At 34.3% G+C, this 422,274-nt stretch overlaps 2 protein-coding genes and 1 pseudogene across 6 annotated transcripts; 1 reads left to right on the forward strand and 2 right to left on the reverse strand.

Moving 5' to 3' along the window:
- The first annotated feature begins 38,061 nt into the window (after nucleotides 1-38,061).
- Nucleotides 38,062-281,203, forward strand: KIAA1958 (KIAA1958 ortholog). Its single transcript, XM_051961277.1, has 6 exons — nucleotides 38,062-38,632; nucleotides 130,806-130,934; nucleotides 188,071-189,265; nucleotides 231,687-231,770; nucleotides 266,163-266,335; nucleotides 277,104-281,203. The coding sequence occupies exons 3-6, from the start codon at nucleotides 188,095-188,097 to the stop codon at nucleotides 277,905-277,907; spliced, it is 2,232 nt and encodes a 743-aa protein (XP_051817237.1). The 5' UTR covers nucleotides 38,062-38,632; nucleotides 130,806-130,934; nucleotides 188,071-188,094; the 3' UTR covers nucleotides 277,908-281,203.
- On the reverse strand, nucleotides 42,586-43,596 carry LOC127545274 (serine/threonine-protein kinase Sgk2-like; annotated as a pseudogene).
- Nucleotides 281,204-335,065: 53,862 nt separating the features above from the next.
- Nucleotides 335,066-375,670, reverse strand: INIP (INTS3 and NABP interacting protein). 5 transcript variants are annotated; one of them, XM_051961313.1, is made up of 6 exons: nucleotides 375,456-375,469; nucleotides 371,836-371,920; nucleotides 369,604-369,678; nucleotides 340,122-340,224; nucleotides 338,901-338,991; nucleotides 335,066-335,798 (listed from the first exon to the last, which is right to left on the reverse strand). In XM_051961313.1, exons 4-6 carry the CDS (start codon nucleotides 340,157-340,159, stop codon nucleotides 335,703-335,705), a joined length of 225 nt encoding a protein of 74 aa, XP_051817273.1. In that variant the 5' UTR covers nucleotides 340,160-340,224; nucleotides 369,604-369,678; nucleotides 371,836-371,920; nucleotides 375,456-375,469; the 3' UTR covers nucleotides 335,066-335,702. The 5 variants fall into 5 exon arrangements, with proteins under 5 accessions (XP_051817273.1, XP_051817265.1, XP_051817256.1 ...); XM_051961305.1 differs by lacking the exon at nucleotides 375,456-375,469 and adding an exon at nucleotides 370,594-370,666 and having other exon boundaries at nucleotides 371,836-371,922; XM_051961296.1 differs by lacking the exons at nucleotides 369,604-369,678; nucleotides 375,456-375,469 and adding an exon at nucleotides 375,490-375,670.
- Between the last annotated feature and the right edge of the window lie 46,604 nt (nucleotides 375,671-422,274).

Here is a 422,274-nt window from a genome sequence, read left to right on the forward strand (position 1 = left end):
CTGGCAGTCTCTCTGATCTGTTTTTCCATTCCTGTAATCCCAGTTCATTAAATATTTCAGCATTTCAAAAGACCTTGAAGTTTGGCATGAGGCACCTAAAAAGTTTGGAGTTTGCCTGCCGTGATGGTCTAACTGTGCGTAATCTGCTCAGAAATCTGTATTCTAGTAGCAGCCCTGCCTGTTTCTCTGGGTGGGGACTGGTGGAGCTACTACAGCCTCACCCTTCTCCCCTGGAGAGATCTGCCCCTCTGAATGGGCTTAAGTTTTTGGCCTTGCTGCTCTGTAAGCAGACTGAGTTAAATGCACAAATGACCACAGATCTAACTGTCCATCTCAAACTGGATTCTCTGGCTGAGGTGGTGCTCCAAAACTGTAGAGGACCTGACATGCTTGCAACAAGGGAGCCTTTGTACAGCTGTTAACTCTGGGGTTATCAGGGAGAGACTTGTTCTTGCCATATGAGTCCTTACATTTTTCTAGTTTTATTTTGGCCCATTTGCTTTACATAAAGTGGGTCAAAGACCTCCTGGGTACCTAGAGGAAGGTGCTAAGATTAAAAGGTTTGAATATTTAGGAGAGAGAGTGCTATGCCACAGTTCTCCTTCACTGTCCTGACTCAGTTTCCATGTACGAGTTTCTTTTTGTCTCAGTTTCCTTAACTGTTCTGTCTCAATCTCTTTAGTTGTAAATCCCCCTCTGACCCAGTAAGACTGAGGACTATTTGTTCGAAGGTTAAAATGTTCCATAAATTAGCAAGATAAACAAGAGAGTAGACCTGACTCTTTTGTGTCCTCAAGAATTTACAATATCCCTCTAAAATGTTCCAAGATATCTCATTGATATCTTTATTCAGACATCCTGCCTCTGGGTTCTTAAAATTTGTGGCCTCCCCCATCTTGATAGAGGTTTTCCCTCACTTCTTACCCCTTCTTTTGTTTAGAGAAAAGGTATTTAAGAAGTTGGGGTTCCTCCATTCGCTGCTGGACTCCTCCAGCCCTGGGACCAACATGGATTCCTTAGTCCCAGTATATCTTTATCTCTGTCTGACTGGATAATTTGAGACGAGAGTCCTGTCCAGTCAATCAGACTCTGCCGTTGATAGAATGTTGGGAGCTCTCTGGTCTCTGTCTTGCCTCAGTCTCTCCGGCATTACATTTGCCTTGTTAGCTCTCAGATCGGTGCAGACATTAGGACCCTGGAGGGTCTTCTTACTCATCTAGGAAGGTCAGTGGGCTCTCTGGCAGAAGTTGTGTTACAGACCCGTCGTGGGTTTGATTCACTGTTCATGAAGCAAGGGGTCTGTGCATGGCACTGCATTGGCCTCAGATGAGTCACAATTATGTACGTGAAAAGGGGAGGAGTGAAATGGACAAATCCCTCCTTTCTGCCTCGGGCCAGCAGAAGAAAGTTTGCTCAGCTAGATTGGGGATTTGTTTTGTATTTCAAAAGACCGGCTCAACAATGCCCTTAAGGGTTTCTGTTCCTGGTGGACGGTACTTGGCAGTACTCGATATTGATCTATCTATGTTAAAATATCTGCTCCCACTCTCCTGTTGTAAAATGCTAATCACAGATTACAATGTAACAAGCCGAACAAAAAATGTTTATAAGGCTGTCTTTAGTTCTGTAAAGGAACGGAATTCGATCATTCCGTCCTGAGCTCGGTACCAAATAAATTCTAAATCTTCCTCATTGCGGCTGTCTTGAATTTTATTGCCTGGGCTATTTCAGATGTCTGTAATCTTTTGTCTTGAAGTTCTTTGCTATTCCTAGCAATTAAGGCCCAGTAATTATTTCTCCTGCCCTTTTCCAGATATTTCATAATATATAACTAGTGTTTTTGTCATCTTGTCTAAAGTTTGCTGCAGTTTCTATTATATGGCAATATTATTTCCTTTTACCCCCAAGGAAAAAGCTTCTCCATCAAAGGATCTAATCATGGTACTATCCAGGGAAATATTTCTGGGTTTTCTTGTCATGGATATGTTAAGGTTTGGGAAGGGGACCCCAAAAGTTTGAGGTCATAGACCAGTGTCACAAAGGTCTTGAACCTATCTCCTAGTTAAGGAGCAAAAGTTTACTGTATTTGTAACGCCGTTACAAAGCAGGCTGAATTTTCTAAAAGAAATTAACAGAGAAACATAAGCAAGGAGACACATTTATCCAGATCCTCTTATTGATAAGATAATTCTATGACTCATAGGCCAGGGTTGAGGAATGGTCTCATTTATCCAGATCCTCTTATTGATAAGATAATTCTATGACTCATAGGCCAGGGTTGAGGAATGGTCTCCAGAATTTGGATTATCACTCAGCAATGAATTGAGGAGTGGTCTCCAGAATCAGGTAGATTGTCAAAACAATAGCATTCTTGGGTTAGGCGTGTATGTGTGTGTGTGTGTGTGTGTGTGTGTGTGTGTGTGTGTGTGTTGAAAGTCAGAGGTCTTTGGATTCAGATAGTCAAAACAGAAGCTCCCCAAGGTCAGGGGACCCCAAAACCAATGCTATATTTCCCTAAAAGGTATAACATATCAGATGCATAAGAGTTCAAATATAGTGCTGGATGAAGGGTGTCTCCACTCTGAAAAACCTCCCTTGTGCTATGTTTCCTATTGACCTTTTCCCTCACCCTAGTTTTCCCAAAAGTCAAGCACATAGACCATGCCTCTTGGAGCTTGTCTCTCCATTTTTTGAGGTAATTTCACAGTCTGATATCCTCTTTTCTTCAGACACCAGGGCATTGTGTAAACTTTCCATGTCAACACTTTTTTTAGGTCTAAAATCTTGATAAAGTGCCCCAGTTTCTTTCCCAGTTAAAATTTCTAGGAGCAACTGGATGGGATTAATCAAATTCTATGGATCTGCTTTCCCTTATCTCTTGGAAGGATGGGAAAGTTAAATACTTTTTGCTATTATCATATATCAAGAGGAAAGAGAAAGAAAAAACAACCAAACAATCCCCACTATGGGCATTCTTTGTAGAATATTTCTACTTCTTCATCTTTTCTATAAATGTCACTGCATAAACTGCGATACTCTCATGGTCATCCATTTGTGTATGTTCAACATGTGAACCTCAAGGCTAGATAATGAAATTTCTTGAGAAATGAGGTTTCCTATAACTCTTAGGCAGATGACAACCAGTTCCAACACAAAATCACAGAATTTTAGAGTTGAAACAGAATTTAGTGGCCCCATAATCCAACCTTCACTTGAAAAAGAATCTCCAAGCATTTGAACAAGTCATAATATAGGAATATAATGGAATATTATTGTATCATAAGAATTTTTTTAAAAGGATGCATCAAGAGCATCAAGTGTATAAAATAATGCAGTATGAAGGGTACAGAGTCAAGAGAACAGTTTATACAACAACAGCATTGTAAAAACAAATGATTTTGGGAGACTTAAGAAACCTGACTGATATGATAAACCATGAAGCCAAGGGATGATGAATTAAGTTATGTATTGCCTGACAGAGAAATGTTAGACTCAAGATACAGAATGAGACATATGTTTTTGAAAATGACCAGTGCAGGAATTAATTTTGCTCAACTACTCTTTGCTCCCAATGAAGGAGATAGCTGGATAGACAAGAGTATTAAGTGCTTGCTTTGTGCTAGACACTGTGTGTACTAAGAACTGCAATTAAAATACAAGCAAGCAAGTCCCTGCCCTCAAGGAACTTACATTCTGATTAGAGACAACACAAAAGACAGCTGGGAAAGGAGGAGAAACAGTGATGATAGGCAGAGATCTCATAGAATCATGTGAAAAATGGCTAGAAACTGGCATGCTTGAAGCCAAGAAGTCAGATAAGATTAAATTAAGTCGTTTACTTCCTAAAACAGCCCATTCCACTTTTAGATAGCTCTAATCATTAAGAATTTCAATTCAATTTTATCTGACTCTTTGTGACCTTGTGGACCATAGGACACCAATATTGACCATGAAGTTTTCTTGGCAAAGATACTGGAGTGGTTTGCCATTTCTTTTTTCAGTGGATTAATAGAACTTAAGTGACTTGCCCAGGGTCATAAAGCTAGTAAGTGGCTGAGGTTGAATTTGAACTCGGTCTTCCTGACTCCAGGACTAGTACAAACCACTAGTTGCCTCCTTATGGTTAAGAATGTTTCCTCATGTCAAAGACTAAATTTACTTTTTTGCAACTTCCATTTATTCTACTTCTCTTTCAAACCATCAGATATTGATGACAATTGTGATTCATTTCATAGTATCTAGTTTGTGTTTTCTATGATCCTCTTTATTATTTGTTGAAAGACATGTATATATTTTTTTAGAATTTTCTAACTCCAAGTGTTCTCCCTACTCCCTGGAGAATGTAAAAGAATTGATATTGCTTGTTAGAAAATACACACACACACACACACACACACACACACACACACACACATATATTTTCATCATTATACATAGATATAATAATTAAGATCTTTCTGACCTAGTTATATTATTTGCGAATTGTATGTTTATTTCTATTCCTCCCTCACCCCCCACATGAAATTGAGTTAGCATGCATATGTAGAATTTCAAAGGAAAAAAAGTCATAAGCACCTCCATCAGAGACCCTTGAACCTGACTTGAGATAATACCCCAAAGCCTTTTTCCTGAGCTTGTAAGGCTTTTTAAGAGTAGAATTCCTTGGGAAGACTCACATTCATGTTAATTGGCTATTCTCCTGTGTGCTTATGTAACTTTGATTGCTTATCACCACCTATTTTTACTTTCCATCCCTGAAATCAGCTGGCAATGTCTACCCTTGCTTTCCTAGTTATAGCTTTATTGATAAGTTACCATTTGAGACTTGACCATTTAGATCTTGATAGCCCCAAAGTACCTGGTTTAATAGATGAGATCTTCCATATTCCCCCTCATTAACTAGTCTTCAGTAAATTGGAAAGCATTCCAGTTCCATTGTCTCATCTCACTTAACTAGTTACTAGGTTCCAAAGATTCCCAAAGCTGAAATCTGGGGTACTTTTCTGGGACTCCTGAAAAGGAGAAAGTACCTTGAAAATATATTTAAGATGGGATGGTTCTTGCATCCCCCTCCTTGACCCCATTAAATTACACAAAAAATGAAAACTGGGAAATCATCTCTGGAACTGTCCCATCATCATCCTAATCTGGATAATGGATTGAAAGGAACACAACATCCCACTTTGATCTACAGTCCTCCCAAGACTCCATTGTTTCTTTAACTTCTAATTTCTATTTCAGATGCAAGGCTGACAAAGTAGCCTTGGGTCACCTATTATATAAGACTATAGTCAACAAATTCCATGAGGATTCACTCTGTGGTGCTAAAATTCCCAACATGTTTGTCTTTGCACTGGAGAATTCTCCGTGACTATAATGTACTTCTTGACCCCTGCCTCTTAGAGTCTCTAATTTCTCCCAGACTTCAGATCAAATCAAATCTCTTTCATGAATCTTCCTTGACCCTTCCCAATTCCCAGCTACTTTATCTCATTACTATGTGATATATGTGTGTGTGTGTATACAATACATGTGTTGTCTATATATTTATACATATGGTGAACACAGAATCATAGTGTAAAGGATGAATATGTGTATTGTCTATGTAGATTATGTGTATCTATAATGGATCTATCTAGATTTGGCTCAGAAGGAGCCATGAATAAATCTCTCGAGTCTCTTCTGCTCATCCTTCTTCAAAACAGACATTGATTCCTGCCTGAAAAGGAAGTAGGAGATTGGCACTACAAGGTTGGCCATTCTGTTCTTCTTAGGGAAGGAGTACCAGGCTGAAATTATATTTATCCACCCTATAACAGTTATTAGCCTAGAGGGAAATAATTTTAAATTCAAACCTTATTCCTGATTACCATTCCTTAATGGAGAAAGAGAGCCTAAAGCTATATATTCAAAGGCTTGATCCTCTTCCCACCAAATAAATGCTAGTTCCACAAAAATCATATTTAGAGAAAAGCAAATAAATATATTTATTCAAACTAATACCAAAAAGAAATCAGAGATGTTTTATAGATAAGAATATACCAGACAAAAAAAAGTGAATCAGTTTTCCTACTGGGAGCTAATTATCTCACTCAGTCAAAAGGGAGAGTACCACACAAGGGGAAATTTCCTGAAGTCTCATAGTAAATTGGAGGTAGGGATATGTTAGCTCTATGTAGGTGTCTTCCCAGACTCTTTCTCCTCCTTCAGGCATCTCTACCTGAAGACAATCTGGATTCTTCTCTCTTGAAGATAGAAGGCTTCTAAGTAGCATATAGATTAGAGTCCTGGGCCTGCAGTCAGGAAAACCTAAATTCAAATCTAGCCTCAGACTCTTACCAGTTTTATGACTCCAGAAAAATCACTTTAATTTCTATTTGCCTCAGTTTCCTTTACTGAAAAATGAGGATAGTACCTAAATTGAAGGCTTGTTTGAAGGATCAAAAATTACTCTAGAGAAGAGAATGAGGCTAATGAGTTTGCAAAGGTCTGTTTCAATTAAAACAAATTTATGTGCAAGTCAAGATATCACCCTCAAGATATCATTGGTCCTCTTTGAGAATAAAGAATGAACAACAATTTTATAGCATTTAGTACAATGCCTGGTACATAATATGTACTTTATTAATGCTTACGTATTTCTTTCCTTCCTCTCCCTAGAAGTCAAAAGACCAATATTTTTCTTTATCCAAGCAATGGATATCATGTAAATGAGTTTAGAGTCTATGATTACAAAGGCATTGTAAATTTTGAGATGGAAAGGACCTTTAAGTTTCTCTAAAACAACTACTTCATTTTATAATTTAGGAAACCGAAGTTCAGAAGTTGCATATTGCTTCCCCCTATAGAACATAAGCTCTTTGAGGTCAGGAATACTCTCATTTTTGCATTTCTAGGGCTTAACACGGTGTCTGGAACATAATAGTCCAGATTGTTGATTGGTTGACGCTTGATTATTCAATTAGACTCTACTACCAGATATTGGTCCTAGTCTGATTGAATGTAGTGGTTACTGACTCTAGACTCTTTGGATATGGATTCTACTTAGTCTTGTACTATGTCAGTGACTCTCAAACTTTTTCCTTGGGACTGGCTGGTGTTTGGGAAAACCCATAAGATGCAAAGGTAAGGTACTACCAAACTGTCATTTGAATAACTGAGACCTATGCCAAGGCAAGCCAACTCAGTACTTAAAAGTTACATTTCTATGAATGGTTTAATATATGCCAGAGCTGTTAAATGTCAAAAGCTCACCAGGGCTGAATAATCATCACCTTAATAAGAACAAATCTCATGCATTTTACACCTAATTGCTCTCCATAATACCTGTTTTCTGATTATTATACTGTCATGTTAACAATTTGGGTGTTATCCAAAAGACTGTGAGGCAAAAAATTACTTTTCCATTTATAATCACTTTTTACTCAGGACTAGTGGATTTTGTGATTTTTTTTTTAAATAAATAGAAGCAATAACCATGCTAACCATGATGTTTCAGTGCTTTGGAGTTCAGAAAGCAAAGAAATCAATGAGCTTCAAAGGCAGATTTGATAGGAATGCTTCATTGATTTCAATGGCGCTAAGCTCTAAAGGCAATAAAATATTATTGCCAAAGCTGTTATGAAGAGAAATCAATGGCACAAAATCCACATTTTCTATAATCCAGGCCATCACTGGCCACTATTTTCAACAAAGTATTTCTAAAAGATCTTAGTTCTTCAAAATGTCTCTCAGATTATCCAAATATAGGGGCACAGTAAAACTGTTTAACTCCTTTATGATGACACTTTACACATTGGAAATTCCCAGTATATACAGAGAAAGAAATGATATTTATGATAATCAGTTCACACAGATTGCAAGCCAAGAATACATGTGTATACATCTATACATATATATGTGTATTATTATATGCAGATATGTTTATGCTTAAATAGGTAATAGGGGTAGGAAGAGCTATGGGTGTAGAAATGAATATAGTTATGAGTATGGGCAGGCAACTAGGTGGCTTAGTGGATAAGAATGCTGGGCCTAGAGTCAGGTCAAATTTGGCCTCAAACACCTACTAACTGTGTGATCTTGGATAAGTCATTTAACCTCTCTTTGCCTTACTCTTCCAGAGAGGGAAATGGCAAACTACCCCAAATGGGGTCATGAAGAGTTGGAAAGAATTAAAAAATGACTGAATAACAAAAATGGATATAAGTGTAGATAGATATAAACATGATTATGTTTATGTCTACATACAAGAATATATGTTTAAATATCTATGTATTTTATATACCATGTATATATGTGCATAGGTATATATGTATAGATGTGTGTGTATATATATATCTATACACATACACATATATATACACATATATACACAATATGTATCATGTGCATATATGCATAGATACATACATGTGTGTAAATATGTATACATGCATGCATATAAACATATATACTATGTGCCCTGTGTATATACATATAAGTATGCACACACACATATACTATGTACCTTGTGTGTGCATAAGGATATATGTATATATTATGTAACATGTGCATATGCACGTAGGTATATATACACACATACTATGTGTCATATATATGCATGTTTGTGTGTATCTGTTTATTTATATATTTATATATAATTTTATACATATTATCATATACATATTATCATATATATATCATATATATATGATTTATATATAATATCATATATGCACACAGTACATATACGTACACACAGAGTGCACATATGTGCATTGCACAAGGGCATACATCTACATATAAACACCCACGTGTGCATGTATACATGTCATGTGCATTACATGCATGTGTGTGCATGTGTGCATGTGTGTATATATATGCATAACGTACTATAGATATGGTTGCAATATAGAAATTGGTTGGGGAATAGATTTGGATAAAGGGATGGATTATAGGGATAATTATGGGCCTGGGGGGGTATAGATATCAGTATAGCTATAGCTATAGGTATGGGTTTAGAATATAGGTTACATATAGATATATGTATGGGAATGAGGATGGGCATAGATATAGATAATAGGTATAGATATGGTCATGAGCCTAGATATAGATATTTGACTCCATGGCCACACTTAATAGAAACGCATTGCCAACAGCTATGGAGTGCCAAGCTGTCTTTCTTACTTTACTGCAAAGTTAACTAAAATGTTATTTGCATTCGTGGCACTCTCACAGCTTCTGCTCTATTATTAGATAGGCCAGACATAGATAACGCAGGTAGAAAAACAAATCTATCTTTCACATAAAACATGCACAAAAATAAACTTACTGTACGTCAGCTGACACATATGCTTGCACCTCCATGGACTCCTGGATTCCCTGATGTCAGCACTCACTCCACTGATTCAGGTTACAACTGAGTCACAACTTCTCATTCTGTGCAATTATGGTCCATATCTTTTCATAATATCTCCATAGAAGACCCACTCAGATGTCCTGGGAGTCTTTTATTAAATTCAATTAAACAAATTTTATTATGTGTGAGGCACTGTAATATATACAAATGTAATAGATAGAAAATCAAAGGCAAATCAAAAATCTTCTGCATCAAGAAGCAGATATTTATTCTTCTGGGGGACAGAAGCTGCAAATAAATAACAATAGTTAGCATTTATATAGCATTTTTAGATTTGCAAATGTCCTTACAAATATCACATTATTTTATTCTTCCAATAACCCTTGAAGGCAGATGCAATTATTACCCCAATTTTACAGATAAAGAAACTGAGGCAGACAAAGGTTAGATGACATGCCTAGATATATACAGTGTCTCAAGTGGAATTTGAATTTCAACTCTTCCTGACTCTAGACCCAGTGCTCTCTACGCCTTGAGCCATCGATTTATTTTTTAAGTAATAATAATAACTAAATATTTGTATGGTGCTTTTAAGGTTTGCAAAGCACTTTTCAAGTATTACCTCACCTATCTAGGTGAAGCAGCAAATAGAGCAGTAGACCTGAAGTTAAGAAGACCTGAGTTCAAATCCTACCTCAGACACTAATTGTGTGCAGCTGGACAAACACTGTCTCAGGATTTCCAACTGTAAAATAGGGATAATAATAGCACTTTCCTTCCCCACACCAAGGTTTTTGTCAGGATAAAATGAGATAATCTTATAAAACACTTTGCAAACTTTAAAATGCTACATAAATGCTAGCCACTATTATTGGTAGATAAATAGATAAAGATAATTGGAAGAATATGAAAATACATAACCAGGGGAATCGGGAAAGCCTTTAAGTAGGAGATGGCTCTTAAGCTGAACTTGGAAGAAACTAGAGATTCTAAAAGGTAAGAGGGAGGAATGCATTTATTCCAGGCATGGGGGAAAGCATTTACAAAGGCCTAGAGACTGGAGATAGGATAACGAAATGCAGAAATAACCTCCAGGCCAGTTAGACTAGAACACAGACCAGGTGAAAGGAAAGAGGCAAAGAGCATTTGATAAGATAGGTATCATGTTATTGTATGAGGATGTATTCTGATGGAAGTGGATATCTTCAAGAAAGAGAAGATCTAACTCAGTTTCAATTGATCAATGATGGACAGAAGCAGCTACACCTAAAGAAAGAACACTGGGAAATGAATGTAAACTGCTTGCATTTTTGTTTTTCTTCACGGGTTATTTTTACCTTCTGAATCCAATTCTCCCTGTGCAACAAGAAAATTCTTTCTTCTGTTCTGCACACATATATTGTATCTAGGATATACTGTGACATATTTAACTTGTATAGGACTGCTTGCCATCTGGGGGAGGACATGGAGGGAGGGAGGGGAAAAGTCGGAACAGAAGTGAGTGCAAGGGATAATGCTGTAAAAAATTACCCTGGCATGAGTTCTGTCAATAAAAAGTTATAATTATTTTTTAAAAAGGTAGGTATCATGTTAAATGCTTTATAAACATTATCTCATTTGAAATGTGGAATGGTAGCTTGGAACCATATTATAAAGGGCTTTTATAATGTCTGGACAAAAAAGTTATATATTTTGTCCTGGAGTAATAGAGAACTGTTTGGGACAAAAAGACCTACCCAAATTGACTACTACAGAGATCACTCATAGAAAGCAGCATTATTTATTAGAATCTCGAGAAGCGGACCCCATCCTGGTCTGCGAGCAAAATTTCACAGCAGGATAGGGGCAGAGCCTTGAAAATGCTTACAGATTTTATACATTTCAGTCAAAGAACCTCCAAAATCTCACCCTCTATATGTTGTGATTGGTCACATAAATCTACTGTTCCCCTAGTTGGTCAGTGGAATGTAGTAGATAAGGTTAGTCCAGGCCTTATCTAAAATCATGTGACTCCAGAGAAGCTGAAACTGAGGCCTATAAGGCTTGATCTACTTTAGAATCTGTAAGTTCTTCACCTTTTCCCACATAGTCCTCCCTGTTATTCATAAATATATTTGTACATATATTTCCTCATGAAGAACTAACATTGTGGTTAAATTCAATTAACATCTCTACATATTGCTTGTTAATCTCTTCATCTGGATCATCCCCTGCTACTGCCTTCCATCCTCCTTTCTGTAAAATCATCATTTTAGTGGCATCTTTCATATGTAAGATTCTTCACAGTGATCTTTGAACTATTCTTGTTACCAATGTAATTATACAGGGTAAATATAGTGGCAACAGAATAATACCACTGATTGCAATGTCTGTACCATAAGCACTGTTTCCACCAGCCACCATCAAACCAAGACCACCAGCTATTTGTGAAGGGAGATTTCCAAATTTGTACAGGCACATGAACTATCCTGTGAATGCCCTTAGTAATTTCTTTTACTGCTTGTCCATTATCATCAATTTGCATAAAACAGGTGGACAAGTTTTGTTCCTCACAGACCCTTCCTTCCTCCTTCCTCTGCTAACAGATATTTTAAAACTCTTTTAATCTAGGTTATAAAACTACTTCTCTTGTCTGGATGGCTTGATCGGCTAATAGATTAAGGGCCTGAGCAGTTTGGTTAGCTGTCACCTCTAAGACTGCTTGCAGTTGAATTAATCTGTATATGTATGTGTGTGTGTATATATATATATATATATATATATATACACACACACATTGGTGTCCAATATCCCCAGATATTATCTTGGGCCCATGTTGCTGGTCCATATTCCTTGATAATCCGTGCTGGGACTAGGTATCTCCCCACCCATTAGCATCACCAGTTTGAATAGATTATGGGGTGTTCAACAAATAGGCTTCAACTAAATTCCTTCAAACGTCCCTCATTACCCCCTAATGAATGCTGGTAGACACAATTAAGCACTGACCCATTTTACAAACAATATTTGACTTGCTCCCTCTGTTTCTATACTCACTACAATCTATGATATCTACCCTCTCTGGTTGATGAGTAAAAGTCCATTCACACTTACTCTCTCCCATCCATGGCCCTGTACCTGTTTGATTTAGGCAATGCCCCAATAAGGTCCCCCAGATCAATAAAATTATCAAGATTATACATGCATGGTACATCAGTTCCTTTTCAATGTTAGTCTCAGCTCGTTCTCTGGATTCAGTGTGGAAGTCTACACCCTTGGAGTGTCCACCGGTCCTTTAATTCTGATATGTTGAGTCCACCCTCTTTCCTGTGTAGTACCGCTGTGTCTGATATCAAGAGGATCTGGAATGATCCTTCCCAGGTCGGGGTCAGCTTGTCCTCCTTTCACGTCCGAACCAGGACCCAGTCTCCAAGCTAGAATTTATGCACTATGAATCCTAAGGGAGGAGTCTGAGCAATAAACCCTTTTAGTGATAAAGTTTTCAGATGTTGCAGTTCAGACATGATATATTTCCTTAAAAACAAATCCTTGGTCTCAAATATTGGATCCAAGGAAGAATTTTGAATCCCTTTTGGATAAGGGTGACCATACAATAATTCATAAAGTGATAATCCCACATCCCTTCAGGCTTTTGTTCTATTCTTAATAAGGCAAGGGGAAGGCACTTGGTCCAGGGCAATTGTGTCTCAACCAATTTAGTCAGTTGCTGTTTAATTTCCTTATCCATCCTTTCCATTTTGCCTGATGAGGGCAGATGCCATGGGATAAGTAAATCCCATAATATTTCTAGAGCTTGGGCCACAGATGGAGGATCTTAGCTGTGAAATGGGTGCTTTGGTCTGAATCTACCTGCTCCACCAACCCATACCTCAGGGAGGACTTTTACAACTGCTGAGGCAGTTGCCCAGGCAAGGGGAAAGGCCTCCACCCATAAGATCAGATGGTCCACTACGACCAACAGGTATTTTAGATGCCCCACTGATGGCAGCTTGGTAAAGTCCACCGGGATGCTTTGGAAAGGCCTGACACCAGGGGGCCTTTCTTCTTTTTGAATTTGTCATTGGGCCGCTCTATTCATCCTCTGACAAACAGGACACTTGCAGACCAGTTGCCTGCTATTGTGTACAAACCAGTGCCACAAACTTAGTCAGTACCACGTCACACAGGTCTTGGACACCCCATGGACTGCCCTGATGTAAATGGTGGAGCATATGTCTCATGTCTGCTGTGGTCAGTACCTCTCTGCCATCAGGGAGGAGCCAGTGCCCCTCTTTATCCTCCTGAGCACCAAGGCTTTGGATTTCCTGCTTCTCTTCTGGTGTAAGGGAAGGTGGAGGCTTTGGAGGCAGAAATGCCAGAATTAGCACTATCACTTCCTCCATATGTACAGATTCCTCTTCTCCATCCCGTTTTGCCTCCTCATCTGCAAAGCAGTTTCCCCTTGTCTCAAATGAATCTCCTCTTTGGTGCCCCTGCACATGAATCACTGCAATGTTCTTAGGTAACATAAGATTATTCAAAATTGCAGGGACCAATGCCTTGTGTGCCAATCCCTTACCTTTACTGTTTCCATTCTTTCCCTCAAGTAATTTACAGGATCCAATTTCTTTTTTCTCTTCACTTAAACAATGACTTAAATATTTTACTTCACATTTTACAAATTACAATTTGTCTTAAGAAATTCTCAGTTCCTGTGATCCTAAATAATTTAACAAATTGATAGTGACTTGGGTCACTTGCCACAAGAAGATCATCTACATATTGTAAGACTTTTGACAAGAAAAAATTTATCCCAGAATGTTCACACAATTCTTATATACCCAAGTAGATGTTCCATAAATTGAATATTATATCAATCATTTTGTTTTTTTTTAAATACCCAATACACAGAAAAATCCCAAGCTACATATTGTCCATAACAAAAACATTTTCCAAAGGGCAGAGGCAAAAACTATTATCCTTGGAGTCCCTTTAAATAATTGGCATCAATTATTAAACTTCCTATTTTTACATAAAAGACCCTGAAAAGTTCTTAAAAACATCAATTAAACTTTTTTGAAATAACTCTTTCAAACTATATATCATATTTCTGATCATATTCTTTAAACACAAAAACCATTATGTATCTAAAGAAACAAATGTTCAATCAATTAACATCTTGTAAGAGCAATGTGTCCCTTTAAATGAATTTGCTTTCTTCAGCCAAAAGCAGCTACACCTTTCCACTACTGCTCTCCCCCTGCAAAAATACATCCCATCTCACAGCCATCTCTCTGTGACTATCCTTTCCAACCAGTTCCTTCTTTTTCTCACTAATTTCTTCTTGAAATCATCTGCTCCCATTAATCAATCCTTCTTAAATCACCTTCATTCTCCTCTCCCATCTCTCTGTCTCTCTCCTCCCAATGCCTACTTGCTCAAACCTTCTCCAACCAATAATTGCTTTTGTAAATCAATTTCTCTTGTCCCTTATCTTTAAATCACCTTTTTTTTTTTAAAAAAAAAACTTTAAACTTCAAGATTCACAATTAAGTTTGAACCAAATTTCATAAAACTCATAATATAGTTTACAAATTACTCAATATTTTTAAAAAGCAATATACCATTTAAGTAGGGAGATACAAACATGACTGCCCCTAAGGTAAGCTATTGGCATTTTGTTTAATAACTTCTATTTTAATTTGAAGTCCAACCAAACAATAAGGCAAAAAAAAAGTTTTTCTCTTTGGTTGTAAAGGCCACAATATTCAAACAATTCTTAAGATTTTATCCTCTTAATAAACCTAACATGTGCAAGGCAACAGTAAGATTACTTCAAAATTATTCCAATTTCAATTTTATTTCAATTTCAAAATTATATTACCTCTTTAAAACATAGTAAGTTCCCCAAACTCTTAATCAAATGTTGTAGACAAACAATTACCCAGTTTAGCCTTCCTAAACTTTCTGTTCTCTAATTCCATGAAAGCAAACTTGCTAATAATGATTTTTCTTTCTTCTCCTGGGAGAAAAATGTTTTGTTTTGGGTTTTTTTGGAAGTATGCCTAGTTTTCCCACAGGTCCAACAGGTCAGAGAGCTCCTGTGTTCAACTATTTACCTCTTTTACTCTATTTTTATTCCTCCCTTCCAATAGCTGCAACTTCTTATTTCCAGTCTTAACACACTACCAATTTAAAGTTATTTTAAAATTAACCAGTACTTAAGTTTGTGAAATTTCCTAAAATCTACCTAGACATTCCATTCAAACTTCTTCTTCTTCTTCTTTTTTTTTTAGTAAGCCAGGAAAGAATTAAGCACCAATTCCTGCTTTACCTTGAATTTTTTTTTTTTTTTCTGACTGAGTCCTGATAACAGGCTCCTTGTTTACAGGAGTGAGAGCCATTGTTCTTATTTTTCCTCTTCTTCCCCTCTTCCCCCCACAATTCAGCCTGATATTTTTCCAAGCCTGCAACACAGAGGCTGATTCTTATCTCTTATGAGCTTGCTAACTTTTAATACAGAACAGAATGCAAAGCAGACAAACATACACACACAGACAGACACAGAGCTCTATTTTTCTTGAATTCCCTAGCTAACGTCCTAATAAATTCATGGACTGCTTCTACCATCCTGGACCCAGTCCAGGTTTTCGTGGAAGGTCCTCCCAGAACAAAGCAGCAGTATTTAATTAACTTCTTTTGACTTTTCTCTTTGTACTTCAGGACATTGTCCCAGTTATTTAACCAACTCCCAAGGGGACTATCGGTTGGAATTCCCTGTATTTGTCCTGACATACAACTTTGGACTGCGATCGGTACCGGTGTAGGTCACCCTCACACCAACAGTCACCTGAGAGTGATCTCGAAAGCCCTTTCCTTGGGGTCTGAGTAGTTGAGTTTAGAGAGCTTGTCTCTCCCTCAGCCAATAGACCCTCAGGCTCTGACTTGCTCTTACCTCTCGAGCTATGCATAGATCTTCTAGACTGTGCCAGCTGTCAGGACTTGTCTATTGTCTTCTTTCTTCAATTCTGCATTCCACTGAGTACCCCTGCCTTGGGTCATTGTCTAAGAGGAAGGGAGGCTTCACACCCAGAGCCAGAGACCATAGAGAAAACTGCTCCGTGGGCATCTGTCCCTGTTCGGGGTACACACAGCCATCTCCCCCAAAGATCCCATCCCAGATGAGCCCCCAACTGTTTGGGACAAAAAGACCTACCCAAATTGACTACTACAGAGATCACTCATAGAAAGCAGAATTATTTATTAGAATCTCGAGAAGCGGACCCCATCCTGGTCTACAAGCAAAATTTCACAGCAGGATAGGGCCAGAGCCTTGAAAATGCTTACAGCTTTTATACATTTCAGACAAAGAACCTCCAAAATCCCACCCTCTATATGTTGTGATTGGTCACATAAATCTACTGTTCCCCTAGTTGGTCAGTGGAATGTAGTAGACAAGATGATATACAGCTTCTTCGGCCACGTAGTCCAGGCCTTATCTAAAATCATGGGACTCCGGAGAAGCCGAAACTGAGGCCTATAAGGCTTGATCTACTTTAGAATCTGTAAGTTCTTCACCTTTTCCCACACAGAACCATTGAAGATTTTTAAAAAAGAGAGTGACAGACCTGTATTTGAGGAGTATTGCTTAGGCAGATTGTAGAGGAAAGGAGGGAACAAGGAAGGACAACAGAGGAACAAGGAAGGAAAGGAAGGACAACCGAGAGAGAGACAGAGACAGACAGAGAAAGATAAAAAGAGAGCAAGAGACAGAGAAACAAAGACAAAGAGCAAGAGACAGAGACAGAGAAATACAGAGACAGAGACAGAAAGAAAGAGAGACAAAGACAGAGACAGAGAGAGACTGAGACAAAAAGAGTATAAGGAGAAAACAGCTCAAGAAAGATACATAGGAGAATCCCATACTTTTTTGGGGGACAGCATTAATAAACTGATAGGCAGCTAGGTGTTAAATTGAATAGAATGCTTGATCTGGAGTCAGGAGGACAAAGTTCAAACATTGCCTCAAACATTTACTACATTTATGACCCTAGACAAATCATTTGACCTTTTTTACCAACATTTTCTCATCTATAAAATGAGACTGAGTTGGTTATTGTCCATGGTTCTTGAAGAGGATCAAAATGACATCATTGTTAGAATCTTGATTCTAATTTTGTAACTTGTTACAGTGTGTCCCATTGTGGCTAATCAAATGATACAGGTTCAGAATGCTCTGCCACAGGTGGGACACAAATATTTGGGATGGATTCTCTAACTTTCCTCATTTCATATTTCTTCTGAGCTACTTTAATTCTGTTTTGCTAAAAGAGCACACCTTTTCTGAGGTGGGCACTACATGCTGGGTAGTCTTGTACCAGTGTCTCCCATGTTATGCAATCAATTCTAAAGTTTTTAAGATAGAATATCCTTGTGTCACTTTTTCTGACCATCATGTGAGCACTTGCGTTGTGAGAGTTCCCCACAAAATAATCTTTTTTTGGCAAGGATAAATTTGGCATTCAAACAATGTGTCCAGCCAAATGGAGTTGCATTCTCTGCAGTAGAGTTGGAACACTTGGCAATTTAGTTTGAGAAAGACTTCTATGTCTGATCTCATATCCTGCCAGGATCTCCTGAATCTTTCTAAATGGAAGAATTCAGTTTCCTGGCATGACACTGCCTTACTGCCCAGGTTTCACAGGGATACAACAATGAAGTCAGCACAATGGCTCTGTAGACCTTCAGTTTGATAGGCAGTCAAATACCTCATGTCTCCCACCCTTTTCTTTGGAACCTCCCTAACATTGAGCTAACTCTGGTAACTCGTGTGTCAATCTCATTATCAATGAAGACATTCCTGGAAAGTATATGCCAAAGTAAGTGCACTTATCCACAGTATTCAAAACTTCTCCATTTGCTATAACTGATGGCACCACATGTGAATGGTATGGTGCTGGATGATTGAGTACTTGTGTTTTTTTTTTTTTTTTAATTAGGCCAAATTAGCACAAGCAGCAGAGAATCAATTTAAACTTTATTGTATCTCAGCTTTGGAGGCTACATTGAGAGCATAATTATCTGCAAACAAAAAATCATGCATCAATACTCCTTTCACTTTAATTTTGGCTTGTAACCTTTTCAAATTGAAGAATTTACTATCCGTGCAGTAGCTGATTTTGAAGCTATGTTCATCCTCATTGAAGGAATGGCTGAAAACATCATACTAAAAAACATGGGAACAAGCACACAACCTTGTTTCATTCCACTGGTGACTAGGAAAGCATGAAGACCTTGTCCATTGTCCACATTCCCCATGCTATTGCTCATATAAAAGCTCACTGAAATTTTCTAGATTATATGGCAAGAGGAGGCTATGTCCCAGGAGTTCAAGGATAACTCCATTGTCCATTTTTATAAAAGTAAATGGAATAGGTTGTCCTGTGATAATCATGAAGGGCAGAGGATGTCTCTTCCTTAGTCATTACTGGCAAAAGTCTTGCCAGAGTCCTCCTTAATAGGCTGATTCTACATCTGGAAGTAAGTCATCTAAGAGTCAGTATGGTTCACCAACTGGGGCTGAAACAGTAGATATGGTACTTGTTATCCAACAACTCCAGAAAGAAAAAAGAAAAGCCAGATGCAGAACAAAGGTCTGTAGCTAATATTCATGGATCTAACTAAGATCTTTGATACTGTCAGTCTTAAGGAAAATTATGCCAAAATTTGGTTGCACAGAAAAGTTCCTTAGTATTAAAGGTGATAGTTAATACTCCAGCATCTTTGCAAAAAACAAAAACAAAAACAAAAACAAAAAATCCAACTCAAATAGAGTCACAAAGAATTGGACACAACTATAAAATGACTTAACAAAAGTTGTAGGGAAATGCTGTTGATTAAGATTACTGAGGTTTTAACAAATTAGGCAGGAGAAAAGATGACTTTCTAAGTTTGAGATCAGCACCATTTATATCTGTAACTTTTATTTTATTTTACTTTTTTCATTTAATAAACATTTACCCTACTGAAGGAAAAAAAGAAAAAAGAAAACTTCCAGATATAACCCACATTTCCTTGGAAGTGAACAATAGAAGTACACAGAGTTCCTGCACCATACCAGACGAGTAAATACAAATAAAGTGCTTCACAAATCTTAAAGCACTGTATAAATGCTAGCTAATAGCTAAAACCATTATATTAGACATTGGTATACTGGGGAGGTTTTGGCATGAGTGACAAGTCCAGGATGAATGTCTTTGACAATTTCCAACTGAACAGGTGTTTGTCCCAACTTCTGCTAATGGGTTCATGCGTGCTCTGAACAGGATCAAAGGGCTGTGGAAGCAATCAGTGTTGTATAGTAGGAAGAGAACTAGCTTTGGAGTCAGATAACATGAGTTCTAGGCAATCTGCCAGATTTTGAGCAAAACATTTAACTTCCCTGGGCATTAGTTTCCTCATATATTACATGAGAGATTGAAGTAAATGACCTCTAAGGTCATTTCCAGTTAAAAGTACATGAATTATAATTCTGCTAGATGCATTGATGTTATTTGATTTTATTCGTTTCTTATTAAAGAAATGCCTGTATCTTCACCTTTGTCAATTATCTCACATGAAATGCAGCAGGGACAGGATGAAGAGGAGGGATTTCCTTAAGTAGGATGGGAGCTGAATCCCATAATCTAATGAATACTCCCCATAATATTTAGTCTAATATAAGAATCTGGGGGAAAAGATCCAAGAATGGTAGAACCAAGGGGATGTCCTAGAAATTGCCATAGAATCTAAGGAGATCATCAGAGGTATGACTGATAACCCTAGGTCTCCTATGAGGTTTGGTGTAGAACACTACAGTAACAAGATACAGTAGGGAGACCAGACAAGCTGGTACAATATCCTCTACCCGATCATTGGAGGAGGTTTATGATAATAGAAAGCTTCAGCACTATTCTGCCAGGAAGAGTAAATACAATCTGACTCCCCCAAGAGCAATGACAGAGATGGGAGGACTAGGTCCTGAGACTTGGTATTGTTGTAGATCCCTACCTGCCTGGATGCTGAAATAGAGGGTGGACATTGTTGTAGTGATACAGGACATATTGTGTGTAGTTTCCAGGCAGGACAACAGGTCCCAAGCACTCCTTTAAAACTATCTTTAAGAGACTATTTTAATAGCCTGCTAACTGGTCCATCCTGCATCAAATCTTTGCCCTCTCCAATCCATTCTCTACATACCTGCTAAAGTGATTTTCCCTAAAATATGGGTCTGATCATATCACTCTCTTACACAATAAACTCTAATTGCTCCTTATTGTCTCTAAGATTCATCATAAACTCCACTGTTTGACATTTAAAGTCCTTAACAATCTGACTCCAGAATAATTTCCAGTTGTATTATTGATTACTCCCTATCAGCATTCTTAGAATCCCAGCTTCCTTCAAGTCTCAGCTTATCTTCTCTTTAAGAATTTTCTTGGTTCTTGTGGAGTACTTCCCCTCTAAAGTTGTCTTTTATCTACTCTGAAGGAATCTTTTAAAGCCCAATTTATACACATTTTGTCTCCTCCCTTAGAATGTAAATCCCTTGAGGATAGAGATTGTTGATTTTTTTTTTTTTTTAATCTTCAGAACTTAGCATAGAACCTGGCACATAGAAATACTTGTTTTATTGATTATTTAAAATTTCTAATTTCCTTCAAAACCCAGCTTAAGCACCAGTTTTTCTTTGGGGTTAATTCATGCATAAGACAACACCTATGATGTCACTGATTCTCCTTGAAAACAAATGACAAATCAACAACAACAATGCTTCTGCCAAGAATATTAATCTTTTTTAGACCTATTTAAAAATCTTGCACATACTGACATGGAAGAATGTATGAATCAATCAAAAACACTTATTAAACATTTATTTAATAAGTTTTGTGTGTGATGAGAAAGCAAACAGAAGAAAAAGACAAACACTACTCTCAACAAAGAAAATTCCAATATTCAGTCAGTCAATAAACATTTATTAAGCACCTACTATACTAGGCGCTAAAGATACAAAAAGAAGTAAAGAAAGAAGCTCACAATCTAATGGGGAGATAACAAGCAAACAAATTATACACAGTATTTTAAGGATAAGTGGTAAATAATACAAGGAATTAAGAATTTGGGTAAAGATTTTTGGGGATTTTAGTTAAATCTTAAAGGAAGCCAAAAGGCAGAAATGTATATAGAGAACACTCCATTCATGGAAGATAGAGAAAATGCAGAGAATTAAAAGATAAGAGTGTCTTGTTCAAGGAATAGCAAGGATGCCTGGCAAAAGCAGCACACATAGGAAAGCTTCTTATTTAAAGTTATTTCCTTTGATAAGATCATATCTGTTTCTGATATTATTGAACCATTTGTCAGAGCCAAAAAGTTTCTGACTCAGATTTTTAGTGGCTTTGGCAGTGAAGGGAAAGAGATGGAGATATTCATCACTTCAGAATCCGTTATCAGATCGAATTCCGAAAAGAGCTGATGCTCCTGGATAATGTTGCAGAGGATGGTTTGGGAGTAGGGCTAATTGTCTGACTATTACTATCCTTCATGGGGTTCTTGAGCCTGGGATCCTGGGCTATCTCTAAGTAGATATGAGAAGAGGGAGTGATGAAGGCAATAGCAGTGGTTTGACTTTTTGGCACATGTTACCTCCGACATGTATATTCTGGTTACATTGGTAATCTTCTTGAGGGTAGGGAATGTCTCATTTTATTTTTATATACCTAGTGCCTAGAACAATGCCTGGTCATAAAAGATGTTCAGAAAATAAAGATTGGTTGATTGATTGATAGTGAATAGAAACAGAGCTATAAAGAATGGGGCTTTTCCCTGGGATGCCAATATTCAGTTACATGCATCATCATCATCATCATCATCATCATCATCATCATCATCATCATCATCATCATCATCATCATCATCAATCAGTTACTAATAGGTTTTTGGTTATTCTTTTTGCTATTTTTGTTCTCAGCTTTTCTTTCCTATTTCCTGCTATTTAGCTGCTTCCCAGCAGATGGAGCTAAATGTCTTCTGTCCAGGTACCAGCTTTTGTTCTGGTTCCTCAGTTGGCCTTGTCATATCTCTATACTATTTAAATTTTCTGGTGTTTTATATCTAGTTTCCATAGTCCTGTTTTGCTTTTAAAAAACTATCTTCATGTAGCTGTAGGAATAATTCTTTGGATAAGCTAGAAGATAGAATTCTGGGCCTTGAACAGGAAGACCTGATCCAAACATTTAATAGTTGTGTGTCACTGAGCTTGCCTTGGTTTCCTCAGCCATAAAATGAAGATAATAATTGCATCTACCTCACAGGATTGTTGTGAGGATCAAATGAGATTATATTTGTAAAAGACTGAGCTTAAAAGCAAATCAAAAAGTAAGCATTTATTAAACAAGCCTTATAGACACAAAAAGAGGCAGAAGTCTCTGCCCTCGAGTATTAGGGTTCTCAGCTAGTGCGGATTTGCTGACACCAGCTGGAGTCTGAGCACTTATCCACAGTTATTGTCCCCTCTACGACCCTCGGATGTCTCCAGATAAGACAGAGTAATCAGACAGCACTAATGCAGTTAGAGAAGCTTTATTGCTTGGTTACATCATCTTGTCCCTTCTTCCTCTCTCTCCCTCTGTTGTCTTGTACTTAAACCCCTCTCATCTGCCCTTGCCAACGTCCCCCAGCAACAAGTATGTGTTTAGCTTGTGTATCCAGGAGCCCAACTCCTGAGACCATGGGGGCAATCTCGATTTAGTGCGTGCTCGATGCCTGTTCTGACCTGGACCTGTAGTCAGCCAGGCAGAATATATACCCGAGGCCTCAACATCCATTCCCAAAAGTGAGCTGACTGAGATCCAACCAGCCAAAGCGTCAGGTAGCACAAGACTTGTCTTTGCACAGACTTGTTGCTTATGCAAATGAGGCATTGTGTGCAAGGTGCTCGATGAAGGGTCTCAAGATTAATGCAGACTCTTGTTATTCTTTTCCCTAGCATTCTTGTTGCTAAATTCCCTAGCACTCAAGGAGTTCACAATCTAACAGGGAAGATAACAAGCAAACAAATATGTACAAACTCTATGCAGGATAAGTAAAAAGCACTAAAATTGAGGAGTTGGGAAAGGCTTCCTAGTGATTTTAGTTGAGACTTAAAGGAAGCCAAAGAAGCCAAAGGTAGCAATATATTGCAGACATACAGGACAACCAGAGAAAATGCACATAGTTAAGAAAAAGATGGAGTGTCTTGTTCATGGAACAATCAGAAGACTAGTGTTACTAGATTGAAGAGTATAGTGTAGAGAGTAAGATGTGAAAAGACTGGTAAAGTAGGAAGGGATTAGATTATAAAGGGCTTAAAACACCAAACAGAAAACTTTGTATTTGATCCTGGAGGAAAAAGGGAGCTCCTGAAGTTTATTTAGAAAAACCACTATGATGGCTGAATGGATGATGGATTGGAGTGAGGAGAGACTTGAGGTAGACAGACCAACCAAGATTATTGCAATAGTCTAGGTGATGAAGGCTTGGACAGAATTGTGGCAATGTCAGAGAGAAGATAACATAGAGAAGGTGAAAAGGTGAAACAAACAGGCCTTGGCAACCAATTAGATATGGAAAGTGAGGGGAAGTAAACTGTGAGAAAAATGCCTAGGTTGGGAGCCTGAAGAACTGGCAGGATAGTGGTTCCTCTCGTAGTAATGAGGAACTTAAGAGCAAGGGAAGTTTTAGGGAGAAAGATTATGAGTTCAGTTTTGGACTTGGTGAGTTTGAGATGTCTACTGGACATCCAGCTTGCAATGTTTGAAAGGTTATTGAATATGCAATATTGGAGGTGAGCAGAGAGATTGGAGCAGGGAAAGTATATTTGAGAATCATAAACATAAATATAATAATTAAGTCCTTGGGAGCTGACAAGATGAACAAGTGAAGAAGCTATACAGAGAGAGGAGGTCCCTGGCAGTTCCCTGGAAGATAACCAGTGGAGAGCAGTGTCTTAGAAACTTAGGGAGAAGAGAGTATCAAACAAAGAAGGGACATCAATTATGTCAAAGACTCCAGAGAGACCTAGGAAAATGAGGATTCAGAAAAAGCCTGACTTACATGAACTAATACCAAGTGAAGTGAGTAGAGCCAAGAGAACATTGTACACAGTAATAGCAAGATTATATGACAATCAGTTCTAATGGTCATGGTTCTTTTCAACAATGAAGAGATTCAGGCGATAGAGTTCCAATAGACGACAGAGAGCCTCTGCACCCAGAAAGAAGACTGTCCAGACTGAAAGTGGATTACAACATAGTACTTTCACCTTTTTTATTGTTGTTTGTTTTTTTGTTTTCTTTCTCAGTTTTTTTCCCTTTTTTATCTGCCTTTTCTTGTGCAGCCTAATAAATGTGGAAATATATATAGAAGAATTGTGCATCTTTAACATATACTGGATTTTTAAAAAATAACTTTTTATTGACAGAACCCATGCCAGGGTAATTTTTTACAGCATTATCCCTTGCACTCACTTCTGTTCCAATTTTTCCCCTCCCTCCCTTCACCCCCTCCCCCAGATGGCAAGCAGTCCTTTACATGTTAAATAGGTTACAGTATATCCTAGATACAATATATGTGTGCAGAACCGAATAGTTTTCTTGTTGCACAGGGAGAATTGGATTCAGAAGGTATAAATAACCCGAGAAGAAAAACAAAAATGCAAGCAGTTTATATTCATTTCCCAGTGTTCTTTCTTTGGGTGTAGCTGCTTCTGTCCATCTTTGATCTGAATTAACTCTCTTTATCGAAGAGATCCACTTCCATCAGAATATATCCTCAAACAGTATCATTGTTGAGGTATATAATGATCTCCTGGTTCTGCTTGCTTCACTTAGCATCAGTTCATGTAAGTCTCGCCAGTCCTCTCTGTATTCATCCTGCTGGTCATTCCTTACAGAACAATAATATTCCATAACGTTCATATACCACAATTTACTCAACCATTCTCCAATTGATGGGCATCCATTCATTTTCCAGCTTCTAGCCACTACAAACAGGGCTGCCACAAACATTTTGGCACAAAAAGGTCCCTTTCCCTTCTTTATTATCTCTTTGGGGTATAAGCCCAGTAGAAACACTGCTGGATCAAAGGGTATGCACAGTTTGGTAACTTTTTGAGCATAGTTCCAAATTGCTCTCCAGAATGGCTGGATGTGTTCACAATTCCACCAACAATGTATCAGTGTCCCTGTTTTCCCACATCCCCTCCAACATTCTGCATTATCTTTCCCTGTCATTCTAGCCAATCTGACAGATGTGTAGTGGTATCTTAGAGTTGTCTTAATTTGCATTTCTCTGATTAATAATGATTTGGAGCATATTTTCATATGTCTATAAATAGTTTTAATTTCTTCATCTGAGAATTGTCTGTTCATATCCTTTGACCATTTATCAATTGGAGAATGGCTTGATTTCTTATAAATTAGAGTCAGTTCTCTATATATTTTGGAAATGAGGCCTTTATCAGAACCTTTGACTGTAAAAAACATATACTGGATTACTTGCTGTCTAGGGGAGAAGGTAGGGGGAAGAGAGAGGAAAAATTTGGAACACAAGGTTTTGCAAGGGTGAATGTTGAAAACTATCTTTGCCTATATTTTGAAAATAAAAAGTTATTTATAAAAAAAATGAAAAGGCATTTGGATTTGACAGTGAAGAAATTATCAGTAACTTCAGAGAGAAAAGTTTTTGCATGTTGATGAGGTCAGAAGCCAGTTTGTAAGGGGTTAAATAAGGGAATGAGAGAAGAAAAAGTAGAAGCAGTTACTATAGACCAGGGGTCCTCAAACTTTTTAAATAGGGGGCCAGGTCACTGTCCCTCAGACTGTTGGAGGGCCGGACTATAGTATAAACAAAAACTATGAACAAATTCCTGTGCACGCTGCATATATCTTATTTTGAAGTGAAAAAACAAAATGGGAACAAATACAATATTTAAAATGAAGTAAAGTTAAATCAACAAACTTATCAGTATTTCAATGGGAACTATGGGCCTGCTTTTGCCTAATGAGATGATCAATGTCTGGTTCCATATTTGTCACTGCTAGTCGTAACAAGTGATGCAAGTGTGCATCCATTAGTCTTGATCTGGTTGGAGATTTCAAATGTTTCATTCTAGAAAAAGTCTGTTCACAAACATAAGTGCTGCCAAAGATGGTTGCTATTTTGAGTGCATGGTTCCTGAGATGAGGATATATCTCAGGGGAGAGATGCATAGAAATTATGAAGGCTGCTTGCCTTGAATGCATCTTTCAGAGAGTCACAATTCTGCAGTTCAGCCACTTCCATTTGGTAAATTGTATCCACATTTTCAATGTCAATAGAAAATGGGTTACGGAAAAGCTGTATGTCCTGTTCATGGAGATGAAGCTCTTAAATCTAAATTGGAACTCCTTTTTACAATTTTTCCAATGAATCCACACATTTTTTTTTGGGAATACAATCAGTGGTTTTTCTGCTAACAGATTTTGAGTTGTGGGGAGATGGCAGTTTTCCTCCTTCACTTGTTTGATGAGGAGGCCTAATTTTACTTCAAATGCTTTGATATATGATTGCATATCACAGATGAGCTTCCCCTTTCCTTGAAGTTGCATATTGAAATTGTTGAGTAGCTTTGTTACATCTATCAGAAAGGGAAGGTACCATTTCCATTCTGCATCATTGAGCTCTGGTACTTCTTTGTTTTTTGAAAGCAGAAAAGTTGTAATCTGTGGAAGTAAATCATAGAAACGGTTCAAAACTCTCCCTCGACTCAGACAATGGACTTCTGTGTGATATAAACTATCTTCGTACTCAACATTTAGCTCAGACAGAAATTCCTGAAGTTGTCTGTGATTTAGTGCATTAGCTCTAATGAAGTTAACACAAGATACCACAATTTTCATAACAGAGTCCCACTACAGTGATTTACTACACAGCGCTTGTTGGTGGATGAGGCAGTGTATGGCTATTGGATGAGAATGGTTATGTTTGTCCATCTCTTGGTTATTGCGAGCAATTACTCCTTTCTTAGACCCCACCATGCTAGGAAAACCTTCAGTTGTCACGCTGGCTAGTTTAGCCCAGTCCAGCTCCAAACTATTCATAGTTTGGCAAACCTTTTCACAGATATCCTCTCCTGTAATTGTTCCTTTGATGCTTTGCAGTGAAGCAAGCTCTTCTATGACTTCAAAACAATCATTTGTCCCACGAATAAAAATTAGAAGGTGTGCAGAATCACAAACATCATTGCTTTTATCAAGGGCCAAGGAAAAACATGAAATTTTTTTAATGGAGTTTTGCAAATGCTGATGCAGATTATCTCCCATTTCTTCAATCCTCTGTGTAATTGTCGGTCCTGAAAGACTCACTGTACTAAATAAATCGGCCTTCTCTGGATACATCTCTTTGGCAACAGAAAGAAGGCATTCTTTAACAAATTCTCCCTCCTCGAATGGTCAAGCTTGGCAACTTGAAAACTTGCTCACAATGATGAAATATTTAGCTGCTTCTGCTTCACAAAAGTATTTTGCTGAATTGTCAATGTATTTTTCAGTTTTAATGTTTTATCTTTTCTCACTTCTCCAACCAAACAATCATATTTACCTTTATGTTGTGTTTCATAGTGTCAACGCAAATTATATTCTTTGAACATAGACACTATATTCTGGCATATCAGACATACAACTCTTTCCTTGTACTGCATGAAAAAGTAATCATAAGTCCACTGTTCTTTGAATATCCTACACTCCAAATCAATTTTTCTTTTTCTTAACATCATTATTTCCTAGGGATTCCAAATTTCTATCAGTAAAATACCAATATATATATAGTGCTACAAAAACAATATACCAGCAATAACTTTGCCCACACAGAGACATACAGACTGCAATGCCCAAATTCCTCCAAGCTGCCTCTGTGCTGTGATGCCTCTGTTTCCCCCACTCTCTCTCCTGCACACTCTAGCTTCCAACCTTCACTGCTGCAGCAAATTCCCCCTGCAGTAGCTGTGACATGCGCAGCATGCATTGTACATCCCCCACGCCTGTCTGTTGTGGTGGCTGCCATTACTGTACAAGGCCACAGGCCATCAGTTCTTCGTCTTCTGCATCTCTCTCCCTTCCCCACATCACACACCCTGACCTAGGAACTCACCTCACCTTGGTCTTACCTCACACTCTGTCTCTACCGCCTCAGCCCAGTGCCGGAAGTGTGTGTTGCTAACGCAAGTGTAGGTGGAACGTCACTTCCAGTCTGATTTTGCCATAACCCTGCAGACTGCCTAAACATTCTCAGCGGGCTGCATCTAGCCTGCAGTCTATAGTTTGAGGACCCCTGCTATAGACAATGCTTGTTCCTCCTTCTTTCCTAAATGGGTCTGTGCTTTACATTCTTGTAGCATATAGTGAAGCTCAGTGGTTCAGTAGATGCAGCATCAGTCCTGAACTCAGGAAAACTCATCTTTGTTAGTTCAAATCCAGCTTCAGATGCTTACTAGCTGTGTGACCATAGGTAAATTAACTCTGTTTTTGCCTCAGCTTTTTCATCTATAAAATGAGCTGGAGTAGAAATTGACCAATATCCCTTCTAAGAAAACCCCAAATAACCAATATCTTTTCTAAGAAAACACCAAATGAGTAATATTTCTTCTAAGAAAATATCAAGAATTGGACATGATTAAGCATCAACTATGAAAGCATATGGTGAATATCTAGCTATTGATTTCCTCCATGACCTTAATACCCAGGTAATATACCTCACATTTACCCCCTTCTCTGAGACTTTTGGAGCAAATAGAGTCATTACTGTTTTTATTATCTTTCTTTTCATCTTTCTGTCTTCTTTCTCTGGGGCAGCTAGACTGAGTTATGCAAATTATCCCATGATATTTTGAAGAATATTTCCCAAAGAAGTATGTGTTGTGGGAAGGTAGTACTGATGACTCTCAAGCATTCCAAGGGAAAACTGGTTTTATTATTCTTTTCTGTTATTCAAAGTCAATCGGGTCTTAATATCTTAATTTTTATTAATTTTGTATGTCAGGTTTAAGTTGACATGTGTATAAGATAGTCCTTTCAAATATGTTGGAACTTCAATTGGCTTTGAATGACTCTAAATGATTCTTATCTTCCTCAGGGTCCATTTGACCATTTTACAAAAGAATTTATATGTACCTTTCCATAATAATTATAGTAATAGCTAGTATTTTTTACAATTTGACCATTAATAAAGACTTTTCCTCCTGTTGGACATAGATAAAAGTTTGGGAAAGTTTGTTACTAACAACATATACATAATAAAGGCCAGAATTTGGAAGAAAAAAAATTGTGGGTGACAGTAATATCTTGAAAAGACTGCCTAGAAGTTTATGTTCTTTTGCCTTTTCTTTCTCACTCATTTGTGTGGGCTGAAAAAACCTATAGGTTTTAGATTCAGATAGTTCTTTCTTTTAATAGTTTGTTGAAAGAGAAACTCCTTGAATGAAAGATTGCATGTTATCAATCCACTTTCTAACTGTAGGTTAGATTGGGGTTAGAAAAGTGATATTGCCCTTTAACCTCTAGAAAGTTGAGGTTAAAAAATGGACAAATGAGGAAGAGGAGAAACCTATCATGGTTACACTGTCCTACAAAGGTGGGGGGAGCTACTAATTTTTTTCAAGTTGAAAGATTGGTTGTTTGAGAATTTTGCCTTCTTGGAAAGGCTGAATAATAATTATAGTCCATTAGCTAAGTGTCATAGTGCATGACAGAGTCAGGAAGACTTGAGTTCAAATCCTGTTTCAGACATTTACTAGCTTACATGACCCTGGGCAAGTCACTTAATTTTATTTGTCTCAATTTCCTCACTTGTAAAAATGATCTGGAGTAGGAAATGGCTAACTATTCCAGTATCTTTGCCAACAAAACTCTAAATGGAATTATGAAAGTTGGATACAACTGAAAATAACTGAACAGATAATTGATGTCTTCCTTCAAAATTTTTTTCTAATATTTCAGTTCACCTACCTAACTTCTTAAATAGAATAATCAATTTTTAGGAACTTAAGTTTAGCAGTATGAGCATCAGCTTTTCTAATGTGTTCAAGATACAGCTATAAATGCAGATGGAGATACAGTTGCAGATGGTGAAGGCAGGAGGATTAATTGGGAATTGACCTCAGCAATGGTCCTGGAATTTGATTTCATTAAATAAGTCCATCCTGAAATCAGTTTGCTTTTGGTTGTTTTCTCTTTGTCTTAGAGGTAGAGTGCAGTATGACTTACTGGATAATGTAACATAACTGCTTTGTGGCAAGGTTCACTAACAATTTAGAAACTGAAGCAGTCATTTCACAAATAGTTTATTGGTCCACCTATTTTTTCCCTTTTATTACCCTCAACTAGCTTAACAGAGACATTCTAGCCTTTTTGCCAATACCTTGACATTTTCACATATCTTCATCCACCCTTTTAGTCTCCTGAGCTGGTACAGGCAGCAGATGGAGGGACCTCCTGTCAAACATATGGATGTTTCTGAGTTTACAGAAGGCAAAAAACATGGGGATCGAGGGAAATACAATGACAGCTGAGGCACAATTGTTATATAATTGTTGCTTCTTTCTTTCATCCCACATATCCAATCAGTTTCCAAATCTTGCCATTTCTACTTCCCCTTCTCTCACTTCTAACCCCTTCTGCTCGACTCATTTTATTCCCTCATCAACTCTCCACTAGATTCCTGGAAAATAGCCTCCTAATTGGTCTGTCTGCCTCAAGTTTTCCTCCATTTTATATATTGTTGCTGTCAAAGTGATTTTCCTTAAGCACAGATCTGACCACACAGCTCTGCTACTCCATCATCCTCAATGACTTTTTATTGCCTCTCGGATAAAATAGGAATTCCTCTTTTTTTTTCTTTCTTGGCAGCAACTAGGGTTAAATGACTTGCCCACACAGTAGGTATCTCAAGCCAGATTTGACTGAAAGTCCTATAGACTCCAGATCTGGGTTCTCTCTCCATTGTACTTAGCTGCCACAGAAATTCCTCTTTTTAGCTTTTAAAGATCTATAAATCAGGCTTCAACTTTCCTCTCTCTCTCCCTCTCCCTCACCATCATCCCCCAGGATCAGTGCTCTATCCACTATGCTATCTAACTGCCCCTTCAACCTATTTTTCAAGTTCGTTGTATATTACTTCTCCACCTATATTAAACTATCTAGCCAAATTGTCTTTTTCTCTGTTCTCTCTCTCTCTTTTTTTACAATTATGTCTTCTTTCTCTTTCTCTTTGTATCCATAACAGAAATGAATTCTCCCTTTAGCTTTGTCTCAGAATTCCTCTCTTCCTCTAAGATGGAGCTCAAGTACTATCTTTCATAAGAAAATTTCCCGATTGCTCCAACTACTAGCACCTTTTCTCCCAAATTACCATGTCTTTAACTATGTTATAGACATCTGTATTTATTGACTTTTATATCTATGTACTGTATAGTTTTATATGTACTTTTCTCCCCCATTAGAATGTAAAGTAATTGGAGTTAAGGATTGTTTCATTCATTATCCTATAATTTCCTAGCATTTAGGACACTTCCATCACATTTTTGTTGCTTTTCTTTAGTCATTACGGTTATGTCTCTAGGCACTTGATTAAAATTTATTGATTGTTAGATGTGTATAAATATACATACACACAAATATGTATATGTGTTACCCACAAGAACAGACTTTGGAATAATTTTTAAAAGAAATTTACTTATTCATATGACAAAGTAGAAAGAAGGGGTGATTCCCTTTCTCTGGATTCTGGAAGTTTTAAATTACATTGGATTTTGATAAAGATATCTACACACAAGTTACACACAAATCCTGTACTTAGGTAATTTCTCCAAAGGGGCAATTTGACAGCAAAGTAGACTGAGATGGATATAAGTATATGTAAGAAATTTAAGTGACAATTAAAAAAAAAAAGAGAAATCCCCAAAGGGATACTCCCCAAAACAAGCTTGGGTAGACTCAAAAGTTTCAGGTATGATAACACAAAACAAGAATGTGTTTTGTGTTTGATTAAGGACTTGAGGGGAACCCAAAATTCCTTGAAGTCTTCTCTAGTATTCCTGGAGAGTTACTAGGGTCAAGCTGACATTCTGGGTGCAAAGGATCTTTAATCACACAACATTGAATTTAAACAGTATAATAATTAATCAATTTTCCATACAATATAATCAAGCATTTTCCCTAGCAATACAAGCTACAGAAGAGTTTATATATATGCATGTGAATATATATTTATATGTGTGCACATGTAGATACTATATATATGTACATGCTTGCTGTTGTTCTTCATTCTTGAAGAGGACTATGACATCAGGGAGGTGATGACAGGACCTGCAAGTGAATTGGATTTAAGTGAAGAAGGGCTATGCAAAGTCACCTGCCTCACTTTCTCCTCTAGAACCATCTGGCCCAGGCAAAATATAGATCAAGATGACTGAATGTGTCCCTGAATGCATGGGAGACCTTGGTCTGCATGTACATATGTATGTATACATGTTAGAGTGTATCAAGATAATCCATTCATCATATATGCATGTATGTGTGGATATTTATGATTCCATTTTATGGATGAGAATCAGATCAAATAGCAAATAAATGTCTGAGGCAGGAATCAAGCTCTGAGCTTCCTGAAGATTTCTTCCTCCTCCTCTTCATCATCCATGCACTTATGTTTGTGTGGATATCTATGTGTATGTTTCCTTAGCCCCAAAGCCAAAAACAAAGGAAAAAAGAGAAGAGAGAGTATAATCATGATTAATTTTGAATTTCTCTATACTTAGCACTCAAGCCTAGAGCTTTTACTTATCACACAGAGTTTTATTCAAAATGCTACATTATAGAAAGTATATCATTATAAATGGATGTATGTGTGTATATATGTAGAGACAAAAAGAAAAGAGAAAGAGGCAGAGAGACAGAAATTACACCTTGGATAGCACCTTCAATTATGTGTCTCTTGGTCAACTCAAAAAGTTAAAGTATTCTCAGTAGATAAATCTACTAAAATCCATAGTTCATTAGCTCCCACCAAATGTGTTTTTTTTTTTTTGAAATCTAGTCAGAGGACACATTGACACTTAATCAAATAGCGTAATAAGAAAAGTCAAAATATGACATTCCCTGGATTATTCTCTCCCATAAATACATGCACCATCAGTGAAGAGGATGACATACTTTAGATGTCATTCATGCAAAAGATGCACAGGAATAGAAGTGAACAATATATTTGTATAGAGGTACAATTTATACTGTTGGCATTATAGGGACATTGACTTGGTCATATAATTACAGTGTTTTTGCTGAGTCTGTTCCCCAGTAATGAACTCTATCTAGTTTATGTCTACAGGATATCTTCACTTGAATATTCTACTCCTGTAGAACATGACACTCATGTGTCAAATATGTCAAACACATGGTGCAAAATAAAATTAAATTTCCTCTCCACTCTCAATTTCCCTGTTCCTATTGAAGGCACTACCATTCTTTCAGCTAACCAGGTGTACAAACTCAGTCATTCTTAAGTTATCATGTTTTGTTGACTTTTACCTCTTCAACATTTCTTACATCTGCTCTTTTTCTCTGTTTACATAGCTATTCCCCTCAGAATCTGCCTTAGCACCTGTTATTATTGCACCAGCTTCCTAATTTGTCTTCTTGCATCTATTTTCCTTACCAAACCATCTTCCATAAAATTGCAAACCTAATGTATTAACACATTTAATTAATTAATTACTACATTCTAGGCATTGTGGATCCAAACAAAAGCAAAAACAGTCCTGATCTTCAAGGATTTTTCATTCTGATGGGTGAGGAAATAAATATAAGTACATAGACTATAGAAAGATAGGCAAATATATAAATAAATATAGATATAGTATCTAGAAGGTAATCTCAGAGAGGAAGATACTAAAAGGTGGTATTGAAAAAATTCCTGTAGGTGAGATCTGAGTTGGGTTTTAAAGGAATCTAGGGAAACTAAGAGGCAGAAATGAAGAAGAACATTTTAGAAATAAGAAAACTTTAGTAGTTTCCTTAGTAGGAACAGAGAAAGAAAAATGGAGAAGTCTTGTTATAGGGAGTTAGAGTAAGAAAATGTGGCTATATCATGAAATGCATGGGGTAGGGCAGAATAAAGCATAAAAAAGTAGAAAAGGTAGGGAATGTCTATGTTGTGAAAAGCTTTAAATACAAGCTGAAAACTTTATATTTGACCCTTGAGGTAACTGGGAATCATTTGAAGTTTGAAGAGAGGGTGATATGGTCAGACCTATGTTTTAGGAAAACCATTTTGATTTGAAAATCAGTGTTGAGTAGAGGATGAATTGGATTGGCCAGAGTGTTGTACAGTGTCAGAAGATTTAGATAAAAGTTCTGAGGACCTTGTGTGGGTCTCCTTTGGAGAATTTGTGGATGAAACTGACAAGACTCTTACAGGAGGTACTGAAGAGTTGTCATCTGCATAATTGGAAAGAGTACTCACATAGATGGATCTGAAAATATGGTGGTATACATTACAATAAACCATTTGTTCAAATATTTAAAACAAGCATGCATGTGTATTTATTTATAATCTTTCTATACACATTATAAATATAGACAAATCTTCTTACATTTTCTTGTTGTTCAGTTCATTTTAATCTTCCTGACCCTATTTGAACTTTTCTTGGTAAAGATATTGGAATGTTTTGTCATTTTCTTCTGAAATTAGATCAGATATGTCAGGAAGGCAAGTCCAGGCCCAACATTCTATTCACTTTGGAACATAGTTGCTCTGTATTGGCACATACATAATTGTAATGAGAAGCAGAAAAGTTCGTAGATATAGTCAGACAAGGAAGGAGAAAAACCTGGGTTTAAGGTATGCCAGCCATGTGACCTTGGGCAAGTCACTGAACCTCTCATAAACTATAATTTGTAGGGAAGGTACAGACCCACACTAGAAGTGAAAATTGGTTCATTTGGGAGTTTACTGTACCAATAAAATCACAGATTGGGTATATTATCCCAACAATAATAATAGTTCATATTTACATAGTACTTTAAGACTTGCATATTATTTTTCATACATTATATCATGTGATTATTATTTTAAAACTCAGAAGCCAATTTTTTTTACCTTAGTTTCTTTCTTTCTTTCTTTTATTATAGCTTTTTATTTTACAAAACATATGCATGGGTAATTTTTTCAAAATTGATCCTTGTAAAACCTTCTGTTCCAAATTTTCCCCTCCTTCCCCCCACCCCCTCTCTTAGATGGCAGGTAGTCCAATACATGTTAAATATATTAAAATATATGTTTACATATTTATACAGTTATCTTGCTGCATAAGAAAAACTGAATCTAGAAAGAAAAAAAATGAGAAGTAAAACAAAAATGCAAGCAAACAATAACAGAAAGAGTGAAAATGCTATGTTGTGGTCCACACTCAGTTCCCATAGTCTTCTCTGGATGTAGATGGCTCTCTTTATTACCCAACAATTGGAACTGGTTTGAATCATCTCATTGTCTATCATAATTGATCATTGTACAGTTTTGTTGTTGCCATGTATGATGATCTCCTGGTTCTGCACATTTAACTCAGCATCAGTTCATATAAGTCTCCCCGAAATCATCCTGTTGGTCATTTCTTACAGAACAATAATATTCCATAACATTTGTATACCATAATTTATTCAGCCATTCTCCAATCGATGGACATCTATTCAAAGTTTCCAGTTTCTAGCCACTACAAAAGGGGCTACCACACCACATATGGGTCTCTTTCTCTCCTTTAAGATCTTTTTGAGATATAAGTCCAGTAATAACACTGTCAGAAGCCAAATTTTAAGGTGATATTTTGCTAACATACTTAATCACACAAATGATAGAGAGAGGAGTGCTTTTTATTTGTTTACTTTCTCTGTGCAAGGGAGGGTGTTAAACTTTAGCTAGATCATTTCTGGATCCATCAGAAAGAAATTTCTTTTAGGATTGTGTCCAATTAATTTGAAATTATTCAATAGCTCTACATAGATATTACATTATCTTTAATATTTACACAATTATTTTAAAGCTTTGCAACAAGAATATGAGCTGAAGAGGAGTTCATTAGAAGTAATGTAATAAAAACATTGTCTCAAATCAGTCCTTGGGATGGGAAAGTAAAATCCTCAAGGGTCAGTTTTGAGGCGACCTTCCAGAGATTGATTGAATAAAGTGTAGTTTGCCTGCATTTTAGTTGAGCTGAGATTTTCCTTTTTTTGGTAGGAGTTGTCTAATCGACTTTGCCCGGAGTAAGTGTTGCATCTGGTATCTTTGGTCACAGTAATCCCTTTCTTAATGGAAACCGTCCCCATTCTTTCCCCCTTTCCCTCTCCCCCCTTACCATGTGGGTATAACTAGGATGGACTGAGACACTAGAAGAAAGCTAGCTGCCAGTTGGAGGATGGAAACTGTTTTTCTATTCGAGGAGTCTAGACGGGAAGTGAAGAAATAGAAAAGTAAGGGGATGAGTGAATTGTTTTGCTATTACCCACCTGGCCCAGGATTCTGAACAGGTGAAATTACATCTGTTGAGTAATTTTCAGCAGATTCAACAAGTTGCAGCATCGCTTCAGAACCAGAATCGTCCCACTTCTTCTCCACAGCACCAAGAGTAAATATCACAGTCAGCCCTCCCAAACTACCTTTCAGCAAGGTCGGAAGGATTTTAATATCCCAAGGAGAAGGGGCAGCGAGAACATTGGCTGCCGTAATTGGGTATGAAATGCTGCGGCTCTGAACTTCTGCTAGTCTTTAGTGCTCTCTTTTATACCTTAGGATCTCTAGATCACCTAGGCGGACTCTCCCACCCTTCTTTCCAAGCTCCTTGGAAACCCTGCACAGGTTCCAGGACTAGTGTGTCCAGATATACGTGCTTGTGTGTGTGTGTGTGTGTGTGTGTGTGTGTGTGTGTGTGTCTTCGGGGCATCTCTTACATTTTCCTGCTGCCCCCTTTCCATTTCCACGTGTCCTCTGCCTCACAACTGAGGCCCGGGAGAGTGAGTTTGTTGGGGGAAGGGTACGGGGATACAGTATAGACATCACTCTGATCGCATCATTCCTTGGGAGAAGTGAAGTCTCTCCAGATCCTTGCAGATCAGTTCCTGGTCCCCAAATTACTTTTTATCTGCGGACGTGATTATTTTTTTCTAAGAAAATGTAAGAGTCTCTAGGGCTGGCACTTTTTAGGGCTTTTTTGTCTCTGTTCTCTCCACTGGGTCAGGGAAATAGTAGGCGCTTAATCCTTGCCTGTTGAATGAATGAGGAACAAAAGAAGAAATGAATGAAGTTGTGGAAAACTCTCAGTACCCTAAGGATTAGAAGACAGAGTTCTTCCAGGGAAACTGAGTCAGACCAGAGGGAGAAAGAAGACTCCTATGCAGACACATGCCCTTTCTGTATGGCGTGTGTGTGTGTGTGTGTGTGTGTGTGTGTATTTCTCTAGGATAGTCTAAGGATGTAGACATGATCTGAGACTGAGATCGGTGGCTGCCAGGAGAGGGCTGGACTGAAACCTGGATAAGGCAGCAGGCTGTGTGTGTGTGTGTGTGTGTGTGTGTGTGTGTGTGTGTGTGTGTGTGTGTGTATCGCTAGGTGTTGTTATTACACACTTCCTGTGGTATATTTATGACCGCGGCGGCGATTTCCGGTAGCCGATACGAGCCACTTTTCTGTCGGTGCCTTTCCTCCCCCGAGCAGTGAATATCCTTCTCCTCCTCTTTCTCTTTTTCCTTCCCTTTCTCCTCCTCCTCCTCCTCCTCCTATCCCGCCTCCCCCCTCATTTCCAGCGGCCGCCGCGGCTGCCTCCTCTGTCTGTGCCCCCAGCGTCCCGGAGCCGCCCCAGCACAGGAGCCAGAGCCAGCGGCAGAGGCTGCAGCTCCGGAGCCCGGGCTGGGGCAGCGGGGCCGGCCACTGGGTCCCAGCGGAGGTGGAGGGGGAAGGAGGTGGAGGAGAGGCAGTTCACCCATCCCTCCCTCCCTCTCTCCTCTCCCCTCTCTTCTGCCTGCGGTCCTCACCCCCAAAGACCTCTCTCCTTTCCTGTCTCTCTCTTACACGCGCACGCACGCAAACATAACCCATATCCCTGTCCCTCCACGTTCACCCTGGCTATCCCAGGGTATTCCCCAGCGTCACCCCGCTTCGGCCAACCTCCCTCTCGCTTTGGCCCCACACTCCCCATCCTGCATTCCTATGGACAAACACCTGCAGGTAGGTGAATTCTCCGGGTAGAAAAGGGGAAGAGGGCCGATTAATGTGTGTGAAGGATAAACACGGTGGCTACTGTGGGGATAACATCCCTTAGGAGAGAAGTGAGTGCGTCCGTGTGCTCTTTGTGTGGAATAGGTAAGAGATGGGCTGGCTGGGGCTGGCTGGGGCTTGGGGGTGGCTGGAGAGAATAGGGGTTGTGTGGTTCTCTCTCTCTTCTGGGTCCTGCCCTTTCCCGCGGGTTGTGGGTGTTTAAATAAATGGGCTGAACCCTCCTATTGTCTCCGGTTCCTCGGGCTAGAGGTTAGAGTACGAAGGAGAGCCTTTTCACTGCAGGTTGACGCTGAATAGGGTTTGGAAGGTTGGAAGTTGAAGACCCCAGGAAAGGAAGGATCCAGAGTGAGAGTTGTTGTGGAGAAAATGTACCTGGGGATCTGGACACCTTTTTTTTCAAAGGGATACTCCCCGTATTAATCTAGTACTACTTCCCTCCAAGGCACTAAAACAAGTGTGTGTGTGTGTGTGTGTGTGTGTGTGTGTGTGTGTGTGTGTGTGTGTGTGTGTGTGTGTTTTGCTTTCCTACTCTTTCTCCTCCAACTGGAAGGGATGGAGGGGGGAGTATTATCCCTCTTGTAGCCTTCTAGTTTTTCCAAGGCTGTAATTCTGTCGGAGATGAAAACCGTTCTGGCCTGGTTGTTTGGACTAGTTTGTGTGTGCGTGCGTGATTGTGTGTGTGTTGTGTATGTGTGTGTGTGTGTGTGTGTGTGTGTGTATTGGGGGGGACGAATGCTGAGGTATTTCGGGGTGCGTCCGTTTATAAGTATGTGTGTCTCTTGCCTGCCGTATTTATTGTTTCTAACGGAGGAGGAAAGGAAGGAGGAGGACGAAGAGGAGGAGGAGGAGGACGCTCTGTTTTCCCCCTTTATCTGAGGCTGCGCATAGTGACTTCTGTTTGATATCAAATTCATCAAGAAATGTATTCCCCTGGGCAAAATGAGGTTGGTTGACAGAAATCAAACCAAATATGCAAGAATTGATTTCAGGTTATTTTGGTTTCCGGAAGATGAAAATAGCTATGATTTTTAATTTGTCTTGTTTAAAAAGTAGAACAGTTTGTTTTTGAAAAGCATAGCAATAAAGTTTTGCTTTTCTCTTAGTCCCATTAGGATAAGCAAAATAACAACTTCCATCTTTTAAATAAACCATTTATTTAAACAGTCCACTTAGATAGAAGAGGCAGGGATGTATAAAGTTTAGGCCTTAATATTAGAAACTGAGTTCAACTCTCATCTGTCACATACTGACTTCTGTGACCCCGAGCAAATCCATTAACCTCTTGGCGGCTAAAGCTACTTTTTTTCCTTTTTAAAGGATTTTAAATTGCTACATGTTCTAAATGGGTCAGAATTTTCTTCACTTGGAACTCATCATACTAATGAAATTACAAGTCCCAGGTGTATTTAAAGATATTTTGAATTTTTCCTTTTTCTTCCATCCAACTCATCCTTTCTCCTGGTATCATTTTCTTTTTACATGAATGTACATAGTAAATTCTTAATAAATATTATTGACTCTTTACAATAATGCCTCAAGTTATACAATATTTTAAGATTTATAAAATCTTCCATTTGTCTCACAATAACCCTGTAGATAATGCAAGCCGATATTATTTTCACTTATGAGTGAAACAGAGGCCTGGTTAAGTGACTTGCCAGTTGTACATATGGCTAGGAGAATCAGGATTAAAGCTCAGGTCTCTGAATTTTATTCATCTCTAGTACTTTCTACTACATCATATGAACACTAGCTGTTGGGATAGATATAGGTCATAATATTTTTTTTAATATGCTTAAAGTAATGATTAAGTATTTAGTTTTAACAGCAAGATAATTGTCCTATGAACTATTGCAGAGATGTGCTTGTAGAATATTCAGAGTAATGCACTAAATTGAATGGAGAGAATCCATTTAAAAATTCAGGCTTTAAAATGCTTCTATAGTCTTCATCAGTACTTGAATCTCTTCACTTCTGAAACTTAAGATAAAGTTGTCCTGTAATAGAAGAATTGGTGTTGGCTAAGTATTAAGCCTGTTAGTTAAGCCTAAAAAACTAGATAAATTGTTTTATTTTATTTTTTGTAAAATAATTGTAATTTTAATTGCCATATGCAAAACGGACAGGGTTTTCCACTAAGCCATAACCATCTAGAGTTGGAGGTGCAGAAAAAATGTTTTAAAATAGAACAATATTCTTTACATTTTCAGAAAGTAGAATTTTTTTTCAGAAGGTAATACTTCCTTAGATTTTTAATGTTATTGCTTGTAATTTAAATGCATTCTACTTTAGTAACTAATGAAAGTTGAGCTATCCAGAAAGATGATTGTTCTGAATTTCAAAAATAGTAATCTAAACAGATCTGTTATCAGAGATAAAATTGATAACTTTTTGCTGCCCTCCCATTTGTTAATGTAATATTGCAGGATCATTATAACAATCACATGCTTAAAATAATATTAACAATAGTTAGCACTTATATATCACTTACCATGTGCCAGGCATTATTCTAAGCCTTTTGCAATTATTATTTGGTCCTCACAGCAACCTTAGAAAGTATATGCTACCTCCCATTTTATAGAGGGGAAAATTGAAGCAATCAGATTAATGTTTGAACGCTTGTCTTTCTGATTCCTGGCCCAGGGCTCTATCTCCTGGGCCACCTAGTTGCTTGTGTGATACAAAAAAAAATTGTACTTTTTTGTGATAGAATCATGTTTTAAAAATTTTTTTATTAATGCTTTTCAAAAATTACCATTATTTCCTAAATAGAATTCCTCTTCAAATTCTGTCTCTGAAATTTTCTTAGCTGTGTGATCAAACCTCTGTGCTTCAAGTTTGTCATCTATAAATGAAAGAAAATGACTGTTGTTCCTACTTAAAAGAGTTATGATAGGGCTTAAGTGAGATAATTCATATAAAATGCTTTACAAACTTTGTAGCACCATATAAATGTTAACAATTGTTACACTATTAGAGTTAAGCAAAACAATTGATACACTGATTATGTGGGAGATGTAGGCCTCATTCCATCCCAGTTCTTACTATGTCTCTTCTGAAAGAAGAGAGATATATTTCATTAATAGATCTCTCGAGTCACAAACTTGTCCTTTCATGCTTTTCAGTTCTGATGTCTTTTAGAATTTTTTTCACTTGTTCAGGTTATTTTGATCATATCAATTCTTAAAAGTCTTTCTAAGTTTCTCCAAATCCTTCATATTCAATATTTCTTAAATGTAATAGCCTGCCCATATTCACATATTACAATAAAATAGGTACCCATCTCATTTCCAGTCTGCTACTGCAAAAGTATAGCAGTACTTTCTGTCATTGATTTCCTTAGGAGTATACATCCCATAATACAATAATTTGAATAATTCAAAATAATTTCAAGATTCTTTAACTTCACTTATTTAAAGGCACATTGTAAAAATAACCATTATTGGTGTTGAGGCTAGATATACCTCCCATTGTATATTAATAAATTGATTTTCTGGTTTATAAATGAGTGTCTCACACATCAGTCTTCCAGTACATGATCATTATTAGGGGAACTGACAAAGGTAAGTTTCTAAAATATTCTACAGGTCATGGTGGTACTCCATTCCTGCCACCACAACTAAGGTAGCACTAATTTTTAGTGGATCATATTACCCCATCTTACTCTCTTTTTCCTCCTTATTTCTCTTCTTCCTTTCTTTCTTCTATTTCTTATTTTTGTTAAGTTTTATCACATCAAATGAATATCATTCTGCTTTAGCATTTAGGAGGGTTATTTGGTAAATGTGAGAAAATCAGGACATATATAGTTATACTCATCACATTTTGTACTTTAGAACAATACAATTTGACTCAAAAGACAAATAATACAAGCACCTCTTTAGAGATGGTGCCTGGGTTTATTAGTAGTTTTTTTTGAAATTCTCTTCCCCAGGTACATTAAAAACTCTAAAAATGCATGGGAACCTTCAAAGGTGATGGCTGTTAAATCCAACATATGTACAATAGAACTGGAAATTGCTTCCTTAGTGAACTCTGGGTCAAAGTATCTTAAATCAACAAGCCCCACTACATTTGGGTTGAAAGGAATGAGTCGCTTGTGGCATAAATCATCCCTGTTTATTGTGCTGAAGAAGACATGATTTTTTTTTATCTCAAGAAAGTCTTCTTTGGCCCACAAGCCTTTTCTTTTGGTCCTTTTGGGGAAGCCATGAAGGAGATCACAGGCTACCACTATCTTGCCTCCATAGATCTGGAAAGGCTTATGAAGAATGTTCTCATACATTTCAGAAACATCTCAGCTATAGGAACATGGCAAGTCACAGAGCATCTCATAATACCACTACTCTACTGTTTAATCATTAACTTTATGATTTTCTCAATACTTCAGGAGCCAAATACGCAGGGGTGCCACAGAAAGTGGATGTGATTTCTTCTGACTCTTTTCCTTCTTTACAAAGCCCCAAATCAGTTAACAAAATATGATCCTGGAAATCCAAGAGAATAGTCTTAGGTTTCAGGTCTCTATAAATAATAGTACTAGCCACATTAGCAGCACAGAATTGAGCTCTAGGTTCTAGGAAACAGTGTGGCAAGTGTAAGAAGAGCTCTCCTCATAGAAAGAAGTAACCGAGGACCACCAGGAAAGAGTGCATCACATTCTTTAGGAGTACATTGTGCTTTGTCATGATATGGTTTTGCTCTTTCTTTTTCAAGATGGATTTCTTCTGTAAGACTTTTACAGCATAAAATCTCCCAACAGAGCTGAAGAGAAAATTTCCATATCTCCCTTTTCCAAACATTTTCAGGAAGTTAAAGTCTGTTGGTCTGACATTTGGATTTTCTGAAGGTCCCAAGTTGTTCTTTCCGTTGGGTTTTGAGTTCTGACAACTAGGACTTGCAGAAGGATCCATTGTAATACAACAAATCTGTCAGGACTGTAGGCTCAAGATCTTCAAAATTCCCTGCCTGCCTTTCTCCAGCTCCTTTTGTCTATAAGTTCTTGTTTCTGTGAAGGGACAATCAACCAACTTCATAAATTGTACTTACAGAGAATAATTTTTGCTTTTTGTTCCCTTTTACATTTAAAAATGTATTTGCAACAGAGAAGTCCAAATAGGACATATTATGTGATCTGACTATATTATCTGACTTCTGCTTAGATGTCCAGAAGTAAGGTAGACAATGGAATTTGCTAAAGAATTAATATAAATCTTTGCAATAAGACTCAAAACTCCCCAAGTTCCTTCTAATGGCAAATACTAGAGCAAATTTTCTTCTTACTCTTTATTCTTTCAACCTAAGCTTCTCAGTTTATCAGCTTTTTGAAATATATTGAGAAACTTGTACACAATAGTGATAATAAGATTTAACAGATATATTTTGTAATCTTAATAGTAACAGAATCTGCTCTGAATGGAAGATGCATCAGCATACAAAGTAATATTTGAAATTTAAGAAATCTTTTGAAAGGGGCATCATTATTAATCTTTATTTGGCCTTACTGAGCACCTTGATGGTGTCATACAAACCACATGTGGTTTTCCTAAATCTAATTAGCTAATTTAAAAGTGTTATCATATGCATTATTATGAAACAACTCTCATGGCACCTTTTTGTCTTTTGATTTCCCTTGACCAGCTGCTATTTGTTAATTCAGCATGTAATTATTTCTCTTTGAGTTTGAAATTATTTTTTCTGTCCCTTTTTAATTTTTATAGAAAATAAGTACTGTTCCCAGTAATCTATGGGGCTTGTACAATGAGATTTTGTTTAATGTCTGAGTTTATGGTATATTAACTACACAGTGGTTGACTTTTTGGGAACAGTAATGGTGGCCATACTTACTAAGCTTTAAAATCAGTTGACTTTGTTGGCATCTTTAATATTTGATAATTATCAATGTAATATCGTTAAAGCCAATTTAAAATGTCTACTTCATGTTAACTGGATACTTTAAACAACTAGCATTGCTGTTAATTTAAGCAAAAAAAAAAATTAGAGGATAAAATAGTATGGTATTTTCTTCATAGGGATTATAATTTAGGGACTTCATCCCTCTCCCTCCTCCCCCATTCTATAAATGAGCATGACTTAACTAGAAAAGATGCCCTCAAAGGTTCCTACTGTCCTGAATCTGAGAAGAGTGGTCAGTGACCTTCTTTGTGATCTTTATTTTACACTGGTTTAAGGAGAGTGTAGCACTTAAACAATTGCTCTGAAATGATTCATATAAGAAATACGGAGTTCAGTCCTGGATTAGTATTCAGCTACCAGATGTGTGAATTGGCTTTAGAGAAGTGTTTCCTCTTAAATATTGTCATTTTGTTGCCCCCCACTCCCCCGGCCTTTTTTAGAAAATAAAATAGAGGAGCTGAAGGCTGGAGAGCAGCCATTTATTTTAAACAGATTTTTTTTGACAGTTCATGTTTGTAAAGAAACCTGTTTGAAATAGTTAGATAATACAGAAGTCTGTGATGACTGGAAGTTTTTTTAATTTAAAAAAATCCATAGGCCTATAGAGATTAATTTTCATAGAGGTACTTCTTGACCTTGGTTCTGATTTGTTGCATTATGACCTTTCTTTAGTAGCATGATTGGAAAACTCTTTTGCAAGACTGAAATCAAAATCTACAATCTACCAATGCTCTAGTTGGTTTCCTAGGTAACAAATCTTCTGCAGAAATTTCATAATGAGGCCCTGGGTTGGTTAGTTATAGTGAAAATTTGGTTCTTTGATAAAGCTGAGTATCCAATTTAAATAAGAGGTCAAGAAATGAAAAGGATTGAAAAATGTACATTTTACGGTCTTTAAATCTGATGTGTGGGAAGTTTAGCATAAGTGTATCAGAGAAAGGAAAAATATAGACATGTTCAAGTCATTTAGTGTGAAAAGTGTATTTAAGCAACTAGAAAAAATATTTTCTCTAATACATTAACAATCCTTCTATTAACATAGAAGATCATAGACTTTGAGCTAGAAGGGATCTTAGAGGTCATTTAGTCCAACCATCTTCCTCCATACCTTCCCCGCCTCTCAGTGGTATTGCTTAAGATATTCTTAGAGACATTCCAGGTTTCCTAGCAGTTTTACAATCTTCTTAAAAATAGCAAATCAATCTGCTTATTGTAGTACTTGTGATTAACTGATAATACTCATCATGATTTGTGAAAAATCATTTTTTAACAGTGCCATTCTCATAAAGGAGCTTGTTTTCCAAGTATTTTCTGTTAATTGAGAATTGTTAATTCTGTGGTGACCCTGCTACAATTGTACCAATATATTACTATCCTTATTGATGACATGTTGCCCAAAGTGTTCTCTCTTATGTAAGGACCAGTTTTTGCAGTAGTGAACAACTCCTTGGCCTTGTTTGTTGATTTTCCTCCAACTCTGCTTGAATATATTTTTTGGTGCCATAGAATTTCTATTAAAGGCAGAAGGGTACTGCTGGTCCAGGAATCAGGATAACTTGAGTTCAGATTTTGCTTCATATACTTCCTAGGTGGGCAAATCACTTAACCTCTGTCTCAGTTTTGTCATCTATGAAATGGGGAGAACAGTGCTTATCTTGCAGAATTATTGTGAGCATGAAGTAAAATAAACTTGATAATATGTTTTGCAAACATTAAACAGTTTATGAATGTGAGCTATGTTTATGTTCAACTTTAGTTTTGTTTCAGTTTGATCAATATTTATTTGATGCCTTATAGCATACAAAGGCATTGTAGTTGGTTCTGGGAACACAGATGAATAGAGTTCCCTCTCTTTATGGATTAGCAGGTATATGAAGTGTACAAAAATAATTGAAACAATTAGAATAAAAGGTAAGTACAATGGTAACATAATTGGAGAGACAAGGTAATTGAGTCATAGGAACAGGAAGATAGCAGCTGTTGCCAAGAGCTGTAGTCAGTACAACAGCTTCTTTTACTAGGAGACAACTTAAAGAAAGTAGATAAAATCAAGGAGTTTGTTCCTCTGGATTGGTATTTAGGCTTCTCCATTACAGGGAAGAAAGAGGAAAAGTTGTCCAGGTAACCAGACAGACAATGCTAATTTACAAAGAGGTCTCACCTGCTTCTTTTGCTCTCCCTCTTACACAATCAGCTGTTCAGCCAATATAATGGACCAGCCCAGACACCTGCTCTGAAGTCTAGTTTTTATTTTCTGTCTAAGGTGGTGGTAAACACATAAGGAAAGATAAACAGAAAAAGGAGGGATCACTAGGGAGGGAATCAGGATGGAGTCATAGGAGAGAGTGGCACTAAAATTTGATCCTTGAAAGAAAGAAAACTGTTTTAACAGATAGACATATAGAAGAAATGTCTCCCGGGTATTCCCATAAATTCAAAGGAGGTGCACCATGTTCTTTTGATGCTTAATAAATTAATGTTGATTGGTTAATTAAAAAAAATGTAAGAGTTGTAGAAAGGCCTGAATATAAAGGGAGAACAAGAGTGAAGAGATTAGTTTGGCTGGAATGCAGGGTGTATAAGTAAAAATAGTAGCAAATAAGAAAAGAAAGTTGTGTTACAGCTAAATAATGGAGGGCTTTATGCTTGGTTAGCATGTTTGTATTTTTTTGTTAGGTAAAGAGAAGTCATTGAAAGTTTTTAAGAATTAATTAATCATATCTCTGCATTAAAATGATTATTTTGGAAGCCATAGAAAAGATAGATTTGAGCAGGAAGAACAGAAGGTCATAATTATAATTCAGAGGAGAAGTAATTAGACAGTCAGTCAATAAGCATTTATTAAGTACCTACTGTATGCTAGGGTGTGAACGAGGCAAGATCATATAAGGAGTTGAAAGAGACATCAATTGGAAAGGTATAAAATTGACAAAGATAATAGTGATAATAATCCACAACTTTGGAGCACTTTTAAAGATTACAAAGTACTTTACAATGTTTTATATAGAGTTCATAGAAGGAGAGATTGGTTGTGTGGTATGTTGGATGAAGAACTGGCTTCCAATCCAGGAAGAATCTGTTTTGATTTGGTACCTATTGGCCATTTCAGTCTGGGTAAGTCATGGTAATCTCTTGGTGCTCCAGGCAACTAAGACTATAAAATAAAAGACAATGAAAATATAGACCTTCTTTGGCAGAGGAAGTTTCTTATCAAGAGCTTCCTCTCTACCAGTGAAATCATAGATCCGGTGTCTATCTTTTTGTATGCTTTATATAAAGAACATTACGTTTACAAAGCAGTAACCCAGCAAGGTAGGTATTATATCTATTTTATAAATGAGGAAATAGACTAATAGAGCTTAGGCAATTTACCTATAATACATAGCTGCCAACTGTGAGAATTGAAACCCAAATTTCGCATATCAAAATCTGTGTTCTTACTACTCAATGATCTTCCTGATCATTGATTAGGTTGGGATAAATTGGGAGAGATGAGTAAAATGAAGAGAAGAGTTAAGGTATTGAAGTGGAGGAAAAATAATGGTGCCATCACTTGTTAAAGAAGTTAGGAAAAAGGACAAGTTAAAAGGGAAGTTTGTGCTATGTTGAGTTTGATGTGCTGACTGAGACATTCAGATATTGAAAGGACAGTAGAAGCTGAAAGCCCGAATCTCTGAAGATTGGAACTGCAAATGTAAGTGTGGAGGTCACCTGAGTAGAGTAAATAAATGAAGCCATGGGTAGGGATGAGATGGCAAAAGGACAGTTTACAGTAGGAGAAAAGAGAGAGTGAGCTGAAGACAGGGCCATTGGAGACGTCCACCCTTAGGAAGTCAAGGAAAAATGATGAACCTAAAAATGATGACTATCAGGAAGGAAAACAAGGGGAGAATAGAGAAAAGCTAAGAAAGAAAGATGGTCAATAGTGATAAATTCTACACAAAGGTTAAAGAAGGATGATACCTAAGAAAAAGCCACATTGGACTTGGCAGGAACATAGGGATAACAAATTGATTAAAACATATTCTTCAAATACAACATACATAATTATGACATTTCAAATGTATACCTTCTACCTGTGGTAAAGGAAATTAGCAGGAAGTCAGAAGAAGTTATAACACCTCTGGAGAGGTGAATCATCAAGATGATACTAGAAAGTTGTAGTCTTCTAAGTGGAGTTCTTTTCTAGTCCATTTACTACATTACTCTTTAGTAGTATTCTAGTAATCTTTAGAATATAATTGCTAGCATTTACATATTGCTCTCTCAACATATTTAAAACTAAACTCCTAAATTCTTCCCTTTTCCTAATTTCCCTGTTACTGTTCATGGTTCATAACCTAGGAGTTGACCTTGATTCTTTACTTGCTCTCTCTCTCTCACTGATCCCTCCCCACTCATATCTAATCAATTTTCAAGAATTGTAGATTCTAGCTTTGTAACATCTCTCGAATATGTCCTCTTTTCTGACTGCCATTACCCTGATGAAGTCCATCCTTCTCTCCCTCCTGGACTATTGTAGTAGCCTGCTGGTTGGTGTGCTTGCCACAAGTCTTTCCCCACTCCAGTTCATTCTCCATTTAGTAGTCAAAATGATTTTTCTAAAGTGCAGGTCTGACTATGTCACTTTCCCATCCCTGCTTAGTAAGCTTCAATGTCTCTCTATTACTTCCAGGATCAAATAGATCTTGTTTGAAGTCTTTATTTGGCATTAAAACTCATAACCTGCCTTTCCCCTCTAACTTACCCAGTCTCTTCCATCTTATACTTTGTCATACATATGTTTTATGATACTATTACATTGACTTTCTTGATGTTCCTCAAACAAGACATATTGCATTATCTCATTCCAAGAATTCTTGCCAACTATATGCTGTGAAGACTTGAGTTAGTACCCTGGATGCCTTAGAATCAGCCGGAGTCAGGATAAGCAAAAGTCCTTGGTCTTCATTCTAGGTTTTTAGGGGTAGAAGTGAAGGGGATGGACACAAGCTCTTCACAACCTCCCTTCTCCTTGTCTACTGCCAAAGTGACTCTGGATTGTCTTATTCCACCCCTCATTCCCTCCTATAATTCTCTATATACACCAAAAAATCGAACCAGCACAGAATAGTGGGAAGGGCCATTTTCCAAGCATATGCTAATAGAGTATTGTCCAATGAGTAATTAGCCTTAAGTGCTCAGTTGTCTGATTCCAGTGCACCTACTCAGAGTTTCAGTCCTTTACAATGTGCCATGTCTGAAATTTCTCCCTCCTCATTTCTGTCTCCTGACTTTTTTCAAATCCCAGATAAATTCCACCTTCCAAAAGAAGACTTTCCTGATCCCTCTTAATGCCAGTGCCTTCTTTCTGTAGATCATCTCCAATTTATATTGAATCTAGACTATGTATACTTATTTGCATGTTTTCTCCCCAATTAGATTGTCAATTTCTTGAAGTCAGGGACTCTTTTAACTTTCTTTACATTTCCAGCATTTAATTCAATCCCTGGAAAATCTGGAAGAAAAAAATTTCTTCAGATTTATTTATAGGTCATTGGTAATAGCTGATCTGCTTTCATGCCCACTAGTGATTAGTCTTTTTTTTTTTCCTTCCTTTTTTTGCAAGGCAATTAGGATTAAGTAACTTGCCCAGAGTCACACAGCTAATAAGTGTAAAGTGTTTGAAGCTGGATTTGAACTCAGCTTCTTTTGACTTCAGGGACTCTATCCACTGTGCCATCTAGCTGACCCTAGTGATGAGTCTTAAAGAAGACTGATATTGGGTCCAATATATCCCAGTAACTGGATTACTGCAAAAAAAAAAAGTCTCTTAGATGGACTCCCTGTTGCTAATCTCTTGCCTGATGAATGTATTTTACAGTTACCTTTATATTTTGTTGTTGTTTGGTCGTTTTCAGTTGTGCCTTACTTTTTATGACTCCATTTGAGGTTTTCTTGGCAAAGATACTGGAGGGATTTGTCATTTCCTTCTCCAGTCTTTTTACAGATGAGGAAATAGAGGCAAACAGAATGAAATGGCTTGCCCAGGACCACCCAGCAAGTGTGAAGGCCAGCTTTGAACTCAGGAAATGGTCTTTCAGATCCAACATTCTATGTGTTGCTCCATCTAACTAACCTAACTTGTACTTAAAAAAAAAAACCCAAAACTTAACTATTTTGCTTCAGAAGTTACAGTTTGTCCCATTTTAAATGTATGTAATCAAGATCAAACTTTTCACTTTGGCCTTAAGAGTGGTAGTTACCTTAATGATTTTACTTTGCCTTTTCTGTTGCTGAGCAAATTTTTTTGGGGGGAGTCCTGACTAGCTACTGTTAATAAATAAGCCTACACATGATATGGACAAGCAAGAAAACTGAAGTTTATTTATTTCCTCAAGAGTATGACACATCCCCCTGATAGTTGATAGATACCTGCATCTGATAATCTGGCAGGTGACATTTCTATAACAAAAAAAAGATATGTTCCTTTGAGCAGTTTGTTTTGCATCATTCACAGAGCCAGTAAATGGGAAGCAGTCTTATTGCAACAAAAGAGGAGGCTTAAATTATTACTGAGAAGAGATTTCATCCTTTTTAGCATAACCATTTACACTAGACCAAAGGAAAACAGTGCCTCCTTTATTTAGACTACAGGATAAAGAAAAGGGGACAACTTCTTTGAACTATTAAAATCCTCTGAATTTCCTTTTATAGAATGATTAGCAAGAAGAGAAATATTGAGACAGTGTGTCTTAAGAGACCACTTTTAGCTCTTAAAGTTCTCTTTCGACACTTATCTAGTTTTATCTTATATTTCCTAACAAGTATCTCCTACTTGTCAGACCGCACTCCTCCTTCTGAAAACATCACACTTTTTCTCATTGGTCCTCCTTAAAAATAAAAATCTGATTTATTTTTTTTCCCAAGGACTCTCTCAACTCATACTTCTAGGAAGCTTTTTTGCATATCGATTATTCCTCTTTGGGTATTTCCACAATGAACTCTTTGTAGCATATATTTTGGAGTTCTTATGCATATGAATTTTCCTGTGATAAGATTATAATCTCCTTGAAGAAAGGAACTTTATTATATCTTTCTTTTTATTCCACAAGGTAGTAATATTTGCATTAAATCAGGTCTCTAAAATTATATTTGAAATTCTGCTGAGGCAGCTATTTATTAGCTAGTGTGAAAATTATTAAAATAGATGGGTTAATTAATAATATCAAAGTTGGTTTAAAATTTGAGAGAAACTTCTGAATTGATTATTTCAATTCAGATTAACTTTTTTGATAGACACAAACCAGTTTTAAGTATTTTTTTTAGCATCTGTGAGTCTAGCATGGGCAATTTGCTGATTCTTAACAGTGGAAAGATGGTGATAGATATTCTCATCTCATGATAAGAGTTCCCTGCACCTGATGAAATCACAGATTTGCTCCCTTCTTAAAAAGAAATTATGATGGTATTAATAAGTAAAAATATGTGCAAAGGACTTTCAAGGTAAGATTTGCATCTACTGTTTCATTTTATTTACATGTGTAAATTTATTAAGATTTAATTGAAACATACCCTGTCTCTTGGCTCATTCTTCCCATTCTCTGTTTTAAGTAACTTTTCTTTCCTGTGTCTGTAATTTTATTTCATTTCTTCTTGATTTGCATAAGTTTTTGAGTAGCAAGGTGAGAAAACTCCAAATGGGGTGTTGAATAGGACTGAATAGCAACAAGAACTAGGTTTCATAGTAGCATCTTGACTTGCTTTTTATCTTTCATATCTGGAGTGAATAAGCCTCAAGATAAAAAGTTATTGTGTTCCTAAATATGATTTTAAAAAAATCTTTATTGTGGGATAAGTATTGTTTTTGGAGGGAATAAAATTATAAATTATAATGTCAGTGAAAAAGTATGATTCAATTTCCAAAAGCAATATGTATAAACATCCTTTAAAGCAATCTATTTCCTTAAATGAATTACAGCTATATCTCATCTAAGCTTCAATGCATTTGGTAAAATACTATTATGGAGCAATATTACTTTCTATGGGAATAAGGTCATAAATAGGTGGTTAGCCAAAGGATGACTTCACGAGTTTCTATAAGATGGTATTTGGTTGTATATTCAATTAATTAATAAATATTATGTGCTGATTGTGTATCAGTATTTTATGCTAGACCCTGAGGGTTAAAAAAAAAAAAACCAGAGGGTACCTTCTTGGAGTTTACATTTTATCTAGGAAATAATATGTACATGTCTAAGTAAATACACAAATATATACAAGGTAAATTAAAGGAAGAAAAAGAGGCAGTTGCAGTTGGGAGAGGAGGAAAATAGGAAAGGTTGTTGTTATTTAGTCTTTGTGCCCCATTTGGGAGTTGTTGTTGTTGTTTTTTTTTTTTTTTGGCAAAAATTCTGGCATGGTTTGCCATTTCTTTCTCTAATTCATTTTACAGATGACAAAACTGAGGCAAATAGATCTCACTCAGGGTCACACAGCTAGTGTTTGAGGTCAGATTTGAATTTTACAAGATAAGTATTCTTAATTTCAGACTAAGCATTCTATTCATTCTGCTACCTAACTGCTGTGTGTGTATGTGCGTGTGTGTGTGTTTGTGTGTGCATGCATGTGGGTGAATATATGTGGTAAAACCTAAAGAAACGAAAAAATTGAAAGTCAGCCTATTAAATTCAAGATGTGGTAAAAATAGGGGTTATTATTTTATTTAGAATATTCAGCCCATCCTCAGGGTCCCTTATATATTTTGTTTATAAGTATTTTGAAAGTACATAAGTTTTTATTTTGTCCTAGAAGAAATCTGAATGTTAGTTGGATCAAATTTTGTTCTCTCTCCTCTCCCATGCTTTAAATGTTTGAAAATTCAGGTTCTTTCTCTTTACTACAATATCTTTCCCAAGAAAATCCCTTGGATAGTATGGTCTACAAAATCATGAAGAGTCAGATATGACTGAACTACAATAGTACACATACACATGTATACATATGAGTATATGTGTATGTGAGTGTATGTTTACATATACATATATATATATATAGTGATGCATTCAGTATGGACATCCCCATCTAGGATTTAACTTGTTTCTAAAACCAGTTATTATAGCATTTATTTTGAAAAGAATATGATAATTGTGCCTGATCATTAATTTTTATAATGAAGCATTATCAGAATTTAGATGAATAACTTGGTTTTGCCTTAGACTTTGTACTGAGATGAATAGTAATACCTTTAAAAAAGCATCTTTACCACAGAATGAAAATTTTTAAAAAGTTTAAATTTAGTTAACAAAGTACAGTTAATATTTTAACTAGTCAGGTTTAGAGACATTCCATCTGGAAGGGAAAACATAGACTTAATACAATCAAAGTAATCAGAGAGATTGCTTTTCTGAATCTAGAGATGCTCTCCACTAATGTTCTCTTTTTCATTCCCAGGCTTGTGCCAGTTTATTAGACCAAGCCCAGCTAAGGCTGATAGAATCTAGAAATAAAAGGGAAATAAGAGATAATTTATTCTTACTGAAAGAAGACACTTCAGGGAAGTTAAATGATTTGACTAAGATCATACAGCTACCCAATGACAGAGCCAAGTTGAAAGTTGGTGCTCTGAATTCAAATTACAGCATGCTGAATCCTGCATCTGAAATCTTAGGGGAATCTATAAGTGTTTTTAGAGGGTTGAAAATTCAACCCTGATCCTATCAGATTGGGTTTATATTAACTGTGCATTTTTGTTGGCATTAAAAAATAAGCATTTCTTTGAGCTTTAGATAGTGATTATAGTCAAACATTTGTCTGACATTTCTGAACATATTTGATTGGTGTTTTCTAAAAGGTATAATGTGGTAATCCTGAGGTAACTCCACTCATATCTATCTATTTGGATATCAGTCAAAGTTTCCATACCTGAATATAATACTTATATTACATTAATCTGCTGGATTGTGTTGCTTTTGATAATTACACTCTAGTAAGTGACATTTTTCTCCTTGATGACTGTTCCTTAATGGCTTTAAATAAGGATTAATATAGTGAGCATCTGTGTTTCCAATGGAAAATTACTGTTTTGAGGACGGTAAGAGAGAGCATGAATATTCCTCTGGTATTTTTCCATCGGAAATCTACTTCATTGGTTGAGTCTCATAAATGCATTGGTAGTATGCACTTGGTTAAATAATTCACTCTGAAGCATAGCCCACTCAGATCAGGTCATGGAAAAGTAAACCCTGACTACTAGTGCATTCACAAAGGCTGTCTGGCAAGGAAAAATTAAAAAGCCTAAGTTCTTTTCCTCATCTCTATTGGAATAATGAGGCAGAATTCATTATGTCAAGCCCTGCAAAGAAGTGTATGCTAAAGCTGCTACATATGATGAAGGCACATTGTTGGAACCAAGAAAAAAGATAATTTGCATGGAAGATGGTTATTCAACAGGGCCTTAATTTACAAGAAACATTCCACAATTTAATTGAGCACTTTTAAATACACTGCATCTGCTTTAATAGGCTGCATTTGCTACTTGCATATGTATAGTGTCATCAGGGTAGTAAAATTTGATTCAGCCTAGCTAGAAGCTGAGGTGAAATAACAGCTCAAAGCCATGTCATAAAGATATACATTATTAAACGTCTGAGAGTTGTTTTGGACATCAAACAGTTTCCCGTTGGCTGGTTAATACCATAAAGCAGACTGTCTCTTATTTTTCCCCCTTTCCTATCAGATTCCCCAAGCCATTTTCTCTCTGATATTTGGCCTTGCTAGCCCCTAGTTAAACTATACTGCTATATTTGCTCAATTCAAATTTTTATAAGCAATTCAGCTGTGCGTCACTTGTGCTAAATGAACAAACGTAGCCTTCATCTATAGTCAATAAGGGAGCTAAATTCAGTAATATAGAAAGAAGGCATTGCCAAATTGAATACTTTAATAATATAGTTGAATCAGTATGGCTTTGAAATGACCAGAGAATGGATGGAGGAAAGAAGGATAAAGTAAATATATCTTACTAATTATAATATATGCATATAGTTACATCATAATAATTCGAATATTACATATTAGAATAATTATACATTTATAATTACATATGAAATATATATTTTTATATAGTTGCAGAAACTAACTCTTTCACATCTCTATGCATGATATGAAATATTTATTTTAAAATAAGGAGAAAATGGACACTGAGATTGAATAGCAAGTGCTTAGCTATACTATCCCTTATGTCTCAGAAGGCCATCTCACAGGAGACTTCTTATCTCCAAAGGTCATTGTTAACTGAGAATGAGCCTGGGCCTCCACAGCAGATTTCTATGGCAGTGTAGCAGGGCAACTAATAATAAAAATGAGCCAAGGACTGGCCCATCTCTCCTTGCTCTCCTAGCAGGTTCCTAACTATGAACCTGCTTAGACTGTCCCTAGAGACTTGGTCCTACCATTTAAATCTTTAGAGATGAGAATTATCTCCATGGTTGTTATCTTATTCTTATTCTGCTTATTACAAGATAAGACTATTGTAATATCACCAAAATAAACAAGTTTACCTATCTATATTAAAAAATAAAATAAGGAGGAGATTTATAATATGGCAATAATTGTCAAAGGAGGGAGACCATGGTTTCTCTATCCCTGGAATATTTTAAAATAAATAGATAAATGCCTGTCATGATGTTGTAGAGATTCAAGGTAAAAGGCTGGACTAGAGTTAATAAGCAAATAAATTTGATAAAACATTAGTTAGCGGGTATATTACATGCCTAATGTATTCAATTCATTTTGTTAGGCTCTTATGATACAGAAATAAAATTGACAGTCTCTTCATCTCAAGGAGTTTACAGTCTTGTGGGTTGGAAGAAATGTGTATATAAATACATATGCATAGAGCTAACTACAATAACTATCTATAATGTAAATTTAGTGCATTGGAGAGATTAGGAAAAAATAGATTAATTCTATTTAAAGGAATTAGGTAGTATGTTATAGTGGAAAGAATTCTGGAGAGATGAGTTCAAATACTGTCTTAAGCATTTATTGCCTATAGGATCATAAGTGAGTCAGTCAATAAAGGAACATTTAAGCACCTACTATGGGTCAGGCCCTGGGCTAAGTGCTGGGAATACAAAGGCAAATAAACATAAGAAAACAAAAACCAAAGGAGCTCATGGTCTCTTGAGAGAGACAACATGCAAATTAGTTATGCTGGAGTATAAATTGGAGATAATAAAGTGAGGGAAGACACTAATATTAAGGGAGATTAAGAGTTTAACCGAGACTCGAAGGAATTCAAGGAAGCCAGGAGATGGAGATGAAGAGGGGAAGAATTCCAGGCATTTGAACTGCCAGTGAAAATGTCTGGCGTTGGGAGATGGGATATTTTATGAGAGCAGCAGCAAAGAGGTCAGTGTCATTAGTTGGGTTGTAAGGTTGTGAGGGGAGAAGTGTTCATGAGAGTACAAGAAGACTGGAAGGGTAGGAGAGAGCCACACCCTGAAACTCAGTTTCCTCACCATAAAATCAAGATAGTAGACTATAACACTTACATTCCAAAGTTATTGAGTTATTGTATGTAAAGTGCTGAATAAGTGTTAGCAATTATTATTATCAAGGAATCATTTGTCAGGAAAGGGATACTTCAGATAAGCCTTAGAAGAAGAAAAATAGTGAGAGATGTGGTGGTTATGTGATGTGGGATGATCTTTACAAATGTACAAAGGTAGGAGTAGGTAGAATAAGAAATGAGGATAGTAGATTAGTTCCCAGCTTCTTAAACCCCAAATGGGGTCTTGTAGCTAAATGTGGAGGTTATGAGATTATAATGTATTATTAGAAGGTTTGATTTCAATACCTATTTTTAGGTCACATAAAAATTCCTCACGAAAAAAGATAAATATAGTAAGAGTTTGGGGTAATGCAGGTAGCAGTGAGTAGAAAGGAGGAGAGATGAATGAAAATAATGATTGAAAAAAGTTTAAGATGTATAGGAGTCTATCTGGATATGTTCAAATTGTATCTTTCTCTGTCCTCTAACAACCTCTATTGAACTTCCCTTTATGGCCACCAAAGTGTTGAGGTTATGGGGTGCAGACCAGAATGATGGGATTCAGTCACCAAATGATGGGGTATGGAGATGATACCTTAAAAGTATTTTGGGGTTAAGGGCTAGTGTCTTGAGTTGTCTCAAAAGAATTTGTAGGCTTAGACATTCTCCAAATCAAGGGGCAAAGATTTTATCATGCTTGCTAAGAGAGGGCTAAATCCCTAAAGGTTTTTAGTAAGGAAAGAGGTTTTAGCAATTGACAAAAGAAAGACAAGTTCCTTAGAAGTAACCAGGAGGAAAATGCAATTTTTAAAAAAAATTTTATTTAATAATTACTTTATATTGACACTCGTTTCTGTTCCGATTTTTTTTTCCCTCCCTCCCTCCACCCCCTCCCCTAGATGGCAAGCAGTCCTTTATATGTTGGATATGTTGCAGTATATCCTAGATACAATATATGTTTGCAGAACCGAACAGTTCTCTTGTTGCACAGGGAGAATTGGATTCAGAAGGTATAAATAACCCGGGAAGAAAAACAAAAATGCAGATAGTTCACATTCGTTTCCCAGTGTTCTTTCTTTGGGTGTAGCTGCTTTTGTCCATCGTTTATCAATTGAAACTCAGGTCTCTTTGTCAAAGAAATCCACAGAAAAATGCAATTAAGAGGAAGCTATCATGAGATGAAAATATAGCATGGCAGGCCAACCCTTAAAAGGAGTTTAGCCCCTTAAAAGGAGTTTAGCTATAACTAGGAGTATGTCATTGACTAGGGGGCTAAATTTATAAAGAAGTTTAGCAAGGATATAGAGTATGGGTAGTTCTTTTATAGGAGAAATATAACCTATGGGGTTTGACATCATAATCTGGCTTTCTGATTGGATGTGGTAAAAGTGGGATTTCTAGAGACCTCCACCTGAGTTAGGACTGTAATCAAAAATCCATTTGATAGACTGAGATGATCCCATCAGTGCCCTTCATGTTTGCCTAAGGGAGTAGCTAGACTTCCACGTTGGCTTTCTCTGCCAATGCCTACCTGTCTACCCAGGACTTCATCATCCTCATCTCTTCTAGTTGCTGTAGCAAGTCTGTAAGTAGCCAGTATAAATTACCAAGTGCAGGAAAGATTGTAAAGAGGATTCTAGAACTTATAGCTTGTCCCATAGATCAAAGGAACATAATAGTTACTTGCAAGCTATGTCATATATTAACTCAGGGTTAAACATCCTGAGATTATGTGCGAAATCAGAAGAAGACAACTAGGTGTGGCTGTAAGGACCCTTTCGTATTGTTAACTGCTTATAGTCTGTAAGCCTCAGATAAACATCCACAGTAAGAACACCAAATGTTGCTGATAACTTTGAGTTGATATGGATATGTTAATGAACTAACTGCCTAGATGAGAGTTAGTCTGTCCACCATCAAAACCTTATTTAAAAATGATACTCCAAACTTCTGCACCCCAAGAACTCTTTTTTTAATTAAAAATTTTTATTTTCAAAATATATTCATGGATAATTTTCAACATTCACCCTTGTGTTCTAAATTTTTTCCCTCCCTTCCCCCATCCCCCTTCTAGATGGCAAGTAATCCAATATATGTTAAACACGTGCAATTCTTCTACACATATTTCCACAAATATCATGCTGCACAAGAAAAATCAGATCGAAAAGGAAAAAAAATGAAAAAGAAAACAAAATGCAAGCAAACAACAACAAAAAGAGTGAAAATACTATGCTGTGATCCACCCTCAGTTTCCACAGTCCTCTCTCTGGATGTAGATGGCTCTCTTCATCACAAGACCATTGGAACTGGCCTGAATCATCTCATTGTTGACGAGAGCCATGTCCATCAAAATTGATCATCATATGATTTTGTTGTCATGTATAATGATCTCCTGATTCTACTCATTTCACTTAGTATCAGTTCATGTAACTCTGAGAACTCTTTGATTTCCATCTGGGAACATGCTGCAGAGTGCTTCCAACTCTAATCCAGGTTTATATAAGTGACTTTTATTCCTTCCCATTATCCTTACCTTTCTTCATATCCTATTCCCCATTTCCAGGTGCCTACCTCTATACACCTCACCTCTACTCTGTGTCATTTTTCTGTACTGTTCTATTTGCCCCTCTACCTTCTTTGCCTTATTAAAATGTGATGGAAGCATTATTCCCTATTGCCATTGTGGTTTTTCCCAATGACTACTCGAAGAACAGGTATGTTTGCCCCCATTTAATAATTCCATAAATTAATTAGCAATTCACTAGAATATAGGTAAAGTACATAAAAAGCAAGACAAGAAAGGTAATTTGGAACTAGATTCTTAGTGGATAGACATAAACTTTAGTTTGTATTCATTTGGCAACAAGGAGCCATTGAAATTTTGAATAGGAAAATAACAGGGTCAGAACTATGCATTAGGAAGATTATTTTGGCAGCTGTGTGAAGGATAAATTAGGAGAAAGGCTAAAGGCAGATAAACCAGTAAGGAAGCCATAACAATAATCCAGATAAAGATAATAAGAGTTTAGGATGAGGTGGGTGGCAGTGAGTAGAAAGGAGGAGAGTTGGCTGAGAATAATATTGTTGAGGTAGAATTGACGGGACTTATTAGATTGGATGGGGAGTCTAGAGTGTGTGCGAGAGGGGTCACAGATGACTTCAAGGTTTTAAATTTGGCTATCTAGGAGATTGGTGGTACCATCAACAGAAGTCATAAAATTAAGAGAAAAAGAGAAAGTGATAAATTCAGTTTTGTACATACTGAGTATATGACACCCAGTAGCACATTCAGGAAAAGATGAGTAGCAGCCAGTAGAAAATGTGAGACTGGAACTTATGAAAGAGTTGGGCTTGGGAGTCAGGAAAACCCAAGCTCAGATTTGTTCACAGATGCTGACCCTGGGCAAGTCACTTATCCTATGTTTACCTCAGTTTTCTCTTCTGTAAAATGAGAATAATAACAGCAGCTACTTCTCAGGGTTGTTGTGAAGAGCAGAGTGCCTGACACATAGTAGATATTTAATATTTATTTCCTTCCTTCTGATGGAGAGTAGGCTTTCACAAGTCTTACTAAGTTTGCACATGAGTCCAAGTTCAGTCCTATGATGGATGATATGTCTATTGTCCAAGGACCAAGCCAGCTTAATTTGGGCATGTGATCACCAGGCTGACAGCAGGTGATAAATTTTTGGTGACAGCAGTATTCAAAAGCTTTCTACCATGTCCCTGAGGGCTTATGATCTGTATCAAAAGAACACTCAGATAAAATCACAGAGAAGCCCTATAGTATTTGCAGCAACCAAGTACTTATTAAGTCTTTCCCACAGAAACTCAGTTAAAGGCTATCTATTATTACATTCCCCCTTTATCTTCTGATGTTGTATTTGTGTTACAAAAATTATATACTCAAAATCAAGTATATAAAGACGATATAAGACAAATTCCTAGCCTTCCATCTTTTTTTGATGCCTGGGCAATGGGTTAATTCATAGTTTTTCTTTTCTGAAATGTCTTCCTGTATAGAAAACACTGTCTGGCCAGGCCTAGCTTACAAGCTTACTTCATACCTAATTTCCTCTTCTCATTTCTACTCAAACTAAACTTCTCATACATATACCAATGTCTATGTTGCTGATGCCCTGAGAATAATTAAAATAAAACAAAACTTTGAAAAAACTTAGAATTTAAGGGTTGAGAAATGGAAGAGAAAAAGGAGTTGTAAAAAGTGAGAAATCAAGAATACATACATAGATACATATATATATGTATCTATGTATGTACGTATGTACGTATACACACACATACACAGAGAGCATGCTATGGTGAATGTGGGATGTTTCCTTAACTATCTTCAGTTTGCCAGTACTCAGTCCCTTACACCCATTTTATTTCATATAATACCAAGCACATGCAATGTAGCAAGTAGTTAATGAGGAAAGAGATCCAACATTCAAACAAAAAGAACAAAAATTTATCTCTGATATCTTTGGTTGCTCAAAGAAAACCACAAATGAGAAAAGTTGGATAACAAATGAACCTTTTTTGGATCAGCTTCTAAAGAACTCTCTGGATGCCTATCAAATACTTCTGAAAGAAATCCTTATAAATTTAACATCCTTAGCTGAGGGGTCTTTCATCATATAATTCCAGTAAAAATCAGCAAGAATTACAGAGTAACAAAATGAGTGTTCTGAGGAATACATTCCATGGCTGTCTTATGTTAAATAAAATTACAGGTGATTGATTTATATATACTTTTAAAAGATTAATAGTCTTAATACATCTATCATTTATATTTGATTAAATAGTTATTTGCATGTGATGTCTGTGGATCTTAAAGTCGACGCACCTGGCCCTTCGAAAATAACATCAACTTTTATTGTAATATTACATTTGTGGGAATTTTGCAATTAAATCAACATTTTATTTTACAATTTTATTTTAGTAAGGTGAACTTTACACTATGGCTGAAAATTACTTATCACTATCCTTATGTCATATGTAGTAATTTGCATTGATCTTAAAATCATGCACATTTTCCCAAATAAAAGTGTCTTTTGAAGTTGTTTAGATTGATATTTCTGTGTTTATGCTAATTATAATTACATGGTCACATTTTATTTATTTTTATACTGAACTAAATTCCCTTGTATATCCTGATTCTTATGTTGGCAGCCTAATTGATTTTCACTTTTTTCTTCTCATTTTGAGAACATTTCCATAGTTGTTCTCAGAGTTGGAGTATGGTGTAGTATGGAACAATATGATCCACATGAGATTGAGTACACTGGATGAAGACTGGAGTCTTAGCTCTCTACCTTGACTTGCTTTTTATTTTATTTTATTTTTTTATTTTATTTTTTAATGATTACTTTATAATGACAACATTATTCCTTGCACTCGTTTCTTTTCCGATTTTTTTCCCCCTCCCTCCCTCCACCCCCTCCCCTAGATGGCAAGCAGTCCTTTATATGTTGGATATGTTACAGTATATCCTAGATGCAATATATGTTTGCAGAACCGAACAGTTCTCTTGTTGCATAGGGAGAATTGGATTCAGAAGGTATAAATAACCCGGGAAGAAAAACTAAAATGCAGATAGTTCACATTTGTTTCCCAGTGTTTGTTCTTTGGGTGTAGCTGCTTATGTCCATCATTTATCAATTGAAACTTAGGTCTCTTTGTCAAAGAAATCCATTTCCATCAAAATATGTCCTCATACAATATCGTTGTCGAAGTGTATAATGATCTCCTGGTTCTGCTCATTTCACTTAGCATCAGTTCATGTAAGTCTCGCCAGTCCTCTCTGTATTCATCCTGCTGGTCATTTCTTACAGAACAATAATATTCCATAACATTCATATACCACAATTTACCCAGCCATTCTCCAATTGATGGGCATCCATTCATTTTCCACTTTCTAGCCACTACAAATAGGGCTGCTACAAACATTTTGGCACATACAGGTCCCTTTCCCTTCTTTAGTATTTCTTTGGGATATAAGCCCAATAGAAACACTGCTGGATCAAAGGGTATGCACAATTTGATAATTTTTTGGGCATAATTCCAGATTGCTCTCCAGAATGGTTGGATTCGTTCACAACTCCACCAACAATGCATTAGTGTCCCAGTTTTCCCGCATCCCCTCCAACATTCATCATTATTTTTTCCTGTCATCTTAGCCAATCTGACAGGTGTGTAGTGGTATCTCAGAGTTGTCTTAATTTGCATTTCTCTGATCAATAATGATTTGGAACACTCTTTCATATGAGTGGTAATAGTTTCAATTTCATCCTCTGAAAATTGTCTGTTCATATCCTTTGACCATTTATCAATTGGAGAATGGCTTGATTTCTTATAAATTTGAGTCAGTTCTCTATATATTTTAGAAATGAGGCCTTTATCAGAACCTTTAAGTGTGAAGATGTTTTCCCAGTTTGTTGCTTCCCTTCTAATCTTGTTTGCATTAGTTTTGTTTGTACAAAGGCTTTTTAATTTGATGTAATCAAAATTTTCTATTTTGTGATCAGTAATGGTCTCTAGTTCATCTTTGGTCACAAATTTCTTTCTCCTCCACAAGTCTGAGAGATAAACTATTCTATGTTCCTCTAATTTATTTATAATCTCGTTCTTTATGCCTAGGTCATGGACCCATTTTGATCTTATCTTGGTATATGGTGTTAGGTGTGGGTCCATGCCTAATTTCTGCCATACTAATTTCTAATTATCCCAGCAGTTTTTATCAAATAATGAATTCTTTTCCCAGAAGTTAGGGGCTTTGGGTTTGTCAAACACTAGATTGCTATAGTTGACTATTCTGTCTTGTGAACCTAACCTTTTCCACTGATCCACTAATCTATTTCTTAGCCAATACCAAATGGTTTTGGTGACTGCTGCTTTATAATATAATTTTAGATCAGGTACAGCTAGGCCACCTTCATTTGATTTTTTTTTCATTAATTCCCTTGAGATTCTCGACTTTTTATTGTTCCATATGAATTTTGTTGTTATTTTTTTCTAGATCATTAAAATATTTTCTTGGAAGTCTGATTGGTATAGCACTAAATAAATAGATTAGTTTAGGGAGTATTGTCATCTTTATTATGTTCGCTCAGCCGATCCAAGAGCACTTAATATTTTTCCAATTATTTAAGTCTGACTTTATTTGTGTGGAGACTTTTTTATAATTTTGCTCATATAATTCCTGACTTTCCTTTGGTAGATAGCCTGACTTGCTTTTTAAAATTGTTAAGTACTAATCTATCTATTTTGTAGATAGGTGGTGTTTTGATAGTTGTTAGGATGTTGCTGCTTCACTCAACCTTATCCTATGGTTTAGGTAAGGTACATAAAAAGTGGTTCTTTCTTGACTTATGCCATATATCTAGATTTCATATGTTCTTGTCACATTATAAATGTTATTACTAAATCAAAGCCATACCATTAATTTCTTCCTCTAAACTACTTTTTGAACAAGTCATGCTTCTAACACTTTGAACTTTATTTTTTTAAAGTACATTTTATTATTTATTTTTAGCACTTAAAAGAATTTTCAGTTCCAGATTTCCCTCCCCCCCCAACAACTGAGAAGACAGTGTAATATCAATTATACATATGAAATCATGGAAAATATATTTCCATGTTAACCATATCACGAAACAAGACAAAGGAAGCAAAAATTATACTTTAGTTTGTACTTAGTTCAAAAATTTTCTCTGAAGCTGGATAGCATTTTTTCACCTTCAGTTCTTTGGAACTGTCTTGGGTCATTGTATTGATCAGAGTAGTCAAGTGTTTCGGTGTTGATCATCATTAAAACATTGCTATTCTCATGCACAATGAACTTCCAGTTCTTCTCTTTTCACTTTTTATAAGTTCATATAATCTTGCCATGTTTTTCTAAAACCATCTCTCTCCTTGCATTTCTTATAGCATAACCATGACTTGTTCAGCCATTCCCCAATTGATGAGCATCCCCTCAGCTTCTAAATCTTTGCCACTGTTATAAATATTTTTTGTACACGTAGATCTTCGCATCTCTTTGGCGGAAGTGTGAAATCATGAAAGACCTAATAGTAATATTCTAGATTAAAAAGTATGAATAGTTTTTTGTTTTTATTATTTTTTTTATTTTTGGTATGAATAGTTTTATAGTCCTTTGGAAATAGCTCCAGATTGTTCTTTAGAATGGTTGTACCAATTCACTAGTCCATTATTAATGTGTCTATTTTTCCTCATCTCTTCCAACATTTGCCATTTCTGATATGTGTGAGATATCTCAGAGATGTTTTAATTTATGTTTCCCTAATCAATAGTGATTCAGAGCATTTTTTAATATTACTATAGTTAGCTTTGATTTCTCCTCTTGAAATCTGCCTCTTCATATCCTTAGACCATTTATTAATTGGAAAATGGCTCTTATTTTTAGAAATCTGACCCAGTTCTCTGTATATTTGAGAAATAAGGCCTATGGCAGAGAAAAATGCTATTTTAAAAAATATTTCATTGTCTAACATAACTTTTAACAACACATTGTTTCTCTGATTATTTCTTTTAATTAGGTCTATTTTTGCCTTTTTTTTTAAGTCTGAGATTATTTTTTTCTATCTCTGCCATTATTACTTCAGCCGACACATAAGAAATTTGACCGCCACCTTTTATTTTAACTCTCTATGTGTTTCAAGTATATTTCTTTTATACAACATATTATTGGACTTTGAGTTCTAATTCATTCTACTATGCCCTTCCTTTTTATAGGCTAGTTTATCCCATTCATATTCACAGTTATAGCTGCATATTTCCCTCCATCTTATTTTCTTTTGTTAATCCTTCTTTCTTTTTTATCCTATTCATGTTTTAATTTATCACTGCCTCCCTTAATCTGCCCTCCCTTTTGTCATCGTCTCACCCCACCTCCATATCTTTATTCCCTGCCTCTCCTACTTCCATATTGGGTAAGATAGATTTCTTTTACTAATTGAGTATATACATATATATTTTCCAATTTTGAATTAATTCCAGTGAGAATGAGGTTCAAACATTGCTTAACATACCCCCATTTTTCTCTTCCACTATAAAAGATCTTCCTTGTGTGCTTCTTTAATGTGAGAAAATTTTCCCATTCTATTTCTCCCTTCCCCCTTCTCCCAATGCATCCCTGTTTCATATATATGTAATATGCGTGTATTTACATATATGTCTATATGTATATAAAATATGTGTGCATGTGTGTGTGTGTGTGTGTGTAGATCATACCAATATAATCATCTCACACCTATGACTTCTATATAGACTCCTTCTAACTGCTCCAATAAAATTCTTAGAAGTAACATGTATCATCTTCCCACGCACCACCTTCCCATATAGAATTTCTAATAGTTTAACTTTTTTGTTTCTTATGATTATTCTATCATGTTTGCCTTCCTATGTTTCTTTTGAGTCTTTAGCATTTTTTGTGCCTCTTTTACCCAACTGTGTTAACTCTCTTTTCATAATTTCTGTCATCAAATTGATTATTTTTCTAATTTTTCCTCTACTACTTGCTTGTAGCTATTTTCATATTATTTTTTTTCTAAGTTTATGTATTGGTCTTCCCTGCCACCCCAATAACTTTTATGGTAGAGGACTCTTTTACTGTTTACTCATTTTCCTATTTCTTCACTATGAACTTTGTATTAACAAGGGGAAGGGAAGCTTCAGGCTTTTTTATGCTGCTATTTTCAGAGGTGGATAGGAAATTTGCAAGTTTTTGATGCTTCCAAGATGGTGTTATCGTAGGTGGTGTGGTTCCTATTCTGCTGGCATGTACTCTTTTCTTACCCAGAAATGACCCCTATTCCCCTATAGCCACAAATGTTAGCCTCCTCTTGACCCCGAAACTTTTACCAGAGCCCCTGCTCCCTTGTAACTAATAAAAACACTCCTCTCTACCCTGGAACTGTGACCCAGAACTGATTATGCGCAATGGGCCACTCTGCCCAAGGCCAGTAAAGGGTTCCCTATAATTTCTTTCTGACAAAGTGTCTGACTCCCTTTTTGTCTCTGGACTTGGAGCTTCTGCAGCTGCAGCTTGTCTTGGTTACAGGTATGGCCCATTTCTGGTGTTCCTGCTGTGCTTCAGCTTTGCATCCACCCTGATATTATAGACTTCTTCAGCAGACTTCCTAAATTGTTTTAGGCTAGATAAATATTTCCCTCTTATCTTTTGTTGGTTTTGCTGCTCCAAAATTTGATTTGAGGTATTATTTTAAAGATTTTTTTCCTTTTTTTAATTAAAGCTTTTATTTTCAAAATATGTATGTGGACAATTTCAACATTCACCCTTACAAAACCTTGTGCTCTAAGTTTTTTCCTCCTTCCCTCCACTCCCGCCCCTAAATGGCAAGTGATTTAATATATGTTAAACGCATGCAATTCTTCTATACATATTTCCAAAAATATCATCCTGCATAAGAAAAATCAGATCAAAAAGGAAAAAAAAATGAGAAAGAAAACAAAATGCAAGCAAACAATAACAAAAAGAGTGAAAACATTATATTGTGGTCCACAATCAGTTCCCACTGTCCTTTCTCTTTGTGCAGAAGGCTGTCTTCATCACAAGACTATTGGAAATGGTCTGAATCATCTCACTGTTGACAGTAATGATAGCCATGTCCATCAGAATTGATCATTGTATAATCTTGCTGTTGCTGTATATAATGATCTCCTGGTTCTGCTCATTTCACTGAGCATCAGTTCATGTAAGTCTCTGAAATCATTCTGCTGATTATTTATTATAGAACAATAATATTCCATAACATTCATATACCATAACTTATTCAGCCATTTTCTGCTGGACATCCATTTAGTTTTCAGTTTTTTGCTATTACAAACATTTTTGCACATGTAGACCCTTTCCCTTCTTTATGATCGTTTTAGGATACAAACCTAGTAGAAAAACTGTTGGATCAACGGGTATGCAGTTTGATAGCCCTTTAGGCATAGTTCCAAATTGCTCCCCAGAATGGTTGGATCAGTTCACAACTCCATCAACAATATATTAATGTCCCAGTTTTTTCACATCTCCTCCAATACTCATCATTATCTTTTCCTGTCATCTTAGCCAATCTGAGAGGTGTGTAGTGGTATCCCAGAGTTGTCTTAATTTGCATTTCTCTGATCAATAATGATTTAGAGCACCTTTTCATATGACTAGAAATGGTTTTAATTTTTTCATCTGAAAATTGCCTGTTCATATCCTTTGACCATTTATCAATTGGAGAATGGCTTGAATTCTTATAAATTTGAGTCAGTTTTCTATGTATTTTAGAAACAAAGCTTTTATCAGAACTCTTGAATGTAAATTTTTCCCCCCAATTTATTTCTTCCCTTCTAGTCTTGTCTGCATTGGTTTGTTTGTATAAAACTTTTAAACTTAATATAATCAAAATTATCCATTTTACATTCAATAATGTCCTTGAGTTCTTCTTTGGCCACAAATTCCTTCCTTCTCCACAGATCTAAGAGGTAAATTATCCTTTATTCTTCTGATTTGCTTATAATATCACTCTTTATGTCTAAATCATAAACCCATTTCAATTTTATTTTAGTATAAGATGTTAGGTGGGTGTCAATGCTTAGTTTATGCCATACTATTTTTCCAGCAGTTTTTGTCAAATAGTGAGCTCTTTTCCCAAAAGCTGGGATCTTTGCATTTGTCAAACACTAGATTACTATTGTCATTGACTATTTTGTCCTCTGAACCTAACTTATTCCCCTGATTGACTACTCTTATTTCTTAGCCAGTACCAAATGGTTTTAATGACCCTTGCTTTATAAAATAATTTTAAGTCTGGTACATCTAGGCACCTTCATTTGCATTTTGTTTCATTAAATTACCTTGAAATTCTTGATCTTTTCTTCTTCTAGATGAATTTTGTTATTATTTTTTCTAGCTTTATGAAGCAAATTCTTGGAAGTGTGATTGGTATGGCACTAATAAGTAGATTAATTTAGGTAGTATCGTCATTTTTATCATATTAGCTTGGCCTACCCATGAGTACTTGATATTATTCCAAGAGATTAGATCTGTCTTTATTTGTATGGAAAGTGTTTTGTAATTGTGTTTATATAGTTCCTGACTTTGCCTTGGCAGGTAGACTTCCAAATATTTTATATTATCTACAGTTATTTTAAAATGAATTTCTCTTTGTCACTCTTGCTGCTGGACTTGGTTGATTATATATAAAAATGCTGATGATTTATGTATTTATTTTGTATCTTGCAACTTTACTAAAGTTGTAAATTGTTTCTAATAGTTTTTTAGTTGATTCTTTAGGATTTTCTATGTATGCCATTATATCATCTGCAAAGAGTGATAATTTGGTTTCCTCATTACCTACTCTAATTCCTTTAACCTCTTTTTTTTTCTTATTGCCAAAGCTAACATTTCTAATACATTATTGAATAGTAATGGTGATAGTGGGCAATCTTGTTTCACCCCTGATCTTACTGGGAATGGTTCTAGTTTATCCTCATTACATCTGATGCTTGCTGATGGCTTTAAATAGATGCTATTTTAAGTAAAACTCCATTTATTCCTATTCTCTCTCTAGTGTTTTTAATAGAAGTGAGTGTTTTTTCCTACCTCTATTGATAATTATGTGATCTTTGTTATTGATATAGTCAATTATGATAATAATTTTCCTAATATTGAAACAGTACTGCATTCCTGGTATAAATTCTACTTGGTTATGGTGTATCATCCTGGGGATAACTTGCTATAATTTCTTTACTAATATTTTATTTGATTTTTGCATCAATATTCATAGGGAAATTGGTCTATAATTTTCTTTCTTTGTTTTGACCCAACCTGGTTTAGGTATCAGTATCATGTCTGGTCTTAAAAAGAATTTGACAAGATTCCTTCTTTCCCTATTTTCCCAAATAGTTTGCATAATATTGGAACTAATTGTTCTTTAAATGTCTGGTAGAATTCATGTGTAAATCCATCTGGTCCTGGAGATTTTTTCTTAGGGAGTTGATTAATAGTTTGTTCAATTTCTTTTTCTAAAATGGGATTATTTAAGTGATTTATTTCCTCCTCTGTTAATATGGGCAATCTATATTTTTGCAAATATTAGTCTGTTTCACTTAGATTATCATATATACTGGCATATAGTTGGGCAAAATAGCTCCTAATTATTTCTCCAATTTTCTCTTCATTGGTAGAAAGTTCACCCTTTTCATTGTTGAGACTAACAATTTGATTTTCTTCTTTCCTTTTTCTGATCAAATTAACTAAAGGCTTATCTATTTTGTTGAATTTTTTAAAAAATAAAACCAGTTCTTAGTTTTGTTTTTCAATTGTATGCCCAATTCATTGATTCTCTTTCTCTGTTTTATGCAAGTAAGCATCTAGAAATATAAAACTTCCCCTATGAACTGCTTTGGCTGCATTCCATAAATTTTGGTATGTTGTTTCATTATCAACATTCTTTTAGATGAAATTATCAATTGTGTCTATGATGTGTTGTTTTACCCACCCATTCCTTAGGATCAGATTATTTAGTTTCCAATTAATTTTTGGTCCATTTTTCCCTGGACCTTTATTACATGTGATTCTTATTACATCATGAGCTGAAAAAAACCATTTTTCCTATTACTATTAATTATTTTCCACCTTTCTGCATTTGATTTTGGGGTTTTTATGCCCAAATCCATGGTCAATTTTTTATAGGTTCCGTGTACTACTGAGAAAAAGGTATATTCCTCGGCAATTAGAGTCGAGAAAGATATTAAAGGAATTAGAGTAGGCAATGAGGAAACCAAACTATCACTCTTTGCAGATGATATGATGGTATACCTAGAGAACCCCAGAGATTCTACTAAAAAGCTATTAGAAATAATTCATAATTTTAGCAAAGTAGCTGAATACAAAATAAATCCCCAGAAATCCTCAGCATTTTTATACATATCCAACAAAACCCAACACCAAGAGATACAAAGAGAAATTCCATTCAGAATAACTGTTGATAGCATAAAATATTTGGGAATCTACCAAAGGAAAGTCAGGAATTATATGAGCAAATTACAAAAAAAGTCTCCACACAAATAAAGTCAGACTTAAATAATTGGAAAAATATTAAGTGCTCTTGGATAGGCCGAGCGAATATAATAAAGATGACAATACTCCCTAAACTAATCTATTTATTTAGTGCTATACCAATCAGACTTCCAAGAAAATATTTTAATGATCTAGAAAAAATAACAACAAAATTCACATGGAACAATAAAAAGTTGAGAATCTCAAGGGAATTAATGAAAAAAAAAATCAAATGAAGGCGGCCTAGCTGTACCTGATCTAAAATTATATTATAAAGCAGTAGTCACCAAAACCATTTGGTATTGGCTAAGAAATAGATTAGTGGATCAGTGGAAAAGGTTAGGTTCACAAGACAGAATAGTCAACTATAGCAATCTAGTGTTTGACAAACCCAAAGATCCTAACTTTTGGGATAAGAATTCATTATTTGATAAAAACTGCTGGGATAACTGGAAATTAGTATGGCAGAAACTAGGCATGGACCCACACTTAACACCATATACCAAGATAAGATCAAAATGGATCCATGACCTAGGCATAAAGAACGAGATTATAAATAAATTAGAGGAACATAGAATAGTTTATCTCTCAGACTTGTGGTGGAGAAAGAAATTTGTGACCAAAGATGAACTAGAGACCATTACTGATCACAAAATAGAAAATTTTGATTACATCAAATTAAAAAGCCTTTGTACAAACAAAACTAATGCAAACAAGATTAGAAGGGAAGCAACAAACTGGGAAAACATCTTCACAGTTAAAGGTTCTGATAAAGGCCTCATTTCCAAAATATATAGAGAACTGACTCAAATTTATAAGAAATCAAGCCATTCTCCAATTGATAAATGGTCAAAGGATATGAACAGACAATTTTCAGATGATGAAATTGAAACTATTACCACTCATATGAAAGAGTGTTCCAAATCATTATTGATCAGAGAAATGCAAATTAAGACAACTCTGAGATACCACTACACACCTGTCAGATTGGCTAAGATGACAGGAAAAAATAATGATGAATGTTGGAGGGGATGCGGGAAAACTGGGACACTGATGCATTGTTGGTGGAGTTGTGAACGAATCCAACCATTCTGGAGAGCAATCTGGAATTATGCCCAAAAAGTTATCAAACTGTACATACCCTCTGATCCAGCAGTGATACTACTGGGCCTGTACCCCAAAGAGATACTAAAGAAGGGAAAGGGACCTGTATGTGCCAAAATGTTTGTGGCAACCCTGTTTGTAGTGGTTAGAAACTGGAAAATGAATGGATGCCCATCATTTGGAGAATGGCTGGGTAAATTGTGGTATATGAATGTTATGGAATATTATTGTTCTATAAGAAATGACCAGCAGGATGAATACAGAGAGGACTGGCGAGACTTACACGAACTGATGCTAAGTGAAATGAGCAGAACCAGGAGATCATTATACACTTCGACAATGATATTGTATGAAGATGTATTCTGATGGAAGAGGATTTCTTTGACAAAGAGACCTAACTCAGTTTCAATTGATAAATGATGGACAGAAGCAGCTACATCCAAGAAAGAACACTGGGAAATGAATGAATTTGAACTATTTGCATTTTTGTTTTTCTTCCCGGGTTATTCTTACCTTCTGAATCCAATTCTCCCTGTGCAACAAGAGAAATGTTCGGTTCTGCAAAGATATATTGTATCTAGGATATACTGTAACATATTTAACATGTAAAGGACTGCTTGCCATCTAGGGGAGGGGGTGGAGGGAGAGAGGGGAAAAATCGGAACAGAAATGAGTGCAAGGGATAATGTTGTAAAAAAATTACCCTGGCATGGATTCTGTCAATATAAAGTTATTAAATAAAATAAAATAAAATATTAAAAAATAAATTTAAAAAAAGAAAAAGGTATATTCCTTTCTGCCTCCATTCAATTTTCTCCAAAGGTCGTTCATACCTAACTTTTCTAGAATTCTGTTTACCTTCTTAACTTCTTTCTACTTATTTTGTTGTCTGATTTATCTAGTTCTAAGAGAGCAAGGTTAAGATCACCTAGTAATATAGTTTTGTTGTCTAATTCTTCCTGCAGCTCTCGGAACTTCTCCTTTAGGAATTTCGATGCTATACTACTTGTTTCATATAAGTTTAATATTGATATTACTTTTTTATCTATGATACCCTTTAGTAAGATGTAGTTTCCTTCCTTTCTCTTTTAATTAAATTTGTTTTTGCTTTTGCTTTATCGGAGATCAGAATCACTATCCCTACTTTTTTTTTTTTTAACTTCAGCTGAAGCATAATAGATTCTGCTTTTACCTTCACTCTGAATATATCACTCTGCTTTAAATGTATGCCTTGTAAACATATTGTGAGATTCTGGCTTTTAATACAATCTGCTGTCTGCTTCTGTTTTATGGGAGAATTCATCCATTCATGTTCACAATTAAAATTACTAATTTCTTCCATCTTGTTTCCCCTCTTATACTTTTCTTTTTTTTCCCCTTTTTTCTCCTTCCCAGTATTTTGCTTCTGACTACTACTTCCCTCAAACAGCCCTCATTTTTAAACAGCTCTTACCCCTTTCTTATACCTTTCCCCTTCTATTTCTGTTGTCTTTTTTATTAGCCTCCCTTTTCCTTTCTGCTTTCCCCTCCCACTTCCCTATAGGGTAAGACAAATTTCTCTGTGAAGATAAATTTGTCTGATATTCTCTCATTGAGCCAAATCTGATGTGAATAAGATTCATACAATGTTCATTCCCCTCCTTTCTTTCCCTCAATTATAATAGGTCTTCTTTGCCTCTTCATGAGATGTAATTTATCTCATTTTATCTCCATTTTCCTCTTCTTCCAGTATAATCCCCTTTCTACCTCTAGTTTCTTTTTTATGTTATCACAATAAAATCAAATTATACCTGACCCTCTAGGTACACCCATAACAAAGATATAGTTCTCAAGAGTTCTTTCTTTTTTACCTTTTTATGCTTTTCTTGAGTTCTGTGTTTGGAGATCAAATTTAGCTCTGGCCTTTTTATAAGAAATAAATGAAAGTTACCTGTCCATCTTCTTCCCTGAAAAATAATGCTCAGTTTTGCTGGATAGTTGATATTTGGCTGTAATCCAAGTCCCTTTGCCTTTCAGAATATCATATTCCAGGCTCTTTGATCCTTTAAGATGGAAGCTCCTAGGTCCTGAGTAATCCTGATTGTGTCTCCTAGATATTTCTTTCTGGCTGCTTACAACATTTTCTTCTTGATCCAATAATTCTGAAATTTAGCTATGATATTCCCTGGAGTTTTCATTTTGGATCTCCTTCAGTAGGTGATTGGTGAATTCTTTCAATGGTTATTTTGCCCTCTGGTTCTAGGACATCAGAGTAGTTTTCCTTGATGATTTCCTGAAAGATGATGCCTAGACTTTTTTTTTTTCCATCATGGTTTTCAGGAAGTCCAGTAATTCTTAGGTTGTCTTTCCTAGGTCTATTTTCCAGATCATTTGTTTTTTTCCAATGAGGTATTTTACCCTTTCTTCTATTTTTTCGGGTTTTTTTTTTTTTTTTTTTTGGTTTTGTTTGACTTCAAGTCTCACTGAGTCATTCATTTCCATTTGTTCAATTCTAATTATCAGTGAATTATTTTCTTTAGTTACCTTTTTAAGCTCATTTTGTATTTGGCCAATTGAATTTTTAAACGAGTTGTTTTTTTCAATGGATTTTTTTTTTTCATTTCAGAAATTCTGTTTTTAAAGGAGTCATTTTCTTTTTTCCATTTTGTCAAATTTATTTTATAAGGAGTTATATGTTTTTTTCTTTTTCTTTCTTTTTTTTGCTGAGGCAATTGGAGTTAAGTGACTTGCCCAGGGTCACACAGCTAGGAAATGTTAAGTGTCTGAGATCAAATTTGTGTTCAGGTCCTTCTGACTTCAGGGCTAGTGCTTTATCCACTGCACCACCTAGCTGCCCTGTTATACGCTTTTTCTATTTCACTAAATCTATTTTGTATGGAGTTTTCTTTAGATAATGTCTGTGTTTCCTTTTCCAAAGTCTCCTGCAATGTTCTCATTTCCTTTCTCCATTTTTCTTTTAATTCTCTTTTAAGATCCTTTTTGAATTCTTCCAAGAGAGCCTTGTGAGATGGGAACCAACTCATATCACCTTCTGGGGCTTCATCTGGAGATTATCTGCTTTTAGTGAGCTTAGAGTTTGAGATCTGTTCTTCTCTTTCTCCATAAAAACTACTTATTGTCAGAATTCTTTTTGCTTTTTTCTCATTTTTAGAAAAGGTTGAGTTCTGTTTTTAGGGCATGGGGAATATTGTTCATGCCTTCTCTGCAGGTGACAGTGGCTGCACAAGGTTGGTGCAGACTAACTTCCAGTGCTGGGTGGGCTTGGCCAATTCCCATGTTATTCTGGGGTTCAGGGGCTCATTATTTGCTTCTTGTATTTGTATTGGATATCTCACAGCTAATCTGCTGATGTACTGGCTTGCAACCAGGACAATGTAGCCAACATTGCTGTAGATTCTCCAGATAGATTCCCTGTGTGCTGACCCCCACATTGCCCTGGGTCTCTACATTGCACCTGTGCCCAGCATCCTCCCTTTGTGCCTGATTGAAACAGACTTTTTCTGAAGTTCTTCCAAAATATCATCGACTGGAAATTTGTTACATTCCAAATATTTGTGGGTTCTGTCACTCCAAAACTAATTCAGAGGCTTGATTTGGTGTCAACCTGAGGGACATCAGGAAGAGCTCAGATAAAGAGTGTCTCCTCCCTGCCATATTGGCTCGCTATTTTAAAGTTTTTTAGAGGGCAATGATGGGAGAGTTCAGTCTAGTCCTAACCTATATTCCACCATCTTGACTCCTAACATCTTGATTTTAAATAATTTCAATGTTGATTGCTATTAGAAAACATGATGATATGATACATATATGTTATGTGTTTTCATATATACATGCATATATATGCACATATATAATATTGAAGTAAAATATTGAACAAATATTTAAATTAAAAAATAAAATGACAGAGAGTGTCATATATTTGTCCTGAATTCTCTACTCCCCTGGCATAGGACCTTGCCAGTTTATCTCCTGGACTATTTCTGGTAGAGAACATGAATGATGCATACTTTTGTTCTTCTAGATTAGGCCCATATAATTGACATATTAGTCTAGCATTTAATTAGATTTTCCATATGCAGTTTAGACTGAATACTGATTGTAAATAGGACACCTTGTTAGTGGTTCCTAATTTTTGAGTATTATAAGATGTTTACTGGTATGCCAAAGAGAGGGTGTTTGTTTTTCTCCTGGGTAATATGTCATCTTAATTGAGATCAGTAGTTCTTAAGTTTTATGTATTCAAAGGGAATAGAAAAGGGAATACAATTTTACCACTTTGCACTTGTTCTGACCTTGTTATGTTGGTTAGTAGGAGGTAAGTAGCAAATTAAATTGCTTTTACATTGTCAAGGCACTAAGGATAGAAAATAAAAAAGACAGAGCTAGATAAACATTCTGTATATATAATATTACTGCTAAGGAAATTTAATTCAGTCCTTAGTGATGGGTTTGGTCAGATTGCTGCATTCAGTTAAAGATAAGGTAATGCATGTGGTACAGTCTCAAGTTAACTAGAAACAGAATGAAATTGATATTTTGCATTAGTTGTATATTTTTATTGTATCTGATAAAAAGCCTACAGGAGATACTTGATATGTTTGCCATCTGCATGATACTAGATATTTCCTGTCTCTGTCATTGAGTGGACTGATATCATTTGAATTTTTTGCACTTTGGCAAATGTTGAAACTTGTAAATTAATATCTTTACAAACTGAAACCACAGATAGGAGGGTGATGAGAAACCAGAGGAAAACAAGAACATAAAAACTAATAATAATAATTTATTTTAAATGTGAAAAACTTATAAAGGGTTATTTTAATGTAGACATTAACCTGGGTGTTCCAAAAAACAGATGGAATAAATGCTGAAAACAAAAGATTTTTAGAGATAATAACGATGAAGAAACAAGACCATAATGCAATCTACAGGAAGGAAGGGGGTAATTAGAATTCCTGACTGAGTTTTCTACAAGAAATTTTATCCAGGAATTTAAGGAATCAAATCAGGAGAAAAGAAGTTACTGGTCATAGGGCTTAAGAGACTAGAGAGAATTCTTGATATAGAGGAGAGAATTCAGAGAATGTGTTAATATTGAGAATGATTTCTTTGATGTTTGATTTCTTTTGGTTCTAACAAGAATGTCACCTGAAAAACCAGGAGAAATTGTTAGATATTAAAGGATTTAGAGACCCACCTCCATATGAAAACAGATATATCAATGGACATTTACTATAGATCAACCAACCTAGGGAGGAAATGCTTTTAGGAGTTCTGTTTCAGAAAAATACTGGATTATTAATTGGAGCAAAATGTTATGAGTTGAAAGAAATCTCAGGTAGGTGATAGAGATTTTAATAATCCAGAAAATAGAGAAACAGTTTGGTGGAGATGAAAATAATAGTAAAAGAGCAAGAATCATCCAATATGATGTTTACAAATGGTTCAGTCCAATATATAAAGTGAACCTGTCAAAAAGGAAGATATAATGATTAATACTTTCTGAGGAGGGGGAAGGAGATAAGGTAGAAAAAAGTAGAGTGGGCTAATTTAATGCAATTAACATGAATTCTTGAGTGGATGCTGAGAGAGTCATTTGGGTCAACTGGGTCTTCCAAAAATGGGACCTTCCAAGAAGAGGTAGTTTTTAAAAATTGTTTTATTTATTTTTTCTAGTTATACATGTACATTAATTGCTTTTTTAAATATACATTTCTTTATGACATGTTGAGGAAGAAACGGAACAAAAGGGAAAAACAAAGAGAAAGGAAAAAAACAAAAGAAAAAGAAATAAAAAGAGAGAACATAGCATGGGTTGATTTACATTCATTCTCTATAGTTCTCTCTCTGGAGGCAGATAGCATTTTCTATACAAAGTTTATTGGGATTGCCTTGGATCACTGAACTGTTGAGAAGAACCAAGTCTTTCATAATTGATCATCACACAATCTTGCTATTACTGCTGGTTCTACTTGTTTCACTTAGCATCAGTTCATGTAAATCTTTCCAGGTCTTTCTAAAATCGACTTATTTATAATTTTTTAAATAAAACTATAATATTCCATTACTTTCATGTACCATAACTTATTCAGCCATTTCCCAATTGATAGGTGTCTACTCATTTTCCAATTCTTTGCCATCACAAAAAGAGCCATTACAAACATTTTTGCTCATGAGTCCTTTCCCTTCCTTTTTGATTTCCTTGGGATACAGTAGTATCCATTAGTAGCACTACTGGATCAAAGGGTATGCACAGTTTTATAGTCTTTTCAGCAAAAGAATAGAGAATTTTTTTTTATTTTAGCTTTTTAACTACATACTTTGTATGTAGTAACTATAACATACAAGTTATATGTATGGATAATTTTACAGCATTGACAATTGTCAAACTTTTTGTTCCAATTTTTCCCCTCTTTCCCCCCATCCCCTCCCCCAGATGGCAGATTGACCAATACATGTTAAATATGTTAAAGTATAAATCAAATACAATATTAGTATACATGTCTAAACAGTTATTTTGCTGTACAAAAAGAATCGGACTTTGAAATAGTCCTGTGAATTTTTCCTGTGAAGGAAATCAAAAATGCAGGTGGACAAATAGAGGGATTGGAAATTCTATGTAATGGTTCATAGTCATCTCCCAGAGTTCTTTCGCTGGGTGTAGTTGGTTCAGTTCATTACTGCTCTATTGGAACTGATTTGGTTCATCTCATTGATGAAGAGGGCCACGTCCATCAAAATTGATCATCATATAGTATTGTTGTTGAAGTATTTAATGATCTCCTGGTCCTGCTCATTTCACTCAACATTAGTTCATGTAAGTCTCTCCAGGCTTTTCTGAAATCATCCTGCTGGTCATTTCTTATAAAACAATAATATTCCATAATATTCATGTACCACAATTTATTCAGCCATTCTCCAATTGATGGGCATCCACTCAGTTTCCAGTTTCTGGACACTACAAAGAGACCTGCCACAAACATTCTTGCACATACAGGTCCTTTTCCAAAGAGATAATTTTTAAAAGAGGTAATAGACATGGAGTAAGGAAGAGAGTAAAATACATAGGACTTTCCAGATTAGAGTTAATTGTGTGCACTTTGAAAGACATCCAGGAGTCTCCTAAGACTGAAGATACTTTTTTTGATCTTGCTCTCCCTTTTTAGACCTTATTCATTTCAACATAAGTATATCACTAGCTTTTTAAAAAAATAGTAATACTAGGTTGGTAAATTAGGGGAATGTTGTAGACATAGTATTAACTATTTCAGCACATTTTGGCAAGGCAAAGTCTTTTGTTACTCTTTGTCTTTGTGGAAATGCTCAACATAGATGTAACCATGCTTACTGGAGAAGTGTTGACTGCCTTGATATTATTCTAAATAGTAGTTTCTATTGGTATACCACAGGATTCAACCAAGCAACATTTTGTATAAAGAGGTAGTGTGCTTATCAAAACAATGGATGATGCAAAATCAGAAGAGATAAATGAGATAGATATATTAGATGATAGAATCATGGTCTAGAAAGATCACAATACACTTGAACTTGAACAATACACTGAATATAACAGATTAAGGAAGGGTTTACAGTATATGCATAAGATAATAAAAATGTGGTTTAACAGTATTTTGTATAAAAATGTTTTGGAAGTTTTTGTTAAATAAGTTATCAGTATAGTGGAGCTTTGTAACTGAGAGACTGGAACCAAAAATAGGTTGTAGATGCCTTTTAGAGAACTGGAAGGTGCTACCATTGTGCCCAGGACTTGTCCTTTTATTATCATCACATTGAGGATAATATGTAGAATCCTGTCTCATTTATCTTTCAATTCCAGGATTCTGGGAATTGAATGTTATGTCTTTCTCCTGCTACAGTGACTATGGTTGAAGCAAACTTCTCTGAAACTCCAGGATTCTATCCCATATAGAGGACTATATATGAGGAGGAAAGAGTTATTCTTTATTTTGTTTAAAAATTCTTAGGTTAATACCAAAGTATTCAAACTATTCTGTTACTTTTAATAGAATTTATTTATATCAATTTATCCTAGTTTCATGTATACATATAATTATAGATTTTTTAAAATGTCCATTAACCTTAAGTAATTTCTCACTAGATTACAATAGTCACTGACTATTGTATCTTGTGAACCTAACCTATTCCACTGATCAACTATTCTGTTTTTTTAGCCAATACAAAATATTTTTGATAACTGCATTTTATAATATAGTTCAGGTCTAGTACAGCTAAGTCACCTTCATTTGCATTTTTTTCCTTAATTTCCTTGAAATTCTTGACCCTTTTGTTTTTCCAGATGAACTGTGTTATTATTTTTTCCAGCTCTATAAAGTAGCTCTTTGGCATTTTGATGGGTATGGCTCTGAATAAATATATTAATTTAGGTAGAACTGCTGTTTTTATTATATTGGCTTAGTCTATCTATGAGCATTTGATATTCTTCCAATTGTTTAGATCTGACTTTATGTGGAAAGTATTTTGTAATTGTGTTCATATAGTTCCTAACTTTGTTTTGACAGGTATATTCCCAAATATTTTATGTTATCTACAGTTATTTTAAATGGAATTTCTCTTTGTATTTCTTGCTGCTGAACTTTGTTGATAACATATAGAAAGGCTGAAATTTATGTGTATTTATCCTGCAAGTTGAATCAAAACTCTTGTAACATATATAGTCAAACAAAAACAAATTTCTTTTTTTTGTTATGCCAAAAAATTCATATTTTATTCTGCATCTTGAATCTTTCACCACTTTATTAGGAAGTGAGTAATTTGCTTGAAGATCATTTCTAAAAATGGTTATTACTTTAATAAGAGTTCCAGTCCTTCAATGTTATTTGTGGTTATAATTTTGTTGTTACTTTTAAACTCTTTACCTGGTTCTGCTGTCTTCACTTTGTACTTGTTCATATGAAACTTTCCAGGTTTCTCCAAAGCCACCCCTTAAAATATTTCTTACAAAGCAATAATATTGTTATATTCATATATCACAAGTTTTTTAATGCATTCATCAGTTGATGGGTGTCACCTTATTTTCCAATTGTTTGCCATTAAAAGAAGAGTTGCTACAAATATTTTTGCATAAATAAATCCTTTCCCATTTATTTTAAAAATCTCTCTAGGGCATAGCCTTATTATTGGTATTGGGTCAAAGAATTTGCTCAGTTTATTGACTTTTGGGCATCAATACAAGTTGTTTTCCATAATGGCTAGACCAATTCACAGTTCTACCAATAATGCATTAATGTGCTTGTTTCCTTTCAGACCTTCTAACTTTTGTCATTTTTCTTTTTTGTTATTTTTGCCAACCTTATTGAGGCACAGAAACTTAGAGTTGCTTTAATTTGCATTTCTGTAATTACTTGTGATTTAGGACATTTTTTTCATAGGCTACTGATAGCTTGGATTTCTTCCTTTAAAAATTGCTTGTTCACATCCTTTGACTATCAAGGGAAATGGGAGGGATGACTGTTATTCTTATAAATTTGAATCAGTTTTTAATGTGTGTGTGTGTGTGTGTGTGTGTGTAAATATAGACATAAACATCTATGTAGGAAATAAGTTCTTTATCAGAAAAACTTTCTGCAAAGATTTTTTTCTAGTTAGATATTTCTCTTATATTAACTGTATTAGTTTTATTTATACTAATACTTTTAAAATTTACAAAGTAGAAATTATCTAGTCTGTCAAAGTTTTGGGGAACTCCCTTCTGGCAGTGCAGGGATTCTCTGTAAAAGAATTTACAAACCCAAAAATCTAGATTGATAAAAGAGGTTTATTGTAGGGATTGCGAAGTAAGATTAGAAATCCTGATAAAGAGACATAAAGTCTTGTTAGGGAAATAGGTGAGGATAAAGAGAGGATAACACTGGAAAAGAATATTATTCAAGTGGGCAGAGGCTTCCTTGGCATAGAATGGCATAGCCTAGTATGGCATAGCATGGCGTGTTTAGAACCTCTTTGAAGAGAGGATTTTAGATTGGCTCTTTTATAATAGGATCTTTGGCTACAAGCTGAAGGGGGCTCGTGAGTGGAGTCCCAAGTTGGCTCATCTGCTAGCTGGATTTCATCTTGAGCTGGAATTTGAATAGAATTGAAGATCTTTAATTGAATAGAGTTGAAATTCTTTTGCTCAGGACTGAACCAACCCCACCTAGATAACAGAATAAAACTGTTTGTCTTGTTTCCCTCAGGTGGAGTCCCTCACTGAGGCAGAGTTGAAGGAGATTTTCTCCTTCAAGGAGTTTTCAAGTTTTGGGGTCCCTTCTTCATTTTTACTGTAAAGAAATTGCCTTCATTTTTGAAGAGTTCATTTGGTAAAGGGATTACTTATTTTTTAAATATTTGATAGAGTTTACTTGTAAATGCCTCAATCCTGAGGCATAAATTTTTATTTATTATTAAATATTTTCCAGTTTCATTGTAATCTGATTCAGGCATTACTGGGAAGTGTCATAGCCACAGGCCACACAGGTTTAAGAAGATTTGGAATATCAAAAGCAAGAAAAAATAGAGCTCCCAATGAAACAGTAAAGCAAACTAGTTTTAAAGATAGGAGATATAAAACAAAGGTGGAGTCTGGCAAGATAATAGAAACTGTACAGGTCCCCTATACTTTGGGATGAATTAGGTATTCTGCAGGATCCGTGGAGGAAATGGATCCTAAACCAGTAAAGTCTGGTAGATTTTTATAGGCTTTTTATTTCGGTCTAGAAGGACCAAATGTGGAGGGAAAAGAACAATAATCATGGATCTAGGAACTGATGTTAGATCATATTGGGAGAGAGAGAAACTAGATTTAGATTTAGGAGACTAACTGATATTTAAACTCCCCACCAGTAGGAAAGATCTTAGATTTTCTTCACTGAGAAGATAACTTGGTTTCCCTCTGGGGGTTTTGGAGCTTCCTCCTTTAAAATGGTTCTTAAAGTGTGGTCCAGAGAATTCTAAGGGTCTCTGAAATCCATTTAGAAGGTCTGCAAATTCAAACTTAGTTTTTATTTCTAATATGGTAAATATCTGTAAATTTAACCCAAATAAACAAAAACAGTAATTTTTAATAGTATAAAGATACTGAGAACAAAACTTTGAGAACCACCATTTTAACATGTTGAAGAGGCTATTGTATTCCTTACATCTCTGAACTATTTTTGTGAATGTTCCTTATGTTTTTGAAATTATACATTCCTTATTATTTCCATTCATTTCCTTTCATATGTCCCCAACAAATTGTTTCTTCAGCATTTCATTCAATTCTCTTAAAGTATTTGTTATCCTTTGGTTGGATGGAGAAATATTTCAGTATTGATATTCTAGCTAATTATTTTTACAAACGTGTTAACTGTTTCAACTTCAGTATATTTTGGTGCATAAATATATGAAATCATTATGCTTTTATTATCATGGATACCTTTAACACATGATATAAATGTCTTTGTTTATTTCTTGATGCTATTAAAGCATAAAGGTCTTCACCTTTGATTAGGTAACTTCGCTGCAAAGATGCTTTTGACCTAGTCATAAATTTTAATCTACTCTCTCTTCTTAAATGTGTCATAAATTTTAGCCCATTCTGTTCTTAAATATGTATTTATCTTTTGATATTGGATTTTTCCTTGGAGAAAACATGTTATTTTATGATACTTTGTAAATCAATTGTATAGGTCTTTTAAAAAATAGTAGATGAAGGGTCTTCTACTATTATTTCTGTCAGGAGTTAATACAATGTTCTTTTCTTTACCAATACTAATCCTTTTCTAAACTTCTTTTAATTTAGACTTTTGAGTGAACTCTCTCTAAAAATACAGATTGATGTTTAGCTGTAGTGAGTTCCCAGGGTTACTGCAAAGAAAGGTTGAAACTTGCCTTGAATTACACAGGCAACTGAACTTGGAACATCTGGACTCTGGGCAGCACTCTATTTAATATGCTAAATTTCCTCTCTTCCTAAATCTTCAAAAAGAAAACTATGCTAAACAAAGTTTAACTCAATATATCTATAGATATTTATACACAAAGAGATACATGCACATATGTATAGGAAAAGAGAGAGAGAGAGATAGAGAAAATAGATATATTTTCTATTTGCTCTGTGCAGTTTACAACCTTATTTGGTGTTCTACCTTTTTTCTTCTCTCATTCTTGGACTATTTCTTTTTCTTTTAATTCCCTTCAATTATCCATTATCTATAATCATCACTACTTTTAATCCTTTTTTCTATTCTACTTCCTTCTAACCCTAGCTCTCTCTCTCTCTCTCTCTTTTTTTTTTTTTTTTCTGGAGCAAGACCTATTCTATTGCTGTGTTTTTGCCTTTCTTTGGAGGGAGTAGGTGGTGTGTCAAGTACTTGATGAATTTTTATTGATTGAGTGAAATAAATTGAATTGAAGTGAAGTGAACCTATTGCTTAGGAGACCCAGGCCCTGTAGTTCTGTGCCAGACAGTAGAAAACAGGGCATACTGAAAAGAGCAGAACTGGCAATTAGGAGATTTGGCTTTTAGTCTCAGCTCTCCTCCTAATTTGCTATTCAACTATGGACAAGTCAGCGGACATCTCTAGACCACAGGTTCCTCATTTATAAAAATAACGATTATAATGAGATTTATATGGATATTTAATGTTTTGCAAAGTACTTTGCAGACTTCTCATTTGATAGGTGCAAGTATGAGCATTGTAAAATAATCTAAGTGTAACCTGAGTGTTTCCAAGTTGAAAGCTGATAGTTATAGGAATGATGGTAGATAAGGAGAACTAGGATTTCACATATGGTACAAGTGTTATTTGCAACACAGTGGCAGAGGATTAGGCTTTTGGGGATGTTGCAATAGCAACGACAAACTCCTTATTGATCCCTGCCATTTCCTTTCCATTCCATTCCATTGCCATTCCAAGGCAATAATAAATGAGTAATTATTAATTATTTGAGTAATCAATTGCATAGTCATGCAATCTGATTTGGTAACTTTTTGAGAGATGAAGTCAAGGTCAAGCAATCTTTCATCAAACTCCCAGTTTGAGACACTCCAAGGTATGAGTAGCCTAAGTATTCCCCGGCTTAAAACTTCTTTCTATAAAATTTGACTACTATTTCTTTTCCCTTCTTCGTTACCAGACATATCCAAATTTGAAATTCATACAATATCTATAGAAATCAAAAATATTAAAGCTGAAAGAGACTTTAATAAACATCTAGTTTAACCCAATTTTTAAAAACTGACATGCAAACTGAGTCCCAGAGAGGACAAGGAACATTTCAAGATTTTTCAAAACTTACTAGAACAATCCCTTTTACTCCTCTTATGATCTTTTTACAATTATAAAGAGAAGTGTTAGGTTGTTGTGTTCTCCTCTTCTTTAAAATAACATAAAGGTTCTCTCTGGAAGAAGGTTTCTCAGGGAGGTTTTCTGGAGGCAGCCTTAGTTGCATTTGAAAATAATAATCACTCCAAATGCAGCCAGCTGATAAAAGTTCAAACTTTATTTTCTCCTTCCAAAATAGCCCGGTTAGTTGAGGCCTATCTCTCTGCTTGGTTCCAAGAGCTCTTGCAGATTGTCCTTTGCTTCTGCCTCTGCTTTCTCCAGCCTCCAGCCAGCCAAGTGGAAAATGGAATGAATCTCTCTTGCCTCGGAGAGAGGGCTTGTGGGCTTCCTCCCAGAGTGCTCCTCTCCAACCCCAGTCAATGTTCCAAAGTAACTCTCTCTAATCCGAAGTAACTAACTAACCCGAAGCTAAGAGCCTCTTTATAAATGATTTCCCAAAGGTTGATTCCTCCTTCTAGAGGCACACCTAAGGGAGATGTGAATTCACAAAGTCTCCCATACTTGTGAACTCCAATGAGTAAAGGTGTGAACATAAGCATTGTATCAATTAGTTCTACTTAGTACCTTGTTTCAGGTTCTGGCCCAAAATATCTCCTTGTAAGATCAGATCAGTGATACTGAACCATGCTAAATTAGATAATTATTGTCTCTATCAACTCTAATGACTTAACAATTTGTATAGATTCCAACATTAAGTTATCAAAACTTTGATTAAGGAATGGGCCTCTGGGAGTGTGCCACCTCTCTGATATAATAATTATAGTGGGATTTTAAAACTGTATCATAAAATCATAGGATTTTAATGCTAAAGAGGAATCTTCAGCAGGAATCTGGTTCAATTCCTTTATTTCCCAAATGAAAAAACTCCTCACCTATCTTGCTGAATCTGGGCTCCAGAGAAGGGCTAGGAAACCTCCTGGTAGCAGAGGGCTTAATTTACTATGAGGTCATTCTAGATAGGGTTTCTTAACCTGAGGGCCTGAAATTGATTTTAAAAATATTTTGATAACTATATTTCAAAATAATTGATTTCTTTTATTATTTTACATATTGCATTTTATGAATTTAAAAATGTTTGGTAAAGGAGTCAATAGACTTCACTAAACTTCTCAAGGAACCCATAACACCAAAAAAGAATTCCTGTACTTAAAATTATTTTCCTTCCTCTTAAGGGCACAATTCCCTATAGGTTCTGGCTATGATCCACCTATGAATTCAAAGCCATAGATACTTAACATCCCATATAAAACAAGGCAGAGAAGAAATAGTCTTGGTCTTGGAATTAGAGTTCCACTCTGCTTGTTAGTGTCAGACCTCTAGGCAAGACTACTAGGAACCCTGGAAAATGGAGGATTTGTGCTTATTAAGTCACTGGTCGAAAATCTCTGTGCATATAGGATTACCTTTGTAGATGATCTTATGGGCTGAAAAAGTTATAGTTATTATTTCAGCCTTTATAGACTTCCTTACATAGAAATAGACATATATAGACTTCCTTACATAGACTAGAACTCTGTAAAACCAGCAAAGTTTTTGCTGTTGTACAGTCCTGAATGAAATGTATCTTTGTGGACCATAACACATCAGTACTGATCATTGAGTTTTGTTGGCAAAGATATTGAAATAGTTTAGCATTTCCTTCTCCAGTGGATGAAGACAAAAATAGTTAACTGTCTGAGGCAAGATTTGAACTCAGAAATTCGTGACTCCAAGCCTAGTGTCTTACCCCCCGAGGCAGCTAACAAGGCTCACAAGGCTATCTAGGAAGTCATTAAAAAGTAATACTTTACAGAAAGCATATTCTTGGCAACTTCCTCCCCCTCAGAAATATCTTGGCTTTTGGCCCTGCTGAGCCTGTCTTCTTGTCAATTGCACAAATACCTGTTTAACTACCACCTCCCACCTCATTACCATCTATGGCATGAGCCTGATTTAAATTTTCAGTTCACAAAGAATCATAGCATCCATCACTTTAAGGGACACTGGAGACTCTCTACTACTGTATGATATGTATGGGCTTAATCACAACCTTGTGATTTTCTCATGTCTAAAAAGCGATATTTAGCCAAAATTCCTTCCAGTTTGAAATCCTCAATCCTGTGATCTAGTTAAGTATTTTATTTTGTTTGCATTATTAAAGATGAGAAAAATGAAACCAAAAAAGTGAAATTGTTGGTAACTTACCCACATCATACAAGTATTACGTTTTAGCTTATATGCATAAAAATTCATGTTTGGGGAAGTTCATTAATACCATAATAATAACTCTGTGAGACCTGTCACAAAGCAGTAGAGATAGATATGCTTCAATTTATGAATATTTCAAATAGAAGCGAAACGCGTAAAAGGGCTGTCTAATTAGAGGGAGGACTTAGGCAAGCATAGTAGGATTTTGAGATCAAGAAATTCAAGAGTATTTTCCAGTTCCCCTTCTTATTAGCCAGGCTTGGTACTTATTCTCCCTTTTCATCCAGAGCATTTGTTAATTCAGAGAGAAATCTACTGCATTTTTTTTTCTTTTTCTTTTTCTTTTTTTAATTTTTATTTAATAATTACTTTATATTGACAGAATCCATGCCAGGGTAATTTTTTTTACAACATTATCCCTTGCACTCGTTTCTGTTCCAATTTTTCCCCTCCCTCCCTCCACCCCCTCCCCTAGATGGCAAGCAGTTTTATATATGTTAGATATGTTGCAGTATATCCTAGATACAATATATGTTTGCAGAACTGAACAGTTCTCTTGTTGCACAGGGAGAATTGGATTCAGAAGGTAAAAATAACCCGGGAAGAAAAACAAAAATGCAGATAGTTCACTTTCGTTTCCCAGTGTTCTTTCTTTGGGTGTTGCTGCTTCTGTCCGTCATTTATCAATTGAAACTCAGTTAGGTCTCTTTGTCAAAGAAATCCACTTCCATCAAAATATGTCCTCATACAATATCATTGTCGAAGTGTATAATGATCTCCTGGTTCTGCTCATTTCACTTAGCATCAGTTCATGTAAGTCTCTCCAAGCCTCTCTGTATTCATCCTGCTGGTCATTTCTTACAGAACAATAATATTCCATAACATTCATATACCACAATTTACCCAGCCATTCTCCAATTGATGGGCATCCATTCATTTTCCAGTTTCTAGCCACTACAAACAGGGCTGCCACAAACATTTTGGCACATACAGGTCCCTTTTCCTTCTTTAGTATTTCTTTGGGATATAAGCCCAATAGAAACAGTGCTGGATCAAAGGGTATGCACAATTTGATAACTTTTTGGGCATAATTCCAGATTGCTCTCCAGAATGGTTGGATTCGTAGACAACTCCACCAACAATGCATCAGTGTCCCCGTTTTCCCGCATCCCCTCCAATATTCATCATTATTTTTTCCTGTCATCTTAGCCAATCTGACAGGTGTGTAGTGGTATCTCAGAGTTGTCTTAATTTGCATGTCTCTGATCAATAATGATTTGGAACACTCTTTCATATGAGTGGTAATAGTTTCAATTTCATCCTCTGAAAATTGTCTGTTCATATCCTTTGACCATTTATCAATTGGAGAATGGCTTGATTTCTTATAAATTTGAGTCAGTTCTCTATATATTTTGGAAATGAGGCCTTTATCAGACCCTTTAACTGTGAAGATGTTTTCCCAGTTTATTGCTTCCCTTCTAATCTTGTTTGCATTAGTTTTGTTTGTACAAAGGCTTTTTAATTTGATGTAATCAAAATTTTCTATTTTGTGATCAGTAATGGTCTCTAGTTCATCTTTGGTCACAAATTTCTTTCTCCTCCACAAGTCTGAGAGATAAACTATCCTATGTTCCTCTAATTTATTTATAATCTCGTTCTTTATGCCTAGGTCATGGACCCATTTTGATCTTATCTTGGTATATGGTGTTAAGTGTGGGTCCATGCCTAGTTTCTGCCATACTAATTTCCAATTGTTCCAGCAGTTTTTATCAAATAATGAATTCTTATCCCAGAAGTTAGGGTCTTTGTGTTTGTCAAACACTAGATTGCTATAGTTGACTATTCTGTCTTGTGAACCTAACCTTTTCCACTGATCAACTAATCTATTTCTTAGCCAATACCAAATGGTTTTGGTGACTGCTGCTTTATAATATAATTTTAGATCAGGTACAGCTAGGCCACCTTCATTTGATTTTTTTTCATTAATTCCCTTGAGATTCTCGACTTTTTATTGTTCCATATAAATTTTGTTGTTATTTTTTCTAGATCATTAAAATATTTTCTTGGAAGTCTGATTGGTATAGCACTAAATAAATAGATTAGTTTAGGGAGTATTGTCATCTTTATTATGTTCGCTCGGCCGATCCAAGAGCACTTAATATTTTTCCAATTATTTAAGTCTGACTTTATTTGTGTGGAGAGTTTTTTGTAATTTTGCTCATATAATTCCTGACTTTCCTTTGGTAGATAGATTCCCAAATATTTTATGGCATCAACAGTTATTCTGAATGGAATTTCTCTTTGTATCTCTTGCTTACTGCATTTTTTTTTTCAATTTTATTGTATTATTTATAAACTTTTAAATGTTCTACACAAAACTTAACAATGCAAAACTTCAATAACAACATTGATGGGAAATAAACAAGGTATTTGTTGTGATGTATAAAGACAAAATTATTTTTTTAAAAATCTTACCATTAGAGGCAGCAAGAAGGCACAGTGTCGGTAGAACAATGGTCCTAGAGTCAGGAGGACCCAAGTTCAAATTCAAGTTCAGATACTTACTAATTGCATAATACCAAGCAAATCACTTAGTCCAATTATCTCAAAAACAAACAATAAATCTTTTCTTTATTGGTATTTTTAAATTTCATATTACCTTAATTTCCTTATATATCCTTCTCTGTCATGGTGAATCATACTTTAGATAAAGAATTTAAAAAATAAATAAAGGTTGGGGCTAAGGAAAGTAATTCAACAAAATCAATGTATGCCAATTTATCCACCATTCATGGTTCCTCACTGCTACAGAATGAGGAGGAAGTATTTTTTTTTTTTTAATCAGAGACTACCATGTCAATACACATCATTTACATTCTTTTTTTCTTCATATTTCTGTGTCATTTATATTATATTACTTCATTCCATATCAGTTATTATAAATCTTCTCATGCTTCTCTGAATTCTTCAAATTTGTTGTTTCTTGTGGTTCAATAATCGACTATATTCCCAGGCTATTATTTGTTTAGCCACTTACCAACTGATAGATATATATCTTGTTTCCAGTTTTTTGCTACCATAAAGTTGCTGCTATGAATATTTTAGTGTCTAATATCTGTCTCTATCTTTTACTTCCTTTGGGGTATTTGCCTAGCAACAGCAGTAAGAACTGCTTCCCAACTATGGCCATCATTGCAAATTGGCTGGGTATGGTGAGGGGACACCTGAGAGTTGTTATGATTTGCATTTCTCAGAATATTTTCCTTGATTGTTAAGAGTATGATATTCAAGAAGTTAGTTTTCAAAGCACTTGGGGCATAGATGATGGAATTGGGTAGATTCCTGGAAGGGTGGAGTTTTTACTATCTTTTGATAGCATACTCCACATCTCTTCTGCCATTCAAATGGGATATTTTAAAGTGGTTAACACAGTGCCTGGCATATAGTGGGGACTAGATAATTGCTTATTCCTTCCCTTACTCCTCTCTTAGTTCTTTAAAAAAAATCATTCAGTTGACTTTATTCTTGATCTTGAGTTTTGAATTCTTGAGAAAGCCACGCTAATGGTTCAAGCCCTGATTTGTCTTACTATAGGAAAGGTTTTGATTTCAGACCCAGCAATGTATATATGCCATACTTATCACTTAGATGGGACTGGGTCACCAGATAAAGGGTTGGAGTTCCTATTGTTTTTAACCATGACAACAAGGACAATAATTTGTTGTGGTGGTGGTTTTCAACTTTTTCAGTCATTTTTGTCTTTGATTCCATTTGTGGTTTTCTTAGCGATTCTCTAAGTCCAGCTCATGAATTCCTGAAATTCCCCTAACACATGAAGAGATCCTTAAACTTTATAAATCTATTGATGGGAAAATTTAGTATTTTTATTCAGAAATCAACAAAGAATTTACTTGAATTTATGAACAGTCTGCATGCCGCTTTGTTTAATGACCTAAAAAAGAAAAAGATACAGGGTCTGGTGGCAAGGTTAACACAATTCATTCCTTGATTTAGAAATCAAGTTTAGCTATTTTATATATTGCCTCATTTTAAAACACATTCACCACTCTGTTTTATATTTAAGTCAAGAATGACCAGGGACTATATAAATGTAATGGAATATTGTGCTATAAGAAACGATCAGCAGGATGATTTCAGAAAGGTCTGGAGAAACTTACATGAACTTAGGCTAAGCAAAGTGAGTAGAATCAAAAGAACATAATGCACAGCAACAACAAGATTATGTTATGATCAACTATAATAGATTTGGTTCTTTTCAACAATGAGATGATTCAGGCCAATTCCAACAGACTTGTGATGGAAAGAGCCATCTGCATCCTAGAGAGAGGCCTTGGGGACTGAATGTGGATCACAACATAGCATTTTCACCTTTGTTGTTGTTGTTTGCTGGCTTGTGGTTTTTTTCTCTCTTTTTTTTTTTCATTTTTGATCTGATTTTCTTGCACAGCATGATAAATGTGGAAATGTGTTTAGAAGAATTGCACATGTTTAACTTATATTGTATTACTTGCGATCTAGGGGAGAGGTGAACTGGGGAGGGAGGGGAAAATATGGAACACAAGATTTTGCAAGAATGAATGTTGAAAATTATTTTGGCATGTATTTTGAAAAATAAAAAACTATTATAAAAAAAGAATAGAAAAGAATGACTAGGGTACTCAACTCATTATTTATTTGAATCCTTCCTATTTCTAAAAAGTCTTGAGGAAACTTGTAGATTTGTAGAAATGCAGTGGAAGATAAGATCCCCAGCTCTAGTATTTAATACCTGTGTGATTTGTGCAAGTCATTTAACTTGTTTTTGCCTCCATTTCTTCATCTGTTAAATTAAGCATTTAGATCAGCTATAATTTCTAGGACCCTCAAGGAGAGAATAAAAAATGGGAATTGATACTTTTAGGTTCTTGATTTGAGGAGATTTCTAATAGCTGTGCAATAAAATTGGATCTGAGTTTTCTAGGAGCTAAGACAACAAGACAGATATGTTGGGTCACATTTTGTCCTATAAGGTCTATATTTGGATCTGATGAAGTTTGTGTTATTCTGGAGTTAACATTTTCAGATGTGCATTTCCAATAAGAATCTTTGGATCTTTTACACATTTTTAACTGAAAATTTCTGCTCTTAATACATTTACCAAAGTGTTGTTGCTTCTTTTGATTTAAAGAAAGTTAATTCATCCATTTAGTAATCAATTAAATTCTTTAAAATTTAATTTATAAATTTCTGTTGATATCTTTTGCTTTTTGATATCATCTTCATTTCTCAATATATTCTTCCCTTTGCCTAAGGTGAATAACAAGGAATTTTTTTTTAAAGGCCAAAAAAAAAAAAATCAATTGAACAAAACTAGCCACCACTTGAATCTGATAGTAGGTACAGTCTTGTAAATTTTAGTCTTTTTATATTATGAACATTATCTGACAAACATTTTAATAAATGGACAGAAATATTCTTTATGAAATACCTTCTAAAGAAAGTATATATTAAATTTAGCATGATAATAATATGACTATTCTTCTCTGTGACCTTGTCTGAATTTTGTTCTGCTCTCTTCTCTGTATTTTGAAATGATTTATTGACATTCTTTCCTTATTTTTTTTTATTACTCTCAGTACTCACCCACGCCATCCACCCTCTCCCACCTCCAGGAGCCTTGCCTATAACAAAAAAATTTATAGTCCTCACTTAGATGACTATTATTAGCTGTGTGCCCCAGCAAGTCATTTAATTTTTTTCAATCTTATTTTTCTGTTTGTAGAGGGGTTGATGAAAATGTATACCTCTTTTTTTAAAAACATAACCATCATTGAAATTTATTTTATTTAACTATATGTGCTTTGATACAGTTTTCGTCAAAGTGGATCTTTATTTAAAAATACAATACTATTTAATTTTTTTAAAAAAGAAAATAGATGTCTTATTTTTACACATCTCATCTAGCACCCCTTTCCCTAAAGGTGAGATGCGTACTTCATTGTGAGTATTGTAAAATAATGATTGATTCTTGCATTGATCAAAATTCTTAAATCTTTCAAAGTTGGTTTGCCTTGACATTATTTTAGTAGTATTATCAATTATTCTCCTAGTTTTTCCTCACTTCGCTTGGTATATTAATTCATAAAAATGCTTCCAAAGTTTCTCTCTCATTTTTTCATTTTTTCTTACAAAAAAGTGCCCTTATATTCATAGATTATAATTTGTTCAGCTATATTCCAGTTGATGACTCACTTTAGTTTCTACTTCTTTGTTACAACAAAAAGTGTTGTGATAATATTTTTGTTTATATGGATCCTTTCCCTTCTTCTTTGATCTCTTTGGATTTGGTTCCACATTGTTTTCCAGAATGACTGGATATTTTACAGCTCAAACCACAGCATAGGAACATGCCTGTTCTCCCATAATCCATTTAATTAACATCATTTTTATCATCTTTGCCAACTTGATGAGTAAAGAGAAATATCAGAGTTGTTTGAACTCTTATTGTAGTAATTTGGAGCATTTTTTTCCAAATGGTTGTTGATAGCTTACATTTTTTTTTTTTTGAGAATTTCAACTATTTATTGGGAAGCAGTACTTTTTCATATGTATGTATTAATTTCCTTTATTTTTTGGATATGAGACCTTTACCAGAAAGATTTCTTTTCCCCAGTTAGTCATTTGCCTTCTAACTGCATTGATTTTGTGTAAAATCTTTTAAATATCTATCACATCACACAAATGTTTGTAGCAGCCCTTTTTGTAGTGGCAAAGAACTGGGTACTGAGTGGATGCCCATCGATTGTAGAATGACTGAATAAGTTATGGCATATGAATGTTGTTATTCTGTAAGAAACAATTTATATAGCAATATGATTTCAGAAAGGCCTGGAGTGACTTATATGAACTAATGCTAAGTGAAGTGAGTAGAACCAAGAGAACATTGTACATGGCAACAACAAAAATATATGATGATCATTTCTGTTGGATATGGTTCTTTCAACAATGAGGTGATTCATTTTAGTTCCAATAGATTTGTGATGGAGAAGGACATCTGCACCCAGAGAGAGAACTGTGGAGACTGAGTGTGGATCACAACATAGTGTTTTCACCTTTTTTGCTGTTGTTTGCTTGATATTTTTTTCTTTCTTGTTTTTTCCCCCTTGTTTTTGATCTTATTTTTCTTGTGCAGCATGATAAATGTGGAAATATGTGTAGAAAAATAATACATGTTTAACATATATTAAATTATTTGCTCTCTAGGAGAGAGAATAGAAGGCAGGAAAGGAGAAAAAGTTGTAATACAAGGTTTTGTAGGGTTGAAAACTATCTTTACATATATTTTGAAAATAAAAAGCTATTATTTAAAAGAATAAATAAATGTTATCACATCACCATAATTATCATTTTTCTCTTTTAGAATTCTTTCTACTTCTTTAGTCAAGAATATTTCCCCATCTATGATTGTAATGGCTATCATCTACCTGCTCTTCTCTTCTACTTTTTCTATAGTATAATATTTAGTTTATATTTCCATTTAGAGCTTATTGTGATATATGTTGAGAGATGTTTAAACCCAGTTTTTGGCAGACGGATTTCCAGATTTCCTAGAAGTCATTTTCACATAGGAAATTCTTCTCTCATTATTTGGTTTTGTGAGAAAACCCTGATAAAGGATTAACAATACTCATATACTTTTGGAAATTTACTGGAAAATGTTTTGGGGGAACTAAGTACATTTTTGGAAGGAGATTATGTATAAATCTTTCTGGAGTAGTTATGTAGAGCACTGGACTTGGAGTCAGGAAGACTCATCTTCATGAGTTCAAATTTAGACTTACATGCTGTATGAACCTGGGTAAATCACTTAAAAAATTAAAAATAATGTCCCCAACCCCAAATTATTCTAAAGATGATATCCAAGTTTTCTGCATGCTACATGTAATATTCTTGGTATTCTCTATGCTATAAATGGAATTTCTCTGATTATGCAAATTTTATTTTGTAAGCTTTATTTTTAGAATGCTATAATACAACTGAGTAGTCCTGACTATATAAAAGTTTGTTTTAATTGCATTTCTTTGATAGTGCTATGCAGATTGTCTATATACATGCATATGGAAGCACCCATTTTTCTCTTTTCAATAAACTCTCTTTAATTTTGAGGATTGACTTCATATAACAGAATCTTGGGGTTTATCGAACAGAATGTACTAAAATTATCCCTTCCACAATGCAACTTTTCCCATCAAGATTTTAATATATTGCAGGTTGGCATAACAAATTAAATGGGGATATTTTGGGAATTTTGCAAAAGCTATAGACAACATGTGAAGACCAGCAGACAACACAGAAAAAGTTTATAAACTCATAAATACATAAAATATATGTACAGTATTGTATAATATCAACTTTTTATTTATCTTTTGGTACCATAATACTTCAGACTTCTTCTCTGGTATGAAAGAAGAGCCAAAATAAATCTCATATAGATTCTCTGGATAGAGGGGACATTGTGGCCCTCACAATCCCATGATGTTGTAACTGTATTTTCAGTTGCTTTTGGATTCTTGTTTACATAACCTATTTCTTTGCCTGACTTTGCAACTTTTTTTTTTCACCAAAGTCAGATAGTTTTGATGATTATTGTTTTGTAGAATAGTTTGAGATATGGTATTGAGTTTCTACTCTCCCTCAAGATTTTTGAACTTTCATTGCTCCAGATTAATTTTATTGGTTTTTGGTCTAGTTCTTATAAAATTGCTCTTTGATAGTTTGATTGACATGATACTAAATCTGTAAATTAATTTAGGTGATATTATCATTTTATTATATTAAGCAAGAGTTAGGCAACCTCTCTAATCATTTGTCTTTATTGCAGTAAAGAGTGTTTCATAATTGTATTTATGTAAGTCATAAGTACATCTTGATAGGTGAATGCCTAGATAATTTATACATTCTGGAGTTATTTTGGATGAATTTTTTTTTTTAGCATCTCTTCCTGCTGGGTTTTTGTTGGTAATATGTAGACAAACTGATGATTTCTGGGTTAATTTTATATTCTGCTACTTTACTGAAGTTATTGTTTCCATCTCTACAAAGAAGGAAAGGAACTGTTTTTCTTCAGTGAAATTAAACAAATGAAGTCTAAGCCAGTATTATAATATTAAAAACTTACTAGTCTCTGGAGATAATTTAATTGAAGTAGTTTTTAAAAATGAAAACCTTGATTTTGCATTCACAGTTTATAATTACTAGCATTTATATATTGTTTTAAAGTTTACAAAGCATTTCACCTATATTGTAAAACAAGAGTTTATCCATACAATAACCTCAGGCTTTAAGTGTTATCATTATTATTGCTATTTTATAGATAAGAAACCTGCATATTAAACAAGATAGCATATATAAAGAGCTTTGCAAACTTTAAAGTTCTTTATGAATGTCAATTGTTGTTAGCTATTTTTTGTTGCTTAGCTGTGTAGTCATGGCCATCTCTCCATAGCCCTGTGGTACCATTTACTCCTCCAATGTGTCCCCATTTTATAGATGAGGAACTGAGGCAATTAATTAGGAATTAAATGACTGGCCAAGGTGACACAGCTAGTAAGTGGCTGAGGATGAATTTGAATTCAGATCTTTCTATTTTAGGCTTAGTGCTTTATCTATTGCATCACCAATTTACATGAGCTCCATCATCAAATTGTGGTAACCAATATGCAATATGCAATCGAGAACACTCCCTAGAAAGATAAATTGACAGCAGTACTTAGATTTCTTTGCTGGGAGCAGTGTGTGCACTGGCAGAAGAGAAACTTGTAAGGCATCTTTGAGGAAGAGTTGCTTATTAGGTTTGTTTTCCCATTTTTGTAAATCACAAATTGAGAATCAAAAAGGATCGTGAAGGTCATGTAATCCAATACTCTTGTTGAATAGAAGAATATAAAGTCCCTATAGGACAAGGGTGGGGAACCTTTTTTCTACCAAGGGCCATTGGATATTTAAAACATCATTCGTGGGTCTACAAATTATCAACTTATAAAACTCAAGCTTTGGGAGATGGTATCTAGCTTTCAGCTCATCATCAACCCCCATTGCCTTAGCAAATTATACTGCCCATGGACCAGATCTCAACATCTGTAAAACCTTTGACTTTTTAAATGAAAACAAATGAGTTTCTAGAACGATTTCCTTGGCTGAAAATATAGGTAGCCCATTCAGAATAGAGTTAAATATGGAAGAAAGATAAACATTTATCATATTTTTGAGAAAAATTGAGGACTGGCAAAATAAGCCAAAGTTACTCTGAATTCATCCAGTAGACAAATAATAAAATATTACTAAATACCTGAGGCTTCCTTTCAAAAGATGGACTAAAAAAAATAGAAATGATTTATATACTAAGAGCTAATAATGGGGCAGCTAAAAATGGGTAGAGTGGATAAGAGCAGTGGGTCTGGGGTCAGAAAGATCAGAAATGTGACCTCAGACATTTATTAGCTATGTAATCTTGGACAAATCACAACTCCTGCCTGCATAAGATGAGAGAAGGAAATGGCAAACCATTTCAGTATTCTTGGCACAAAAACCCCATGGTCAGAATCTGTGGGGTCACACAGATAGTAAGACTTTACTGAAAATTAAACAGCAGTAACAATTATTTTTTATTCCTGCTCCACCTATAGTTAGTTCATTGTGCCATCAGCACGATGTGACTGTACTGCTTTCCATTTTCTAAGAGATCTCCTCTTAACAACCCCAGGTTTAGCTTTTATAATTATAAATCTTGATATTCCTCCTTTAAAATATCTGACATGTAGGAGGAGGGCTTTCTTTTACCTGAAGATTCAGTCTTTGCTTGTTCAGTCAGTCAAACACCCCAACTGAATTTTAAGTCTTTTTAAACTATGAAGCAATTAGGTGGGACTGTCCTAATGACTGAGAGCCATAAAATTATAAGCTCCTTTAAATTGGAGGCAGCTGTTGGGCCCAGGGAAACTATTCTCCCTAATTTTTGAAAAACAATGCATTTTGTTTTAATTGGACAGAGGAACAAAAAGAGGAACAGTAACAAAAATAATAATAATAACTATCATTTTTACATATCAGTTTTGTATAACTCTTTATTCCTATTATCTTATTTGATCCTCACAATAATCTTGCTGAGAGGTCAATACTATTATTACCTCATTTTACAGATAAAAAAAGTAAGACAGTTTTAAGTGACTTTGCCAGGGTCATGCAATTGGTAAGTATGTGTTTAAATCTTCCTCACTCCACTATGCTGTTAGTAGTTATTATCTGTTAGTAGTATAGCATCACCTACAAGTAAATCCAGGAAGAGACTTTTCAATTTCATAAATTAAATTTGCCTTTTTATTTTTATTACAAATTGGGATATGTACATTTTCCCCCCACATATTATAACAAAAATAATAAACTAAGAGGAATGGTTTTATGGGTATCAAAGATATTCTGATTGTTCATTAAAGTATTGATAACAGTTAGGTAAGATGAATTAGGTTACAGTTAGATTAGATAAGGTAAGATAACAATTAAGGTATTGAGGCAAAAGAATCTAAAATAAGGCTCTTAAAAAACTATCTTGTCATCTGATTTCCACTGTCGTCAAATAGGATAATATAGGTTGAGAGACGGAGAAACCTCCAAGTCCCACATCCTCGTTATACACATGAAGGAATTGAAGCCCTTGTTCAACATCATAAAAGTTGCCAAGACTGGATATAAATTATACAGATACTGCTCATTATTTTAATACAAGTGATTAAGTTGCCCCAAATAATAAAATTTTGTCAATATTTATGGGTTTTCTTTTGCAATGTTCCTTTTGCTTTCCTGGGATAGCAAACAAAATTAAGCTGTAATGGACAACCACTTTAAATGTCTATTACTTCACATTTATTATTTTGTAAGAAGGAAGTCGACGTGGTTTGACCAATAGTTCTTAAATTTATATAAACACTGCTTTTCTAACAAATTTAAATGACTTTCTTGTTGTACCTATTGATTGATCCTCCATAGATTTCCTTTATAGACTTGAATCCTGAGTGTATGGTTTAGCCCTGAACTTTTACAAATGGAGACTTATTAAATTTATTTAATTCAATTAGACAAACATTAGTTTTTTTGTTTTTTAAAGAGTCTACTATGTCTAGAACTCTGTGCTGTGCTAGGGAAGTTGTATACAGATGAATTTTAAAAATCCCTGCCCTCATAGAGTTTATCATCTAGTAGAGGGTTATGATAAATATACAAGTAACTAAAAGAGGCAAAACCAGATTTCTATATGACTGTAGGGAAGAAGAGATCTAATATACCAGTGTCTGTGACTCCTATTATAGAGATACTTATGGGGTCCCATCCAACCTAGTTCTGAGAATCCCACTGAATGTAAATTAAAGTATCTGGAGCTCTGAGACCTTGTTTCTTTTGTGTCTTTTTCTAGCTGTGTTATCTTGGTCAAGTTATTTATTTCTCTGGATTTTAATTCCATCATGTAAAGTTAAGGGGATTGTTTCTAAAAGCCTTATAACTAAAATTAGCTCTAATATTCTATGATTATGCAGGACTTGGTGATGAATATTTCTAGTTATTTATTCATTAGAATTTATTTTTATTTGTACATTTTTATAATTAATCATATGCCAACTTGACTTAGGGAGGTTTTTTATTTTATTTTCAATAGCTTTTTATTTACAAGTTATATGCATGGGTAATTTTACAGCATTGACAATTGTCAAACCTTTTGTTCCAATTTTTCCTCTCCTTTCCCCCACCCCCGCCCTTAGATGGCAGGATGACCAATGCATGTTTAATATATTAAAGTATAAATTAAATACAAAATAAGTATACATGTCCAAACCGTTATTTTGCTGTATAAAAAGAATCGTATTCTGAAATATTGTACAATTAGCTTGTGAAGGAAATCAAAAATGCAGGCGGGCAAAAATATAGGGATTGGGAATTCAATATAATGGTTCTTAGTCATCTCCCAGAGTTCTTTCACTGGGAGTAGCTGGTTCAGTTCATTACTGCTCCATTGGAACTGATTTGGTTAATCTCATTGCTGAAGATGGCCAGGTCTATCAAAATTGATCATCATATAGTATTGTTGTTGAAGTATATAATGATCTCTTGGTCCTGCTCATTTCACTCAGCATCAGTTCATGTAAGTCTCTCCAGGCCTTTGTGAAATCATTCTGTTGGTCATTTCTTACCGAACAATAATATTTAGGGAAGTTTTGTTGATAAAGTTGATAATTTTATTTTTGACTTTATTTCATTGAAATGTCATAAATAATTTTTTAGAAGGAATTTTTCTCTCTTTATCTATAAGGGGAAAGGAACACTGGTGTGGAGTCACAAGTTGAGGGTCAAACTTTCTCTGTACCTTTTATACCTATAGGCTTTGGGTAGATAACTTAGCCCTCTTTACTTAGATCTCTAGCTTTCCTCATTTTATGAAATATGGGGATTTTGCCTCTTGGATACATTAGCAGCCTGCTAAAGGCTGTGGGATCCTTAGAACAAAAATATTAAAGACACGAAATAAAATACAAAGGATTATGAAGAAAACCCTTTTGAAATTTGGTTATCAAATATAGTTATGTGTTTTCTAAAAAAAATTCATAGACTCAGCCTGAGAGCTTAAAATAATCTGTAAGTTACCTTCTATCTCTATCTCTTTTGATACTATTTTTACTGGAAAGGTCGAGAGAAAGTTCTTTTAAGGTTTTCCATCATTTCCCTTTACTGTATGAGAATAGGAACATATGTAAAGAGGGGATATAGTATTCTTTTATTCCCCCTCCCAATCCTGTGGGAATCCAATAATGGATGTAAAAGTACTTGAGAGGATCCTGTAGAAATGAAAGATAAGATATTGATATTGAATTTTTCTTAGATCATATGGTATGTGTATGTATTTATACTTTTCACAATAAGATTGTGAGCTCCTTAGGGGAAAACAGACTATCTTTTATCTCTTTTAGCCCATATAATTTCTTTTTTTGAAATTGGGACTTTTCCCTAACTACTTCTTTTTAATTTAGAATCACCAGGCCAAGTAATCAAGGGCCATACAAATGAATAAACATTTCAGTTATTTTGGAGAAGCATTTTTTTTGAAGACCAAAAGAAAAGTTATTCAGTTTTTAAAATCAAGAACAGGAAACATAAAATTCTATTCTGTAAATAAAACTGACCATAAAAATTTATATACTTTCAGGAATTAAAATGATCTTCACAAATTGGAATATTGGGCCAAAATCAACAAGATAAAATTTAACAGAGGTTAATGTACAGTAATAACATTTAAGTTAAAAACAACAACAACAACAACCCAAAGTGGTAAGAAAAGTGTAGCTTGGAGGTGACCTGATTTCATTCTTATTTCTTTAAAAAAAAAAAGATTTGTTTTTATTTATCAAATCCCAACATATAATCTTTGGTCACATTAATAAAAAAAAAAAAAGAGCAAAGTATAGTGTCTAGATCACAGAATATAATAATCTAGCAGAAATCCAGTTTAATCCAAAAGTATTTGTTAAATGCCTACTGTGTGCAGAGTGGATAGAGTTCAGTCTGGATAGAAAGTCCTGGATTCTAATTCTGCCTCTGGCATATACTAGCCATGTGACCAAGGTCAGGATACTTAGCCTCTTATTTTTCCAGACACCTCTCTGAAACTATGTTACACATGAATTGTACTTCTGCTTCTGTGGAAGAAGTTTCTACACCTGAAATTCCCCAAACTGATGAAATCAATGGCCAGGACATTATTCTGAATAAAATAAAAAAGAATAAGAAAATATGGAAGTAGCTAAGTATCTACATAATAAATTGGAGGAGGAGAGAGAGCATTAAAAACTATAGGGAAATAGCAAAAGTTTCCCAAAATGAATGGTATGTGAGCTGATTCTTTTTTTTTTAATAGCTTTTTATTGATAGAACCCATGCCAGGGTAATTTTTTATAGCATTATCCCTTGCACTCACTTCTGTTCCGATTTTTCCCCTCCCTCCCTCCACCCCTTCCCCCAGATGGCAAGCAGTCCTTTACATGTTGAATGGGTTACAGTATATCCTGGATACAATATACGTGTGCAGAACCAAACAGTTTTCTTGTTGCACAGGGAGAATTGAATTCAGAAGGTATAAATAATCCGGGAGGAAAAACAAAAATGCAAGCAGTTTATATTCATCTCCCAGTGTTCTTTCTTTGGGTGTAGCTGCTTCTGCCCATCTTTGATCAATTGAAACTGAATTAGCTCTCTTTATCGAAAAGATCCATTTCCATCAGAATACATCCTCAAACAGTATCGTTGTTGAGGTATATAATGATCTCCTGGTTCTGCTCATTTCACTTAGCATCAGTTCACGTAAGTCTCGCCAGTCCTCTCTGTATTCATCCTGCTGGTCATTCCTTACAGAACAATAATATTCTATAATGTTCATATACCACAATTTACTCAGCCATTCTCCAATTGATGGGCATCTATTCATTTTCCAGTTTCTGGCCACTACAAACAGGGCTGCTACAAACATTTTGGCACATACAGGTGCCTTTCCTTTCTTTAGTATCTCTTTGGAGTATAAGCCCAGTAGAGGCACTGCTGGATCAAAGGGTATGCACAGTTTGATAACTTTTTGAGCATAGTTCCAAATTGATGTGAGCTGATTCTTGAAGAAAGCTAGGGATTGCTGGGGAAAAGGAGGAGGTAGTGAATTTTATGCAAGGGAAGACTATATTGGAGATGGAATTCTAATCATAAAATAAGGGGAGGAAAGAAGCATTTATTGTGCCTACTATGTGCCAGGCATTTTACAAGTATTATCTCATTTGATCCTTCCTTCAACAGAAGTACTATTATTATCCTCATTTTACAGTTGAGGAAACTGAGAGAAACAGAAATTAGGTGACTTGCCCAGGGTCACATATTTAGAAAGCATTTGAGCCTGGATTTGAACTCAAGTTTTTAAGGCACAGTAATTAGATCAGCTCATTTGGAATGCAAAATATGTGAAGTCTGAAAAAGTATGGTGGAGACCATTTATAAAGGGCCCTTAAAGGACAAGCTGAGGGATTTATATTTTGTTCTAATATGAATTAAGGTTCTCCATCAGAGGAGTAACATGGTCCTATCAGTGCTTTAAGAAGATCCTTTTAATGACTGTGTGGAGGATGGACTATAGAGGAGAGAGACTGGAATTCAGAAGATCAGTTAATAAACTGCTGCAATAATGTAGGCAGTAGGTTTAATGAAAATCATACCTAGAGTAATGATAGTATGAGGGCAGAGAAGGGGATGAGCATAAGATATAGTGTCATGATAGAATGAACAAAACTTGGAAACTGGTTGGATGGCAGGGATAAGAGAGAAGAAAGAATTTAAGAGGTTACTGAGCTTAAAAGCATGAGTGGGTGACTCCTGGGACGATGACACTTTCAATGAATAAAGAAATTTTAAGGAGGATTGGATGAGCTGGTAAGATAATGAGTGATATACCCATCAGATTGGTATAGATGACAAAAAATGGAAAATGACAATTTTTAAAGAAGTCATGGGCAAATAGGTGCATTAATGAATTGTTTTTAGATTTGTGAATTAGTCCAGCCACTTTGGGAATAAATTTGGAATTATGTCTAAAAAACCTCTAAACTGATAAGGTATCTAATAATATAGGAAAGAGGGTAGAAGAGAGAGAGAGGGAAAAGGAGAGAGAGAGAGACAGAGAAAGACAGAGAGAGAGACAGAGAATCAGAGAGAAAGAGAGAGAGAGAGAGAGAGAGAGAGAGAGAGAGAGAGAGAGAGAGAGAGAGAAAGGAAGGAAGGAAGGGAGAGAAAGGGAAGGAAGAAGGGAGAGAGAAAGGGAGAGAGGGAGAGAGGGAAGAGGGGAAGAGAGGAAGAGAGAGAGGGAGGGAGAGAGAAGGAAGAGAAGGAAAGGGAGAGAGAGGAAGAGGGAGAGAGGGAGGGAAGAGAGAGAGAAGGAGGGATGGAGGGAGAGGGAAGAGAGGAAGATGGAAGAGAGAGAGAGAGGGAAGAGAGGGAGAAGGAGAGGGAAGAGAGGGAAAGGGAAGAAAGGGAGAGGGAGTAAGCATCATAGTAAAATTGGAACCCAGGTCTACTGTCACCAGAGCTTTGGCTCCTCCCTTATTTCTTATTAGTGTTGGAGCTATGTTGGAGCAATTTAGAAGTCGTCATGATTTGTCTCCTTTGCAATCTGGGTCTCTTGAAACTTGAATTTTTGGAAACTGAATGGATGGATGGTTGAATAAGTTATGGGATATGAATGTAATAGAAAATTATTGTTGTACAAAAAATGAGGAGTTGCCTAATTTCAGAAAGACCGGAAAGACTTAGATAAACTGATGCTGAGAGAAGTGAACAGAACTAAGAGAACATTGTACTCAGTAACAACAAGATTACATGATAATCATCTATGATGGACTTAACTCTTCTCAACAATGAGGTGATTCAAAGTAATTCCAATAGACTTGGGATGGAAAATGCCATCTGCATCCAGAGAGAAAACTATGGAGACTGAATGTGTAGTATTTTTACTTTATTTGTTTACTTTTTCTTTCTCCTGTTTTTCCCTCCTTTTGGTCTGATTTTTCTTGGGCAATATGACAAATATGGAAATATGTTTAAAAGAATTACTTATGTTTAATCTATATCAGATTGCTTGCTGTCTTGGGGAAGGGAGAGATAAAGGAGAGAGGGAAAAAATTTGGAACACAATCTTACAAAAATGAATGTTGAAAACTGTCTTTAACGTGAATTTGGAAAAATAAAGTCCTACTGAGAAAAAATTTTAAAAATAAACTTGGATTCTTCAGAGATTGTGTTGCCCACATGACATCACAAGGAAAATGTTTATTTTAAAAGATGGCTTTGGTGCTAATAAGCAATTTGAGATTATTCAAACCATAGTGATGTTCTCAAGTATAATCCAATGTATTTGCTTGGCAAATACTGAATGATAAAAGAAAATTATGAAATATATGTTCTCCATAGAAATTTACATTTTGAAATGAACCTATGGTAGTGGCAAAGAAGTGGAAATTGAGGGGATGCTCTCAGTTGGTGAATGGCTGGACAGGTTGTCGTGTATAATTGTGATGAAATGCTATTATACTCTAAGAAATGATAAACTGGTTGATTTTAGAAAAATATAATAAGATTTGCATGAAATAATGAAGAATGAAATGAACAGAGCTAAAAGAATTTTTGATAGATTTCTCTTGTAATTCTCTATTTTATTTTCCCCACTTAAATATATTATTCTGAGAAGGATCCATAGACTTCACCAGACTTTCAAATGGGTTAATGACAAAATGGATCACTTGTATGGCAGTTGACTTCTCTCTAAGTAATATGAACCCTTTAAAAGTATTTAGCACTTGCATGCCATAGGTGGAAATCTAGATGATGTAAAACAAAAAAAATCAATAAAATTCTCAAAAGGTATTTTTTTTTTTTTTTACCTTTTCTTTCCATCATTCTCATAATGTCACTGCACTCAGTAATAGTGAGGTAGAGTCATTCTCTAGACCAATAGTGAGTGGTTCAGTGCTTGTGAATATTCTGGCTGACCTAATCAAGGCATGGCTTCAATAATACACGGAGAGGCTATTATCTGCATCAGTGGAGGAAGTAGCAAAATCAAGAAAATAATGGATCTTTTGAAGTAGGGAAGCTGTAATTACTGCTTTATCACTGTTTATTGCCATATTTATTCACATATAAAAGCAATTTTGCATAGCACCTTTTAAACTAAAGGGAATTTATTATACATTTCTTCAATTTTATGTAGTTTTCTATTCCTCAGAGGATACCACTATTTTACTTTCCTGGAATTAGGGGAAATTATATTGTATTATTGGTTAAAGTGTTGTTTTCTTGTTATTATAGTGCACAGCTCAAGGAGGCTTCAATGAGTGAATCTGTGCAAATGGCAAGGCAAAATAGATTCAAATGGAGCTGTTCTATCCAAAGATTGTTAAAGTAGTCTGTGCTAATTAATCTTTCTGAATTTACTCAGAAAAGAAAAGAAGAATGGGTCTAAAGCCTTTCCTAGGAAGCCAGAACCAATCCACAAACAAATTTATGTGGTTAAAGGTAATTGGCAAATGAAAACAAGGAAAATGTCCATCTAGAGAAGTAGTAGTCTACCCTGAATAAGCTAATGTTTTATTGAATGAACAGTAATGTACATTAATGGAAGTAGTTAAATGGGAAAACCATTAATTGGCATTGTAAATGTAAATCTTAAGAGATGAAGCTAATAATAATGGATAAATAAAATATATTCTAAGGAATTTGTGTTATAAGCAGTCATGTCAGTTTGTGTTGGTCAGCTAGAGTGTTAGTGGGAATTTCCAGTTTTGTTTCCCAAATGATTGTTTCATTTTGACAATTGAATTGAGCCAATTTAAATCTTTACTGCTGTCTAGGCTAGGCAATAATGCTATTTTGGAATAGACATTTTAGGCAACTAGCTATGAAACTCAGTGTCCAGACTCAGAGTCAGAAAAACCTGAATTCACATGTGGTCTTAGGCATTTACTAGCTGTGTGACCCTGGCCAAGCCATTTTAGTTCCATATGCTTCAGTTTCCTCAAGTATAAAATGAGAATAATTATAGCACCCCCTTTCAGAGTTGTTGGGAAAATCAAATGAGATAATATTTATAAAGATCTTAGCATAATGCCTAGTGCATAGCAAATGTATTGTAAATGATATTATTATTACTATTGTTTTCCTTTTCTGGAATTACAATATCTAGATTTATAGCTGAAAAGGAATCTTAGAGAATTCCCTCATTTTACAAATGAAGAAATTAAGGATTGTGAAAGACTGACTTGTGCAAGTTCACATGTAGAGTAGAATTATAACTGGCATTTGAACCCAAATTCTCTGACACTAAATTCAGACACAATTCCTTTCCATTCTGACAAGTGCAAGTCAAAAAACTGTGTGTGAGGTGCAACCTTGATTTGAGGGAAATTAAAGGTGTTTCTTTTTCTCAAGTTCTTTGGAAACGGGTTACAAATTAGCCTCAAAGGGCACCTGGAAAGCCAGGTGGGAGAGGAATATATATCAGTGTAACAAAACTAAAAAAGGAGGAAGGGGAAACCCTAAGCTGCCTATAGCTTCCCTCTATCTGCTTTTATCTAATCTATTGGTGCCTAGGGGCTACTCCTTTCCACCCCTTAGATACAGAATACTTTAGAGTTCTTTTTAAGCTGCCTGTGTGCTCCTTTTGATAGCCTATCAATAAAAAAAGAATCAGTGGCAAAAAAGATGTGAGTGATAAGCTTTTTCAACTTTGCCACAAATAGCACTTGAGGGAAAGAATATGACTTTAAGAAGTAAAATCTGAAAAGTAACAATATAATAAAGCATATGAATTGGTTTTAATTGGGATCTTACTTACTGTGCCTCTTGTAGTTCACCAATATAGATCCAGAAGACATGCCCCAAGGAAAAACTCCCCAAACAAATTTTTCTTGGTAGTCTTCCTAGGATTGGAGGTATGCCAGCAACACAGAGTCTTCCTTCTCACTTACTTGCACTGATAGAATTATGGGTTAGTTTAAGGCAAATATAGGCAACATTTGGTGTTTTTCTCCCTAATTACTTAAGTATATTGGCCCATGACAGACTTTGCTTTATGGGGAAATGTTAGCATACTTGCTAGTCAGTAGGTTCTCCTCTGCATCTGAAGGATATCTCAGCTTTTTACTCTGCTAGGCTCGACAGATTCATGCCCAAATATATAGTATGTCAGAATATACAAGAACCCACCGATTGTTTTGTTCAGAGAACTCAGTGCTCTTTCAGGGTCAGTTAATATGGTTAGCATTGCATGGCATATAGTTAGAACTTGACAAATGCTCGGCTTTGTGCTCTGGTGGTATGTTGGAGATGTTAAGGTAGGAAGACCAAATAGGAAGGCTGTTGTGATAGTTCAGGAGACAAATATTCAGAATCTCAACTGAGATGTTGGCTATGTGAGTGGAGAGAAGGGAGGGGAGATCCTGTGGAGATAGAAGTCACAAGATATGGTGACTGATTGGCTATGTGGAGGGAGTGAGAGTAATGAGTTGAAGATGATTGCACAAGTTGTAAACCTTTCTCCTGGGTAATACTCTCAACAGTAGTAGGGAAATTTTAAAATTTTTGAGGGGGAAATAATGAAGTCTGTTTTGGATATGTTGCCTTTGAAAGTCCTGGGACATTCACTTTAAAATGTTTAATAGGCAGTTGGTGACTGGGGCTCAGGAGACTGACTATGATTAGATCTTAGATTCATTTACTTAGAGATGGTGATTGGACCTGTGAGAAGTGAAAGTATGGAAAGACTAGAGAACATAGTCTCAGATAGAGTGGCAGATGCCTTGGCAGATGCCCACACTTAGGGGACACGAGAAGCCAATAAGGGAGGAAAAGAACCAGAAGAGAGCAGCAGCATAAAAATCCAGGAGGAGAAAATGATAGTTTCAAAAGCTGCAGAAGAGAGCAGTTAGATGACTCAGTGGATAGAATATCAGTCCTGGAGTAAGAGTTCCTAAGTTTAAATCTAGCCTTAGATAAGTACTAGCTGTGTGACTCTGGACAAGTCACTTAACCCCAATTGCCTTAAAAAAAAAAAAAAAAAAAAAAAACTATGGAGAGATCAAGGAAAATGAAAATAGAAAAGACATCTTTGTATTTGACAAGTAAAAATCTGTTGATGACTTTGAAAAGAGTCAATTGAGGAATGAAGTTGGAAGCTGGATTAGTTAAATTTAAGAAAGCAAGAAGAAGAGGGGAGACAATTATAATGAACAATGAACAACTGAATTTTTTATTTTATTTGAAGATTGGGGCATGTTCGTAGGCAGCAGGAAAGGAAGCAGAAGGTAGGGATGGATTGAAAATTAGAATAGGGGTTAATGGTGGGGGACAATTTGTTGGAGAAGATGGGAGGGGAGGGAATTAAAGGTGAAAATGGAGGGATTGGTGTTAGTGAAGAAGAGGGCTATCGCTTCATCAAAAACTAGAGAAAAATAAGAAGTGGGAGATGAAGCCAAGAATTTGTGAGGTGAGGAGAAAGAGTTGCCAAAATTGATGAGAAGAGGGAGTTCACAATGAATAGTCTTGTTATGGGGGAAATAAATTAAGATTGTAAGCTTCTTCAGGTCAGGGACCATATTTTTTCATATTTATATTTTCTGGTGTGCTTAAGCACATAGATAACCAATTTATATATACATATATATGTTTATATAAAATAACTAGATGTTTAATAAATGGGGTTTTTTTGGCTGACAGAAGCAAATGCAGAGGGAAACAAGTTCCAAGATCAGACAATTCTTACATTTGTAGACATAGAGTTCTTGATTAAATCATTTTGGAGTGATTGTGGGTTGTAGACTGAGGACAGCATCTGTTCTTTAATTTTTCTTTTGTAAAATTTAATTTACCTTATTGTGAATTTAAGAAATAAAACAAGCATTTCCATAACAGAATAGAAAAAAAGATAATTGTACATGAAACTGTAAATCTATTATGCACTACTTGCTATTTCTTTTAAATATATAATAAAACTATCATGTAACTTTCTTTATTTTTTTCTTCCTTCCCCCTCTCACCCTAGAGATAGCTATTAGACACAAATATGATGTGTATGTGAATTTACATATGTAGATATATGTATGTAAAATCATTCTATACATATTTCTATTTATTCTATTCTAGTTCTTTCTCTGGATGCAAATAGTGCCTCTTTTCCTAGGACCTTTGTAGTAGAGTATTTATAATAATCAAACGTCTTAGTCACTTACAGTTATTCTTAAAACAATAGTATTGTTACAGTATACAACATTTTCTTGGTTCTGCTCATTTCATTCTTCATTATGTCATGAAACTTTGTCCATGTTTTTCCAAGATCATAGAGCTCATCATTTCTTATGGCACAGTTGTTTTAACAACAACCATATACCACAGTTTATTCAGCCATTCCCTAATTGATGGACATCCTTGTAATTTCCAGTCCTCTGCCACTGCGAAGAATGCTGTTTTAAAACAGCATATCTGGATATAATCTCTAGCTATTGTTTATCTTTTATATCTATATACATTACATACAAGCATCTATATACATTAAAATTCTGAACCTTTTTTAATATTCATACCCTCAACTTAGTACAATGGCTGGAACATCTAGTATGTTAATAATTAAAAAATATTTATTGACTCACTGAAGCAAATATGTAGGCAAACTAAAGTTCTAAGATCAGGTAGCTCTTAAATTAGTAGGCACAGAGTGGATAGTGTTGGAGACTGAGAATGGCACCTCATTCTGTTTTTTAACCTTATTTAATTTCAAATGGTGAATTTCTCAAGGTGAAATCCCAGTGCCTTTAAATCTACAAGATTATTTTAATTTCTAGCTATTGTTTATATTTTTGTTACTATATACATTAAAACTGATTATATTCTTGACAGTTTTCTCTTATACATCTCAAGTCACCAAGTCAATAAGCATTTATTAACTACTTATAATGTGCCAGAAACTATGTTAAACATTGGAGATGCAAAGACAACTACATTCCTTTCCCTCAAGAAGTTCAAATGGTGGCAACAATATACAAACAACCGTGTCCATACTGGATATATCCTAAGTCAGTTAGAGGTAATCTCAGAAGGAAGGTATTAATCAGTATGTATTAATCAGTATCAAAGGGCTTTAGGAAAGATCTCTCTAAAACATTGAGAGAAGTGAAATTGTTTTCATTTAGGTACCTAAATAGCAACAGGTACCAGTATTTTCATCTTAACTTCACATCAGGCAAAACTTTTCAGACTTTAAGACCATCTGTGACTTGAGGTTTAACTGACCCCAATGCATAATAACAACAGTTTGATAATTATATAGAAATAAAAAGGGAGCCTAATAGAAGAGTTGTCTAGATATAAAATGATAATATGTCTAGAAGCCCAGTCCATTGAGTCAGTGAGCTGGATATTGGTCTCAAGACAATGAAAATAAAATATTGTTGCAGATAAAAAGAGCTTGTTAAGTGAACTCATCTCCTTTTTCATCAACTCAAAATTGGAAGATCTTATTTATTCCATGTACATGAGTTTAAAATGAACTATCAAAATGTCTGCTTTCGGTGATACTTAGCTCCCAAAATAAACTTTATACCATCACATGGTCAAATGGAATAGAATTTTGTAGTTGAAGTTTCCTCATTTTTTCTGTCTCCTCAACCATTTCTGGGGCCACAATAACTCAGATAATGTGTCTCTGTGGTGTTATTCCACTGAGAATTTTTTAAATTAAATTAATTTCAGATCTTTAAGGAAAGTTGCTGCCAAAATTTCTTGCCCAGTTAGATGATATATTCTGTTTCTATGTAGCTTATCACCAATATATTTTCTTCTCTTTTTCTTTTTTGGGCGGGGGAGAGTATTCTTTATGTCTACTGAAATCTGGGTGGTATATGATACATCTGCCTAAGGAAATTGTATCTGGAAGTGTGAAGTGTTTTTTTTTCAATAATTTGAAATGAAATATGAATGGAATAACTGGTACTTACATGAATTAAATGGAAATGTTTTCTCAGTTTTTCCATTAAAATATCAGATCAGGGATATATATTTTTTGTGCAATTTTTATAGTTGATATGTGCCATAGGTAGAAATCATGGATTCAAATAGCTGTTTCCCAGAGTAAATAAATGTGTTCACAACTAGTTTTCTCTTTAATGTTGTTCAAGTGTACTTTATGCTTCAGAGAAACTATTTCAGAGAATTGTTTTCATGTCACTTGTTTTCAGAAATATTGACAATTACCAGGAGTTGGAAACAAGTATCATTATGCTAGAAATCATCTTTAGCATAATGCCTGTTGCAATAGTCAAAAAGTTTATTCTGAAAAGGTAATTTAACAAAATTCAGCTTTTTGTTGTAATTAGCAGACTTATTTGCCAAAATGGGTTTTTATTACTCAATATTTGCTAAACTAATTCCTCACCCAGAATGACTTATATTTGGGGTTGAGAAAGCAATTTTATTTTCAATTCAAGTCATAAATAAGTGGCTATTGTATGCTCAATACTGTTATGTGTTGATAATATAAAGATGACAATTTTCAAGTAAGAGTAGAAAAATAGATTGGAGAATATGGAAAATTTTAAATGCCAAACTAAGGAGTTTTTATTTGCTTCTGAAGGGACTGGAAGCCTTTGAAGTTTTGCGCACAGGAGTCCCTATGTTTAAATCTTTGTCTTAAGAAGATGATTTTTTGGAAAATGAATGGATGCCCATCAATTGGAGAATGGCTGGGTAAATTGTGGTATATGAATGTTATGGAATATTATTGTTCTGTAAGAAATGACCAGCGGGATGAATACAGAGAGGACTGGCGAGACTTACATGAACTGATGCTAAGTGAAATGAGCAGAACCAGGAGATCATTATACACTTCAACAACGATATTGTATGAGGACATATTTTGATGGAAGTGGATTTCTTTGACAAAGAGACCTTAGTTTCAATTGATAAATGACGGACAGAAGCAGCTACACCCAAAGAAAGAACACTGGGAAACTAATGTGAACTATCTGCATTTTTGTTTTTCTTCCCGGGTTATTTATACCTTCTGAATCCAATTCTCCCTGTGCAACAAGAGAACTGTTCGGTTCTGCAAACATATATTGTATCTAGGATATACTGCAACATATCCAACATATATAGGACTGCTTGCCATCTAGGGGAGGGGATGGAGAGAGGGAGGGGAAAAATCGGAACAGAAATGAGTGCAAGGGATAATGTTGTAAAAAAATTACCCTGGCATGGATTCTGTCAATATAAAGTAATTATTAAATTAAAATTTAAAATAAAAAAAAAGAAGATGATTTTTGGCAGCTATATGAAGATAAAGGAGAGACACGGGGAGGGGGGTGGAGAGAGAGAGAGAGAGAAAGAGAGAGAGAGAGAGAGAGAGAGAGACAGACAGACAGACACAGAGACAGAGACAGAGAAATATTTGGATTTCAGGAATCATCTGTGAATGAGTATGACTTATGTGAGCTATAGAAGCCTCACTAATGGGAAAGGTTTATAATACAGAGAAGAGAAGAAAGCATAGATGAATGACAAAGGCAACTGAGGAGATTAGATTAATGACCTTATATGACCAATATAATGGTGAAATTAAGAAATAAGTTTCTAAGGGGTTGAGGAATCAATGACTGTGTAGTGGTAAAGAAAGCTGTGAAAGTAGGCTTTATTTTAATATTTTGTACAATTATCTTTTATTTTTAAATCATTGTAGTTTTTGAATGTCTTTCTTCCTCCTCTGTCCAATGAATCTTCCTTTGTTAACAAGAATAAAAAATGAAAACCAAAACAGTCCGGAAAAACTAATCAGCATATCTACTATGTCTGACAGTATATGTTTTATATCATAGTCTTCTAATTCTGAGGAGATAAAAGGGAGCTATATTTTCTCATCCTTGTCCAGAGTCAAGTTTGAATCTCATTAAGTGTTGATTTTGTTATTTCTTTTGTTATGCTGTTATTTCCATTTACATTATTGTTGTTTCCATTTACATTATAAATTACATTTAATTTATAAGATATTTTCTCTCTGAATTGAAAACTTTTTAGAAGTTTAACCATGAAATGAGGGGAAAGTATACACTGATACATCCCAGGTTTTTGATTTTTTTATAATGATAAGGGAAACCAGAACATGTTTATTGAAAGAAGGTAACAGGATTGTAGATAAAAAGAGACTAAGTTTGAGGAAAAGGGGTAATCAATAGAGTTTGCTGTTGATGAAAATTGAAAGAATGGGATTTAGGGCACAATTCTTATCAGGAAAAAGGGTCATTTTATCCTCTGAGATTAGAGCAAGTCAAAAGGATGGGTGAAAGTATGGAAGAAAATGATAAGGGAATTTATGGTTGATGCTCTCAATCTTCTCAGTAAAGAGGAAAGGTCATCTGAGATGTGTGTGTGTGTGTGTGTGTGTGTGTGTGTGTGTGTGTGTGTGTGTGTAATTGGAGTTGCAGTCCTGAGGAGAAGAGAGTAGGTTCAAAGAAAGGACTGTCCTGCATTTTGATGGATAAAAGATACATCTGATGCTAATTAACACAAACTTATTGTGGACTTAGTCTATATAATAAGGAACTTTAGAAAAATGTTAGAGGTTTCCCCTGTCATAAATATTATCTTTATGAACAGTTATACATTTAAAATCAGTAATTCCATGGATTTGAAACAAGTGACATCACAATATAGCAGACTGATGTTGTAATGGGAAGAGCCCAGAATTTGGGATCAGCTTATAAAGGTTCAAATCTAGCCTCCATTACTTAGTATCGTTGTGACTTTGGAAAAAATTCTGTGTAAGTCTCAGTTTCTTCATCTGTATGAGAGGAGAAATGGGCTAGATCTCAAAGGACTTTCCAGCTCTGAATGATACAGTAGTTAAAAAAAAAAAGCCGTGTGCTTTTGGGTTTTACTCAATCTGTGATCAATTTGATGTGGGTACATGGAAGCATGGTCCTGAGCATAAACCTGAGCATGAATCCAAGGGCACTGAAGCCCACAGGATAAACTCAGAACTTTACTTCTTCCTACTATGGGCCTTAGGAAGTGGACTTGTTTATGTACGACATAGCTATTATTGAATGAGCCTTGCAAATTCTTGTTATACATGATATCATTTCACAGTGATATTTTCTAAAGTGTTGGCCATTTTTGGCTATTTGTTTATTTATTTTTAGAATTAAGGAAAAAACTAATTGAGTTAAGAGTTCATGACTTAGGTTCTAAAAATGACAAAATATTTAAGACAAGTGACTGCAAAAGAGATATTCCTAAAAAGTGAGAATAAAAGAGCTATTTCTGAAAAGTTTTTAGAGTGAATAATACTTTTTCTTTGACTTAAAAGACAACCCCAGAGAGAAAATATTTTGGCTTTAAAAGAAATATTGTTTGCTACCACAATGTTCTTAATTTTAGAACTATAACAGTAGAAATGGCATCAGACTCAGAGATGGAAATCAGGGTTCATCTCTTTTAACTACCTATGTAATCTTGGAAATCACTAAATTTCCTTGGGTTTCAGTTTTTTAAACTGCAAATTGGGGTGGGGCTTGGTTCAGTCATTCAAACATGAAGTATCTTGACCCTTTCCTGCTAAAAGGAAATATTTGTTGCATACAGGGGGTTAGATTCATAGAATCTTTTAGAGCCTGAAGGTATCTTAGAGGCCATCCAGTCTAATGCTTTCATTTTACAGATGAGGAAACTGAAGTTCAAGGAAGTTTTAATGAAAATCTCAAGATTATGGAGGTAGTGAGTACTGGAAATGCCAGAATGTTTGGAGCCAGAATACTTTTGACTATACAATACTGCCATAGTTGAAATGGGGTAACAATACCCTCTCCAGGTGCCATCCCAGAGAGAGTATGATTTAGTAAGTTGAAATATGTTTTTCTCCTCTTTCTTAATAAAAAAAAATGATACCTTATCTTTATATCCAACTAATCTTCCTTATTTACAAACTATACATTTTATAAATAATTCTTATCCATGTGAGAATCTAGTTCTCAAATTTGGGCTTATTCCATGCATGTTAATATGAACATTCAAACATGGGATCTTCAAATTACATATTTTCTTTTTTTTAAATTTTAGATTTTGCAAACATTAAATAAAATGAGTTTCCATATTCAAAGTTGAACAGGAAAAAGAGGATTGGATATTAAAACTATGCATCTTTATCACATACAGATTGATTTTCCTTTAGTATTTAATAAATTAAATGTAACTTTCAAAACTATCCTCCTTGTTTCTGCTTTCTCCCTTTTCTTCTACTCTGTACATGTTTTAAAAGTATTTTAGTGATCCCTTTATTTATTTCTTTTTAGCCATCCATCTCCCTCCACTTTATTTTTATATGGAAAAAAATAAAAATAAAGTCCTTGTTTTTAAAAATGTAGTCGAGCTTAACAAACTTCCACATTGGCCAAGTCCAAAAATATATGTTTTATTTGGCATTTTGAGTTGATCATCTCTCTTGGAAGGGGGTGGTTAACATGTTTCATTCTCAGGCATCTGGAATAATGGTCAGTCATTTCACTGAATGTTAGATATTAACAAGTTGATTGTTGTTGGTTCAATGCCTTCTCTTACATGTCACACAGAAAATGAACCCAGTACTTCAGATCTTGGATTCACTACTATAATCTTTCTTACCTAGAATACAAAAAAAAAAGATAATTTGTAGCCTAAAGTACCATAATTATCCTTAAAACATTAATTCTGTGTTTTTGGTAATTCAAAGATATCTTTTCATTGACTGTTGAACATCTTTCTCCTTATGATTTTGTGTATCTTTTGCATTATGGTATCACTAATATTCTAATATTCTAGTGCTTATTTTCCTTTGCTATTATTTTTTATGAATCGAATACTAAAAATTATTTTTAGTTCCCTGGGAATGTCATTGACTTAAGTATAGAGCTCCCTACAAGAAGATCTTTGGGAATGTAATTGATTTATAATACAGAAAGATAAATGCTATTATTTTGTGTATCTTTTCATTATGGTACCATTAATATTCCAGCTTTTCAACCGAGGTATACATTTGATGTCTACTCCCTTAAAAATTTGTCTTCTAGACATTTCTATATTGAATTAAAGCCATGAGCAAAATTTAGTCAGGGATTAGAGGTTTTAGAAGTACTTCATCCCCTTGTTACTAGTTGGAAAAAAAATCACAGACGAGATATTTTAAATGAAGGACAATATCACCAGAGGAATTGCTTTCTTTAAGGTTTGCTTTCTCAGGATTGCTTCCTTGTTACTGATAGTCCCTACTTTAAAAAATTTCTCAAGATCAATATTTTATGATATATAGAATTTATTTAATCCATTCTTTCCTTGATGATGGTTTTGATGATAGAAGAAATATTTATATTATTTTCAAATTGATAGATTCAGAAAATGAGGCACAGAGAATTGCTTTAAGTAATTGTTAATCAGCCATAGAACTATAAATAATAACCTGTATCTCAGTGCAATATTTAAGTACCTAGATTAGTGGAGATGTACTTCTTCTACAGTAAACTTTGATTCATCTATATGCAGATTATTGATCTTATGTGGCATATTTTAAACCCAGAATGGCTTCATTCAAGTACTGGGATATCTCTCTTTCTGCACGTGAGTCAAATGTACTCTGGAAGATCTCCTTATAGTGATTTTTTTGTGTTTTTGTGAATCCTTTCCATTATGGTACCATTAATATTCCAATTGTGTAATGCTTATTTGCCTTTTCTATTAAATTGCATAAATCTAATATTAAAATTATTTTTAGTTCCCTGGGAATGTCATCGGCATAGCATAGATTTCCCCACAATTACCTTTTGAATATAAATTCAATCCAAAACAGGGGTAGAGAACAACCTTTTCCCTCATGCCCTACTTTCTACTAAGACAAGGAAAATTATATCAGAATTTATTTTCTTCTTATTTTGTGCCAGTTTGGCAAAGCCAAAACAAGGAAATGTCTTCTGGATATTTCCAGTTTTCAGGGATATAGTCTAGAATAGAAGAATTCTTAGTACTACCATTTTCCTTTCTTGTTAGTGATCACATTTTCCCATTTTAACAGTGGTAGAGTTCCCACAGTCTTAATAGAGTCTATAAATATTAACAATTGCTACTCTAAATGTGAGGTACTTGTTTGGTGGCCAACAAATCAATATGCTGTTGGAGGAAATGAATCCTTTTTTTTATTAATATTCACACTATAAATGAAACCAGAAACTAGAATATGTATGGAATTTATAGCTAAAAAGCAAGGCTGGCTCACAGACAAAAGAGTTGGCAGAGTTGTTTTGATCATGCATCCAAATTTAGCAAGAAATGTTATTTCATGTCATGCATTTTGCAGTATCTGTGATAATGACAATGATAGATGGATAAGTAGGTATATCAATAACATTTGTTTATTTATTTTTGATGTGCTAATAGTATTTTATTTTTCCAATTATATGTATTCGACATTTATTTTTGTAAAATTTCTGAATGTTATTTTTTTTCTTCTTTCCTCCTTTTGCTCTTCCCTCTCTAAGACAGCAAGAAATCTGACATAGGTTATACATGTGTAATGATTTTAAACATATTTTAAACATATTTCCCATGTTAGTCATGTTGTGAAAGAAAAATCAGAAAAAAAGAGAAAAATCACGAGAGAGAAAAAAACAAACAAAAAGGTGAAATATTGTACTTTTATCCCCATTTAATATCCATAGTTTCTCTGCATACGAATGGCATTTTTCATCCCAATTCTATTGGAATTGTCTTTGGATCACTTTATTGCTGAGAAGAACTAAATCTTGCATAGCATATCATCACACAATTTTTTTGTTACTATGTACAATGTCCTCCTGGTTCTGTTTACTTCTCTCAGCATCAGTTCATGTAAGTCTTTCTAAACTTTTCCGAAATTAGCTTGTTCATCATTTCTTATAGAACAATAATATTCTGTTACATTTACATATCATAACTTATTCAGCAATTCCCCAGTTGATGGGATCCACTCAACTTCCAATTCCTTGCTACCACAAAAAGAGGTGCTACAAACATTTTTATACACGTGGCTCCTTTTCCCTCTTTTATAATCTCTTTGGGATACAGACCCAGTAGAAACACTGTTGAATCAAAGGATATGCACAGTTTGATGGTCCTTTGGGCATAATTCCAAATTGTTCTCCAGAGTGGCTGAATCAGTTCACAACTCCCCCAACAGTGCATTAGTGTCCCAGTTTTCCCACATCCCCTCCAACATTTATCATTTTCTTTTCTTAGCCACTCTAGCATTTATGAAGTGCTTATTATATGCCAGGCACTGTGCTAAGCTATGGCAATACAGATATATAAGCAAGAAAGACAATTTCTGCTCTCACAGAGCTTATATTCTAGTGGAGAAAGACAATGTAAAAATGAGATTTAAAAATACTTGGGAAATACTAGGGTGTCAAGATCTAGAAAAAAATCTGAAGAGGCATGGGTTGATCCAGATTTAAGCATGGTTGGCATGTATATTTTCTCAAATAGAGGTTTGGAACTAACCCAGAGGAGGAAGCTGTGGTGATTGTAATGCTGCTGGCATAAAAATGGAAGTCAGAACTCTGAATTACCACTACACACCTCTCAGATTGACTGAAATGACAGGAAAAGATAATAACGAATATTGGAGGGAATGTGGAAAACTGGGATACTGATACATTGTTGGTGGAGTTGTGAATAGATCCAGTCATTTTAGAGACTAATTTGGAACTATGATCAAAGGGCTATCAAACTGTTCATTCCCTTTGATCCAGCATTGTCTTTATTGGGCCTGTTTCCCAAAGAGATCCTAAAGGATGCAAAGGGACTCATGTGTGCAAAAATGTTTTTTTGTAGTGGTAAGGAAATGGAAACTGAATGGATGTCCATCAGTGTAGGAATGATTGAATAAGTTCTGGTATGTGAATGTTATGGAATATTATTGTTCTGTAAGAAACGACCAGCAGGATGATCTCAGAGGAGTCTGGAGAGACTTACATGAACTGATGCTGAGTGAAATGAGCAGAATCAGGAGATTATTGTACATAGCTACAGCAAGATTATAGGATGATCAATTCTGATGGACGTGGCTCTTTTCAATAGCAAGGTGATTCAGGCCACTTCCCAATGGTCTTGTGATGAATAGCGCCATCTACACGCAGAGAGAGGACTGTGGATATTGAATGTGAATCAAAACAGTATTTTCACTTTTTGTTGTTGTTTGCTTTCATTTTGTTTTCTTTCTATTTTTTTTTCCTTTTTGATCTGATTTTTCTTGTGCAGCATGATAACTTGGAAATATGTACAGAAGAATTGCACATGTTTAATATATATTATATTACTTTCTAGGGGAGGAAGTGGGGAGAAAGGGAGGAAAAAATTTGGTACTCAAGGTTTTGCAAGAGTGAATGTTGAAAATTATCTATGCATATGTTTTGAAAATAAAAAACTTTCTAAAAAATATGGAAGTCAAGAAGGAATCTGGATGTGAACACATGCAAAAAGATGACTGTAAAGATAAATACAACTTATTCACCAAAATGTATTCTAGAAGGTGAGGAGGCAGAGAAACTATTTGTGGAACGTGTCATAACCTTTCAAATTAGATGAGATATTCAGTGACTTTATTGTAAAGATAGGCATAAGGCAGAGCAGGGGGTCTTAACATTTTTTGTGTCTTGGATCCCTTTGGCAATCAGTCTGGTAAAGACTATGGCCCCTTTCTATAACGACATTTTTAAGTGCATACAATATAGAATATTTCAAAGGAAACCAATCAAAATAAAATACAATTATCAATATAGGTTAAAAACTAGCTCATGAACCTTATGTTAAGAATTCTTAGGGCAAAGTTATAAAAAATTATCAGGTTAAAGAAACATAACAAATCAAAGACTTCTAGGCTATATAGAAAGAAGATGAGAAGAAGGTTCAGGGACACATGACTGTGAGCATTTAATAACAGCACACAAAAAAATGAAAATGCTCATAATAAATAAAAAATTGATTGGTTACCAATGTGGTAGTTATTGTTTGGTCCTTTTCAGTCATGCCCATATTCTTGTGACCTCTTTTGGGATTTTCTTGGCAAAGATACTGGAATGGTTTAGCCATTCCCTTCTCCAGCAAAGGTAAACAGGTTTATGTAATTGTCTTGGTCACTCAGCTAGTAAGAGTCTGAGGATGCACTTGAACTCAGGACTTCCTAAATTCAGGCCTGGCATTCTATCCATTATGCCATCAATTCACTACTAATGTAGTAGTCATTTCTGAATCTGCTGTCTGTGTACAGTATTGGTATTAATGAAATCAAAGTCAATTAACATAGAATAAGAAGTAAAACGGAAAAATATACAACCTGAATTATTTTAAAAAGTTTTTGATATAGGGAAATAGAAAATTGATAAAAAAAATAAAAGTTGACATGGATTATTAGAACTTTAATTTAAATTTGTTACAAAAAGAAGCCAAAAGATACTAAAAAAATTCTTCATACAGCCAATACAGTCAATCTCCTTGCCAAAAAAAAAAAAAAAAAAAAAGACATGGTCATCAAGGATAAAGAGTGTTATGAACCATATTATCTTGTAAAGGACTGAGTAGTGAATAGAAAATGGATTTTCAGAAATCTTAGCATGGAACCCAACTTAACCATGTCATCCTGAAAGAATTTAAGGATGAAATTAAAAAGAAGATAACAAAGAACTGTTTTAAAAATAGAAATTATCTGTGGTGTTCTCTTCTTTTATATAATATATTATCGTTCTCTGGGAGCAGGTTTCTTGGGAAAATTTTCTGGAGGCAGCCTTAGTTTCAGTATCAAGTAATAATCATTCTAAATGCAGCCAGGAGTTAAAATCCAGTCCTTTATTGTATTCTTCAAAGTCTTAAGCTTCAGCTCCTAGCTCCCTCCAAATGTCTCCAGCCAGCACAAAGGTGGAATATGGAATGAATCTGTCTCCGCCTCCGAGAGTGGGCTTTTGTGCTTGTGTGTCTGTGTCTGCGTGTCTGGCCCTGAGAGCTTCTTGCTTATATACTGTACACTGAGTATACACCAATCATTATATCACTGGGAAACCATTATTTGTTGTAGGATTAAATCAATTCTAAACTAGATTTAAACATTGTCTCCTCAATTCCACTTAGTACCTTATTTCAAGTTTTGGCCCATAACATCTCCTTGTAGGATCAGATCAATCATACTGAACCATGTAAATTAGATAATTATTGTCTCTATCAATTCTAATGATTTAACACTTTGTAAGGATTCCAACAATTATCTATCTCTCAACATTTGTATTACAGGGACAATAGAACCCCAAATTTGGGAATACCTACCACAGAATAGAAGTGACATTAAAATTACAGAAATGAAAAGACCACATGTAAATATAAAAGAGATCCCTATGAAAGAGGACGCAATACTGAATACATCACAGATTGAATCTTGTGATTTCTTTACTGTTGAGGATATCATTAATGAAAACAAAAAGGGAACAGTCAGGCTTTTACAAATTATATTCCATAGTAAGACCTTATCATTATAGTCACAAATTTAAAGAGTGTGGATAGTGCAATATTTCTTTGGGTTTTGTTTATAAATAGCTACATGTTTCAATAAAGCATAATGCCACTTCAATGACGCCTCACGAAGGGGTCTCTGATTCACATATTAAAACAATAAAAGACTTCCTCATTATTATCAGACAAGACATAAAACAAGCAGGTATATGTTCATTAATAGTGCTTATTAGTGCCCAAGGCAGAGTCCAGATAGCAAAGGAAATCCTTATAGAGAGTGAAGTCCTTCAGTGCTTTTGTTTGCAGATGACGGTGTTCTAGTTGCACCAAATCTTGGACGGTTGTAAAAACGTCTTCAATGAGGGGTATAGTATAAAATCTTTTGAGTGATTTATTGTCCACATGGGAAAAAACTGGGTGAATAAAGTGTGGCCATTTTCTGATCAGTTATTATAGGCAGTTGGTAGAAAGCCTTTTGAGCTGATCTGCTAGTACACATGCTTTCAGATATACCCTGCTGCACCATGAATCGGACCTAGGATTGACTAGAAAGAAGAGATCAGGATGGATCATATTTGGGGATTTCTTGGCAATGATACTGGAATAGTTTGCCATTTCCTTCTCTGGCTCATTTTACAGATCAGGAAATCGAGGCAAACAGAGTTAAATGACTTGCCCAGATGACTTTCCACAGCTACTAAGTGTCCAAGACCAACTTTGAATTCTTGGAGGTGACTCCAAGGTCCCTGATGGCTTAGCATTGCTAGAAAGTTGTTTGGTTACTCACTGTTCCTTTCTAGGTTCAGCAGGTCTGCTTCAGAGAAGACCTCATATTTTTCAATTTTTTAATATTCAAATATTGAATAATTTTCAATATTTCTTCTCCATTCTCTGAATATTTCTTCTTTATGTTATTTCATGACTTCCTGTTGAGGACTGGATTGTACTATTCTAATTGTTTCTTCAATGCATTCAGGGATGGGTAATCTTTACTTCTCTTCCCGAGTTCCTTTATACTTGAAAACATAAAATTTTGTCTCATCTGGGTTTTTTCCTCTCTCTCATAGACCAAGGCTTCTCATCAGAATCAGGAGAATAATGTTCAGCTCTGTACAAGCTCAGAAGCTCCTCTAACTCTTGGTCTTATATCTGAGGTTCTTAAACAGAGCTCTTTAGATATAAACATGCTTCCCAGGGGGCTCCAAGTAGTCTGTCTCTTTCTCTGTGTCTCTGTGTCAGTCTCTGTTCCTCTCTGTCCCTCTCTCCCTCTTTCCTTTCTCCTCCCTCTCTCCTTTTCTTTTTCTCTCTCTTCTTCCCTCTCTCCCTCCTTCCCCCTCTCTATCTTTCTCTGTATCTCTCTCTTTCTCTGTCTCTCCCTCTTTCCTTTCTCCCCTCTCTGTCTCTGTTTCTCTCTCTCCTTTCTCTTCCTTCCTTCTCCTCTCCGCCCCGCACTCTTCCACCTGCCTTTCTCTAATCACAGTCCTGTGATCTCATTATCAGTAGACCATATGTGTCGTAATGCACAGTAAATATAATTTCTAGACAGATAATTAAGAGTTAATTATATGTGCTTAATGAAAAAATGTCAAACTGTCAGTAGTGCAATATTAATGGGACCTGGATTATTTGCAGTAGCAGAAATGAGAAAAAGCCTCTTGTCTTACATTTTAAAGACAATGTGTAGGATCCCATTAACTATCAGAGGTCCCAGAAGGAAGAGGTACTATGAAAGTACTGTCCTCCAACCCAGTCCAATCCATCTGCTATTCTGATATCTTCACTATTAGATTTTGAATTGCTTAAGAATATGGGACTGTCTTTTAACTTTTACATCACCTACATTTAGCATACTGCTTGTCACAGAATAGCTGATTAATAAATGCTTGCCTGATTGATCAGACTTAGCAGGATCTGGTGTTATAGGGAAGTTTTCTCCTGGTCTTTCTGTTGGTGTTCTTTTCACTTTTCTCTCTCCCTCAATGCTAACTATTTCACAATCCTTAGAGGAGAGAACTCAGAGTTATTCTACAATGACCACTGAGCCCATATAACCCTTGAATCAGTCACCATGGATTTGGCCCACAATCTCACTACAGAACTCTCAGTCTTTTTTCCATTATCCACTAAAAATGATCCTATTCCATATCTGGTCAATCAAGCTTACTCAATAAGCATCAACCATGATGGTACTTCCTGTTCATTAATTTGTAGTCACCTACATCCCCTTATAGCTTCTTAGACATCATTATTGCTTCTTTCCCTGATTTTAGTCAAGAGGTAGCATTAATTCAGCTAGTACTGAGAAAGGAAACTGTTGTTATAGGGAGTGATGACAAGCATAAAACTTTAAGAATGCCTGGAATGTTTTGGCTGGGTTTTCAAAGTACTCTAAAGCAGAGTTTGTACAATAGGCCCAGAGAGGAGACATGGTATTTTTTTTTTTTCATGCTAACTGTAATCCATTTATGTGATTCTACTCATTTATGCTTCAATAAGGATACAAGCTATTTAACAGGATTACTTAAGCAGTTGGCAGAATTAAATGCATGTTTCCAAAAGGAATAATTAGAAAATGATTCTCATTTAGCTTATTGGTGAAACCTATGAGAAAAATTCAGTGGAGTTTCATTCTGAAGGGAGCGGTCCTTTAACTTCATCTCTAATTATACATTCTTCACATTCAAGATTTGGATTAATAATGACAACAGAAACGTTACCATAATGGCCCATTTAGCTGGCAGTCAGACCATTGAACTATTCAGAATGCCCATGGAGAATTTGAAATACTTCAATCCAACAGTTATCAATTAAATGCTTACTATGTGTATATCACTATGCTAGGTGATGAAAGAAAGGCCAAAAAGCTCTCTGCTCTCAAGGACTTTAAATTAGTTATATAAGATATAATTAATATAATTATATTATTGTTTAGTCATAATATAATTAAATTAGTATGACATAGTTACATCTCTGGAGTTCAGGGAACAAAAGCTATGCATTATGACACATTTCATTGTTAAATAATGATGATGCTGATGATTAATCATTTATATAAAACATACTATATGCCAGACCTTGTGCTAAATAAATCCCATTTGATCTTCACAACAAGCCCACAAAGGTAAGTGCTGTGGTTATGCCCATTTTTACAGATGAGGAACTGAAGCAAAGGAGAAGTGACTTGCTAAAAGTCACACAAGGAGGAAGTGGCTGAGGCCAGATTGAACTCAGGACTCCAGATGCAGCATATTCTCTCTGTTTCACTACCTAACTGCTTCAAAACTTTCTGCAGACTTAGAAATAACAAGAGGGTATAGATATGCATTCCAGAAAAGGGAAGAGGAATCTCTCAACACCTATTAAAATAATGCCAGTGTCAAATAATGTTTTAATCTAAACTTCTTCTAGATACCATGTGGTTAGACAAACGAATGAAAATACTTGACTTCAGACCCTTTGATGTTTTGATATATGGATTATTTAAAGATTAGGTAGATAACGAGCCCTGAATTAGAAGAGGAATGTAGACAGGGCCTAAAAATGAAAAGTTTCTACCTTAGAAAATAATCTAACCCCAGAAAGCTAATTTTGCTGACTTCTCAATTTTACTTAGCATTCATCTTTGCTTGTCTTTGTGTTCAGTGAAGCAGGGTTTATATATAAAAATATTTCTAAATATTTAATTTAGCATCAACAATGACTTGGAAACATAGGATATATGGGTACTTCTTCCAGTAGTTTCAAAGGCAGGAATTGGTTTAACCTGCCTCTCCATATTAAGGGAACTTTGTTTCCAGAGGAATCATTTATTGTGGGCATCTTTAAGTGAAAAAGACCTGGAAAGTTAGAAAAAATAGCTATCACAAATTAATGTAGCTTTACTTCATAGAACATATATGTTGCCACTTATTAGGCTTCCTAGTTTAAAATTTCTTGACTTCTTATTGTGAAAAGTTGAGATAATTAATTAACAGGTTTGAAAGATCCACTTTCCAGTATTTGGGGGCCTCAGACCTTCCCAATTCTAAAGTACATAGCTCTTTATAAGCAGTAGGGGGACAAAAGATGCTCATTTTATGACAGCATTGGAAGTGATTATTCTCATTGAGTGAAGACACAAGAACCAACAATTTAAAAAAAACTGGGTAGTTTTATAGTTTCTATGAAAGATTCATCTTATAAGTAAGTCCTGGACCCTCTCAGTAGTCCATGAGAACTATATTCTCCTACATCAGAGAAGAGTTTGATTATGATAACCCTGAATCATCAGGGAAAGATTAAATTCTCTTCAGTGTAAAATGTTTTTTTACCTTATAAACTCAGTTTGTGTGAATGGGAATAAGTAAAAAATTTTAGAAAGATTTCTATCATAAGGAGTTAAAAGAAGCTTAATGACAGACTATTTATCTGAAAAAATTTACCCACTTAGAACAGTTTATTCCCTGCAGGTCAATTTAATTCAATTTAAGCACTTACTAAAAACCTCCTGGATGCAAGGCACTGTTCTGGGTACTTGGAACATCAAATCAGTCAGTCCCAGGCCTTAAGAAGATCTCTTGGGGGGGGGGGGGGAGGATTCAGCCTATCCATAGATAAGTAAAAAAATCATTGAGGTATCAGTCTGTTCCTTTTCTGTTTTCTTTGCCTTGGTAATAGATAGGTTTAAATCTGCAAATAGCTGAGAACTTTTATAAGTTTGGAGAGAATAAGTACCTCACCCAAAATTACAGTGGCTGTGACCAACTCCATTCAACTTATTATTGAAAATACTCCATAATTTTGTTCTTTTTCTTTCAGTGTGTATAAATAGGTGATCAGAGTAGTTATAAAAGTACTGTGTACATGAAAGGAGAGGGTTTAATGGGAGTTTTAAACATTTTCCCTTAGAAGAGTATATTCAAAGAAGCTAAATTTTCTTCAGAGAGGGAATAACCAAGGGAGTAACTAAGGCTCAAAAATATATAGATGAAAATCATCAGTTTTTTTTAAACGTTCATTTTTTTTTTTTGAGATCCCAATTTTCTCTCTCCTCCTTCCAGAGAGAAAATTTTTTTAAAAAAGAAAATCATGTGGTAAATTATATTAATTTATCTGGCTTTTATAGTAAAGAGTTGTTTTCTCATTTTCATGTCTTGGCCCTAAGATCAAAAGTTAATTTCTGGATAAAATCCTGTTTGACTTTTAAAGCCCTTGATAATGTATCCCCTTCCTACCTTCTCAGTCTTCTTGAATTTTATACTCCTCCACGTATACTCTGGGATAGTGATGCTGACCTCCTTGCCTTTTTCTCCCATCTCTTTACTCCAAGCATGTTTCCTGGCTGCCCTGTGACTATGTCCCCATATCTGAGTACTCTTTCCTTTTCTTTGAGGCCTCTTAACTTTCCTGGCTTTTGTGGAGTCTCAGCTGAAGTCTTACTTTCTGCAGGAAACCTTTGCTTCTTGGATTGTTTTACTTTTCTTTCTTTGCGTTTCCTGGAACATAGTAGATACTTAATAAATGCTAGTAGACATAGTGAGAATGTCATATAAAAGCATAGTTGCTTTATGAGTGGAAGCAGTGATTTTGGTGGGGAATGAGAACTGAAGCTGATACATAGACTGGAGTAGGAGGGATATTGACTGTACAAGTTTCCAGAGAGTCCATACCATGTAGAAAGGCTCAGATGTTAATGAGCAAAACATTACAGTACCTATGTGGTTGCTTGTTTGGAAGTATATAGAAGTAAAGAATAGAATAGAATACAATCTGTGATATTATTGGTGTAGGGGGAAATGAACAAACAAGTTTTAGAGTTGTCTAGAGCATTGAATAGTTAAATGACTTGCTTAGAATCACAAGCCAATAGATATCAAACTTTGGACTTGAATCTTGGTTTTGGTAGCTTCAATGTTGTTGTTCAGTAGTTTTCAGTCACATCCTACTCTGATGGAATTATTTGAAGTTTTCTTAGAAAAATTATTGGAGTGGTTTGCCATTTCCTTCTCCAATTCATTTTACAAATGAGAAAATCGAAGCAAACAGGGTAAGGTAGCTTGCCCAAAAACACGTAGAACTTGGAAAGATGAATCTTCCTGACTCCAGGTCCAGCACTCTATCCACCAGGCCACCTAGCTGCCCAGTGCTTTGGCTCCTGGTCCTGCTCACTATTCCACTCTTTCCTGCTGCCTCTCATCAAAGAGCTTATAGTCTAGTGGAAGAAACAAGGCTACTACCTATTACCAAAATGAAAATCCAAGACTACAAAAGAAACAAAAATTCAAGATACAATTCAAGAAATGCAAAGACTACAAAAAAATACAAAAATTATGTACTAATATTAAGCAGCTTCTAGCTCCAGTCGTATAGCCATTATGGCCTTATGGTCAGTTTTCTGGGTTTATCTCTCTCTACTACTGTTTTCACTTACAAAGACTAAATCTTACTCTTATAACCTACATTGTTTCTGCCTAAAACTTTTGTTTTCATACAGCTATCTGCCTGACATGTCCTTATTCTCTTTCCTACCTAGAGGCTCACTTCTAAAATGCTATGGGTTCAAGGTCTTCTCACTTTATCTTGAGGGCTAGTTTCTTCCAAAAATACCTGTGTTTTCCATGTGTCCTTACTTAAATACAGGACACAACTAGAAATTGTTCTTCCTTTAGATTATCTCAGTTGTGTGTTAGAAATCACAGAAACAGCATTTCGATGAGTATTATCTATGTTGGTGCAGTGGTCAAATGAGATTTTGTGGAGGAAGTGAGATTTAACTGGGTCTTAAAAGATGGATAGGATTTGGATCAGTGGAGGAAAAAAAAGAGCATTCCTAGGGAGGGAAAGAACTGTAATGAAGATATAAAGGAGAAAATGCTAACAGGTTCTTAGAGACAGCTGGAAGACTACTTGTCCAGTAGATAGGGTGGATATCAGAAAATGGAAGTAGAATGGGAGAAGTTTGAATGATATTAGATTTTGGAGGGCCTTGAAAGCTGCATAGAAGATTATAAATTTGATGGAGTAAGTAATATTCAGATTTTAATTTAAAAGCAATCAAAGGGGGAAAGGTGGATTTTCGTTTCTTTTGTACCTCAGTCATCTATAAATATAGATCTTGAACTGCTTTTGGAAATATAAAAGTATATAACTAAACAGAATGTGGATCACAACATAGTATTTGCACTTTTTTGTTGTTTGCTTGTTTTTTTCTTTCTTTCTCATTTTTTCCCTTTTTGATCTGATTTTTCTTGTCCGGCATGATAAATGTGGAAATAGGTATAGAAGACTTACATATGTTGAACATATTTGGGTTAAGGGAGGGAGGGAGAAAAAAGTTGGAATACAGGGTTTTGCAAGGATGAATTTTGAAAACTATCTTTCCATGTATTTTGAAAATTAAAAGCTATTATTAAAAAACATTAAGTAAGTTAAATAAAAAAGAAGAGAAAATATTGAACTAATCAAAAGCAAGTTAAAAATTCGCTAGAAACAAGAGAACTGTTCGGTTCTGCAAACATATATTGTATCTAGGATATACTGCAACATATCCAACATATAAAGGACTGCTTGCCATCTAGGGGAGGGGGTGGAGGGAGGGAGGGAAAAAAAATCAGAACAGAAACGAGTGTCAATATAAAGTAATTATTAAATAAATATTAAATTTAAAAAAAATAAAAATAAAAATTCGCTAGAAAATTATAATCTCATTTGTTGGAAGTTAGGGTTGTATGCAGTAGTAGCTTTTACTTGGGTTGATGTGTGAAACTAGAGAGTGGAAACTAAATTAACTCTTTTATTTTCAACTAGGAGGGTTGCCTGTCCTGGTTATCCAGTCCTAGGTTATGGAGCCAGAGTAAATCGTGTAACCCACCATATGCTCTTTGGCTTATTAAGAAAAGAGTAACTTGGTGAGACCCACTACGACTGCTGTTCCAGGTGAGTTTTAAACATTAAGTGTCTGAAATATCATGGTGAAAATCAACTATGTGGTGAACTTAGTATCATTGTATAAGATCCCTATGACTTAGTATCTGAAAGCCAGAGGGCTCCTACAAAATTATTCATCTATGTATTATATTAATCATCTTTGTAGAAAGCAAGTCAAGAAATGAATAATGAAAAGAATTGAGATCTATATATAATATCACTCAGCAAAAGTAGTCTAACCACATTGCACTGCAGAATCCTGATGGTGCTATTTGGAAAGAAAAGGTTATGAGACTCAGCACAATGGCCCTATTAGCAAACTTGCCAGAATAATTTATTAAGTAGCAACTTTGATAAAAGTTTTGCTATTTCCAGAGCCTGCTAATCAATTCAGGGTTAGTATTCTTGAGGGCTAGCAATATAGTGTTTCCTAAGAGCATTGGCATTTGCTATATACCTTCCCATGCAACAAAGTGTTGGAGAGTATATGGGGGCACACACACAGAAAGTTCTAGTAGAATTAATTTTAACAACTATCACTTAGTGGATATTAGTTATTAGAGAGAATGGAAAAGGAACAATCACTGTTAAAGTGATTGCTTAGAAGATATACCTTCAGTGAGTAATAAGGAACTCAGTCTAATCACCATTCTGAAATTCTGCTTTTACTTTTTATCTCATGAATTTTGTCTGTGATATCTTCTCTCACATTCATAATGTTTCCCATATCTTTGATGTTCATCTCTCTTTACTTCTTATAGCCAATCAGTCACCAAATCCTGGTGATTTTGCCTTTGTAACATTTTTCACATCTTTTTTCCTCTTTTTCTATTGTTGCACAGTTGTATGTCCCTTCTCCCTTTTCCTGCCCCTCCCCATTATAATTTACTTACATTATTTTAATATCATGATAAGATCATTTCTTAATTTCAGTATAAGAATAATCTTAAAGCAGCTAATTGACATAGCAGTTAAAGCATGAAGTCAGGAAGAATTGAGTTAGAATTTGCTTCAGACATTAGCATGTGAACCTTGGTCAAGTTACTTAATCTCTCTCAACTTCAGTTTCCTTATTTGTAAAACGAGGGGGTTGGACTTGGTATGCTTATATTATTGAGGATCTCTTTATACTCATAATTATTGAAGACCCCAAAGAGCTATTATTTATATGAATTATACCTATAGATATATACCATATTAGAAATTTAAACTGATTATTAATTTATTATAAAACAAAAATGAATCCATTATGTGTTAACATAAATAACATTTTAATGAAAAAATAACTATTTTCCAAGACAAAAAAATTTAATGGGAAACATGGCATTGTTTCATATGTTTTTTGTAAACCCTAATAGAAGAAATCTGGATATTCATATCTGATTCTGTATTCAATCTTTTGCCATGTGTTGTTTTGGTTAAAGTATATGAAGAAAACCCAGCCTCAAATAGGTAATATAGTTGAAAAGAGAGTAGTATTTTAATTGGCAAATACATATTAATAATGTTATAAAAATAGTTTTGATCTTTTGTTCCCTTGAAAGGGTCTTGGGAATCCCCAAAGGTCCTTGGACATACTTTGAGAATTGCTTGTCTGAAAAGTTCACAACTCTGCCTTGTTTTCAAGACCTTCTTGTATTATCTTTTTTTTTCTTTTATCAAAAAAAGAGAATAGAAAAAAATAAAAACAGAAAAGGAGAATAAAATAAAACAAAACAAAACAGAACATTTTCATGTGCCCAGCAGAACATTAGGAGGATGCAAAATATATAACAATAAATTTCCAGTTCAAGAAAGAATATATAATAGTAAAAGATATTGTATTCATGAGTGTCCATTTTTTCTTTGCTTCCTTGTAAATTGTTCTTTTGTTCTCTGCTGCATAATTTTTTTTTACTTTATTCTTTTTTCCTCCTTCTATCCCCTCACCTCCCCAAGTAGGCTATAGTTAAGTATAGATAGATAGATAGATACAAATACATGTGTATACACAGATATACATATATATTCATACCCTCCCATAGACTCACTCAAACATACATATATTTATATACACACACATATACAGTAACATGCATATATATCTACACACATACATACACACATATGCATTTACCCATATGTAAACATGCATCTAAAACAATATCAATATGACTGATATATAATATAGACCTCTCTTGATTGAATTTTAAATTTGACTTTGTCTAAGATCAATGATTATTAGCTGCACTCTTTTTTTAATAAATTCTATTCCTGATCCTTGTTGTATTGTCTATGTATATCTCTTTTTGCCTATCCCTGCTTAACTTCTGCTTTAATTCTATTCCTAAACTTTCCTTGCTATTACTTGACCTTCCTCCCCACCAATTACCTTATCTTCTTCTCTCACCCTTTGCTTTTTCCTCTGTCCATCCCTCTCCTTTTCTCTCCCTCCTTATTTCTTTAAAGAGTTTGGAAGGTGCTATACTCTTCTTGGTATATATGTAGTATTACCTATTTAATAACCCATTCTTGATGTAAGTTTTCAGAACTATGAGCCCTTCTCCCTCCTCTAAAGCCTCTGTGTTTATTTTTCTTCTTCACCTCAATTGTATGATATAATAACTATTGTAACCTTTTCCCAGGCAATTTTACTTTTTTTTTTTTAAAGTCAGATCATACTAAACTCTTGCCCTAGTCTTTCTTTTGAGCTATTCAATTGCTCATGTCAATCTTAAACATATGGTATCCATTTCCATGTAAAAAATATAGTTTGCCCATATTAAATTCTTTGAAACTGATCTTTGATTTTGGCTCATATATGTTAAATTTTCTATTGAATTCAGGTTTGGTTGAAAGAAAGTCCTGAAAATTTGCAAGTTCATTGAATTTTTTTTCCTTCTCATTCAATAGTATGGATAATTTTGGTGGATGTGATATTTTTGGCCACAGGCCTAGTTCTTTTGATTGTTGGTATATATGATTCCAGGACCTGAAGTCTTTTATTGTGGATGCTGATAAATTCTATACAATTTTAATTGTAGCTTCAACATATTCAAATTTTCTTTCTTGTTTCTTGCAAAAATTTCTCTTTGATCTGGAGGTCTCAAAATTTGGCAATAATATTCCATGTTTTTCCATAAAGGTCTATTTGAAGTGATGATCAGTAGACATTTTCTATTTCTACTTTCTACTCGTTCTGTCATTGCAGGACAATTTTTTTGGATTAGTATGTATTAGTATGTCAAGGTTCTTTTTTTGTATACAGTTTTCAGGTACTCTAATTATTCTTACATTTTCTCTTCTTGATCTGTTGTTTTTCTTATATGTTACATTCGGATCTATTTTTTATTCTTTATATTCTATTTTGTTATTTCTTGGTCTTTTATAGCTTCAATGGCTTCCTCTTGCTCAATTCTAATTTCAAAGTTATTTTCATTTTAAAAATTTTGTATCTCCTTTTCTGGTTGGTTAACTTTTTTTTCCCATAATCTTTTTGTTTTTCTTGGATGATTATTTTTATCATGTATTTATTTATTTATTTTAGTTTTTCCTCAATGTCTCTCATTTTCTTTTCTTTCCTTTTTTTTTTTTTTAAATTTAATTATTTTTGCTGAGGCAATTGGGGTTAAGTGACTTGCCTAGGGTCACACAGCTAGAAAATGTTAAGTGCTGAGATCATATTTCAGGGCTGGTGCTCTATCCACTGCACCACCTCACTGCCCCTCTCATTTTATTCAAAATTTTTTTTTAGTTCTTCTATAAATTCTCTCTGGGCAAGGAGCTATTTTAATGTTACTGTTTGGAGTAGAAGCAGCTTATTTTACTTCAATGTCTTCCTCTGAACATGAACACCAGTCTTCTCTATTCCCTTTGTGAGTTTCTATGGTTGTGTTCTTTCTTCTTTGCCAGTTTGTTTTGTTTTTTTAAATGAGAGGTATTATTGTAAACATCTCTAATTATGGAATGGGGGGGGGGGGCGGTTGATACCTCTAACTTAACTTCAGCTCTCTTCTCTGACTTGGAACACCAAACCACAGAATTTACCCTTTGTGAAACCAGGAGGTGAAAATTTCTGTGGTTTCTGTTAAGGTTCCAATCAAAGACAGCTAGCCCCAGTGGTCCCCTCTTGGTTTTTTAACAGAACTAGCCAGGGGTATTTACACTTCACATGGGTTAATCTAAGCTTGGGGTTTTTCTTCTCTTTGTGTTTGTCTTAGTGATAATGCATTATACACAATCCTATCCTTAACATATTTATGAAGTCCATGTATTATAGAATCGAGCTATCAGATTCAAACAGATTCTGTCACTGTATTGCAATAGAAAATCACAATTAACATTATCTATGTTGTATTTTATTTTTATTTAGTTAAAACATTTCCCATTGACATTTTAATTTGGCTTGACACTTCTGTTATAGAGTACAATGCTAGGTGCTGGGGGAGAGATTAATTTGTGCTTGAGAAGTAATATTAGGATTATTTTTTAAGGAAATGCAAGATCAGAAAAGGAACTGATGAATGAGATTGATAAAAGGGCAGCTGGAGGTCTCCATTGCTTCCTACACAAAGACCAGCCTTTTCTGTATGACTGAGTCTTTCAGTAATATGGGGAAGCCTTTGGATCAGTTCTTAGAACAACATTTTTTAAAATTCCATACTTGAAGGTATGCTCAATTTCAATAAAACTTTGATGAAAATTTTCCCATACATATTCACTGACCCCCTGAAAAATCTTTACATGGACTTCAAGAGTTTCATGAATGGTCAATTGAAAAGTTGCCTTGATTTTTACAATACCCTGCTGGTGTACTTGCTTGCTTCATATTTCTCCTCACTATAGTACATCCTCCATTCAGCCACCAAAGTAGTTTTTCTAAAATGCAGGTTTGATGCACATGCAAACACACACATACACACACACACACACACACACACACACACACACACACACACACACAAAATCCATCCTCACTCAATAAATTCCAGAAGTTTCCTATTGCCTTCAGGAAAAAATACAAAATATTCTGTTTAGCATTCAAAGTGCTTCATATCCTGCTCCCTCCTGCTTTTCTAGTCTTCTACCTTATTCCCCAATACATAATCTTCAGTACAGTGATTGGCCTCCTGGCTGTTCCATGAACAAAGTATTCCTTCTCTAGCCTTAGCATTTTCTCTGTCTCTCTTGCCTGGAATGTTCTTCTTTCTCTGCTCGGACTGCTGACCTCCCTCCCTGGCTTCCTTTAATCCCAAATAAAACTTTACTTTCTGCAAGAAGCCTTCCTCAATCCCTTTAATTCCACTGCTTTCTCACTTTCTTATATATCCTACTATATCTTATTTTGTGTGTATTTATTTGCATACAGTCTCCCCTATTAAATTAGAAACTCCTTGAGTGCAGGGAGTGTGTTTTGCCTTTTTTTGTATTGCTTTTTGTGCTTAGCACAGGGCCTGCCACATAGGAAGTACTTAATAAATGCCTGTTTCCATCCCTTCCCCCAAAATTCATTTGTATTTATATTTATTATTTTTATATTGTCATTAGTACCATAAAATGTGGCAGAACTGCATGAATCTCCCAAGTTTATCTCAAAGCACAATTTATGTGTATGCTAATTTAATGCCTAATGTGTTACAGGTATTCAGTAAACGAATTAATTAGGATTTTTACAAATTTGAATCTTGTTAAACATCCATTCAGTACTCATTTATTAAACATCTGCTGGATGAACACTTCACTAGGCACTATGGAAAGAATGAAGCCAATGAAATTTAATATGGATAAATGTTGAGTCTTATACTCAGGTTATCAAAACAATCCATTTCAACATGAATCAACAAGTACAACATGGGGAACAAGTGATTTAGTTGGGGAAAAAAGATTTGGGAGTTTAATGGACTACCATTTCTATGAATTTGCAATATAATATGGTGATTCAGGATGATATAACTGAAAAATTTACCATGGTGTGGTACGGCAAACCCAATTCAAAAATACTCAGAGATATATCAAAGTGAAGAATAGAAGTTTTATAAGGATCTCACGAGAAATGGACAATTCACTCACTGGAGTTTTCCAGTGAAGGAAGGTCAACCCCCACAGAAGTCAAAGGTGATTATATAGTCACAAAATACAAGAATCCATGACAGCTCCCCTCTTTCTTCCCCGTCTTCCCTTATCTGGTTAATTTTCACTACCTTGCTTAGTGCTTGGAAGCAGCACGCGTTTGGTAAATTCTAGTCAGGCCCATATGGTTGACCTAAATTTTATGGTGGTCAGTTTTACAAGGTTTACAACTGTTTACTTGAGCTAGTATGAGCATTCTGTTTCATTTTCCCAAGCCCATCAGACCTTCATAAACTAAATTTAGGTTATAGGTTCAATCTATATAATAATTAATAATTAGTTAATAATTTTATGAGAAACTACACAATCCTTCACAATCGAAAAGAATGGGAGCAGTTATTATTCTAAGAAGTCCTCAGTTTCCCATTATACTCACTATCTAATAACTATTTACTATTGTGTTTTTAGTTTAGAAATAATAATAGCCAGCATTTATATAGTGCTTTTTTTTCTTATAGCTTTTTATTTACAAGTTATATGCATGGGTAATTTTACAGCATTGACAATTGCCAAACCTTTTGTTCCAATTTTTCCCCTCCTTCCCCCCCATCCCCTCCTCCAGATGGCAGGTTGACCAATACATGTTAAATATGTTAAAGTATAAATTAAATACAATGTTAGTCATATATAGTGCTTTAAAGTTTGTATCTTTTGGTCTTCATGATTGTCACAAAGTTTAGAACATCTTTTATGAATATTTCTTATCATTCTGGATTTAATTCAACTTCAACAAAATCATAAATTTATCAATATTTACCAATATTACCCTTTACTATTGCCATATGATTGACCCATTTCCTTCTCAGAGCATACATATGCTCAATACACTAATAGTGTAATCTTCTTACACTACTTGTTGAACACAGATCGTCACTGAAAATATGATGCAATCTGAAATACTTGTGCAAACTATAATTCCTTCCACTTTTCTTCATTTCAATTGCAAATTAAATTCCATGGAGATTGTGACATTCCCAGATCAGAATCATAGAATTTTAGAATGGAAAGGCAATTCAGAAACCATCTCGTCCAAACTCTACTTGAAAGAAATCTGTACAATAACACAGCTGAAAATTGTTCATCTAGTTTTTGCTTCATTGAAGGAGAGTATATCAACTTCTAAAGTAGCCCTTTCCTCTTTTGAACACCTCTAACTCCTAAATTTTTCCTGATGTTAAATCTAAATTTGATTCTTAACAATTTCCTGGTTTTGTCCTCTTTGACCAAAGAAGTTTTTGGCTCTTGGTTCTATCATCTTTGACCAAATAAATTAAGTTTAAACTCTCATATAACAGATGAACCTGACCAGCTATCACATTCCCCATAGGATGCCTCCTCCTCTTTGACCTATTCTCATATAACATGAATTTAAGTTCCTTCACCATCCTATGTCCTTCATCATGTTCTTCAGCTTTATCAGTATCTTTATTAAATTATGGTGTTCAGAAGTGAACATAGTACTCCAGATGTGCTCTAATCAGGGCAGAATAGAAAGATCACGTAAGCAGCCAAGTAATGCAATGTATAAAACACTGGGGAGACCTGACTTCAAACACTAACTTTATGACTCTGAATAAGTCTTGTTCTGTTTTAGTTTTCTTGATTGTAAAATGGGATAAGAATATTATCTACCTCCCAGATTTATTGTCAGGATTAAATAAAATAATATTTCTAAAGTATTTATCACAGTGCTTGGCAAAAAATAGCTGCTTATTGAATGCTTATTTCCTTCCTTATTCCTGGAAGTTATTCTTCTCAGGACAAATTGTGATGACCGCGTATTTTAAAATCAGCCAGAGTCAGGGATTCAGGTTAAGGGAAAATCTTCTATCTTTATTCTTTGTGGAGGTGAAGGAGGATGGCAATAGCAGTGTGAGCAGCTGCATTGCGAACTCGCCAGCCATCTCTCTCCCACCTCTCTTCCTGCCCCTCTGCCTCCACCCACCAAAATCGTCCCTACGTCATTTCCTATGCAACACATCAGGACTTGCATAAAAAGTGGGCGGGGGCCCACTCCAAGCATATATATTAATAGAGTATGGTCCAATTACTATTTAGCCTCACGTGCTTGGGACCTCAGTGCATCAACTCGAGCTTCAGCCCATCACAACAAGCAATGATCAAAGCTTTTCAAACCACCATATTCTAATGCTGTCTTCATTGAGCATACAAACGATTAAAACCCCCAGAATTTAATTTTTCTTTCAGATAAACCATTCCTTCCCTATCCTGTGCTTGCAAAACAGATTACTTTGAAAATCTGAGTGTAAGACATTGCATTTATCTGTATTGAATTTCATCATACTAGCTTTAGGCCAATGCTATGGCCTGTCAAGATCATTTTGGATCTTGCCTTTGTAAACCCTGTGTTAGGTATCTTTTCCAGATCTGTTATTTGAAAATTGGGTGAGAATGCTATCTATGCCTTTATCCAAGTCACTGATGAAATTTTTAAACAGCACAGGACAAGGCATATATCTCCCTGGGGGATGCTACTGGAATTTTCTTTCCTTTCAAATTGTCATGGAACAATTAAAGTTTCCTTTTTGAGTCTGTCCATCAGCCAGTTCCAAATCTACCTAGCTATATTACCAGTTAGTCCCCATTTCAGTTTTCTCCACAAAAACCACAGCTAGTCTATTCCTTGCATAATAAAAATATAGTCAGTCCATCACTTGTTCTCTACTCAAAGCTTTGCCAATTTGTACTCTTCTGGCATAGTTTTTAAGAATTCAGGGTAACTTTTTTTTTTATCAGGATGAGGTATCATAGGAAGATTTTGGTGGGAAGTTTATACTTATTATTTAATCTAAGTTTATTTACTTTGCCACAGCTAAATGGCACATTGGACATGAGTCTTGGACTTGGATTCAGGAAAATCCGAGTTCCTATCTTTTCTCAAACATTTACTTGCTGTGTTATCTTGTACAAGTCACTTAATCACATTCAGCCTCATTCTGTTTATCTAAAAAGAGGACAGATGATGATACTAATCTCCCAGGATTGGTGTGAAAATCAAGTAAGATAACTCTAAAGTGTTTTACAAACTTAAAGTACTACATAAATACTAGCTATAATTGTAATTAATGATAAACTAGCCAAAAAAATGATATAATCCAACATGATTAAAAGAGAAATTCATTTATTTGCAGGTGGCAAAGTTAGTATAGTGTTCCTGGAGAACAGTGAGATAGTATGTAACTTCAAATATAAACTGCTCATAACCTTTAGCCCAGTAATTCAACTTTTGGGAATGTAGCCAAAAGAAGTAATCATAAAGAAAAAATTCTATCATTTGTGCAAAAATATTCATAGCACCACTATTTATGATGGGGAAACATTGGAAACTACTCAAATGCCCAGTGATTGTGAAATGAGATCATGAAATGACTAAACAAGCTAACACAATGGAATATTAAATAGCTATTTTAAAACACAATATGTGGATTGTGTTGAGATATAGGAACATATGCTAATTAATGTTCAGTGAAAAAATCAGAAATGTTCTTTGATACGATACAAACAATATTCCAATTCTGTATATAGATACAGTTATATTGGGAAATATTAAAAAACATTTTGTATTGTTGTTTGTCCATTTTTTAAAAAGGATCAATGACATTATGATATTGGGATGTGAGCATGGTATGTTCAAATTTGGCTGATTTGTAAAGACAGAAATAGTTTAGAAATGAGTGACCATTGGTAGTATAGTGCAGAAGAGAGAATGCTTTCTTTGGAGTCACAGGACCTGTGTTCAAATCTTGATTTTACATCTAATATCAGTATAATTTCTCAGTGTCTCAGTTTCTTCTTCATTAGCAAAATTCATGGATTGAAAAAATTTTAAGTCTCCTCCAACTCTCAACTTGTGATTTTAAAGTTTCTTTCTTCCTATAAAGATTGCTTTGAGGTTTGTGCCCATGATTTCATTATGTAGGTGATTTCATTATGTAGGTAATTTCCTTGATAGAGTGTTAAGCCTACAGTCAGGAAGAGTCTGAGTTCAAATTCAACCTCAGAAACTTACTAGCTATGTGACTTGAGCAAGTTACTTGACCCTGTGTGCCTCAATTTCCTCATTTGTAAAGTGAGCTAGAAAAGGAAGTGGCAAACGCTTCAATATTTTTGCCAAGAAAACATCAAATGGGGTCTTGCTCATAATTGAAATGAGAGAACACCAATTTATAGTTGTAGTTGAGTGCTCTGGGGCATTGAGACATTAAGAAATTTACTACAGATGGTCATACAGCAAGCCTGTCAGAGGCAGCACTTGAAACTAGATTTTCCTGTGTCTAGTTCTCAGGCCCTCTGCTCATGATGTGACCCTGACTGTTGCAGTGTCATTTATGCTGATAATCTCTAAAAACTGAAAGAAGAGGAGAAACATTACCAGTCTGAAGCCATCACTTAGTGCTATGCCTTTAGTCCGTGGATCTTGTCCCTGAGGATTATAGCATAGGGAACTTAAAAATAGCAGTAACTCATCACAAAATAGAATTTTTTATTATATTCAGTATTTAAGAGACCCTGAACAATCCAAAAAGAGAGAACTTTTAGAAGTCCCCATACTTGATGAATCCTCAAGTCTATATAATATAATAATATTGAGAGAGAAAAAAAACAAAAGGAAGAAGGACCTATGAAAGTAGAAATCTGAAGACTAGAAATCTGATGGTTTTTTTTTTTTCAGCAAGTAACTGGACCCCATCTTATCGCAAGCAACTATTGTGATATTGTGATCAATAGGAATCGAAAGATGGATTTACAAAGTTTGTGTTTCTGAAATAACGGTTCTTTGACATCAAAACTTGATATAAGTAAAAGAGATGGTCTCAAAGGTCCTTACTAGTTCTCAAATTCTATTTATCTAAGATCCAAATGTTAGCTAGGTGTCTTTCTAAAACAAACAAAAAATCAAACTTGAACTTTTATTGAAGATATTATTAGATATTTCCTAAGGAACAGTCATCTTTACTACTCAGCTTTGCATGATGTGATCAGAAAAAAAAAAAAAAGAATGATGAGGGAGTGTGGTACATTGGAAATTAATTGTTTAATTGTATTCGACTCCATGTGACCTCAACTGGGGTTTTCTTTTTTTTTTTTTTTAATTAAAAAAAAACAGATGGGGGAGGGAAGACACATAAAAATATAGACCAGTTCTCACTTCTACTTATGTCACTGATCTGTTAATCTGTCAATTAACTTAAAGCCAGTCAGCATTATGGTACCCAGATACAAAAATTATGAGATATAACTTACTCTTTTTATTCTTCTCTTACTAATTTAAAAAAGAAAGTGCATCTAAGGATACAAAGTATCTACTGTTGATTTGCAATCTTCAGAATACTGAGCTTTGTATTTAAGTATTTTCTTTGACTCTTTTCAAGTAATTGATCCTTTGAATCAAGAAGTCTTGAAATGGAGTAGTGTTTCTCCAAAATGCTCCACTGTGGTTATGATCCTAGCCAGCACCCTAGTAACTTTCTACTACTATCTCCCTTCTACGCCTAACACTAAAAACTTAACTCGTTTATGTGACAGCAGCAGGAAATGGCAACACTTTTTTCAAGGATATATATATATATATCCTTGCATTTTAAAGGTAGTTGTCTTCAAAAAGTAACACAGAACATGGCAAGTCCTTGAAAACACAGGAGGAATATTTTTTCTTTTTTTTTTTTTAAAGAAAAACTTCCTTTCTTTTTATTCATAGAGTTTTATTTTATTTTTTGCATTGACTAACCCATTTTTGGCTAGTTCCTTAATGATGATGTATGAACAAACCTTGTTGAGTTCTTCTTATAGGAATGTCCTAAGGTGTTATTCTGATATATCCTTTCAATATAATAATATTGAAGCATTTTCTGGTAGTCCTAGAGTTATGAAGAAAAGATAAATGAAAAAATAAGGTTTGGGAAAGAAAAACAACAGTTTTTTCCACTTTGGATAAGGAAACAATTTTTTAAAAAATTCTTTTAATACAATCATTTCCATTAAATCCTTCAAATTTTAAGATTTTCTTAGGGTTCTCAGGCTAACAGAGTTTGAATAATACCATCTGGGTTCTTTCGAGATGTTCTGCTTTTGCTGACAATATGATATTTATCAAAACTTTAACCCACTTAGCTCAGTTTCTCTGATTTGTCAAAAATAATTGTACTATGATTTAACTTTGTTTTCCCTTTTCCTGATTTTTCTCTTCTTAAAAATTTCATTGTTACTGTTATCTTTTGTTTTTATATTATCTTTATTCCTGGATATATCCATTCACTATTCAGTAATATTATGTAATAAGGTGTTGATCAATCAATTAACAAATGCTTGTTAAGAGTCTACTATATGCCAGGTATTAGAGATACAAAGAGTGGAACACTCCTTTTTCCCAATGGGTTTGCATTCTTTTTTTTTTTTCCTTGAAGCAAGTGGGGTTAAGTGACTTGCCCAGGGTCACACAGTTAGGAAGTGTTAAGTGTCTGAGGCTAGATTTGAACTCAGGTCCTCCTGACTTCAGGGCTGGTGTTGTACCCACTGCACCACTTAGCTACCCCGGGTTTGCATTCTAATGGAAAAGATATCCATTTTCAGTATAAATATAAAGTTAATAAGTGCAAATATTAAAGAGGAGGAAAAACAGTTCAAGTATTTAGTAAAACCAACCAATATATCATCTAAGTCTGATAGTAGATGCATTATTCTATACTCATGGTATTTTATCTCTGAGGGAAAAAAAAAGCAAACAGGTATGATTCCTCAACTCTTCAGGGATAAAATTTGGTCATTATTATTTGAGACTATTCTTGATGTTGTTCAGTTGTTTCAATTATGTCTAACTCTGCATGACCCCATTTGTAGTTTTGTTAGTAAAGATACAAAAGTGGTTTGCTATTTTACATTTTACAGATGAGATAACTGAAGTAAACGGAGTTAAATGACTTGCCTATGGTCACACAGTTAATTGCAAAATTAACTGTGTCTGAAGTCAGATTTGAACTCAGTTTTGAAGTCAGTAAGACTTGAGGCTCAGGAATCTATACATTGGACCACCTAGCTACCCCTCTAGACTTGTAAATTTTGTTTTTCGTTCTTTCCATTCACATTATCATAATCATTTCATATTGTTCTGCTGAATCTGTTTACTTAATTTTGTATCAACTCCTCATCTTCCCAAGGTGATCTCAATTCTTTATATCTGTTTGTTGTTTCTTATAGCAGAGTAATAGTCAATTACAATCCTATACCATAGTTTGTTTAATTATTTCCATTTTATGGGTATTTATTTTATTTATAGTTTTATTTCTCTACAAAAAAGTCCTGTAATGAGTTTTAAAAATGTACATTGGCCCATTTTGTATGTGACTTTCTTGGGTTAAACATCTAGAAGTGAGATCACTTAGTCAAAGAGTATAGATATTTTAGTCAGTTTTTTTAGTAGCATAATTCCAAATTGCTTTCTAGAAAGAAAAGACTGATTCTTAGCTCCACCAACCATGAATAAGTTTTTCTCTCTATCAAGAGATCTAGAGAAATGTTAGATTAAAATCCTGTGGGACATGGAACAGGAGATACATAAAAAACACAGGTATGAATGTATTGCAATCTGCATTATTGTAAAGGATACTCATAATGATAAGATCATTTATTAGTCAAAGCAATTAGTCTTGTAAGGATCTTTTTTGACTGACTTATATGGAGTTTTTCTTTAGTATTGTGTGGTTAAACCAGACTAGATTTTTAAGCTTTTGTTTTATATTTTGCAATTAACTAACATTTATTTCATCCCCTATTTCTTATCTTCACTTGAAAAAAGAAAGAAAATAAAACTTGTATAAGAAATATTTATAATCATGTTTAAAAATATGTTTCATTCTGCCTATTGCCTTACTATGCAGGGGAGATATCCTGCTTCATCAGTAGTCCTCTGGAATCATGATTGTATAATGTGTTGATCAGAATCTTGAATTTCTCAAAGTTGTTTATTTTGTTTGTTTTTTGATGTTACTGTTATTCCATAAATTGTCCTCTTGGTTCTATTCACTTCACTCTGTTTCATACATATAAAGTCTTCCCAAATTTCTCTTGATCATTTCTCATGGCAATGATATCCATTACAAATAATTTGTTTAGCCCTTTTCCACTTGCTTGGCACCCTCTTAGTTTCCAGTTCTTTGCCACTACAAAAAGAAGGCTTTTGTGTTTATCTATCCTTTCCTCCTTTCTTTGATCTCTTTGGAGCATAATCCTAGTAGTTATCTCTGGATCAAAGAGAATGCACAGGTTAGTGACTCTGAGGGCACAGTTCCAAATTGTTTTCCAGAGTAGCTGGATGAATGCACAGTTCCATACCCTGTATATTAATGGCCCTTTTTTTTCTGTAGCCTCTCCTATATTTATCATTTTTACCCATCTGATGGATATACATAAAATAATCTCGAAGTTAATTTATTGGAAATTCTCCAATTATTAGTGATTTGGAGCATTTTATACATTTATTAATAACTTGGATTTCTTACTTTTAAACTGCAGTTCACATGCACTGATTATCAGTTGTTCTTATTGTTGTAAATTTGCATTAATTCCCAAGGTGTGGTTTCTGAAGGAGAATGGGAAGAGATAGAATTTGTCATTGCAATCTAATAACATTCTCTGGAATATTTTCTTTTTATTCTTTTAAATTGTGTTTTTTTTTCTTTCCATTTCTTACATATATATTGGGCAAGTATGTAAGCTGTAAATAAAGCAGTAAGGGAAAATGATCTTTTTTATTTCTCTCTTTATTAAACTTGTATATGAGCTATGTGAAAAGAAAACCATTAACTGACTGTACTACCTACATAGCTTTTATTAATATGTAACCATTGAGAAAAGAAAAAAAAAGTCATAAGTCAATTCTCTTAACAATTAAAAATGGTTATCAGCAGCATTGTTGTGTTGTTTCTAAATTTCATTCAAAACCAAATATTTTTGGGAACATTTATTATGTTCAAGACACTATGGAGGTTTTACAAAAATGAATGCATCCTTGCCTTCCTGATATTTAAAGTAGAAGGGGAGGCAAGGCATATATACAAATAATTACTATATAGCATGGAATTTAACTATTGCCATAAGAGTGATACAAATCAAATCAAGTATTAGGGGACTTCAGAGGAAAAATTACTTCCTCCTGAAGAGGATCAAGAAAACTTCATGGAGGAAGTGGCATGAACTGGAACTCTCATTAAAATGAAAACCAATTTCTTTTTAAGAATGGAAACCATCAGACAGCTAGATGGTACAATGGACAGAGCACCAGCCCTGAGATTAGGAAGACCTAAGTTCAAATCTGGCCTCAGACACTTAACACTTCCTAGCTATGTGAATTGTCCAGAGTTATCAGGACTAAATATTTTTCTTGACATTTCTGAAATTTTCTTCAAATATTTGACTTTTTGGCACATGCTTTTTAGTCTGCTCCATTCTTGCTTCCAAGGAAGGTAAGGCTAGAACTGTATTCAAATGCAGATAGAGAAATATCTTTCCAAAAAGACATCCATTAAATTTATTGAATCAGAATGTACAGGACCTATTAAAGTTATAGAATTTTAGAACTAGAAAGGACTTTAAAAATCTTCTAGTCTAGCCCCCACTTTATATATAAAGCAGTAGTGGCTGGAACAGGCTAAATGATTTTCCAAAATCAAAATAATTGTTAGTAACATAGCTAAGACCAGAATCCAGTTCTTCTGAATTTTAGTTGTGTTCTTCCGACCACACTAGGCTTATTAATCATTAGGGATTTCTCAGTCATTAGTTTTCTTTATCATCACTATCAGCAAAAACAGTCTGTCAGTACAAGGAAATAGTCAAATCATATAGAACCAAGTCAAATAAGGGGACATGTAAAAAAGATTTTATTTAGAACACCAGATAAAGATAGTAGATAAAGACAGGGAACACAGATATTTCTCAGTGTATGGAAAAGAGATCTGAAATACTATTAATTACTATAGACTGTTATATACTATATAATATTACTATATACTTTATAAAGATAATAAATAAAGACAGGGAACACAGATATTTCTCAGTGTATGAAAAAGCGATCTGAAATCTTACCAGTATATTCTGGTATATTACTATAGACTGTTATATACTATATAATATTACTATATACTTTGTATACAAAACCCTAATTTCCTATTAACTTTTACTATAAATTTAGAGATGGGTTTCAAAGGAAAAGCAAATGACCCAACACACACATAATCCCACATACATATATAAAAAAGAGCTCATGTTTACATAAATCACAGTTTTTGAGCCAGAAGGGAACCTCATTTTGTAAATAAGTAAACCAAGGCCCAGGAACGTTAAGTGAAGATTGTCCTTAAAATTTTATAGAATGTGGTCTTTGCAACAAGCCTCTGAAGTAAATATTATATTATAATTCCGATCTTGTAAATGAGGAAATCAAATTGCTTAGACGTTAAATGGCATGACTCAAGTCCAAAAGTTGCAGAGCCAAAACTAAATATATTTTTACCTATAATACAATCTCTTTAATTTTTTTTAACATACTCAAATATAGTGTCCTATTGGGTTACTTCCCATTTGTATGTGGAGGTCAGGTTTCCTAGGAAATGGCTATTCCAGGTTCAGAGTTTGTACTCTTAAAGCCAATTGTGCATGAACTAAAATGCCGCAGTCCCCTTGACATCTTCTTGTATACTCCTAAGATGGCTCTTCTCATTGCGTATGTAGGTTCACTTCTTGGTTGTAGTCTTTCAGCTGTTCTCTGATGCTTCATTATAGTTTCCATTGCTCTGTTTTTAACCCCTATGACTAGTAGGAAGCTTTCCCAGTTGGTTCCCATGAGTCTTAATGATATCTCTGCTGGAGGCATTTAACTTACTATCTTTCAATCACCTTTCACTATCTTTCAATCACCTTTCCAGAGTTGATTATACCTGTTCTTAATGTCTCACCATGGTGGCTCATGACCAGATAAATGGTTATTGTCTTTCCCAAACTTAAGGTAGTTTCCCAACCCTTTCATATGCCAATGTCACATCATCCTAGTCTAACTGCCTTATAAGGTGCAAATAAGCCAAAGTTTTACTCACTTACAGCTACTAATTAGTGGAAATAACTATTTAAAGGAAAACATTATTTGGTTCTCAGTTTAAAAAAATGCTCAAAATCAAAATAATCCAATTAAATTTGAATAAATTTTGAAATTGAAAGAATACACAAGTTATTTTAAAAATTGAAAGCAAAAAATTGCCACATATTGATGGAGGAAAGAGAGAGAAATATAAAAGCTTTTTGATACAAATTTACCTTAGTACACTGAATTTTTTGCCTGATGCTACAAGCTGCAAATGGCAAAATTCTACATTGGATTAGCATAGTCAGAAGATACTTGTACAAGAAAGCAGCCAAGTGGTAAACATCAAATGATGTGTTATTCTCATTTTTCTGAGGAGTCCATTCCTCAAAGAAATTGAAACAAGCACCTTTTACCCTGGAAAGCAATGGGGCTTAATAGTGTGTTCAAAGAAAATAAGACTCTTTCTTCATAATGGCCTTCTTTCAAAATGCGATATTTTGATTTGATATTTAGTAAGGGAACTAAGTGTAGTAGAAAGAGCATCATCCTTGAATTCAGAATGTAATGTTTCCAATTCTATCAATAATTAGAATATTCACAAATCTCTTTTCCTCTCTGAGCTTCAGTTTCCTTCTCTGTAAAGTGAGTATATATGCATCACCTATATCCAATGGTTTATGTGAGGGAAGTGTTTTTAAAAATGTAAAACATTATATAAATGAGAATAGTTATTTATAAAGCTAGTGTGATGGCCAATAGTTAATGTTTTCAACTAATGATACTTCAAGTATGTTACAGATTCACATCCATACCCTCCTGTTAAAGAAATCCACCCAGAATTACAAAAGTTATTAATCTTGCTAACGTACTCATTTCTGTAGTTGTCTCCAAGGTCAGTGGACTTCTTTCAGCTGCCTTGCATTACTATGAACCAAGAAAGAGGAAACCTAAATCTACTTACTTTATAAAAATGGAAGATGTCAGACTTGATCATGGAAATAATTACTGATTAATTTGGGGGGGAAATTGAATTTGTGGTGTGACAGTGGTAGCTGCTGCTTTCTATCCTTCCTTCTTGAATGTGTGATGATTTCCTTATTGTATGATGTGCATGTCTATCTTGCTCTGAATTCATAAAAATAAGATGAGGTTGGAATTGGAAGGGACCTCAGAGGTCATAGAATCTCAGAGTGCAAAAATAAGCTTATAGGTGTAGAATGGGAAGGCACTCCAGAGACCATTTAATCCAATCTCATTATTTTATACATGAAAAAAGCCCAGGAGGTTAAATGACTTCCCACATCATAGTAGATAGTGAGTATCAGAAGCAGAATTTGAACTAAACTCTTAAAATTCCAGAGCTAATTTTCTGTCTGTTGTACCTTGTTGTTTTAAGAGCCATCCAGTACAACCTATACCTGAAAAGGAATCTCTTATAAAACATATTTGACAGTAGCCAATACTTTTTTTTATTATACCGTTTCTTGAAGATCTCTAGTTAGTAGGACTATATTCTCTCTTGAGGTAGCCCATTCCCACTTTTGGACATTGAGAATTTTTTCCTTACTTCAAGTCCAAATTATTTTCTATGCATTGTTTCTGCTGGATCTAAGCAGAATAACAACTAATCTAAGGAGTTTTAACCTTTACTGTATCATGCTTTAGCAATTGAGGGAAGAACTTGAACCCTTTTTTGGAGGGTTAGCTTTTTAAAAAAATACATAATTAAAGGAAATGATAAATTTTAGTTAGAGATTAATGAAAATAAAGCTGTATAGTTATCCCTTCCACATAATGACAGTTTCACTATATCGTGGGTCAGCATAAAAAATTAAATGGGAATTTTGGGAGAGTTTTGCAGAAGCCGCAGACGATATATGAAAGCCAGCAGATGATGTAGAAAAAATTTAAAACTCAGAAATGCATAAAATATATGTAGAGTACTGTATAATATAGCCAGTGACTAAATAGTTAACCCAAATTTTGTAATAGGTTCCAATAAATACCACATAAAATAAAAAGGAAAAAAAGAGGACTTCTCTGATGTAAAGGGAGGGCCAAAACATTTTACATGGATTTTCCAGATCATGGGTGTGCCCTGAGATATGGAAGGAATAACTGTCACTTTTTTCTTCTTCTCTAAGTTCACACCTAGACCCTCATTAAGAACTCTGATATAATTATCTTTTTTACATGACAAACCTTCAGATACTTAAAGACAGCTATCATGTCTCCCCTAAGTCCTCTCTATCCTAAATATCCCCTTGAAATTATCCTTGTATGGCATGATCTAGAATCATCACTACCTACCAATGTGACATCTTCTGGACAAGGTTCACCTTGATACTAGCCCCTCTAAAATGTGCTTCCCAGAACTGAAAACAATCCAAGGCATCAAGCATTTACAAATAGGTATTACCTGCCAGGCATTATGCTAAGTGCTGAAGATACAAAGAAGGGAAAAAAATAATCCGTGCTCTCAAAGATTTTACAATCTCAAGTAGAAAATAAAGTGCAACCCACTATATACAAGTAAGATGTAACAGTATTCCAGATGATAACTGATTAGGCCAAAATTTAAATAGAACCATTCCCTTCCTAATTCTGGACCACATGCCTTCTATTTATGTAGCCAAGCATCAAAATCAAGATGGTATGGCCTAGAGAATGAAACATTGGATTTAAAGGAAGAAAGACTAGGTTCATATCTTGTCTGAGATATTAACAATAGTACCAAGGGTAAGTCATATAACTGCTCTTTCTTAATTTATAAAATATGAATAATTATGCTGATCACACTTATATATAGGATTATTGTGAGAATCAAATGAAAGAATGTATTTCAGTGCACTATATAAACATCAGCTTAAATGTTTATCTACAAGGATAACATGAATCACTTTGAAAAATGCTTTGCTGAAATCTAGACACACTGTTTGTATGTACAATGTTCCTTTGAGCTAGTTGTATAGTATCTTTGTCAAGATGGAAAATGAGATTTGTTTAGGATGCTCTGTTCTTCTTTAAAACAAACAAAAAATTAATTGGTGCTATTTTCTTTACACAGTTTCCAGATGCTATCATCACTGCTTCTTCTCAGCCCTTCCCTATTGTTCAACCCTTGTAGGTAACACAGAAAAATGTGAGGAAAATCAAGAGATAAAAAAGAGCACTTCTGACAGAACATATAATATTTTGTACCTGAAGTTCCATATGGCTCTTCCAAGAAGACTGAAAGTTTCTTTGAATTACTTACAATTACCATTTCTTAAGGTGAAGTAAAGCTCTCTTATATTAAGATACAACAGGGTTTCCAGCTATCCTCTTATCCGCAGATACTCATCTCATTTCTATTTTTATTTTGCTTCCACAAAAAGGACTTCTTTGAGCATTTGCCATATGCACTAGTGAGCTCCTTGAAGTAAATATCCAAGTAGAGAATCACTGCCTCATAGCATGGAACACCTTAGTGACTCACTTTTTTATTTACATCTCTGATACCCAAATAGTCCCTGGCATATAAATGCTTAATAAATTGTTGATTTGATTGATAATTCAAAATGGTCTTCCAGATTTGTTGAAACAAGTCATACCTTCACCATTTTATCATTTTGGCCAATTTGATGGGTGTGAGTTTTTTTAATTCACATTTCTTTAATTAATGATTTGGATTATTTTTAATATGATTAATTCATTTCCCCTTTTAAAAATTTCTTAACTTTAGACTACATATTTATTCAGTTTTGTAGATAGGTAGAAGTGGTTTATATTCATAATTTGATTGATTTGTAGGAGACTACTAGTGTTGAAATTCCTATACATACAGGTAGATTTGAGTTCATTTATACTTAGGGAAGAATTACATAAGATACTGAGAGGCTGTGACTATGCCCAGAGTCATGCAATTTAATAAGGTCTGAATTCTGAACTTCCTGGTGTGGAGGCTGATCTTCTTTCTACTCTGGCATACTACTGCTTCTATTTTAGTTTTCAGACTAAAGAGTGATTTAATGCAAAGGTATGTTTCCATTTTGTAGTTGTGCTTTTTATTCTGGTTATATTGAATTTGTTTGTATAAAAGCGTTTAAAACTTTATAGATTTGAAATTGTCTCCTTTATAATTCACTGGTTCTGTCACTACTTGGTTAAAAATCCTATGTCTCAGATGTGAAAGTATCTACTGTTTTCTGTCTTTTCTGTGATGTACCTTTTTGTTTAGGGTTACATATCTATTTAGAGAATATTTCGGCATATAGCTTAAGGGACTAATCTAAACCTAATTTCTGCTAAAATGTTTTTTCTCCTTGGTACTCTTTAAAAATGTATTCATTTATTTCTAACAATCATTTAAAATTTTTGAGATCCAGATTTTCTGCCACCATAGCTCCCTTTTCCATCCAAGGCAAGCAATATGATATTAACTATACATAGGAAATCATGCAAAACATATTTCCATATCAGCCATGTTAAAAAAATAAGAAAAATAAAATGAAGAAAATTATATTTCAATTTGTAATCAGAATCCATCATTTTTCTCACTAAGGGGAATAGCACTTTAATCATGGATCTTTCAAAATTGTCTTGGATTCTATTGATCATAGTAGCTAAGTATTTCATAGTTAATCATCATTACAATATTCTTGTTATTGTGTGCTATAACCTCCTGATTGTGTTCATTTCATTCTATATCAGTTCATAAAGTCTTCCTAGATTTTTCTGAAGCCATTCTCTAACAGTTTCTGTTGAATAGAATCCTTCCTGCTACTTGCAGCATTGGGTTTATTGAACATCCAGCATTTGAATTCTTTGCGTTTTGCTTATTCAGTCTTAGTGAATTTCTTTTTGATGAAATCATCTATACTGACCTTTAGTGATCTCTCTCTCCCATTCTGCTTACATCCTGTTCCTCGGTCTAAATAACAATTTTGGGTTTTGCCAGAAATTTAAATTGGGCTCAATAAAATCATGATCAATTACCACTTGAAGTATGAAACCTCTAATATACTTAGCATATAATCATTCAGTTCTGCTGGAAGGTCTTCACTGATAAGATCATCCCCTTTTCTTGAAGCAGTGAATTCCATTTTTGGAAGTTTAAACATTAGGAAATTTTTCTTGAACTGAAATTTGTCTCCCATTACCTTCCAGTGTTTCCAAGTTCTTAACTATGGGTTGTAAAATCAATCAGCTAGCACTTATTAAGTGGCTACTGTGTGCTGAGCCCTGTCCTTGGTTCTGGGGATTCAAATACAAACAAGTTCCTGTTCTCACAGACTTTGCAGTCTAAACAGAATACATCTAAATTTTTATACATAAAATTCCTTAAAATACTTGAAGTTGTCTGTGATATGGAAGGCAGTATAGTATAGTGGAAAGAATACTAACTTTTGAAGACCAATGAATGTGACAACTTAATACTTGTATGAATTATATTAAGGCTTCTTAAATGTTTTTCAGTCATGATCTTTTTCAATCTAGAAATTTTTTATATGACCCTGGCATATAGGTATATAAAATAGGTATAGAAGTCAAACCTTTACTGATAGCAAGTCATAACTTTGCAAACCTCACCATTCAATTACAAAACCCCATTGAGGTTGCCAGTCACAGTTTAAGAAGCTGAAATCCAAATGAAGTGATATACCACCCCTCCTTCTGTTTCTTCATTTTAAAAACAAGGCAGTTGGCCTAGATGGCCTCTGATGACCCTATTGATATCTCTTAGGTCTAGAATTTTGATCATAACTCCTCAAGATTTTCCAGTCTGTTATAAACATCCCTATTCTATTCACTTTCATATTGACATATTTTCACATTTCAATATTCTTCCTAAAATGTAGTACATGAAAGTGAATTTTCAATGCATTTAACTAGGACAGAACAGTAGGAGTATACTGAACCTAGAATCAGGAAGACCTGAGTTCAGATGCCACCTTAGACTCTTCCTAACTGTGACTCTGGACAAACCACTTAACCTGCCTCATTTTCTTCAACTGTAAAATGAGGCTCATGATCCATTCACAAGGTTATCATGAGAATCAAATGATAAGATATTTATAAAGCAGTTAGCACAGTGCCTGGCAAACAGTAGGCACTTAATAAGTGCTGCTTCTTTTTCCTTCCCTTCCCCCTTTATAAGTAAGTCTAAATATAATTTTTTTTAAAGGAGGAAAAAGGAGAGGAAAAAGCATCTGTATAGCACCTACTACATAACAAGTACTGTGCTAAAGTGCTTTACAAATATCATGTTAGTAGGTGCTATATAAATGCTTACTTCCTTCTCTTTGTTTTTCAAAATACTATTTTTATTTTGATTTATAAATCAATAAAATTGATTTATTATATTATTATATATTTGTTATATTTATTAATATTATATAATAATTATATATATATTATATAATATTTATTAATATTAGTTAGACTTCATCATAAAGGGGGAATAGAAAAAAAAGGAAGAAGCAGAAGAAGTTTCTACCGTGTGCCAGGCACTGTGCTAAATGCTTTACAAATATCATTTCATTTAATCTTCACAACACTCCTACGAGGTGGATGCTATTAAGATGCCCATTTTACAATCGAAGAAATTGAAGATAACTGATTAAGTGTTACACAGGATCACACAGCTAGGAAGTATTTAAGATTGGATTTGAACTTAGGTTTTCCTGAATCTAGATCTGATGCTCTATCTACTGTGCTACCTAACTGCCAAGATTGGAAAAGAAGACCACTCTATTGGTTAGTAGCAACTAAATGCTGAAATTGTTTTTAAAATTTTCATTACAACAAGAAATTCACATGTAATGATGTGTTCATTTTCCATTTGATATTTGAAAAATGTGTATAAAGTAGAAAATGTGGAAATACATGTTCATTTTTAAAATATGAGCTTGCACTAGCACCAGAGCTTGGAGTCAAGAAAACTCATCTTCCTGAGTTTAAAATGGGCCTCAGACATTTACTAGCTGTGTGATCTTATCCAAGTCACTTAATCTTCTTATCTTTAGTTCTTCATCTGTAAAATGAGCCAGAAGAGGAAATAGCAAATCACTCCAGTATCTCTGCCAAAAAAACTCCAAATGAGGTCACCAAGAGTTGGACAGTACTGAAAAATGATTGAACAAAAACAGCATTTTGGCACTTTTTTATTTACTGGCCACGAGGAAGCATTATAATTGAATATAGTAGAATACAGAATCAAAATTTTGCCTCCATGTAAGACTAGTCCCTTTTTTTTTTTCTCTCAATCATACAAAGGGAACCTTTGTTTATCATCCACATTCTCTAGACAAATGAAAATTTCAGTCCTTCTATTAAGGTCTATCAGCTAACCAAAGCAGAAGGAATATGTTCACAATTCCTTAGGTTCCACAAAACTCAATGTTTATTAATTTTTTTATATTATGAAAGTCTTGCAGATAGGAAATTGTTACAAGTTATTACTCAATGCTAGCACTAAATAGAAGCTTTTTAATATGTAAATGGGAGAGGTTTCTGAGGCAAAAGGCAACATTTTAGTTATTTTGAGGTAGAGGCTGGAGAATGTTCACATTACATGACTTTGAAATGAATTTAAACTGTGATTGATAGCTACTGCTTTATTGAGCATTTTATTATTTTAGTATCTATTTTGACAAGATGTTATATTGCATAATACAATCCCAAATATCATGACATTATCATTTGTATAATGTTCAATTTCTTGCTGCTTTAAAAAGGAAATATCACCAGTTTGGTAACTGGTTATTCTCATGTTAGAAGGGTGTTTGGAATAACAAAACACAGAATGGTCAAGTTGGACAGGATTTAGAAGCCATTTGGTCCAATCTCCTGATTTAATTTTACAGCTTATATTTAACCTCTGAAGTAGAGGGTACTCTACTTCAACAAGTAGACAACTTGTTGTTATTAACCATTATAGATCACAGTGTAAATCATCAGCCCCTCAACTCTTTGACATAGGTTTTCATGAGTTGCTGTGGTTAAACAAATCTATTTTAAGAAATACTAAGGTAATACCTACTAAGGTAGGACTAACTTTCTGGTGAAAATCCTTTCCTAATTAGAGATGTACATCATCAGATGACCATCAGTGAATTGGGTCTATACTGAAACTCTTCTATTTGTATCTTCTTATCAAAGCTTGCTAGTCAAAAGCATAGCTTTTGAATGTTCAAGGTCACCCCCTTGCCATAATAAAGATCCAAAGGTTTTAGTGGAGGCTTTTATCCCTAATGCAACAAAAATCCAGTTAAAATCTTTTAGTATTCTAATCCTCGGTATATATAACAACAAAGGAGAAGCACTGTGAGCATATATAAATCATATTATAGACTCCATGATTCTTTTTTCCTGCTTGTATAACATCCCACCAACCAAATCTCTGCAGATTCCCAGGACTATGAGACAGAAGAAATCATTGACCTTCTGAATTTAAAATATATGTAGAGAAATACCCTAGAGATCTATGGAAATTGCATGAAATACAGTTTTATCTACCAAATCACTGGAGCATCTAGACTATTAGTGGATAACATATCCATCTGTGAGTAAAAACTCGAACAAGTACGGGCAGAGATCAGACTTAGTAACTTGCAGGAGAAAGTTTTAAGGATTTTTGAGATTTAGAGAAACGTGCCTGCCATGGACTCAGGGTCCTGAGACACCAGCTGACCTGCCCACCTAATAATAACATTGCATCTAAGGAAAGCTGCAAGAGTACTCCACAGAGAAAAAACTAGATCACACTAAGGGGAATTGTATATTATTATTCTCTGCCATAAATGTGTCCTCTATGTGTGCTTCATTATTGTTGTACTATAAGTTTGAGCCCATTCTTCCCATGGGCGCTGGCTATATTTGTGAGAGAGTGCACCTCACATTTTTAGAAGAAATATTTTGAATGAACTGTTCAAACTTTATCATTCTAATAAATATCTTCATTAATTAATTCAGCAATTTAATTACTTAATTAATTTTGTGATTGCCTATTGGCCAATTGTAGGAAGCATGCCAGAGTGGCAGCTAGGAAATGACAATATACCTACAGAATTATTCCTAGAATTAGAGATAGTAATTGTTCTTCTGGGGACCCAACATACCAGTATGAGTGCAAAATGGAGAAGTAGCCTAGATGGGATATTATTGTTCAGTTGTTTCACTTGTGTCTTACTTTTTGTGACCCCATTTTGGGCTTTCTTGGTAAAGATACTAGAGTGGCTTGCCATTGGAAACTGAAGGGTAAATCAGGTAAAGTGACTTGCCCAGAGTCACAGAGATAATAAATGTCAAAGGTCAAATTTGAACTGAGGTTCTCCTGATTCCAGGGCCAGCATTCCATCCAGGATATTGCCCAGCTGCCCAGATGGGATGTTACATCCATTTTAATGGAAAAGCTAGAACTAAAACCCAGGTCTCCTAATTTTTACTTCAGTATGATTGTCTTTCTATTAGGAAGACAAAAGTCACTTTCTCAAGCTTGTCAAATATGAATTCTGTCATAGTCCTGAAATTAGAGATGTATTTTTTACTCATAGTCAATTCAGAAATTGGAATTCCATCTGTATAATATTTAATTTGTAAACACAATGATCAAAAGCTTTCAACATACTGTAGATGATTAGAGAATTATATATACCGAGGATTAGAATACTAAATGATTTTAACTGGATTTTTGTTGCATTAGGGATAAAAGCCTCCACTAAAACCTTTGGATCTTTATTATGGCAAGGGGGTGACCTTGAACATTCAAAAGCTATGCTTTTGACTAGCAAGCTTTGATAAGAAGATACTGAATAGTAGAATTTCAGTATAGACCCAATTCACTGATGGTCATCTGATGATATACATCTCTAATTAGGAAAGGATTTTCACCAGAAGGTTAGTCCTACTAAGAAATAGATTTGTTTAACCACAGCAACTCATGAAAACCTATGTCAAAGAGTTGAGGGGCTGGTGATTTACACTGTGATCTATAATGGTTAATAAAATCTACTGATGTGTTGAGGGTGAGGTAAAGAATAGATAACTGCATGGCAGTCCTTTTTATAGTGGCAACAAATTGGAAACTGAGTGGATTCCCATCAGTTGGAGAATGGCTGAATAAGTTATGGTATTTGAATGTTATGGAATATTATTGTACTTTAAGAAATGTTAAGCGGGATGATTTCAGAGAGGCCCAGAGTATTTAGTATTCTACCTACTGCATAACAAAGACTCTCAAGAAATATGATAAGGATACATGAACTGATGCAAATTAATGTGAGCAGAATCAGTAGAACATTGTAACAGTAAAAGCAATATTGTATTATAATTGATTGTAAATGACTTAGGTGTTCTTGCAATACAAAAATATTTTAAAGGACCTGTCATGAAAAATGCTATCTCCTTCCAAAGAAAGAACTGATAGATTCTGAATACAGATTGAAACATTATTTTACAACTTTTTGTTTTATTTTTATTTCTTTACTTTTTCTTTTCTTTTGGTTTGTATTTTCTTTCAAAACATGACTAATATGGAAATATATTTTACATGACTACATAGTTTTTATCAAACCGCTTGCCTTCTTAATGAGAGGGAATGGGAAAGAGTATGGGACATAATTTGGAACTCAAAATTGTAAAAATGCAAAGTTAAAAAATTGTTTTCACATGTAATTGGTAAAAAACGTATTTTTTAATTTAAAAGAAATATGGTAATGATCAAAGTTAGATGTAAACTTCATAGTTTCTGAACTGAAACATGGGATGCAATAACATTAGAAGTGTGCTTCAATTTCTGTAATTAGGATAGCATAGAAGTCAAAAATCCTCATTGTTTTAACAGTTTTCTCACCATCACTTAGCTGAAGTAACTGTCAAGATTTGAATAGGGAACAATGTGTCTGCCACAACGATCTTCACTCTTAGAACCCAATGTTTTTTTCTCAAATATTTGTTCCTTAAAATTTGCAACTATACTCCCGAAGTCATTAAACTATGCATAACTATTGACTCCAGAGATACTACTATTAGGTTTATACCCCAAAGAGATCAAAGAAGAAGGAAAAAATATTTATATCAGCTCTTTTTGTGGTGGCAGAGAATTGGTAACAAGGGATGCTCATGAATTGAGGAATGGCTGAACAAGTTATAATATATGAATGTGGTGGAATATATTATGAAGAGGACACTTTCAGAGAGGACTTGAAAGACTTGTATGAATTGATGCAATATAAAGTGAGCTGAACAGGAGAACAATTTATACAATGACAAAATAAAAACAATCAGCTTTGAAAGATATAGGAATATAGGCTTCCTGATTAAGTGAGTGATCAGCAATCTTTCCATAGGATTCATGTTGAAACTTAACCACCTTCTGATAGGGAAGTGATAGACTCAGAAATCAGAGTGAGATTTTTTTGGGGGTTGGGGGGGAATTTGACATTTGTAATAGGGATTTTGTTTTTCTTTCTGGACGGAGGGGTGGTAAGAATGTACATTTTCATTGATTTAAAAAAAAAAACAACCCACAAAAACTTTTAGTTCTTACCCACTGATAGCTTTTTATTTCTTTGAAATAAATCTTTTCTATTTCTTTGAAATAACTCTCAAAACTGAGAATTTAATTTGGCTTTTCAGTTAAGTACTGTTTAAATACTTTAATGATCCAATGGATAATTTTTTAGACTTTCCCTCTCTACCATTTCTGTTTGAATAGATTAAAAACACAAACTAATGTGTATGTAATATTATAGACTTATTCCTATGTAAATTTGATAGTACATGCTATTATTGTGACTATATGTAAATCATTAAGAGTCTATAAGATGATTCTTCTTTTCTGCTTGAATGACATCCCTTTAAATCTATGTGAATTTCCTGGGCTATGGGAAATAGGCCATCCCTATGTTGAACTTGTGGAAATACCCTGGAGATGGAAATTACATGAGATATAGCTCTAGAAGTCTCCATGTATACTTAAGTAAAATATTGCTACATAGACTTAAGAGGAACATTTTCATAAACATTAGTTAACAATAATGCTGAAAGCTTCCTGTCTCCTCCTAAGCAATTTAGAATGATACTATTTATGAAAATGGCCATGTGTAGATTTTCGAAATGGAGAAGTGTAAAAACAAAGGCCAAAGTATTTCAGTAGGGAACCAAGCTACAAAGACAAGACTACAGTAATTTCATTAAGAATATAAATATATTAACTCTGGTCTGTAGCTCTTAGGAGGGAGCCTACTAATTCAATTCTAATGAGTAATTTCTAGGAACTGCTGCTTTTCTCTGTAGAGCTATATTAACCTGGAAGGAAAGATTGTGGCCTTATTTGCATTTTTGCATAGCTATCTCAAGTGGTCAGATTCAGCAATCATTTAACCTCTTTTGTCGAATAAATACTGCTTAATGAATCCACTTAGTCCCCCAAATGAAGTAAAAAGAAGCTAATATTGTTTCAATTTTATGAGTAGGATAACCAAGGAGCAAAGTGGTGATGGACTATAAGAAATTATGATGAGACTGAAAGAGGTCTAGAAAAGGGATTCTTAATATGGGTCTCTGAACCTGGTGTTGTTTTTTTTTTTTTTCTTTTTTTATCACTATATTTAGTATAACTAGTTTTCTTTGTAATCCTATGTATTTTATTTTAGACATTTAAAAAAATACTTGGAGAAGGGCCTTCACCATAGAATTCACCAAATTGTCATAGAAGTTCATGTAAAAGTGTGCTGGTAAAGGTTTAACAATCAGCTCTCCAAAAAAAATGCAGAAGTGATACACTTTTAAGTCCAATCTACATTATTAATATTTTTTCTCATTTTCTCTAGAAATCAAAAAGATGATAAATCAAGCTCCAATTGGTAGTGTCTGCCAATTTCACACAGAAAATTTAACTATCTGCTGAACTGATTCCAGGATACCCCTAGGTCTCTCTTTGCTCTGGGGAATCAGAATCCTTGGCACTGATAATTAGCAGATGTGAGATCATAAGCAACTCACTTAGCTTTCCTTAATCTCAGTATCTGCATTTGTAAAAATGGGAATGATAATAATACTTGACACTGATTTCTCATAATATCTTTGTAAGGAAAATTGTCTGCAGACCTTCACTGTGGAATAAATGTGAGCTGTCCTTTCTCAGTCACAGAATGATGTCTTAGGAGCTTAAGTAAGAATGAGCAATCACATCTTATAACTCCAAGACTTAGAGTTAGATCTATTTTGATCCATCTATTCTAATGATTATAAATTTTTTATCTGCTTCATTTGAGTGAGAGTAGGTGAAACTATATGAAGATGCATATTGATGACCAGTTGAGTGGTGTTTTCAGTCACTGAGATTCTGATTCTATCTTTATTTCAATTCAAATTTATTGGTTGGATTACAAAGCAGTTTAATTTGTTAGCAATCATCTAAGTCACTACCATCTAAGCAATTCTTTCCTTGATTGGCATCAAAAAGCACATAGAAATTCCTAATAAATGTTTGTTTCCTTCCTTTATATTGTTCTTGTTATAGAGTTATTTGAGCAGAATGATAAGAACAGCAAATATCTCTTATTTTGTAGAAAGCACTTGGCTGAGGGAAGAGTTTAAACAATACAAAATCTCTGTCTATAAGGAGTTTGCTGTAAAAGGAAGAGTAAAGAAAGCAATGGACATTTATTAAGTGCCTATTATATGCCAGGCCTTGTGCTAATCTCTTTATTTTTTATTTTTCTTCTTTTTTTCATTTTATTTTTTAGGTTCCATATGCAGTCTTTTTTTTTAAGCATATTTCCATATGAATCATGTTGGGAGAGAAAAGTCAGAACAAAAGGGAGAAAGAAAAAAAAAACAGAAGAAAAAGAAAGGTTAAAGTAGTATGCTTTGATCCATAATCAGACTCCAAAGTTCTCTCTCTGGGTGTGGATGGCATTTTTCATCCAAAAGTTTATTGGAACTGCCTTGCATTACTGAATTGCTGAAAAGAGCTAAATCTATCATAGCTGATCATCACATAACCTTGCTGTTGCGGTGTACATGTTCACTTCATTTGTGTTAACCTTTGTATAAATAATATCTCATTTGATCCTTCTAACAATCTTGATAGGTAAATGTTATTATTGTCTCCATTGTATAGTTGAGTAAAGTGATTTGGACAGTTATGGTACTAGTAAGTATTAGAAGCTGGAATTGAATTCAAGTTTTCCTGATTCTAGACCAAGAACTTTATCCATTGTACCCCGTCAGTGCTTCCACAATAGATATGCCAGTATTGATAGCTATCATATACAGCTCGATGAAGAATGTCCAAACTGATGTTGTCCAAATGAATATGGAGTTGGATAGACCACCTATAGAGTCCATCCCTCTAGATGTTGGACCAAGAGACCTTCTAGACACTAAGTTGGGCTCAGAATTGAATAGGAAAGAAGAGGACAGTCCAGATTGCCTTTGGAAATGACCCCAAGCTTTTTTAAACTACTGGTAGTCTTTTAGTGATGTTGTCTCCAAAGAATTAAAGTTCAAGATCACCATGATGGTGATGGTAAGATGAGCAAGCTGCAACACATTTGAAGTAAAAAATTTTATCATACATGCAGTATAAATTAGCTTGCTATCTAATAAATGTGGAAAATTACATGAGCTACTCATATAGTCTGCCTTAGTATCTTCTTGAGATTTAAAGAGCTCAGGTAAGGCTTCTAGAACATTGGATGAATTTTCTGTGATGAACTTATGTAATTACATAGTCAAGAGTCACATAAGATAGGCAGTCATGGATTGTTATGGAGGGAATAATCACCTTGATGAGATTATGATCTGTTGTATATTGAAGTATATGAAAGTCATAAAGCAAAGTGTTTTGTGATGTCTGGAGGATTCAGGGAAGGCTTCCTGAAGGAAGAGCATTTGAGTTGCACTTTTAAATGTGAATAGCAGATGAAGATGAGGAAGAAAGGCCTTCTGGGCTTGGGGAACAGCTTTAAGCAAAGGCATGGAGGCTGAGGGTACAATATATTTTCATCAGGTAGAGAGTTGCCCAATTTGACATTTAGAAGAACAGTCCTTGAATACTAGCCAAAAGGAGTTTTAACTTTACTCAGATAATAGGGAACCCCTGAAAACTTTTGAGCATAGGATATCATAATCAGACTTATATGAATGAGTTCGCATTTTGATGGGTTTAAGATTGATATAGGCATCAAGATTTTCTTTGAACAATGGTAAAATATTTTCCATTTTTAGAACTGAATAGAAAATCTATTTCTTCTATCACAGGTGAAGTAGCTAAAGACTATCAATCATAATAACTATCTGTCATATGAAAAAGCTTTCTGCTTGAACCCTGATGGTGGACTAATACTCTTCTCAGAACCATCTCTCACATTTATCTAAAGATGTTGGTACCTTGGTGTCCCTTTAACCCTGGCCTCAGTTCTTTAGGTCTCTGCTCCCACGTGGTTCTGCCACCAGGATTTTTTGGTGCAGTTTTTTTGTTTATTTAACATGGCTACATATATATCACTGATAATATTGTCATTATTGTTGTATATGTTGATAGGAAGTGGGGAATTGTTGATCCAAACTCTTCGTATTTTACTATTAGAGTTGCTTATAGCAACTATTGTTGGATCTGATGACCTCTTTGCATTTCTACAAATATTTCTTCTCACTACTTAAAGTAAGATCACAAGTCCCATCAATGTTTTCAAGTACTGATATTTGTCATCAAAGTATTGGAGCTTATTTAAGCTAACTCATCCCTTCTACTATAATAAATCAAACTCTTATTATAAATATGAAAAGTTTTTTTTTTTGTCTTGTAGATACCAGCCCACTAATTATTAGGGTTTTTCTACTCCCATAGCTAAAGATTCTTTGCCATGAGGAATCACAACACACTAAATATTGTATCCTCAATTTTGCTTCAAGAACAAATGTTTTTTGTTGACATCTTTGGAAATTCAAGGTCCATATGAGGTTACTACTCATAAATAAGTGCCAAGTTGTCTTTATTTTATAAATACTATTCTTATATGCCATGTGTCCTAGATAAATAAAATTTGGATTAGATTGAATTATTTCTAAATTTTCTTTTATCTTCAGTAACATCAGGATAGAGACTGGGCCTGTGATTTCATTGATATAGGAACTATGCCTCTAATTTCACTGGCATAAAGAGCTTTTTAAGTGAGAAAGTTGTTTCTATATAAAATACTTGCTAGCATCATCTCACCAACTTAGAGTCTTAGAGAGTTTCCCCAGCACATAAAGGGTTAATGACTTGCTCAGAGTTACAAAGACACTCACTGTGTATGAAAGGAAAAAACACAAATCCAGATCTTTCTAGCTTCAAGGTCAGTTCATCATCAACAATTTATGCTGCCTGTGATTTGAACAGTAAAATATATATCATACAATTTCCTTTATTTATTTATTTATTTTGCTGAGGCAGTTGGGGTTAACTGACTTACCCAGGGTCATACAGCTAAGATGTATTAAATGTCTGAGGCCAGATTTGAACTCAGGTCCTGCTGACTTCAGGGCTGGTGCTCTATCCACTGTACCAATTAGCTGCCCCTACCAAATTGTTTTAAAAGATTATTTGCAATACTCTAACATCCAAGTTGCACTATACTTGGTAAAACTTGTGGCTCCTTCTTTGAGAAACATACTAGCTCCTATTTAAGAGAGTGACAAATACATGGAGAAATCATTAATAGTAATAATACAAGGTGAAGGAAAAGTCAGGAGACCTCTTTGTAGAAGGTTTTACTTGCCAACTTACTTATATTCTTGATAGAAATATGAAAATAATACTGATTCTCAGTAGTGGCAACAGCAACCAGTATCTTGGGATGGTTGATTAGATTATATTTTATCCTATAGTCAGAGGTTTATACCTTTTACACTCTTAAAAATTATTATTGTTATTGTTCAGTCTTTTTTTCAGTGTATTCAGTCAAGTCTCATTCTTTGTGACCCCATTTGGAGGGTTTTTTGTTTGTTTGTTTTTGTTTTTTTTTGCAAGAACACTGGAATGATTTGACTATTTCCTTCTCCAGCTCATTTTACAGAGGTGCAAACAAGGTGAAGTGACTTGCTCAGGATCACATAATTAGTTAGTGTCTGAGGCCAGATTTGGATTCAGAAAGATGAGTCTTTTTAATTGGAGATATGGCATTCTATCCACTGAGCTCCCTAATTAATTGCTCCCTAAATTATTGAGGATTCCCCCCATAAGCTTTTGTTAATGTGGATTATATCTACTGATATTTACCATATTAGAAATTAAAATAATTTTACCTCATAAGCCTCATGACCATTCATAATTAGTATTACTTTCATATTTCCATTTCCATCAACAGTTTAAGTAACAAGTAGAATATTGTCCCCTGGCCTCATTTTGAGAACTGCTGCTAGAGAAAATAGTGAGTTACCGGAGATTTTTTTTTGCTTAGGAGAGTGACTTGATGGGATTATATATTTAAAGGTAGGAGGAAATTTAGATATCAACTATGTCATTTTACAGATTCAGAAATTTGAGGTTTAGATAGCTTAAATGACTTAACTAAGTCACATGATTTTAAATATAAAAACTGGTATTCTGACCAGGATCTCTGATTACAAATTCAACACTATAAACCTCATTGCCTCCCTAACATGATGCTAATGGATCTGACATAAATGTCCTAAGGAGAGAGACTATGTTGAGCTGAACTAAGAAAACAAATCTCGCTTAACCATTGGAAAATGAAAGTATAGAAGAAAAAGAAATGTTTCATGCTAGTCAAGATAGAAGCAACCAGAAATAATTGAAGAACCTTGAATTAGGAATCAAGACCTGGTTTCTACCTACATCACAAAATTATTATAAACTATGGAGAGTAATATGACAACATTTCTATAGTGTTTTAATTATTAGCTTCCACTCTATCCTTAATTAGCCGGTTCATCTGTGAGTAAGTCATTCTTTCTAAAAGGATCTCTGGTCCTTCATTCTTAAAATGGTGGTGTTAGGGAGAAAAAATGATATGTGAGGTTCACTCAAGCTGTACTGCTTCAATTCAGTAAACATTTATTCCATGACAACTATGTGCCAGACACTGGATCACAAATAAGAAATTCTGTCCCTGCTCTCAAGGAGCTTACAATCTAATAGTGGAAGACAATACACAAAAGAGGGGGGAGGACCCATTATGGGTGCATCTTATTCCTTGGAGTTAAATGCAGACAGAGAGACATTATTCTTGGAAAAGGTCCATTGACCTCATCTAACAAACCAAAGGGATCCAGAACACATACAAAAAGGTAAGATATTCCTGCTTTAAGAATTATTAGGCTTAAATTCAACCTTCATGTAATAAAAGGAAAATAATTTGGAAATATGTAGTCTAAAGGTTAATGGTTTACTCAGTTCATTTTGGGCTCCCAACATTGCTCCTCCTCAACATCTCCAAGTTTGTTTAAATCTTGACACCTTAGCATGAAATGCATTTTTCCTCATACCAAAGAGCCAGCATCAGCTACAGAGTTTAATAAATTAATGAATGTTTGATCCTTGATAAAATAAAAGGCTTGTAAAAATTGAAACTTGTTTTACTGTAAAAGAAAATATTTTCATTTATCATCCAACAAACATTTATGAAATTCCTGTTGTTTATTAAGAATAGTGCTACACTCTATGGGTATAAAGAGTGAAAGAAAAATAGCTCCTGTCCTCAAGACATTTGCACTCTGAAACATTTATATAGAAAAGCACAGAATCATTTGATGCATAAGGATGAACATTAGAAAAGCCAGAAACTGCTGCCTGAAGTTTGGTTTTTAAAGTTTTCAGTTGTAGGCATTTATTTTTGTCCCTCCCCAATTACCCCCAACTAGAGAAAAAAGGAAAAGAAAAAAGAAAATCCTTTTACAAATATGCCTAGTCAGATGAAAAAAACTAGCATAGTTTTCATGACCAAAAGTGAATGTGCTGTTCTATAGTCTTCATGCTTCAGGTGGGTAATTGTGCCTTGTAAGCAGCCAAGGAGGGATACTAAGAGACAAGTAAAAGCATTTATCCCTCTCTGTGTTTCCTGCCATGTAGGTAATGACTGTTCACATTCTACAGCCAAGTGATACCTGGAAAAAATAGCAACAAAGACACATGGAATTCAAATATGGCCTCAGATACTAGCTGTGACCCTTGGCAAGTCATTTAACTCTATTTATCTCAGTTTCCTCATCTGTAAAATGAGCTGGAGAAGAAAATGGCAAAACCTCTTCAATCTCTGCCAAGAAAATCCTAAATGAGGTCCCAAAGAGTTGAACACAACTGAAAATGATTGAATAATAACTACAAAGGGTATTTAAGAAATATTTGATGTGTTGCCATAATGATCTGTAAATCAGAAAGAAAGTAGCTGTTGACAATTACTCCCAAATAGACTTACATGTAAAGAAAGTACTAAATAAAAGAGTTCCTGATTCTGATTGATTTTTTAAAAAAAGAATTCTATCAAAATTAAAAAATAAGGGGGAGGGAAGAAGAAGATGAGTTCAAATTCAGCCCCATACAATAGCTACACAGCTCTGGTCTATGCACTTAGCACCTGCTTCTCATGGTTATTGTGTGCATCAGATGAGATAATATTTTTTTTAAAGTATTTGCATAGTGCCTGGCACATAGTAGGAGATATATAAATGCTTATTTCCTCTTTCTCTCTCTAACAAAGGCTATATTAAGAAAATGTTTGATAGCAGTAGACAACTGGCAGCAACCACAGGAAAAAAATTTGACTAATAAGTCTTTGCCAGTGCCCTTGAGGGCAATACATGAGCAAGGCAACATCTTGGCCAGAACTATAGCTAATCAGTGAGGATGTATGATCATGCCAAAAAGCAGATGGTATTCTAGGGAGGATGGTCTGTCCAATTTCCCATATAAGAGTAGCCATGTCAATAGGATTTTAATCAAGACAAATGAGTTTTCTTAAATAAATAATTGCCTTTATGGAAGAACAGTAAACTTGAGTATATATTTTAGAATTGTCCATTGTTCTCTCCTGGAATTGCCTGGCATTATTAGTCTGCAGTAGTAGGTCTTTAGATAGAACCCAGAGAAAGAACAAACTGAATTTTTAGTTTCTAAAAATGAGTCATTACCTGCATGACACTCATTCTCTTAACCAACAGAGCACCCCCAGGAAGGTGAAGGAATGCTATTTTTAATGTAGCTAAAATGTCAACATCATTCACATTGACACAAATTGTTCTTTTTTGACTTTTACTAAAATACTTATGTGCGTGGGTTGTGAAGTATAAATCATCCAGGCAGATTTTATCCATTCAAAAGGAAAAAAAAAGTCAGGCCACTTTTGAATGTGACCTAACAAGAAAAAAAAAAGAAGATGCTGCTAGCCAGCAGAGTCAAATGAATGAAAAAATCTTTGTTGAAGATCATTTTAACTCTTTAACTGCAGTATATCTAGATCTGAATCTTATCAATTTGGGTAAACCCTCAACTCTGTACAGATCCATCAAAATGGGAGCTTCTTGAGGACAAGGACAAGTTCTTTACTATCTTTGAATTTCCAGTGTATGTATGGCACATAATGAGTATTTTATGCTTATTGATTAATTACAAACACTTTATATCTCCTTATCCTGTGTGATTCTTATGCATGTTTTTTCATAACTTTTACATAGAAGAACTCTCCAACTGACTGATGAGCTTCTTCTGGTTCTTTTAAAATTTCATAGCTGCTAAATACTCTTTAAATTTAATCTGACAACCAATACTTAGGCATATTCCTTAAATGGATTCTTCCAGTCTCCTTTCCCTAGTAACCTTATTGCTTTCCTGAACCTATTTCATATTTGGTGCCTATTTTACCTGTTCATTTTCTCAGTGAACACTGGGCAACTAGATGGTGTAGTGGGTAGAGTACCAGTCCTAGAGTCTGAAGGACCTGAGTTCAAATTCAGCTTCAAATGCTTAACACTTACTAGCTATGTGACCCTGGGTTAGTCACCTAATCCCAATTACCTAAAAAAACAAAAAACAAACAAACAAAAACTACCTCTTCTCCTAAATAAACCTGTCTTTTGGCAAAAAAAAAATCTTATGGCTCCAAATACAGCTCCCTGGTTGGTCATTTGTTATCCTTTACAATTTATTAAAAGACCAGTTCATTTCTCTTCCTATTTTTCTGTGTCCCTGATGACAATTTAAGCCAGTGGTCCAGTAGATAGAGTAGTAGGCTTGGAGTCAGAAAGATTTATCTTCCTGAGTTTAAATGTTTCACATTAACTGTGTGATCCTGGGCAAGTCACAGCTTTATTTGCTTCAGTGTCCTCATCTACATAATGAGATGGAGAAGAAAATGGAAAATCCTTCCAGGGTCTCTGAGAAAACTCCAATTGGGATCAGATATGACTGAAAAACAGTTGAGCAATAACTAAAAACTCAGCAGCATAATGGTTAGAGTACTAGTCTTGAAGTCTAGAAGATTTGAATTCCATTCCAGATTCAGATACTTATAAGCTATGTGAATCAGGGCAATTCACTTAAACTTTTTGCCTCAGTTCCTCTTGTGTAAAATGGCAGTAATAATAATAGCACCTACCTCCCAGCATTGTTGTGATGATAAAATAGATCATTTTTGTCAACTACTTTATATACCTTAAAGCACTATTTGAGTGCCCACCATGATGATGATGATGATGATGATGACGTCAGAATTAGACAGTATTCTCTTACAGGTATAAACATGGTGATGATTATTGTTCAATTATCCATTGAATATCAGTAATAAATAAGGAATAAAAAGAATCTATAAATATTGACCAGTGTCATAGACCTGTGTGGTGCAACATACAATCTAAATAGGAGAGAACTAATAACTTGTCTTCAACCCAAAAATCAAGGAACAATTTCTTTAAAATGCACATTCTCTAGAATAGGTCATGTAGTTGGAAGAGTGGCTTAGTCCATAGTTTGCCAAAACTGTGTGCAAACAGTGCAGTTTTCTGTTAGTAAGAGTTTGAAATTATGCTAAGATATTTGGGATACTCTATATGTTTAGATGTTTATATTTATCTTGTTTTATATATTGTATATATATTTTAAATATGTATATAATCTATCTATATTCTTATTCATATCTGTCTATCCACCCATGGCAGGAGTTGGTCAGTACTGGTTTTGAATCATACTATAGCTACAAACATACATATATATATATACACACACACATATAAGCACCCATCCTATATATAAATAAATAAATATAGTATAAATACACACACACACACACACACACACACACACACATATGCATACACATATGGGAGTCTAGCTAGCTAGCTCACTAACAAGCTGGCCTTAGAATTGAATAAGAGGAAATAGGTCCAGATTGCATTTAAGAAATTGTCCAGCACTTAAATCTCAAATTGTTCATGCTGCAAAAGCTCATTTTAAAAATATCAATATTCTTCTGGAGATGAAGTGCCTGAACATAATTGTACCATACATCTCATAAGAATAAAGATTGCATATAACCCCAAAATATGTGGTAGGTATAAGAAGTCAAGCACAATATCAATAGTGTTTTGTATAAAAGAAATTGTTAAAGACCATATGTAAGTGTGAAGGGACAGGTCAATTCTCTGAAAGCTCCCACAGCTGTGAATTATAACACACTTGAAGGAATTGCAAGTCAGCCTTTACTAACACAGATGTTGCTTGTGGATTGGAAATGAAATAAATTGGAGGCAAGAGGGAAGAGGAGAGAGGTCACAGAATGCAACTGTCTCTCAGTCTCCTTGTATTGTTATCATCCTTTCACATGAAGGGATCCATTCTGCTGGTCAGAATTAGATCCCCAGCCACTGGAAGATGGTTCCTGTAACTCCCAGCAGCCATTGTCAGGTTATGTATATATTAAGATGTAACACAAAAACTATGTATGGCCAAAAAGAGAGAGAGAAAGAGAAAGAGAGAGGTCTGCCACTGTCTTGTGAGAGTAAGAAATAATGAGATGAATAGCCTAAGTTCTGTATTAATACCCTTAAAATATTTAGTGAACCAGAGAAAGGCCTCTAAAGTGTTGGTTAGATCTCTGTTCATGAATTGCGCAAGATGAAAAGGCATGCAAGGATTGAGCCTGCCCTGATAGAGGAATCTAACCCAGTAAAATCACATTTATCTAAACTAGTGCAACATTATTAAAACAGCTTCTATCGGCTCTCATGCATCCTCTATGATCCTATACAGCTAAGACTATATCTTATATTCTACTTTGCCCATGCAAATAACTCTTGGTAATATGCCTACTTAAACTCTTTTTTATAATTAACTTAACAAATATCAACAATCACAATCATTTCTAGATAAAAGAAAAGGAAGAAAAGAGGATTGCATATGAAAACCATAACTATTTTAAGCATATTTGAAATTTAATTGGATGGTACCAATATTGCCAGCTCATCTGCATCTCCTTCTGAACTTCCTTCTACCCTTTTCTGAGTAATTTTTAAATGTTTCATTGACCTCCTTTCCTCTCTGAATTCTTTAGTTTGCTTATATTCATCCTGCAGCTTTCTATTTCCCTTTTGGGTTTCATAAAGCATATAATAAAATCTCTACTTTGGGCTTTCTTGAAATTATAGACTGAAAAAACAGAAAACTTTGCAAGAATCCTGAGGCTTTGCAAATTTTTTGGATATATTTCAAAATATGTTCAAAGACAATTTTGCTTCGAAGTTACTCAGATTATTTATGAACTAAAATTAAGATGTTCATTTTGCATGTAAATAGAAATTTTTAGTAATCCTTTTAATAGGATTTAATGTCAGTAAAAAGTTTTAATCAACATTTATAGCAAATGCGTAAAATACAAATGACAGAAATTTTAGCTTCATACTGTAAGATAGATTGAGGTAGGTCTATATTTAGCCATATACCCAGAGACAAGATGAGTGGCATTTGTTGGAGTAGATAGGTAAAATTTAATAGGGCAGACGAGGCAAGGTGTAACACTGATTTCTGTGAACATTATAGGATCATAAATTTGTAGAGCTCATAAACTTGAGCAGAGATATTTAGTTCAACTTTTTTTGTGGATGAAGCAATTGAGTCCCAGAGAAGAAAAATAATTTCTCCAAGATCATATAGATATTCACCAGCAATCAGGCTTTGACTTTGAGTTTTGTGAAGACCTGCCACTAAGGGACACCCTACATTCCTTTGTTTTCTCCTTCTTGCCTCTTTCCTTGGCTGCCTCAGAACTGTCCTAGAATCCATCCTGGATGGATTGTGAAGTCCAACTGCCACTGGGGAGTGAACTCTCCTTTTGCCCATCCCTCCAAAGTGTACAGTCAAAATCCAAATCCATCTGGGCTGCTTAACTGTTCTACTGATTGATAAGCTGGGAGATACTCTGTCCCTTTTAATGAAATGGAAGACCACTGGGTGTTACCTTTAGGCTGGCTACTGAGTTCTAAGGTTTTGCAGGTCTTGCTATATGCCATGTAATCCACTGATAGCTCAAGTGTTTCTGGAACTTGTTACTAACTTATCCTTACCCCTTAGGAATTCTGGGCCATTCTAAACCCTGTAGTTGAACTTTCTTTTATCCATGGTCTCCTCCAATTAGAGCATGAGTTTCTTGACAAAAGGGACTTGTTTGGTTTTTTTAGCCTCAGTTTGTAGTTTGGCATAAGAAGGACCAGTATTTTAACAATCCTCAAAGGACAATTCATCCATACGGCATCAATTGTCAGTACATTTAAAAAATACATAATGCTATAAAAATAGAGAAAGTAGGGTAAAAAATTATTTCAAAGTAACATTATGATATCTACTTGTAATTACTTGTATTTAAAGTGAATTTGCACAGATAAGAAAAATTATCGTAAATTTTTTTTAATTGTGTCAGTTGATGTACCTCATCTTTTTAGTGTTAACATCACATGCTTTTTCATTCATTTTCATTATTCATTCTGAATCCAAATCCAGGACTTTCTCCTCTGCACCACATTGTGTTTGTTCTTAGCAATTATTATAAGGAATCATGATTTTGAGATATAGTAATATACAATGTCTGTTTGAGAAAACTCTTTGCAGTATCAAGGACTTGTGGATATCTATATGAGGATATAAAACAGGTCTCAAAAGAAACAGGGAATAATTCTAACTCCTATTTTAGATATCAGCAGAAAATTTTGCATGAAAATTTTGAGTACAGGTGTACCACAAAGAGATCCCAAAATTGCATGTAATGAGGACATAGTCCTTCTCTTCTCTGTTCAGGGCTTTTTGCTTGAAATGACAAACTTTCTGTAAGCTCAAATCCACTGAATCTTTTGAATAAGTTACTGAGCATTTTTAATATTTAAAGGATACACCAGCAAGGAAGTAGAAATCTGAACTCAAAAAAGGAGGTTCAAAAATTTCTTCTTTTACATAAATACCAATGCAAAATCCATCCTCCTTCCTCTGTTTATAGCTTTCTGTCTTTGTTTCATATTTTAGCTTTTGGAATTTTGCCACTGGTCTTTTGACCTGTTTCAAAATCAAATTAATGCAATTATATGGAAGACTGATTATTTTCAAAACATTGTATTAGATTGACAAGATTCTATGGGACCATGCAATTCTTGAACACTGGACCTGCAAGAACATAATTTTGCTGAATTTTTAGGTCTGATGTCTGTCAAAGAGATTTTCTGAAAGTATAGGTCTAACAATATTACCCCTTCTTCTCAGTAAACTTCATTTGATCCCTATCACTTCCAGAACCAAATATAAAATCCTCTTTTTGGTGTTCAAAACCCTTTATTACCTGGCCTCTCCCTATATTTCCAATCTTCTTATATCCTATATTCTCCTATACACTCTGATTTCATGACATTCTTTATTTCCAATAGTATTTTATTTTTCCAAATACATACAAAGATAGTTTTAAACATTCATTTTGGTAAGATTTTGTGTTCCAAATTTTTCTAGCTCCCTCCCCTCTCCCCAAGACAGCAAATAATCTGATACAGGTTAAACATATGTAATCCTTCCAAATTTTTCATGTTTGCAAGAAAAATTAGACCAAAAAAGGAAAAAACAGAAAAAAGAAAAAGCAAACAAAGAAAGAAAGATGAAAATACAATGCTTCAATCCATATTCAGTCTCCATAGTTTTTCCTCTGGATACAGATGCCATTTTTCATCCCAAGTCTATTGGAATTGTTTTGAATCAAGGCATTGCTAAGAAGAGTCAAGTCTATCACAGCTAATTAGCACATAATCTTGCTGTTACTAAATAAAATGATCTCTTGCTTCTGCTCATTTCACTCAGAATTAATCCATGTAAGTTTTTCCAGGCTTTTCTGAAATCAGCCTGCTCTTCATTTTTTAAAATAGAATAATACTGTTTTATTACACTCATATACCATAACTTATTCAGCCATTCCCCAACTGATGGGAATCCACTCAATTTTCGATTTTTTACCACTACAAAAATAACTGCTACAAACATTTTTGCACATGTTGGTCCTTCCGCCTTTCAAAGGATATGCATAGTTTGATAGTCCTCTGAGCATAGTTCCAAAATGCTCTCCAGAATGGCTGGATCCATTCACAATTCCACCAACAATGCATTAGTGTCCCAGTTTTCCCACATTCCTTCCAATATTTATCATTATCTTTTCCTGTCATCTTAGTCAACGTGATAGGTGTAAAATGATATTCAGAATTGTTTTCTAATCAATAATAATTTAGAGCATTTTTGATGAAAAGCTATTCTAAAAGCATCTACAATCTATAAGCTATTTATGTACCTTAGGAACAATTAATTGTCCCCACTATGTTAAATTATGTATAGAATCATTGTGATGTCCATATAAATAGAAATATTGTATGTAGTGTGAACCAAACTTGGAACTCTCATTTAGCCTATGTACAAATGAGCAGATGGAATCCAAAGATTTGAATTACAATTTGGGTGTTTCAGAATAACTGAAATTCTTTGTATTGAGGAAGAAGGCTTTTCTAGTAAAGCTGATGTCAGGTTACATATGAATTAAACTAAGGAGGGTGCCTTATCATCATACAGTGCCTGTAACATTCTATTTAATATAAATAACTTGGAAAGGGTGAGAAAAGCAATTGAAATTGTTTCAGTTGGGCAGGAGTTAATTAATTCTGGCTTTGAATAGTATTCAATAATTCTTTGAATTTTGGCATAATACATCTGACCATTCATAGAAGCAGCCACTTATTTGCACATAGGCAGAGTCTTACATATAGATTACATAATGCTCATACTGGGACATTATCAGGAATTTATGGAGTACATTACCTTTTTTTTAAGGTAGTTTTTCAAGTTTCAATATCATTTCAATGAATTTCAGAGAAGATGAAATAGTCCAGAGAATTTCTTTAAAAGTAAATTTAGTTTCACAAGTATTTTCACCTTAAAAATTAGAATTAAAAGAATCCTAGCTTTAAAATTTTAAAGATTTATCTGCTTACTCCAAGAACAGATATTAAATATACTTCTCTTCCTCCTTTGTAGAGGTCAGGGAGTATGAATGGGAAATACTGCATAAAATTTCTGACTTGGTTGATGAGTTGGTTATATATTTTATTCAACTGTTTTCCCTTCCCTCCCCCTTTATATCTGTTATAAGGGCTGGCTTTGTGGGATATGGAAAGGGATGGGAGATTAGGAATTGTAGATAATATTTTAAAAGATAATCAATATAATTTTAAATTTATCTGCTTTGTTACATATGACAATATTCCTGAGAAGATAAAGTTGCAAAATTAAAATGATCATTTGAAAACTAATAATGATCCATATTGAAATGAAATCAGATTCTGAGTTCTAAATTGCCGCTTTGTGAGTCCCATTTGAATAATTTCACTAATTTATTCAATTCACACAGAAATGCTTTGTGAATTGAAAGCTACCTTATAAAATTTAGGATTTTTTTTCACAATCTGAAAGTTTGTTTTAAATTTCCCTTTATACTGATGTTCTATAGTGATGTTTTTATTGAATCCTTTCTTCCTCCTTGTATTTTCATACTTAAAGATTTTAAAAATATTTTTTCATTGCTAAAGCTTTTTAACACCCCAATTACTTAAATATATTTCAATGTTCAGGATACTGTATAGATTGTTCCAAGTTAGTAGAATATAGGGGAAGAAATGGGTTATATAATATGTTCCTTTGGTTCTACCAAGTGCTGAATTAGTCAGAGGACCAAAAAAAGTTATTCTCTTTTTACTAATCAATAAAAGGATTGGAATTATTTCTGAAGTTTTGTTTTTCTTTCTAGCTCTACTAGTTAATAGGTCTATCAACTAAAGTGGCAGTAATTTTCAGAATATTTCCTGTAATCCCCACTTTGAATTCCATGAAATTTTTTAGGAACTCCTTGAAAGAAAATATATGTTTTGCATAACTTCACAAATGCTTTCTTAATTGTGTATGAGGTTAAGAGAGAAAACATAGAACTCATAAATTTTAGAAACAAATGTAATTTTTTCTTTTGTTTTGAATGTAACTGTGGGGAAATATTAAATAAATAAACAAAATTAAAGAAAATGTGATTAGTTTATGTATTTAACTTTTATCTGCTGGATTCAGGCACCTATATGGCAGTGGATAGAGCTCTGAGCCTAGAGTCAGGGAAACTGTAGTTCAAACCCCATCTCAGATATTTACTAGATGTGTAATTCTGAGTAAATCACTTAACTCTGTTTACCTCAATTTCCTCGGCTGTAAAATGAGCTAGAGAAGGAAATAGCAAACCAATCCAATATCATTGTCAAGAAAACGTCAAAAGAAGTCATGAAAAGTTAGATACAACTACAACAGCAATTGTTGGATTTCTTCTATTAGTCTTTCCCCCACCACATTACATCAGTTATTGGGTTTTCATAGAATAAAAGAAGGCACTAAAAGGTTCTGTTTCCTTATCCCTACTAATCCTCTCACCTCCTCTCCCAAAAGGGTGAAAACTAAAAGCCATTAAGCAAAATAATTTCAGGTGAAGTTAAGAATTGACTCAATCTAAAAATAAACTTGTTGCTGGTTAATGCAGTACTTTAACATAGTATGCACTTAATAATTGTTTATTGACTAAGAGAAATGTATAATTTTTGTCTATTTCTTTATTTGATATTTTATTTTTTCCAATTACATGTAAAATGATGTCTAACATTTGTTTTTAAAACTGAGTTCAAATTCTCTCCCATTCTCCCTCCCTACTCCCTCACCCCCATTGAGAAGAAACATTTGAAATAAAATTTTTCCTCAGTGAAAATAAATAATATAATCTGTTTGTTCTTACCATTTATTATTGCTTTTTAAATGTCTATTTTTATGTAATTTTTAAAAGGATATTTCTATGTGCATAGTAGAACAGAAAAAGAGAAATGTATGTGAAGCCAAAGATCTTTATTATGCATAGCTTGCTTTTATGTTCTGGTGGTATATAAATTCAAAAAATGTAGCACTTTTTTTTATAGCTTTTTATATACAAAACATATGCATAGGTAATTTTTCAACATTGACCCTTATTAAAAACTTCTGTTTCAACTTTTCCCCTCTTTCCTTCCACCCCCTTCCCTAGATGGCAGGTAATTCCATACATGTTAAATATGTTAAAGTACATGTTATATACAATATATGTATACATATTTATACAGTTATCTTGTTGCACAAGGAAATTCGGATTTAGAAAAAAGGTAAAAATAACCTGAGAAGAAAAAAAAACAAAAATGCAAGCAAACAATAGCAGAAAGAGTGGACATGCTATGTTGTGGTCCATACTCATTTCCCAGTGTTCTTTCTCTGCATGTACCTTTATTTATGATCATTACAGATCAATTGTAACTGATTTGGATCCTCTCATTGTTGAAGAGAACCATATCCATCAGAATTGATCATCATATAGTATTGTTGTTGAAGTGTATAATCTCCCAGTTCTGCTCATTTCATCAGTTCATGTAAGTCTCTCTAAGCCTCTCTATTCATCCTGCTGGTCATTTCTTATAGAACAATAATATTCCATAACATTCATATACCACAATTTACTCAGCCATTCTCCAATTGATGGGCATCCACTCAGTTTCCAGTTTCTAGCCACTACAAAAAGGGCTGCCACAAACATTTTGGCACATACAGGTCCCTTTCCCTTTTTTAATATCTCTTTGGGATGTAAGCCCAGTAGTAACACTACTATATGCATAGTTTGAAAGCTTTTTGAGCATAGTTCCAAATTGCTCTCCAGAATGGTTGGATCATTTCACAATTCCACCAGTAATGCATCAGTGTCCCAGTTTTCCCACATCCCCTCCAACATTCGTCAAAATGTAGTTTTCAAAGCTGGATAGTCCCATAACCTTTTTGCACTTGTTTTATTTTCATATGGATTTGGTCTGTTCTATGAGTTTTTCAATATAGATGTCTTCTAACAAAAATCTCCACTCTAGTCAATACAGAGGAGCAAGTACTCTCAGTGAACTATCTTGTACACTGAGAGGTTATGGTAATGTCCTAGAGTCACACAACCAGTATGTGTCAGAAATAAGACAACTCAAATCTTCCTGACTCTCTGTCCACTAAAGAAGGCTGTCTCTTGCTCTGTTTCATATAATTGTAGATGTAGAGCTGAAAAGGATCTTAGAGACCCTCTAGTCCAGAGATATCAAACTCCTGGTGCATAGCCTTCATACCAGCAAAATTCCCAAGCATACCTGAACCAGTTAAGATGTAATTGGGAAATGTTTAGCAAAACAAGTAGATAGATAATTAAGTAGAAAAATAATTTTAAAATGAACACAGATAATGTTAATTTGTGGTTTTCTAGTCTTTTGGCTGTTCAGTTAGATTCAGTTTGAGTGAATTGCTCTTGTCCTTCCTTGTCTCATTTTTACAAGAGAGAAAGAAAACTCAAGTAGATCCCTGTTGTTTCCCCCCAAAGTGGGCAGTGACAGATCCAAGATTTATACTCAGGTTCTCTGATTCCCATTCAAGGGCCATTCCAAGACCCCATTTTGCTTCCCTTAAATAAGAGACTTTATTTACAAAGTAAGAAGTCCTCATATTATTTCTCTAATTTGTCTTAAATTAAATTAAATTAAATCCAACAGACTAATTTGTAAATGCTCCTTCCTTACCTCCACATTTTTCCCTGTTGACTCCCAAATCATCCCAGGTTCTAGTGGCCACTATTGCTACCTGTGAGGAGGTTTCTTGATGCTGTTTCAAAGGTAGCATCAAAAATGGCTGCTGTATGAAAAGAGAATGGTGACTACAGCATCTGAAACTGGGGATGTTGTTGTTTGGCATTTCCCTGGGATTGTGACCACTTTGAAATGTAGTTTAGTGTCCTTATATAATACAATATATTCATTATAATATAGTTAATTATATTATAATAATTATAGTTTTAATAAATACCAACAAATAAATAAAAATTTTAAATGGTGTGTGTGTGTGTGTGTGTGTGTGTGTGTGTGTGTGTATACACACACAGAGTTCATGTGAGTCTCTCTAAGCCTCTCTGTATTCATCCTGCTGGTCATTTCTTATAGAACAATAATATTCCATAACATATACCACAATTTACTCAGCCATTCTCCAATTGATGGGCATCCATTCAGTTTCCAGTACACACACACACACACACACACACACACACACACACACACACACACACACTAGACTTCAACCCTAAATATGCATGCAGCACACAAAAATAGCCTATAATTTTGAACAAAGTGTCTCCAAATTCATGCTATACATTTAAATCTTATATTAAGACTTACAGCTATACAAACACCTTGGAGACAACCCTGCACTTCGCAAGATCATCTCCTTTGTACCATAGAAGTGTCCAGTAAACTTAGGGGGGTGACCAATTCCTACATCCCTCATGTTCTATATGAAATTTTTTTATATTAATATTTATGTTGTTTAGGCTTTAGGCCTTGCTCCTGAATACATTATGGAGGCTGGCACCTTTTGTTGTCATAGAGAAGGCTTTGTTTGCTGGTGGAGCCAGAAAATACAGAGGAATATTGCATTTTCTCCAAATACAACCAGACCCTGTTACCAACCATGATCTTTCTAGCTATTTGCTAGAGATAGGACAGAGAACTTGAAGTCATGGTATTTTTTCTATAGCTTCTATAGGGAAATTAATCATATATAATAAATCTTTATTGGATAAACTATCCTTTACCGAAGAATAGAATGGTGAAAAGCTTCATTCATGAGTACAGTGTAGCTCTTGTGTAGAATAATAATATTAATAGCTAACATTTATATAACATTTACTATGTTCTAGGCACTGTGCTAAGTGCTTTACAATTACATATTGTGGGAGTTAGAGGTGTGGTACCCCTGTAATCTGGAAAATCCATGTAAATTTTTTTTGGTTCTCTCCTCATACTAGAAAAGTCTGAATTATTATGGTATTAAAAATGTTCATATTAAACAAAATCATACATATATTTTATGAATTTCAGAGTTTCTAAACTTTTTTCTATGTCATTTATTGGCTTTACAGTTTCCACAAAATTCCTCCAAAATTTTTATTTAACTTCTCATACCAACCTGCAATATATTGAAACCCTAATGGGGATTTTTTCACTTTTGGCCTGATTTTTCTTGCACAGCATGAAAAATATGGAAACATGTTTAAAATATTTAACTTATATCAAATTGTTTGTTGTCTTGGAGAGGAGGAAATAAGAGAGGAAGGGGAAATTTTGAAACACAAAATTTACAGAAATGAATGTTGGAAACTATATGTGTATTTGGAAAAATAAAATATTCTTGAGGGAAAAAAAGAGAAAAATCACAATGGGAAAAGTCACAATTTGGAAGGGATAATTATATGATCTCATTTGATTCTCATAACCATGAAAGACAGCTGCTGTTAACTCCATTTTACAGATGAGAAAACTGAAGCAAACAAAAGTTAAGTGACTTGCCCAGCATCATATAGTTGGTATGTGCCTGAGGTAGAATCTGAACATAGATCATCTTAACTCCAAGTACCACCTCACTGCCTCCATGAGGAGTAAGGGCTTCAATGGAAAATAAGACCGTCACAAAGATATTATTAGAGGCATGGTGGTATTGGAATTAAGAAAACCTGAGTTCAAATCCTGCCTCAGACACTTATTTTGTGACCCTGGGAAAGTAACTTAGCTCCTTGTGTCTTAGTTTATTCATCTGGAAAATGGTAATAGTAATAATAATAGCACATATCCCACATATAGAATTTTCTTCCCCTCCCCCCTACTCCGAGGCAATGGGGTTAAGTGACTTGCCCAGGATTACATAGCCAGGAAGTGTTATATGTTTAAAATCAGATTTGAACTCAGGTCCTCCTGGCTTCAGGGGTGGTACTCTATCCACTGTGCCACTTAGCTGCCCCCCACATATAGAATTTTATTGTCATTCAAATGAGATAATGCATGTATTCTCCAAAAGTTAAAGTATTCTATAAATGCTAATTATTATTATTATATATTCAATTACATGTATTATTATATGTTGCCTATCATCAGTTTAACCACATACTTCATTCTCCTCTAGACACTCATTCTTTTTTTTAAGATGACTATTAGAGTGTGATTTGCATAGCCCTCTTTTTCCAACTTTATCATAAAAATTCTGATTGATGGAATGGAAAGAACTAAGGAAAACCAAATAATCTGGTTTCTCGCTTTTTTTCCCCCTCTTTTTATTGGTCATTTCTTCCTTTCTCCATGGTTCAGAAATTAGGAGGGAAAAAAATCAGTTTTCAGCAGATTTGTGTGTGTGTGTGTGTGTGTGTGTGTGTGTGTGTGTGTGTGTGTGTCTAAGACAATTGGGGTTAAGTGACTTGCTCAGGGTCACACAGCTAGGAAGTGTTAGGTGTCTGAAACCACATTTGAACTCAAGTCCTCCTGAATTCAGGGCTGCCCCTATTTTTAGCAGAATTGATCAAGGTTATAAAGAACTTTTTATTGGTAGTTCTACCAGCCAGTTTCTTGGCCCTATGTTAACAAACATACTTCTTAATATTATCTGCATCCAGAAAAGAGAACTACAGAGACTGAGTGTGGATTGAAGCATAGTATTTTCACCTTTATTTGGTTTTTCTTTTTGTGTTTTTTTTTCCTTTTGATCTGACTTTTCTTACACAACATGACAAATATGGAAATATGTTTAAAAGGATTGTACATGTTTAACCTATACCATGAGACTGCTGTCTCAGGGAGGGGGGAAATAATGAAGGAAGGCAGAAAAAAACTGGAACACAAAAATCTAACAAAAATGAATGTTGAAAATTATCTTTACATGTATTTGGAAAAAATAAAATACTATTGAGAAAAAAACAGATAAAAAAACCATACTTCCTTTGGTGTTACCTGTATCAGTTTCCAATTTTGTTGTCTATTTTTAGGCCTGTTTCCTTTCGGAATATGCCTCTTTGGTAATCTTCAGATCATATGACTGCGGGCCATTGTGCACTGCTTTCCAGAAAAGGGGAGAAGATAGACAAGAAAAGTATTGTGAATACCCTTTCAGGAGCTACAGATACTTGTTAGGAGATAGAAGGATATATGTGTGGGAGGAAGTGTTAATGCAAATCATATTTGTATAACATGGTTTACTTTTGAGATGTGAGGCTAGCCTTCAGATAATAGTGCTTCTGTTACTAGAATCACACTTGACTTGTTTTTTCTGGCCTCGTTTCCCCACCACCCATGCAGAGAAAATGGGCCCTACAATGAAACAGAAAGAATAAAATGTTGACTAATGAAAACACCAGTACTGGTCTCGAAGATTTGTTTTTTGTTTTTGTTTTTGTTTTATATATATATATATATTTACACATATATATGTATATATGTATATATGTGTATATATATATATACACATATCTATATATATTTTTTTTCCCTCTGCCACAGTCTAATATAATTTTCCCATTGAAGAGAAACTATTATCTGTTACAAAAACACTGTAAGCTGTCTTTGGTTGCCATGACTAGAAATGTAGTTTCTAGTATTCTGAAAGTTCCACTTCATTGTTTCTCCCTCTAGTAACTTACCCTCCCAGCCTTTGCAGTATCTATATTCTAGCCTGGAATGCAATGCGTTGTCTCCTGGAGTCATCAGTTTCCTTCAAGACTCATCCCAATGATTGCTATCTTCTACATGAAGCCTTTCCTAGTTGACTCATGCTTCAGTTGCTTTCCTTTCCAAATTTCTTGTGACTATGCCATTACATAGATGTCCCAAAAATCTTAGTTATTAAAGTTTTGTTGTTAATCATTTCAGGCATATCTGACTCTTCATGATCCTATTTGGGGTTTTCTTGGCAAAAATACTTAAGTGATTTGTCATTTCTTTCTCCTGCTCTTTTTACAAATGAGGAAACTTAGCCAAACAGGATCAAATGATTTTCCAAGATCACATAGTATGTGTCTGAGACCAGATTTGAATTTATGAAGATGATTCTTGCTAATTCCAAGCATAATTCACTGTACCATATAGCTGCCAAGGTTTATTAAGCAATTAAAGTTTGGAAAACTGCAATAAGACCTAGAGACCATCCTTTAAGCATATTTATGTCTATTTACTTTCTTCTCTGACCCAGACTGTAAGTTCTTTGAGGACAGAGACTATTTCACAGCTAGCTTTGTGGCTGCTAAATAGTAGGTGCTTAGTTAAATGTTTGTTGATCAATTATTTGGTTACCCTTACTCATCTGCTTTGCAAGACCTCTGTTTTGATCAAGGCAGCTAGATGGTGCAGTGTATAGAATGTTAGATCTACAGCGAGGAAGACCAGAGTTCAAATACCATAAATATCTACTAACCTTGTAATGCAGATTCTGTCTCATTTAAGCTCTGCCTCATTTTCCTCAGCTGTAAAATAGCAATAATAAAAATCACCTTCCTTGCAGGGTAGGATAAAATGAGATAATATTTGTAAAGTATTTAGCTTAGTGTTTTAGACATATTTCTCCCTGTCCATATGTGGATATTGCTAATTCTGATTATACCCCTTCAACATTTTCTCACCTTGTCCTGTTTTTATACATTAAAGGAAAAAGTAGTTAATCTACTATGAAAGATCTAGAGATCTTGAACTTAGTCTTGTACTATAATGAGTATTTTATACTATATAGGGCATTCCTCATTCTGCCTTTTTAATTGATCTGTTCTATTTTTCTACTGTTACATGTTCTCAGAGATGCTTATTATAATATTCCTTTCATACAAGTTACCATTGACATCATGCTGTAGTTTCTTTATATCTGCCAAGCATCTTTCTACTATTCTTTTGGCTATTCAATTTGTCTAGAAAGTTGTAGTCTATAAGGTTGCCTTACAGAGGGTTCTCAAAAGCAACCAGTATAGTATAATCTCTGGCAAATGATGCCAAGCTATAAAAGTGAATATTAACCAAATTTTAGAATTGTACCTGTCAAGACCCGTCTAGCAGAAGGGCTTGCCACCAGAAGAATTATTACCAAGTCGTAGATTTTGGATTTTTTTCTTTATTTGCAAAGGCAACTTTTTCCCTTCTAAATTTTCTTTTTATTATGAACTTGACAAACAAATAACAATCATAAAGGGTTCCATATACAAAGAGCTGCAAAAGATTATATAATCCATATTATATACTGTTTATTTTTAAAGTAGATGTTAAATTTAACATAAGAATTCCAATATTGCTTTGATTGTTCATAATCTCTTCTAAATTCCTTCTGTTCTCTTCTGGATTTCTTAAACATTTATTGATGCTCTTTTTTTAAACATCTCTGTCTTTTTCCTTATCTCTCCCCCCCAATTCTCCTCCTACAACATAAAAGCTTTCTCTTGTAATAAATAAATAGAGTCAAGCAAAGCTAATTCCAAGACATCTTTTGAAATAGAAGAATACATAATAGCCTTCAATCCTATTTTGCTTATTGTTTTAAAGTTTATTTTCAAGAAATTTGGTTTCTACAGATGAAAACAAATCAGCACTTACATTGTTTAATGGCCAAAGATATGTAACATAAGAAACTCTTTAAGCAGAAAACTTGCATGATAAGATATTATTTGCATTGCATCAACTTAACTCAGTGCTTATTATTCCAAGATTATTTATTTATTGTTGTCTTCTTATGGGCTTTTATTCTACTTCTTTGCGCAAAAGTTAGGGAGAAAGGTTTAAAAATCAATTGAATGACTTTTTTAAAAAATTCTACTTTTCTAGGCAAATCTGCTAAATGGAAAAGATTACAAATAGTTCTCAACACATATTCATATGGTCTTATTTACTGTTCTCTGGATTATTTGGGGAAATTAGCAATAAAAATAATATAATAATTTTGTTGCTGTATCATTTCTTACTCTCTATGACCCCATCTGACGTTATCTTGACAAAGATACTGGAGTAGTTTGCCATTTCCTTCTCCAGCTTATTTTCTAGATGAGGAAACTGAAGCAAACTGGCTTAAGTAACTTGCCCAAGGTCACATAACTAGTGTCTGAAACCAGATTAGAACTTTGGAAGATGAGTCTTCCTGTCTCCAAGGCCAATATTCTATCCACTGTGCTATTAATAGCCCACATAATATTGTAAAATATACACATATTTATATATAGAATTATATATATATATAATATGTTATATTATATAACATATACATCTCTATATATGCATATATTAACATATATGTCACATACACATGTATATGTATATATGTTAATTAGCTACTATTTATATTATCAACCATGTGCCAGATACTGTGCTAAGTGCTTTGTAATTATTATCTCATTTGATCCTCACAAAAATCTTGGGAGCTAGGTACTTTTATTATTGTCCCCATTTTATAGATGAGGAAATGGAAGCAAACTGAAGCTAAATAACTTGTCCAAGATCCCAAAGTATATGTGGTCTGAATTTAGGCTTTCTAGACTCTAGGTCCAGGACTCTATCTACTGTATCACCTGTCAGTTTAAAAAAAATTAAAAAGAGACATAAACAGGGCATGGTGAAGCAAGCCTGCTGCGGGGAAGGTGGACTGACATTGAAAACAAATCTGATTTTATTTTCTTAATGTTTCTTAAACTGAAATCCATGAACTTTTTTTAATTGAAAAATTCTGGACAAGATATGGAAAAAGAGATACACTGGTACACCGCTGATAGAATTGCGAACTGGTTTGATCATTCTAGAGAACAATTAACTAGGCTCAAAGGGCTATCAAATTGTGTATACCCTTTAACCTAGCAATATCATCACTGTAACTATGAAACCCAAAGAGATCAAAGAAAAATATTTATAGCAGTTCTTTTTTGTGCTGGCTAACAACTGGACATTGAGGAATACTCTTCAGCTGGGGAGTGACTGAACAAATAACAATTTGTATATGGTTGTAATAGAAATACTATTGTGCTATAAGAAATGATAAGGGGGATGGGTTCACAAAAACCTAGGAAGTCTTCTATGAACTGATAGAAAGTGAAATGAGCAGAACTAGCAGAACAATGTATACAGTAACAGTAAAATTGTAACAGTGATTAATTATGAAAGATTTGGCTACTCTGATCAATACAATAATCTAAGACAATTTCTAAGAACTCATGATGAAAAATGCTATTCACCTCCACAGAGAAAACTAATGATTCATGAGTGTAGATTGAAACTTTTTTCCCTCCATTTTTCTAAGGTTTGGTTTTTGTTGTTGCTGTTGTTTGTTTGTTTTGCCATGTGGCTAAATAGAAATATGTTTTACATGACTTTATATGTATAGTAGGGTTGTGTTTTGGGGTTTTTTGCCTTTTATAGGGGAACAAGCTGCAGGAAGGAAGGGAATTTGGAAATGAATTTTTTAAAAAATGAATGTTAGAAAAAATTTTAATTAAAAAAAGATTTTGAGAACTGGTTGGGCGCGAAATTTGATCAGGTAGCCACACAAGGCAGAGCATTGATATGAGTCCTGGAAAGCAGGGGACCACAAGGTTGCTTAAGGCAGGACAAACCAGATCACATTAGAAACTAGGAAGGCTTAAGCTTCTGAGCCAATCAGCAGTAGGACTGGACTTGTTAGTGGCTACTGAATTTATAGCCTAGGCAGATAAGAACCACTTGCATTTTAAAAAAAAACAAAGAGCTTTTAAATTCTATTTATTTTATGCATTTAAAACCATTCTGAGAAAGACTCCATGGGCTTTACTAGACCATCAGGGAAGTGCATGACACACTATAGGTTAATAACAGAAGGCTATCCTTTCCTTTTCATAGTACCTTCAACAACTTCCTGCTTTCCTAGTAAGAATAAGATAAAGTCTGTTTCAACAGATCTATTATCCTGAAAGCTGTTGGTGATAGAGCTAACATTGTCATTGTCCATGTCACCAACTACTTCCAGGTTCTGAAGCTGGTAATATACTAGGGAAAGTGCCCTTGCCATCCTGGCTTGGCTCCCATCTGTTCATTTCTGAGGATGTCTCTGGGTCCTTCCCAACCCCAACTCCTCTAAATCCATACAGTTACTATTGGTAATTATTAAGATTCTTAGCTTCATATGGTAACCATTTCAGCATTTCTGTTATTCATTGTGATCTTTGTACCATCACAACTACTACCTTTTTGTGATATTCTAGAATGCTTTCTAACTCTCCTCTATTATTTTACCTCAGGCATTAAGTTTTTTTAACAACTTAACTTTTAATAAGCTTATTTTTGATAATATATTGTTGCATATACTTCTAAATTTTTTTTATGGTTGTCCCTTTCTTCAAAATATTCTGTGGAAAAAACTCTCCCCACACTTTTTTTTTTAAATAGTCTAATTTGTGCTAGATAATCCATTCTTTTTTTGATGGCAAAATTAATGCACTTGGTGGAGGAGAAAGTATGGGCAGAGTTTCAGGTAGTAATGGATTTTTATTTTGATCTTTTTCCCTCTAGGAGAGAAGCTGTTGATCCTGTAACATGGAGGATTGCCTTCATACCTCATCAGAAAATCTTTCAAAACTGGTCAGCTGGGCCCATAGTCATGGGACCATTTGTAGCCTCATTCCAAATCTGAAACATTTGCTTTCTGAAGGTTCCCATGGCAACCTGACAGCAATGTGGGGCTGCAGTGCCGGCCATGCCTATCATTGGCCCCTGACTGCCACTTGTAGAGCTGGATCCCAGGAAAGGGTCTGTTTCCAGGATAACAGGAGTTTCAATTCTGATAGTCCCAGTATCATTGGTGTACCTTCTGAGACACAGACCAGTCCTGTAGAAAGATACCCTGGGAGGCCAGTGAAAACTAAGCTGGATTGTAACAGAACTAGAGACTCTTGTGATTTCTCTTACTGTAGTGAACCATCAGAATTGGATGAAGTTGTGGAAGAATATGAAGATGAAGCAACTCTTTTTGACATGGTTTGTGAGTCTTCTGTAACAGATGAGGACAGTGACTTTGAACACCAGACCCAAAGATCTCAAAACATTACTCGGAAAAGACCTGGAATTTGTCCATCTTCAGTTCTTTCAAGTACCCAGTCACAGGTCATTGATGAAAGCAGCAGTGATGTCATTGTCAAGAAAATCAAGCAAGAGATTCCTGAAGATTATTACATTGTGGCAAATGCTGAATTAACAGGTGGAGTGGATGGCCCCACACTCTCATTAACTCAGATGGCAAAGCCTAAAACCCAGGCTCACGCCGGTCCCTCTTATATTGGACCAGCCAAACCAACTCCACATTTGGCCCCAGCACTCAGCACAGAACTGGACCTACAAAGCGTCTCTGCCTCTCCACCCATAATCTCAAGGCAGACAGTCCAAAAGCCCCTTAAGGTATCCCTGGCTTCACCTAATCGAGGACATTCTGGTACCCATGGGACCAGTCAACAGGTGGCGATTCAGATGCCTGTGAGCACATCCAATTCCAACAAACAGATTAGCATTCCTCTGTCTGCTCTGCAGATCCCAGGACAAGAAGAACAAGTGGCTTCTGAGGAGCTACTACCACCTCTACCCAATCAGGTGCCGTCCTGTGAAGTAGCCCTATCACCCCCGCTTAGCACAGAGCCAGAAGTGAGCTCTAGCCAGCAGCAGCCCATGGCCCTTCCTACCATCACAACTGAGGCCACAGCACAAACAGTACCAGGTATGAAATCCAATACAGAGAACATTTTGTACAATTTTCCTATGGCATTTTACAGATAAGGCAGCATGGCATAGTGAAGAGAGCACCAAATTAGGAGACAGAGCATCTTGATTCGAATTCTAACTCTGGGCCTAAATGAGCTGTGTGCCCTTGGGCAAATTAGTGAACTTCTTTGGGACTCAGTTTCTTCATTTTTAAGATGAGGAAGTTAGATTAAAGCAGAAGCTCTTAACTTTCTTTATATCATGCACCCTTTAGGCAGACTGGTAAAATCTATGAACCTTTTCTCAGAATAATGTTATGTGGTTGGTTTTATTTTTAAACTCATAATTGAAAGAAATATAAAGTTTTCAGTTAGAATTTAATAAAAGTAAAGTCATATCTATATATATGTATATATACACAATATACTGTATAAATGTATACACACATACATATATATAATATATTTAATAATATTATTATTATTTGTCCTACATTCTTGAATAGCATCATGACATCAAGTAGGTGAGACCATGACATGTAAGTGAATTGGATTTAAGTGAGGGAGGCCTGTGCAAGGTCATCTGCCTCACCTTTCCCTTCAGAGCCATCTGGATCCAGTAGCCAGATATAAAGACTGGAGATGACCCTAGATGAAATGTGAGACCAACTTGTCCTTTTTAAGCTAAGGTCTTCAACAGATCTCAGTTTGACTGAGGCCACAACCATTCAGTGATTTAGGCTAGGTAACAATTGAGGCAAAGAATCTTCTCTTTCATCTAGTCCAAAAAAAAAATCTAAATAAATAAGTAAATCTAGGGGGAGAAAATCTTTAGGATTTCTAGCCAAAGCTTCCTTCCTTCCTTCCTTCCTTCCTTCCTTCTTTCTCTCCCTTCCTTCCTTCTTTCCCTCCCTCCTTCCTTCTTTCCTTCCCTCCTTCCTTCTTTCCTTCCCTCCTTCCTTCTCTCCTTCCCTCCTTCCTTTCTTCCCTCCCTCCTTCCTTTCTTCCCTCCCTCCTTCTTTCCTTCCTTCTTTTCTTCCTTCCTTCCTTCTTCCTTCCCTCCTTTCTTCCTTCCCTCCTTTCTTCCTTCCTTCCTTTCTTCCTTCCTTCTTTCCTTCCTTCCTTCTTTCCTTCCTTCCCTCCCTCCTTCCTTCCTTTCTTCCCTCCCTCCTTCCTTGATTCTCTCCCTCCTTCCCTCTCTCTTTCCTCCCTTTCCTCCTTTCTTCCTTCCCTTCTTCCTTCCCTCTTTCCTTCCTTCCTCACTTCCTCCCTCCCTCCCTATAAGGTATCATACCCTTACCTAGAGATGATCTCAAAATCACTTTTTTCCATCCCAAGATATCTTGGGATTTACTGGCTACATTTCTTCCTTAATGACCAGATCTTAAACCAAACCAATCTGATTCTAATTAGCCACCAATAGATCCTAAGCCAAGCCCATTTAATAACAATTTTCCCCATCCAAGTTCATAGATCCCCTAAAATCTATTCAGGAATCCCTTTAGTAATATGGATTTCAGGTTAAGGACCCTTGAACTAGAAAATTCTTAAGGATCCTTGCAACTCTAAATTCCATGAATCCTGATTAGTCAATGTTTCTGAAGTACTGTTGGAACTAGAGTTCAGGTCATAATTACTTTTAGATTGATATTATAAATAAATATATGACAAGTAGGTGAAACGTGTACAAGATTCCAATCCAAATATAGAACATAAATAAGTCAATGTACAATGTATGCACTTTGATCAGGTTTTTTAACTTCAAAAGCACCAACTTCCAAGGAGTCCCACAGAGACATTTCCAGGGATCTGTAAACTTGTCTTGAAAAAAAATTACATCTTTATTTCAATAATTAGTTTCTTTGGCAATCCTGTGCATTTTATTTTATGCATCAAAATAAAATATTTATGCATTAAAATGAAACATTATTTAAAACCATTCTGATAAGGGGTCCTTAGCCTTTATCCATCTGAAGAGGCCCTTGAGAAAACATTTTTAAAATTCCTAACATAGAGGAATCACTGAGATGTACCACAAACTATGGGCATTGCTTAGCAAGGCTTATGCTGTCTAGCGACATAGGTGGATCTGACATTAAATTAGGATTTCATGTAGAAAAGTTGTCTTTTAATATGTTTTAATTTTTTTATGGACAAAGTTCTTTAAGAAAGGGCTCTTAATTACTGTGTTTGAAAGCTGATTAATGCTTGAATGTTCTGAGGATAGGCTTAAGAAACATGTTCCTAGATAATTTTCCCTGGTTCAAAGCAACTTACAATTTCCATATTTTTATCAAGATATATGATCCTTGTTTATAATTTGTATTTTTAAAAAGTTTCTTATGGAGATTATAACATGATTTTTGGAGATTCTACAGATTTACATCAACTTTTTTCTGGGTTGATTTTAGGGTGTCATTACTTGGAAGTAGCAATGGGATAATGACTTGATAACTTTCAATCCTTTTCAATGTTTTGATTTTAATATTCACTATTTATTAGATGCCAACTTTTTTCTATATCCCATTTTATTCCTGCTTTGTTTAAACTTGTTATCTAAATTCACTACACATGCTTGATACTCAACTCTTATATAAAAGAGAAGGCTATAGATAAAGATGGAAAAATGGTTCCATGTGCCAATGGCAGAAATGCATGACATTTTTCTCATTTATTTTGGTCCCACTTAATGGCAACAAGTCAGATAGACCTCCTGTAATTAATGAGTGAATTCAGGCACCTTGAATTCAGCAGTCACCCAGAGGTACCCATACCTTTCCCTAGGGATGGTTTGTTCATCCCTGTGTACCTGCTATAGACCAAACTGTGAATTCATTCCTCTAAGAAAACCTTCATCTGAGAATTTCTCTACCACATTCGTGATATTTCATCATGTGTCCCTTTAAAAGAGAGGGAACAAGATTTTTTGGATAACAAGTCAGTCTTGGAGCCAGGAAGAACTGAGTTCAATTCCTGTCCAGGTGTCATTGGCTGTATGACTTCATTAAGTAACTTATCTCAGTGTTTCAGGCAACTCTATATAAATTGCAGAGATCGGTTAATGGACTTTATAAAATGGACCTTCTTTATCCAGAATTTCCCTTTACCAAAAAGACACAGGTGCATCTGAACTTTTAAAATGCTCATGTTTCAATTCAGAGTTATAAATTAATAGTAATTCATTCTTGCCAGCTCTTTAAGGTGAAGCAAAATCTGACTTTTGGCCACTTATGAATTGGCTGTTCAAAGAAAAGCTGCTTTCCTTAAAATGGCTTTGCTCCTTTTTTTTTTTTTTTTTTTTTAAGGACTAAGGACTAAGGCAGGATAAAGGTTTAGAAAAAAGTATAATTTTAGAGATTTAAGTGTATAAAATTCCCTACACTCCCACTTAATTGTTATTTCTGAATTTAATGAAGGAATTTTTTTTTTTTTAAGTTTAGTCTGTTCCATGGATAGTTTTGTTTTTTTGAAGTACAGGGTCACTTGACCTAATTTACATTTAAGAGTTTACAATATATTCACAGTCATTTAGTAGTGATAACTAAAATTTCATCAGAGGACATAAGAACATACTCATGTCCTAAAATAATATATCTATAGCTATAGTTTTACACAACTTAAATATATTGCCTTGGTGTAGACTATATTTTGATTTCTTATGTTTTCATCCACTTCTGCCCTGTACCCCTACTCCTAACCTACCTCCCTGAATGTTCAATAGTACATAGAGAGAGACAGCCTTGATTTAAGACAAGTGTCTGTGATACTTAACTGTCTTTGTGACTTTGCACTAGTCTGGTGCAGCCCTCTAAGATTATGTTGCAAGACTCATGCTGGTTGAGTAAATCACAAATCTGGACATTTTCTCTACATTACCATATCAAACAACACCACCCCTCTTTATAACAGAGAAATAAAGAGTGATTATTCCAAAGTGTTCTTTCAACAGCATTCATTCTAAAGATTTCAGTGGTTTTTAGTTTAGTTTCATAAGAAAGCTTTTGATTTGAATATACAAGGAAAAGAAGAAAAGGAGGAAGGTTTGGAGTAGGATTCTCTTTTGAATTGAATTTGGTTCTACTGAAATGTCTTTTTTCTTAGAAAAGTGTTTTTGAGTTCCTAGGCACCCTTGAGACATACAATGTTCTCAGTGGCATTTGGGGGCAATTTCCTATTAAACCTTGATCTTTAAATGATGAAATGATTTCTGATATTTATTTATAGTCTCTAATCTTTATTCTCAACATGAACCGAAAGCATTTGAAATTAGAGTAGGTCCAAATGCATCTGAAATCTGTGTATAGATTAACCTTGAGCAATTAACATAAGCAGATAACACTGCCTATGCCATAAGCAAAAAGGAATTCAGAGATGCTCCAAAAGAATCAGCCAATCACTGAATTAAATATGCTTATCATGGGTTGCTGTATAAGTTTGAACATTTGCCAGGTCATTGCAGAAATGGCTGTATATCATTATGGTAAGTGGTATCTATGTATTTATAAAAATAAATAATTAGATTGAACCAGATGATCTTTTGCAGAGTCCCTTCCAGCTCTGTCATTCTGTGATTCTGTGGTGATTACAGAGCCATTCAGAAAGAAAGATAAATGACTGGTCTTTGTTATTTGTAATACCATTTAAACGATATATTCTAAGTAGTAATCATCTTAATATGCCAACAAAAATGTACACAAAAGATTAAAAATTATCAGAACCAGTTTTGTGGAAAAGTAGTCTTCCCCCCCCCCCCAAGAATCTCCATTAGCCAAACCTAAGCAAACAGAAACAGTGTTATTGAAAGAATTAATACATAGTTACTAGTGATTAAGATTCTTTCAATTCTGTCAAAATTTTACAAATGTATGTTTTAATTTTATTCTGTATTTTAATTCTAATTTTATTTGTATTTTTTATTTTAATGTGTTTGATAATTCTGTCAGATTCTACAAATATCTCAGGATTTTAATTTGAGGCATTTGTTACATGGTATTTGAATTATCTGCCCTAAGTTGGTTGTTAAAATTTTGTGTGTGTATGTATGTGGGTAGGTGGGTAGGACTATCTGCATGTAAGTGTGTGTGCCCCTTTAACACGTTCATATACACAATTCTGGCTTTTATACAAGGCTCACTTTCATTAATCCATTCCTTTCCCAAGGGTTACATATTGGCAAGCAGTCAATTTTTATAATTGCTTCTCATATTTGTAACTTATAAATTGCTTTTGCACATATGCACCTGGAGGCTATAGCTACTAGTTACCCCCTTAAACAAAAAAAAAGACATACTTTGGGTGAAGGATGATAAATTTGTGCATAAAATGTTTCATTACTAGGACAGTACTACAAAAAAAAAAATCAAACGTATGTTAACTCTGAGCTCAAAAAGATATTTTTGGAATACTTAATAAGTTAACATTTGCTTGTCCCTCATGTGCCTTAAATATGTCCTAGGACTCTTTAATATTTAAATAGAATATTTATGGTTTGCTACATGAACAGATAGAAGCAATTGTTTGTATCATTCAGAGAGTTCACATTGTGACACATTCCAGTTACTCGGTGATCAGATTTTATTAATAAATCTTTTTTTTTCCCAAAGAAGGGCCTTCCCCACAAGGTCTTCCCCTAGTATAGAAGAAAATGAAATGATTTAGAAATCAAATCTAGGTGTGAGACTCTGTGATGGCAGAAGTAGCCCGCTGATTGGTCTCTCCACTCCACTCTGTCCTCCTCTTAGTTGTCAAAGTGATCTAGCTAAAATACAATTCTGACCATGTCATTCATTTGAGCTCAGTAAACTCCATTAACTTCCTATAGCCTCTGGGATCAAAATTAATTCCTCTATTTGGCATTCTAAGCCCTACTGACTCTGAGCCTTTTTCACTGTGTCCCACACTTGGAATGCCCTCTCTCATCATCTCCACTTCTTACTTCTTCCAGCCTAGCTAAAATCTTACCTTTTACAGAAAGTCTTTCCTGATCATTCTTAATTATGTTGTCTTTGTTGATTATTTCTCATTTATTCTGTGTATAATTTGATGCTCAAGTTATCTATCCACAGCTACTCGGTACAATGGATAGAGCACTGAGCTTAGAATCAAGAAGGCTTATCTTTCTGAGTTCAAACCCAGTCTCAGACACTAGCTATGTGATCCTGGGTAGGTCACTTAGTTTCTCATCTGTAAAATGAACTCAAGAAAGAAATGGCAAACCATTTCTGTGTCTTTGCCAAGAAAACCCCAAAAAGGTCTAACAAAAAGTCAGACATGATTTAACAACAACAAAACAAATAGCTTGGCTTAAAGCGGGAATTATCTTTAATCTTCTTTATATCCCTATCAATTAGTACAATTTTTGACATTTACTAGGCACTTACTATTTATTGATGGACTGAGTGACATGTTTTTCATTCTACTCAAAAGAAAAAAAAACCTAGAATCAGGTTTCCTTTTTTTCCTATATGTAGCTATTGCCTTCTGTCTTTCTTCACTAAGGTCCAATAAAACATGTGTAGAAATCTCAGGAAGAGAAAAAATAAAATCTAAAAACAGAGAGACTGGTTTTTTTCTCTCTGATACTACAATGGAGTGATAGGCAAAGTGTCATCATAGCCAGAGGATGACTTTGGTTTCAGGAAAGCCTGGGGTCAAGTCTGATCTCTGAAACACACCAATTTTGCAAACCTAAGCAAGTTATTTATCATTTTCTTTGAAAATGCTGATAAGTTTCAGGACTGGTGCTTATAAAGAATAAAGAGAGATCTTCATTAAAAATTCCCTATATCAATGACATCACAAGTATGATTAAAAATATAAAATAAAACAAAAATATCCATAGTGGAAACACTCTCCTATAGGAATAAAAATGGCAAGCAAAATTTGAACTAAATTCATCATATATCTTCTTTACCTGATTCCCCTTAACACTTTAAACAGTAAGCAATAGATCTGACTTCTATCCATTTATATTGAAGAAAAGCATCATGGAAGAACAAAGAATACTGATCTTGGAGTCAGAAGACCTAAGTTCAAATCTCACTCAATAATTTTGTGGTTATACAAAGAACCCTTTTCCTCATCTATAAAGTGGGAATAATGATAATAATAGCTTTTTAATTTCAAAATATGTGCAAAAATAGCTTTTAGCATTCACCTTTGCAAAACCTTGTGCTCCCTCTCTTTCTCCTCCCCCCTCCCCTAGACAGCAAGTAATCCAATATGTGTTAAACTGTGCAATTCTTCTATACATATTTTCACATTTATACTGCACAAAAAAATCAGATCATAAATGGGGGGATGAGAAAGGGGGGGGAAGTAAACAACAAAAAAGTGAAAATACCATGATCCACATTTGGTCCCTACAGTCCTTTTTCTGTGTGCACTTGGTTCTTTCCATCACAAGTCTATTGGAATTGGACTAAATCACCTCATTGTTAAAAAAATCCAAGTCCATCAGAATTGACCATCACACAATCTTGTTTCTGTGTACAATGTTCTCTTGCTTACACTCACTTCACTTAGCATCAGTTCATGTAAGTCTAGGCCTTTATGAAATCATCCTGCTGATCCTTTCTTATAGAACAATTTTAGGGAATAATAATAATAATACATATAGTAGTTGGTTTCACAGAATTGTGAGAATCAAAAGCACTCTGTAAATCTTTCTAAACTACTATGTAAATTCTGGAAGCAAGTTTCTTAGTCCAGTCTCCATTTTTTACTGCTCTTTCTTGACCCATAAAACAGAGTGAAAAAATGAACGAGTTCATCTATAATAGAGAATGATTTCTATATCTCTCATCAGTCATACTACTGAATCATTTGGATATTTTTCTGAAATTTTTTTCATAGAAATTTCTTTCTATGACATTTATCTTGTTCTGTTCTATTGAAGAGCCTGAGGCCAATGACAGGCTATATTACATCTATCATATAGGGACCAGAATGACTGGCTTTGAAGGAGGTGCAGAACTACATTAGCTACAAAAAGATTATTGTATTATTGTGATAATCCGTTTTTTTTTTTAAGTTCAAGAAAGAGCTAGCAATGCACTCTTCTGAGAATTAAGTGGAAAAGAACTTTTCCTTATCGTGTTGGTTATATCTTAATGCCCAGGGCACTTTTATAAGTACTAATAAATATTATGTGTATTACTATTGCTTGTCATCAGATGCCTTAGTGAGAGTAGAAGAGAAAGGAAAAAGGAGAAAGTTTAGATTCTGCTTTTTATTTAGCTTCAAAATTGAATCTGCCACTAAATCAAGATTATTTAAGATAATTAGAAAAATTTATCTTGGAATACCCAAACCCATAAGCAAAATAATCAAATTAAATCCTGATTGATGACATTTATTAAAAATTTCTATTTGAATTCTTATCTGTTCTTTTAATATAAGCATATATCATTGTGCTGCAAAGATGGATTTATCATAGTTGTAGAGCTTTAGAAGAGGCCTCAAAAGCTATCTAGTACAACTCCATCATTTTACAGATAAGGAAACTGAGATCCAGTGAAAAATGTTGTGCTAGTAATAAGCCCCAGAGGTGGAATCTAAACTCAGGTCCTCTGGCTTTTCACAGATTTCATTGACATAGTAGATAATTAATAAATGCTAGTTGATTGATTTCATTGATTTGCAGACACTGGTGCCTGTTGCCTCTTCCTCATCATCTGATAAATTGATCTTTAGGAGTTACTATAATGTGAAAATGAAATTTACTTGTAGCTAATGTGGTTTTGCACCTCCCTGAAGTTAGTTGTGTTGATTCTGATATGAAAAATGTATGTAGTCTGTCATTGACCCCAGACTCTTCAATAGAACAGAACAAGATAACTGTCATAAAAAGAAATTTCTATGAAAAAAAAATGTCTAGGAAAAATATCTGAATGATTCAGTAGTATGGCTAATGAGAGATTTAGAAATCATTACATATCATGGATAAACTCTTTCATTTCTTTTACCTTTTCCCTGTTTGTTGTTTCATGGATCAAGGAGCTGTGAACAAAGGCAGAGGTTGTAATGACTAAGATATTTGTTTCCAGAACTCACAAAGATCATTTCTCTCCAGAAAATGACTTACCTGTTTTATGTTAAACGAATGTCTTAATTATTGATGAATTCTTTCCCCCCACTTTTTTCCCTGTGAAAACCAGCTGTCCATAATCCAAAGTCTAAAACTTACTCAATATAGTTTATTAAATGGAGGCTAGACTATAATTAAGAGTATGGTGTAACAAAAAGAAAACTATAGTAGAAAGGAAACTGACTGTTAGCAACTCCTCTATGCTTAGTTACTTAGGTAATTTTGGGCAATTAAAAATCTTTTTGTTTTTCATCTCAACCTATTCTGTCTAAAATAAAGATGATAATATCTTGCCTTCCTAAATAAACTAAGTCAAACTAAGTGACATTTTAAAGGTTCTTTTTAGATCTTAAACTATAACTTGTAGAATGTGTATGATTTTCTTATATAAGAAAATCAATATTTGGAGTTTTAAGGGATACTATAATGTTACAGGGGATGAACATAAGGATAGGACATCTTAAGTCATAGGAAATTCCAAGATGAGGAACTTCCCTCCACACAATGCAATGCAAATTGACACCTTCTTAAACTAGACAGCATAGAAATGTTAAACACAAGATAGTGGCCCATACCAGATTAAAATGTAATTGGGAAACAAATATATAACTTAATTAATAAAAAGAACTATAAATGTATAATTTTCTAAGTCAATATGTGGTCTATTTGTTGTTAGTTTTTAGTACCGTTGTGTCCCACTCTCTGTGACTCCTTTTGGCAAAGATATTGAAGAGATTTGTCACTTCCTTCTGCATCTCATATTATAAGTGAAGAACTAAGGCAAATGATTAGGTGACTTGCCCAGGATCACTGGGCTAGTAAATGCTAGTAAATGTCTGGGACAGGATTTGAATTCAGGTCCTCCACCTCACTGCATCAATTTCGTCTATATGAATCTTTATATATAATTTAGTAGTTCATTTCTATTTGAGTTTGACACTACTGCATGCTTCTAGAGTTATATAGAGTTATATATAGAGAGAGTTATAAGGCTTTGAGGGGACAAGTGAACAAATAAACAAACCACTCTGTCAGGTGACTTGAGTTTCTCATATTTTGAAGTCAATGAGTTTGGAATACACTGGTAATTTATTCAGTATCACAGTTTATTTGTACTTTGCTCCATAACGGAACTAAAACTAACCTTATTTTATTTTGAATTGAATTTTTAAAAATTATAATATTAATAAATTTGTGCAAACCTTTCTTTCAGAATAAAATCATTATTGTTGACTGGATTTTTGGAAATCATGTTAGTAAATCAATCATTACCTACAGTACTAGGGCAGAGAAGCAAATACAGATTGAAGTTTCCCAGTTTTTTCTATAGCATTAGCACAATTTCACTTTATCAATCTTATCCTCTAAAGTTCAATTGGAAACTTTTTCTGTTGACTGAGTATTCTTTACTTAGAATGCTATCTGCAAATATCAGTATTATCTTATTTTGATTTGTTACAAGTCATTGGTGGTGCAATCTTTTTCTGCATTCTATTTTTTATTATTACTTATTTTAAACATTTTTTAAAAATTGAGTTCAAATTCTCTCTCCCTCTAGATGTGAAATCATTCAAAACATATTTTCATATTAGCCATGCTTGCAAAAAAAGAAATTGAAAAAATTATAGTACAATCTGTATTCAAAGCTCATCAGATTTCTCATCTGCAGATAGATAATATTTTTTATCATGAGTCCCTTGGAATTGTCTTAGATTCTGGTATTGATCTGAGTAACTAAGTCTTTCACAGCTGATGTCTTTGTATTGGTAAATTTAACTGTCTTTTGTTTGAACTCTTACCTATTCCTTAGACATTGAATGGCATGGTGTCAGACTAACTGAGACCTGAGAAAGACCTTAATTTAGAAAAAACAAAGTCAGTCATTGCATCCTGGGCCATTGCCTGTTGTGTTAACTTTTGTCTTGCCTTCCCACTGGACTTCGACTGACAGTTTTGTGTAGTTCTACCTCATTTGTTTCCAATCCATATACAAGAAAGATACCACCCTTGTGATGTTATTGATCCTCTTCGAGAAAGAACTAACAATAACAACAATATTACTGTTACTGTGTACAATGATCTGCTTTTGCTCATTTCCCTCTGATACCGAAGTTTTATGAAATACAGTCAGTCAACAAGCATTTGCTTAGCACTTACTGTCGTGCCACACATTGTGCCCCAAGCACTGACAGATATAAAGAAAAAGAGTCAGTTCCTCTCCTTGGGTTTACATTGTTATTGGAAGACAGTTCTTCAAAAAAAAATAACTGAAAAGAGGAAGGGGAAAAAGAAAGAAATGTCCGGTTCTTGGATTTGATAGAGAAGATGAGGGGAAGACAGCCTAGAACAAAGTGAAGGGAGGGCTGTTCTGGAGCCTCCCTTTACTGAAGATTCTGAGAGGAGACATCTAATCAGAGAGAGGTGCCCCAACAGCAGAAGGTACTTCGAAAAACTGTGAATTCCAGAGCTGAAGTGATCTTCCTAGATGAAGAGCTTTCCTGGGGCATATTAGAGTGTATCTTGGTGGGAAATGCCATGTGAATATGCACTAATCTAGAAGTACACCAACTTGAATTTACTAACAAATTTAGTCAACTTCAAAATTTAATACTTATGGCATACATGAGCTAGACATTTTCACAAACATGGGCATTTTGGAGAGAGAAATCTATAATTAAATTGGTATGAGTACTTTAGCTCCAGCCTTTACAACACTTCCGTATTTTAATATATGGTGTTCAAGAGCTGCTATTGCCACAAAAAATCATTATCTGGTGGTCAATCTTCTTCAAAGGAGCTTTGCCAAACTGAGCTAGTCAGGTCCAAGAATTGCAGCCATTTAGTCTTTTGCCAGACCCATTCTAAAAACCTTTCCAGGTTGGCAAGTGCTAGTAGATAGAATGGAGAGAACAAAATTCATAAGGACCATAACAATGCCAAGAATAACACTAAAAGATAGAAGAATTTAAATCAACACAATGACCAGTACTGACTTCAGAGACTAATGATGGAACATAAATCCCTCTGCTTGAAAGAGAGGTAACATAAGTATGGAATGTTATAGAAGATATGGACAATGTGTCAGGTTTTTAGGGTTTTTTTGGTAACATTTCCTCTTTATTATAAAAGAGGGATTCTGGTTGGACATCTGTTATTGAGAAATGATGTAATTTTAAAAATTAAAACTTAAAAAAAAAAAAACAACTGCTAAAACTTATGCTGGATTGCTTTGCCCTCTGAGAGCAAATGATTGTTTTCGTGCCTTTGTAAAATTCAGAGGAAGATTTTATTGGAAGTTTTCACACACACACACACACACACACACACACACACACACACACACATTCCAAACAAAAAAAAAAAAAATGATGGGAATCTTTGGAAAATATACTGTCACCAGTTCAGATCTTAGGAGTGAATATCTAGTCTATTCCAGAGATGGTTTCTTTGTGGCTTGAAATAATGAATTACCTATGGAAAAACTGACATGGTTCATTGCACATGATGAGGCTATTGTTTGTCTATAGTCCCAGAACTGCTACTGCTGGTTGGTACACTCTTCAGACATTCTGACTTTGCTTTCCTGGGATAGTTGTTGGTCAGCCAACAAGCATTTACTAAACACCTATTATGTCCCAGTCATTTTGCTAAGCTCATTAAGCAAATGATGATTATGTTGTTTTTATTCATATTTTTCAGGACTTAAATGACCAGTATAGTATTGAAGAACAAGAATTGGTTCTGAAGCCCAAGGATCTTGATTCAAATCTCTATCTCTAATATTTAATATCTTTGCAATCTTTGGCAAATCACTTTGAAATGAGGTTCAGTTTCCTCATTTGTAAAATAAGAACACTGGATTAAATGGCCCCTGAGCTCTGTTCCAGCTTATATTCTATACTATGATCAAACTATTGAGGACTCAGCTGATTTGTTCCCAACATATATTTTCTGCATTTAAGCCTCTCATCTACCACTAAGCAATTGATTATGGCTTTATTGTTAAGGTCTGTGAGTGCATTAAAACCACACTTATTAAGTCTGGAAAAGGAACAAGTTATGCCTTTATCACGTGGAAAGGTTATCATTGATTTTTTAAAATCATCTTTTAAATTGTGAGTATTCATTAGGTTGAGAACAAAGACACAGTCTCATAGTGTCTCCTTGCTTAACATCTAACTCATGGACTTGTCTTTCAGATATACTAAGTGTTTTATAAACACTGAATTTCAATAAACATTAGATTAGGGGGGTTTTAATCTTTTTTTGTGCCATAGACGCCTTTGATAATCTGGTGAAGCCTATGGATCTTTCCAGGGATAATATTTTTAATTTCATTAAATAAAATACATAGTATTACAAAGGAAACAAATTATATTGAAATAAACTTTCTATCCATTTCTCAATTTATCTCTAGATAGATAAGTCTTTATATAGAATTAACATATACAGAGAGAGAGCATATATTATATATATGTATGTTTATAATATATAAAAGTATACATATGTAGTTACAAGTATACATTTATATGTATGTAGACAATATCTACACACATAGGATTTCCAAGGAATGTATGTGTGAGTACATATATGTGTGTGTGTGTGTGTGTGTATATATACATATACATGACATCCTAAAAGTCATATATATATAGTGTGTGTGAGTGTGTGTGTGTGTGTTGTCCCCAAAGTCTCAGGGCATTTTAAAGCTATTAAAATTGAAAGTACTTGGATCCTAGTTTTAAGATTCTTTATACCAGATCTTTGCTTAACAGAGCAGAAATACTAAAATTTTCAGGGTAGTTTGATGTTGTGATAATTTGATAGAAAATTTTTTCTAAAAGGAGTTATTTCTCTATTTTGAGGGTCAGCTAAGTGGCACTATAGTGCACAGAGAGTGCTGGGCCTAGAGTCCTCCCGAAGATTCATCTTCCTTTAGTTCAAATCTGGACTTAGATATTTATTAGCTGTATGACTCTGGGGCATTTAATCCTGTTTGCCTCAATTTCCTCATCTGTAAAATGAGTTGGAGAAAAAATAGAAAATTACTTTAGTATCTTTTCCAAGAAAAACCCTCAGATGGGGTCATGAAGAAGTGGGAATGACTGAACAACAAAATTTCTCTGATTTCTTAATAAAAAGCAATATTTTTATGTATAAGAAAAAGTATACAGGAATTTATAGGAGAATATGGTCCCATATGTTTTGTTTTTCTTTAGGTAAGGCTAGGTCACATCAAGTGGAGAAAAGAACATAAGTTCTTGGATAATTGAATGTTTATGAGTAAGTTGAATTACTCTCTGGTCCTCAATATTCTCATTTGCAAAATGAGAAAGTTAGACTGGAGGATTTCAGCCATTTATTTCTAGCTCTAAGATCTTGTGAGATCTTAAGTCATTTATTTGGGGCTCCAGATAAGTAGTCCTCAAAGTGTAGTCCAAAGAATTGTTGGGGTCTCTGAAACCCTTTCAGAGGGTCTACAAATTCAAAAATTTTTTTTTACTAAATAGCTATAAATATAACCCATGTAAACAAAAACTCTTTGAACAGATCCTTGATAGTTTTTTTTTTTTTTTTAACAACATGAAGACACTGAGAACAAAAGTTTGAGAACCAATATTCAAGTCATCATGTTTGGACTGTATTTTAGGACTTCCTAATAACTGTGAAATCTCTTCCTGTTTACCTTTATCTCTACATAGTTCTTTTTTTCATGGATAGTTAACAATCCTTCCTATGGACTGTATCTGTACACGTATTTGGGAAGACTTGAAAAACTTGCTAGCCTAACCCTGATTGGTATGTCTCATCAATCAGTATCAGCTTGGGCAAGTCAGTATGATTATTTGAAGTGACTAAACAATTTGGAGGGACAAGACAATTTTTCTTGTAAATTAGTGGACATCTATAGGAGGCTTAGACTATGTTTCTATCCAAAGGATACTGGCTTGGCCATTTTGACTTGTTATTGAAGTCAAAGTTATTAAAGATTAGCTCATTTTTTTGAAGTATATATCCTGTTATTTATTGGAATTGATCAACTGATTGGATAATTTGGCATCAAATAGACATTAACTAATTTATTTCTTATGAAAAATGAAAAGAAAGAATTTTTAGAATTTTCCAGATTTAAAAAAAAATAGATAAATATTTCCAGAATTTGCCCTTAAGTGCTAAAAAAAATCTCAAACTTTAGAAGTAGGTTTTAGGAAATTTTATTTTTTCTCCTCATTTTCAACAAAGAAAGCATAGCTTCCTATCCTGAAAATGTGTGTGTGTGTGTGTGTGTGTGTGTGTGTGTGTGTATGTTTGTGTATAGATTTCATTTATGTTTGTTAGAGATTGCCACCAAAACAATTTTCACCATAACATATTTTTACAACTAACTACACAAAAATATAAGTCAGAAGCAGGAAATTCAATTAATTAGAAGGGCCTTTTTCTTTCTGAGATGCTATTTTAATTATTTTTTGAAGAAAGCTATTTAAGAGTTAGCTATGTGTATATGCTTTTTTTATCAAATGGTGTTGAGAAAACATTATTTCCAGAATTGTACTTAGTACTAATTGTTTTTAAAATTTCTGTCTTCACTAAAATTTTATTGGAAAAAATAATTACTTTATAGAGTAGTAAAGAATTGACACAGAATCACAAATCTCAACATTGATATTGGTAGAGAAGGTCATATATTTTTGAACCTTCACTTTAATTGACTTGGCTTATTTAGAGTCTGTTAGGTGCCTACTATTGTACTAGATGCTTTTGATAGAAGACGGCATTGAATTGTAAATTCCCTCAGACTGCTTTGCAGTTTTATTGAGTTAACTATATATCCATGAAACCAATCCGTGAGCAGAACAAGACACCAAAATTGATATTCCACATGTAGCGTATTATATACAGTTAGGTGTCTCACATTTTAGAAAAGACATTAATAAGTAGAGAGTGTCTGGAGGAGTATAATCCAAATAGTAATAGGAATAGTGTTCTTGCCATATGAGTACCCATTAAAGGAATTGAAGGAATGATTAACTTGGAAAAAAGAATACATACATATGAATGCTCTATTCAGATTTTTTCAGAGCAGTCATACTCTGCTTAGTTGGCTCCAAAAACAGTACTAGGAACAATAAATAGAAGTTGTAAGATACAAATTTGGGTTCAATATGGGGGGGGAAAAAAAACCTTCCTCAGGGTTGGAGCTATCCAAAATTGGAAAGAGCTGCCTCTGTAGGCAGAGAGGGACTTCTCTCATTGGACATCTTTAAAGAAAGGCAAGATAACTAGTTGTCAGGTATTTTGTAGATGTGATCATTGTTCACATATTTATGGGTTGGACTGTTAAATCAGGAGTTTTAAACTTTTTTGTGTCCTGAACACCTTGAGTAGTCTGGTGAAGCCTATGGACTCATTCTCACAATAATGTTTATAAGCCCATAAAATAAAACACATAAAATCACAAAGGAAACCAATTGTATTGAAATGCAGTTATCAAAATATATATATTTTTAAAAACGACTTCGTGGACCACAGATTAAGAACCCCTGGGGTAGATGGATTCTGAAGAGTTTGATTCTTTGTTCCATTATATGATTAAGTGTTTGAATGTACCATACAAACCGAAAATGCTATGGCTGATCAGGAAGTGTGAAGATAAAAGAATTAATTAACTGAAGAATGAATTAAATTAAATGATGAATATAGGGCACACCCAAACTGTGCTTCTGAGTATTGTTCTGTAGCTAAGGGAAGGGAAGACTCATGCATGTAACTTCACATAAATTATCACCATAAATATTAACAAAGCAAATAATTGAGGTGCCTTTAAAATCCTAGGATGTACCAACTTTGCAGCATGAGTCTCGGTGATTGCTTTAGTGGGAATAAGTATGTCTTCTATAAATATTCAGACCCAGAATTTGGAATCTTTTTAGTCTCCAGAGTTTTCCTTAGGATTTATGTCAAAGCTCATTAGCTTTTAACACTTTCCTCTATACAGTATCTTTTCTCAAAGATGATTCTGAAATGCAGTCATTTGTTCTCTATTATTACAATAGAGAAATGTCCTTCTTGTGTTTAAAAGTACTGTCTATTTTCCTAGTTTGCCCATATTTATTGCTGCATATCAGGGTTATTGGTCTCTGTATAAAAGTAGTCTGACTTGTTCTTATTACTACTTCTTCAAGATAGGGTTTGATCTTATCTTGTGACCTACTTAGAGAAATTAGCATTTGCACATTGGTTATTACTTTCTAGATAGATAATAATGAATATTAACAAGCCTAGCTTCGAGAGGGTAATTTATTAGTATTTGCTGCATCTCTATTTCTTTGTCTCTTATCATGTATTCATTTTTATGCCTCCTCTGTCACACATACTTTCCAGACTAACCCTGATTAATAATTGCTTTGTTTTATGGCCTCACCTTTCCAGTGTGTGTATTTGAAAATAAAAGGTTACCTACATTTATTGACCCCTGGTGATTAACATATAATCTTGTGAGTTTAATAGAAGAATAGAATAGAGGAGTTTTGACTCCTAAACAAAATTTTGTAGAAGTAATGAATTTCACCCTTGGAACTTTTCAGACGTAAATTCCATCTGCAATTCCATGGATTGTTCTTAGGCATCATGATGTCTATCTTGAAAAAGATCTGGACTTGTAATTAGAAGGCTAGATTTTGGTCTTCAGTGTACCATAGAACTCTTGAACAAGTCATTCATTCTCTCTTCTCTACCTCTCCCTCACCTTTGGCTTTTGGATCTCAGTTTCCTCATCTCTAAAAGGAAGGAATTGGATTATTTTCCTGACTCTATTGGATTATATTGGATAAATTGGATTATTTGTCTCTATTTTTCCTTTACCCTATGATTCTCAGTCATAGATGTTTAGCAAAGTTAAAAAAAAAAAAAAAAGCCCCACCAACAAAATACTTGTTTTTTACTTTGGCATGTTAGTGGATTATATTTCTTTTGATCTTTTTGATCTCTTACCAAGCTGTAGTTATGACTTAAGATCATAAGATCATAGGTTTATATATAAGGGACCTCAGAGGCCATCTAACCCAGTCTCCTCATTTACTAAGGGATACTGACTGACCCTGAGGTTAAGTGATTTGTATCGAAGATATAGCTAAGGTCATAGGTAATAAATTGCTAGAATGTCAGAGCATACCATACATATTTTTGGAATACAGGGAAAGAGAGGGATCACATATTATATCTCCATGGAAATAGTAGGGGATCTGAACCCAATCTAATTAAGTTATTTCAAGTCTTTTAAATTAGGTGGAATTCACATATAAGGCTCTATTGACACCAAGTGAATTTATAGGTTATTTTGATTTTTAAAAAAATTTGATATGTTAGCTAGATGGACTAATATAAAACATCTAACTTTAAAACTTTCTCTAGGAAAAAAATTCCCATGAAATTGAATTTTAATAGTGCAGAGGTTGCCAGAAATAAAATGACTTGCAGGTTCAAGAGCTCTGTGTGTTCTGCTTAAATGTGCTTTTAATAGATCACTTGAATGTTGGTTCAATTCTCCTTTTTCCTCCATAGTTACCTCATCTTCTATAAGCATTTTAAATAGTCTATAAGTTCTTAGAAGTACATGGTAACAACAGTCTTGAAACCAAATTGGTCTGGTGACTCTAGTCAACTTTTTTGCCAAGATAGATAGAAAATAGATCAGACTTTAAGTATCCACTATATTCCAGAAAGCTCTAAAGTTAGATAAATGATTGAAACACACATACTATAAAATAAATATGTATTTTCTTGGGGATACAAATTGATCTGCTGTTATTTTAACAAAATAGGGATTTTAAAAAAAAATTTCCTTTATCAGTGACTGTTATTTGGAAAATAGAATTAAGTCCATTGACAAGATTTTATTTTGCAACCTAGATTTTTTTCCCCTCTCCCATTCTTTTCTTGATATTATGGAATGAAATCAGCCTTTATTAAGTATTTACTATGTGCAAGGCAATGTACTAAATGCTTTACAAAACTTTTTTTATTAGATTTTTGTGATTCTGCTAAAGCATACTGAAATATACTAAAGCAAGAATCTATTGTGAAAAATTGAACAAGAATTAATCAAATCCAAAAAAATTTGATTGGCTGTGTTGTAACTAGAGATCAGGCTGGAAAGGGAAAAGAGGAAAGGTAGGGCATTATTCCTACAAATAGAGATTCACTTCAAGAGTCATATTTTATTTTTCAGCAAGTTACGAAAATGAATGTTCTTTGTACAATTCCATTCAGTGAAAAAGAATGAGGGAAGGAATAATATAGTATTGTTTGGACTCTACAATTCACTGGTAACCTTACATGTATTTAATCTCACTATTCCACTTGTCTAACCTAGACATTAATGTTGATATTACCACTAACACCACCCTTTACCATCAGAAAAGAGAGAAGAAATAAGGTAAAAACTAGCAGTCTTATCATCACTGGATGAGAAAGAAGAGATGCTAATGACTTTGGAAACAGAGGATTTGGGTTCAAATTGAAGGTTTTGCATTTAATACTTCTGTGGTCTTGGTCAGATCACTCTACTTGTCTAGCTTTTAATGGAGATACACACACACACACGCGCACGCACACACACACACACACACACACACACACACCACACACACACACACACACACACACATACATAAAGATAGGTAGATAGATATATAGATAGTAGTTCCTTAGCCTTTGCAAAGTGCTTTGCATATAGCTCTATTTCTTCAGTTTTAAAATTAAGCTTATGCCATTCTCCAATTGATAAATGGTCAAAGGATATGAACAGACAATTTTCAGATGATGAAATTGAAACTATTACCACTCATATGAAAGAGTGTTCCAAATCACTATTGATCAGAGAAATGCAAATTAAGACAACTCTGAGATACCACTACACACCTGTCAGATTGGCTAAGATGATAAGAAAAAATAACGATGAATGTTGGAGGGGATGCGGGAAAACTGGGACACTGATGCATTGTTGGTGGAATTGTGAACACATCCAGCCATTCTGGAGAGCAATCTGGAATTATGCCCCAAAAGTTATCAAACTGTGCATACCCTTTGATCCAGCAGTGTTTCTATTGGGCTTATACCCCAAAGAGATACTAAAGAAGGGAAAGGGACCTGTATGTGCCAAAATGTTTGTGGCAACCCTGTTTGTAGTGGCTAGAAACTGGAAATTGAATGGATGCCCATCAATTGGAGAATGGCTGGGTAAATTGTGGTATATGAATGTTATGGAATATTATTGTTCTATAAGAAATGACCAGCAGGATGAATACAGAGAGGACTGGAGAGACTTACATGAACTGATGCTGAATGAAATGAGCAGAACAAGGAGATCATTATACACTTTAACAATGATACTGTATGAGGATGGAAGTGGATTTCTTTGACAAAGAGACCTAACTCCATTTCAGTTGATAAATGATGGACAGAAGCAGCTACACCCAAAGAAAGAACACTGGGAAATGAATGTAAACTATTTGCATTTTTGTTTTTCTTCCCAGGTTATTTTTACCTTCTGAATCCAATTCTCCCTGTGCAACAAGAGAACTGTTTGGTTCTGCAAACATATATTGTGTCTAGGATATACTGCAACATATTTAACATATATAGGACTGCTTGCTATCTAGGGGAGGGGATAGAGGGAGGGAGGGGAAAAATCGGAACAGAAGCGAGTGCAAGGGATAATGTTGTAAAAAAAATTACCTGGCATGGGTTCTGTCAATAAAAAGTTATTATAAATAAATAATAATAATAATAAATAAAGGATAAAAAAATAACACTAAAAAAATTAAATTAAATTAAATTAAACTTATGGATTTGAATCATGTGTAAGATTCTTTCCAACTTTGGTGTTTGAGGCATCATGGTATAGATATTGGAGTATTGACTTTATAGTCAGAAAGATTTGTGCTCAAATCCTGATTTAGGCACTTCATTAACTGTATAAGTTAGGTAAGTTAGTTATTCATGAATCCTCAGTTTCCTCATCTGTAAAATGGGAGTGATAATAACACCTCCCTCATTTGGGTGTTATGATAATCAACAGGGTAAACAATATGCAAAACACTGTGCAAACCTTAAGCACTATGCAACTGTTACTTAGTTGTTATTTTAATATGGTTTGTCAAAATGGGACCATGAGCTATGTAGTGGATTCTTTACTCATAGGCAGGCTATGAAAGATTGGTGAGACTGAATTTTTCAGTACCTTTGAATTTGATTAAATGAAAATCATTGTAACCTAATTTGACCCAAAAAAATCTTTCTAATTCTATTCAATCAATAGACATTTATCAAGCCCTTATTATATACCAGGCATGGGATCAGATTCTAGGCATTCAAAGACAAATATGAAACAGTACCTGCCCTAATGGACATTCTAATGGACACTTAATATCTTGAAAAAATGGTCCCTGTGGAATTATCACATCTTTTATTTATGTTTTACCTACAAATTATTCCTACTAGTGGTATTCTCCATCCCTTCTCTAAGGTTAGAGAAAAATGCTCATACACTTTCTTCCTCTTTATGTCCCTCTCCTTGTATATCATAAAAGGTAATTATTTACAGCCATGTGTAGTTAGATGCCTTTGGAAACAAGAAAGACTGAGGCTTTCTTGACAGTGACAACATGGTGTCCAAAAACAGCCCTCAGATTGTATGGATTTTAAGATTTATGCCCTAGATTGTATGGACAAGAAGAGGGCTCAAAATCATTATTGCTTTTTCTTATTTGTTTAGACCTGTGATTTCAAGGATATGAAGATATCCTAGTGTGGAAACTCCCTCCAACAAGAAACTTGGCAGTTCCTTTATAATTTACAAGCTGATTTGCCTGGAGCACTAAATCAAATGATTTAACTAGGATTGTCAGAAACATGATTGGGACCTAGGTCTTGTTGACTTTAAAGTTGACTCCATTTCATCAGAGTCCTTTATTACATTGTGAACCATAAATGCAAAATTTTTTCACATTTTTACTTGTTAGCTGTACTGTCTTATATTGTATTAACAGTCATTGATTTGCATATTTCATTTTCTCTGCATTTTATTCTCGATTTTTAAAAATCTATCATTCTTTCAACAAATATTTATTGACCACCTACTCTATGCATTATTCTAAGCACTATGGAATATTTAGGTGAATCAGGGCAGATCTTCCCTTTAAGTAGAGTTCATAACAGAGCACTTACTGTATCTTGAGTATTCTTTGGTCTATTTTATCTTATGAAAACAGGCAAAAGAAGGAATTATTGCTTTATGGACAGGTATTTTAATGTGTCCATAATACCGAGTTGACCATATCCTCAAATAACATATTATAAGCTCATCACATCTACTAATCCAGTATGACTTTTATTCTTCCATAAATCTCCCAACATACCAGAGGCCATTTTGTACATAATTTATTCTTTTGTACATTCCATGTTAATACTTAGATTATCCATCTGCTATCTTTTGCTGCATTTTCTAAATGATTTTTATATTCTTTATATTTTTACTTTTTTCATTTCACTGTGACTTCCTCTTCTCTCCAACTACTTATCCCATAGAAACCTCTGTTACAAATATGGTTAGGAAAACAAATCAACATGTGAGCCACATCTGAAAATGCCATGGGAGGTATGCTTTATCAACCATCTTCTAAAGTCAGGATAGTTTCCAGCATTTTAGGGTTGTTGTTGTTGTTGTTGTTGTTTAACATTAATGTTGTTATTCACTCGTGTCTGACTCTATGTGCTTTATTTGAGATTTTCTTAGCAGAGATATTGGAGTGGTTTGCCATTTCCTTCTCTAACTCATTTTATAGATGAGAAAACTGAGGCAAACAGGATTAAGTGACTTGGCCAGAGTCACACAACTAGTGACGGAGACCAGATTTTAACTCAGTCTTTTTGTTCAGGCCTGGTGTTCTGTCTATTGTGCCATCCAGCTGCCCTTATATCACTAAAGTCATTGTGTAAATTGCTCTACTGTAGTTATATATTTCAGCATTTATTGGTTCATACTAGTATTCCTGCATCTCTCTGAGTTTTCTTTGTCATTTCTTTCCTTTTTCTTTTTCAAAATACATGCAAAGATAGTTTTCAACATTACCCTTGCAAAACCTTGTGTTCCATATTTTTCTCCCTTCCTCCCCATCACCCCCCTTTCCTAGACAGCAAGTAATCCAATATAGGTTAAACATGTCCAATTCTTCTAAACATATTTCTACATTTATCATGATGCACAAGAAAAATCAGATCAAAGGAGGGGGATGAGAAAAAAACAAAGCAAACAAGCAACAACAATAACAACAAAATTTTTTTAAATACTATGTTGTAATGCACATTCAGTCCTGACAGACCTCTTTCTGGATGCAGATGGCTCTCTCCATCACAAGTCTATTAGAACTGGCCTGAATCACCTCGTTGTTGAAAAGAACCAAGTCCATCACAGCTGATCATCACATAATCTTGTTGTTGCTATATATAGTATTCTCTTGATTCTACTCATTTCATTTAGCATTTAGCATTTAGCATCAGTTCATATAAGTCTTTTCAGGCCTTTCTGAAATAATTTCTTTTTTCTATTTTTGGCAAGGCAATTGGGGTTAAATAACTTGCCCAAAGTCACACAGCTGGTAAATGTTACATGTCTGCGGTCAGATTTGAACTCAGGTCCCCCTGATTTCAGGGCTAGTGCTCTATCAACTGTACCACCTAGCTACCCTTATTTGTCATTTCTTATAATACAGTAATGTTTTGTTTTATTTGTGTGTTATAATTTATTATTCCCAAGTAACTAATTTAATAATAATAATATTATTCCCAAATAATAGGCACTCACTTTGCTTCCATTTCCTTGTCATACAAACAATACTTCTAGAAATATTTTTACATATATATTTTCCCTATCCTTGATATTTGTCAGATCTACTTCTTTTTCTTTATAAATGTCGATGATGACAGCTTTTATTTCACTTCCCATGAATACATCATTCTTGGTAGTATGGTATACTCTACTTATGCTTACTATATATCTTTACATTGTGCTTTGGTTTACATGAAATATGAAAATCTAAGATGATGTTGTTACATGATTCACAACTTTATAGTAGCAACATATGATTTAGTGAGGCAGCATGCTAGGTGACAGAGTGATGGGCCTGGACTCAGAAAAACCTGAGTTTAAATCTAGCCTCAGACACTTACTAACTGATTTCTAGGCAAGTCACTTAACCTCTCTTTGCCTCAGTTACTCAACTGCAAAATGAGGATTATAGCAGCACCTAATCTTCAGGGTTATTGTGAAGATCAAGTGAAATTATATTTGTAAAGAATGTACAGTGCCTAGCAGATAATATGCACAATATAAATGCTTATTCCTTTTCTCTTCTCCTTCCTTTGTAAAAAAAAAAAAAAAGTTATGGTTAATGAAAAGTAATTTTGGATCATTGAAATCATTGCATAATTTCCCAAATATTATTCAGGTTGATATTCTAATCCTGTTATAATCTGAATGCAACCCATTGTTCATTCAGTGGCATCCTATCCTATGGCCCATATGCAGTCTCTTTTTTTTCCCAGTATGCATTCTTCATACACTTTGGTTTTCCTCTTTGGCTGATCTCTTTTTTTGTCATGGATCTTGGCAAGTAGACTTTATAGTGCTTTGAACTTCTACACAATTAGCATGTTTTCTCAAGATAGTAGCATTTGAAGAATCTTATCCATTGTTACTAGTAAACAGCTTGAATAAGCTTTTCATTTTGTTTGTATTTGAAGGATCATTAAACGAAATTATATCTGATATCATCCTAACAAATAATTTTATGTGACTTTGCATAGGAAACACATTATTAGAGGACCGTTTTAATACTTGTGTTTTCTTCCAAATATCTGAATATCTTAAAATGTATTGTTATTAATATCATTATTAATACTATTGTTTTGTAATCAATTTACAATAAACATAGAGCAGATGTGTTTAACAAAGGAAAATCATTTGCAAATGTATGTCTGTTCCCATCTCATGTTTCCATTAAAAATATCCTTGACATGTGCATAGGTAACAATCCTGTTAACAATTCTGTTATTAGTAGCTGGGTGGGTTGATTCTTGTTGATTTGACTATAAATATTTAGCCACTATGAACTAAAGGCAATAGTAGAACCTAGTTCTTGTTAATTCAAAAGCAGCTCTTTTTATGATGTCTCTCTTTTATTGCATTAGGGTCCATAAATTTTATACTATGTTATATTATTTTTCTCATAATCTCACTAATATATCAGTTAATTAATTAATAATCTCATATTAATATAAAAAATAACATACATATGTGAGGAGATCAAGTTATTCTTAAGAATATTGTTGCCCGGGGCACAGGTGGTGTAGTGGATAGAGCACCAACTCTGAAGTCAGGAGGACCTGAGTTCAAATCTAGCCTCAGACACTTAATACTTCCTGGTTGTGTGACTCTGGGAAAGTCACTCTACCCCAACTGACTCAGAAAAAAAAAAAAAAAAGATTCCTGTTGCCATATTTAAGAATCTCAGGAAGGAATGATTGAAACAGAAATAAGACCAATTGTTTCCTTTAAAGACCAACTGAAAGATTTGTGTAGAGGAAATAGGAAGTCACTGAGAACATTTGAATAGAAGAATGATAGACCTCTGTTTGAGGGACATATTTTGGCAGTTGTGTAAAGGCTGGAATCAGTCTGTAATATGTAATAAGAATTTGGACAGTGGAGGGGAGGGGTGGTGGTCAAAGGAGTGGCAAGAAGTGGAACTATAGAAAAAATGATGTGAAGATAAAACAAAAAGACTTGGCATCTGATTAGATATTAGGGATGAGGCAGAAGCAAAAGTCAAAGATTCTTTCAAGGTTGTAAATTTCAGTGATTAGAAAGATGTTGAGATACTTTTCAATAGATGGGGAAAACTTGGGGGAGGGATGAGTTTAGGGGTGGAATGGTGGTAAATTTAATGAGTTCCATTTTGGACATGCTGAGTTTAAATTGTCAATGAGACAAACAGATCAAAATGTTTAGCAGAAGTGAAATGAGTAGAACTAAGAGAACATTGTACACAGCAACAACAAGATTATATGATGATCAATTCTAATGGATATGGCTCTTTTCAACAGTGAGGTGATTCAAGCCAATTCCAGTGGACTTGTGATGGACAGAACCATCTGCACCCAGAGAACTATGGGGACTGAATATAAATCACAACATAGGATTATCGTTTTTATTGTTGTTTGCTTGCTTTTTGTTTTCTTTCTCATTTTTTCTTTTTGATCTGATTTTTCTTGTGCAACATGACAATTGTAGAAATAAGTATAGAAGAATTGCACATGTTTAACATATATTGGATTACTTGCTATAAAGGAGGGCATGGGGGGGGAGGAGAGGAGAAAAAATTGGAACACAGGATTTGCAAGGCCTAATGTTAAAAGCACATACATTTTGAAAATAAAAAGCTTAAAAAAAAGAAAGCTGTTCAGCAGGCAGTTGCCTATGTAGTACTAGAACTCGAGTGGAAATAGGGCTGGACATATAAATTTGAGAGTCATCTGCATAAAAATTATTATTAAACACAAGGACTTCTATGGGATTATCAGGAAAGAAAATATAGAGAAAGACCTATAGGAAGAGAAGAGAACCTAGGAAAGGTTTGGAGGGACACTCTTTTGTAAGTGGGCAGGAGACAGATGATGATCCAAGAAAGGAGAATGAGAAAGAGCAGTCAGGTTCATAAGGAGAGAATTAGGAAACAGCAGAATAATAGAAGTCTGATAGGACTTTAAGGAAGCCACTACAAGCCTGGAATATTGGTGGATTGACAGTGTATCAAAAAGCTGCAAAGAGAAGTCAGAGAGAATGAGGATTAATAAGAGATCAGTGGATTTAGCAGATAAAAATATCATTAATGGTGAAGATAGCAGTTTCAATGGAGTTGGTAGTTGAGAGGGTGATGTAAAAAGCTCACTTGTAATAGTTTGAGAGATGAGGCAAGGAGATGGAGAAAATAAGAATAGTCAGCTCTTTGTAGGAACTTGCCTGTGAAAGATTACAGTTATCCCTTTCATGTTATGCTGAGTAGGGGCACTCTGCTTTGGCAATCAGGGGAAAAAGTAGCGTAAAAGATAGTGATTAGCCAGTTTTAGCTGCACCATCCATTACTTTTTACACTAGTATCTTTCTTTGTTCCCTTGTCTATCATGGCTTGTGGCTTTTCAAGTCCCAGCTCTAGGGTTCACTCTGTCATCTGCCTCCTCCATTCCCATTCACATGTTGCTGAACAAACATTGCTAGAGAAAGCCACATAACTATACCTGTTAGGTCCACCTGAAAACTTATACTGTGAAGGAAATTTCTTTCACACAGAAAGAAGGTCAGAACATTGGTAATGGACTGGATGGATAGGAAGAGATATAGGGCATCAGTCAGGGTGAGAATGAGAAATGAAGTTGGAATAAGTCAGAAAGAGGGGAAATGGAAGGATAAAAGGTTATATTCATAAATCAGTCACTCAACAAGTATTTATTAAGTTTTTACTATGTGCCAAAGAGTAGGAATGGGCAGATAGATAGAGTTCAAGACTTGGAGTCCAGAAAATTAATTTTCTTGAGTTTGAATCTGGCCTCAGACACTTACTGTGTGACACTGAGCAAGGCAGTTAACCCTGTTTACTTCAGTTTCCTCATATATAAAATGAGCTGGAGAAGGAATGGCAAACCACTCTAGTAGCTTTGCCAAGAAAACACCAAATGGGGACATGAAGAATCAGACATGACTGAAAAATGACTGAACAACAACAAATGCTAGGAATGCAAGTACAAATAGAAAGATAATCCCTGCTCCCAAGAAGCATACATTTTAATTGGGTGAGGTGAGAACATTAAAGTGAAAAAAAAAAAACATAAAAACATGAGAAGGGAGAAGTTCCTAAGATAGGACAGTTTTGAGTTATTGGGGTGGGCAGGTCTAAGATTTCTGTGCATGAATAAAATGAATTAAAGTTATAGGTCACAGAAATTGAGAAGATTGATAATTTAGGAGGTTATATGTAATATATGCATGTATATCAACATATATATTGAAGACCCTATTATAGGGCTGGGGTTGGGTTGAAAGTTAGAATGTAAGCCAAGTACTAAATTACTTGAACAAGGAAGGAGATGAGCATCTATATTGAGTGATATAACTAGAGTGAATATCAAAAGAGATGTGATTGCTGAGACGTAGTAGCAGAGGAATATTAGGTAAAAAGGAATCTTGGCACCAGTGAGTATGCAAAAAGTAGCCCTTGATTCTGGAGAGAACATTCTAGAATACAGCATTTTCTAGAGGAAACCAGGTATCTATAACTTGCTAAAGATGGAGAATGTGACATTACTTTTTTTTTTGTAATATCATTACAGTATGCCCAAGTATGACTCAAAGGAATAATCAATGCTATCTCCTAATGTAAACTTTTGGACAAATTCTAAATTCTCATTTTCTTGAATACTTACTGACCTGTTAACAACATGTGAAGGATAAAGTTCATGTCTAATTCAGATACTTGAGCTATTTTCTTAAGATTGGCCTTTGAAAGAGGGTTCACATTTTCAGAGGATCAAGATCAGAAGAGAGAGAGGAAAATAGAGGAGATAGGGAAGATCTATGTTTGTGAGTTTCTTCCAAGCAGTATAGAGCTCTCCAAAGGACCACACATTTTCTCAAGGCTAAAAGCAGCGATCAGATGTAGGAAGAGCCTAAACAAAATAGGGGAATTCTTAACTAAACCTCCCAGAGCAACTGAAAATGTTCCTAGAATGATGAAAAGGGTCTAGACCAAAGCAAAAAGCAATGAGACTTTAATTCATGACATGCAGGAACAACTTGAAATGTATTCTTCATTATTAACTGTAAATCATGTGGACTTTGTAATACTAGCAAGGGAAGGGTGATAATGATCCCCAACTCCTTCTCTTTGAAATTTGCAGTTCACTAGAAAGATAGTGTTCTATTATAGGGCAGTTTGTTTGAATTTTAATTCCTTGAGTGCCATTTTTTTGGAACAAAGAGGAATGTTGGACATTTTGTGATTTTATTACTGGGTAAAATGAGTTTACTCAGTATAATATTCTCTTCTTTAAAATATGTTGTTCTCTGGGAGCAGGTTTCTTGAGGGACTTCTGGAGGCAGCCTTAGTTTCAGTTCAAAGTAATAATCACCTCAAATTCAGCCAGGAGTTAAAGTCCAAATCCTTTATTGTTTCCTTTTAAGTCTTGTCTCCTTCCTTGGACCCGGTTAGCTTTCTTAGAGGCCTATCTCTCTCCTTGGTTCCAAGAGCTCTTGCTACTAGTCCTTTGTCTCTTCCAACTTCACGCTCTAGCTCTCTCCGAATCTTTCCAGCCAGCACAAAGGTGGAAGTTGGAATGAATCTGACTCCGCCCCTGAGAGTGGGCTTGTGGGTTTCTGACTTGTAAATCTCTTCAACTGAATCCTGACTTGTGAATCTTCTGAAGGCCATCCTGGTTGAGGCTCCTAGCTTATATATGTTCTCTTAAAGCTGTGAACTCTAATAAGAACTAAGTACATCTAGAGAACTGTTAAGCACCCTGCTAAACAACCATTGTCTCTAACAATTCCACTGACTTAGCACCTTGTAAGAATTCTAACAACTCAGTCTCATCCCTTTGCTTTTTTTCCTATTTCTTGTTCATTTTTAATCTTTGTTCTAAAAAAACCAATGATTGTATTATATAAAAATAGCTAATTCTGAAATAGTATGTGTATATACTTGCACACATATATATTTTTATGTGTAAATATATACACACTCATATATATACACATACATACAGGTAATCATTTATTATCTCTACATTAAGATAAAGTCATTTTCATCTTTTTAGAGCTCTAATTTGCTATTCACTTGTTCAGTCTATTTTTACTCACTTCCCAAATAAAATATTCATAACAGATAGAAGGAAAAAAAGAAGTAATCTACAAGTCTTTCGGCCCTAAATCATATTTTCCAAAGTATTTTTCACTTATTTCTCCTAAGGCACATTGCATAGATGTCACTTATATCATGTGCAACAAAATAGAAAATGTAATTTTAGTATATTAAGATAGAACTGCCTGCTTTCTATGTGTTTAAGATATGTGTATATAATTTTCATTCAGCAAATCTAAAAAAAAAGCCTTTTAATATGACCAGCCAGCATCTGATTTTTTTAATAAGTTCAAACTTTTATATATTAAGATTTTTGGAAAATGACAGACATTAAAAAAATCTGAGTCTGTATTTTCATTAATGTTAAGAACTCTCAACTGAACAAACTCTCTACCAATGCACTTCAATTGGGACATCGATTTGCAAAGTTGCCTGGAGCACTGAGAAATTTTGACTTGCTCAGGATCACAGTTTGTGCTAGAAGAATAATGGAGATCTTCCTAAATCCTGTTATTGTCGTTATGTCACTTTTCAGTTGTGTCTGACTCTTCCCCCACCTCCCCCCAAACACACACACATTTAAGATTTTCTTGGCAAAGATACTGGAATGGTTTGCCAATTACTTCTCTAGCTCATCTTACAAATGAGGAAACTGAGGCAAACATGGTTAAGTGACTTATCCAGATTCACAGAGCTAGTGTCTGAGGCCAGATTTGAACCCATAAAGAAGCCTCACACTCCCATCTGCGCACCATCTGGCTACTCCTAAGTACACCTTAAGGTGACTATCCACTCTGCCACATTGATTATAAAACAAAATTAGCAGATAGTAAATTGAATGTCAATTGAGAGGAAATGAGAGATAACAGAAATCCCTGTCTTAAACGTAAAGAATCAAAAAGTATGAATTTTTAAGTCAACAAACTTACTTCATAGAAAATATTGTGATGAATGCTATGCATCATTTAAAACAAGCTCAATAAGAAATGATCCCTATCTTTACGGAGCTTAAAATCTAGTATAATATATTATAAATAGCCAGGATATATAAGAACAAAATAAGTGTATAGATATAGCACAAAGTGCTATGTGTAGTCCAAGGAAGTAAATAAAGTTATCAAGAATTAATATGCATGTTCAATAAAAATTTGTGCCAAAGGAGGAAAAAAGGTCCTAGAAATAATTTTAAACATGTTCATGGTATATGTAGTGACAAAAATGATGAACCTTATAAAATATTCCTTGCTGTGTATTGTTCCTACAGAAAGACCTACTTTATTGCTGGATATTTGATTTGTTAGGTAACAAATTTGAAGAGGGGAGACACATTATGTAAATCAGGTACTTCCCTCCCTGGAATTTTATAAAATTTAAATGTGACTTCTGTAACAAATCTGTGTCTCCTCAGTTACAGTATTAAATCAAAGCAAGACAGTGTTAAAACAAGATTCTTTTTAGAAAATGCAGACAACACGGTGTGTTATCAGTGGCTTGATGGCACTAGCTCACTGCTCATGTTATATATTACACTTTCAGGAGATATTTCAGACATATCAGAAAATGGTACCCTTGATTCACTGCCACTGGCAGTATAATAAAAAAAGGTGGTGAAAAATCCCTGCAGTCTCTAATAAGCAATATATCAACTAACTACTGTCAGGTTTGGTAGAAAGCTCCATAACATGATTTATTGCATTAATTACAATCATGTGGGCTTCATGCTGCTAAGCCTGAAATTGCAGTCACATTGTAAAGTTGATTTAAGAATATGCTTTGGCCAAGACTAAAGTGCAGCTTATTATGATTAATGTAATAAAATATTTATTGCACCCTCCTATTCTATGCTTTGTTTCTCTATCTGGTGCTCCAATGGCGAATGCATCATTCCATTTCTATGACTTATAATTAGGTTTGAGAAGCCTCATCTGGTTTTCATTCACTCCTGTTATTTGTTCTCATTTTTGCATCCTTTTGTCTTCATTCTTTCCCTTTTTGTTTTTTCTAACTCAGCATCTCTTTGAGGGCTTAAAGCTTTTTGAAGTTGCCTCCCTGCTAAGCAAAATGTAACTAACCACTAAATTCCCCCTGACACATTAGGGAGTTTTTTTTATATCCTATCAAAAAAGTAAAGTTAGCTTTATGATGGATGACATAACTAAATTAAGTTAGGAAATGGAGCAAATAATGAGAAGGTTGTCATTTCTGAATTTAATCCAAAAGGAATAATTAGAAGAGATAGTATTATGTTTATAGCTTCATATTATATGGTAACTTCATATTTACAATAGACTCACTTCATTCAGTGAAGTTTGGTTATCATTATTATTATTAAGCAGCTATTCAAATAATCATTATAGTTATGGATTACTTTTAATTCTAGGCTTAGATTTAGTATTGAAGATTTGCTGAAGACCATTAATTTAAATTATTAATATGTTAGTAAGTATGTAATAATTTAAATTATTAATGTTAGCAAGTATGTTATAATTAATGTCCAGTGGCTAGCTAATGTCCAGCAATAATTGGCTAACACACAAGTATTATATATTGTTCACTGAAAACTTGCACACACAAAAATCATATAAATGTACCTTTGAATTCATGACTAATTCTTTTGTTTATTATTGACATGGAAAAATTAAAATAGATTTTACAAACACCAAAACAGTTATAGGTGTATATGTACTTAATTGTACCTCTATTATTGAAAAAGCATTTCAGCAAGATTTTTGACTTTTGCTATTTTGTTCTTGAAGATGTAAGTAATATAGGAGACATATGGACACTTTCTAGAAATCAGGAAAAAAAAAGTTAGATTAAGAGAGTGAGAAGAAGAAAGTCAGACATCTTCTTTATTGGACCGTGGCTATAGGCTTATCCACCCGGTAAGTGCTAGTAGACTGAGCTGTTAAGGGAAGGTGACTTAGATCTTTCAATAAGAAAAACTTATTAACCCAAAATGACTTCCCACTATTGGAATGTTTAAAGTTGATATCTTTGTCCTTTTTCAGAAGCATTTAGTTATCACATAACCACAGCTTTTTGACCTCCCTCACCCTGGAGAAAAGAATATGGCTTGATAGTCTAGGTTATTCACAGAATCATAAATGGCAATAAATAGTAAATACAAAAGGGTGCCCATTACACCTATTATAGCAAGAATACATTTTGGTCTCATGTTACAGAATACTTGCATAAATCAGATAACAATTCATGTTATGAAATCAATCAAGGGGCAAAATAGCCTCCCTAAGTGAGGGGGCAATATTTCACAAATTCATTCCTAAGACTTTGGGACTTAAGAGCTGTCCTGAATTCAGGTAGAAGGATGTCTTTCTCTTTTCCCTTCACCCTCCTTAGAAATCTTTAGTTGCTTACAATCTAAGGTTGCTTTTGTGATTACTCTCAAATGATTCTGGGGTGATTAAGCCCAACCAAACATTCTAAAGTTAGTTTTAGAATGTAAATGATCAAGAAATAAAGCCCCCTTTATCTGAACCTTCCTTGTTCTGATGTGATCTAGATATGGAAACAATTGGAGAAATACAAAGGAGAAAAAGGGAGAATCCCCAACCCCCCAGTTTATTAAGGCTATTGAATTTCTTTAAAGGGTGCAATTGACATCAATATACTTTTTGTTTCTATGTTTTTTATTTGTTTATCATTGGTAGAAAAACATGCTCCAATTACTCAAGAATTTATGTTCCATATTTCGTTTCAAGTGACATAGTTTCAGGGAAATATCAAAATCTTTATTTAAGCATGTTTATCTTCATCGAAGATATTGTCACAAATATCTCTTGACTGAACTGAAGTTCAGAATATAAATATTTTTAAGTGTATAGATAAAACTTTTAATTCTACTAGAAACTATTAACTACAATTAAAAAATAATTTATTGGTCAGATAGCTATGGTAGTAGTTTTAATTAGTAGCATTAACAATTTACTGGTTTGACCTGCAATTTAAATTATTTTAAGAAAGCATAAAAATACATAAAATCAGATACAATATTTAGGGGTGAGGGCATTGATTTATGAATACCTTGAAAGGGTAATTTAAGATAATTCAGGAAAATTATTTTAAAATCTGTTAGAATTTAATATTTAAAATTTAACAATTCATTCTTTTTGTCTCTAAAAATGGCTCACACTGTAAATGTTATAAAGACAGGACTTATTCCCAGGAAGAAAACTTATTTAGTATTGTTTGTCAACTTCTTTTGAGCCAGGGTCCCAAAAAATTGATAAATATATATTTAGACTGACTTTTTCTAATGAACACAAAGAACTGAAAAAAAGGAAGCCTAAACATATGTGTATGTATGTAAGAATAGCATAATCCCTAGAGAGAGTGCCTAGAAAAGACTTTTCTAAGATAGAACATAAGCATAGTTAATATGTTTATTTCTTCAACATGTTTCCTGATTTAAACACATGTTAGCAATAAAAATGCCTGTAGTATCTTTCTGTAAAGTTTATAGCTATTGGGACACATGCCATTCTTTTGATTGGTGGCATATATATAGACTTAAATAATGTCCTGTTATGAATCAGTCATCAGTCAGTAACCTCTTTTCCCTATTTTTATAAAACACTGTTCAGAGAGTATTTCTTGACTGGTTCATGTCAGTTTCCTGTCTTTTAAATTCTATAAGAAATTAAAACTAAGAAAAATGTTCAGTAGCCTTGGCATAAGTTATCACATGCTATTGTTCTAGACTTAGGTTTCCCATATTAGCTTGGGCATGAAACTCATTTTTAATGAGAGACAGGCACAAGAGATGTCTTAGTTGACTTTGCAGACTGTTTTTCTTCCCCTTCTTTATTCTTTTTTTTATGTATAAGAGATGGCTCACTGGAAAAAGGACAAAAGAGATAAATGTAGAAATGAAGATGATATAAAAAAAGAGATTTCAATTAAACTTAAGAAAAGTAAATAAATTGAATTTAATTCTAAAACAAACAAAAGAGAAACAGGATGACAGAATTGGTAAATGCTGAAATGGTAGTAGTGCAGTGATTCCAAGAAAAAGTAGTCAGAAAAATTTTGGAGCAAAATGGGGAAACAAAATCTATTTTCAAACTGATAAAATTGTTGCCTTTTATAAATCACAATAGTGCTTGCTATTATAGTTTAGGTAGGGATACCACCCTGCAGTTATTGAAATATTCTAACAGAAGATTGAATTCTACTTTGGGATAGTTCTAATTAAGAGGAAAAAACAGATTTATATTATGCTTTAAGATTTGTTCAGATGTTTTTCAGTCTTGTCCAACTCTTTGTGACTCCATTTGGAGTTTTCTTGGTAAAGACACTGGACTAGTTTGCCATTTCCTTCTCCAGTTCATTTTACAGAAAAGGAAACTGAAGCAAACAGGGTTAAGTGTCTTACCCAGAATCACATTTATAAAACTTTTTTTTTTCTCACACAACTCTGTGAGAATAGGTAGCATAGATATTATCGCTATTTGATGGATGAGGAAACACAAGTTCAGAAAGATAATAAAAAGCATTAGGAAATTGTTTTTTGTGGTTCAGTCATTTCAGTTATGTTGTACTCTTCCAGATCCCATTCGGGCTTTACTTGGCAAAGATACTGGAGGTATTTGCCATTTTCTTCTCCAGCTCATTTTACAGTTGCAAAACTGAGACAAACAGGGTTAAGTGACTTGCCCAGAATCATACAACTCTTAAGTATCTGGGAATGGATTTGGATTCTAGGCTTCCTGACTCCAATCCTAGCATTCTATCTACTGAGCCACCAGCTACCTTTACATTGGGACAAAATTCTGACTTTATAACTTAAGTTAATCTTATATGTCTGTCAGGTCATACAGAATATCTTACTCCTCTTCTATGAGATAACCAAGTACTTTAATATCATTTTCATAAACCTCTATCTTAAACTAAAGAAACCTCAAGTTTCTTTTCCAAACTAAACATCCCAATTTTCTTCCACTTATATTCAAGTCCCATTACTATGCTGACACATTATAGTTTATCAAAGTCTCTTCTAAAACATATCACCTAAGTTGGACATAATACTCCAGGGAAGAAAGACAAAAGAGAACAAGCATTTATTATGCGCCTATGTAGCAGGCACTGTGCTAAGTAAGCATTTTCACATTTGAGCCTGATGTTCTTCTTCTGGATGTTTTCCTTTACAGTCGAGTAAAAAGAGTACTTGGGATAGCTAGGTGGCAGCATAGTCCACAGAGTGCCAGGAGCCAGAGTTAAGAAGACTCATTTTTCTGAGTTCAAATCTGGCCTCAGACACTAACTAGCTATGTGACCTGGGCAAGTCACTTCACCCTGTTTGCCTCAGTTTCCTCATAAAAATGAGCTGGAAAAGGAAATAGCAAACAAGTATCTTTGCCAAGAAAACCCCAAATGGGGTCACAAAGAGTCAGACATAACTGAACAACTGAACAACAATAAAAGAATACTTTTTTGTTGTTATTTTTGTCCCTGGAAGATTTTAATTAGTATTGAAAATTTTTCCTGGAACCTCTCGGCATCCCCTAGAGCACTAAGGTACCATAGAGCATTCTATCTCCTAATTTTGTGCATTTTCACTGACTATCCCTACACCTCAAATGTTTTCCCTCCTAGAAGCCACCTCCTGCCTTTCCTGACTTCCTTCAAATTCCAGCTAAATTCCCACTTTCTATAAACAGCCTTTCCCAATCCCTCTTAATGGTAATACTTTTCCTTTGTTGATTATTTCTAATTTATCCTGTATATATGTATTGGTTATACTTTCATATTATCTCTCCCATTAAATTTTTGAGCTGGAATTATCTTTTCCCTATCTTTGTATTATTAGTACTTAGTTTATTGGCTCATAGATAGTAGGAGTTTAATAGATACTCATTGACTGAGTAATTGAAAGAGACTTGGGATCAAATGAGAGATGAGTTAAAGATGAAAGTCAGGTTTTAAACCTAGGAAAAATGGTGTTGATGAAAGAAAAAGAGAAATTAGGAGGCATGTCCTTTCAAATCCCTCCCTTATAGGTGTAGAAATGTTAATCAATATACTGTAGGAACCATGAAAATACATATAAAAATTCTATCCTAAAACAATTTTTTATCTGTTGACATGATTATGCTTAATTACATATCTTTACTGGATAGTGATGGAATCCAAAACTCAACATATTCAACATAGAATTCCATATTTTCTCACTTTCACCTACACCTCCTTCAAATTTCCCTCTTTCTGGTGAGGGCACTGCAGCTTTCCCAGTCATCCAGGTTCATAATCTCATAGTTCCTTCTTGGCTCTTCCTTTTTCCTTATTTATGATCAATAGCAATTTTGTAGAAACCAAACTCCAGAAGAACACTTACAAGTTAACCTCTCAACAGCTACACAGAAGGATAGCACTAAATGAATACATAAATGTGAAAGGGTACTGAGTAAAAGATAACCAATGGTTAGAGATATAAAAGTAATCTTGAGGCAAGAGACATAGATTAGTGATCAAAAAAAGAGAAACATCTCGGGATCAGGAAGGGTAGAAGACATTCAGAGATAGAGAGTTGAAGACAAGCTAGCTGCTTGAAAATTGATAATCAGATTTGCTTGGCAGGAGGGAAGAACCACAAAATAGTAAAGAGAAATGTGGTTAATTAAGTGTGGAGTGTGAGGAACTGGGTAAAGCTTGAATGTCGGTCTGAAGTTTACATGTGGTTTGAGAACCAATAGAAAAGACACTGTAGTTCTCTAGCAGGAAAGTAAGATGCTTTAAAAAATGTTTGAAAAAGTTGATGTTAGTTTTTTATAAGGCAGAGTTGGAATAAAAACTTTATTGTTTTCTAGCATAAGTTGAAGACATTAATAGTTATGGAATGAAAAAAAAAACAAGCAGCAGAAGGAGGGCCATCTAAAAGGGTCTCAATTTATATATAAATCCACATTTGCTACTGTTTTTGTATCTGTAGACAATTTCTCCAATCCTTTTACTTTTATTCAAATTCATAGCACTTATGTATCTAATGACTGTAAACATCACTAGTCTCTACAGTAGTAATATAGTAGTTGGAGTACAGGTATGAATTGAAATGTTTTGTGTGGGAGACAGAAATAGAACTACACATATCAAAAATTTTTCACTTCCTACTATGAACACACTGGAAATTCTCATATATTCTAGCATATATTGAGGCTCTTTAGTTCTGTGAGCAGTTAATTGAGGGGGAAAGTTATTTTGATAAATACTTGCACTATTTTAAAAAATCCTTAGTTGCAATCATAAAACATCCACCTTAGATCCAACAGGGTCTTCTTGGAACAGCTTTTTCATATTCACGACTGCTTGGCTGCTTTCCCTAATTGCTTCATTCTGTCTTCTAGACCTTTGGGATCTTATCCAAATTCAGCTTTCTTTGTGCCACTTACTCCCTTGAAGATGCTAATCTGGAATGTCAGTGTTCTTAATACCAATTTCCAAGTTTCAAATGTCAGTTTCACAAATGTGTTTATGCAATAGCAGCTTAATTCCCTGAGTTTTTTGTCTGAACCATATGCCTGGTTCATTCAGACAACAAAAATCTTTTCCACTTTATATATGGAATTTTTTCTTGCCAAAATCATATTTTGATGATGCCAACACTGAAGAGCCAATATAGCTGCTGAAAAAATAGGCTGTTCTTCATTCAATTTGCTATTGTAGTTTTGATTCATCACTGATAAATGTCCCAAATACATTGCAACTTATGCCTTCAATTACAAGATTCCTGGTGTTGTTGAGAGTTATACTGATTTAATTTAAGCATGTAAATAAATGGATTTGAGAAATTTCTAACCCATTTACAAGTTATAATGACAAGATAATACTAAAAGAACTCTTATTTAAAATTGCTTTTCTGTCTAAACATATATTTAATCATCTTAAAAAACCCACTGTCACATTATACATTAGGAGGGAAGTGATAGTTTGGTTTAAAAGCAATTTTTACTTTAACTTTTTTTTTCATTCTCTCCAGTTCATGGGGGTTACCCATGAGGTCAACTCAGAGGTTACTCAGAGGTCAACCTTCTTTCTTCTACTCTTAGAAATAAATCTCCCCAAACCAGAATGACTGAAATTCTGTATTTTGGCGTAAAAAGAAAGTAAATATTATCTTTGGTTTGTTTCATTTCTTTCAAAAATAACATATTTAGACTTAGCTACGTTTGGAGCTAGATAAAAAAAAGCACTTCCTAGTGCTCTAGGAAGTTCAAAATTGAAAACAAAAGAAACAAAAAAATCCTTGGAAGAAATGAGGACAACACTGATAATGTTGTTGTAGCTATAGGTTAATCAAAACATATTAATTGAAGAATTATGGTAAGATGATGGATTGTAAAGCAATACAGGAACCAGTTCTACTTAGATATTCTCGGCATTAGAAAAAAAAACCTTCCCTTCCCAAAAGTTAATTATTAGGAGATCTTTGAATTTACTTTTAAAGAAATATTTTGATAACTATATTTCTTTTGATAACTTTCTTTTTGATAATTTTATTTCAATATAATTGAATAATGATAACAATAATAAAAATATAAACAGACATTTATATAATGCTTTATCATTTGCCAAACATTGTGCTAAGCATTTTACAATTGTTATCTCATTTAATTATTCCCATTTTACAGATGGGAAATATGAGACAAACAGAGATAAAGGCTTGCCCAGAGTCACATTGGCTAGTAAGTATCTGAGACTGAATTTGAACTCAGGTCTTCCTGACTCCAATGCAGCACCTAGTTGCCCTAAGTATTTTATCTTAATCAAGTGGAGTAGGGGTAATAGAAAGTTGTCATTTGCCAAAATACCATAAACGTGTAAACTCAATATGAATCAATAGTGTGACATAACAATTTTAGACTTAAGCTATCCAGAATTAGGAAGAGGATATTCTCATTCTCTCTGTTTCTATCTCTCCTTTTCTTTGCTCTCTCTCTTGCTGTCCCTCCCTCCCTCCTCTTCCTCCTTCTCCTTCTCCTTTTCCTTCTTCCTCCTCCTCCTCCTCCTCCTCCTCTTCTTCTCCTCCTCTTCTTCCTCCTTCTTCCCCTCTACCTCTTCCTCCTCCTTCTCCCCCTTCTCCTCCTCTTCCTTCTTCTTCTTCTCCTTCTTCTTCTTCTTCTTCTTCTTCTTCTTCTTCTTCTTCTCTTCTTCTTCTTCTTCTTCTTCTTCTTCTCTTCTTCTTCTTCTTCTTCTTCTCTTCTTCTTCTTCTTCTTCTTCTTCTTCTTCTCTTCTTCTTCTTCTTCTTCTTCTTCTTCTTCTCTCTCTCTCTCTCTTTCTCTCTCTCTCTCTCTCTTCTCTCTCTCTCTCTCTCTCTCTCTCTCTTCTCTCTCTCTCTCTTCTCTCTCTCTCTCTTCTCTCTCTCTCTCTCTCTTCTCTCTCTCTCTCTCTCTCTCTCTCTCTCTCTCTCTCTCTCTCTCTCTCTCTCCCCTTACTTCTTCTTTTCCCTCTTTCCCTCTCTCCCCTTCTCCCCCATGTCAAAGGGATATTGATAAGTATAAATTTGTTCATAAGGGAAAGATCATATGGTGAGGGAACCAGAAACTATTCCCCAAGAGGATGAGAATTTTAAATTTTTAAGGTTGTCATTCTTAAGAGGAGCTGGTTTGATTTGCTTGGCCCCAGAGAGCAGAATCAAATAATAAATTAAAGTTGCAGAAAGGCAGGTTTTGGTCCAAAATAAGAAAAAATATTCTTACCTCTCTACTTAGGGATTTGGGTACTTTAGGAAATAGTAAATTTCCTATGACTTGTTAAAGTTATTTCCTGTTCAGATATAGGTCACACTGACCCCTCTAAAGATTCTTCAAATTCCGAAATAATGTAATTCTAAGAAAATTTACTTTCAGATTACAGATATTTCAGCAGCACTTTGCCTTCCTATTCTCATAGTTTGTAATGATCTTTTAGTTCAATATAACATTGTCCTAGATAACACAACACACATTTACCCTAATTGTTGCCTGAGTAATTTTATTTTAAATATTTTAAAATTCACATCTCTCACTAGGATACTGTTTTTCTCTTGAATATTTCAATTTCCGATTTTTATTTTGTTTCTGAATATAATAGTTTTTTCCCCTTTATCTTGGGGAAATTTTTCCTGCTTTAGTTAGAATATTTTTGGGTTTGGCCATTGTATATTTTAATTTGATTAAATAAATTACTGCAAAAAAACCCCAGCCAGAATGAAGGTAGTGGTAGAGAGCTGATTTTGGAGTCATGAAGACCTGGACTCAAGTCCCACCTTTGGTGTACTCCATGGGACATTGGGCAAGTTACTACTCAGTGCCCTGGGAAACTGACTTTAGGTTGCAGAGCGAGTACAGATCAGCATCATGTACCTTACAGGCCACAAAAATCAAAGGTTTGGACCAACTTCTAATGAAATCACAAGTTTGGGTTCCCTGTATTCTTAAAAAGATATGGGATAAAATTTTAACATCTAAATTGTTATAGCACAGAAATGACTAAATACAGTGGATAATTTCCATGTTATACAGAATAGCATTGACTCCCAGCAGTGTTATGTAAAAATTATATAGGAACTTTAAAAAATAATAGAGAGAATCCTAATGAAGTCGTGACACTTTATTGCCTCTTACATAGAAATTTGATGATAATGTTAATTGAAATTTTATGTTATCTGTGATGTTTATCTTTATTATCCTCTAAAGGTGAAATACCAAATATTTTTGTCATAGATTATAAATCTTGCCTGATACTGAAATATGGTCCCTTGAAAAGTGACACATCTTTGTATTGGTTTGAAAGAGCAAGCAATGGATTAACTACTATGAATTTATCTGTTTAGTGAACTTTTAATTGTGGATCTCTAGTGTTTATTTTTAAAGTAAGAAATAAAATAGGTTTTCTTTAATTAACCAAAAAAATATGGAACCAGTACCACCTCTGGTTTCACAAATGAAGCGATACTTAATGGGTTTATCTCCTTTAATTGGGGCCCCTGCACACTGCAGTGGAATAAAAATAAATTCTTCTATTCCCATTTGTCACAAAGTGAAGACTTCCTCTAATCTCAGACTTTCCACAAATCTCCATGTACTAAACTGGGCGCCAGTGACATAAGAAGCTCAGTTTGATAATTTTTGGCCATACTCTCATACATCATTTGTGAAACTGAAGTTGGCTTTTCAAACGTGAGAAAGGTATGTAAATAGTGCTTTCCAACGATCTTTGTGAAATTGAATCTTTTTTTTTCTTTTTCTTTTTTGTTTATAAAAGGAAATTTTATTTGGGAGTGTCACAAGTACATTTTTTGAACTCACCATCAACTTTTCTATCCCCCCTTCTCTCCATTTTCCTTCTCCCTTTCCCCACTCCCTCCCTCATATTTGTTGCAGACCAGGATGAAAAAGCAGCTGATCTCAGCAGGGAACAGAATGAGAAAACTATCCGAAGTACTCAGACTGCTCTTCGGAATTTCCGGGAGTTCCTCATCTCTAAATATCCTTCTGAAACGAGGGAAATTTATGTGATTCCTTGCAAGGAATTGGATGACTACCTTGCCTCTTTCTTTGTTGATGCCAGGCAGAAAGATGGCTCCGAGTATGAGCCAAACAGCTTGGCTAATTACCAGTGTGGGCTGGAGAGGTACCTCAAAGAGCACAGGTATGGCTACAGTATCACAAGGGATAAGGAATTCAAGCGGTCTCAAGAGGCCCTGAAACAAAAGCAAATTGAGCTCCGGTGCAAAGGTAAAGGAAACAAACCGCATAAATCCATGAAACTCACCTTTGCCGATGAGCTCATTCTACGCAAAAGGGGATTGCTGAGCCGATATAACCCCGAAGGACTGCTCAATCTTGTCTGGCTCAATAACACGAAAGCTTTTGGACACTGTACGGGCTTTCACGGATCCACCTTGAAATGGGGTGATATCCGGCTCCGGGTAACTGAGACGGGCTTGGAATATTTGGAATGGATGGGCCAGGACACTGGTGACCTGAACACTAAGACCAAGAGAGGAGGAACTGACTCCAGAGTGTACGCTACTCAGCATGCTCCCCAGACCTGCCCGGTGCAGGACTACAAAGAGTATGCCCAGCGGAGGCCCCCGGCAATGCGGTATGAGGATGCCCCATTTTATTTATCCATCAAACCTGTAGTAAACCTGGCTGCTCTCCACTGGTACAACTGCCAGGCACTGGGCAAGAATAAATTGGCCAAGATGGTGAAAACAATGTGTGAGAAAGGCAACATCCCTGGCAGGAAAACCAACTTCAGTGTGTATCAGAGTTGCAGCACTCTCTCGGAAGCACAGAGCAACCAGCTGGTGCTGATCTGTAACAATTTAAGCCAGCAAGCTGCCCAGTCCATGGCAAGCCATTCCAGCAGTGGCAATTTCATAGTCTCTGCCTCATATGATTCTTCCTCAGACACCACTTGACCGTTTCAGGGGCTTTAAGCGGGACAATTTTGAGAGTTCAGACTTGATTTTTTTTGTGCCCAATAATACACATCAACTGTGATTGTCCATGACTTCCCTTCCCTATCCCTTTGTCCCAAGTCTTAACTAACTTTATAAAAATATAAATATATAATATATTTTTTCTTTTTACAAATAATTCAATAGAGATAGTTTAGTATTACTAACATAGTATTTATAGTTTAGGACAAAATGAAAATCACTTATGGGTGAGTTATTAAAACTGTAGATTTTACACATGCAAAGTATATTCAGGCAACACAAGATAGAAAAGGAATTCTGTTTGTTTAGGGGTTTTTTGGGAAACTTTCCTAATGGAAACAGTGTTTTCCTACAAGGATTGGCTTTTCCATTCACTTAATCAATGGGTTTTTTTATCTTTTACAATTATAACCATAATAACCAAGAGGAGACAACAGCCTCTGAGTGTTTTCATTACACTTGTTTGTACTCAGTCACATCCAGAAAAGGAAAAGGTATTGATATAAATTTGAAACAATCCAAGTATTTTCATCCTTTTCTTTCTTTTTAATCTAGTCAGAATTTTGGCTCCTCTACTTTATAGGAAAAGTCCAGTATTTTTAACTAGCACCTCTTCTTTTTCTGTGATAAAGAGATTTATTTTGGAATACTTAGTATTGTTTTCAACAATATGCAAAGAAGTCATGACAAAAAGACTGTTAATACAACTAATTTCTACTATTGTAAAGTGAGTGTTGATTACCAGTAGCAGGTCTTTCTACTCTGTGAGAATGCAGTGTCAATTGTTCTGTAACATTTTTTCCTGGCAACAAAACTACTGACACTCAATAATCTCTCCATAATCAGACTGTGTAGAAGATCACAGTGGAGGGTGGTTGAAGGGGAAGGGTAACTATTTAAAGTCTAGAAGGACTAACATGGGCAGTAAAATACTGTCTTCTTGCAAGTCAAAATCCTCATTACCTCCCCATAATCACTGCCTTGTTATTAAAGTTGGTAATGCTTGCTTTTGTTTCAATCCACTTTACCTGACCACCTCGTTGAAATAGAAGAATAATTGACAACTAAAACTTTTCAGGTTGTATCATTTTTATTACCAGACATATTTGAATTTAAATCAGCTTCTTAAATAAATTTCTTCTATATTAAATGTGAGAGAATTCTTTATCAAGAATAGCTTGTGAATATAGTAGCGCAAATTCCAGTTTACCAAGAAAAGGTACTGTTCTTTCGTGGCTTTCTGAGGGATTAAACATTTTGACTTTTGAAGCTTCTGATTAGACCAAGTCAGAGAATACAAGAAATTTTACAGCCAAATGAATTTAGAGAAATCCCAACTTAGAGTAGCATTTAAAAATGAGAAACCAAAAACACAAAGCCATTTTCTCAGTATGACACTGTAGCTTAGCAGATGTAGCAACACATTAGATCCAAAGCTAGCTTGCCTTGGCAGCTCTCTTGGGCATTTCACTGGTAGAGAAATGTCTATTCTTCAAGACAGCCTTATAACTGATACCAGTTATATAGAGCTTGTTGGTATTTTCTATATTTATTTAGTGTAATTCCAGGAATAAGTCTTATCATTTGCATTCCTTTCCTTTCCTTTATGATACTAAGCCAGAATTGATCACGGGAATTAAGAACTCCTGTGACAGAAGCTCCCTTTTGTATTTTTCTATATCTCTAATTCTTAGATTTGCCATATTTGGGGTCATATCCTTCTTGGCAGACAGCTAGAATGGCAAGTATTGCATTGACATTATTGGGCTTTCTATTTAAAAAAAAGGTATTTGGGGCCATTTCTTTAAGGGGGATTCAGAAGAAGGGATAGAAGACTTGGCAGAGATCAGCTTTTGCTTTAATTACTGAGCACTGACATATTGAACTATATCACTCTCTGCATATATACCTTCCAGTATGTGGATACAGAGAACAGTAACAGACTCAGCAGAGATAACATAGTTACATTAAACCTATAAGGAAGGGCTAAGGATTAGCAGTAATGGCACATTATATTTTCAATATTATCCCAAGCCTCCTCATGGCCATCAGTATTTCTGTTCATTCCGATCCAGTTTCCCTTTTTTTATTGCTTTCAACAGACTCTTCTCTTCTTCTTTTTTCTCTGTTATGCTTAAGAATTGCCCTTTCCTTTAGGAAGTTTTATAGGTGCCTTTTGTTTTTATATCACAATCATTTGTGGATATCTCCCTCCATCCCTAGAAAATGAACCATCTCTCCTAATAAAAAAATAGACCAAAAAAATTGATTAAGTGACCATTATCTGAAAATGTATGCAACATTCTACACTCATAGTCCCCTATGTCTTTGCCCAGAGCAAGGAGGTATGTTTTTTGTGTGTATTTTCCAGGAACAATGTTGGGTTTTTCCTCATTCAGAATTCAATTTCCTTTTAGTGATCTTCATTTACACTGTCTCAATCATTGTGTATATTGTTCATCTCATCCTGTTTAATTCATCCTCCATCATCATACAGACCTTTTCATGATTCTCTTATTACCTAATATTTGCCATTTCTTATTGCACAGTAATATCTCTCTGCATTCATAAACCATAGTTTGTTCAAGATTGACCCACTTTAAATGAGTTACCTCTAAAATAAAAGGAAATACTTCTCTGAAAGCACTTAAAAACTCATGTAATTGTGAATTTATATTTGCATGTTCACAACGTTGATTTAGCATAAACATCTTATGTGGGTTCATGTTGTGATTTTTGTGGCATGTTATGTTTATCCTGATGAATAAATAAATCTTGCAAATGACAAGCAAACCCAGATGCATTGCAAGAAAAGTCATATTTATGATGTTCATTGAGGTGCTAATTGAACCAACCAAACAAAAAAAAAATTTCATCCTGTTTAATCTTGTGATACTTTAAGTTTGTTCAGTTGCATCAAAACTTCCTTTTAGAGCATCACTTTTTTCTTACATAAGATGAATTTAAAGAACCCTTCAAATGTTATTACTGAAGTCACACTAAGTGGGAACACTGGTGCTTTGAGAAAAAAGTCTTTTTTCTAACAAAGAAGTTGGTAGAAACACAGTTTAATTATAAATTGTTAGGGCCTAGAAAAATCTTATTTCTTATTACCTTGAGGTTTCTATCGTAACTAATACCATACGCGAGAACTTCTCCATTGTAAAATATTACTGAAAGATACAGTTCAGAAGTTTTGTAATTTAAATTATTTTTAAAGAACTGTGTTTGTTCCCTGACAGGTATGGTCAACAACCATGAATGCCTTAGTTAAATCGAATTCATCACACAAATTGTTGTTGTTTTTAATGTAGTATGTTTGCTACTCAGCTCTACCGTCTTACTTTTCAAAAGCCAATTTAAAGCAGATAGACATCAAACCAATTACAAGTTTATCTTCTGTGTTCTGAAAAATCAGCACAGGAAAAAAATGGTATATGTTCCCACAAAAATATGACTTCCAAATACTAAATATTTCTATATGTCTTCCATAGTTTTTTATTTGAAAGATTATTCCACCCATAATGAAATGGACTTTCTGTAGCATCATAAGGTAATGATCACTACTAAATGAAAGCAAACAATCCCATGGTACAAACAGTGCCCCCAAAACTACATGCTTATGAAGTTTACATTCTCAGTTCAAAAAGTAGAATTATGCTCTGTATCCATTGACATGAATGTCATTTTTACATTGGCACAAATAGAAGAGCCTGCTTTTATCTGACTATAACTTTCTATATACACATCTGCAAGTGTTTGAAAGAAATATCCATATGTTTAATTCCTATACTTTCATCTTGTGTTTATTTGAAGGATCTTATATTGAAAAACCTGAGCATGTGGATTCCAATGTGTAGATTTTTTTAAAAACCATAACATTTGGGAATGAGAGAAGGGATTTTTAAATTTTCTGTGTATGTCCTGAGAAATCTCCAAATGTCTCATCTGGTCCTATGACTCCATATTTATGTTTTAGGTTGTATTTCTCATGCTTTCTAATTCAGGATATGCCTGAAAAAAGCTTACTTCAGCAAACCAGACTAAATTATGTTGAATCATATTTTGGGGACTTGCTCAAAATTTTCTTCATATAAATAACCAAACTCTTTTAAGAATTACTGAAAATCAATTGTTGTTTTGGCATTGAAAGAACTTCCTAACATTTAAAACTGTTTAAAATTTGAAGTAGATCACCTCCTGAGATTAAGTAGAAGTTAAATGATAGGAAAAATCATAAAATGACATTCTTATTAGTCTATTGCAAGGAGAAGCTTGTACTAGATGAAACTTTCAGGTCCTTTCCAAATCTTAAGATTTTCAGTAATCAATTCATGAATCATAGAATAGACTTTGTTAGTCATATTACAAGACACATGATACACCAGTTTAGCTAAAATGCTAATAGTTTAGTATTGTTATGAATGAATTGTGTTCTGTATTGTTGCTTTACTGAAATGTATAAAATTAGATCTGAGATAGACTCAGAAAAATAGAATTTGTTGCTACTATTTAATATGAAATATTGAAGATTTATGTTACTTTGCTTTGACTATTTTTTAAATGGGCCATTTTTATACAGATTTATTTTTATATTTTTCTTTGCTATTTTGATCAACATGTGGAGAATTCTCTAGAGAAGTATCCATACGAATAATTACATTTGGCATCTCAACAAGCCCCTCCTTCAGGCATCCATGTTTCCTTCATTTAATATGAAGAAAGGTGATGATTTTTCCTTTATATTCCAGGTATACAAATGATTCACTATTCCATTATTGTGTGTGCTGATGGTGTGCTTACTATACTCATTACCAAATTATGTCAATGTCAAGTTCTGTTCATATTCAGCTGTTACTTCCCCTAGGTCAAAGTTGTTCAAATGACCACTAGTAGAGGATGATTGAAATCTTATGGAAAAGAACTTAAGCCCAATTCTCCCCAAATAACTAGCATTTCAGATGGTGAATACCTAAAGAAAAGCAGTCATATCTTTATAATATCATTCCTGGGGGGGGGGGCTTAGGTTGGCAGAGAAATAGTGTTACACCCAATGTTAGGTAAGAAATTCAGTTTTTCAGCATCCTCTAGCACTGTGAAATAAATCTCATTTAATGCTGCATTATCCATTTTCCCAGGAAATAGGGGAATGCTAAATTTACTGTACTTTACCCATCCATGCCTGCTACTTTCTTAGCAAAGGGGATAATGAAGCAAGGCAACAGTATGTGGTTTTGCAGCTATTCAGTTGCATGAACCTTAAGTATTCTTATTCAAATACTTGTGAATTATATTAAACCTATTCAGAGGAGATTGCCATTTTGGGCCAGTTTTCTCGATATTACTGCATAACCTACTTGAGAAGTCTGATGAAATCCTAGGAAAGATCAAGTCAGTTATATTTTCAGGAAATTATGTGTTAACCAAAATTCCCATAGACTATTCTGATAGACGATAATGTTACTTAGTGTGTAGGTGTAATGCAATTAAATTACATACTGAGATGGAGTATTCCCCTTTCTTTTTTAGGGGAGAGGGGAGAAGGGAGCAGTGAGAAGGGTCCGAACTGATGTTTTCATTGCTCCATTCATGCGGATTAGCAATGTCTGCAATATCTTCTTAGACAATTCCTGGGGTCACTGAGAAATTAAGTGATTTACCTTTGTTCACATGGCTATTAAGAAACAGAGACAGTTCTCAAATGCAAGTATTCTTTATTCTAAAGACATGAATAATAACTAGCATTAATATAATGCAGTGGTTTTCAAAGTATGGTCCCAAAAATCCTGTAGAGGTCTCTGAAACACTTTCAGAGGGTCTACAAATTCAAAATTTTAAATTTGTAATATGGTAAATATCTATAAATGAAATCCACAAAATAACTCATAATTTTTAATTTTTAATATTTTAATAGTAAAAAGACACTGAGAACAAAAGTTTGAGAACCACTGATATAGTACTTTAAGATTTCTGCAAAGCACTTTATACATATTATCTAATTACATCCTCACAATAATTCCAAAAGGTAGGTTGCTATTATTATCTACATTTTACAGATGAAGAAACTAAGATAGGCAGGTTAAGTGATTTGCCCAGGGTCACCCAGCTGATTAGTATCTGAGAATCTATTTGAACTCATGTCTTCTTAACTCCAGAATTAATGTTCTATCATTGTACCACTTAACTGCCTCTCTCCTCTCTATCATGCTTCAACTTTAAGATAAAATTATTAAATCAAATTAAATTAAATCAGAAAAATATTTATTTAACTTTGCTAGACTTGATGAAGTATTCAAAGAAGAAAGACTAAGACAGTGTCCCTGTCCTCAAAGAGTCACAATACTTAATTTGTATTTGAGAGAATAATGGAGAACAGCATATGCCAAAACAAAGTGTTTTATCTAATTTGACATTGTTTATGCATACTAACTCATTAAAAATTCATTGTATAATTTGTTCATTTGCAGAAGATAGTACTGCCTTAACTAGGAATTTGGCCTCCTTTTATTCTTATTCCAATGAATAAATAACACACAAATGATAAGCAAACTAAGAAATCCATAAATTAGACCATGAGAAGCGGGGGAGGAAGAAGGGTATCTTGTTATTTCTTTAATATCCAGAAACTACACCATCACCTTCTCTTTTATGTGCATATGTTCATTACACTCTAAAGACATTCAAACATTGCTATCCTTTTCTGAGAGTGATCTGCTAAGGAGTCAATGGACCAATCAAAAGAATATCCTCATTTCTAATGCCATCAGGAGAAGTTTCCCAGATAGTAAAATTGACTTAACTTGGTATAGATTAGATTACTGTCAAGCCAAAATTTTTATAATTTCACAATCCAGGAATATGAAGACTTTTTTAAAGAAATGAGAGTGAGAATTTAGCATAGAATTAGAAGCTGGGGCAAGAGGAGATAGATCCCTCTATCAGAAATAAATGTTAGAGGAACAGCTAGGTGACAGAGTGGATAGAGCACCAGTCCCAGAGTCAGAAAGATCTGAATTTAAATCCAGCCTTAGACACTAGCTATGTGACCTTAGGCAACTTACTAACTCTAATTGCTTCAAAAAAGAAAGAAAGAAAAAGAAATACATACTAGTAAATATCCTGCTTTCTAAATCTATGGGACAGATATATTAGTTTGCCAATTAGTAGACTAAACTTCCCATTCTTTTAAAAAAATTTTTTTATTCATTTTATTCTAAACTTAATTTGCCTTTTGAGTCAGTTATTACTTGAAGCAATATATCCAGAAAGATCATAGAGAAGTATTGATATAGACCTGCAAGGGATGTTAGAGGCCAAGTAGTCCATGTCCTTCACTTTACAGATGAACAAACACAGGCTAAAAAGTTAGGTAACTGAATCAAGATCATTTAAATTAATCAAGTGAGTCACATCTGTACTCAAACCCAGGCTCTCTTACGCCAAATCCAGCACTATTTCTACTGTACCATACTGCTTCCCTGGAGGAAAGGGAATTTGGGGATTCCCAGGTACTTTTTATTTTTATATAGGACTTAGATACACACATGTTCTCTGTATATGTGTTTGCATATAAGTAGCTATATAAAGCATTCCAAAAATCATTAGAACTGCCCTAAGACTTTCTGGAAAGCCTGTTTATTTAATTTTCATTTGTTCATTTTTTTCTTTACCCCCAGATGAGCCTAAAATTCAATTTCAGTGAATTAACTCTAAAATGACACTAAGATCATTGTATTGGAAGATTTCTTTACTTAGCTTTGTCCCTCCTCTGTCTTCAGACGGTCCCAAAGGAGACCTAGATTCTTTTTAAAAGCAATTAACAACCAAACAAAACCATATGCTTATTTATTTTTCCTAAACTTGCCTCATGTGTTAAACATATTTCATTTAGGCCCTGATTGAAAGGATTACCTTCTCTAGAAAAGAAGTTTCTGATTGTTGCAGTTATGAATGATTCCATGTGGGGGCCAGAGGCAGATTGGGGGGGGGGGGGTAGGGAGAGAGAGGGAAGTAGGGAAGAAGGAAATCACAGAAAGTTACTATTTTAGCCTTCAAGCCTTCTTCTCAAAGGTTTTCTCTCTTGCCTTGATCTTATATAAGTCTGCAAAGGATGACATCTGATTTCTCCGGTAAGAAAAAGGATACTTCTCCTTATCCTTTGTTAGATGAAAAGCAAGATTTCCAGTGTAGAGAGAGGGGTTACTTCTCATATCCCTCTCCTGTTACTATTACTCTGTTAATATTGTACCTCACCCAGGTGAAAATGAATATGGATATAAATATCACCTGTCATAGGTTGCTTAATTTAGATTCTTTAATGCCTCATGAAAAAAGATGCCAAAATGATTTGCCAAAAGTTCTCACAATCTCACCTTTGCAAAGATAAAATTATAATTTAATAAGGAAGAAAATTTTTCTATCAACACTCTGGTGTGCTACCATTGATATAAAGTATTATTATTTTTTTAATTTCGTTCCAAATTTTTCCCTCCCTTTCCCCCTCCTTCATCCATTAAGAAGGCAAGAAATATGATATCAGTTATACATATGAAATTATGCTAACCATATTTCCACATTTGCTATGTTACAAAAAAGGCAAGAAAAATTGAAAAAATAAAACAAATTTAAAGCAGATACCTTTAATAACTACTATCCATGTATATTTCACATATAAAGAGGACAAATGCTTTCTTTAGATTTATCCCAGACAGATAGGTTCATGAGACCTGCCCAAGTATAGAGAAAAACTCAATTCAACATATTTTTAAATTTAATTTTAAAGTGTTTTAATGAATTAAAAAATTGAGAAAATCTAGAAATGTAACCTAAGAATCGTTTGACATGCTCTAAACTTTAAAATTTTATAGACATGTTTGTTTTCTCATTATTGTTCAATAAAATTTATTTTTGCAAGTCTAGTTCATTGCTTTTTAAGCCCTCAATTTATTTAGGCAGGTTGCATCAGCCAGTTACAAATGAACCAGTTACTGTGGATTAACTTTAACATTGTCTGATACTTGCTCTTTATGCATCTTGGATCCTTTTGAAATTGGATGGGCACATAATTGCATATTATCTAAATGCCATCCTTCTGTGTCATATTTATAATAACTATCTTACCTTTGATGATGAGGAAAATATACTTTTTCTCAAGCTCTCAGATTTGGATAGAAATGGGACAGGTACTATGATTTTATTGTCATAGGGAGCTCTTGATGGAACACGTCCTCTAAAATGCAGGTCAGTATTTTTTCTGCAATTTATAATCTCAGAGAATTGCCTGGAACACTTGCCAAGGGCAAGTGACATAATACAAACATAAAAAGACAGGTAACTGTATAAATCCTGGTAATGGATGATGAAATTAAAAAAAGGTTTTTCATTAGTCTAAGAGTTGAAAACATCAACTTAAGAAATTAATTTGGTATTCCCAGTATCCAGCTATGAGCTATATTTTAGGTCATTAAACAGTCTACAGTGACCTTTATTATGTTGGTGATGGTTTTGTATGCATTTTCTTTTCATCATACTTGGAGTCTGAGATCATTTTCTCAAATCTTTTCAATTCCTGTCTTCATAATTAGAAAACTGATTAGCTGAATCAACAGAGAAAGGGGAAAAAATAAAGAATATGAACTGATGTTAGGAGAGACCTATTGTAAAAGAATTTAGAGGTGGAAAATAATGTTTGTTTCCCTTTCACAAACTTAATATTTGTGACTTGTAATTCAGATTAAATATAGGAATTTACTTAGATTTCCATCTCACAGTCATCTTGCTGGTTCATGGCTGAGGAATGATATTTTTTTTTTGGTTAAAAAACCTTTAGCTGGCCCAGTTGTTCCGTACCAGGTTTTTCATATTTTTTATTTTATTTTGGAATCAGAAATTATATTTTAGATTACTCTTTCATTAAACTTTGAGCTTTAAAAAGCAATTAGCCTAGTTTATGTTAGGTCATTAATAAGTAGAACAAGGAAATCACCAGCAAAATTAAATCTTAATCATTGGTATATTTTACCTTTTGTTGTTTTTAATTCTTCTTTACTTTCTCTAAATCTTAAATTTTGCAAATTAGGTTCCTTTGGAAAACTTAAATTCAGAGGAATAGTCACTTATCTACAACAGAATTTCTAGGCTGTCATATGAAATGACAGTAATGTTGCTAATATTCAATGTTTCAGTCACACCAAGATTAACAATATCTAATGGAATTTTTTCTAATTGTGCCACTTGTATAATTACAATCCACCTTTTAAGACAGTACTTATTAAATATTCACTTTAATAAGTCATATTTTTTAATTATTGCCACAAACCATTGCAATCTCTATGCATTGTGTAAAGTTGAGTGATGTCACTGTTGAAATTTTTGTATGTGTTGATAGGTATTCTTCCTTGTTTACCTTGGTAGTGTTTGTGTAGAAGAAATGTTCATTATTGCTGCTATAACCACTTATTGTAGTTGAATGGAAAAACTGTGCTAAGAGACTGTGCCAATTAACAATAGTATATACTATTTCCTAAACAATATATTTTGAGCCAGTACTTAGTGCCTTCTGCAGAAGGAAACCCTGTGGTAAGCAGGCGGTGCCAAACTTTGAATATCCTGTTCCACAGGAATGAATCCACATTATGTCAAAGGGTTTTGAGCAATTTTCCCTCTCATCTTTTCCATGTGTTTCTCAACAGTTTCAAAGGAAAAAGACTGCAAAAAATAATAATCAAAAATTCTTCCAAGCTTTTTAAAAAAGGTTTTTCTTCTCAGTCTTGTTTTCTTATAAATTGAACATTTTGTATAAGAAAATCATTCTAGTTTATGAATTTGATTTATTGATTGAATGATCTAGCTGAATATTATAAAGTGTATATATCATTGCTAGATATTACATCTTTATTGTTGTAATTTAAGAAGGTCTAATGAATTTTGTTTTAGTTGCAAAATATTTATGATTCTAGTTAGAAAGTATTCAAAGTATTGGAGCTCTCAAACTTGACAGATTCTCTCAGTCTTTTTCTCAAGTCTTTCCCAGGTTCCATTATGACTGTTAAAATTTTTTGATGCCGACTCCTAGCACAATTATTTTTTAAGCAGTTTCAGACAAATGCTGAACTGGATATGGGGCAGTTGGGGTTCATCAGTGTTCATTCTGCTACATTCAGATACCAAGAAAAATGGGTCAAAATTCCAGTTAACTATAGGCTTTCAAAATTTTTTTTATTTTAATTAAAAAAACCCACTTCAGTCAAGTCTGATGTCTGGGAAAAGGTATTTAGATTTTCCAATCTAAATTCCTAATAAATTAATTTCTATAAAACCTTTTTAAAAATAGACACTAAAACACAAGAAAAATCTTCTTTGTGCTTGTACACTAATAACAATTTATGGAGTATTTTAAGGCTTGAAAAACATTTTACAAATATCAACTGATTTTATCCTCACAGCAACTTTGTGGGGTAGGTGCTATTATTATCCCCATTTTGCAGGTGAGGAAACTGAGGTGAACAGCTTCAGTGACTTTTTCAATGATCACACAGCTGTTGTCTGAAGTAGGATTTAAATTTAGTTCTTCCTGACCCCAATATAGCACAATATCCACGACACCACCTAGAGCCTCAAAGGAGGTTGTAGAAAAGTGTGATATCAAGAAATTCATAATGGTTTTAATCTATTAGAGTACTTGATTATACCCCCTGCTAGCTACTTGGCACTATCTGGCACTATGTATGGAGATTTTGCTATTGACATTGTTGCTTTGGCTCTTAAATAAAATTAGTTTTATCAAGATGGAAAATAGAGGAGCCAAAAACTAATAAAATAAAAAATAAAAATTATTTCAGTAATATTTCCTATGACTTTTGGCCTTAGTGTCAGATTTTGCAATTGAATACTTCAAGCAAAATGGTTTTTTTTTTTTTCAGAGATTCTTTGTCCCTAGAATTCCTTTGTTTTATGGTCTACTAGATAGCAGATTTTGGTTCTGGATTGCCCAATAAAATGTTATTCTTAACAGTAAGTTAGACTTACCAAGAGATCTGTTATTGGAATATTTCATGCCTCTCTCACTTTTTGGTTTCCTATAGATTTAATATATGTGACCATAGCCCTTTTAGAATGGAAGAAATTTCTAAACAAATTTCATATGTGTGTATGTATCTGTGTGTATGTACATGCACACAGATATATACATATATATAAATATACAAATACATACATACATATAGGTATACGCTTATCTGTATATCTATTTCTTATTTTATATATGTGTATATATATGTGTGTGTGTGTATATGTCCATATATACCCACACATATATATCATACTTATACAAATACTATTGTATACCATTTGATTCCCAGGTCTGAATTCAGATTCAGAGATCTAGACCTCTGTTTTTTTTACTGCTGAAGCTAAGCATAAATTAGGTCCATAGTGAACTCATGTTATTTATATTCCATGAATAATTATCAGAAAATGTGCTTTTAACTCATCAGCACCTGAATCTTAGTGGCAGGAAACGTATTACAATATTTCAAGTGTGGTCAGATCCACACATTTACTAATCTTTATTGATTTTAGTGTCCAGCACTAACTGCAATAAAATATACATTATATTTAACTTAATATAAGGACTTAATTTTGGGGAGTGGGAGATCAGTTGTCAATATGATTTCAGGGCCCCAATGATTTAATTATGTTCTTTCCACCTTCAGAATTTAGCCAGGAAAAGTTCAAGATGATATTAATTAAATAAATAAATGGAATTTTAAAAGAGGCATTTATTAATGTCCACCATATTAGAGGTAGGGTATATATATGAGTATAGGTAAGGAAGCTGCCACTATCAATGTAGGTTGGCACTGTTTGCAACTTACAGTCTCAAAGAACAGAGGTGTCAAACTCCTGGGCTCCCCAAATTCCAGAATCTGCTCTGAACAAGTTAGAAATATAATCAGCAAATGTTTAACAAAATAAATTTTAAGATACCATGCACCACAGGTAATATTTACTTGTAATTTGCAGTCTTCAGGGATTTCTATTTTGGTTTGACACCATTGGTCTGGAATACTGAGAGAGAAGTTGTAGACCATGTCATCCAGCTAATACTTGAACCTAGTATTAGAGCTAACACTTGAACCTAGGTCAGCCTCATTTGGAGACTGGCTGTCTATCCACCAGACCACACTGCCTCTCTTATAGCAATTTACTGCTATAAGATTTTCATAATCATAATTTTCAGTTGAATCTTAATAAAGATTTTAAAAATACTTTGTTATTTTTCTATGAGTTGGCATTTATTTATCTCCCTCTGGGAAGTTTATTTCATGGTCTGGCCAAAGGTCAAATTGCTTTTTAGTGATTTAATGGAGTCAACATGGGCACACACACACACACACACACACACACACACACATATTGTGTTAGATGATGTGTGCCTGTTTCACTTCTCTTTTTTAAAAAAGTAATTTTGAGGGGGGGAAGTGCTGCTATGATTACTGTATGAAGGAAATATGAAAACAACAGAACCTAAAATGGAGAAGAAATTGAAAGCACGAGATTAAATATAATAAAATATGTTGCTATGTCACTTTTATTTCATTAATCTGACAGTTGTGGTTTTTTTGATCATCTGACTAAAGTTTTGGGTGTTGCTAAAAGTATATCATTGGATTCATTTTCATTTTTGCTGTTCACATCTTTTTTTATATTGCAAATGTGTGTTTCACATTTCAATTATGCTAGCACATTGTTTCCTTATGTCTGTAGATGTATATGTGTATTTTAAATAAAAGTTTTGCTGCACAATTGTTTGACTTCAATGTATGTATATTTGCTACTAATGTAGTGTGACTTTCTACTGTTTTTAGATATTTGTATTAGTACAGCCTTAAACTTCTAGAATTAAGGAAATCATTGAAAAAATAATCAGCTGATAAAGTCATTTTTGTCTCTGTGATAAGTGCATGCATTATTCACATTATTTTGTCTGTATTTAGGTATAATGACCAATCCTCATTTATTTAATAAATAGCTTCCTTCAAAATTGGCTGAGTTTGGTAATCACATCTGAAAATTTTGAAAAATAAGTTAAATGACATTTTAAAAAGCACATTCTTTACATGGAAACTCTCAGAACAAAATAAATCTGCATTGATAGAAAAGATCAGTTAACTTAACAAAAATATCCCCTTCTTTTTATTAATCCTAATAAGCATTGAGCTTGACCTCTTCTACTTCAACCACTCCACCAAACAACAACAATTACCAGGGTTTTGTACAAATTTTAGATCTAATTACTGAGCCTCCTAGGCTGGAGCGGCTCACTGGGATCTGTCACAGAAGAAATTTGACAGTGGATCATGATGTAACCATGTCATTCTTACGAGTAGGGAAGGGTGGAATAGGAACTTCTGCTAAAATTAATTGATCAAGTAGAAAAGGTTAGGTTCACAAGACAGAGTAGTCAACTATAGCAATCTAGTGTTTGACAAACCCAAAGATCCTAACTTTTGGGATAAGAATTCATTATTTGATAAAAACTGCTGGAATAACTGGAAATTAGTATGGCAGAAACTAGGCATGGACCCACACTTAACACTGTATACCAAGATAAGATCAAAATGGGTCCATAATCTAGGCATAAAGAACAAAATTATAAATAAATTAGAGGAACATAGGATAGTTTATCTCTCAGACTTGTGGAAGAGAAAGAAATTTGTGACCAAAGATGAACTAGAGACCATTACTGATCACAAAATAGAAAATTTTGATTATATCAAATTAAAAAGCCTTTGTACAAACAAAATTTAATGCAAACAAGATTAGAAGGGAAGCAACAAACTGGGAAAACATCTTCACAGGTAAAGGTTCTGATAAAGGCCTCATTTCCAAAATATATAGAGAACTGACTCAAATTTATAAGAAATCAAGCCATTCTCCAATTGATAAATGGTCAAAGGATATGAACAGACAATTTTCAGAGGATGAAATTGAAACTATTAACACTTGTATGAAAGAGTGATCCAAATCACTATTGATCAGAGAAATGCAAATTAAGACAACTCTGAGATACCACTGCATACCTGTCAGATTGCCTAAGATGAAAGGAAAAAATAATGATGAATATTGGAGGGGATGCGGGAAAACTGGGACACTGATGCATTATTAGTGGAGTTGTGAATAAATCCAACCATTCTGGAGAGCAATCTGGAATTATGCCCAAAAAGTTATCAAATTGTGCATACCCTTTGATCCAGCAGTGTTTCTATTGGGCTTATACCCCAAAGAGATACTAAAGAAGGTAAAGGGACCTGTATGTGCCAAAATGTTTGTGGCAACCCTGTTTGTAGTGGCTAGAAACTGTAAAGTGAATGGATGCCCATCAATTGGAGAATGGCTGGGTAAATTGTGGTATATGAATGTTATGGAATATTATTGTTCTGTAAGAAATGACCAGCAGGATGAATACAGAGAGGCTTGAAGAGACTTAGCATGAACTGATGCTAAGTGAAATGAGCAGAATCAGGAGATCATTATACACTTCAACAATGATACCGTATGAGGATGTATTCTGATGGAAGTGGATTTCATTGACAAAGAGACCTAACTCAGTTTCAATTGATAAATGATGGACAGAAGCAGCTACATCCAAAGAAAGAACACTGGGAAATGAATGTGAACTATTTGCATTTTTGCTTTTCTTCCCAGTTTATTTTTACTTTCTGAATCCAATTCTCCCTATGCAACAAGAGAACTGTTTGGTTCTGCAAACATATATTCTATCTAGGATATACTGCAACATATTTAACATATATAGGACTGCTTGCCATCTAGGGGAGGGGGTGGAGGGAGGGAGGGGAAAAATCGGAACAGAAACGAGTGCAAGGGATAATGTTGTAAAAAAAAATTACCCTGGCATGGATTCTGTCAATAAAAAGTTATTATAAAATTTAAAAAAGACAAAAAATTAAATTAAATAAAATTAAATTAATTGATCATCTGTTTATCACAAACACTAGATCCAGGAAACCCCATATAACAGAAAGAGTTGAGGTAGGGAAATAGCTTCTCAACTACCTTGGTGAATATCTGTAGGATCCTTCTTAGGCATCCATTTCCAAATTCTTGGATGATACAAGGGTTAGAAAGCCTTTTTTAAAAAGCCAATCTTTACAAATGGCTAAATTTTTTCTTATCAAATATATATGGAAATATTTTTCTATTCTTTTAGGAGACCAGAAAGGGATCCCAAAATAATTGTTATTATGTTGCAATATCAAATCAGAAAACAATTGTTTAATATGAAAATTCACTTCTGGCTTTTGTATGAACAAAGACAACTGTGTTTATATTTTTAAAAAGAAACAAAAGAGAATGTGATACTTCCTGCACAAAGAATTATTTGCAAGTATATTCTCTGGTTTCTTCCAGTTCAACAAATTAACCTATTTTTAATTAATTTTTATTTTTTTTTAATAATTATAACTTTTTATTGACAGAACCCATGCCTGGGTAATTTTTTACAACATTATCCCTTGCTCTCACTTCTGTTCCGATTTTTCCCCTCCCTCCCTCCACCCCCTGCCCCAGATGGCAAGCAGTCCTATACATGTTAAATATGTCACAGTATATCCTAGATACAATATATGTGTGCAGAACCGAACAGTTCTCATGTTGCACAAGAAGAATTGGATTCAGAAGGTAAAAATAACCCCGGGAAGAGAAACAAAAATGCAAACAGTTTACATTCATTTCCCAGTGTTCCTTCTCTGGGTGTAGTTGCTTCTGTCCTTCATTGATCAATTGAAACTGAGTTCAATCTCTTTGTCAAATAAATCCACTTCCATCAGAATACATCCTCATACAGTATCATTGTTGAAGTATATAATGACCTCCTGGTTCTGCTCATTTGACCCAGCATCAGTTCATGTAAGTCTCTTCAAGCTGATCATTTCTTACAGAACAATAATATCCCATAATATTCATATACCACAATTTACCCAGCCATTCTCCAATTGATGGGCATCCATTCAGTTTCCAGTTTCTGGCCATTACAAACAGGCCAGACAAACATTTTGTCACATACAGGTCCCTTTCCCTTCTTTAGTATCTCTTTGGGATATAAGCCCAATAGTAGCACTGCTGGATCAAAGGGTATGCACAGTTTGATAACTTTTTGGGCATAATTCCAGATTGCTCTCCAGAATGGTTGGATTCGTTCACAACTCCACCAATAATGCATCAGTGTCCCAGTTTTCCCGCATCCCCTCCAACATTCATCATTATTTTTTCCTGTCATCTTAGCCAATCTGACAGGTATGCAGTGGTATCTCAGAGTTGTCTTAATTTGCATTTCTCTGATCAATAGTGATTTGGAACACTCTTTCATACGAGTGGTAATAGTTTCAATTTCATCCTCTGAAAATTGTCTATTCATATCCTTTGACCATTTATCAATTGGAGAATGGCTTGATTTCTTATAAATTTGAGTCAGTTCTCTATATATTTTGGAAATGAGGCCTTTATCAGACCCTTTAACTGTGAAGATGTTTTCCTAGTTTGTTGCTTCCCTTCTAATCTTGTTTGCATTAGTTTTGTTTGTACAAAGGCTTTTTAATTTGATATAATCAAATTTTTCTATTTTGTGATCAGTAATGGTCTCTAGTTCATCTTTGGTCACAAATTTCTTTCTCCTCCACAAGTCTGAGAGATAAACTATCCTATGTTCCTCTAATTTATTTATAATCTCGTTCTTTATGCCAAAATCATGGACCCATTTTGATCTTATCTTGGTATATGTTGTTAAGTGTGGGTCTATGTCTAATTTCTGCCATACTAATTTCCAGTTTTCCCAGCAGTTTTTGTCAAATAATGAATTCTTATCCCAAAAGTTAGGATCTTTGGGTTTGTCAAACACTAGATTGCTATAGTTGACTATTTTGTCTTGTGAACCTAACCTATTCTGCTGATCAACTAATCTATTTCTTAGCCAATACCAAATGGTTTTGGTGACTGTTACTTTATAATATAGTTTTAGATCAGGTACAGCTAGGCCACCTTCATTTGATTTTTTTTCATTAATTTCCTTGAGATTCTCGACCTTTTGTTCTTCCATATGAATTTTGTTGTTATTTTTTCTAAATCATTAAAATATTTTCTTGGGAGTCTGGAATTTATTAATTTTTACAAGACTCTAGATTGGGCAATCAAGACTGGAGGTTGAAAAATGACAGTCTATTGTCAAAGAAGTCCTTACAATTAAAGAAACTATTACTTTCTGGTAATCAACAAACATTTATTAACTACTTATTTTGTACTAGGAACTGTGCGAAGTTCTTGGGGAAAAGAGGCAGAAATAAAATAATGCACTTTATTAGTTTAAAAAGCTATAATTTCTAGTCTTTAATTAATATTTTTCTAAGTACAAAAACCATAATGTGCTTGTATTCATTTTCATGATAATTTTATCCCTAATTATTCTATCAATCTAACAAAAATGATATTATGTAAATTAATTTCACGTGTTATAGAGACCAAAGGACCAGGGGGCAACTTCAGATAGTGCAATAACTCCCATTCTTAGAGAACCCTCTCTGACAATGCAAGTGAAGTTCTAAGGCCTTAAGACTCAAGGATTTTGGCTAGCTTGCCTGATCACACAGTTGGTCTGCGACAGAAGCAATATTTGAATTTCAACCAGATCTTCTTGACTTCAAACCCTAGCACTCTTTCCACAATTCCATACTGCTTATTAAAGCAGATGATAGTAATAAAATTAAATGCTTCATATTGCTCAAGAGCTATCAAAACATATCGCCCTAGACATTCAAATTGTTTTATATTTAAAATATACCAAATATTTGATTTGCTAGCTCAAGTACTCATGGCTCAGTCTTCACATCAATTTAGGACTTCTCTACAACTACAGAAATTACATCCCATACATAGCCACTTATCCTATATAATTCTCATTCACATCATCCTAAAAATATGAAACAGAGTGTCTATATAACCTATTGGAGGCCAGTTTTGCTTTCTCTCATGATTGGGAAGGTAATTATGTGGCACAACAGAATATAGGACCTGGTGACAGGAAGACCTGAATTCAAATCTAGCCTCAGGTACTAACTGGCAATGGACCCCTGAGCAATTCACTCTACCCTGTCTGCCTCCTTAACTGTAAAATGGAGATAAGAGTATCTACTCCCCAGATTGAGGATCAAATGAGACATTTTTGTAAAGCACTTAGCACAGTACCTGGAACACATAGTAAATATTTAATACATATTTATTTTCTGTTGTCTTATTTCAATGACACTTTATGTATTTTAGGAAAGGAAAGGGAAGACAATAAACATTTATAAAGCACCTATTTATAAAGCATCTATTATGTGCTAGGCATTTTAAAGATATTATCTCATTTGATTTTCATAGTGACCCTGGGAGGTAGATGCTATTATTAACCCCTTTTTAAAGTTTTAGGAAACTGAGGCAGAATTCAGAAGGATAGTATCTGAGGCTAAATATAGGTTCAGAGTAGTTAAATGATTTGCCCAAAGTCATACCTTTGAATCAATATGCTTATCTATAATCTAGCACTAATAATACTTTCAGTTCTTAATTGAAGTTTTATGAGAAACACATTTGTAAATATAGATTATTATTAAAGCAACATCCAAACTGGAAAGTATTTCCTTAGTCAATCAGCAATCAAGGATTTATCGAGCACCTACAATGTTAGATTTTAAGGATTCAAATAAAATCCCTATGTCAAAAGAGATATCACATTCATATATACATATACACAAAATACATACAAGGTTATTTTGGTGTGGCAAGGTTGGGTAAACCCTAGCATCTGGGGTGAACAGAAAAGATCATCTGTAAGAAGAAGGAAGCATTTGAACTAAACTTTAAAGTCAACAAAGAATTCTAAAAGGCAGAGGTGAAGAAAGATGCCATTCCAAATATGAGGGACAGCCTGGGCAAAAGGCATAGAGATGGGAAGTGGAACATGTTTGAGGAACAATGAGGAAACCAATTTGACTGCATTGTAGTCTATGGAAAGGATAGTAATGTATCATTAGCCTGAAAATATAGATGGGAACCAAATTATAAAGGACTTTACATGCGAGGCAGAAAAAGGAGTATTTTAAGAGGAATCGGCTCATAGATTTATGACTTCAGAATCCTCTTACTCCAACCTTTCTTATTACAAATAATTCAGGCCTTGCTGTTCAATTTTTCACTTATCTGACTATATTTGATCCTATGTGGGATTTACTTGACAAAAACACCGAAATGATTTGTCATTTCCTTCTCAGGTGGATTAAGGCAAATAGAGGTTAAGTACATTGCCTGGAATCATACAACTGACAATTGTCTGAGGCTGTATTTGAACTCTGGTCCTTCTAATTCTAGACCCTGTTCTCATTCCATTGAAATACTTAGCTTTCTCTTAATTCTAACTCAGGCCTAGGCTAACCCAAAATCCTGTGCTTACTAATCATCAGAGGGCTGATTTGAACCCAAGGCCTCTAACTCAAAACTCAAAACTCAAAATGCTCTTTTCACTAGACTACAGGGAAATGACAAGGCTCTTCTTTTTTTATTAATCTTCATAAGCATTGAGCTTGACCTCAAAGACAAAGGGGCTTTGATAGCTCTGTGGTGGATAGAGAGATGAAGGGAGTGTCTCAAGGTAGAAAAATATATCTGAACAAAAGTTAGTGCCTTAACAAACAGATGAAGAAGATATTTTAAAAGCATTTGTTTTGCTGACTAGCATTTTTAGACCAAAGTCTAAATTTCAAAAATGATGATAAAATTGACATTTGTTTTTAAGAGAAATTAAGAAAAATACTTTTTTCTGCCAACATTTCTAGAAGTCTATATTTCCATATACATACCTATTTTCTTCCACATTTTCTATTTATAAAATAATTTTCAAAACCAACTGATGAAGATAGTATCTTGTGCTTTTAAAATATTGGAGGGATTATGATATCTCAGTTGTGTGGGCATTCTAAATTGGGCGGTTATCTGCTCTGGTGGAGGAGGTGCCCACTTCACTGAGATAAGTAATACCATCAATGAATTTAATTATTATATATAGGGATGTAAATATACATACAAAGAAATATAAGTGTATGTTTATGTATATGTACATATACATATATTTACCTCATCACAGGTTCTTCATATGTCATATAATAGCTATTAATATAAGTATAATTATTAGTTATATAAAATATATTTAATCTAATGATATCTATATTTACATATTTTTAAAATTTGCACCAGTATCCACATCACTGATATGAGTGATTCATCAATTAATCTAAGTATATATATATTCTCATTTCAGATTACTCATATACAACAAATATACATATGTATTAATATATAGAGAGAATAGCTATATGAAAATAAATGTAATGTAATGATATCTAGAGAGAGCTAGATAGATTTTTAAAAATCAGCACCAATGGAGAGAATGCTTACATCACTGAAATGAGTAATCCATCATGAATCTAAGTATAGCATATCTACACATGCATTCATCTCAGCTTTCATACATGTGTGTTTGTGTATGTATAAACATAAATGTGTGTATATATTCTCTATATTCTCATCTTGGTGATGTGGGCACTCCCTCCACTGATGCAGATAAAAATATATTTCTATGTAAATATCACTATATTAAATATATTTATATAGATAATTAATATGTGTTAATGGATAGTATATATAAACATGCATGTATGTGTGTATGTATAATAGCTAGCATTAACACATAGCACTTTAAGGTTTGCAGAGTGCTTCACAAATAGGATCTTATTTTATTCTCACAACAAACTTGGAAAACAAGTGATATTATTATCCCCATTTTACAGATGAAGAAATGGAGACAGGCAGAGGTCAAATGACTTGCTCATCTAGTCTGAGGCAGGATATTAATTAATCTTCCTAACTCCAGGTTTGATATTCTTTTAATTGTTCTACCTGGTGGTATGATTATCATATTAAAATATGCAAAAGTAATAACATCTTACTATGAATGGGTTAAATTGTCAAAAGCATGTCATGAGAATTATTTGGTAAAAAAAAATACTTTTAAACTCATTTCTTTGGTTAGAAAGATGGCTACTATTTTTTTGTTTTAGTATATGTGATTTGGGTGCAGTTAATGAGCCGTATCAAGCAATAGCCTGACAACATACTCATTGACTTAATACTTTAGTTGGCATTGAAATTGTTATATTTTCTTTATATTCTTTAGATTAGGATATTGTTATTGGAATGTACCCAAAGGGCTGCTCATCTTGTAACTCAAAAGACCATCTTTCCTATTCATAAATTAGTAAAAACTGTTTTTGTACATTTTCATTGGCAATAAAGGAAAGTTTCACTTCCTAATTATGGCTTAATCCATTACCAGAATGAAAGCTTGTCAAAAAGGTTCAAATTATATACCTTTAATGTTTGCTGTTAAAATGTTTGGGGGTGAGGATTTGCACTAAAGTACACGCAGGGAATGGGTGCTGGATAATTTCATAACGTCTTTCTATCCTACTGCCTCAATTTTTCTAGGTCAAATTTCAGACTTTTACTGATTCCATTTCCAAGATGGAACTCCACTTTCAAAGTTGCCCCATGAATAGGTTATGAAGCAATTGGAGTATAGCTAAATAAAGGCATATAGAAAGTTAAAATCACAATAACTACACTGATATGACCTAATTTTAGCCAAAGAGCCTTTTTGTGATGAATTCCTAAAACTAGTTTATTGTGGAAATGAAAACTCCCAGTATATAATTACAAGGACAAATATGCTCTCATATTGAATTCCTGGTCAATTCTAATCTCTGATCATTTCCAGTTAGATAATAGATTTGAAAGAATTGAGTAAATGTCAGAAAGTTAAAAGATGTAGTATATTGATCTTTATTGATCAATCTTGTTATCTTTAAATATCATTCACCTACATAACTGAGCCATCACACTGTCATCATATTTTTATTCATTATTGTTTATTTTTTCATTTTACAAATATCATTATTTTTCATTCTGTAGGAGTGATTCAATGTCATTACTTAGTAGGACATGACCCAATATTTCAAAGAATAGTAAATCACTCTCCAAAATGAATTAGGTCTTTGATTAGATAGTTAATTGCTAAATGATTTAAATATCATTGCCTTTGCCTTTAACTCATACCTTACAAAAACCTGAAGAAACAATTCTAGCCATAGAACATGAACTTCTTTGCTGGGGAGATGGGGAGAAGGGGTTGTCGTTTTCAGAGCTAGGAAGGACCTAAGAGAAGACTTAGTTCAAAAAGCGTGCCCCCCCTCCTCGTTTTACAGGGGATGTAACTGGAATCTGAAATGATGTGTTCCTACTCTGCAGGAACTCTGCATGCAGTGTTCATTGGCCAACTATTGCTATAATGACATGCAGTATTATACAGGGGGAAAATATTAGTCAGTAGTTATTTAGGGTGTTAAGAAGCTTTATTTTTAAGATGCACAGGTTAATAAATTAACTAGATTATTTAGACTTTCTCTTATTTGTTCCCTTAGTCACTCAACTCCTCCCCAAAGAGAAATTAATCTAAAAAGTCATGATCAATTGAAGCTCTATAGTGGAAGACCTTTGGCCTTAGAATGGTGCTTCAGTAGCTTAGGAAGAGTATTTAATGTCCCCTCCATAACCATTAGGTACTGGAGAGTATTTAACAACTTTGAGGCATCTATGTCAAGACTGATCATGGTATGGCAAATGTTTTTTTTTTTTAACCTTTATTGAGATTCTTCTGTTTCCTATTAATCTTTTATCTTCCTCCTCCTTGTCCCCAGAAAGATAGTCATCTAAGTAGTGCAATGGATAGAGTTCTGGGACTGGATTCAGGAAATACCAAATTCAATTGGGTCCTAAGACTCTAGCAGTATGACCGTGGACAAACATAAATTATAAAGGGAGAAAATGCCAAATAGGTCAGCCTATTAGACCCACTGATATGACAAATATAGATATATGTTTAGAAGAATTGCGCATGATTAATCCTATGATGGATTACTTGCTCTCTAGGGAAAGAGGAAAGGTGAGAGAGAAGAAGAAAAATTTGGAGCACAAGAAGATGAATGCTGAAAACTATCTTCGCATGTATTGAAAAAATAAAACACTATTATAAATATGTTGTTTATATAATTAGACTTGCTATCTAATTATAGGCAAGTACATTTATACTATTTACCTCTCCATTCTTCTTCTCTGCCTTCATAAGCTAACAGAAAACCTCTTAAAAAAAAAAAAAACTCAGCTTGCTTCAGTTTCCCCATCTGTAAAATAGGAATAATAATAACACTTCCCTCTCAAAGTTGTTGTGAGGATCAAATAAAATACTTACCCAGTTAGCACAGTGCCTGGCATTTAATAAGCATTATACAAATGTTAGCTATTATTAACTACTATTATTACAAACATATGTCTTTCCTACATTAATTAAATTAGTGAAAGAAAAATTATTAACAGGAACTAAAAAGAAATGTATTAAGTACCTAATGTGAACAAGACACTAGGAACTTGAATGCCAGAATACTTTATTTGGGAGAGGGGTTAAGGAACCCACATTTGTTTTTTATATGATCAGTAGTATCACAGGAACAGCAGTAAAATTTCCCAAACTGAATCCACTCTATTTACTCAGCAGGGTGATTAGGAGGCCTCCCAGAATTGTGTGACCTCCTTACTATAGCTTAAAACAGTTGTTATTTCCCATCATTCACAGATATTCTTCTCTTGCTAGTTGTCAATTAATCAGCTTCAAATCATTGTCAATATTACTGGCTCAGTTCTGGTCAGCACTGGCCTTCTCAAATGAAATATTTGTGAAAGTACTCAGAAAGGTGCTTATGCACTCTATAAATGTTTATTTCCTCCTCTTCTCCCCTCTTCTTGCTCTTTGAAATGAAATTTTTGAGATAGATATACCAATATGAATTATTTCATCAATATAGGGAATTCCTGATCTGGGAATATAAAACAGAACCCACCCCAGTTAAGTCCTAGGGAGATGCTTAAGATGCATAGAGGTCAAATGATTGCCCAGCAAATAAGCATCACAGGCAGGATTTGCAATAAGATTTTCCTTAACTAATCCAAGTCCATCACTCTATTCATTATTCCCTTCTCCTTTTTGTAAGTCAGTAACCCCTTTAGCAGTCATATGACATCTATAATTCTCCTCTTAGAATGATGTTTTTAAATAATTGAAGAAAATGATAGTTTTCTGTTAGAAGTTAGTGAAAACGAAGAGGCAATTTTTTTCCCATTCAAGTTATTGAATCCCATGAAATCTATATACAGACTTTAGGTTAAGCACTCCTGTTCTAGATCAATAAAATCTCATTATTTAAGTAAGTTAGTGAAAACAGAACTGTATAAAGGGAAATAATGCCAAATAGGTCAAGTTATAATTAGACCTGCTGTTGGAATTATAGGCAGATACATTTGGAATATTTGCCTTTCCATTGTGCCTCTCTGCCTTTAGGAGCTAACAGAAAAGATGGTGTGGAGAATCCCAAGAAGTTGAAATAGATTCTTGTTAAGTTTCTCTCGTTTCCCCTTATTCTTAAGATGGGCTATTAAGGAGAATGTGCTTGACTTTAGGATCTGCTTTTTCGTGCTTCTTAAATGCTGGCATCCTGAAAATCTTCCAAAATTGATAAGCAAATGCTTATCATGCCCTTCATGGGATGTGATGTAATTTATGTGCTTTGAGATGCTTCAACAAAAACTATACTGCCAAGTAAGCTGTACTACAGACCAACATGATACCCCTCTATATGTTGACTGGATTTCTCAGTGGAAAGGGCCTAATGTGGTATTTTCTGTATGAGCTCAGATTGTTGGTCCTTCAGGACTTTTAAAGCCTTAAACAAAGGGTATGCTACAGCAACCCATGCTTGTTAAATTCTCAGTGAGAGCATTTACACCTCCAAAACTGGCAAACCCTACAAATCAGGGTTTATTTTTATTGTTTGCTGATTTGTTAGACATAAGAAAGTGATGGAGATAATGTTAATGTAAATTAAACTTAAAAATGTGTTTTGAGTAACTTTCCCCCCAGAGAGCTGGTTGTTAAATTTTTATTAGCACAGAGCATGTTCCGCACTAATTCATTTCCCTTCATGCCTTAGCAATATAGTATAAGGAAAACAGAGGGAGCTAAAATATTGAATGATTGAATGAATGAATTTGTATTTCTATGGGCTTGAGGCAAAAAGGTAAAAGAGGAAAATCAGATATTTATTATTAATTCCCTCTTTGTTTTTATTTCATCCCAGAGCAAATCTTAGAGCAACTTGATGGAGTAATGGCTAGGGCAATGGACCTGATATCAGGAAAGCTTGAGTTCCAATCCTACTTCAGACATTTACAGGCTACTTCCCTATTCAGTTTCCTCATTTATAAAATGAAGAGGTTGGATTTAATAACTTCTAGGATCCCTTCTAGACTCAAAAATTATGACCCTATGATCCAGGTGGCAAATCTCATAATACTATGTGTCATGAACCTTTTATAAAGATGCTATTTTTTAAAAATTCTTTCTAGTCAATATTCTTATGTATGTCAGATCATCTTGTTGTTCCCTTATGTGGTCTGCAGCCTAGATTCCCTCAAGACTCTGCTGTCACAGTCCAGGTTCAATCCTAAGAACTTTACTTAAGAGAGTCATTCCTTCTTTCTGTGGCTTCTTGCCTTTTCTTGGAGTTAGTTATTCCATAATATAGGAATGTCCATAATACTTACCTCACAGAGTTCTTATGAGGTCAAATGAGAGCACAGTGTTTTTTAAACTTTGAATTCTCTTCAATTTTGTTTAGCAAGTAGTTATCAATCATCTTCTCTGTGTCAAGCATGTAAGAACTCTTTTAAAAAATGCAAAACAGCCTTCAAGAACAAACTTCTACTGGAGGAGAACATCATGGAACACATAAGTAAATACAAGGTCATTTCAGAGAGTAGGGAGAAATCAGGAAATGCCTATTATAGGAGGGAACTCTTTAGCTCAGTCTCAAAAACACAGATGGGAAGAGGGGAATATTCCAGGCACATGGGAAAGCACATACAAAAAACATGAAGGTGACAGATAGAATGTCAGAATGAGGAATGAGTCAGCCAGTTTGGCTAGAATTGAGAGCATTTGAGGGGACATAATGCAAGACAAATCTGCAAAGATAAGTGGGAGTCCCGATTATGTTGGCCCTTAAAACCAAGCAGGAGTTTTCATTTTATCCTAGAAGCAATGTAGCCCACTAAAACTTTTTGTACAAAGGATCCATGAGATCAGGCATTATTTCTACTGTTTTGGGAGATTAGAATATGAATAGATGAAGAATAGGCTTAAATGCAGAGGATATCCTTTCCAAATCAGGCAGAACTCAATCAAGTAAGATACTGGAATAAAAGTGACGCCATTAAGACTTGGGACAGCTTCATCTACTGCACCACTTAGCTGCCTAGATACAATTTACTTAGAATTCATTTCAAGTCAAATTGGAGCAATTTGTCTGGGTTACTGTAGGTACCCACTCTCCTATTATTATAGCTTACAAACCCCCATTGGTGTGCTTTCATTAACAGTCAGTAGATATAATTAGCTCAAAATAAAGGCATTTACTAAGATGGCATAGTCAGAACAATCACTACAAAATACATCCTGCTATCCCAAACCTAGGATGTACTTTTCCACCAATACATGGCATCAGTGAGAAGAATGGCCATATACATAGAGTGCCTACTAAGGCACACCAGTAGAGAAAACATGTGGTCAAGATAACTCATATCTATCATATTATAGGGCTCCAAGGCCTTTCCCACTTCTCATAATGTCTTCATACTGCTCTCTGTTGGAAGTGGTCTCTATGTTGCTCTACTGCTAGGGTGAACTTGATGTTCTCAGGAAATGGCAATTCTAAAGAGACTTGCCCCATTAGACTCTCTGGGCATTTTTCTCTATGTCAGTGCAATGTTCAATGGCCAAAGCTAGCTTTCTTTCTTAAGTACTCTTGGGGATTAGGGCACAGTCAAGATGTCAGAGAGGAGACACATCTAGATCTGAGATCAACACCAAATCAAGCCTCTGGTTTTGGAGTAATAGAATGGACAAATATTTGGATTGTAACAAATTTCCAGCAGAAGATATTTTGGAAGAATTTTAGAAAAGGTCTGTTTCAATCGGGCATGGGAGTGGCAGCCAAGCACAGATGCAGCACAGAAACCCAGGGTGATGTGGGGCCCCATGCCAGGAATCTACTGGGAGGAACCTACAGCAGTGTTGGCTACTTTGTCCTTGTTGCAAGTCAATGGATCAGCAGATTAGCTGTGAGACACCCAATACCAAGAGGCAAATAGCGAGTCTCTGAACCCCAGAATATGTTCTGCTTCCAGCCTCAAGTGATTGTTGTTGCTCAGTCATTTCAGTCATGTCTGAGTCTTTAAACCCCATTTGGGATTTTCTTTAAGATACTGGAGTGATTTGCCATTTCCTTCTCCAGCTCATTTTATAGATGAGGAAACTGAAGCAAACAGGGTAAAGTGACTTGCCTAGAACTGTACAGCTAGTGTCTGAGATCAGAAGATGAGTCTTCCTGACTCCTGGCCCAGTGCTCTTTATATTCTCTGCCACCTATCTGACCCAAATGATTATCTCTTTGCATTTGTGTTTATCTGAAGAGTGTCTCTCTCCTTCTTTAACTATGACTCAGATTCTCTGAATTCCTAGATGGAGGTGTCTATCTGGTAGAGTCCTTTCTCTATTAGATGTCATGGCAAAAAGAGAGGGAAAAAGGTAAGAAAATCTCCCACCCAATATTCTTCAAGAAGTGAAGCCCTGCTTTGATCCAGCAATATCTCTACTGAGCTTATATCCCAAAGAGATCATAAAGGAGGGAAAGGGATCCACATGTGCAAAAATGTTGGTGGCAGCCTTTTTTGTAGTGGCAAGAAAATGGAGTGAATGCCCATCAGCTGGAGAATGGCTCAATAAGTTATGGTATATGAATGCTATGGAATATTATTGTTCTATAAAAAACAATCAGCAGAATGATTTTTAAAAGGCCTGAAGAGACTTAACAGTAACTGATTCTAACTGAAATGAACAGAACCAGGAGATCATTGTACACAGCAATAATAAGATCATATGATGATCAATTCTGATGGACATGGCTCTTTTCAACAATGAGATGATCCAAGCCAGTTCCAATGATTTTATGACGAAGAAAGCCATCTGCATCCAGAGAGAGGACTGTGAGAACTGAGTGAGGATCACAACATAGCATTTTCACTCTTTTTGTTGTGGTTTGCTTGCATTTTATTTTCTTTGTCATTTGTTTCCTTTTTGATTTGATTTTTCTTGTGCAGCAAGATAAGTGTATAAATATGTTTGCATATATTGGATTTAACATATATTTTTTACCATGTTTAATATATATTATTTGCCATCTAGGAGAGGGGGTGAGGGGGAAGAGGGAGAAAATTGGAACACGAGGTTTTGCAAGGGTTAATGTTGAAAAATTATCCATGTGTATGTTTTAAAGACTAAAAAACTTTAATTAAAAAAAAAGAAACCCAGGACACAAAATAAAACACACACACACACACACACACACACACACACACACACACACACGTTCCAAAGTGAAGCCCTGGATTCTTCCCTACCTGCTGGTTGCTAATGATTTGTTCTAATTACAGAATTAAATGCCAAGGCTTGCTGATATAAAGTTCCCAGGGATGTGGTCAATTTATTGCTTAACAAAACATGTCATCCTTCTCACTCAATTGTTCATATTTTGTAAAAGAACCACAGATACCTTGTCACATCAACATTCTACCATATGTGACCTCCCTGGGAGTTGGAATCTTTTCATCTTTTGTAGTTGCATCTTCAATGTCTAGCACCTAGCAGGCACTAATAAATACTTTTTAACTGATTGATTATATTAATGGAGGTCATGGGGGGGGGGAGTCACAATCCTGTACAATATAATAACCATATGCTTAATCATAATCTGCCTTAAGAGGATTCTCTTTCCTATCATATAAATAAATCATCTCCTTATTTTTTTCTGTATTAAGACGTGTTTTTGTTTTCAAAGTTCATCATCTTTCAGGAACAAAATGAAGAAATTAAAATAATATCAGTCCAGGATTCCAGCTAAGGCAAGAATTGAGCTGAATAATCCTAGTTCTTGAAAAGTGTAGAGGTTATTCCTTATTTTAATAAGAACTTGGGAATTTATGGAGCACTTTCCAAGCCCTGGGAAAGGGGGAAGGAGGAGAGGAAGTATAGGTAATAAAAGGATTATTATGCCCCATTTACAGATGAAGCAACTGCTCACTTCACCTCAAAGATGTCAATTTGTCCTTACTCCTGCAAGGTGACATGCCCATAATTTTTTTTAATGCCAGGATATTTTTAATAAACACAGGTGGTGTTTTCTCTCTCTTTATCTAGCAATTCACACTTTGCAAGGTGGTCTGTGTTCCCTTTTTCAACAATCATATTTTAATATTGATTTAGTCTTACAAACAATGTTCAATCTCATGTGGAAAAGTAAGGCAGTTATCTTAGTAATTTAGTAGGAAAAAAAAAAAACCCTATACTTAAATGATTCAGATTCTTCAGACAATATCAGAGCTATCCCCAGACTTGGTTCATTCTTTTTATGCTAAAAAAGATTGATTAATTATACCTGATAAGTATATAGAGCTTGTCATGCAATCTCTTTTGAATCTTCTAACATCCCTTCTGAGTAATATAGATATTATTATGCCCATTTTTTAAATAAGCAAAACTGAGACTTATAGAGATCACAGGGTCACACATATAGGAATTGGAAGCTCCAGGACTAAACCCCAGTTCTTTGACTCTGAATCTGGTTTGTTTGGTTTTTTCCTTTAAACTTTAGCTGTCTCAAACCATTGAAGTCTACTACTGCCAAATACTATAGGTAATGCAAAAGAAGTCTCTATTACCATGACTACCATTATCAAGTTTGTAAGCTTATTGACAAGACATTAATGAGACAATCCAATGGCAAAATGAGTGCCTACGTGGAGATAATGTATGCTTCAGAACAAAGGGAAGGACAATTGTGCAATGGATTTAGTCTAGGAAGGATATGAGAAAGCTCTAAAACTTAGGATGGATTGTTTGATGTAGCTGATAGAAGCTGAACTGATCTTTGAAGGCTTTCCCCTTTGACTTACAGTATTGAGCATGAAGGGAGACATGTTTATCAAAGGTGTTTGCTGCCATAAAGGAGGAAGCAGTGCAGTACACTAGTAGCAGGGGATGGAATGCAAATTTGGGAAAATAACAAGTTGTGAAAGGAATTGATGTGAAATATTTGAATGTTTAGTCTGGAACTAGATTGTGAAATGTTTTAATTGCTAAACAGAAGTTTATGTTTCATCCTATTTTATTTCTTATTTTATTATTCAGTGACTTTAATATTTCATGATTCATAGCCATACATCAGTGGGCAAACATTGATGTTTAAAAGATGGAGCTTTACCCTCCTTAAGAGAAAGAGATCACTGAAAGAACTTTGCAGTTTCCCAAAGGAAATTCAACCCATTCTCCATCTGTTCAATAAGAGTCCATCTTATTGTCCATTTTACAGTATCAAAAATATGGATAATAATCAACAAATTTAAAGGTTGTCCATCCATTTCTATTTCATGTGTGGAGAATATTCTTGGTTTTCTTCAATAGTTAAACCAAGTCTCCTTGAGAAGTTATGAATCTCATTTGGGGGTCTTTGCAATATTCTTGATATAATCAGCACAGTGGTATTAACAAACATCTAGATCCCAGTTTCCTAAACTATGGTTTATGACCCCATATGGGATCTCATAACTGAGTGTGAGGTTCATGATAGTATGATTATTATCAGTAAATGTTTGATTTGTATACCTGTTTTATTTACCTACATAACTGGGGTCACATAAAAATTTCTTTGGAGAATAGAAGTCATGAGTGGAAAAAGATTAAGAAGCCCTGCTCTAGAGAATCTCAGTATTTGTAAGGAATTCCCTTTTAACTTAGACCTTTTGCTGGAGCTTTTTTATGGCAGTGGTGAACACCTTTGATAAGCATGTCTCCCTTCCTGCTCAATACTTAAAGTCAAAGAGTCATCAAACAAAGTTGTAATCTCCAATTCCCTTTAAGGTTCCTCAGTCATTTTCTGATTCTCTGAGACTTTAATGTCTTTCCACAACCAAAATAACATTTTATTTACTCTGTACATATTATGTGCTTTTTTGGTTTATGTTGTTTCTACAAGTAGACTATAAGCTCTTAGAGGGCAATTCCTAGATTTTATATATTACATGTGTACATAAATGTCTAATATTAATATTAGAAGGTTTAAGACAAAATATAAATTTTGCAATTAAAGCATTTCACAATCTAGTTCCAGATTTTGCATTCAGACATTTCATATCAGTTCCCTTCATAGCTTAGCCTTCTGGCTATACTGGCTAACTTGTAATTTTCCCAGACTGAATTCCATCCTCTACCACAATATTAATTCAGCCCTCCCCAGTGTCTGCACTGCACTGCTTCCTCACCACCATCTTGTAAAACCTTCAAAGATCAGTTCAGCCTCAATCTCCTATATCAAGCTATTCCCAACCTTCTAATACATTTATGTATAAACTTTTACATGGATAGATTTCATATGTTGTACGTTTATATGTAAAATATATTAATATATTCATATGTGCTTATAATTTTATATTATATAAATATTATACAAAAATAGTATGTTTATAAATTTGTATATTTACATATATGTATGTGTGTGTATATACATGTCTATATGTATGTGTATATATATATTTATATTTATTATTCCCAGATCCTAGCAGGGTGAATTAAACAAAGTAGAGAGATAACAAATGCTGTTTCTTTTACTACTGAAGACAACTAAAAAAATGCAACATTTTAACAACCTAGTTAAAGTCACATATATATTGTATGTTAATCAATATCTATAATTACTTGTGCCAGTTCTCAGAATAAAGGGTGATACTTGTAATTTCATTTCTTTAATAGCTATATTTTCTTTTTTCTAAGTAAAGGAATATGAAAGCTCATTTCATTAGTTTAAGTATATTGCAAAATGGCTTCATCACTGAGACAACCTCAAGATGACCTCAGAGGATCAAAGGATCTCATATTTTATTTTTCCAATTAGTATTTGTTTAATAGGATTTTCATGTTTTTGAGTGACTTTGCATTTCAAGATTCATGTTAAGTGATTCTAAGACATTATTTTCTATGAAAGAGAATGATAAATTATTTTTAATTCCTTTTTGTTGTTTTTTATAGCATATTCTACTAAGCTCAACAAATTTCCTGTATTTAATTTTAATGATGAGTTGAAGGACTTCTGTATCAGTGCTGTGAGTCCAAACACAACAAAAGCTACACTCTATGCACTTAATGTATGGAGATACTGGTGTATGACTAAAGGACTTAAGGACTACATGGATATAACTAAGGTAAGGAGCTTGACGATTCAATGTTCATTTGACAAATGATTATTGAGTAGTTTTTATGTACAAAACACTTCACTGGGCACTTTAAGGGATTCATGCTATAGTTATGGTTATGGCTCTCTAAGAATTTATAATCTTATAAGGAGATAAACATATGCATAATAACTACCATGAAAGATATTACATGGTTAATGTGATGTTAATGGTATAGATTATTCTACATAAATTCAGAAAAAGTGAGATCAGTTTTGACTGAGCCATTCAGGAAAGGCCTCATGGAGGATGTGAGATGATTTGGACTTCAAAGAGTAGGTAGGATTTCAATAGATAGAGACAGTGGGGTGGCATTCAAGGCAGAAGGAAGGTTGTAAGCAAAGCCATGGAAATGAAAAAGAACATGTCATATTTGAGGACAGAGATAATACTTTGAAACAAAGAAAGAAATTTGTGTGTGTAGAACTGGGATATAAGGCTAGAACAGTGGATTGGAACTATATTTTGAAGAGTCATAAACCCTGAGTAATATGGGCAGTTATGGGTAATACACTCTACAGTGGATAGAACACTGGGCTTGTAAACAACTTTGTGACTTCAATTATACTAGTAGCTATGTGACCCTAGACAAATCACTTTACCCTGTTTACCTCACTTTTCTCACCCATAAGATGAACTAGAGAAGGAAATGGAAAACCACTCCACTATCTTTACATAAAAAACCCAAATGTGATCACAAAGAGTTGAACACAACTAAACAATAACAACAACATAGGAACATAGTTTCTATAAATCATGATATTTATTTTTATTTTTATTTATATACAAAAGGTATTGTGGGTTTTTTTTAGGATGCTGGGGAACTTAGGGTTGAGAATATAGTATGATATGATATAAGGGATGTAAGGAAGAATCTTCTGATAACAGTGTGCAGGATAGATTGGAGAACCTAGCACTTAGAAACAAGAAGAACCTTTTGGTAAGTTAGTATAGCAACCTAAGAATAAGAAAATAAGGACCCAAGACTAAGTTGTTGCTTTGGGAGTATAAAGAATTCAACAAAAGAGGGAGTGATATCAAAGTGAGAATGAATTTGATTCATTTGATTTTGATTCATTTGATAACTTAGTTTTAGGGCATGTAAAAGGAGGAAGGAGATATAGATCATGTTAAGGTTTCCAAACCAAGATGCTAAGGAAAATATCTTTCTAGAACTAGAGAATCTCAAGGGGGAAAGAAGATAGAGAAGAATTTTTATTTCACAGTTATATGCATTTGTGCTTGAGGTGATGATAACAAGCCCACAGGAAGATGGAAAAAAGTTAATCCCAGAATCCTTCTTTGGAAGGAAACTTGATTAATCAAACACCTTCATTTTACAGATGAGGAAATTTTGATCCAGAGAGAATTGCTTGACAGTCTCCACACAATTATTGGTCCCCAATACAAAAGACTCTCCTAGAGAGACTATTAAAAACCTTAAAAGAGAGCTAGAAGAAAAATGGGGAAAGGAAAGAGAAGCTATGCAAGAGAGTACAGAAAAGGCACATAACTCACTAAAAGAAAAATTTGATAAAATGGAAAAAGAAAACAACTTCCTGAAATGTGAATTGGAAAAGGTAAAAAAACTCCCAAGAAGTGCAGGGAAACCGAATTTATGAACTGGAAAAAGAAAATAACTCACTAAAAAAAAAAAAAATTAGTGAAATGGAAAAAAATTCCATAGAGCAAAACAACTCAATTGGACATATACAAAAAGAAGTAAAAAAAAGCTAATGAAGAAAATAACTCACTAAAAATCAGAACTGAAAAAATAGAAATGACTGAGTCATTGAGACATCAAGAATCAGTCAAGCAAAACCCAAAAAAATGAAAGATTGGAAAAAATGTCAAATATTTACTTGGAAAAACAACAGACCTGGAAAATAGATCTAGGCGAGATAACCTGAGGATCATTGGACTACCCGAAAATTATGATGAAAAAAGAGACTAGATACTATTTTACAAGAAATCATCAAAGAGAATTGCCCAGAAGTAATAGAACCGGAAGGTAAAATAGGCGTTGAAAGAATTCAGAGAGAATTGCTTAAGGTCATACATCTAATAAATATCAAGCCCAGGATTCAGATCCAGGATCCTGACTCTATGATGCTATCTCCATTTTACCATATTGTCTTCTCTTGAAAAAGGAGAAACATGGATGAAAATGGTGTTACGAATATAGGTAAAAAGATTCTCTTTGGAGTGTATCTTTATCCTCTGAGACAGATAAAATGAAAGTATAAATGAAGAGGAAGATAGATCTTAAAGTGAAGATGAGAAAAATAAAATCCTCAATGTTCCAAGTTTCTTCTTTTAAAGTGGAAGATGAGCCCTCATCATAGTAGAGAGTAAGGGGTTATAAATTTAGAGTTGGAAAGGATCTTATAGGCCAGAGAATCCAAATCTCCCATTTTACAAAGTAAGAAACTGAAGCCTATGAGGGCATGTAACTTGGCCAAGATCACATAGCTCATAAATATCTGAGGTAGGATTTGAACTCAAATCTTCTTAACTAACTGCAGTACTCTGTCCATTGCCCTATAGAGCAGAGGAGGATTTAGGATTTGAGCAATATAGGAAACTTTTTTCCAGTAGTTATGAGAGTATGCTTTAGAATGAATGAGCGATGAATAATAGAGTTGTCAAACAGCCTGGAGGGCCAAGTTGAAATCAGTTAGCATTGACTTATAGTGGAATCAGGCCAGCTTCATTCCCTGATTCTTTCCCCTACTCTTCAGCAGGGGAACAAGGACAGAAAACAACAGTGAGGGTGACTAAAGGTGTTTTGGGCATTGACAGAGTGGAAAATTGAAGTGAGTAAGAGAACTTACCCATGACCAATTGGTTTCTAATGGATAGTTCTAATAGACAATATTTGAATACATGGTTCCTATTCTAGCCATTGTATGAGTAAATTTATACACTAGATCATAACTCACCTCTAGGCTCTCAAAGTAGTTTTCTGTCTAGCCAAAATGAAAATTTCCATAGCAACTTTGATTGACACCTAGACAATACTACTGGATCATGCTAAATCAGTTTGGGTTGCCATGGTGAGGTTAATGTGTCATCTCTTAAAGCAACACTCATGGGGTTTCCCTTAATTGGAACTTAGCTGAAGGGATTCTGGGAGCCAGGAAAATTAGTAAATGCTGACTGTCTTTCCTCTCAGGACTCAGTCAAAATAATGGGTTATTTCTCATCAAAGATAAAAACAGAGAACTTTTAAAAGCTTATTTGGTGGGTTAAATAGCTAACAATGAATAATATTAAGTCCAATCCATTTCCCTTTGAAGGATGTGGTGCATCATTTCTGCTGATTAATCTGTTTCATTCAATAAATCTCTGACTGGCATAGCATGAAAAGGTGTTCATGGGATTTGTTTTCAACTCTAGTGACTTAAAACCATAAGAATGAATTAATTTTAAAAATGAAAAGTAAAAACTTTTGTTTTGAAATGGTCAGAAGCCTGTTTCCAAATAACTGAAGGAAAACATCTCTGTGTGTACCCTCTGTGTTTTCTTCCCTATCTTTGAAAAAAGCAAAATATTTTCGAAGTTGGAAGAAATATACATTGTGGGGGTCAAAATCATAATAGATTGAGGAAGGGAACAGCAAATGAAGACTTTAATCATTAAATCAGAGAGAAACTAAATCTTAGCTAAAGAGAAGGTCAGAATACCATTTTCCTAGTAAACTAGGCATTGTGCTAAGTGGTAAGAAGATGGTAGAATGTGCCCTTATTCTTCTGTTCCCAAGTTATATAAGAAATTGTTTTCTAACAACTCACCCAGAAGTATTTGCCCTTTCAAAAAAAAGAACAGAATTTATGGTGTTTAAAGAAAGTAAATCTGCCTTCCCCCAGCCTTTGCCATGATAAGAAAAGGCAGTAGTTATTACTCATGTGAGAAAATCAAAATGTTACCATAGAAAAAACAAAAAGACCCTTCACTGTCAATGTTACCCCTTATTTTTGCTTCCCTCCAGTTCTCCATCTTCTAAATAATGCAAGGAAACTTGCATTAAAGGAAAATTTCTAAAGGGATTCAGATAAACAGAAAGTCAAAGCCCAACATATATGCAAATAATCTACTTCCCATGAAAGGTTAGATGCCATTAGAGAAAAATGGAGGAGCTCTGATAATAAAGTTAAATACACCTTGAACAATTTATATATGTCAGCAGAATCCCAGGGACAGCGTGGCATAGTGGACAAAAAGCTGGCTTGGAGCATGTGGGTTTAAGTATCATCTTTGATACATATTACAAGTCATTCAATCTTTCAAATAGGTTTAAGAGGTCTAGGCAGCACTTAATCACAGAGAAAGTACTAATTTATACTGATAAAAGGGCAGCTAAGTAGCTAATAGAGTTCTGGGCCTCTTCCTGAGTTTAGATCTGTCCTCAGAAACTTATTTTACTGTGTGTTTCTGGGCAAGTCACTTAATTCTGTTTGCCTCAGTTTTCTCATCATAAAATGAGTTAGAGAAAGAAATGGCAAACCACTCTAGTATCTCTGCCAAGAAAACCCTAAATGAGTTCATGAAGAGTTGGACATGACTAAAATATTGAACAATCTTAGTGCTTTCCTCATCCACGAGTTCCTATATCAGTGAATATCAGGACCAACCATATCCCTAAAAGAATCTTAGGTCTGGAATTGAACATTAAAATTCTCCAAGCAAATTACCATTCTCACTTGTAAAGTATTTCTGCTTATCACCAACTGTGCCCCCCCCCCATTTTCCCACACTCAGCCTCCTACTTTACCTGGAAAATTGAGGTTTCCCCACAGTTCACTTCTTCCATACCTATTTACTACCATTGTCTTCTTTTTTCCTTTTCTCTAATCACAGGATTGGCAAGATTTTGTCCTTACCTTTTCTGATCCCTTTGCAACTTTGTACTTAGGTGATCATTACGTTCTATTTCCTCTTCCCTTGGGTTAACTTCACATTTACGTGTTTCTCATTCTCTCATTCTAACTTGCTCTTCTCTCTTTCACTAGCTTCTTATATGCTTCCTGACCTCTAAATCCAAATGCTCCTCCTAAGAGTTTGACCATAACATTCTTTTCATTTTTCCTTTGGCAATGTCATTTACTTTCAATCTCAGTTCCTACCTCCATACAGATGACTCCCAAATCTGTATCTACAATCCTATCCTCTCTTCTAACCTCCTGCTCTTCATCTTCAGTTCTAATACCATCTACCTCCATGTTTCAAAAGCATATTAAATTCAACATGTCTAAAGTAAATTCTTGTTTTCCCTAGCCCTATCCCTCTTTCTGACTTCATTATTTCAGCCAGTGGTACCATCATTCACCATTTCCCACTATGTTCACTGCTTTGAAATTATCTTTGACTCATCTCATCTCTTGCTTCCCATATGCAATCAGTTACTAAATTCTAAAGATTCCATGTCCACAACAGTCTCTAATGGCTTGTCTAATCCTTACTGTTCCAAAGGTCACTACTGTAGTACTGACTCTCATTAGCACTAACTTATTATGATAATTCCATAAGTATTCCCCTACCTGCAATTTATCTTTCTTCCAATTCACCCTTCTTGCTACCCTCAAAATATTCTTTTTTTCTTTATAAATCTACCTAAATTTGATTGGGCTGCTTTTTGGTTTAGAAATCCATTACCTACAGAAAGAAATTCAAACTGCTATGCCTTCAACAATGTAGCACAACACTATCTCTCTGGTCTTATCTAAGTAGCTAAGTGATGTAGTGGCTAAAATCTTAGGCACAGAAAAAGAAAGATGAGTTCAAACACTACTTAAGACATTTAGCAGCTGTGTGACCTTGGACAAGTCAGTTCTACCTGCCTTGTTCTCCTCAACAGTATCCTCAATAGTTAACAAAAAATGCCTGTAAAATGGGGCCAATCTACCTCCCACAATAATGTGAGGATCAAGGGAGAAAATATTGTTAAAGTGCTTAATACAGTGCCAGGCATGTAGTTGTGCTCTAATTTTATTGTACAACCAAACTGTACAATTCTTTCAGTGATCACACATGCACTGTTTCCTTGTTGTTTTTCTCATGATTTTCCCTATATCTAAAACTTTCTCTCCCCCTTTTTTACCTGTTGAATTATTAACCATCTTTTTAATTTAAAAAAGTTGACATCTTTTTTAAAAGTTGACATCTTTTTCAAATCATCTCTATTTCTCAATGTCCCTCCCTCATCCTTCCATAGAGTTTTTATTCCCTAATAACAAAGGGAAGGAGGGGATAGTAAGCAAGTGGGGAGGGGGAAGAGAGAGAAGTACAATAAACAGTTCAGCAAAACTAACACATAAAAAAATCTAATCTTATGTGCAATGTTCCACATTCCTAATTGCACACTTCTGCAAAGAAAAAAACCTTCTAATATTTCTTCTTTGATCCTTATAATTTGACAGAATTTAATTTCAATAGTTTTATTGCAACTAATTTTTTTTCTATTTACCTTTTTATTGTTCCTGTGTATAGTTTTCCTCTTTCTGCATGATTCACTTTGTATCAGTTTGTATAAGTCTTCCTAGGCTTCTCTTTTAGAACCCAAATCAAATGTTGCCTTCCCATATCCATCATCCTCTCTATTCCTGATTGTTATCACCCTTACCCTTTAAATATCACTTTTTTCATTTTATAATTTTCAATTCACTTATCTTATACTTATAGATAGCTATAATACTATCTATATTAGTATTTTATACTCTGCTAGACTACAAACTTCTTGAGAGCGATGACCATACTTTATACTGGCTTTAGTTCCCCCAAAGTATAGAACTTTGCATTAAGCACAGTAAGTATTTAATAAATATTGCATAACTTATTGGGAAACAGTTCTAATTTAATCTAAGCCTTTAGTTCCATTTTAAGAATTCTAATAAAATCAGAATCAGTTTATATATATATATATAGTACAGATTTTTTTATTGTCTATTATTAGACTATAAAACATATCAGAAATGAGCAGGTAGATAAATATGCTTGATAATATGAGATTTTGAATATTCTTGATCTCAGGTTTCAATTGAATAAGTATTTATTATTGAGAGCCTGCTATGTGTATATTTAAAAAAAGCCTTTTCAGGAATCTTTAGTATGTGTCACAGTGGCTAGAGTGTTGAACTTCGAGTTGGGAAGATCTGAATTCAAATTTGGCTTCAGACACAAGTTGTGTTACCCTTGACCTGTTTGTCTTGATTTCCCCAAGTATAAAATTAACTGGAGACAGAAATGGCAAAATACTCCAGTATCTCTGCCAAGAAAACCCCAAATAAGTCACCAAGAATCAGAGGCAGATGAAAATGACTGGAAAAAAATGCAGTAAAACTTCTAGCAGTTTATTTACATAGAATCAAGATGCTGTGTATCTAGGGTCAATAGGCATTCATCTAATTCAAATGCATCATTTTTACATATAGGAAATTAAAACTCACAGAAGGTTAAGTGATTTTCTGAGTGCTACCCAGATGTTAATGACAGAATGAGAAGTAGAAACTAATCCCTTACTCCCAGGCCAGTGTTGTTTTTTTTTTTTCTCCAGAATTCCATATGTTTCTCTACTATAGAAACTCTTTCATTTATTTTTTTTTTGTTAGACCTCTCATTTTATGAGTGTACAGAGCTTTCCTGTTAGGAAATTCTCTATACCAATGTAAATCATGGCAGTAGGTGGGGCAATAAATAGAGTACCAGGCTTATAGTCAAGAAGATTTGTCTTCCTGAGTTCAAATTTTGCTTCAGGTTTCCTGATTTCAAGTAGGTCCACTATTCACTATTCTAGACTACTTTTCTGATTTCTTAACATTAATAAAATGTAAAATAAAAAGAGTATATCAGATGCACAATCAATCCTGCCCAATATTCTATCTCTAATATTGACTCTGAAAGATGTTTTATGGAAGAATATTGTTGTGTTCCAAGTTATCTATCTCAAAATATAGAGATGTGTCCTCCAAGAACCCCTCTCTTCTCTTATCTATTACAGATTTAATATTTACTTCTTCTGGAATCTTTTCACATTTTTCAATATGTATCTATTCTTGGCCTATTTATTTTTGGCCTAATTTTTATAGTTTTATTAGCTGTTGAGTAAAATGATACTATTAATAGAAGGAATCAAGCAAGCATTTTTAAAGCACCTATTTTGTGCCAGGTACAAAAAAGTGTGCTTAGCACACTAAATATATCATTTGATTCTTAAAATAATCCTGGGAAGCTAGTGTTATTATTATCCTCATTGTACACTTCAGAAAACTGAGGTAGAAGCTAAGTGACTTATTCAGGATCACATAGTTAATAAGAGTGTGAGGTTTGATTTGAATTCATATCTTCCTGACACCAAATGCAATAATCTAACTACCACAAAACTACTATTTTAGAACTTCAGATCTCAAGTGGAGTCTGGACAGAGGAAGAGAAGGAGAAATTAGTGCTCATGTTCTGAAAATTTTCCACTTATGCACATTTTTATGTCATCTATACCCTTCATGTCTTTGTAAACTTTTATCAAATTGCCTCTCAGCCTTGAATTCTCTAGACCAAAGCATCCCCCTGTGTTTTCGTCTGTCTTCATAGACCAGCTCCTCTATCCACTTTATCATTTTAATTGTAAGGTAGCCAAGTACCTCAACCATGATGTGAAATCAATGCTTTGAATTGCTCCCAGAAGGAAACTGGTTTCATGCATCATTTCTATAACACATTGAAGACCTTGGTAACCTCAAGGAATGATAACTGACCAAAACTTACTTCGAGAAAATTAAGGAGGCAGTCAGTCTAGGCCAGGGAATTGATTTTTATTTGCAAAGTGATCTGAAAATTATTTATAGCCCAAAACTGTTGACTTTGCAGAAGAATTATATTCACCACTGTATTTTTCTCAGTGAATTATAATTTTTTTAATGCAATGGTGATTATATGAAAGAAAAAATTTCTGGAGTTTAAATCAACTTAATCCCTTTCCCCACCCATATTTCATCTCAGGTCATTCAATTAATAAAATGTACAAAAATATATACTGAGTCATTACTATATACAAAATGTTCTACTAGAGGTGATGAGGGAATATGAATAAGATGTGATTTTTGTCTTCAAGGAGTGTGAAATATATTGGTAAAGATAAAGCAAATGCCAAAGGCAACATGGCATAGTAAATAAAAAGGGAGGTTCAAGAAAGTCAGGAAAACTTTCAGGTCCTGCCTTTGGCATGCACTGACTATATGATCCTAACAGCCTTTCAGTCACTTAAAGTTTGTTCACCAAGTTCCCTACATCAATGAAACATTCCTTTCCCCTCCCCACTCCAAAAAAAAAGTAGCATGAATCTTATGGGTAAAACATGCAGAGAGAAATCTTTGCATTGGAATGGTCAGAGAAGACATTATAGAAGAAATAACATTTTTCAGAGCAATCTCCCAGATCTTGTGTCACCTCTAACTAATAGGACTAGTATATACTAGCCCCATTTTCTACAATTATTAAAGCCTAATGGCTTTATTAAGGCATAACCACTTTTATAGATTGAGATTTTCAGCAAGAGAAAAAAATCTAATGAATCCATAGTTGGCAGTAAATTAAGTATATCTGCTGAATCTCTTTCAGGTCTTCTGTTTTTCAAGAAGTTTGTGTCATATGTACATACATGCATATACAGACACATAGATACACACAATCCCCATATCTCCCTGTCTTATCTTACAGACCAGTCTCCCAGGCAAAGTAGGAATAACTTGGAAGCTCTACCAGTGTCCACAAGATCTGGTTGCAAGCTCTAGAACATAAAAGTTATGGAAAAAAAAAAAGAAAGGCAGGAAGGAAGGAGGGAAAAAAAAGAAAGAAAAAAGAGAAAGGAAAGAAGAAACAAAGAAAGAAAGAAGAAAGAGAGAGAGAGAAAGAGGGAGAGAAAGAGGGAGAAAGGAAGAAAAGAGAAAGGAATTCTTGGGATCTATAAAGAAGAGTAATTATAGTTTTCTATATAATTTTCTATATTTTATTTTTGTGCATTTTAAAACTTTCTCCCAAGAAGGAGTCCATGAAATTTGCCAAATTGTTGAAAGGGTCCATAAAACAAAATTTTAAAATTCTTATTCTAATATCTCTTCATCTCCCTTATAAAATATTTCAAAATCTAGAGAACACAGAGGGAGAAACAGAATAAACTGTACATTTCCCTTGCATCCTACTTGCAAATAGCTTCATTTTCTGGGAAAAACAAGACTGTATAATTCCTATAAATTTTACTAAACCCTTTGGAACATGGTCCCTCAATTTCCCTCTCATTTCCTAGGGATTAAACTGAGAGTGAGTGAGGTGACAGCCTCTAGGAAAAGTTTCTAAATTTCTCCTAGCTCCCGCTGATACACAGGCATTTTTTTGTGTGTGTCTAAGCAACAACTTCCACTCCAATAAAGCCAGCTAGCTATGAGCTTGCTATTTTCTATCCTTGAGGTTAGAAATCTCCTGTATCTGTCCTTTAGAGACAGGGTTCAAGATAGAGAATGAATGTTTAATTCTAAATGAGAGCTATTTCTTGAAAGATAGGAGAAATATCATTTGATCTGGACAAGAAAAAGCTTTCTAGGCAAGACTGGGTAAGGGACAAGAGAATCACCTCTATCTCCAGATAGAGAGAGGTTTAAAAATATCTCTAGTGTATTAGGATTGTGGGGAGGGCTGGATTTTTATGTCTACCCCTAAATATATAACCTTGGTATTTGTCTTATTTGAGATTCCTGCTGTGAAACTGAATGAGCTCCTTGAGGATTTTTATATGACTGTGAAGAAAACAGATGGCTCGGACTTTCTGGCCACATCCCTCCATGCTATCCGCCGTGGCCTAGATCGCATCTTGAAGAATGCTGGCGTTGGCTTCTCAATCACCAGTAACACCTTCAGCTCTTCCACCAAGAAGCTCAAAGAGAAGCTACGGGTATTGAGCAAAGCAGGGATGTCAGGAGCCCGCTCCCGAAACATTGTTTACTTTTCCCTCTCTGATGAGGAGGAAATGTGGAGGACTGGGTGCCTTGGGGATGATAGTCCCATTGCTCTCCTGTCTACTGTGGTCAAATACAACAGCCAGTATCTGAACATGCGGACCTTGCAGGAACATGCAGACCTGATGTATGGCGACATTGAGCTGCTCAAAGACTCTCAAAACCGGCCCTTTTTCGCACGGACAGATAGTGTGAAGCGAGAGAGCCGGGTCAATGCCACCAAAGTGTGCTATGGACAGATCTACCATGAACATTCCAAGGGCCACAAACTGTGTCCCTATTGCCTCCTCTATAAGTATATGTACATTCATCGGCCACCAACCCAGATGGAAGCCAAGTCCCCTTTCTACTTGACAGCTCGGAAGGAGATCAGCGGTATGGGAAATGTGTGGTATGAGGAACAAAGAATGGGACTCCGGTCTCTCAGGGGGGTTGTCCCAAAATTGGCCAAAAAAGTCAAGCTTGAAAACTGTGAGAATTTTACTTTTGTCTCATTCACACAGGCATGCAGGAAGTTTGGTTCACTGAATTGCTATTAATGAGCCTTTCCCCTTTCCACAAGCCACTATCTTGCCATCACTTCTGTGGCCATGTAGTGTAATGAATTAAGTTCTGGACATGGACTTGGAGAGACTAAGATTCAAATTCCGCTTCTGAAAATTATTACTGTGTGACTTGGACATCTCTGGACCTCAGTTTTCTCATATGTTGAATGAGGGAAATGATAGCACCAGCCTCACAGGGTTATTGTGAAGACCAAATAAGATAATATACATGAAGTTCTTAACCTTAAAGTGCTATACAAATGTCAGCCATTGTTATTATTATTAAATAAGAAATGTTAGAGTTGGAAGGATAAAAGAAGGTGACAGGGCATCTACACAAGTCAAGGTCAGGACTGATTCAAGGTATTGAGGGAGATGAATATATCTCAATATCAGGCTTAATGACAATCAGTATAGCCTGCTATTCTGATTTTTTTTCCTTTTTAAATATCATAGCAGCTGCTGTTGAAGTGAGGATATCCTATCCAAACATATGTAAGGGTATATCATGTTATTAAGACAATGTATATTGTTTCACTTGCAAGAATTTTATAATAGTGAGGGAATCGATTTATATAGTGCCTTTTTGCACAGCTTTTTCCCCCAAATAAAACTCGTTAAGTAATAATTTTTTTTTAAATCCCAGTAGCCAGTAGCTTTCTAATGTTACAAAGAGAGTATATTGCTTGCAAATTACACATACAAGAAAGAAATGGAAACCGAGAGAGGCAGATGCATTAAATGGTTCCCAGAGAAAAATTGTACTTGACACTCCTTTATATTTTGTTGATGGATAACCTCATTCTGCAGAGCAAGCAGCAATGCCTGATAGGAGGAAGGTCCTGAGGCTCTACTGAGCCCCACTGGTATGACTATAGGACCCTGCCCCCACTGTTCTCCATTGGAGCAGGGGCCTTCTTTCCTCTGTCAGTAGAGACACTTTTATGACAAAAGATTAATGTACAAAAAGGGCTCTTCTGAGAACAATATTTCCAATAGAACATATGATCTTTGCTCTCATGAATTCTCCTCATGATAGCAGCCTAAAGTAAGGGATCTGTGATCAAAGTCTGAGAGCTTGAGGAGGAGAAGTACCTATCTTAGTATCACATGGAGGTTAGTTCCATGAGACCTCATCTCTGAGTGGTCATTAATGCCAGATGTCATAAAGATGGCTGTTTTTCTATGTGTGGTAATTCACACTGGATCTATGTAATTGTGAAGTCTTTCTCAGACTCAACCAAAATAAAATCCTAAACCCTGGAGAAACAAACTCCCAAGCAGTACTGAATAAAGTTCTCCATTTGTAAAAGTCAGGCTTGTCAAAAAAAGATTATTTCATCCTTCCAAGCTTGTACCCATGTTTGTTATACAGGAGTTTTGATGTTTGTTTTCTTCTTCAAGCATGCCAGGCAAAAATAGAGACAGAAATTAGGAGATTAGCATTGTGACAGCTTATTCTTAGCATTTGAATTTATATCACATAAATAGAAATCAAGATGATCACAGTCTAATATAAACACATAGAGGTTTCTGACTCTTAATTCTGGTTTGAGGCCAGCAATTAATTGAATGGAAGTATATTGAGGTTTGGATAATAATTTCTCAAACGATTTTTTTTATATTGGAGGTAGACCACTACATCCTTATGTGATTAAATTATTATACAACTCTTAGTAGCCTCAAATACAATTTCCAAAAGCTATTTACTACTTAGGAATTCAAAACTTATTTTCAATTATATGTAGGCTTTTAAAAATTATCTCATTTTGACATGTATCACATCTCTACTTGAAAGAGTTATTCATTGGACTTCTTGCCTTGTCGAGAAGATGACAGCTAGCACTGCCAATGATCCCATAAAGGTTGAATATTAATTTCCCCTTTCAATTCCTTTTAGAATAATAAATTGAGTTTACTAGCTTCTCTTCCTAGAATGTAGATAGACGTTTGCATTTTCCCATGCTTTTATCAATATGTACTTTAATATTTTTTTAAGATTTTGGATTTCATCAGTGTGGGGCATGCCTTGGATTGTCACTGATCAAAAAACCCTCCATACTTACAGGTTGATACTTTATTATGGCAAAAAAACAAAGGAAGGAAGGAAGGAAGGAAGGAAGGAAGAAATGAAGGAAGGATGGAAGAAAGGAAGGAAGGAAGGAAGGGAGGAGATAAGAAGGAAACGAAGGAGAGAGGTAGGAAAGAAAAGAGAGAGAGGAAGGAAGGGAAGAAGGAAGGAAGAAAGGAAAGAGGAAGGAAGAAAGGAAAGAGGAAAGGAGAGAGGGAGAAAGAAAGAAAAAAGGGAGGAAGGAAGGGAAGGAAAAAGTAAATGGAAAAAAGAAAGAAAGAGGGAAAAATATATCACCTGATAGCCAACCTTCTGTTAAAGAAAGTTCTCAAATTTAGCTAGGTTGATATTCTTTCACTGGACTCTTACTTGAAGTCTATTTTACTCAGTAGAACTAGGATTTGCCTTCCACCAACATCATCTGTAAAAACTCTGAATCACAGAATATGACCTTAGTAGAGTATCTAATTTGTAATGCAATCTGATTTGCATCTAGATGTTAAGTGCTCTTCAATACTCAACATATAACTGAGTACCAGACACTGTACTGAAGTATACCTTAATGTACATTTTTAGATTTAGATTCATAAGAGAAAAACTTCCCTTTTGCTTCTTATTTCTACTTGCTTTTTAACTTGTGAAATAATAGAAGATATTTTGTTTTAGAGAAAAATTAGGGTTATTTTCCCCTAGTAATCCTAGACTGGACAAATTTACATCTTGTTCAATTGTGGAGCACACCTAGAGTTTAGTAGTCTATACACTATCTTACAACAACAGGGCCCCTTTAACTTGGAAAGTGTAAACATTAAGGAGATCTTATTCTTCTAAGGCATGATTTTCACCAAAAAGCACCAGAATCTTTTCTAATGCTATCTCATTTACACATCTCAAAGAACAACTCTGACATTCCTAGTTTTTTCATAGCTTTTGCTAATCATCTTATGTTCATTACTGATCTCATTGCACTATTGGCTTGATTGATCACATCATAAGTTCTTTCCCTACATGGATTTGTCCACTCCTAAACTTCTCATTAAATTGCCATGTTGGCTCTGAGATGGACTGCAGTATCTCCTGAGCAATATATATTATTAAGGATCTTTTCATATCAAAAGTGTTACTATATGTTTCAATTCATGACTTTTCCAAATTACATTCTATTTAATTCAACAGTTATACAAAACTACTGTGCAGAATACTATAGAATTTAAATAAGACATAGTTCCTTTCCCCATGAAATTTACATTTTTGTAGGGAAATACAACATATTCAGAGACATACAAATCTGTAATGAAATCAGTCCTCTTACATTGGGCTTTCACTTTACTAACTACTTTCTCAGAATCTAATCTACCTCAAAATCTTTGAACAGCAAAGGTGGTAGAATTTTAATTGATCTAGTTTAAAGAGTGTGCTCATTCAGGTAAAAGCAGGGGGGAAGGCTCCAGAATTTCCATTGGTAGGTAAAGTTGGAAGGAGAGATATTACTAAAGGAAATGTTCTTTAGTCATCTTCACTGTGTTGGGTGATTAACTCTGGTGTCCTTGGATTTTAACTATCAATTATTCTGTCCTGACAAAAAAAAATATTTGTTCTGAAAGATCTTGAAGTTCTTGAACTTAACTGTATACCTACTAACTGAGTTTTATTTATAACAATCATGAATGATTTCCCTTGAAGAACAGTCAGCTTGGCTTAGTGGATAGTTGGAATCAGGACAATTTGAGTTTTCTTTAACTTCTACCAAATTCTAGCTGTGATGACCATGGTTACTTTAATGACCTCTCAATGTCTAACACATTACTCTAAAATGATAATCTGTTGAGAAACTGCTAATCTGTATTAACTCAGGGAATTTGGATCACATATTTAGAGCTGAAGGAAACCCAAGAAGTCAGCAAGACTAATTCCTTCATTTTACAGTTGAGGAAACTGAGGCCCAAAGAAGTTTAATTTATGTGCCCAAGATTTCATAGCCCTTTAGCAGCAGACTTTGAGACTTTCTGACTTCTAGTTCAGTGCTCTATCCAATATGTCACATAACCTCTTAATAGAAAAAAAATGATGGTTATTATATCCTACATCTTTTTAAAGGGGGAGGGGAGGGAGATGGCCTGGTCTCTGAGTTTCATTATATCTCTAGAAACCTTAATCTTAGTTTTCTCTCACTGCAATAATGACACTGGTTCTATTGTTGCTTCTTAATGGTAATAAGCATTCAGAGTTGACTCTAGATTGTTGAAATAATGCCTGGAGCATCATGTCAGGTTGGCATAGGCACTGAACATTTCAGAGCTGAAAAATTCTTTGACTATGGCCAGTTGCTTTGGTACCTCCTTCACTAATTCTCCACACATGATTCTCAAGGAATAAAGTCAAGGAAGACATCAAATTCATCTCTTCTTTTGGCTCTTTAATTTACAATTCAAGTTAGGTCCTAGAACTATGAAAGCCAGTTAATCCAAATTGCAGTCAGATAAAGAATGATTGAGATATTTCAAATTCATAATATATACATCTACATAAGCATATATACACACATATATGTGTGTGAATATATATCTTAAATGACAAGAGTATTATGATTTGGGATGGTTGTTGTTACAGGCATACATTAAATTGGAAAAAAAAAGAGAAAGAAAAGCCATTTGTTTGTTCAGTCAACATTCTTAATTGAAGTTATTTGTTGCACTTCCCTGTCTAAATCAATCATCTTTATTATAACCTAAGGGTTATAGTCTCATTTTGATACACACGGTTTCCATTACCGTTAATGGCAGTTATGTGAATAAATACCCTCTTACTGAGATGAGAATATGCTCCTAAGTGCTTTATGGTAAATGTAACTGGTTTTATTAGTTTATTTTGTGCTTTAAATATTTAACTTAGCTACCAGGATTTGTACTTTCTAGAAGCAGTGCACTGCTCTAAAAGAGATCGTTGTGCATCTTTAAGATAATAGGGCTCCATTTCTCTTAAAAGTTCAATACTTTGATCAGTTGATGAGCTCATCAATGTGAGTATACTCCTTCAAAGAATGAAGAAAGGAAGGGAGAAAGGGGAAAAAAGTATTAATTAAGAACCTACTATGTACTAGGCACTGTGTTAAGTCTTTACAAACATTATCTCATTTGAACCTCAAAAGAACTCTGGGATGTAGGTGATGTTAATTTCAAAACTGAGGAGACAGACAGAGATTAAGTGACTTGCTCAGGATCACACCACTAAAAAGTGTCTGAGACCAGATATAAATTCAGGTCTTTTTGACTTCAGGTCCAGATCTCTGTTTACTACACCAACTGTTTGCCTCTATTAGCGATCACAGATCTTTTCTTTTCACAGATCACAATCTTTTAATGTATTCTCTATTCCATGTGACTTTTGTCCTTCTCTTCCTATAAATAGACCACAGAAGATCTACATCCAACATCTTGGGGCTTTCTTCTACTCTCTTGACCTTATATGGCTATTAATAGGGCACAAAATCTATTCACTATCCCTTACTTTCAGGACATAACCACTTTATCTCCTTTTATAATACCACATCTCTTTATTAAAATCTCTTATACTGTTCTTTGGTAAACATGCTGAAACTTATTTACACATCTCTATTTCCCTTTGGGTAAACAATCACCTAGATTTTTTAGAGACTGTACTCTTTTGTGTTTTGCAACCATTCATTCATATAGCATTACCAGAAGGATATTGATGTTAGAAAAAGTCTGGCTTTTTTTTTCACAGGAAGAAGCTTGGTTAGAGCCATTAAAAGCACGATGAAATTTTCCAAAGATGATCCAGCCCAATTTTCTCTGCTTCTTCAATTTTAGACTCAGCAGTGTCCGTTTATCCAACATGTTTATTTGCATGGACCAGCTCTATGAGCTATTCATTCAATTTCATATGATAGACATCCTTTGTCCATTTGGTTCTTCCAAGGGTACAAAGTTTGAGCAAACTCTTTTGAATGGTTGTTGATCTTTTTTAGGAAACTGCAATGCCCAGAAAATCAGTCATTATGATGTAATTTATAAACAGGAGCATGTAGAGGACCATCAACTATCTATAGGAAATCCTTCAACTTGGACTCTGAACTGGACCTTGATGTAAATATCTTTCCTGAGCATATGTTTCCCAGTTTTATGCCTTGCTTTATGTAGATGCTAATGTTTATGTTAATGTAACCAATTGATTTGTGTCCCTTTGAAAAGGAACATTAGATCAAATTAATAATGTTGTTACATCTTTTAAGGAACTGTGTATGATATTTATATATGGATGAGACTACTTATTAGAAGAAAGCCTTTATAGAGGTATTTTGCTAGTCTAAATATGGTGCTTTTCTATAGTCAACAAACAATAGTCACAGTGAGATCGTTTTTTAAACTCACATTTCAGTGAACTATGAGCCATCAAAGATTTGATTTGCTATAGAATATCATTTGCAAAGTGCCTCTTTTTTCATACCTTCAACAAGGCTAACTTGGATACATGTGTGCTCAAAAAGATTTAATAGCAATGGGAAAGTATATGGATTGAGAGTTGTTGGGATTTTCTTGATTCCTTTTAGGAAAAAAAAAGGAATCAGATCTTTTGTTTTTTGTTTTTTCCCCAAGGCTTTGGTAGTTATCCCTTTAAGATATCTTGATAATAAATTTCTCAATGTCCTCAAAATTATGATCCTGCCTGCACAGACCTCCCATTTTTATTTTCTTTAGTTCCATTTCCACTTGTAAATGTGGCACATTGGGAATGATGATGATAGTATATATCTTTGATGAAGAGAATTGTTAACAATTCTTTTTCTTTTTTTCCTCTGTCCTTCTCCTTCCAGTTTCATCCTTAAATTTCAGTAGTAGCAGGAGGAATCTGGCCAAAATGGGTCTTCTACCAAGATTTCAATTAAATTTATTTTCTCCCTCAACCACTTATCTCTCTCTTTTGTGAAGGAATAATTGACCATATTAATTTCATCTTTCTCCTCCAAAGGGATTTTATTGAAATCTGGTTTTTGTCTTTAAAAAAACTTTTTTATTCTAGTGTTTTATTCTAAAGACTAAATAAAATGAGCATTTGCACATACAAAGTCGAAAAATAAAATCCTCATATCAGATATATGTAGCCAAACAAAGGAATTTCCACATTGGCTATGTCCAAAAAAAAGAAAAGTATGTCTCATTCTGTGTACTTTGAGTCCATCACTTCTCTCTCAGGAAGTGGGTAGTTTGTTTCCTCATTAGTCTTCTAGGATGAAGATTATTCTTTGGATTTATCAGAGTGTAAGTAAGTTTCTAAAAATTACTTTTCTTTACAATGTTGCTATTGTGTACACTTTCTCTGAGTTCTATTCATTTCACTCTGTGTTGATTTATACAAACTTTCCTGGGTTTGTCTGAAACTATCTTTTTCATCATTTCTCATGGCTCAATAATAGTCCATTATGTATGTATACCATAATTTGCTTCCAATTTGCCACTACTTATTTCACAGAATGCTTTGAACTACAGGCTTAGTAGTTGTATCACTAGATCAAAAGGTATATACAGGTTAGTGGCATTTGGGGTATAGTTCCAAATCGTTTTCCAGATTGAATGATTCCATTTCAAAGATCTGCCAATAGGATATTGACATCTCTGTTTCCCTGAATCCTCAGAACTATTGTTATTTTTCTTTTCCCTCTCTTATTTGCCAATCTAATAAGCATAAGATGGAACTTCAGGATTGTTTTAATGTGCATTTCTTTCAATATTAGTGGCTGGATGTTTCTCAGACGTCTGTTAATAGTTTAGATTCCTTGCTTGTTCATATCATTTGATTCATTCTATTGAGAAATGACTCATTCTTACAAATTTGAATCCGTTCTTAATGTCTTGGAAATCAGACATTAGATAGAGAACTTGTTGCAAAGATTTTTTTCTCCAGTCATTTCTTCCCGTTCTAATTTTGAGTGCATCAATTTTGTATGTGCAAAACCTTTTTAATTTTATGTAACCAAAACCGACCATTTTATCTTCTGTGATATCCTTTTAAGGTCATGAGTTCTACTCTCCATAGTTGCAATAGGTTTCTTCCTTGTTCCTCTAATTTGTTTATGATCACTTTTCTATCTAGATCATATATCCTCTTGGAATTTATCTCAGTATATGTTATAAGAATATGGGTAAGAAAAACTTAATTTCCAGCATAGTACTTTCCAGTTTTCCCAGAAGTTTTTGTTAAGTAGTGTATCCTTGCCCCAGAAATTGGGGCTTTTAGGTTAATCAAACAATATGTTGTTTTGCTTTAATATATTGTATACCCAATCTATTGCACTGATTGACTTTTGGGTTTTTTTTTCAATCAGTACCAAGTCAGTTTGATAATTACTGCTTTGTAGTAGGGTTTAAAGTTTAGTGCTGGGGAAACCCTTTCCTTTAATACTTTTTTTTTTTCACTATTGCCTTTCAGATTCTTGATCTTTTTTTTTTTTTTAGATAAATTTTATTAATTTTTTTCTAGCTCTATAATATAATCTTTTGGTAATCTGATTAGTATGACCCTGGATAAGTAAATGAACTTTGGCAATATTGTCATTTTTATTATATTAGATTGGTCCCTTTTCCATTGGATTTTACAATTGAATTTCTACTTTAAACCAATGTTGCCCTTGACTGCATACTTTTCCATTTAGAAAGATCAAGTGTTTGCTGGCTAAGGAGGCTCCTACAGTTTTTAGGAATCTATGTTGTTGCAAATGATATATGGTCTCTAAATTTCCTTTGGAAAGGGTCTAATTTGTGTCAGTATCTGTTATTTTATGTGTTTCCCATTTTTCAGTGTCAATAGCTAAGACAGATTATTTTTATTGTAGGGCATATTGTCTCATTTTTATTCTTTATTTTATCATTGATCTTGATTTTTTTTTTTTTTGTCCTAACAAGTAAACACTTTTACTCTATATGGGCAGCTGATTCAGCCATGACTTTCACACTAGGAATCAGTTATTTTCTATCATAACAAAATCCACTTGAGGCTAAGTTAGGCCTCTGGACTCTCTTCTTAAAGAAAGTAGTGTGTGTGTGTGTGTGTGTGTGTGTGTGTGCATATACATATATGCACATATAAAGCATTTATGCACATATGTGTGCTATACACATATACACATGTGTATAATACTGATAGCTGACCGTATATATATGTGAGTACATAGACAACATGTAGTGTGGGTGTGAGTAGGTATGTATGTGTGTAGTTTCTGTATTTTCTAAAAGCCTTTGGCCTCTTTCATTTCTTAGTCCTGAGATACTTCCCTACATATTTATCATTATTCTCTTCAATGCATAATTTTGTATTTGAGTTGCTGAATATCACAGTATATGTTGATTAAGCTTGTAAGGTCTTATTAAAGAATTCATAGAATTTCTCCATTTTTTAATTTTCTGAAATATGTGTTGGTACATAAATCATAATTGTATCCATGGTAGTCTTTTTTTTTTTATCAAAGTTCATCTTGAGCACTGAAATACAAGATGATCAAGAATCTCATGAAATGTTGTTTTTTGTTATTTATGGATGCATGATTAAAAACCCTTTCCCACATCACCTTTATTCACTTTTCCAAGGAGAATCTATAAGCTATCCTTCCCTTTACTTTCAACTTCCTTTTGTTGTTTTCATTTAGAGAAAGAATTCAATTTCTTCAATAATTAAGTCTACTTTGTCAGTGGATAAGGATCTCATATTTAGAAAACCTACAGCTAAATTGGTGTTTGTAGGTAGTCTAAAGACTGTGTGATCCTTAGTACATTTTGATTTCTCTTTTATATGCAAACCAAATGAAATGTCATCATAAGTAACACTTTTACGAGAAGATGGTTAACATGTTATAACTAAACTCCACTATAATTTAATTCAACTAGTCATCTGAGACACAAATTGGATAGTTGACAATTATCTGAACTCTAGCACCATTAGTTCCCGCAAAAGTATTATTTACATTTGCTATATTGCTAACCATATACATATAATAATGATAATGATAGCTAGTATTCATATAGTGCTTTAAGGTTTACAAAGTGCTTTACAAATATCTCATTTGACCCTCACTACAATCCTGGGAGGTAGTGCTATTGTTTTCCCCATTTTACAGAGAATAAAACTGAAGCTGAGAGGTTATGTGAATTGCCCACCATCACAGAATTAATTAATATCTGTAGTCAGATATAAATTATGATTTTCCTTACTTCAGGTTCAATGTTCTATCCACTACACCACCTAGTTGCCTCTAAATATTGCTCCTGCAGAATAATTTGACTCACTGTATACTTTGTAACATTATTTTGCTTCATAATACTTTCAAGAAACCAAATAATGACATGAGACCCGGCATGCCTGTGTACCTTTAAATGAATAGTTATATTACTTAACACTGAAGACCTTATTGAATGTCTTCAGTAGATAATGATCTAATGCTAATCTCTTCCCTTTTGAGGGATCAGACCTGTGATTTAATTGGTATAAAAAATTCTCAGTAAGGAAATTCCCTCTACCAATGCAGATCAGCATCTTCTCTGTATCATAAGAGAGTTGCTTGGGGCTAGTGCCAAAGATCACAGTCAGAATATGTCTATCACAGGTGGAATTTAAGGCTGGGTCTTCCTCACTAAGACTGACTTTACCCAATATACTGCTTCTTGCTTCCCTCAAAGGGGAGAAATTCTTGCTAATTTATTTCCGCTTTAAAGATTTTCCATTATTAAAATCATCTGACATCTAGCTATAGCAATTTGAATATATCCCTTTAACTGGCTGTGGGAAATGATTGTTTAAATACTTTGTGCCAAAATTCCATGTTTGGATTCTCAGTGCTAGTTCTCAGATGTCATGGCTAAGAAGCTTGTGTGTGTGTGTGTGTGTGTGTGTGTGTGTGTGTGTGTGTGTGTGTGTATGTGTGTGTGAGAGAGAGAGAAAGAGAGAGAGAGAGACAGAGAGACAGAGAGACAGAGAGATAGAGAGAGACAGGGAAAGAGAGCAAGAGAGAGGAAAAAAGAGGAAAGAGAAGAGAGAGAGGAAATGGAGAGGAAAGAAACAGAACAAAGAAAAAGATTGAGACACATACATAAAGAAAGAAAGAGCAAATTTTCCTTAATATTCTTCCATGAAGTTTTTTTTAATTTCAGTTCATTATCTCAATTCATATTCCAAGATTCTTTAGATATTAAGAGCCAGAAAGGACCTTACAAATCACCTCATCTTATGACCTCTTCTCATAGAGTAATAGATTTGGGGATGGAAGGGAATTTACAGATCATCTAATCCAAACCCCTCATTTTATAAAGAAGGAAACTAATGCCCAAAGAAACTAAATTGTTTGCTCCAGGTCACCCAGAAGGGGACATAAGCACACACATAAGCACATACAAGGAAAATTGAAACTCTTGTAGGAAAAAAACAAAAACAAAATACTGACGAGGGATCTGATCTTATCAAAAAAGAATTTTGAATCAAGGCAATGTATTCCTAATGGTGATATTGCTTTAACAATATAAAATTATCAATTCTATTGATCTAATAATAGTTAATTAAATTACTATGTTGAAGAGGGGGAAAAAATCTTAAGAAAATGCTACATTATAATAAAAGTCTAGAGTGGCAATGATCCTTGAAATGTAACATATTTTATCAAAGTAAGTCTTCTTATCTTCTTTCTCTGGCAAAAAGATCCTTGGTTGGCAGAAACTCATTATTCACCAATTTGTTGTTCAATTCGCTTTTAAAATAGTAGGTGCTAATGACCTAGGGAGGGAAGATAGGGGTTTGGCCTTATTTGATGAGGGAAATAATAACTGTCCCAAATTTATTTGTCAATTTCATTTGTCAGAGCAGGAATTTCTTCAAGTGGAAAAAACCTGTTAACAATGCATAGTCTGCAGGCAGGGCTATGTGGAGAATATCAACTGGTTGAATATGAATAGAGAACTATGTATAGGTTGAAAGATCTGGACATTCCCAGAAAATGATAAAGGAGATATACCTATTGCCCTGAACTTTGACCAAAAACACTGTCAGTCTGAGGAATAAAGAGATCATATTGCCAAATGACTTTCAGAAATTTCTATGTCTGTGTTAGAGCTCTTTATTTATTGCATTAATCATACTTGAAGTGAACAAGAATGATCTTTTCCCAAGAATACTGGGAATTAATTCATTTAACTACTCCATTCCTTTACACTGTGAAAACTTTCTCCATGCTTTATATTTCAACCCCAATTTCAAATTCCAGTAACATCAGTATGATTGCTTTAAATTAAGCAATACATAGTATAAAATCCATTGTGTTGGTGTTTTGTTTAATTGTCAGTGTTTTTATTTCAGAATGGTACTTACCCCCCAAAAAAACCATATTTTTGAGTTGATTTTTTTAATTTATAGCTTAAAATGTCAGCAGTTTTCAAATTTTTGAAATAATCTACATTGAGTTACCTTGAAATTAAGATTAAATAAAAGAGGATAAGAATAAAGGTGCTGTTTTATGACTTAACTGCACAAGGCCAAGTTAAGCATGACCCTGGACAAAGCTTCATAGGCACAAGTTACAATACACCATTACATTACTGAACAACAGTGTTTAATAGTAAATTACTACTGATTTCTGCCTGAGTCATAGCTAAAAAGGAGAATAAGGAAAAGGCACAAATGATAGAGACATTTTATAACAAGGTCAAGAAAACAAGAATGTGTATTTGACTTTGTTGAGTCCATTCCTTTTAATGTATGCACAGTTTTAACCTCAAGGTCAAAGCATGCCTCGTACTAGCTTGTGAGAAAATTGTTAATTAGCTTTCTGGTACTATTAGTGATTTGCTGGTGTCTGTACTGTCGTGATGGGGGGAAAATACAACAATAAACCAAGCACTGTGCATAGCAAAACTATTTTTCCAAGAGAGTTCCTCTAATTGGTAATTCACAAATATGAATTTTTCCATACTTTTTCTTACTTACGTTGCTTTTAATTTAAAAAAAGCTGTTAGGTAAATCTGAAAAAAAATTTTGTTTAAACTGAATACATATGGCTTTATTTTCTAAAATATTGGTGATGTACTACATAATAATGTCAAATGTTCTAATACATATTTTATTTCTGTGTGTAACTTTTTTAAAATGTAGAAAATGATATGTATATCTACCTTTTAATACACTGAAAATCATTCATTTGAATGTTGTAGGATATCTTCTGGCAAGTTAATGATTTTACTGTACAATTTACAACTTTTTTTCCCCAATATTTAGTAACAGCTTTTGGGTAAATATGTGTGTGTTTGTGTGCGTAAACACATGCACACATGTGATTGAACTTCCAAACATTTGTACAATCTATTTTCTGTATAGTCTATAAACAATTTGCAAAGTGTTTTTTGGGTTTTTTGTACACAAAATTTGACTACTTTATGCAGATTTTTTTAAACAAAAATTAAATGTTTTTCAAGAATTTTCAGTGTCAACTTCATTTGAAAAGTCCAAACAAATGCTGGTTTAGCTATTATATATGTTTTAGCCCATGCCTTTGAGAACAAATAACATCTTGCATTTATGAATGTATTGTAATCTTCTGATACTTCCTGGAACTGACATTTATGCAAAGTTGCAAAATGTTTTCTCTTGTATTTTGAAATGTCAGGGAAACATGAGGATGTTTAAAGTCAGTCCTTTTCCTCCATGCCTCAGCTTAACAATTGTTTTCAGAGCATAACACACTTGAATTCACTAATGCAGATTCACATAATTTTAGCTAATGCACCATTTCTCTCCAATTCTTACCTTTTAGAAAGAAAAGACAACCTTCCAAAATGACCAACAGAAAGCAGCATTATCTATCTATTGACAGTTAAAAATAATAGACAAAAATTCCTCAGAAAGCTTCCAAAGAGAGTATAATCAGAATTTCAAAATGGGTAAGACATTTCAGTAATTTTCCTGTCATACAAACCTATCCATCAATTTCATTCATAATTCCACACTTTCTTACGTTAGTGTCTGATGCATTGCTTGTGGAGCTCTGAAGTATATCTAGAGTCCTAGGCTTCAGTTTGGAATTGAGCTTAAAAAAATTTTGGCTTAAATTTAGGAATTAGATTAAATAGTCCTTATTGTTTGACCCAATAATTCTATTAGTACACATATTCCCCCCAGAAAGTAAAAAACAGAAACAAAAGTCCCTTACATTAGTGCCTTATAGAACCTAATAGAACTATGGAATATTAGAAATTAAAGATAATTTCAGTTATCTGCATCAGAGCTTAAAACTCATCTTCCCTTTTTGCCCAGGAAATTTTATAAAATAGGTACACGAAACTAAACATTTATTGATAATAAATCACAATTTTGCCACCTGCCCCCCTTCATTCAGTTACAAAACCCCATATGGGACTGCTACTCACAGTTTAATAAGCTAGAATCTATTCTCATCTACAGTCAATGCAACATTCTCAGTTGAAGGTTAAGTAGCCTTTGTGCAAATATGTTTAATGACTAGGAACTCAACACTAGTTGAGATGCCAAAGGTAAATGCTGACTTTAAAAGTTCTTCCCGATTGAGGCTTAAATGCATCTCCCTGCATCTACTACCTACTTTTCCAAGTGCTTTCCCCTGAAGTTGAAAGTCTACTCTCTCTCCTAAATGGAAGTTCTTAAGATACTTACACATAGTATCAAGTCTCCTTTGGGAGTCTTCTCTTCTTCAGGCTAAACAAGTCTGCAGTGCTGCAACCCAAACTAATCAATCATGCATCTGTGCCAAACATTTGGCTAGTAATTAAAACATTTAGGGATATTGTACCATTGAGATATGCAGCTCCAGTGTGAAGAGCCTTTCTCACTATTTCTTTATTACTTAAGAAGTGAGGAGAAAGATATTAACAGTCAGAGTGTTTTCTCTTCCTTCAAGAAAAGAAAGTAATTTGCTCAATGAATTCATACTTGTCACTAGTTATTGGCAAACCTGGAAGCAGGACCCATGTGTCTTGGATGCTTGTTCAAAGTTTTTTTCCATTATATCATCCTGCCTCTATTCAATTCATAGACCTAACAAGTCCCTAGTATTTTTGGACAGCTAGATGACTCAGTGAACAGAGTGCTGGACTTGTAGTGAGGAAGACTTATCTTCCTGAGTTCAAATCTGATTTCAGATACTTATTAGTTATGTGACTCTGGACAAGTCACTTAACCCTGTTTGTCTTAGTTCCTCATCTGTAAAATGAGTGCAGAAGGAAATGGCAAACCACTTTAGTATCTTTGCCAAGAAAACCCCAAATGAGGTCACAAAGAATTAGATATGACTGAGCAGCAACAACAACAATGGTTACCTAAAACCTCCAGGCCACTTTCTCAAGACTTACTGCCAAGTCAGGTCCCCTCCTTCCTAAACTTGTACAAGGGATATTTTTTAAGTGATTTCCTATTCCAGTTTTTTTTAAGTATCTTTCAATTTTATGGAGCATTTCTAGATTAGGAGCTGGACGACCTATATGACTATGTCAAGCCATTGCCCCTCCAGAATGTCTACATAAACATAATACATAAACTATTTTAAAAAACTTATAATTTTCCAAGTGGACAAAATCAGACCCTAAAATGATCTTAAAAAGTGATTATGTTGTTGGTTCATATTTTTCTCAATTTTAGCATACTTTACTTTTTCCATGAACGTCACATTTTGAACTTCAAGTTCAGATAAAATATTTGTAAAGTACTTAGTACAGTGTTTAGCACATGGATGCTATATAAATGCTTGTTCCCTTTTCTTTCCTTGGTAAAGGTGACCTTGGGATTTTAAAGGAGATGTCAAAATGTTGCTATTCTGGCAGACCTTTGTAGATAGAAAGTCAAGAAGAATGCTGGGGATACAAACCAGTTTAACAGCTGAAACAATATATAAAAAACTATATACAAACAAAATACCAGATAAATAGGAGATAGTCAACAGAGGGAAATCATTAGTATTAAACATAATTGGGAAAGTTGGCTTCTTGTCAATGATGAGATTTTATCTGGGATTTGAAAGAAGACAGAGAAGCAAATAAGTAAAGACTAAGGGGAAAAAAATTTCAGGCATGGGGGTCAGGAAAGAAACTGAGTCCTAGAATAGTAATTTATTGGTATCTGAAGTCTAACCTAATTAAATTTAAAATTGCTCATTGCCAGAAGGCCAGCCACTAGGAGATGGATTTTTTTCAACTATAGCAGCTTGGGAAGACCATCTACCAAGGAATGGAGAGGTAATGTATATCCATGGATGTAATAAAATCACAAATCCTTCTTATATCATGTTTATGAAAGTAGGAGCTTCAGAGAAAGAAATTCTAGGTTTAGCCATAAGAACTGCCAAATATTAAGGTATAAAAATGGAGAACTCTAGGTCACCATTGCCACGAGGTACAAGGCACCATTCCAGAAGTACAAGGTCAAATGCTGCTAATGAAATGTAGCCAAGGAAGAAATACATGATGATTGGGAAGAAATAAAAAATGCAATTGGGAATTTACCTAAGAACTAGAAATAACATATTTATACACTAATCTATATAATCACTTATTTGATATGTTGAAAAGGAAATTCTTGTCCAGGTGCCAATGACACTAGGTGATCTCTGAATTGCTTCCAGGCCTGGCAGACATGAAACAGTAAGGTTGATAGGGGAGGACTTGAACTGGGAGTATCAGGGACAAGAAGAGGTTGAACTAGAATATCTTTATGACTGCAAATTCTATTTTCTTTGATCTAGAATGCTTGATGGAGACAGTTCAGCCAGAGTAAAGCAAGCAAGGAGAAACAGAAGAAAGAAAAGTTTTGTCTATGTTAACATCTGAGTTCACAGGGAGCAAGCATTAAGCCAATGGATCAAATAATAAGGAGCAAGACAGGCAGCTAGATGATATAGTGGTTAGAGTGCCAGTCCTAGAGTCAGGAAGACCTAAAATCAAATCTGACCTCAGACACTTATTAGCTGTATGACTTGTGCAAGTCAACTAATCATGTGTGTCTTAGTTCTTCATCTATAAAATGGAGAAGGATATGGATCATTCCAGTATTCTTTCCAAGAAAACCCCAAATTGGATCATGGAGTGTTGGATATGACTGAAAAGACTCAACAACAATCAAAATATAGGGAAAGAAGGTCGAGTTAAGACTTATGCAGCAGGGTTCACTGAAATGATACTTCCAAAAGTAATAGTGTTATAGGGGTCTAAGGTTCCCCACATGCCCTTCTAGTTACCCTCTTAGTTTATTCCCATACTCATTACCATAACTCTAGAATTTGCCCAAATTCTACATTTATACGTTTTCTCATTACTTAGTAAAATCGCAACTTCTTTCTCATTAGTCACTAAGCTGAGAGTCTCCAACCCAATTTATAAAATTATAAAATAATTAATAAACTGGAGAAACCTCATTTTCTCCCATAAGTAGTTATCTCCATTTTAAAATCCATAATCTTATGGGATTAAATGTACATTAAAGTTACTGTAGATATAATTTATTAGCAACAAAATCAGTAATAACAACAAAGACGGTTATATTTGCACTAAAATATTATTTTAGTAGCAAGAAGATCACAGCCAGAGTCACTTCATGGACTGCAGATTCTTCTTTACTGCTGAAAATATTTGTTGATTGGTTGATTAGGAGCCTGAAGTTCCAGAAGCCCAGAGTCCCCAAAGCTGGGGAAATGGAGAGCCCTTGATTTTGCATCTAGAGAGACAGACTAGTTGGCATAATTATTGTTGTGCATACTTCAGGACTTCCTCTCCTTCCCACAAGAGACCCAGTGCTGCCATGCAAGGGCATGCCCAAAGAATCAGGACTCCATTTTAGAAAGGTTGCTTATTCTTGAATTAGAATATATAGTATCCATTTTAGTGTCAATTGCCCCTACAATTCTGTGTAGCTGATAGGTTGACCTCACTTTCTGTCACAACTGTATTCCTAAATAGTTCTGAATGTAAAATATATGTTTGGATTAGAATATTTTCCATTTCAAAATGTCATAGTTCTCAGGGAAAAATTTGGCCCTAACATTTTCTTTTGGAAATCTATACTTCAGAATTCCTATATTTACTGTAAAGACCATTCTCTCTTTGTTTATTCAGTCTTTATGCTTCTGCAGAATATAAGTTCCTTAAGAATGTGGACTGTCTCACTGTTGTCTTGTATTCTCATAATCTAGCACAGTGCCTGACACAAAGTAGAAGCTTAATAAATACTTATTGGTTTTATATATATGTGTGTGTATGTATATGTATACATACATATATATATATATATACATATATATATTATATATATATACAGAAAAAAACTGTCATTCAATACATGGGATCCTTACACACTTGTTAAAAGCACATATATCATAATATAAATGGGCAGCTAAGTGGTACAGTAGGTAGAGCACTTAGAATCAGAAAGACTCATTTTCCTGAGTTCAAATCTGATCTCAGATACTTGCTAACTGTGTGACTCCAAGCAAGTCACTTAATCCTGTTGGTCTCAGTTTCCTCAGCTGTAAAATGAGTTGGAGAAAGAAATGGCAAACCACTCCAGTATCTCTGCCAAGAAAACCCTAAATGGGATCATAAAGAGTTGACCATGACTGAAAATGACTGAACAAGAACAAATATATAATAATAATAGATAACATTTAAATGGTGTTATGCAGTTTGCAAAGCATCATTATATATTTGTGTATTAGCAACAATAATCAATAAGCGATCACTTTATACGCAATTTCTATTTTGCTGCCTAATGATACCTAGTATTTCATTGGCCTTCTTGATCATAGCCACACCTTGGGTCAATGTGTTCAAGATTAAGTTGGTAAATCAGTCTACAAGAATTAAGAGGTCAATGGCATTGATATTGGTAGCCATTTCAGTAGAGTGATGAGAATGGAACAAGAGGTTGAGGTTAGAAGTTACAAGGTTAGAAGTGGAGACAATGCTTTTCTAGCTTTTTAGTAAGCTTTTCTAGAAGTTTGGCTGTAAAGGGAAGGAAAAATATAGGATGATAGCTTGAAGGAATGGTATGATCTGGTGTAGATTTTTTTTTTAAGATCAAGGAAGACTTGGAGTGTGTTTATAGGCTTCAAGAAGGAACTTATAGATAAATGTTGAAGATTTGGGGAAGAAAAAGGGAATATTGAAAAGACAATCTATTAAAACACAGAAAATATGAGAGAGTGGATTTGAAGGCACCTGTAGGAATGATGCTGACAAGAAAAAGGGCCACCTTATTATCAGAGACTGGAAAAGAGGAAAGAATGGGGGAATGAGGTCAAAGAGCTACATGAGGTAGAGAAGGGGGAAAAGTGGGCTTGTGGTGAATGGTCTCTATTTTCTCAGTCAAGAAAGAGGTGAAGTGTTCTCAACTGAGAGTGTGTGGACTCTTTAATAAGTAAACATTCATTAAGTACTAATTATATGCCAGATGCTGTGCTAAGCACCAGAGAAATTTGAGAATTGCCAAAAAGGAGAATGGAATGAAGAATTAACCAGGGAAGTAGTATAAAGACTACTTTATGGCAACAAGAACCCAACAAATACTAGATGGCATAAACTTATAATGGATCCCATTGGCTCAATTCAAGAACTTCCTTCCAGGATAGCAAAAGAGAGCAAGAGAGAGTAAAGGATAGAGTTGAGATGATTAGCTGGAGTATTTTAATGATGAAGAGATGAAAGTGAAAATAAAAGCAAGGGACAATGGTCTAGGATTTCACACATTTTCTTCCTGAACCAAAGCAGATAACATGAAATCCAACAGCCTTTAAGCATAGGTTTTTCAGTTCTCAAGTGTGGCCTGGGATTCCCAAAATCTTTTCAGAGGATCTCCAAAGTCAAAAAATATTTTCAAAATAATAGTAAGAAGTCTTCATTTATAATATGATAAATATTGATAAATATAACCTGCAATGTACTGAAGCCAACTCAAACCAGCTTCTGAGAGCCAATTTTTCAATTTTCGGTATGAGCATCTACACCCTAGAAATTGACAAATGCTACAAATTAAGGCTTGATTTATTTTGTCTATTGTTTAATGATTGTCTAGACTTAAGAATATGTTGAAGAAAATATTTAAAATGCAGATTAAACTTAAAATTGTCTCCAGTTTACAATTTTCCTCCCAGCAACCCAGTTATTAAATATTTATTAGCATATCTATGTATATAATTCACATAAATAAAACCTTTTTGAGTTCTCAATAATTTCTAAGAGTATATAAAGGGGTGCTGAGACTGAAAACTTTGAGAACCTTTGAATTAGAAGGCATTTTTTAGAGTTGAAAGTAATCTTAAAGATCATCTAGTCCAAACCCCTTCATGTATACATGAGTAAATTGAGGTACAGAGAGCTGAATGCTTTGTCCTAAGTTACCCAGAGAGAAAAACTCCAAATCCAATGTTCTTTCCATTCCATCATACTGGAAGAGCACAGTGTCAAGGTATGGCTTATTTTCATAGATTCTGTATCCATGAACTCCTATCAGAGTACTGACAATCATCAGAATTCTGTTTTAGTTCCAGACAGTTTGCCTGGAGCTAATTTTTTTTTTTTTTTGTGACCGAGCCAGTAAGACAATTCCCTTATATCAAGTCCAAGTTGCTGCCACCATGTATTATTTCACAAATGCAGAACCATACAAAACAGACCTTTGCTTCACTTAATGCTTAGTGCTGTCAGAGAATGCCAGTGGTGAAAGGGATTCACTAGTATTAATTAGGCACATTAGGCCCTTATTTCCCTGCTAGTTATCAAGCTCTGTTCTACTTATGTAGGGCCAAGATATACACAGATATGAAGAAGCAATAACTACTTGGGAGCTAGCATCTACAGTGGAAAGGGTAATGAATTGAGACTCACAAGATCCCAGGTCTATTCCCCCTCTTCTCTTAACTGTCAACATACTAACCATCTCTGGGCTTTGAGGATAGATGATCAGAAAAGTCCCTTTTAAGTGGAGTGTCATGATTCTCAAGGTTTAAACTTTAACAGAAGACCAATATTATTCATTGATTCTAAGCAAATTTGCATAACACTAAGGAGAGGTTTCCTTATATTTAGTGTCAAAGGTTTCTTACAGAAATCTTCCAGATTGGTTCTGAAAGACGAGAATAATATAGCCTGATAATGTAGAAAAAATTATTCCTCACCTGACAAATGAAGGATATAACATATCCCATGTCCTAGATTCATTTAGTGTCTTCTGGGCACTTTTAGTTCACAAAAGAAACCCAGAGGAACTTAGATTTCCACAATTCAGATACAATGTTCTGGGAAATCTGGTCTTGAGATTTTCATGTTGTTTGCCTTGTACTTTGTTATGAGAGAGGCTGCTAGGGGAGGCACTGAGTTTGAAATCAGGAAGAGTAATTTTCATGAGTTCAAATATGGCCTCAGACACTTACTGGCTGTGTGACCCTGAGCAAGTTATTTAACCCTATTTGCCTCAATTTCTCCATCCGTAAAATATGTTAGAAAAGGAAATGGCAAACCACTCCAGTATCTTTATATGTATGTGTGTATTTAAAATATACATCTAGCTAACTGGAGGAGGAGAAGAAGAGAAAGAATAAAGGGTTCCTCACTGGGAAACGAATGTGAACTATTTGCATTTTTGATTTTCTTCCCGAGTTATTTTTACCTTCTGAATCCAATTCTCCCTGTGCAACAGGAGAACTCTCCGGTTCTGCAAATATGTATTGTATCTAGGATATACTGCAACATATTTAACATATATAGGACTGCTTGCCATCTTGGGGGGGGTGGAGGGAGGGAGGGGAAAAAACAAAACATAAGCGAGTGCAAGGGATAATGTTGTAAAAAATTACCCTGGCATGGATTCTGTCAATACAAAGTTATTATTAAATAAAATAAAATTTAAATTAAAAAAAAATAAAGGGTTCCTGAGACCAAAAAGTTTGAGAACCATTGATTAAAGTTATTTTTAAAATATTTATTTTATTTTTAATTTATGGAATAAAATAAGTGTTTCCCTAACAGTACAATTTTTTAAAAGATAATTGCATATGATTGCCAAGTCAATATTATGCCATTAACATGTTGTAAATGACAATTGTCTTTGTTGTCAATCTCAAAAATTACCAAAAAAAAAAACCAACCCAAAAAACCATTTAGTTTCAATTCCATTCCAGGAAATCATAGAATTTCACATTTAGAAGTGATTCAGTGATTATCTTATCCAACTTATTCCACCAGAGATAATTCCTACTTTGATATGCCCAACAAGTGATCATTCAAATTTTGTTTGAAGGCCTCCAAAGAGGAGAAACTCACTTAGCTTTCCAATTCTGAATTGGCTTTTTTTTTTCTCAATAGCATTTTATTTTTCAAAATACATATAAAGACAATTTTCTTTTTTTATTGAAGCTTTTAATTTTCAAAACATATGCATATATATTGGATCATTTGCCAACTGGGGAAGGGAGTGAGGGAAGGGAGGGAAAAAATTAGAACACAGGGTTTTGTAGGGGTGAATATCAAAAATCATCCACATTTATATTTTGAAAATAAAAAGCTTTAATCAAAAATATGCATAATTTTCAACATTCACCCTTGCAAAAGCTTGTGTTCCATTTTTTTTTCTTCTTGCCTTTCCTCCACCCCCTTCCCTAGGTGGGAAGTAATGCAATATGTTAAATACGTGCAATTTCTATACATATTTCCACAATTATCATGCTGCACAAGAAAAATTAGAACAAAAAGGAAAAAATGAGAAAGAAAATAAAATGCAAGCAAACAACAATAAAAAGTGAAAATACTATGTTGTAATTCATACTCAGTCCCCATAGTCCTCTCTCTGAGTGTAGATGGCTCTCTTCATTACAAGACCATTGGAACTGACCTGAATCACCTCATTGTTGAAGAGTCACATCCATCAGAATTGATCATCATATAATCTAATTGTTGCCATGTACAATGTTCTCCTGGTTCTACTCACTAAAGAGTAAGTTCATGTAAGTCTCTCCAGGCCTCTCTGAAATGATCTTGCTGATTATTTCTTATAGAACAATAATTTTCCATAACATTCATATATCCTAACTTATTCAGTCATTCTCCAAATGATGAACATCCATTCAGTCTCCAGTTTCCTATCACTACAAAAAGAGCTGCTACAAACATTTTTGCACACATAGGTCCTTTTCCCCTTTTTATAATCTCTTTGGGATACAGGCCCAGTAGCAACACTGCTAGATCAAAAGGTATATACAGTTTGATAGCCCTTTGGGCATAGTTCCAAATTGCTCTCCAGAATGATTAGATCAATTCCCAACTCCACCAGTTGTCCCAGTTTTCCCAAATCCCCTCCAACATTCATCATTATAAAGATAATTTTCAACTTTCATTTTGGTAAGAGTTTGCATTTCAATTTTTTCTCCCTCCCTTCTTTATTTCCCCCCTCCCCAAGGTAAGAAGCAATTTGATATAGATTAAACATGTACAATCTAAAAGATATTTTTTAGAGTTGAAAGAAAACTTAGAATTACTACATCAAGTCCAACTTCCTCGTAGATAGATGAAGAAACTGAGATCTTGTCCACGGTTACCCGGAGCATAAGGAACAAAACATAAAAACCCAGTCCAATTTTACTATGTGCCAAACACTGTGCTAAGTGCTTTATAATTATTATCTGGGATGTAGGTGCTATTTTTATCTTTATTTTACAGAAGAAGAAACTGAGGCAAAGAGAAGTTTAAATATTTGCCAAGGGTCACACAACTAGTGTGTCTGAGATCAGATCTGAATTCAGATTTTCTATCTTCAAGCTCAGCTCCCTTATCACTTCCATCACCTCCCTGTCATAATAAAGCTTTGTATAAAATTCTGTTATTAATATTATAGCCAGTAGAATCCCAATTGCTAACCCCATTAGGATACCCATGGTAGAACTTCATAACAAGCATTCCAGTTTTCTAAGGGCTCTCTGCCCTTGAAGTCACCTATTCCTGCTTTCACCTGTCTGGGCACAATTATATTCACTCACTTTCTCAAACTAATATTAAAGTTCCATTCACTAGAAATCTCCTCCTTATAAACATCTCTCCAGTTCACTGCTTAATCTCATAGGAATGCATAAGCTCTTTACCCACAGTCAAGACAAATTATATTTCTAGAAGGAATTAAGAAAGCATCATCAAAGATTACCAAGTCTTGGGCAAACAAATTTGAAGACTATAAATACATAGGATGTCTTTTCTTTGGTTCTGTTCAATGGAAACCAGGGATAAAGAAGAAAATTTGATTTGGGGCAACTAAAGAAGTGATATCTAAGAATGAATTTCTAGAACATGGCTTACAATATAGAGATAATAGACATCTAGTCAAGTGTTGGGATGAAATGGCAAAGCATCATTTTTCTGTGATTTCTTTAAAAATCTAATCAAAGAGCTTTAAACTAAAAAAAATGGGGAAAACTGCTGATGTATATCCACTAAACTTGATACCATATACCTACAATGAAAGAAGAATATCATTTAAGATACCCAGAATTTCACAGGAGACAAAATCTAAGAAAAGAGCTTTTGGTAAAACTCATGGCCACAAACAAGAAGAACAAGAAGTTTAGTAAAAAAGGAAGCAAATTCAATTTCATAAATATCATTGAGCTTTGATAGATAACCCTATGACTGGAATATGGCTTGGTTTGGTTGTACCTTATTAAAATATGATATGAAAGAAGGTAATGTATCATATATAAAATATGCTCATGTGAAGAAATCTAGGAAGCAGAGAAGCATGATATGAGAGCACTTGATTAAAGATCAGTGGAAGGGAAAATAGATACAATTTTTGCCTTCAGAATCTCCTACAGACCACCTGGACAGAATGAGGAAGTAAATAAGTTATTTGAGAAATGTAATAGATTTAGACTTACAAGGACCCTTGAGATGATTAGTTCCAATTGTCATTTTGTAGTTGAGGAAATAGAGACACCAGTCATAAGCCTGCCACAGAGTCACAGTATAGTAGTTATAAGAGGCTTCAGTTATCCACATACATGCTGGAAGTCTGCCGTAAATAAGTAACAATTTTCCCCCCACTTAATACTATTTTATTTTTCCCAATTACATGTAAAGATAGTTTTCAACATTCATCGTTGTAATATTTTGAGTTCTAAATTTTTTCCTTCCTTTCCTCCCCCCACCAAGACAGCAAGTAATCTTGATATAGGTTATACATGTATAGTCATATGACTGTATGAAACATTTTCATATTAATCATGCTGAGAAAGAAGAATTAGAAAAAAGGGGAAAAAACACAAGAAAGAAAAAAAAAACAAATTTTTAAAAGATGAAAATATATAGCTAATAGTTCTTAAATTTGCCCAGATGATAATTCCATCCTTCAAAAGATAAAGGAATTTCAGGGGGAAAATCAAAACTGGATCTGATTTTCACTTATTGGGACAAAGTGACAACTTCTATCTAGAGTTTGTGATTAAGAAGGGGAGAAAAAGCCCAGCAGACTTTCTCTGAAAACAGATTTTAAGACAATCAGAGGAAATATAGATAGGACCCCATGGATTGAAATTCTACAGAAAAAGTCAGCTTAGGAGGAATGAAATACTCCAAGAATGAAATTCTGAAGATAAAGAAGGAACAATACCAATGAGGACAGAAAATGGGAGTTGTTTAAAGAGAACAATATGGATACAAAGGGAACTCACCATGAATTTCGAATTGACTTAACATTTCCTCCAACTATGAATATAGACAGCAAACTTTCAACAATAACAAAAAAAGGGATCTATGGATTTCACCAGACTTTCAAAGGCAACCATCACACACACACACAAAATTTAAGAATTCCTGCTGCATGATGAACTGATATCATTCATATGTCCCCGGACTTTAAAACAACAACAAACTAATACAGTCCTATGTTAACCATATCTTGCAGAAGAAAAGACATTTCTTAGGGTAATTACATAAGAAGTAACAAGTTACCTATCAGAATAATAGACTGCCCTTTCCCTCTTCTTCCTTATATTAAAACAAAGCCTAATTGTGTGATCTATTAAACATGTTGCAATCTGACAAGGTAAAAGAAAGTAAAAAGTGACATTGAATTTACATACTGCAGAAATATGCAAATTGGAAAATCCTTGAAGCTTTGATTTCCTACTGATATCTAAGCCTTTAGGTAGTTTCAAACATTGAAGGATTAAGGAATTAAATGCATAATTGAGAACCCATATATAACATATAAATGTGCAAGATTAATGAGCTACTACTAATTGCTAGTGGTGATAGTGTGCTTCAGCCCGGGGAGAAGCAGCAAGGTTTTCACCATCCTTGACAATTTCTGTGGGACAATAGGATGCACTTTGCAATGCTTTCCCATAATTATTTACTTTTTTTTCTGAAATTTGCATGCCTGTCAGACAAGAGGACACAATATATACTTGGAAAAGTCTCCAAATGCAGGTTGAAGCATACTTTTTTCACTTTTTAAAAATTTTTGTTTTTTATTGTTTCTTTTTTTTCCCTTCAACCTAGAAATATGTTTTGCATGATTTCACATGTATAATTGATATCATGTTGCTTGCCTATATAAAGGAAGGGAGAGGAGGGAAAGAATTTGGAATATTTTTTTTTTTAAAGAAAAACAGAAAAATAATAGAAAAGAAAAATCTACAAGAGGTAGTTTCCATCTCATTCTTCACACACTAAGAAGTAGATAATAGGAAGCAGCACAAGAAAGAAAGAAAAATAATGCAGTGGAAAGAACTCCACCTAGCAGTTCGAAGCCACAATTCTGTCACCATCAAACTAGTTGACACTAGACAAATCACTTACCTTCTCTGAAATTTGGCTTTCTCATTTTTAAAATAGTATATTCTCTGTAATGATTCCTCAGAGTATTGCTGTAAGAAACAAATGGCATAGCGTGTGGTATCCATATGTAAGACATCATTATTTTCTGAGTTTGTGGTTAGACGGGTTTTTTTAATTTCTTCATGTTTCCTTTTTTTCTGTCAAATTTGTGGGGACACGTAGACATAAACAGGCATGTGTGTAAGTAGAGTTATTGATATCTCTGTTGGCAGAGATTCATTTATTTGGCTATACAACATATGTTTTATGAAACTACATATATATCTGCATATATAAATATATACATGTGTTTGTGCATAGCATGTAAGTCTAAATCTAAATTTCTCAAATATGCATAGTATATTTACTTTTTTTCAAATTGACAAAAGAAAGAGCTGATGCAATTTTTGTCCTAGCTTCTATCTCTGCTTGTTGACATCTTTGTCCAACTTCATCAATGTTTCAAAATAGTTCAGACATCATCTCCACCATGAAGCCTTTCTTGATCTTTCCCACCAACATCCCAGAAAAGACTTGTTTCATTGGTTAAAGATCTCATAGGAAGTGTACCAACTAACTGTTTAATTTAATGTTTGTGAATGGTCTAAAATCCAGCAAATTTTTAGCAGAACCATGAAAAGGATAAATTGTGTCTGTCTTGAGCTCACAAAGTAGATGGGGATAGAAAAATCGCTAACAAATGTTTCTACTACTCCAAGAATTCCATGACATATCATTGAGAAAGATGAGTATGCTTTTTCATATTTTTATGTTTTAGTTAAAAATCAAATAATCAGGTCTGGCATCCCATAGCTATGGAACCACCTAGCTGCCCTACAACTTCTTAAATACTTATTGATTATTTGATTTTTAACTATTTTGTCACCTTTCCCTCTTTCTTCTACTATAACACTGGAGCAGAGGGAAGTCATATGATTAAGGACTTGTTCATCTTTTGGATCTCTAAATTCTTTCCATCATGTTTCTATTCCATTACTAGTATTCCAATCTATCAACAAGCATTATTCAGCATCTACTAGGTGCCAGGTACTGTGCTAAATAAACACTGAGCGTAGAAAGAAAGGCAAAAACAGTCCTTGGTCTCCAGGAGTATATAATCTCATGAGATTAGGGAAAATCATATGTACCTAAAAATTTATAAACAAGATACATACGGAGAAGGTACAATGTCATCTTAGAGGGGAAAGCACTAGAAACTCCAAAGTTATTTATGATTTCCAAAGGGATGCAGGAGAATTTAGGTTCTTATATCTTACTACTAATTAATCCACTAACCAATATGAGCCAATATTGGTGAAAACTAATCCTGCTGCTGTAGGCAGTGTCAGAGATCTGGGCCACATATTACTATCTCCTGTTAATTGCTTCATTTCTAAAACATAAATGTATAAGCTAGTATTTAAGTTGGAAACACATTTTCAAATGAATCCACCTACTCATATTTAAACATTTGTCTTGTGTTCCACTGAGGTTACCTGCTCATCTAGAGGGATTTTCTGAACAGGGAGTACAATATAGTTAAACCATGTTTCTAGTATGTAGGTATTGTTGCTCCTCTTCACATGTTGTCAGTTGCTGAGAAATCACTCTCACTAATATTGAATCTTATACTAAGGAAAGTGGAGTGCAGATCTCAGGAAATCCAGCTCCTGTAATATTTCTTCAAGATTTCTAGAGCAAATTGCTAAGGAAGGAGTTCAGAAATACCTACTATGTGCCAAAAGTAGTTAGGTGGGACAGTTTATAGAGCATGGGCTTGGAATCAAGAAGACTCATCTTCATGAGTTTAAATCCAGCCTCAGACATTGACTAGCTGTGTGATCATGGGTAAGTCATTTAATCTTATTTGTCTCATTTGTAAAATAAAAATAATAATAGCACCAAGCTCCCAAAGTTGGATTGATAATCAAAGGAAATAGTATTTGTAAAGCACCTTAGCACAGTACCTATCTTATATAATTGTAAGCTATTATTAACATTAAAAGCAACTTGCGCAAAATTAGTCATGGTAAGTAGTAAGTATGGTCACTGATTCCAAATTCAGTGTTCTTTCTGTGTTACACAACTGCTTATTTGTAGCATCTGTATCTGACCTGTGGTAGAATCTGAGATCATATTAGTTTGATCAGCCACAGTCAGACACAGTGCACCTTGACCCCAATGTAGTGATATCATTTTGATCTTCTTTGAGAACAAAGGACAACTAACAAACTCACATAACTACTTGACATCCAAAGCTGTATCAGGACATATATGCTGGGAATAGTTCCCGCTTTCCAAAAAGAAAGAAAAAAGAAAGAAAGAAAGGGAAATGGAAAGGAAATAATAGTGCTTTCTGCCTTGCTGGTCTGTATCAACTGAAAATTATCAAAACTTGAATAGGAATTATCTTGAGCCATTTTGGGACTAAAAAAGGTTTGGCAATGTGGGTGGAAATCTGCTCTTTTGGAAGTGTTAGTCTAAAGGAATCTTGACAAGCAGCTGATTATTTGGATCCTTTCCCCAAACCATACTTTTGGAAATTTCCCTAGTGGTACAGATGGTACCATGACTGGGGTTCTCCCAGGAGACTTGGGACCTTAGAATATTGCTCCAAATGCCATGAAACTGACAGAAGTAGTTCTGTTAAGATAACATCAGAGTGTGCCAGCCATTCATTTCTCATTAACAAGCCTATCATTTCAAACCCTCTTTGGCATACTGCCAGCAGTGAAAACACTAATCTTGATTATGTATTGCTCTCACCAGCCAAGAGCAGAAGACAGCCAATGTAATCTAAATACTGAGCTCAACACTGTGAGGTAGGAAATCTAGTTTCTAAACCTAGCCTCCCCATTTCATGAGCCAGGTTGTCTCAGAGGCAAAGCTGCCCCTTTAAAGAACAAATCCAGTTCCTTTGGAAGCTGCTGGGACACTTTTAGACCATAACACATAGCTTCCTACTATTGCTTGAAACAGAATCGCAGAATCACAAGATTGGGAAAGATTTCAAGAAATCTCTAGTCTCACATCTGATCAAAATTCTCTTCTAGATATAACCCAAGCCCATCACCCAGAGATGAAGCATTAGGTCAGCATTCTTTCCACCAATTAAGAGTCTCCTTCTGGATGCACATTTATGTGCAAAGCATCCTAAGCTTGGAAGCTGAATCATGTATAATATTCCAAGAACTCTAACTATAGTCATAGAGCCTCTTTTTGTGACTCTTAAGCAGACTTGTTGCAAATAACACATTAGTGACAATACAGCCACATTTGCTAGACCCTTAGAGAAACTCATGCCAAATGTTACAACTGGCTTTTCCAATGAAGAAAAATTAATTTGGGGCCACACTGAAAGACTTCAAAACGCTAATCAATGAAGTGCCTAATCATGACTTCGGAAGACTGATAGAAAAAACATTCAACTTGTCCCCCAGTGGAGTAGAGGTGGACTGTAAGCATGGGATGAAGCATGCATCTTCAAGCATGGTCAGCATGATGATTGTTTTTGTTTCTGCATACTTATGTGTTAGAAAAGGGGGGCAGGGGAAGAAGCAAGGGAAGGAAGGAAGGAAGAGAGAAAGGAGGGAGGAGGAAGGAAAGAAGGGAGGGAAGATTCAGAGTCACAATTCCTGTCTTCAAGAACCTTACTCACTATTTTGAAAGGCAAGACATAGTATGTTAGAAGGAATAACAGAGCAACACATAAGAAGTATAGTGTAGAACAGTGGTTTCCAATCTGTTAGTGGTAGACCCAGGCCACATAGCTATTGCAAAAATTCTGCAAATCCATTTGATCATCAAGTATTGTCATTTTGTTCTCTTTTTAGCTCCAACAAAATGCGGTGTGGCTTAATAGGATAAATAAGCACACATATCTTTTGAAGACAAAATAAATAACAGATTTTGCCCATATATATATTAGGCTACAATCATAAACTAAACCCATGATATCCTTGGTTTGTGGTGAATAATTTCCTTCATCAATACAGGTTAGTACCTTCTCTGAAACTTTTATAGGCTAGAGAGTTGCCTAAACACTGAGAAGATAAATGCAATCATTTATTTAATGATAAGTCACTTAAGAAGGTAAGTGCACAGATAAGAAGATAAATGCCCAGATTTCCCCAACTTTTTGTGTCAGAGAAAGGGTTTGAATTAAGCTATTCTGGCTCCAAGACATCTCTTTATCCACTGTATCTTAATTGTTTTTCAAACGTGTATATATACTATTGTGTTTAATAAATTTAGAATTGGAAAGAATCATCTAATACAACCCCCTTATTTTATAATTAAAGGAACCAAAGCCCAAAGAGAGTAAATAACTTGTCTTAGACCACACAGCTTATATTCATCAGAAGTGGGATTTGAACCCAGGTTCTTGTGACTACAAAAGAGTCACACCTCTTTCCTTCCTTTCTGCCTTATTTCCTTCCTTTCTGCTTTCCTTACTCCCTTTCTTTTTTCCTTCCTTTCTTTTTCTTTCTCCCTCCCTTCTTTCCTTCCTTCTTTCTTTTTTTCTTCCTTCTTTCTTTCCTTCCTTCCTTCCTTTCCTTTCCCTCCCTTTCATAATGCCTCCTTATTTTACAGATAAGGAAGCAAAAAAATTGAGAAGTTAAGTGATCCATCACTTAATGTCACAGCAGCAGGAAATGGAAGAGTGGGAATTGAAACCTAGCTCCTTTGACACTATATATAAGGCTGTTTCCTTTGCACGATGAAATACAAATGTCACTAAATCCTATAATGCTATACTATACTATAGAATACCAAATTCATTATTTTTGTCATATATTTTCTCAGCCAATAGATGTAACTAGTATTGCATAGAAATTCATTAAAATATTTTTGTATCAAAAAGAGATCTTCATAATCAAAAAGGTTAAGGGCTCTGGTCTAGACTATATGAGTGCCAAAAGAAGAGCAAATACTGGGAAAGAGGCATTTTTATAATCTCCCTGCTTTTAGGAAAGGCTAACCCTGCATCTTTTGGTTCTCTGACATTCTCCTAAAGGACAAAAAGTACAGTATTGACTTTCAAAAGCCATACTTGTCATCAATGAGATTTAGCTAATCTAATGTCCTAAGAGAGTTACTCTGCTCTTTGGATTTTGCCAAAGACTAAAACATCATTACTGTAGTTAAGTGTATTAGGAATGTGTTGAATTGCTTCCATGAGGATGTCTTGAAACATTTCCACAGCTGAGCTTATTGTAAATGTTCCCAGAAGGAAATTTTGTTTCTCATCCTTATTTCTTTGGGATCCCACGAGAAATACAAAAGATCTTGTTTATTGCTGAAATACATTTTGTTTAATGCCCTTGGCATCTGTCACTAGTGGTTTAAGTAGCAAAGAAGAGAATCCTAATGTTTCTATGCTGAGGAAAGAAAGAAAAAGAGAGACTGAGAGGATGAAATGAAAATTTATGCGGAAAGAAAGGAAGGTTCCTTTCAATTATAATATGTTCATATTTCTTCTCCCTCAAAAATACAGAATGCTAACAAGAGCTTCTCTTGGAAGAGCTGAGAAAATTTAAGTCAAAAAATTTTAAAAGCTAAGAAACACAATGAAAAAGAAATTAGTATAGGTAATCCACTTGGAAAAAAAATGAGGAGGAATAAGAGATGAAATCGATTAGAAAATGTAGGTATTATTATAATGGCAAAGTGTTAGAAGCTGAGGAAGTGTGCATTAATTGGGAAATGGATGGACAAGTTGGGGTGAAAGTACTCTTGTGCTGTAAGGAAATGATGAAAGGGATAATTTTCAATTTGAAAAACTTTGGAAAGATTTGAATGAACTGGTGAAGAGGCAGGTAAGTAAAATCAGGAGAATAGTATACAATAACAGCAAAATTTTAAAGACAACTGTGAAAGATTTAAAAACTCTTTTCAACATAATGGACCATCCATAATTCTGGAAAACTCACTTTGAAATATGTTGCCATTTTCTAATAGAAAGGTGATGAACTCATAGTGCAGACTTTTTTTTGATAAGTGTAATGTGTGAATTTGTTTTGCTTGTCTACATATGTTTGCAATAGAGGATTTACTTTTCTTGTTTTCTCAATGGGTGGGAATGGTAAGGAAGAAGGAGAGGAGGACCTTTGTTTAAAAACAAAATTAAATTTAAAAAAATGAAAATGTGAGATAATCTAGTACCATACATCATCCTCCGGTGACAGAACTAGTAACTTAGTAATAGACTGATCTCAGGAATCATCCCAAGCCTACAGCAATCTGGACAGCTTTCCAATAACTGAACACAATCTTTTATATAAAGCTAAGCATCCAGAGTTCTTTTGGTCATTCCTCATATGACTTACTTTTCATTTGACATTTGTCTTTTCCTATTTGTATGATTAATGATTTGCACAAATCTTGGTTTACTGATCATGATACCAAATGGAGTTCATCTCTCAATTCAGGAAAGTGAATTCTACAGAATGCATATTCTGCTCCCCACAGATTTTTTTCTTTTCTTTTTGGAATGGCTGGTGCCTATCTGTTCCTTGCCTTATCCATATACTGTAATCAAATAGTCCATATCGTTGCGGTTGTTGCTTCTAACTGAAGTTTCTCTATCAATGAAGATATATCTATTTTGAAGTATGAATTGATTGAATGAATAGACCCAAAGAGTATTCATTGATGTAAATAAATACTTTCAGCAACACTCTAGTGGAGTATACTCTTTTCAGGGTACTCTTTGACTCTTTATTAGCCAACATTTTTATTAAAGAATTGAATGAAGGAAAAAATGACATGCTTAATATGGAGATGACATAAAGACAGAAGGTATAGCTTACATATTGAACAGCAAAGTCAGACTGAAAATATCTTGAAAGACTGGAATCATGAAATGAAGTAAATAAGATATGTAGAATGAGGCTTTAGGGTTTTGAATTTGGATCAAAAAAAATTCAGCTACCATAAGTACAGAATGGAGGAGGTATGATTAGATAACAGTTTGTATGGAAAAGATTTGGGAGTATAAATGGACTACAAATATGAGTCAAGAGTATGACATGGAAGCCAAAAGAACCCCTAACATTATCCTAGCTTGACTGAATAGATACATGCATGATGTCCAGAATGAGGGAGGTCATCATCCTCTTGTACTTTATATTACTAATCAGAAGCACAACTAAGTGCAGTACTCAATTCTGGATACTACTATGGAAGCATACCGAGACCCCTTTGCTCTTTCTTTAAAAATCTTAAGAAAGCATTTTCTAATCTGAAGTCTAAATTTAGACTAATTTGAATGATTATCAGTCTTTTTAAAAAATCACCATTTCAAAAATAATGCTATACATCAATATCTTTTATATCATTTTAAATTTTTTTAAAAGCCTAATGAATTTCTAATCTTTCTATACTTCACTCTATCCCCCAAGTACTAAATCAAGTAGGAAGGACTCCCCCCTGAAGTAATTAGGATAAAGTTCAGACTAAGAGAAGGAAGAAGTCTTTTATTACTTCAGTTAATGGAAGTGTTTCTTGAGTTCACCTTTGACCATGTAAAAAGGAAAATCAATAAAGCAAAGGTTCTTAATCTAGGGTCTGTGACATTTTTTTCTGAATATTTTAATAATAATTTCAATTTAACTAATTTCCTCTGTAATTTCTATAATTTTATGCATTTAAAAAACATTCTTCTGATAAGGGACCTCACCAGTCGGTGAGGTCCATGACATAAAAAAAGGTTAACAATCCCTAACTCAGAATGATCAAAGAAGGGTTAAATAGGATTCCTTTAGGAAAAGGAATCTCTAGATTGTGCTGACAATTTAAACTATTTTCTTTGAGGCTATTCCCTAAACTCTGAGCCCTTGTTCAATCTTGACTATAGAATTTTGCCTACTATTTGAGAATACTATAAATTGTAATTCCAAAATGGCTTATGTTAGAGAAATCTCTCTAACATAGAAGAAAAAGATTTCTTTTTGTTTGTTTCTTTTACACATTTTTTTAAATTAAAGCTTTTTATTTTCAAAATATATACATGGATAATTTTCAACATTCACTCTTAAAAAAGCTTATGTTCTAATTTTTTCCCTCCTTTCCCCCACCTCCTCCCCTAGATGTCAAGTGATCCAGTATATGTTAAACATATGCAATTCTTCTATATATATTTTCACAAATATCATGTTGCACAAAATCAGATAAAAGAGGGGAAAAATGAGAAAGTAAAAAAAAAATGTAAGCAAACAACAACAAAAAGAGTGAAAATACTGTATTGTGGTCCACATTCAGTTCCCACTGTTCTCTCTCTAAATGCAGATGGCTTTCTTCATCACAGCACCACTGGAACTGACCTGAATCATCTCATTGTTGACAAGAACCACATCCATCAGAACTGATAATCATATAATTTTCCTATTGCCGCGCATAATGATCTCCTGGTTCTGCTCATTTCACTTAGCATCAGTTCATGTAAGTCTCTCCAGGCCTCTCTGAAATCATCCTACTGATTATTTCTTATACAACAAAAATATTCCATAACATTCATATATCATAATTTATTCAGCCATTCTCCAGCTGATAGGCATCCAGTCAGTTTCCAGTTTCTTGCCACACTACAAAAAGGGCTGCCACAAATATTTTTGCACACATGGGTCCTTTTCCCTTCTTTATGATGTTAGAGAGATTTTTCAAAGGAATGGAATAACTCAGTCTTTGGACTTCTTTTTTTTAAATAGTATTTTGTTTTTCAAGTACATATATAGTATGCAACATTCATTTTTATGAAACTTTGTATATCAAATTTTTCTCCCTTCCTCTCTTACCTCCTCTCTCCTCAAGCCAGCAAGCAATCTGATGTTAAATATATGCAAGTTTTTAAAAATTATTTCCATATTTGTCATGTTGTGCAAAAATAATCAGATCAAAAAGGAAAAAAAAGGAAAAAATCAAGCAAACAAATAACAACAGTAATAAAAAGTGAAAATACAATACTTTCATTCACATTCAGTATCCATAGTTCTCTCTCTGGATATAGATGGCATTTTCCATCTTTGGATCTCTTTCAATCAAAATAAATGTGTAGAATTAATTTAATCTGCATTAATAAAATCTCTGGTCAGCTTGCACTTAAAACATAAAGTATAAGAATGTACATTTTAGGAAGGATACTGACAAACTACAATCTGACCAAAGGAAGAGAGGACAGGATTGTGAAAATACTTGAAACCACATCATATGGCTATCTGTTGAAAGCATTGGGACTTTTTAAAACATCTCCCCTCCCATTCTTTTCCCTTCACTTCCTCTCCCCTCCCCTCCCCTATCAAAGTTAGCTGAGCTGAGCTGTGTAGTTAAGGTGAGAGAAGCAAGATGTGTGGTGGGAAGAGTGCTGGTCTTTGATTCAAAAGATCTTAGTTTGATTAGAAAAGTAACAAGGCACAAGGAACTGAGATCAAAAAACTAAGGTCAAATTCAGCCTCAAATACTTACCAGATATCTGATTCTGGTAAATTACTTAACCTCTCTTTGCCTCTGTTTTCTCAGCTGTTAGTTAAATGGAAATAATAATGTCATTAACCTCCCAAGGTTAATGTAAGGACCAAATAATATTCTTAAAGCACTTAACAAAGTCCTAAATATAAAAGATGATAATGAGGATGATTCTTTTGACACTTATATGTATAACTTTGGGCAAGTCTTCTAAACTGACACTTAATAGCTAAATGATCCCACAAGCCTCCTTTTTCTCCCAAGTACTTTAGAAGAATATTAAGCTATTGTTCTAAATGCCAAGGAGAGGGTGTCATCTAGTGGCAAAACAAGTTAATAGCACTTACACAAAGAGTCCATTAGTTTTAGGTTTTCAGATCCCACAGCATTTTTTTTTTAATGTACATTAAAAGATAATAATATATTAGAAAAAAAGATAATTCCTGATTTGCCAAATGATTTCAATTCAATTAGATACTATAGTGGAAATACACACACACACACACACACACACACACACACACACACACACACATATTGCCATGTTCTCCAAATTGAGAAGATTGGATAGCTCCAGCTATCATCATTATTATATAGTCTTACATAGATGGAAGGCTAGACAGGATCTCAAAGATCAATTAACCACCCTCTTATGTTACAAATAAGGAAACTGTGGGACAAGTTGGTAAAGTGACTTGGTTAAAGTCACACTGATAATAATCATTAAAGATGGATTTAGGACTCAGATCTTCTGAATATAATTGGAATTTTTACCACAATAACATACTGCCTCCATCATGCGATCTTAAGAATAACTCAAGATGAGCTAACTAATTTTACATTATTTATTGTCCCTATTACAATTTTCTTTTTGGAGTGTTTTTTTTTTCCTCTGATATCCTTCATTCTCTTCATGTATATTTACATTTCATTATTTATATTATTATCACCAGTTTTTTTTTTAATTCTTAATTTTGGTAAATAACTTTTGTGCTTTGCCTTCATTTTTCTAATATATACTCCCTACCTCCATTACCCTACCACACCACTCTTGTGACAAAAAAAAAAAAAAAAAGCAAAACAAAACAGTTTATGAAGACTAATCCAACACACCGAACAAGTTCAACAGGATGTGCAATGTTCCACACCTGCCTCTGTAATGGAGGGAGAAAGTAAATTTTCTCCCCTTTCAAGTCATAATAATTTCACAACTTTCTCTTTCAAAGGGATTTTGTTGCTTTTTCCATCATATTGTTATAGTGCTTGTTTGTATAGATTGCTTTTCCTGTTTCAGTTTTTATATAGTCTTCCCTTACTTTTCTGAATTCTTCATAATCATTCTTTTTTGCTGTAATATTCCATTATGTGCTTGTTAGGGTTAGGGTTAAGGCAAGCTTTTAGGATTAGAGTTAGGACTGCCATTTGATGAGTGTTGTTTCCAGTTCTTTGATGTCACAAAAGTCCTGCAATTAATGTTTTGGTTTGTAAATATTTCTTTCATTTTTTTCTCCTTATTGTGATGTATACCTAATAGTATTGGTCTGATCAGTCACAATCAAACATACTATAACTCAATTCTAACATAGTGATGTCATTTTGGGCCTCCTTGAGAGCAAGGGACAACAATCAAACCAATGGACATTTTAATCACTTTTTTAGTATCCAAAATTACTTTCTGGGGTGATTGTGCTAATTCATAGCTCCACAAACCAGAAATTATTGTACTAGTCTTCCCACATTACCTCTATCTTTTTTTGTCATCCTTACCAATTTGCTGGATGTGAGGAAAAATCACAAAATTGTTTTGATTTGCTCTTATCCTTTTATTACTTATTATTGTTTATTATTGTCTTTTATTGTTTATTATTGTCTTTCCAGTTCTTTTGAGAAATGTCATTAGAGAATGAATTCTTTCGTTAAAGTGAAATGGATAACAGCTAGTGGTGAGTTCTAATGCAGGCATACTCAGAATTGCTAGCATTCTAAATTCCAAATAGTTTATTCTATAAGTTCTCACTAAGGTTAAATCATTCAGTTAAATCATGTCAATTCCCTAATCCCAGGCATAAAGTTTCAGAGGCCTACATGGTACTTTACATATACTTCCCATTTTGTCATACCAAATTTTTTTTAATATGTCAAGAGTTGAAATTTAACAAAAGTACATTATCAAGAATATTTTAAATGAAATTCAAATTAATTCATTTATTGTTATTTTATTGTATGGCTGTGAAGAATATAGTAACTACTGGTGAAGTTTCGTGCCACTGCCTTGATTCAAGTTAAGATGCCAGCAATTTGACCTGACTTTTTTTTTTTTTTGGCACCATCATTTCAAATATTAACACAGTTATTCCAGGATAAACCATGAGATTCAAAAAAAGTTGTTGTATTTCAACTCTGCTTGTGTTTGTTGCCAGGTATTCACATAAAAGAAAATCTTCTTTGATGGTTAATTGGTGCTGATGCTAGATGGATACTATCAAAACCAGCAAGTATAATCTATTTGTAAAACAAAAGTACAAAGAATAAGATATTAATTAAGTCTTCATGCTTATAGGTAAATATTTAAGTAGTCATGTAAACTCTGGAAAACTCCACTGTCTACTTGTGAAAGAAGGAGAGTGAAAATGGCAAGTGTCATTTTAAGATTATTATGAAAAGAATTTTGATGTTGCAGAAACCCTAAAAGGACTTCAAAGTCCTCAGACTATAATTTAAGAACCATGGAGCCAAAGCATAGGACATTTAAAGGTTAAGTTATTGTTCAGTTCTTTTAGTCATGTCTAACTCTTTGTGATCTTGGGGTTTCCTTGGCAAATGGTTTACCATCCTTCTCCAGCTCATTTTATAGACAAGGAACTGAGGTTAACAAGGTTAGGTGACTTGCTCAGGGTCATACAGTGTCTGAAGTCAGATTTAAATTTACAAAGATGGATCTTTCTGACTTCGGGCCCAACATTTTATCCACTGTATCATGTAGCTGCTCCAAAGGATAAGTAACATATAATAATAATCACTAATAACAGAATATATATGTGATGCTTTTAAGATTTATAACATCCTCATAACAATCCTGTGAAATAGATAATCCATTTTGCAGATGAGCAACTGGCTGAAGAAGGTGAAATCATTTGCCCAAGGTCACACAGCTAGTATTTGAGATAGGATTAGAATTCAAGTCTTCTTGATTCTAAGCCCAGGCCTCTATTAACTGTGTTGCCCAGTGTAACTTTTGCAGGATCTTAAATGTCTCTCTCTATAATGTTTAGAATAATTGCCCATGTTTAACCTGTATCAAATTACTTGCTGTTATGGGGGGGAGGGGAGGGAAGAGGAGGAGAAAATTTTGGAACACAAGATTTTGTGAATGTGAATGTTGAAAATTATCTTTGCATGTACTTGGAAAAATAAAATACCATTAAAAAATTATATCTCCTTAAAAAAAAAGTCACCGAAGGACATGGGCAAATCGCTTTCACAACAAACTAAAAGTATCTCTAGCCTATTTCCTACCAAAAGATAGATAGTCATTGAAATTTTTTTTAATAGAGAAGTAACATATTTATAACTGTGCTTTAGGAAGATTTTGGCAGTTGTGTGAAAGTAGGATTGGAAAGGGAAAGACTGGAGGCTAGAATGCTAATTAGGATACTTTACAATAGACTAAAGGTCTATTTGGCTTGATGAGTGCTTGAACTAGGGGTGGTATATGAATTAGGAGAATAGATGTATTATGGAGAGACAAGATCAAGGGCTCTTGGCAACTGGTTGAATATTGGTTATAGTGGAGGTAAAGTCAGAGGTGATTCTGAGATTTTGAGTTTGTCTCACTGGGAGGAAGAAAGTTACAATTCATAGTAGTAGGAAAGTTGGGAGAGAAAATAGGAAGAGAAGAAAGATGATGAGTTCTGTTTTAGACATGTTATCTAATCAGAATGAACAAGACATATAGGTGGAAATTTCCAGCAAGCCAATGAAGTCCTAGAAAGAGATTGTGATGGACTATAACAGATTAGTCTACTGCATTATATTTATAATTTAAATCATGGGAGGAGATGAGATCAATAAAGAAGAAAGAGTTCTATCTTTTTAAGAGACCTAGCCCAAGTAATTTTCCATTTCTAAGATGGTTTTCTTTTTATTTTCCATTCTGTTGTACCATGAATTGCTTTCTACTTAAACTTTATCCTCCATAGATCCTTCTCTTATCTTTTTCTCCTACCTTTTCCCTCTGTTTTTATCCCTTTTCCATTTTTTTATTTTCCATACATCTTATCCCACTTCTTTTAATCTAAACACTTTTCAACACCCTACTTATCCTAATCTCTTTCCCCTTTTTTCTTATAGATTTTGGAAGGTACTAAACCCTTCATGGTATAGATACATGGACAGAGAGACAGAAAGAGAGCTACACACACACATACACACACATACACACACACATATGCACACACACATATTGTTCCCTAATCAACCTGATATGAGTAGGTTTCCAGAACCACCAGCTCTCCTCATCCATCTAATACCTGCATGTCAGTTCTTCCTCTGACCCTCATTTATATAGTAATTACTATTTTTACCTTTTTCTAGATGCTTTTGCTTTTCAGAGTCAGATCATATTCAGCTCTACCCAAATTTTTCTTTTGGACTACCCAATTATTAATAGCAATCTTGAACATATTGTTTATATTTCCATGTATAAAACCAAACAATTTGTCATTGAATTCCTTGAAATTGTTTTTTGATGTTAGTTTTTATATATTAAATTTTCTATTGAGTTCAGTGTTTGAGACAAAATCCTGAAACTTTGCAAGTTCATTAAATGTCCACTTTTCCCATTCAATATTATGCTGAATTTTGCTGAATATAATATTTTTGGCCACAGATCTTTTTTTTCCCTTAATTGCTGATATATAATCCAGGACCTGTGGTCTGTAATTGTAGCAGCTGATAGATTATGTACAATTCTAATTGTAACTCCTGCATATTCAAATTGTTGGATGCTTTGATTTCTTGTAAAATTCCTTTTATTAGGATTTTTGAAATTTAGCAATAATATTTCTATGTGTTTTCCTTATAGGATCTATTTGAGAGGATAATTGATGAATTTTTTTTTCTATTTCTACTTTCTCCTGTTCTATTACATCAGGATAATCTTCTTTTATTATTTCTTATATTCTTGTGTCATTTAACATTACCCTTTGGGAAAGGAGAGGCTGGTTTTTTCTTTAATTTCACTGTCTTCCTCTGAAGATAAATCCAGGTCTTCCCCATTCCCATAGTAAATTTCTATAGTTTTTCTCCTTTTCCTGCCTTTTTTTTTTTAATGAGAACTTATTATTGTAATCACCTCTAATCCTGGGGAGAGTAGAGGTGCCCCTGGCTTCACTTCAGCTCTCCCCTCTGACTTAGAACCCCAAACCAAGAATTCCACTCTCCTGAAGGGCCCACAGCCAGTAAGCAGTGTCCCTGCCCCATTACTTCTGCACTCACTGGATGTTCTGATTCCTTCTTCCCAGGGCCATAACTCAGCAACACAGAGGGGCCTGTTATTCCTAATCAGCAGAAGTTCCTTCAGTCTTCTTGGACTTTGACTCCTGATATCCCACACTGTCAAGGGAGGCAAAAGTTCCTATGGGCCCAGCAAAGGCTTCCTTTTATCTAGCCCCAGGGCTCCCTACTTCTGTGTCTATAGAACTAGCTTGAAGGTGTTTACACTTCACACCAGTCTTCAATCTTCTAGGATTGTCCCAGGAAGACCCCTGTTCTGCCCCAAGTTTTATTTCCCACCCATCTATGTTTACTGTGAGGTTCAATTTTATTTTGTTGCTAGGGATATCTGGAGAGCTTGGAATTTTTTGACCTACTCTGCTATTTTCTCAGAATCCTTCCTGGAGAATATGGTTATTAAAAAGATAAGTTTTTGTTTCAGAAGGAATACTATAATTATTGGCCTGAACAGAACAATGTCTGGTAAACAAGTGCATTATTCTTTATTGGAGAATTCTATTATTTGCACAGAGCATGTGTGAATTTTAGAAATATGAAAACAGATATTAACCATTTGGGAAAAATTGCTTGTGAGAAGAGGTTATTGTATAAAAATTGCCAAAGGTTCAGAGCCATTCTTCAGCAAATATTCAGCTCTACCCTGACATTGTTTTCTTTGTCATTAACTTTCATTTGATCTTGACATTGTAAAAGGAAATGTTTAAACAGGAGGAAATTTGTCATGTAGTCAGATAGAAAGAAGGCCATTCTTATGGCTAACACAATTCATATTGTGAATGACTCCTAAAAATCTAAATCTGAAATCCTGATTTCTCTTCATAGTTCTGGCCTCACAGTGAAGCATAGTAGAAACAAGACTAGAATTGGAGCCACAAGACCAGGGTTCTTTTACTGGTTGTATGGTCTTGGTTAATTCATTTTAACTTTCTGTTCTTTTTCTTCATTTGTAGAATGACAAGGTTAAATAAGATGATCTTCTCAGGCCCCTTTCAACTATAAATTCTATTATTTCTGCTTGGATGTTTCACCATCATCTGAAATCTAACATAATTCAGGACCATTCATTCCTTCTGACCTCTTTTTCCTCCACCCAACTCTACATTCTTATCAAGAACCAGGGTATCCCAAACTTGTATTTCTCCAGATTCATTTAAATCTGTCAATGGATCTTCTTTCATTTCCACAGGCTAAAAAACTTGAAGTCATAAAATCAGAGGATTAAATGTCAGGTCAATAAGCTTTATTAAATACCTATTATATGCCATTCATTATGTACTAAATTCTGAGTATACAAAAGGTGGCAAAAACCTCTCTTGTCCTCAAGGAGCTCACAATCTAATGGAGTAAAACACATGCAAACAATTAAGTGTAAACAAGATGTGTAGAGGGTAAATTGAAGTTAATCTCAGAGAGATTAGTAATGAGGGAGAACAGGAAAGATTTCTTCTAGAAGCTAAGATTTTAGTTGAAGGTTGAAGGAAGCCAGGAAAGGTGGAAAGAGAGTCTAACCTCCTCATTTATAGATGAGGAAAACTGAGTTCTAGGGGTTGAAGAAGTGACAAAAGCAAGAGGTGAAGATATCTAAAGCAACCCTCTTATTAGTTCCTAAGTGTAATAGTTCTTTCTCCTTTAACTTTCAACTAGCTACTCCCAAAGCTGGTTCAAGTCCAATCTGTTCAAGTTAATGAGTCCCCACCTATTACATCCCCTCTTTTCAGACCAGTGAGGATTTATCACATGACATCATATTATAGTGAGCAAAATACCAGTTTGTTTAAAATAGAAAGCATTATGATAGTCAATCACCAAGCATTTATTATGTGCCAGACACTTTGCTAAGCATCGAGTACAAAAATAGGCAAAAACACCATTCCCACGCTCTAAGAGCTCTCATTCTAAAGGAGACAACTTGCAAATAACTATTTACACTCAAGATATATCTATCATATAAATGGGACATAATCCCAAAGGAAAGGCTTTCAAATTTAGGATAATTGGAAAAGGACATAATGAGGGGGCTAAAAACACAACATACAAATGGTTTCTGCTGTCAACAATAGCATTTTCCAATAGAGACTCTTTTCTAGCCATTTTCATTGTAGAGTTTCTCCCAACTAAAGAGCTGAATGGGACATCAAAGCAGAGATCATGACTGGTTCCATGTTTTGGCCAAGTGACAAGAGCAGAAAACATGTAAGGATAAGTGGCAAAGGGCGGCAGGTTTATAGAGTCCCTGCAACAACTATCCAATAGATACTATACCTAAAGTTGTACCTTTGGTTACTGTCCAGTTAGAGAGAAAGTATCATCTTAAACAACAATCATGGGGCAGCAGGATGGCACAGTAAATAGAGCATCAGCTCTGGAGTCAGGAGGACCTAAACCACAGATATTTATTTCTGAGTAGAGTAAAAAGAAATAATAAAGATAACACAGAAAACCTAAAAAAGCAGAGCTGGAAAGAAGCTATCTGAAAAATAATAAGCAAGTCAAAGAAAAACTTCAAATCAATAAAGAAATTCTGCAATATAAAAGAACATAACTAATTCAAGGACAAAAAAAAAAATCCAAGCTAACTAAAACAGAAGCAGTAGATAAAATTAATTTAATCACAAATGCATTAAAGAAACTAATGTAAGACTTCAATTATGCCAAACAAATGGCTAGGGAAGAGATAAGAAAACAATTCATAAAAATGCAAAGCAACAAAGAGCAAACATCAATGGAAGAACCAAAAAGCTGAATACTGTCAAGAAAAAAAATCAATAAAAAATGAGAATAAGATTGAAGAACAAGCCCATATTGTTACAGAACTCAAAAATCAATATGAAGATGCAGAATAAAGAAATACATTTGGAAGAAAAATCTGGAAGTTCAAACATTAGATTATCTGGGATCTTAAAGGGTATAAAAAAGTGGGGGTGGGAGGAAGGACAGAAGAGGAAAACTTTTCCTCATACTTGAAAATATAATCAAAGAAAAATTTTCAGAATGGACAACAAACATCACTACTCAAAAATCTCAGCATAGGACTAAAGCATAATTTTTTTTCTTAAAAAATTTCAAGTTTTCTGACCAGGAGGATGAATACAGAGAGGACTGGCGACACTTACATGAACTGATGTTAAGTGAAATGAGCAGAACCAGGAGATCATTATATACCTCAACAACGACACTGTTTGAGGATGTATTCTGATGGAAGTGGATTTCATTGACAAAGAGGCCTAACTCAGTTTCAATTGATCAAGGATGGACAGAAGCAGCTACACCTAAAGAAAGAACACTGGGAAATGAATATAAACTGTTTGCATTTTTGTTTTTCTTCCCAGGTTATTTATACCTTCTGAATCCAATTCTCCCTGTGCAACAAGAGAACTGTTCAGTTCTGCACACATATATTGTATCTAGGATATACTGTAACCTATTTAACATGTAAAGGACTGCTTGCCATCTGGGGGAGGAGGTGGAGAGAGGGAGGGGAAAAATTGGAACAGAAGTGAGTGCAAGAGATAATGCTGTAAAAAAATTACCCTGGCATGGGTTCTGTCAATAAAAAGTTATTTAAAAAAAAAAGTTCATCACCAAAAAATAAAAAATAAAACTTCAAGTTTCCGAGACATAAGTATCAAATTTCAAAATGAAAAAGACAAAACATTTTGAAATGTTCAGGGGGAAAATTATACAATCCCAACTTCTGATTGGATTTTTTATCAAAGAAGGCAAAATTGTTCAAAAATTTTAAATTTTAAAAATATTTACTTTGATAATTTTTGAGTATTTTATTTGAAGTCAAAAGTAGGACATCCAAGTATAACACATAATCCCTGTTTCTGATAGTTGATAGGACAGCACCTATAAAAAAAACTATCTTGAAATGTGGGACTCCATAAGACTAATCTCAGCCTTAATTCATTTTGTGTTTCAGATGTTAACACCCCATGTTTTTTATCCAAGGTTATTATAAGTTCATAATTAACTTGGCTCATCTCCATCCACAAAAAAACTCTGACAGATCTAGATTGTTAATAGTCACTGAAATCTCTTGTTCATAGTTCAAACAGTTTAATCTGATTAGTAAAATCCTATTTTTCATCTAGAAGTATAAAATTTATGTAGCATAGAATTGCAACATTTTAATCATCTCTCAGCCACAACCTCAAGGAAAAACTCTTGTTTCAATTTAGAATCTGTTTCTAATTCTGAAATTCATTACTTTTTTTTTCTTTTTTTTTCCCCACTGAGTAGTAATAACAACTTAACTCACCATAGGTTACCACAGAGACCAGAGAATAGCACAAAAGTTGTATATTTACACACCAAAGCTGCATGGAAAAATAAGACTGCTGTCTTCAAGGATCTGGAAACTCTTTGGGGGTATCAGTCTGACCAATATTGAACTATTGTTGTAACCTTAGCACTGAAAAGCACTCCTACTTCAATACCTAGTCTAACACCACATGAGTCTTGCCTGAATGTTCCAAATTAGTAGTTCCATATAGCTAGAAGTATGAAGCACCCAAGGGCTATGTTGGGTCCAGATCACCCTTAATTTTCCCTGACAAATTTTAGTCATTCCTGAATCTTATGCCACTTCCACGTCAACCCAATCCTACCATGAAAAAAAAATATCCCTGTATTTTCATGTCCTATTGTAGTAATGATGGGGTATCTAGGATGTTCAGGGAGGACTAGCATCTCAAGTGTGGGGGCTTGCTAAACCCTTCTTAGGCCTTCTCATCCACTTTTTAATCAGTGCCCATCAAGAAGCTGTCGCATGTGCAGCAGTTATAACCTGGTAACCCATTTTGGTAGATAGGCTTCAAACCCATGGGTAAGTTAGGGGGATTCATCCCCCAAGCATGTGAAGACCTCCCTGGTGGAAGCAGCACATATGAGTAGTTTGTTCCAATGGCAATGAAGGTGGAGAAAGGAGGAACAGTTCTGTCAGGTATCAGACACCAAAGCCACTCCTGGCCATCGCCAATTATCCTGACTTGGGTGCTGCTGTTGGACTTTGCTGGCTCTGGAAAAAGCAGGGAGGCTGACAACTTTGTGCAATTTGGCCTCCCTTAAATACAATTTATTACAAGTCAAAACATCTCTTTGTGATATCATTAGTCTTTAAAACAAAGAAGGAACAAAAAGTGATGGTGATGATGTAATAGTGGTGGTGATAATTAGCATTTATACAGTGTTTAAGGTTTGCAAAGAGCTTTACAAATGTTATTTTATTTAATTCTCACAAAAACCCTTAAAGTAGAAGTGGGAAATATGCCAGTGTGAACATTTCTCTTTCTGACTTCATCTACTGTGCTATCTAGCTGTCCCTATTATTAATCACTATATCATAAATAATTTCTAAAATATGGGGAAAGCTATCCAAAAGATAAAACCAACACTTTAAAAAAAAAAATACAAAGACAAGCTTACACCAATACTTATTATTAAGAAGAAATCCCACATCATAGAAACATATCATGAGAACAGGGAAGACTGGGGTTCATCTTCAGAGGAAGACATTGAAATTTTTTTTTAAAAGCTTCTAATCCAAAGAGTAATGTGAAATAGTTCCCTGCAAGAAGAACTTACCCAAGGTTATTATACATTTTTAGAATTTATAGAGGAACTCAAAAAAGAATTTAAAAATCAAATGAAAGACATTGAGGAAAAAATAAAAATAAAAACCATCCAAGAAAAACAAGATTATGGAAAAAAACAAGTTAACCAATTAGAAAAGGAAATATTGTCTCAAAGATAAAAAATAACTTTTTGGAAATTTGAACTGGGCAAGAGAAAATAAGTGAAGACATAACAAAGCAGATTCTAAAGAATGAAAAAATAAAACAGAATGTGAAACATCTTGTAAGAAAAATGACAGATCTGGAGAACAGATTAAGAGAATTAGACTACCTGAACATTGTGACCAAAAAAAAAAAAAAAAAAGAACCATGACACAATAATGCAAGAAATAATCCAAGAAAATTGTACTGGAATCACAGAACATGAAGGGAAAGTAGAAATAGAAAAAATACACCAATCACTACCTCAATGAGATCCTTTGTGGAAAACACATAGGAATATTATTGCCAAATTTCTAAATTCCAGATCAAAGACAAAATTTCGCAAGAAACAAACAAAAAACCCAATTAAAATACACTGGAGTTATAATTAGAATTGGATAAGACTTAGCAGCAGCCACAATAAAAGACCGTAGGTTCTGGAATCATATCTACCAACAATCAAAAGAACTAGGAGTGCAGCCAAAAATATCATATGCAAAATTATCTATAATATTGAATGAAAAAAAAGATATTCAACAAACTTGCAGATTTTCAGAATTTTATCACCCAAATCCAAACAACAGAAAATTTAACATAGAAGAGCCAATAATAATAATCAGTTTCAAAGAACTCAACATGGACAAAAATTTTTTTTAATGTGGGAAATGTATACCATATGTTTAAGTTTGACATCAACAATAGGGTATCTCAAAAGAATGACTGGGGCAGAGTTGAAGTAAAAATAATTATGTTATAAAATGAGGTACAGAGGAAGAGTAGACACAGAGGCATGAGAGGTGGGAGGGTGCCTTGTAATTCTGAAAACCTACTTATATTGGGAATGGGTTCAATAGGCAACACACTACATATATCCTATAAAAGATATAGCAACTTTCAAAATCTATAAAGAAATAAGGGAGGAGGGGGATAGACAGGAAAGCAAAAGGTGAGGAAAGAAAAGGAAGAGATTCATGGTGAGGAGGGGAGAGAGATTAAGTAATATCAAGGCACGTTAAGGAGCAGAATTAAAGCAAAACAGTTAGCAGGGATAGAAAAGATATGTGTATATGGAAGAGAGGGCAGTGTGTTTGTATGTATATGTATATATCTACATATGTAAAAATAAATATATCCTTTCTTAACCATAGCCTGCTTGGGGATTTTGGGGGGGACAAAACGGGGGAAAAAATAAAGTAAAAAAAGGTGCAGAGAAAAGAATAATTCACAAGGAAGTAAAGAAAAGATGGATAGTCATGAATATAATTTCTTCTACTTATATACTTTCTTGAATTGGTAATTTGTTATATATTTTTAATCCTTCCTGATGTTCTGCTGAGCACATGACTATGTTCTCTTTTGCTTTGTTTTTGTTTTTTTTTTCTTATTTTTTAATACAACAAATTTTTAAAAATACAAAGACAAATATGAAAATCCTTACTCTTAGAAAGCTTACAAATTGTTAATTTTTAACACTCAATTAATTATTAATAGCACTCAATACCTAGAATAATAATCTAAAAGAATTAAATCTATACTTGAGGAAAGAAACAAAACACAAGTTTTAAAGGAAAGCAGAAAGAGGAAATAAGGGGCACAAGTTGATGGTATATGAAAAAAATCTAAATTATAAAAGTCAAAACTATATATATATATATATATATATATATATATATATATATATATACACACACACACACTGAATTTTAGATACCAGCATGACAAAAAGATTTAATTTAACATTAACTTAATATGCAAATATCCCTACTCAGAAAAAGAAATGTTCAAGATGGCACATTCCCCATTTTCATCCCCATCTCCTCAAATACATGTCTATTCCAAGATGATTTGACATATTTACAAATATTGAAAAAGGCAAGTGTCCCAAAAGTCTTACTGCTATAAGCTTTATTAGTTACATATTAAAATAGAGTTTGAGGTTTACATTCCAAAATCTACTAAAACTATCTGAACTACTGGTTTCGTTCTCTGACCAATTCCCTCAAAGACTGAAAGAACTTCCTTTCTGTGATCAATATCTTAATATTTAAGTGGAAAAGAGAGCACAGCTCCTCAGTGGATCATGGTACCACCAATAATTTTAAGGGGGGCAATGATTCTATCTAGACACAAGGTGAGTCTCACTGTTATCCCTATTCCATTTTCCCCAAGGAAGGTTTTAGCTTTGTTCAGTCTACTTCTCTAAAGGGAAATATCTGAAAAGGGTTTTAGGTTAGAGAAAATATTAGTTCTTAATATTTTGTGTTGGATTAAAAGGGTTGGATCTTCTTAGGATTCCGAAAATAGAAAACAGTGACAAGTGAATTCCAGGTATGAAAGAAAAACTATTTGTTTCTCTTCTTCTTCTTTTTTTTTTTTTTTTTTTTTTTTTTTTGCTTTTTGCTGCTTTCGACAACTTTTTCTGTTTGTTAAGTGTCTGAGGCTGGATTTGAACTCAGGTCCTCTTGACTTCAGGGCTAGTGCTCTACCCACTGAGCCATCTCCTCCCCTCCGAAAGAAAAACTATTTGGATGAATTGTTTGGAGCCAGCAATGAATTTAGGCAATGGCAAATAATGAAAGCTGACTACTACAGAATCAATACTTTTGAACTGTGATGTTGGAGAAGACTTTTGAGAATCTCTTGGACAGCAAGGATATCAAATCAGTCAATACTTAAAAGAAATTCATTCAGGCTATTCGCTGGAAAGTGAAATACTGAAACAGGTTTAAATATGTTGATTACGTAATAAGAAGATGAGACTCACTTGAAAAGATCCATATGCTAGAAAAGATTGAAGGCAAAAGGGAGAGAAATGACTGAATAATAATGTCTAGTAGGCTAGTCTAAGTGGAACACAATTTCTGAAGGCCTGAAAAAGGATGTATGAAAGAAATAAAGGTAAATAGGAGCCAAATTATGGTTTTCAAAACCAAGCTAAAAAGTTTGAACTTTATTATAGAGGCAACAAGAACTAGCAATTTTTCAGCAGAGAAGTGATGAGGTCAGGCCTTCGGATTATTTTAGCAAAACCATAAGGAAAGGGATCAGAGAGGTAAGAGCCCAAATTATTTACTACATTTCTGTATTTTGAAAGTTTTTTAAAAGTTGCATAGACTTCACACGTGAATCTGGCCTTGGTCAGATTCATTTGCAAGGCAGATTTTGAGTGGAATATAAGCTCTTTGATGGCCGGCCTCTTGTTTTTGTCATTTTCATCCAGAATTCCTGCTACAGTGCCTCACATAAAGTAGGCACACTTAATGCTTGTTGAATTCAATTCAAAGATTTTATTTCTCCTGAGATTGGCTTAAATTATTCACTTTCAATTTAGTAACTGTTAGAATTATGTTTCTTTTAAAAATATTTTTAAAACTTTAAAAAAAAATTTTTTAGCAAATACCTCTGAATAGTAATTTCTGATAATTTTCTTAATTTCTTTTATCCTTGTGCCTTTTTTCACCTTCTCATTTTCTCTTCTCTGATTTTGATTTGGGTTTCTCTTTTTTCTTTAGATTTGCTAATTGCTTATCTAAATTAATTAATGAATCAACACTTATTAAATACTCATGAACTGTGCAAAGTGCTGGGGATACAGGAAAAAAAAAGAATAGTCCTCTTCAAAAAGCTTAGATTCTAAAGGGGAAAGATAATTTATAATCATATTAATTTCAGTTATCTATATTCTTTTTAACACTAATAGCTATCACTTTACCATGTGCCAACTATGATGTGAGAAGTGCTTATCCCATTTTAATCTTACAACAATTCTTGGATATAGAAATCTCCATTTTACAATTAAGGAAAATAAGGTAGAGACTAAGTGACTTACCTAGTCAAACAACTATTAAGTATTTGAAGCTGGATTTGAATTCAGATCTGATTCCAGGCTCTGTACTTCATCCACCGTACCACCTACTTGCCTTCTTTTTCTATTGATTTATTGCTTTGTTCTTTTTCCAAGTCAAGTGCAGATTCAACTTAAGTTTCTCTCTTTTTTAATTGCTATAGACATTCAGTAGCACAATTTTCCTGTTAACTACTGCTCTAGTTGCATCCGTTGAATATTGATCTATAGTGCTGTTATCTTTAATATAATTACTTATTTTTAATAATTCCCTTATTTAAATTTTAGTTTCCATGAGGGCTTATATATTTTATTTATTCTCTCATTATTTGCTACTGACTTCAATGCATTAAAACTAGTAAATAGAAGATATCAAATCTTTGCTTATCAATTAAGTCAATAACCAGTCAATAACCACCCACTCTGGCCCAAGCACTGTACTAAGCTCAGGGGATACAAATACTAAAAAAAGGAGACAATCCTGTTCTCAAAGAACTTACAATCTAGTGGGACAAGATAACACAGAAGAAAGCAGGAAAAAAAAAAAAAAAAAAAAAGGAAGGAACCTGACTCCAGGAAATGGTAAAGAAGTCAAAGAAATACAAAATGAGTGCTAACAGGTGGGAAATGAAGAGCATTTGTTCCTTTATCTGTATTTTCTTTTAAGCTTAGTGATTTTTATCAATATTCCATGTGTATTTGAAAAAAGATGTATATTTTTCCCCCTTTTCACTGAATTCTCCCCATATTATCTATTATGTGTGGCAGAATACTCAGCTTTATCATGTTTCATATTTACTTTTTTTTTGTAGGTTTTATTCTGATAATGGAATGTTGAAATTCCTTGCTACTGATTTTATTTTTACAAGCTGTTTTTCATTTATAAATTTTACTGCATCATTAGGTTTTTAGATTTAAAAACTGAATGAAGGTCAGCCAGCTTTCATTTGCCTCCATGCTCTGTGCTTAGAGCCTTCTTATCTTGAAACATTCCATAACTCCTCTGCCTTTTTGCCCTGAATATCCTTCTACCAGCCTGTTCCCCTTCTCTTATGTTCCTACTAGGGCCTCTATTTTGTGCTCCATCAGCCTTTTCTTCTTTCCTAGTTCTACTTCTAACTTCAAAACCATGATCCAATGCTTTGTACCTTCTTCCCCAAATACTCTTCTTAGCTGCCTTTTGTGTGTTGTCATCCCTTATCTCTTTCTCTCTTTAAATTACTTCTATCTCCAGTGCTGGGCAGTGTTTGGGACCCAGGATGCACTTAACAAATCCAACCATCCATCCTTTCTTCTTTTTTTCCTTCCTGATATATCTTAATTTTTAATAGGGCCTTTTTAGCATATATCCCTGTTTATCTTTTTTTAATGCTTGTTGGTTTGAAGTCAATTTTGCCTGAAATCATCATTGCAAAACCACATTAACTACATATAATCACATAAAATTTTATAGACAGAACATTTAATTAATTTATAACCTTGCTACTCTGTCTGCATACATAAAAAAAAAAAAAAAAAAACAGATCTAACTACCAAAAAGGATCAAAAGAATAAGTGATAATCAAACTGTGTATACCCTTTGACCCAGCAGGGTTACTACTGGGCTTATATCCCAAAGAGATTTTAAAGAAGGGAAAGGGACATAAAAAGGTGCAAGAATATTTGTGGCAGCTCTCTTTGTAGTGGCCAGAACCTGGAAACTAAGTGGATGCCCATCAATTGGACAATGGCTGAATAAATTGTGGTATATATTATGGAATATTATTGTTCTGTAAGAAATGACCAGCAGGACAATTTCAGAAAGGCCTGGAGAGACTTACATGAACTGATGCTGAGTGAAATGAGCAGGACCAGGAGATCATTATATACTTCAACAACAATAGTATATGATGATCAATTCTGATGGACCTGGCCCTCTTCAACAATGAGAAGAACCAAATCAGTTCCAACAGAGCAGTAATGAACTGAACCAGCTACACCCAGGGAAAGAACTCTGGGAGATGACTATAAACCACTACACAGAATTCCCAATTCCCTTATTTTTGTCCGCCTGCATTTTTGATTTCCTTCACAGGCTAATTGTACATTATTTCAAAGTCCGATTCTTTTTATACAGCAAAATAACTGTTTGGACATGTATATATATTATACTTTAACATATTTAACATGTATTGGTCAACCTGCCATTTGGGGGAAGGGGTGGAGGGAAGGAAGGAAAAAGTTGGGACAAAAAGATTTGCAACTGTCAATGCTGAAAAATTACCTATGCATATATCTTGTAAATAACAAGCTATAATAATAATAAAAAATAAAAATAAGTAAAAATCACCAAAAAAAATGAATAAGTGACAGGCCAAAGAAATAACTTCAAAAATAATATTTGTCTTCTCTTTTCCTTTTACAGAATGTTACAAACATTCATCATCCTCAAATACATAGACTTGTTATTGTTCTTTCTTATAAAATAATAATTAACCTCATGAAACTGATTAAAATCTAGTTTCCTTGTTTTGCATCTCTGGGCATAGACTTATTTGGCCTTTTTATAAGTCATAAGTCTTATTTATAGGTCATGATTTATTTGGCTAAATGATTAATGATCACAATGTCACATCCAAGAGAAAGGAAGTCAAACTTAAGATCTAATTCATTCTGTTAGGTCCATGTACTTTAAAGAATCACATATGTTTTAAAGAATATGTAGGCAGCTAAATGGCACAGTGGATTGAGCACAGGCTTGAAGTCAGGAGGACCTGACTTCAATTCTGACCTCAGACACTCATTAGCTGTGTGACCCTTAACTGTGTCACTTAACTCCAATTGCCTTATCCTTCTCCCAAAACATAGACTTAAAAAAATTGAATTTAAGAACATACATTTATATTTGAAAGGATTTCATGCTAATAGCAAAGTTCAATTCTTTCTAACACTGTAGCTAAATTTTGTAAGTTTGACTATTGTTATTCAACAAAAAAACACTGCAGCTTCAAAAAATTTGTTTTATAACTTTGTAAGCAGTCTTCCTAGCAGCTAGGTAGGTCAGTGGATAGAGTCCCAGATTTGAAGTAAGGAAGACTCATCTTCCTGAGTTCAAATCCAGCCTCAGGCACTTACTAGCTATGTGAGTTAGGGAAAGTCACTTAATCCTGTTTGCCTCAGTCCACTCAAATGTGAAATGAGTTGGAGAAGGAAATAGCACACTGTTTCAGTACCTTTGCCAAGAAAACCCTAAAAGGAGTCATGAATGGTCAGACACAAATGAAAAACAACAAAGCAGCCTTTTAGTCGAATGTCTCATAAGTACTCACTGTTTCAGCACTATATAGGATATATGGGAATATAATAGAAACTAGAAGAAATATTCCTTTCAACCTAATGGGAAAGAAATCATTAAACACACATAAAACAAACATAAAAAAGAAAATATTAAAAAGTATAAACTAAGAAAGAAGTTAGAGCTTGGTTCTGGGGGGTGACAAATGCATCTGTTACCAAGCTTCAGACAAGTTAGAGATGGAAAGAACATTAAGGTAAAATCCAGAGGTTTTTAACTTTTAATATATTTATGTCATGAACTCCTTTGGCAGTCTGTTGAAGCTTATTTTACTAACCCCTTCTCAGAACAATGTTTTTTAAAAGCATAAAATTAAATATATAGGATTGCAAATAAATTATAAAATTACGAAGGATTGTTGTCAAGGTCAAATGAGATAGTTTTCATAAAGCACTTAGCAGTGTCTAGCATAATGGATCTCAATAAATACTTATCCACTCCCCCACCCTTTGGAAACTAATTGTATTTTAATATAATAAACAAAATATTTTTTAAAACAAGTTTACTGACTTCAAGTTCAGAACATTGATTTCATCCAATTCTCTTATTTTACATATGAAAAAACTGAGGTCCAGAGAGAGATGAAAGGATTTGCCATAGGGCCAACTATACTTGATTGAGGTCTCCTAACTCAAAAGGCAGTGTTTTTTTCAAAGACACCATGTCACCTCATCTCTTACATGGAAAAAGTTTCCTCCTCAAATTCCATCATTGAGAGTACAGTTGCAATGGGAAGCATTTAGCTATACTTTTGTGAGAAATATATAGGGACCCCAGGCAGTAGTTAGGATTCTGACATGTGTGATTTTGAGGGAATGAAGTGCTGTGATCTTAAAAGAAAAATGGCAGAGACCATAATGAGTAGCTTCACATGAGAACTGATTATAAATAGGAGAGGCAATGGTTGCAGTTAAGTAGGTATTTCAGATGTGATCTAAGAGGTGAAACGCAGAATGAGGGGAAAGGTCGGCACTATGGACCGTTCCCATGAGCTTCTACTTCAATATGGGTCCCTTGATGCATATACATTGATTATAGTATGGCCTGTGCCTGGTTGTGAGTGCTCCCACCAAGAGTATATCAGTATGGGGTAAATAATGCTGAAAGCCAGATTTTTTTTTTAATATAATAATGTGCATCATCAATAGCTGAGATTGCCTTTGGGCTTGTTTCAGTAGGAGGTTGCTTGGGATGAGTAAGAAGAGAGGGGTGAGATAAATTTTAAGAGTCAGAGGACCTAGAATCACAGTTCTGCCATTTACAACTTATGTGACAATGGACAAATCATTTAAATTCTATGACCCTTAGTTTCTTCTATAAAATGAGAGGGTCACCAGTTGACCTCTAAGGTTCTTTACAAATTTAAGAAAACTGAACCTTTGTTGAGAGGGATGTTAGTAAAAATAAAGAGAACAAAACTGAACAATAAGTGGTTCAAAATTAGGATCCAAATTTAACCATCTCCTTCCATACCTAATGATCTTTATGGAATATAATATCTTTTCCTTTATATTAATTAGAAATTATCTGGAATATTAAGTGTACAAATTGATGGAATGTTAAATTAAAAGAGTAAATTGGAGAACTTGTCTTGTCTATACAAACAGATATGTTTGTAGTTGGTTTTCTAACCCTGGACTAAATGTTAAATTAAAAGAGTAAATTGGAGAACTTGTCTTGTCTATACAAACAGATATGTTTTCTAACCCTGGACTAAAGCTAAGGTCATAAATATAAACCCCAGGTTCATCATTTAATTTTTCTATCTTCCATTGTCACAGATGATTTCTCTTATCTTTCCCAGTAATAAATGTTCCTTGGACTTTCAAGATTGGAAAATTACCTGAAGAAAGTTCTCAAAAACTGCTTCAGATTTTGCTACAGCAAATTCAGAGATAATTTTACATAAAGAACTGAACTTCTATTGGCACATTTTCTATTCTAAAATATGGCCACGACCCTAACTTTCTATAGCTAGCAAGTTATATTAAGTTGGTGATCTTGAATAAGTCACTGAATTTCTCTGAATGCCCCAATATATTATAAAATATGGGATTTATGAAGGAGGTCTGAATTCTTAAGGGACTATACTCTACCAAGGAAATCTTGCTCAAAATACTCCATAAAATGCTGCAGAAAGAGCTAACTCTAATTTTCATCTCTACTTTATGTAAGAAAGAGGTAAAACTGCCATATTAAGTTTTAAACTAGAACTGGAACTTTACAGTCAGGTTCTATTATAACAGCATTAGTAAATAACATACTATACAACTCTCAAGAGTAACAGTTATTGTCATGGTAATTTTTAATATCATGTGTTAACATTTACATAAATTTCATATTTAAGAAATACTAAAAAGTATAATACTAGTTTGTAATTTATACTAACTTCTCTTTTCTAGGATTAAAAGTGAGACCAAAAAAAACAGAAATGAGGTCACATAAAAGATTTCAGGACCATTTTCTAAAACAAAATGTTCAAGAACCTGAATGCAGTGGTTACATTAATAACAGTCTGATAAAACACCAAAAGGAATGGATTTTTTTCTATGGCCAACCCCATTTGTTTAGAGGGGGAAATGGCATTTCCTTAAAGTTAAGTACCTTATGTAGTTTTTTCTATTTTCTAGTCTATAATTCATTCTACTTAAAATTAAAAAAAAAATTTAAATCAGTCAAGCATATTGATATAAATAAATGAAGTGCATTACAGAATGGTTACAAACTGTGTATAACATGCACCATTTATGTACATTTCACCTGCATAGATGTAAAGTGCCTTTCTTATAACAAAGGCATAAAATACAAAATCTCACCCAAAAAAATGTGAGTCATTTCTTAGCACAGAGTGAATCAGAATGATTTTAACTTTGGCAGTTCATTTTACAAAGTTATTTTCCCTAATGCAAATATTTCCTTCATTCTGGGTCAAGTCGAGGTAAAACAGGAAGAATGAGATTTCCAAATGCAGAATCCTGAGTTATGAAGTATCCCGAAGAATGTGCATGAGCATGCTGGAAAAAAGAAAGAGAAGATTAACAAAATAGTTTCTCACAACATGATTAAAATGATTTCACCTATATAATGAATTCAGGGGAAAAAACATGGAAAAATTAATATGAATTAACATAATGAAAGATTATTAAAAGTGAGGAAAACCTAACCAGAAGAACAATATATACAATGACCATAATAATATAAATAAAAACAAAAACAAAAAAGTCTTGTCACAATAATTTTTTTAGATATGGTAACATTTATAGGTTTACTGTGTAACAATAAAACTCTATAACAGTAGTTAGTAAGGCAGATATCTCAAATTAAATGAAATAATCAATCTTGATGCTAAAGAATTGATGACAATGAAATACCTTTCTCTGTTCTTAGCAGAGGGATAGCAGATTATGGGTACAAAATGCTTTATATAAAGTCATAGATACTGTTGTTTGTTTTGCTTAACTTTTTGTTACAAGTAAGATTTTGATAATGGGCATAGGGAAAAGCCACAGTGGGTATATCAGAAAGTGACTAAGTTATAAAAATCAACACCATCAATAACATTTTTTAAGATGAGAAAACAAACTCTTGTTCTTTTAAAAATGAGGATATTTTAAAAGCAAATAAAACTTAATAGACAGCAGAAATATCACAAACTTGTCATGATATTAATAATCTAATTACCTTTATAATCCCAATCAGCAAAGGAATAACATAAAGGCTCTGTGCTCAAAATGAGGATAATTTTTTTTTTTTAACATAGATCTTGCAGTATCACCTTATGGTGGTGCAAGCTAGTGAAAGATCCTGAGTTCTTATAAAAAAGATTATGGATTTGCACAGCAAATTTTCTAAAGGAATCTAGTAGTAGAAGGAGAGGTCAACTTCTCCTAATCTACTGATTACTTCCCTTCAAATATGATCAAATAATTTTAGAACACCATTCACAAAACCCTACCAATTTTTTTTCTAACCTCTAAGAAAGAGCTACATTCACTACTTCCCCTATCTCTCTTTTCATTCACTTTTTAATCTTATGTAGTCTAGCCTCAAGCCCCATCATGCAACTGAAACTGCTCTGTACAAAGTTATCAATTTGCTAAAACTGATGTCCTTTTTCTCAGGCCTCAGACTTCTTAAGCTTTCTAAGGCATTTGACATTTGCCTACAGTCTCCTTTGAGATAATTCTCTTTTCTCCAGTTTTTGTAATATTATTTTCTCCTTACTCCTTTTATCTCACTGGCCATTTCTACTAACTCTCCTTTATTAATTCTTCATATCACACCAAATATGGGTATACTCCAAGGTCCTATCCTGAGCTCTTCTCCTTTATCGCTACACTGCCTTTGGCTCCTATTAGCTTGATGATCATTTCTACACATATGAGTCCTAGATTTAAATATCCAACCTGTTCCCTTTCCTGACCTGAAACTTAGTACCACATCATCAACCACTTATTGGACATTTCAAACTGATTGCCCTAGTAACATCTCAAATTCAATATGTCCACAATAGACCTCATTATCATTCTCCTCTATCTCCCATCTCATCCGCTTATGCCAAACTTTCCTTTTTCTGTTAAGCTCAATGATTTATTAAAGGTCACAAGGCTAGTCAGTGACTGAGCAAGGACTAATGGAGTTTCCTAATTCCATAACTACTATTCTAATACAAAATGTTATTCAACAGTATCAAATGAAATAAATTAATTTGTTAAGTTAAGTAAAAAGGAATATGGAATAATAGCATTAAATTTTTTTTTTTTAAGAGTAGAAAGGGATCTATTGTTAGAAATAAGGAAGGATAAAACTTCTTAGATATTTTTACAAAAAAGAAAAAGGCATATTTGACAAAAATTAGAGAAGCTGAAAATGGTTTAAGAATTATATGATTAAGTATATAACTCTTTTTTAAAAATACCCAAGTTTTATCTAAAGGCTGTGGAGCACCTTAAATTAATCAAGATCAAGGTGACATTAAATAAGATAGTTAATTATTCTGGCAATAATGAACAGATATAATAAAATGTATAATTCAATATTATTCTTTAATTCTATGTTAAGAATTAGTGCTTAAACATATGTTAAAGAATATACTGCAACCAATTTTTTAAATCAAATCACAACAGTAAAGTCACACAACATTAGGGATTATGATTTAACTGACAAATATGTTTAAAAATTTACTGTTAAAATTTCCCATTTTACTTTTTAAGTTTGTTTCTTCCATTTTAGTACTGTGACCTCTCAGTATCTTTCTTTCTAAATACATCACATCTTGGCACAATTAGTAATGAAATCAAATTGATTTAGATTTAAAGGAACTTTTCATTCCCTAGCCTAGTTTCCCAGTTTTACAGATGAGATCCAAAAAAGTAATGTAACCTGTTTAAGGTCACAGAGGTGTTATATGACAGAACAGGGCTATTTATTATTCATGGTGGTTTGGCTCCAGATCTAGTGCTCACTATATCATATTACCTTTTAATAACTTCATCTATATTATCAAAGACACTTTCATTGTTACTGTAATACTAAGGCAACTCAATGATGCAATAGATAAAAATACTGAATCTGGATTCAAGAAGGAATCCTGGCTCAATCATTCACTAACTGTGTCATTCTGGGTGAAACACTTCAATTTCTAATTGCCTCACTTTCCTCATTTGTAAAATAGTGATAATAACCTATTTCCCAAGGTTGTTGTGCAGATAAATGCAATAATATTTGTAAATATTAGCTTAGCTTAGAAAATCTTAAAATGATCTGCATAAATGTTAGCTATTATTATTCACTATGATGTATTGCTGGCTACAGGTCCTTTGGGCTTAACTAGATATCAATAGGGCTCCTGATTAGTATTTATGCAACATTTATACTGATAATAGATTCCAGATAGAAAAATAGCTCTCTTGGCTAATATGCCCTTTAAAAACTGAGAAATGGAAAAGGGGGAAAAAAGCGACTAGAAACAGCACCTTCAGTCCATATGAAATACTTGCAGAACATAAAGGACTTATATAAGCTGATGCCTTTCCTTGCGCATCCCACCTAAAAGTAAGGTATAGTAAGAAGAATGTCATCCCCTATCCTCCCTGATCTGAGCAACATCTGCTCACCTGTAAAGCAGCCTTCTGCTGTGCTGCAATATGCTGCTGTTCAGCATGATCACGAAAATCCTTATTAAGAGGGGGCCTGGAGAGAGCAATGCTGGAAACAAACAAACCAAAACATATTACTTCACAGAGCTAATTTTTTGAGGCACAGAACAAGTTTTATTCACAAGCCACATTTTTCACTATATATGGTAAATGTTTTCTGTAAAGATGCAAAATACCTTTCCAGAGCAAAGACTTTTTTCCCCTCAGTTTACCAGATTAATTTTACTGTAGTCATGAACTCAAAGCCACATGAGATTTTGGGCTTTGAAACTACCACTAATTTTACTGAATTATTTTTAAAAAGCAGCTTGTGAATAGTTCAGATAGAACAATATTCATATAGAAAAAAATATTTAGAGAGAATAAAACCATGTTTTTATATGTGTATTATTAAGTTACATTTATAATATAACATTATATTTAGGAGGTGAAGATGGCAATCTATTAAGATGAAAAGCTGATGACTTAGCAGAACCCATCTTTCAGAAACCTAAAAAATTATTTCTATTATAGTGACAATAACTAAATTTCCACATACTCTTGAAAAAAAAACTGGTAAAATGGTAAACAATCTTTTAATAAAATAGACTATTTTAGAAAATAATCTTTTCTTCAAATTTTTTTGGAGGAAAAAACTCTCATTGTGTAATTGTCTAGGTTAAAAAAGTCCAATAATAATATATTCCTGTAATATGTTTTAAAAATGCCAAAACTATTAGGTGAAACCTCTCAATCAATCAGTACTATGGTTGGTGAAGAACAAAAAACCAGAATGAAGACTTTCTTTTTTTTTTTTTTAAACCAACCATAATTTGGGGATTGTATAAATATCCCTACTATAAATTGTTCTTTAAAAATCTGTGAGCTGGAGCGGCTGGGTGACATAGTAGATAGAGCCACAGCCCTGCAGTCAGGAGGACCTGATTTCAAATCGGGCCTCAGACATTTAACACTTCCTGACTGTGTGACCCTGAGCAAGTAACTTAATCCTAATTGCCTCAGCAAATGTGTGTGTGTGTGTGTGTGTGTGTGTGTGTGTGTGTGTGTGTGTTGAACACAGCATCTTGTTTTCTTAAAAATTAAGATTTTTTTCAATTCTGTGAATAATCCAAATAATCTCCGATAGATTACAACTTCAGACTTTGACATACACTGGCATGCAATATGTTTACATAATACCTGGCTCCAGGATGATTTGTTGAAGATTGGTTTTGCATAAGTAATTTCCTTTTCTCTTTGTCTAGTTCTGCCAGAATTGCTACTCGATTCTTATTTTGAAAACCTAGGGGAAATAAGAAATAAGAAAAATTTCGATCTTATTTTATGACCCCAGGCCACCTATAACTTTGAAATTAAAACGTCTACTCTTTATGACATTATGATGAATTCATTACTGTGTGTGGCATTGTTTTCCCTAGACAAGTATTAAGTTTTCTTTTTTTAAGATGTAATTAAGAAAAATTAAGAGAATTTACCAATTTCAGTATCAAAATAGATATATATTGTATATATATCCACATAATACTCTGCTCTGTTCTAATCTATTTTCCTACATAAACTTCCCTCTTCAAGTTAAATTGTTTTTTAAAAAGGCTTTATTAACCAAGGAAGCAGTAAAGCCTTTTGTGTCTTTGATTCTACGTAATCACTACTAGACTTACTTCCCACCCCCAAAGTGATTAAAGAAAGAAAAAAAGGATAGATATGCATATGACATCTTTTTTTCTACTGACATAGAACAGAAAATTAAGAGGAATCCATCAATTAAGGAATGATTAAATAAATTGTAGTATATTAATGTAAGTAATATTGTTGTGAGGGACAGCTAGGAGGTATAATGAATAGAGTGGCAAGCCTAAAATCAGGAAGACATTTTCCTGAGTTCAAAACTGGCCTCAGACACTTACTAGTAATGTAACCCTGGGAAAGTCACTTAACCACATTTGCCCCAATTTTTTCATCTCTAAAATAATCTGGAAAAGGAAATGGCAAACCACTCCAGTGTCATTGTCAAAAAAATCCTAAATGGAGTCATGAAGAGTTGGATACAACAATATATTTGTGTCACAAGAAATGATGAAAGGAACAGTTTACCTGGAAAGATTATATGAAATGAAAGTGAAGTAAATAGAAACTGGAGAACAATTTATATAGTAACAACATTATAATGACAACTCTGAAAAGACTTAACTTTCATCAATGGAAAGATCAGCCATGTTTCAAAAGACTCATGACAGAGAGCTTATGGACTACAGAAGCAGAATGAAACATACATTTTTAGACATTCCCAATGTGGACATTTTGTTTTATTCTACTGTACATATTTGTTATAAGGAATTTCCCCCAAAAAAATCAGTGGCAGAAGGAAGAGTGGTAAAAACAAAAGAAAGGTCAGAAAATCACAGACAAGCAGGACAGCTGTGAAAGTTTACGTGGAAGTTATTCTAATCTTAAAAAGAAAAGCAATTTCTATATGATAGCCTTGAAGTTTCACATATAATCCTCTCTATTCCACAATGAACATGAAAATGCTTCTTTTATTTAGTGTATGAATTCATTGTTTTTCAAATGAAAAATTTTTTATATTAATGATTTCATGATTCTCTGGCAGTTAGTAAAATATTTCCTATTTCCCAAATCCTTTAAGACCGTCTTAATTTTGTTCTTCCTTGATTTCTTATTTCATCTTTATAACAATAAAATAAATTCCAATTTCAACAAATCTCTGAAACTAAATGGTGCCTGGCTCACCTCTAGGAAGCCAACAATGCTGTCAATCATTCACTTCATTTGGGGGCAATCAGTCAATATTGAAAAGTTACTGATTTACATCATAGACATAGGATTATAGATTTAAAGCTTTCCATAATACTTTGTAGGCATCTGAGGCCTGGAAAGATGAAATAATACAGCACATTAACTTTTTCTCAAATGCCATTATCCGTCAATAACCAAATAAAGGCAGACTACTATTTGAAAATCAGTGCTGAAAATGTGCTACTATCCAATAAAGGAACCTTGAGGTAATCTTTCTGTTATGTTGAAAAAGACCTTTTAGAGAACTCTATTCAATATGGAGATCCACAATCACGCAAGTTCAAGCAGAAAAACACAGAAAGGGAAATTTTTGATCACATGACTAATAAGATGGTAGATATTATTTTCCACAAATGTTTCTAACCCAAAACATTAAAAAAGGGGAAGTAGAATGGAGAGATGGAGAATTATCAGATATTATTTAACTAAAGTTGAAACTACAAAACAGATCAGAGAAGTAACAATCAACTTAGCATCTCCAATTACAATCCCCAACTCACTCTGTACACAAGTACAGTAAGCATAAAGATGAACAACCCTGTACATTTTTACGGCAGATTATAGCTATGGTCAGTTCCCTTCTGCATAGTAATGACTAAGATGCCATCACACAATGAACTGTAGACTCTGATTTTGTCCCACCACAGAAGGAAGTAAAGGGGAAAGGAAGTAGGAATATGAGAAATACAAAGCCCCAATCTAGAAAGAAAATAGCTTCCATGCAAGGGAAAGGAGACTATAAATTCAGCTGGGGAAAGTTATTTCCCTTGACCACTTAAGCAGTGGTCCTCAAACTTTTGTTCTCAATATCTTTATCCTATTAAAAATGATTGAGGATCTGTCCAAAGAATTTTTGTTTATGTTATAGATATTGATCACATTAAAAATAAAAACTAATTATGACTCTCTGAAAGGATTTCAGAGATTCCCAGGCTAATCTGGACCATACTTTGAGAACCACTGACTTAAAATATATTCTGGTTCCCACTGTGTAAGGAATAAGCCTCAGCCATCTGTGCAGCAGTAGAAACTAAAAGAGTCAAAACAAAAGGCAAGTGACTGGGAATACAAGGAAAAAATTTAAAAGACTAAAAAAACCAAAGAGAATGCCTAAATTAAAATCTAGCTCACAATATAGAAGTTCACAATGGCAGAAGAAATAATGAGTAAAACACAAAGAAATCAGACCATCAGAACAAGTAAATTGTATTTTTCTATTAACAAAATGAACCAAAGTTTCCCTGATCAAAGAACAAATTCTGCAGGGTCCTCAAAGTTCATTAAATAGCAATCAGAAAATCCAGAATGGGTTCAAAAGAGAAATAAAACTATTAAAAAAAAAGAAAAACAAAAATATCAAGAGAATAAATGAAAAAAAGTGAAGAAAAAGCAGCCTAGCAGTATCAGAATTCAAACTAAATTGCAAAGCAGTAATCATGAAAACAATCTGGTATTAGCTAAGAAATAAAGTAGTAGATCAGTTATACAAAGTAGAAATGACCATAGTAATCTAGTGTTTGTTAACCCAAAGATCTAAGATCTGGAAGTAATAATTCAATATTTGACAAAAATTGCTGGGAAAATTAGAAAGTGGGTTGGCAGAAATTAGGCACAGGCTAGCATTTTATACTATATACTAATATAAAGTCAAAATGGGTACATAATTAGACATAACAAAAGCAAATTAGGGGAATATGGACAATTTTACCTGCCAAATATATGAATAAAAAAAGATAGAGACAAGAGATAAGAGGATCAAAAAAAGTAATATGGATAATTTTGATTACATTAAACTAAAGAAACTTGGCACAAACAAAACCAGTGCAGCCAAGATTAGAAAGAAATTAGGAAATTGGAGGGAAAAAAAATTTTGCAGCAAATTTCTCTGATAAAAGTATCATTTCTCAAATATGTAGGGAACTGAGTAAAATTTACAAAAACAAAAATCACCCCTCAATTGATAAAAGGATAATGAACAGGCAGTTTTCAGAAGAAGAAATCAAAGCTATTTAGAATCATATGGAAAAAAATGCTCTAAATCACCAATAATTAGAGAAATACAACTTAAAAAAACTTGAAGTTACCACCAATCAATTAGATTGGCTAAGAGATGGTAAAAAAAGGAAAACAACACATGCTGAAAAGAGCATAGAAAAATTGGGATACTAATGCACTGTTAATAGAGTTGTGAACTAGTATAACCATTATGGAGAGTAATCTGGAATTGTGCTCAAAAGTACACAAAACTGTGAATACCCTTTAAAATAGCATAGATTTAATTTACAAAAATATTTACAATAGCTCTACTTGTGATGGCAAAGAATTGAAAATTGAGATGTCCCCATTAACTAGGAAATGGTCGAACAAGTTATGGCATATGATTATAATGAAAATTATTTTGCCATAAGAAATGATGAACAGGAAACAGAAAAATTTGAGAAAACTTATATGAATTGATACATAGTCATGTGAGCAGAGTCAGGAAAATAACTGCAATAATGTAATAATGATAAACTATGAAAGACATAGCTACTCTGAGTAGATCAATACAATGTTAATCAAGACAACTACAAAATGAAAAATGCTACACACCTTCAGAGAGAGAACTAATAAACTCTGAGTTCAGATTGAAGTATAATTTTTTTCACCATTTTTTAGTAACATAGCAGAATATGAAAATGTTTTACAAGATTTCACATGTAAATGATACAGGTAGGGGAGAAACTCTAAAGATGCTGAGAATTCAGAACTCAATTTTTTTTAAAAAAAATATGCTAAAATAAATAATAAGCTTTCTAAAAGAACACTTAAAAAAAAAGAAAAACAAATAGAAAACTTAGAAGACGCAATAAATACTGTTTCCAAAGAAGCAGAGGTTCTAAAAAAAAAAAAAAAAATGACAGATTTAGAACAAACACAGAAATGGGGAAAAAATTAAGCAAAAGGGAACAATATTAAAAGTATACATGAATTCTATACATGCCAAAACAACAGACCTTCAAGATAGAATGCAGACAGATAAGGATCATAGTTGTCACAGAAGAACATGATAATTAAAAAAAGAAACAAAATCTGAAAATTATATTGCAATAAGTAATACAAGAAAATTATTCATAATTTCAATTTTAGTTTTTATTGTCAGTCTTGTTGGAGTTGTTTTACATACTGCATCATAAGTCATGTAGTCTTTATATTGCTTCTAACAATATCTCACTAAATTCATTTACCACAAGATGTTTAGCCATTCCAAGTCAATGAGTTTGTTTCCATTTCACTGATGCTGCAAGAAAATGATGTTGCAAATATTTTGGTTCACACTTTCTATCTTTGATTTCTTTTAGGTATATGCTCAGAAGTGGATCTGTAGGCCAATGAATAATTAAAAAATAAAAGTGGATTGAGGGCTGGGCTTTGAATCAGGAAGACTTCAGTACAAATCCTGCTTCACTTATTAGTTATGTAACTCTTGGTTCCTTTAACATCTCTCAGTTTCAAATGCTTTATCTATAAAGTGGCCTTCTATCTTCTCATTTGTAAAACAAGGGGGCATGGTGAATTTGATGGCCTCTAAAGTCCCATCCAGTTCTAAATTCATGATCCTATCAACTGAAGGAGAGAAAGACCAAGAAATATCACACCACCATTATCACACACACACACACACACACACACACACACACACACACATACACACACACACACACACACACACACCCACACCTCTACCTTAAGGGGATAAACATCTAGGGGAAAAGAAAAATTAGTTGGGGGAAAAAATGAATAAGAACTGAATGAAGACTATCTTGACTTAAGCCATGTTCTTGGGCTGATTACATGCAGACCACATTTAAAACACAAGCATTAAATATATATTATGGTACAGCAAGATGGAAAGAGACCCATAAAGTCTATATAAACATGAACTATTATTATTAGAAGTATAACTCATCTTTATGTAATATATATAGTCCTGAAAATTCATGAATTGGTACACTGAATATCAATTTACTGGAGGAGTTTATTCTCAATGTAGTTGGAAAATGTTCTAGTTAAAAGAATTCTGTAAATTCTTGGTGTAAAAAAAATTACTTATAAAGTAAAAAAGCACTCTCTAACGTAACTCTTTTGCATATATGAGTTTTCATAACAAGTTTGCTTAAAGCAAAGTTCATCATATGGCTATTCCCATGGATGATATCATATAATAAGATTTCTATGTCCATGACTAGATTATACCTAGATTGATCTAATTAAAAGCCATTTTTCTCAGAAAATGATTAAAGATAAAAATTTTTGAGATTAAAAAAAAAAAGGACAAATCAAAAATAAAAATAGGAAATTCAGAAAAAACATGCTTCTACTAGGTTCTTTATTAAAATATGGCCAGCAAAGCACCCATCCAAGAAACTAATGATACTGTAAAGTATCAATTTTCCTTAAGATAATTTCAAGAAAAATGGTTTGAGAGGGTATCTTCAGTAAAATAATTACCATACTTAATAATTAAGTATTGAAGCACACCAAGATGGAAAATAAGAATTTTAAAAACTACATAATCTTTATGTATATCAACAATATTCATAACTGAGATTTTTCAAGTAATTTAATTTATATGAAATTATACAAACAATTCTTAGTATGCTTTATAAATTTATTATTGTTGAATTTGACAACCATGGAAAAAGCTATATACTCTCACCAAATCATGTTTTCCCCCTAAAGCACTTTTAAAATGATCAAGAAGAAAAATACAAAAACTAGTAAGTAAAATGAAGAAGTTTTCTATTGCAATCAATATCTTTGAGTTCCATAGTTTTAAAATATTTAGTCTCGGCATAAAAAAAAAGTATGGGATCTGATGGAGGAAGACGCAATACATTACAAGGGGCAGAACAGGGGAAGTAGAAGAAGAGAAAGAACCCTTGCAGGGTCAACATAAATAAGTCTGGAGAATCCGGAGGAGTGATAAAAATAAGATATAGATGGTGCTGATCCTTCCTTAAATGGAGGTTGTAGCAACTCACTTAATGGAGAAAATTACCCTGACCATTTTTCTTGACATTCACTGTACCTCTTTCTCAGGCAAAAGTAATTAAATCAACATGATTGCTTTAATAAAGAAAGTATCCATCAACTTACCTACTTTATTGTTCTACCCAAAAGCCCTGAGCCTTTCCAGACCAAAACATCCCTCCTGGACCACCATTTCACAACATTCAGTTGTCTTCTCTCATAATATGCAAGTTCTTTGGGAGCAGGGGCTTTTGCAGAGACTTTTATTTTTATCTCCAGCACTTAAGCATAGCAATAACGGCTTAATACATCTTTATTTTTATTCATGCAATCATTTATTCATGATACAAGAAGAAAAGCAAACAATAGTCAGATCTAAAATAAAAAATCCTGAAAGATTAGATTCCTGGGATAAATGCAAATGCCATATGGGTTCAAAAATCAATTTCACAGATACTAGCTGAGGGAGGAATGGTTAAACAACTGTTTTTGAATACCCTGCAAGTTCAATATAAATCAGTACTACTGTATGACAATAAATCCAGCAAATAAGATTTTGAATTGCATTAAAAGTGGCACTGCTTCCACTCACAGAAAGGTAACAGTTCATGTGTATTCTGTTCTGGGCAAAGTACATCTGGAGTACTATGTTAAATTCTAAATGCTATTTTAAGAAGAGCACTGATAAATTGGAGAGTATCTATAGGAAGACAACCAAGCTGGTGACAGTCCTTAAGTTTTTGATACCTAAGGATCAAAGGAAAGAACTAGGCATGCTTATCCTGAAGAAGAGAAACTCTGGAGGACATAATAGTTCGTTTTCAAATAACTGATGGTACATCATGTGGAGGAACAATTACATTTATTCTGTTTAACCTCAGAAGGTAGAATCAGGAGCAACAGAGATAAGTTGCCAAGAGGAAAGTCTAGGAATATTTTTGGGAAAAAACTTCTTAATAACCAGAATTGTCCAAAGCCAGAATGTACTACTTTGAAAGATGTTGGGTTTCTCTTCTTTGGAGGGCTTCAAGCAGAGGCCTGATGACCATTTGTTGAATATGTTAGAGAAGGGACTCATTGAATTCTGTCCCAATTCTAAAATTCTATGATTGCATAATTAAAAGCAAACAGGCAGTTTTCAGAAGAAGAAAAGATGCTCTAAGTCACCATTGATTAGAGTAATGCAAAGTAAAGCAACTTGGAGGTACCACCAATCAGACTGGCTAATATAATAGAAAAAGGAAAAAGATAAATACTGTGGAGAGTAATGTGGAACTGCGTTCAAAAGGACATAAAAAAAGAACACCATTGACCCCGCCAAGCCACCACTAGATCTAGATCCTAAAAAGATTAAAGGAAAAGGAAAAGGACCTATGTGTATAAAAATATTTACAACAGCTCTTTTTGTAGTGGCAAACAACTGGAAATGGGGGATGTCTATCAATTGGGAAACAGATGGACAAAATATGGTATATGATTGCAATAGAATACTATTATTTCTTATAATGATGAACAGGATGCAGTCAGAAATTTTTTTAAAGATTTACATGAACTGATGCAAAATGAAGTGAGCAAAACCAGGAGAATAATGTACACAGGCAATATTGTAACAATGATCAAATGTGAAAGACTTGGGTACTAAGAGGCCCAAAATGATCCAAAATAATTCCAGAGAGCTTATGATGAAAAATCTTTAGCTCCAGAAAAAGAACTAATAAAGTCTAAGTGTAAATAGTAGCATACTTTTTAAAGCTTTATTTTTTTTGCTTTTTTTTTTTTTTTGGCAGCATAGCTAATATGGACATGTTTTGCATGATTTTGCATGAAAAACGGATATGGCATTGCTTGCTTTCTCAGTGGGTGAGGAAAAGGCAGGCAAGGGGAAGAAAATTCTGAATTCCTTTTTTAAAAAATGAATATTTAAAATAAATTATTTTTAAAAGAATTTATTAAGTTCTTTTTATGTTCAATATTGTACAAGAAACCAGGAATACATTGAAAAAAATTCTATCCCTATTCTCAAGTAATTTAGCATCTAACAGAAAATAAATAATTTTTTTGCACATATCATATACAATACTATTCTTACTTTACAATATTAATTTAAAACATAGAAAGTATAAGTTTCTTAGGGGAAGGGTCTATTTCTCCCCCCTTTTCCCTCCCCTTCCCCCCCCCCCCTCCAGCACATAATCCTGATATCCTGCACATGATAGATAATTAAGAAAGATCTACTGTGGAACTGCTAAAGAAATCTTTCTAATTTTTTTTTTTATAAATAAATAATATGTAACAGAACAAGCATGATGGCCTGATTGGAGATATTTAAATTAATGGTCTCATCTGAACATCTGGATTCCACTGCCAGTATGAACAAAAGATTATGGAAGTAGTTTGAGGTGAAATAGTGCATGACTATAGCTTAGGAAATGTTGAGTATCACTAAGAGTTGAACTTTCACACATGAAATCACATATAATCTAAAGAGCCATAGCTAATTTACTTACTATGGAATAGTTCCTTTGATATTTCCTTCTCTTTCATTTGTTCTAATCATATTCATGTTTCATTGGTAAGCAAGAGTTCCTGTAATGAAGTCATTAGGACTGTAACCAAATTATAATTTTATAATTTGTTTATAATTTTATAAATTGGAGTTCTAGCTGCCCTCTTAATTCCTTAGTAATTTCTAAAAATATTCTGAGTCTCTCTGGAATTGGAATAAAAGTATATTTCAACAGTGTTTCTATTATATGTAGTCAGAAGCCCATTTTACACAAATACTTTAGGGGTTTACGTAAATGTAAAGTTGCTCATTTACTTCTAAGATTCTTCATATAATTAAGGATTTAAAGACATGAATCATCAGTAAATGAGGTTCAAAATTCTTTTATAAAATTTCACCTTAAACATAGATTTAGATCTTATTGTTACTATATATTTTTTTAAACTATAGATATGTAGCCTAGGCAAGTGATGATATGCAATAAAAAGTTTTAACATCAATAGAAAATAATATTTCAAAAAAAAATTAGTATAGTATGTGTCCAAGAATTTTCAGCATGACAATAATTTGTCAATTTCTGAAATATTAAAACTAAACAATCTAATTTATAACTTATAATAAGTTATAAATTATAACTTATTATAAATAGTTATAATTTATAACTTTGGTTATATAACCAAAATCCAAATACGAGATGTCTCAAACTAAAACTGAAAACTATAGAAAAAGTTAATGTACTAACTAGGGTGGCAAAACAAAATGAATTACCATTAAAGCTTGAAAAAGTCACAAATAATCATTCTGTTATTAAACTTGCTTTTTAGTTCATTTTTAAAACATAATATAGCATGAACTTCTAGATAAATTCTGCATCAAAAAATCTTTGAAATAGAGACTAACATTATAGAAAATTCAGTTGGTCTGTTGGTGAGTTGAACATCTGTCCAAAATACCTCATAACAGAAGAATGGATTTTGTCAATTTTGAAAACTGACTGAAATTATTTTAGAAACTAAGATTTCAAAAATTCTGTAACAGGGGCAGCTAAATGGCACAATGGATAGAGCACTAGCCTTGGAGTCTGGAAGACCTGAGTAAAAATCTGGCCTCAGACACTTAACATTTGTTGTGTGACCTTAGGTAAGTCAATTAACCCCAATTGTCTCACAAGAAAAAAAAAAGGAAAAGGAAAAAAAGAAGGAAGGAAAGAAGGAAGGAAGGAAGGAAGGAAGAGAGGGAGGGAGAGAGACTAGGACTTTAGAAATCCACTGAAAGTAACTGGATGGCTTACAATATGTTTCAAATGATCACATTTATTTAATCATTATTTAAGTAATCAACATATGGAGTTTTTGTACCAAAGATAAATCTTTAAGATAATATCCTTAACCTCAAGAAGATAAATCTAGTCACTTCATTCTTCTCCAGGTGTTAAATCTCTAAATATGAATCTAATAATCACAATTTCTGAAGGTGCAAAAAATGTAAATTATCAAACTATGTATGAGATTCAGACTACTAAGTGTTGTTTCAAACTTCAGATATTTAAAGAAACATAGTGGAATGAAAATTTAATCATGACATAAAAGTATTACTTTCTAAAAACAGTATTATTTTTATAAAATTATTCCACTTTAAATCCAAGGGAGACTATCTATTTTCTTAGCTATGACTATTGTTTCAAAATTTAATTATCAAATAATAGCTAATATTAATATAGCATATTAAAATTACAAAATGCTTCACATAATATAATTTGATATCCACAAAATTTTGAGGTAGAAAATGATAACAAGTACTAGTATTCTCATTTTACATAAAAAGAAACAAAAAGACTAAGGTTAAAATGTCAATACCATTAATTGGCAGTTAAGGCAAAAACCCATATGGATAATTTTACTTATTTGTCTTCTAAATATAAAATCTTCATTCTTTACTATGCTATACTGCTGCTTATGTACATGCTAACTAAATATTCTAAAGACCTCATTTTCAAAGTGATTATATTAATTAAAAACTGTTACAACTGTCAAAATGAATCATGCCTTCTTTCATTCTCAACAGAATGGAGGTGCTAAAGATAGATGTAGCTTAATATATTGCTCATACAAAAAAAGAATTATTTGCCATTCAAATGCAAGTAAACTTTCATAAGATATTATTTGAAGCCATTAAGATAAAAGAGTGTATACAAAATGGTTATTCTCTTTTTGAGTGTCTATTTGCTCATTATATAAATTTACATTAAAGCTTACATTCATAGTTATCTCTAAACTCCCACAATTTCCTTGTCTCAAGTATGATATAACTAGTTCAATGAATTAACAATAAAATTTTAAAACTTAAAGAGCTGATATTAAGTCAGTCCTAATATTAGTTTCTTAAAAGATTTCATAGGGTCATAATAAATGACTACAATTCTTTAAATAACACAACAATAATAATATGGTACTGTCTAAATAGGTATTTATCCTTCAAACTCACTATTTATAACCTTGTTTAAAAAAATCAGAATATTATCTGTAAGACACTAATGTTTAATAGTGGGAAAGTGAATAATAAATGAAAAATTTGCATTTTAATAGAAATTAGATGTAACATAGAATATCTCAGATTTTCAGTGTTATCTTTTTTTTAACTTGAACTTTAATTTCATCAGTAAAAAGAAATGTTCAAGTAAGGAAAACTTCCTAGATGAGCATCTAGGGCATTGAGAAAAGAAGTGACTTAGGATCATCCAGATTTTCCTGACTTTAAGGCTGGTTCTCTGTCCACTATTCCATGGGCTTTTTCAAGGTTTACCAAGTAGAATTCAAATTTCTCTTTAAGGTGGAAAAGTTTTAAGTACTAACACAAAAATAAATTATGTTTGCTATCTTAAGACCTGCTCTGTCAATCATCAGTCAGTTGTTAAGAATATGAATTATAGCAACCCATAAAACAAAAAAGAATGTACAACAGTCATAAGACTTGTTTATCTTTCTTTGGATTCCACAGAATTAGTCATAGTCAGGCAGAAAAGGGTACAGAATATGCTTAGAATTACATGTTTTTAAACATTAATTTAACAGTTCTTTTAATGGTTGTTAGACAAAGATCCTATGACAGATGCCTCAGGCAATGAACCACATTTATGTTCACATTCTGAAAATCAAAAAAAGTTGCAGTAAAATAGAAAGATGGCTCAGAAGTTCTCAGAGAGATCAGTAAAGGAGCTGACATAATTTTTTTTTCATTTCTAAAGAAAAGAAGGACATTTGCTTATTATGATTAGCACTGCTCACAAAAAGTAAAAGGAAGCAGACGATTATATAGATAAATAAAGAATGTATCCTAACACTTATAATGAACAACTTAACAAAAGTAACTATTCCAAGTCAAAATATACCCTATTATCCGGTGAATTCAATACATTAAGCCTAGGAAAATAAGGTAAAAATTATGTCTGAAAACAATCTAGAACAAAGTAATGAAATGGGGCTCAGGTTTATAAATCATGAATATTTTCTTCAAGAAGCAGGGAAGGTGCTCTATATATTTACAGAACATCAAATGAGTGATTCTGACAAACAATAAGTTACCTATATACAATCAAATCATCAACTGGTTTGGAAAAAGTCCAAAATGAATAATGAATTAGAAGAAAAGGTAGTCAATAAATATTTATTAAACACCTACTATGTGTGCCAAGCACTATGCTAAGCATTAGAGATACAAAAAGGCTAAAGATTGCCCCTGTCCTCAAGGAACTTACAATCTAATGAGATAAATATAAACAAAGGAAGCTACCTACAGGATAAAAAGGAATTAATTTTAAAAGAAATATCACTGAAATTACAAGGATTTAAGGAAGGTTTCCTCTAGAAGTGTAGGATTTTAATTGGTGACTTAAGGCCAGGGAGGTCAGTAGTTGGAGCTGAGGAGGGAGAACACATTCCAGATATGAGGTAAAGACAGAGAAAATACCCAGAGCTAAGAGATGGAGTGTCTTGTTTGGGGAAAAGCCAGGTGGACAATGCCATTTGATTCAAGAGGACATGTAGGAAATATGGCAAAAGAAGACTACAATAAGAAGCCCTTGAAGTTTACTGAGTGGGGGGTTTGGGGAGAGGGGGGGTGAGACATGATCAGATCTGCATTTTAGGAAAATCACTTCAGTGGCAGAATGAAGAAAGAATTGGAGAGGGGAGACACCTAAGGAAGCAGACCACCAACAAGCTATTACAGTCATAAAAATGTGAGGTGATGAGGGCCTATAAGATGGTAGCAAAGTTGGAGAAGAGAAGGAAGGGTATGGGAGAGATGTTGCAAAGATGAAGTTGAAAGACCTCGGTTTAAATATGGGAGTAAGAAATATTAAGAAGTCCTAGATGTCTGAGAGACAGGTAGACCTGTCTACCTGTGTGCAAATTATAAACTCTCAGTTCTGAAAAAAAGAGAAAGTGAAAATCATAAAGATGTTGAAAATCCCCATTACTTAGAAGAGTTTCACTGAAGCAAAACAGACACAACAACAAGACCAAAAAAAAAAGACAGATTACAACACATAATAGGCATCTACCAAATTCATCTATCAGTATAAATACTTTGGACAAGTATCCATATAAGAACAATAAAATGGGCTTAATGTGAATATAAGGAAGAGATTAGGCCAAGTCTCATGTAGGAAACTGTATAGCACTTATAATGATCCCAAGCAGCTCACATTGCTGCACAAGTCCATCTCTTTAGTACCTGGTGATCCTGTATATATGGCTGCAAGTCATGGAATTTTTATCTCAAAAGTACAGATTACCAATGGCATAAAAAAGTCACCAGAGACAGGTAGAATCTAGAAGTAATAGGATAATGTTAATAATATTAACTATTATAACTATCTACATACCTCTGATGATTTTTTTTAATGCCACTTCTCACATACAACATATTATTGGTAATATGCTTTAATGAATTTATACCTATCATACATTTTTCCATTTCTATTTGGGTAACAGTACAGCAGTATGAGCTGCTTGAAATCCTTAATAGTGCTGCAGTTTCCCAGTTGAGATTCAACTTAATCTCTTCCTCATATTCAATTCTGAGTCTATTTCATTGTTCTTATAATTGTCCAAAATACGAGATAAAAGACTAAATATGGAGGCAAGAAAACTCGACTTCAAATCTTGCCTTAGATTCTTAATAACTCACTTACCCTTTGCTTCAGTTTCCTCATCTATAAAAATGAAACTATTAATATCATCCACCTCCTTGGTTTGTTGGGAGGATTGTGAAATGAAATGAAATTATTAAATCACTTTGCAAACCTTAAAATATTAACATTATCTTGCTCAAAAAGCTAGTGAATTCCTATTACTTCTAAATTAAAATACAACCTGCTCTGTTTGCAATTTAAGGCCCTTCACAATATGGCCCCAAACTCTTTCCAGATTCATTTCATATTACTACTCCTCAGGCAACCAATGTTCTAACACAAATGGCCTACTTGATATCCCTCCATTCAAAATATCTGTCTCTCATCTCTGTGCCTTTGAACAGGCTGTCCTCCATGCCCAGAATGTTTTCTTCAATCTTTATCTCCGAAAGGCCTGGTTTCTATTAAGGCTTGAGTGCCAAGTCCTACACAAAGTTTTTCTGCCTCCCTTGTGCCACCTCCCCCTTCTTCAGCTAGACATTCTTCCAAAAAACATAGTTTATATTTAGTTATCTGAATGCCTGTATAAAAAGGTGAGAATTTCTTGAATATATATTTTATTGTATATTTCCAAGATACCGCTTGTGTAGCTTGCCCTGTAGTTCATCAAAACTTTGACCCTTATCTAGCTTGCACAGCAGTCTATTTAAATATCAAATCTTTTTCACCTTTCTATTATCTGGACATATATGTTCTTTGTCACCCATTCTGTATTTATGCAGCTGATTTTTTTAATCCTGTCACAGAAATTCATATTTATCCTATTAGATTTGTATTAAATTTGTATTTGAAATTTAATTGTAATTAAATTAGTATTAAATTTGGATCATCACTTTAGCCTGTCAAAAAAATTTTTAGATACTGATTATGTTGCCAAATAAATTATCCATCCCTATTTCATGTCTTTGTAAACTTGACCAGCATGGAACTTTTTTTTTTTTTATCCTTTATTATAAGGGGTGGCTCTCTGGGAAAGAAAAGGTTATATTGGAAAATGTAAGTGATATAAATGAGAAAAGTAGCAATAAAATTTTATTTTTTAAAAAATCCTTGATCAGCATGGCAACTAATACTTCACTTACATCACTAATAAATTACTGACTAAAACAATGTCAAGGCCAGTTCCTTGAAGCATTCTATTAGATAACTCCCTCCAGATGAATATCAATCTTTTAATCACTACTCTTTAAATCTAGTCATAAAGAAATGTGGTGACCTAAGAGGTCAAGTAATTAGCTCAAACTGGCAAGAACTAGCCAAGAAATTTCTACATCGATAATTTAAGTTATACAGGTCACAACCACAAACTTTGGAGCACCCTAGGCCTCTAAGCCTCTGATCAACAGACTGCTTTATATATGTGTAGTGCTATCTCTTAGATTGTGCATTAATGGTGAAGGGCAAAGGAATAAAACTCCAACTGCCTGAGCTCACAGCAATGTAGACAGGAACAAAGACCGCATTCTTACTGGCTCTCATTTAGTATGTATATGGTAATAGTACATGTAAACTATTTGAGGGTAAAAATCCATATTATGCCTCTTCAGATTGCACATTGCTAGTTTATGATTTCTACAGGATATACATAAATATTTTTGTTAAGATTTCAAAAAGAAAAAAGAAAAAATTAGATTCTCTGAAATTCTGGAACTAGTAACTAATTTTTCATTTTGTTTTTTAAACATCAATTAATTTTATAACTGAGTAATAATCTGAATTGTTAACTTTATCTGAATGTTGGCTGGTGGCTAATGATGATAAGAATCAAGGAGGAGCTAGGTGGAACAATGGAGAGAGCATCAGCCTTGGAGTCAGGAGGACCTGAGTTTAAATGCAGACACCTAATAGTTGTGTGACTCTAGGCAAGTCACTTAATCCTGACTGCCTCAAAAAAAAAAAAAAGGTCATAATCATAATCATAAAAAATATTTACATAGCACTTAAAAGATGTGCAAAAGGCTTTACATTCATATCTCACAACCTCATAACACTCACAGAAAGTCAACTAAGATTTATTAAATATTAAATATCTGTCAGGCCCTGTGCTAAAAGCTGGGTATATAAAGAAAGGCAAAAAACAGTGCCTACTCTCTAGATTTCAGTCTAAAGAAAAGGACAACAAACCAACACTATGTACAAAGAAGGTATACAGAGGATATATTGGGGCAGAATCAGAGGGAAAGCCCTAAAGTTAATGGCTTCTTACAGAAGATAGGATCTGAGTTAAGACTTAAAGGGAGTTAGGGAAGACAGTAGGCAGATTAAGAAAGAAAAGTGATACTTCAGGGATAGCCAAATGGAGAGTCATGTTTGAGGAATGAGATGGAAGCCAGTGTTACTGGATCAAACAGATAATGAGGAAAAGGGCATAAGGCCTAAGAAGGCTGGAAAGGTAAGAAGGGGTCTGGTCACCAAGGACTTTAAAAGCTAGAGGGTTTTATCTCTCTGATCCTTGAATTTCTTAAATAAGGAGATGCTCTGGTCAGAACTTCACTTGAAGAAGATCAGAGGAGAAGATGACCGAGTAGAGGACAGACTGGAGTAGAGAGAAACTTAAGACAAGTGTGAGGTGATGAAGAGCCTACACCAATTGGCAGCAATGACACAAAAGAGAAAGGAGCATACAGAAAAGATGTTTAAAAGGTAGACATGACAGATCTTAACAGCTGATTATATAGATATATGGGGTGAGAGTGAAAGATAAAGGTAGAAAAGACAGGTTAAAGCCAAATTGTTGAGTTTAATTACCAGGCTACTTTACTCCACAGGCAGAAAAAAATAAGCCATGTAGATACAGGATGCATTCAAGTTTAAAAAGCCAAACCACACAGGATGAAATGGATATGGGAAACATTGAAGGCAGAGTCAAATTTAGAGTATTGGAGTAGCACAAACAAGAGACAATAAAAGACTAATAAGCCAATGTAACATCAGTGGAAGTAGACAAGTAAAAGAGTCAATTTTTATAAGATTTAGTTACATTTGAATTTTGTCCAGAAATCTGCATTTCAGGAAACTTCTAAGATCTGGAAAAATTATACCTTGGACATTTTTGCAGTAATAATCCTTATTTTCTGACTTGCCAAGAAATACTGTGGTACTACAAGACATGGTCATTTGGTCATTTTCAATGCAATAATTATTATTCTCTGATGTGTTTAAAAACTTTGGGATACTGATTTAAATAAGTATTGAAAAAGTCTGATGGAGGTCTTTTTGTGTGCTGAAACAGAGGGCTTTCAATTCCCTGTAACTGTTAATCACCCACCAGGTAATAAAAGAATAGGATGTTTATAATTGGTAGAATATGCATAGTTAGGAAACTATTCTAAGTATATACTCTGAGTATAAACATATTCCAGTACTAGGGAGAAGCGGGGTGAAGGAATAGTAGTAGAATATTAATGTGAAACCAAGAGACAATCAAATAATAGTGTGGCAGGATAATAAAAGCTGTCTACAAGTGAGTCTACATTGAGTTTGCCCTCAAAATGAAATTTAATGAGGAGGGAGGTAAGGATTAGGACAGTATTCAGAGACAGGTACTACCAAACCTGAAAAGTTAGCTTGTACTACTCGCACACTGAATCATAGTTCTCTCTGTCAAAAGAGGGATCCCAGTTTCCAGGAAATAATCACATATTCCCAGTATCCACATTCATTGAATGATAACCTTAACAGAAAATGTATCAACACAGATAATAAGATTTTCAAAAGAAACTAAAGAGAGATCTCTGGTTAGAGGAAGATACGATTTTGGGAAAGGGAGGATGACATTAGCTTGAAGTATGATGCAATCTTGTGAAAGTAGATCAACCTACTAACCACTATCTATTAAGCAGCTATTGTATGTCAGGCAGTGTGCTAGCCTCTACATATACATAAACCAGGAATGAATTAATACCTACTTAAAAAGAGCTTACTCATTTTTAAATTGGGAAAAGATTTTCTATTTTCTATTTTGGAGAATGATGAAGTTTCTGACTGCTAAATATTGTAGTTTGGGCAAGTTATCTTTGCACATGAATCAAAAAACTAGAATAACAATAAAAATCTCATGTTTAGCAGTGAGCAAAAATAATATTAATACCACTTAAAACAATTAGAAAAATAATTTCACACCAGAATTCTAGTCTGTTTCATTTGGAAATGTCACCTTTGACAAATCAACTCTGAATAGACTTAAAATTTCATTTTATATTAAATATCAATGCCATTAATAAAATTTAATTCAACATGTATAAATTTTCTACTTCATTGTGTAAAATGTATAGATAATATTATAGAATTCCATTAGTTTAGCTGTTTGCTTTCAAAAAATTTATATTGCACATTTAGCTAGGTGTAGTTGGGTTTTTTTGGTATAAATATCACACATTTCTATGTCAAATGCAGTCAATTTGAGTGTATAATAAAAGATATTTGTTCTCAAGCATAGATAGAAATATACAAAGAGGAAGAAGAAACAGAAGGGGATCTATAGTTTTTGGATATTTGAGATTATCTTTAATATTCTATATCCACTAACTGTTTAACCAATAATTTCCTCCTATCCCAAAGGTCAAAAATATTTTTAATTTTTTTCTTATAAATATAAGCACAAAAAACTGCCTAGCCTTTGTTTATAGTGTTTTTACTTCCAAATTAATTAATTTCATTTTCCATATGATTGAGTTTCTTTCAAGTCACTTAAATCTCAATCTTAAAATAAGATTTCCTTAGTTTCCTCAATCATAAAATAAAACTGGAACAGATAATTTCCAAGGTCCCTTTGCAGACAGACGGAATCCTCTATGACATTCATTTTAATCTGAGAACTACAAATCAGTTTTTCCCCAGAAATCTATATCATTGCTTTTACTAATCAATAATAAGTTATCTCCCACCATTTCCCCTAATTCCAGATTTTCTTTAGTCTTTTCATTCCCTTTTCTGAAAAGGTAAATTAAGTTATTAAATACAAAGAATTAAAAATTATAATAATCTTTCATTTGCAGAAATTCAAGTCATTGATTTGTTCTCAATGTATAATATAAAAAGCATTACTGAGGACATGTATGAAGGAAAAAGGGATGGGCTAATGTATTAAGAATGAGAGACAATGAAAAATCCCTCAATAGCACTTGGGCTAGTTGAATCACATGAATGACTCATGGAAAGATACATTCAAGAATCACACAAAGTAAGATAGCATATAAAATTCTGATACATGTTAAAAAATGAAATAATACACCTTGATGAGACACCAAATTACAAAAATTCTGTTGTATTAGCGGAAAAAAAACAACAGTAAATGAAAAAGTTTCAAATTATTATAACATATAGCAAAGGCCTGAAAATTAGGTCTTCTGAACGTCAAAATGACTTGGAGTCCTTGACTTCATGGTGGTTTTAAAAGTGATTCAATAATAATTAAGAAAATACCAATATAATAAAAATAGCTGAAACTGAGACAAAGTATTATGTACATATTTATCCTCATAATAATATTATGTACAAATATTATTACCTCCATTTTACAGATTAGGAAACATCCGGAGAGGCTTGCACCTGGTCACACAACAAGTGGTAGTCAAAAATCACAACTTTATTTCAAGTCTTTGACACTAAAACCAATAGCAGGTGTTGCTGCAGGTCCTAAATCAGGCATAAAGAGAAGTGCCAGCCTCTATGATATCAAAAAGCCCTAGCACCATTTTCTGGTACTCAAAAAGTCTTTCTCAAAACTATCATTAACCAGAATCTAAAATTAATTCATAGACTGCATTCTTGTTAATTATCTACTACCATGTACACCTATAATTGTATGATAAACATTTTCATCAAAAACAACACATTATATAGAAGTTCGTTTATATACAACCAAATTTTCCCCCACCTCCTCTTCTAAGATTTACCAAGCTATCCAATTTTCATTTGTTTGCTAAATAAAGTCAACCAATTAAAACTATTTAGGGGCTGTTTCAGAGGCTTTCAGTATTACTGGGGATATTACACAGTTGGTTATCAAGACAAACTTAGAGTCTCAGCAAACCACACTCACTCATTTTCATCATCATTAGGCTGAAATGAAACATTAAAAGTCATCTAGTCCAACAACATAACTAAAGTAGGAATCTCCCCCTGCAGCAACTTAGCTAGGTAATATAAATCCTTGGGATCAAAATCCATAAGTGTCTTGGACAGGGCCATCCACCAACTATTCCCATCTTCTCTAACTACTTCTAAGATTGTGATTTTCCTAAATCAGTCTCCAAATTCTCAAACTATAAATTTATACAAAGTACCCTAGAGTCATTTTGCAATGCCAGGTATGCCAGGTGGTCCCAAATCTCAGCATGGCTGAGGAAGCAAGACGGGCCTCCTGCAGCATGAGGGGAAGGGGGGGGGGGGGAGACAGAGGGAGGGGAATCAATCAATAAGCATTTGTTAAACACAAGGATGATCCAACAAATACAAAGAATGAAACAATCCCTATTCTTAAGGTGTGTACATCCTAATGGGAAAAAGAATTACAGATGTAAATAGATACAGAATATAAAGAGAACAAATACAAGATAATTAGGAAAGAGGAGCATTTAGAAGTTGAGGAAGTAGGCTTGATGTAGAAACTAAGTTACATCTGGGAAGAAAAGAAGTATGATGATTTAACAATAAGAAGGAAGTAAAGATGAGATATTGGAGGATGACCAATGCTAAAGCAAAAAGATAGGAGATAGTGTCATATGTGAGAAATAGAAGACAGTTTTGAATAAATCACAAAGAACAAAAAGAGGAGTAATGTAAAATAGGTTATATGTGTTGGGATGTGGTAGAACTAGGTTGGTTGTAAAAGAAAAATCAAAAACTTTATATTTCATCCTGAAGGCAATAGGGAGCCAATGAAGTTTATTGAGTATAGAGTGACATGGGCCTAAGCTTAAGAAAAAACACTTTGGCAGCTGAGTGGAAACTGAAGTCAGAAGACACTTGAAAAAGGAAGAGTAACCTCTCAATTGCTGTGAAGGGAAAAGTGGCAAATTTGGCAATTAAATGAATGTGTGAGATGAGATAAAATGAAAAGTCAAAGATAACTCTGGAGTTAGGAACCTGGGAAACTGAAAGAATAATGGTACAAACATAACAGGAAGAGAGAAATCTGGAAGAGAACTGGGTTTTGAGGAAAAGATAAGTTCTGTTTTGTATTCCGTAGATTTCAATACTGTTCTGGCTACGTAGTAGATAATCAATAAATACTTTTGAGGGAAAGACAAAGCAAAAACAAAACAAAAAGATAGCAGGAATTTTGATAGCTGAATTAGGAAATAGAAATTTCATCAGGGCAGTAGACATAAATTTATATTCAAACTTTGACATCTTAATTGATTAAAAAAATCAGGAAAGTCCTGCTGTTACATGTTGGTAAGTAGACTCAGTAATACTGATTTGAAGTTTCATTCCAAAATAAAACAATTAATAACTCTATAAAAACAATATAAAAATCCATGTAATTGCTTTATCCGCACTCAGAATGAGATCTTAAGAGAAAAGTGAAATATTAAGTCAGTCAATCAATAAACATTTGTTAAGTACCTAATCTATGATATGTCAGCCACTATGCTAAGTGTTAGGGATACAAAAACAAATTTGCTCAAATTTATTCATCATAAAATTTCCAATGTAAAAATAGTTTAGTATTCTGTCAATAAAAAGTTATTATAATAAAAAAATTTAAAAATTGTTTAATATATTAAAACAAATACAGTAAAACTTATCAAAGATTTTGCTAAACAACAAATACATTTTTAAAATTATTTTTTAAGTTTATATTTTTTATGTTTTGTGTTGCTGTGTTTTTTATCTAAAACCCTTTTTGGAATATTGTTTAACATTTTGATTTTATTATAGTGAAACTCGTATTCACTGTTTTGCCAATTAATGTTACATGCTTGTAGTAAAAGCAAAAGAAAAAGCTCACTTTAAAAAAATTATTTCCATTTCTACAAAAATGTAGCATGGACTCCCCCTGCTGGTTATGAGTGGCAGTTCACTGAAAGTATTCTTAGGTAACTCAAGATTGAAAAACAAAAACTAAAATGCTCTGTTAAATACAAACTTTACTTAAATAAACAAATTCCTAATAAATACTAACATGCAAATAATTGGACCAAACACAGGAGAAATTTTCCATTTAAACCTAATATTTGAACTAACGACATATTAATTAAAAAAAGAAAGATGCTACTGCTTTTGAACATTATGTTCTGTTCTCATCTGTGAATCTGGCTATGTATTTACAAAGCTTTGTTCAGGTTGACTAGTCATTATATATGCTGTTTTTATATTCTTGATCTTTTCTTTCATTCCATATAGGACATTTCATACTGTCTTCTATTCTTCCTTTTTGTTATATTTTATACCGTAACAGAACATTGGTAGAACGAATCTCAGAGACAGCTTTGGAGACAAAGGAGTCCTAGGTTCAAGCATTATCTTTGTAATCTCTTAAACAACAGTTTCAGGTCCATGAATGAAGTTGGAAAAGAGTTGTTAATCTGCCTTTATAAAGACAAACTGGTAAAGGCAGGAACTTGCTGGTTGCCTCCCCTTTAAAAAAAAAAAAATTGTTTAATATTGTCTTTACAATACCCTTGGACTTATGGGTCCAAGGGTATGATCGATTTTATGACACAAAGTACAAGGACAGATTGTTTCAAAAATGATCTGTCCACGGTATTTGACCATTTTTCTAATGGGTTATATGTATAATTCTTATGCATATAAACATATACATACATATATCTATACATACCTTATCAATTCCTTATAAAGTATGGATGTTAGATCTTTATTTATTGAAAATATTTTCCTCAAAGGACTCACATGTGCAAAAATACTTGTGGCAGCCCTTTTTGTACTAGCAAGAAACTAGAAACTGAGTGCATGCCCATCAGATGGAGAATGATTGAATAAGTTATGGTAGATGAATGTTATGGAATATTATTGATCTATAAGAAACAATCAGCAGGATGATCTCAGAGAAGCCTGAAGAGATTTACATGAGCTGATGCTAAGTGAAATGAGCAGAATCAGGAGATTATTGTACACAGAAACAAGAAGATTATATGATAATCAATTCTGATGGACGTGGTTCTCTTCAACAATGAGATGATCCAGGTGAGTTTCAATGATCTTGTGATGAAGAGAGCCATCTACACCCAGAGAGAAAGAACTGTGGGAACTGAATGAGGTTCACAGCATAGCATTTTCACCCCTTTTGTTATTGTTTGCTTACATTTTATTTTCTTTCTCATTTTTTTTGTTTGATTTGATTTTTCTTGTGCAGCAAGACAACTGTATAAATATGTATGTGTTGGATTTAACATACATTTCTACCATGTTTAATATATATAGGATTACTTGCCAATAGGGGGAGGGAGTGGAGAAAGGGGGAGGAGTTGCAACACAAGGGTTAATGTTGAAAAATTATCCATGCATATGTTTTGAAAATAAAAAGCTCTTATTTTTTAAAAAAATGAACAGAAAAAAAGAAAATATTTTCCTCAATGTTTCTTCACAATTTAAATTTTTTTTTTACTGTACAAAATGCACAACTCAGTCCAGAATTAAATAGAAGGAAAAGAGCAGGCCTATGGAAAATGCAGGGATAATTTAATGACTCCAAATTTCTTTCTGAAACATCTTTTTAAATCAATATTTGTATGATAAGTCAAATAATGGAACACAGTCTCTGAAGAATTAAAATTTAGTATTACAAAAAGGATAATGAAAAAGATCAAAGTGAGTTCCACTGGATATTTTGCCCAAAAAATTTTCACATGGATTTTTAGGGCTTTACCTAATTCTTTTAATAGGATGTTGATATAAAATCTTTAAATGAGTTGGGAAGTCAAGGCATTTTCACTGGCATAAGCCCTTTACATTAAGTGGATAGGATGATGTTTCTGAGCAACAGAGATTTAGAGTGAGCTGCCCCAGTTCTTATTTTGTTCTTATAGTCTCTACAAAGGGGAATGACTTTTACACTAAAAAGGTCAGGACTAAAATGAATGTCAGAGTTGATATCCAAGATAAAAATAGGGAACTAGGACCATATGAACTACATCACTGGGTCCTGAAAATACTAGCAGGTATGACTGATGAATAACTATCCATGGGATTTCCAAGATCAAAGAAAAGAGAAGAGGTACCTTTAAAATAAAGAAGGGCAAATATTAGGAAATAAAACCAAGTCTGCACATTATAGATCAATGAATTTGACTTCAGTTCCTAAGAAAATTCTAGAAAAGATCAGTAAAGAGATTGTTGGCAAATATTTAGAAAAAGAAGTATTTTTAAAAATCTAATATCTTAGTCAAGTCAAGCCAAACTAACATATTTACCTTTATAGGAAAGTTAAATCTAAACTAGCAGATGAAGAAAATGTTTACTTAAGTGTTTACCACATTTTAGAAAAAACTTTCTGATAAAGTGTGTCATACTAATCTTATAGAGTCAATGACAGAATATAGATTAAGTAATAATACAATTAGAATGGATTCAAAATTGGTTGAACAGTTGGGACTCAAAAAGTAATTGCGAGTGGACCAAAATCAATATAAAAGGAGTTTTCTGAAGAGTACCCAGGGATCTTTGCTGTTTAGAATTTTAACAGAAGGCTAATCAAATTTATAAATGACACTAAGTTGGGAAGGAAAGCTCACACAGTAGATAAAAGAAGATTCTAGAATTCTAAGAGCACTGAACTGAATCCAATCAGATGAAATTCAAGAGAGATAAATAAAATTTTTTACACTTGGTACCAAAAAATCAACTCCACAAGAGACATTGTTAAATAGTAATTGTTCTGATAAATGATAAAAATTCTGAGAATCTTAGTGAACTATATGCTCAAAATGAGATAGCAGTGTAATGTAGCAGACCAAAAAAAAAAAAAAAAAAAAGCTGATTCAATTTTGGGCAGGATTAAAAGAGGCATAGCTTTGAGGAAAGGGAAATGATGTATTAATACTATATTCTCATCAGCTGTCATTTGGAGTACTGTGTTCAGTTTGGGGCACTATACCTTAAAAAGAAGAATGCCAGGCATTGTGTTAAGTGCTTTACAAGTATTAGAAGACATAATAGATGGAGCATTACAACTAGAGTAAGGAAGATCTAAATTCAAATTAGCCTTAGACACTAATTAGGCAGTGTGACCCCGGGCAAGTCATTTAACCTGTCTGCCTCTGTTTCCTCAAATGTAAAATGAGACAATAATAGCACCTACCTCATAAGATTTTTATGAAAATTAAATGAGATAGTATCTGTAAAGCACTTAGCACAATGCATTTAATAAATGCTTGTTCCCTTCCTCTCCTATGTGTAGTATGGAGAAGAGACAATTGAGAGGACATGACAACTATGAGAAGGCCTGCCGAGTGAAGAAATGATTAGATATGTTCTGTTCTGCCCCAGAGGATAGAACCAAGAGCAATAAATGAAGGAAAGTTGCAGCAATTAATTTAAGGCTGATACAAGGAAAAACTTTCTGACAATTTGAGCTATCCAAAAGTGAAAAAGGCTACTTTGAAAGGTGATAGCTTCTCCTTCCTTAGACTAAGGCTTCCAAGCAAAGGCTGGACAGCCGGTTGTTAGGCATGTTATGATTTGTTTTCCTTTTGTGGAGAGTTGGACCAGATACTTAACGAGATAATCTAACTCAAACATCTTCTAATACTTAAATTATGTAATTCTGGCATGTGACTGTCACAAGATAGTTATGAAATAAGCAAAAGATTGCAACCCTGTCTACAAGCTAATTCTACTGCTATCTTCAAAAAGATCAAAAAAGATACAAGTTTTATTATTAATAATGTACTATTTCTTTCAGCTTCCTCTTTCTAAGTTTTAGTTATCAAAATCATTTTGTCTCACAAAAGTAATTAGGAAACCTATCATCCTTTTCTGTTTTGAAATATTCTACTACATAAGAATTGTGTGTGCCTTTAATTTGTAAATCTGCCTGGCGCTGGTGCCTTCTTGTAGGGTGGTTCTTTTAAAAGATTGTTAAATGCCTCCTGAATAGTTCTATTTCTATTCTATTACATGAATTTTTGTGTTTTTATAAATGATCTTCCATTCCTTTTAAATTCTAAACTAAATTACCATATTTCTGATAATTTTCTTGATTTATTTTTTTGCCTCTTTCTTATTTCTAATTTTGGTAATTTTCATTCTCTATTCTTTTTCTGATTATGCTTGCTAAGTTTTATGAATTTTATTTTTCCTTTTTTTAAAAAAAGTTGGTTTTATTTATCTTTAAAATGTTTATTTTGGCTATTAATCTTTTGGGGGTTTTGTGAAAGTACCGTTTTGTTCCTTTTCTACATTTATAGTAAACAAAGGGTTTATTATTATTATTATTAATAACATAGGACCATTTACAAATTATCTTCTCAGTAATAGATTTTTTTGAATCTCATATATTTTAATATACAATAATCTATAGTCATTATTATTGACATAATTTTTTTTGTCAATTCCTTTTTTACTAAGGTATTATTTTAGTTAATACATGAATTACATGTTTTCTTCACATTATTATTCATGTTTGCTTTACTATATTATGACTCTTAAATGTAATATGTTCTATTAAATTTACATAATCTTCTGTGATGATACATGTAATAAAATATATATTCAAAAAAGAATGTATAATTATTGCTTTTTCCCAATGTATTTTCTCTTTAGCCTATTAAGTCTAAGTTGCTTAGTTTTTACCAACTCTAATTTTTACACCACATATTAGGTTGTGTTAAAAACCAGTAATAAAGAATTGGTAGTACAGTACTATTTCTTTATTGTAATACTGTAGGCTTATCTTTTATTGCCAATTATATTAACTTATGTAAGTTTCTTCTAGATTCTCTTTTCAAAATTTAGCTTTGTTTATATTTATTGTGTCTTTTTCTTCCTTCCTTAATTTTCTAACCTTTAGGTGCAAAATTATTTAAAACATTCATGGACTTAGTCAAAAAATTAATCTGAAAGCTTTTGAATTTAATTTCCAACCAGATTATCTTTACTTTAAAAAAGTACAACTTGTTTTACATATGTATCTTTCAAATGTAAAATTTACCTTATTTTTAAGGGGTTTTTGGAAAATAACCTCTTTTTGTCATCCTTCAAAATTTATGTAATTCATACATATCTAGCTCTTTCCCTTCCAACAGCATACTTGGTTTTGCTAGATTTCTGGGTTCATGATTCATATTTTTCAACTATATTAATATATACGTGTGTGTGTGTGTGTGTGTGTGTGTGTGTGTGTGTGTATCATATTCTGGTTGTTCTAGTTGATCTTAGTCATCCCCAGTAAAATCTGCTGTGATCCAGATTAATGTCCTTTGGAATGCCATCTGTCTTTCTTCTTGTAGCGTTCTTTCCTCATTCATGTTTAAAAATAATTTATCTTAGGAGATTCAAATTTTAAATTTTCCCTTCTCAAGCATCTGCAGATTCTAACTGCATATTACCCCTTGTTTTTCTTGGTAAATAGGCATTTTTCTTAAATAAATTTCTAGATTATATTGCTTATTTTTTTTTTTCCTAAATCATTCTGGATATAAGTAACCCTAAGATTTGTGTGTCTTAACCTAGTCTTCACAAAAAAAAAAAAAAAAAAAAAAAAAAAGGAAAAGGAAAAGAAAAAGAAAAAAAAATTTTTTTTTAAATGGAACCAAAATTAGCCAAAATATAGAATGTGCTGAGCTAATTAAAGTATTGATAAAAAAAAAAATTACTATGAAGCAACTGAAAAAGCTAGAGAAGCAATCCTAAATGGATAAATGATACTTTAATAATAGAAAAAAAAATCATGACCAGAAATAAAAGAATAATTTGATAGGAATCAAGCCACTGATGCTAAAATTAATGGATAGAAAAATTATAGATAAAATTATGGATAGAAAATAAGCAAATAAAAGTAAGAATCAGATAAAATACATAAAATGGCAATAGAAACAAAAGCAATTATTACATCTAAAAAATGTAACTAATCAAAATAAGTGGGAAAAGCTGAGAAAATAATTCAACTGTTAAGAGTTTTGTACAATGAGGGATCTGGAATGGAATAGAAATACAACAAATGTAAGGAGTCTGACTTCCCTTCAATTTCTCTCTTTACCACTTTGCTTAGATGTCATGTGCTGTGTTAAATTCTGTTGTATTAATAAGATGTATTGTCATAATAAATTGGGACTACAAATCTATCAAGGCCTATTTTTGACCTGTGGGTGAATATTTAAAAAACAACAACAACAACAACAAAACCCCACAATTATACTGAGAATAAACTAAAACTATAAATTAGTTTTACTAATGAAGAAAAAGTATAAATATAAGAAAAATCATTTTTATTTCACTTTAAAATTCAGTGGTTTTTTTTTTTTTCATCAATGGATTTGTTTTCTTACCTAAGCTTTATTTTGTCTTATGTTAAAATTAATTTTCATACTCTGATGAAGTTCAGGATGAGGAGAAACTGCTAGGGATCAAGCTGTGCTGGTGCTGTATATATTGAAGGGTACTTAAGAACCCTGGATTAATAAACTGGGATTAAATATTTCCCACTGAATATTCCACAATGCAGATAAATTCAATGTTTATTCCAAGAGGAAGTTAAGAGAGAAGCAAAAGAAAGTTTTGCAATCAGGTGACAAAATTGACATCAAAGATAAATGGTAGCAAAAACTGAATTGTTCTAAAATGTCTGTAGGTTCAATATTTTTTCCTAATTAAACCACCATTCTTGATAAAAAGGTAATAGGTAGTAATTTTCCCTATCCTATACAAAACTAAAACATAATTTTCTAACTGTGTTTAGGACTACAACTGCTACTCCTCAATGTAATACTTGGTAATTGTACTGATAACCAATGTCAATTAAAATATTATCCAATTAATGCTTCAGTAAGTTTCACCTAAATATCAAATTCATTATAGAGCTAACAACAAAGAAAATTTCTAACCACTCTGTTGATAACCCAAGATATTCTACAAAAGGTAAGCTGTCCAAATTTCAACTAGTTTAGCTAGGCTCTGCCTATAATTTCTCCAAACAATATTACAAGATGATTTTTCTTAATTACCTTCTGAGAACAGTTTGGTTGGTACTGAATGACTTCTTCCTGGGGGTGGTCATGAGCTAAATCGTCATTCATAATCTACAAGACACCAAGATCGCAGAATGAAAACTGCCACATCTTGTCATAAGTTTTCCAACCAACCCCTTCAATCAACAGCCTTTCCAACCCCTTCTCTACACCCTCCTCAAAATTATTAATTTTCACTACAGTTCTTTATAACCCAAATCAAAGAACAGTGATTAATGTATTGACGTCAATCTGGAGGAAGGTGGTCCTAGCCATTGCTTGCTCTGTTCAACAACTATATCTGTGACTTGGATGAAGGCATGTTTATCAAATTTGCAGATTGCAAGATGCTGAGATATACAGTAATTACTACATTGGCTAAAAGAATCAGGATCCCAAAATATCTCAAAAGGCTGAAATGATGGGCCAAATTCAGTAAGATAAAGTTGACTAGGGATAAAAGTAAAGCTCTATCCTTCATTAAAAAAAAAAAAAATCAACTTCATAAGTATTGGATGGGGAAGACATGACTGGATAGTAATTATGTGAAAAAGATTTAGGTTTTAATGGACTGAAATGAAAACTCAATATGAATCAATTGCTGCAACATGACAGTCCCAAAATATAAATGACTGATTCTAGATCTAATCATCTTTTTTTTTTAGTAAATTTGTTGCATTCATAAGAATTCCTTGCTAAGTATCTATATACATTCATAGAACAAAAAAGTCAAATGATTTTTGAAAAATACAACATCCTATCTTCCCCAAACCATCACTCTATTTAAAACTGAAATGCAAATAAATGATTCTATAACTACATCAAATTTACAAGATAACAAAAATGAAATAAAAGTTTCAGCCAGATCCAAATAAATCCTGACTTTCACATTAATAGTATAATGATTTCCTTATTTTTGGTTCCAGATATCACTTTTACCAGGCCCAAAGGCCCCTGAAGGAAAAGGAGCAGGAGAGAAAGTTTTACCTTATACCTGCTCCTTTTCTCTCCTTCTCTGTGCCCATTATCTTGTAGCTGGCTCTTGGACCAGGTATCTAGTCTGGGAGAAGCAAAGGGGAGAAGGTTTGGGAATAAATGAACAAATTCACATATAAACTAATCCCTATCTTACCACCCTTCTTTTCCAATCTCTCTGTATCATTTCACTGGGACTTCTTAGTCTATCAAAACACAAAATTTGAGAATGTCTTTTCTAACATTAAAGTTTAGATTCAGAAAGTTGAAATATCCTCCAAATGCCTGATAACAAAAGATAGAGGTTATAAAAAATACTTATTAAATTAAAATCTAAAGGGCTTCAATAAGGACCTGAACGTTTTATGAAGTAGCAATCAATGATTCAAGCAAGTAGCTCAACTAATTCAAGAAATTCCAAACTAAAGTCTAAAGTGGCAGAAATTTTTGTTTTGTTTTGTTTCAGATTAGAATCTAAATTCCAAAGGTAAAAATAGTGCACTGAAAATTATTACAATTATAAAGCTATGTTTATTTCTCTCTTACCCTTCAAATCCAGATTATCTACTTTCCTTTAAAAATAATAATAAATGGGGAAGGAGAGAGGGAAGAGGAAAGAAGATTAGACATCAAAACTGTAAGTAGTAATTTATTTCCAGGAATTATTTTCACTTAGATTATTTCCATTTGAGAATATATTTTCTTGAAGCAGGGAACATGTTTATTTGATTCAATTATCAATAATTACTTAATAAGTATTTATCAAGTGTGGGCACTTGTTAAATACATACTATTTATAATAGTAGCTTCTATGTTCCAAGCACTGTGTCAAGAACTAGGGATTCACAGAAAGGCAAAAAATAAAAAAATTTAAAAAATAAACCAGGACCACACATAGGAAAACTTAGAAATTATATAATAAAACTAAGGATCTGGATGCTACCTAATAACAAAGTTATCTTCTCTTAATAGTGAAAAGAATGCTGGATTTGCAAACAGAAAACCTGGATTCAAATCTTATCTCTGCTATGGACTTAAGATTTATAAAGTTAATGTTCTTAGCCCATAGGTAAAAATGGGAATTGATAATGTTGAATATAATGTCACAATATTTAAGGGACTTTGCATAATACTAAATCAGTTTTAAATGTAAAGTTTTACTTCACCATGTCTATTCTCATTCTGACTACTGTAGTTCTAAGTTTCTTTCCCCTTACACATACATACAAAGAAAGAGATTCAAATATGAATTACCTTGTCCAGGAGGATTTGTTGCCATGCTCCTATTTGTTGTTTAATAATCTTCAATAGCAATTATGGCAGTTAGGTTTAGAATGACCTGTAAACAAATATATGTGTAAGTCACACTTCAACAACTAAAGGTATTCTTTACCTTTCTTAGTCTACTTTTAATAGATAGAATGATACTCTAACCTCTTCCAACAATAGTAATTGTGTGGGTTGGTGTGTTGGATTTGGGGGGATTGGAGGAGGTTTTTTAGGCACACCTTCTGCGATCCTGTCTGACCAAACTTGCACTCATTCATCCAAACTTTTCTCTGACTACACAAAGTAAGATAATTACTCATTTAAGCAGCTATAAGTATTTTATCATTTGGCATTTACTTACATGTTTTATCTTGAACACCAGCTAGTGTTATGTTACTGTATATTCTAAATTGACAATTACTCATTTAAACAACTATAATTCAATTTAATAAATGTTTATTAATTCTTAACTATATACCTGGCACTGTGCTAAGCATTAGGAATACAAAAAGAGGTAACAGACAGTCCCTCCCTCAAGGAGCTTACAATTTAATAGGGCAGACAACATTCAAACAAATATGTAACAAAGCAAGGTGGATACAAGATAAAAAGGACATAATTAGCAGAGGGAAGGAACTGAAATTAAGAGGGATTACAGAAGGCTTACAAGAGGATGTGGCATTTTAGTTGAGATGTAAAAGAAGCCAGGGAAGTCAGTTGTTGGACTGAAGAAGGAAGAGCATTTCAGAAATTCAGTAGCCAGAGAGAGAGTCTGGCACTGAGAAATAAACTGGAAATAGCTAGGAAATCAGTGTCAGTAGATCCAAGAGGACTGAATAATGCATAAGAAGCCTGGAAAACTAGGAGGGGACTAGGTTATAAGGGTTTTGAAAGCAAAACAGAGAATTTTGGATTTGTACATACAGGAAATAAGGAAGCCACAGAAGTTCACTGAATAAGAGGAGACATGATCAGACTTGCATTCTAGGAAAATCATTTTCTACGGGCTGAATGGAGAATATATTGGACTGCAAAGATACTTAAGGCAGGCAGATCAACTGTGGGCTACTGCAATAATCATGGCATGAGATGAAGCCCTGCACCAAAAATGCAAGCAGAGTCAGAGGACAGAAGGGATCAATTTGGAAGACTGTTGCAAAGCTAAAATCAACATAACTTGGAAACATTTCTAATCATATGAAAAAAATGCTCTAAATTACTATTGATTAGAGAAATGCAAATTAAGACAACACTAAGGTTCTCAGATTGGCTAAAATAAGAGAAAAAGATGACAAATGTAAGAGGGAATGTGAGAAAACTGGAACGCTAAAATAGTTGGTGGAGTTATGAACTGATCTAACAATTCTGGAGAGCAATTTGGAATTATGTCCAAAGGGCTATCAAAATGTGCATACTCTTTGATCCAGTGGTATCTCTACTGATTCTGTATTCCAAAGAGATTATAAAAAAGGGAAGGACCCACACGTACAAAAATGTTTGCAGCTCTTTCTGTAGTAGCAAGGAATTGGAAACTAAGAGGATGTCCATCAGTTGGAGAATGGCTGAATAAATTATGGTATATGAATGTTATGGAATATTGCTATTCTATGAGAAACAATCAGCAAGATGATATCAGAGAGGTTTGGAGAGACTTACATGAACTGATGCTAAGTGAACCAAGAGAACATTTTACACAGCAACAAGATTATGTGATGATCAATTGTGATGGACTTGGCTCTTCAGCATTTAGGTGATTTAGGGCAATTCCAATAGAATTGTGATGAAGAAAACCATGTACATCCAGACGACTATGGGGACTGAATGTAGAGCACAACATAGTATTTTCACCTTTTTTGTTCTTGCCTGTTTTTTTCTTTCTCATTTTTTTCCCCTTTTGATGTGATTTTTCTTATGCAGGATGATAAATGTGAAAATATGTTTAGAAGAACTGTACATGTTTAACCTATATTGGATTAGAGGAGGAAAGAAGTGGAGAGGGAAGAAAAATTTGGAACACGAGGTTTTGCAAAGTTGAATGTTAAAAACTTATCTTTGCATGTATTTTGAAAAATAAAAAGCTATCATTATAAAATAAATAAATAAATAAAATATATCTTGGCAACAGTTTGGATATGAAGGATGAGATATAGTGAGGAATCTAAGATGAGCCAAGGCTGCGAGCCTGAGAGACTAAGAGGATGACATTGTCCTCTATAATAATAGAAATGTAAGAGTTGGGGAAGATTTAGGGGTAAAGTTAATTAATTTTGGTTTCAAATATGTTAAGTTTTAAGATGTCTATTGGACTTCCAATTCAAGATGTCAGAAAAGCTAGGAGAAAAACAGCAGAGATTAGGGGCAGAAGAGGTTGAGAGCCATCAGCATAAAGATGGTAAATTAAACCTATGGAAGCTGATGAGATCACCAAATGAAGTAGTGGAGAGAGGGAAAAGAAGAAGACAACCCAGGACAGAACCCAGGAGGACACCTACAATTAGAATGTGAGATCTGGAGAAGGATCCAAAAAAAGGAGATAGAGAAGTGAAGAGACAAGACAAAAACCAGGTGAGAATAGTATACTGAAAATTATCAGAGAAGAGGATATCAGAAGAGAGTGATCAATAGCATCAAACGTTGTGGAGAGATTAAAAAGAATAAAAACTGAAGAGAATGCCACTGGATTAGACAATTAAGAAATTATTAATAATTTACAAATCTCACATTTATTTTACTTATATCCTTTACTTTGATCATCAGCTAGTAAGTTTACTATTTTGTACTCTATATCAACTCTACTGTTAAACAATTAAACAGCTGTAAGTTACTTATATGGCAGAAGCTTCACCTTGAATATTAGCTAGTGGTACAATTTCGCAATCCAAATCAAGTTACTCATTTAAGCAGCGAAAAGTCTCATCCCTTGGCATTTATAGATACCTTTCATCTTAAATATCAGCTAGTAAGTGTGGTCCTATTATCTATTCTCAATCTCAGCATCACGATAAGGGTCAGTCAACAAGCACTGACATAGTGGGTGTATAAAAGGATTAACTGTCCATGGTGCTTTCTTCCCGGGCCTACAGAACTCACCCTCGAGACTCTCTTTTCTATATTGTACCAACATTTGTGCAAGGTAGGAGAAATTCAATTCAACTTGACAAGCAGATATCATGCACTTAAGATGTGCCAGGTACTGTGCTGGATTCCAGGGTTACAAAGACAATAAATTAATGAGTGCCTGCCCTCAAGGAGTTTACACTCTTGGGGAACGTTCTCTTTCTCTCACACATTTTGGACAGCGATGGAAGCTGCGCGCCTCCAAGCCCTTTCTTGGGGCTCTTTTCCCTCTTCTCACCCAGGCGACGGATAGGAACGTTACACTGTTAACGCGTTCCGCACTATTGATAGGGAAACGGAAATGAATAATAATAAAGGAAGCTGTTTCCGGGTTTTAATTCTTTCTCCGGGTCTCCCTTAGTTTCTTAACCATCTTCCCACCACCACCATCACTACAGGGAATTGCCTTTTTTTTCTTTTCAAAGAAGATTTTGTGACAAATGACACCAACTCATAGAAAGAGCAAATGGTAACAATTTCCTACTTACAGAGCGGTGCACCGCGGGGCCTCGGAGCGCCTACCTCCTAGGGAGTCAGATCTCGGAGACTCTCACGTCTCTGCATCCGCCGGGATAACCCCGAACCCGCAACGCCGCTCCCCGGCTCCAATCCCTCAGCCCCGCCACTATCCCTGCTCTTCCGGCTCCGGACGGAAACGGCTCCAACTACTGGCCAAGAGATCTCCCCTCCTGCGTCCCTTCCTTCCAACGAGAGGACGACGTCATGCCGCACGGAAACAAGCAAGAGCACGTAGGCACGTTATCACGCATGAACCACGTACACACGCGAAACTTCAAATTCGTCTTGTCCTCCCGCGGTTTGGGTGACAGAAGTCGGATGTGCTGTACTTACAATCTTTGATAGACTTCGTGAAATCTTCCTTTCTTGAGAATCCTAGGTCCCAGACTAGAATGGTCTGATCTAGGATGCACTACAGCGGGGAGCTACGATTTGGGGAGAGGGTCTGAGGCAAGCTCTGGACCTTTCTAGAGAAAGGCATTTAACAAGCGTGGTTAGCTGCCAGAAATAGCCGCAAGGGGGCACAGTGTACTTATGTAGCGTTGGGCCTGGAATCTGGTGTAACAAGAATAGCTAACACAGCGTTTACATGTTAATCTAACTATATGCAGTTAAATTAACATATAGTAATTATACACATATGTTTGCGTGTGTATATGTGAGTATTAAACATTTACTGTGTTAATATTACACTTACCATGTGCCAAGTGTTGTGCTAAGTGCTTTACAAGTATTTTATTTGATCCTCACAACAATTCTTTGACATAGGTGCTATGACTATTTCCATGGTCACATAGCTAGTGTTAAATGCATATTAATTGGCGGGAGAGGGGAGTGTGATTAAAAGGAGAAAAAATGAACTTCAAACACCATTTGCTTAGAGGCTTTTCCTGACTACCCCCTTCTATTTCGGTTGCTAGTAACTCCCTCCACCACCAAAAATCCTAATTTTTTTTTTTAAATTTTATATATTAAGATGTTTTCTGATAATGTAAACTCCCTGAGGATAAAGGTGTTCATTTCCTTCTTTGTATCCATCCTTAAAGCCCAGTGCTAATGCTGGTAATCAATCAGTAACCATTTATTAACTTCTTGCTATGTGCTAGTCACTGAGCTAAGCATTGGGAATACAAAAACATTTTACAAAATCCCAACCCTGAAGGAGCTTATATTTAAAAAAACACATGCACATTTATTTGGTTTTACATGAATTTATAGTGTCTTTCCCACTATCTCCCCCAAATGAATCAAAAAGGAAAAAAAAACCCTCATTATAAACATAGTTCATCAAAATAAATTCCTATCTTAACCATGTCCAAAAATGAATTTCTCTCTTCATTTGTATGTTTATCACTTCTCTTACCTAAGGTGAATAATGGGGTTTTATTTTTAGTTTTCTGCATTGATCAGAGTTCTAAAATCTTTCCCCAAAAAAATTTTATATACTACTATATAAATTTTTCTAATTCTCTCTACATTAGCTCAGTCTTTCCAGTTTCCTCTGAATCTCCATTTCATCATTTTTATAGCACAATAATATTTCATTATATCCAAATACCATAATTTATTTAGTCATTCCCTAACAGACTAAAAGGGGAACTTAATATTCTAAATTGAGGGGGTAGAAGACAAATCCATAAGTGGTGGCCCCTTCAGTTTAGTCCCATAATCTTTATTTTTGGGTCTATCATGATCTTAGTCTATACTCCTAAAATTATATATCCTGAATATCCACTACTATCTTTGATAGTAGATAAAATTTGCTCAAAGCAAAGGTATTTAGTGAGATATCACCATATGAACAAGAATGGAAAATTAGGTGGCATAGTAGATACAACACCCGCCCCAGAGTCAGGAAAAAAGTGAGTTCAAATCCAGCCTTTAACATGCATTAGTTGTGTAACTCTGGGCAACCCCAAATACCACTATCTCCTCCCCACAAAAAGCAAAATAACAAAACCTCCCCATAATCTTAGGGAATACTTTCCCCCCTGTGATATACAATGTCTTCAGTCAAAGTGGAAAGGTAAAGTATAGTGTTCTCTTTTTTTCAGTTTCCTTGGGGATCTTTGGGGGTAGCCTTTGTTTCAGTTCAGTAATCACACACAAGTAGCCAGGGGTTAAAGTCCAAATCCTTTATTATCTTTTTCAAAATCCTATCTCCTTCACTTGGGGCTCTGCTAGTTTTCTTAAGAGGCCTACCTCTCTCCTTGGTTTCGAGAGCTTGAGCTCTCACCTGTCTTCTCTGCCCTCTGAATCTCTCGGAATGAATCCTGGCTGAAGCTCTTAGTTTATATGCTCTACACTGAGTATAAACTAATCATTATATCACTAGGAAACCATTATTTGTTGTAGGATTAAATCAATCATACTGAACCATGCTAAATTAAATAACCATTGTTTCTATCAATTCCATTGACTTAGGACCTTGTAAGAATCCTTTGTTTCAAGTTGAATTCTGGTCCATATTCAGTAGTACTGAAATGATGAAGTTAACTTATGCCTTCCTCCCAACAAAGCCTTTATGTCTTTCCCCCTCATCATGGTATCCTCATGCTGTACCACCTCTCCCTGGAGATAATATCTCTGCAAGGTAAAAAGCCTGTACTTCTTCATAGCTGAACTCCTCACAGCCAGGCCTAGCTCACTTCTTTGTTGACATGGGTAACACTTCTCAGAGTTACCTCCTCTGGTTTCTTAGAGAGTGAATCTTACTTTTTAAAAAGCCTAAAGGAGCATGACCTCATTCAACCAATGTCTGGCTATGCTGTATTTTCATTAAATTTTACTGAAAAACTTTATACCTCATGAAATCATATTTAACATTGTAATACCTTTACTTTCTGCAGCTTCAAGAAAAGTCAGTTAATCTGGGGTGTCCTGATCTATTCCCCTTCTACTACACATACATAAGTATATTCAAGATATGAAAAGTAAACAAAAATAATTAGGCAGCTGGATAGAACTGGGCCTAAGTTCAAACAAGGCCTCAGATACCTACCAGCTATATGGCTAAGAGGAAATCACTTAACTTCTGCTTCTGTTTCCTCATCTGTAAAATGGAGATAATAAGGGAAGCTACCTCCAAGAGTTATTGTGAAGAGAAAATGATATAATATTTGCAAATTATTTTGTGAACTTAAAGCACTATTTACCCTTCCTACTATCTTTATTAGTATAAATTGTTTTAGAGGAGAATCTGGGAACTGAGGATAAGAAGAGAACCAGGAAAGATTAGTAAAAGGCATTATTGAGCTATTAATGTTGTTTTCTAGCAAATGTTTAATAAGAGTTTGTGATTCATAGTTTTCATCTCATGAGAATAGCTCAAGAATAGCTGTGAATTGCCATGACTCCACCAGAGAATTGATCTAGGGAGTACCCAGGAATTGTCTTGGCTTTTGGTTGGAGGGGAAGGGGTCATCTTAGATATTTTTACAAACTATATTACCATTTTAAACTGTTATTATAATAAAGCACAGACCATCTACAAATAACTTTTAAAAGCAAATTTCAATTTAATGTGAAAAGTACGTATTAAATATTATGCCTATTGTGAGCCAGACATTGAACTAGGTGCTAGAAATACAAAGACAAAAAATTATATCACCTACCTCCCCATGATTGTTATAAGGATCAAATAAGATAATATTTGTAAAAGTTCTTAACACAGTGCTGGCACATACTAAGTACTATATAAATGTTAGCTTTTCTTTTTTATTATTATTGTTAATGAATCTGTAGCTACTATAGGATAATAATATATAAATAAATAATATACATAATACACAAGTGGGGAAATTAGGAAAGGTTCTTCATAGAAGTGGCATAAGTTGGAATGTCAAAGGAGCTAAGGATTCCAAGAGGCAAAGGTAAGTTTAAAGTGTGTTCAAAACACAATGGAGTGGAAGGAAGATTGGTGCAAAAGCAGAGATCAGATGTGAACCATCCAGCTGCCTAATTACTTTATGTCTACTTTTCATATCTTGAATATACTTATGTATGTGTAGTGGAAGGGGAATAGAGCAGGAAACTCCAGATTAACTGACTTTTCTTCAAGTTGTTGAAAGTAAAGGTAGGCCCAAAGAAATACTAAAGAAGGGAAAGGGACTTGTATGTGCCAAAATGTTTGTGGCAGCCCTGTTTGTAGTGGCTAGAAACTGGAAATTGAATGGATGCCCATCAATTGGAGAATGGCTGCCCATCAATTGGAGAATGGCTGGGTAAATTGTGGTATATGAATGTTATGGAATATTATTGTTCTGTAAGAAATGATCAGCAGGATGAATACAGAGAGGCTTGGAGAGATTTACATGAACTGATGCTAAGTGAAATGAGCAGAACCAGGAGATCATTATACACTTCAACAACGATGTTGTATGAGGATGTATTCTGATGGAAGTGGATTTCTTTGACAAAGAGACCTAACTCAGTTTCAATTGATAAATGATAGACAGAAGCAGCTACATCCAAAGAAAGAACACTAGGAAATGAATGTGAACTATTTGCATTTTTGTTTTTCTTCCCGGGTTATTTTTACCTTCTGAATCCAATTCTTTCTGTGCAACAAGAGAACTGTTTGGTTCTGCAAACATATATTGTATCTAAGATATACTGCAACATATCTAACATATATAGGACTACTTGCCATCTAGGGGAGGGGGTGGAGGGAGGAAGGGGAAAAATCGGAACAGAAACGAGTGCAAGGGATAATGTTGTAAAAAAAATTACCCTGGCATGGATTCTGTCAATATAAAGTTATTATAGAATAAAATAAAATATATATTTAAAAAAATTAAAATAAATTTTAAAAAAAGAAAGTAAAGGTAGGTAAGAGAGACAAAAGATATTTCAAGGTTTGAGGTCAAATTTGAACTCAGGTCCTCCTGACTTCAGGGCTGGTGCTCTATCCACTGCACCAACTAGCAGTGGTGTTCAAATCTGGCCTCAAACATTTAACACATCCTAGCTGTGTGACCCTGGGCAAGTCACTTAACCCCGATTGCCTCAGGAGGAAAAAAAGAGAGAGATGTGAACATTCTATTTGTGTATCATCATATGGCCACTTTGGCTATAACAGTATACACTAGGAGAAATAATATGAAATAAGTCTTAAAAAATAAGTTGGATCAAATTGTAAAAGGTTTTAAATTTATTAAAGTTTAGAACAACATATTTGTACAAAATGTGTTTCAGATTCTGTGACAAATGGAAATTGATGTCTGTGTTTGCCATAAGAAGAATTTGCCTGTCAGGGCCCAGGACAGATTTTCTATCCTGTACAAACTAAGTTTTTAAATTTCTAAATTACTCCCATGGTATTAAAACCTCTAATGAGAAGAAACTATCACTGGCCTGTGCCATAGGTTTTTTCTCACCAATGCTATTTTTAGAAGAGACTGGTTTTTTTGTTTTACAGTTTTTGACAACAATCCTGCCTGTGATCACAGAATGTGATCTGTAATACAGAAATAAAATTATATAAACTGTCATTGGAAAATTATTAATTTGGAGACTCCATTAGCTAAAGGAAAGACAATTCTCACATCTTTGGGAAAGCTTCTAGTTGAAATCCAAATTTCATGAAAGTGTTTGGGCTGTTCAACTGGTTTTCATTAGGATTTCCTTTTAGATTGGGGCTATTAAAAAGGCTTCCAGAATTCACTTTATATCTTTTGACAATGTTTATGATTTACAGAATTGGGACTGGAAAAAGAAATCAGATAGGAAAGACAGAGGCTAATAAGCTCCAAAAGATCTTCATACAGGGCTAGCTAAAATCTCAAAAAATATTTGATGTCATGGGCTCAAATCAAAAACAGCTTGGCTCAAAGCAAATTTTCTCAAATATAATTTGTGGCCCCAACTTTCCTGCTTATGAAATGTAGGTGTTCCATGGAAGAAATTACTGAGATGGACATTAGCAGTGGATACATAGATATTGAGCAATTGTTGACACCAATTCTGGTTTCTAATTGCATTTGAATATAATGTAGCTACCATCTGGTAATGGTAGTGAATGAATTTAGAGTGACTAGGTTTTAGATGTGCCAGTAAAATAAATGAGGAGAGAAGAATTGTTCCAGCTGTTCTTTGGTGGGATCAGGGATGTTTGAGTTTGGCATTGGCCCAGGAAAGTAGAAAGGAGAAGCTGGTCGAAGTGGGAGGAAAATCTGAATTTCCCATTAAAATGGAAAAGTAAGGATTATTTTACAAATAAAAACTGAACATAAAGGAAGAAAAGAATGATAAGAAAACCAGGATATAGTGGGGAGAACCAAATAAGGTAATCAAACAACAAGATTTAAACCCCTAAACAATTCTGAGCAATGGGATGAGGCCAGGATTTTAAAAAGGTCAATAGAGGACAACTGAAATTTGTCTGCCTTATGAAGAAGTATAATTATATGAAGATAGTTTAAAATCACAGATTTTCATAGCAAGAAAAATGCAACTATTTGCTTCACAGATGGAAAGTTAATTCTCTATTGTGACACTGTTTTATATAGCTAAAGAACCATCATGATTAAGCGTTTAGTTTCTAGATTTATGAAAATCATAATATTGTTATAATGCACAATAAATTATGCAACAATTATGGTCATATATTTGACAAATTTTTTGAAATTGTAATATGCTCTACATTTTAATTTTTATGTTATTTTTAGCATATTTAACATACAAAAGATATTTCCATATTAGCCTTTTTTTTAAACAAGAAAAATAAAGGAAGTGAGATTATACTTCAATTTGAACATCAGTTCTCTCTCTCTCTCTCTCTTCTCTCTCTCTCTCTCTCTCTCTCTCTCTCTCTCTCTCTCTCTCTTCCTCTCTCCTCTCCTCTCCTCTACTCTCCTCTCCTCTTCTCTCTCTTTCTCTCTCTCTCTCTTTTTCTCTCTCTCATCAAAAGTCTTTGTCTTAGATCATTTTACTGATCAGAGTAGCCAAGTCTTTAACATTTAATTATCAAATGCTGTTACTATGCACAATGATCTCCCAGTTCATTGCCCTTTGCATCAGTTCATATAATCACCCTCTCCCCCTTTTTTCTGAGTAAAGCCCTCATCATGTTTTGGCATTACTTCATTGTCTATGGTATTTTTAGCATAATGTAGTTTCCCTGATTATCTTTTTAAATTGGGTTTATTTTTGGTTTTTTGTTTTTTTGTCTGAGATCATGATTGTTACCCTTGCCTTTTTTTTTTTAACTTCAGTTAAAGCAGATTAGATTTGGCTCTAGTTCTTTTTTAATTGTCTTCCTGTTTCAAATGTGTCTTTTATAAACAACATATTGTAAGAAACAAAATATCTTACCAAGAATTCCACTGACTCACACTGATAAATGCAGGAAAGATGTATTTTATATTTTTTGCAAGAATGAGTGCTTAGGTGAGTAGACACAACTTTGAAACTCGAAAGACAGCATTTTATTTCCTATCCTAAAGTGCAAGTCCCTCCCCAGATTCCCTATTAATTGAATGTTACAGAAGTTACCCAACATGAATCTCCTCCCCTCATTACATATCCAGTTCCAACCCCAAGGAGTACTTCCTTTTATAGTTTGTGAGGTTCCTCTCCTGAGCCTTACAACTCCCTTTTCTTGTTTAGCAGGGACCACTCATCACATCAAACTAATTTTGACATTTAATCATCAATTAATTGATCAACAATTAATTAATGACATTAAAGGGTGTATAAAAATAAAACAAAGGCAAACAAAAGTAAGATAGTAAAAATCAGGCCCAACAGGAGCCAAAACCAAGAAAAGATAACATGGTGTTCAACCCACTCAAGAAAGTTATGTTCAACTTCCAGGGGTGGACCACACACATTTCTCTCTGACCTTCTTTACAACCCTCACAATAATTACAAAACCTAGCCTCTGAATAAGTTTTGGATAGGCATAACCCATAAATATTGGGAGTGCAACAAATTATCAGCAGAAGATAATTTCAAAGAACGCCAAAAAAAAGGTCTATTTCAATTGGAAACAGGAGGGAGGCAACCAGGGCAGCCAGTACCAACTCCAGCACAGACAGCTCAGAATCCAGGGCAGAGAATTTACTGGAGGAAACAGACCAGAAAAGATCTGTTTCAATCAGAAACAGGAGAGAGGCAGCGAAGCACTAATAGCTGACCACAAATGCCAGCATAGACACAGCAGGGCCCCAGGTCAGAGCAGTCTCAGTATGGCAGTGTGACCTCCGCAGGGTAGAGAGTTTGCAGGAAGAAGCAGACTAGAGAAGGTCTATTTCAATCAGAATGGGAAAAGAAACTGTGGTGTTTTTGTTCTTCTTTAAAATAATGGTCATTCTCTATGGGTGAAAGCAGGTTTCTCAGGGAGGTTTTCTGGAGGCAGCCTTAGTTTCAGTCAAAAGTAATAATCACCCAAATGCAGCCAGGCGATAAAAGTTCAAACGTTTATTTTCTCTTTCCAAAATAGCCCGGTTAGTTTAGAGGCCTATCTCTCTGCTTGGTTCCAAGTTCTCCCTCCGAATGCCTCCAAATCCAAAGGTTTGTCCTTCAGCCTCCAGCCAGCTAGTTGGAAAATGGAATGAATCTCTCCTGCCTTTGAGAGAGGGCTTCTGGCTGAACTCACTTGACACTCCCCTCTCAATGTAATTCAGCTGAACTCTCTTAACTGGGCCTCTGCTTTCTTCTTATATATCAGAGAGAAGGATTATGGGTTTTCTCCCATAGTGCCCTCTGGCCCTAAGAGCTTCAAGGGAGATGTGAATTTGTATATATCATACTAAACCCTGAAATCTTCCGAACGTGTGAACTCCAATAAGTAAAGGTGTGAACATAAGCATTGTATCAATTAGTTCTACTTAGTATCTTATTTCAGGTTCTGGCCCAAAACATCTCCTTGTAAGATCAGATCAATGATACTGAACCATGCTAAATTAGATAATTATTGTCTCTATCAACTCTAATGACTTAACAGTTTGTAAAGATTCCAACAGAAACAGTAAGCCTTGGCAGCTGACAAATGCTAGCACAGACAGCTCAGAATCCGGGAGTAGTGCAGTCTAAGGGTGGTTGAACAGATAACAACCACAAATACCAGGGCAGACAGCACAGAGGCCCGGGGCATTGCTGACAACTCCACATGGCAGACACAGCACCAGGAGTGAATCAGCACTGACCCAGCACAGCTATGGTAGCTTGAAAAATCTCTCCCACCCTAAAGGCAGACCTTAACATAACTTTTAAAAAATGAGTAAAAAAGTAAAGAGGACTCTAACAATTGACAGTTTTTATAGCTAAAGAGAAGAACAGATTTCAAACCCTGAGGAGACTAAAAGTAGATTGTCTCCAGATGAAGCTCAAAAAGGTGAAATAACCTGGTCCCCATCACACAAGGCTTTCCTAGAATAAATTTAAAAAGATCTTAAATGAGAGCTAGAGGAAAAATGGAGAAAGGAAATGAAAGCCTTGCAAGAGAGTTTGGAAAAGGCAACACAAAATAGACTTATTGAAATGGAAAAAAATATAACTTATTAAAAGAGATTTGATAAACTGGGGGGAAAAAGCAATTCCCAGAAAAAACAAACAAACAAACAAACAGAATTTGTGAAAAAAGAAAAAAAAAACTCCTTAAAAAACAGAATTTGTGAAATGGAAAAAAATTCTACACAACACAACAACTCATTCAAAAATTCAATTGGACAAATACAAAAAGAAGTAAAAAAGTAAATGAAGAAAATAGCACACTAAAATTCAGAATTGAACAATGGAAACAAATGACTCAAGAAGGCAACAAGAATTAATCAAAACCAAAAAAAAAAAAAAAAAAAGAAAAAAGAAAAAAATGTAAAATACCTAATGGGGAAAACAACTGACCTGGAAAATAGATCTAGGAGAGACCATCTAAGGGATTATTGGACTCCCTGAAATACATGATGAAAAAAAGAGGTGGACACTATTTTTCATGAAATCATCAAATAGAACTGCCCAGATGTCATAGAATCAGAAGGTAAAATAGGCATTGAAAGAATTCATCGATCACCTACAGAAAGAAATAATAAAATTAAAACTCCAAGAAATATTGTAACTAAAATCTTGTATCAGACCAAGGAAAAAAATATTACAAGTAGTTAAAAAAAATTCAAATACCAAGGAGCCACAATAAGGATCACTCAAGATCTAGCGGCTTCCACATTAAAGGATCAAAGGGCCTGGAATTGGATGTTCCAAAAGGCAAAGGAACTTGGTATGCAGCCAAGAATAACTTACCCAGTCAAACTGAGCATTTTCTTCAGGGAAGAAGATGGACACTCAATGAAATAGGTGATTTCCATTTATTTCTGATGAAAAAACTAGAGTAAAAACAAGAGAAGGATAAAAAGATAAAAAGAACTCTTGAGAACTGTATTTCTGTTATGGGTATACATAAAGAGAATGTGGTTTACTGTTATAACATAAAAAAAGGATCTAGAGGTGGAAAGGAAATTGTGCCAGAAAAGGGGAAAAGTTGAAATACTACATCTCACGAAGAGATAAAGGAAACCTATTATATCTGAGGGAAATAAAGGAGGGAGATGATCAATGTATGAATCTTACTCTCATCAGAATTGGCTCAAAGAGAAATTATTAGACATGTTCAGTTTACAGAGAAACTTCTCACACCTCAATGAAAAGTGGGAGGGGAAAAGCCAAAAAGGGGAAGGGCAGGATAAATAGAAGGGAACACAGAAATTGAAAGGGAAAGTTTTAAGAAAAGGGGAGGGACTTTAAGGGTGAGAGAGGGATTCTAAAGAGGGAGGGCTGTGTGAGGCAAGTATTGCTCATAAGTTTAATACTGGGGGGAGGGGGGTAAAGGGGAAAAGGAATAAGAAAAGCATAATCTGGGGTTAACAAGATGGCAGGAAATACAGAATTAGTAATTTTAACCATAAATGTGAAATAAGGTAAACTCCCCCATAAAGCAGAGGCAGATAGCAGACTGGATTAAAAGCCCTAATCCTACAATATATTGTTCACAAGAACACACTCGAAGCAGGGCAATACATACAGAGTAAAGGTAAAAGTCAGGAGTAGAAGCTATTATGCTTCAGGGGAAGTCAAAAAAGCAGGGCAGCCATCCTGATCTCAGAACAAGCAAAAGCAAAAACTGAGCCAGTTAAAAGAAATAAGGAAGGGCACTATATCTTGCTAAAGGACACCATAGATAATGAAGCAACATCAATATTAAACATATATGTACCAAGTGGTATAGCATCTAAATTCCTAAAGGAGAAGTTAAGAGAACTGCAAGAAGAAATAGACAGCAAAACTATAATAGTGGGAGATCTCAACCTTGCACTCACAAAACTAGATAAATCAAACCACAGAATAAATAAGAAAGAAGTTAAAAAGGTAAATAAAACACTAGAAAAGTTAGGTATAACAGATCTTTGGAGAAAATTAAATGGAAACAGAAAAGAGTATACTTTCTTCTCAGCAGTTCATGGAATATTATAAAAATTGACCATATATCAGAAATAAATATCTCAAATTCAAATGCAGAATAGCAGAAGTAGTAAATGCATCCTTTTCAGATCACGAAGCAATAAAAATTACATTCAATAAAAAGCCAGGGGAAAATAGACCAAAAACTAATTGGAAACTAAATAATCTCATCTTAAAAAATGAACAGGAGAAACAGCAAATCATAGAAATAATTAATAATTTCACGCAAGAGAATGACAATAATGAGAAAACATACCAAAATGTGTAGGATGCAGACAAAGTGGTAATAAGGGGAAATTCTTTATCTCTGGAGGCCTACTTGCATAAGATAGAGAAAGAAAAAATCCATGACTTAGGCTTGCAACTAAAAAAGCTAGAAAAAGAGTAAATTAAAAACCTCCACTCAAACACTAAACTTGAAATTCTAAAAACAAAAGGAGAGATTAATAAAATTGAAAGTAGAAAAATTATTGAATTAATAAATAAAACGAAGAGTTGGTTCTATGAAAAAACCAACAAAATAGATAAATCCTTCGTAAATTTGACTAGAAAAAGAAAAGAGGAAAATCAAATTGTTAATCTTAAAAATGAAAAGGGAGAACTTTTCACTAATGAAGAGGAAATTAGAGCAATAATTAGGAGTTACTTTGCCCAACTTTATGCCAATAAATTTGATAACTTAAATGAATACCTTCAAAAATATAGGTTGCCCAGATTAACAGAGGAAGAAATAAATTGGTTAAATAGTCCCATTTTAGAAAAAGAAATATAACAAGCTATTAATCAACTCCCTGAGAAAAAAATCGCCAGGACCAGATGGATTTACATTTAAAGAACAATTAATTCCAATGCTATATAAACTATTTGAAAATATAGAGATTGAAGGAATTCTACCAAATTCTTTTTATAACAAAAACATGTTACTGATACTAAATCAGGTAGGACAAAAATAGACAAAGAAAACTATAGACCAATCTCCCTAATGAACATTGATGCAAAAATCTTAAATAAAATATTAGCAAAAAGATTACAGAAAATCATCCCGAGGATAATACACCATGACGAAGTAGGATTTATACCAGGAATGCAGGGCTGATTCAATATTTGGAAAACTAATTAATATATTTAACATAATTAAATGTATTAACATAACATTAACATAATTAACTTTATCAATAACCAAATTAACAAAAACCATATGATCATCTCAATAGATGCAGAAAAAGCATTTGATAAAATCCAACACCCATTCCTCTTAAAGACACTAGAGAATATAGGAATAAATGGACTTTTCCTTAAAATAGTCAGTAGTATCTATTTAAAACCATCAGTAAACATCATATGTAATGGTGATAAACTGGAACCATTCCCAATAAAATCAGGAGTGAAACAAGGTTGCCCACTATCACCATTACTATTCACTGTTGTATTAGAAATGCTAGTTTCGGCAATAAGAGATGAAAAAGAAATTAAAGGAATTAGAGCAGGTAATGAGGAAACCAAATTATCACTCTTTGCAGATGATATGATGGTCTAATTATAATTAGAGAACCCCAGAGAATCTACTAAAAAGCTATTAGAAATAATCCACAACTTTAGCAAAGTTGCAGGATACAAAATAAATCCACATAAATCATTAGCATTTTTATACATCATTAACAAAATCCAACAGCAAGAGATATAAAGAGAAATTCCCTTTAAAGTAATTGTCAATAGTATAAAATATTTGGGAATCTATCTGCCAAGGGAAAGTCAGGAACTATATGAGCAAAACCTCCCCTCAATGGCAAGTAGTCTAATATATGTTAAACATGGTAGAAATATATGTTAAATCTAATGTATGCACACATATTTATACAATATATTTGTGTAACTTGATTACTATTTTTATCTTAACTCTGCTAGTCTTTCTTTTGAGTTATCCTACTGTTGATGTGACTCTTAAACATATAACATACATTTCCCACATAAAAAAAACACATAAACAATTTGTCCATGTTTAAAACATTTGTCCATATTGAATTCCTTAAAATTGATCTTAGATATTGGCTTTTATATGTTACATTTTCTGTTAAGTTCAGGTTTGGTTGATAGAAAGTCATGAAAATTTGCAAGTTCATTTAAGGTCCATTTTTTTCTCATTCAAAATTATAAATAATTTTGCTGGATATGATATTTTTGGTCATAAGACTAGTTCTTTTGATTGTTAGTAGATATGATACAAAGATCAATTCCATTTAAAATAACTGTCGATAGCATAAAATATTTGGGAATCTATCTGCCAAGGGAAAGTCAGGAACTGTATGAGCAAAACTACAAAACACTTTCCACACAAATAAAATCAGATCTAAATAATTGGAAAAACATTAAGTCCTCTTAGATATATTTAGTGAATATAATAAGATGACAATACTACCTAAACTAATCTACTTATTTAGTGCTATACCAGACTCCCAAGAAACAATTTTAATGACCTAGAAAAAATAACAACATAATTCATGTGGAAGAACAAAAGGTCAAGAATTTCAAGGGAACTAATGAAAAAAAAATCAAATGAAGGTGGCCTAGTTGTACCAGATCTAAAACTATATTATAAAGCTTCACTCATCAAAACCATTTGGTATTGGCTAAGAAATAGATTAGTTGGAATAGGTTAGATTCACAGGACAAAATAGTCAATAACTACAGCAATCTAATGTTTCACAAATCCAAAGATCCCAACTTTTGGGATAAGAATTCATTATTTGACAAAAACTGCTGGGAAAATTGGAAATTAGTATGGCAGAAATTAGGCATGGACCCACACTTAATATCATACACCAAGATAAGATCAAAATGGGTCCATAATTTAGGCATAAATAATGAGATTATAAATAAACTAGAGAAACATAGGATAGTTTACCTCTCAGATTTGTGGAGGAGAAAGGAATTTGTGACCAAAGAAGAACTAAAGATCATTATTGATCACAAAATAGAAAAGTTTGATTATATCAAATTAAAAAGCCTTTGTATAAACAAAACTAATGCAAACAAGATTAGAAGGGAAGCAACAAACTAGGAAAACATTTTTACAGTTAAAGGTTCTGATAAAGGCCTCATTTCCAAAATATATAGAGAATTGATTCTATAAGAAATCAAGCCATTCTCCAATTGATAAATGGTCAAAGGATATGAACAAACAATTTTCAGATAATGAAATTGAAACTATTTCTACCCATATGAAAGGGTGCTCCAAATCACTATTGATCAGAGAAATGTAAATTAAGACAACTCTGAGATACCACTATATGCCTGTCAGATTGGCTAAAATGACAGGAAAAACTAATGATGCATGTTGGAGGGGATGCGGGAAAACTGGGACACTGATGTGTTGTTGGTGGAGCTGTGAATGAATCCAACCATTCTGGCGAGCAATCTGGAATTATGCCCAAAAAGTTATCAAACTGTGTTTTGATCCAGCAGTGTTACTATTGGGCTTCAAAAAGATACTAAAGAAGGAAAAAGGACTTGTGTGTGCTAAAATGTTTGTGGCAGCCCTTTTTGTAGTAGCTAGAAACTGGAAAATGAATGGATGCCCATCAATTGGAGAATGTCTGGGTAAATTGTGGTATATGAATGTTATGGAATATTATTGTTCTGTAAAAAATGACCAGCAGGATGAATACAGAGAGGCTTGGAAAGACTTACATGAACTGATGCTGAGTGAAATGCGCAGAACCAGAAGATCATCATACACTTCAGCAACAATACCGTATGAGGATGTAATCTGATGGAAGTGGATACCTTCGACAAAGAGATCTGATTTAGTTCCAATTGATCAATGATGGACAGAATCAGCTACACCCAGAGAAGAAACACTAGGAAATGAGTGTGAACTGTTTGCATTTTTTGTTTTCCTTCCCAGGTTATTTTTACCTTCTGAATTCAATTCTTCTTGTGCAACAAGAGAACTGTACAATTCTGCACACATTTTTGTATCTGGGATATACTATAACATATTTAACATGTATAAAACTGCCTGCCATCTAGGAGGGAGGGAAGGGAACAGTCAGAACAGAAGTGAGTGCAAGGGATAATGTAAAAAATTACCTATGCATATGTTCTGTCAATAAAAAGTATAATAATAATAAAATTAAAAATAATAATAATAATTCACTCACATCCATGCCCTCTGTCTACATAAACTCCTTTTCACAGCCCTGATAATGATAAAATGACATGTATCATCTTCCCATGTATAAATGTAAACAGTTAACTTTTGAGTCTCTCATGATTGCTCTGTCATGTTTATCTTTTTTTATGCTTCTCTTGAGTCTTGTATTTGAATGTTAAAATTTCTATTCAGCTTTGGTCTTTACATTAAGAACTCTTGATAATCCTCTACTTAATTAAATATCCATTTTTTTCCCTGAACAATTATATTCAGTTTTGCTAGGGTGATTCTTGGCTATAATTCTAGCTCCTTTGCCTTCCAGAGTATCATATTCCAAGATCTCTGATTCTTTAACATGGAAACTGCTAAATCTTGTGTTTCCTGAGTGTGGCTCCATAGTATATGAATTATTTATTTCTGGATGCTTGGAGGATTTTCTCCTTGTCCTGGGAGTTCTGGAATTTGACTATAATATCATGGAAGTTTTCTTTTCTGGAATCTCTTTCAAGAGTTGATAGTGTTAACATGTATAGGACTGCTTGCCATCTGGGAGAGGGGGTGGAGGGAGGGAAGGGAAAAATTGGAACAGAAGAGAGTGCAAGGGTTAATGTTGTAAAAAATTACCTTGGCATGGGTTCTGTCAATCAAAAGTTATTTTTAAAAAAAATGAAGGACCAAAAATAATAATTGTTGGGAAATGTTAAGCCTAAAAAAAAAAAAAAAAAGAGTTGATAGTGAATTGTTTCTATTTTATGTTTTGGATCTAAAATATCTTAGCAGTTTTCCTGTAAAAATTCTATAACTATGATGTCTAAGCTATTTTTTAAATCATGGCTTTCAGATAGTACAATACTTCTTAAATATCTCTCCTCATTCTATTTTCCAAATCAGTTGTTTTTCCAATGAGATAATTAACACTTTCTTCTATTTTTTTCATTATTTTGCTTTTACTTTATTGTTTCTTGATTTCTCTTGGATTAATTAGCTTCTACTTGCTCACTTGTAATTTTTAAGAAATTATTTTCTTTAGTGAGTTTTTGTGCCTCTTTTCTTATTTGACCAATTCTGCTTTTAAAAGAGTTCTTTTCATCAGTGAATTTTTCTATCTCCTTTTCTATTTGCCTAACTCTATTTTTAAATGAGTTTTTTTCCTTTAGCTAATGTTTGTGTCTCTTTTACCATTTGACCAATTCTATTTTTAAGATGTTATTTTTTTCAGTATTTTTTTTTTTGCTTCTTTTATCAATTTTCTAGAACACTTAGCTCTTTCTTTAATGCTTTCAGTAATTCTTGTAAATTTTGGATCCAATTAGCAATTTGAGGATTTTTTTTTGGTAACTGTTTTTACATTGTTGTCTTCTTCTGACTTTATGTCTTGGTCATCTTTGCCACTGTAAGAACTTTCTATAGTCAATTTTTTGTTGTTTTTGTTGTTATTTGCTCACTTTCCTAATCTATTTCTTGACTTTGAATTTTATGTTGGGCTCTGCTTATCTGGGAGTGAGGAAGCACTGCTTCAAGCTTCAAGCTTTTTGTACTTATATTTTTAGAGCTTTTTCTAGGGTCAAAAGCTTTTGAAGCTTCCAAAGTAATGCCATCCTCAGAGAGTTAGAGTTACTTCAATTCTGTTTTCCTCATAGAACATAGCACCTTTTCTTATGCAAGCATGCTGTACTGAGTGATCCTGGGCCTGTGTCTCCCATGTCATTGCTATCAATTCTAAAGTTCTTAAGAGAGAACTTAAGAATGTCCTCATGTCACTTTTTCTGACCACCTTGAGGGCATTTGCCTGTGTGAGCTCTCCATAGAATATTCTTTTTGCCACGCATATGTTTGGTATTCAAACAATATGGCCAACCCAATGGAGCAGTGCTCTCTGTAATAGAGTTTGAATGTTTGGCAGTTTAGTTCAAGAAACGATGTTTGCTATCCTATCCTGCCAGGTTGTCTTCAGAATCTCCCTAAGACAATTCAAATGAAAGTTATTCAGTTTCCTGGCATGCTGCTGGTGTATTATCCAGGTTTCATAAGCTAAAAATAATGAGGCCAGCACAATAGCTCTATAAACTTTGAATTTCGTCGTCAGCCTCTTCTCTGCCGCATTTTCCTTCAGAGCCTCCCAAACTTTGAGTTAGCTCCGATTATGTACGTATCAACCTCATTATCAATGTAGATGTCTCTGGAAAATATGCTGCCAAGGTAAGTGAACTTATCTACAGCATTCAAAATTTCTCCATTTGCTGTAACTGATGGTTGCACATATGGATGATATAGTGTTGGCTAATGGAGTCTGTGTTTTCTTGGTGTTAATTGTTAGGCAAATTAGCACAAGTAGCAAAGAATTGATCCATACTTTGTGGCATCTCAGCTTTGAGGCTGCATTGAGCTTACAATCATCTGCAACAAAAAATTATGTACCAACACCCCCTCTACTTTAGTGTTGGCTTGTAGCCTTTTCAAGTTGAAGAATTTACCATCATAATTCCAATAGACATGAGGGAGAGAGCCATTTGCATCCAGAAAGAGGATTGTGGGGACTGGATATGAATCAAAAGATAACATTTCACCTTTTTTATTGCTGTTTGCTTGCTTTTTGTTTTCTTTATCAATTTTTCCTTTTTGATCTTATTTTTATTTTGCAGCATGATAACTGTGGAAATATACATTGACGAATTGCACATGCTTAACATATTAGATTACTTGCTGTCTAAGGGAGAGAGTAGAGAAAGAGAGGGAAAAAAAAATTGGAACACAAGGTTTTACAAGGGTAATGTTGGAAAATATGCATATATTTTGAAAATAAAAAGCTAAAAAAAAGAGAATTTGTCATCAGCGAGGTAGCTGACCTTGATGCCAATTACTCAGTGTTAATAAACCACATTGATTAATGATAAAGACATGATCCTAAAGAAATGAGCTGAACAGTAGCATAGAGCTCTCAACCTGTCATGAACAATCAATGCTGAAGGCACTGAGCATTTATCTCAGGTTGAAATCAATCCCTCCCTAGCTAAAATTCCAACTGAAAAGGAGGTTTTAAATATCATTAGGTAGCAAAGCACCTGGTGCTGATTCTATTCCAACTGAGATTTACAAGGTGTGTGTTGGAGGGAAAGTAAGGGGGGTGGTCTATTGCTCATGCAGAAGTTATCTGAAATTTTCAGATATGGATTATGTGGCAAAAGGAGCTTATCCTCCAGGAGGGCTTTTTCTTAGTCATTGCTAGCAAAATTATTAATAGGCTGATCCTACACTTGGAATAAGGTCATCTACTGAGAGCCAATGTGTGACTTCAGAAGGGGATTAGGAACAGTCAATACGGTGTTTTGTTTGTTATTCAAGAATTCCAGAAGAAATGGCAGTACCATCACAGAGGATTGTACACAACATTTGTGAATCTGACCAATACCTTTGATACTGTCAGTGATGAGGACTTAGGGAAAATTATGTTAAAATTTTGGTACCCAGAAAAGTTCATCAGTATTGTACATACATTGTCATGATGGCATTCTTGCCTGGGTTCTGGACAATGGATGATGGTCTCATACTTTCCCAACCACAACTGGATTCAAACAAGGCTATCTGCTTATTTTCATGCTTTTCAGCATGATGTTTTCAGCCATATTGTCAAATGCCTTCAATGAGGTGACGGTCAGCTACCTCACTGATGTAAATTCTTCAACTACATTTTATACTAAAATACTTGAATGTATCAGTGACCTCATCTCTGTGATACCACACTAAATCCATGCCTTCTTATCCTGTTCAATTTTTGTCTTTATCCCTTATATCTTCCACAGAAAGCTTACTTAATGTAATGAAATTCTTTCCTTTATTCTCTTGACATTCAAAAATTCAAGAGTACACCATACTAGCAAAGAAAGGAAAGCGTTATCTTCTCATGTAAAAGTGAACTTGGTCATTATAGTTATACATTATTTAGTTTCTAATTTTTATTTTTTTCCATTTACATTGTTTTAGGCATGCACATTGTTTTCCCAATTTTTTAATTTACTTTTTATCAACATTGACATAATTTTTCCCATGGTTCTCTGGAATTTTTTTTTAAATAGTATTTTATTTTTCCAAATGCTAAACTTTTCACATTTGTCATTTATTATGTTATAGGAATATGCCATTATGTTCATATACCATAATGTGTTTAGCCATTCTCCAATCTACTGGCATCTAATATTTTTTCCAATTTCTCTTAATAGCAAAAAATTTGGCTATAAATGTTTTGGTGTATACTGACATTTTATGTTTAACCTCCTTGGGATATAACTAAGAGCAATATCTCTGAATTAAAGAATTTAATTAGCAAAATATTTTCCAGAATAGTTAGATCAATTCACAAGTCCTCCAACACTATTACACTAATGTTAGTATACTTGTATTTTCTCAACCTTTCAACATTGACTATTCCCATTGACTATTGTCAGTTTTCTGGTTATAATGTGAAACTTCAAAGTTGCTTTGATTTGCATTCTTATTATTGATATTTCAGAGCAATCTTTTATATGATGGTTAATAACTGCAATGTCCAGGCTAACTTTCTCAAAGATCTCTCTGGAGTCTAGAGTCTGAGATCGAGCTCGAACACACTCTCACTCGAGTCTCTCTCAAGTTTGTTCTTCCTCAAGTCCTCTCAGCCCTTATATACCTTAGTACAATGACATCACTAGCCCACTGAGCATTTGCCAACTGTAGAACCATTATATCACCATACTAAATACTAAGTATATGTGAACTAGAGAACTATCATTTCCTCAATCACACCATGCTGTAAGTATCTTTGCTTCAAGTATACTTTTCTCAAAGTTCCCCAATATCTGCAGTCCTCTACATCTCCCACTTTCTTTTGTTTTAGAACATAGGTGATTATACCCTCCCTGACTTCTCAGGAAGGGAGGTAAAAACACCAAAAGGAAATGAAGAGCCAAACCAGATATTGTTAGCAGGTTTTCTCTGGGCTGAAGGAAACTTACTTGAAACAAGTATACATCAATCCATCAGCACGGGAGGTATTACACAAGCACAGAGTAATATAACACAGGCTAGTAGTAATGTAACAAACAACAAGAATCAACATGAGAAATTATACATGTCCATAAGTCCTAGAAGGAGGGTGTATAAATATCAATTACACATTCACCTCCTTCAGTAGCCAAGAGGTAGTCTAAAACCAATCTATTGTCCATCACTTCATGTTGGAATCTTTACAAACTGCTAACTCATTAGAGTTGATAGATTATTGATCTGATCTTTCAAGAAGATGTTTTGGGCCAGAACCTGAAACAAGGTACTAAGTAGAACTAATTGATACAATGCTTGTGTTTGCACCTTTACTCATTGGAGTTCACACATTTGGGAAATTTCAGGGTTTAGCATGAGATCTGAATTCACACCTCCCTTGAAGCTCTTAGGGCCAGAGAGCACTATGAGAAAAACCCATAATCCCATTCTCTCAGAAGAGTCATATATAAGCCAGTGAAGAGTGATTCATTCAAATATTTTTCTACTTGGCTGGCTGGTAGCGGAAGAAGAGTTTTGAGAGGAAGAAGCTATGAGTCGAGAGTTGAGCGAGAGATTGAGAAGGCTCTCTGTGGTGGCTGGGCTCCTGCACTTCCCCCACTGAGACCAAGCTGGTCTGAAAGACTCACCAGAAAGCTAGCCGAGCCCCAAGTAAAGGAGACAAGACATTCATTCCATCTTTGTGCTGGCTGGAGGCTGAAGAAGGCAGAGGCTGAAGGGCAAAACCTTTGGATTTGGAGACATTTGGAGGGGGCTCTTGGAACCAAGCAGAGAGATAGGCCTCTAAGAATCTAGCTATCCGGGCCCAAGAAAAGAGACAAGACTTGAAAGGAGAAATAAACGTTTGTATTTTTACCAGCTGGCTGCATTTTGGGTGATTATTATTTTCAACTGCAACTAAGACTGCCTCCAGAAAAGCTTCTCGAGAAACCTTCTCCCCCAGAGAGAACCTTCATCTTATATTATATTAAAGAAGAAAAACACCAACAACTTCATGTGTCAGGCAATCCAATGATTCCTGCAGATTTCGAAGTCCTGCAACAGTCTCATAAACAATTTTTGATGTGGCATGTCTAGTCAGAGATGGAACCATCTGATGTTTCTTGAGTCTTTTCCTTTGTTTCAAGGGTCTGCTCCATCTCTCTCCAATGGACAAGGTGAATACAGCTCGTTGGCACCCATCTGACTCCTTCTCCGTCTGTAGAGATACAAGCAAACCCTCTCCCTCAAGTAGTTAGCCTATCTGGTCCCTTCCATTCATCACTGTCTGGATCTCTCCATATTACCTGGCAATTATCTAAAGACAGTGGAGCTACTCACACTGGACACTGCCCTTCTGGTGGGTTGTAAAACCTGTCTTTCAGAGCCAGTGCATCTTCATCAAAAACAAAAAAATTCATAGTATAAAGAGCTACATTTAAAAGTTCTTTAGGGTTACCTGTGGCTCCCCTTTTCTTTCTTTTTTGGAGGAGCACCTTAATGTCTCTGTTTCTCCTTTCTACTATTGCCTGTCCTTGAGGATTAAAAGGTATACCAGTGGTGTGTAAGATCTTATACTGTGCACAAAAGTGTGCAAAATGTTTAGAAGTATATGTAGGTCCATTATCTGTTTTTATTGCTTGTAGCACACCCATAATTGCTAAAGCTTGTATGTGGCATGTCTAGTCAGAGATGGAACCATCTGATGTTTCTTGAGTCTTTTCCTTTGTTTCAAGGGTCTGCTCCATCTCTCTCCAATGGACAAGGTGAATACAGCTCGTTGGCACCCATCTGATTCCTTCTCCGTCTGTAGAGATACAAGCAAACCCTCTCCCTCAAGTAGTTAGCCTATCTGGTCCCTTCCATTCATCACTGTCTGGAATTTAGTGACTACTCAGGCAGTCTCTTTTGCTGCTGGTATTGCAAAAATAAATCCTGAAAAAGTGTCTACTACAACATGGATAAAAGACAGACAACCAAAAGATTTATAATGGGTCACATCCATTAGCCAAATTTCATTGGGTCTCAAACCATGAGGGTTTTTCCCTGGAAGGAGCATAGTGGAAAGGAAGGCAAGCTGTACAGGCTTTTACTATGCTCCTAGCTTCCTCTTTTATTATCTGAAATTGCAAATGTAAAGCTCAAGCAGCCTGATAATATTTAGAATGAGATTCTTGGGCTGCATGAAATAAAGGAGTATTGGCTAACACAGTTAGAAGGCTATCTGCCTTTGAATTTCCATCAAAAATAGGACCTTAAAGTCCACTACATGCAAGATATAAATCTTACCTGGATGCTTTCTCACTTGCTCTTGAAGTTCCCTAAAGAGCTGATATATATTAGAGGCTACAAATTTTATTTAAGCTATGGCAATTCTTTGTACCACACCTACTAAATAAGCTGAATCAGATATTATATTTATATCTCCTGGATAATAAGTAAGAGCTAGCATGATTGCATACAATTCATTCTGCTGAATGGATTGAAAAGGAGTTCAGACTACTCTCTTTATAGTTAAGTCATGAGAGTATACAGCACAAATGTTATGTTTGGATGCATCTGTAAAAATAGTTGGTCCTTTAAGAGGAACCTTAGAAACCTTTTCTTCAAAAATCCTTTGCCAATTATGTAATAGCCAGGTTATCTTTAATGGAGACCCATGTGTAAAATTAGGAGCTGTGGTCAATAAAATTTACCACTCTGGGATGGTTTCATAGCATACATTAATTTGTTATTGGTATAAATGATATCTATCATGTCAGGTCTTATCCCAGATAATTTTATTGCTCGCTTAAGGGCCTTTAATAAAATTCTAGCCACAAGCACTGGGTAAGGAGAAAGGCTTTGTTCTGGTTATGTTGGGAGGTTCACCCACCCTATCATAGTCTCTTTTATGAAAGACTGCTGTGGGTGCCTCTTTTGTAGCAAAAACTGATATTTCTAAGGATTTCTGAGTGACTCTTTTAACCACATTGGATAAAGCCAATTCAACTTCTCTCAAAGCCTCTTGAGCTTCTTTTGTAAGCTGGCGTGGTGAGTTTAAAGCAGTGTTTCCCCTTAAAATGTCATATAATGGTTGTAATTGATAGGTAGTTAAGCCTAACACTGGACGCATCCAATGGATATCTCCTATCAATTTCTAAAAGTCATTTAAGGTGTTCAACTTCTCTGTTCTTAAAGAAAGCTTTTGTACTGTAAGCACCTTAGGATATACTTCATATCCTAAATATTAAAAAGGAGTGTGTCTTTGAATTTTTTCTGGAGCTATATGCAATTTGTAGTTTCTTAGTGTTTCTATGGTCTTTTATAGATATCATTCTAACATTTACTCCTCAGGTGCACACCCCAAGATATCATCTATGTAATGTAACAACATAACTCTTGGAAATGCTTTTCTTACTAGAGTAAGAGCAGCAGCAACATATATTTGACACATAGTAGAGCTATTTTTCATTCCCTGTGGCAAAACTGTCTCTTCATATCTTTTTATAAGGCTCAGCTAAATTAATGCTGGGCACTGAAAAGGCAAATCTTTTCATATCCTCCTTAACTAGAGGGATAGAACAGAAAGAATCTTTAATGTCTATAACCCAAAGAGGCCATTCTCTAGGCAACTGACTAGGAGATGGAAGTCCAGGCTGAAGAGTTCTCATAGTTTCCATCTGTTCATTTACTTTTCTCAAATCAGTCAACATCCTCCATTTTTCAGATTTCTTTTTTACAACAAATACAGGGAAATACCAAGGACTTACAGAAAGTTTTAAGTGTCCTTGGTCAAGTTACTCCTGTACTATATCTAATAAGGCCTGAATTTTTTCACTTAAGGGCCACTCTTCTACCCACACTAGTGTATCAGTTTTCCATTGAATGGAAACAGGTGAGAGTGCAGGCAGGCCTTCAAAAATAGCTCTGCCTAAAAAGCAGAAGTACTCAATTGTGATCCTAACTGTTGTAAGACGTCTTTTCCCCATAGATTGATGGGGATTTTATTTACTACAAAAGGAATAAAAACTCCTATTTTGCCTTCAAATGTTTATCTCAAAGGGATAGCACTAACTTCAGCTGCTATTGATCCTCCTATGCCAGAGGGTCTGTATGGGTGTCTGCCTTAATCTTTGGCCAATGACAGGGCCAATTGGCACCTCTAATGACTGTACGATCTGCACCCGTGTCTACTAATTCTTTCAATTGTATGCCATTTACATAGATAGTGAGCATAGCTCACTGTCAGCTGTAATGGCTGCAGTCCACAATATTCCTGGATTCTGTTGTTGGGACTCAAAATCTGGGTAAATATCACAAAATTGCCTATCAGGAGTGTGTATCAGTAAACCTGATGCTACTACTTTTCCTGGGTGATAATTCACACATTGTCTACCTGTATTAGTGACTGGGATATTAGTTACGTATTCTCCAGTTTCCCAAATCAGTGTATGGATTTGTTTTGTAAGCATTGTTAGGAGGTGAAATGGTCGAGCCTACTGGGCCTGGAGGCAAAGGATCTATAGGCCAGACAAGGACAGATTTCACCTCTCCAGGGGATATCTCAGTAGTCCCAGCTGCATACAACTCTATTCTCCCCAATTGTAATCTCTTTCCCCCATCAGGTTGCTTCTCGACTGATTGATCATGTCAGTGTACAGAACTTCTAAAGACTCTCTGGGTGTAATATCAGTTGCCATCATGCCCTGAGTGTTTTTTGCCTGGGACTCTGGAGTGGAGCCTCACTTCCTGTTTCCCTGAGTCAATCTACATTCTGATGCCCAATGAAAGCCTTTATTGTATTTTGGGCATTGGGTTTTGGGTCTTGTTCTCCCACCCTGTTTTTTATGCCAACACTGAGCTTTCAGATGCCCTACTTTACCATATTGAAAGACTTGATGAGTTTCTCTGGAAGTCCCTTGCCAAAAGGGACCCTGTTGTCCCATGTTCAGATCTTGAAAAGTCTGCATCATAGCCTGGGTATTAAAGGTATTTGTTCCCATGTGGCACAGTGTCTTATGATCTCCTGAAAGGAGCATCCTTGTGTAGTCCTAGTATAATTCCTCTACAAACTTCATTAACATTTTCTCTAACAAGTTGTCTTATCATAATTTCTGTTGCTGCATTTTCACCAATAGTTTGTATGACAGCTGTCTGCAGACATCCCACAAAATCAGCAAAGGATTCATGTGGACCTTGCCCTATTTTCATGAAGGCTTCCCTTCTATCTTGTCTTCCTGAAAGGGTGCCCCATACTTTGATAGAGCAGAAGTAATTTGCTCATATGCTGCTATAGGGTAATTAATCTGCCCTAAAGTATCTGCATAAAGACTTAAACCTGCTAGTTGTTCAAAGGTGACTGGTATATTAACTCCAGGATACCTATTTCATTGGACTTGTATTATACAGAATTCACCATACTCAGAAAGCCACAAGTTTTGTTCACATGTTCTAAATATATCTTTGCTATAGATTTCCAATCACTAGGAATTAAAATTTTATAAGCCAAATTTTCTAATGCCATCTTAACATCAGACAATGTAGACCCATAAAGAGTGCAAGCCTTTTTCAGATTTTTGATAATTTCCAGATTAAAAGGAATGTATTTTCTTCTTTCTTGATCTGAAGAGTCAAATTCTTCTATTCTCAAATCAGATGTATCCTGTCCTTCCTCTTTAGTTTTAACTAATGCCTTTTGTATTCATGTCATAGGGGGTGGACAAAACTGCTGCATGTATGGTGCTGATGCTGTCGATATCCCTCTCACTCCTCCTCCTCCCTCCACCCAGGAATGCAAAATTGAGGGGAGAGGGGCTGGAGATGGGAAATACCCTAAGGACGCCTGCTGGGAAGCACCACACTCCTTAAGTTCATCAGCACTGTACTTAACTCCTTTCTTGTCCAATTCTTCATGCTTTTCAGCTACTTTATCAGTACCATCCCCCTCCTGCTCTTTCTCCTACACATCTTTGTCTGGCTGTCCACTTTAAAATTTTTCCTTATTTTCAAACTTGAAGAATTCCTTAAATTGTATTATGTTGTATATATAGAATGTTTCCTCAGGAATTGAAAAAGGACCCTTAGCTTCATAGGGGTTCTCCTGCTAGTTTCCACATATCTGGCTCTAATTTTTCTTCTTTAGAGAGCCAAGATGTGCACTCTTACATATTTAAGTCCATTGATCTGCTTCCAAGTTAACAACAAATCTTGCTTCTTTATTAACTTTACTATGCATGCTACACACCCCTCCGAATGAGGAAGGCTCTTTTCTTAGTATTTGCCCCATTTAAGCTGAAAAACAAAAGTGAATTGTTTAGCCTTTACCCAAGTTTCCTGTTTGTCTATTTTTGTAATCACCCTATTTCCAGGTTACAGGAACTTCTCCACTGAGTTTACCATTGTGTCAGCTGAACTGCTGAGTATAGATCTTTACATGCAGAGCCTCAAAATGTAGTATGTTTCTTTCAGTGTCCCACATTCGTATGCCAAAATGTAATGTGCAGGCTAATTTTCTCAAGAATCTCTCTAGAGTCTGGAGTCTGAGATCGAGCTCAAACATACTTTCACTAGAGTCTCTCTCAAGCCTGCTCTTCGTCAAGTCCTCTCAGTCCTTACATAGCTTAGTACAGTTACATTACTACAGCACACTGAGCATGTGCCAACTGTACAACCATTACATCACTATACTAAGTACTAAGTATATGTGAACTAGAGAACCAGCATCTCATCAATCACATTGAATTAACACCCTGATGTACGTATCTTTGCTTCAAGTATACTTTTGTCAGAATTTCCCAATATCTGCGGTCCTCTACAAATAACTTACAATATGTTTTAACTAACCACTATGATGTGATTTTTAGTCTGATATAATTGTGTTAATTCCATATATGTTTTAGTTATCAAATCCTTATCAAAGATATTTGATGCAAAGATTTTTCCCCCATCACTCACTTCCCTCCTTATTCTAATTGCATTGATTTTATTCATGCAAAGCTTTTCAATTTTTTGTCATTGAAATTATCTGATTTATATTTTGTTATTATCTATATGTCTTATTTGGTTAAAATGTTTCTCTTCTCTACAGATATGAAAGACATCTAATCTTACTGTTTTCTAATTTTTTTATGTTGTGACCTTTAATATTCAGATCACTTGTTCATTTTGACCTTATTATGGCATATGGTACAAGATCTTAATATAAAAAGAATTTTTTTAAACTGACTTCCACATTTAAAAAACAAACAAACATTGCAGAACCATGAGATTATTGTACATGGCAACAGCAAGCTTATATGATGAGCAATTCTGATTGATAGGGCTCTTCTTAATAATGAGATGATTCAGGCCAGTTCCAATGATCTTGGATGATGAGAGCCATCTACTTTCAGAGAGAGGACTAAGGGAATTGAGTGTGGATCACAACATAGCATTTTTACTTCTTTTCTTGTTGTTTGCTTGAATTTGATTTTCTTTCTCCCTTTTCTTCCTTTTTGATCAGATTTTTCTTGTGCAGCAAGATAATTGTATAAATATGTATGCCTATATTCTATTTACACATATTTAACATGTTTAACTTATATTGAATTACTTGCCATCTAGAAGATGGAGTGGGAGGAAGGGAGGAAAATTGGAACACAAGGTTTTGCAAGGTTCAGTATTGAAAAATATCTTTGTATATGTTTTCAAAATAAAAAGTTTCGATAAAAAACCCAAATAGTATTTTATTGTTTTTAGCATTTATCCCCACCCTTTGTTTATATTGAACGATACAGTATGGTATAGTGGAAAAAGTGATCAACTAAGAATCAGAAGGACCTGAATTTGAACTCTCCTCTTTTTTTTCCTGAGGCAATTGGGGTTAAGTGACTTGCCCAGGGTCACACAGCTAAACCTTCTTTTGACAACTATGAGCCGTGTAACCCTGGGAAAGTCAGTTAACCTCAATAAGATTTATTTTCCTCATCCATAAAATGAAGTTAATAATAGCACTTACCTCATAGCATATTATTGAGGATTGAATTGTGCTCTAATGAAAAAAGTTACTGGGCTTAGAATCATACAATCTTAGATTTGGAAGAATTTCAGTATCCATTTTGTGCAACCCACAGACATAAAGGAATTCTCAGCTATAATATCTATTTTCTGTTATAAAACTATAAATCAATGGAAAACTCCATCTGAGGGTGATTCATAACACTTTTGGACAATTATTAAAGAAATGAATGAATGAAGAAGCATTAAATGTTTGCTATATGCTATGTTCTGGGGAAAGAAATACAACCATACATTTCCTGTTCTAAAATAGCTTATGTTATAAAACAACATATATAGGGGAATGGTAATCAGAAAAGGGTGATTTGATATTTAAAATGGATTATCAATAGTAAATAGTAATAAAGTTAGGTACCTTCTTCCAAGGGTCTAAGCAATTCAGCTTTGACACACAATTCTTCTTAACTAGTCAGAATCAAGTCTGGAATAGCAGATTCTTGGGAGAAATATAGAATATTTTACTAAAAGGACTAGGCTTAGATAAGTTCCCATAATAAGCTGTGCATGTAATTGCTGAATTGCCATAAATGATCCCTGAAAAATCATGGTGAACAGCAAAGGTGCTACAAATCAAGAGATAAATAAATGTCTCACTTTTCAAAAGGGGGAAAAATAAATGGCTAATTAGACCTTAAGTGAGGAGAGAACGATCATCAAAATTTGGTCATATCAGATTAATCTTGTTTCTTTCTTTGACAGTTACCAAATCAATTGAATATCACATACCTAGTATCTTTGGGTTTCAAAAGACATTTAATAAAGTCTTCCATATCATAGTAGTTAAGTAGTATGTTTGGAACTGACTGAAAATTGGACAAAAGAAGTATTATATGATTACAGATTTAGAATTGGAAGGTATCACAGAGATCTTCTAGTCCAACTTTTAAGCTTTTTTCCACTCATGATCCCTCTTCACCTCAGAAATGTTTATGTGACCCCAGGTTGCACATATATAACAGATACCCAAATCATTTACTGATAATAAATCATACTGTCATGAACTCAGTAATGTGATCCTATATGGGGTCATAACCCACAGTTTAAGAAACTTTGATCTAATATAATCCCTTCAGATTATAGATGAAGATAACAAGGTTCAAAGGTGACATTTCATATATGGCCAAGTTCACATCAGTAATAAATGGAAGATCTAAATTTTGAAACCTGGGTCTCTGACTGGAAATCCAGCTCTCTTTTTACACATCATATTGACAAATGGATAGTGTCAAACTGGAAATTGTCTTTGGCCTTACCTTGGTTTGTAATTTTTATCAGTGATTTGAGAAAATACTAAAATAATATTATATTGATGCAAAAATGTTAAATAAAATATTAGCAAAGAGATTACAAAAAATCATCCCCAGGATAATATCCCATGACCAAATAGGATTTATACCAGGAATGCAAGGCTGGTTCAATATTAGGAAAACTATTAGCATAATTGACTTTATCAATAACCAAATTAACAAAAACCATATGATTATCTCAATAGATGCACAAAATGCATTTGATAAAATCCAATACCCATTAGAAAGTATAAGTATAAGTGGACTTTTCCTTAAAATAGTCAATAGCATCTATTTAAAACCACCAGCAAGTATCATATATAATGGGGATAAACTGGAACCATTTCCAATAAGATCAGGGGTGAAACAATGTAGCCCACTATCACCATTACTATTCAATACTGTATTAGAAATGCTAGCTTTGGCAACAAGAAAAGAAAAAGAGATTAAAGGAATTAGAGTAGGTAATGAGAAAACCAAATTATCACTCTTTGCAGATGATACAATAGTATACTTAAAGAACCCTAGAGAATCAACTAAAAAACTATTAGAAATAATCACAACTTTAACAAAATTGCAGGATACAAAATAAATCCACATAAATCATTAGCATTTTTAAACATTACTAACAAAACCCAAACAGGCAGTTTGAGCTGATCAGACTAGAATTTCTCAATTGAATGGAAATTTAGAATTTCCTGAATAAGGATGTAACTTTCCAAAAGATCAGTGAGAGTTGATTTGTAGAGGGCTGAAACTCTTGAGTTGTTGCACTGAGGTCAGTTCAAGCACTTAGGGCTAATTACTGATTGGACAATACTCTATGGGAATATGCTTAGAAAATGGTCCTTCCCACTATCCTGTGCTGGCTCAATGATTGGTGTATACAGAGGATTGTAGGAGAGACTAGGGGGTGGAGTAAGATGAGCCAAGGACATACTTTGGTCGTAGAGGAAGGAGAAGGCGGTCGCACATATTCTGCTTCCATCCTGTTCAATCCTGCGTCTAAAGACAATGAATAAAGACCAAGGACTTTTGCTTATCCTGACTCTGAATGATTCTAAGGTATCCAGGGTCCTAGTGCAGTCGTCATATTTGGCACTCAAGCGTGGGGCCCGAGGACCCTAACTTCATTGAAGAAGTCTCCAATGACCAGGAAATAGGGTGAGTATTTAAATAGACAAACAGGGAACTTACTTTCTTAAGGGCTAAACTAGTTACCTTTTCTAGCTGAAATGGGGCAGATATTGGGAAAAGATTCTCCCTCAGCCCCAACCCCACACCCACACCCACCCTGAACTGGTGCTATAGAAAGCATGCTTAAGCTGATCAAGGGACAAGGCTTAATTATAACTTGGTTGCAGATGGCTAGACATTAGAATGCATGTCCCCTTGGTTCTTAAAGGAAGAGGAGACAGGGCTAGATAACTGGAAGCTGGTAGAAGAGCAATTATGCAAATACTACAATGATAAAGGTCCTTGTTCAATTTCCAAGGAGACATTCTATACATACAATATAATACAATTGGCCTTAAAGAATCCTGCAAGTTATAGAAAAAAGAAAAATTCTAAGAATGGCCAGATGAGGAAGTGTGAGGAAAATGAGGAGGACAAAGGAGGGATTAAAAGCAATATTACCAGAGGGCATGGGGAGTTAAGTGAGGATGAAGGGCATGGTGAAGGGTATGGTGAAAAGCATGGTGTTCTTGCTCTCACAAAACAGCTTCAACCCCACCTAAATCAGGAACTGGTTCTTGACATGCCCCCATCAACTTCACCTTCTGAGATGGAGGGGGGAGAAGTAGTGAGAGAGGCAGTGACACCACCAGCACCTCCCTCCCTCCAAATCACCCCCTCCTATAACTAGATTGCAAAAGGCAGTACTTAAAGCCACCAAAGAAGGCCAGAATTTAAGTGATTTGCAACTGGAAATGTATCCAGTGATGCAACAGTTTGACTCTTCAGGTAAAGAAAGTAGATATGCTCCTTTTGATATAGAAATCTTCAAAGACCTGAAAAAGGCTTGTACTCTTTATGGGGCTACATCAGCTTTTATGTTAAGATGTTATTACAGAATTTGGCTTATGAAGTCTTAACCCCTAGGGACTGGAAATCTATTGCAAGAACATGCTTAGAACTTGAACAAAACTTGTTGTGGCTTTCTGAATATAGTGAGCTCTGTAGGATACAAGCCCAACAAAATAGTTATAGTGGAGCTAATCCTCCAATCACCTGTGACCCAACTAACAGGTGTAGGTTCTTATGCAGACATTTCAGTACAGATTAATTGCCCTTTAGCAGCTTATGGGCAAATTGCTGCTGCTGCTATCAAAGCATGATTCGCTCCCCAATAAAAACGACAAGGGTGAAGCCTTCACAAGGGCCAAATGAATCCTTTGCTGATATTGTGGGACCTCTGCAGACAGCTGTTTGTACTAACTAATGGTGAAAATGCAATTACAGACATTATGATAAAGCAACTTGCTAAAGAAAATGCTAATGAGGTTTGTAGAAGAATTATACTAGGACTACGCAAGGATGCTCCTTTATAGGAGATCATAAGACACTGTGCTACAGTGGGCACAAATGCTTTTTATACCTAGGCTATGATGCAGACTTCCCAAAATCCAAACATGGGAAGACAGGGTCCCTTTTGGCAAGGGATTTCCAGAGAGACTCGTCAATGCTTTCAATGTGGTAAAGTAGAGCATCTGAAAGCTCAGTGTTGGTATAGAGACAGAATGAGAAAACAGGGGTAAGAACAAGACCCAATACCTCATGTCCAAAATGCAACAGAGGCTTCCATTGGGTATCAGAATATAAACTGATTCAGGGAACGGGATGAGGGGCCCAAAGCAAAAAAAAAAAAACACTTGGGGCATGATGGCAACCAATGCTACACCCAGAGAATGCCTAGAAGTCCAATATCCAGACATGACCAATCAGCTAGGAAGCCATATGATGGGAGAAGGGGATTACATAATCAACCAGACAGAAAGCAATCTGATGGGAAAAAGGAATTACAACTGGGGAGGATAGAGTTGTTTGTAGTTGGGACAACTGAGATTCCCCTAGAGAGATAAAATCTATTCCTCTCCAGCCTATGGATCCCTGTCTCCAGGTATAGTAGGCTTGATCATTTCATCTCCTTTCCTGAGAAATCAGGGAGGGTGTGATAACCTCCTTTTGGGGGCTCTCATCTCCCTGAGAAGTTAGGGATGGCATGACCACCTGTGTTCTAAAACAAAAGAAAGTGGGAGATGTAGAGGGCTGAAACTCTTGAGTTGTTGCACTGAGGTCAGTTCAAGCACTTAGGGCTAATTACTGATTGGACAACACTCTATGGACATATGCTTGGAAAATGGTCCTTCCCACATTTCTGTGCTGACTCAATGATTGGTGTATACAGAGGATTGTAGGAGGGACTAGGGGGTGCAGTAAGACAAGCCAGGGACACACTTTGGCCATAGACTTAGGAAGAAGGCAGTTGCGGAGATTCTGCTTTCATCCTGTTCAATCCTGCATCTAAAGACAAAGAATAAAGACCAAGGACTTTTGCTTATCCTGACTCCGGATGATTCTAAGGTATCCAGGGTGCTAGTGCGGTCGTCACATTGATTTGCCCTTGAATAATGTTGCTTGTCTCATCCTGAGAGGATGGGCCTTCTCTAGACTCCTTTGAGCCTGGGAGATCCTGATTTCTCAGATCAAAAGCGGACACAATTTCAGAGTGATAATTTTAAAGGGAACACAGTTTCAGAGTGAGAATTTTAAAGGGAACACAGTTTCACACCTCCTTCAGAACCACTATATTCTTCTGGTGGGAACAATAGTCTAATATTAAGGATGTTACAATGTAGAGAATCCCAGATCTTCTGAAAATACCCCAGCAAGGTTTTAATATGTACTATTCTGGGAAGAAGCAAAATTTTTAGATTTCTCTACCAACCTTAGAAACCCATAGAGGGTCCCCCAGATATAGACATAGACACTAAGATAGACAAGCCAGGGTAGACCTAAGACAGATCCTGGAGCACTAAGATAAGTAGTCCTGGAAGGCTTCAGTTGAGTCCAATACAGCAACTCCTGCCTGATACAAGCAGCTTCCAAGCTCAGCTTGAGCTTTCCCTGAAGTCCTTCTAGGATCTAATCAGAGAGCAATCTAGGACATTCTGGGTGAGTCTAGACTATTTGTCAGAGCCCAGTTGGGGTGGAAAGACCCTAAACAAAATCCAACCTGAATAATCCCTAAAACATGGGGTGGGAGCCTAGTCCCTAAATCTACAACAGGAAGAAATCTTGGCCTATGGCAAGAGGGAGCCTCCAGGCACAGTACAACCCCAGAACAACTCCTGAATCTTTTTTTTTTTTTTTGCAAATCTTTTATTTTTTTATTTTTTAATTATAGCTTTTTATATACAAAGCATATGCATGGGTAATTTTTCAACACTGACCCTTGCAAAAACTTCTATTCAACTTTTCCCTTCTTTCCCTCCACCCCCTTCCCTAGTTGGCAGGTAATCCCATTCATGTTAAATATGTTAAAGTATATGTTAAATACAATATATTTATACATAGTTATACTGTTGTCTTGCTACACAAGAAAAATCGGATTTAGAAAGAGGGTAAAAATAACCTGAAAAGAAAAAACAAAAATGCAAGCAAACAATAACAGAAAGAGTGGAAATGTTATATTGTGGTCCATATTCATTTCCCACTGATTTGGATACTTTCATTGTTGAAGAGAGCCATGTCTATCAGAATTGATCATCATATAATATTGTTGTTGAAGTATATATTGATCTCCTGGTTCTGCTCATTTCACTCAGCATCAGTTTATGTATGTCTCTCCAAGCCTTTCTGTATTCATCCTGCTGGTCATTTCTTATAGAACAATAATATTCCATAATATTCATATACCACAATTTACCCAAACATAGTCCAATTGATGGGCCCATCCCTTCAATTTCCAGTTTCTAGCTACTATGAAAAAGCCCCTGAATCTTTTGAAGGAGATTGTTGGGGGGCTAGTCTGAATCACTATACTTAGAATCAATTAGGACCACCACGAAACATTTAGTTGAGGACCTTGAACCATCTTCACAGGCAATCTCCACCTTCTCCCTCAGATTAAATACTGAAGCAGAAATGATCAAACCAAGGAAATATCTGAATTCCATGAAGAAATATTTTGGTTTGAGAGGTTCTTGAAAGTAAATTCTGACATGAATACTGGCTCAATACTAAGTCTAGGTAAAGCTTCAGAGAGAAAATATGTCCTGGTCACAGAGACTTAAAGAGTCCCTGGAAAAAAATTAAAGAATGCAAAAGCTAAAGATGAAAGAATATCAAGAAGTGACATCTTAGAAAAGACAGTAGATATTTTCACTCTAGAACTGAATATTCTGAAAATTAGAGCAAGTCAGATAGAAAGCAAAAATTCATGAGGACAATAAAAAATATTGAAACAAAAGCAAAAGTTTGAAAAATAGAAAAAAATCTAAAAAATAAGATATTCAAAAACAATTAATCAGGAAAACAGATCCAAATATTCTTGGACTTTCTGAAAACTACTTTTGGAAAAAATTCTATAAAGTAATATTTTAAGAAATCACTAATGAAAATTTCCCAAAATTCTTAAAACTTGAGGACAACATGATAATAGAAAGAATCTACTAGTTGCCTCTGGAAAGAAAATAGCAATTCCCATGAAAGTGAAAGCCCTCATCCAAAGTTTCTGGGGCTTTTAGAAAAGAAAAAAAATGCTCCAAACATTCAAAAAGAAGTTCTAGAACAAAGGAACCTCAATAAGGATCAAACATTATTTAGTAGCTGCCATTATAAAGAAAAGGCCTTGGAATAGATTATCCTTAGTTGTATTTCTTGCCTTTTAAATATTCTATTCTGTAAAACTAAGGGGGGAAGTGAACTTTAATGAAATGGAGGATTTCCAAGTATTCTTTAAAAGACTAGAATTAAATAGACATCTTGAAATGGAAATGCAAATACCAAGAGAAACATAGAAAGGCACAGATATTTATTTTGTTGAAAGGGAATATGTGGAGCTGAATGGTTTACCTATTTATAGAGGATAAGAAGCAAATGTCTTCTCAAGAATTCCATTATCTTTAAAAGTCATAGAAAAAGGTAAAAATGACAGAGGATCACTGGATAGTTTTGCTCTGTTTTAATAATTTTCAAAAGATAAAAATTTTTCGTGATAAGTCCTTCAGAATTATCTTAAATTATATTGTATTGCTGAAAATAGCTGTCATTCAGTTGATCATCACATAATATTGCTGTTTCTATGTACAATTTAGAATTACTTTTCTCAATTTTATATTAACAAACTGGTGGAAATAGATGCATATTCACAAAAAATGTATAAATACTGAGATTAACAAAGAAAAAAATTGACTAAATAATTCAATATCAGGAAAATAAATTGAACAAGCAATTTACTTTTTAATCAAATAGTGGCAGAGAGAGACAGAGCATTGGATTGGGGTCAAGAATTGAATTACTGTCTCAGACTCTTATCAGCTAGGCACATATTAACTGACCTTGTGCAAATCATTAACCTCTCACAAACTTAGTTTTCTCAATGAGACCTACTGCTTAAGATTGTTCTTAGGGTCAAATTAAATGAATATAAAGTGTTATAAATCTGTTCATTATTATTGTTCATTTTTTTTATTTAATAATAACTTTTTATTGACAGAATCCATGCCAGGGTAATTTTTTACACGACATTATCCCTTGCAGTCGCTTATGTTTCGTTTTTTCCCCTCCCTTCCCCAACAAAATAAATATGTTCATATTTAACATATATAGGACAGCTTGCCATCCGGGGGGGGGGGGAGGAGGGAGGGAGGGGAAAAAACGAAACATAAGCGGCTGCAAGGGATAATGTCGTGTAAAAAATTATCCTGGCATGGATTCTGTCAATACAAAGTTATTATTAAATAAAATAAAATTTAAAAAAATAATAAAAAATAAATATGTTGCAGTATATCCTAGATATAATACATATTCGCTGAACCAAACAGTTCTCCTGTTACAGAGGGAAAATTGGATTCAGAAGGTAAAAATAACTCGGGAAGAAAATCAAAAATGCAAACAGTTCACATTCGTTTCCCAGTTTTCCTTCTTTGCGTGTAGCTGTTTCTGTCCATCATTTATCCATTGAAACTCAGTTAGGTCTCTTTGTCATAGAAATCCACTTCCATCAGAATACATCCTCATACAATATCGTTGTTGAAGTGTATAATGATCTCCTGGTTCTGCTCATCTCACTTAGCATCAGTCCATGTAGGTCTCTCCAAGCCTCTCTGTATTCATCCTGTTGGTCATTTCTTACAGAACAACTATTGTTCATTTTTAAAAGCAATAAATAAATGTATAAAACATTAAGAAAGGTTTATTCTTATGCCCAAAGGGCTATCAAATTGTATGTGTCCTTTGATTCAGATCATAAAAAAGGGAAAAGGATCCCATGCAAAAATGTTTGTAGCAGTCCTTTTGCATGGCAAGGAACTGTGGATCCCCATCAGTTGGGGAATGGATGAATAAGTTACGGCATGTGAATGTAATGGAATATTATTGTTCTATAAGAAATGACCAGTAGGATGATTTCAAAGAGACCTGAAGAGACTTGCATGAACTGATGCTAAATGAAGTGAGTAGAACCAAAAGAACATTGTACAGAGCAACAATGGGATTATGTGGTGCTTAACTGTAATGGATTTGGCTCTTTTCAACAATGAGATAATTCAGGCCAGTTTGAATGGACTTGTGTTGGAAAGAGTCATCTGCATCCAGAGAAAGGCTTATCGAAATTGAATGTGGATTACAACATATATTTTCCCCTTTTTTGTTGTTGCTGCTTGCTTGTTTTTTTCTTTTTCTTTTTCCCTTTTCGATCTGCTTTTTTTTGTGCAGCAGGATAAATGTGGAAATGTTTAGAAGAATTGCACATTTTTAGCCTATATTAGATTACTTGCTGTCTAGGGGAGGGGGAGAAAAAGAGAAGGAGGGAGAAAATATGGAACACAAGGTTTTGCAGGAGTGAGTGTTGAAAACTATGTTTGCATATATTTTGAAAAATAAAAAGAAAAAAGAAAAGTTTGTTCTATATACCCTTCTGAATCTATCTTTAGCTTCATTACTTTTAACTTGTATCTTCAGTACTTAGCAGAATAGCTGTCATATAATAGGCCCATAATAAATGTCTGTCAGCTGATTTATAGTTTGACTTTGACTTTCTCTGTCTCTGTCTCTTTCCCATCACTCTCTTTCTCTCTATGCGTGTGTGACCACCAGGGGTGCTCTATATATAACCTGAACTATCAGGTAAGAAAGCTCCTTGGATTGAGTTATAGCATCAAATAATCAGAGTTATGAACTACTCTGATAAGAGCCTCATTCCTTTAAAAAATAGAGAACTGAGTCAAATTTATAAAATAAAAGCCACTCCTCAATAAGTAGTCAAAGGATATGAACAGGCAGTTTTCAAATAAAGTAATCAAAGATATTCATGGTCATATGAAAAAAATGTTCTAAATCATCATTGATTAGACAGATATAATTTTTCTTTGTCAAAAGGCACGTTTATTTAGGAGAATAGGTTACAGACAAAATGAAGAAGTAAAATAGACATCAGAAGTACCAAATATGAAATGAAGTTGGGAGAGTATGGGGTTAGCAAGGAAAAAGACAAGTTCTCCAAAGGCACTCACAAATAATCAGGAGAAAAGAAATAACTCTGAGATATTATATCTTTACTTGGCTAATATGATAGAAAAAGAAAAAGGATATAAGTTGAAAAGGATGTGGGAAAATTAGAACACTAAACAAACTGATCTAACTATTATGGAAAGCAATTTGGAAGTAACTATGCCCACAGGGCAACCAAACCATGCATACTCTTTGTATCACTACTAGGTCTGTGTACCAAAGAAATAAAAAAAAAGGAAAAGGACTTATATGTACAAAAATATTTGTAGTATCTCTTTTAATGGGGGAAAAGAATTGAAAATTGAAGGAATGTCTAACAATTAAAGAATAACTGAATGAGTGTGGTATATGGTTGTGATGATATGCTATTATACTATTAATTTTAATATTTAACTTAATATTAATAAGAATTAATGAGCAAGATTCTCTCAGAAAAAAAAACCTTGACTGTTATGAACTTATTCAGCATAATAAAATAAGGAGAACCAAGAGAACATTGTACACAGTAACAGCAATATAGTATGATAATTATCTGTGAGACTTAGCTGTTTTCAACTATGTAATATAATCTAAGACAATTCTGAAGGACTATGAAAAATTATATCTCCAGAGAAAAAAACTTTTAAAATGTTTCCTTTTTTCAGTTTTTTTTTACTGTATTCATGATTAATATGGAATGTGTTTTGCAGAATTGCACATGTATTCCCAATGTCAAATTGCTTGCCTTCTCAATAAAGGGAAAGAGAAAACAAGGAAGGAGAGAATTTGGAACTCAAAGGTTTTTAAAATGAATGTTAAAAATTGCTTTTACATGTAATTGGGGAAAAACACAATGTTACTTTTTAAAAAATATTATGATTCCAGGAAGATGGCAGAATAATTCAGAAAATTCCAGGCTCTCCAAATTTCTCACAAAAACAACAGAACATCACCTCAATGTGAACTTGAGCTGAAGAAATAATTAAAAGTGAAGTAAAGCAGTAATCCTTCTAAGATAGGTGTGGGAAACGTCTTGCTGGTAAGCTGTAAAGGACCCATGAAATCATTTGGTCTGGTCCTGCCAAGGCAATCTCAGATAATGATGAGCTGAAAGCTACATATAACAACCTCCCACTGCTTGAGTTTTTAAGTTGATAATTTAATATGGCCTGCAAATGATGTTATAAATATTTAAATGACCCTTGGCAGAAAAAAAGTTTCTTCACCCCTGTTCTAAAACAACTTGAAAGGACCACAGGAAAGACTGTACTTCCCTAGAGTGGAAGTTTGGCCAAGTAAAGTGCCAACACCTCCAGGAAGATTCAATCACCAAAGAACAAACACTGGAGACAACTGCATCAGAAAGGCAGTTTCCACCTCAGAAACTCTCTTCACCAATGATGTAGACCCCCTACTGTAGGGTGTCTGTTAGCAAAATAGGTGGAGATTGAAGAACCTTCCACTGTTGAGGGTCATTAGCCCAGCTTGTTGAGCAGATGCCATCAGGATTGCCGCTGAGGTGAGAAGTGGATATATGCCAGGTGAGTATAGTAGCAGAGGAATGGGGATTCTACTGATTGTGGGCATTCACAGGAGATCACAGTCCCTAGGTTCCACTCCATGGCAAAGGGAGTGAGCTGGAGCTTGCAGCTATACAAGAATGGTCAGGGAGCAATAATTTTGAAGCATGGTAAGGGGCCATTGCTATGGATTTGGACTAGAGTGGAGTGCCTGAGGCTGGAGCCCTTGACAAAGCTCAGAAAATAACAGTAGGAAGAACCTGAGTCCTAGTACACCTTTCCCCACACTCTACAACAAGAACTGATTAAAATAATAAGCTGATTAAAAAGAAAATAAGACAAAATATAAATAAAAATGAGTAAACAAAGGAGAAAGAAATCAATCATAGACAGAAACTATGCATACAGAAAAGACCTGGATTTATATTCATGAGGTGATAGTAAAGTTTAAATAGTCATTCCTAATTCAAAGAGAAATATTAAATGGCCACAAGTCCAAAAATAGTTTTTGAAGAACTTAAAAAGGACTTCAAAAATCAAATAAGAGCTATTGAGTAAAAATTAGGGGGAAAATGAACAATCCAAGAAAATCAGGGAAATTATGAAAAGAAAATCAACTTATTGAAAAAAAGAGATTCAAAATTTAAGAAAAAGAACTTGAAAACTAGAATTGGGCAAGGAAAAGCTAATGTTATAAGATACCAAGAAAAATAAAGCAAAAAAAAATTTTTAAGAGGACAATGTGAAACATCTTATTAGAAAAGCATCTGAATTGGAGAATAAATTGAGGGCTGTTACTATGCACAATGTTCTTTTGGTACTGCTCACTTCATTCAGCATCAGCTCATGTAAGTCATCCAGGTTTTTCTGAAACCCACATGCTCAGCATTTCTTATAGCATATAAGACTTGTTCAATCACTTGGAAGTTATAACCCCCCCCCAAAAAAAAAATCTTGATGCAATGTTGCAAAGGAAATTTGCCCTGAAATGTTGCTATTTACTGCCTTATAATATATTTTGAGGTCAGGTACTGCTGAGACTCTTTCCTTTACTTTTTCCCCATTAGTTTCTTTGAATTTTTGACCCTTTGTTCTTCCAAATAAATTCTGTTACTTATTTTTTCAAACTCAGTAAAATAATTTTTTGGTAATTTAATTGGGATGGCATTGAATATATAAAATATTAAGTTAAATTGTCATTTTTGCTATATTGGCTTTGCTTACTCTGGACAATGAATATTTGTCCAATTAATTCTTTTCTTTTCTTTTCTTTTTTTTTTTTTTTGGAAAGGCAATTGGGGTTAAGTAACTTGCGCAGGGTCACACAGGTAGGAAGTGTTAAGTGTCTACAGCCAGATTTAAACTTAGTTCCTCCTGACTCCAGGGCTGGTACTTTGGCCAATTATTTAGATTTGACTTCATTTGTATAAGGAGTGGGGTTTTTATTATATTTTATTTTCTCCAATTATATGTTAAAGCAATTTTTAAAGTTTTGAGTTCCAGATTCTATCCCTCTTTCCTTTCCTCTCCTTTGTTATCCTTGAGATAGTAAGTAATCAGGTGTATTATACGTGAGCATTCATGTAAAACATTTTTATATTAGTCATTTTATATAAGAAGACTAGAATTAAAAAAATGAAAAAAAAAGGAAGTGGAAAAATTGTAAGCTTTAGTCTGTATTCAAATAATGTCAATTCTTTCTCTGAAGGTAAATGATATACTTTACTGTTAGTCTTTCCAGATTGTCTTGTATCATTGTGCTGAGAATAACTAAGCCATTCACAATTCTTCATTGTACAATATTGCTGTTATTGTGTATAATGTTCTCTTGGTTCTGGTTGCTTCACTTTGCATCAGTTCACATAAATCTTTACAAGGTTCTTTTGAAATCTTCCTACTTTTCATTTCTCATAGCACAATAATATTCAATCACAACCATAAACCATTGCTTATTTAGCCATTCCTCAATTGATAGACATCCCTTCAATTTCTAGTTCTTAGCCACCAAAAAAGAGTTGATATAAATATCTTTGTACAAATAGATCATTCTCCCCTCTTTTTTTAATGTCTTTGAGATATAGACCTAGAAGTGATACTGCTGGACAAAGAGTATGAATAGATTTATAGACTTTGGGGCATAATTCAAATTACTCTCCAGAATAGTTGAATCAGTTCAACAGTGCATTGGTGTTCCAGTTTTCTATATTCCTTCCAACATCCATTATTTTCCCTGGTTATCATATTCAGCTCTTTTGTACTTCCCCATCCTGTCCCTGTACTGGGTGCCTTCCTTTGCACGTTTTGGCTTCCTTTTGTGTGTTGTCTTCCTTTATTAGATGGTATGCTCCTTGGGGGCAGGTAGTTTCTGCTATTTTTATATCCCTACTATAGGTATCAAGCACAATGCTTGGTATATGGTAGGTGTTTAATAAATATTGATTGACTGAGGGTCAGAAAAACCTGAGATGAACAGTATGGTATCAACCCATAAGTGTCTGCTGTATATACAACCTAAGTGAAATAGGGAGACAGATACCTCCTCCCCAATCAATGGGGAGTACATCAGATGGGGATTTGTGAATGACAGTCACAAGGGGACAGAAATCCTGTCCTTAAATAGAGTAGAAGGGAGTCCAAAACGGTCTCACCAACAAACATGTGGCTTGATGTATTACATCTGATTGGAACACCTCTAGCCTGTCCTTTCTAATTGAGCATTATTTCCCACTCCTAGGACTCCTCTTGCTTCAGTCAGGAAGCCAGCACTACCCTTAATTTTTCTGTTCTCTCCCACCAAAACCAAAAAAACCCAAAAAAACTCAGCATAAAGATACCAGCTCAACCTTGGACCTGCTCCCAGCTTCTCCTGTATGGATGCCATTCTTTGTCAATGTTCAAGATCAAAGTCCCTCACTTCCCCAAGGGAGTGAATAATTCCATCACTCTCTCTAAATGTTCCAACTGGAAACTCCCTAGTTCTGGCTAGTTCTCCCATCTCTGATCTTTTTTTTGGCCTCTGAGAGGGGTACACTTTGAAAAAGATCACGGATACATACATAGATATACATATATATGTAAAAACGTGTAAAAATATATATTTATTACAACTATTTACATTTTTATTTTTCTTCCCGGGTTATTTTTACCTTCTGAATCCAATTCTCCCTGTGCAACAAGAGAAGTGTTTGGTTCTGCAAACATATATTGTATCTAGGATATACCGCAACATATTTAACATATATAGGACTGCTTGCCATCTCGGGGAGGGGGTGGAGGGAGGGAGAGGAAAAATCGGAACAGAAGCGAGTGCAAGGGATAATGTTGTAAAAAAATTACCCTGGCATGGGTTCTGTCAATAAAAAGTTATTATAAAATTAAAAAAAAAGATATTTATTACAAATACATCCTTCAGTCCAAGTCGTTTAGGTCCCTTCTTCTTAGAATGTTAAATATAAAAGAGATATTTAAACATTTCTTTATTGAAATCAAAGAGAAATGATTCACTGTACAGAAATTTGTCATAATAATCATCTTTTGCAATGTAAAAACTAAACACAGTGCTTAGAAATGTATTTGAAAGGGAAAATGTGATTCAAAGATTACTTTGGTGGTTTGGAGAAATGGTTGAAATTGATACTTCAAATACTGATTGCTTCTGACTATAGGAGAAAAGGTAAGAACTCATGATGGTCTGCCATCAGAAACCCATAACTGCATAATGCAGGAAATAAATAAGCCAATTCTCTATAAAAATTTTAGGCACGGATTTAACAGACAGGTTTCATGATTTAAAAATGTATTTTTCCAAATATTCCAAGTGATAAAATTATTATTATCCCTTAACATTTTTTCTATCCATCTGTCTATGTGTCTGCCTGTCTCTCACTTCACAAAAGGCAGCAACAAAGAAGTTTTAATTCAACAGGGCTTTGCACTTAGCTCTACCAGTAAATAATTTTGACATTTTTTCCCCTATGCTATTAAGTCAAAACATCTCTACAGAACTCATGCATAATGAGAAAGGTAGTGCCTTTGGTTTCTAGGTTTTAAGGTTCTTTCATGTTCATGCTAAATATATTTGAGTGCCTACTATGTCCTTGACATGACAGGAGACAGTTCCTACTCAACAAATACGTATAAGAATTAGAACTTAATTAGACAGCATTCATTTATTTAGCACTATTTGGCTACTATAATAATTGGACCTTCTCAAAATTCTCCCTAGTTTGGTATTCCTTTCCTGCATTTCTTCATATTATTTGTAATCTTAGCTGAAAATATCTTTTTGGCTTTGCTTTTCATTTAGTTTAGAAGTGTTGTTTTGAGATATAATTAATAGGAGGGATATCATACAAAATAAAGCTATTATTGTATTAAAAACCAGAAGAAGATAAATCCTGATAGAAGAAGATAAATCCTGACATCACAAGTTTCAGTTAAAACTTAAACACATGTTGTACATGGCTGGGAGGTGAAGGAACTCCCATATCAAGTACTTTTAAATCATTGCCTTGTGAGGATTATAGGGTCTCTTTATGAAAAACTTGCTTAGTGTCAGAAGCCTGGGGTCATGTTTCATTTGATGTTATTGGATCTGATTTTTTGTAACTAAGATTGGAAGACTGTCATTGGCACTTACCTGTTGTCTTTAATCATATTGTGTCTTTTTTGTGATAAGCCAAGGTGCATAGATACAGCTAAGGCATTCCCCCCCATCCCCTCCTTGGGACTGAGGGCCCAGAATTCAATTCAATAGGCCTTACTTGGACTTATTGTCATAGATTTATACCTACACATTTCACTGAAGGCCAAAATGAAAACTGATATAAACAAAAATAACCACATCACTTGCCTTGTTTTGACTTGCTTGTGCTTCACCATAATGACGTATAAAAAAAATCATAGGATTATAATGATATGCTTTGTACTAATTATATTATTATAAACACAATTTCCAACAACCTTAAATACAGGGATAAAACAGTAGGTATATGAAGCAACTATATAGCTCTTAGGGAAATGAATACCCAGACTTCATCTCAACATGTTTCTTGTGCAAGCTAATTTTTTTCATTTTTGAACTCAACACAATGAGCCACTCAGATTAAATACTTGTGATATATCAACGTTTTAAATAAAATGAGCTTCATAGTTTACCCATCTGCAAAACAGGAATGATATTCAAAAACATTTCATAGCATCTCAGATCTAGCTATTTAATATCTTTCATTTTAAAAATCTTTATCTCTCTATTATTATTGTTAATTTTTTTTTATCATGGGTGGTAGACCTGGATAGAATCAGGCAACTGTGAATAAATAGGAGTGAATGGTGTATAATCAGATTTATTAATACAACAACAAAAACATTTTAACTATGTCTTCCCTTTCAAGCTCTTTATTATTACAAAGATAATAAAAAAAGCATTCAGCTCACTGGCTTCTCAGAAAAGTTCTATGTTCACTTAATGGCATTATTGTGAAGGATAAAGTGTAAAACACAACAATAATCAGAGAATAAATGAGCACAGTACTGGTTACACATGCCAAAGAAATAAACAATGCTCCCTTTAGGGGCTGTAACCAATCCTTGGATAAAAGCATTAAAAAAAAAAAAAAAGAAATTTCACCCCACTGGGCTTTGTACCAATTCCAGAAGATTGACATCTCTGAACTCTGCCAAGAAGGAAGTTTCAGCTTCTTAAATTTTTCACTGAGCATTGACTTCTGAATTTTGTTTATGACCTTAAATCAGTCAGGCAACCAGTGTTTGTTAAGTGACATCTATGTGCAAAGCAGTCAATTAATAAACATTTATTAAGCACTTCCTATGTACCAGGCACTGTACTAAGCTCCAAGGATACAAAGACAGGTAAAAGATATTCCTGTCATCAAGGAGTACACAATTAAAAGGGGGGAGGGGTGTTGGCTACAACAAGCAAATATGTAAAAACAAGCTAATTGCACAGTAAATGGTATATTATTAAAAGAAGGTAGGCCCTAGGGAGACTTTGGGAAAGGCTTCAGCCAGGAGGCAGGGATGAAGATCTAGGGAGAACAGCCAGAGAAAATGCTCAGACATGAGAGATGAAGTGTCTTGTTTGTGGAAAAGCCAGGAGTCCAGTGTCCCTGAATCCAACAGGACATGGTAAAGAATAAGATGTAAAAAAGATTGAAAAGGTAGGAAGGGGTTAGATAATGAATGTCTGTGAAAGCCAAAGAGTATTTTGTATTTGATCCTAGAAACAATAGAGAAGCTGTTTTATTGAGTTTATTGAGGAATGGGTGTGGCGCAGACAGACCTGTTCTTTAGGAAAATTATTTTAGTGACTGAATGGAGAATATATTGCGGTGGGAACAAAGTTAAGGAAGGCAGAGCTACCAGCAGCAATCAAGGCAGGAAGTGATGACAGTCTGCACTAGAGAGGTGTCAAAGGAGAGAAAGGAGAATATTGGAGAAATATTGTGAAGATGAAATCAACAGACCTTATTAACAAATTTGGTTGAGGGTGGGGGAATGAGAGATAGAAGATGAGGATGACACCTAAGTTGTGAGCCTGGGAGAAAGCGAGGATAACTTGACAGTTATGAGGAAGTTAGAAAAGGGGGAA

This window comes from Antechinus flavipes, chromosome 1 (genome assembly GCF_016432865.1).
Source record: "Antechinus flavipes isolate AdamAnt ecotype Samford, QLD, Australia chromosome 1, AdamAnt_v2, whole genome shotgun sequence".
Classification (NCBI taxonomy): Eukaryota; Metazoa; Chordata; class Mammalia; order Dasyuromorphia; family Dasyuridae; genus Antechinus; species Antechinus flavipes.

Excerpts from the sequence above, each read along its gene's own strand:
- KIAA1958 (XM_051961277.1), top strand. The coding sequence starts at position 188,095 with ATGGAGGATTGCCTTCATACCTCATCAGAAAATCTTTCAAAACTGGTC. Across the intron at positions 189,266-231,686 it reads CACAGCACAAACAGTACCAG|ACCAGGATGAAAAAGCAGCT; the intron begins GTATGAAATCCA and ends TATTTGTTGCAG. Across the intron at positions 266,336-277,103 it reads ACTACATGGATATAACTAAG|ATTCCTGCTGTGAAACTGAA; the intron begins GTAAGGAGCTTG and ends GTCTTATTTGAG.
- INIP (XM_051961296.1), bottom strand. The coding sequence starts at position 371,860 with ATGGCAACAAATCCTCCTGGACAAG. Across the intron at positions 338,992-340,121 it reads ACAAATCATCCTGGAGCCAG|CATTGCTCTCTCCAGGCCCC; the intron begins GTATTATGTAAA and ends GTTTGTTTCCAG. Across the intron at positions 335,799-338,900 it reads AGCAGAAGGCTGCTTTACAG|CATGCTCATGCACATTCTTC; the intron begins GTGAGCAGATGT and ends TCTTTTTTCCAG.